The sequence below is a fragment of the Copadichromis virginalis genome, linkage group LG20 (assembly GCF_057382275.1).
Source record: "Copadichromis virginalis isolate Kocher_CV1m ecotype Utaka linkage group LG20, C_Virginalis_male_GT1.1, whole genome shotgun sequence".
NCBI classification, from domain to species: Eukaryota; Metazoa; Chordata; class Actinopteri; order Cichliformes; family Cichlidae; genus Copadichromis; species Copadichromis virginalis.
Window position 1 is genome coordinate 27,329,761 of NC_140637.1, and position 561,465 is coordinate 27,891,225.

Genomic DNA, 561,465 nt, shown 5'->3' on the forward strand with positions numbered 1-561,465 from the left:
ATGGAAAAGGAATGGGACATCTTATCTTAATGACCCTGTAGTACCATATCACCCCATTAGAGCACTTCGCTCTCGCTCTGCAGGCCTACTTGTTGTTCCTAGAGTATTTAAAAGTAGAATGGGAGGCAGAGCCTTCAGTTTTCAGGCCCCTCTTCTGTGGAACCAGATTCCAGATTGGATTCGGGAGACAGACACTATCTCTACTTTTAACATTAGGCTTAAAACTTTCCTCTTTACTAAAGCATATAGTTAGGGCTGGATCAGGGGACCCTGAATCCTCCCTTAGTTATGCTGCAATAGGTGTAGGGTACTGGGGAATTCCCATAATGCATTGAGTGTTTCTTCTTTGGTCACGTTACTCACTATCTGTTAATAGACCTCTCTACATTAAATCATTACTTGTTATTAATCTCTGGCTCTCTTTCACAGCATGTCTTTTGTCCTGTCTTCCTTCTCTCACCCCAACCGATCGCAGCAGGTGGCCCCGCCCCTCCCTGGGCCTGGTTCTGCCAGAGGTTTCTTCCTGTTAAAAGGGAGTTTTCCCTTCCCCATTTCACCAAACTGCTTGCTTATAGGGGGGCATCTGATCGATGGGTTTTTCTATGTATCTATTATTGTAGGGTCTACCTTACAATATAAAGCACCTTGAGGCAACTGTTGTTGTGATTTGGCGCTGCATAAATAAAATTTAATTGACAGGTAAAAAGAATCAGGAAACGTGGAAGTAAAAATAGTGGTGGATATGAAAGACACCTAAAACATGAAGTGAAAGGAAAATACTATTCACAAAGACAAGATCCACACTAAACATCAAATCAGAGACCAGGAAACATTAGAGAATAAATCTGTGAAGGTTCTCAGTCATCCAGGTCATCGTAGTCAAAGGAGCTTCCAAGGAAAAGCGTCTGGACTTCTTTAGGTTGCTTGAAGACGTTTCACCTCTCATCCGAGAAGCTTCTTCAGTTCTAAGGTCAAATAGGGGAGTCCCAGATTTAAACCTAGTGGGAGTATCCCCCCAAAGAGGGACAAAGGACCCCCTGATGATCCTCTAATCGCCTGAGCCAAGGTGTGAACGCGGGTGTGGGTCCCAATCAGCCAGAGTTTCGGGTGTGTTCATTGTGAAACCTGGCCCCACCTTATCATGCGAATTCCTGATGTCAGATGGCCCAGGATGTGAGTGGGCGTTAAGGCGTCTGGGAAGGGATCTCAAAACTGGATTATAGATGGCAGACAGTTGGTGTCGTAAACCACCGCCTCTGTTCAAAGATGGTCGCTCACAGTGGACATAGATGGCTTCTTTCACTCCTCTTTCAAACCATCTGTCCTCTCTGTCCAAAATGTGAACATTGGCATCCTCGAAAGAGTGACCTTTGTCCTTTAGATGCAGATGGACTGCTGAGTCTTGTCCTGTGGAGGTGGCTCTTCTGTGTTGTGTCATACGCTTGTGAAGTGGCTGTTTGGTTTCTCCAATGTAGAGGTCTGGGCATTCCTCGCTGCACTGTACAGCGTACACCACATTGTTAAGTCTGTGTTTTGGAGTTTTGTCTTTCGGGTGAACCAGTTTCTGTCTGAGCATGTTGCTGGGTCTGAAATGCACCGGGATGTCGTGCTTGGAGAAAACGCTCCTGAGTTTCCTCCATGTAAAGGTTGGCTACAATAGGTGACACGGGGGAGCCCATGGCACAGCCATGTTTTTGTCTGTAGAAGCCTTTATTGTATTTGAAGTATGTTGTGGTAAGGCAGAAGTCTAACAGTGTGCAGATCTGATCGGGTGTGAAGTTGGTTCTGTCTTCCAAGGAGCTGTCTTCTTGTAGTCGTCCACTGCCTCCGTGGTGGGTATGCAAGTGAAGAGGGAGACTACATCAAAGGACACCATGGTTTCATCTGTATCCAGGGTAAGTTTCTGGACCTTGTCAGTGAAGTCGGTGGAGTTCTTGATGTGGTGTGGGGTGTTCCCCACGAGAGGTGCAAGGATGGTAGCAAGGTGTTTTGCAATGTTGTAAGTGCCATTTCACCTTAGAACTGAAGAAGCTTCTCGGATGAGAGGTGAAACGTCTTCAAGCAACTTAAAGAAGTCCAGACGCTTTTCTTTGCAAGCTCCTTTGATTAGAGAATAAACACAGAAAGACGAACAGGAAAAAAGACAGACAGGAAAACACTCAAGGGAGTAAATATGAGAAATAACAAAGTCAGAATGGGAACTAGATTTAAATGAAAAATAGGAGTTCAAAACTAATCACCCTGAAATGCATCCAAAAATCAACAAATACTAATCAGAAAACAGGCTCAGTGTTATGAGAATGATGAAGCATGAAAATCTGAATCCAAAACTGAATGCATAAAAGATGACACCCTGCTTTGTAGACTCAAAATAATGCACCACTCTGAAGTAAAACAAAAAGAAAAAGAAAAAAAGACGAATGGCTGAACAGAGAGAGAGCACAGCGTCACTACTTAAACTGTCAAAAAGTATTTGGATTTACTAATTTATAAAAAAAACCCAGTCCATATAATATGTATTTATCTCAAAACTGCATGCCCTGGACTTATCTACCAAACCTGTGTTTTAATCTTGTCATTGCCTATAACTGCTCGAGACTTAAAATCATGAACGTGATTCTAAAATGTGGATATTAAATACAATTTGATTCTTTTTAACGGCTCTTTAGTACGAACACAGGGAACTGAGTTGTATTTGAAACTTCGACCTTACTGCTTTGCAAATTTCACTGCAGTGCTTACCACAAAGCGCACAGTCACTTGTTAGTGTGGTTTAAATGATGTGCATCTAATGTGCAGGTTAAGAATCAAAACAACAGTTCACCATTGTTGTTTATTGGGGAATGAAATAAACTGCACTGTCCTGAACTGCTTGTGAAAAGTCACTGGGTAAATTCTAACTCTTCAGTCAGTGTTAAATAGGTCATTTGGCGACTTCCTGTTTCACACTGTATATAAACGATGGACGTAGCTGATATGATGCCGGCTCTTCATTAGTGACAACCTGCTGTGAAACCTTGAGCTGACAGTGCACCCTCATTGCCAAAACCCAGACTTTCCGTCCACCGTGACTCTAATAATGAGAACAATTTACCAAAAGAACATCATGTTTCATTCAGTTTGACCTGAAACTAGCAAAAGAGCCCATGAGGTCATCAGGAAAGTTTTTACTGAGGCTTCAAAACGAAGGAGCTGAAAACTCATTAGACTTCTAAACAACCAGAAGTCTTTTAGCCATCACACGAGTCACCCTCTGATGGATATTGAAAAGAATACAGTTTCAAGGCAGTTAAACTGCACTTATCATGACCCTGGGTCAGTTTACCCGGTGTTTGTTTGAGTTTTTTAGACATTCAAGTTTTGTTTATTTAACTACTCTATGTAATTCTTGGTTTTCTCAGTGTTTATATTGTTTACCTATTTGCCCGCATTACTGTAGTTAGTCCTGTTCTTGGTCCATTTTGGAATTTTCAGTAGTCAATCGTCTTGAGTCGAGCCAAGTATAAAGCTCACTCATGTGTCTGCTTTCCTAGTTTAGTTATCACACTTCCTGCTTTATTTTGTTTTGCTTCTGTGATTTAGTTCAGCTGTCTCTCATTTGCAACAGTCATTAAATGGCTTGCTTGAAATTGAACTCAGTCTACCTCCACATTTCTGCATCCTCCTCTAACACCCGACACGGCCTAAAGTATCTTTCGAAGCTGACATATGGCTTCACTGTCAGACCTGGAAATGACTCCCATCTTTTATATACAGCCTATGAGTAAAACATAGTAAATCTTCAAAGCATTAAAGACTATGCTGTATAAAACTATATGTGCTTCTATCGATATAATTTGAATACACAGTAATGGCATAAAATTAATACTTTCATATATAATGTTGAGTTACACTTCCCAGTGAATCTTTGCAGAAAGGGCCCTTGAATGGGCCCCAGCAGCTTATTTGTTGTTAAACACTCTGCATATTCTGTCCTGATCTCAGGGATGAAGGCTCCACTTGAAAATTAAAAAACAATTTCCACAACAGGTTTTTCTGAACAAAACAAAACACGAGAAGCTTAAATCAAGTGTGTACTTAATGGCTATAAACACTTAGGCCTGAAAGGGAACAATAAAGTGTGACAAATCAAATCTGATCTCATAAAGGGAAAAACACTAAAGTCTCATTTTTTTGGGCACTGCTACGCAAACATTATGAACTTTCGCATTTTTCTAATCATGAACAAGTAAGACTTCTTTGAATCATTACCTGCATGCAAGCATGGTACTGTGTAGTTCTTGGATTTAAGGCTTTGTGCTTATATCCATTTTCTGAGAATCCCCTCTGCAGTCACACTAACCAGCTGCCAGCAGCGAAACAGAAATTACACATTAGAGCACATTAGAGTCATGCTGCCTTTAAGCCATTAGTAGGCACATAAAGGATAATTTTCTTCTGCTTCTCCGCTCAGGGACCAGATACATGCCTGTTTCCAAGGTAACAGCATAGAATATCTCATATCTCTTTATAAATGCATAATATGAATTGAAGGTCTTGGAGAAAATGAAGACGCAAACATGATCCTTTGCAGAAATCACATGTGTGTCCTATTTCTATATTTGAATCAAAAGTCAACTCAATTCTCTGGTTTTAAATGAGATAAAATGATAAATTTTTGTTGAAGTTGTTGGAAACTGTTAATTATTTTCATGTGTTTTTATAACAGATACCTTGCTTGGTCTTAAGCACCTTGCAAAGCACTTCATTTGTGAATTTTCGTAATGCAAACAGGATTATGTCAGGTTTTTAGCTTTTTTAAAAACACATTTGTGTTGCATATTCTAGCTCAGAGTTTGAAAGATATGGATCTTTCATCTCTGCTGTTTAGTGCAAAATGGGATCCAGCAGTCTGGGATCCCATCAGGACATTTCAAGAGACTGTTCTGCACAGATTTGGTCCAACAGGTCCAGAGGCTTTGTAGAAGTACAATATCAATCGGCTGCAGTGTCCCTTTAAAGACAAGCTAAAGCAAGGCAGCTGTTTCTGTGAGATCTCTTAGTGACCTCCACACAAAGTAACCTCACAGAATTTTGAGGTTTTGCTGCCCCCTAGAGGTTACACATCTAAATATGAAAAAAGGAAACTATAAAGATTACTGTATAGTGGTATAAAGGCAACGTTTTGCATTTATTTAAGTGAGTTACATATCTTTACATAGCAGTCCCAAAGTCAAATGATATAAATACAATTTCTTGTTGGGCCCCTATGGCCCCCATTATACACAGATCCGTCACAACAGTAACAAATGCCTGCCTAATACTTATTGGTTCCATCTTATGCTCTCAAAACATCTCCAGTCCCTCAGGGCTTGGACACAGGACCTCTGAGGATGGGATGCTGGAGGTAAAACCGTTAGGTTCTGTTGGCTGTGCGGCTGGAGAATCAGTGTATCAGATCTGTTTTATCAGAGCATTCTACAGATGCTCAGTCAGATTGGGATCCACATAGTTTGGCGAAAAGAGCACATATTTATGCTGAAAAATGCCAGTGTTAGTAAGGTATCACAAAACCATTTGAACCAATGACATCAGTAGGTTCAAATGGGACAGGCTACTGAAAGAAATTCTCTAATGATAATCAGAAACAATCCATGGAGTCTGCCCATTTCTAAATTTCCACAGAAATTAAGAGCTGAAAATTGTATTACGCTTGGATAAACCCCCTTGAAATGTCCAAACAACATTTATAAAACAAGTGATAAATTACACTAACTTCTTTCAGCCACAATACATAATGATTCGTTCTCAAACCTGTCAAAATGTGGGCCAGTTCTCCGAAGATATCAACACAAGAACTGATTCTGCATCAGCACTGGCACCACAATGGTGGAATAAATAGAATTTCAGCTGGTTTTGAGGAATCTGCTTTATGCAGCAGAACCTGGAGAAGAAGAAAAATCATGACAGAAAAAAATCTGTATGTTATTCTGTGTGTTTTTATGGCAATCACCCACAACTCTGTCTACTACAATTTGCACATTTACACCCTTATCAACCAATTAAAAGCCATCATATATTTACTGTGCTTGTTTTATTTTTTATGTCTGTTAACTGTAATTACAAAGTCATTTTTATTTTACTCTATTTTTTATTAAATAGCTAAAGACATTAAAAATAGCAACACTACTTTATTGCATTAAAACAGCTGTATTATATTATAATACTAATCTTTATTGTGCCATATTCATATTCACACACACACACACACACACACACACACACACACACACACACACACACACACACACACACACACACACAATATTTTTTGTTATTTGTCATAATTATTATTATTACATCTTCAACTTATTCTTTTGTTCTCCACCTATACATTTTTCTCAATTTTCCTTAATTTTTTTTAAGGAAACACTGCACACCTAGCTGAAATATGCCAAGTTTTTGGATAATTGCTCTTTAGCACAGAAGAGGATTAGAGCCACTAGGAGAGAAAAAGTGGGGATGTCTTATTTTTTTTCAGATTTCTGAAAATGACTGAAAAACTGGAGAACTGTTGCTCAAAACCACTTGAAAAAACTTTATTCTAAAGTTTGGCTGCCTAGAAGCAAAATATAAAGAAATGAAGGCTGTTTCAAGACTTTTGCACATTACTATATATCAGTATTAAGATAATATTTACTCTCATTTTCAGATCTATGACAGAGATGAATTAACATTTGATATGATCCAGTTTTTAAGAAACCGTATCCAACTGACGGAGAAATTAATCGTACACTGACCACGTGGTCTATAATAACACAGGTGGGCTCGAGGGGGCGGTGGTGGACTGTCTGTCAGTGATTACATGGACCTGTGAAGTCACGCTTGGGTGAAGTTAGTAATGATTCATCTCCTCGGTTTAAACGTTAAGCGGTGCTCTGGGGAAACAGCGTCAGTCTGACACCAGCTGAGCGGGTCTGGTGACCTTTAGTTGTTGCGAGCCTGGACAGAACAGCGCGAGGAAGGTTAGCCGCTTTAGCTTGAGAGCTCCGGGTGACGGCAGCCGTCAGGAAGAGGCGTCACCGCCCGCACCAGCGCCAGTCGGAGCAGGGCACAAGGGGGAGACGGTCTGCGGCTATGGCTGCCCTCGGTAACACGGGGGCTACCTCCAGTCCTATGGTGATCCTGGCGCCCAAAACGAAGACGAAGAAGAAGCACTTCGTGCAGCAGAAGGTGAAGGTGTTCCGGGCTAGCGACCCCGTGCTGAGCGTCTTCATGTGGGGCGTTAATCACTCGGTGAGTCGGTGTTAGCTAACGTATCACTAAATGCTAATGTTGGTGCTAACTCAGTGTTAGCATGAAAGCTAGCCAGAGTACAGGTAACATCCCCGAACAGGTGAGGGTGTTAGATCGAAATCCGTCTGGTTGAGTGACAGTACACGTTCACCTGGAGAAGAACACGGATGTTTACAGAGCTGCACAAACGGTGGGAACTTGTTTTGCGGCACACGGGGCTGAAAGGTCTTTATAGTCGTACAGTTTATTTACAAAGCAGGTAAATGTGATTCTGTCCTGCTGAAGTTTCTCACGAGTGAAAATCATTCACATAAAATCCTGGCTAAAGAATTCCCGGTGTAGTTTAATATTCATGAACTTTCAGATGTATATATTATTTGAAGGGGTCACAACACCTGTCACAATTTCTACATAACAGATGAATGAATGGCATAAACAAACATAAAAGACAAGTATACATTAATGCAAGAACATTCAAACTTGGCACATACGGGGCTATAAGACCACAGAAACCATCTGTGTTTTGACAGCCTAAAATTAAAATGTTCATATTTCAAGATCTGTTTGAATTCCCCCTTTAAATGTGTCAAGCAGGGGAAATCAGGGTGGTTTTAGTCTGTTGTGTTTGGGTGGGGCGCTAGAAATAAAGGATAGGGAACTGATGAGATGAAAACTGGAAGTTTGAGCAGCTGACTACTAAAATAAAGTAATCTCTCTCTGAGATCACTGTCTCTCCTTCCACGCTATCCCAGCATCGCTGTATGATGACTTGTATAGGGTGAAGATCCTCACTTAAAGTCTGCATGTGGCTCAGTCTGTAAATCTTTTGTGCATATCTCAAAATGCTTACAAATACAAAAGGTGCATCTTTGTGGGTGGGGTGCACATGACCTCACAGGTTTCCTTCAGTATTGCCACACTGATCGGTCAGTTCCTGTAAAGAAACAAAAAAAAAATAGAACTGTGTAAATGAACAGATTCCTGGTAGAAAGCATTGTTACGTTCTAAAAAACTCCACTTGAAGGTTAAACGTGCTGAATCATGCAGAAACTCTGACACAGCTGTCAAATAATGACCACATCTTAACAATAACAGCCTTTAAATTTCAACTAAAATATTGGAAACACGTTACAGCTCAAATGTCTTATTCTTCTTTTTATTCTTGTCCTACTGTTCAATGAACGTGATGGGCTGCTGAGCATTTTCTTCTTGGAGCTATTGGTGGATGCGTTAATTTATAAACCGCACTCCATGTTTTATTCAGTAGGACCTGAAACTAGTGAATGAGCCCATAAAGTCATGAAGAAGGTGTTTGCTGAGGTCACAGAGCAAATTAGCTGAGATCCATGCAGACTTTGTGCCCCAAAGTTTGCCTGTGGTTTTGAGTAACAAGAGGATTGCTCCACTCTATACTTCATTTATAAAAGTAGCTCATTCTTAACTACAAATAATATTTTTAAAAAAGTGTCAGATTGAAAGAAATTTTTGAAAAGTAATGAAGTAATTCTAAACTAAACATTTGATGCTGCTTTAATCCAAGATATCAGCAATCTGGTGCTTTTTCTCTTCTTACATGAAAGACATTTGATGGCCTCATTTTGGATTCTCTTAAAATGATTAATGAGCCGCTTTAGTTGTGCAACATCAGAAAACTGACAAGTCCCCACAGTGCTGTCTTACAGCTTGAGAGTTACAAATGTTTGTTTTCTAAATCTCTTCTAAAAATCTCTTCTTATTGCCTGACTTGTTTTCTCTTCATTTGGCTTGTTTCTTGTCATTTTCAAGTATTTTTAATCATTTTCTTTTGAATGGTTAATGCATTTTTAATCTTTCTGTGAAGCCCATTGTAACATTAAGATCAGTTGTCTTTCATTGCTTGTAAAAACAAAATGATATTTGTCAGTTGTGGGTTTATTTCAGACACTGAATTCTGTTTAATGATTGCCTCTTTTTTTTCTGCAGATTAATGATCTCAACCAGGTGCCTGTTCCCGTCATGCTGCTGCCCGATGACTTCAAAGCCAACACTAAGATCAAAGTCAACAACCACCTCTTCAACAAGTAAGACTCAGAAATGAGCACATTTTCACATGGAACAGATTGAAATTTATAACTAGTCAAGTGAAAATGTAACTTGCTGACCCCTTGAAGCGTTTGAGAAACTACAAAAAAACCCATCGGGGTATAAATCAGTGATAAGACTGGATGTTTGTGTTGGGCTGTAGAGCTGGACAAATGTTTTGGAGCTGAAATTTAGTGAGAAATAAGTCATGTTTGTCTTGGAATGAGTTAAGTTTCCTAACTGCTTCCTCTCACAGGGAAAACCTCCCAGGACATTTCAAGTTCAAAGAATACTGCCCTCAGGTCTTTCGAAATCTAAGGGAACGGTTTGGTATTGAGGATCTGGACTATCAGGTGTGTAAAGTTGAGTCGTTGGCTGGTGATCACTGATGATACTGTTGAATGGCGCATTCAAAACAAATATGAAGTTTTTGCCTGGCTCGAGTACAAACAGTCTGCGCAGCGAAGAGAATTGACCTGAATTTGCTTTGGGCTACACAAAGACAGCAAGTATTAGTTGTAAATCTCCTGGCACCACCGACAATCAGAAATGGAGGATGGCTGTACTGAAGCCATTTGAGAGGCGGAGCTTTCATTGGTGGTACTGCATGTTTGGGGCGAATGCACCATAAGGGATGATCGTAGCTTGTTTTCATAAAAAATGACTGAAATTACTTCTTGTCTTTAGTACTTTACTAAAGATGAGTGCCTGTGCTAACCCGTGTGACGTTTCCAGGTGTCACTGACTCGCAGCCCACCTTTCAGCGTTGATGATCAGGGAGAAGGCCTGCTCCTTAACTCTTATGACCGGACGCTGGTGGTTAAGCAGATCTCCAGCGAGGATGTGGCAGACATGCACAACATCCTGTCAGAGTATCACCAGGTATGGTTATAGCATTGTGTGTGTGTGTGTGTGTGTGTGTGTGTGTGTGTGTGTGTGTGTGTGTGTGTGTGTGTCTCAGGTCAGCCAAACTAGTGATGTCTGCAGGCCATTTAGACGTGTAGAAAGCTTTTCTGGCCTGCCCAAACCTTTAATTACAACTCTGATCAGCACACGTCATTTTTAAATCCCATGGCTTTATTTTCTTAGTTCTTTCTCTTCCAAGTGTAATTATTTATAGTATTTTATGACATTTAAAACTTTTTTTTTTAAAGATTATTTACCTTGTTTTCCTGGCTTGAGATTAAATTTCATGGAAGCACTGGTCTGCATATAGTTGAGGCTTAAGAGTCTGTGTTGGCTCACCTTACAGAAGGCTTTGGCTTTTCCTGTTATTAACAAAACTGTATTTAAATCCTCCCAGCTAGTTTCCCAGACTTGGATTAAACCTAAGACTAACACTAAAAGAAAGGTTTGAACATTGCAGTTGCTTTTATTCTAGGGCTAGGCTTATGGCATGTCTGGTAAACTAAGCCTTGGGTGACAAAAATTGTATATGCAGGATAAAAAGTTTATTTATTGTTAATAAGTTTACACGCCACATTTGTTTGTGGCATGTGGCTTGTTTGTTTGTTGTTTGATGGTTACTTTTAAAGGGTCTCTGCCTTGTTGTGTGGAACCAGTAAATGGTATTTGTATAGCGCTTTACTAGTCCCCAAGGACCCCAAAGCGCTTTACACATTCAGTCATCCACCCATTCACACACACATTCACAGTGTCTCGCCCAAGGACACAATGACCTTCTGATTACAAGGCGAACTCCCAACTCCTGAGCCACGATCGCCCCAGTGTCATTAACTGAAGTAGCTAAAGCCTGTCTGAAATGTAACTACACGTTACATTGCGCGAGTTCTAGTCAAGTCTGACGCACTTAGCCATTTCCGGTCCAAATGCCTCTTCAGATCATATTTAGATAAATACTTGCACAACACTGGCAGTTAAATGGGTGTAAATTCCTTCAACTATGATCGAGTGATTAGTTACAGGTGTTAACATACCATCTAGGTAACAATGAGAAACAGATTTACTAGCAGTTAGTTTCTAAGTTTAACAATAAACGAAATTCCAAAAACCAAAACCCAAGTGGTTTAAGGGACTATTTTTGTCTTTCTTAAGACACACACGCGTACAAACAGACAAAAGCCTGTGTGGTTCTGTGAGATTAGATCCTCCTGTACCAACACATGCAGAGCCAAAGATGGCTGCAGGTGTCTGTCAGAAAGCCTGTGTAGAGTTCCTTCAAAACAAAAATGAAAATGAGGTCCAGCCAGGTAAAGTTAACACAACACAGGTCTGTGACAACTCTGCGCAGCTATTTCAGGTATTTGAGATGAGATGCGATCTTTGAAGAGTTGGTGAAGAGTTCAGTGGAAATCAAAGTGGTTTTGCCTGAAGTCCTACATTCCTATTGACTACAGCTAATATCAACAAGACAACAATGGCAATGTCTGTTGCAAGTTTTATGGTTTTGGTTAAATGGTTTCAATAAAAATACACTCTGAAGGTCAGTGACGTACAGCCCTATAAATGCTGATGAGCAGATTAGTCAATGTATACCTGTGGTGTATCAGAGATAACACTATCCACACACTCAAGTCAGTGACTAATATGATGTTGCATGGTTAGAGTAATTTGTTGCAGAAAAGTAGCATTACTAGGGAGAGTCACTGATCAATAAGTGACTCTAGTTGTATGGTTTGATCTGCCATGACAGGAGACGGCCGATTAGCCTCTAAATCATATTCTCATTAGACTGAGCTACGGCCGACATGTGCCTCTCGGAAACAAGCGTGGTTGTTAGAAAGTGTAAATACCTGAATTCAATTCAATTCAATTCAATTTTATTTATATAGCGTCAAATCACAACAGTCGCCTCAAGGCGTTTAATATTGTACAGTAGATCGTACAATAATAGATACAGAGAAAAACCCAACAATCATATGACCCCCTATGAGCAAGCACTTTGGCGACAGTGGGAAGGAAAAACTCCCTTTTAACAGGAAGAAACCTCCGACAGAACCAGGCTCAGGGAGGGGATAAAAGGGATACAAAAAACATGCTGTGGAAGAGAGCCAGAGGTTAATAGCAGATATGATTCAATGCAGAGAGGTCTATTAACACATAGTGAGTGAGAAAGGTGACTGAAAAGGAAAAACTCAATGCATTATGGGAATCCCCTGGCAGCCTAACTAAGGGGGGATTCAGGGTCACCTGGTCCAGCCCTAACTATATGCTTTAGCAAAAAGGAAAGTTTGAAGCCTAATCTTAAAAGTAGAGATAGTGTCTGTCTCCCGAATCCAACCTGGAAGCTGGTTCCACAGAAGAGGGGCCCGAAAACTGAATGCTCTCGCTCCCATTCTACTTTTAAATACTCTAGTAAGTATTTAAAAGTATATAAACCTTTGATTTGACTCTGAAAAAAATGAGGATATGAATTCAGTTGTTCTTGTTTGCGTCTTCCTCATCGTGCAGCAGCCAGTACTATCCCCACGCAGCCATTTGCCTGTTAATTTTGCATCTCCTTTACTTCAGAGAAGTCCAGACTCTCCTATGACGGCTGGTTTTTGTGATCAAGCTAGTTTTGAAAACACAGCGCTGTTAAATAAGCCTTGTTCTCATTAAAAAATAAGAACATTAAAATGGTGAGTTAAACAAGATTATGACATGATAGTGAGAGAGCCGAATGATATCTCTGTGTGAAAGCTGAGAGTTTTTAAGCTGACAGTGTTTGTGCTTTTTTTCATTCAGGTGGAGAATATAGTTATTTTATGCAACTAATGCTTAAGATTTGTTTTTGTTTTTTTTGTTTTTTAAATCTTTTTCAAACCCATCCTGTTTGTGGATCACAAAATTGAATTCATAAACATTCTTTTCTGAGGAACAGAGTTTATTTGATATTGTAAATGTCAGTTAATATTTAACTGGTGACACACATTCTTAGCAAAAACAAACAAACAAAAAATTATATATATATATATATGTTATTAAAACCCGATTCTTTGATCCCCATGATAGAACAGAGAAAACCCGACTCATAGTGGTCAAAACATTTATAATTCTTTATTCAATCATCTTCCGGAAGAGAGAGCCCTGCACAGCCCAACGCCAGTTGCAGGATCTCTAACATTAGAATCATAAAATGTGTCTCATATAGGTGTTATTTTGGTACTTTACATGTCACACAGTTTCAACAACTCCTTATATGGTACAAGTTCCTCTTTTCTGTCTGGCTTCCCGTATTTATTAATATGCTTGTATAGCTCTACACTAACTTCCTGTTTTCAGTCTGGCTGAGCACTTAGTTTGTGAGTCAAACAGACAATGTAGATGTCAGGGCCTTTTATTGTGAAAGGAAGAAACAGGAAGAAGCCCTTTCTGAACGTTGATAGAACAGGTATTGGATTTTAATAATAAGAAGACAGCTGAGCGAACACTAATTTTAGTTAAGTTTATGCAAATTCATGTCAAAACAAAGTTAGACCAATTCGAAGGCTGACTTGCTTCATATTATCTTTTTTCCCATCCATCCATTTTCTTTCAATTATCCAGTTTAGGGTCAGACTTCAACCTTTTTCTAGTGTCATAGGGTGAGGGGCACATCAAGAGACTTTTAACCTCACATCTTTACTGAAAGATCACGTTTCCTTCAACAGTAATCTGCTGAGAAGCTGCAGGAAGAGTGACATTAATAAAAGGGTGACATGCAAGTTGGAGACTGTCCCAGTTGTTTCTTTTTCATCCTGCAGTGCAACTATAAATAAACCTCCCCATGAGCATCTTGAGTCCTTTCTGCCTGCTGCTCATTCAGTCAGCCCGGAGTCTGTCTGTCCATCTCACCTCCTGTCTGCTTTCCTGAGCTGTGTGTCTGCTGCTGCGCGTGTCCTACTTCACGTATTTTCTGTCTCCTTCATTTGGACCTTTGCAGCTGAAAAAAACAAAAGCATTTGTCCTGGAGGTCTGGAAGTAAGCATTTCGTGCAGATTATGAAAACAACTATTTATAGATTTGGCAGCAGGCTGGTGCTGTGAGTTAGAAAATAATTTCTTATTGTCTTGAATCATCCTTGATGGAGATCCTGGATTTGATTTAAGGTGTTTCTCAGACACTCAGCCAGGCCGTTAACCTTCCTGTGGGCGGAAAGCCCAACTGGAAGACGATATCCTTCTGCAGACCAAAGCATTTCTCATCATCAAGGTTAGCCAAGGTTGTTTTTTTTTGTTTGTTTGTTTTTCTGTTACAGTCACAGGACACCTTTGCGCACAGGGCTGAACAAACACGCTATATTGTTGGTTTATTAAAGATATTCAAATGTTCATATCGCCACATCTGTGTTCATGTAAATATCAGAGTACATTTGAAGGGGAGATCAGAGCGGTGACATGCTTTCTTTCCTGTTTTGTTTGTTTACGTCAGGTTTTATTTGCCATTTGCCGTTCGGCCTGGTGGAGCTGAGTCATGTAGATGATTCAAAACTAGATCTCACTTCAGGCTAAACAGTCCACTGAGCAAACCTTTGGCTGCTTTGGGCTCTCGGTGGAATGTGTAGCCTGTGGTTGTGCAGCCTACATAAAAGTGCGAGGGAGATGAGGAAAATGGCAGCTCTGTTTCAGGACGTTTACTTCATTCAGCACTGAATGAACTCATTGTTTGTGCGTTCTGCATTTTAGTTTGTTTTGTAGATCAGTTTGTTTATTGTGAGTTTTCTGGAGGATATTTAACTTCTGTGCTACATTTTTAGCCTGCAGAACATTTGTTCGCTTGGACCGGGCATGAGAGCTTTGACTTTACTTTAGCATTACTCAAATTAATTTTGACAGTATTTTGGGTGAGGTTTTTTGGCAGGTGTAGGGATTTTGTCTTGAGGATCTGGTCTGTTGATGCTGTGATAGACTGGTGAGCTGTCTAGAGTGTACCTCGCCTCTCGCTCTACGACAAATGCGATGGGCTTCATTGGCTAAACGGTCAAAAATAGAAGGATTTTTATAGCAACATTTTTAAATGCATTGCAATAAAATTACATTATATTTGCTCGCACACATAGTAGTGTAGTCCTGTGTCTTCGTCAGCCAGTAGTAACAAAAGAGTGCAAAACAAACTGTCAAAAAGAGCATCAGCACAACAGTGATGTGCATCCAGAGAATGGGCAACTTTCTTGCTTCCAAATGTTTCCTGGCGCCTGTTTATAGTCAATCTGTTGACCAGATAGTCTTGGAAATGCAGATTAACATTTTATTTGAAGTAATCTGGAAACTCATGATATTTGTTTGTTGGGTAGGTATTTGCATTTTGGTTTGGGATAGTTTAAGCGTGCGCATCTGATCATCACGTCATTTCACCAGCTTTGTTGCTAGATAATGTTGTGATAATGAACAGTTGGCTGAACATGTGTCACTGGCTTCGGTTGGTGATGGAGAAAGCAAAGGTGATGCCTGTGATCACTTTGCATGTAAATCTTAACAGCACAGCTTCTGTGTGTGTAGTAATTTTAACAACACCTTCAAAACTTTAACCTCCCACACTGTAGACTCAATGAGCACTTTATTAGGAACGCATGTACACCCGCCTGTTCATGCAGTTATCTAAGAATGTTCTCTAGATACACTCCAGGGTGGGGCTGGTTGGGTGAGGCACCACCACATTGAGATGTTTTATATCCCACTGCTTATGGTGCATGTTTTCTTGGTGTGCCTCCAAACTGTTTTCATTTGTACACATTACAAGTTTTTCTTAACACAGATGGGAGCGGTTTACTGACTTAGCCATAATTTTGAAATGCTTGTGTGCCACAGTGAATCAAGTGAGTGTAAAATATGAAGGCTTCATGTAGTCAAGGCTTCAATTTGAACTTGAATTTGACACAACATTTATCGAGTTATGTATAAAAGTCATGCAGATAGCTGAGCTGAACAGAAAAGCATCCACATGTATGCAAGCTGCAGATCCTCTGACAGCCTCGTGGTCAGAAAATGGTGTTAGGACACAAAGAGAGATGTCTTTTTAACACTGTGAGCATCTATTGGTCTGATGGGACACTGAATGAGGCCAGTCTCAGGGAAGCATCTATTTTAACTGACTGCTATAGCGAGTGCTGAGCACAGCTAAAAGTCTGACCCTGATACACTCAGTAATTGGCCTCCATCACTTGTGAAGTTAACATTTGGGTTTGTTGATAATCTTTTGAGTTATCGATGCTAGATTTTTGGCCCATTCTCAAGTCAAAGCAATTGTTAATTCAGTAAAAATGATGGGCACTGTCATCTTACTACAGTGGGCGTGTCCTCTACCTACTGATGTGTGAATGAAACTCGATGCCTAAGTAAACACTTTGTAAACCACATTTGGTATATTGTTCTTAGGAAAGCTGCCGTTATGCACAGCTGCTGAAATAAGTTGTTCAACCGGTCTTAGTGCAAAGGTCTGTCTAACTTTAGTTTGTTGGTGATGGAGTACCAGATGAAAACAAGAAGTACTTCGAGTTTCAGCGTTTCCCATGCATGCTTGCGAGCCAGCCAGGCTTATTAATGACTGCCCAAGTATATTTTTGCTTGTTTTTTTATGTGTTTCCATCTCATGTTTTAAAAATTCAGTTGCTACTTACCAGCGGGGGGGGGGGAGGTCAGAGAGTAAGTTTACTTTATCCTGAGACATTTTGGCAGCCAAACCAAGACGATATTCCGGAAAATAGTTGGAAGTTTACCAGAGAAGCAAATAATGTTTGCATGCAAATCAGCGTAGGTACAACAAAGGATGGATCAGTAAGAAACAGGAGCAGACCAAGCATGACCCAAGTGTACAACACATAATGATGTGTCAGGGCTTTAAAGTTTATGATGAATCTCATTTCTCCACGAGAGACGATATGAAGCATTGCAAAGACCCTCAATTTAAATTTTCAGTTGAATTGAAATTGAGACATTGATCTCAATTTCTCCAGCACAGACATGAAACTAGAGTTATTAATCGCTCTTGCTTCAAAAGAGAGTTTGAATGTTTGAAGCTTTAACTTCAGTTTTTGTTCGTTGTGTTTGTGAAGTTGTTTCTGCCGTTGACATTAATCCTCCTTTTCCACCTGTCATGCAAATTCACAGTCATTTCCTCTTTGCAGCACATAGTGAAGTGTCACGGGAACACGCTGCTGCCACAGTTCCTGGGTATGTACCGCGTCACCGTGGACAGCGAGGAGACCTACCTGATGGTCATGAGGAACATGTTCAGCCACAGACTGGTGGTGCACAGGAAGTACGACCTCAAGGTGAAGAGGAACTGCATGGCAGTCTGACCTTTTTTTTTTTTTTTTAATCACTGCTTCTCATCAGTGATTCACAAATTAATGAGGAAGTCGTGCTAGTTTCCACAAGTTGAGATTTTGGAAATGGTCCAAATTTATTCATGATTTTATTAGAAAAACAAAATGATTATCCGTTTAATTTAGTGTTTTGCTCTTTAAGATGGTCTCTCACTCTTTCTGTTTGATGTGTCAGTGGTAATATTAAAAGCAGTTTCTCTTTGTAGGGCTCTCTGGTGGATCGGGAAGCAAGCGACAAAGAAAGGGTAAAAGAAACCTCTTCCTTTGTCCTCTTTTCATATCATTATGTTGTTTTCTGTCTTATCTCAAAGCCAAGAGTCCTCCTGAGATGTATAATTTATTAATTTACCCCGAAGGTCAAAGAGCTCCCTACCTTCAAAGACATGGACTTCAGGAACAACATGCAGAAGGTTTATGTGACTGAGGAGGAGAAGGAAAAGTTCATGGAGAAGCTAAACAGAGATGTCGAGGTGGGTGAGCGGTTTTGTTGTTGTTGTTGTTGTTTCTCTCCTCTGCCACACAGTGGCAGTATCAGCCTGCTGAGGTTGCTCCTCTGTTGCTGCTTAGGAAATATTAAATGTATTTACTTAAATTACTAGTGAAGGAGGAGAAGTTTCAGTTTTATGAGGAAATTGCAGATCTATCGTGTTTTAAGAGTTTGAAAATCGAAGTAGGTATTCTTTTTAAGCTTGGTTATAAAAGCCTTTTAGAAAACACTGTCCTCTCCTCGCTCAGTTTCTAGTGAGGCTGAAGATCATGGACTACAGCCTGCTGCTCGGCATCCACGACATCGGCCGAGCTGAACGGGAGGAGGAGGAGTGTGAGGAAGAGGTCAAAGAGGAAGATCCGGAGGCAGAAAACGGCCTTGCACCGGGTCCTACGGTGGGCTCTTATGGCAACTCTCCGGAGGGAATCGCTGGTTACATGTCCTCCGTCAAGCCTCTGGGGCCCGGGGAGTTCGACCCCTACGTGGACGTGTATGCAGTTAGGAGCTGCCCAGGTGAATACTGGTGGGGAGGGGATGCTTAAACCTGAAAGTTAGCTGACTGCATTGATCAAACCAGTACCAGTGACTGTTTTCTGTCTTCATTTTATTTTTTAAACCAACACCAACCGTTTGTTTCTACATGTTTTGAGTCATTGTGTGATGAATCAATCAGTGCCTCACAATCAGCCGATTGTCTCTGCCATGCAAAATTATGTTGTCGTGCTATAAATAGTTTATGAGCTCCAGGCTCCAAAGTACATGGGGGTGGGTTTAGCACTCAAGCTGGTTTATTTCTCCCAGCATTTTTGAGCCAGAGCAGGAGACGGTCGTGTAATATTTAGGGATTAAAATAAACATCTGTTTAAAACTTGCACCTTAACTTGTTTTTGTATTCTGCGATTTGTTGTGTGGCGAACTTTGAGCGTGAGTATTATGGGATGTGTCATAGTTCAAATACTACTGCACCAGTTTAAAGGCTATGACACAGAGGACGGTGACTTTTTTTACCTGTCTTATTCCTGTCTGGAGAAAACTACCAAAGGTCATATCAAGATGTCAGAAGGTGGCATATGAAATGTCTCCTTTTTACCCGTTTTCTCCAACCAGGCAGGTTGTCTGTTGTTTGAGAATAATTTTTGAAGAAAGTCATATTCTAATCCTTGTAATTGTTGTTTATTGCTGTGAAAAGGAGAAACATGTTCTGTGTAACAGCCTGGAGATATCACCCTGACAACTTTAGATCCTGAAGAAATCTTTTTGGAAGTTGAGCCTGGTGTTTCAGATTTGGTTGATTTTCTTTTATTCAGTGTAAAAAAAGAAGAAAAGCCTTTTACAAATGACTGTAATGTAATAATATAGCTGTAGTGGTTCTAATTTTAATATCTGAACAGGGAGCTTTTGGTTTGATGCTTTTTAAATGAGACCTGTGACTACTGCTGTCACCACAAGCCTGGTAAAATAACCCAGATTGTTCTCTGCCTTTTAATCTCAGGAGCCCCTCAGAGGGAGGTCTACTTCATGGGCCTGATTGACGTGCTCACGCAGTATGACACCAAGAAGAAAGCCGCTCATGCAGCAAAAACTGTCAAACACGGGGTGAGTAGCACAAGAGAGGTGGAGGGCTGCTGTCAGCCGCTCGAAACACTCTGCTGTACCCGTACGGAGGTCGAGAAATTTACAGATGAAGCTGGTCGCTTAGATTATTGTAATTCCTTGTTTACTTGCTTATAATGCCTCCCTGAAACGACTGCAGGGTGTTCAGAATGCTGCTGCTAGGCTTTTGACAAAGTATCCCAAATACTCGCATGCCACTCCCCTGCTGATCCAACTGCAGTGTCTCCCTGTTAAGTTCAGGGTCCATTTTCTGCTTCGGTGAAGCATTTTGTGATTTTTATCTTGAAAGGTGCTATATAAATAAAATGTTACTTTACTTACTTACTGACAATGTTATGTATTTATTTGTTCCCCCCTCTCTCTCTGTGTTCCAGGCTGGTGCTGAAATCTCCACAGTCCACCCCGAGCAATACGCCAAAAGGTTTCGTGATTTCATCTCAAACATATTTGCGTAACACTGCCACAGGTCGATCCAATTGAGAGCTAAAAGTCTTCTACTATAGACTAAAAGTAGTATGCACACACACAGGTCATTCTTTAGAGTTGATGATCTGAGGCAAGACTTAAGTTGTAGCAATATAATATACTACTTCTGATGCATATATTTATTTTTAAGATGTATTTCTGTAGATGTTAACACTTAATGAATTAACTCTGGAGCAATAGGGTACCTGCTGTTGATCAGTGTTGAAAGTGTTAAACTGCATCTGTGTAAGTTCAGATATTATGTCTCTTTCCTCTGCTTTACTTTGGTTTTCCAGCTGTGAACTTAACTTAGATTGATTAAACTTTTGCTTTTGCAGAGGATTAGATGAGAACACTAATTTCATGTGTTAAATAAATAGGAGATGTTGGCTTAAATAGAATAAAGGAAGTAGAGGGGAATGGGTTTCATAGCTCTTTCCAAAAGTAACAAAAATCTGCTTATATGCACCTCTAAAGCACCACAGAGGTAACCTTGTGGTTAACATCTCTGGGTTGGACGATAACTGCTGATTGACGATACATTTGGAGATGAGAGGTTTCTGTGTGAACGATCCATCAGTATCTGAGTGTAACGACTCAGATTGAGGCAGACTTGAGGCACCACATCAAGTCTGCTTTACAGATACCCCCCCCAAAAAATGTCAATGAGGTTTATTTCAAGCAAAAATGCTATTCAAAATTGTCCCAAATCTCGGTTTATTGAACTGGGCTCAAATCTGGTGACTGTGAAGGCCGTAGCATAAGATTTGCATCATTCTCACGAGAGAATTCAGCGAACCCTTGTGCTCTGTGGAAGGAGGCGCTGCTATCAGGAGAAATACTTCATCACATGAAAAGACAGAAATCAGTCAGAAGAGTTTAGTTTTGACTTGCAGTGATGCTTTCATGTCAGTCAACTCACAGACTGCATACACCCCATCTGATCTTAAATGGCTCAGTAAAATAATAACCTAGTTAAAAAAAATCTACAAAAGATGTATATCTCTTTTTTTTAAATAGATTTTTAAATACATGATAAAACCACAACTTCATTTTCTTAGATGGTTTTTGTCATTGATGAGGTTTAGAGGTGCCAGTAGGCAGATGTTCTCTCGGCAACAAAACATATTCCCTACACCCTGTGAGCTTAATGAAGATTGGTATTAAATGCAGTAGTACACTAGGTTCTGCACTTGAAGAATATTATTATTTATGGATATATGGACGCCATTTGATTTCCAGTGCCAAATGTGTGGGATCAAAGCTTTATAAAAGCAGGATTTGCACTTTGAATGAGTGTTTTGCTGCTGAGCAGGTAAATGAAACGCAGTTTGAGCAGATCAAATGCTGATTTCCACCAAAGCCTCCATTATTCTCATCATTAAAATGTGTAGAGCAACGTTGTCACAGTTAAACGACCAGAAAGAAGAAAATAGAAAGCATATGGGACGATTTGGCCTGCACACATCTCTTAGCCTGTTAGGATATTCGGTAGTTTGAAGGTGATTTATGAAGGTGCAAATATTTAAGGATCATTTCTGCCTTTTAAAAAAAATCATGTGTTTTTGATGTTGTTGTTGTTGTTGTAAAATAAATATGAAAACAGCTTCTGAGAATGAGCCCATCCGTCATGATTCTGACTCCTGGTGTAGTATTTTGTGTGTTAAAATGACCGATATGAGTCACAGTAGCATTAGGATTATGAAGTATCATGTGTGTAATGTAATGGTATTTGAGATTTAGTGATGACCAGAGTACCGTGTGAAACATTCTGGATATAAACACTACATTTCAGTCGCTCAGCCTTACAGCAGTGGGATATTAAACAGCATTCCTGAACAGTGACAGGGCAGTGATACTCTCTGTATGATGCCTCATCTACTCCATGATTGCACATGTATTTTTACAAATCAGCTTTTGGACCAAAATATATTTTACCAAGAATTTCTGGAAAGTGTTCGACTCATCATTCTTGTGTAATTGTGTAACTCTGTGTGCGTGCGTGTTGGTGTGTGTGTGGGTGAGGGGAGAGCTGTATGCTCACTATCTCAACTTCTAAATGTAAAAAAAATTTGATAAAATGAGGGAGGGGGGGGGGAAGATTTGAGGTTCTACGGTTTCAGCTGCTCCTTTTAGGAGTTGCCACAGCAGATCATCTGCCCCCCTCTCTAGAATCCTCTTCAGTCACACCAACACTCTGCATACCCTCCTTCACTACATCCATGAATCTTCTCTGTGGGCTTCGTCTTTTCCTCCTGCCTGGCAGCTCCATCGTCAACATCCTTTGACCAGTGTATCCACTATCCCTCCTACATATGTCCAAATTATCTTCAGCTTGGCTCCTAACTTTGTCTCCAAGCCGCTCAACCTGAGCTGGCCTTCTAATCTTGCCCGCCCTCTTTACTCCCAGTAAAAATCTTAACATCAGTGCTTGAGATGGAGTGAGTACAGCTGGTTTTATTCTCCTGCCTTTTATCTCTAATTCTTTAAGTGGCTGGCCAGTATAGTAATGGTTTGCATTTATATAGCGCTTTTCGAGACCTTTAATGCCACTATTCATTCACTCTCACATTCACACACTGGTGGAGGCAAGCTACAGTTGTAGCCACAGCTGCCTTGGGGCAGACTGACAGAGGCGGGGCTGCCATATCGCACCGTTGGCCCCTTTGGTCATCACCAGTAGGCGGTAGGTGAAGGACACAACGACCAAGACAGACAGAGCTGGGGATTGAACCGGCAACCTTCCGGGTACAAGATGAGCTGTGATACCTTGCTTGGCAGTTTCCAAGGCCTTAGGTATGGGCAGCTTGCTGTATTTCTTAGCACCCCTTTCTTCATTGCATCTTTCTGCAGCTCTGATAATTGGCTGACTTCCCTCCGTGCTACCGTGATCCTGGCTCCTTCTCCATGGAGGGAACTGCTGGCTGTTCATCTTGTAGCCAAGCATCTCCGTGACCACTGCTACCATGGTGTAGATCAGCTGGTTAGTTCCCATGATGGTCTCTGTAGAGATTGTCCGTAACGCTGCATTCACATCATCTAGTAGACCTTCAGAGGGTAGTCTTGGTACCTGGCTACGGAGGGTCCAGGTACCAAGTGTGACCTGATCTTTCAGGTCAGACTCAACGCTCCTTCTGTCAAACTTTGACGTCTTGGCTCACTTTTGCTGTAGCATGTGTGTTGTATATATCATCAATCTTCAGTTGTGATAGCAGTTTTTTTTTTTTCAGAATGTTGGAACGCTGGGCCACTAATTGTTTGGATGTTGGATATTGAAGATTCTATGACCAAGTGGTCAGCGGGGTTATAAAAGAAATAATAAAATGACAACGCCACCTGGGGGGAATTCTAGCCCCCAGGAAATATGAACTTTAGAAATGAAATGTAATTTAAAAAACAAAAAAAACAACGTTTGCACAGGTTCAGGGATGCACACTGAGGGCGGCTCAATGTATTAACACCATTTTATTTATTAGAAAAATAAAAAAACATGGGACATAAAAAGGCTCTCTATATACTAAAAAAAGAAATTAAAAGAAAAACTGAGACCTGCAATAAAACACACCCACATACACACCACAGAGCACAGATTGGAAACACTCGTGCTCTGCGAGCCAGCCCACAGCTGGTGCTGGTTCCGATTGTCCGTAGCCCTACTCAGTCTCGCGCAGCTCTCTACAACTGGGAGAGGGAATGGGAGAGGCGGTACCAGTTTTTGTAACACCAGCCCAATATGCAGCTGAAGATCGCCCCGACCAGCCGCGAAAGCTGGAGTAAAACGATAGTCCAAAAAGGGGCTTAGCGTGAGACCCAAAGCCCCCAGGGGTGAGGCGAGGCCAGCAGCAGGAACAAAACTGGACGGCCAACAGATCGGAACACAAGATAAAACAGGGCAAGACAAGACAGCAGCTAGGCAGGCGTCTCGACTCTTTGCTTAAAATCAGGCAGTTGGTCCCTGAGATGGTGCGGCAGCAATCAAACCCTACAAACAAAAAAAGGCAAAGATAACCTTAATCGTCTCTAATTTACAAATACTAGCAGCTATAATATAAGCGGCTTACCCCAAGACTGGAGGCGCTGTACTGTACAGTGGACGCAACTCACGCGTCTCTCCACCACAGCTGGAGTAAAGAAAAGAGAAACAGCCACGCTGTAGCGGGCCGCAGAATTATGACTACTAGTTACCGACTTTTGAGAGAAATCAGAGGTCGAAAGGAGGCCTACTTGTAGCAGTCACACAATCCGATCGTATCGGTAAATTAACCAATAGGCCAGCATTTACTGCTGTATCGCACCAGAAGCTCGAATGATCCAACAAAAAACCGGCTTCAGGTAAACACCACCCTGTAATCAATATGCAGGTGGGTTCCTAATTAACCCAATCACATGATACAAGGAGCGAGTGCAGCGGAAAGAGAGCGAGGGTGGTAGAGCGAGCGACAAAGAGAGAAAAAGAAGGGCGAGTAGCCCATCCGGCTACAATTCCATAGGTCCCACATCCTCTTCAAGATGTTCCAAAGGTGTATAATGTTACCACGATGTTATCCAGAGCGAGAGAGATATACATAAAGCCCATTTTTCAGGCTCATTGTTGGTGTTTTGGTAACTACCATGTAGGCAGTTGAAACCAGAAGTGTATAAAATTCTAGTATTTCGCTCGCTAAAGCTGAAGCACAGTTATTTGGAGCTCAAAATAATGGTGAAAAACACTGAAAAAGCCCCATCAGCTGAGGTGATCGTCTGTGTTTGGACACCTGTTAATCTTACAATACTCAGTCAGTAACCATCCTAAGAAAAATGAGGTTGCATATGGGCTATACAGTCAAACGTTTGCAGATATAAAGTGATAAATCTGCAAGTGAAAATGTCTTGGATTAGAGTTGCAAGCAGTGCGAGTAAATGGTTACCCTGGAAGTAGTTTGTTAGTATTTTGCAGGTCAGAATAATCAGATAAAGCATAGGTGTTGACATTAGAGCTGTTCTTAGATAATGTGATGAAGGTCAGGGGCTGCTTTTTGTCTCACTGTTTCCAAAAGATGTGTTTCTGCTGACTGGTTCCTTCCTGTTTCATCAGCAGAGATCAAATCTGCTGACTGGTTCCTCCTTGTTTCACCAGAAAACCGAAGGGGGGCCCAGTCAACAGGATGGGCACAGAAAGACAGAAAGAGGGAGCAGTTGAAGGGTCAGTAAGCAACAAAGTGCTGACCACCCCCAGAGACAGTAGGAACGTTGAGTCCAGAGAACAGATCCCATTAATCAGTGTGAATCGTGGCCAAAACAAACCTTCCTGCATTCTCCCCATATATTGCTGACCTTGGTTTAGCCCCAACTGTGAGGCCATGGCTTATCCGGGCTCACTCATCACGTGCACTGTCCTCCACCATCCCTCAAGACCAATCTTAACTTTCTTTTGTCCCAGTACTTCAGTCATTAAATCACCTGATGCATAACCACAGAGATGAAGCCAAGCTCGCTTTTAAGAGTGTTAAAATGTTGTGATGATGAGGATGTGTGCTTCTCTAGATTAAAGAGCCTCCTTCCTCAGTGAGGCTGGGGTGGCCCAGGGCTCCCACCTTGCTCTACACTCGGCAAATCGCAGCACAGAGTACGGCTTCCTGGCATTGTTCTCTGCTATGTGGGCCCTCTTTATACTATTTCTCTTTATACTATTTCTTCTTACTGGCATCATACTTACAGGATCATGTGAGATAACTAACAAATGCATCCTCCCCCTCCATCACTCAGTCACTGCAAACCTTTTAACCACTTAAGCCAAGGCTGTTGAACAAGATTCTGCCTGCTCGACTTTGTTGTATTTTTTGATTATTGCTGGAAGGCCAGTTCAGCAGTCTTCTACTACAAAAGTATGCTCTACATGTAGTCTAGCATTGTCTTGCTGAAATACACAAGGCATTCAGTCAATCTGTGTGTCCCTGCCTCCACTCTTCACCACAGCCATTTCCATGATTTTCACGAAACCATTTATATCCTTAACATCAGACCGAACCAACACCGCCGCCGTTCCCTTCATGTACATGTACATTGAAGTGTGCTGTCTTACCTCTGGACACTCACTTCATCCAACTTCCTCCAGAGTTTGTCTTTCACTTCTGACATCCAACCTGTGGGGCATAGGGACTGACAACATTTAACGTAACACTTCAGTTTCTAGCTTTAAACTCATTCTTGTCTGACACCCTCTTCATCTCCACAACACTATTCTCATGCCATTCCTTCAAGGTTAGGGTTATTCCATTTCTCTGTCTACACCACTGGTGTTAAACTCCAATCCTCAAGGGCCGGTGTCCTGAAACTTTTCCATGTGTCCTGAAACTTTTCCATGTGTCCCTGCTGCAACACACATGAATAAAATTAGCAGGTCATTAGCAAAACTCTAGAATTTGACTGAATGCTGAGGTGGCATTTTGCCCATTTGATTCATGTCACAGCAGCTCATGATTTATTGAACATGGTGCAATAAAACTACTTTTAGAAGGGTTTTCTAAATCCTTACATTTACTTCAGTAGGGTTAGGGGTTCCCATCTAAGGATACAGTCAGGTTCTACTATGAACTACTAATTTATGCAGGTGTGTTGCAGCAGGGACACATGGAAAAGTTTCAGGACACCGGCCCTCGAGGACTGGAGTTTAACACTCCTGGTCTACACCATTGCAGAGCAGCTTGAATCCACCTTGAGTCCTCCGTCCTTGCTTCCCTTCCAGCTGGTAAAAAACGAATCGTGACCATTCTAAATAACAGGCATCCAATACTAACTTTTGTCCTTGTTTCTTGTGCATAGCGATTTCTTTTGGTTATATTATATATTCTATATAATGACATATTCTTCACAATTTTATGTTGAAGGACATTATTCCAAATGCATAAAACGATGCAGGACTTGCAGACAGACAGGTAAATAAAAATCTGAGCTCTTTGTTAGGAGTCTAAAGTTTGTAAGAAGTCTAAAAGAAACAAAATCCAAACTTGGAAACTGGAGCATGATGCATACAAAGGAACAAACACAGGCAAGATAAATAAATGCTTAGACGAAGGATAAAAGGAAATTGAGACCATGTATACATATACACACAAATAGACTAATCAGGGGCAGTGGAAACGCATGGGGAGCAAAACACACCTGAACTTAATCAAGGTAAGAAGACAAGAAGCCGGAGTACATGAGACACATGACTGACAAAATGAAACCGAACAGAAAGGATTCAAACAGGGAAACAAACGTCTAATACAAACACAGGGACTTGACAACAAGAAAGCACAGAGACTAGACACAAAAACAATTCAAACAAAACAAAAATGATTCCAGAAACAAGTCAACAAAAACTCAACATACAATAATAATCCAAACTTGAAGAGTTAACAAAGAAAACCAGACTTAAAAACTCAAAAATAAACGGAAAACTTGAAATGAGCCCAAAGAATCTCAGACCATGAAAATAAAGGAGATGTTGAAATGTTAGAAACATTATCAGCTGCGACATTGCACCATCATTGGTCTACTGTAGCAAAATAACCAGACTTTACTGCAACATTGTAGTACTGTTATGTGTAATACAACATATATATGATGATTTATTATTATCTTATGACAGCTTATCAAATTCGAGGTAACCCAGATGCTACCTGCAAGCTGATGTCTGACCTTTGACCTATGGTCCTGAAGCATTACATACTAAAATGGTGTATTTTATTATCTTTACCCATGTGTTTGGGGCAGAATTGGCCGAAATCTTTGGCTTCTATGAGCTGTAAAAACTTTATGGCATCATTTCATTTTCATTGTGTCTCATTGAAAAAATAAAAAAGCGTGTTGTGCAGCTCTCTACGTGCATCTTCATATGGTTCTTTTTGACATTTTTTTTCCACTGTCAACTTTGACCTTGGGTACTAACAATAAAGGTCGAGGTTAAATACTTAGCCAACCTGGATACTCATATCCCCGGAGGCCTAGTATATTGTTGTGAAGTAAAGTAAGTTTTTCATAAAAATTTGTGGGTAATAAAATGTTTTAATTGATTTTTTTCACATTTGGTGCGACTTTAATCCAATCTACTATCACACAACATAAAAACATATCTAAAAAGAAACTATGGATGCTGGACAGACAGACAAGCAACCAGAACCGATTACGTTCTCCCTTCAGGGGGAGAATTACAGTTATTCTCTCTTACAGAACAGCCTTTAAACTACCAGTGGTAAGCCCATAATATTTGAACAATGATGCATTATGTTTTGCAATTTCGCCCCTGTACACCACCACAGTGGATCTCAAATCAGACAGACACGATGTGATTCAGGTGCAGACATCCAACTTTAATTAAAAGGGGTTTAATAGAACCCACTTTTATTCTACTAGTAGAACCTTTGCATTATTCACAGCTTAATCTGTTTTTTTTAATGTAATTTAATAACAATCAGCTTTCAACAGCAAATTTGAATTTTTTTAGATTAAAACTGTACATTGAATTCTCATTTTTATATACTTATATGGGTTTACTTGAATGGAAGACAGCTGTGATTTGTCGAGGGCGTGAACTTTACAAAGGGAACTTGGGTCACTGAGAAACTTGAGTTTCATTATTGCACATTTCTAGCAATAATTACTTTTGGAAATCCTCCTTATATAACTTCTCTATTCATGCGCAATACATTATTTCTTTATTTAAATTATTGTATCACTAGCTTTGTGGCTGTCTCTGTACTTCAGTTGTCCTACTCAGTGCTCACTGAGGATGCCATAGCTGTATGTGTGTGTGTGTTTGTTTATGGGAAATGGGAGGGTAGAAACTCCTGTTCGATTGCCCACATAGTCCTGAGCAGCAGAGCTGAAAAGGCACATCTCCCATCTGCAGACTTCACACAGAAGATTCTCCACTAGACGATAAGGTCTCAGGAGCGACCTTCCCCATTCAGCTCCTGTGTACGCTGCCACCGCCACTGAGGTACGAGAAAACTCAGTCATTTTCAAGGTTGTTAAACCCCACTTTACCTTTAGTCTAGATCTTAAAGGGAAACACTTTATACATCTATCTGTTGTCAGGTGTGGAAAATCATGTTATTGTTTTTACATAGAAATATATTTTTACACAGAAATATAGATAGAGATCGTCAGTTGTTAGGTTGCATTTAGGTGTAGGTGATTTTGAAGAGATTGGAGGCTTCAAAATCTGACACTTGCAAGTCTGAAGAGGTCAGAGATCCAGCAACACTCTGTTGTGTAATGCTTTACCAGCGTGTTTCAGATTGTGTTGATTTATTTATGCAAGTTTCTGGAGTTTTGACCTCTTTGGATTTTTTTTAGATAGAAGAATGTGTGAAATGAAAAGCACTTTTTTTTCTTTTTCACTGTTATAGACGTGCAAAGTTGAATCTGTTGAAATCATCTCCAGGAAAAATAAGCTATTAATTGGGCATTTTCTGTTGGTGTAAAGGCAAGCTTGTCAGTAGTTTCAGGTTGCAATTTGGGGAAATGTGGGAGGCTGATTTGGATGAGAATAGTAAAGTAAAGGCACTGTGGACAAATTCACCTTCCTCCAAGATGCATGGAGGTGAGGATAAAATCTAAAGGTGTCAAAACTTGTGCAACACTTTTTGCAGAAAGATCTATTTCATGGTTTTTATTGTACATAGCATGAGTGTTTCTGAGTTTTTGACTTCGTTTCAGCTTAGTGAGAAAGAAGAATGCTTGGAATGGAAACCGTCTGTGTTTTAGATGTGCAGAGTTATATATGTGGAGCGTTGTGAATGAAAAACATGCTATAAATCTGAATTCTAAACATATCCATGCTTGCATTCACCTCAACGCGAGGCACTCCTGCTCTGAACTGAACACTGTAGGTTGTGAAATAGTTTTCTAATAACCTGCTGGGCTTTTTGTATTCACCTCTCAAAAACATTTTGAGTAAACCACCTCCTCCTCCTCCTGTGCCCCTCTTATGCAACGTCTTAAAACATAATCAGATTAACCTCAAAATAAATTTAAACCCTGTCAGGATATGAAACGCTTTCCTTTGCTTTTTCACTCCAGAACATGACCATTTTCAACCACTCGCTTGACTACTTGAACGGCACGCCATGGTTCGTCTTCGACTGCACCCTCCAGCTCAACACGAACTCCCGGCGCATCGCCCTCTTCCTGATGTACCTTTTCATCTTCATGGTGGGCCTGATGGAGAACACGCTGGTCGTCTGGGTCAACTGGCGCCGAAGGCATTCCTCCAATGCGGTCCTCTTCTGCATCATCAACGTGAGCCTGTCGGACCTGATGGTGATTGTGATCCTTCCTTTCTTCATGATGGAGGTGACCATGGACCAGGTCTGGCTGTGGGGTCGCTTCCTCTGCAAGGTCACCCACCTCATCTACGTGATCAACTTCTACAGCAGCTCCTTCTTCCTGGCCTTCATGACCCTCGAACGCTATTTCTCACTGTCAAGACCGTCATCGTCAAGCTTCTTCCCTGCGGGAGGCCGGAAGCGGTGGGTGGTCTGTGGGGGCCTCTGGGGGCTCTCCTTGTTTCTGGCTCTGTTAGAGAACGTCCATGTGAATCTTCTGGAGTGGGAAGAGCCAGGTTGTTACATGCTGCCTGAATACAACTACACCGAATGGTTCGTCACTGTGTCTTTCTTGTGCCTGGTTTTCCAGTTCCTGGTCCCCGCTGCTGTCATCATTACCTGCAATGTGCTGATTGCTCGTACAGCCAACAGGGCGACGGATGTGCAGAACCGACGGGATGTTTGGCTGGTGCACGTATACTCCCTTGTGTTTGTAATATGCTGGCTCCCCTACCACTTGGTCATGTTCTTGATGATAATAGACGACCTTGAGCCCTATGTATTCAGCTGCAACACGGTGGAAGTGCTCTACTTTTCTTTCAGCGTGGTGCAGACCATTTCGCTTTTGCACTGTGTTGCCAACCCCTTCCTCTACAACTTCCTCAGCAAGAGCTTTCGGAACAACCTGATCAACACCATGTTGAACTACATTCCCAGAGAGGGGACTGCAGAACAGGTGGGACCCAGAGCCAACGCCAAAACTGCAAATGAGGGCGGTACAGACCTGGGAAAGCGGAGTAACGCCAGCACCAGCCATTCTGATGTTGGATCATAAGATGAAGCTGAGCTAAGGATCAAGTAAGCTCCAGTCGCGGTATATTTGACCGAACTAAATTCAGCCCTGTTGCTTCCAAGTATCACAGGCATCGATCGGGCTCATACCTTCCTCTCATAGTCCACTTCCTGTTTTGTTAAGCATGTACCTGATCAGTTTCACACACAGGAGGGCAGGAAATGTTTGATGTCTTCCTGCAAAGCTGCTCAACTCACACTGGAACTCATGGCACAGTGAATGTTCCAGGAATTCGTGTCAACAAAATGTGCTGCAGTGCCCCACAGGAGAAATCCTCATATCAGTATACACAAATGCAAATGTGAAAATGTAACTGTTTAATTGCATAAAATCAAAGCTTAATGTTACTAAATGCTTATTTATCTGGATGCTGATGTAGTCATACCTGTAAAAAAACAAAACAAAACAAAAAAACAATAAAACTCCCTTAAACGCTGGTGGTTTCGATCCAAGCTGGAAAAGCTGAGTTGGCTTTTGTAAGATGATTTGATGATGACAAAGCACAGCCACTCATTTGGAAACTTGTTTATTTTAACAAGGAAATTTGCCTTTCTTGCAGATGGCTTGTCCTTTCTGCTCATCTTTATTACATTTACTTCCGTTTCTGGAATGTTTCATGTTCAACAGGTTAAACAATAAGAAGGCAGGGGGGGAAAAAAGAAGCGGGGTCTGTGTGTCCACAAACGGCACAATAACAGGAAGAGACCAGGCTTTGCAAGGGCAAAGGTCTGAGCTGCTGGAAACAGGGGAAGCAGATTTCTGCAGATTCATCACTGAATTTCTGATGATGGAGCAGCTCATCCAACAGATAAAAAAATAACAATAATTCAGAGGTGATAACAGTCTTCCTAGAGGCATTTATTGCAAAAACAATATTAAAAAAAACATATAAACATATTTAGCTTTAGAAATAGACAACGAAAGGCATAAAAATAATAAATAGTTGCTGTCATAAATATGAGGTAAGACACAAAAATCGCACAGAAATGTGTAAATGGGCACTTCAATGTCACATTTCTACAGCACAACATACGTCACACGCTCTAAACAAGTCAGTATAGCTTGTGTTTAAAATGGAATTAGTCTGTGTAAGTTCAAACGCACACCATTATGTTTCAAAGACAAAAATATTCTCTACTGTGGATTTGTTTTATCTGAGTGAAACATGCACCATAAGAACAGACTAAATAAAATTGTAGGGTTTTAAAACCGTGACTGCAAATAGAATTAGTATGCTACAAACGGCATGCTACTTCAATATGCAATCAGTGTAATTACTCTGTAATTACAATCACTGACATCAAAAACCTATCCTGATATTACAGTAGATAAAATCTGCTGCATAATACAGCTGCCTTCTTTCACCTGCTAACATCAGGATACACTGCCACCAAGTGGCTTCTTCTTATCTTAGTTCAAACACACCAAACCTGCAGTTTGAACGGCATCTAACAGAAAAAAATATGGCGACCGCATTATAAAAATCCAGGTAAACGCTCAGTCGATCAACAGATACAGAAATAATCAGATGTAAGTGAAAAATAATCTATTTCTTTACTTCTATTCTATAAAAATACTAATTTTGTGTTTTAAAACAGTGATTCCCAGCTTTAAAAATTTATTTTCTGGCCTATATCAAAAAAAGAAAAGAGAAAAAAAAGAGGTTGATGCTAGAGTTCTCGGAGGCCTTTTTAAGGGGGGGGGGGGGGGGGGGGATCTCCTCAAAAACCAGCTGTAAGCAGCAGGGTTGCATCCTCCTGCAGAAATGTGCCTGTCAGCATAGGAGCATCACTGCGATGACTCGCTTCAAGCAATGAACCTCCAGTTTGCACAGGGATGGTTTCAACCATACAGTTTTACATTACTAACCACATCTATGGCCAGAACCTCTGGCTAATGACTGAAATAGGCTGCTTCTAACAGGTGTCTGGGTGAGGAGCTTGGTCATTAGGGAGGGACGACTCCTCCACGTCAGTGTCTCCCAGGATGAGCTGGAGGAGACGGCTGAGAACAGGGAAATCTGAGTATATCTGCTTAGAGTGCTGCACCTGCAACCTGGACCTGGATAAGCCACTGAGGGATGGAATTTCTGCCCTTTACGGCTCAAAAAGGGTATATCTTCTCATACTTATATTGTGAATGATTAAAAGTGTCCCCACTTTTTTTTTTTTTTACATATTTACTAAAACTCAAAAAAAATTCTTCACATGTATTGGATTTTAGGGAATCAGTCGCCATTTACAACACACATCACGAACACAACCAATAGATACTGCAGCTGACTTTATCCTTGTTGCCTTGACTCCTCTCTCCTCTGCTTGGATCTCTGGTGGAAGGGACCAGACGGAAGGAGAGGATGCAAGGATGTAGAAACTAAGAAATGAGAAAGGGGGGATGGAGTTGGCCAGTGGGGGTGAGGTAGCTGGGAAGACTTTGTTAATTAAAAGTCTCGGGAGATGATTCTTCCAGCTGTTTTACTCCCAAAGTAGCATCCTTCTCTGTTAAAGTTGTTGGGGAGACTCATTTATGTGCTGACTGGACTCCTGTACTGGGTGCTAACTTACACACACACCCATAATACTCCAAAAACTGTTCATTTTGTTTTAGTCAAGTTTAAATAGTGTTAAAAATTCATTTTATACAGTTATCAGTCAGTTAGTGTGCACTTCCAGCAAGAGTTGACAGTTTTTGAGGCCAGTTTTGCGCTTTTTACATTTACCCGTAGCATTTTTATTAAAACTATTGTCATCATTTTAGCTCAAATAATCGTAGTCGTATATACTGATAATTTATTAATGTAATACAACCATATTTTAGCCTTTTCATGCACTATGTTCAGCTATTTTAACTAAGATTTTAAAAGGCTTTACCTTACAATAAAAGGCACTTACTGCTACATAAATACATCTTAAGTGAACTGTTTTGAATTAACTAGTTGTTGTTGTGTTAGTGCAGACAGCTTTTCTATTATCGATTTGTAATTTCTAATTTTTTTTCTAAATTCATTTAAGTAAAATTTGGACTTACACAAAGAAGACACCGCTCAAATCGCGATGTCATTATTACGTGAAACCCCAGAGCCCCTCAAAAACCTGCTACGTGCCCCTCAGTGTGACTCGTACCGCTCTCTGTTTGGGAATCAATGCTTTAAAACACTGTGGAAAGAAAATAATACATTTATGAAAATATTTCGTGTTTGTCTACTTTTCTACATTGAGGTAATTGCAGTGTAATTACACTGTAATTACAATCACATATTAAAACAATCATTTTGATGATGCTACTTTTTTTTTTTTTTTTTTTTTTAAACAGACTCAGTCAAGAATCTGACCAGTGCAAATGGTCTTTAGTAGGAGAATCGTCCATCTTTAATCCATAGTAATGGCTATTTTTAGAGTTTTTAGGTTTTGTTCTTATGTAGTTCTGGTTCCATTTGTGTGTTTGAGAAAGTTAGCTGGACAAAATAAGCAATACTGAGATCTTTTACAATAATTTAGAGACTACGTGATTAACTAAAAACATTAGAAAAATCACTGCACTGGGCTAATAACAGTGTTTATAATAATATTTCAGCCAAAGCATCTTGTGCCAGGAAATGAAAAAAATCCTCCAAATAAAAACAAGAATGGAAACTTCTAGCGCTTCTGACTTTTTTTTAAACAGTTAGCCGGCATTAAATTGATGTAACAAGACAGATGTGCATGAGTCATCAGTAAATGTCCTATCTGTTGATAGGTGCTAACTGATGTTGGTGCATCAGTTAGCTAAAGCTCTAGTCTACTATCAGCAGCTTGTGGTCCACGACAACCAGACACAGAGGAGGCATCAGGGAGGAAACGAGGAGCTGATCAGGTGTCCACAGTGGGCAGCGGTTCTTTAGAGTGATCATTGTACATGAAGGTCTGCTCGATGTTGAAGTCCGGCGGTAAGTGGTCCTTGTGGAGCTCCATGTGTGACGACACCAGCTTCAGCGTGGAGAAGTAAAGGCCGCAGACGGTGCAGCGGTACATCAGGGCGCCGGCGTGCGTCTTCAGGTGGCAGATCATGGTGGAGCGCCCCCTGAAGAAGCGCAGACACACTTTACACTGGTAGGGTTTCTCCCCGGTGTGGATACGGAGGTGGTAGGTGAACTCCCCCGAGTGAGCGAAACGTTTACCACAGTAGCGACACCGGTACCACTTCCCACGCACCCCTGCAGGTCCGACACCACTGTCCTGACTGGAGCTTCCGTTCGTCAGGACTCCAGAGGACACGCCGTGCATCGGCCCTTGAAAAAACTTGTCTGACACGCTGATACCCATTCCCAAACCCAAACCGAAGTTGCTCATTTTAACGAGCCCGCTGACGTCCCGTGACGAGGAGGAGGAGCAGGAAGACGGCGGGCACTCCAGAGACTGATCCGCTTTACGTTTCCCTAACCACCCCTGGCCGCCAGCGGTTCCTCCGCTCCCCGTGGAGTCGCTGGTGTGCAGACTGAGGTGGTACTGAAACGCAGAGGACGAGCGAAACGTCTGCGGGCACAGGAAGCAATGCAGCTCCTCCGCTCCTCCTCCACTGCCACCTCCATCTGCTTTGACTCCGTAAGCCCTCAGCGCCGACTGCTCTCTCTCCTTAGCTGCCGCCTCCTCAGCGTGCACAGCCATGTGTCTGTCCAGCAGGGCGCGCTCTACAAAGCAGCGGGCGCAGTGCGGGCAGGTGAAGACGGGCAGGGAGAGGTGGGCGAGGGCGTGCCACAGTAGGGAGCACAGGGACAGCTGGGGGAGGTGACACACGCCACAGCTCAGGCTCTGGGGGCATACGTGGCTCAGCAGGTGGTCTTTGAGAGTCTGAGGAGGAGAGAAACACAAAACTAAAAGTTGAGGAGCCTCACTGAGGAAGCAGGTGTGTAGCAGGGGGACTCCTCATTCTTATTTCCTGCTCATGTTTGCCACCAAACCGGTTGTCAGGCATTGTTCATACAAACATCAGACTTCCTGTGGGTTTCACTGTGAACTCAAGTCTCACTTTTGTGCTTCTTAGACACACCTGGTCCTTGCGTTATTTACAAAGTAAACGCTTCAGTTAACCTTAAAGTGAACCACAGTGAGCTCATTCATGACACAGTTTAATGAACGAGAGCTCGACAGCATGTTGTGGCTCACAGAAAGAGCCTACAAAGGCCAACGCAACATTTGGGGCTTTTTATCTTAATAATTTGTGAATAAAACAAAAGAACCGCTTTTTAATGAACTGCCCGACTTCATTTCAGTTCATGGAGATAGAAATGGCTGTAATTTCTTAACGATTAATGTAAAAATCAAGTCCGCATTTATCATAACTAAATAGTGTCTGTTTACATATGGAGCCATTTATGTATCAAGCAATCGTTTAAAGTGTCTGACTTATGTCAAAAACACTCCATAAATATCCACTAACCTGGAAGTCCTTGCTGAGGGATTTGGTGCATACAGCACACTGCAGCTCTTGGCTGTGGCTGCTGTTGGTCAGCGCCCCCTGTGGGATGGTGTAACTGGATGCTGTCTGGCGGTGGTGCCGCAGCAGTTTCTTTTGACTGCAGAACTGCAAGTGGCACATGTCACAGGTGAAGAGCTGCACTCCCACATGGGTGAAGGAGTGGGCGATGCCCGCAGCACGGTCTGGAAAAGAGGCTCCGCACACCCTGCAGAGCCCCAGCTCCGTCAGGTGCGTCTCACCGTGTCTTCTGATGGCAGCTGGATCTGCTGGGAGTGCCACTGTGCAAGCTTTACATGTCACCGTGCTTCCTGTCACCTGGAGGAGCAAAGACCATTATTTCCTATGTGGAAAAAAAATACGACCCATCCCTGTGTCCTCTGAAGGTCTGTAGCTCAGAAAACGTTCAGAGCATGATGTCAAATCTTGGTCGCTTCATTAGAAATACAAACATTACAGAACTTCAGCTGATTTGATTTTATACAGAATGACTTTTTACATGAACTACTCTACTGCTCACAAAGAGAAACATTACCTGGCTACTCGCATTCCCTCCATCTCCATTCTCCACACACACAAGGTCATCTTCATCCTCGTCCTCCTCCTCTCCCTCCTCCATGAAGTTCTCATCATCGCTCAGCTCGATGATCTCTCCTGCCAACTGTCTCCACTGCTCTTCCTCTGTTCCCTCCACTGCTCCATTACCTTGCAGAGCCTCCCTCTCCTCCTCAGTGTCTCCTTCCTCCACTTCCCCAAACATCAGCCTGCTGTCCTGCTGCACGTCGACGACGCCACCTTCCACCGCTGCCACCTGAAGGCTGCCTGGAGACTCTCCTGAGGATGATGTCGGGGCGCAGGCTTCAGCGCCAAGCTGAGCTGAAGAGTCAGGGAGGGAGCAAGACTCAGACGTAACAGGGTTGCTGCTCCGGGACAAAGAGTCGCCCGCGCTCTCAGAAACCATTTGACCATCTGTGTCACCGTCCTCACAGCAGCCTCCCGCCTCCCCATCGTTCAGCCCGTGTTCGGTCTTCAGCTGGAGCACAGGTCCCACAGGCTGCAAGCCGTCAGCCTGAAGGGAAAGGCTGCTGCTGCTGGTGGTTAAAGGCGGTCCTCCTGGTAACTGATGATCTGCTCCCATCTGCCCGTAGCCGATATGTGACTGGACATCTTCTGCCTTTAGGTCCAGAGACAGAGGCCCGGCTTGAACTTCGCGGCCTGACCTGCCCATCCTGATTTGGAAAAGAGGGGAGGGAGCAGCAGCAGGAGTCGGGGCAGCAGACGGGCCAGCCGATGAAGACAGAGAGGAGCAGGAGGCGGCGGAGGAGCACACAGACGGCACAGAAGCTGCACTAACTGCAACCACTGTGGGTGGAGTGGCCACCATGCTGGAGTCCAGGGTGACATCACCGGGACTGCTGACATTGCAGTTTGCAGACACAGAAGCCTGCAGGTCAGGGAAGGTAGCGTGACAAGCCTTCACCAGTTCACTGACCCCGAGCCGCTCGGCCAGCTCGTACAGGACCCCGACATCTATGAGATCAGTCACTATCTCCCCGGTGTAGACAAATGTCAGCACTTTCTCAAAGTTAGCTGGGGAGATAAACTCCAAAGAGAAGGCGGCGCTGGACGCGGTGGGAGTTCTGGTGAACAAGTTGCGAAAGTACGTCCCGGCGCAGGCCAGCACTGCACGGTGGGCTGCGAATGTCCGGTTGCCAACTTGCAGGAACACATCACAGTACTGACGTGATTGGCGGCAACGGTTAAGCTCAGAGAGAAGGCTGGCAGCGTGGCCGGGACACTGCAGCCGGATCCTCATCCCTGCCGCAGCTCCTAATGCACTACAATCCAACTGCAGGGAAGGAAATGCAGAATCATCAGAGCAGTACAGGGGACAAATATTCGGTGATTAGTCATCCATCTTTTGGTGGTAGATGGATCACTAATGAAAATGTATTCATACGCTGATGCAGTGAAAAGACACAAACAAACAACAAAAACAGCGTGATAATCCAGTTGTTAAATATAGCGGTGTCTGAAAAGGGCTGGGAAAATCATCAAAGACCCCAGTCACCCATCACATGGACTCTTCACCCTCCTGCCCTCTGGGAGGCGCCACAGGAGCCTCCGGACTAAGACCACCAGGTACCGGAACAGCTTCTTCCCCACAGCTGTCAGACTCCTGAACTCTGCCTCCTGACATCTGACCCACGTTAAACTCATGGACTGAACATACACACACCCACAATGGACAACTGTACCCTCAAACACAATAATAACATGGACTGAACCACCACTCACAACCACTAGCACTTTATATAGCCTCTGTAGAAACTATCTACACCCTCACTTATCTTAACTGCACTACTGTATAGCTCTGTGTAAATAATCATTCTGTACATTCGATAATCTTTAATCCTACAACTGTTTACAACTTGCATAGTTCCCATTTCTGTATAGCTGTATATCTCAGATTTCTGTAAAGTTATTTATTTCATATTCTGTATAGTTTTTCATATTTATATCCTGTTCATAACCTGTACATAGCTTGTACTCACTACAGCCTGTACATACTTATAGTTATAGAATATTCACAACATACTTCATACCGTGTACATTATAACATACCATAATAGACCCATTTCTGTAATATACTCACATATCTATATTATTGCTAATATATATTGTAATATATCTATATCACTAAAGCACTTCTGGATGGATGCAAACTGCATTTCGTTGCCCTGTACCTGTGCATGTGCAATGACAATAAAGTTGAATTCTATTCTATTCTATTCTATATAGATAAAATGTGTTACTGCATGATAAAATATGTAAAGTGGCTGTCAAAAAGCAGTCCAGTATGTGGCAACCAGTTTTTCACTCCAGTTTTTATAAAACAGGTTTAACAACAGTTTAAATCTAAATTCTGAGTTTTCAGATTTAGAATCGGTTCAGTCTTCTCCGATCCACTCTGAGGTAAGCTGTATGAGGAAGTAATGAAAGAAATCCATTAATTGCACTCTGATACCATGATTCGCCATGGGAACAGGTAAATAAAGCCCCCCATTGTGATCGAACAAACCGGGGGTTATGAATGCAAGGTCTGAGGGATCTTTCAGCAATGGTTTCTGGAGAACTGGTTTGTCAACAGGCTGTGATTTTATTACTGTTGATCTCTTATCTTAAACACAACCTGCTCCAGAGCAGCACAAGTTACCATGGTGACATAAGACGTGAACCACCATCATATCAAGTTAAACCTGAAGTTAGTTGGATGATTCATAGTACATTTCAACATGATAGTCAACATGTATGCATCTCCCATTCTGACTTTTATCTTGGACTCTCTGTCGGAAAGAAGGAATTTTAGCTCCTCCCTCGTTACAGAAACCTTATTCTGATTGGCCCCTCACTACAAACAGAAGGTTTGAACTGAAAGGGGGGGGGGGGGGGGGGCTATTAAGGATACCCTTTCCCTGACATTACAGAGAGTCAAAAATAGAAAAAAAAAAGTTATTTTAAACGAACTGTTTATAGCAGTCTGAGCTCTTAGCTGGTACGGATTACTCTCATTGCTTGAAACTTTGGCCGTGTTTAACAGGAGCATTTATGCATGTTCTTTATTTATGCATGGCAGAAAATAAAGAAAAGCAGTATAGGTTCACTTTTATAAATAACAGAGGTATTATAAAAATGACAGTTTACTCCTTTATATTCTATTTTTTAAGCATTTATGTTTTTGTATAAAGAAGCAGGATCTAACTGTTCTGCAGTAACAGATGTTGTAAATTAAATTTTCTTTTTTTCTTTTTTAAACGGTGTTAACGCGTTGTTTTTGCTGCTCTTTGTGTTTAAAGCACAATTACTCTTAATTTTCCGCAGTTTAAAAAGAAGCTAGAGGATCCCAGACAGTTTTTTCTCTATCGCAGACAATCCAGACACATTATGGTAACTCTACTCACCCAAACCAGAGGTTTTATTAAAAAATAATCCTCCTACTGTGAGCGCAGGCCCGCTCGTTGCTGTTACCATCACTCACCCATTGAGACGTGTCCGCCGGCGCTCAGAAATCCCCTTTTCCTTTTTGTTTTCATTCGGTCTGCACCGCTCAGGCACTCATTCTACATTTTAGAAGCCTTTGCTCTTATGGTCCATCCATCCGTCGCAGTTTGGTGACGCATGTCAACAAAGCTGAGCGGCGTTGCCCCCTGCAGGCCGGAGGCGTCACTGCAGGGAGGAGAATTCATCAAGTTTCAAGACCACTTGAAAAATGGCAAAAACTAAATAAATAAATCATATTTTGCATGGTTGGATGTTAACAAGGTTCCAAGTTGAGCTTCAACATGCAACAAGAAGAAATGGGAGTGAGACAAAACATTTTTTGATCATGCAATTTATTGAAAACAACACTTAAACTGAAACAGGCTGTTTTGACAGCTGATCAAAAGTTTAAGACCATATGCCTTTAAAAGGCCAATCTGTGCAAAAATATGGATTCATTGTCATTTTCTGTCAGGTAGTCACACTGCCATGGCAGTCTGATGGCAAAAGCAAAAAAAACCTTTCCCTTTTTGAACATGGTCAGGTTGTTAAACTGCATAAGTGCGCCATTGCTGCTGAGGTGGGACGCAGCAAGGCAGTCATTTGGAATTTCCTAAATGATCCTGAGGTTTATGGAACAAAAAGTTAAGTGGAAGACCCAAGACAATTTCACCAGCACGGAGCCGGAGGATCCAATTGGCTGTCCATCTGGGCGATCCCCGACCCAAATTAAGACCCTTACTGGTGCTGACTGCAGCCCCACAACAATCAGATATAATCTGAGACAGAAGGGCTTCAAAAAAAACCCCAAAAACCTCATCTCCTTGAACGCCACAGAACTGACTGTTTGGACTTTGCAAGAGAACACCAAACATAGGACATTGATCGAAGAAAGTTTTATTCTCTGATGAGAAAAAATTGAACCTTGATGGTCCTGATGGTTTCCAAAGTTACTGCCACGACAAGCAGATCCCACCTGAGATGTAACCATAATGGTCTGGGGTGCTTTTTCCTTCAGTGGAACAACGGAGATTCAGGAGGTGTCCTGCAGGTTTTAGATATGTCCTTGATCCAACAGCTCATTTAAATGGCTAAATCACCTCCTCAACATGTCTTGCAGTTCTCCGGAGCCCTGGTAATGAACTAATCATTTGATTCAGGTGTGCTGGCCCAGGGTGATATCTAAAATCTGCAGGACACCGGCTCTTGAGGTCTGGAGTTCCCCAGACCTGCTCTAAATGACCGAGGACTTTCCTTAAGCCAGATTTGTCGACCAAGGCTTAGACTACCAGGGCCTATGCCCCCGACCACTGTCTAGTCCACAAAACATAGAACTCCTGCTGTTGACTGCAGGAGGGGAGTGTGGATAATTTCCCAGTCTTTCTAAAAGAGTATTTGTGAGGTCAGACACTGATATTGAACTAGAGAGCCTAAATTGCAATTTCTATTCTAGCTTATCCCAAAGGTTCTTGATGTGGGTGGTCCAATCGAGTTCTTCCACACCATACTCATCCAACCATATCTTTATGGACCATGCTTTGTGCACGTGGCCTTGGTCATAGTGGAACAGCCAAACTGTTCCCACGAAGTTGGAAGCATCAAAATGTCCAAAATACCTTATAATTCACTTCTTTAGCAGGCATCTATTCAGTGTATAGCACTGGAACAATTAATAGATGCGTTTTACTAGCCAAGCTTGATAGCTTTATATCTCTTTCTAGTATGGTCACTTGTTGGTGAGGCTCCCAAAATTATTTCTTCCATTTGCACCTTTGATCCAGGAGGAAGAAATTTCGTCCCAATGTATACTTGATTGTATATTGTTGGGTTGACAATAAAACTCTGCTTGACTTTATATACAGTCTATATGGTGAACATACCACTCTGACCCAAACGTTGCTAAAAACAGTCAAATAAATCTGTGCAGCAGATAGGCCCACACACAAAGACAATAAAAACAACATTTTTTTTAATGCTTATTTAAAAAAAAGTTTATTACTTTATTCTGGTAACCATTTGTTTTAGCTCATGAGGGACTCACATGACTCACCTTCGGCCGCTTCACTGTAAACTCATGGGATCGACCTACACAACAGTAAGATGAATGTGAATTATGTCGCAGTCTTCACGTATTCGCTCTCGATATCCCAAATAAAACTTTATCCACATGTTTACATACTTGTAAAACCATCCGCTTACTGCTTTATGTGAGAGAATAAGAAATTATAAAAGACAATGGAAAACAAAACAAAACAAGCTTTTAGAACTACCAGTAAGAAATCACTACAAAATGCAGTCTGGTTTTTTCAGTTGTGTCTTCGTTACAGAGTTTAACATTAAGCATGTAGTCTAGATACATTTATAGTAGAATAAAACGTCATATCTCGGACCTGTGGTCCTAACACTGACATAGGTCATACTCCAAACCATTCATTTTTCTAGTCTAAGTAGAATAATCTCAGCTGATTCGTTGCTGGAAAACAGTTTATACAATCGAACTGACAGGCTCACATAACTAACACCATGACATATTGTTGGTTTAAGCCAAGGAAGAAAAAAAAGTAGCAGTTTTGGTCCAGTCACAGCAGGTCTGAATAAAAGCATCACCCTCTGGATGCACTGAGTTGAGTCATCTGCGCTAAAATTTGTTGCTTTTCATCATCGTAGCTGAATTATTGCACTTCTTGCAGAGGAAGTGAAACAGAAGCAGTCCGCTACAGGTCTACTTGAGTCATTTTGAAATGAGGTCAACGGCACAATAACTCAGCAATATGCCTGCAATCAACAAATTGAATGAATATTGCTTTTTAAGTGGTTTGATATGTTGTTCAGTCTTCAGAAACAATGTTTTTCATCCGTTATACTAATGATATCCAGTGCTGTCATTTCTTTATACTACACCCCTCTCCACGATCAGCTCTGCCCGTTTCCACACATTAAAAATGTTTTCTGTGGCAGCGTTTTCAGTCCACGCTACCGTTTCCTGGAGCTGGTCCGACCCAGGCTGGCGGTGCTGGAGCGGCGACTGAGGATGGGCGTGGCAGCGGTGGGCGACGTCTCGTTGGGGCAGCCGTGCTGGAGCAAAATATCGATGCAGCTTTTGCTCCCTTTTTTCGTGGCCAGCATCATGGCCGTCTGGCCTTGGTTATCTTTCGCTTTCACATCGATTCCATACTGCAGGGAAGAGGCAAAGGACAGAACATGATATTTAAGCCTGTTTATTGATTAGATATTGATTAGATGATTGAACAGTTTGAAGTGAAGTGGAGCATACAGCTGAAAAATTATGTGCTGCTCCTCTTCTATTACTGTTGGACAGATTTTCTTTGATTTGCATAGACAGTATATAGAGTTAAGGTAATAAATAAGTCTAACCAGCATAATCATAATTTGATTTATTACTGATTTTTCAGAACTTGCTTCCCTGACGTTCAGTGTTGTCTATGATGACAGGTCATCAGATCTCAGGACCAACATTTAGTTTTTCTTAAACTAATTTGTTATTCAAACTGCTTTACTCGTTTTAACGTGCGCTGAGTGTCTGTTAACACAGACTCAGTCTAGTAAGGGAAAATTATTCCATTACAGAAGAACTCCAGGGGTAGAGCACATTTATTAAATACCACCTGAACACTGTGGAGATCCCAGCACAGAGTCCAGGTGCACTAAAAACAGCCTGTCATCATTTCTTTTGAAGGTTACTGAAGTCAGCACATTCAGTGAAGAGGCCAGCTGGCAATACTGCGATTAGCAATGAGACAGTGTTCTTCAGCTTCAGTTCTTTTACATTAAATTGGATAGAATTGCAGTTTTAACATCACTAATGCTTGGCTGAAATTACACGCACATAGTTTTTTCTTTTTGATTGAAGTTTTTGGGTCAGCTGTTCACACAGGATGTGATTTCATTACCAAACACTATTGTAAAGTGATGAATATCTCCTGCATTTGATTGTAATCTTATCTATGCCACATGTCTGGTCAGATATTTGATGACAGATATCTATTGGCCTAGTTACAGCTCCTACACCCTTCACTATAGACGTCGACTCTGGGGTTTTGTGGAGAGTCTGGTACACTGAGTGCTTATTATAAAGCCCTCAAACACGGAGTCTGCAGGAGTGCAGGCTTCTAACCACACTGTGCAAAGTACAGCAGCTTTTTAATGTCGTTATAAAAGCTAATAATGACAAACAAGAACAAACAATTTAATATTAAGAGGGCAGCATGTTTTTGAAATGTTGTAAGCACCTGAGAAAAACTCCAAAGGCACATCTGATAAGGGTATAAACTGGTGCAGATGCTGACTGAAAGTTCCTGTTTCCCTCAGAGAAAAAAGAGGCAGCTGCCAATATGACTCCACAGAGAGTAACACTCATCACAGAATGGCAAGGGTACGTGTCTGCAGAGGCATTCACAGTTTCGAAAGCACAGAAGAGTCCATCACTAAGCATTTACACGATCATGGTGTGCATGCATGCACACTTCTACTGGTCAGTTTTTGAAGTAGTTTATTCCACCCTTATTTCTTTTACTGTGATTTACAGGACTAATGAACTAGTCGTGTTGTTCTACACTCGTCATTGGGCCTGAGGAAATATGAAACCGATATGAATGAGTGTGAACACAAAGAAGATACGCACCCAGATGAGCAGCTGTGTCATGACCACATCTCCCAGCTGGCAGGCAGCGTGCAGAGCCGTGCGCGGCAGCGAAGGCGAGCCGGCCGGCGGAGCGTTGATTTGTTCTTTAGTGCTGTGGGCCAGAAGGAGCAGCAGCCTGGGCAGATCTCTGTCGGTCACTGCAGATAGCAGCCACACCGGCACACCATCCTCTGGAAGCTGCGCCCCTGAGGCCGGCACAAGAGGCGCCACAAAGGCTCGCTGTTCATACTTGGCACGGATCCATGACTCTCGCTCCTCTCTAGAAAAACAGAAACAATACAAAGGAGACACACACATGTAAGATTAGACACTCTTAGAAGCACTGCAGTGTAAGCGAATCAGAACTTTGCTTACATTTAAAACTTGACATATCTGCAGGTTTTTAGAAATTCCACCATGGGTGTTATTTGTTCACGTTTGTACACATTGGATATTGAGCGATCAGATTTTTACCTGCTTTCTGTTAGTTTATTTCTTGGGTCTGGGATTTGATTTTTCCCACAAGCACACGAAACCACCGACAACTTCTCTGCATCACTTTTGACTCCATATTTAACTATTTAAATAAATGTACATTAGATATGAGCAGATGCAGTTTAAGCATTTCATATATGTTTAATCACGAGTGCAAAAAAGTTCTGCAACTCCGGCCATAAAAACAAACAAAAAATAAAATGCAAAAAAAAAGGATTAAAATTTGTCTGATCTCCCCTTCAAAGCTGTCTCCTGGTGCACTTCCAGTACTCCTGTTAGAAGTCCTGCTCTAACTACTCGTGTCCATTTGTAGACTTTTTGTGGCCCGTAAATTTGCGCTTGCAAGTTTTAAGGGAGAGGCTGGCTTTTAGCTTTCAGTGAAAGGGCCTGAAGAAGATCGTTGGATCGTTGTCCAAATGAAATCTTTTTGATCACACTGTGATGGAAACCTGACAACATTATAATATAACATACAACAATATAATTAAATGGCTGTAACTAGGGTAAATTAAATAATATTACTCATTAATGTATTTACTTTTAGCCCTTCTGTGACAATGAATCAATTTTGATTTTGACTGATGAACCTTTTTTTTAAACCTACTAATAAACCTAATAATGGACATCAATGAGTTTTATTCATAATTTAAATCTCATTTAGTAGCTCTAAACACAAATGTAATCATTTGTGTACAAATCTGCTTAAATAACATATTTAATATTATTTTAGACTTCGTTATTATTCTAATTTATTAAAATGATTCTGTACATTTTTAATGTGCGACCGTGGCTCAGGGGGTTGGGAAGCGTATCTGTAACCAGAAGGTCGCCGGTTTGATCCCCGGGCTCTCTGTCCTGGTCGTTGTGTCCTTGGGCAAGACACTTTACCCTACTGCCTACTGGTGTTGGCCAGAGGGGCCGATGGCGCGATATGGCAGCCTCGCTTCTGTCAGTCTGCCCCAGGGCAGCTGTGGCTACAACCGTAGCTTGTGATAATCTGAGAGTGAATGAATAGTGGCATTGTAAAGCGCTTTGGGTGCCTTGAAAAGCGCTATATAAATCCAATCCGTTATTATTTTATCTGCTTAAAACTTGTATAGGGTGTACAGGAGTTTACAGCAGTTTTTGACGTGTGCTGTGATCTGGCTCCACCCACCGTGTCGCACTCGGTGTGGGTTTGGTCCGTCCTTGGGTGCAGCTCTCCCAGATGCTGTTGGCCATGTGGTTTCCGATGGCAGCCAGCACCTGTGTGAGCTCTCCCGGCCAGTCGTCCAGGTCCAGCGAGCGCACACGGGACAGGTGAGTCCCCAGGTTTCGGTGGATCCCTGAGCACTCGATGCAGATCAGCGCACCCAGATTGAGACTGGCCCAAGTGGGATCTGCAGGATGGGAGAAGAGAGACTGCTTAGCAAGAAAAAACCATGAGCCAATGGCTGCACCACCACAGTCTGTGCATGGTGTGAATTATGCTCCAGAGTAAATGTGCAGCTGGCGGGAAACGTGCCAACGTTTAGGAACTCACTCGGTGCTTCGCAGTCCACACACTGACTGTTGCCTTTGGCATTTCGGATGGCCTGGAGCGCTACGGCCTCGCTCTGACTGCTCCTCCGCGCCTGCACAAACACCCATTTGCATCATTTATTCATATCCACACAAGTGTTTCTGTTTCATAAACAAGTGGTGCTTAAAATCCAACCGCTACCTCAGTAAACACAATGAATAGTAACACGCATTGATTAGAGCAGATGATGACACCACGTGGCATTAAAACTGCAAAACAAAGACATTTTAAATTGAACTATTTTTTAAAGTTAATAACATTTACTTTCTGACATTTTATTTGAGAGCCTTAATTTGGAGTGAGTAAATGTTTTCACTTAGAAATTCTGCTTTGGCACAAACAACTCATAGCTAACCGTCCAATCATGCAAGGCTTTGTAAAGATGCCAAAATAACTGCAGCACAACATGAGGATGTTTTAAAGATAGAGATAGCCACATGGACCAAACAGATGTTCTTGTAGTTTACAGAATAATCAGTCATGTCACTTAGACGCCAACATTAAATATACTCTGCTAATTTCCCCTAATGAAGACCATAATTTACCACAACTTGAAGCTATCAGCTGAGCCCATGAAGTCATCAGGAAAGTTTTACTGAGGTCAAAGATCAAACTATACAGCTTCTTCTTCTTTTTTTGCAACTGCAGGATTTTACAACTAATTGTAAAGTGAATCTTTATTGATATATACTTAGGTGTCATATATGTAGTAATTAAGGGCACAGAGGAGGCTGTCAGAGTTTGTCTTTATGAGGGTAAGAGTTAAGGACATCTGTTTAAATCAGTGCTATTTTCCCCCTCCTGTTTAGTGCATCATTCTCCTGGGTTTATATAGTTCCCTGCTTCTCTTCCCTACTTGCAGTATTAAAATGTTATGATTATATTTTAAACAAAACAGGAGAGCAGTTGTACGAGACGTATTCTGTGGTGTCACAGAAAGAGTGGATGATTTTAGAAACATTGTAATATGTAATTTATTTAAAAAACAAAAACAAATAAATCTTTTAGACATACTTTTCCCATTAAGGTTTCACTCCAACAATTAAATTAAGATTGTGATGCATATAGACTACTGTAGGTTTGCATGTTCTTCACTTAAGAGCGCTTCCATTTGAAGTAATTTACCTGCAAAAATTCATCCACGAACCTTATCTTTCAAAACCTTTAAGTAATCTGCGCGGTAAATGCTCGTTTCCCACCCACCTGCCTTTTAAGAACCAACCTAAATTTTAACAGATTTGAGAACCAAAAGATTCATAAGGCTATAGTTCAGGGAAGTTTGGTTAATTTCCAGGGAAATCACCGTGCACATAACTCGTGGGCTGGATTTCTGGTGAATTTCTTTTAGGTTGCAAATATATAGCGCCTCTAAAAAACGTGTCTTCTTTATTGGAAAAGAGGTGTGAGACTGTGCGGGTGTGATTTGATCGGATATGACTGGGATCGGTGACAGCAGAGACTCAAGCACCATCAGATTTTGACTCAAGTGTTTTTAAAATTTGACCTGTATTCTTCCTGGCATAGCTTTCTTTTCCTGCTCTGCTCTCTGCCCCCACACTGCACTTTCATTCTGTCTTGCTGTGATCAGTCAATCAAACCTTCACGCAGATATCCAAAGGAAAAGTTCAAGAGCAGGGAACAGCTTGTGGATTCTATTTTTGCCGCAATATTCTTCTCTTTAAGCCTCCAAGAAATGATGTTTTTAGACAGCAAAATCATTTTAGTTTAGGTGGAAAAATGGTGAGAATAAGTACAGAATCCATTTCTGAAATGTGTTTTCTGTACATGTTTACCTTGTTTCTGCCACTCTCACAGGAACCAAGACTTGCCAGGATTTGGCTCTCTATAGCTGTGACCCACGAGTCCCTCTCGTCCATGCTCGGAGCCTCAAAGTGCCACGTCTGCCCAGTAAACGACACTATGATGAAGTCGGCATTCTCTTCCTCTGCGAAGAGAGGGTGAAGCCGGAGAAACATGACATGAGATTTGCTGCATTCGACAAACCGAGAGAATGAATCCATTGAACTTTCAGTCGGTGGAGGAAAAATGAATGAAAAGCAAAACAAAACAAAAAAGTGGTTTAGATTGAGACATGAGGACAGAAAAATCTTTGGGTTATTCACGCTGAGGGTAATTCAAACAAACAATGGGGTGTAGATTATGGATGTCAGGCACACAGGGAAGGAAAACAGTCAGAGAGCACAAGCTGTGTCAGCACCATCACCCTCACTTGTTACCTGTCTTATTAATGTTTCTCAAGCTACCAAAGCTCTTTAATTTCCACATTTTGCGTTTGGCTGCAGAGCGAGAGATAAGCAAGAGAAGAGAAAGAGGAGTGCAAGTGTTAGGAAAAAAAGGCAGATACGAAATATTCAGAGAAAGACAAGCACGTTTATTAATCTTTATCCACACAGAAGAGAAAGAACGGGAAAACAAGAAAAGTCAGAATATAAGCAAGTGTGTCTTAGTAGAAAGTAAAGAATATAAAAATCTCTCAGAACTAAAGAATAAAGATTTTATTTAGTTATTATTTTGAGTAAAATTGTTTCTGTATATATAAAGCAAATAGAAAACCCAATTTCTTATTTAACTTAAACTGTTAGCATCAGTAGTTGCGCCTTGTGGAATGATGATGTTACCTTCGGCTTGCCCGACGGCTGCATCCCCTTTCTGATTCATGCTCTTCTTCCTCCTGTTCTTCTTCCTGTCACTCATGGGAGATGATTGGCTGGGATCTTTTCCACCAAACGAACCGGCTGTCGCTTCCAGGGCATCTGACATTTGGCGCAAACATAACAAAACATACATGACAGAATTGTTTTCAGTCGGAGCTGAGGCTGCACCCAGAGTGTCTGAGCCGGCGATGGTGGCTGAAAGGTTTCATTCCCTGCGGTACGTACCGACACTTTGTGCTTTGGTGGACAATGAGGAGGGGCAGCGCTGAAGTCCTCGCTCACCTCCTTGAGGGGACAAACCGCCAGACCGGTCATCGGCAACGACAGAGAGGGTAGCTGGACACAACTGAGGAACTGATGAAGAGAGAGAAAGTGAAGTGTTTATGTACAATAGGCCATGTTTTTATGATCTTTCAGGCTAAGAAATGTAAATTTATTGTTATCTAAAGCTTTATTTTCAAGTATAAAATTCCAGGAACAAACATATGGAAGGAAGATAAAACTAGAACCTGCAATCTTTTTAATAGCCAGCAGAGGGCGACTCCTCTAGGTGCAAAAAGCAGATTGTATCAAAGGCCATGACAAAACTAGCATTTTATAATATTATGGTAACAGTTAAGAGTTAAAACGCATGATAAAGGAGGGTGTGTTTCAGGAGAAAGTAAACACAACAATCCTCGATTTCTTGGTCAGATCTACTCTAAATAAGTGGATTTATCAAAAAGATAAGAAGACATGTCCATCTTTTATATACAGTCTTCAAAGTATGGTCTATTTATCCTCCTAAAGAAGACGTACCTGTACTGGTGCTATCAGCGGCTGGCAGCTCTTTACTCAGCCCGTTGACTCCAGGTACAGCTCCAGGGGGGGCGGGCGAGGGGCCTGTCGGTGCGACTGCTCTTGGAGGACGTTTCCCAGGAACTTTAACAGTCACACGCAGCAGATCGATTTCCTTTCCATGGGTATTCTGCGTGTAGTCCTGAAGAGGACAAGATGTTGCATGTTTTTAATCATCTTAGTGATCTGTAATGTTTTCCAAAACAGTCTTTAAGTCAGTCATGGGGGGGGGGGGTTTTTCTCAAAAGGCCCTGATTTAAACAACTGAATTAAAATATGATGCAAATAGCATCACATCTCATGAATTCTGCTAGAATACCTAAATTTCTGTAGATGTAACAAATAAGAATGGGTCTTTCTTTCAAAAACCAATAACAAAAACAATCTAAAAGCATAACCGGTCCCTTTAAATGTGAAAAACTGCAGATCTTTTCTCCCCCCTGCTCGTTTACTGTCGCATTGATCGGTGTTGTGGTGTTTTCTTACACTGGAGCTGGAGTGATAAGACAGCGTGCCATTGTTGGACAGGGTGACATATTTCTTCTTCCACTCCTTATTCAGAGAGCTCCCACTCCTCTTCCACAGGATGCCCTGTCAAAAGCATCAACCGGGGGTCGCATCAGTCACAGCAAACCACAGTCTGAATCTGCCTAAATTTAGAGCCGCCCCTTCAAAGTGTACCAGAAAGAGTTCGACAGCAATAGCTGAGAGCTCTTGTATTAATAGAACACCCTTGAGAAAGGTTGAAAAGGATGAAACAACAGACTTCTGTGCTGCTTATGTAAGACAAAATAAATAGACAAATGTATTTCTGTTCCCATCTTATTTCCGACAAGGGAATTGGCTCGTGTTATTGTTATAACTGCAGCGTGTAAATACCCCCATCACTGGGTATTCGGCTTATTTTTGCTTGTAACGGAAACCAAACCTGTTTGATCGGAACGCCCCGCAGGCTGCTCAGGTCGCCTTTAGCGTCGCCACCTTTTTTGTCTGTGTCCCGGTTCTGCAACGAATCCAACAGAATTTAAAGTGTTAAAAAAGAAGAGGAGACGATTTAAGCGAGGAGAGTCAGAGGGGGGCGAATGGAGTGAAATGAGAATGAGATGAAGGAGACTAAAAGGTGTGAGACACGAGCAGTTGGAGGTGACTGACCTTGAAGAGCGAGGGGCGTCTGGGGATGCTCTTCAGCGAGCGAGCGTTGACGCTGCCTCCCCCGTCTCCCTGTGCAACTCGCAGCTCTCTGTGGCTCACCACAGGGGTGGAGGGGAGGGAGTAGGCGTAGCCGATACTGGGGCCATTACTGGCCTGAGAGGAGGAGGAATTGGAGGAGGAGGTGGAGGAGGTCAGGAGGTCAGGATGCAGGATGGGAATGGGAATGAGAAGAGATGGAGAGAGTGAGGATGGGGTGAAAGATGAAACAGAGTCACAAAAAGGTGATGATGAGTGACAACGTGAAGTCTTCAGTCGATCGGTGTGATTGATGGAAACTGATGGATGAAGAACAGGGCGGGCTGTGTTTTCATTGACTAAGCTAAAGTAATCAAACACGACACAAGCGTTGGTGTACACAACCTTAGATGATCCTTTGAATGTCATTTACATTTTAAATATCACGATTAAATCATATGTTCTAAATAAAAACAGGAAAATAGTAACAGTTGGAAGTCGTGTCCGATGTACTGTACTCTACAGGGTGGGCTCATTTTTAACATCAGTGCCTTGATGCCAGTAATAGATGAAGATTATATTTCTGAGATAAATATAAATGCATAATATTTGGAGTTTAGGTTTTATTTTTATAGTCACTGGGATATTTCCAGGGATAATGCTTTGGTCCACCAGCAACAATTTGTTAAATGTTAGCATTCATGTCTGTTTTATGATTATTTTCTATTTTACTTTGAAGTTCACATGTACTTCCTGTCTCTGTCTCCCCCTGATTCATGATTGTTTTCAAAGTAATCCAATATTTCCCTCTGAATATCACAAAAAACAAAACAAATATCTAACATTTAGACTTATGTACCTGAGTAAATGTATCGCTTCACACCACTGCTTAAAGCTACATAAGTTTTCAAAATGTATTTTTTAAATATACAATATATTTAATCCTCTTTTGATTATATTTGCGCTACAAATATACGAAGCCTTGAGGTTAATGCTCACTTCCACCTGCTCACACGATCAGTGAAAGTTCACTTACATGTCACATAACCTGAAACTGCTCAAGTGTCACTACTGCTGCAGGTCATCATGAAACAACATATTCAAAAATGAGAAAAAGGAGTTATGATTCCAAAAAACAGCAACATGATTTATTACTGTATGTTGCTCGCCAGAGGTGACTATTTTCCCGCAAACCTGCTCTAAGAGGAAAAATGACCCCAGTGTACAAAAACTGCAGTTCCCCTAATGGCCACTAGAAGGTGACTCTGGATGAGAGTCAACCTCCATTGACTCTCATGTTAAAGTGTCCATATTTGTATCATTGTGTAACGTACTTACAGTCTGACAAAGGACAGTTTGGGGTCTGGTCTTGGATTCTGGAGTTAGGGGCGTGGCTGCTTTGACTAACCTCTCCACCTGTAATACCGGTGCCTTTTGGAGCATGTATGCTTTATTTGCCTTTTAGCTCTAATTGGTGTCTTTTCTGTGCATTGCACCTGTACATTTTATCTATGCAACATGCGTACGTCACCCTTTTATCTAAATATGGTCACTTCTGGCTACAGAAAACAAAATGGCACCAGTCCAACAGCAGTATAAGCAACATTTTGTTATTACTCATGAAAAATAAATTTTGGATTTGTCTTTGAGCAAAATGTGATGTATTCAATGGACGTCCTTTAACATAAAGAATATTTGCTGATTAAGTAATCACTAAAGTTATTTTGATCCAGTCTGACGGTAAGTAAGTAAATAAATATGTGTGCCAAATTTCCTTGCAATGCATTTGGTGTGCTGCTGACTTACATCCCCAGAGTCTTTCTGCTAGCACAGCTTAAAACATGATCAGCTGGCATTAGAAGAACGGTGAAAGAGTGCTTTAATTTTGAAGACAGCATCAGCATAGCAACAGCAGAACACTTTCATCAGTGTCCTATATTTATCATGTCTTATGTAATATGAGTGAATGGGTTAAATGCAGAGAGCAATTTCCCCACGGGGCTCAATAAAGTACAATAATAATAATGTAATATCTGTCTAGACCGAAAGAAGATTGTGTTTACTCAAACAGTCGACTAATAACTACCGAGAAGGCGTCACACCTGACAGTCATAGTCGCTGCTCTCTTTCTACAGTTCTTTAAATGTGCTCAACATGCTGAGCTTTTTGTTTTGTGAATTTAAAGAAGATGTAATCAGCAACGAGGGCCAAGAAATACTTGAATCAATAATTGAATCCGGACAAATAATTATCTGAAGTAGAAAATACATGATAGAATATCCACTCAAAAACATGTTTTGTCCCTGATAAACATGAAGCAAAATAATGTGATTAAATTTCAACTAAATATAAAAAAATCAAAGGTTTATTCATTCAAATAATTAATCATTGTAGAAAATAAGCTTAGATGATATGAATGTAAAACAATCACGTAAATTTCATTTGACCAGATTCTGTTAAATTTGATATTTTACTTTGAACATTTTATATGTAATCAAATTATTTAAAATCCACAATTTGGGATAAATATTTTTTGAGTGTGTGGTGGCAAGCAATCACTACCGTTATTTCAGGTATTGCAATTTAATTTACGTCTGCTTTTCAGAGGGATATATTGCACTATTAACTCACTGGGTTTACTTAATATCCACATTTTCATCTGAAACATCTGTAGTTGGTGAAAAAACTCATGCAGAAGAAGAATGTAGAATATATAAATGTATATCTCACAGCAAACTGTGTTGTGCTTTTTTCCAACAATGAAAAAAAAAATCATACTTCTGAGAAACTAACTAGAAATTTTTATGCAATAACAGCAAATTCTGACAGAAAATATTTTTTTAAATGGCAAAGTCAAGCCTCCACAGTACACAGAATATTTTGTACGGTATATGTTTACATATTGTTCTTAACTTGAGTTTAGGTTTTATGTGTATTTGTTTGAATACTTTCATTTTCACTTATTTCTTACCGGGAAATGGTTACAGCACGTTACAGCGCTCTGTTTTATCCACATAAATTTAAGGATCTCACAGTTTAGCCAGCCTGGTTTTAAACACTGTGCTGTGAGACATACCTGTTACAGTGCACACAATAATTTACACATTATGGCATTAATATCAATATTATTAATGATCAAATAATAATATCTAATAGATGTAAGTTTTCAGTTAAATATATATTTATACACTTTTACATTATAGTTTCTTCCGCGTCTATGTGAAGTCAAAAGCACAAGATGCCTCAGTTATGAAGCGAGCTTTTTCATATTTTAGAGTAAAAACATAAATTAGATTATTGTCAGTCCAAAGACATTTGACATCATGCTCTAAACCTTAAAGTATAATAAAGTAGGAATATAGTACTAGGTCCTTTTAATGTGTAATAATAAAGGTCATCATTATAGAAACTGGTATTGTTAAGACATGGTGCCTGACCAACAGGATATCTGAAGGTGGGGGGGAAAAGGTGCCACTTCATTAGTTGGTTGGTTTGTGGCTGTTTCACAAACCAACAAAATTAGGAAGTGTGTTTAGTTAGTTTTGGTCCCACAACAGAAAGCTTTTATTATACACGACTCCTGGCTGGTGCATTAATGCCAATCTTATTATAAATAAATAGATAAATAAACCTTCGTTTGTGCAAAACGTAATTTTGCAGAAGATGCATGATATACCTTCAGGCCTAGCCACAGTGATTGACATGTTGCTACCCTGTGATGGTGATGGTGAACATTAAATTCTCCAAACCGGGTAGACCATCGTTGGATATTAAGGAGAAACTAGCGCTCAGTCTAAAACGACCCCATTAAAGAATGGTTTCTTTAGTCAGGAAGAAAAATCATCACATAACTGAGCGATATAAACAAGTGAACAAGTAAAAATTTATTTCAAAAGGAAGTTACCCCCAACACCTGCTGAGCATTTTTGTGAAAAGCTCTATGTGGTGAGATAAGATCTTCTACCACTAAGTTTTGAAAACGGATCTGTTCTGCTTACCAAACAAAAAACTGTTTCATTTTATTTACCACTTTTCTGCCACAGTTTCTTCAAAATGTGTAACACAAAGTCTACCGATCACATGCAAAAAGTTAGGTAGTTACTTAGAAAAAGGCTTGAAAATGTCAGGATTATCAAGATAAGGCTATCAGTGTGGTTTGTGTTTCATTAACCATTAAATTTGCAAATGCAATATGGGGTATCTCCTATGGGAGTGACCCAGCAGTAAAACCGAAAAAGGACGTGTTACCTGTCCAGGGAACGATGCTGATCCAGGTGTGGAGCCTCCCGAGTGACTGGGTGAGTTAGGCAGAGACTTGCAGGCCTGCAGTGCCGCCTGCTTCTTCTGAGCTACAATCTTCTGAGCAGCTGAAAAACAAACACTCAAACAGTTGAGTCTGTTTCAAATGTCAGTGTGTAAATAGTAATGGGTGGATATTTTTTAAATTTTATTTTCCTTGTGAATCACATCCTTAAGCCTGTTCTTTTGTTGATGCTGATATCACTTATAAAATGTGAGTCAGCTCACCCTCTGAAAACACTCGGTCAACGTTGAACCCGTAGGTGGCGCAGGTCTCGTAAAAGAGGGAGTGACGCACGTCAATACACAGCTGTCTGGCTCTCTGATCTTCAATCACGCGAGGGTTGGTGCTGCTGATTTTATCTAAAGAAAGAAACAATATCAACATTGTAACACCTGCTTGTCCCATAAGCATCTTCTTTTGTTGTGGATGTTAGGAACCCATTCCTATGAATGCAACTCGCTGGACACGTTGCACATCTTGGCAGTAATCCTTAATTCTTCATGGCATAGATTCAACTAGGTGCTAGATTCTTACTGTGCCATCTTAATGCTGAAGCAGAATTTCAGTCTCATTAGAGCATGTGACGACTGTCTGTTGTCCAGTTTTGGTGAGCTCGTGTACATTATAGCATCAATTTCCTGTTCCTAACTAACAGGACTGGCAACCAATGGGGTCTCTGCTGCTTCAAGGTTTGACGGATTGTGCATTTATCGAGCTTCTTTTGGACATTTTGATTGTATCGGGTGGTTATTTGAATTATTGCAGCATTCCTATCAGCTTGCAGCAGTGACAATTTTCCTCTGAACTCTGGCAAAACATGGCATTTACACCCAGAGAGCTGCTAAGGGAGGAGACCCTGAATCCTCCCTTAGTTAGGCTGCAATAGGTGTAGGCTGCTGGGGGATTCCCATGATGCATCCCTTCAGTTACTCATTCACTATGTGTTAATAGACCTCTCTGCATTGAATAGTACTTGTTATTAATCTCTGGCTCTCTTCCACAGCATGTCTTCTATCCTGTCTTCCCTCTCTCACCCTAACCAGTTGCAGCAGATGGCCCCGCCCCTGCCTGAGCCTGGTTCTGCCGGAGGTTTCTTCCTGTTAAAAGGGAGTTTTTCCTTCCCACTGTTGCTTACTCATAGGGGGTCATGTTTGTTGGGTTTTTCTCTTTATTACTGTGGGGTCTACCTTAGAATATAAAGTCCCATGAGGCGACTGTTGTTGTGATTTGGCGCTGCATAAATAAAATTGAATTAAATTGAATTGAACTGCTGCTCACTGAATATTACAGTCTCTCATTAGTTAAGCTTAAATGCACTGAGTTCCTGTCATGTGACCGACTGATTAACTTAACTTAAGTTAATAAAGGTTTGGGCTCTGAATATTTGAGGGTACATGACTGATTTGTGCGTTTACCTTGTGTGCCGACCACTATGACTGGGATGTCTGAGCGGAAGGCGCTGAGCTGGCTGTAGAGCTGGTAGAGCTCCTGGAAACTGGCCTCATTCTCCAAGCTGAAGACCAGAATGACTGCATCAGCCCAGCTGCTGAACTGCAGGAGGAAAAGGATAGATGGACAGATGTTATCTTACTGTGCACTGATGGATGATGAAATGTGCAGTGTTACAGGTCTGTCACACTCACACACACAAACACACACATACACATCATCACAAAGAAGCACCTGTGCATCAGGTGGTCCAGCCTCCTCTCTGATCAATAATAAATGACTCTGACCATCCACCAGCACTTCCTTTTTGTACCGTCCACCTGTCAGGAACAGTGACAGTGACAGACAGGTTATTCAGCAGAGTGACACCCCGAGGATGAAGCCATATCACGCACCAGGTTTCTGAGGTTAGGGATACAAAACTCACGCACACAAGAAGCCACTTTTTAGATAGGATGTGCTTGTGTCTTACCATCAGGTTTCTCGACTGCGGAGTAACTGCCTGTGATGTATTTGTTTACCAGCGCCGATTTGCCACTTTTCAGACTTCCCAAAACACCCTGAGAGAAGGAGGAAGGAAATGCAGCACACACAAGTTAATTCAGGTTCAGCCTGCATGCACATTTACAGCACCATGCAGCAAATATAACTCTCAGACTAAATTAAAACGCATCAGACACAGACTTTCAGTTCCTCCATCGGATAAGCTTTGGTTCCTTTTAGGCAGTTTACACTGTCTGTTATTTAATCTGTATTTTCCACCTGTAGACTGCTTTGTCATCCACATATAGAAATGTGCAGCAGTGAGTAGGTGAAGATAATTCTGAAAGTGCTATAAAAGTGCTTCATTGTAATACAATCTGGTAAAAGTCCCGTGTTCAAAAATATACGGGGAAAGTATGATGCCCATTTTTAGCTCCATATTTTTATTTTTGGATTTCACTAGAGAGGCTTTGTACGATTCACTGCTCAGTACGAGGGCTTGGTGCAGCACCTCAGTTCATCTGGTGTCTGAAACAACCTGTATTGGCACTCAAAGAGCTTGGGAACCGCTCTGTACATGGTTCTAAAGCTCTTTGTGGCACATAACATTTCATGTGCTCCATTTTTTTAGCCAGACACACACAAGAGAACAATCAATAACAATAACAATAAAAATAAAAATAAAAATGGCTATAACTGAACATTAGTTAATTTGAGATCAGCATTTATTCATTTAACCGTGTTTCACTTTATATTTTTCCCTTTTTTTAAATCCTTAACTGCTTCAAGCCAACTTCCTTCTGATTGGCTGCCTCTCATAAACCGAAGGTCTGGATGGCAGGTGGGCGGAACTTCTGGGCTCACTGGCAAAGTCTCAAGTCAAGTTGTTTTTTAGTCAGAAAATAGAGCTACTTTTTTAACATGGCGAACAAAAAAACCAACAATGCAAAAAGTGTTGAGTGTTTTATTTTGCCGGAGGTTTCTTCCTGAGTTTTTCCTTCCCACTGTCACAGAGTACTTGCTCATTTTTTAGGAAAACTAAAGCAACTTGAGGCAACTGGTACTGTGATTTGGCACTATTTAAATACAATTTAATTTAATCTTTTTCTAAACTAAACCCAGTAGTTTTTATGATTAAACGTGACCAGATAATTTTGGCTAAAGTGTGAAAAATATGTAGCATACGACTCAAACTTGTGAGTCTGGTGTCGGCAGGGAAATGAATCGCTATCACAGCCCCTTTGGCCTTCAACTGGGAATTTTTTTTAAATTGGAAAACAGGAATTTTGTTTACATGGACCTGAGTCAGTTTATATGAGAGCGGACAGACAAAATGTTTAGGGATATGAAAATAAAGGTGGGAATTTTTAGGTGCAGGACTATGAATCAGTGGTCATAATTATATAATAAAATATCGTTAAAACCACTTTGTGTTGTACTGCCTAGAGTGAAGACAGGTGTGCGGTGGCAACCTTAGTATCTCTCTGAGAATGTAGGTAAATGTACTCATTGTTTTCTTGGGTAAATCTAGTTTTGGGACAAATTTTCAGAGCTTTTTGGACTGTCTTTTTCTGTTGTGATTTGTGATCCTGTACAGGGTTTATGGCCTTAGTGACCAATGAAATAAAGGTTTTGGATTTTTACCCATTCATTTATTTGGGAGGTTCAAAATCACGGCCCTGAGCTGTTGCCCAGATGGTTGCTGAGTTGCAAGACATGCTTCTGTCAGTATGCGGATTTCACCGCTCAGGTTACACACTTCATGTCATGTCATTTCTACTAACACTCAAAGGGGGTGAACAAAATTAAGATTTTCCATTAAAGCCAAAGTACTACCAATATATACATGAGCAAGTATTTTCCACCAGAAAAATCAATTAGCAGCTATTCTGATACTTATTTTCTTGCTAAAATGCCCGTTGTTAAAGATTCCGGCTTTTCTGCTGTGAGGACTTGTTCTCTTCCCTTTTCATTACTTTAATAGTTTCCGTTGTTTAAACAAAAAAGGGCATTGTTCACTTTGGACTGTGGGAAACTGTGAGAAGATTTTCACACCATTGTCTGAAAATTTGCGACTCAAATGAGAAGCTAATGAGCATCAGCATCCATTATGAAAACCATGATTAGTTACAGTTAAAAATACCGACCAAAACAGTAAAATGCCATTTAAATGAACTCATCAGCAAAAACGGTTACAAAATAAATTAACATGATGTTAGTCAGAGGGCTTGTTTGGCTATTTGAGTGTTTCTACTTTTAATATTTGCCATGCTCACAGAACATTTTAATCCAGGCTTTTTAATTGTTATTTAGCATCACTGCAGTGCAATATGAGTACCTCTACTTAATTCACAGGTACATTTAGACCCTTTTTAGAGGTCCTCAAGTGCTAATTTCAGTGATGCAGATTTAAAACAGACTTTAACTAAAATATAGCAAAGTACAAATTGTTCTGATAATGTGGGGACATTACTGTGTCTGCTTATTTTTATTAGTTCTCTAAAGAGTGTCAAACACGTTCACTAATATAGCTTAAATTACCAGAGATTATTAGCTCATTTTAACCTTCTGATCCACTAATCAGGCTGGTATATTGCGAGTTGCCAGCCAAGGAGCTGATGTGTATTATTATTTTAGTTTGTTAAAAGTTTCTATTCCTATTCTGATCAAATTGGGCTTCAGTGTTTGTTTACAGTACAGCTGATATGGTTTATGTTTAAGGTTACAGTTTCTCTCATTTTTTCACTGCAACATTTAAATTCACCAAGAATTATAACGCTGCAGCTTCTGTTTTACACACATTCATCGATGATGATTTCACATAACTAAACAGTCTGCTGTACTGTTGTCGATTGCGCATCTCCCTCTTGCTCTTATATTTTTGTCATTTTCTAGTGTCTAGTTGAGTGAGGAGGATGGAGAGAGGGGGGGACAGAGAGGTTGAAGAACGAGAGACCAAAAAGTGAAGTTAGCTGGAAAAACAAAAGTAGTTTTTCATGCAAGTCGTGGAGGCTTTGTGTGTTTTCCAGTAGCACACAAGTCTGCATACTAAAAGGAGGGCTTGTACAGTTTGAATTAAAACACTTTAATATAAAACAACTCTATTACCAGTTTGCTTTGTGTACAGGTCTGCAGACTGGCAGGGTGATTCCCCAGTGTCTGTACTGAATAATGATATTTTAAGTGCTTGATGATTGGGTGGACTGCCTCTATGTGATTAACAGACTGAAATAATGTTTCTTATCTTATCTGCTTTTTCACAAATGGTTCTTTAACTTCCTAAATGACTGTATCTTTGCCTAAAGGCTCCACCCTTAAACGGGTCGATTAGATTGAACTCTCTGACTTTTCACTCTAAAAAGTAGTACTAGTTTCACTCTTAGACACTACAAAAGGTCATCCACTTAACTAGGCTGCTTCTGAAGGTAACATTGTAATGTTTATCCAATTGAACTGAGGTTTGCAAATGTGGAAACAACATGTTCCATTAATATTAATTACAGTGCACTGCATGCATGACATTATGATTGGAAACTGAGGTTTGACCCTACGCTCGCCCCTGACTTAGTTTAAGAATTTGAATACTTCCTCTACTCTGCACAAACGTCCTGCCTAGTTTGGAAATTCATTCCTGCAGACAGAACTCGGGACTTAAAAAAAAATCATCTTTACCTTTTTAAGCTCGTAATATCCAACAGATCTCTGCTGACCTGCTTTTCACGGTCCTTGACTCTTGTACAGTATTTTTGGTTCCTGTTTTGGTTTCTTTGATATCTATTCTCCTTTCTTATGTTTCTGAACTTCCTGTTATCTGTTACCCTTACCTCCCCCTGACTTGTCTATTTGTTCAGAGACAAGCGAAGCGTTTTCCACTTCCTGTTTTATTTTGGTAACTGCTTTTTGTTCTGTGCCGCCTCTGCTTTTCTTTTCATTCTAACAGTGTCAAAGAAACATTTTTTTATTACCTGTACATTGAGTACACTGAGTACGGATTCATTTGGTGATGCTGGCATGGTACGGCTCAATAAGTCACATATATAAATGAGATTCCTGCAGCAGAGAAACGATTTCACACTTTTTTCATCTGATTTTAACCAAAAACTCTGAACCTGTTGCACATCAGTTACCGTGGTGATCTAACAGGTAAAGAGAGAGCCACTTTTATGACACTGAAAAATCGGACTTTAAGCTCTTTTAGCTGGCTAACCCATCCCTCCAGTTTACCTGGTGCTTGTTTTGGATTCCTGCTTTGTTTCCTTTGGTCTTTGCTAATTTTTGGATTTTAATTTGCAGCTTTTTTGTTATTTTGTTTCCCTCTTTGTCCTGGATCCCGAGGATCCTCTCTCATCTCAAATTAAAATCTCAGATTTAGGTTAGAGGTATGTTGTACCAAAAACTGTGTAATTTTAGTATCTGTTTAACACACCAGAAGAAGAATCTTACAGCAGAACATAAGATGTGACATATTTTGTTTCTAAAAGTCTTCTCTTCAAAGTGGTTCACTGATGATTGTTTCATTTTTCATTAAATATATATACATATACACATATATCTTTTTGCATTAGCCTCATCTCCAATACAGATAATTAACTATAAATTACTGTAATAGATTCCTCTTTTTCTAATGCTCTGGCAGTGAAGGGGGTTTTCTCACCAGTCTCAGCTCAGGGATGGATCTGCTCAGCGTCCACTCCTGGCTGTTGGCAATATTTACTAGAGAGAGAGACAGACAGGGACAAACAGTCAGCGAGGCGGTGACACATCATTTAGATTACATACAGTAAAAAGGGCAGCCATCTTAACAGCCTGCAGGAGGGCAATAAATCACACAGCTGCTGCGTGACTGGCCTCACGTGCGGCCTGGCAGGTCGCCTTAATGAATATAACCTTTCAGTCACGATGGGGGATCCAACAAGGTGGAGCCACACCGCTCTTTATCCACTTTGCTCTCCCCGTGCTGGAAATGACGGGCAGCTGTGCGCTGAGCGATGGAAACCTTTAGTGTTCAACTTGCTGCTGCTCAAAGATGTCAGGCACCTTTTTAGGTTTGAACTAAAAGAAATTACAGCTAAATATATTTATATTTGACTCGTGATGAAATTATAACCTGGACACATGTGGAGGTGAAACAGCTATAAATGGCGTATGAGAGAAAGTAAAGTATGATCACCAAAATAGAATAACTTCAGTGACTCAACTGCTTTTCTGCCTGACAGCTGGCACAGTTTCTACCAAGCAGCAGCATCCAGAGGTAAACAACAAACAAACAAGAGTGCCAAAAAACAGTGATTCCTCTAATGAACTGCCTGCAAAACCAATTAGTTCCCACAGAGCCCCCACCAGTATTAACTGTACGGTCATGAAGAAAATCATGTTTACAGCCAGATATGAAAATAAACAAATAAATAAAACATTTTGGTCTGTTTAGCTGATTTCTGTTTCAGTTTTTAGAGGTCTTTGTCTTGTTTTCCCCCGTCTTCCTTGTTTAGTGTCAGCCCTTGTGTTTCAGTGCTCTCCTATGCCGTTTTGGTTTTACTACCTGCTTTTTGTTCCTTTCATCTGCTTTGTGATTGTTTGTTTGTGCCTTATTCCCTCATGCCTCTCGTTTTACAATCAGCCTTCTGTCTATACATAATCTCCGCTCTCCCTCTGTCACTGTTGGATTGTCTGCTTGTCTTTTGTGGATTTCTGTGTTCCTTATCTTCAACCCCTTGTGCCTTAAAGGGCTTGTTTGGGGTTTTTTTTTAACCTAATGTTATTATCTGGACTTATTATAGGCAATAAAACTGCCTTTTTGTTTTAACATGATATACCTAAATTCTAGTATATCACCAGTTTGGATTAAACTTAGGGGTCTGGCTATCTTAAATGACCGGTGTGCAGTTGCTACCTGTCTGCTAAGTGAAGCCACTGAACTGGAAATCTACACCAAACTTCTGCCTTATGGAGCATTTTTAATGGTATTAACTGAGAGATAATGTGACCTGCTGCGCAAAGTTTGTGTATATTTTATAAGTCTGTCCATCTTCGAGGCTTTGAGTCCAAGTTCAGTGGGACACGATACAGTGACTACATTCATATATTAAATAGTTTGTTTTAAAGTTCTCAAATTTAAAGGAAGGTTATCATTAAAACTAAAACTCATAATCTATGCATGTATCTGTCTAAGTCATAGAGAGTCAAGAGACCAAGATCATATAAATGTCTGGTTTGTTTGGTCAACAGCCCAAAATTCCAAAAATCCAGTTTTCACTTTATATAAATAAAATAAAATGGCAGGAATTACTGGATAAATAAAATAAATATGAAAAGTTATTTGGGGTTCCTTTCCTCTTCAGCGACTTACCTAATCGACTAATTCTAAAATCATCAGGGGCCAATTTTAGCTGCAAACTTGGCTTGAAATTGTGTCTGTGATTGTGGCACACAGTCGTCTGCAGTGGTTCGGTCGCAGACAGCTGTGCCAGCGTTCCTATTGGGCAAAAGAGGTGGCATACACCCGATATGATGCGATGCCAACACCCAGAAACCCAGCTGCAGCTCCAGAGCCATTGGAGGGAAAGACAGACAGAAAAATTGATTCATAGACATAAAAAGCATCAGTGGCCAGTTTAGGTGCTCTGTCTGGGAACCCATCAGTGCTTGCCTAATGACCTATCCTCTGGGGGCAGCGGCTGATGTTTCACAGCTTCCGGTGTAACCAGCAGATGTTTCGAAATCTGATAGTTTGCCCTAAAGTTCCCGTTTCACAGACTGCGTGTGATTTCACAATTTTACTATGAATGCAGACATCAAAGGGAACCTACTAGGCTTTCCTGTATTTTTTTTTTTTTTGTCATACTGTTACGATGGTGGATTTGTATTAAACATGGCCAAGTTTCAGATAATTACATCAGTGTGGCCCTTTTATGGTCATCTCACTTTTAGCCTATCAGAGATCACAGAGGTTATAGGGAAGGGAAGAGAGCTAAGGGTTTGTTTCAGGCTGCAGACAGGTCAAATGCTGGTTTCAGCATTGTACTTGGCTCAAAATGCTCTTTTTTCTCTCCACTCTCCTCATGGATTGTTTACCTACATGCAGCCAAACCCAGTCAAACATGTTTGGTTTATACGGCTCAGACAACAAACAGTAACCAAAAAAGACCAAACATTGCTCACAGATATCTGCAAACTCACATGCAGATACAGAGTGTGTTTACAAAGATTAGAGGAGTGAAACACGACAGTCCTGCAGTAACACCTCATAAAAAAGGATTTACTGAACGACTGTCGTGTTAGACTGGATTCATATTTTTGTTAGGTGTACAATAGAGTCTGCTGACATGGTAGCAGCTCAGATTGAGTGCACTGTAATGCTAAAGCCAGGATAAACATGCTCACGGTAGCAGCATTAATTCTGATGTTTAGCAGGTGTCAAGCAGGCTTAGTTGACAGGTAGCACTCTGGACTGAACCCGTGATGCCATTAATCCTGCACACGCTTTGTAGAAGTTTAACATCTCCATCTCATCAAGGTGGTTATGACTCTTTCTTTGTTAGCAGGAGAAAAGTTATGGAGTCCTTTGGACGACAGTTTTAGAGGCGGGGTCTTGCCCAACTTGGAAATTATTAACTTTTGGACTTTATGGACACATATATGCAACAAATTGAAAAACAACTGGGAAATATTGTCTTGATGCACAGTGTGGAGGACATTTTCAGCCTTGGTGGAGGTACATAGTCTTAGGCTATTCTTGTATAGATATGAGCTTTGTCTTGTTAGCCTCAAATAGTCCGATAAGATTGAAGATGAAGATCTGGAGGCTGAAACAGTGATGACTGTGGTGGCTGATCAGTACACACAGCTGCAAAGCTGTCTGCACAGGGCTCCATCTCCATGGTTAAAAAAAGTTTTACACTTCTTCTTGCTGTGGGTTGATTGTAGAATATCTTGGTTCGCAACCAAGATTGCTGCAGAGTGGCTTTCCTCTCAAACAACATTGAATCTTCAGCTTCAAGGACCACTAATGCCTCTACAAGGTTTTTCAGGTTTTATAACGGTAGGCATTAGTCTTGATTCAGGAGCCATGCTGCCTGTGTTCTCCTTTTTTGTTTTTTGTTTTTCTGATAAAGAAAAAGCATTTATCAGAAAATACAAAGCAGGAAAGGAACTAGAGGAAGACAACGGGAGAACGGGAGGTTTTGGCAGACTACCCTGATAGATACACTGCCCATTATCCTCAGTGTGAATGTGTGATGTGTCCTTCAAAAACAGATGATGATTAAACTCAGGCCTGGTTCTAAGTCTAACACCACACACAGCGATGATGTGTTTCACACGATTAAAAAAGGCACTTACACACGAGCTGTTGCTGCAGCCAGCTCCCTCAGAAAAAGGCCAACTCCTACCACACACACACACACACACAGACTTTGCATGTCTTTGTCTGTCTTTCTGACTCAAAGCTCTCTTTATGGCCTGCTGCTGGTGCCAAAAACGATCAGACAATGTGATCCTTCTGCTGCTTCGACACACACATGCCTACGTAAAGCCAATTATCCTCAGTACCCTCTCCAAACCAATCACGAGTGATCCCTCACATCCCTTGTGTGCAGCCTGTAGCTGACATCCAAAACTTAATTCTGTTTTTAGGAAATTTTGTCTCTCAAGCATGTGTCACTGCACACAGACACATACATGCACACACACGCACACACACACACACCTCCTCCACCCTATGTTTCATCAGGCTCTATAGCAGCAGCAGCAGAAGCAGCAGTCCTGCCGGTTGCCATGGCAACACTTCCTCCTGCCTTGAGTATGTGTGTGAATGTGTGTGTGTGTGTGTGTGTGTGCACGGTCGGCGAGGCTGGTCTGACTGTTTGAGTGAATCCACAGTGTGCATGTGTAACAGTGTGAATACACAATGAGTGAATGAATGCATAAACACACACACACACACACACACTCCCTCGCTCGCTGGCTCCCACAGGCCGACACTCGCTTCGTCTTTGAGCAAACATGTTGGTGAAAGAGATGCACTGTTGTACGCTGCAGCCACTCAACTCACAACCCAACAATCCTGAAGCTTAGAAAAGGCACACGCGAGGTTCACACATGAATTTAAATTCAACCTGACGGAGACAAAGAGGGTGAGAAAGAAGGTGCAAAAATAAAAAAAATCAAGCTCCTTATAGTGGCAGATCATGCAGTGGGTGGACTATCAAAGACAGGATTAGAGATGTTCTTGATTCGCTGTGAATCCTCACTTCCCTTTTTTGACGTGGGTGAACGAATATCATCTTATGTCTTTCCTCTTTTCTAATCATTCCAGCTTTATGGAGCGACGCAATCCGACCACCAGCTCCTCTCCCTTTTGGCTTCATTAGGAGACTTAAAGCCATGCTGGGAACACTGCTTAACTGTGTGTGTGTTGGGGGTGTTAGTGTCAGTGTTTGTGCGTGCAGATTACCCCTCTAGCGATGTGAAATTGGCCCCGCGCTCTGAGGGGAATTAGGTTAAAACTGTCCAAGATGATTCTATTGTCAATCCTCAGATCAAAGAACTTCATCTATCATCAATTTGCAGACGCACATGGCTTTGGGAAACGTGACAGTGTTAAAGCCTGCAGATAGATTCTGTGCAGGCTTCTTTAAAAAGATCAACCCCACCCCACCCAAATCATTTCTAATGGATGCCCGTGCACGGATGAAGGGGCTAGGCTGATAAATGTTTGGCTGCATACAGGAGTCCCTGTCTGAAGGATGGATTTGAAGTTGAAGAGGTGACAGTGATGATGTGTTTGTGACCTCCTACCTTCCTCCTCACTGGAGTCTCTCTGTATATAGACGGGAGGCGCTGTGGAGGATGACCCCGCTGCCCCCGAGCTGCTCTTTGTGAAAATGCCACTGATGAACTTGAGCATCTTTCTGTCTTTAGCAGAGCCTCTTTGGCCCTGCTGTCCTTGCTGAGCTTCTCTTGCCAGGCCCAGGTCTTCAGAGAGGCTGTTCAGGTCACTGTTATCCAGCGTGCGGCTTTTGCCTTTGCGAGCCGGTTTGGGGGCCTGGGTAGGAGGTGCAGGTAGGGAGGTTGAGCCGCTCTTTAGCCTGTCCTTTCTGGGGATGTCTCTCATCACTGCAGCCATGCCACCTCCAATCTCCAGCTGTATTCCAGTTTGAGCCTCATCCTGCAGGTCCCGCCATCCTTCGGTCCTGCTCGCCTCGGCCCAGGAGGCCCTGCAGGGGCCTGGCGAGCGCGTCGTCACGCGGCAGTCCTTGCGATCGAGGCTCTGGGCTGAGGTAGGGCTGCGTTCTCTACCCTCCCGGGAGTCACGGCCGCGGGTGGCCACGCTGCTGTGAGACTTGAGCAGGCTCACGGGCCGCTGTCCTGCAGGGCGGATAGGGAGGCTGGTCCTGGTTGGGGTGCGGCTGGGCTCGGCCACCTCCATAGGGGGTGTTGTGGTTAGAGATGGAGACCTGCATTGCTTTGCCTCTGGGCTGGAAAACGGCTTCTCGACTACGTCTGCTGACTTTGTCTTCTGAATCGTGACTCTCTCAGCAGGTAAGGGGATAGAGAGGTTGCATGGTGGCTTTTCAGCCACTTTACTGGGGACATTTGAGGGTAGTTTATCTGTCAGAGGGCTGAGGGATCTCCTCTCTCCTTCCTTGAGTTCATCAGTGCCCCCTTTCACAATGACAGCATCTTCAGCTCTTTGTGGTTCCCCTAAAACCACTCCAGCTCCATTTTCAGTCCGTGTGGAAGCTCCACCTTCAGCTTCCACTCTCTCATCTCCTGGTCTGGCCTCCACCTCCTTCCCCTGGTTGCTGTTCTTGGCCTCATCTCCATTCTCTTCCACAGCCTCTACCTTGACCAGGGTGAGGGAAATGAGGTAGGTGGTGCGTTGCTGCAGGGCGCCGCCTCCGCTCATGTGGTCAGGCTTCAGTAGACACACAGTAGATGAATGAAACCAGACAGAGCAACATGAGCAACTGACGCTTTTCCAGCGTGTTCGGATGTGAAACAATCTGACGACACGACAAGGACGAAAAACTTACACGGAGGAAGATTAAGTTTCTCCTCGGAAGACACAACAGCAGAGAGACTCTTGGGCTCATCCATCCCCCAAATCCCTCTTTCTTTGTTTCGGATTTTAATTTCCGTCACGGATTTCTTCTCTCACTCTAATTGTCATTTCTCTGTGATTCAAAAACAAAACCCACCCTTCCTGACAACCTTCAGGACCACTGTCAGTACAGTGGAAGCAGCTCTTTTGTTCCTAGAAAACACCCAATTAAAATGTATCCACAACACATGCATGCAGCCACTGAGACAAAAATATCTTCATTATGGTGTCTGATGCCTCATTCTTTATGGTAATCATTTACATGACCTTATTTTATGTGCAGCACTCCCTCAGCTTACATGTTGCTCTGTCCAACCGCTTCAAAAATCTTGATTCATTCGGAATAACAGCTGCCCTGCATCATACGTCATCAAGGATGTGCTGGAGAGCAGCTGTAAAGTGAAAAGGTGAAGTCTTTAAAGATTCATTAGCGTCACCCTAAAGCAGCATGGCACAGTAACCTCCAGAGCTGAATGCAGTCCAGTCCAAATCATGGGCTCTCATTGCACACCTCACATGCGTGTTGACAGCAGCATCCATTCAGAGAGCGCGGCGGCAAAAAAGCAAGCAGCCTCACGGAGACGCACAGGAAGGACACCGATGAGGGCTGGAGGGGATCGGGAGCAGAAGCCAGGAGAAGATGGATGGAATTCTGGGGAAATGCATGACCGAGCGAGGGCGCGTCCGGCCATCACGCCCCTCTCTCTGTCTCCTGGGCAGCCAGTGTCCTGTGAGCGCATCAGGCGCCAAGCACAAGTGGAGACGCTGAGGCGAGTCACAGCTCCTCGACTGCCTGTGAAGCCTTCTGACAGAGACACCGTCGCACAGGTTCAGCGAGTCCAAATCGCATCACGTACACACACACACACACATGCAACGCACCCTCACACATGCACAGCTCTTCTCTCTCGCACTCTGCGTTTCTCTCTCCTTTCCGCTCACTGATAGGAATCTCTGATGTCCCTCCCTCTACATGCCCCTCCTTGTTCCAATAGGCGATCCATACAATGCAGAGCGATCCTGCTTCTCCTTCCTTGCTTTTCCCTCCTCTATTTTCTCTCCCTCTGCTTTTCCTGCTGCTCCTCTCAGACAGTGCAGGGTCCCTGCTTTTTTACGGCTCATCCCCATCCCCTCCCTTCCATCTTTCTCCCTGTATGCCAGAGAGGATGAGGAGGGGGTGAGAGGCAGGGACTGGTGGTAAATCATCAATGCACACACACACAAACTGGACCTGCTAAATGAGGGGAGGCTGCAGGAGAAGAGATCAGTGGTAAGGAGAGGCAAGTGTGCAGGGTTCAGCCAAGAATGACAAAGAGTGGCAAAAGGATGTGTGTTTGTGGGCTGGGTGTGTTTTCCAAGTGCCAGAAAATCTTCATCAAGATCATTCAGCTGTCTATTTGTGTGTGTGTGTGTGTGTGTGTGTGTGTGTGTGTGTGTGTGTGTGTGTGTGTGTGTGTGTGTGTGTGTGTGTGTGGGGCTTCGTGTAGCTCCTCCTCAGTAGGAGGCTTGGCTTGTTTGTTGCTAAGGTGTTACAATCTTCCTGGCTCTGGTGGCACAATCATCTCCTCCATGTCCTTCCTCCTCCTCCTCCTCCTTCTTTCCCTCTGTACATCCTTTATCACAATTGCTCCCTGGATATAAAAAACAGTCTTTGTGAACATGTGTGTGTGTGTGGGTGAAAGAGATTTCCTGTGAGTGTATTGATCTGCAGTGTATTGCCTTTTACGGCGTGTGTTCATTAGCAGAAGTGGGTGGGCTCACAGCATGAGAGGATAAGAGGGTATTGGACATCAATTTTTGAACCGCAGAGTGGAAAATATGACCAGAATAATTAATCACACATGTTTTATTCGCATTTTTTTCATGTGATGAAAAGATTTTCTTTGTGTTTTAAGATACAGGAAATCGCCTGTGAGTGAAACTTGTGCACAAACAGCACGTGGAAAAAAGACTTGTCTGCTGTTTTCATAATTACACCTTCACTGTTCGGAAACTAGTGCAAAAATGCAAGAACATCTGAATGAAATGCCATATATAATAAAATAATTGGTTTTTAAAACTTTCAAACATTCACTCTAATGACAGAAAATTCACACATTTGAGGAGATTGAAAGATAGATTTTTGTCATTGTTCTCCTTCAAAACTGGAATTTAATATTAAAATAGTGGCTGATTGATCTTAATCTCGCCGGCTAAGACAAAAGCGCAAGAGGAACTGCTGCAATTATGCTGTGTGCAACACCAGAAGCACTGCAGCAAACATGATTACACATCCATCTCGTGAGTTATTACCGGGTGTAATTTTGTGTTAATTACTCTCTGACTTAAAAAAAAAAAAAAAGTGAAATCAGAGGATGTCTCCCGGCACGGTTGCACCACTCTCAACCTCCCACCATCATCCCATAATACAGGATGTGACTGTCCACCTGCTCAGCCCGCTCCCCCTCCCTTCCACAGTCAGCGAGAGGGCAATAACTACTCGCGCTGAATACAAAGGACCTCTGACAACCAGCCTTTGGCTCAAGGGGAAAACACACGACCTGAGAGGAGCAGCGGCCGATGAATCAAACGCCGAAGAGGAGTCGTGATAAAAAACCTCAGACAGGAAGATCAAGCTGAGCTGCTTTTTAAATGACACACACACACACACACACACACACACACACACACACACACACACACACACACCGAGTTGTGACATTATGTGAGTGTAAAATCCATTTTTAACAAGTGCGAGCAGGGACACGACACGAAAGTGCAGGCTGGGGTGCTGCAGTTGGTGAATCTCATTATTGGGAAAAAGACACCCACATGTAAAACCAAATTAGGCAGACACACATAAATACTGTCACTGGCATGCATGCAGACAAAGCTACCCCCAGACAAACACATACACACTGACACTCATGCAGCGGGTGCTGTCAGATGGACAGTGGCCAAGGGCAGTGGTCATGCTGGGTGATTTTTTATTTCTCCTTCACTATGAGCTGCCCTCACTCTCTTCCCCCCACCTCAGCCTCTCGCTCTGCTGCCGTGCTGCAGTGAACACCAGTCAGATTCACATTTAAATGTCTTCATTTAGCTCCCAGGAGCACCTTTTTCTTACGCCTCGCCTCTGCCTTTTTTCAGCCTTTTCCTTGGCACACAGTCAGTCGACCACGTCCCACTCGCTCATTAAGTCCAAACGAGCGGTGGCTCTCTTTTTAGCAGCAGTGAACTCTCACACTCACAGATCCAGGCCCCCGCCGAGGATACGCTCACTACAGCGCCAACACTCCAGCAGCCTAATTACACAGAAAATTCAGCTGAATGTTTTTAGAGGTAGGGGATGCCTCTGAGAGTGTGTCAAAATCTGCCAGGCCCTAAAAAGACCTCAAAGCTCAAAAGAATCCATCAGGGAGCCTACTGACCTTCAGTTCACAGACGAGCAGAGCAACAGGCTAGCATGTAACCCCGTTAGCTCATCATCAGTGACCCAAATGACAATGGAAACCACCTAAAAACTGTGGGATTGCTGTTTTTTGCACATCTTGTTGAGCTGTTACGTGACAAACAAATATAAAATAAAAATATAAAATAAAAAACAAATATATATATATATATATATATATATATATATATATATATATATATATATATATATATATATACTTATTTATTTATTTAAAATTTTGAAAACCAGCCCAGCCCAGCAGTTGAGAGGATTTTAAACTCGGGAACTAGATGCCTCAAATCCACACCCCTGGTCTCTATGCAAGCATAGTCTCAGCCATTCCCATTATAATGGTGATCTGTTGTTCGTCTTTAAGTACAAGCTATGGATGGAACTGTTAACAGCTTGGCCTTATAAAAAGAGGTCAGTGAACTAAACTATGTACGTTGTTTAATATCAAAATATCCTTTAAAACATTGCCTCTCACAGTCAGTCTGTGGGCCTGTGGGAAGCAAAGAGAGACTGATACTACTCGCATACTACTGCACATTTCATTCATCCACAGCTGCACAGGATGACACCATGTGAGCGTTTCCTTTCATCTTGAAACTCCTCTAGCTGTCACAGCAGACTAAACAGTTCACCACACTGCTAGTTAACGGTAAATTTCTCATTAGTTCATTTTTCCACTTTTGTTTTCGACTCAGTCCGTTTCCGAGGAGTGTTGAGTTCCTCCTGTTTAGTCCACGGATGTTTAGTTTGATTTTAAGTTTTTTCAGTGTGAGTTTGCGGTTCATCAGAGGAAGATCTAAAAAGAATTGGTATCAAAATCAAAACTATGCTCAGTGAAAATATGAGACCCAAACTATATATCAAGCCTCTTCATGTTTGTTATACTTCTAAAATTATATTAACTGGCCAAAACTAGAACTAAAGATGTTTCCTCTTTTTCTTTTAAAACCTGTTTTACTCAATTGGCAACATAAACCACCGTCATCTGAACAGAGGACTAACTGAAAGTGTTTGATGTGTGTGTTTTTCTCAGTCACACAGAAGCAATGACTCAGTGATCAAAGCTTTGAGAGTCCATCACGTCCTTCACAGGTAGTGAGAAGCAGGGTACACAGTGGACCGGTCATCGGCCAATTACACTGATTTAAAAATAACCTTTAACCTAAATGCTGGTCTTATGTGTAGTAGGCACCGAGGTGGGGCAGAAAGTAACATCAAAGTGTGGGAATCACAGAAAAGTAATTTGTTTTCAGGAAATTGCATTACTACTCCTGTTGTTTGTGACGCCACTAGTGTTAAACAGAAACGGAAATCAGTGGAAAGCATCTCAGCAAGTTCTCTGAATCTTAACTAATAACAAAGTGTGAAGGTATTGTGCCTTTAAAGAGTCACATATAGTAAGAGCAGGCTGACTTAACTTCCACATTAAGTCAGACTTTTTGCTTAAGATGTCTGAGGCTCCTAATCATCAGTTTTATAAATGTGTGGTTAGTTAAATTTGACCTTTTCTTTAGGATTTACTTCATTACATGAAAGGAAATGGAAACACATGAACGTGTTTGGTTTCTGATTGCTGTTTCTTAAATATGCAGTGGTTATGCTAGCTGAGATTAAGATGAGCTGTGTGTTTGCCATGCACTAAATTGACCTTGCCCTACTTTGCACCACTTATATAGTGAGTACAATTAATTGGCATACTTAAATGTGCTTTAAGTATTTATTGAGCACTTTGAGCCAACTGTTGTTGTGAATTGGCACTATACACATAAAAACTGAAGTGAACTGAACTGACAATGCAACATCAAATTGTGAAGCCGGGTCCTTTCCACGCAGCAGTGACAAAAGCTTTTTTGTGCTCTTGTTCCTTTAACTTAAACATACAATTTTAGTACTTCCCCTACTTTTACATCTCACTTACTGTGCACTACCTTTCCACAGAAATCTAAAAACAAAATCACAGGTAGATCAACAGTAACTCGTGTCACATTAACAAGAAAAGGTGGGAAGTAGGATGAGGAAATGATGTAAAACTGATCAGCGTTACATGTAAGGCCCTGTTTATTTGAAAGGAAGTGGCTTTGAGGGCAGTTGCAGATTGGCAGAAAGGAAGTAGGCCGCACAGCAGGTTTTATGCTGCTGCCATGGCGATGGCTGCTGAGGTGGTGTCGCCATTGGTTGCCCATGTCCAGAGCCTGGTTGATAAATAAATGCCAGTACACACCTGCAGCAACGTGGTAAATGTTTTCCTTCACAGTAAAACGATAATGGAAATGAGCCTCTCTTCCACTGAAGAGTCACACCGACTGACACAGGAAGTGAAGGGGAAGATATAAATCACCTAAACTGTCTTGTTCTCACCCACCATAGCATTAAAACTTATCATTTGTAAGCTGTTTTCCCATGTTAACACGCCAAGAATAACACTAAAATGAATATCCTGTTATTGTGACAACAGCTTTTGCTGTTTACAGGTAAAGGTCAATCACAAAGAGCAGCCAAGCTTAAGAAAGAGGAGCTTACCTTGAATACTGTGGAGGTAAACTTTAAGGCCTGAGCGCAGCTGTTGATCCCCCACCCTTTCAAACTGCTTGGCCAGTCTGTTGATTGCAGTCTGAAGGGAATCATGCCTCTTGATCTCTGCTTTTATTGCAGCGGAGTTCACCGTTTTGCTGTTGCTGGTCATCCTGACACATGGATCGGTGGTAAAGTGAAGCAAACAGCTGCTTCAGCCCATTTGAACTCCTGGCTGTTTGTTCCACAAGAAGAGCTCCAGACGCACAGATGGAGCAGAAACAAGAAGCAAAGGCGGCTCGGGGTGTCTCTCTTTCACTCGCTCTCTCTCGCTCTGTCTTTCTAGACCACAAAGTCGGATCACGACAATGCACGTCTCAGTTTCCTCTGCAGGTTTGAACTGAACTGAATTCACTTCCTTATTTCAAATCTTCACTGTGAGGCGGCTCTAAGTGCTGTCATTTCACACGACAGAAAAGGCGTCTGAAGCGTCCATGTAACTCACATAACACCTTAACTGTTACTACCAAGGAAAGAATATTATAAAGCATGATAATCTGAGACACAGTTTGTTATCACAGTTTGTGTTAGTCACATATTGAACCTACATTAGAGGACTCTGTGTTTTAATAGTTAAATATGTCACTGTTTTGCAGACTGGCTGGCATCTGAGCAAATATCCACTGCTGTCAGACATGCTGGTCACGTGCACAGGATCTCACCATAACCAGATTTTTGCCCAATCTTTGCAGCAGCTTTGTAGCACTGATGTTGTTGTTTGGTGCATACAGTATTTGTACTGTTCTCTAATTAGAGAGCAATACAGAAAAGCTGTACCATGCATTTGTTACTTACAGGCTTTATTAACAGGACACCCTAAAAGCTCCCTGAAAAGCCTTCAGCGGATCCAAAATGCTGTAGAGAGAGAGCTAACAGGGACCAGAAAGAAGGATCATATTTCTCTCTTATTAGCTTCTCTTCACTGGCTCCTTGTTAAGGTTGGAATTGAATTTAAAATCCTTCTTCTCACGTACAAAGTCCTGAATCATCGTGTCTCATGTCTCATAACATTATATTATCACAAAAGAGCACTTTGCTCTCAGGGTGCAGGCTTACTTTCATTTTGTGAAGCTTTGAAAAGCAGAATGGGAGGCAGCGTCTTCACCTGTGAGACCCCTCTCCTGTACAACCAGCTCCCACTTTAGGCCTACTCTCTCTACTTTTTGGCTTAAAACTTTTTATTTATCAATTTTCTTGAATTTATCAAATTCAGGGTTGCGAGGAGGCTGGAGCCTATTCCAGCTGTCATAGTGTGAAAGGCAGGGTACAAGCTGGGAGGATGCTGAGACAGTAAACAGGCTGGAAACATCCACACCTAGAGAAATGCCAGTTAACCTAACCCATACATATCTTTGGACTGTGGAAGGAAGCCAGTGGACCTAATGACAACACTTGCAAGCATGTGGAGAACATGCAAACTCTGCACAGAAAGTCCCCGGCCAGCCAGTGGAGTCAAACCCAGGAAATTCTTACTTTGATTTGACAGAACTAACAACTGCCAAGATCACCACAAAATAAGAACGAATGATCTGTGATGCTCTGTAGTGGCTCCTCAGGGCCAAGAGATTCTGCTATGAGGGAGGATTACAAATAGGAAAAGAGGGAGGGAGAAATGGGTGGGGCAAGTACACATTTTGAGGCCTATGAGAGGTAGGTGTGTGTTTGAACTTAAGATCAGTTATTTCCAGTGTACAGCCAACAGGTGATTCTTAACCATCCCTATCGGCTCAGACTACTTGACCATGTAATGCAATGATTTACCTTTAGGGGTTGTGCTAAAGTCGGGGCATCCTGGAACGTTTCCTCTCTTCAAAATCGTGGTTTCATGGGTCAGAAATTAGCTTTAGCAGGGCAATAAAGGGAACAGTGTTGCTCTCCTTGCACATCACTGTCAATATCAATTCATATTACTCACAGCTTATATCCAGATTATATGCATTCCTATATATATTAGTAGACACAGAAAGCTTTTGTGCTATCTATTGGTGCAAAATATATTTTTAAAGACAGACTCGTCCTCACAGGCCTCACAGTGTTTTTTACCCTTAAAACATTATTACAGTCAGGACCAAACTGTTAGCTTCTTCACAGTCTTTGAATCTTGTGTTTCACTACGTTGGTCATATCATCATGGGGCAGTTGTACCTCTTAATTGCCCGTTTATGCAAGCAGGAAGGTCTGTCAACTGCTTGTCTACCGTCTCCTGTGGTTTAGGTTTAGTCCTGTTTGTCGTACGTCTGTTTTTATGCTCTTCTTTTTTGTCTTCTCTTTCTCTTAATCCCCCAGCCTGTCACGGATGGCTTCCCCTCCCAGAGCCTGGTCCTTCTGGAGATGTCTTCCAGCTAAAAGAAAAGCTTTTTTTTAACCCCACTGTCACCAAGTGTTTGGTCATTTGGCATGAATGGATTTTTGAGTTTCTAGCTATAATGTTCAGCATCTTCACCTTATAATATAAAGTGCCTGCATGAATAAAATTAAACTGATATTAAATATGAAAATATCTTTGAGCCTATCATTATTACAGAGTTTGCTCACATTATGTAAGTGTACTGGATCCTTACAGGTGATCTTTTTAGCAACAATGGTCTCATTTATGGAAAATCTCTGGCCACAACCAGAGGACAGAATAGGTTTTCTGTACTTTTTTACCTTCAGTATAGGGACACTGTTACTCAATCGATTTCAGATTAAGATTCGGTTTTATTGTCACATCACAGATTAACAAAAGTAAAAAAGTGGGTGAAAAAACTCTGGAATAGCAGATCACAATAAAAAGAAACACACCAAGACACCGTTAGATACAAAAATATTGGAGCATGTCTGGCAATAGACAACTAATTTAAATAAATAAATAAAAAGGTCATAATGTGTTCAGAAGCCTGATAGTGGTTGGAACATTGCTCTTTTGCATCCTCCCCATGTGACTGAAGATGTTCACTCATGATCCGGTGGCAGGTTTACAAAATTCTCAAGCTTTTTATATAAAAAGTGAATCTTGCTTCCTTAGAAAGGAAGCCAGTGCCAAAATGCTTAGTCCTGTAGTTTTTCTAATGGTCAACAGGGGGCAACACTTGCTCCAAAAAGAAGTCCATCGAAAAGTGGCTCTTGGCTCACTTGACTTGTAACCTGAGTAAACGCCGTATTGATTGATCGATTGGTTCAGTTGCTGGTTTGAAGTCTTACTGAATAAAGTGTAGTATAAGTATTAACTGGAAATCATCTCCTCTTTATTGTTTTTGCTTGTCGTTTACAATGGATTATCTTTATACCGCCCCTATTTTCCTTTGTCACACCAACCCTCTGCACATCCTCATTCACTTCATCCATGAATCTTCTCTGAGGCTTTCCTGTTTTTCTCCTGCCTGGCATTTACTTCTTCAAATTTTGTCTCCAAACTGATCAAACTGAAAGTTTGTCTGATGTACTCATTTCTAATCCTGTCTCTCTTGGTAACTCCCAATGAAAATCTTCACATGCTTAAGATTACCCCTGTTTCATTTCACTTCCTATCTACACAATGTTAATACAGTTTGGATCCACTGGCGATGCTTCTGGCCTTATTTCCCTTCCACCTGATCTCCTGTGCAGGCAACACATACATATGTTCCCTTTTCTGTTGCAGTACGGACATTTAAAACCCTACTCTCAGACCCACATGCCTACCTTTCCTTCTCTCTTTGCTTCTGAATACACCTTCCCTCTCTCCTCCTCACCCTCCTCTGGCTTCAGTAGCATAGTTTCTACCTGTGTCTTGCTAGAATAGAATAGAATAGAATAGAATAGAATAGAATAGAATTCAACTTTATTGTCATGTCACAGGTACAAGGGAACGAAATGCAGTTTGCATCCATCCAGAAGTGCTTTAGCCATGATATAGATATATTACAATATATATTAGCAATAATATAGACAGAAATGGGTCTGTTGTAGGTATGAGGGTACAAAATATGGGTCTATTATGGGTATGTTATAATGTACACGGTATGAAGGTACCATGTACATTATATGCTATAACTATAAGTATGTGCAGGCTGTAGTGGTGTACAAGCTATGTAGAGGCCATGAACAGGATATAAATATGAAAAACTATACAGAAATGTGAACTATGCAAGTTATAAACAGTTGTAGAATTAAAATTATCGTATTGTACAGAATGATTATTTATACAGAATTATACAGTAGTGCAGGTAAGATAAGTGAAATATGTGGATAATTTCTAAAGAGGCTATATAAAGTGCTAGTGGTTGTGAGTGGTGGTTCAGTCCATGTTATTATTGTGTGTATGAGGGTACAGTTGTCCATTATTTGTTTTTGTCCATTGTGGGTGTGTGTATGTCCTGTCCATGTGTTTAATGTGGGTCAGATGTCAGGAGGCAGAGTTCAGGAGTCTGACAGCTGTGGGGAAGAAGCTGTTCCGGTACCTGGTGGTCTTAGTCTGGAGGCTCCTGTAGCGCCTCCCAGAGGGCAGGAGGGTGAAGAGTCCATGTGATGGGTGACTGGGGTCTTTGATGATTTTCCCAGCCCTTTTCAGACACCGCTTCCTGTAGATGTCCTTTATGGCAGGAAGTGGTGCTTCGGCGATGCGCTGGGCAGTTTTCACAACTCCCTGCAACGCCTTCCGGTCCGAGGCAGAGCAGTTCCCGTACCAAACTGTTATACAGTTGGTCAGGATGCTCTCGATGGTGCAGCAATAGAAGTTCACCAGGATGTCTGAGGACAGGTGGTTCTTCCTCAGAGTCCTCAAGAGGAAGAGGCGCTGGTGAGCCTTCTTGACCCGCTTGGAGCAGTTGGTCGTGCAGATGAGATCCTCGGAGATGTGGACTCCCAGGAACTTGAAGCTGCTCACACGCTCCACAGCCGTCCCTTTAATGTAGATGGGTGGATGTGGGTCAGCATTCCTCCTGTAGTCCACGATGAGCTCCTTGGTCTTCTCAGTGTTAATCAGCAGGTTGTTTGTGTCGCACCACTCAGCCAGACGATCTACCTCCTCCCTGTAGGCGGCCTCATCGTTGTCACTGATGAGGCCAATCACCGTGGTGTCATCTGCAAACTTAATGATGGTGTTGGAACCATTGGCAGGTCTGCAGTCGTGGGTAAAGAGGGAGTAAAGGAAAGGGCTCATCACACAGCCTTGTGGTACACTGGTGTTCATTGTGATTGTAGATGAGCAGCGGTTATCCAGCCGGACATGTTTTGGGGCAGTTGGTCAGGAAGTCCAGTAACCATTTGCACATGAGGGAACTGATGCCCAGGTCTGTCAGTTTCCTGATGAGTTGTGAGAGGTGGATTGCATTGAACGCTAAACTGAAGTCTATAAACAGCACTCTGGTGAGGGGTTGTTGTTGTCCAGGTGTGAGAGGACAGAGTGCAGTGCGATGGAGACTGCATCCTCTGCGCTCCTGTCCTGACAGTATGCGAATTGGTGGGGGTCCAGGGTGGGGGGGAGACAGGATTTGAAGTGTGCTCTAAGAACTTTGTGATGATGGGAGTGAGGGCCAGAGATGGGCAGTAATCTATAATCCGATTACTTTTTTCAATTAACGAGTAAAGGGATTACTATTGCAAAAACGGTAATTAGATTACTGTTACTTTCCCGTGAGCACGCTGCGTTACTGCGTTACTAAAACCGTGATTTTTTTGCGAGAGTGTCTCATGACAATGACGTAAGCGAGTGCGACGTTCGTGGCAACAGCTGTGTGCAGATCAACAATGGATAATATATCGAGTGCGGGAGAGAGTATGAGCGTGCAGCGTTTAAAGCGTGACAGTACTGACCTTACTTTGAGTTTGATTCCGTAAAAAGTGACAAAAACATTACTGTCCGCTGTTCACTGCGTGGGAAGAAAACTTCTTTTTACAGCGAAAAAAACCCCCCTTAACTTCCGAGCAAGCACCGAGTACAATAACCACGGAATGGGAAATTCACAGACAAACTCGCGGATTCTTCCACTGACCGCTGCGGCACACCTGCACCAGGGCAAACATCCGCCTGCTATACAGGTGAAAACAGAGCAACAGGACCGCTGAGTCTTTGATTTTGTTTATTTTCTGCTGTGTTTCACTTACATTTATTTGAAAGAAACTATTTTATTTTATGTGCTGGAATGTGCAGAAAATAGGTTTAAATGTTAAACAAATTTCTTCCAGTCAGAGAATGTTGCATATAATTAAATTTTTGCTTGATACATAAAGTAAAAGATTAAAACTAATAAAACAAGTTTTAAAAAGAGACTTTTCCATTTGATTACATTTTGTATGATAGATTATGCAGAAAAAGTAAAATTGGGCTGAAAGATGTACTGCTTTATCACCTATTCAGGTTGTAAATCGTGTTTTTAAAAAGTAACTAAGTAATTAAGTAATTAATTACTTTTGAAAATAAATAATCAGTAAAGTAACAGGATTACTTTTTGGGGAAGTAATCAGTAATTAGTTACTGATGGGTATTGGGACGATGGAGGTGGATTTGAAGCAGGCCGCTCCAGTTGCTCCAGTCAACACCAGCAGTGGTGGTTGCTGTTAACCCAGGCTTGACCCATCTGATGTGAACTCTTTTCACATATTTGAAAATTAGAAAATATTTTACACCAAATGCCCCTCCTCCCAACTTAACCTAGCTTGAGAGATGCACTAGGAGTACACTGGCTTGTGACACCAATAGCTGTGTTATCCATTCATCTATATATGCCTACATGTACCTGTATAATGTTGTCAAGGAGAAAAAAGAATTGCTATAGCTTAGTTTACAAGCTCAAAATCAGTGTCATGATGTTAATTGATGATTCCTATTAGTCTGATCGTACTTACATCAGCTAATGTCAGCTGTTGGAGGTGTATTAATAATAAAAATAATTAATGACTTTTCTCACACTGTTTTTGATCTGCTGAATGCATCAACCTCCTGAGGCGCCTAAAAATGAAGCTGTCTCTGAGGGAAAAGTTACCCATCTACATTAAGGTCAGTGACGTGAGGTCACAACAGCACTGTTTCTCCATTCAAAAGCATCACACGCACCAAAGGGTTGTGACCTACTGCTTTAAACTGTGGCTTTTAAACACTGTGGGGGATTTTATTTTTATTTTTTTAGTCAGGCAGGCTTATCCAGCGGAACTGAACATATCTGTGTTTCCCTTTGTCATATGGTATCACACACATACATCCCTGATGTATTAACAAGCCTGTTTTGTAATCTCTCTGTTACAACAAGTGTCCCGCCATCACTACAGAGATCACACACTGGGGGCTGATAAAACCTTTTCTATACATTTTCTTTTTGTATTTGCTTTGTTTCCTTTTAAAAATAACTATACACACACACACACATATATATACATATATATATATATATATATATATACACACACTATATATATATATATATATATATATATATATATATATATATATATATATATATATATATATATATATATATATGATCCACACTACCAGGCTATACAGCAATGACATTGGAATGTCGTTCGGACTGGAGAAGTGTAGTCGGATGGTAACAAAGAGAGGGAAGGTAGTCAGAACTGAGGGGATTGAACTACCAGAAGGCAACATTGCAGACATAGAGGACAGTTACAAGTACTTGGGGATCCCACAGGCGAATGGGAACCATGAAGAGGCCGCTAGAAAAGCTGCAACCACCAAGTACCTGCAGAGGGTCAGGCAAGTCCTGAGGAGTCAGCTGAATGGTAAGAACAAGATCCGGGCCATCAACACGTACGCCCTGCCCGTGATCAGGTACCCTGCTGGGGTAATAGGCTGTCCAAAGGAGGAGATAGAAGCCACTGACATAAAGACAAGAAAGCTCCTTACCATGCATGGAGGGTTTCACCCCAAATCCAGCACCCTGAGGCTGTACGCTAAGCGGAAGGAAGGGGGCCGGGGACTGGTGAGTGTCAGCACCACAGTCCAGGATGAGACAACGAACATCCAAGAATACATTAGGAAGATGGCCCCAACTGACCGAGTGCTCAGTGAATACCTCAGGCAGCAGAAACCCAAGAAAGAGGAGGGAGACGAGGAACCATCATGGAAGGACAGGCCCCTGCACGGTATGTACCACCGGCAGATAGAGGAGGTGGCTGATATCCAGAAATCCTACCAGTGGCTGGACAAAGCTGGACTGAAAGACAGCACAGAGGCACTAATCATGGCAGCACAAGAACAAGCTCTGAGCACAAGATCCATAGAGGCTGGGGTCTATCACACCAGGCAAGACCCCAGGTGCAGGCTGTGTAAAGATGCCCCAGAGACAATCCAGCACATAACAGCAGGGTGCAAGATGCTAGCAGGCAAGGCATACATGGAACGCCATAACCAAGTGGCCGGCATAGTGTACAGGAACATCTGTGCCGAGTATAACCTGGAAGTCCCGAGGTCAAAATGGGAGATGCCCCCAAGGGTGGTGGAGAATGACCGAGCTAAGATCCTGTGGGACTTCCAGATACAGACGGACAAAATGGTGGTGGCTAACCAACCGGACATAGTGGTGGTAGACAAACAGAAGAAGACGGCCGTAGTGATCGATGTAGCGGTTCCGAATGACAGCAATATCAGGAAGAAGGAACACGAGAAGCTGGAGAAATACCAAGGGCTCAGAGAAGAGCTCGAGAGGATGTGGAGGGTGAAGGTAACGGTGGTCCCCGTGGTAATCGGAGCACTAGGTGCGGTGACTCCCAAGCTAGGCGAGTGGCTCCAGCAGATCCCGGGAACAACATCGGAGATCTCTGTCCAGAAGAGCGCAGTCCTGGGAACAGCTAAGATACTGCGCAGGACCCTCAAGCTCCCAGGCCTCTGGTAGAGGACCCGAGCTTGAAGGATAAACCGCCCGCAGGGGCGTGCTGGGTATGGGTATATATATATATATACATACACACAGTGGGGCAAAAAAGTATTTAGTCAGCCACCGATTGTGCAAGTTCCCCCACCTAAAATGATGACAGAGGTCAGTAATTTGCACCAGAGGTACACTTCAACTGTGAGACACAGAATGTGAAAAAAAAAAAATCCATGAATCCACATGGTAGGATTTGTAAAGAATTTATTCGTAAATCAGGGTGGAAAATAAGTATTTGGTCAATAACAAAAATACAACTCAATACTTTGTAACATAACCTTTGTTGGCAATAACAGAGGTTAAACGTTTACTATTAGGTCTTTACCAGGTTTGCACACACAGTAGCTGGTATTTTGGCCCATTCCTCCATGCAGATCTTCTCGAGAGCAGTGATGTTTTGGGGCTGTCGCCGAGCAACACGGACTTTCAACTCCCGCCACAGATTTTCTATGGGGTTGAGGTCTGGAGACTGGCTAGGCCACTCCAGGACTTTCAAATGCTTCTTACGGAGCCACTCCTTTGTTGCCCGGGCGGTGTGTTTTGGATCATTGTCATGTTGGAAGACCCAGCCTCGTTTCATCTTCAAAGTTCTCACTGATGGAAGGAGGTTTTGGCTCAAAATCTCACGATACATGGCCCCATTCATTCTGTCCTTAACACGGATCAGTCGTCCTGTCCCCTTGGCAGAAAAACAGCCCCATAGCATGATGTTTCCACCCCCATGCTTCACAGTAGGTATGGTGTTCTTGGGATGCAACTCAGTATTCTTCGTCCTCCAAACACGACGAGTTGAGTTTATACCAAAAAGTTCTACTTTGGTTTCATCTGACCACATGACATTCTCCCAATCCTCTGCTGTATCATCCATGTGCTCTCTGGCAAACTTCAGACGGGCCTGGACATGCACTGGCTTCAGCAGCGGAACACGTCTGGCACTGCGGGATTTGATTCCCTGCCGTTGTAGTGTGTTACTGATGGTGACCTTTGTTACTTTGGTCCCAGCTCTCTGCAGGTCATTCACCAGGTCCCCCCGTGTGGTTCTGGGATCTTTGCTCACCGTTCTCATGATCATTTTGACCCCACGGGATGAGATCTTGCGTGGAGCCCCAGATCGAGGGAGATTATCAGTGGTCTTGTATGTCTTCCATTTTCTGATGATTGCTCCCACAGTTGATTTTTTTCACACCAAGCTGCTTGCCTATTGTAGATTCACTCTTCCCAGTCTGGTGCAGGTCTACAATACTTTTCCTGGTGTCCTTCGAAAGCTCTTTGGTCTTGGCCATGGCGGCGTTTGGAGTCTGACTGTTTGAGGCTGTGGACAGGTGTCTTTTATACAGATGATGAGTTCAAACAGGTGCCATTCATACAGGTAACGAGTGGGGGACAGAAAAGCTTCTTACAGAAGACGTTACAGGTCTGTGAGAGCCAGAGATTTTCCTTGTTTGAGGTGACCAAATACTTATTTTCCACCCTAATTTACGAATAAATTCTTTACAAATCCTACCATGTGAATTCATGGATTTTTTTTCACATTCTGTCTCTCACAGTTGAAGTGTACCTCTGGTGCAAATTACTGACCTCTGTCATCATTTTAAGTGGGGGAACTTGCACAATCGGTGGCTGACTAAATACTTTTTTGCCCCACTGTATGTATGTGTGTATATATATATATATATATATATATATATATACACATGCAGTAAAAAAATGTTTTTCCTGACACTCCTGATAAAGTATTTTTCAGAGATATTGATCTCTGAAAAACACTGAGTTACTGTAACTGCATTCTAGGGAAAAAAATGAATCACCAGCAACATTTTGCAGGTGATGTATATTTACATTTCTATCAGTATGGTACATAAAAGTTGACATTTTCTTTCTTTTTCTTTTTTTTTGTATTTTCTTGTCAGAGCTTCAGTATACTGTGAAATGTTTTCATTTATTTACCTTTAACAGAAGCATACTATTATAAAAAAAAATTCCCTGACAGGATTACAAATAAAGTCCAATCTGCTTATTCAGTTCGTGGGGTGGGGGGAATCACCGGGTCAGTGGTCACCCTGGTCAGGAAACCATTCACACTCACGCTTGTGGTCAGTTTAGAGTCAGCAGTTAACCCCATGCATGTATTTGGCGTTTAGGAGGAAGCAAAAAAAATGGTTATTCAACTTTACACGATGACGTGAGTCGTTGCCCTGACGTCATGCACCATCGTCATCCGCCCTCGGTGCTGTTTGCTTCCAGTAATCAGCGCAGCTGTTTCTCAGAGCGAGCTAGCAGGGATATTAGTTCAGGTTGTTTGTATTTTTTCGCTTAGCTGGAGGAAGTGTTTCGAAGATGGTGTGCGGCGGGTTCACCTGTTCCAAAAACGCCCTGTGCTCCCTGAATGTGGTTTACATGGTGAGTATGTAACACGGATGCTAAGTCTCTGCTGGTTACATTAGCTTGTAGCTAACTAGCTTGTGAATGAAGAAGCGAAACACTGGCGAAGAAATGTACTGACCTGTTTTAACTTTTTATTTGGCATGCCTCTTTGTTCATTCTACAGATGGTTATTGGTATGTAAAATATTCTGATATTACCATAGCACAGTGGTAATGTAATGTAGCGTAGGTTAGCTGAGTAGAAGTAGCGGCTAGCTTGTTAGCTATCGCCATTATGCGTATGAAAGATCCCGTTACCTGCGAGGCCAGCTGACCTAAAATGTGAAACTAATACGTTTCGGCTTGATATGGTTTCATGAGCTCTGCTGTCGGTCACCTGGGTGTGTGCTAAGAGAATATAATCAGCTCGCGCGTCTGCCTTTGTCCTTTGTGTCAGTCAGGTGAGTGGTGATGGTCAACATGTTGTCTTCAGTTCAGCTAGCATAAACTCTTATCAGAAAATCTGCAAACGCATACTTCCTTCATTGACAAAGTCCAGATCACCACTTCTGAGAAAATGCTACATTTCTTACATTCAAAGACTATAAATGTGAAGAAAGATAAGATTTGACTGGTCGTTGTCAGGCTGAAATTTGCTTTGTTTGCATAATACGCTATGTTAATTCCCTTTCTGATTACTATACAGTGGTGTCTGTTTAGCCACTTAACACAAACCTATGATTTATTAAAGCATAAACCTGAAAGGAAGAGTCTATGTCGTCTACACATAACAGACAAAAAAAAGTGCCTCTTTAAGCACTCATTCTGCTAGTAAATGCCAAATGTTCCATGGTGTTAGAGGCACAAAGCATTTTAGTATTTTTACAAAAATAACGTGATTCCCAGAGAGCCTAAAACTTGGCATGTCTCAGTATGGTGTGCAGTGTCTCCTTAAGGAAATTCTTGAGGAAAGTGGGCAAGTGGAGGACACTGCAGCATATAATAAGTATTTAAAAATCAATTTTCTTTAGAAACAAAAAAAATCTACTGTTTGCTGAATATCATCAAGGGGTACAACTTTCGAGCTCCTACACCATGCGGAAAACACGATGGAGGGTCTGTCATGGTTAAGAGCTGCATGTCAGTCAGTGGTGTGGTGTAGGAGATCTCATCAACACTCTTAAAAGTACAAAGTTTGATCCACGATGCAGTACTGTCTGGAAAGAGTCTGGCAAAAACTTCTTCATCATAACAATGGTCCCAGACATGCTGCCAATGATTGGTCTCGCCAGAGCCAAGACCTAAACATTACTGAAGCAGTGTGGGATCATCTTGGCACAGAACATGACGAAAGCCAGCCAACATCCAAACAAAAGTTTTCAGTGCCCTTTAAGAATCCTGGAGAACCTTTCCTGAAGATTACTTAAACAAATTACATTAAGCTTGCTTAAGATCTGTGCTGAAGAATAAAGGTGGTCATAGCAAATATGGACAGAGCACAGACTGTTAGTTTTATTGCTTCATTTTAAATGTATGTTTGCACATGCTTCAATGAATCTCTGAACCTAAATCCCATTTTACTAGCAAAATTGGTTCAAGACTTTTGCACAGTACTGTAACAGTACAAAAACTCGGTAGGTTTAAGCAGGATGTTGTTTCTTTTTTTTTTTTTCTTTTTTTTTTGCCTGTCCCGTTTGGCTCTTTTGCCATTAGAATTGCCAGCAGGATGTTGTTTCTGTTGTTCCAGTCACACTCTGTGTAATCAATAGGGATGTACCAATCCAGCAGTTTCAGTTTGATGTCTCGGCTTTGGGTGTCTGCTAATATGGAGTACTGAACTGATTCCAGTGTTAAATTTAATAATCTGTCTTCCTCACTGTGAGGAGGCGAATTTAAATCATCCTTTATGTACAAGAAAACATCAAGCTCAGCCTAAATGGATTTCCTACTTTGTAATTCATGTGACAAAATATGCATCAACAAATATAAATTTACTGAATTGTTATTTATTGGTAAAGTGAAATAATGAAAATGGATCAAATATTTTAAGAAAATTAAGTTGATCAGCAAATGTATTTGCAGTAGACTAATTTTGCCTCATAAGGAGAGACCTGCTGCAGGGTCTCTCCCTATGAGTAAAAATAAAATGCAAATTTTTGCTTCGATGCTTTGTTTAATGCACGATTTCTTAGAATTCACCATCTGAGCGTGGGCAGGTTCAGGAGAACACATGATAATATTGTATTACAACATTAAGCCCAAGCAGCCCTCAGTTTTCTTAACAAAAAGGGCTGATAACACAACAGCAGCAATTAAGCCGATGAAGTCATAGTTTAACGTGATGCTAGAGTCTGTCTACACACAGCAAAGAGGTGGAGCCATTACCAAGACAGAGAACTCGGCTTCTTCCTTTAACCACCATTAAAACTACTGCTGAGAAAAGGTGGCCATGAGTTCTTCATCTGGCCACCTGTTTGATGTGAAACAGTGAAAATCTACAGTAAAGCCAAAATATTTGTTATCCCATTACTTGGAGGAGTAGTTGATAGAATAGTTTATTACTAAAATAATCTATACCTGTAGCCCTGCTCTGCTTCGTAATGCTGTCCTTCTTTGAAGTAGCTTCTGCCTTTTATTAAGTCTCTCTGACCAAATATGATGAGTGAAAGTAACCCAAAGTATTTTTAGGTAGTTTCAGTGGTTGAAATGGTTGCTGCAGAGTAAGAAGGTCCTAGTTTGAATCGAGCGGGTACCTGTCGTTTTGGAGTTTCTTCTCGCTGTGTCGGTTTGCGCCTGGTAATCTGGCTCCTCCCATCGTCCAAAGGCATGTTTTTAAGGTTAGGATACGTAGTAAGTGTGAATGTGTTTGTCTGCCTGTGGTGTACCCTCCCCCTTGCCCAATGACAGCAAGCAGAGGTTACTTTAAAAATGGAAAAAAAAAAAAAAGAGGTTACCAGGTGTAAAAAATAAATGAAGCTAACAATAAACTAGTCAAGAAAGCAAGCAAAAGAAAAAAAGGCTAAATAAACTTTTGAACTCTCGAACGTCTGTGCTGTGTGCCATTGGTGAAAACAGGAGTAAAGCTGGTGTTTGCATAGCTGTTACTGACACACCAGGACAGAGACCTCGCTGTCCCTGTCGACTCAGTGCCCAGTGAAATACTTGTGACACGACCTGCCCAGTCAGAAAGGAACGTGATGCCGCCAGTCCTGTTGATGGCTGAGTCACCGCATCTGTCACGAGTTTGAGATTTTTTTTGTTTTTAAATCAGGATCGAATCGGAACAGGCGTCAGCGAGCTGAATACACGAACACTTTGATACCTGCGATGCTTATTTAAACGTCTGCACTGAATCTTTGTAGAACCTATATCATAACCTATGTAAGTGGCCATTGGTATCATTTATGACGTTTTTATATGTGATGGCAGCCACAGTAGAAACAAAATGATACGGTTGTCCGTTTTTCTTCATTCTTGGTACATTTCCATGTTGCGATGTATTCTGCAGTCTCCATCCAGGAATTTGCTAACATCCTTGTATCGAGGCGATGATTATTCAATACCTGTGGGGGGAAAAGCCAGAAATGCATAGATGATGGACTCGATGGAACTGAACAGATCAATCAAAATAGTCCCAAGCTGCGTCGATCGACTTGAACTTGGGTTTCTATTGAGGTGCATGTCAGGTTATGGTGTAGAATTTCAAAAGGATCTGTGATTATGATTTACTTCTGAAATGGATGTAAGTAGAGAGAGGAAGTAAACATTAACACATTAATTGGGGGGGGGGAGTACAAAAAAGTTTAATTTATAGATTTAAACAGTGACTCATTGCTTTAACTAGATTATTATTATAATAATAATAATATAGATTTGTATAGCGCCTTTCAAGAAACCCAAGAAGGAGAGGGGAAAAAATATGCAGCTTGATCATGGTTATACTCGGTCACCTGACAACGACCCATTCCCAACTGGGGAAATGTCGAGATGAAGAATAAATGATGCCTTCAACAACTTTAAGCAACTGATTATTTATAGAATACAGTAGAAAAAAGTGTATTCAGGCATTATCTGCATTTATTTACAGTCTCCTCACTCACACACACGTACACGCTTCATGTCTAGAGCTGAATAGAGGCAGCAGTGAAATATTGAGTTGACAACAATGTTTTGTTACTGTAAGTGCAATAAAAGCTTTCCAGCAAGTGTTGCTAACTTGCATTAAACCAGAAAGACATTATGTAACGAGCAAAAGTAAACGTGAGAGGGGAAGGCCAAAGCATCGACCTTTGACCACAGTTTTCAGTTATATAAAGTTTTGCAACATGTGAAGAATATCAGTTTGTGTCACAATGTGAAATGCCTGCAGACTGCAGTTATCTTCCTTCATGTTATATTAGCTCTACTTGTATTTCCCACTGTTGTGTGGCTAAATGGATCAACACGGACGTTCAGTCCAGCTTTTTGAGTTCGCGTTGGACGTGCCTCCCATCCAAATATCAGATCTGAGCATCCCTATTTTTTTATATTTAATTTGTAGTTTATTCTTTGCCAAAATATCACTCATGCAACATTTTAGTGGTGAGTTTTTGCTAGTTTCGTAAAGCTCATATGATTGTAAGTCAATATTTTTGTATTTTGAACTGAAAGAGCAGGTTGAAGTGTTGACTTCAGTTTTTGATGTTTTAATTTCCCTGTTTGTTCCACAAATACAGAAGTCAGATTTTTGTCATGTAGTGATTTCGTGTCTTTCAACTCTTTGACATGCAGTTCATGCGCCGTCACAAAATTGATGTGACCAAGCAGAGATCAGTCAATAGGGTCAGAGTCGGCAAACATATCAGCTCAACCTTGAAGACATTTGTTTACCAGACCAGCTTGTGCTCAATTTAAATAGATGGTTTTGTTTTTCATTTCAGCAATTTTGAAGTGAAAGAATAATAAAAAATGCTCTAAAATATAACTGTGTTTGGAATTGGTTACAGATGATTTAAAAATACATTTTTAAATACATAAAACACTGTCCTGGACCAGCAGCTTCATGTCCTCAAGCTGTGTGAGGTATTTAACACTAAACTTGTTTTTTAGTCGGCCTCTTTCTCACACTTGAACTCCAAAGCTGAACTCTTCTCTACAGACTGAGCTGTGTTTGTAGTAATCAAACCACAGTGCTGTTACCTCGTGATAAGCTGTGATCCATCTGATGCACTCTGCCTCAGCTGACCGTGGTTAACCTCTTTCCCTTTGCTCCCTTCAGCTGGTTGGGCTGCTGCTGATCGGAGTCGCGGCATGGGGGAAGGGCTACGGCTTGGTGTCCAGCATCCACATTATCGGAGGGGTCATTGCAGTGGGCGTCTTCCTGCTGCTCATCGCTGTTGTAGGACTGATCGGAGCCATGCACCACCACCAAGTCATGCTTTTCTTTGTATCCTTTATAGCTTTGTTGATGCACAAGTTCGCAGTAGATCTGGGTTATTTGGGAAAAATTACTTATCTTTTGGTTTAAATGTTTGTCCTTCCTAAGTCCCATCCAGTCTTCTTCCATACTTTTGAACTGTCTCAAGGTTTGTGGTGCCCGTCAGACCTAACACAGGATGTAGTTTATGTAGGTGCTGGGTTGTATCACCAAAAATGTTTGTTAGTTTAAGTTTCTGGCAGCATCACAGTGTACAACAGAATTATTATTCCTGCATAAGTGGGCCTTTATGTAGGTTTACTGTGACTCATTCTTCTGCCTGAAGTTGAGAGAATAAAAGAAATTGTTGGTATTGGCATTAATAAAGCAGAAGCAGCAGAATTTTAAAAAACAAAACTACACACGGAAAGTGGCAAATGATCGTCTCTTAGACTCTGTTAAACAAAACTAAATATTTGCTACTGGGTTATAAAGGCAGTCTTTTTAAGCCTGGAGTGGCACATTAATGCCACTATTCGTTGTGTCAGATCTGGAGTGATTGTGCATAAAGAAACATCATTTTGAATTACAGCCCCCAAATTATTGGTCCAAATTCTTCTGCCTTCAGGTAAAACAACCTGTTAGTAACGGTTTATCTTTACCTCACCTGTGTGTCGAGGAGCTTCCTTTCAAACTTCCCAACAGTGGACAAGCTCATATCTGGGCAGCAAGATAGTTTGGAGAACTAAGCCTGGAATGTAAAGCCAGTGCTGAAGTGCCTTAATGGGCAGCATGGTTTTATAAAACTCGATGGGAAAACGGCCCTACACTTCCCTGATCTTTTTAATCTGATCAGCTTTTTTTCGGGCTCGGCTTTGAGCTTCAGTTCCAAGTCTTGTTTGATTCAACATGAAGTACAATTTCTGAAGTTGGAACAGAGCTACAGTGTAATTAACAAATCACTGCCATAAGAGCATGCAGTGTACCCATGTTTCTCAGTCATGTCCATCCTATGCTCTGATCCGGTTTCGCATAGCTAGGATGCAGATGGGAAAAATACTCCGCTTCAAAAACAGGATCTTAAAAACCGCTGGATGACGTCACAGTGGCTACATCCATCTTTTACATACAGTTTAAGAAATCAGGGCCGAAATCCCTCCCAGTTCACAGATGATTATTCTTTGTTGTTTGAAATGTGGAGTTGCTGCCGTTGTTTCTTTGACCCCTGCTTCTCAGTACATGGTCATTCTCTTCATTGTCTTCCTCTTCCAATTTGGAATTTCATGTTCCTGCTTGGCAATGAACCGTGGGCAGCAGGTGAGCCAACATAATGTCTATTTCAAAATCTGCATTTCTGAATTCATATGAAATGTATATTATTTAATGCCTTTGGCTTTTATTTGTCATGTTTACATTTTCCAGGAGACACTTCTGAACTCTACGTGGGGAATCATGGAAAATAAGACCAAGGAAGACTTGGAGACCCAACTCAACTGCTGTGGGCTCTTCAACACCACTGGCAAACTGCAGCAGTTTAACCAGGACTTGGGGAGCTGTCGTGCTGTAAGCCTCAAATATCACATTTTTTTCATTAACTAAAGAAAAACACAGTCATGGAAAAACCCACTAGAAAGGTTTAGGTGCATACTTCAGTTGTTGCCTAAATAAACCCCATTTTATTTCTGTTTTTTACCCACTCTATCAATGATTTTTTTTCTGTATTTCCAGTTACACAATGAGCCTCAAGCAAAAATCACATAAGCATTTCCTTTAGGAAAAAGTAGGGCACTTACTGTTATTCTCAGAATAGATTTTGGTAGCTAATACTGGCTTAGCTGACAACCCGTTGAGTCATAGTGCAAAAAGACAGAACGCCTTTCTCTTTCACTCTAGCCATGCACAACGGAAGGTAGATGTGTGCCCTGTGGAACGAAGATGCTGGATCATGCCACAGAGGCTCTGAAGATCCTCGGAGGCGTCGGGCTCTTTTTCAGCTTCACTGAGGTTTGTATCTGATCCTTTAAATGGACTTCATCAGGTTGGCTTGACAACACCTATGTGTCTAAATGTATTGACTTACTGTCATGTGATTGGCTGATTAGATGATTGGGTTAATGAACAGGTGTATCTAAAAGTAGTGGGTGAATGTGCTGCTTTTTCTGTGTAATTCATTTTTCACTAATGAACAGTCTAAGCACATATTCCATGTGCTGTTTCATGATGACACACACATATAATATAACACATATATATTTTCATATTGTAAAATTCTGATATTCTGCTCTAAAGACCTACTTTCAGAACTGTTATTTTCTCATTTCGTTGGTGTTCTAAGGAAAACGGAACATTTTTGGGCTCTGTTGGAATAAAGATGATTTATACAGTGTTGGAGTTGTTACCAATGTCCTGACCAAATCTAAATATGCAGTCTTTGAAATTCATTTTATGCAGTCTCCACTCTATTGGACTGTGCTGAAGGTTTACCAGATGGCTCTCATGCCAAACCATGAATTAGTCGTGTTTCATGACTGTTTTTAAGTAATGTGTGGTAATAAGTGTAATTAGAGTGAGCAGCATGAATGTTCATGAGACTCTTCAGGGAGACGTGTCATTGTGGCAAACCAATAAATACAGCCTTGGACAAAGTAGCAACCACTGTGTTTGAAAGTTAACTGAGTAGTTTTATTGTGTAACCTTAAGTCATTTTAATGCCTAAACCATAATGAGTCAGACTTCAACTTTTTTCTGCCTTCGTCTCGCCTTATTCCTCACATCTTCTTCATCGATCTTGTGCGTGTCCTCCTTCACTACATCCATGAATCTTCTCTAACCTGTCTTTCTCCTGCTGTGGCTGCTCCATACTTGGCATCCTTACTGGCTATCTGTGATCAGAGGCACACATTAATAAAAACCCACAAAGTATCAGTAACACTAAAGGGAAGAATTTGCCGGTGCTAAGCACACATTCATACACCCTGCATGCCTAAGTACTCTGTAAATGAATGAGGGGAAATTCAGGTGTCAGTGTCCTGCCCAAGGATGGACTTGGGGGGGTGGGGATCGAACCGCTGACCTCCTGATTATTTGCTCTACCACCTGAGCCACAGCTGCCCTACTAACAGATTAAAAGCTGTGACTGTTTCACAGACAGCTTCACTTTTTTTTTTTTTTCTTTTAAATAAAAATGACTCGTGATTGCTACACATTTGCTCCCTCCTGCACAGACTGGTTGCAAATGACGCTATCAGTTTGTTCAAGTTTGTCCAGTATTTTCACTTCACTGTTGTCCTTCCTTTTTGTGTTACATGATGAGCACATTTGTGGTGAGTTGTGGTCTAGCTTTGGTGAGAAAAATAACTTCTAAGGGCCTTTTTAATGCTGTTCTCTTACATGTAAATCCTCTGTTAACAGATCCTGGGAGTGTGGCTTGCTGTGCGCTACAGAAACCAGAAGGATCCACGAGCAAACCCAAGTGCTTTCCTATAGTCTGTCTCACATCACGGCGCAGTAGGTGCAGTTTCAGATACACTGGTACACACAGAATAACGCACATCTAGAGGCAGACACTCGGGCATATAAATACAGAGCCACAACCATCACAACACCAAATGGACAAGCGCACGCAGCACCTGAAAAAAACACTGAGAAAATCAAAACGCACACACATACACCAGAGACTGAGAAACTCCAACAAACTCCAGAAATGCAAGCTGGAAGACCTGGATACTTATGTGTGAAAGGATGAGAAGTGGTACTTGTCGGTATCACAACCCAGCCTTGATTTGAGTATCAGATTTCTCGATTGCACCAAGATTTCTCTGCATGCATCCTCTCAGGCGTGCACAGACCAACAGCCTCTTTGTTGATCTTGTTCCACAATCCAACCCAACGACTGTGCGGTGTCCAACAGATAAACTTGTATGCACCTTGACTTTTCCTCTAATGTAGTGCCACCTCTTAACGACAAATATACTCCTGGTAATGTGATGTGTATCCAAACATGTCCCAGCATGATGAGAAAGTCAGCAAGGTGGGTGAGAAGGTACACACTGGACATGTGGTGTAAAGTAGTTTTTGAAAGGGTTAAAAATGTATGTAATTTTTTTTTCTTTCCACAAAAAAACAGGAATTTGGATTAGGTAGTTTATTTTAGGAAATGTAGTTGCTAGTCTTTGAAGTTCAAATATTTATGAACTGTAACTGAGCCAACTAACTTTTAAATGCCGACGGGCTGCAGCCTCGATGTTGTACATAGTCTTTGCATACTGTAGTTCACAGAAAGTGTACTTGATGGGTTTGCTGTGTAGTTTCCCACCTCTTGCTATGAGGTTTGCCTGCAGTTTCAGAGTCTCTGAAAGCCTGAATTATCCTCACCTCTTCCTATATTTAACATTTTCTTCAGTGTCGCACAGTGACGTCGCTTAGCGTAGATTCTGGTTGTAGACAAGTGGATTAAGGTACATCTTGTTACCTTCTGTATAACTGGAAGAAATCTCAAAAACACACAACTTGAATACGTGCTTTTTTTAATTTGAAGTAATCGAGTGAATTTGGCCAAATCTGTTTATTGAAAATCCAGTTTGGTTTTTATAGTGTTAATTGTGAGAATGTGCTTTTTGTTGCCATCCTTTTCTTTTTCTTAAATATTTTAAAACTTGTGATTCTTTGGTGCAGTTTTTTTTTCTTTTTTGTTTGCCATCAGCTTCTTTTTTTCATCAGTGTTAAAATGCTTTGTAAAATGTGCTTGTTAAATATTTTCCGTATCTATTTAAGTTTAACGATGCACAGCCGGTTTGTTGTAGTTTTGATATCGCTTTGCTCGATATGGAACGTTTCCTGTTGATAAATAATTGCTCAGCCTCTCTTTAAACTTTTTTTTATTTTCCCCTCTTTTGAATTGCTTTTAACTTAAAGGACTAACGAGCTGTAATTACATGTCTTACTTGAACCTGTCGACTTTAATGATTACGGATTCCTCGCTGCTGCTTTGGAGTTCTCGTCGTAAGCAAAACATTATGACAGATGTTAAGCATTATTATGCCATATATTACACCTCAGTATGAATTTGCGTGCAGTTGTTATTCAAATGTAAGTTGAATTTTTGAGACTTAATTTTTCCAAATAATAAAAATCTCAAATTGGAAGCTGTTTTTCTTTGAGTCATTGTTTGAAGGACTGGGTCCACACTGGCCATGTTAGCTCTGATAAAGCCAGCCAACGTGATGCTTGCAATTCCACCAGACGCCCCACGGACTGTAACATGTAGCAAATGAGGGCAGCAGGAAGTCAAAGATAGAAATGGAGTGGTCAATTTTCAAAATAGGAACCCTATCTAAATTCATTCCTAAAATGGTACTAGTGTGATCGGAATCACTAATGTAATGTCACGCACCCAAAGCCAATATATTTCTGCAGTTATTAAAACAAGACAGTCAAAATAAATAAAAACAAAAGATGGTTTCATCTTGCCAATAATCAACACACCTGTTTTACAGTGGTGTTGTAAAAAAACACCTAAGACACTCACTGCTTTGTAAAGGTATATTTAACATTCAATTTTTTTTATTTATTTTTTTAATTGCGTATTTGTGGTTCCGTTTGTTATAGCATTTTAAAATAAGTAAGATCAAATGACCATTTTAAAAGGCCAATTAACTGTTAAAATCAAAGATTGTTAGGAAAGATTTCCTGTTCTTGTGACAACGAAGCACTCGGTCCACTGGTTCATACTGGAGGGGGAAACTAAAGGTATTTATGAGACGTAAAAGGTTTCCGTAGATAATTCTGTAGGAGGATTATTAATGGTTGCCTTCATCTGCCTGTCTGTAGATATCAGAGTCTCAGGTGATCCACTTTGGGTGGGATGTGACCAAAGTGTTAGTTGATAAGGACTGTACCTTGTGAAATGAACTTTTCAGTCAAAAACAGCGGCTATTCTGAGCCAACCTATCGGACAACTTCATACAACTAAAAAATCTTATTTAAAATATTTTTCTCCAGTTATTTTGTAAGTTCAAAGGAATCCCCTGTCAAAATGCGCATTTTTAAAGTTTAATAAATGCATGATGTTTAAACTAAGTTCTTGGCAGCCCTTCTACAATTAGGGTTAAATTTTGTTTTGAATGTAGCAACCAAATGGAAAAGCATTAAACAGAAAAACTAACGCTAAAGAAAAAACTTGTTTTGAATGTTTATCTCATAGTTTCTGAACATTGCAAAATAAAACTCAACCGTTATCGTGGGTTGCCAGTGACCTGGTGGGTGATAAGGGAGTCGGCTGATGAATAATCATTAATAGAATTACGGACAACAGGCATTTGTTAGGGTCCACGTGTAAATTGAAGAAATGTTTCGGATCCTGTTTCAAGGCCGTCAATCAAGCTGAAGCAGGTTAGCAACACTGAGCTTGTTAACTACGTGCAAAAGGTCAGATTTCCGTGAGTTGTACCTTCCCGTTGTAGCGGTGCTCAGCTGATAGTCGGGTGGATTTCACTGACTCATCAGAGCTTTGTTCAAGTAAATCAATCTGCAGCCATTGTTCACTTGTGATTAACATCCCGAGGTATATTTTCCCCGGAACATTGCTGACCAGGCGATATTGTTACAGTGAGAAACATCTCATCAGACCCTATGTGAAAGCACTTTAAGTAGGATCAGCGTGAATCACATGCAACCCAGACTTCAAGATAATATTCAATACACCAGGGGCGGATCTACACGGGGGGGCAAGGGGCAACTGCTGTAGAGCCTCTCTTCCCCCCCAGCTGCACCCCAACTTTTATGTCCTTAAAATGCTTTAAAATACCAGTTGTCTAAACCTAAAAAATTGTCTGTTTTCTTTGAAGAAAAGATACAATAAACAGTTTTGTGGATATTTTGTTGACTTAATTTGCATATAGGGGATTTTCACATACTTCACTGAAGGGGTATGCGCTACCCTACCTAGACCTCTTGCCCCTCCTTTGCCCACCCATGTAAAATTTTCTAGCTCTGCCACAGGACGGCACAGTGGTTTAAGACCACTGCCTCACAGTAAGAAGGTTTTGGGTTCAAACTCAGAGGGATTGTCTTTCTGTGTTAGCCCTGCCTATCAAGGGTGTCCTGAATTATATAAGTGGAAGAAAGTGGAGGATGGATGTTAGTAGTAAAAAAAAGGCAGTGGATTAAATTCTGTGCTCCACATTAGGCACGGCCCTGCAGGTATCACTCCTACAAATACCAGGGTGACTTGCTGACAGCTGCATCTATCCATTTTCTGTCAGTTATCCTGGTCTTGGCAGCAGTTTGAGCAAAGATGCCCAGACCTCCCTCACCCCAGCCACCTCCTCAGCTCTTCTGGGGAGACACTGAGGAGTTCCTTAGCCAGCCAAGAGATGTAATCTCTCTGTTCTGATGCTGCTCAGGAGCCAACCTGGTCAGATGGCTGAATGACCTCAAATGGCTCTTTTATGAAAGGAGGCTCCACTCTATAGTTGAGGAAAGCCCAGACCCTCGCAGCCTTCATCAGCTGATAGATTTAAAGATTGTGACAAAGTAAACATTTTTACTGGGTACAGAACGCGTTCATTTTAGCTTCTTCTTAGTTTATTTATGCTGTCACTGTGTAAAGCAACCCGGTGGTGGAAACAACACGTTTGCACCTTCGTAATGGTAATGTGAATTTTTCCTTTAAAGCTGATTTAAACTGTGGAGCCAGCTTGCAGTTGAGACTTTCAATGTGCCACCTTGCGCCACATGATGGCAGTATAGAGTCTGTGCAGCTGCCATTTCTTTTTCCGCCACTCACTGCTATTTCATCCCTGCTCTGACATGTGTAAATACCTCGAGACAAGCAAAGAATCTCTACACAGAGGTGCCTTTTCCCTGTGACTGGCATCATACAGATTGATTTCCTCCCAGCTGAAGGTGGACTGCATCGATGTGGCAGCTGTGAAATGAATTCATAGGTTTTGTTATATCCTGTGATATTCCTTCAAAAGGCCATTAATCCCTTTAGCTGGGATCGGTCCAGAAATGTGGTGGTGGGTGGGTGGTTGGGTGGGTTGGGGGGAGGGGGGTAGTGTGGCGAGAGCAGAAGGAGAGCTCAAGAACACTCTGATAGGAGAATAGAGATAACACACAAGGAAATTATCCTGATACCTTTCAACCAAGGTTATCCTAAATGAGGATAAACTGCTCTTCTGCCCTCATCTTAATGGCCCATGCCAGACTGTCACCAGCACCACTGCCCCCTGCTTCATGAAAGCCGTGACCTAATCTCTGGTGCTGGATGAAGCCCGCCAGCGAGCACCTGCGGGTTCGTTTCCCTGAGACGCAGGAACATTTATGTAAGTGAAATATGCCTGCTAAGGGCTTTGGGTCTTGAGTGTGGCTGGGAACCAGCATTTTAGAAACTGTCCCCTGTCCTGTCAGCGTGCTGTCCCATGGGCCCGGTGCCAGTCCCCCACCCTGTGCTGCATGTCCATATGCCGGGTGTATTAGTTTGGAGAAGCTGTGGAGAATCACACCAACAGGGATGGCCATCTGTCCTCTTACAGATATAGCATGGGCTCTGCAAGCGCATCAAGACAGGATCTTAAAACATTTGGTCCATTATATCACAGCGCTCTGGTGAATGGATTTTACAAGGGCTTGTCCGTTAGGCAGAACTAATTATGTACAGCTTGTCAGCATGGGGCATGGTATTCAGATCAGTAGGGACCAACAAACTGCTTCCTGTTATATAGTATTTCCAGCAGAGGATACTCTACTATTACAACTAAAAGCCCTGCATTCAGAATCCACTGGAGTTCACAGTGCAAGGCTCAAAGATATATTAAAATATGTTTTTTTCAAATTCAATATAAACAAACCAGCCCCTAAGGTAAAAACAAACTGGCAAACCAAAGTTAAAAATAAACCTCAACTACCGCGAGTTGCACTCAAACGGTTACTTTTTTAATGAAAGGTTCACGAATGCTGTTCTTTTCTGCTCTGGGATGAAATAGTTGTGTCCATCCCAAGACTAAATTTGAGCACTAACGATGCAAATTTGATTTAGGCCACAAAATAAAAATCTTTTAATGAAGAGATCCAAAAAAAATATGTCGGGTTGCACAAATAAAACATACTCTTTGGTATTAAGAGTTGTTCAATTAGGTACTGATTCTGAAACTGGGGTTTAAGCCCATTCAAAGGGACATTTATAAAAAATAGAGGGTCACAATATGATAAATGCTGAAATGTAAAAAGGTAAAGATAAATGTTCATTTTGGAAACTTTATCATTCATAATTTCCCAGTTCATGTACATACTAAAACTGATACCAGATGACTTATGATAAAATATAAACTGACCTCACTGACCCTGTATTATGACGTCTCAGACTCACAGAGCCACCAAAGGACCCCAACAAGCTGTTAGTTTAATGGAATTCAGTGCTTAAGAAATTTATGTGACCGCCTGTCATAAAACAAACTAACAAACTAAAGCAAAACACAAATATTTTAAAGATATCACGTTTTTATATCCAAATTTGAGCTGACGCTGGACTTCTCTGAGAAGTCAAAAATTAATCAAGTGTATTCAACTGTTAAAACTATTTTTTTCTGTTCAGGGAGCCAAATAAATAACTGTAATTTGGCATCTTAATCAAAAGGTAATAATGTGCCTTTTTCAGCTTTTTAGTAAACAAGTAAATTTTAAAATTCATGGACAAAAACAATTATATTCTATCATTAAAAACTTTATTTTGATAAAAGAGTTTGTTCCTACTGGTGAATTAATCATTACAGCAACACTAAACATTATTTTGGCAATTACCAATACTGTTAATTTAGGACAGCTGTGGTATAAACCTTTCAGTGGTAGTCTAATAAATTTGTCTTTATGTGTTTTTGTATACATACCTGCTGCATCAATGGTGAAAGTTTGTCCTTGATGCTGGGAGTTACTGAGAATAAACCTGTATGCTTTTATTGGGTCTGTATCTAGATTCTTCTCACAGCTCAGCGAGGACAAACAGGAAGGTAAATCATTCTCATCAGTTAAGAGAGACAAACAGGTCAATATTGCCTATCAATAATGAAACAGAGCAGGGATGCATGTTGTTAGATCTTAGCTGGAACGGCAGTGCAGGTGATATAAGAAGTTATTCTGAGCATTCAGGTCTTGAATTGGTATTTCACTTTCATAAGATATTCCATTTTCATGCCTTCACCTCCACGTGAAGAAACAATCCCCAAATTATTTAGTTATGGGAGATTTTCTGATTCATTTTGCCTCGCTAATAGCAAAGAAATTATTGACATCATTTACTAACCACTGGGAGAATTATCTATTCCTTAAACTGTTATTAATCTTTAGCTATCTTTTTAGAAACATTTACAACTAGTTTTCGCTAAGGTAAAAGTAATTCAAGCATTCAAGTTAGCTAAGAGTGAAGAATAAACCAAATTGTAACCAAAAGCTATCACAAAATTTTAAGATATAGTTTAAAATATTTAGAAATGTGTAGACACTTTTAAATGTGTGAAGTTAATAAATCAACCATTTTTCAGCAGTTAGCAAAACATATTAAATATTGAATGAATAAATATGTTAATATTTACTAAAAGTAAAAATTTCAGTAAGTTTGCTAAAAAAAAAAAGAATTTAGTATGTTAGCTAAAAGTAACAAATAAACCATTTTAGTGAAATAGCTACAACTAACAAAATTAGCTCAAAGTTTCAAGAGTTAGTAAGCTCTCTAAAAGTAACGCATTTAGTGAGTTAGCGTTAAATAACAAATAAATCAATTTAGTAATATTAGCTATAAGTAAGAGTAAGTTAGCTAAAAGTAACAGATTTAGTAAGTTAGATAAACTGTTGAAATAGCTAAGAATAATATATGCGTATTACTGTGTATTAAACTGAGTGATTATAATAAAAATAATTGCTAAAAACGTTAAATATTTAAATGTAACAGCTAAACAGCTCAAACAATTAGCTAAGATTACAAGAATAAAAATTCAAATAGTTTGCCAAATATAAGGGATAAATGTTTTTGTCGGAGGGACAGATCGACAAGAATAAAGGAAACACAGGACACACACACTTGACAACCAAGCGGAAGCATAGATTGGAAATATATTCAAATCCATGAATTTCAGCATACATGTTACTTCAAAATAAGTCTGGATCACTGCTCCAGAAAACACAAATTTATGGTTAAAACTTTTTTTGTCAGTCTGCTATTGGATGGCCCTGTTTTTGCACACAGCCTGCTGAAGCTACAACTTTTATTTTAGTGAAAGACGTAAGTAATAGATGAACGTCTCAGATTATTAAAATTAATGGATAAGCCATACAAATGCTTTCATAAGAATAATGAAAACTGTTCAAGTAGTGACTTGGGTAAAAGTAATGTCTTGTGATATTTTTATATCTGAGGCTACCAGACAGATGGTTGAAATGTCTGGTTTTTCCCACTCCAAGGTAGTTATGCAAACATCTAATGAGAGCAACCAAGCAATGATTAATAAATGGCGTGGTGAATATGGTGGGACAATATCAGTCTAACTGACATATTTGGAAAATAGTGGGTGGTGTTGGTGAGGAGGTAGTTTAGGTAGTCTGTTGATACATCAGAAGAACAAAAAACATTTGGGAGAAAGCGCTGCAGTTGATGGGCAATATAAAGAAAATAGTTTTAAAAATGAGTTACAGGAGGCAGAGAAAGAATGGGGAAGGCAAAGGTAGAAGATGAGTTGAGGAAATCAAGTTTACACACCATTAAACATAAATGTTAGTAGCCTACTTTACCCCCCACAGCATCATCATAACAAGCCCTCCCACACAATGTAATAGTTTATTTGCAAAAGCATTTATTTCTGTGCTGTCTAATGCTAATTTATGTTAGAAAAATCACGAGTGTTAAACCTTTTTCCAGCGCTCTGTATGAAAACAATGTGAGCATATTGAATTTGACCAATTTTGCGACGGTCAAAAATCTATAAACAAGCACCTGGGCCGCTCTCTTGCATCTGGCTTAATCATTACCTCGCTGCAACAGTGCACATACAAATATAGCTGTAGATACAAGGAAACGGTGGCGTGATAGCTGAAGTCTGGCACCGTATCTCAAAACAAATGTTACGCTTAAAATAAATCCATAACTGTAACAAGCAGAGTGTGAAAAATCAATCAAGATCAATGTGACAGGGGATTTTGTGGGAAGTGCTGCGGCGGTGGAGAATAAATCAAATCAAATCAAATCAAATCACTTTTATTGTCACATCACATGTGCAGGCACACTGGCACAGCACATGCGAGTGAAATTCTTGTGTGCGAGCCCCACAAGCAACAGAGATGTGCAAACACAACAACACAAACGAGCAAAATACAAGAATGGCCAACCTGAAACTAATAAATATATGTACAATATATAATAGTGTATGCATTTCTGGATGTGTATACTAAATATTTTCCTACGTGTGTGTGTGTGTGTGTGTGTGTGTGTGTGTGTGTGTGTGTGTGTGTGTATACACATTTTTACAAATTAAATAGTAAAAAAAAATAATAATAATAATAATAATAATAATAAAATATATAAAATATACAGAGTTGAATATGTGCAAAACAAGTGGCATTTATATACAGTGTGGAGTGCATAATGTTGAAGTTCCAGTAGTGAAGCTGAGGTGTCTATGACGTGTTCAGCAGTCTGATGGCCTGATGGAAAAAGCTGTCTCTCAGTCTGCTGGTACGGGACCGGATGCTGCAGAACCTCCTTCCTGATGGAAGCAGTCTGAACAGTTTATGGCTGGGGTGACTGGAGTCCTTGATGATCCTCCCCGCTTTCCTCAGGCAGCGCTTCCTGTAGATGTCTTGGAGGGAGGGAAGCTCACCTCCAATTATCCGTTCAGAGCACCGCACTACTCGCTGGAGAGCTTTGCAGTTGTAGGCGGTGCTGTTGCCATACCAGGTGGTGATGCATCCAGTGAGGATGCTCTCAATGGCACAGTGATAGAAGGTCCTGAGGATGCGGGGGCTCATGCCGAATCTTTTCAGTCTCCTGAGAAAGAAGAGGCGCTGCTGCGCCTTCTTCACTGTTTTGTTTGTGTGTACTGACCACGTAAGATCCTCAGCCAGATGTACACCAAGGAACCGGAAGCTGCTCACTCTCTCCACAGCAGCGCCGTTGATGGTGATGGGGGTGTGTACTTCTCTGCACCTCCGGAAGTCCACTATCAACTCCTTTGTCTTTGCGACGTTGAGGGTGAGATGGTTGTCTTGACACCAGTGGGTCAAGGCGCTGACCTCCTCCCTGTAAGCCGTCTCATCACCGTTGGTGATAAGACCCACCACTGTAGTGTCGTCCGCAAACTTCACAATGATGTTGGAGCTGTTAGTGGCTGTGCAGTCGTAGGTGTAGAGTGAGTACAGGAGAGGGCTCAGTACACACCCCTGTGGAGCACCAGTGTTCAGTGTGATGGGGGATGAGGTGATGCTGCCCAGTCTGACCACCTGGCGTCTGTCAGACAGGAAGCTAAGGATCCAGCTGCAGAGGGAGCTGCTCAGTCCTAGATCCTGCAGTTTCCTGTCCAGCTTCGAGGGAACGATGGTATTGAATGCTGAGCTGTAATCTACAAACAGCATCCTCACATACGTGTCTCTCTTCTCCAGGTGTGACAGGGCAGTGTGTAGTGTCTGGGCTATGGCATCATCAGTGGACCTGTTGTGGCGGTATGCAAACTGTAGAGGGTCCAGTGAGTCGGGTAGTGCAGAGCAGATGAAGTCCCTGACCAGCTTCTTGAAGCATTTGCTTACGATGGGGGTCAGGGCTACAGGTCGCCAGTCGTTCAATGAGGAGATGGTGGAGGATTTGGGTACAGGGACGATGGTGGCCATTTTGAAGCAGGCTGGGACTACAGACAGAGAGAGGGAAAGGTTGAAGATGTGCGTGAACACTCCAGCCAGCTGAGCCGCGCATGACCTGAGGACGCGGCCGGGAATCCCGTCCGGACCAGTAGCTTTGCGTGCGTTCACCTTCCTGAAGCACTTCCGCACATCCTCCTCAGACACAGTGTGCGCACTGACGTCATCCGCGGTGCGCACACTGTCCGGTCTCATGGTGTTCGCTGTGTCGAATCTAGCGTTTAGATCCTCACACAGAGAGGCCGTGGTCTGCGGTGTGCTGGTTTTCCCTCTAAAGTCTGTGATCGTGTTTAGTCCCTGCCACATACTCCGAGGGTTGTCAAACTGTTGCTCCACCCTGTCCCTGTACTCACGTTTGGCTGCTTTGATCGTCTTCCGGAGTTGGTAATGTGCGTGTTTGTAGTCCGATGTGTTCGCGGAGGCAAAGGCGGTGTTCCGTGCCGCCAGTGCCGCGCGAACATCTCCGTTAATCCAGGGTTTTTGATTTGGGAAGGATTTGACTGTTCTGGATGGATGAATACAAAGTGTGCGAGAGCAGGAGAGGGAGACGCAATGAGGCATCTTCTTCTCTGAAAGCTGCAGATTAAAGTGACCTCTTGACCCGAGTCTCTGATGTTTCCCTAATTACCTTGTCGCACCATCCTGATAAAAAGCAGCGCGGCGGCTTCCTCCTCTCCTCTTTACAGCATCATTTACAGCCTCACAACCTGACACAAGGACAACGCCTGTGGAGCGACTGGCCAACTCTGAGAGTTTTGTGCAGATATTAATAGAGATTTTAGGCATGCTGAGGTCCACTTTATAGAGGATAAGTCTGTATTACAGAGTAGTGGGTGGTGTGTTTTGGCTCAAATGTAATGAATTCTAATCTCATCTCAGGGTCCGTTAGTATCAAGTATCAATAAAGGAGCAGCCTCGGTTTATTCATGTAAATTAAAAATATAACATACTATGCAAGTCTTATTTAAGAAGTGAATTACAGGAATATTTATCAGAACTTTATATTTTATATTGTTGGAGTTTGAAAACTGATGCACTTGTAGCCCAGATGAAAAATATCATACTTATTCTCTTTATATTAACTGTCCACATCAACAAGCGTCGTATTTCCTATGACCATTGAATGCACCTCTCAGTTCACCCCACGTGAGGGCACCTAGCTCAGCAACCAATCAGAGCCTACCCAGGCCGCATTGACCCTGTCAGCCAGGAAGTGAGGTGGAGGTGCATGGTGTCCCGGGTTTTTCTTATCTCAGCAAGAGGAGTGGAGGCATCTGCTACTCAAACCGAGAAATCCACGGACAAAAGAGAGGAAAACTCAGGATTGAGAGGAAGGAAAACCAGCCTACTTACCTGCTGGAAGTCCGGAGTCGAGTGGCTGGATGAAGGAGAGAGGCAACGTCGGCTAACCACTCACCTTTCATCCGGAGAGCTGCTGCAATTCCAACGCCAGTGTGTGTTGGGCTTTTGTGAAACAGAGCAACGGTCAGGTTTTTTGGAGAGGACGGAAAAGTCCAAGGACCAGGACGATATTCTGGTTGTGATAGATGGCGAGCCAACCACTTTGAGGACGATCTACCCCAAAGAAGATACACACCACACACTCATACATTCCAGTTACATTCACAAGGACCTTTGAAGTTGGCTATCGCCAGCTTAACTCTAAATTCTTAAAGGGCCCCAACGAGTACTTTTATTTTGTTGAGTGTGCACACTATTTATTTTATTTTATACTTTATCTGTACAAATTGGACAAATACCTGTTATACTTTGTAACAATACAAGAGTGGCTACTCAAAAGTTAACATTGTGTCCAGGTCATTATTGCTGCTCAATACTTTGGCTCCATACGAATTTGGTGTCTTCTGATTCTGGCCAGGGTCTTATTACGAGCCCAAGTAATTATTGCGCTGTAATTCACCTTTATACCTTAAAGTTGGTTACAGAAGTGGCGAGCCAGCCAGGAGCCAATTGATTTGAGCATCAATATTGAGGCAATGACCAGCATGGATTTCATACAAAAGTCTGGTGTCAAAATACCTAATGCGGTTGTTGTCGCTGGGATAACACAGGTATCTGAGAAAGATGAACAGGTCATTGACTTTCTGAAACAGTATGGTAAAATCACAAGAGTCCTTTTTGTTGATGATTCACTGTCCAACTTCTACCAAAACCTGATCGTAGAATACTCTAGCAGTTCAGCCTTAGAAGGTTTAGAACCTCGTTTACCATACACATACACAGCACAAGCTGATCCCAGCGTTGTCTATGAAATTAAAACACTCAGTAGCATGTACACTACCACGGTTGGGAGTAATGTTACAAAAACCTACTTGGCGGAACTCAAGGAACTAGCCAAGCTGAGTGGCAAAGACTACGGTGAGGTGCTGAAGGAGATGATGTGTCAGATTGGGGAGGATGTTGAAGCCATGCGACCTACCACTGAAGAACCTTCTCCCACGTATGTCGAGACCACTGTTGTATCTCCGCCCGCTTCTAAAGAGCGACAGTGTCACACCTCACATTCAGATGTTACACCAAGTGATACTGGTGCCACTGATGATGTTCCCCTCACTAATGGAAGGAGAGCAGCGTCCCTCTCAGTAAGTGACTTGAACCCACCTGACATTCAGAAGGTTGTGGTAGAGCATATCGTACGAAGGCAAGATGTTGTCCCACACATCCAGTCCCAGGTGAGACTCCGTTCCTTCTCCGGTAAGGTTCCCAGACCTAACAATGAAACTGATTATGACACATGGCGCACACAAATTGAACTGCTCCAAAATGATCCCAGCATGTCCCCCCTGCAAATATCCAGAAAGATCCATGAGAGCCTGCTCCCACCAGCAGCTGATATAGTTAAGAGTTTGCGGCCTGAGTCACCACCTGTGACTTATTTGCAGCTTCTAGATTCAGCCTTTGGCACTGTAGAAGATGGTGAGGAACTTTTCGCTCAATTCCTGAACACCCTTCAAGATCCAGGTGAGAAGTCATCCACTTACCTTCACCGGCTACAGCTAGCATTAAACAGAGCCACGAAGAGGGGGGGAGTCGCATGTGAAGAAGTGGACAAACATCTACTTAAACAGTTCTGCAGGGGATGTTGGGACAACGACCTACTCAGCGCCCTGCAACTTGAGCAAAAGAAGAGCAGCCCACCCCAATTCTCAGACCTGTTGTTAATGATTCGCTCTGAGGAAGATCGACAGCAAGCAAAAACTAACCGTATGAGAAAACACATTGGCACCACAAAGCAGAGAACTCAGTTACAGTTCCAGGGTGCACATGTTTGTGAACCAGAGGAGAAACATGGGAGTAGCATTGCTGCTATTGAGGATCTGCGAAAGCAGGTGGCGAGTCTGCAAAGTCAACTAACTACATTCATGTCACAGAAAAAAACAAAGTTTGCAAACAGCAAGGACCCTGCAGGGAAGCCGCAGAGTAAGATGTCAAAGCCACATGGTGTAGATGGACGTATGCAAAGACAGACTTCAAAGAGGCAAAGGGGCAGACCCAAGCCCTGGTATTGTTTCAACTGCAGTGAAGATGGACATATCGCTCCATGCTGTGTTGACCCCGCTAACCCCAACCTAGTAGCAGAAAAAAAGAAGCAGTTGGAGGAGAAACAACGCCAGTGGGAAGCGCGAGATTGTACAGATTCACCTTTAAACATCTAACAGTTCCTGTTGTGGGACAAACAGGAGCTGAGGAGAGTCAACAACGTCCCTCAGACGTAAACAATGGTGACAAAATCACAGCTGAGGTTAACAAAGTAAGTACCCCAGCAAAGACTGTCAAAGCACAAACATGTTCTGGCTTAAACCATTCAGAGCAGAACCAATCTTTCCAACTCCCTAAACAGTTGATTGGTACCAGAAGTACAGCTCAAGTGACTGTGAGAGGTGAAGAAGTCAACTGTCTTCTTGACTCAGGCTCCCAAGTTACCACTGTTCCTGAGTCATTTTACCAGCAGCACCTTTCAGAGCAAAAGATCAAGCCACTACATGACCTCTTAGAAGTGGAAGGTGCTAATGGCCAGCTAGTGCCTTACTTTGGCTATATAGAAATGACCATAACTTTTCCAAAGGACTTTATAGGTGTTCCAGTAGATGTAAACACACTTGCTTTAATCGTCCCTGACACTTCACAATCCCTCATGCTCATAGGCACAAACACCCTAGATGTACTGTTCGACATCTACTCAGAGACTGACTTAGCCAATCGTCAACCCCTCCCACGTGGCTACAAAGTAGTCTTCAAAATCATTGAGTTGAGACGGAAGCAGACAAGTGACACCCATCAGGGGGTAGTGAAGCTACTTGGCAAGATGCCTCAAGTCATTCCAGCTGGTTCAACTGTAGTGGTGGAGGGAGTCGCCCTTGGCGAGGGCCTTCAGGATGAAAAATCAGTTGTAATTGAGTACCCATCATCGTCCCCCTTGCCCGGTGGCCTGCTACTTAAAGCCGGTCTGGTGGACTTTCCCCAGCGGCGGCCCCACAAGTTGCCAGTTGTTATAAGCAACGAGTCTGACCACGACATTGTCATCCCTGCCAAGTGTACTATTGCAGAGGTTAGTGCTTATCAGACCATCCTATTAAAGGAACACAACAAGACCAAACAGTCAGAACTATCCCAGAGAACTCCAGACACTCCGTCTTTCCAAGAGCCCACCATAACCTTCAATTTTGGTGACTCCCCAGTTCCATTGGAATGGAAACAGCGCATCACTCAGCAGCTCAGCGGCATGCCTGAGGTGTTTGCACAGCACGACCTGGATTTTGGCCGGACGGACCAGGTGCGACATCATATAAAACTTTCGGATGGCACGCCTTTCAAACTACGTGCCCGGCCAATCCACCCACGGGACATTGAGGCTGTCCGGAAGCACATTCAGGAACTCCTTGATGCAGGAGTTATTAGAGAGTCAGAGTCCCCATTTGCGTCACCCATAGTGGTAGTCCGGAAAAAGAACGGCCAAGTCCGGTTGTGCATCGATTATAGGCGTCTAAACCTTCAGACTATAAAAGATGCGTACAGCCTTCCGAAGCTAGAGGACACATTCTCAGCCCTCAATGGTTCACAGTGGTTCTCTGTTCTTGATCTAAAATCAGGGTACTACCAGATCGAGGTCGAAGAAGCAGACAAACCGAAGACAGCCTTTGTGTGCCCTCTCGGCTTCTGGGAGTTCAACAGAATGCCTCAGGGTGTAACGAACGCCCCCAGCACGTTCCAGCGGTTAATGGAGCGGTGCATGGGGGATATGCATTTGAAGGATGCATTGGTCTTTCTTGATGACGTGATAGTATTCTCCCGAACCCTTGAGGAACACGAAGAAAGACTCATGAAAGTGCTCACTCGTCTAAAAGAGTTTGGGTTAAAGCTGTCACCAGAGAAATGTGTCTTCTTCCAGACTTCAGTCCGTTATCTGGGACATGTGGTCTCCAGAAATGGAGTTCGGACTGACCCTGAGAAGATTTCGGCCCTTAAAACATGGCCTGTCCCACAGACCCTGCGAGAGTTAAAGTCGTTCCTTGGTTTTGCTGGGTATTATAGAAGGTTCGTTAAGGGGTATTCCAGCATTGTGAAACCTCTCCACAACTTAACTTCGGGGTACCCACCTAGCCACAAGAAATCAAAAGTAAACGCAAGACAAAGTACACATCAGTACCATGACCCAAAAGACCCTTTCGGAGGTCGCTGGACGCCAGCTTGCCAGGAAGCCTTCGAGTCAGTCATCCAAAGTCTCACCACTGCCCCTGTACTTGCCTTCGCTGACCCCCAGAAACCCTATATACTGCACACCGACGCCAGTACCACCGGGCTTGGTGCTGTATTGTATCAGGAGCAAGAGGGACAACTTAGAGTCATAGGCTATGCAAGTAGAGGGCTGTCACGGAGCGAAAATCGCTATCCAGCGCACAAGTTGGAGTTTCTGGCGCTCAAGTGGTCAGTTACAGAAAAGTTCAGCGACTATCTCTACGGCAACCACTTCACTGTTGTAACGGATAGTAATCCGCTGACTTACATTCTGACTTCAGCAAAACTTGACGCAACTAGCTATAGGTGGCTAGCAGCACTGTCCACATTCTCTTTCAAACTCCTCTATCGTCCAGGGAAGCAGAATGGAGATGCGGATGGATTATCACGCAGACCACACGGAGGGCTAGCGGACGACCTGAAATCACAAAAAGAGATTGAACGCATACAACAGTTCACTCAAGATCACCTTTGTGATCCAGACAACATCAATGCTGTAAATCAGTCTGTGGTGAAAGCAATCTGTGAGAGGCAGTTCACCTACAGCGTCAGTCCTGACAATGAAAGAGAGGCAGATGCAGATTGTGTTGCCTTGGTGGAGGTGCTTGCTGTGTCTCCTAGTGCTGTACCTGATAGCTATGGGCAAGAGGAACAGTTTGGAGGTCTGCCAACCATTCCCCATCTAACTGAGGCAGAGCTGGCAGACGAGCAAAGAGCCGATCAGTGTATAAAGCATGTTATTTCTCAGATCGAATATGGGGACACACCACCTCCAACCGTGCACACACAGCTCCCTGAGCTTCCACTGCTCCTCCGAGAGCTTAACCGTCTTGAGCTCCGCAACAATGTCTTGTACCGGCGACGCCAAGAGGGGTCCCAGAAAACCTACCAGCTTGTACTTCCAGCTGAGCTTCGCAACACAGTTCTCACCAGCCTGCATGACCATATGGGTCACATGGGAGTCGACCGTACACTGGACCTTGTAAGGTCAAGATTTTATTGGCCAAGGATGGCTTTGGACGTGGAAAGGAAAGTGAAGACGTGTGGCAGGTGCGTGCGGAGGAAGGCACGGCCTGAAAGAGCGGCCCCCTTGGTCAACATTAATACGACACGACCTCTTGAACTCTTGTGCATGGACTTCTTGTCCCTGGAAGCTGACAGGAGTGGAACCAAAGATATATTGGTGATCACGGACCACTTCACTAAATTTGCAGTTGCTATCCCAACACCTAATCAAAAGGCCCGCACAGTGGCAAGGTGTCTGTGGGAGAACTTTATGGTACACTATGGCATCCCAGAAAAATTGCATAGTGACCAGGGTCCAGATTTCGAGTCCCGCACAATCAAGGAGCTCTGTCAGGTGGCTGGTATCCACAAGGTGAGGACAACCCCATACCATCCTAGGGGCAATCCTGTGGAACGATTTAATCGTACCTTGCTTGATATGTTGGGAACTCTCCGTGATCAAGATAAGTCCTGTTGGCGTGACCATGTAAGACCCCTGGTCCACGCTTATAACTGCACCAGGAATGAAGTGACTGGTTTCTCCCCGTACGAACTGATGTTCGGACGCCAACCTCGGTTGCCAGTTGACCTTGCATTCAACCTGCCAGTGCAAGAGGAACAACACTCATCTCACTCTGAATATGTGCAAAAACTCAAGTCACGTCTCAAAGAAAGCTACAAGTTAGCTATGGACAAGGCTGCAAAGATGGCTCACAAGAACAAAATGAGGTTTGACAGACATGTAACTGCATCAGACTTGGAAGCTGGAGATCGGGTATTGGTCAGGAATGTCCGTATCCGGGGCAAACATAAGATTTCAGACAAGTGGGAACACACTGTGCATGTAGTGGTGAGAAGGGCAGGCAACCTCCCAGTATATACAGTTAAGCCTGAAAACAAAGATGGTCCCCTAAGAACACTACACCGGGATCTGTTGCTACCATGTGGCTACCTACCTGTGGAGGAAAGCAGTGAGCATGTACAGAAGCCAGTGTCACGCAGGCCAAGAACCCGTGCAAATCCAGCGCTAGAGGAAGAGAACTCCTCAGACGAAGAAGATGATTTGCTCATTCCTGTTTGGTTGAGTTCCCCTGTCCACACAGTGAGTGAGAGTCCTGTAAATGTTCCTGATATTGACAACCCACCTGTTTTTGACAGCCAATCTGATTTTGGCAACATACCTGATATGCCTAACAGTACTACAGATGATACTGAGTACTTATCTACCAATGGAGTCACACCGACCGAACAAGTGGATGAAATAACCTTAACTGAAACTGACTCACCTGTTGATGACCCAGACGTCCAAGAAAGGCAACTTCCATTTCAGGAGGCTGGCACCAGAGGTGCGAATTCTGAGGAGAGAGTGGAGGAGATAGTCCCAGTGGATACAAGGGAAAACATGGATACAAATGATTCTGTAAGGAGATCTGAGAGAAACCGTCGTCCGCCACGACGGCTTGACTATACGGAGCTAGGCAATCCTCTGATCACTGCAGCAAAATCATTCTTGCAAGGACTGTCTTCAGCTTGGGCCGATGTCATCAGTGATGGTGAAGAGCCTGCTTCGCCCTCTTCCTTGACCCGTCAAATAATCATCATTTAACTGTCTACCATGCACAGGGACGTGCATGAGTTCAGGAGGGGAGGGTGTAGCCCAGATGAAAAATATCATACTTATTCTCTTTATATTAACTGTCCACATCAACAAGCGTCGTATTTCCTATGACCATTGAATGCACCTCTCAGTTCACCCCACGTGAGGGCACCTAGCTCAGCAACCAATCAGAGCCTACCCAGGCCGCATTGACCCTGTCAGCCAGGAAGTGAGGTGGAGGTGCATGGTGTCCCGGGTTTTTCTTATCTCAGCAAGAGGAGTGGAGGCATCTGCTACTCAAACCGAGAAATCCACGGACAAAAGAGAGGAAAACTCAGGATTGAGAGGAAGGAAAACCAGCCTACTTACCTGCTGGAAGTCCGGAGTCGAGTGGCTGGATGAAGGAGAGAGGCAACGTCGGCTAACCACTCACCTTTCATCCGGAGAGCTGCTGCAATTCCAACGCCAGTGTGTGTTGGGCTTTTGTGAAACAGAGCAACGGTCAGGTTTTTTGGAGAGGACGGAAAAGTCCAAGGACCAGGACGATATTCTGGTTGTGATAGATGGCGAGCCAACCACTTTGAGGACGATCTACCCCAAAGAAGATACACACCACACACTCATACATTCCAGTTACATTCACAAGGACCTTTGAAGTTGGCTATCGCCAGCTTAACTCTAAATTCTTAAAGGGCCCCAACGAGTACTTTTATTTTGTTGAGTGTGCACACTATTTATTTTATTTTATACTTTATCTGTACAAATTGGACAAATACCTGTTATACTTTGTAACAATACAAGAGTGGCTACTCAAAAGTTAACATTGTGTCCAGGTCATTATTGCTGCTCAATACTTTGGCTCCATACGAATTTGGTGTCTTCTGATTCTGGCCAGGGTCTTATTACGAGCCCAAGTAATTATTGCGCTGTAATTCACCTTTATACCTTAAAGTTGGTTACACACTGCTCACTAAATATATATATTTTTCTGTTGTGTTTGGTTAAACTGTAGCTGTTATTATGCACAATCGTTTATTTATATATCTCCAATTCACAGCATCAGGCATCTTAAAGCTCTTAATATTGTAAAGTAAGGAAGAGAGAGAATGCCAACAATCTGACGATTCTCTATGATCAAGCACTTGGGAATGGTGGGGAGGAAGAACTGCTTTTTAACAGGAAGAGACCGGCTGAAAGAACCAGCAGTAATCTGCCATGACTGGTTGGAATGTGAGGGGAATGAGAAAAGAGACAGAAGCAAAGAGAGATCACAGATACTGGCAAAAAGGCCAAAACAAACATGAACCCAATCATATAGAATTAATTTTGAAGTAAAGTAAAACATTTGAGTATCGCTCAGTTTCATTGAAAGAACAGCGTTTTTGTCCAAGACAGGCAATTTGACGATAAAAGCTTGTTTAATATTTTGGTTTTTTACATTCTCACACATCAGTTCCTTAGCAAAATTAATTGAACAAACAAATAATAATAATATTATTTTGTAGAGTTACAGTCAGGACTCCAGCCTTTAGAACATATAAGTTTACTTACAGCAACTTGCACATTCTTCTGCTTGTTGTTGGAGTTTGCAGGATTCATACATTCAGACAGGAAGTTATTCTTATTAAGACAAGCACTTACAAACTGGTCATTTTAAACTCAAAATATGACAAAAGTATATTTTTGTCATGGAACAGGGCTCGGAGGATTTACACACTGAATACTTTGTAAAAAAGTGACATGAAATTCAGAATTTTATATCGTTATATACCAGCTAGCCAAACTTCAGCAACCCTACAAAAGTCACTGCTGTTTAGTTTTCTGTCTTCATTTATGTTGTAAGTGATAGCAGAGCTGTACGTTTTCAATTTTTCAGAAATCTCTCAGTCAGAACATGCTACATGATATCATGTTTAGGTGGAAACTAGCAAGCTAACTTCCTGCTAACTACGTTAAATTTAATAAATTCTGTTTTCATGGATGCCTGGATGTTAAACTTAATTGTTACTCCTATGTCTTCCAAAGTTGTACTAAAACATTTTTTGACAGATTTTTCGAGCGCCATGTACCACATAAAATCGGTTCGAGGTCAGGAAGCACAATCACAATTCATACATAAGGCGCACTGTCGATTTTTGAGAAAATTAAAGGATTTTAAGTGCGCCTTATAGTCTGAAAAATACGGTACAGCCCAGCTCTGTTTCTACTGCAGTCGCTATCTCTTCAACAAAATAGAGAGACATAGAGTCAAAGTGATTATGTCTTTACATTGTGTTCAAAGCATTTGGTGATTGGGGATGTTTTAATCCATTTTTACACACAAGACTTTAAAGTAAGCACCTTTAAAAGTGCTTCAGTAGTATTAGTGGTGCATTAAGAAAAAGGGATGCAGTTAAAGTCTATTTCTGTCCCTTCATGTACAGTCTAAATCAACATGCCCCATTGGTTTAATAGTTTGACCTCAAGGTAAATACGTGAAGAGCAGAGTTTAGCTTTTACTGTTTATTTGTGTTGAATAGAAAACATTTAATCCACTTCAACATGTTTCAGTTTGTACATGTTTTGTGTATTTGGAGAATTGTGGTTCAGAGGTTAACACCATTGCCTCAAGGCAAAAGATGCAATAAGCTGCTTTATTTCCTGAGACTCAATTATTCGTTCTAGTATTGGTGGTAGTTATTTGAAGCCAACTTTTGCTGTGGCCCTCTAAAAATAACCTGCAGCAAAAACACTGAATAAGAAACTGTATTTTTAGTGGTTCTGACAAATCTGGCCCATACCTGGTCTTATTTTTGCTGAGAACCTGTGCTCATCCACCTACCATGTTGGGCTGCCCTTGAGCAAGACCCAGAGCGTCAAGCCTTTGAATATACTTTGGGAAAAGGGCAGAAAATGTTCCCAAAAAAAGAGTTAGATGAGAAGGCTGATATCACTGTTTATACAGTAGATATGAAGCCACAGCCAGCAGCAGCAGCAGCTATGTTCAGGACTGTTTCTTGGCGAGGGCTTGGCTGGGACTCCCGCCAAGAAATAGTCCTGCTCAAACATAACCCCACATAAAACCGCAAATTCTCTTTTTCACACGTTTTGGTTTTTGTTGAAGTATCTAGTTGGTATATTTAATGGCTCATCAGACACACAGTGACTCTGAGTATCGATCTTCATGGGACATTTTGTTTTATGACATCTTTGTGGTAATCTTTTCACATTTGTGGCCGTTTATTTCTCTCTGTTGACATATTGTGCATTTGTGGACATTTTCCATGTCTTAATTTTCATTTTTGTCTGTTTCTGTGGTGTTATTCATCCCCGATTGATTGCCACCTTGTTTTGTGTTTGTGTATCTATGTGGTCTTTTTGTAGTTTTGTTGTCATTTTCTCTTTTTATAAGTGTTTCTATAGGGTCATTTATTTAATGTGGCTGCTATAAGCACCTCTTTCATCGTTTGTTATTTAATTATAGTTGCCTTGGTCTCCTGATGATTTTCAACGTTATCTCATTTATCAGTAGCTTTTTTTTGCAGATCTGTGTGGTCATTTGAAGTCTTTTCATGTTGCGGCTCTTTGCGGTCCTTCGATGTTCTTTTGTTGTTGTTTTTGGTGGCCTTTGTGATGGTTTTCCTCTTTTTTAATGTCATTGTGTGTCTCTTTGTAGTTGAAATGTGTGGCAACCGACCGACTTTGACTCCGAGCTCTTTACAACTCTGTAAAGTTAACAGTCTTCGTGTTTGTCCATTTTCGTTTTCTAACACTTTAAAGCCATTTTGAGTCTCTTTGTGAGCCTTTCATGTCTTTTCATGGTTGACTTGTTCTCTTTTGTGCTGAACGGCCTCATTTTTCCATCTCGTTGTAGTCTTCTCATAGCTCGGTTGACAATTTGTGTCTTTTTTTGGTTTTTTGTTTCTATGTGTGTAACATTTCAAGTCTTTCAGTGGTCCTTTTATGTATTTCCACAGTAGTCTTTATCTTTTTGTGTGGCAGTTGGCCTCCTTGTTGTCATATTGTTTCTTCCTGTAGATCTTGAACTCTCTACTGCTTTTTGTGTGTCTCTGTGGTCATTTTGTGTCTTTTTTTGGCCATCACATGTCTCTTCACCATTGCAGTGCTCTCTTTATGTGACCACTGATCATCAGAGTTGTGTTGGTCCCTTTCTGTGATGCCTGGCCACTTTTTTTTGTCATTGTTTGTCTTTTTGTTTGCGTTTCAGTCTCTGTAGCAATGTTGCATCTCTGTGTGGTCATTCTGTGACTCTGGGGATATTTTGAGCCTCTTGTTGGCTCCTTTATCTTTCTTCACTGTTTTTGTAATGTATAACACTTTGCATGTGGTCCCAGTGACTCTTTGACTCTCTGAGCCCTGTGGGCTAATTCGGTAATCCAACCATGACCCTCAAAAAGGCCTTTACAACTCTGTGAGTTAACATAGTGGTCTTCTTTTGTGTTTCTTGTCATTTTGTGACTCTATGAGTCTCTTTTTGGTCCCTTTATGTCTTTTCATGGTTGACTTATTTTCTTGTTGCGATGACCGACCTCATTTTTTCATCTCTTTGTGATCTGCTTGTAACTCTGTTTGCTTTTTGCATCTTTTTTGGTCATTTCGTTTGTGTGACTTGTGACATTTCAGAATCTCGTTGTTGTCCTTTCATATCTCTTCATTGTTGTCTTCGTATTTTGTCTTCGTGTTGCCCTGGTTTGTTGTCATTTTGTGTCATTTTTCAGATGTTTTACTGTCTCCAGCTGTTTTGAGTCTCTGCCTGACCATCTTCATCCTCTTTAATGTCTTTTTAAATCTCTGTGTTCCTTCCATGTCTCTTTGTGGTTGTCTTTGTCTGTTTAAGTGACAGATTACCTCTTTTTGTCCTTTTGTTTCTCCTCAGAAACGACTCTGTGGCTGTTTCGCATCTCTAGGTGGTCATTTTGAGTCTTTTGTGGTTACGTGGCTGTCCATCATTGTTGTGATCTACTAAATGTGATCATTAATTTGCTTTTGTTGTCATTTTTTCTATTTTGTTGGTCTTTCTTTGTGATTAGTGCTTGTTGCAATTTCTGTGGTCCTTTTGCATTTCATCATTGTTATTGTTCTGTCAGTGTAATTGTTTTGTGTTGTCATTTTGTGTGTCTTTACAAATGTTTCTGTTGTTGCAGCAGTTTTGAGTCCATGTGGTTATTTTGTGTTTCTTTATAGTTTTCATTATCTCTTTTTCATTGTCACCATGTCTCTATCTAGATGCTTTAGGCTCACCAGCTGTTTTGCATCCCTACAATGTCAATTTTTGAGACTTTAATGTCATTTTAAGTTTTCATTTATTGTTGTCTTTTCCTCCTTTTTGTGAAGAATAATATATTTTTGTTCTCACGTTATGTTTTTTGTAGATGTTTTAGTCTCTGCAGCTGTTTTTTGTCACTGTGTGGTCATTTTAAGTTTCCTTTTGTGTATCTACAGAGTTTTCTTGCTCTCTTCCTGTGATGATTGGCCTCTTTCTACTGTCATTTTATGTATCTTTGTCGGACACTTTGCAGACACACCCACTGAATCTTTAGGCTCGTTCAGTAATCCATGCATTACTGTCAGACAGGATTTTATAACTCTGGAAACCCTGTGGTACCTGTTTACACTGTGAGGTAGAAGTGCAGCATGTATTTGACAGACCAACACAACATCTTGCCAGATGATCCTGCAGCAACAGTTTGGTTCAACTTTTTTTTTCCAACCCCGCATTGTTGTTGTGCTGAATCTCACTGCAGGGCTATACTGGGTGTGAACATGGCCTAAATGTCAAACTAGTTCTTTTAAGGTTCAATACCCACTCCTGGATGTGAGAAGGAGCCTTATAAACTGCATTAAGAGTTTAATTTTGGGAGTGAATAACGAAAATGTGGTCTCAGTATTGCAGAAATGACCCTCAGGCGGAGTGGTGCTGTCAGGGTTGGAAAAGGTAATGAGAAAAGCTGGAAAGGACCCCAGATATGAGGCCAGAGGCAAGAAAAATGACTGCACTTGAGTACAATTTAGATTACTTGTACTTGATTCAGCAGTTTTGCTACTAGTTTGATTTAAGCTCTGTTGTATTCAACCAGGTGATTTCAGAATTTTTAAATTACAGCGTTTTACCAAAATGCTGTGTCTATTTAACTCATAACTCACGAAGAGTTATTATCACTTTCCACCCAAGAGACGTTTAACATTTCAGATGACTTAACTATCAAATTACACAATATTTCACCACACTAAATACTAGAGTTTTTTTAAAGAACTGTCACAACTTTTTCCTCTTTGCTCTACTGATTATCTGCACTCTTCAAGTTATACTGATGTATGCTGTCCTCGCAGTGCATTTCAGGCAGAGCCAGACAGCCAGTTAACACGTAGATGTTCCAATAAACCGACAAGTCCTTGAATTCTTTGCAAGGTTTACTGAACAAATATCAGCGGAATAAAACTGAAAGATCACAGAAATATACAAGCATATTACTCCATGCAAATGGCAGCAGATTCAGCAAAATAAATCAAACTACTTCGCAGCTTACCGAGAAGGCAGAACACACCAGTAATGAGCTAGCTTACTCAAGATGGCACCTTCCAGTTAGCTTCTTCAAATTAATAAGATTTAAAACGTCAGAGGAAATAAGAAACACTATGACAGATCAATCACTATCCAGCTATCAAAAGTAGTAAAGGAGCTGATTACAGGCAAATAAACTCAAAGGCACAGCATGTGTGCAGCTGCATTCTCCGTGGCCAGCTAACACTCCAACGAGAAGCTAAAAAACTGGCCCAGTCATTACAAAGAAGGGCCACTAGGAGTCAGCATAAACAAATCGGGTACATAATCAATCGTTTAAGTCAAAACATTTCTGTTAAGGACAGCACATTGTTGTACGTGGTCAACAGTTTCTGCTTGTTGAATGGTGATGTATTGACCCTGTATTAGATGAGGCTGCAGTGATTTTTCCTCTTGGTTTTAACAAGACCCGAGTGGCCAAAGCTATTCAGAAGAACACGATTTAGTTCTAAATCGTGTTTCATTAGCTAGTTTGAGCTAAATGCCTTGCCATTTCAATGCCTCATGACAGAATTACTAGAGCTTAGATTGTGATTCTTTCATGAGGCATTAAAGTGTTTGGTCTCGTCATGCAGATGTAGTTTGGTCTGTCTTCTGTGTCTTCTTCGTCCCATAGGGTGGTGTTTGTGTCCACGCACTTTAACCCCCATCCTGCTTTTTCTTAATGTGTTTATAACCATGTAGCTCTGTAGCTCTAACCATTGTTACCACACCTCTGCAGTTGTGCCTGTGTAGTGTTTGAGACTGTTTTCATTTGTGCAGCTAACTCATGCTTTAGTTATTAATTTACTACAAAACTTCATCTGAAAAAGGATAGGATTTGTCTAATATTTACTGTCTTTGAAATAAAACATTCTTAGACATGAATACAGGACAGATGTTTATGCACCATGTTTATCGGGACTCATTAACACAGTCTTTGGTTGTGTTGTTTGCCTTGGGGCACCGGTGGTTCAGGTGGTAGAGTTGGTTGTGTCCCAATCGGAAGGTCAGTGGAGTGATCCCTGACTCCTCCAGTCCATGTGTCGAAGTATCCTTGGGCAAGATACTAAACTCCAAGTTTGCATCCATCTGAATGTGTGACTGGCCAGAGTAAGTGCTGCAGATACAAAAATAGCCTCTGTCTCTGTTCAGATTCCGGGGTTTCAAACTTCTACTCGCTTCCAAGAAAAAAACCGCACAATGTCTATGAAGATGTATGGCTTACTTTTTTGTGACTTTGTATTATGTGTAATATGTACTTGTGACAAATGACCACTGAGCAGCAAAGCTAGAGTCACCGCAGGCAGAGACAGGATTTAACACATCCCACATTTTCTTATTTTTATTTATCCAAGTTTAAATTTAAAAGCTTAAGGTGGCAGCTCTCCACCAACTTCCTCCTTGGTGTTTCCAAGCACTCTCAAGTGTGTCCCAAGGGGTCCGAACACCCTGGAGAAGACAAAGGAGAAAACAGGTTGCACTAAAAATCAGCACCCACACTAAAACACAGTTACAAGTGTGGCTAATATTGTGTATTTATCTTACAGCATCTGTCCACCTGTAGCTGCTCAAGTGCCTGACAGAAGGAATTACACAGATCAATACATAATCAATAAATATTTGAAAACATGCTTCTTAATGTGTAAATGTTTTCTTAAAAATGCAGAGTGCAAATATGTCCGGAAAAGTGTCCACTGGGGTTAGGGTTACCTAAAACAAAGATACAAATTACTCTAAACAAGTAACGAAACACCTTCGTTACATCCTGCACCTCCTTTAAACTGAGTTTTTCTTCCAATCTGCTTATTTAAAAAGCTTCCTCGGAACTTGTAGGGTTAACCTTTGCTAGAGTTTTAGTCCGGTGTCCCCAGCAGAGGGGTCCTGGTGCGGGTTTGTACTTCGCGGGCTCCCGGCGCATGTGGCCGCAGCGCACACGTCAGCAGAGGGAGATCAGCACCCTGGACAGCGGCGCCTGGTCAATAATAAAGCAGCCAGAGCTCCTTCCCTGCCCAGCCGCTGGGAGCACGGGGATAGGCGTTTCAACCATCGGGAAACGGACGGATGGCTGGAGGAAAAGCAGCGACGTGTTTACGGGATGACAGTCTTTTATTTTTTTCCGCCTCTCTCCCTGTTCCGGAAGTAGCTGCTGCGTTGGTTCAATCTCCAAGCCGACCATTTCGAGGAGGAAAATCAGCGCCAGCAGTATCATCACCACCATCTATCTGATCCAATAATCAATGCCATTACTGCCGTGTAATTGCTGTCGGAAACGAAGACATCTTTACGCGTCTTCCCCGTCTCTCTCTAATTAGAAAAATCGCAGGGTGCCTTTATTATTCTGCCTCTCTCTGGCATTTCTGCGTTGCCTCCCGTGTTCTCGGCTTGCAATGAAATGCTGATGGACATCGAGCGAAGATGGGAAGCACGGGGCTTTCGGGTGTTTTTGTGCTGCCGTGTTTCCAGCTAGGCTGCTGAGAGAGAGAGGGGAAAGAGAGACGGAAAGAAGAAATGCAAATGCACAGGATTGTGTTTTTGATGTCGACGTGGATTGTCGGGGTGAATGGCACGGATTCTTCGTGGATCAAGCCGGGGTTTTACAAAAAGGAGATGAAATAGAGAGAAAAGGGAGAAAAAAGGGGGGACCATGATCTGACGCTTGGGATGCTACAGTGAGAGGGACAAAAAAAAGACATTATAATCACATCCAGATCAAACTTCCATTTCATCTTCCGCACCCTAATTTTTCTTCTTTTCTATTTTTATTGGATTATGATTCTTGACAAGAGTCTCAGATGTGGCTGTGTGGATGGCATGTCGTTGTATTTTACATCCCATCTTCTATTTCCTGGCTCTGTGTTGCTCTCTCCTCCACTCGTCCACTCTCTCGCGGTCTTCTGCTTCGGGTAGCAAAAAACATGTAGGCTGTTTTTTTCTTTCTTTCTTTCTTTCGTTCTTTCTTTCTTTGCCGCGAGCCTCGGTGCGTGTGGAAAACAAAACCAAACAAAGCGAAACAACAACAACAATAACAAACGGTGTATTTGAGAGCGCAGGAAAATGGACCGTGGAAATCAAAACCCGTGCAAGTTGTAATGTTTTCTGGGGTGCGGTGGAAGACGCAGATAGACGGCGTTTGCTGAGTTGTTTGAGTAATGAATATTGAAAGAGTGTGTCGGCCAGCTGAAAGGGAAAATCTTTCATCCGCATTGGCTTAGACACACATGCCATCAGTGGGGCGAGAGCCTTTATCTCCTCTCTGGATTTTCCAATTAGCAGTTGTGGCATCGTAGAGCATACTACAGTAGCCATGAACATATCGGATGTATGAATAATAATAGTAATAATAATAACAATAACAGAGGGAGAGGAGGGGAGATAAAAACACTTAATTTATTTATTTCGGATTCTTTATGTGGCCAAACATGTTCAAGTATCGAATCCGCATGTTTTTTAATGAACTGAAAGTCCTGGTGTTTATGCGATCCGATTCAAGACAGTCCAGCTCAGACACAGATAGACGGTCCAACACCAACACCAACACCAACACCACTATGCGAGGTCTGGGGATGGGCGGCTGCGGCTGGCCGCCTTTCGTCGACTGCCATTCCCGGGACGACGAGGAGGAGTACTACGGCAGCGACCCGCGGCCCCGGAGCCTGGCGTTTGAGGAGAAGGAGCCCAAGCTGCAAGTGGGCCTGGACGCCGTGTCCCTGGCCAGCACCGCCAGCAGCCTGCGGACCCCCCAGTGCCGGATCTGCTTCCAAGGCCCAGAGCAGGTAGCAAAAAAAAACAAAAAAAAAAAAACAGAGTGAGGTTCCTGATGCTGATGCCACGTCCTACGTGGACGGCGGGCGGGCAGGCAGCGTGTTTGTTTCACATTTCACACTGCTGTGAATGAGCCTTTGTGGGGCTGTGGAGAGCTATTTCACCATGCATGAATTGTTCCAGATCAGGAGGGGATTTAGGAAGTTGCTCCTTTTTTATCAAGTGTAATCTGCCATTTTGGTATTTGTGTGTATATATATATATATATATATATATATATATATATATTACCATCCTGTCCTACATTTGTATCTCTCCCACCCACCTTCCCCTCCGATACATCCTTTGGAAAAAGATAATCTAAGATGAGGCCAAATCTTTTTTTTTTTTAAGTTTTATTTTTATAGCCTAAAAATCCCAAATTCGCCTCAAGACATTTTTACAGTCTGTGCATCCAAGCACGCTGTCAGTCCTCCCAGCTTCAAATTAGAGGCGACTATTGTCCTTCTTCTCACCTGTGGGCATGCAATCATCTTCCCCCCCCCCCCCCCCCCCCTTGTTTTGGGGGGGGGGGGGGAAGATGATTGCTCAGTGATCTGGTTATCTAAATAACACTGTTTTCATAAGTAAGCTAATCAGAAAGGCAGCAGTTCCCACACATCTGAAATCCGGCCAGCATAGCAACAAAGAAAGTTAGCCAATTAGGCCTGCAGGATGACAAACAGAGTGAGAGGCACTGAATATGCATGAGTCACAATCATTTTGTAAATGTAAATCAACTGTCCCCCGTCCGCATGTGTCACAGAACACGATGATCAACTATTGATCGTGTGATGATCACAGTTCCTGGTCAGACAATGATGTCGGCTGTGATGAATTTGTCACACGTTTTCTATTATTGCTTCTATTTTTCTCCTCCTACTTTCCTGTTCTTGAGCCCAAACAAAACAATAAGTAGTGCGTAGCTTTGGTCTGTGGCCAAATGTTGGTCTCACCAGATGTGTGGAAACCTGTGCCGGCTGGATCAGCAGGTAGTCCCGAAGCCTGAGATAATTAGAAACCCTGTAAATCCTTTAGGAGCACAGATGGATATTACCATTTAGTCACTTCCCTAAGATAGGCGTATAGTGTTATTACAGCCCATGTGCTAATTTATGACATCTGCCTGAGAGTTTGTATTGTGAGAGCCACAGGACTGAGTATAAATCACTTCAGCCTTGTTTTGGATACAAGGCAATTTGATGTTACAGACAGGGATCGACCCCAGGTTGTTGTCTTGCCCACTCAAACATCTTCCTTTAATAAAAGGTTCATGTTTTGGGCTCTGGGCTCTCCGGCAAGGTGACTCATCGTGCAGCATGGCTCTGAGCTGCCTCTTTTAGCTCCAGACAAAGAGCAAGCAAACAAAGCACTGAGGGAAAACCCTGAACTACACTACTACATCAGCTCCTCATGCTCATATTTGCTTTTATTTTGCCTCCACAGCACTCAGCTTTCTACTCAAAGGGAAAGTGCCTCATACCTCCATGGGTCCAAGGCGTGTGTGGGGGGGAAGCTCACGTTTGCCATTTCATTGTTATTTCATTATTCAAGCAGGTCACAACAGGGGCCGGGGATCATGTCGCTGTCAGCGGGCCAATTACCTACAGACATAATCACCTTCCTCTGTGGGTTGCATTGAGCACGAATCCTTATTAACTGTCTGTCAAAGGCGTCAGCGGGCGCCGCGGTACAGTCGCTCAGCCACTGATTCCACTTAACGCAGTCTGGATTCACAAAAGTCGTCGCAAAAGGGCTTGCAGGGAATTACTGGCTTGTTGGTGTAAGAGGAGGTGGTGGAGATGGGTGTTGGTAATCACCCCGGCCTGCCCTTTACTCTGGTAGTGCTCGGCGGCGTGTTTCCACAGGCACACTCAGTCAGGAGCTCGTGGTGGGGGTGAGGGGGTACTTCCACACCTAAATTTTTTTGTCTAAAGGTTGCAGCTGAGGAGGAAGACCATTTTCTTAGTCATGAAGTGACACACCAAATTAACACCTTCGTGCTCTGTGAAGTGGCCTCGAGGTACAAATGCATGACAGCTCATCCGAGCAGGAGGAGTGTGTGTTTGTGTGGGTGTATTTGTGTGTGTAGCAGGCTGCCTTTATGTTTGTTGGCCCTCTTGTTGTTATGAGGGTAAATCTAGCTAAGTATTAGTGTTAACAAATCCCATGAAAACAAAAACAATCAGCTCATCTGAATTAAAATCATTGTCTGTTTTTCTTAAATGTTTTGCACTCTAGAGCGCCGCTGTTGCTCATTAAACTCATAAATGTTCAAAGTTAATGACAAATGAAGTCCAAAAATGCTCTCCAGACACACGTCTCATCTGACTCCTACTTTGGCAGGAGGTAATCTGTCCACTGTTGTGGTTCGGTTACGTTTAGGCACAAAGATGACCTGGTTTTTGGAAGAGAAAGGCTGTGGTCGAGGTTAATATTATAAATAAACTATCACACATTTCCTCATTTTCCATCAGGCGTATGCGGCTGCTTATACTCAATTCACACAGTTTGTTTCTACTTTTCACTCTCTGTGATGTGAGCAATATTGCTAATATGAACCTGAACTTGGGCAGTCAATCAGAAGAAGGCTGGCTTAAAGGAAGAGGACCTTAAAGACATCACGTCCCAGGAAACATGCTTGTGTGGGGCCCACAGTGGGTGAACTGGGTGGTTGTGCAGGCAGAGTTAAACCCACACTTACCCCACACAGACCCAGAGTGGGTGTACCCACACAGGGCCCACAGCATGGGTCTTCTGTGGCCTGCCCACTGTGGGCTACGAGGGAAGAGGCTGTACTGAGGTCCAGTATGAGATAAATAAGGATTATTCTGAACTGTGAATCATGCAAAGCTACCCTAAACGTAATGCTTATGGAGCTATAATTGAGCATTATCCACCTTAAAGTCAATGACAGATTAATGTCTTAGTTCTGGGTGAATGGATGGATGGATGGATGGATGGATGGATGGATGGATGGATGGATGTTCTGGGTGGATGGATGGATGGATGGATGGATGGATGGATGGCTGGATTGCCACATTAATCTAAATCTAGGTTGCACTTTAAAAGAACAGTTCATGCCCCAAATTAAATGTACACATGTCCCCTCTGGCCTTCAGTGATGTTTATCCATCTCATTTATTTTGGTGTAGGTTGCCCAGTTTTGGAGATATCAGCTGTAGAGATATCTGCCTTAGTCTTTATTATAAATGTACTAAATGGCACTGGCCTTGTGATGCTCAAGGGCTAAAAACATGTATTTGAAAATCTGTGCTTCTGTGCCTCTTTTAAAAAAACATCCTAGTTAAGTGTAGTTTAGAATATGCTGTGTAAAAACAGGGAGGTGTAATATGCTAAAGCTTAAGCTTACCCCTCTTTTTGGCAATAATTTGTAGTCTTGCCATTTAATTCAGTTCTTTGCTGTCATTTATTTACATTTATGGGCATTTTATTTGCTGTCACTGCTCGTCTGAACTATTTTCTACATACCAGAGGAAGTGGACAGCTGGCTAAGGTGAGGGGGGCCGCCATTAATATTTATATCCTGTCCCGCACATGCACGACCCTCTCGTCGCAGGTAGATGGAAGATTCAGTCTGCTTGGTGGGTGTAGATCTGTAGAAACATACATAAAACCGAACAGAACGAGGTTTGTGGATTTTTGTTTTTTAATACCGGGGACCTTAGAGACATTACAGCTGAGTTTTTCATTTTTATTTTGTAATTTTTTCATTTTCCATGCTTTGAGCAGCACAATGCGAGTGCCATTTAGTTCCATTATATTGAAAAAAGACAGGTATCTAGTTCAGCAGACGGAAAATAGTAGGTTTGTGGACTGTTTTGAGTAACGGGGTTGTGCTTTCTGGAAAAAGACATTAGTGCTGCGTTTTCCCGTTTTTATTATTATTAGTTGTAGTAGCATTATTAGTAATAGTAGCAGCACTTTGAGCACCACAAGCCAAGAGCCAGTAGCTTCATTACAATAAAAAAGAATAGACATCTACACCAGCATCTGCAAAACTGAGCAAGTCCCACCAAAATAAAAGAGATGCACAAACAGCACTAACAGAGGGGAAACATTTAAATGTAAAATTTTGGTGGTAAATGACCTTTTTACCCCTTAAAATGAATTTTTCTTAAACTATTTATTTGTTGGAGGCTGTTGCGCAGCACGATACGATTCAGCGTGTCTTTTTCTTTTACAGATGACAGAAAACGCAATAAAGTGCCGTTTTATTGGGTGCACATTCTCGCAACAAAATAAGAAGCGATAGCTGCTCTGGTGTCGTCATCTTAAAGCGGTTTAAGCTGTGTGAATCGTGAGATATGGCGCTTTTCATATCAGGTGTGGACAGGTTGTCACGTTTGATCCTTTAAAAACATAAATCTGGCAAATTTTCAGTGAAGGAGTTCATGAGCCACACTGTTATAGTGGGTGACATGTTCCCTTATTACCATGAACACACAGTTTATTCTGAATCAGTGCCACACACACCTCCTGTCCTAAATACTCGCTAGAGCACCTAATTTGTATTAATCCACTACTGAAATAGTCCCTAAGAAACTGATTATTTCTTACTGTTGACGTAAGTTTTACGTAAAACTGCAGCGCCTACGTGTTTGAAATAATACCGAGCTTTGTATTTTTAAAAAGAAACAACATATTTTGGGATCCATTTCTAATTATTTATGTCACGGATTCAGTGCCACAGACAGGTGTTAGTGCCTTGGTTCTTTTGACTATGACAGCACATGGCAGTGCTTTAGAGTCGGCGTCTTTGTGTGCTCAAGCATAGTCTATCACTACATGTTCTGTTTATTTATTTTGGTGCGAGTTCATCCTGCTGGTCCAGATGTGACCTTTTATGTCTCGTTCGGTGTTTTTTACACTGTGTGCTGCCTTCAGGTGCAGGGGGCTGACTCACAAAAGCAAAAATATCCTTCAAATAGAAAGCAGGCTTTTCCAAATAAAACAGGGTGTTCAGTACAAAACTATTAATGTAAAAACATATCTCATTAAACAACCTTAACAGCTTATTATTAGTGACATTATCTGTGATGACCCTGGAACCAATTATAGTGATTTTATTTGGATGTTTTTGTTTTTACATGCAGTTGTTTATTCCCCTTAAAATCAGTTATGTGTTCATTCATTATTAGACTCACTTTGGTTTCTCCAAACTAAATTCACTCATCTATGTCCTCTGAGCCTTGGCAATATTTGCGAACATCAAGCGAGTTTGAGTGTTGAACCTGATTTTGGGCTGAATTCAGGTGACACTTCAGGTGAATGCAAACAACACCAGCCTTTGATTAAAAAGTATGGTTTCTGATTCTTCAGTGTTTGAGGGGCCTCATAAAATGAGTCACTTTCTCCTTTAGGCAAAAGTTGCGATCATTACCTGTATCGCAGTTTCTGCTAAAACATCCCTGAGGGAAAGGTCTGAAATGATAATCAGAGCTTTTAAAGGTCTTTGTTTTTAGTTTGCTCTAGTTGATCATGACATTAACTTTCTCCGTCCGGCCTCGTAGCGCAGACACACAGAGACTCAACGACGGCTTTGACATTTTACAAATGTTTGCTTTCATATTATTTTTCTTTTATTTAGCTCCTTGTATATTTCTGACCTTCTCTGTGTTATCTTTATAATGTCAGCAGCCAAGTTATTTTAAAGTTTATGAGTGGCATGTGGCTCATCTGCCGAACTCAATCTTTATGCAGCGGGACACTTTTATTATAAGTGGGAAGGTCAAACGAGCCAGATGGGGAAACGACAGAGTGCAGACGAACAGAAATAAAAAAAAATGAAGTGTTATTTGTATAAGCGCAGCTCTCTGGTGCATAAAACCTGTAGTGATGAAACAGGTAGTACTCTGCCAAGTCTGTGAACAGATTCATGTTTCTGAGTCACCGTTTGGAAATGAAAGATTTTTATTAAGTTTACACACAAAAATGAACCTTCTTTATGGGCAGCACAAAAAAGAAAGAAAAAATGACTAAATACTACTTTATTAGGTTAGTGAGTGAAATTATTTTAGAAAAAATCATTTTTTCCAGAGAAAAAAAACACAAATTCTGTCATCTAGGTGCCAGAAATTCAAATTCCTCATCAATACCCGACTGTTTTTTGTTTTTTGTGCTTCCTACCAGTTCCCGTGAACAGTCGTTAACATGAAAGAGCTGAAAATGCAGAAGTATGTTGCAAGACATCAAATGTTACCACTGTGGTGTCTCATAGGGTGTTACAGCTTTGCCTCCAGTTTTAAATCCAAGGATTTTATATCAACATGATCTAACTTCTTTTTTTCAGTTTGTAGGGTTTAAAGTTTGAGTTTGATTTTTAGGGGGAAAAAAATCAATCCAGGTAAATTTCACTGTCTAAACTTTCAGGCACTGATGCCAAAGGATACCTGGGATGAGAATACATTGAAAAGACATTTCTACTGGGCCTTACTGACCAGTACTCACTGGGCCAAACCTGTTGTAGTTTGTCTGTAAGTGTAAAGCCTGAAGCCAAGAAAGATGGATTCTCACTTAGTTGTGATCTCATAATTCAAAATGTTATGAGGCTCTGTTTTGCAGTGTAGCGTCTCACTCGTAGTGTTTGTACATGTGGCTGAAATATCATCTATCTTGTTTGTGTTCTCTTGGGTCTCAGGTCATGTTTTCGACCTGTGTTAAGTGTTTGAACCTTCAGCCAAGGGCACATTTCAGCTCAAAACGTCTAATTGTAATTCAATTTTTTAAATGAAAATATTAATTGATTTCAGTTTTAACTTGATACAGATACACAATCCTGTCCAAACAACTCATCAAATAAAAAATTAGGAGATAGTTGCACTCAGTAAAATCAGTGATAGCCTACCATGAATGATTAGCTTGCTTTAGCTTAGCTTAGTGACGCACTAAGCTTTGAAGTAAGAGAAAGACAAAATTTACATATAAGTCAAAACTGTACTAGTTAACACATTAAATTCCATTTGATATCTCTCACTTTGGTTTTAATAGGAGTTATTGATGTTCCTTAACAAAATGTGGAGCCCCACCCACCCTCTGAATGTAGTCGTATTTAATCAGGAGATAAAACTGTTAGCTTGAAGGATGCTTATTATATTAATTTCCAGCTCCGTATTAGGCTAAAGTAGCTTGTGCATGATTCACAGTTGAAAATAATCCTTGTTTATCTTATGTTGGGTCTTGGTGACTCAGTTAATCCTCTGTCTTATACAATCAGTTTTAGCTCCTCCCTCTTTAGGCCAGCTTTCTTTTGATTGGTTCGTTAACAGAAGATTTGAACAGCTTCTGTATAAATAGCCAGAATTTTGACTGCAATAAAGGCTATTTTTGCAAAAACCCTCTTTAGGATTCAATGCAAACTTTCTCCACAAGGTGGCAGCAATTTACCAGCAAGTTTCAGTATCATTGTTTTACACCAGACAGCTTTTGTCTTGTCTGAAATTCTGGTGGTTGATGGCTTCTTAGAGTAGTGGTTTATATATTTCCTTGGCAATTTAAAGATTGTTGGTTCAGTTCCTGTTAAAAGGCCATATTATACCTCGCAAACAGCACCGTATGACACTACTGACAGCAAATTGAAGCCACATCCACTGTTGCAAGCTGCCATTTGTGTTGGTCTTGCATGTCTTGATTTGTGTGACCTCAAGTGTTGTACTGCTGTTGCCACAGCTGGGTTGAAGGCATAAGTGCGTGATTGTGCTGGTTTTTACTACCGTACAGAAAACTTTGTTGAAAAAAACATCTTGTTTTGACTTCTTCGGAAGTGAGCCAACACTTTTCCACTTCCCAATATCACTTCCCACTCTGGCCAGTCTTTCTGAGAGGGCCTAAAAGTAGCTACTCTGATCTTCGGGCTGTGATAATGAGCCATCTGAATGCGATGGTAATGTTGGGGTGTGTCATGTTGGACTTGCAACAGATTGGACACTCCACCATCTAGTGGTACAAGGTGGTATTAAGTTAGAGTACAGCCCAGCATTACCTCAGCTTCAGTTGATATCGCTCCATTCTTGGCCAAAGCGCCACAGTTGATGTTTCTTCACATGCCATCGAGAGTTTCAGTTAATTTTGAAAGGTTTTAGCGCTTTTTTAGCTTAGGTGTTTTTTGTTGTTTACCTTTAGAACTATCTGCGCTCTGATATTCTGTCATACAGAGCCAAGAGTAGATGAGCCCATGTCTTATATTTCGGTCCATCGATCTGACTGTTGGTGTGTTTGGTGTTTTCCGGCTTTGTTTGTGTTCACTCTGAGGTGTGGTTTGTTGTGAGGTTAAACTCAGAGATTTTGTGAATCGGCATCAGGCTTCAGTGGCTCCTCTCTCCTTCACCTGGCTGCCCTTGAAGCCTCACCGCTCCCCGCTGCTGTTGCAGAGTGCTAACATGGCCCTTCACCAACTGGGCCCCGGATCAAGCTGTGCCCATTCATTGATTTACTAATGATTCACAGTGATACTCCCCCCTCACCATCTCCATCTCTGCTGCCTTTCCTTCAGTCGAGGCACACGGGCTACATGAAAACGTGCCATTGAATGCTGAGTTGCCTGACAAAATGGATGTTTGATGATGAACGGTGGTGACAGCCTGAACGCGCTCATCCTTAATGTGGTGAGCATGCCAACAGGCTTCAGGTGCTGCTGCGGTGCTGAAGAGACAGTTGGTCCACAAGCCACTCAAGCCTGCATCTTATGGACTCTATGAATATCATTAGGAGGTGAAGGGATGGGCAGAAAAGTGTCAGTTTTATTTTTGCTGACAGGAGAAGAGTGTGACTTTTGGGGGGAATTATTATTATTATTATTTTATTTTATTTAAGCCTTCCAATGGTTTGAAATAAACTGTGGCTTTGGAGGAAGTCTGCTTTCACTCACCAGGAGGCTTTATTTCAAATCCCCCTGCTGAAACACAACATTTAATTTGCATGAAAGGGAAGGAGAGTTTATTAAGGTCCCCTTTTAATTTAGAGGAAAAAGAGAAAAAGCTGAGCGCTCAGTGAATTTCTTGCTTCATAAGTAAGTTGTTTCATTACACGCTGAAATCTTGCTTTTGTGGTGGGCATAAATGAAAATGTGCACAGCAGAGAGAAAAGAAATGGTATGGTGTAACTAAGTCCATTTTTAAATCACATATTTTTTTATTTTACACAATGGCTACAAAACCAAAAATAAAAACACTGGGATGAAAAGAAAAGCAACATACTGCTCCTTATGTTCAACAAACAGCGATATGCATTCTCAAAAAGGGAAAAAAGGACAAACAGAGACAAACTCAATTCAATAAATGCAACAACAAATAACGCACAGCTGAAAAGAAATAACTGTAAGGACTGACTTCTGGTTAGACAAACATCCCCTACAAAAAAGTCGCCAAACCTTTTTGATCACCTTGTTTTCCAGGAAGATGGTGCTAACATATTTTAAGGAAATGTGTTTGGAAAAAAATCTAACAGATTCCAGATTTGAAAAAATCAAAAAAAAAAACAAAAAACGTGAGTTCTCTTTCAACAATTTTTTAAAAATATGTTGAGGTTTGGACTGCTGGTTGCGCAAAACACCCATCTAAAATTCAGGTTAGGGTGGAGCCTATCGTAGCCGTCAGTGAGTAAGAGGCGGGGACTGGTCGTCTGTGTATTTTCTTGGTTAGTTGGTTGGTTAGTTGGTTGCTCCTCCCACAAAACCAGGATTTGGGCATCCAGCTTATGTCCCTAAAACTTCTCCTGATCTTGATTTTGACACCATGAGGTTGCCTGGCAACCACCTATCCACAGGCTAAAATGATCTGTTTTGAGCATTTATTTAGCACTTTATAAAAGAATAGTTTCGTTCCATTACAGTAACGTATATTTTATTTTCAAAAACCTTCAGTTACAGCATACATGATAAATTATGATGCAATCAGCCAGCCAGCTGCCTAGCTGCAGGCTAGAATGACCTGTTTTTTGCCTTTATGAACCTACACCCCCTCATGCAACCATGTTAAGATCTTAATTTCACAACCAACTGCACAAACAGGCGTAACAAACTGTAGCTTGGGCATGTACTAGTTAACCTGACAAATGCCTTTCGACAGTTCATGTGCAGGGTTAAAGCTGTGTAGAGGAACATTTATATCTAAATAACACAATTTTCCATAAATCTAACAAGTACATTTTAGTGCCTAAACCTGAGGCATTGGTGCCGAAGAACGCCTGTAATGAAAACGTGTTGAAATAACAATTTTAACTGAGACCTTGTGGAGAAGTAGTTCCCCATATGTGGCCTTAAGTGCAAAGCTTAAAGGCTAGAAAGATGTATCCTCTCAAGATCTCATCAATGTGTCAGAACTATTTAGAAACTGTGGTAATGTCTCACTAGGGGTGTTTGATATCAATCTAGGACATCCTTAAACTTTTCTCTCCCAAAAAGAACCTCACACCCCAGAATTTTCAACATTTTCAGCAGATATTTTAAATATCAGCATAATCACTCCAGAAAATTTCTGTTCGCTTAACAAGATCACATTTTTTCATTTTAGTTTCACTTAACGTTTCTACTGGTTGTTTCACATCCTGCCTACACCTGAGACCAACACACAGTTTGAGTTTTTTCAACGAAAACAGTTTCAGAAAATAACAACTTAATCTTAAGAATGACTATTAACACTCCTGAACTACAGAAGCCAAGGAACTGCTTGCTCTTATTTATAAAAGAGAAACTATTTTGCACATTTCCAAATTCATATTTTCATTCTTGATCTCCAGTAAGGGAGCTTTGCATGATTCACCTTTTTCATTTATTTTATATTTACTATATTTAAAAAGAAGAAAATAAATGACTGTACTTTGCTCCTCTTAATAATGAAATTTGTTTATCTAAACAGATAACGTTTATTTTTTGCATCACTGTTGACCAAACTGGCAGTTAAATGTTGGGTCATGCTGTTAAAACATGAGAAATGGTTCTGGTGGAATAATAGCAGTGAGTACATGTTTAGACCTTGAACTGGCGTCACTGTCGCTTGTGGTGGCTGGTCAGACTTCAGGCAAAGTCATCGTCAAAAAAAAATAAAAAAATAAATTATGTAACCTCAGCTTAAGAGGAGTGAGTTATCCTGACCTGTTTGAAAAGACAATTTATGTGAATTTAATATGTTGCACCAATGTCAAAGAGTGCTGTTTACATTCTCTGGTTGCATCACTTTTCAGATCTTCTGTACTGTTTATGTTCTTTGGACTTTGCATTGCTAATGAGTTCCTTACATAGAAAAATCATTCATTCATCCATTTTCTGCTGCTTATACGGTTCTGAGTTGCAGGGCAGCTGTCTGAGCAGAGATGCCCCGACCTCCCCCCCTGCAACCACCACCTCCAGCTCTTCCAAGAGGACAGTCAGGCATTCCCAAACCAGCCGAGAGATATAATCTCTCCATCATGTCCTGGGTCTGCCCCGAGGCACAAAACACCTCGCCTGGGAGGTGCCCAAGAGGCATCCTAATCAGATGCCCAAACCATCTCAGCTGGCTCCTTTTGATGTGAAGGAGTAGCAGCTCAACAATGAGTCCCTCCCAAATGGCCGAGATCCTCACTCTGTCTCTAAGGCTTAGCCCAGACACCCTTCAGAGGAAACTCATTTCCACCACTTGCATCCACAGTCTTGTTCTTGTTGGCTTGTTTGAAGGTGGCAGACCCTCCACCGCACAGATGGTTCAGACTGGACACAGTCACTCCAAATCCTTATAAAAACATCACACAACCATGTAACCTCATCCGACTTGTGTATCGATTGGGACAAACGGTTAATTTGTGTTGAATAGATTAGTTCAGTGAAGTGTTTGTGTGTGGAGGGGGGGTTTCTAGCATGTGGCCTACGTAGCTCTGGGCTTCTTTGTTTCCTGACTGTTATTCCTAAAAGCCCACCCTGATATAGAAAGCTAAAACCGTCCTCGGCTTTCATGTGTGACATGAGTCATAAAGACACGTTTTCATTTTATACGGAGATGATTCATGTCACTCTATCAAGATTTTAATTTTCCCTTCAAACAAACTAAAAATTAGCTGATGGGATGAATAATAATCACAAACTGATGGTTTGGTGTTTTTAACTTACACATGAACAGTTCATCCAACTACACACACATAAAACCTTGTTGGCACTTTAAATGTTATATATGTGTATATATATATATATATATATATTCATTGAAATGTATTAATTCATTCATAAACACAAAGCTAAAACAGGTAATGTACAACTTTAGGAGTGACGATCAACAATTCAGAGAGAATGGTACATTTTTTCCTTAATTATACTGTGGACCTGTTCAAATACAGTCTCTTTATGTAATTTAAATGTTTATCTATTTATAACTATATAAAAACTTCAACTTGAGTTGAAATGTCACTCAGCTTTTCTGAAATCACAGCAAAGCAAGTTTGAAAAAAGTGTTTCTTTGTTGCCATTTTCTTTGTTTGAACTTTTATATTTAATATTGTTGACGACATACCAATCATCTCTTCTGCACCACAATATATGAGTCAATGTGCGAAATCCTCCTCCGTCCAAACAATAACCACAAACATTAGAATTATTATTTTTTTAAAGTCCAGACTGTTTTGTGTGGGCTCCAGCAATCTGTAGCGCTCGCTGTGTGACCGGAATATTTGAATATTTGATTGAAAGGATGAGTAATTGTTTGCTATTCGTTTTTCAGTTTCACTTCTAACGTGCACGTTTCTAAAATAAACGATAAGAAATACTTTATACAGTGTTTGTGGCATACATGTATTCTAGAGAGCACTGTTAATATTAATGTGCTTAAATGTTTTAAGTGTAGAAAATTTACATTTATTTATAGTTTATCTGTTGTAGATAAAAATAAAAATATTCAAAGCATATTATCCAAACAACTCACTGTGAAGGTTTCCAACTTTGAAGTCATGAATTTATGAATTCATAAAAACTGGGCAACCCTGAGATTAAAGTAAGGAAGTTAAGAGACAATTTTATTTATTTATTTATTTATTTATTTGAGTGTAACTTGTGCATTTATAAGGAAAACAATTCCAAGTGGAACTCTAATGGTTGTCCTTTTTCTGTATTATAAGCATATATAGTTTTGATGGTGGATCCTCATATTAAACAGATCAGACTTTAGACTGTTTTTTCTACTCTTGGCTCTCTATGATGTCAAAGAGAGTCATCACAGACATGGAAGCCCCGCCCACTTTGTGTTTAAAGCTTTTGTTTAGCAGGATCAGCCAGTCAGAAGAAAGCTGGCTTAAAGGAGGAGCTAACACAGCTTGTTTTAAACAGATGGTAAATGGTAAATGGCCTGTATTTGTATAGCGCTTTACTTAGTCCCTGGCAAGCTACATTGTAGCCACAGCTGCCCTGGGGCGCACTGACAGAGGCGAGGTGAACTGAGGGCCTGCGCTGAAGCCCAGTGTAAGACAAATAAGGATTACTTTGAACAGTGAATCATGCAAAGCTACACTAGTCCAGAATTTAAGTATGGAGCCAGAAAGGAGCAGAATGTTGCAAATTAATGAGGAAAGTTACGGTTATTGGCAAAGGAAGTCTCTTCACTTTGCAGTTTTGGATAATCTTCATTGCACCAAAGCTGCACTGCAGTTTGTTTGGCTTTAAATGTATTTTTTTCTTGTTTTTAACTCCTCCCCCAAGCTTCACCTCCACGTCTTTGCTCTATATAATCTCAAATAGCTTTAATAGGTACACAGCTGTGCTGAATAAGATGAGAAAACATTTTGATGTATTTATTTCTTCGTGTCCTGCAGGGCGAGCTGTTGAGCCCCTGCCGCTGTGACGGCTCTGTGCGCTGCACCCATCAACCCTGCCTCATCCGCTGGATCAGCGAGAGAGGCTCCTGGAGCTGCGAGCTCTGCTACTTCAAGTACCAGGTCCTTGCCATCAGCACCAAGAACCCACTGCAGGTAAACACGAGGGGAGTCTGCAGCACAAACACGGTGAAGTCTGGGGAAAAAAACAAAGCCTCACACCTCTTGCTGTGATTATTACTGTTGCACAATTTGATCTAAAACACTGATAGTGAGTCTGTCCAGATGACTCACAGTGACTGCACAAACAAACCAGCACGGCGTGGCTCTGTCCAACGTGCTTTTTGACTAAGATTCAAAGTATTGGATAAACAGCCACATAAACAAGACGATGATGGCGTGTGAATATGGAAATGATGACAAAATGCTCTCTCCTCTCTGAGGTGCTAGCTCCTAAAACACATGGGCAATGGAGGCAGGAAGATTTAATGACGTGGAAAGAGGAGCTGCTGCTGTCAGCTAACCTTTCATAATAAAATATACAAACGCTGCTGCAGCAGACCCAACACTCTTTTGCCTGAACAAATCTCTCAGCCGTCGCTGTGGTGTGAGGACTGTTTGCCATATTGTGCTGACACATTTTCCCTCTGCGTCACTGTCCGTCTGCCCTCCTTTTCAGAGGCAGCCAATCGCTCTAAAACCTATTGAAAAGATGCCATGTGTGTGTTGGTGTGTGTGTTAACTTGTCAAATGTGAGGATTTTTCTCTCTCTGGTGAGATGTAATGTAGAAGATTGGTGCAGTGTGACTAAGTATGCACAACTTGCAGGTACTCTTGCATGTCCACGCTGTGCTGCTTTACTCTGACACTCCGATGTTAGGAATGTCGCACTTTCAGCTTCACAAGACTTAATAGACTTAAACTGCTTTGTAAACAGATTACAGGGGAAATCGTGTGATAACGCTAAGGCTCTGTGTTTTTTTGTTTTGGTCCCTCTGCTCGTTCTTTTCATGTTCGTGCTTTCTTGGTTTCCCCAGTGTTTCCTTGTTTTTGTCTTCCTCTGATCTTCTTCCCTTGTCTTTATTGTTTCCGCTTCCTGTTTTGTTATGCTTTGGTAATTGCTTTTCCTCGGGTGTCTCCTGTGCATTTACTTCCTGTGTCTGTGGCTTTTCTCCTTTGTGATGGTCTGCCCTGTCTTTATTGTTTCCACTTGTGTTTTGTCGTGTGTGTGTGTGTGTGTGTGTGTGTGTGTGTGGTCCTGGTTTCCCCTCTCTTCCTGTTGAGTTGTCCTTTCTTTGTTTCTTTGCATCTCAGTTGAGTTTAGTCTTCTGGGTTCTTTCTTCTTCTTCTTCTTCCTCTTTTATTATTTTATTTCCTTTTTGTGACCTAATACTTGGTGTCCTCCATTTAGGTCTTATATCCAGCAACCCATTTAACAGATAAGCTTTAAAGCTATAATTTCTTCGCTTTTGAGCCCTTATAACAGCAGTAAGTACTTCTGCAGGAGCCATGGGACATATAATTTCAAAAAGGAGGCAAACTATTATTTTATTAAAAGTGTATAGCCACAGAAGGAATATAAACACACCAGTCAAGACTCTAAATTAGTGTGAGGGTGATCTTTATTAAATTTATTAACCTCTACTATCTATTGAATCTGTTAATCTTATAACCCGTGAATTTAAAGTGCACACGAAGAAAAGGACCTAAACGCAGGACACAGGAGGCAAAATTAAAATAGTTAAACTCTTTAATAACTTAGCAGCGGTCGCAAAAAAGGGCAAATAAGACTTGGAAAGGAAAAGCAAAGGTCGATAAAATGAGTAAAAAAGCCATAGGGGAAGACAAACACGATGAACCACAGAAAGAGAAAAAGGAGAATTCTGGATTGTAGAAAAAGCCGAACTTGTGAAAAAATGACAGCAAACACGTGAAGTAAAACTTAGAGGGAGTGAAGACAAAAATAAATGCTTATAAATTCATAGATGACGAACTTAAACGAGTCCTTATAGTTTTTATTCATTTATTTATTTAGTTTTACATCTAATTAAAACCTGTTGACTTAGTTTTTCCTTATTCCTGTATAAATATATATATACTGTTACTATGGTGAATATTAGTTTTTCAGATAATGGGGTCTGTTGGCATATTTCCACAGTTCTGCTGCGAGCACACACATGACACCCATCTAATGTTCAAACCTTTTGTTTGTGAGGGGCAGCCAATCACAGGCAGGTTTGCTTAACGGGAAAGGAAGGGAATAAATCATATTCTGTTTCGGACAGAATATGATTTGGGGGGATTAACAGGGATTATTTTGATCTTTGAATCATGTAAATCTATTCTATTAGAGTCAGAGATATAAATTCAGTTCAATTCACTTTTATTTATATAGCACCAAATCAAAACAAGGAACTTTATATCGTCATGTAAAGACTCTACAATAATACAAAGAAAACCCCAACAGACCTGCTTTAGCGACAGTGGGAAGGAAAAACTCTGTTTTAACAGGAAGAAACCTCCTGCAGAACCAGGCTCAGGGAGGAGCGGCCATCTAACTTCAGTTAGTCTCTGTATTGGGTTTAGCTTTGGCTAGTTTTAGTTTACTTTCTGTGTGGGTTTTAATCGGGGGTTTTTTATGTTTTCACATCATTTTTGTTCACACCTAGGTTTGACATTTAGTTAATCATATAGTTATAAAAGCCATAGCCTTTATTCTGAGTGCAGGAGTATGTTTACACTGTTCCTCTGGTACTTTTGTTCCTGTAAATGACCTGATTTTTTTCCCCCACCACTGATTTAAAGTGTTTTCTCCCTCAGTGGCAGGCCATCTCTCTGACCGTCATTGAGAAGGTGCAGATAGCAGCCATTATTCTGGGTTCCCTGTTCCTCATCGCCAGTATTTCCTGGCTCATCTGGTCCTCCCTCAGCCCCTCAGCCAAGTGGCAACGTCAGGACCTGCTCTTCCAAATCTGCTACGGCATGTACGGTTTCATGGATATCGTCTGCATAGGTAAAAAGACAAAGAGACACAAGACTGACACACAAACATAAGATGCTTTCATAAGTGAACGTTTGGGACGTGATATAGTTGTTCTGTCATGTAGCACACAGCAGGAAATAGTCAGCTTCAGATGTGTTTGCACTACTGGAAATTATTTAGGTGAAGAAGCTGCAGGAGGCTGCACACATGACACCAAAGAAATCGGGTCATTACTCAAAAAAGTCATGCATTACACATATTCTTTACTTTTTTTAAATGCAATGCATTATTTTACTCGTTATATCAATTTTCGTTACTTCACAGCAGCTGTGTGATTGCCAGAAAAGAATAAAACACCAACATTTTAATCTGCACACATAACTGCTTGAATCCCTCTTAAAAAGGACATTGTCAAGATTAGAGCATGGGAGGACCCAAATGATGACTTAGGAAGCAAAAAGTAAAAATAAAACAAAACAAAAAAACGACAACACAAACTAAGAAGGTCGATGCATGAGATAGGAAGCACAGGTGCAGGGAAAGATGGACCTGAGAGGTAAACAGATGGTCTCACAAAGAAGAAAGACTACATATACTTACACAAAGAGCTGATAGTAGAACAAAACACAGACTGGAACAATTAAGGGGCAGAGAAACAAGGAAGAGGAAAGAAAGAAAACCTACAACAGGAAGTAACCAGAATAAAATGACTAACACTGATCGGTGAACCCAGAGTGCAGGATGACATGGAAAAATGCAAAAGTAACATAAGAAAAACAACAAATATTACAACGACTATGACAAACATATAGGAGGTCTTTCTGAGGTTTTCAAACACTCGTTCATGGCTAGCTTTGTGCCAGCATCATAGACTGTGTATAAAAGATGGCAGCATCTTGCTTATGCAAGTGCTTGTAGAGGTTTGATTTGTTCTCAGCAGATTCGGGACATCTTGGCCGTCTGATCACAGCTGATCTCAGGATCGACAGATGAGCCAGGAGATGAGGACTCTGTGTGACCACAAGGGTCACAGCGAGTGGGTGTGCACTGTTAAGTTTAGTTAGGTGAGAAAAAGGGGAATTAGAGCCATAAAGAAAATTGCTACAGGCTAAATGGGCAGCGAAGCAACAAACTGAAAAGAGGGTGTCCACTGACCCCGAGACCCTCTGCGATCCAGGCCCGTCAGGGATTTAGAAAAACTCCTTCTGGACATAAAGCTGTGTGATCTGTCTAAACTATTATATAGAACATGTGAACATTAGTGTCATTTCAGTGTTCAGTGAATGTGGTTAAATTTAAGAAAAAAAAAACTTTCGACATGCTCTAATTTTGCCAGCCACCTATCCCACATGTCATGTCTTCATCACAGAGATTAAATTTATTGAAATTATGGTATATTCATGATACCGATGCTCAAATAATGCTAAACAAAATTAATATTTAAGGTAGTCTTAGATTTAGATCGTGACACTTGGAGTGGATGTAACATTTATTTCGTTGTACACTGTAAAAAAAAAAGTAATATAAAAGTATTTTACTGTGTATTTTACAGTTTTGTACTGTTTTTCTAGAGTATCATTAAATTTACATAAATAAACTGATTTTACATTTAAAATGTAAATTAATGTAAAATCACTGTAAATGTAATAAACATAATTTTCTCATTTTTAAAATATATTTGTCTGTACATATGCATATTTAGATTGTTAAAATACATTCACAAATGTATCATAATTTCACAAATATTTGTCCGTTATTATTTGAAAGATTGAACTGTTAAATTCAAATGTAATGTTATGGAGAAATATATAAAATTATTCTTATAAACTTTTTTTACATCACATAATTATTATTATTATTATTATTATTATTATTATTATTATTGTTGTTGTTGTTATGTAGGTCAGCGGTCTCCAACCTTTTTTGCGCCACGGACCGGTTTATGCCCGACAATATTTTCACGGACCGGCCTTTAAGGTGTCGCGGATAAAAACAACAAAATAAAACTAGTACCGGTACCGAAAAAAAGAAGACTTATTCATAACACACGTGAAAAGACCCAGGAAAACCGAGTTAACGATAAAAACGATAACAAAATAACGCTGAAAACCGATAAAAACCCTGAAAACTATACATTTCACACCTGAGCCTCAACTCTCGCGGCCTGGTACCGAATGACTCACGGACCGGTACCGGGCCGAGGCCGGGGGGTTGGGGACCGCTGATGTAGGGCGATCGTGGCTCAAGAGTTGGCAGTTCGCCTTGTAATCAGAAGGTTGCCGGTTCGAGCCCCGGCTCGGACACTTCACCACCACCTACTGGTGATGGCCAGAGGGGAATTATAAAGTGGAATTGTAAAGCGCTTTGAGGGTCCCAAAAAGCGCTATATGAATGCAACCCATTATTATTTAAACCAACTGTTAACCTTATATTTCTGTACATTTAAGTATTATTATTCATATTGCCACATTCATTGACCTTGTTTATAGGTAATTTCATTGTTTAATCACGTTACAATGTTCCTAGTTTAATGTTCAAAAGCACTTGAAAAAGGCAAAATCCCATGTAAAATTAGGGCAACAAACTGTATTGTCATTACTGAAAATAACCGTATTTTCATGTGAAAGTTATTTTCTGGTATTTTCTGGTATTATTTTGGCGCCCCAGCTGCCCGAATATTACTGTTTTTTTAGGATTTGTTTTTTTTTACGGTGTAGTTTTTAATCCTGTTTTTTTTCCTGTTCAAAGCAGCATTTAATTTCCTCTTTTAAGTTTGTCAGAAGGTTCAATAAACACTCCAGTTTCAAAAGAATTAGAATTTTATGCCAATTATTAAATGGTTCAGGCAGTTAAGAGAGTTTACATGTGTTTTTTAGCACTACAAATATTGTGTGGATTAACGGCGACAGCTCAAAAACACTGTTAAATTGAATTAATTTAAGAAGTGTCAAATTTCAACCCATCCCTATATACTTCAAGGGGTTGTAACTCTGAAAATATTCATAGTATGAAGGTGAAATTTTCCATGGCTTGATTAAACATTTCATATTGTTGGTTGATTAAGATGAGGTTGAATGATCCTTATTAAGAGGGAGCATATTCAGTTTGTCCAACTAAGATAAATATATAATATTAAGAGTGTAAGGTCAGATTTAGTGGCTTTCTGATGCACTCTGTCATTATAGTCCATTATTGGTAAGTTGATAAAGGTTACAAACTGGCTAATGTCCAATTCTCATACCCTACCTCCATCTGGTAAGTCCTAGAAAAGCTCAAGGTTGGGAATTGACTCCGTTTTTGGAGCCAGCCTCAGTGCAGGTGTGAAAATGTCACACAGGAGTCGTTGACTGCAGGAGCTGAAAACATGAAAAGATGTAGATCGAAGGCTTAGGCTGCATTATGCAACATCAAGACGAGCAAAGAAAAACAGGATGCACTGTGCAATGACAAAAATATTAATAAACATAAGTTGGATTATGCAAGGACAAACTAGCGCGGGGATGAAAGCTTGTATTCAGCTCACATTTTTCTGGCTTTTAAGTTCATGCACAATTACAACACTAAGCAGGCAGATGGTGCATAGGTAGGAGATAACAACTACACTAAAAGCCAAACAAATTTTTGATGATGTTGCAGACTACAAGAGACTGTTTTTGGGGGGAGGTTTGGAGCGACTGGCTTGATTGTTCTTGTGTAACTGCGAGCTGCCCGCCTAAGACAACAGTGAGAACAGATGGCATCAGATATCTGTACTGTGATTACTGCCAACTGTCTATTCTCAACCACAGATGAGATGGAAAGTTTCTACCTGTGGTGCCGATGCAGCTCTCGGCTACCTTTCATGAAATATCTCCTGCCTCCATGCACTGTCCTTCACCTTCTGCTTTCTTCCCCACCCAGGCCTAATCATCCATGAGGGATCGTCGGTGTATCGAATCTTCAAGCGATGGCAGGCTGTCAATCAGCAGTGGAAAGTACTGAACTATGAGAAATCGAAGGACTTGGGCGACCCGGTGAGTTCGAGCAGTAAGACAGGCGCTCGAGGCTCTCGCGGTAACCCTCACGGTCTGGCCAGCAGCAGCAGCGGGCGACCGAGCAGGAGGCTAAGAACTATTCTGAACCACCACTGTGGATACACCATCTTGCACATCCTGAGCCAGCTGAGGCCCAACGACCCGCGGATCAGCGCTGCCGCCAACCGGGAGGTGGTGATGAGGGTCACCACCGTATGAGCGGCACGACAGGATGAGACCCCGTCTTTTGTGTCCCGATGTAAATGACAGGAGGGACTTGATGTTGAATACTAAAGACTAAGTAACAGGAGCCCCGTGAGGAGCTGAGTGATGCCCGGAGCATCAACAGACAGCACACACGAGGGTTTCTCCTCTTGTTTCATACAACAAAAGAAAGCCAGATGCTCCTTTTCAATAATTAAAGAACTGATGAAAATACAGGATTAAAAAGCATTAAAAGACATCAAACGTGAAACATGTGAACAGGCTTTACAAACCTGATCCAAGATGATGAGACGTTTTTTCCAGTTCAATATCAGGATGCACAGAAGCATTTTTTTCTTTGTTTTTAATCCTCTTGGTTTGATTTGTATCTCTTCTTCTTCTTCTTGTGTTTTTTTTTTTTTTTACTCACTTTGATTTTGTACGGATGTATGATTTTAGAGGAAATCATGTAACTCCATACATGCCAAGCATTTCCAGACAGCTATGTATCATGATCTTAAAAAAATTTCTACAAGCTAAACCGATGCTGGTAAACAGACCGAAAACTGAAACTAAACAAACATGTGGGCTCCACAGAGGTGACAACAGGACAATAAGTCATAATGAGTAAAAAAAAAAAAAATGAAAAATGAAAAAAAAGAAACAAAAAATAAATAAAGAAATAAAGAAATCAGTAAGATTTCAGTTACACTTTTAACCTTTCTGCAATAAAGATACGTATGTACATTTCACAGGGAATTTTGCATGGGTATATAATTTTATTCTTGATCACATTACATAAGCACATGACAAAATTTGCTCTATTTCGAATGGTGCTTGCCAAAATAAACACTTAAACATCCAATTTCATCGCACCAACTTTTTGTCAGCAGGACAAATGGCAGTGTGTTACAGCTCTTTCAGCTAAAATACAGTTTGTTGCTGCTGTGTGCTGATTCAAATTTGATAATAAGTTAAATCATTGGATTAAAAAAACGGGGATCGGATGATCTCTTACTTCTCAGTCTCACTCAGTCTCTTATTTACCCAACCTGTAGCGTAACGCATGGTTTGGTTGAGTGTGTCATTGTTTTTCTGGTGTGGAAATGTAGTGATGTGCTGGAAATAAAGCGGGACATCCTTCATTTAGAATTTTTTTTTAAAACTTGATTAACCCTATTTACAGGGGATCAAGTCTGTTTTATTTCTCTCTTTTTCTGTCATATATCTATATACTGTTACTATGGTGAATATTCATATTAAACATGACCAAAGTTTCAAATAATGAGGTCAGCTCATGTGCAAATAATTTCTGTGATTTAAAAGCTCAGGCTTCACACTGATCTAAATACTCATTCTCAGGATGTTTTTTCCAACTCTTGGCTCTGTATGATGTCAGAGAAAGAGAGCGTCCCTAACATGGTCATCTCAGGCCATTTAACAGGTGACCAATCAGAAGAAAGTTGGCTTAATGCAATCATTTTCAGCTTCTTCTCCTAACTTGTCCTTGCCATCAGTGAAGTAAAGGTGTGAAGGAGAATTTATCAAGGGTTAGGAAAAACCCTCTTTATCACACATTCACACTTAGAATCGACTCCTTGTTTCATGAAGGAACCAACAGTGAAAGTATCAGTTACAAAAGCTGGACATTTTAAAGGAAAAGCATCATATAATGTAATACATCTTATTTTATTTATCTTGTTTTACCTTCTTTTAGAGATGACGCAGTTTAACTCCTTCACCCCTCCTTGGTTCAGTTTAATGCGAAGCTATAAATCTAATTTTGTCTCATGCGTCACTTACCCCAGCTTCCCCAAAGTAAACACTAATTCACGAAAGGCTGCAATGCAGCAACAGATAACTAATGCAAAGTGAACCTTAAATGCATTTTGATCAATGAATGTAGATCATCATGTGGATTTGGAGAATTTATATAAATCATGGTGTCGTGGTCTCCTAACAAGTGATAAATAGACTTATGCAGCACCTTTAGCTGAGCACTCACAGCTAAATCCACCGATCTTCTGATTGGTAGCCCCACAACGAGCGAATGATCCCCAGTTTGATTCTGGGAGGAGACACAAATCCCCTGGTGGTTGTGTCGTGAAGGGCATCTGGTGTAAAAATCTGCCAAATCAAACATGCGGAGCGACCCGCTGCGGTGACCCCTGGTGAATAAGGGAGCAGCCCAAAGTAGCTCGGCTATTTAAATCTGTGAGCTTCGTGCGAGGCGGCTCGTCGATAAGCAGCAGATTTTGTTCCAGCAGTGTGATTTTCAGAGTTCAGCTGCGAGTTTAACAGGCTGCTGTTGACAACATTTCAGCAGATTATGGCATGAAATGAAAAACACACTTATAATAACATTTACATGATATTCGCCTCTTTGCCAGTATTCCTGATCATCTTCATGAACGGTCAGATGGTCGGTCGCTGTGAATAACAGGATGGCATTTCCTCCTCTCTTCTCATAAAGGATGATTAAATCTATCGTCTTTTGAGGGAGGGGAGACAGGAAGCACTGAAGCTCCTTTCTTCAGTATTTGGAGACTTCAAAAGGCTCATATTGTGGCCCCCATGCAGATACTTCAATGCCATTTCACTTAGAAACCTTAGTATTCAAACACACCCCCAATATAGGATGAATAAGCACTATGATTCATGCAAAGCTACCCTAAAAGACTAAAAGGATAAAAATAACATGTTGCAAATGTTGGAGTGTAGTGTACTATTGTAGTTTAAGACTGGATTGTAAAGCAGACTATTCAGCAAAAGGTGAGAAACAAACTGCATGACTAAGCAACTCCACCAGGAACATAACAGGCCATGCAACAAGGCAAAGAGGAGGCCAGGACTATCGGTGCATATAACAAGTCAATATCAACACAGACAGGAAGTGAAACCCAGAGAAAACAGGAAACAACCCTACAGAACACCAATAGAGGAAACAGGGGAGGCAAAAATAAAAAACTCAAGACAGGAAGCAAAATGAAATGATGAGTCAGTGCAAAGAATTTCACAGCAACAACCAAGATATTTTAAAATAAGAAAAAGAAATGTAAGTCCAACAGTACGTCTCAGATTTTAAGAAATTCTGCTGTAGAAAAGGAAAGTAGTCTGTCAGACTCTTTGGGTATAAATTGTAAAAGATAAATGTGTAAAATGACAAAAAAAAGTTCTGTTAGGCGATCGTGCAGACTGTCCTGTTAATTCACAGAATATATCCTTATTTTATTTTTTAGCACTATTGTAAAAACCAAATTTCCATAGCAGTTGAAAATGTAGTGAAAAAAACAGGAGCTTTCTGTCATTTAACTGTTTATCTGCTACTTATGATTTATGCTGGTGCATTATGGCTGCAAAAATACAGTTAAAAATCTAAACTCTACGTCCTCCTTCACATTTTCCAAAGCCACCCAGTGGGCCAGACTGGAGCCCCCAGGCTTTATTTTTGACACCCTTGGGCTGGAAGCTATGCATACCGTCTGAGAGGGTCTGTAAAAAGGAATGGCACTGGCATGAATAATGGGACTGGCTGACTGAAAGCGGCGAGTCGTAGTTTGTATTCCTTACTTGTGATGAGTTAGAGCATTGAGAAGAAGAGCCAGAGGGCAGGCTCGGTTCCAGGAGAGATGAAGAGACGGCAACCAGAGAATATGGATTTCAGCGGAGGGTGCAGGGCTGCAAGCATGGATCTCCACGAGGCAAGGCAGGTAAGTCTTACAGGTAGGTAAACAGTTTCCTTAAACACGACACAGAACAAGAGACTGGAGTTACATGGTGAGAACAGAAGTCATCAATGAGAGCCAAATTACTGCGATAGTGACATAGAAAAACATTAAACACGAGTCCAAACATAACCAGCCTCAGCGGCCATGGCAGCATAAATGTTCCCCTTTACATTTCAGGTAAAGACCTAAGAACTAAGACCTCATCCAATGCATAGAATACCAACCCATTTCACAAGCTTCAATATCATAGCTTTTCCTACCTTTGGTCATTTAATAAGAATTAATTGAGCCTGGTGTTAAAGAAAAGTAGTTGATCTTTAATCTTGCCCTTGCCCGAGGATGACAACCCAACAGCTGTGCAGGAAGTTTGGTGAAGAACCAGCAGAACAAAAGTTTATCTGAACCCTTCTGCCATGCAGCTGGTGGTGCATAAAATTAAGCCTCTGTTCTCTGTCTTTGAGTCCATAATTTGTGTTAATATTTACATTCAAACATCAAAGTGATGAAGCTAATTACTTTATTTTACAACAGAAATAGTCTTGTGGCCAATCAACACACAGTCTTTACACTCGGTAAGGATAAAGGCTGCTCAGTCTTCGACCGCCAGTGAAACTGACTTCCTTCAGCTTCAGATTTCCTTTTTGTAGCCATTCTGTGTCAGCTAGTCCACAGTTACAGGTGCTGTAGAGCTGCACCTGTGTGTTTAGTTCTAGCTATAAATGGATGAGACAGAATTTTACACTGACACGAGAGCCAGTTTAAAAACTGCAAAGGACCAGATCTGGCACAGTGTGAGATGAATAAGGATCTTTATTGAACTTTGAGTCATGCAAAGCTGAATTCTGTCTGGTATGATCATTTTTTTCTGATACATCACTTTTTGCTGAACTGAAACTGAGATTTTGTTTAATAACTCAGGGTTTTAAGGCTTTTATTTAGCCTCTAATTCCTTTTTGATTAGATGGATGTAAAAAAAAAAAAAAAAAAAAAAAGTCAATTTTGCAGTTTTTCAAATCTCGCTCACAGATTTGTTGTATTAATAACTGTGTCTGATTCACAGAGCCCAAGGTTGTTCAGCTTGGCCTCACAGCTGTTACTGACTAAATCTGACTCTATCTATATGCTTTTTCATTTTAAAAAAATATCCTTACACTTAAAGGATGACTAAAAGTCTTTCTGTAAGAGCCAAGAAGATCACAGTTAAAGTCATAGTTGGTTAAAAAGCTTATTCCTCGAAGAGCAGGGTTCCAAGGTCCTTGAAGCTACAACTAGCTTCCTTCTGCTTTAAATTCAACAATAATCATCATCATCATCATCATCATCATCATATTGGTCACAATTTTCTAAGTAAGCCATTAATCTTAAATCATAACCTTGGAAAAGCTGGGCATCTTATTACTTTCTATAAGACTATAAAAGAAACATTACCGTATTGTGGCAACTGTGCTGGGAGCTCTCTGCCTGAGGTTAAAGTATTAGCCAAACACAGACAAAAACAGCAAAAAGTATATTTTCTTGAGTATTTATGCAGCATTATCTGCACAGACGTGTCCGGTGAAGTAATGAGGGCTTCAACAGACGTTCTTTTGTGCCCTGAAGTATGATGCAATACTGGGTTTTACTTAAGAGTTTGCATAACCTTAAACTAAAACATCAGACCAGAGCACAACAGTCCCAGCAGATGTCATCCTGAATCAGCTGACAGCCCAGCTGATTCTAAGCATCTATTTAATGAATCGCATACATACGCTGCTACTGCAGTCTGCTGCTGCACACATGCAAGCCGCTTTGCAAACCACTTCCATGAGCTCACAACACATATTTCAACACAAACACGTGACCCTTTTTTCCCAGCTCTAGTCGCTCAGTTTGCCTGTTGTTAAAAAGAACGATGAATCCGGAGTTTCAGAATATAAAACCAGCAGATGAAGCTGGTGTGTGATGTTCAAACGTGGAGAGCACCGTGTAACTGAGGCGTCAGTAAAATAAAAGCTCAGCACAGTGACACATCAGTGCAGTGAGCTCTCAGCAGAGTGGCGCTTCCGGAGTGTAAATCAGTCAGCATTTGTCGCCACCTAGTGGCTGCTCTCATTGTTGTAACTCACTCCAGAGAATGGCTCAAGTCTCTCTTGGACATAAAAACAAATCACAGCTCTTGCTGCTGCTAGAGGGCGTACAGACACCTGCAGCAGGAGGTGACTGCACTCTTTAAATGTATCCTTGCAACAACATATCTGATAAGGACAATAATTATGGCTTTGGATTAAATATGTTCATTTTACAAAGCAAACATCTCGATTTTTAATTTTTGCATGAAAGCAACCCTGTTAAATTCACATTACATGTAAATACTGCAACAGCAGTATACCACAATTAAAGGGTTGAGAGCATGGCATCTTTTGTATTTTTTGTTAATAATTTCAGCATTTTAAAAATTAAAATACAAAACAAACACACATTTTGTCTCCAGCTTCCAGTATGTTTGGACTCTTAGTGTTTTAGAAACCTTATTCAGACCTTTTCACCTGTCTGCCTGTCTGAGTAGTTTTATTTCTCAGCTTCGCTCATATTCTTTTCTTTACATGTTCTCTTTTTAGTTTATGTGTTTAGGATATTATAGCACGGATTTATAGTGTCACATAAACTTTTAGTGTTTAATGGGATTTGTTGTTTCCTGTTGTATAAAGCTACATAATCACAGGAACTTGTTGTCATGTGCAAGGAAAGATAATTTTAGCCCCTGAGTGTCCTCATTAAACTGCACTGTTGATGCAAGCTGCAATTAAATCGTTGTTTGGTCAACAAGACACCAATCTGCAACAGGATTAACAAGGATTTAGAAACATTCTTCTCTTCCACATCCATTTCTTTGTCTTGTCTAATTTTAAATCGAATAATTTTGCACCACAGTTGGTTTAATTAACTGTAAAGCAAACAAAAGACGTGTTTTATTGTACTGTGCGATTTTAAAAATGAAACAAACTATTTAATGAGTATTCTTGTGGTTAATTTGCACTATTTAAAGTTATAACAAGAGCAAAACACACACAAGTTTGGTATCTTAACACTGGCTCACAGTGTTTTTAGATTCATTGTCTCACTTTTAACAAGCCAGTACATTTAGCACATTGTTGCTCCTAATAATAACTTCATTATTGATTGATTTGCTAGTTAAACAGCAGTGATAAGTGGCTTGTTTTGCCCACTCTGGTTTCTGGACGGTTTCCGGGTTATAAATTAAGTTTAAAATAAATAATTAATAAGCTAGTGCCGCCCAATTTAGGGACCTGACTCACACCAGGTGTCTTGAAAGATGATTACAGGTTAGTATTAAATGACTAAAAGCTAAATTCTTTAGAGAAATGTATCTAAAGCTACAATTTTACCTGATTAAAAGTAAAAGTAAGTTTCTCATGGACACAGACGTGCGTCAACCTCGTTATGGAGGTTGTGGGAACGGCTGCATTAGGTTCCTTTAATTTATGTTTTGATGGTCTTCTGTCAGTGTCTGTATTGCTAATCCCGGCAGTATGGAAAGGTGTTGATGTGTTGTGTATTTGTATAGCTGTCACTATTAATTAACCATACTCACTTATTTTACAAAGCCAATGTCGAGACTCTGAATAAAACCAATAATGTGACATCTTTGTGTACTATAAGTTTTACATTTTGGAACATTTAACCAAATGGGGAATCAAGGAACTCATTAAAATCCCAATAATATCCATGCTCATGATAAGTGGATGTAAACCTCTGATTACAACTGTAGCATTGCTCTTATTTTTTTATTCAGGTTTTATTCAGGTTTTTAAATGTTAACGTTATACTTAAGTTGTCAGAGATTAATAAAAAGCTGTCAGATAATACAAATATACAGCGTCCCTAAAAGAACATGAGGTGTGGCGTGAAAGTGAAATTCCTTTTTTATTCAGACATTGAGACGCAAGTAAAACTTTAAATTCAATTTTGCATAATAAGCAGTTAAAGTCTGTCTATTCTAATGAAAGCTAAAATGTGCACAGAAAATTACCATATACGTACAGAGATGTGATTATTCTTTTACAAAACCAGCTATGTAAGTCAGGCTATAAAGATACATATATTTTTGAATACAAAAAAATAGGTTTTCGTGTAAATTTCGCAGATAAAAGATTAATAATTGCGTTTAACGTCCAAAGTTTGAAGCGGTAAAGTGAATAATTTCACTTCCCTGTAATTTGAGAGCACTCTAGTCTGTTTATGTACCTGTCACTACCTCATGTGGACTTTACTTTGAAAATTGCAGCTCGGAACGTTTGATGTGACTTTAATTTTGAATTGAAGCCAGCACAAAAAAGAAAAAAAGAAAGAAAAAAAAGCTGACGCGTGGATTTCAGCTTCACTCCCACCCGGACGAGTGTGAAAATTAATGTTTCATTAAAATATTAACCAGGTCGTTCGCTTTATTTTGAAATCTCCTGCACAAGATCTCATTTCCTGCTGTTCAGCTCAGGTTGTTCGGGCAAACCTGGTCACGTGGTAGAAAGTGGCAAGAGGACGGGATCATTTATCAAAGTTTAAGGTTATATGTGTGACTTTGTCCTCAGGGAGATTCCCCTTCCTCCTCCTCCTCCTCCTCCTCTTTACCTGCACGATAAGTCAACACCTTCAGTCGTGGAGAGGATGTCCAACCTGCCGGATGTTCCTGCTCCGCGTAAATTCCACTGGATCCAAGAAGGAAGCGAGGACACGTTTAGTGGCTTGGAGTTCAGAAGTTTAGTTCTGGTTTCGTCCGATGAGAAGATTTCAAAGTGTTAAAGACACAAAGAAGAAACATGTTTTCCTTCCTGCGCTCAGGTGAGTTTTCCCTTTGGATTGTTTCCTCGTGCAGCACAGGTGATGATGCCTGGAGATCTACACAGACACAAATTATAGGATATTATAGTGACAGATTTATCGTGTCACAGAGTTCATATTAACCTAGTCGTGTTTATTGGGTTTATCGTTTCCTGTTGTATAAAGTTACACTATCACAGGAACTTGTTAGGTAATTATACCCCCTTAACTGCCCTCATTAAATTTACAGTATTGATGCGAGCTGCAGTTAAATCAGTAAAGTAACCCGTGTGTTATATTATAAAATTCTAAATGACTCTATAATAAAAGTAATTGTCCATCTGTGGAAGTTTAATTGTACCAATATTATTTAGAAATGTGTGATGAGCGCTGTAAACAGAAAATATGTGCGTAAAATACTGATACTTATAAATGTGTGATTACAGGCTTCTTTTCTGATGTGATTTCAAATAAAATGCTTAATCATTTAAAAAGCATGCTGTTATGAATAAAAACTGTAACTATTGAGCTGAATGAGCAACAAAAGCAATGTAACATTATTTTTGGGGGGCTCAGGCTTTTATTAGAGGTACACGGTGGGTGTCTGCATCTGTTAGCCTGTAAGACTGGAAAGTGTCTGATTGAGAGAAGCTTCATTTTTCAGCATGACAGTGATCCCAAACACACTGTCAGTGCAGTAAAGTCATACCTGCACAGAAAAGTATACAGTGGAAGTCTATCAGTCATGGATTGGCCTCCCCAGAGCCTGGACCCCGACATTATAGAAGCATTATAGGGACATCTGGACAGAGGACAGAAGAAAAAATGAGCCAACATCCAAAGTAGAGCTTCGAAAGTCCTTCCAGAGGCCTGGAGAACTAACCCCGAAGACTGGTCACACCAAATATCGATTTTCAAGCTCGTTATAATTGTACAAACTCTGTTTTTTATCTTATATTGCACATGTTTCAATAAATCTTTGCACCTTTTTCACATTTTGCAAGAAAAATTTAAAAACTGAGGTGTGACTCAAGACGTTTGCACAGCACCGCACATGTCTTTTGAAGTATTAGAATACATAATACATACACATATGAGAGAACTGAGTGGAGCCCCGACTACACATTTGTACATAGTTTCTCATAGTTTTCTGTGTGTGAAGGATTTGATTCTGTGTATGTACTCTGATTACATAAATCACTTTAATCCCAGTATAATTACCTGTTTGCTTCCAGGCAGAAACCCCGCTCCTGAGCAGATCCACATTACCTCGCTACCTCCCAGTATTCCCACAGACCAGGAGCCAGAGCAAGCTGAAGGACAAGGTGAGGATGTTTATCCTGTACACAGCGTTTTTTTTAAGGACTCATCACATTTTTATGAAATACATGAAACCTTTCAGCCAGACTCACTCAGCGACATGGAGCGCTACAGGAAGCCGTTACAGCGTCGTGACAACAAAACACAAATCTGCTCCGTGTCGGGGGAAGTGAAGCATCAGCTCCTCTTTTCCCCTAAAAGCAGAACAAACTGTTGACTTTTATCGTATTATTAATTCATCTCTGTTCAACCAAGACTCGAACTTTGCTTTCCCTTTCCAGGCGTTAACAACTTGCCTCCAAATAGATTTCTCAACAAATTTGTGTACAAGAGAATTAATTTGAGTCCTCTGATTTTTTTTATTTTGCATCTTTTTTCAATTAAAATATGGAGACCATTAAATTACTAGCTTGCAGTATTTCTGTCTCCTTTTGGAGTCTCATTTCACAGCTGACCAGGGTTATGGTGGTGCATCTTCCACAGACATGCATCTTAGGTTACCTGATTCTAAATTGGACGTAGGTGTAAATGATGGTTGTCTCTGTGCTGTGGAAACCTCTCCTAGATATACAGTGGGGCAAAAAAGTATTTAGTCAGCCACCGATTGTGCAAGTTCCCCCACTTAAAATGATGACAGAGGTCAGTAATTTGCACCAGAGGTACACTTCAACTGTGAGAGACAGAATGTGAAAAAAAAAATCCATGAATTCACATGGTAGGATTTGTAAAGAATTTATTCGTAAATTAGGGTGGAAAATAAGTATTTGGTCACCTCAAACAAGGAAAATCTCTGGCTCTCACAGACCTGTAACGTCTTCTGTAAGAAGCTTTTCTGTCCCCCACTCGTTACCTGTATGAATGGCACCTGTTTGAACTCATCATCTGTATAAAAGACACCTGTCCACAGCCTCAAACAGTCAGACTCCAAACTCTGCCATGGCCAAGACCAAAGAGCTTTCGAAGGACACCAGGAAAAGTATTGTAGACCTGCACCAGACTGGGAAGAGTGAATCTACAATAGGCAAGCAGCTTGGTGTGAAAAAATCAACTGTGGGAGCAATCATCAGAAAATGGAAGACATACAAGACCACTGATAATCTCCCTCCATCTGGGGCTCCACGCAAGATCTCATCCCGTGGGGTCAAAATGATCATGAGAACGGTGAGCAAAGATCCCAGAACCACACGGGGGGACCTGGTGAATGACCTGCAGAGAGCTGGGACCAAAGTAACAAAGGTCACCATCAGTAACACACTACAACGGCAGGGAATCACATCCCGCAGTGCCAGACGTGTTCCGCTGCTGAAGCCAGTGCATGTCCAGGCCCGTCTGAAGTTTGCCAGAGAGCACATGGATGATACAGCAGAGGATTGGGAGAATGTCATGTGGTCAGATGAAACCAAAGTAGAACTTTTTGGTATAAACTCAACTCGTCGTGTTTGGAGGACGAAGAATACTGAGTTGCATCCCAAGAACACCATACCTACTGTGAAGCATGGGGGTGGAAACATCATGCTATGGGGCTGTTTTTCTGCCAAGGGGACAGGACGACTGATCCGTGTTAAGGACAGAATGAATGGGGCCATGTATCGTGAGATTTTGAGCCAAAACCTCCTTCCATCAGTGAGAACTTTGAAGATGAAACGAGGCTGGGTCTTCCAACATGACAATGATCCAAAACACACCGCCCGGGCAACAAAGGAGTGGCTCCGTAAGAAGCATTTGAAAGTCCTGGAGTGGCCTAGCCAGTCTCCAGACCTCAACCCCATAGAAAATCTGTGGCGGGAGTTGAAAGTCCGTGTTGCTCGGCGACAGCCCCAAAACATCACTGCTCTCGAGAAGATCTGCATGGAGGAATGGGCCAAAATACCAGCTACTGTGTGTGCAAACCTGGTAAAGACCTATAGTAAACGTTTGACCTCTGTTATTGCCAACAAAGGTTATGTTACAAAGTATTGAGTTGTATTTTTGTTATTGACCAAATACTTATTTTCCACCCTGATTTACGAAAAAATTCTTTACAAATCCTACCATGTGGATTCATGGATTTTTTTTTTTTCACATTCTGTCTCTCACAGTTGAAGTGTACCTCTGGTGCAAATTACTGACCTTTGTCATCATTTTAGGTGGGGGAACTTGCACAATCGGTGGCTGACTAAATACTTTTTTGCCCCACTGTACCTTCCCTCTTCCGTATGAGATCTGGGATAGGCTCAAACACTCCTGAATAAGCTTAGGAAAAAGGGATGGATGCCTGTATTAGACCAGTGATTCCCATAGACTGTATATAAAGATGGACATAGCCACTGTGACAGTGGTTAGTGACATCTTGTTATGAAGCACGGAGCTTAACATGTCTGCCGTCTGTCATATTTTGAAAAAAGGCGTAACAAGCAAGGGCGGGGTGGATCTGACAGCCTGACAGGTTTATCCTCCTTCCTGACTTGAAGAGTGGCCACATATTTTCTAAATACCTTTTAAACAAACAACTGAACACATAAAGTCACCAGTAAAGTATTTACTGAGGCCTGTTTTCCCCACAGGCATCTATACAACTTAAAGGCTTTTTGCACCCTGCTGGACAAAAGAATACATGTTTAAGGCGCCTTCAGATTAGCTTTTTACCCTTTTTTTTACTTTATCTTCGATACTTTGCACACACTCAGTCCCCAGTCCTTTGTGCTGCTCCCAGATGGTGGGAATTATAAGACTGTACCAAATCAACAACCCCAACTGACAGCAGGAAGGAAATATGATCACTTTTTTCCTGTGGCACAGACCGCAACTAAACACCGGTGCAGACGACCGTCCACCTAAAGAAGAGAGGGAGTTGGTACAGACCAAAGTGACAGCTCCCTGTCTTCTGGCTCCAGCTGGACTGAGGATGTCAACAGCCTTCAGCTCAAGTGTGTCACCCGCCTGGAAAAGCTGGTTAAAGTTAGCACGATCCCAGGCTAAAGAGACAAACTGCAAACCAAATGTGTGCTCTGAGAGACACCTGGTCTGCTCAGTGTCTCGTGAGGCCATGAAGGCAGGACGTACACCGGTTGAGTGGGGACACTTGTTAGATGTCAGGCTAGATCTGTCAGCGCAGAGGTGTGCGCACTTTAAAGACGTGAATTAAAACAGTGCTGAATTATGCTAAATATATGCTAGACATAGTAGAGAATAACCGGTCCTTGTTTTAAAAACAAGATTTTTTTTTTAAGGAAAAAGTTGAAAACTTCTGTTTTCTTTACAATTGGAGAAAATTTGTTACAGTTTATAACTAAAAGTTTGTTTGCAAACTCAAGTGGAGCGTCCACAGTTGAAGTAGACTTAAATCATATATGATGGTCTATGGACCAGTTCTGGCCCTGGGGCAGTTTTTCGCCCATGATCTCCATGTTAAAAGAAGAAGAAGGCCGTGAACCGAGGATATATCAGCAGACGTACGTTTTTTATTTGTTTTTGTAAAGGTGTGCCTTGAAATTTTGGCTTGCCCTTTGGTGTGCCCTGGGCAAGAACATTTTGAGAAAACTGCTGGATTGAAAGTCTTTAAAAAGTACAAAACAATAAAGAAGACGTTGCGATGTGATCAAGAGCTCCTGAGCGGTGATTGTTGGTCACCTGCTGATTGAAGGTAAAGAGAGAAAAACCTGAATCTGAGTGTTTCTTCTGCTTGACTCAGAGAAGTTCCTCAGGCCGTGAAACGCTGCACTGCATTTGTAGTTAATGCACTTCTCAAAGGGCATTTCCACTCATAAACATATATTGGCTGTTGCTTATTTTGGGCTGGACAGTATTGCTTAAAATGCCATCAGGATAGATGTCTAAATATCATTCAATATAAATATTTACAATGATAAATGTCAGCATGTTGTTGATTTTTTTCCTGGCAGTTTCCTGCCGAGGATTAGGCTGATGCTGGTCGACTCATGGGGATCGGTAATGTTCCACTCGCTGCTGTTATAGGATGTGAAATAGTCTCAGTTTATGCTGTTCTGATGTTTGTCACATTGGAAAAAGCCCCGAAAAACCTCTCCTGAAGTAATGACAAGTTCTTATGAATTATAAGCTTAAAATTGATCAGCTCTTTGCTGAATATTTGAGTTTTTGTTCTTATTTTATTTATTTTAAATTATGATAATGATTTTATAACTTTTCTCTTGGATGTTTGAGCTTCACTGTGTATAAGGATTCAGGCAGAAAACTCAGGATCTTCTGCCGAAAGCTTTTCTGAGCTCAAACAAAATTTTACTTTAAGCTGCAAAGCTGTGAGCAGGATTTATGTCATGGCTGGTCTTGGAAGTCACTCCTGGTCCAACGGGCAACTTAAACTGGGTTAATGTGTTTTAGAAGCATTAAGACACTTTAACTTTACACAATGTTCTTGATATGAAGAAGAACAAGTTCTGAATGTATTCGTGCTCAGCCATAATTGCAGCTCGTCTGCTCAGATAAGACTGATGCAGCTCATGTTCCTGATAGCAGAGACATTGCTGGCTCAGATTAAGAGACTAAAACAGGAGAAACCTGCTGTAAACAAAAGCCTTCACATGACCTGGACCCCTGAAGGCTTCAAAAAACAGGAGGAACAGGGAGGAGGCATAACCCATCACGTGTTCTGGCTGAAAAGTGAAAAGGCGGAAAGTCATTTTGCTAGAAAGTTGAAAATAGTTCTACAAAAAAAAGGGCAGCAGACTAAGAAGTAAATGTCAGAACGGATTATTTTATCAGGGGTTTTATCATTTTTATTGCTTAATTGATGAAAGGATGTTATTAAACAACTAGAAAGCCCAGGATGGATATCCAGCAGACGGTGACGTGTCCAACATCAGTTAAAGTTGGATTTTCAACCAAGACCAGACATTTAGAAAAGACAGTCAGTTAGCCATATTTTTTTAATATTAAAAACTTCTTTACACCACTGCGTTCTCTCTACATGTGAAGCATTGTCTCATGGAGTGTTGCATGATGAGCTTATTTGTTTAAGCCTCTAAACCTACCGTTTCCACCTGCTAAGTCAACACAGTGATGCACTGTAACTCTGACGCCTCTGAGCAAGAGATGCCCGTCCTTAAAGTTTGGAGAAGTGTGGCACTTTCCAAGCAGATTTAGACACACGTAATTTATTCTTTGTCTTTTCGTTGACCTTAAAACCTTTTAACCATAACTTGATGTTGTCTAATAAAATATTCTTCAACAAGTTTTCGCTGTTTGGGATGAGCTGTGTGGAGATCTGCACGCGGACAGTGGAAACGTAGACCTGAGCCTAAACTAAAGACTCTAATGTTGACTTTCCAGCTCATAAAGTCATGTTTTTAAAGGATTTTAAATAAGTGTTTGCTGGGTGTGAGATTACTGTTTAAAGCAGAGTATTTTTTATTGTATCTTCAGTTATGTGTTTGGGGCCCTGTAATCTCAGCAGACACATGGTTATAGTTAATAGATGTTTGGATGGACGATAGACTTTATCTGTTTAAAGGATAGGATTTACAGAAAACGCAGAGGAAACAGAATAAAAGAAAGGAGACAAAACACACATCTGACTGAACGTGGCAGCATTATTACCTGCACCTCTGACAGCAGTTAAACTTTGGTTTATATGAAAGTTTAAAACAAAACTGCATTCTCAACAAGCTAAAAGATAAACATGGAACTAGGGCTGTTCGATATAACGATGTATATCGATGACGATATAAAAACATCTATCGTTTCATCTTACGCTATCGTTTGTTTCATGGTGTCGCAAAATAAACTGTTTGCGGCAATATTTTTTTCATCGTTCTGATGGTCACTGTAGTGGCTATATTAATTTCTTAAAGTTCTCTCTTTGTCTTATATTTAATATAACCACACTACTGACGGACAAGCGCCTTTTTTATGCGTTGTCGTTAGCAACAGCGACGGTAACACCTTCGCGTGTCCGCTTGTTTATGTTCCACATAAACCTTTCACAATAAAGCTCAAGATCCTGTTGAGACCTTTCAAAATAAACTGAATCACGTGAAAGAGCAGATTATTTATGGATGAGAATTTTAAAAAAAAAGAGCCGCCAGGTGCTAAAAAATAAACTTTAGACTCAAACGTTAGAACAGGCTTTTCCGCAAGTCGAGCTGCCCGAGATTCACAGAATTTACAGAAAATTTAAAAATTTTGTGATTTATATCGTTATCGGGACGATAGAATTCTTATATCGGGATATGAGATTTTGGTCATATCGCACAGCCCTACCTGGAACACATTATGTTATTATACTATAAGCTTCGCATTTTTATGTATATATCAGTTGTTTTCCTACCCGTCTGCCTGCCTAACATGCTGTTTGTGTGTTGTTGACCTGTGTAAAGTTCACTTTTCTACTTTCTTACGATGCTTTTGTCATTATGTTGGTGTTAAATTTCAGCGGATGACGTGGTTGAAGAGAAAGGGGTGATCCAGACCACATACACTCACAGAGTACACTCCACACCCTCGGTCTTCCTCCAGAATCACAATGATGAGCCTGTTTCCAGCACTTACCTTGATGAGAAAGTCCCTGTCCCTGAGGAGGACGGCGAGGTAAATCAACCCTGGATTACATATGCAAACCTGAGTTAAATCAAGATTTGATGTTATTAGTGGTGCAACTTTTGTTTCCCCCTGCCACAGAGGTGGATAAGTCTCCGCAAGCTCTGGGCCTTCACCGGCCCGGGGTTTCTGATGAGCATAGCCTACCTGGATCCAGGTAACATCGAGTCTGACCTGCAGTCAGGTGCCAAAGCTGGCTTCAAGGTAACTGAGATCATGCTTGGTTTGTGTTTTGGTTGATTAAGAGTTAGCTTATGTCAGAGAAAGTTAAACTGAAGTCATTTTTATTTGCAATTATGATAATTATTTGGTAATTAACTATTTTTCCACTATACTTCCCAAATTATTTTGTACAAGCAGCAGTTTTGTCCCCAAATATCTAAGTTATAACAACACAGGACCAAGAAAGGCAACAAATTCAAAAAACGTTGATTACTTGGTTACTAAAATTAAAAAGAAATGCAGCCTTAGTTAAAAAACAAAGTTAAACATATCTAATATTTACAGTGGGAACCTTTTGTTTTAAAATATCTGCTCATTTTAATTTTTTTGCCGGCAGCAAACTTCAATAAAGTTGAGACAGGGGCTGCTTCACCTCTTCTTCACACTCTGTTAGTGTTATTGAAAGCATGAGTTTCTATCATTTTGAAATAAAAAATATCTTCCTGTTCTTGCTTGAGGTAAAATTTGATTTGCTCAACAGTTTCTGGCCTTGTTTATTGTTTAGTCTTTTACTGTCTTCCAAATGTTTTCAGTGGGTAACAGGTCTGAGTGAGTGTACTGCAAATACAGACTGATGGGTCGCACGTCTTGCTTTTTTAAACTTGGCTATGTCACCATGGTAACCTATGCTGAACACATCAACTGGTCCAGAGCAGGTTACGTTCGGATTTCGGTTTAAATTTGTCTGAAAGTGCCACATTCACTAATTCTTTTCTCTAAATTTCTTTTTAACATTTAATCTGTTGAGAAGTACCTCACAAAGTTATACCAGCACCAACTGTGCGTCACATGTATGGATGAGGAATGTGCATAAATATGATTTTCAGCTTGGTCCTAATCAGATGCCCAGTGTTGGAGTTGTAGCAAACACAACATGCATTAGATTAAAAAAGAATCACTGTGTTTGTAGGCTGTTTATCACCAAGCTGATTTAGTCAATGAAATTCACTCCACACTCATCCGACAACTAAACCAAAGTGGTTTTCTCCATCATCGCGCTTTGGGCCAAGTCAGATTTTAAGTTTCTAACTTTGCAGCTGTCGTGTTAGAAATAAACAGCAGCACTGCAGTGAAAGCTTGAGTATTCACAATATTAGTTGCAGATTTATTTGCAGCACCAGTGGCATGTTTAACCTCTCATATTATTTATAAATTTCTATCTCCTGGTGTAGGCAGCAATGAAATAGGTAGCTCTCAATGACAACATTTTGTGCAGAAGAAGACTTTAATGACGTGCCGTGTTTCCACTTTTCTGTGAGCGTGCACAGTCTTTGTCTTTCCAAGCTAACACAAAGAATGTCTGGCTATATTGAACTTCCTTTCAAGAGCGTTAGCAAGCCCGTTTAGCGCTCAGACTCAGATTATGGAGCATTGCTGCTGGTAAATGTGCAGAACAGACAAAGCCTTTACCTAAATCATCATGTGTTGCTCTGCAACCTGTAGATACCTTTCAGCATTAATGGTTGCTCCGGTTATGTCATTTGTTCTTTTGCATTTCAGCAATATTTCTTGAAAGACAAGTCCGACTTTGAAATTCACCAGTCCCACAGCACTGCAGGTCAAAGTTTAACAAAAGTGTCCTTTGCCCTTAAACAGGTGGAAACATTCCTGAACTTCGGAGTCGCATCATTTAAACTGAGTGAATGTTTACTGAGACTGGTGTAAGAGTGACCGGGCCCTAAGCCTTAATCCTGACCGTCAGTCTTGAGGTATGCAGGGCTTTTAAAGGTTGTGAGCCTCAGCCAATCACAGCGACAAGGCTGCAGCACAGTCACAGAAAAGCAGTGCTCAAGAGTCTCGTAGCGGCTCAGTAATGTGAGGATTAATTATTGTTAATTAAGACAAAGTTAATCTGTTTAACATTTTTCAACAACAATAAAATTCACATTGCTTCTCATAAAATAACATAAAAAGCTTTGAATAAAACTAAATGCAACATAAGACTGTGTAAAAGCACATTAGAAAGAAATTGGTTCAAGAATTAATTGGTTTTAATAAAAGGCAGTGGCAAACAAAAAGTCTTCAGTCTTAGTTTACCAGAACACAGAGTTACTCCTGCTTTATGTGAGTTTGTTCCAGACATGTGGAGCAAAAAGCCTGAAAGCTGCTGCTTCTATGTTTAGTTTTATCTCTGAGGACAGAAAGCAGACCTGTACTGGGAGACCTGAGGGGTCAATACGCAGCAGACCAGACATGTAAAACATGCTGGCTTATAAACCGTTCTGTGCTTTATAAACCAGCAGCAGCAGTCTTTTCAAACAAACATTGAACACATGTGCTGAGAAGAAGTGTTAATTGATTTAATTCAGATAAGGCGATCAAAATATGTTTGTTTGACAGGAAAAAAAGAAAGAAAGACATAAACAGATTATATTCAGAGTTCTAAAATGAAATAAGAATATAGATGAAGAGTAAAGCATCATCTCCGTCATGGGGGAGGCAGAGGGAGTGCAAGACATAAGAATAAAACTGCATTTCCTTTATCGTTTTTAGGTTTTCCACCAAAGAAAGAAGTATGTCGCAACAGGGGAAGTAGAAGCAGATGGTAAAAAAGGGGTACGGGACTCGTGAAAGTTCACGTCAGGTTAATGTGGCCGCAAAACAACAGTCTCTTTTCACAGAAAACGCGCTCACACTGACTGAAAAGCAGAGGCGCTTCATAAAATGCAAAGGTTCCAGTTTTCTATATACGCAAATCTGTTTCTGTCAGAGGGCCACAACTTAAGATAAAGAAGTCAAGCTGGGCTTAGACGTACTTTATTTATCCCAAAGGTTGATAACTTGCTTTGTTACAGAAGATAAAACATTGACACAACCAGTAACAACATATAAAAATAGCTCAATAACAGACAGTAGTGCCAAAAAATAGAATTACTTTCAAGTAAAATACAGTTGACTATAATCTAAAAGAAATTTATATAAGCTGCATCGCTCCAAAAAGTAAGTGGGCCCTTGATCATCGGTGTAACACAAAGTCCGTTACACTTCAGGGCTATATTAGTGTGCAGTCAGGAACATAAACCACTGAATCAGTTTATGCTTCCTAACTGAAGTTTAACCGTTTTTTTTTTTTTTTTTTTTTTGAGCAGTGTAAAATGGCTCAATAAAATATAATAAAAGTGTAAAATGGCTCAATAACACAGTCTTGGGAATAAATTAATGTCAGTGCTGTCACAAAGCCAAAGCAAACGTGGTTTTATGTGTGTCTGTGTGCATAACAGAGCAGAACTTTCAGAGCATGTTCACACCTATAGTTCGTTTACTCTGGTCTGAATCAGTCGATGAGTTTGTAAACTTGTTGCTTTTCCTTGTGGTTTAGTTTGTTTTCACACAGAGAAAAATCCAAATGAACTCCAAGCGAACCGAAATGAGTCACGAACAAACCACATAAGAATATTCGGTCTGCTTATCGGCCAGATGTGTCTGGGGCGGGAACAACAAAAGTAAATACAGGAAGCAGGTGCCGTGTTCTGGACTATCAGGGAACACGGAGAATTTAGGTTTGTTTCACAGCTAGCTGCCAGCCCGTACAGATCCTTGCACGTCTACCTTGCTGCATCTCTGGATACAAGACAAGCTTGCAATGTACCCATGGTAGTTGGTTCAGATCACGTTCACAGGATAAACAAACCGTTCTGAAGTTCGTGTGGAACCGTACCAAGACCCGAGGCGATCTCAGTACGGTTGTTTTGGTGTGCGATTGTTGTGTTCACATCTGCACAAACGAACCGCACCAAGAGGGAAAACAAACCAGTTTGATTTAAACTGATGAAACACGGCAGCTGTGAAAACAGCCTTAGACAAAAGATAAGAACCACTGATTCAAACAACCTCAAACTACACGTACTCGAGCAACAACTCGCTGGGTTTCAAGCTGATCGAAGGGCAAATAACAGACAGAACGACATACAGAGATTTCATAATTTACTGGTGGTGTTTTAAACCACTTCCTGGCTTCAGTTTCTTTTCAGATCTTAGGGCAGCTTCACAATCATGTTACCTATCAGCTCACAGGCTCTGATTAACTGTTCGGCTCTCTGCCCTCGTCCTTTCAGCTGCTCTGGGTGCTGCTGGGTGCCACCATCGTCGGCCTGCTGCTGCAGAGGCTGGCGGCTCGGCTAGGCGTGGTCACCGGGATGCACCTGGCTGAAGTCTGCAACCGCCAGTACCACACTGTGAGATACGTTGGCCGTTATTGTCCTATTTTCCGTTGTTGTTGTTGTTGTTGTTGTTGTTGTTGTTGCTGCTGCTTCTGCGCTCTCTCTTCTCATCACCGTTCTAAAACACGAGCAGGATGAAGTCTGACTGAGAGGCTGTGAGCAGAAGCAGTCTTAGTTTACTGAAACTGCCTCCTTGCATTACAAGCACTGCTGTTACAGTAGCTGTAATCCTTGGATTATGCGTCTCAAAACATTAAATCAAACCAGCGTGAGCCGGTGACACTTACAAAACAGTGACAGCATGAATTATTCATGTGGATATATTTTTAAATCCAGCTTATAAGAAATATTTGCATCTGTAAAACATGAAGAGAGAAAATAACTGTTACAAATGTGCCTCTGTTTGCTCTCTTTCTGTCCTCTCAGGCTACACTGCCCACTGTTGGAAACATTTTTTTAAGCTTCAGTAGGGAAACGTATGCAGAGCTGCATGAATGAATTGACTTCTTATCTTTGAATCTGTTAACTTTTCTGAGTTTACAGGACTAGTGACACAGTTGAAAATGCAAATGCTTTGACTGCCGGCTTGGTTTATTAATTGATTTATCGAATGATGAAAAGCTGAAAAGAAGTCCCGGAAAATTAATTTGTGCCTATAAGTCAAAGGTAAATTAAGGCTGTGTCCTCAAGCAGGAATGCATGAACACCTTCTGCCATTGTAAATTCACTTTATATGTTCTTGAAAAGGTTTAAGGCGCAACCTGTCCCAGATGGGATGGGAGAAGAGCGGGCAGAGAAGGCTTCTGTCCTACATCAAAGTCCTTGAATTGTGGTGTGACTGTGTATGATTGTTGCACCTCCACGTCGACATGCCTTAAACCAATAATTCTCATTGTGCAGCTTCAGCTTTTCTGTCCTCTGTTCCTCACACCTCGCTCACATTTTTGCAGAGAAGAGCTTAGACATAAAACTAGGCCTTCATTTATCCACGTGAGCAGCGTGACGGCAATGACCAACTGAAGCAGCAGAGGGCGAAAGGTCCTGACTTTTATTGTCAGGAGATTGCTGGATACTAATTCAATAAAAGTCCAGTAAATACGGCACCAATCATGCTGTTTAGTGCTTTACAGGTGATGGACAAGCTGATAAGACAGCTGAATTCCCAAACACTGTAAGAAGCAGTAGTTGTGCCACAGAGTAAAAATCTCCAACAATAAAAGGTTTCCTCACATGCCGGATGTGTTGCAAACTGAATTCTATGTCAGCTCAGACCTTTGTAAACACTGCCTGACTCTGATAGGTGCCTCGTATCATCCTGTGGGTGATGGTGGAGCTGGCGCTCATCGGCTCAGACATGCAGGAGGTCATCGGCTGCGCCATCGCTTTCAACCTCCTCTCCTCTGGCAGGTGGTGTAAACAGACTAAGCATCAGTTTAACGGCCACTGGGACTCAGTCGCAGTTTGATGATTGCCATAAAATGAGTCGATTACTTCCTTGGCGATGATCTTTTCCGTTGTTTGTGTTTATCCACAGGATCCCCTTATGGGGGGGTGTCCTCATCACCATCACTGACACGTTTGTCTTCCTCTTCTTGGACAAGTACGGTAGGTTGGATTAATCACTTCCAAACTGTACGTCGGCATGTCAGCAATAAATGAAGCACGCCGCTTATTTTTTGTCTCTGCAGGTCTGAGAAAGCTGGAAGCCTTTTTTGGTTTCCTCATTACAATCATGGGGATCACATTTGGATATGAGGTATAAACACTTACACACGATTATCTGGAAATTAGTTGGGGGGGTCTCTCAATCAGCGGGTCACAACATGTCAGTGGGGGAAAAGTAAGCAAAATATTTTTAATACTACCTGGAAGTCCCTGGATCCAAAATGATGTCCAAATCTCAACCGGATATTTTTTTTAAGAATATCAAGACAATAGACCTCATTCAATAATATGTGTTCAGAAATGTTCTTACCCCTGTGCAATCACACTCATTCTCAACTTGTGCCCACTGTGTGAAATCTGCTTATTGCCACTCCTCCATTTCTCTGTATAAATAAACACACTAACTTGAGATGAAACTGAGAAAGTTAAAGTTGAAGTTGAGTGACCTTAAATCTACCCTCACTTCTGATTACAAGCTCTGGGTAGTGACTGAGAGAATGAGATGGTACAAGTGGTGGAAATGAGCTTTCTCCAAAGGGTGGTGGAGAGAGGGAAATCAGTCAGACTGAGAGTAGAGCCACTGCTGCCAACATCGAAAGGAACCAGCTGAGGTGTTCCACACGTCCTTCCAGTAGGAGGTAGGAGGAAAGGCTCAGGACATGCGAGAGCGATTATGTCTCTCAGCTGGCTGGGAATGCCTCACTGTTCCCCTGGATGAGCTGGAGGACGTCCAGGCTTCTCTAGAAGAGGAATTGATGGATGGACTTTCGGCTTCCATCGATTATTAAAACAAGAAAATAGAGATATTTATCAAAATGATCATGATTATGATTTTTTGGCATAATCAGTAAGTCATAGTGGGAAATATTGTTTTGGTCAAATGTCACAACATCCCTGACACCTCGACAAGATCACAGACTCCAGGAAATACAGAGAAAGGCAGTAATCCCGTAGACAAGACAGAGGAATGGAAAGACAGGGAAACACTGGGAATACTAGGAACAGAAGAATGTGGGAAACTCAACAAAAGAGGAACCAAAGTTATATAAATACAAAAAAAAAAACCACAACACATGAGCTTCAGGTTGTTAAGACTTCACTGAAAACCACAAATGTCGCATTGAAATCTTTTGATCACCGTGTTAAGATTTTTCCTCTAAACATCACATGAATGTTTGTACCAAGCTTGAAATGTGCCACCCAACACTCACTCTGAACTCTGGTGGTGCAAAATCACCAAGTGTCTCTGGTCTCTTCAGGTTCGTCCTAATTTACATCTTCTAAATGTTTTGCTTTTGAAATCACTCTTTGCTTCCTTTTCAGTATGTAACAGTGGGTCCAGACCAAGGCCAGCTGCTGAAGGGGATGTTTGTGCCGTACTGCGAGGGCTGCGGACCCGTCCAGCTGACTCAGGCCGTCGGCATCGTGGGCGCCGTCATCATGCCTCACAACATTTACCTCCACTCTGCTCTCGTCAAGGTCAGACAGTAATGAAATCCCTGCTTAATCAGCTGTGTGAAACCTGCATTGGCATCGTCAGTGAGTTTCTAAATCTTCTCTCTCAGTCTCGAGAAGTAGATCGGTCAAACAAAAAAGAGGTAAAAGAGGCCAACAAATACTTCTTCATCGAGTCGACCGTCGCACTGTTTGTCTCTTTCCTCATCAATGTGTTTGTGGTGGCCGTCTTTGCTGAGGCTTTCTATCAGCGCACAAATGAAGAGGTGGTAAGTATCTCTGCAGCTGCTTTATGATCTAATAAAAGTTCAGAGTCGAGATGGAAATTCAGCAGTCTGTTTTGCTTTCCTCCCTCCCCCCGTTTTCTTTTTTCAGTTCAATGTCTGTAATCAAACAGGCAGTCCGCATTTAGACCTGTTCCCTCTGAATAATGAAACTCTCAAGGTGGACATCTACAAAGGGGTAAGCTTTTATGTATGGGCTCAAAATGTGGTCATAAATATTTTGTACTTGTAAATCACTTTTGTATGTGTAAAAAGAATTTGTGTGTGTAAAAAAGATTTGTGTGTGGACCCCTGCAAGTTACAAGTACGAATTTTTTCTTCCTTTCATCTGATTGGTCAATGTCATGTCAATCACAAATGTAACAATCCAATCAGAGAACAGATGGGTTTGGCTGTTGGAGGGGCGCTTTTTTTTGAAACATGATAAGAAAAGTCTGTGACCATTTAAATGTATAACAAAACAAATATGTTTACAAATAAACAGGTAAAGATACTGTTGAATGCACGCCTCTCAGCATATTTGCTCATACCACATGTTTAAATTGAGTGCGATTATAAAGTAATAAGACTCAAACTACAGTGGTCCCTCGTTTATAGTGGTAGTTACGTTCTAAAAATAATCTGTGTGAAATCCGCGAAGTGGCTAACCTGATTTTTTTTTTACAGTTATTATAGCTGTTTTAAGGCTGTAAAGCCACTCACTACACACTTTATACACTTTTCTCCGACAGGCTCGAACATTTCCACACTTTTCTCTGGTTTAAACACTCTAAAAGTTCAAACCTTCGTAGAAAAATAAGTCCAGTATTATAGAACGAAACGAAAGTCACCCGCGGTTGCCTTTGATGGTGCAAAACATTTCATCGAAATTTTTGTTTGTTGGAGAAAACTTACAAACATACAGTACCTCACTTCAGAGTCACATTGGTAGTGATCGAAGATTTAGGTAAATTTGACAAGGTGAACCAATGACTGTATAAAACATGGACGACGCGACAGCTCCCCAAGAATGAAGCCAAAACGTCTCTATCGCCCCCTGGTGTCTGGCTGCAGTATAGGTCATAAACCCCGCCTCCTCCATGTTAGCGGATAGGACCATTGACAGTCATTGAGGTGAATCAGAAATACTTTATTAATCCAGAAGGAAATGGTCTACAGCCAATCAGAATACAGAACACAATGTGCTGTTTAAAAAAAAACAAAAAAAAAAAAACATGCAAAATTGCATAAAAAAGATCTACAAAACAGCGAGACCACGAAAGGTGAACCGCGTTATAGCGAAGGACCACTGTATACCAAAACTTGACCTAATTTAAAGATTTTTAAGGTCATCTCCTTGTGCATGTCTGAAATGCTATTTTTTTTTATGCTTCTTGCAATTCCCGTTGAGATCAGTGATGAACAACAGCTAAAATCGAAGTCTGTGCAAAGATGTGAATTGATGCAAATTCAGACCAGGTGACACATTTAGAGGCAAACACGTGTCTGCAAGCTTTGATCCACACAAAATGCGAACTTTGTTTTTTCCTTCAGAGCTGGCATCAATTAAAAAAGCTGCTGGAACGCAATTTAAGATTTTGGCCCATATTCACATGATAGTGTTACACAGTTGATGCAAATCGTCCGTTTAACCTCATCTATTCAATTGACATCTACCATCCGAATGTTGCAGCAAAAATAAAGAACACTTTTCTCCTATTGCCCAGTTTTGCTGAGCCTCTGTGTATTGGAGCCTGTTGCCTGCTCTTAGCAGACAGGAGTGGCACTGGTGTGGTCTTTTGCATTCAGAGATGCTCTTCTGCATGCTTTGGTTGGATTTTTTCCCCCGAGAACAGCTGCTCCCTAGATATTTTTCTCTTTTTCGGGCCACTTTCTGTAAACACTAGAGATGGTTGTTAATTATTTAAATCACAACGTGTTTAGCAGCAAGTTCTCTTTACCGTTCCTGAATGTATTGATCTGCTAACATTTAATTAACTCATTAGAGCTTTGCCTTAATAAGCAGTTGAACTGTATCTAATGAAGTGACCGTATGTAGTGGAATTACAAGAAAAGGAGTGAACGAACTTAAGGGAAAATATTTGTGGCTTTTTTCAGAAACTGTGTGGACACATTTGGTCTGAGCATACTTATACTTGCATATGCATGTGTGATTTCACCACAGAGCTTTAAATTGCACAAAGAGCTATCATCAGCTTCTGCGTCAAATTGACTCAGAGCGCTTGCTGGGGATCATCACTGATCTCCAGCTACGGCCCAGAAAACAAATAGAAAAGCTCGGGGTCATTTCTTATTTTTAAATTTAAAGGCTTATTCATGCATGTGTTGCTACATCAGATTATCTATCCAACCAATCACTCGTTTTATTTGCTGATTATCCAGCTAAGGTCTGTCCATCACATTCTATTGCCGTATATTATGTCGTTTTCCACACTGTTATGAAATATTCCTGTAATAAATCAAAGACACCCATCAGTACAGCTCATTGGGCTACACTGTAGGGAATAAAGGATTCCTACGCTGTAATTAAAAGCAGAAGTTATCCGTGAATTCACAGAAATTGTTGGTTTTTTTTCACTATTTTAAAAAAAGTGGTGTGTTTGACGCCCCTGCTTGCGAACAGAACTCGGGGTGTTTGTAGCCTCCGTGTAGTTTATTCAGTAAAACTTAAAAGCACATAAACAGGTCAAATTTGCAGCACATAATGACAGGATTGTGTTTTATATAATATTTCTGAGATCATCTGGATTCAAGCCCTGCAGGAAATGGTGACAATGACATTAACATGCATTTATTCTTAACTCCCTCTCTGGTTTTAGTGGCAGCAAAGTGGGCCTGCGCTGGTTTTGCAGAGCATGTTTTCTGTTTTTTATCCACTGTCATCTGTGTTTGCGTGTCTGTAACAGGGAGTGGTGCTCGGCTGTTTCTTTGGCCCAGCTGCTCTCTACATATGGGCCGTGGGGATCCTTGCAGCTGGTCAGAGCTCCACCATGACTGGAACATACTCCGGCCAGTTTGTCATGGAGGTCAGTGAGAAAGGAAGAACCAGATGTGAACAAAAACCACATGTAAAGCTCAAACAGTGGAAATGTCAGCACTAACTCTTTCCCTTTAACGCAGATATGTTCTCCCATTCTTTCTTTACTTGAGCCCTTTATTTGGCCTGTTCAAAAGCTCCTGCGTGTAATTTACTTATTTACTTATAATCACGTACAGCTGCAGTCGGTTTGCTTCACTAAATCTTTTGTAAACAAGCCCCGTTTTCTTGTAAATGTCACCGACTCATTTGTTCTTCTTCCCTCAGGGCTTCTTAAACTTGCGCTGGTCACGTTTCGCTCGGGTGTTGCTGACCCGCACGCTTGCCATCATGCCCACCCTGCTCGTGGCCATCTTCCAGGACGTGCAGCACCTGACAGGCATGAATGACTTCCTGAACGTGCTGCAGAGCATGCAGGTCAGACAGAGGTTAAAACCAGTTCAGCTTCATTCAACCATCCGCCAACAGCACCACTATTCTTTTAGGCTTATTTATCTTTGTAGTGCTGTTCTTATTAAGTGCATTAAGGTCATTAACATAACTTAAATGCACAAGCAAGCAGGACTGGTTTTCAGGTTTTGGATCAAGTTCTAGGTTGGTAAAATCAAAACAGGCTGTACTCTTATCGTTAAATGATAAGATAAGACTGTCTAAGTGGCAATAAGAATGCCTCGTTGGAAAAAAGAAACAGGGTTGACCCAGTTGCTTCAGATGTAATCCTGCAGTATGAAAGAATTTATTGTCTGTAGTGAATAAAATGTTGCCAGACTGGGTCCAGTTGCTTCAGAAATATTGAATACACAGCACGAATGAGTTGCAAAGCATCTTTGTTACTTAATTTGTGTGTAATTAATGTTCCTGCATACTTAATATACACTGATTCACAGTCCCCAAGGAAAGCAGGCAAACCTTAGGTCCAGGCATTCATGTGGATATTACTTTGATACATAATAACTACTTTATTTTCTTTAAAGGAACCCATTCTGTTCTATTTCAGCTCTGTATAATTATCCCCAGAGGCTACTACAGTAGCTTTAAGCAGCTTAAGCATCTCTCCCTTTAAGCTGACTTCTTCTGATTGGCTGCACCACACAAACAAAAGGTTTGAGCGGTAGATGGACGAGTTTCTGTATTCCTGAGATGACCATGTTTGTGATATTCGCTCCCAGATATTTCATACTGATCCAAGACAAAAAACCTGTCTGAAACAGTTTATGCCTAATTCTGTGGAGAATCTTTGTAGAGCCTAGGATGTAACTTATGTAAGGGCCCAGTGTCATTGCCCACATGTATGCTTCTCTAGTGTGGTGCATACGTGTTAATCACAGTGCCTGTCCCGAAAGTCCTAATATATTATATTGATGCTATGATTATTATTCCTTATACTGAGGCGGTTATTGTTATTCTCTCGCTGATAAATTCAAAAACAGCAGTGAAAATGTTGCAGGTGTTAATCACCATTATAAGTCAGGTTTACTCATCGTGGTTTGTGCTGCTCAGTGTGTGAAAACAGTTAAATATGATCATTAATCTTTATTGCTTAAAAACAGCAATATATCATCTGGACGTTTTCAGTGGGAGAAACATTTTATCACTCCCACTGAAATTGCTCCATCCAGATGGATCGGCTTTCTGGGATTTCCTTACCTGGATGAGTGAGCGTGCATTAGGACAGATGCATGCTCAGATAAGCTAAGCAAGACAAAAATTACAGGGGAAAAATTCAGCTGTACCACTGTCTGCATAGTGGGATTGGTCATGTGTAGAACTACATCTTAAAACTGATAAATGAACATAAAAGAGCTTAAAGGCATTAAGCCTCCTCAATTGAAATCACTGTGCATCACTGCAGATTAATTTATACATGAGGTTTCTTGAAGGTGTTGACTGCAGCAGCTACAAACACTGCAGCTATGCATCATTGTAGTCTATCATTATAACAGCAGGTGTCCTGCAAACAGGTGTAAAGAAGCATTTTCACTCTTTCCATAACTAGGAAGGGAAAATGTTTGCTTGTGCGTACATCGTACGACATTGTGTATAACTACCTTCATCATGTCTCATTTGATCTGTAATAACATGTCTACTAATATGTTTTTGGGGGAAGTTTTCATAACATGAGGAACAAAAACCTGAAGACTTCCTCAGGGTTTTTTCTCAGGGCGAGGTGTTAGCTAAAAACCAGAGTTACAGAGTGGTGTTGTGGATTATAAAGGCAGTGGGCATGGAGGTTTTAATGGAAAAACACGAGCTGCATCTGGGAAATGTGGGATCAATCCTTTTTGGGGGACTTTAATTTACTCCTCAGTTTCCCTCAACTTTACAAGCACCTAGAATCAAACAAACACCACATCCCTTTGAAAAGATAAGTTTGGACACTTATTCCTTAGAGACATCAACACTGAACACATCAAAACCATGCCATAGTTATTGATATGGAAATATTTGTTGGCTGTCAAACAAACTCAGCTGGGTTTTGGTCAGATTGCTGCAGAGGTCAGGTCACTCCATCACTCTATTTCTTGGTCAAGCAGCTCTTACGGTGCTGCTGGAAAAACAAATTATGGCCCCACTGAGCATGAACCACATGGGATGGCGTTTCGCTGTGGGATGTTGTGGTAGCCATGCTGTTCAAGTGTTGCCTTGAATTCTCAATAAATCACCAACCGTGTCTCATGCTTCACAGTGGGAACCACACATGCAGATAACATCCGTTCACCTTGACTGTTCCTCACAAAGACACAGAGCTCACATCTGGATTCATCCAGATGTCTAATATTTGTTCCTCCAAGTTTTCTTCTTCTTCTTGGTCTTCTGAAGTCTTGGTTTCTTTGCAGCATTTCTATCATAAAGGAATCATCAGTGGTCTGATGTGAGCTGTAGTCTGAATTATTGATTTCCAGTGCTCAAACTTCCAAACTTAACAAGAGAATTTCTAGATTTTTTTAAGCATTGCTTAAAAAACTGTTGTTGTTTTTTAACCAAAAACATTTACAACCTCATAAAGCTGAATGTAATGATACTGTGTAAAGTTAAATAAATCCAGTCGAGCCATTTAAGACCACTAAAATCAACAGTTTTGCTCTGCATTGCACAAAATAATGAAAAACCTTTTAAATAAGTAGGGTTTCTAAAAATGTTAACAGTAATACTTAGTGTATGTAGTATTTGAATGTAGTAATACTACATTCAGTATGATTATTACAGCTTTAGTTAGTTATTTGCTGTTAACTAACAAATAGTTGATAACTAGTAATATCTCCAGAATTTATGTAAACCTTTCACCACCAGGGGGCAGCAGTTTAGCGGGAAATGTTTTTTAGATGCCTCACTCCTCTTTGAAGTCACTCATATAAAGCCAGGGACACCTTGTTGTTCCTCCTGTGCATGCGAAGCGTTGTAGGAGAGTCACCCCCGTGTAAACCACACCTGCTTAAAACCAGAAGTTCCTTTCCTAAAGCTAACATAACTGTCTCCTTGGAAGCTGCCTCACTGTGTCGAGTTTACTTGCTTTCTCCAGGTATTACAGCGTCCTCACACAGTCCAAAGACATGCATGGGGTTGAGTTCATTGATATAATTCTAAATTTAGTTGTATATCTCTGTGTCAGCCCCTGCAGCAGAAATAAATAAATAAGAAGATCTTTGTAAAATCTCAAAATACACAATTATTTAAAAAGTACATCAAGATTACATTCATTTGCAGCACCATCTTGTGATACAGACTGGTAATACATCAAAGACCAGCTCTAATTCATCTTCAGTAGATATCACTTCAACACAATACATTTGAGATGTGTTTGTTTTTTCACATGCTCCAGTGTTTGGTGTATGGTAATGTGTAGTGTGAAGCCTAAAATAACCAGGCCAAAGCCAATCAAGTAAATAACACGGTGCTATGTGAATGGACTGAGTGCAAAGACTGAGACTTAAATGCTGCCAGTTTCATTGATTAGCTCTGCCAACAAGGAGCCTGCCAGACAACACAGAGGGACAAACAAAGGAAAACATCTGCCAGTGAACTCCAACACTTCAAGTGCCCATAAAAACAGGAAAGCAGCTAAATAAGTATCAGAATAGTAAAATGTACCCTTTTTTCACTGATTTGAACTTCCTCATTTCATTACCTGAGTATTCTACCTAAACTTTACTACAAGTACAAGCAGACATAGAGGTAGCTAAAAAGAAAAAAAAATTACAAAATCACTCCACATGTGCCAAAAGACTTCCCTCTGCACCTCCCAGTGGACGAAGAGGTTAACAGTTGGTGTGATCATTTAGTGTAACACATCATCTTCTTCTTCTTCTCTCCCAGCTGCCATTCGCCCTCATTCCCATCCTCACGTTTACCAGTTTGCCATCTCTCATGAACGAGTTTGCCAATGGACTGTAAGTAAATCAAATCAAACCTGCTTGTTTTTATTATAACCCTGTTCTTTAAACAAAGCAAAATACAAATCATATTATAAATGCGTATATATATTTAAATATATATTTAAATGCAAAGTGATGACACTGAAAAATTGTGGGGTTTTTGTTTGTTTGTTTTTTTTAAATAAAAGCTTCTTTTGAATTTGATACCAGCAACACCCTTAAATGGGAGCAACAAAAGACTGGAAAAAATGAGTAAAAAAACGTGATGCATCATCTGAGAGCAAATGCAGTTAATTAGTAACATAAGTATAAAATTACACAGAGAGTACCCCAGAGAGGAGGACTTTAGAAGCAAAAATGAGAAGGGGTTCAACACTGTGAGAGATTACAAGGGCAATTTGTTTAATAATTTGGAAATAATTTTCTTCAACATCAAATTGAAAAGAAATAGAGGAATTCATCATCTCAGAGAAATCTCTGTATACAAGGCAAAAGTTTAAAAGAGCTGCGATGCTGCAGTTAAAATCTCTGCATGGGCTCAGGAACACTTGGGAAACCCTCAGTGGTGCATCCACAAATATAAAGTTAAATATCCACCATGCAGACAGATCTAAACGCCACCAAGAAACGCCTGTTCAGGGCTCATTTAAGAGGCACTGTGGCCAAGTGGAGAGCCTGACCATCCTATGTCAAAGTTGGTATCTGTGCATGGATAATTTGCATATCTTTAAAGGCACCATCAGTGCTTAATGATGTGCGTGGGTTTTGGAGCAACATAAGCTGCCCTGCAGACTTTAGCAAGTCTTTGCCAAACCATGTTCTGCACGGTTCCAGACATGCCAAGCACGAGGACATAACAAATATAACAAAGGCAACGGACCGGTAACCCATGGCAACGGACAGTTAACCCATAACAACGCATGTAAACGCATGGCAACGGACAGTTAACCCATAACAACGCATGTAAACGCATGGCAACGGACAGTTAACCCATAACAACGCATGTAAACGCATGGCAACGGACAGTTAACGCATGGCAACGGACAGTTAACCCATGGCAACGGTCAGGTAACCCATGGCAACGGACCGGTTACCATGGCAACGGACCGGTAACCCATGGCAACGGACCGGTTACCATGGCAACGGACCGGTAACCCATGGCAACGGACAGTTAACCCATAACAACGCATGTAAACGCATGGCAACGGACAGTTAACCCATAACAACGCATGTAAACGCATGGCAACGGACAGATAACCCATGGCAACGGACAGTTAACCCATAACAACGCATGTAAACGCATGGCAACGGATAGTTAACCCATAACAACACATGTAAACGCATGGCAACGGACAGTTAACGCATGGCAACGGTCAGGTAACCCATGGCAACGGTCAGGTAACCCATGGCAACGGACCGGTTACCATGGCAACGGACCGGTTACCATGGCAACGGACCGGTAACCCATGGCAACGGACCGGTTACCATGGCAACGGACCGGTAACCCATGGCAACGGACCGGTTACCATGGCAACGGACCGGTAACCCATGGCAACGGACAGTTAACCCATAACAACGCATGTAAACGCATGGCAACGGACAGTTAACCCATAACAACGCATGTAAACGCATGGCAACGGACAGTTAACCCATAACAACGCATGTAAACGCATGGCAACGGACAGATAACCCATGGCAACGGACAGTTAACCCATAACAACGCATGTAAACGCATGGCAACGGACAGTTAACCAATAACAACACATGTAAACGCATGGCAACGGACAGTTAACCCATGGCAACGGTCAGGTAACCCATGGCAACGGACCGGTTACCATGGCAACGGACCGGTTACCATGGCAACGGACCGGTAACCCATGGCAACGGACCGGTTACCATGGCAACGGACCGGTAACCCATGGCAACGGACAGTTAACCCATAACAACGCATGTAAACGCATGGCAACGGACAGTTAACCCATAACAACGCATGTAAACGCATGGCAACGGACAGTTAACCAATAACAACACATGTAAACGCATGGCAACGGACAGTTAACGCATGGCAACGGACAGTTAACCCATGGCAACGGTCAGGTAACCCATGGCAACGGACCGGTTACCATGGCAACGGACCGGTTACCATGGCAACGGACCGGTAACCCATGGCAACGGACAGTTAACCCATAACAACGCATGTAAACGCATGGCAACGGACAGTTAACCCATAACAACGCATGTAAACGCATGGCAACGGACAGTTAACCCATAACAACGCATGTAAACGCATGGCAACGGACAGTTAACCCATAACAACGCATGTAAACGCATGGCAACGGACAGTTAACCCATGGCAACGGTCAGGTAACCCATGGCAACGGACCGGTTACCATGGCAACGGACCGGTAACCCATGGCAACGGACCGGTTACCATGGCAACGGACCCGTAACCCATGGCAACGGACAGTTAACCCATAACAACGCATGTAAACGCATGGCAACGGACAGTTAACCCATAACAACGCATGTAAACGCATGGCAACGGACAGATAACCCATGGCAACGGACAGTTAACCCATAACAACGCATGTAAACGCATGGCAACGGACAGTTAACCAATAACAACACATGTAAACGCATGGCAACGGACAGTTAACGCATGGCAACGGACAGTTAACCCATGGCAACGGACAGTTAACCCATGGCAACGGTCAGGTAACCCATGGCAACGGACCGGTTACCATGGCAACGGACCGGTAACCCATGGCAACGGACTGGTTACCATGGCAACGGACCGGTAACCCATGGCAACGGACAGTTAACCCATAACAACGCATGTAAACGCATGGCAACGGACAGTTAACCCATAACAACGCATGTAAACGCATGTAAACGCATGGCAACGGACAGTTAACCCATAACAACGCATGTAAACGCATGGCAACGGACAGTTAACGCATGGCAACGGACAGTTAACCCATGGCAACGGTCAGGTAACCCATGGCAACGGACCGGTTACCATGGCAACGGACCGGTAACCCATGGCAACGGACCGGTTACCATGGCAACGGACCGGTAACCCATGGCAACGGACAGTTAACCCATAACAACGCATGTAAACGCATGGCAACGGACAGTTAACCCATAATAACGCATGTAAACGCATGGCAACGGACAGTTAACCCATAACAACGCATGTAAACGCATGGCAACGGACAGTTAACGCATGGCAACGGACAGTTAACGCATGGCAACGGACAGTTAACCCATGGCAACGGTCAGGTAACCCATGGCAACGGACCGGTAACCCATGGCAACGGACCGGTTACCATGGCAACGGACCGGTAACCCATGGCAACGGACCGGTAACCCATGGCAACGGACAGTTAACCCATAACAACGCATGTAAACGCATGGCAACGGACAGTTAACCCATAACAACGCATGTAAACGCATGGCAACGGACAGTTAACCCATAACAACGCATGTAAACGCATGGCAACGGACAGTTAACCCATAACAACGCATGTAAACGCATGGCAACGGACAGTTTTGATTGATTGATTGATTGATTGGTAATTTATTTCAACATGTGAACAATATACAAGTACATTTAGAAAAGAAATGAGAGAAAAAATATATATACTATACAAATTACATACAAAAAAACATTCTGATTAATTTACATGTTGAAAGGGAGTGGGAAGAAGTATACACTTATTTAATCCCACCCCTGTCCCATAAATTATCAGTGAATATTTAGTCAGCTTCCTTACTGATATAATTTGTAATAAAAATAGTGAACAGATTTCTGATATACTATATACTATAATATCACATCATGAATTTTTTGTTTGTTTGTTTTTAAATAGAGACATTCACTTAATTTAAATATTTTCCTTTTCTTTATAGATCGAGAAGATCATATTTTTATAACTCTTTTTGAACAGTTTTATGTTTGGACATTGCTTTAATTCCATATTCAGTTTCTTCCATAGTTTCACTCCTTGAACAGAAACACAAAAGCCTTTTCTTGTAGTACAAAGGAAGTGCTGAGCAGCTGAAATTTTATACCAGGCACGAATCTGAAAATATTTTGCTTTCAAATATAAAGCAGAAAGTCTCCTTAGTTTCCAAACTGAGATGAAACAAGAGTAAAACCTTACCATTGTCCCGACCTTCCCCCCCCCCCCCCCCCCCCAACTGGGGCATCGGTTTTTCAAAAATCCATAACATCTATTATTTTCATCAGCTGATGTGTTGTTTATGTGCCTTTTTAGCGCTAACACATCATCTGAACTTTTATTGGAGCGTGCCTCCCTTTAAACTTCACCCGTTCTTATCTTTCTGCAGAGTATTTAAGATAGGAGGCGGAGTGGTGATCTTGATCGTGTGTGCCATCAACATGTACTTCGTCGTAGTCTACGTGAGCATGCTGGGCAGCGTGTGGCTGTACGTGCTGTCGGCTTTCCTGTCCATAGCATACCTGGTGTTTGTTGGATACTTGGTAGGTAACAGCAGGTTGTATGGGAGCTGTCCTTGGGAGGGTTTAACTTTGTTTTACTGAGTGAACATTAACTTCTTGGGCATTTAATAGTCAAAGCGTGTTTTCACAAATCTTCAGAGAATTATCTCTGAGCTCCCAACTTAGCCTAAAATTATTAAAAAGGAATTCCAGCTTCAGAGTGACTTTGGAGCAACTCTGAACAAAAAAGGGACCAAAACTTTTACGTCAGTGAGGAGGTGTGGTTGTGGGTTTAATGGACCTTTTACTTTTTACATGCCAGAGCCCATCGATGACACGCATATAAAGGCACAATGCAATTTCTGCAGTTAAGCATTGTTATTACAGTGGCATGTTTAAATTGAGTTCAATTGGTTAACTAACCAGCCAATCAAAATGTTGATCATCAGCGAGATACATGAGAATTGCTCTTTGGGTCCATCTTTCACTTTTTTCCATCAGCAACTGTACAAAATATAGGAAAAGAAACACTCAAAGGCAGCTACGATAACCTTTAATTAGTAATGTCCTCTTGTATAAATGAACACTATGAATCAATCACCACATCTTAACCCTGTAACACTGTGTCGTATTTTTAATTTTTGTGTCAATAAATTGCACAAAAATGCCAGATATTGTCCTCTTGCATACACGGTGGGGATAGCAGCACAGAACAGAGCAAGATCAATGACAACAGATTTGAGGTTGTTTAAGTCAGGAAAGTCAAATCAAAGAATTGGAGTGGAGCTGTGTTGTAAAGTGATGTGCCGATACAGGCCAGAGCTACAGCATGACCAGGTGGATGCAAGGATTTCAGCTGACGAGATTTGGAGTTTGGGGCAGAAATACCACAAATTTACTGCTTCTAGCCTCGTGGCCGTCAGTGTTTGCTGTTTTTTTTAACACAAAAAATTATTTTAAGATGTTAGTTATCATACTAAGCTTTTTAGACCATTAAAAAGTGATTGTCTGACTAAGTTGTCGGTGTGTATCGCTCTTGTATGTTTGGGTAATTTTGCTCCTTTTGCATTGCATTCTCTAATTTAAAGTTATGCAGCCACTTTGAGAAGTATTCAGGTCCCTTCACTTTATTAACACTTCTTTTGTTTCGAGTTTTAAAGCCTATAATAAACAAAATAAAAATATTTTATTTTTTTAAATGTTAGAAAGTCTCCGCTCCACTGAGCAGTACATAAACAGAACTGTTTAGCCAGGACTTTGCAGAAGCAGCTGCAGCTTTAAATCTCTTTGCGAGAGTGTCTGCAGGATTTGGACACCTGGATTTGGGCAGTTTTCTTTCCAGCAGATCCTCTTGAACTTTTCTTTTTTTTTTTTTTGAAAATATTTTTATTGAAAAAAGAAAACAGTACTTGCAGTTACCGAAATACAATCAACCTTTCTTAATTTTCCTAAGTAAATTAACATATATATATATATATATATATATATATATATATATATATATATATATATGAAAAAAAAAAAACAGCAAAAAAAACAAAAAAACAAAACACAACGCCCCCCCCCCAGTCCCACACAGATCAACACAACCATCAAACATATTAGAGGAATATAACAGTAACAAAAGTAGATTTAAACAGGCAATACCTCTAGACTAGCAAAATAAGAGATAAAGGGTTGCCACTTGTGAAAAAATTTGGCTGTGCAACCTCTCAACGTATATTTAATTTTTTCAAGTTTTAAAAAAAACATGACATCTTTAAGCCACCGGGAAATAGTAGGATACTTAGCAGACTTCCAATGCAACAATATTAGACGTCTCGCTAATAGGGATGTGAAGGCTATAATATCCCTTTGTGTGGAATCAAGTGTAAGTGAGCGAGCAGGAATCCCAAACACAGCAATCAGAGGACAAGGATGAAGAGTTACCCCAAGAACAGTTGACATAATAGCAAAATACCTTGTCCAGAAACCTTGTAGCTCAGGGCACAGAAAAAACATGTGGCTAAGGTGACAAGGAGAACCATGGCATTTATCACATTTATTTTCCACTTCTGGATACAATTCAGAAAGTCTAGACTTAGAGAAATGCACCCTGTGTATGACCTTAAATTGAATAAGTCCAAGACGAGCACAGGAGGTGGAAGATCGTATCCTCGTTATAGCCCGTTCCCAAGACTCCTCATGTATTCGAAATCCCAGTTCTTCTTCCCATGTACGCTTAAGCTTAACATTAGAGTGGTTACTAAAAGACAGAATAGCATCATAGAGTTTCGAAATGGTTCCTCTGTGATGAGGAACAAATGATAACGTAGTTTCCCACTGCTGTTCTGGAGGTAAAGAGGGGAAATTTGGGCTCTTGAACTTTTCAAGGCTGGATGGGAAAGCATCTCTGGACTGCCGTCTTCATCTCCGCAGATGTTCTGTGAGGTTTAAATCTGGTCTTTGGCTAGTCCACTCAAGGACAGTCTTAGACATGTCCTGAAGGCTCTCCGGCGGGTCTGAATGCTTTCTCAAGTGATGCATAACTTGAACAAATTCATTCTGTAAACCTTTTTTTTTTTTTTTTTTTTTTTTTGGCCTGTGTGTGTGTGCTTTTTTTCTTTTTTTTTTATTCTGTCTTTTTTTGTGCTGCAGGTGTGGTTATGTCTGATCGCTCTGGGGGTGTCCTGGCTCGATCCGAGCACCAGGAGAGGGAACGACACGACCATCCTGATCCAGCGGCAGCCTGAGTTTGACTCATGACATTCGGGTCAAAGGTGCATCTGTGGACAACCTGACTGACTGTGTTTAGCTCCAGATGAAGTCTTATTTAGTCCCAAGTTATTTATACGAAATGTTTGTTGACTTTCAGATGAACTTTGACGTTTGGTTGGTGCTGTACAGATTTTTTTTTTTAGTAATGAAGAAACAAATTTATTTGTCACTGTAACTTTATTAAAAGGTAACATGCTGATTGTGAAAAGCTTAGGTGAATTTTAAAGATTGACAGGTTTACAGACGTCTGATGTTTATAATCTTTTTTTGAAGGACTTAATATGACAGAAAACATGTCAGGACTTTTTTAAGAAACCAAACAGACTGAATCCCTGTGAAGAAGATTTACAAATGATACCCAGGCTTTTAAAATCAGTGGTTTCATGTTCAGGAGGGAGTTTTAAAGTTTTAAAGACAAATTCATGTCTTCAAAAATGCCTTTCAACAACAAGGCAGTGACGTGCTGGATTTCAGCAGACATATTTTATTTTTACAGCTCACTATCACACATTTGCTCAAGAAGCTTCAGAATCTCAGCAGCATACGGAATCTTCTGACATGCAGCAGAGATAAGGAGAAACTTCCCCAAATGCAGGAAGTCGCTAAAGAAAAAAAGAGGTCAGGAAGAGCCGCTGAGGAAGGATCCAGGATGTTATGCTCAGAAAAGCAACAGTGCAGACTTCCAATGTGAACAACTGAGATGACAAAATTAGACCTTAAACGTCTGAAGAAACTGAATTTATCGGAGAGGTGTTAAGACGTGATGAAAAAAAGAAATATAAAAATAAATGAAGTAACAAAATCAGCTAAAATTGCACTAATATAATTAAACAGGAGAATAACGTGTAAGTTATTAATAAACAGACTCAATTTTTGTTCTTAAACGGCGCTAGAAGTGTGCAAAAACAAAGTTTTCTGGAAGTTCACTTACAAACGCTAAAGACCGCTTCAATCCAAGAAATACAGTAAACAAACATTTTTTGGTTTGGTTACATTTTTTGTATTTTGAGCTAATTGAATTCAAACTGCAGTTTCTCTTTCAGCCACAGGGAGGTGTTGCAGGCTTCAGGAGAGACTTCTCATTTACAGTAAACATTTCACTACCACAGCTTACAGCATAACACATTAAAGGACATGCAGGCTTACATCATGCCCATGTGCAGTCACCAAAAGCAGCGTTACTGTGTGAGACTAAATGACTGCTGAGCGCTGAGACTCGCTGCTGCTGCTGCTGCACATGCCTGTGGTGGTATGTCAGAAGAGTTGCAACTTATTGTGCAACTGAGAGCCAAACACTGCTTGTTTCACTGTTTGAATTCCAGTGCTGAAGTGCTTCGGCTTTGCGAGCTGAGCTGAGGCGGATGAACAGGTTTTTCTTTGCATTGTGGCGGGGAACTTTTTTTTTTTTCCTTCTCTCTCTCTCTCTCTCTCTCTCCCTGTCATGGAGGCAGACTTATGTAAGAGGGGAGAGTCTTCCCACCGCCCCTCTCTGTTTTTGTTTTTCTCAATGAGCCAATGTCTCCCTGCCTAGGCCTCACAGCCTGTCCAGTAGGCCCCTTTCCTGGAAACATAGCCTAGCAGAGGCCACTCAGGGGCAGGCCTGTGAGGTGGGAGGGTGGGGTGGGGGGGCTCTTCCAGCAAATCACATGATTTGACCCTACAGTCATAGCTCTACATGAGGCTCAGATGCTGCAAGAACATTTCAGCAGCCAGTTTGTCATCAGCATGATTGGATGCGGCTTTAATGCATGGCAGAGTGCATGAGGCTGTAAGTAGACTCCGTGCATCCCCAGGTGTGACATTTTTGAAGTAGAAACACAACATCTAAAGGACAGTGTGTGTGTGTGTGTGTGTGTGTGTGTGTGTGTGTGTGTGTGTGTGTGTGTGTGTGTGTTCTTTAAAGTCAGTTATGTCATTTATTTTTATGTTGTTGGGCTTAATGCCAAAATAAACTTGATGAACAGTTTTGCAGAGATTAAAAAAATATATTTTAGTATTTGATTATGCTCACCATGATATTTAAAAATGTAATATTGATAGAGTGTCAATAATGCACATGTGATAATAATTGTTTTTTTGTGTGCCATTTCCACAGCGATGGTTACAGACTCTCCTTTTGTAGTCTTTGCACTTATTTTAAGTTGAAGTTATTTGCCATAGATTAACATTGTAGCTATTTTTCTCTCTGTATATATTGCAATAATATTGATTCAGTCTGACAATAATTGTTAATTGAAAATCCATTATTGTGACAGCCCTACTTGATGGAAATTCAGTGATGTGTTTCATCCAATCTAAAGCTGATGCATCGAGCTTCTTTATTGTGTGTTTGTCTTTTATATTTCCAGTTACGTTGCTGTTAGAGCAGTGGTTCTCATTCTCAAAGTGGGGTCTGGGTTCGTAGCCATGAAGCAGTCTTTGCCTTCCCAGTAGATACATCTCTGGTGTTAACCCCAAATCATTCAGTTTTAATGCTGAAAACCTGCATTTAAAAATGATCAAACTTACACAAAACTTCACAGTTTCATCAATTTATCTCGACTGTTTTGGCCAATATTAGAACACAGTTGATGTTACTAAAATAATCATTTGCTTTGAATTAGTTAATTGACCTTCATTATATAATAAAGAACACAAAGATGTGAACATTTACACCATCCAAATAAATATCTTGTGCCCTTTACTCCCACTCATTTCAAATATGAGCCAGCAGAAGCTCTGATATGTTGTGACACATTATGCCACGTGTCTGACGTAGAAAGGCTAAAAATAATTCCCACGTAGTAATTTAAATACTAGCAGGATTAAAAGGTGGTTCTGGGAAATGTTTCCAAGAACCCCCTGGTCCCCGGCCCCCAAAAGGTTGAGAACCAGTGTGTTAGAGGTTAAAAAGTCAATGATTGATTTTTTTGTTTTTGGACAAATCTTTTGATTACCCTCGTTATGGTAGAAAGCACCGTAGTGTTTTTATCACTGTGGCTCACCAGAACTCACTGTTTTAATGAGTTTCAATTATTAAAATCATTAACTGTGTTATTGAATTGTAAACAAAAAGCTCCACACTGGGGGGGTAGAAAATGCAATAAACACTAACATGGCTTCACATGTTGACTTTAAAAAATGCACGGGTGCACTTATTGCTCTTAAGTGGTTGCGCTTTGGTCCCGTTAGAGCACTGGAAGATTGGTGGAGGGTTACGCCTGCAGCACCCCCTCAACCCTTAGCCCTTTTAGCAGCTGCTGACCCCGCTGCTCTTTTGCTGTCTTGGAGAGGAATACCAGAAGATGAGGGCAGCAGAACGCAGGCACTGATAATGAATTTCAAGTTGATTTAGTAAACAGTGGCATCAGCTTTAAACCACATGACATTTTCCAGCTGTGCGGCCCGTACTTGTTTTGTATATATTTTTACACCGAGCTGTCAGTGCTGCCTTAAAATGTCCCACACCAGGAATGCAAACAGCGGGGCCATTCTTGTTTATGTCTTGCATTGTGGCCGCTGTGGGCACTGGCTGAGCTCGCGGTATAATGGGCCCACATGTGTTTGGAATGGACCGTCTCAGCTGTGTAGTTATTCCTTTTATTAACAAGCTGCTTCTCCGTTTCTTCCTACAGGTTTACGGTCTGTGCCGCTTTCAGTGTGCTTTACATGTGTGTTTCGTGTGGTTAAATATAGCAGATATGTGCTGTTGCTTAATTTCACACCATATTTGCTTACTGTATGCTGCAGGGGAGAGGATCACTTTGATTTACTCAGAGGTCTTTGAGCTTTCAGAGGATGAGGAGGAGGCACTCTGCAGAACCTCCACGCTGTAAATATAAATATCTGGGGACCCGATGGTTGACCACATTGCCTAACATCATGTCAAACCCACTTCTGTTTATTTGAGCAAGGTCAAACAAATGTGTTTTAGTTCCAGCTGCTCAGAAAATCGCTATACTCGGTGTAGTGAAAATGATTATATAACACACAGGATTTGTCTGCAGTTCAATGCAACTTATTCAAATGAAAAACAACTACAACCACAACTGTTTGTGATTTTTCCCCCTCCCTCCCGGATGAATAAGTGGATGTAAAGACAGATAGCTTTATTAAATGCCACGCTGCACGACTCTATTTCTATATGATGCAACCATCCTGCAATGTTTACGAGCAGCAGCCTCATGCTAAAGTACAGTAACTGCAGCACAGTCTGAGTGCGTTATTGCGCAAATGTTCAGTGATTGCCATAACACAGTGGCTCCCAGGGCTGGAGCCGCACCCCCCGCACCCCCCCCCCCCCTCCACCCAAGCAGTTTTAGGCAAAAAAACAAGTTTCATTTTAGTAGGAAGTGAAATGAAAGGAGCTTGGGTCATTGGTTTCACTCTGCCCTCTCTTACCTCCGTACATGAAGCTCTCCCATGTACTCCCGCATGGGGTTATATCTCTACCAGCAAAGCCTTTCACGTCTCCATGAAGGAAAAGGTGAAAAGCTCTTCCTGTCACATGGATTAAAGGTGATTATTTCAACTTTTAAATGAATCTTGTACAATTGTAAAATACTTTGTTTTTGAAAAGAGACACTTGAATCTTCTTACAGCCAGGGTTCTTTAAAAACTCTTATGTGCTCACGTTTTACTACTGCTACAAACACAGATTCCCTGTGTATTTGTTTAGTGTTTATCACTTTTATGTCCTTCAGTGAGCCCGGTGCTGAGCTCTTCCTACTCTTTTTCTTCTAATCAGAGGTTATGACATTGGAAAAACCAGGAATTTAGGGAGGTAAAGTAAAAGTTAAGCCAGAGGAAAATGCAAATTAGAGGCAGAAATCCAAGTATTAAAAACACTAAAAATAATGATAAAGCAGTATTTGCGGAGGTGCTGGTGGGTGTGTTTATTATTCTGGGCTATAATTTAAAAAAATGGTAGCTGGTCATCTGGTTTAGAGGAATCATTATCTTTTAAAATTCATGGTAAGAGACTGATGAGAAGCCTGGAAGTTAAGTTAGCTCATGCTCGTTTCTCAGGCGGCAACCTATCTTTTGGCAGCAGATTGAAGGTTGTGCACCAGTCCCTGACTCTGCAGATGCCAGCACTCTTAAACCCTTTGATGTCACCCATCATTGTACCTTCTACAAGAACCATTCAAATAGAAAAATACTTTTTTTTCTCCCCCATTTACAAAGCCATTCTTGTATATATTATGACTTTTAAGGTTTTAAAGTTTAGGTTAGAGTGCACAGCAATGCATTACCTTAGATATCTCTCTTGTGACTGTTATTATTAAGCGGTCTTGGGTGAGACAAGTATGTCATTGTATGTTTAAGCTCATGTTCTGTGATGTTTTATAAAAATGAATGCTCCTGCTTTTCCTTTTGTGTCACCTTGTTCTTGATTTTTTTTTATTATAATTATTTTAAATCTTACATATATGTGTGTTTGAATGTAGAAATACATTTCTGCATATATTCACAGCCTTATCTTGACAGACTGCTAGTATCAGAACTGTGCAAAGCCACTTTTAAACACTGATCTGTTTTTTTATTATATATATATACATAACTTTCATTCGGCATTTCTGTAATGTACATTTTATCTCTGTGTCCTTTTCTTGGTTGTATTTCTATCCCTGAGAGATGCCAAACAACATTTCAGAGTACCTGAGCATAGTTACACTATAGATGATTTATATTTTATGTAATTTACATTGATTTGCCCCTGACTAAATAAAGGTTTCTATAATTACTTGGACATGATCACAATTTCAGCCACCTCTGATTTAGTTTTAATTAGAATAATGCACGTGAACAAACAACAAAATAAATAAATAGCGTCCCTAGTGTTTAGTTTAATAATGAGTGTATTTTTTTATTCCTCGTACACTCGCATGTTTCTTGATTAAGTTGTGTTCATCAGCATTCGTTTATTTATTTGTTAATAATTCACAAACAACGTGATCTCATTTGTTGTACGAGCAGCGCTGGAATGTGTTCGTTGCGGCGCGTGCTGGCCGGGGAGGAATGCCTTGACCACGCCTCCCCTCCTCCCTGGTGTCCAATCAGGGCGCGGGTACCGTTTCAAGGCGCCCGCGGAGTCCCAACCGTAGAAAAACAAAACCTGGGATAACAACAAAACTCTCGTTTTACACCCAACTACGAACCAGAATTCGTTTTTCCGCGCTAGATCTTCCGTACGCGATCGATCCTCGCTGTTTTCCGTCGCTCCTAGTGGCCTCTCGGGCGATGTTGTTTATCTGTAGTAACGGGGGGCTTGAAACCGCCCTCCCTTGCCCCATTTCCTCGGTTGTTTTCCTTCTCTCGCCTGGATTCTCCATGTTGTTGCTGCAAAAGTGAGGACTCTCAAAAGAGAGGGGGGCTTCTCTGCGATATTACCAGCAATACAATCGGCACATCCGAGAAGACGGGCCGCACGGAGTCTCAAATAGCGTCCGAAGAACATATCCAAGTGCCTTGCCCCCTCCCCAGGCGGACCCTCCGAGGGAAGAAGAAGAAGAAGAGGCGGCGGACGGGAGAATAATAAAGAAAGCCAGGAACAAGATAAATCCTACTCCCATCGAGGATCGTAACTGAGGCGGATGACAAGTTAACTCGGCGAATAATAACGTCAGCTTGTCAATAAAACCCAATGAGGGATGCCCATCAGTACTCGGGGACAGGATTTGAGGATTTTGAGGGCTCCGTGATTGTCAGATGGAAAGTTCTGTTATCACCCAAGTGCAAAAAGAAGACGTCCAAGTGTCACCGAAAACAGGTGAGATTGGGTGTTGTTTACATCCCAAATATTCCCAGTACTCTCTTTTATGTGTACTGTTTTCTTATAAGTGATTAGTGCGGTAAGAAATCGCGTAGTGCGCCCTTTTATTTGACAGTTGCGCGCTGCGGACGCGCGGTAAGAGAGGCGTATTACCCTTTTTTGACATCCACCACCGAGCAGAGTGTAATCTTTACATCTTATCGCTGGAAAACACAAAGAGACCGTGCCGAAAGCTATCTTAATGTGTTTATTCTGTTTTGCCACAAACCTGTTGTTTTCCTCCACCAATCGACTGCTGTTGAATTTGGAAATAAAACCGTGAATATGAATAAATCCCTGTGTTTGTTTTTGTATCGGGGGCCAGATCACCGTGTAGTTCAATCTCCGTCACTATAGCTGAATTAATGCATCGGACGTAGGCTCAGGTACAAGTTCACAGTCTCCATTACGCACCGAGCTTAGTAGCTATTGTTGATCCAGTTTTTGCCTCTCTTTTTCTTTGGCAGTGTGTGTGCTCTTGTTGTGCAAACCCATCTTTCTGGTGTATTTTTTTTACCCCCCCCCCCAAGTTGTTCTCGGTGTCGTTGCCATGCCCAGCTTTTCCAAAATAAAAAATGAGCTGCTGTATTTATATCTATCGGGTTCCAGCTCGTTTGGCAACATCCCATATCCTTCTACTACTACCACCAACACCAGGTCGAGAGAACACGGGGAGCCCTGCCTGACTGTCACCACAGGCAGCACTTACAGCTCGGTGTTTTTCAGTCTTCACAAACTACTCTTCGTGTTTTTGTTAATTGACCATGGTGGTCACATATCCGTGCGCCGTCGCTGGCTTCACGAAATAATGCTGCGCTGCTCTTTTTTTATTTATTTATTTTTATTTTTATCGTTTCATTTGACAAAACAGCCCGAGTGGGATTTGTATTACACCATGCTGTATATTACAGGCCAAGAGAGCTTTAAGGGCTGCTGATTATACAGCAGGATTGTATAGAAATACCCGGTGCCGCGGTATTGACAGCGGAATGCACAAACACACCCCTCTGCACACGCCCGTTGTAGCGCCGTTTCAAAGATTTCGTTGTTTGCACACTTTGCTTGCGCTTGAAAGAGGCTTTGCTCGTTGATTCAGCCTCTTGGTTGTAGTTATTACAGGTCTGTGGTGCTCCAGGTCATGTGTTGGTTTTACAAAATAATTCTTCAGCATTATTCTTATTATTAATGTCATTTTGCATTGCGTGTTTTGTGAGATTAAGGGATGTTTTGGATTTTGGATCCGTGTGTGTGTGTGTGCGCCATTCATAAAGCTCTAAAAGATTAATCTCCTTCTTCTCATCTCTCCATCCTTTTACATGCAGAGGAGATCTAATGTATGCTGTTATGTCACACATGGCCAATAATGTCTTCCTGTGGAAATCAATAGGCTGATTTGCATGGCAAAATGCACATTCGTGGGCTATAAATAATGGAGGTTGTAGTTTTTCCCAGTGAAAATGCTGTGTGCAGAATTACCAAATCAAGATCCAGTGTCCTTTGTCTCCTAAACATGGAGTTGTGTAACATGCTTGTTGTTGTCTGCATTATGTCTTCAGAGTGTAGAAGTAATAAATGTATAAATCTCTGAGTATGCAGTTGTTTGTCACTCTTTTCCACACTTCCTCTTTCTAGCAGGGACTAGAGAGTGTTTATGAACTATTTTGATGGGTAAAAATTCTGCAAGTCCTCACATGAAATGCACTAGAGGGGAATCACAGGGATGTTTTTCCTCCCTTTTCTTACACTGGCAGTGGCACAAGTCTTTTTTGAGGCTGGGACGCTGGTGGTCACAGTGGCTGATCAAAGACCTGCACAGAGCACTGAGGTGTGACTGCCTGTCCGACTCGCTGGCTGCCTGACTGCCCGACCAGCTGCCTGTCTGGCTGTTCTGGCTCGCTTCAGGCAGCTCCGAAAGGTCCCCGAGTTTAAAATGGTTGGAATGTTTTCTGTCTGTCGAAAGGTACTGCTGAAAAGTGTGGGTTTTCCCGCCCTCTGTGATTATATAACATGTACCAGCCATTTCCAGCAGCAGCAGCAACAGCAGCAGCAGCAGAGGCATTAAAAACAGATTTCATGTGGAGGCTGTGCCATCCCTGTGGACAGATGGATGGTACCTTCAGGAATTAGAGAAACTCAATCTGTGTGTCACAAGCAGCTCCTGCCTAATTATCTTTTATGGATGAAGAGGAAAAAACAAACAAGAAAACATTTCAATGTGTTTGCATCAAGATTTCATTTTGGTATAAGAAAAAAGATTAGATAACATGTATCTGACCCAAGTTGTGGGCTGTAATTCAGGCCTCCACTCACCATGTTTCCCATGTTGACGACACACAGTTTCAGTGTCCGACATTACTTTTTTTTACCAGTAGAGATGAAAATTTTACTAGCCCAACCCCAAAAACGCAAAATTAGTTATTGCTAGTTTTTAATCTAAATTTGCAAAATAATTAATAAATAAAACTTTAAAATAAATGTTTTGTTAGCAAAGGGCACTCCTCTCTTTAAACACACTCACAGGGAGGCTTTTTGTCATCTTTTAAGTTTACAAGAAATCTTTGCAAACGAACAGGCAGCCTTCATTTTATCTTCCTCTGGATGTAGTTGTGCCATCGCTGCGTAAAACACATCAAGTTAAAACTATCTTTGTGGACATTTTAATGTAAAAACACCAACTGGAAGAAAAAAGTCCTCCTCGTGAGGGTTCATTTTAGCCAATTTGTTTCACAGGTGAACTCAATTTGTGGAAATGCAGTAGCTGGCCAATCAGCTTGCTCCACATACCTTTTTATTGGTCCACAAACATTGGGAGCACTGGTTCTGTTGAGTGCTGCTGTTTCCTCATGAAGCGTGTTTGTGTCTCTGCTCCCGGCAGGCCAGGTGAGCCGGTCTGCCCTGAAACAGCCGCGGAGTTGCAACATCTTCAAAGCGCTTTTCTGTTGCCTCCAAGCTCAGGATGGCCCCAAATCACCAGCACTGCCGCCGCCGCCACCGCCGCCATCACCCTCCCAGCAGGGATTGCTGGAGTCACAGGAAAATGGGATGGTTGTCAAGGTAACAGTATTCGCATTTCAGAGATATTTCCGCACAGCTGAAATCAATTTGAAGACCTCAGCTTCAGCCCCTGCCTTTACTTTTGTTTATTTAAGATCTTACTTCCTTGTTGCACACACCCACACACAGACACACACACACACTGCTTGCCATAAAAGAGGTGTGTGAATAGTTTAGCCATCTGTACGGATAAACTTAACACGCTGTTGTAAAACTGCACTTATTGTTGTCGTCTTTTTACAACTAAAACCACCGCTGCACCTGCTCTAAACGTCTTGAAAGCTAACCGCAACTGTCTGTGGATATGGAATCACTTTGATGTTCTCGCTTTATCCCCCCCCACCCCCCGAAGGAAGATAAGAAATGAGAGAGTGACTATCAGTCCTTTAGGCAGGCAGAGAATCGGTGTATTGTGTTCCTCATAATTGCTGAGGTGGAGGGGGAAAAAAATAAAATAAAGCTCAGAGCGCTTGCTGGCCACGCTGGTGAGCGCTGTCAGCTTGATTAGGGCTTCACCACCATGTTAGGGGTATTTTAATGAGATGCCATGTTTGTTCATGTTGAGGAGTGTCCTCCAGCATCAGGAGCAAACAGCAAGCAGCATCTGTAGGACCCTGGTTATTGTCTGCCAGGCTCCTACTGATATGAAACCAAATTAAACATTTGGCACCGCTAGCTTTGTTTCATTTGGTTTCTTGTGTTTAGTTGAACAAAATTGTTCTAGCAGTCTCCCAGCACCCCCTCCCCAGCATAGTCTTTCCTCGATCTTAATTTGCCATCCGTAATAGATAAGCCATTTCTGTTATGTAATAAAATTAATAATTAATTTCACTTTGCCTCTTCTCATAAAGAGGCTGGAATGAAACAAAACTAAGTGTGTGTGGGGGGGGGGGGGGGCTGGCTATCTGAAAATGAGTTTGAATCAAGGTTATCGTTTTCCCCTGCAGGTGAATTCCTGTTGAGTTTGACAAGATGCATTGGAGAAATACTGCAAAAAAGACACATGCTAATCATAAAGCTATACCACACAGAGGCTGTTACAGTAAATCCTTAAACTTCCACACATGCATGCTTAACGAAAACCAGTATAATCGAATTTCCCCAGAGGTAAAAATCCAGACCAAGCTTTCAGGTTTTCCATATAACTCAATGCCCTGTTGGCTACTTTGTGTTTCTCAAGTGTAATGATGAATATGACAGTCTACATGCATTTCTTTAGCTATCTGAACCAAACCTGCTGCCTGAGGTGACGGCCCAGGACCAAGGGAAGCTATGTGTGGTCATAGACCTGGATGAGACCCTGGTGCACAGCTCATTCAAGGTACCGCTAACACCGGCCCAACATTATTTCAGCATGTTTACCCATGTCAGTTGGTGATTTGATGTTTCAGCTTTTCCTTCCTGCAGAAATGACAGTTGTATTTGGGTAACATTGATTAAACGACCACCTGTCTATTGGGCGTGTTTCTGCTGCGATTCTTTGTTTCTCTTAGAAAAGTCGTCGCATGTGTTTGAGGAACATCAAAGCAAGTCATATTCTATTTGTGTAGCCTATGTGCTGTGATTTATGGCAGCGATGAAGAGCCTGGTTCTTGCTGTTCAGCTGTTATGTAATGCCATGTGAATGTACACAGCGTGGCTTATGTGAATGAGCATGCCAACCATCTCCCTCTGTGTTCTCCCTCCAGCCTATTAGTAATGCAGACTTCATCGTGCCTGTGGAGATAGAGGGGACCACACACCAGGTAAACTACTCTGTATGAGTGCCTTTCCTGTAAGGGGGTGGGGGGGTGTATGTATGTTGTGTTTGCAGTGGTTGCTGAGCTGAAAAGGGATGGGTCAGTTAAGTTTTTTTTTTTTTTTTTTTTTTTTAAGATGGTTAAACAGAGCCCTCTAGTGGCCAGAATTTGAACAAGACTGCACAAGTCAAAGTGGATGCATCAGCAGGAAAATGAGTCATTTCAGCTAAAATGTCATTAATAATTGATACAGTGCCTCTGCAAGGAAGATTTTGAAATAAATACACAAGTATAGCATTGTGTTGATCTTAAAGTTGGACGTGTGGAAATATTAATATTAACTAAGAAATGTGATTCGAGCGACCCCTGTGTGATGGTAAGGAATCCTGTGGGCCTCTGCCTGGTTCAAGTAATCCAGGATAGGCTGGTTAACACTGCACGGCCTATTCTTGATTACTTGTTTCAGGAACTGGCCATTAGCAGCTGACTGATGGAAATGAATCGTGCAGATGAACAAAAACATGGAAATCCCTATTAAACCTTCACGCTTTACAGACTAGTTGATCTTGCAACTGCATTGATAATGGACATGGCACAAAATCTTTCAGAAGTGAGAGATGCACTTTTTTGTTTAATTTAAGTTGTATGTTGTGTACTTTTATTTCCACTTGAACACTTACAAGATCCCAAAGCAAGCTGCCAGTTTAAGAAGTTATTGCTGCACTGATCTTACCAATTATCTGTAGTGTCTGGAAGACTAATAACTACCTTCTCTTTAAAGTGTTCTCCATGTATTGGATATCTTTAGGATTGGCATATTTCTCTTTATCTTGTGCTAAGTCTGCATTTGTTTCAGCTTCCTGTCTTGATAGTGTATTTTTTTTTTTTTTTTTTTTAAAGGTGACAGCTTCCTTATCCTGTTTCCCAGTTAGTTTTAAAAACTTGTGTGAAATCAAGCTGAGGCATAATTATTTTTACAAGACTTAACATATTCTAAGCTCTACTTTACAAAAAAAGCCTTGTCCTAGACCTCTTGAGCACTAAAATTATTATTATTTTTTTTAAAATATACTTTAAGCTTCATTGGCAGTATTTGGTTAAATGACAATCATGTTTGTTGAGCTGTTCACCAACCTCTTGCTTCCCTTTCAGGTGTATGTGCTGAAGAGGCCGTATGTGGACGAGTTCCTGCAGAGAATGGGCGAATTGTTTGAATGTGTGCTGTTTACAGCCAGTCTCGCTAAGGTACTTCACATCAGATATTGACAGTGATCCTGAAATTAGATGCTGGAATAAAACATGAAGATCTTTGTTTAGCTGATGTCTGATCTATCAGATCTGCTTTCTCTCACCTTTTTAGTTCCCTCTCTTACTCTAACGTGCTGGTAGACACCTTAGTGAACACCCACACCCTCCATGCTTAAAGGAATAGATGGGTGTCAGTTTATACACAACTCATCTTAAAGTCTTAGTGCCAGCTGTGTCCCAGCTTAATATTCTGTAGCAGCTTGGGACAGCTTAGCCCAGCCTTGTACATCCCTGCTCTTCCCTCACCTGCTACCCAATCCTCCCACCAGTACGCAGACCCGGTGACGGACCTGCTGGACCAGGGAGGAGTATTCCGGACCCGGTTGTTTCGGGAATCTTGTGTATTCCACCAGGGCTGCTATGTCAAGGATTTAAGCCGCCTAGGCAGAGACCTCCACAAAACCCTCATCCTGGACAACTCTCCTGCCTCTTACATATTCCACCCAAATAATGCTGTGAGTTTGGACCAGTCTCTGCAAATCTGGTGCACACTGCCTTTCATAAAGGACTTGGTTGGTTGTATGTGTCAAATTTAGCTGTCTGAGAACTTGAACCACAGAAGTGAATTTGCTGTATTTGATCAATCAAGCCAGGAACATAACCAAATTATGAATCTGTCTGTACTAGGAAAAGGTTTTCCTGACCAATATGATGTAAAACCACCAAACTAAACACTTGTCTTTAGATCTCTTTTTCCTGAAACAAAAGGTAAAAATGACTTTAGTTATCATAGGTTGCTGTTAAGGGTTGAATTGGCTTTGTGTTTACTTGGTGCACGCTTAGCTAGGGTAGATGCACCTTATATAATCGAGTGTTTCTTTGCCCCAGATTCCGGTGGTGTCGTGGTTTGACGACGTGGATGATGCTGAGCTGCTAAACCTTCTTCCTGTGTTTGAAGATCTTAGCCAAGCTGATAACGTTTACACCCGGCTGGACCAGCTTCGTGGACAATAGCTTTCAACAGACCTGCTCGACTCCAACGGGAGCAGCAGCGCTAAAGTTGACTAAAATAGCCACATGTATTCAGAACATAGACATACGTTTCCAGACTGTTCTCTTTGCCTGCGCACAAAATCCTTCTGTTTAGAAAACTGCATTGGTATGAGGTCAAGGAAATTCTAAGCCTGGGGAAAGATTGTTGGCTCAATTGAAAGTGTATGTCACAAAGTGAGGCCTCTCCTGATCCACAGTGCTGACAATAATCACAAATCACTACTTTTAAGCACCACGACAGAGCTGCAAACGACAGAAAAAACACCAACCAAAGCACTCCCATCACAATCACTCCAGTTGGTATGAATTTTAAAGGGGTTCTTTTGCCAAAGCAGAAGCCTGCCTGTCCTGACTTGACTTTTGGACATTGTTTTTTGTTAATTGTGCCTTGTATGGAACAACAAAAACACCTTTTCTAATAAACGATTTTATACCTTTCATTTTAATAGGCTGTTTTATAAGGAAATCTATTTTTAAACGGTCAGCGCGGTTCCTCTATGCAACCCAGTTCTGTGATCACATGGACAGTACCTCTTGCGTCGCCAGTCAAGCAGACATTACTGTAGCCTTATTTAACTATAAATGGGTGTCAAAACAAGTGTATTTAGTCATTTGTATCATGAAAGTGGTTTCTACATAACATGCAATATAAATCCTAAGTGGTCAAATTGACATTTGATACTATTGGTTATAAAGTTGGATAAATGGGGTGAAATCTCGTTTTTGGTCCTTTCAAAAACAGACACTGGAATTTTTTTTTTTTTTTTAATTGTTTTTCATAGGACACATTTATTTCTAAATGCCACAGTTTTAAGTCATAGCTTAATATTTCATTTGTTACTATATTCTTCTATTGCTCAATGGCAAACAACTTGCACTTTTATATTGACAGTGCTGTAAGTAAAAGCTGTGCCTTTTGAAATTAGGACAGAATGGTGTTTTGCCTGAACAGAGATTTGTAGGCATACACACTGATGTGTCATGCTGAGCGTGAGAAAACACTGTCAGGAGCAAGTTTAATGCCAGGGGCTGCGGTACTTGCAGTGCAACACTTGAAAATATCAAATTTGATATATTTGGGTTTCTTTTTTTTTTTTCTTTTTTTAAACGTGTCTTTTTCTATATTTATTGGCCAAAAACTTGTGTCCAGTACTTCATAATGCTCAACCCTGTGTATTGTAATCCGTTTGCCTGTTTTGAGGCTGGCCTTGTGTTTAACTGTTTTATCTGTGCCTAAATCATGCACGTTTTGCTGTCAGAATTAACTATACAAAACCTTACAGTTAAATCAGCGATCGGATGTAAAGAGGAGATTCAATCATTCAAGCAAACATACATTTGAAATCCAGTACCACAGAGATTTTGAGAGGTTACGTTTTTTTGGGGGGGTTGAATGGTTTTTTTTTTTTTCTATGATGTTTTATGTCTGCATGTCAACTAGTGAAACATGACAATGAGAATATTGAAACCAGTTGTGATGACCAAAAGTATTTGTTTAAAGTCACAATTTGTCTTTGTATGAGAATAAATCCAGAACTTAATTTTTCTCTACCTGGTCTGACCAAAACTCTAAAAGACCTGCTACCAATTTTTATTTTCAAATAGGTTTTATTTTCAAATAAAAATTGGTTCTATTTTACTACCTTTGCGTATGTGTGTTTTATGCCATGTTACAAAGAAAATCACTGTAGTGTATTAAATATCTTTAAATATTTGATTAAGTTTTTACATCTAATGAAAGAAAAATTACATGTTTGTACAGTATATAGTACTTTCATGACCAACTTTACTAAGGTGCTGTTTTTAGGGAAACATTTGGGAACCAAATTACTTTTTGTCTTTTTTTTAACTTCATTTCAGAGCAGAGAATAATTTGTTTACTCGTTTAGAGTTCTAAAAAACTACCATCGTACAATTCGTACTTAAAAAGAAATAACATAATAAAGATGATACAGGCTTTTGTGGACTATTTAATTTAGGATTTTTCTTAAATGGATAAAGCGAAAGAAAGAATTTAAAGCTTAATTGGGAACTAATTTACACGTCGAAACATTTCATTGACCAAAATTAATGTTTAGTGGAAGCTACTTCAAGTATTAAATTTAATAAATATTTAAGATGTAACCATAAAGAAACACATTTTTTGCACATTTTTCTTTTCTTTTGCAGAGCTTAACAACTAAGTAACTTATACAATACAAAGTGCTATATTTTTGTCATTATAAACTATTATTGCATAGGCTACTTTTGGTATAATGACTAAAACATAAGTGAAAATATTTCACATGTTGCATGCAGTTGCACCATTCGTCATGACTGATATCTCGGTCATATCATCGAACTTATATTTACACTCTTATATCCTCCTTATTTCGGTTTGATTAGAAACCGTTGAGACGGTTAAGTGGTTTCTTTACAGCGTTTATTTTGTGATCAAACAAACGTTGTTTTTACAGCACTAAAGACGCTTTGCTGATGATATCAGTTACATTTTGTGTCGGCCATTTTAGGTGCACCGGTGACATTCTTCGATGACAAACCAGGCAGTGCAGCATAATATAAATGTTATTCGAAAGTGAAGAGAAAATAACTTGTAACGTTTAATGTTTTTGAAAAAAAGAATTCATAATTACAAACAGCTAGTTGGCTCATTAAATCGCATTAGATAGCCGGTGATATGTCGTACTTTCGACCTCGCTGCGCGTGACTGGACTACAATCTTCTGGGCGTTTCCATGGTGACATCAGCAGGCTGACACGTACGGTTTTGTTTTAGAAAAAAACTTAACTGTAAAGCAGAGAAAAGGAAACAGCTCGTAACAGAGAGGTAAGTAATATGCAGGTACAAATGCAACCGTTTTGTGCTTATCGTTTTGTCGTGTTAACTGGGGCTGAAAATAACCGAAGAAAGAAGGGAGACGTCGAACTGTGTCGTTAGCTCGCCAGGCTTCTTGTTATTTGATGGGTACTGGCTAGCAGCGTTAGCTATTAATACATTCCCAGGCGTCTGCTTTTTGGCTGTCTGGTGCTCAGCTATCGTGTCGAATGGCTTATTCTCGTATTTCTGTAAGAATAAGTAGTTCAAGCAGTCACCATGCTTCCCGAATCGGAGGCATGGCGACTACTAAACAGGTTGTTAGCATGTTTGTGTGCTAGTTATGGCATAAAGCTTGACATTTAAAGCTAACCTGTTGTGTAACTTCATCAAAGTAGACTACGCACTTCTAATCTTCTGTGTGAATTTCCTAATGAAAGTAAGAATCACATTATTTTCATAGCTTAGACTCCCAGTTGCTAAATTAAAGGTTTAGATTTGCTGGAAAATAAAGAGTATGGGGTTCGTAGAAAGGCCCTTGTCATTGTTCTAATGTTACTATTCATGTTAGGGCGATTTCGTTATCACTATATGTATGAAATTTTAGTGTGAGACGCTTGTATAGCTGTTGAAATTGCTGCAATGTAAAGGTACATACCTCACTCTGAGTTGCTCAGTCACTTTCATTAAAACTTTGAGTTGTTTCTCTACAACTTTAGACACCGACAACAGCTTCACGATACACAGCTCTTTTCAAAAAGCAAATTACTTTTGTGAAACTGAAATAATTATGCTTTTGCACCAGTGCATTACATGCAAGCAACCAGATATTAAGTTTTAAACTCAATAAGTTGGCAATATTTAAAAATGCTAATTTGTTGGTTCAAAAAGTTAGGGTAAGCTTAATTTAAGAATGTTGTGCTGTGCTATCTTATACTGATTGTGCATTGCTAAAGAGAGAGAAAACACACGAACTTAAGGGTATGAGAATGTAAACATAAAGCAATATTCTGAGGTGCTTTTTAATTTTAAAGGATCTTCACAAAACCTTAGTTTAGCAAATTAAACTTATAACTACTAAAACTACTAGAAGAAAATATAAATATGGATATCTGAAGTATTTTTTTTTTTAAGAAAAGTAAGAGAAATTGTACACAACACATATCTCTCACTTTGTTTTGAGACTGATCAGGTTTTTGTCATGTGTCCTATACACTGCACAGTTTGACAGATTTAACATTTTTAAATGTAATTTTACTTGATAGGTGTGATGCACTTTAACACAGTTCCTACACAGAGCATGAAACTGATGTGCTGCAGTTTAGCTATCTCAGCTTTTTTAGCATATCTGTGCCCCATACACCACAGTTACAGTTAGACTGATTGCACCATTCATGTAGGTTACTGCAAAATAACATTTACAGTAGCCTGTAAATGCAGTAAGAGTACATCAAGTGAAACTTGGGAAATGCATGACATAAGGAAAGGATGGATAAAATGCATTAAAATCTGAGACCAAAATGTACTTTATCCAATAAACTGATCATAATTATGAATAAAAAATGTAACACAGTATCACAACTGAAATAATAATGGATAAATACCCATGTGAGTCACATTATTTAGAAATATTAAAATTATGTAGTCATTTAAACAAGAGTGCACAATTGTTGGCATTCTTGTGCTTTTACGGTGTAGTAGTAGTTTTGTGTATGAAGGCCCAAGAAGATTACATTCAAGTTTTTAATTAAAAGAAGAACAAAGTGTGGTATTCTGCGCATAAAAATACCTTTAAAACTGATCTTAGTACATGCATTCTTAATCTCCTCAAAAACAAAAGTGCACCTACACAATTGAGCTAAATCTCCCAATCCTTACAGGTTTCGGAATAACACATTGCATGCTGTGTTGCCTTGTTGTAGGCAGCGAGAAAAGTACTGGGGTGCTGTGTCTGAGTGTGAAGAAGTAAGTTGTGTTATAAAATTAGAAACTGAGTGTAAAGAGGAGAAGGGTTTGGCACACTTGGTGAATATTTTGGCTGCAAGTGTTAGTGGCATCAGTAATCACCGTTACTATTTAAACATTCAGAGAAAACTGCAAAGATATACCCAGTTTCTTTCCACTAATCATTAACAAATGGTTGCACTTGTACTACCTGCTCCAGGCTTACAGTCATCATGATAGAGGAGTTTTTACTCTTACTGTTTTAAGTGGAGCAGAAGTTTAATTTACGTTCATATCTGTTAAGAGAAGACAGCGTTTCATCAGAAGTCTCATCAGATCTCAGTCCCTGATTTCACCATGAACGTGTTTGACCGCAGCATCAACATTGATGCCCTCTTCAAGTTCTCCCAAATGTACGTAAACAATTTATGTGGTAATGAAACGGTCGTCATGGTCTGCTTTTTAACTTGCCCTTTCATCACTCATGCCTCGTTCATGTATTATCCCTCTTCCTGCAGATCTCATTCCACCCAGGTGCACTTGAAGAATGTGTACTCAAGCTTGGCAGTTTGTATGTTTGTGGCCGCTGCCGGCTCCTATGTCCATGTCGTCACACGCCTCTTTCAGGTAAGCATAACGAGATGCCGCTTGGCCTAGCTGTACATGTACCTGTAGATGGTCTCCTACAGGAAAGTTTGTTTTATCCTCCTATGCTAATATAATTAACATAAATTGTACCTATCTAGGATCTGAAACTATCAATCTCAGATATTCAGTATATCACTATGCAATATCTTTTACATGTCAGATTAATAAAAAATATATTTGGTTACAGCTAAATAGAAGGGTACTCTGTCTTTATGTAAAACAAAGGAAAAAAAGTAGTCCTAGTACTGACAGCACTTTTGATTGATTGATTGATTGGTAATTTATTTCAACATGTGAACAATATACAAGTACATTTAGAAAAGAAATGAGAGAAAAAAAAATATACTATACAAATTACATACAAAAAAACATTCTGATTAATTTACATGTTGAAAGGGAGTGGGAAGAAGTATACACTTTTATTTTCTAAATATTTTATTTTATAAATGTTGCCTTATAAAGGTCTGCAGCACTTCATTATATGGATGCTGATCTCCACAGTGACCCTAAATCAAACACAGTCACACAGCTAAGGTGGGAAGTTAGTCCAACAAAGACCAGCTAAACTTTCATTACTGATATTTATTTATTTCATGTGATTATTATTATTATTATTATTATTATTATTGATGACAAGCTCAAAATTTGTTGCACAAATTTCTCTGGGGATGTTCTGCTGTTCTTCGGGCACATTTTAAGCTCTTTTTTTTGTCCTCTGTTTCTCTTTAAAACACCCCAAAGGTGTTTGCTACTGGATTTGAGTGAGGTAACATGTGTCCATTCTGCTACAGTCTACTTCCTCTGTTAGTTGTCTGCAGCCAGGCAGGCAAGTTGTCACCCAGTATTTTTGGTATTCCTAACAGGCATACCTGTAACCATCCATAAATCCAGACTTTTCCAATACTCCTCAGGCTTCTTTTTATATTCATTGCATTTTTTAAATTCTTGGATGTCATCTAAAGCAGCGGTCACCAACCTTTTTTTGCGCCATGGACCGGTTTATGTCCGACAACATTTTCACGGACCGGCCTTTAAGGTGTTGTGGATAAATACAGCAAAATAAAACCAGTATCGGTACAAAAAGATGGGTTGGGGACCGCTGATCTGAAGAGAATAACATTATGCAGTCACTTTCATGCTCTGTCATAGAAAGTGTTTTTCTCCCTCTGATAATCCTCCTGCCAAGCCTGAAGCACAAGGGTCAGATTGTGCAAGCACTCGGTCAGTGACATTGTGGTAGTAGGAAAGACATCCGAGCTCGACTAGTGGCCTATTCTGTACTTTGTGATTACTGCTTCAGCTATGTTCTGACTGATTTCTAGTTGTTAACAGAACTTCATGTGTCCCCTTTTCCTCTTTTATGTAGAGCTTGCAATCAAGTTTCAATTCCTCAAAGTTCTTTCACATGTGGAGCTGTGATGCAGACAGCCCATGTGTCCAAACCTAGAAAGCTCTGGAACAACCTATTTCATAATCATATTTATTCATTAAGGCTGATTGAGCCCATGATTTTCAGTGAGTTGTGTTTCAATAATCAACATTTTCTAACTTGTGTGAAGTAATCATAGGTGTAGCCTATTTTGAAGCCTGTATTTCCAGTGTAGTGTGTCTCTCCCTTCACCCTGGATCATCGAGTGGTGTTGGATGACTTTGCGTGATGAGTCTTTCCTTCATCAAAAACAAGCGGCTCATGATAGGTACTGATGTTGGCGTAACAGAAAGTTACAAATATTTATGTTCTGGCATCAAACTGGTTTAAATACAGTGAAGATGTTTCAATAGTCCATCAGAGAGGAAATTCAGTTCCCTCAACTGAGTAAGTAATTCTTTTTATAGAACTATAAAAGAAGTATTTGGAAGTATATAAATCTGTATTTTAGTTTTTGCATTACTGCTTGGTTCACAAACCTAAATCTGTCAAAACAATCATCAGTCAGTAAAAAAGAAAAATAGGCGTGGCAGTCTCATGAAAATGAGTAAGATCTCAGGTACGACTCAGGCCATGTTTGTCATTTATAACAGGCACGTCTTCACGTCTTGTACCCACGCTCACACAGGAAGCGGCTTCAAGCAGCCACAGGCAAAATAACCACTGACAATACAAAGTAGCCGGGTCCCAGGTGAGGTGAGGAATTGAAGCCACTGCTATTAAGAGCACATGATTGCAGTGATTTCCCCCCCATTTCCATTCCCTTATTTTGTGAATTCGTGTTGCAAAACAAATTTCCACAAGGAAAGTAAATGTGACCAAAAGGCCTGCGTTTGCATTGTTTTTGGCAGACCTGAGGGAAAGTTATGGAAATCCAGCCTGCTCAGATACTATGGAGCCCAAAAAGCCAGCTGATTGGGTGGTTTGAGCAGGAAAGAGGAGGCACAGTTCAACACAAAGAGGATGTTGGGGGGGGGGGGACATCAGACATAAAGTAAATAAGTGGGCCAATTTAAAAAGACAAACAGTGGCTGCAGTGGACAGTTTTCATTGTTTAAACACTTGGTTTCACTTCGCGAAAAAGTTCTTTCGCTATTATGTCTTCTGTCCACAGCATGACCAAGAATAGCCCACATTACTGGTTGTTCCACATATTTTTATGCTCTCCAAGTCACAGTACACAACTACAATATGTACAACTAACATACCAGACATGTTGAGCATGACATCTTTGTTTTTGATTATTCATTTAACTTTACAAGTAACTTCCCAAGTTTTGATGCAGTTTCAACCAGTCTGTCATTTAACTGATTATTGCACAGAGATGTACTCACTTGTGTTGTGTAGTGTTTTTACTGGACAGAATAACACCAAATACTGACAGCTTTTCTTCAGCAAGTCTGCTGCTGAGGTGGCTTGTTTGAGATGTAGTTTTCTACTAATACGATTTTGTTCTGCTCTTTCTTTGTTTTGATTTGGTTTGTTTTTTGTTTTTTTTTCCATTACATTTGAAATTCAGGTAGTTTCCAGAGTAAGTTTGACAGTTTCGGTTTTGTTTTTAATGTTCGAAAAGTTTTACTTTCGATTGTGTTTGTCAAGGGGAAGATTTTATAGCTTCAGAATGAATAAAACAGGACAAACAGATCACATTTTAAAAGTCTCAATAGGTAGACAAGGCTTCTCAAAGTGACAAATACTAAGACTAAAGAAATTTCCTTTATATTTGTTTTATTAAGTCAGTAAGAACATAATAGTCTTTGTTTGTTTTTTATCAGGTTTTTATTCCAGTTCAGTTACCTAAAATACTTCTTAAAGCTTGATTTAACTATAATAACCTTGATCCTGACCTTATTCTCACGGTAGCAGATTATGGTTGTTTACACCATCATGTGCTGCTGTAGATGATGGTGTAAACAACAGGTGGTATTTACTGTCTAACAGATTTTTTTTCTCCCCTTAAGGTTTAAATACTGTGAGAAACCTTGGTTGTATTTGTTTTTTGTTGTTGTGGGGTTTTTTGGTTTTTTTTCCTCTTTGTGAAGTATAGAAGGTCATCGATGGTCATTTACAGTGAGCATTATCACCACTAAGCCACTCAGCACATACTTTGAAGCTTAGTCACCTCTATCCCATGTTTGATGTGATAACAACAACAGCTTTTAGAAGAAAATGGGGGGGGGGAGTCTCACCATTCATCAGCCATCTTAGATTAAGTCTGAGCAGGGCTTTTAAGCCACTATTTAAGTTAATTGGGACAGCCAATTTTAAAAGTTATTACTGGGAGTCAAAAGTCAAATCTAAATTAAAAGAGGTAAGTGTCTCTGTAGTTATTTGGTAGCAAGACTTGGACGTAAAGACTGAAAGACGTAGGTGACAAATTGGAAGGAGCACAGACATTTAAAACCACTGGCAATAAAGAAGTCCAGACGCTTTTCTTTGCAAGCTCCTTTGACTACGATGACCTGGATGACTGAGAACCTTCACAGACACTGGCAATAACCATGAAAGAAAATCATGCACACATGAAGAGACACCATAGAGCAAATGGCCATAACAGAAGCATTTATTGCGCATCACAACTCTGCAGGTGCATTTCAGATAATGCTCGTACAATGGGTCAAAATACATGTCTGTAATTTGAATCTGAATTTTTATATAAGTAGTTTATTAACACCTTGTAGCTTTTTTTAAAATAATGTATCGTCTTGGCCACAGTACTGGTACCTGTGTTTACCCTGTACCCCTGTTTTTTAGGGTGGTGTGCTGTCTGTGCTTGGATCCCTGGGGTTGATGTTCTGGCTTGCCATGACCCCCCACAACCCTGAGACAGAGAAGAAGAGACTGGCTATCCTCGCAGGATTTGCCTTCCTCACAGGTAAGTTCACAATGTGTTACTGTTTGTGTGCTCAGAGGTGAATGGTCTGTAATTATGCAAAAGCCTAACACAGTGTTTACTCACCAGGTGTTGGCCTTGGACCCACACTGGACTTTGTCATCTCTGTCAATCCGAGGTAAGTGACAGATTAAACTTTGTCTGCTAACAGCTCAGTGAGTGAAAGTTAGTCACATAAATCTGAACCTCTTTATGCAGCTCTAAGCAAACCAAAGAGTCAATAAAGAACATATTATTTATTTGTCCTGGTATTCTTCTCCTCAGTATCATTGTGACTGCCTTCATGGGAACCTCTGTGATTTTCATCTGCTTCACTCTCAGCGCCCTCTACGCCAAACGCAGGACCTACCTGTTCCTTGGAGGTAATTGTGCTATCTGCCACCCATAACTAAGACAGTTTACATCAGTTTTTGTCCATAAGACAGATTATAATTATTGTAAACTCAGGGTTCACGCTGTAGTTTGTGGATCCAAAAACAGATTAAAAAAAAGACCCCTCTGTATGTTTCATTTAGTCACAAATTAATTCACAAGTTTAAGTATTCGAGTTAAAAACAGCCCAGTGAAAGATTTTTGTTTTTTAATATTCACAAATATACTTGAGAAATAATAAAAAAAAGCAAAACCAAAGCACAAAAAATACAACTATCATTTTAGGTGGTTTTATTTAATTTTTTTTATATTTAGTCATCTGATATTAGAAAGTTTAAACAAATACTAGATGATATAAAATCCACAAACTCTATACCTGGTAGCTACTGAATGAGTTCAGGCAGAAACGGTGCTTATATATTCCTGGCATACCTTCTTCTCATTACTGCTAAATACCCTCTAAAAATTGTATTTATTTATCTATTTATTTATTTTTAAATCAGCCAATTAAATACAAATGAAACCCCTCAAATGATATTCGCTGCCCTGATCTGGAAAAACCTTTGTACAAGATCTCCAGTTTACTCTCCCCCCCCCCATCCTCCACCCCCCTAAGAACACCATTTGCATTATTTTAAAATACACCAAATTGTTAAAGTGACAAAACTGACGGACTGAGCAGTCAGGGAAATAAAAGCAATCAACCCAGCCTAAATCTATTACAGTTTTAGGCTATGTCTACACTAGCCCAGATAAATTTGAAAACGTTGTATACGTCTGAAAACGCTCCGCGTCCACACTATTGTTTTAATTTGTTTTCACAGAGTTGTTCATCCACATTGAAACGGCCAAAAATGCTTACGTTAGAGTACTGCGCAAGTACTGCCCTATTTCTGTCTGCCGTTTATTTACTTTCCGGCTCTTTGAAACATCGTGGCAAAATGTTAAGGAAAAGCACCGAGTTTTTAAAATGGACTAACAATGAGGTGTTGTTGCTGCGAGTAACACAAAGGTGCAAAGTTGCAAAAGCGAGTGAGAATTAAAGAATTTGAAGAAAAGCTATGTGGAGCATGTGCAAACTGATATTAATCTTTAATGCGGCTGTCACAATTGAGAGCAAACAAAACAACTGCTGTGTAATGCCCTCCGCTATCTTAGTTTAATTGGTCACATGACTGCATCACATGACTAAAATGTGTCATCGTTTTCGAAAAGGCTCCGGGTTTGCTGTCAACACTGTGACGTGAAAACGGCGTTTTCAAAACGCTCCGTTTTCCTTGACCCAAAACACCGTCTCAGTGTGGACGGGAGGCCAAAACGGAGAGAAAAAGATGTGTTTTCAAGCTAAAACGTATTAGTGTGGACATGGCTTTAATCTCAGTTCAGTTTTGGCAGCAGTGAACTTTCCCTAAGAGCACAAATTCACTCACTCGTCAGTGCAGCTGAAACCAAAGTGAGTAAAAGTGCAATAAGAAAGTCTGTCTGGAGCTGATAAAACTTACAGGTTCACTTACAGCATAGGTGTCAAACTCTGGCCCGCGGGCCAAATTTGGCCCGCAGCCTAATTACATTTGGCCCGCGAAGCCATACCAAATTACTATTAGAGCTGGCCTACTGGTATTATACAGTTAATATATATTGTTTAGTATTAAGCTTTGCTTGTTCCATATTCAGTTTTTCAGCAAAACTTGTTTGAGTCCATAAGAAAAGATTCATTCTTATATCTAGAGGAAGATTTTTTTTTTCAATAAATATTAGCGTTAGCCCGCGACTTTGTTCCAGTTTTGAATTTTGGCCCACTGTGTATTTGAGTTTGACACCCCTGACTTACAGAAATCTTGTAGGTGTGTTTGTCTCTAGATTTCTCACCTGGGCCAGTTTCAGCTTTCCATTCTTTTCAAACTGTTGGAGCGTTTACCTCTATAATCCAGAAATCTCTGAGCTCCAGTACATCTGTATTGTTAGCAGTAAAAACTAACATGATTGTACAACAGTGACAACAGTGAGCATAAGCTAGGTTTTAGACAGGCTTTACACCCAAAACACCCTAATCTGGGCTTAAAACTCTACCAGATGAGGCAGTCGCCCCCTCGCCTGATTTTTGTTTTTGTTCAATTTGCTTTTTCTTTTAAATTATATCTGAAGCTCAACAGAATCGTAAAAGGGTCCGTATAAGTTTAGGAACTGTGTGATGTTTAAGTTACTTAATCATATTAAATAACCAAATAAATAAATTAATAATAAATACAATTTTTCAAAATTTTCTTATATATTCATAAACCCCTGACATTAGCGGTAGCATTATCCAGGAAAAGTGATGCCCAGCTAACCACTTTGTCTCCTCAGGCACACTCATGTCCGGCCTTTCCCTCCTGTTCCTGATGTCTCTGATGAACATGTTCTTTGGATCTATGGTGCTGTTTAAGGTAAGTGAACCAAACAGGGCCATCCACCCTCTGCTAGAAGTTTGATCAGCTGTAAGTGAAAATGTGCCGTTTAACATCGTCATCTTCTCTGACAGGCACACATGTACCTGGGGCTGCTCATCATGTGCGGCTTTGTCCTGTTTGACACTCAGCTCATCATCGAGAAAGCAGAAAACGGGGACAAGGACTACGTCTGGTGAGGAAATGTGCTCACTGCTAGCAAAGTTCCCATGAGCCCTTTATCTGCTGGCCTACATTTCCCTATAACCAAATGCTGTGCAAATGCATCATCCCACAGTGAGCCATACAACTGAGCATCAGTTCTCAAAAAAAGTAATTTGATGCACCACATTGTATTATCAGACGAGCTGGCAGCTCGTTCTACTTGATGATGTTCTTCAGTCGGTCTGACTGTATCTCAACTGACTGATTTCTGTAGCAGAGAGGGAGATTCTCAGTTAGTAGACAACAGTATATTTGACGATGACCCCGAGGCCACGACCAGTTCTGATAAAAGACAGCATAACTCTTATTTGGGTAACTGGTGTGTTGAACAGTCTGTTATATTTAGTGACAAGAGTTGTGCCTGTGGCGGCTGATTAACTGTGACCACAGCCCTCTCTGAGAGGGTGGAGTTTGTTTTTTGGCTGTGCTGACGGAGCTGTTTTGAAGAAACGTCATTTGAGGTACTCCATCTTCAGGACTTTAAGCTGGGCTGTTGGATTGTTGATGGATCAGATGTGTAATGTGAAGAGCTGAGCCGGAAGGCAAAGCTTTGGCTTTATTGATCCATCTTGGTAAATCACCTGGCTCACATTTAGACCAGTTCGACTCATTGCAAAGACTTTGGGTGTAATCACGCTGCTGAAAATGCTGCTTTGTGTTCGCTTTGCATTCACTTTCCAAAAGATTGATGGAGTTTCCTCAGCTTGATAATGGCGATAATGTCCCCCCCAACTGTTTTCCTGCAGTTCATCAGAGCGATTTCTTTTCCAACCAAGAAACCGCCATATCATGTTATGAGGCCACAATCGATCTACTCAGTGCTGAAGATTGATTGATCGGTCTGGGCCTAGAAAAGCTGCATACTGTATGAAAACGCCCAATATGTTTTTACAGTTCGAAAACCACCTCTGAATATCTGTTTTTATTTTTCAGGCACTGTGTGGACTTGTTTCTTGATTTCATCACCATCTTCAGGAAACTGATGGTCATCCTTGCCATGAACGATAAGGTACTGATATTATATGACTGCAAAATACTGTCTTTGAACATTTCCAGGAATGTCTAGTGATGGCTTGTTGTAATAACAAAAGTTGTTTGTGTACATTTTAACAGTTAAAAATACGTAAGGGAGTTTCCCTGACGGTCTAGTCTATTACTCTAAAGCTATAAAGAACTACAAAAGCACTTTAGTTGTTTTGGCTCAGTCCCAAATATACCATCTTGCTGCTGTACAAAGTCATTAGAGCAACAAATGTGTAGTCTTCACTGATGTAAATGGTCTCCATCTTGACTAAAATCATCACTGCTCAGCTGGTTTCACAAACTTATTTGTAAGACCATTTTTGTGAGCTGTTACTACAGAACTTAAACATAAACTGACTTCAAGCTGAAATCCAGTGAAGTATAAAAAGGCTTATTGTTTTTTGGCCTTTTCATGCTTAACAGTAACAGAAATATAAAATATGTTTCATATTTATTTTAAAAAAAATGCTGATGTTCTAAAAGCCAGTTCACTAAAGTCACACAAAGAGCACATTTTCTTATTTGGCCCTCATGAATTTGAGCTATGCAAATATTTGTGGTTTCATTTGCTGAGGTTTTGAGATATCTGAGAAAGCACCACAGTACAATGACAGGAAACTTTATTAGTGGTCCACAAAAACAGTGAAAACTGAAACTTAGCATTGTGGATTTTCACAAACAGGGTCACAGAGATCTAAACATTCGTAGTGTTAACGTCTTAATTTCAGGAAAAGTTTGTTTTAAAGCTTTTTTTTTTTTTTTAGTATTCTTAATTTTAACTTCAGACAGAAGGTACTTGGTACTTTTAATTTTAGTTAACTACACCTTGGACAGTTTTCATTTCACTTTATACTCCAGACACCTGTCTAATAAACTCGCATGCACTCATGAAGAAAATCATGTAATGAAGAAATAAATGCCATACTTGTAGCTGTAACTGTAATTTAAAACTGGGACGTCTGATTGTATCTGAGTGATGACGATACTCGGAGACGGGTAACTAAAAATATTCGGGATCTTCCGTGTGATCAGCGCGGCTCAATATCCTGAGGCTGAAGTGAGACACTCTGTTTCATAATACATAACTACAGCACTCACAACAGCAGCTCGACCAAACTAACTGTCCGTGTTTGTGTTTTTGTTTTCAGGACAAGAAGAAGGAGAAGAAGTAAAGAGTCTTTGAGTAGCAGGAAAAAAAAACAATCAGAAAAGGCACAATTTGCAACGCACTTGGTGCTTTTCACTTTGTCTTCATTTTGAAATTTAACTCCTATGTGGTCTTACATTGTTGAAAATTCTTTGATTTATCATATACTTTTTTTCTAAACTTACAAGGGTTGAATGTAAGTTTATGGTATGGTATGCTCGTCCCATCCTGGCTGTGAATGAATACTTTAACGCTGCAGTGATAACGCTTGGCCTGTAGAGGGGAGCGTTGCCCTATGATTGCTCCCAGAAGCTGAGCGGCACCTAATGAGGATTTTTTCATATTTACTTGTTCTTTAGTGCCATAAATTAACATGATAGGCTCCTTTTTATAGTGGGTCACGTGAGCTTCTGAAACTGATAATTGTAATATTTTATGTAATTTCATTATTTATAGTTTTCCTTGGATCTCTTAAGTGAAATGTTGCCACATATGGTCCCATGGTTTTTGACAGCAGCTCCTCCTTTTCAGAAATTTTCCTCTGATTTGTTTTGCTCCCACGTTTTTTGGTTTTGGGTAAGAGTGAAGAGTGCTAACACTGATTAAAACCCCAGAAGCCTGTCAGACTTGTTATGATCTACACTGAACTCATTCAGAGGGACTCTCAGCCACTTGCTGGTTTGGATTTTGGATTTTGGCCTCATTGAGGAGGAAGAATTGCTGCCATCTGTCCTTTTCTCTTTCATTTTGTTCCTTCAACTTGGATTGACGGGCGAATGATTCAGACCGCTCCCCTTGTAAATCTGTTGTCTAGACAATAGTTTGCCAGATGATGATGTTAACCTGAAAATTTGGCATCTGTATAATTCCTTTTTTTCCTCTTTTTGCCTTTTTTTTTTTTTCTTTTCAAAGTGTATACTGTGAAAATTTTATTTTGTTGATGTAAAACTGAAACTAATAATTTGATACATTTGCTCAAATAAATGTGTTGAACGTACTGAGACAAAGTGATTGTGTCTTTATTACAGGCCTCTGTGGTTGTACTCTAATCTATGTAATCTGTACCTGATGTGTTATAGATGTGGGGGCATCTGTGGCTCAGGAGGTAGAGCAGGCCGTCTACTCAGATCCCTGTGTCAAAATATTCTTGGGCAAAATACTGAACCTCGAGTTAGCCCTGATGCATCCACCAGAGTGTGTGTGTTTATGGGAATGCTGGGGAAGCACTGAAGCATAGAAAACAGCAGTTTAGCTTTTAGAAAATGTAAGATTTGGCTTTGAAAATTGTTATTCCAAAGCTTTGAATCCCCCCCTCCCAAAAGGACTTTTCTACTCAGAAAAAACACTTTATACAGCCTACCTCTTTCTATCTACCATCCACACTCTGGTGGGCACACCAGAGGGGAACTTGGGGTTAGTTTTTTGTTCAAGGGTGTTTGGCACACAGACAGGAATCAAACCACCAACCTTCCAATCAGTAGGTGACCTGCTCTACCATCTGCACTACAGCCAATCTGTGAAGCAGAAAGGTTTTGGTGCCCTGAATCTCTCAGTAATAGCACAAGAAACAGCTTTTCGTCACTCATAATAAAACTGTAGCTTTTGTATCTTGCATGATGTGGTACTGATTATTAATTTTTTTATCGTGTTATGCATTTGCAAATGTGCATATGAGAATAATGATAATGGAGGGCTCGCTTACAGCAGAACAAATGTACTGACAGGTGCACATAAACTGAACCTCAGTTTCCTGCACAGTCTGGATATTTTAAAATTGATTTAACGTGGTTTATGAATTTTAGAGGTTGTTTTTTTGTTTGTTTTTAAAGGCCTCTTCTTGATGTAGCTCAAATTCTTCAGCTAAATAAAAAGTGTCAACTCCCCAGAGGTTTTATTACAATAACAATTCTCTCTTTTTAAACGCTCAGTAGTTTTGAAGCTCAAATGTTTTTATAATTAATGCTTCAAATATTCAAATATATGTAATTTTTCAAATAAAAAAAGCTAATTCTAATTTTTTATTTGCATAAAATATTCAGAAATAAATTATTACCTTGATGGGAACTATAACATTTGTCCTCAAGCCTGTAAGATGTTAGAGAGATGTTAGGCCCTTTATTCTCAGTAAGATTATCGCTCACCCTAAGGGGACAGTTTAATTTAAAGAATGTAATTTACATATTTTTCCTCTGCCTTGTAGTGCTGTTTAGCTTTTTATCCATCTAGATTGCTTTGGTGTGACTTACCCAGTTTTTGAGATGTCTGCCTTTTCTTGAGTATAATTTAAATCAATAGTGTTTTCTTTTTGGGGTTCACAGTGTTAAAAAATACATTTGAAAGTCAGCAAAAATGTCCAAAATTATTACCCACTTACTGAAAGAAATCTACAAACATTGTTGTGAGTCATGTCATGGAAGAATTTTAGTGTTAGCTGTATGGCTCACTAACATGGGAGGATGTACACAATAGAAAAGATTCATGGAAGAAACCCGTCGCTTTATCCGTGAGACATAAACATAGTCAAAACATGCTTGTGACAGTCACATGGCTGCAAGCAAGATGTACTGTTTTTGTATCATTGTTGAGTTCTTGGTCAGTGTTGCAGTTACTTCATGAATGTAATCCCTGTGAGCAAAAGGGTCAGGCTTCAGGTTGCTGCAAACACTCTGCTGAGACAGTTTTTTGTACTTTTGGCTCTGTATGATGTCAGTGAGAGTGGGAATTCCTAGTAAGACCATCTGAGGCCCAGAAAGCCCACCGACCTGCTGTCAAATACGTCTTCATTGGTCTGATTTTGAAGCCTTAAAACGATGTTCTCGCCGTTACAGTCTTTGTGTTTGGAAACTGGATGCGCTGAATAAGAGGTTGATGTGACTAACTCAAAGGTGAACAATTTGTCAATCACAAGTCGTTGATTCAGTTCTTTGTCCTGTTGTATGACTGCATTTGGGCCACGGTTTATTTGTCAGACAGAGAAGAGCACGGCTGACTCGATGACCGCGAGGTGCTGTCCTGTGTCTGCAAAACAGGCCAAAATCATCACCCTCCTACCACCGTGCAACAGTTAGTATGAGCCGCTTGTGCTACTGTGCTGTGTATGACTCGGTGCATCTCCACCAAACATCTCCACTCCAAAGTATTGCGGTTTACTCAAATGCAGCTTTTCAAAGCTAAAGCGTGCTGCCATGCTCTTTTTAGGCATGGCAGCAAACAAGCCGCACTTGTTCAGTCTTTTTCTAATTGTCTTGTCATAAACTTTAAAATGAACACGTTAATTGTGGCCTGTAGAGTCTGAGAAGCAGCTCTTCAGTTTTTTGCAGTTTTGTCTAAATATGGCACTTGGAGAGCGTTTGCTGTGACGTCCACTTCTGGCACGATTGTGGCAACATGTCAACACAAACCTGAATGCTACAGATGAGAAAAACTGCTTGAACTTCTGCTTTCATAGAAGTGCTCACACTCACTGATGATCAGTGAATTTGATTAGCAGAACCTGGCTGGTTACCCTCTATAGAAACAGTAAGGGGGTAATTCGTTTTTCACAGGACTCCACCGAGTTCTATAAAACCTCTTTTTCACAACTGTGCAAATAACACTGCAGATCCAAGTCTGTAAGCTACTACAACCTCATATAGTTACTAAAAAAAAAAAAGACTCAGACAAAACTAAATCAAAACATTTTAATTAGAAAGTTGAAAAACGGCAGTAGGTACATAGGACCTCTATTTTTGCTAGGGAACAAACGGCAATAGAGATGATGCAACACAAAATATGAAGATAACCTACTAAGCGAGGAAACTGCAGTTTTCACAGAAAGATTACAAAAAAAAGATGACTGCAAATGATGAACATTTAAAATAAATAAATAATAGAAATACATATTCATTGAATAGTGTAGCCATTTCTCTTATCTATGTTATTATTGCTGGTATATATTACCTTTAAATGTATTATGATTTCAAAACAAACATACTCTGACAACCTTCCTTGGCCGCAAAACAATATCAACATGATCAATAAAATCGTTTATACATTTAAAATCGTGATGCATGAGTTTCGCAATTAAGAGTCACAGACATGAACATTCATTTTTTTTAAAAGGCGCTCCATGTTTTTTGTGGGGTTTTTTCTATTTTTTTAATACATTATGCGGTGAAATGATGCCAAGAATAGAATGGATGTATTGATACAGTACAGTACGCCATCTGTTGAACCCCTCGCCAATTTTTTCTGACGTACGGGACGAAGCTCCATCTACGATGAGAGAAACGAAAGAGAGGTCACCGAACGACAACTGGGAGTGACAACTTTTTGTGCTGCTCATTAGCTTGGCCATGCGTTTTGTTGTCCTGTACACATGATTTAAAGAGAAGTGTCCACAGTCGAGTCTGATCGTGAAAAAGTGAACAACCTATACGATTTGGGTGGCTTTTGGCTTCACGTTTATTGGAAATCCTGAGGAGATCAATCCATCTTTCCAGTTACAACAGCTGATGAGACGTCACCAGTTTTTTCTTCGCGGATGTCGACGGGGAGCAGTCTTCTTTTCCTCAGCAGCATCTCAGCGCAGCCATCGACCAGGAGACGCGTCCTCCCCGTCGTCGTCGTCCTCCTCCCTCTCCTCCTCCCGTCCTTGGCTGCTTCATCCTTGGCTGCCGCAGGATGACAGACTGTCGTACAGAGAATCGCTCAGAGACTCTGGAGTCTCCAGGACCTGAGGGCGACTTGGGGATAGGGCTTCCTCTGGCCGCTCCCTGAGCAGCTCCAGCCCGGCCTCCCGGCTCATCTCGGGGACGCTGGGTGTGCGCGTCTTTCCCCGGCGGCTCATGCCCGATTGGGCGGGGACGGGCAGGCTGCCTGGATCAACCACCCGGCTGGAGGAGGGGCCGCTGGCCTTCGTGCTCTGAAAGGAAGCAGAAGGATGGGAAACATTTAAGGTCATGTGCTGTCGTCTTATGTAACGCCTTCAGGTGACACTAAAAAAGTGGGTTACAGGATTCATCCAACTGTAAATTTTTAATATTCAGCTGATGAATAATTTGTACAGGGAGAATGTGGCTCTGTGTTTTTTTACATTATGTAAGATGTAAGTGCAGATTTAAAAATGTATCCCTTCTTTTACTGCCTGTAAAGGATTTCAGCCTGTAAGTGACCCAGATAAGTCCTTTTCTCATGCTCTTGCTAAGCACTTTTCATTAAGTACAGAATAATATTCTCATTAAACACTCGTTAACGAAAGCATAATAACCTTCAAAGCTTCTCTGGTTGTTCTTCCTAAGGACTAGTCTCTAGTCTCTGCATTCTTATTCTTCAGTTTCTTAGTCAAAGCTGGGATTGGTAGTTTGAGTTTCACTGCAGATGAAAAATTGATCTTCTTTGAGTTGTCTTGATCAGCGGAGGATAAGAGCTTGTGTCCACAGGAAGTGTTTTTTGCACAATTTTCTATAAAAAGCTCAGCGTCAGTGACACATGGAGTCCTCAGCTTTTATCTTTCCCCAGTTTACGCCGTCAGTGAAATAGTTTCGGAACGGTGCTACACTTGTTAACGTCACTTCTCTTTCACCTGCTGATCGAAATCAAGGCAGGCTGGGACTTGAAACACCGTCAACTAAGGCTGTCACTATATTCAGGTTGTCATGTTACAAGTATGCACTTGACAATACAGTAAACATTCCAATGGCAGGACAATTACAGTTAACAGCAACAGCATTTCTATAAAATGCAAACAGAAATCAGTTTCCCACAACGCCCTCCCCCAAAAAACAACCCTCAGTATATTAGACTGTTAGTCATACAGGCGCAGTTAAACAGTCATTACTTTGCTGAGTTGTTGTCTCCTCTTGTTGCTCCTCACCTTTTGTGTGCGTTCCAAACATTTGGGTAAACAGTAGATCCTCTGTGGAACTGTGCTACTGTGCCCTGCACCTTGACTCACAGGAGCCTATTCAGGTTTGTGGATGGTCTGATTGAGTCACTGCAGTTTAGTGCAGTCATGTAGGCTTAGAGACCAGTTATTAGGGGGGGGATGTGTGTGGTGAGTAGTTGTGGAGAATAGCAACTATGGTAGCAGAATCAACTCATAGTATCAATAATAATGCTTAATAATATCAATATAAAAATATCAGTATATCAATGTAACCTTGTCAGGTCAGTTACCTCTGAGAAACTTCTGGTCTCTAGGAAAAAAATACTATTCCCCCACTGGTTGACAAGGGGTTACTGGCTGTCATGTATTGTGTCAAAAACCTCATTATGATTGCTTTTGTTGCTAGCAGATTCCCACAGTCATTGTAGTGTGTATAGAAGATGCCAACTTGTCTGCAAACACTTGTAATTTCTCACTAAGTGGTTGTGAGACTGTGTGACACAAACCAGAAACTCAGTCAAAGCAAAAGCGGCGTCTTTGGTTTAATCGGTAAGGTACAGCTTTTAATTTGAAGGCGAACAGTCTCCCTTTCTTGTTTGCGTTGCAGTAATTAGTTAGATACGATTTGCAGACAAGTCGATGTCTTTCATGAGGATGGGTAACTGCAGCAATCTGCTAGCAACCAAAGCAATCACAAGGTTTTTGTGCAACACTTCTTTGTGACGTTTTTCCCTAGAAAGGGCCTGTAACTGGGGCCTTGTCCGGGATGATAGTAAAGTAATAAAGTTATATGGATAAAATAAAGCTCATAATGATGTTTACTGACAGGAAATAAAATAACAAAAAACTGCTAATGATATATCACATTATTACTGATAATGTGAAATTTTTTTTGCTACAATAATTATAAATTGAAATTAGTGAAATAAATTAATTTCCAAAGCACTTCCAGGCCCAATAGTCAGTCGTGGTAGAGGATCGTGGTCGTTACTGACCAGCCAGTTATTTATGATCTACGAACAAAAGCATTTTCTTCATGTGTTGCTTGAATTGAATGTTGCTTCTAACCCTGCAGAGGTGTTCCAAACACCGGAACTGATAAAACTGACAAAAGATTGAAATTTCTTCACCACAGTAAAAACAGGAAACGATTTCAAACTCCTGACACGTGCACAGCTGCTCTCAAGCACTGCAGGTAGAAGCGAGAAAAAAAAGCGTTGATTAATTTGATGGCAGAAGAGATTTCTGCGTCGCAAACCAACCAACAGTATAACCTCTTGATTGATCAGCCAAACAGCAGAAGTGCCGTGCCTAACCTTTCCCGTAAAGTGAAACGTCGTTGTGTTTTCTCCTTTGTTGTTGTCGTCTATGCCCCTCAGGGCCACCGTAGTTCTGTAACCTAGCAACAACAAGTGCTCTGAAAATGAGGTCATGGATGCTTCCACTGCAAAAAATAAATAAAAAAATGTTGCTGTGGACTCAGAACCAGAGTCTTGTGCAGATGTTATGTGCGCACCAAAACAGAAAAATTAGCTCATCGGTCAGGAGTTTTTCTGACTCAGGAAGGGCTTTTTGTTGGTTTCTGTGGATGCTGTTAAACATACAGTAAAGGCGGTGATTCCACATGACCTTAGCTATCAGAAATCTTTGCATTCTTCAGTTATTTCTCACCATTAGTTAATGAAATACGTCCATTATGCCTGAGTACATCAGCAGCTCTTTCTGTGCTACAAAACAGTCCTCACAACTTCGTTTGAAGACGATAAAAGGTGCATTTGAATAACAGTAAAACCACAGTATGCCTACCCCTCTGAATGGTGATCCAAAGGATACCGCCTCCTCCTCTTCCTCCTCCACTGCCAGGTACACCTCCGCAGGTCCTGCTGGAGTCTTCAGGTTGGGGAAAGTCCAAGTCTTGGAGCGAGGCGAAAACATGTTCCCTCCATGTGCCTCTTTGTCTGCAGATGGAACAAATAAAGATGAGTTTGTGTTTCTTGTGCCGAGGATTTTCTCCCGTGGGTTATTACTGAAGTGAATTTAAGAGCACAAGTACTTGTCGAAATTCCCAACATGAGGAAGGTTAAAACTGTTTAAGTGTTAGGCTAAAATGGTTACTACAAAAGGGAATAAATGTGTTTTGTAACCATGCTACTGGAGCTTCATGGCTTTGCAGAGAAAAGGTTTGACCCAAAATGAACCAGCTAAACATTTAAGAGGGATATTGGTGGTTTCTGGAGGATAAAAGTTCTTTAATACTGTTTCCTTTATAATTCTATATTTCTTAGTGTCCTCTTTATGCTTTTATTTACACTCATACCATCCTAAAACACATGAACGTAGGGCTGGGAATCGGCGTAACAGATCCCATTTAAGTAACACTGTCCAACAACCTGACCTCTTCCATCTGTTATTGTTATGTCTAAGTGGGGCGGAGTGTTGACACCTTCGCGGATGACGCCGGCTGAGCCTCTTCCCTCCAACACGGACCCGTACTGAATGGTGGGAATCAGCTGCTTGTGTGGAGCGTAGCAGTCCTCCTGTGATGTCAGCTCTCTGTCCAGGGTGCGAGCTCGCCGTCCGGCTCTCCCTGGGGAGCCACCGCCGGAGTGGTGCTCGGCTCCGCCCTTCGTCTTAGACAGGCCCCGTGCAGCTACACCGCTACTGCAGTCGGGCAGAGGGAACGTACCGATGCCGCTGTCCAGGGTGTAGGTGGAAGCACCGGAGCCTGCGGAGGAAAAACACGGGGGAGGGAGATTCAGCAAATGTGAATTAATGAACTGCTTGCATAATTTAAGAATTTAGAAGAAAAAAAAAAAAAAGAAAAAACTTCACAAAGCAAATGTGTAAATTGGTGGCGTCCTCATTTATTTGATCTTTTACTGCAGCCTCAGAATGAGTTCCCCTCGGGGGTGTGCCCTGTTTGTTCACCTTTGATATGCTAACAAAGGTGTGAGGCAGCTTATTTCCCCTCAGTGTTTCAGTCACGCCCTCATGGAGCATCGCTGATTCTCAGTGCCTGAATGTGTGATCATTTACACAAATAATACCGCAAAAATACTGAAAGTCCTTAAGGAAAAGTGTGTAATTATTATCTACAAAAAACATGCTTAAATTATAAAAAATAAAAGTACTCAGTGAAAAGTACAGATATTAAATGATTGGGGATTAATACATTATCTACTGTGGTTTAGAGAGAGATACCTATTTCACAGAGGTATTGAAGTTGATCGTAAAATGATATGTCTAATCGCCATATTTCTTTTTTTTAATACTCAAGTTTTCAATGCAATCATCAGCTGCCCTATCCTGTCCTCAGAGAAGGAGAAAGCAACAAACACAATCCATTTACTGTGAATGTGAAGCCCGGATGACACGAAAAGATAAACAAAATTAATTGACCGTTGAAAGGTACTAGTTCAAATTCTTTTATTTTGAAAGTCTTTGGACTACTGTGTAAGTCTTCAATATCCTTCAGCTGGTGTAGAGGATCCCCATTCACCTCTGATGGGACAATATTTATAATATTTAAAATGTATAATATCTAATATTATATAAGCTCTAATACTATTGCATAACATCGAAATGTGTTCAGCAAAGTTTGGTAAAATGTTCCAATCTGAGGAAGGGCTCGTAGGATCACAGTAGCAGTGTTTATTTCCATATTCCTTATCATAAAAGCAACATTTTAATATTGCATCCTGTTGGTGTGAAGCTAAGCTAGGCCACTGCGCACAAGCAAAGTAAATAGCAACTTTATATTAAAAGTGCAATATTTTCTCTCTAAAATGTATCAGGGTAGATATATGAAAGATTAAGTAGCAGAAATACTCAAAATAGTTTCATTTTTCATCTGAACGTACACATAGTTTATATTGTTATCACTTTTCTTTCTTTTTTGCATTTAATTTACCTACTTCCCTTCCTCTCTGTGAATTTCTTATTAACCTTACTTCCCTGTGACTTCCACCTAAGTCTATTTTGATCCTCCACAAAGGCTGCAAACCTTTTTAGACTCCCGGCAGACTTATCTTACCTGCAAAGTGTTGAGAGTGAACTGAATCTGCGAGGTTTTCATCTGATGTGATCTTGCCGATTCTTTCTGATCCCTGCATGAAAGAACAACAGAGATGCAGAAAGAGCCGTGACTGTGCGGAAATCTTCAAATCTCAATGCAGGAGACAAGTCTAACAAATTAGATGCCAGGTTTAGACTTGAAAGTCGGTTCAGTGTAAACAGATTCGACTTGATGAAAGAGAGCTCCGTTTTTAATGTCCTCCCTCAGGTTTCTTTTAAACTCTGTTAGTCTCTGAACTGCAGATTAATAAGTAAAGAAATACCTTCTCCATGTCGTCGTGACTGGTGGTGTGACTGATGATGTCGCTCTGCTGGGTGAACACCGGCTTCGACGTCTTACAGTCGAACGACAGCCGTCGCTGGGGCACGCTGATCATCTCCTTTCCGTCCACTCTACATAGAGTCAGAAACGGCTTTATTGGCCAAGTCTTTGCACACATACAAGGAAGTGGGCTCTAGCTGTACACGGTTTACACAGCTTGGATTTGTTTTGTTTTTAAACCACACACAGGCTGATTAAAAAATAAATAATGACGACGTCTTTGATTCCTTTATTTAGACATTGAAGACGTTTTACATAAAAAGCAGCATTCATGTGATAGTTGGTGTAGGAGAGGAAGAGCTGTCACTGCTGGAAAACGCTGGGAAAGATTCATGATATATCTCAGTGGAAAGTTTCCTGTTTTCTTCCTGCATTAATTATGGATTTTAAAACGTATTTAATTAATGACCGTCATCAGCATGCAGGAGGACACTTGCACTGTCTGCACCGTGAATTTCATCATTTACTAGGCAGAAGACTGGGCTACCTTTCATTCATTATTCAAGGTATGTGGTATTAATGAAAGTTAATAAATAAAAAGGACAAGGGGAGCTGGTCAGATTATTACTGATTAACTTTTTTTTGAAAGACTAACATTAAATAAAATCTCCCAGCACTCAGTGCAAGTTGTCGTATTTCAGCAGTTTCTTGTTTTAAAGGATGTTTACAGTGATCTTAATCCCTGGATATATATATACATATGCAAAAAGCTGCTCCAGACTGGTGCTTGCGATTAGTATTCAAATGCTACTTGGCTTCTACAGAAAATAATTCTTGAGTTGAGACGAACATCTATAATTGATTTTGCATGTACTAAAAGCGGCTTACATCTCTGCCAGGAAGAAAGAAGAAGTGTACTTTCTTAAAATATTACATCTCTGATGTCCTTTCTTGAGTCCTCACCTGTTTAGCAGCTGTTGCATGAAGTTGTCAGAGCGCGCTCCCCTGTACATGACCGCCAGCTGTCCCTGAGCTTGATCCATCACCACCTCACACGAGTGACCCCTGCCTGATCTCTCCACATAGGCCCGCTCCTCCTCCAGGGCTCTCCTCAGCCCCTCAGCCTTCTCCATCAGAGTCGAGATGTTCAGACCTTCCACGCCTTCTTTACACCTGGAGGCCATTTTCACAGAGTCCCTGCCGACCGAGGGAATGTTTATCTTCCACTCCTTCTTCTCCTCCTTTGCTTTAGTGCCGTCGGTCTTGCGGCTCAGCGCGGGGAGTTTGCTCTTCTTCAGGCCGAACCAGCTCGCGATGCCGTTGGAGGCCTTCTGCTTGACCTCTCCGCCCTGCCCTCCTCTGTCCTGCTCCTGAAGTTTCAGCACGTTCTCCTCGATGCCCTTCATCACCTTCTGCTCGATGGCGGATTGCAGGGTGGAGACCGGCAGCGACGGCTTCTCCACCTCAGATGCCGGAGGTCTCGGAGGAGGAGGCGGGAGGCTGTCTCCGTACATTGGATTCTTTTTCCCTTTCCCGCTGATCTTGGTCCTCTCCTCTGACTTGGACGAGTAACGCGGGGCCTCTGCGGACTTGCCCCCTCTGTGGACGGACGGGCCTTGGCAAGGTTTGGACGGTGACTTTGGAGGGATTTTGTTGGGGCTGTTGCTACTGTGAGGAGCGATGCTGGCTTTAACGTTGTAGGCCAGATTCAGGGAGCCAGGACACTTGATGTTGTTCCGTAGTACCTGGGGAGCATCTGTGTTGGGTGACGGCAGGCCCATTTTACTCTTCGGTCCCTCTGGCTTGGTCACACAGAGTTCTTGTTTAACCAGTGCGGGACCAGAAGATTTTACTGGCTGCTCATAGAGCTGAGATGACCCCGGATACTTCAAACCACCACTGCTACCTTTAGGCTTACCGTCCGAAGAGTCTGTGAACTTTGAATGTCTCTGTTCCTCCTTGTGGATCTCTGCAGTCTTGCCTCTTTCTTCTCCGTAGGTGCCTTCATTCACCGCATCAGTGGGCCTGAGGCCGCCTTGTAAATCCTCCGAGCTCCTCAGCTTGCCGAGCGCAGCCAGTCTGTCTTTGAAAGCGTGGTGACTCGAGTCGGCCTGAGATCTCGCCGCCCCAACCGTAGGCCTCTTGGGAATGGACGAGGAGTCACTCCTCCTGGTTGGAGGTGCAGGCGGACCCTGAGTGACCTCAGAGCTCGCTATGTTCACCTCCCGTGTGTGCCCATCCTGCTTCTCTCTGGTTTGTGAGTAGTTAGTTTTGCTCTGAGCTTTGCTGAGGGCAGAGGAGTTGGGTAGGCTGTGATGATTAACCCACACAGGGCTGTCTGAATCCTCTTCATCATCTGATGTAGACTCTGATGTCGATGAGGACGACTGCTTTCGCTGAGGTGCGGGATTCAGGACGCTTTCTGGTAGCGATTTAACAAGCTTCCTCTCACCAGCGTTTGCCTTAGTTTGAGATGGAAGAGTGGTTCTTTTCTCCTGACCTTGGGTTGGTTCCTCCTCTTTAGAGCCGATGGACATGTCACAGACATTTTCATAATGAGGGACCCTCTGAGACACTTTGGGTGAGGAGGAGGGAGCGCCGATCTTTGAGCCCACAGTGGGTTTAGGTGCAGACAGGCTGCTATAGCTTATTTCCTTAGCGGGTGGGGAGCAGGTGTCTTCGGGCTGTGGAGGGGAAGTTGGTGCCGAGTGTGTGGCGGGGTACGACTCGGACCGGGCGGGTGGAGGAGGGGGCTGCCTGCACCTCTCAGTGGTGGTCGCTCTGCGTGTGGGAACAGGCGAGTGGTAAACCTCGTAGTTATTGGTGCGGCAGGGGATCCTGGAGTTGCGAGTGAGCTGAGGGCTCAGGCGGACAGAAGAGCTGGGAGCCTGCGACTTCTCCCCCATCGAGGGAATCTTTAAGAACTTGAGCAGTTTGGATGGGGAGTTGATAGCAGCGGCTTTAACGTCGCTGAGACAGGAGGGACTGGGGCTGACGGATGCGCTGGCTCTTACACAGGAAGCCTCCGGATCTGTGCCGTCTTTCTCAGGGACGGCTGAGGGTTCATCACCAAATGAGAGCGCCAAACCATTGGGAACGCCATCGCTTGTATCCAAGTCACAGTGGGCCTCCTGTGCAGAACTAGGCAGGTGGGAGGTGGCACAGAAACCAGTGAGCTCTTCAGAGGCACTAGCGTTTAGCTCAGAGTTATCCTCCTCTCCTTCCAGATTCTGACTGGCTGCTTCTGCGATGGATGAGTGGGCGGCGGCGCCCGCTGGTTGCTGGTTGGCTTCATTCTTGGTGCTCTGTTTAGACTCTCCCGCTCTGGTCTTACTGTGACATTCACTCATAGCAGCTGCAGGAACTATATGGCTCTGGGTGGCTTTTGAAGGACTACAGACATGGTTGCATGGCTTTGGAGGGCTCTCTGGGCTCCTCTTGCAGTGTAAACAGCAGGTGTTCCCCCCCTCACACTTCACTGCTCCGTCACCATTCACATGCTGGTGTGTGTCTGTGTCCGAGCAGGAGCAGTGGCAGTGTGTGTGGTGGGATTTGCACTGCAGCGGGAGGGGGTCCGCAGAAGCCAAAACAGCCTCTGTGGACATGAGCACCTGGCTGTAGTCGCAGAAAGACAAGCTCGTCGTGGATGGGTGGAACTTGAGGGGGTCTGTCTCCTCCATCTTGCGCAGGACCTCCAGGATGTGTGCTTTCTTCTTGAAGAAGGGAGACAGGGCCTCCATGTTGGCGGCGGGGCCACGAGGGCCCGGCGAGGCATGTTGTGTGCGGTAGCCATTTCCCTGTGGACAGACACAGATTACCATCAGTATACAGTTCACGGAGAGAGCCAAACAGCTTAATTCATCGGGACCTTTGAGTGCATGCGTACAGGAAAGAGGGCGAGGGAGATTAGAAGTGGAGTCTTTTTTTAAAGCACAATAGTTGAAAGCAAAGCAAATGTCAGAGCGGTTCAAACATCACACGCAGATGGGGATTTTTGTCTGATTCAGAGGCTCTTATGGTTTGTAACAGTCACCTTGGCTTGTGCTTCAGTCTGTGCCGGCTCCACCTGTTTGGCCGAGTCATTGTGCAGCTGTGCATTGTAGTCTGGGAGCGGTCCCGCCTGAACCTGTAACAGGAGATTCATGAGGCAATTATGATGAGACTGTATATGCTACAGGCTATTATATACACAGACGACTGAGACATTATTGGATACCTTGCATTAAAAAACCCCAATAAAATAAAATCAATTATTAAATTCCGTTATTAAGCAGTTAAAGTAGTTCAAATGAGCGCCGCTGTGACAGTTTGCAGACAAACTGCAAACTGACTGAGTGTGCAGTCCTGCCTGTTAAGGCTGGTAGAGAAAAGAAATCAAAGTAAAGATATAATTTAAGAACCACGCTGAGGAAAGAAGGAAGTGCAGGCAAAGACAAGACATGTTAGAATGACGAGTGAAAAATTCTAACTTTATTTATTATGGATTTGCAATGTGAGAAGCACTGAGAGGGTGGCAAGTGGGGGATAAATATGGAACAAAGGCAAAGACGTGTGCCGTTTCTTGACGATAATGGAGCTAAAAAGCACTCAGCGAGTGGTGTTCAGACCACTAAAAATATACTCCGCAGCAGTGTCTTTCCAGAAATAATGACCCGGGCTTATAAAAAACTGAACTAAACTAAACAATACAAAACTCATTGTGACTAGTTTTCTAAAGCAACTATTTTCCTTCTATCAAAATAACATCTGCCAACTTTATCGCTGAAGGAAGCGCATTGCTGCTCATCCACCAGCAACAGTGCAACAGGATGTAGGTATCGAGTGCATTTCCCTCAGCTGAGCTGTAATATTAGCTACATGGGTGCTTGTTTTGGTTGGCAAATGGAAACTATAGAAAGAAAAAAGTGTTTACAACAAGGTCTTTTTGATAAATCAGATCATCATAACAAAAAGCATGCATGCTTTTTAACCTCCTAGGACCTGGCGTCCACATATGTGGACATCACATTTTGGGTTATTTAGACCAGAATACTCAATTTTGCTCTACAAGGGCCCGATATCCACTTATGAGGACATTATACTGCTACTGTTCCATCAAAATTTTAAACGAATATCCTCATATGTGGCTCTCATCTTTCTTAGAAATAAAAATTAGGTTAAAAAAATCTGGTAAGTCTTTATTTTTACATTCATCCCGTCCCAATCAGCCCAAATATCAAAGAGAAATTAACAATGCATGCTGGTGGAAGAGTTCGGGACTTAGGATAAATAAATATCAGCAAAGTGCCATTTAGTTCCATTATATTCAAAAGAAAGCAGACATTAAATCTCCACAACTGGCAAACTCATAAAAACATACTGGATAAAATCCAGTCCAGCTGATAGCCACTTGGGTCCTAGATTCAGGTGTTTGCTTTGTGATTTTACTTCACACACTGTCAATAGTGACACGAACACAGAACCATAACCATAAGGGACATTTGCTTCACAGCAATCTTCTTTTAAGGTGGACCTTTAATGTTTTCCAGGTCTATATTATTATTATTGGACTCTTACACTTCAAGATAATCTTCATTTATCTCATACCGAGCCTTTGGTGCACCTGCTCTCTGAAACGAGCCATTATATCTCCTCTCCCTTTAAGCCAACATTCTCAAACACAAGTTTGAACAATAGGTGGACGTTTAGCCAGAGCCCTGTGCCCGAGATGACCATATCAGGGACCGACATCATACAGAAAAGAGGAGAAAAAAAATGTCTGAAACAGGGAATTACTTGTTGGAATTACTTGTAGATACAATGACCTCATAATTTTCATGTATAAACAGTATATATGAAATGTATACATGACAGAAAATTAGGAACAGTGACGCATTTTAATACTGTGTGTCGTAACAAATACGTAACACAGGAATTATAGAAACACAATGGAGGGTTTCTGTTACAGTCTTTGGTAAAAATGTCTTTTGTTTTCCAACTGATGCAACAATCTTTGCCGCTTAGAAATCCTGCGGCTGTAAAGGCGACTTTAGAGATGGTCCGGCACAAAGACTCAGTCCTCTATTTTATGTTTACCAGCAGCTCCAAACACAGCAGGTTATGAGTATAGGAGTGGCTGAAGAAAAAAATATTTTCCTTAGTGTTCTGCAAGTTCTGCACTGGGAATCTGATGCTTTCATACTGGTGGACTGCAGAGATGGCTCTGCACACAGACTCATGCCTCTAGCTCATTTAATTTGCAATATGCACACCAGCAGAAACAGAACCATCAGTGCACTCACAGCCTGCCGGCTAAGCTTTGTGCAGCCTGCAGCAGAAATAAAGTGCAGCTACAGAGATCTCATAAACTCGGTTATTTCTAGTTACGTATTCAGTATTTTTTTGTCTAAATAGAGAAGAAACGGAGTTTGTTACCTGGTAGTGAGCGGTGGGGTGGTTGGGTAGTTTCTGCTGAAAAAGCTCACACAGCGCTCGGTTCTGTCTCTCCAGGTCAAACACCAACATCTTCAGCTTGATGCACTCCTCCCTCAGATCCTGTTCACAGACACAGAGCAGTGAGACACGATGGATGGCGCTGAGTCTATAATCCAAGATAAATCAAACCTAAATATAGATATTTAACTTTAAGTTACCTTTTGATTCAGCAGAGCTTGGACCACATGGTTGGCAACCTGATAGCGTGAGAAAGCATTTACATGAGTTTACGTTTCGTGAGTGACTTTGCAGATTTTATAACTTTCATCGTGGACTCACCTCATCCAAGCATCTCTCGTAAGCTTCTCTCTGACTCTCATTGGCCAGCACGAGAGCTGAATTCTCTGCCTGCGAAGCAAATGATGAATAAATCATGTAAACATGAAAAAAAAACATTCAAAGGTCCCAGTATATGCTTAGTACCCAGCAGACACCAAAACTACCACTGCAGTCCAGTGCAGTAATTTCCCACATATAACATTACAATGCAAAAAAACAGATGTTGTAACATAAAACACAATTTAGATGTTTTCATTATCATCCAACCAGAAAAACCTGTTAGAAGCAAAGCCTTTAGGAGCCATTTGACATTTGGTGTAATGAGCTTATTACCAAGACTCAAACAGAAGAGGCCTGAGGAAGTTACTGATTCCAGTCAAGAAACAGTATGCAAGATTAGGCACAGTAAAATGTCAATTGGCTGTTTTCACACTGTTTTTTGTGGCTTAAAGTCCCAATGAAAAGCAAATATATATCTTCAAGTTTTAAACGTGTGTCTCTGCGTCCATTCTGCTAATAATGCTCCAGAAAGCAAAATATTAGAATTAAATCATTTTGGTCAAACATAGTTAGATTATTTTATTTGAGAGAAGACAGGAAGTCTGGGTAAAGCTACTGGTTTGTCTGCACTAACACAGGTGCTTTTGCCACATATTACCTTCCCACCCTCAACAATTTATTTTAAAATCCACCCACGTGGACACATGTAAATATGTCACATCGATAAACGTATCAAGGCAAGCTTCCTTCAAGCAGCCTGCTAATCCCCAACAAAAAGATTTTGTTAGCTTTAAGGAGAGCTAGGTGGTGAGTAGCTTCCGCAATTCCAGTCAAAGCTAACCAGCTGCTACCTGTAGAGTTATACTGGAGTGTGCAATGTGCTCATCTATCAGCAAGAAAGTGAATAACTGTAACTTTGTCCTTTAGAACATTAGCAAAGAAGTGTAAACTTAAATCAATATCAATAAATCATTGCAGTCTTTGTGAGCAGTTTCTTTCCTTTGATATCACCACCTTTAGATTTATTTTTACATTTTAAATTTCAATTTGAAGCCTTCACAAAGTCAACATTCAACATCTGGGTTTATGTAGCCAGAGCTGTGCACCCAAAACGACCGCTTGAATTGTCTCTTATGGCCCAGATTGTGTGGTCTAAAATAATACCAACATCAATGACAATTTATTGCCTGCAGTTGCTTTTGTATGTAAGAAATCTCCACAGAACTAACGGGAAACAGCAGACAAACGTGTGTCGCTGCCACTGGTGGAGGTGGTTTGAGTTGTCAATGATCCCAAAGAGGACGGCGAGTCTTTCGCTCCCTCACCTCCAGCTCTCTCAGTCGGTCCATGAGCTCGCTGCTGTTGTCCTCCAGGTAAGACTCCACGTCTCCCTCCTCGCCTTCCTCGTCCGAACCAAAATCCTCGTCGCACATTCTCTGTTCTGTCTCATCAGACATTGTTTTCATCTGCAAGAAATGAAGGTTGTTACCACATTACGATTAATCTGAAAGCATGAGACCAAAAACGTCAGTCGCTCGGTGGGGCGTCTACATACAGTTCATCTTATTTGTGGAGAAATCACAAAATAAGTCATAATGAGGCACCAGCAAGATTGAGCCCATCCTTCTGTGCTTTCAGCTCTGAGCTGTCAAAAAATACAGAGAAAAATAAATAAAATGACAAACTGACAGTTGTGATGTTAACTGGCAATCTCTCAGGTGATGATGTGGAGTAATTTGAAAGCAATGAAACAGAGAGTGTTCGATTTACATATATTTTTTTAAACTAAAGAGTCGTGAAGTAACTGAAGCACTTCTTTCGACTCACAATCCAAACACAGACCAACTCAACAACTTCTGCCCAGCAATAAATACTAAAAATAACCCTTATCGTCCGATTTGTTGTATGCATGGTGAATAAAAAGGAAACCATGAAATTGTCACGTCTGACACACTGCTGTTAATCAATCAGTCATTTCATGTTGTCTCAGTTCCTGCTGCCTGCGTCTTATTTGTGCTGTTGCTGTAAACTCCACCCGTCTGGCTCTCCAAGCAAACCAAAACAAACACCGGGGATACCAGTAAACTGCACCGAGGCCTGTTTTACATCAAACCCTGTTTTCATCTCCAGGAGTGACGTTAACGTTATTACCACCATTAAACTCTGTCTGTACTCTGACAGCAGCAGCGTCTCGTTTCAACACCACTTCAGAGTGAAGTCCTCTACACTCCACGCGTGAGCAGCCTGTTACTGCCTCCGCATCGCAGTACCTACTACATATCGAGGATCGCTCCACAAATGCATTAATCCATGGATCCTGCGTTGTTTCAGACACTCTGGACAGAGATAAGCCTTTGTGTCCATATTGCACTGCTTCAGTAAATCCACAGATCGACGTGCAGCTCCACGCTGAGCAAACCGGCTGCCCGAGTCTGCGAGCATGGCACACTGCGGGGCATATGGCTGAGCACCAGTCCATCAGGCACGGCTCCAGGTGTGTCTCAGAGTACAGAGAGAGAGAGAGACAGGAAGTAGGTGTGACAAAGTGGACCCAGATCCAAAAGCCACATCTTAAAGAGTCATTAGAGCGGATGAAACAAGGCTGATTCTGTGGCTGGAGGCCAATCAGGACCTGGCACACTTTCCTGTCTTCCTGACACGGACAGGTGACACACAAACAAACCGCCGTGTGCACTTAACGCATGCAGAGAGGCTCTAATATTCAGGGCACAGTGTCCAACCTCAGTTCTGTTTCCTGAAACATATTTTGAGCCTGAAAACCTGAAGTTGGCATGTAAGGTCGTATTATTTGAAATCTTTCTTTATTATTCAACCAAAACAGTTCAGGTAATATTCACTGCGCTATCCACACCACTTCACCCTTACTGTTATACAGGGTGACGCCTTTGCTCTCTACCGTCAGCCCTATATACACCCTCCTGCTGCTATAAATACTCACCGGAGAAACAAATCTGGATTAATCCAAGGCTGAAAATAGTCCCAAAGAAACACACGATTTACTCCCGATGACTATGGTTAGGTAAAAGCTATGTCCTTCCACTCCTTTATTAGTGTTTTTTACACAAAGTTACACCTGATTCTTCCTTTTTAATCAGTTTTCAACATACATACACATATATATATATATATATATATATATATACACTAACTTATTGGAAGTTACATTTCTACTTTTTATAATACACAATCTGTTCTTTTCCAATTATTCTAAATATTCTTGACTATTTAAACACTTATCTGTACTTTAATTTTAATAACTGCACAGTACTCTGTTTTGGTAACTATTGTCCATGATGTAAATATGTAAAAAAAATGTGTGTGTTTCTGTTCTATGTCCTGTGTCCTGTTCTGTTTGTATATGTGTTTTTTTGCTGCTGTTACAACCAAATTTCCCCCTTTTGGGACAATTAAAGGATTATTCTATTCTATTCTATTCTATTCTATTCTTGTTTTGGTTGCTAAATGCAGCAGAGTATCACCAACTAGCTGATAAAGTGACAACTGCCATTTTTTGAAAAAACAAAACAAAACACCAGTTAAATCTAAACTGCAACGTCGAGGGCTGAGAAATGAAGCCAGTGTAAGAGTGCAAATGCAGTTCCTCTCATGGCCACTTGACTGGACCTCAGACTTGAGTCCCAGTCCTCAGACTTCCACCGTAGCCTCCATCCTCTATCCAGACCTCTGCAAACTAACACGGCAGTGGCCACAATCTGAAGTTTGAGACTAGGATTCACCATCTATGGCCTGCTGAGGTAATACAACGATAATGATTAGCCTAAGCTAATGATGAAAGTATTGCAAAGCTTATAAATTTTAAGGATTAACAACTAGCGTTGGCGGCGACATTCCCAGAAAAGCCATCATTGAAGCAAACAGAACATTTTCTTCTGCTGCTATCGAAACCCGAGTTGATGCTCATTATAAAGTAGCCACAGGAAATGCGAGGTGCTCGTCAGCAGTGAGCTTACAGCCATCAGTGAATCAGTCTGAGATTTCTGCATTAGTAACAGTCAGAGAAGGAGCCACGGTGAGCTGTTAGAAGAAGAGCTCCAGGCGACTGCTGCACGCCTCCAGCTTCGCAGCACTGCGCCCTCCTGTTGACAGACTCATGCCGAGTGCAGCAAAAAGTGACGGAAAGAGAAAAATTATTACCAAACTTCTTTATTAAAGTGAAAATAATTTAACTTTAGACACCTGCAGCATGAAACTGGGTTTGCTGTTCCCACCAGTGACTGAGATGAAGTATTTCCTTGTTTGTGACGAGTAAAAAAAAGGACGTGGATGGGGTGTAACTTTTTAGTTTTTAAACTTAAAGAGAGGGTATCCCTTTCAATATTCTATAAAATGTGTGTTTGTCACTACAATATTAACAGAGAAAAATGGGGGACTTTTATTTTGGAAGAAAATGCTATAAAGCTCCAGTTGGTTGCTGTAAAGCTGGATTGGTTATGAGTGACAAACAGTTTGCAGCAGAGAAACTCATGCAACATGAAGGAAACAGCAAAGGTCAGCAGTTTAGAGAAATTTAAGCTGATATATCAACAACTTCTATTTGTATAAAAGTTTTTCACTTAACCACAAACTGAGGTCGAGTGAGTGGCTGAAAAGATACAAGAACGACCGTTTGTCTCTCTCTCACTTCTTCTTTCATTATATTTGGTTTGACACTTGTCGGGAAGCTTTTACTTTACACTAACACGTCGTTATGTTGTCAACTCAGTTATTTTTATTATTTCACTTCACCCGTCTCTTGTCAGCTACACGTCACACACACAGTGTGTGTGAGGAGCAGCAAAAGGAGGTGCACTCAGACGGAGCCGGTAAACAGCAGCAGCATGCAATAATGACCTACACTGAGCTTAAAGGAGACTAGTCTGAAGAATTTAAAGTGATTAACATGAACCTATAAATACCATCCATCCAGCCCATAAGCAGAGAAGCCCAGTAACTTCCTCCAGTTCCTGTATCCTCCGCCCTCCGCCCAGTAGGACACGCCTGCAACACCTCACCCAGGAGGTGCCCAGGAGATGCTTGAACCACCTCAGATTGCTGGTTTCTATATGAAGGAGTAGTGGCCCTACTCTGAGTCCCTAACAAATGACTCCTCACCTCATCTCTAAGGATGAAGCCCACCGACCTTCAGGGAAATCTAAAATTCATCGTTTGTATCAGCGATTTTTTTGGTCATCGCTCGGAGTTCGAGGCCATAGGTGAGGTTAGAGAGGTAGACTGACCTTTAAATCAACAGCTTTACTTTCACACACACCTCTCTGGACAAGCAGACTGGTATAGCCATCTTCTCTTCCTCCCTAACTCATGTAAAAGATACTTAAACTCCTCCATGTGGTGCAGCAAAGCATCCCTGACCCGGAGTAGCCACTCCACCCTTTTCTAGCTGAGAACAATGGCCTCAGACTTGAAGGTGGTCATGGGAAAAAGCTGTATCGCTGCATTATAAAATAAACGATGAGAAGCCGAAGTCATTTAAAAACAAACAAACACACTGAGAATCTGTGAGCTGTTTCACAAACGTGTCATCATGTTACTGATGGATTAGAACCGTATATTAAGACATTGCAGAGATGTTTGTGGACACCAACTCCAATGTCAAGTGCCAAAAAATGCATCATTTTAATGTCACGTTATTGGCCCAAGTATTGAAGTACAACAAGCCTTAAATATGAACTCAACAAATGCACAGAGAATTAAAAGCACTGATTGGAAAACTCAGCAGAGACCCACCAGGCCTCGTGTAACAGGAGCTGTTTGCAAAGCGTTTACGGGAAGATTATCGAACATCGCTGGGCTGTGAACGCCGACTGACAAACCTGAGCAGCACCATCCAAAGTGTAGGCTGCTTATTGAGCCACGATCGACTCCACGCGGCCGAATCTACACGTATAATGGAGGGATGATCAATGAACCCCATCTAAGAACGGAAGCAGATATTAGTATCGTTCCTGCATCCAAGGTCAAACGGATGGCTGAGTGGTTATAAATACCAGATCTTCTCTTCACTAATGCACATCAAAGCTCCGGGCAGCAGGATGGAGCAGCATGCACACATCCCTCTGTGTGTGTGTTTGCGAACATTCACATGGAAATTACAGTGTGCACCAAAAGACAACAAAAGTGATTCTAAATATAACACGAAAATGTGGTTTTGCCTTGGCTGCTGTGGTTTTTCTTTTGAAGTGCACAGATAATGTCACAAGCCTCTCTGGAAAAAAAACGAAAAAAAAGCCACCAGCAAAGAAGCATCTGTTAGAACGAGTTACGCTCATTTTTATTTTTATTTTACAATTTACGGTATTCAGCTTCTTGGGACATAAAGCAGCAAATCTTCACATCGACAAGCAGCCAGGCTGAGGTTCGATGACCGAATAATTGATCAACAATCAATTTTTTTTCCTCAGCAAATATATTGTGTGCCTATTGACTAATCGGCTATAGACTGTACAGAGAGATTATTTACCATAAAGCTAAACACAGAAGCAGCTTTTCCCCTAAATGCTGTGCAAAAGTCTCGACCCACCTTCCATTTCATCACATTTTCCTAAGATAATGGGAAACAGGTGCAGCGACTTATTGAAATATGTGCAAACATACATGGAACTATAGTGTTTAAGGTTTGTACAGTTCTAACAAGCCTAAAAGTCAATATTCAACACAGTCTGACCTCTTTTAGGCAGTTTTCTTGTACTTTAAATAGTCTTCAGAAATAGTTTCCAGGCTTTTTTAAAAGACATTCAAAGCTTTTCTTTGTTTTTTTTTTTATCTGCTTTTGTTCAGTGCTCTGTCAGGATGATCCCTGCTTCAGTAATGTTGAGGTCCAGGCTCTGGGGAGGCCAATCCATGACTGACAGTCATCCACTGTGTGCTCTTCTATCCAGGTTATTGCCAATAAGACACTTTTTCAAATGTTATTGTATGATGTAACAAAGTCTGAGGGAGCTTTTACTAGAAAAAAGTAGAAGAACGGTGTTGGGGATTTAGACAGAATCTCTAACACCTCTAGCTGGCATGCATCCCCACAGCTGTAGACGCTGCTGTAGCTCTGTAACTGTAACCTGGATCCACTGTTACAATGGTAGATTCTCATATTAGACATGAAGAAACTTGAATTCTGCTCTAACGCTAATGCCGGTTCAAAATACACGATATCAGCCCATCTAATCTGGACCACATAGGGCGTCTGAGACTGGAACAAAAAGTTTATCATCTCATCTTGCACACTGTGTCACAATGGACAAAAAAAAATGATGCTGCAACTGATACGCCTCATAAAGTGTGACAAAACAAAAATGCCACAAAGTCTTTCCACAACAGCTCACTCACTGTCGTGACGCTGACCGCTTTTTCTGTGTACGACTGCAAACATCACAAAAGCAGAAGGCGGCTGGTGTAGATGTAGTTTGATGCAGCTATGAAACTAAATTGACCACTGATGTCAGACATGCTGCGTCAGCTGCCATTATCTGTTTACATTCTTTGTTTTAAAAAAAGAAGCAAACTTTAACTCTTTTTCCCCCATAAAGACGAAATTTGACGACCTTTATATTCAATACACATGCGGTCTGATGACCTTCAGAATAAGTTCTGGGATTTTCCAGTTTAGCCCCAGTAAACTGTACAGGCAGAGATAACCCTCTCTAATAATCGCAGTCATTTTGTTCTGGAAGCAGGCCTGAAATCTGACAAACTATTCAGCTCAGAAAAGAGAAACAACTTTTTACCCCAGGCAGGCATCCAAGGTGGAAAACAGTTAAACTATCAGCCATCATTTAATGACAAATTGGCTTCTATTTTTTAATTTCTGCACTTTTAATCAATGACTAGCAGATAAACAAAATCCCAGCATTTTGGCTAATGTGTTCACATCATTTAAAAAAAAAAGTATTCTTACTAACAGGCCTCTTTTAATGCAGTTTTTGAACACACTCAGAAATATCTGGACTACAAAGCGGGATCGTATTTCTCCCACATTAGCTTCCCTTCCTTGGCTCCCTGTTAAGAATTGAATTTAAAATCCTTCTTCTCACATACAAAGTCCTGAAGGATCAAACCTCCATCATATCTTAAAAACCTTTTAGTATCATGTTATCCCAGCAGAGTGCTTCGCTCACAGACTGCAGGCTTACTTGCGGTTCTTGGAGTTTCTAAAAGTAGAATGGGAGGCAGAGCCTCCAGCTTTCAGGCTCCTCTCCTGTGGAACCAGTTTGGGAGACAGAAACACTCTCTGCTTTAAAGATCTGATTTAAAACTTCCCTTTTTGATAAAACTTATAGTTAGACCAGGATCAGAAGCATTTCTTAGTTATGCTGCTATAGGATAAAGCTGCTGGGGGGTTTCCCATGATGCCCATTTTCTCTCCACTCCCCTTTCTTTTCACTATTAATGTCTTTAAACACCATCACTCCATGATGCTAACTTTTGGCTTCTTGTTTGTGTTTTCTCCCTTTCTCTCTATGGTCTACATTTTTCTTCCTTCTTGCCAAGCACAAGTTTTCTTTCTCATATTGTGGGCATTTACTGTGCAATTTTAAGGGGGTTTCAGCACGACTACACAAAATCTAGTAAAGCCAAAAGGTGGGCAAAGGAAGAATTCGTTACATTTTGAACCAGATCTGCAGCGCTGACCTTGGCAGATGATGCACTCGCCGACTGCTTTTCTGCTTCATTCATCTGCAGATAAATTGTTTCATCTACAAAGTGTCTCAAAACTGTGAAATATTTCAGCTGTAGCTGCCTCGTTTTGTCCAGCTAACAATCCATAACCCAAAGAAATGCAGTTAGCAGATCATCAATGAAAAGGAAAAGCATCAAAAGCTTTGCTGCTATTCATTTTCGGTCTCAGTGTTGATTTATATCGAAAGTAAGCCACATATTCATTGCCCTTTTGTTGGTACTACAGAGATAAACTTGCTGTAACATCTTTGGGAAACACGGAGAGGGGGAGGTGAACTAACAGACAGGGAGTGAGGGAAGGAGGGAGTGAGGGAGGGAGGCTACTTCTGGCTGCTTTCTGAACTGCGGTATTGTCACGATGGGGGTGGTATAAGAGGCTGTGACTGGCCTGAAAGTGCACACAGAGGCTCATTGACAGGGCAGAGGAGAGGAGGCTCGGTGGGTCCCGGCGGGGCTGCAGCAGTGCCAGCAAGCTCCTTCCACAGACTCACAGCCGCTGGTGCTGTCAGAGAGAAACCACGAGGGGAATGCAAACGGAGTCGATGCTGCTGCTCTGCTCAGCTCTTTTTTTTTTTAATCCACCTACTACTGAACGAGGCAATATTCTGAGCACATTTTTATTCATCACTGAGAGCAATTGACGATAAAAAAAAAATGTCCTTGCGACGGCATATTCTGATAGGATAGTGATGCGACAAGGTCGATGTGGGATGTTCATTTATTCACATCTGAACAGCCTGATCGCTGAATTTATTCTCAGGTGCAAGAAAAAGACTTAAAGGGATATTCCACTGATTTAAACATGTATTTAACCACCACAGTGGGGAAACTACACAGACTGAGAAATTTAAAAATAATAGAGTTATATCAGCTTTGGGTTGAGAGTTTAATTTAGCCATTAGCCCTGTAAGGTAGGGACCATACTCTGCTGCGGACAGCGTGGATGAGAAGTCAAGCCTGCTGTAGTCGACTGCAGTGCAGCATTTCTGTGGACGACTCTGTGGAGTCACACATGTCAGCACAGAGCCTCAGTCCTACCCTTCACCAAGATCCGAGCATACTTGTGCACGCAGAAAGTCTAAAACACTTTTATGGTCTAATTATTCTTGCATCCCTTCACAGGCTTCCAGTAAAATTCACAATCAACTTTTAAATTCTGTTACCAACATATAAAGCTCTACATGGAAAGGCCTTTACCAGAACAGCCGGCCTCGCCAGTCCTCTGATGTGTGCATGTCGGGATGAATGCCTGACTGTATGGTAATCAGGCGATAAACTTAAATTAATAATTAAACTACCTGATGCTAAACAGTTTGCAAAAAAGAAATCTTTCGCCAAAACACAGAATTACAGTTATGATTGGTTCTCAGCATCCTTCAGCTGGAGGTGTGCCATTTGACAAGAGGGGGCATCCACACTTTCACTCAGTGTGTGTATCTTAATGGAGGATCCACCACATTAAAGGCTTTTAAATGAAGTAGACTTATGTGGAAAAGAGTTAAAAGTCCCCCCAACACCAAGTCTGCACCAGTGTGAACTCATAACGCATCCCACCCACTATCCAAACCTTCTGTTTACCAGGGCCAGCCAATCAAAAGGACGGGCTCTAAGAGATAATGAACCGAGAGGCTACACCAGTATAACATAAATAAGGAACTGCACTGGGAATCCCAACAAGCTTATCAGGCATCAGAAACAGATACTGTTTGAAATAATCGGTCAAAGTATCAGCAGGTTAACCGATAACAAAAATAACTGTTAGGAGAAGGATGTGATGAGTTGCAGTGAATGTAATATTCACTCGTTCCTTTATGCATGAGCAGTAACAAACATCACAGTCACTGTGCACAATATTTGCATTGAGTGGGCAATAAAATCCATTCCTGTGGAACCAGTTTGGACTCATGGGACAGAAACTCTCTCTTCGACTCTCACGTTCAGCTTCAAACTTTCGTTTTGGTAAAGCTCACGAACGGGACTGGATCAGGTGACCCAGAACAAATCCTTAGTTACCCTGCGACGTGCTCAGGCTGCTGCAGGACTTCCACGATGCAGAGAAGCTTTCTATGCATCTGTTATTTCCGATTTTATAATCTTTGCATCTTCATGCTCCCTGCACCTTTCAACTCTGGAGCTGTATGTTTCTGATCTACTCCAACCGATAAGACTAGTGCAATTCATCATGGCCTCCAACCATGCATGTCACTGTATCCTACATGATAACTGGACAAATATGTCCAATACTAATAATATCACAATAACCCTATAAAGTCTGTTAAAATCATCCATAAATTTATTTTTGTTTATTTTTAAAACAGTACTGGCAACTTTAACTTGTATGAAGACATATTCCTGCAGAACTCAGATCAGACAGCTCCAAATCACAGGGCACCGTAACACCATCTCAGAGGAACCGACGTTAGCCCGAACGCTGGGTAAGCAGAGGAGCAGCAGGAAGACAACAAAATCGTAATTAAATTAAGAATTAAATTAAGAATAAAATCTTCAACAGTCTCCAGAGCATCACTCAACAACATAACAGCAGCCTGACTGCACCTGCATGAGTGACTCGGTCTAACTGGGCTGAAGTGTTGTGGGAAAGTGAGTCTCTCCAACTGCAAGATGGGATCCAGCCAAAAGAGAAGAGAGCCAATATAAACCACAAAATGTGGCCCAAACTGTGCTGCTGCTGCTGCTGCTGCTGCACGAATTCAAACCACAATTATCGATACCTTTATATACTTCTGTACTTCCGTACTTCCAACCAGATTATCAAGATAATCAAGTTAAAACAATCATCTGTCATTTTGCTCTTTTTCTTCTTTTTATCTGAAGTCAGGTCACAGTGGCAGCAGCTAAACTGGGTATTCCACACATGCTTTCTCCTAGCTACACTTTCCAGTTTCTCCTGTGGGATCCCAAGTTTCTCCCAGGCCAGATGAAGCACATAATCTCTTCAGTGGGTTCTGGATCTACTCTGAAGTCTCCTCCTAGTATGGCATGCCTGAAAAACCTTCAGGTAGACATCCAGGAATCCTTTGGACAGGAAGGAACCGCGACTCTACTCAGAGCTGCCCCTTGGTGTCTGAGCCCAGGCACCCTGCAGGGAAACCCATTTGACCTCGTTCTTTTGGTCAGCGCACAGCTCACAGGGCTGGCTGAGGCAGATTTGCCTTAGCGTGAACCAAGACGACTGAAAGAGACTTTGGTCATCAAGAAAATTAAACCCTGCTGGGAAACGTTTTAGCTTCGAGGAGTCTGGAGAGGAAGTTCAACAAATGCACGAAGTTGCAAAAGCTGAGGTAGTCTTGGTTGTTTTTTATGTCTATAGAAATAAGGAAGCAAACAAGAGGACACGAGCAAGGATGCACGCATAAAGAAGGGATGAAAAAAAAAAAGAGCAAACAGATAAGATGAAGGTCAAAGTGAGCACAAAGTGTTTTGTTTTTGTAAATGCACCCTTCTGGAAAACACAGCCACTCAATCAGACATCGCTAAGTGTAAACACAGGGCAGCGAGGCGCCGCGTTCGCAGCTAAAAGCTCCAATCAGTGAAGAAAACAGGCAGGATCATGTGTTAGCCTCTGAGCCAAGCGGGCATGTGGTGCTTTTGTTCCTCCTAAAATGACTCAAGCGGATACCTGCGTATGAAAAATGTGAGCTGCGGGGACACTGCTGCACATTCATCAGCAAACAAATAAAGTGCAACTTGACACCAGAGGAATACTAACATGTCTTCTGCTGGAAACAAATAGCTGTGGTGTCCTTTAAACAAATCAGCCAGCAGCGACTGCTGCAAAGGACGGATTAACTTTTCATGGGTGTAAAGCATTGACACAGAAACTACCAACAAGCCTGATGACTAACAAGCAGGGAGACGGAGGAAATGAAACAGAGAAGTGGCACCGAAACCGAGTCAGAGATACATTTTTTTAAAGCTCAGACAATAAAAGAACTGAAGCAAAGGACAGAAAGGAAAGTTAATCTGCAGATACATTCATGATCGCCTGTTTTTTAATTGAAGATGCAGAACTTTCTTTGTGTTTGCTCCTTCTTAAATGTGAGCATGTGCTATAAAATCTATTACGGTTATATAATTAATATTTACATATAGAGTATACACATATAGGTTTGAGACTTGGTGATTAGTAACATTTTCATATCAATAGTGTGTGAAATTTTGGTTAAACACTGCAAAAAACCTCATTTCCTCACTTATCTGGTTAATGAGGCACACGGATGGTTACAGCTCCTTAAACGTGAGGATGTGGTGCTATTCTCCTTATATTAGATTTACAGTTACTGTATGTGGAACAGTTTGTGGTTTGGTTTTGAGATTTTGTGCACGAAACACCAAAACAATAAATCATTAACTCAACAGGTAGCAAATTAATACCGAGCAGAAGATTTTCAGCTCATTTAAAAACAAATATGAACATAACAGTTTAGATTAGCTTTCATTGCATGACATTTAAATAAACAAAATTGATGCCAGCTGAGTTTTCATTTAAATTTGTTATATGACTATTTTGCATCTTTATTCCGATACTTCCTGCCACGTTGCTAGCCGATTTGAATACGCGCTCCGACGCCATCGTAGGATTGGACACGTGCCAAGGAGTTTGAGGGAAACATTAACAGTGAGTCACGTTTTCCCTTTCCCCCCCTTTTTTCTTTCACAGTAACATCTTCACAATAATGTGCTGTGTGTGTGAGAAAATTGCTAAACTAGCACAGTCTAATCTGAGTAGTCTAACACAGGGTTAACCCAGCTGTGTACTCTGGGATTTTGAGTGAGTATGAGATTTAAATTTAATGGTAGACACATCAAAGGGTCTGATTAATAGTGAGGAAGTAAAACAGATGCTTTCTTGTGTGAAGGAAACTGTAATCAACTAAACTGTGGGTGTCACGCTGCAAGTGTGCTTTCAAAAGTGCCTTTGTTTGACATTGTATAACTAAAAGAATAACTGGCGACATTTAAGACGACATCCGGGCTATTTTCTGCAAATATGAAGGCGCGTGTGCCTTTTATATGTGACATTTTATAAGCTCAACAATGAATCAATTTGTACACAAATACAATTATAATAATAATTATTAGCCTTCAGGAAATCATAACATTATGAATCATGTACTCACCTGCGGGGTCAGCTCTTGTAATGATCCTTGAAGAGGAGTCAGTCTCCCGTCAGGCACCTCTGTCTCCCAACAACAAAACCACGGAGCTGGGGGCGAGAAAACCGGGACATGTTTTAAAACACAACAGCTCCGAGGCTGAAAATCTCCTCGGCACAATGCATGAGCGGACTCCCGGGAGGACACGGAGAAGGATATCTGAATCTTGGATTAGATTGCGGTATTTTATGGAGAACATCAAGTCTCTGTATTTCTCTCATTTCATAATTTGACACACATTTGTGAAGATATGAAAAGAAAGGTGCAGTTTTAACCCCCCATCAAACAATGGGGAAGAATCCTGGATTCAGATCGAGCCTTTTTTGGAATAATCCTGCTAACAAAGACGAACCAACCAATCACAGAGGCTCCTCGGTGGAGGTAATAAACCCCCGGCCTCATCTTTCCCCCTCCCATCCTCCTCCTCCTCCTCTCTGCATCTTAAATCATAAGAAGAAACCGCAAAATCTGCCCGTGTGTAACCAGATCTCAAAAAGTTTGATGCCGGAGTTTAAGATGGGGTTTGAGGTCAATGTCACCTCTGCGATGGGACGCGGGGAAAGGCCGCAGCCTTCCTCGGCTCCACAAGCGAACAGGAAACCGAGAGGAGAGGAAGATGCTCCCTTTGCCCTCGGGAGACACCGGCACTCGGCAGACGCCAGCCATGCAACGACCACAAGCCCCCGCTCCTCTATCTCGCCCTCTTTCCTCAATCTCGTCTTTCCTTTCATCTCTGAGTCATTGTAAAGTGTAATGAAAGAAAGATGGATGAATAATTCAGTAGACAGGATTTAAGAACTCCCCTTTTATGTCTTTCTGAGAATGCAGGACAGTGCCACACAAAGATTTCCTTTAAAGTTTCAGCCTAATGTGGGATTCCCCCATTAATCGAACTCCCCGTTAATTATGCTCGCTTTCTACAAAGGTTTACAGCATAAGTGGGGCGCCGCGTCTGCAGTAGGGTCTCCTCAGCCAGCGTTTTTTTTGTCTCGTCAACACAGAAATGTTTGGGCGCCGAACTGCAGTATTAACTCTTCATTTCCAAACGTGCTCTATAAGGTAACGGGGCCTGATCCTGTTAGATCTTGTCAAACTGAAATGGGATTAGAGGTGTTGAGCATCTGCCCACTCAATCTGGGGTTTTAATAGAGCAAGAGCAGATCCGCCGTTCTGGCCTTGGTTTGCCAGGTGCTGAGAAACGGAGACCACAAAGTGGCCGGCAGATCGAGAAAAAGCCCTAAACAAGACTCTTACTTTCAAATCCTTTTTTTTTTTTGAAGGTGGGATGATAAAAAATTTGAAATATTCAAGGAGGCAAATTTAGGTTTTCAAAGTGGTTTGGTGGGATGCTGGGGATGAGGATGAGGAGATTCATGGAATGAGGGCAGGGATAGGGGGAGAAAATTCAAAGGCGACTCAGCCAAAGCAGAGCGAAGAAATGCACAAAAGCTTCTTAAATCATGTCAGTCTCACTCTTGGGGATAGGCAAGGCCATCCGAGTATATGTCAAACACCACCCTTTCCATCTGCCAATCTGTAAAGGCAAAGACTGAAGTTCTCGCTGTGTACGCAAAGTGTGTAGGCGGGATATGTAAACAATGTGACAAAAACCTCAATCCTCACACGCTGGAATTAAGCAAGACTCGGGAATGGCTGAATCTCTCCCAAAAAATGTAGGCCAAAGTCATTTTTTTCCCTCGTTTTCTGCAGACGCACAGTGGTCGGTATCATTAATACAGATGCAGATAAATATCAAAGTGGAATAGAGATGTGTGTGAGACAGAATCAGGCTGGCGGGTTCCCTCGGCACTGCTTCCTGTCTGATGTTTGGCTACATGAACCGAGACGAATCGCACACAAGCAATATTTGGGATGAGGAGCGAGAGGAGGTGGGGGAAGGGATGGATGAGGAGAAGGAGGAGGAGGAGAAGGAGGAGGAGGAGGGGAGCTCCCTTCCCAAAAGAGGTCTGAGAGATTGGAAGTGAGCCATGCAGGTCTGAGAGCAATCACACAAAACGCAGGGATCCTTCTTAAATCTGTGCCAGCCAACCTCCACACCCATGGAGGAAGCACATCAAGGGTCCCTTCATCCTCCTGATATCACACATTCAGGCAGCATTCAGGCAGCACACCATCCACCACCTCCACCCACCCTCGTGCACGTTTGGCAGATTTATGGCACTTTGTTAGCGGGAACCAAAACAGGATTTGGAGCTGGTTCAGCCAAACATTTAAATAAAAAGGACACAGAGTGTTAACAGTGCTCAGCCTGCTGCTGTCATAAAATGTAAGCTAACCCACGGATATTAATGCTAACCTAAACAACTCACACACACATATGCACACAGGGAAATCAGCCCTCCTTTAGCAGTCATCTCGTGCCTATTCACGTCAAGTCAACACCACAAAACACGAGTCCCCTCGCTGTCATTTCAGGGAGAAAAATCTGCTTCACTTGGACACAGAAACAACATCCCAACAGGCAGACAGAGCGCCGGGCGCTGAAGACCATGTCAGCTGTAAAAACTGCATCACCAATACAAATTAACCCCCTCCTCCCAAAGTACACATTTTGGGTCATCTCACCTTTCTCCTTCTGCCTTTTCTGTCATCCAGTCATCTGAGAGCTCCTCACACCAGAATGAAACGTAAGGCACGAGAAGCAAAGAGGATAAAAAAGACATGAAAGGAGGCCACAACCTTACATTTCTGCTTTCCGGCCGCCGAGGAGATTACGTCCCCCCCCTCCCGCACCACCTCCTGTTAAAAGTGCCGTCACTTTGCGAGCGTGGCGAGGAAGCCGGTTTCCTCTATGCTACAGCTAGAAAAGGCCTGTCCTTGGGCATGAGCATTGTGTATGTGTCTGTGCTGTCTGCAGAGGCTGCCATGCCTCCCATTGTTCCAGGGCGAGTGAGGCAGGCTTCCTACCCCAACAGACCCTGCCTACTACAACAGCTGTGGACCAGCCCCCACCTCCCAGTTGCTCTCCTTCTCCCCTCCTCCTCCACCTCCTACAACTCCTGCTTGTGCTGCTGCTGCTGCTGCTAAACATTAACCCCACAGCTGCCGGCTTGGGTCATAAAGAGGAGGAGAAGGGGGAGTTGTTTTCACAGGAGACCCTACCTTGTACGGACAAAGGGACGTAACAGGGAGAGGATATCCGACATCCCGGCCGAACTGACAGCAGCTCTGCACAGAGCCATTAAGTGCCCTAGAAAGAAAACAGGCTCTGCACTAAGAGGATTGTCCTTCTCTTTCACATTGGCAGTACGTATTGGACAGAGTCCTGTGCGACGGCACAGAGGGAAAGACTGGAAATCAGGAGGAATCAGGAGGCTCCAGGTTATGATTACTTTCATTAGAAATTATAGTCTCAATTATTCTCTGCTGTGGCTTAGAGAAAATGGAGCAAACACAGCAGCTAGAGTTAACAGAGCCCAAATTATGTGCCGAGATGAGGTGACGGGAGGAGAGGTCCAATTCAGGGACTTCGGTTCATGGAGGTGAGACCTAGCAGGCAGCGGGTTCAGTTCAATTTGATTTATTTAGCACCAAATCAACAAACCATGTGGCACAAAGCTGTCACCCTGGGTTTGATTCTGTCCTCGGTCATTTGCTGCACGTCTTCCTCCTCTTTTTTGGATTGTAATGATATTGATATGATAGTGGTTAAAAGAGTCATTGAGGCTATTATAAAACCATTTACATACATCTGTAATTTATCATTTCAAACTGGTCAATTTCCAGACAGAATGAAAATAGCAAAAGTTATACCTCTATACAAATCTGGAAACAAACACCATTTCACAAACTACAGGCCTGTCTCTTTACTACCTCAATTCTCAAAAGTTCTTGAAAAACTGTTTAAAAACAGACAAATTTATAGATAAACATAAACTACTCACTGAGAGTCAGTACGGATTCAGATCAAGCAGATCAACATCATCGGCACTATTAGATTCAATAGAATACATCACAAATTCCATAGACAAAAAGCAATATGTGGCTGGGTTATTCATAGACTTGACAAAGGCATTTGACACTATAGATCATGATATATTAATAAGAAAACTGGAACGTTATGGTGTCAGAGGGGTAGCTTTAGATTGGGTCCGGAGTTATTTAAGTGACAGAAAGCAGTTTGTGAAAATAAATGGTGGTTGCTCCTTATGTATGGACATTGCTTGTGGTGTACCCCAAGGGTCAGTTTTGGGTCCAAAATTCTTCAACTTGTACATTAACGACATCTGTAAAGTGTCCAAAGTATTAAAAATGGTTCTCTTTGCTGACGATACAAACATTTTTTGCTCTGGTGATGATCTGCAGAATTTATTGGAGGATATGACTAATGAAATAAGTAAAGTGAAGTTCTGGCTTGATAAAAACAAATTATCATTAAATTTGAATAAATCTAAACTGATGTTATTTTTGAAATAGTAGTTTAAATACAAATGCAAAGATTCAAATAAATGGTGTTGATATTGAAAGAGTCAGTGAAAAAAAAATTTCTGGGGGTAATAATAGATGAAAAACTTAACTGGAGAGCTCACGTAAGATATATTCATTCCAAAGTATCACGAAGCATTGCAGTACTAAACAAGGCAAAACAGGTATTCGACAGAACATCACTTCATATTCTCTACTGTTCACTGGTTTCACCATACTTAAGCTATTGTGCAGAGGTCTGGGGCAATAACTATAAAACCACATTACATTCACTTTTTACTCTTCAAAAAAAAGCAATTCGAATCATCCACAATGCAGGTTATAGGGAACATACAAACTCACTATTTTTGCAGTCTGAAATATTGAAAATTGACGATATAGTGAAATTCCAAACAGCACAAATTCTATTCAAAGCAAAAAATAAAGAACTGCCAGGTAATATTCAGAGTATGTTTTTTTTGAAAGAAGGAAGTCATAATTTAAGGGGTTTTTGTAACTTCAAAACAATGAAGGTACGTACTACAAGAAAAGGCTTTTGTGTTTCTGTTCATGGAGTGAAACTATGGAACAAACTGAATATGGAATTAAAGCAATGTCCAAACATAAAACTGTTCAAAAAGAGTTATAAAAATATGATCTTCTCGATCTATAAAGAAAAGGAAAATATTTAAATTAAGTGAATGTCTCTATTTAAAAACAAACAAACAAACAAAAAGTTCATGATGTGATATTATAGTATATAGTATATCAGAAATCTGTTCACTATTTTTATTACAAATTATATCAGTAAGGAAGCTGACTAAATATTCACTGATAATTTATGGCAAAGGGGTGGGATTAAATAAGTGTATACTTCTTCCCACTCCCTTTCAACATGTAAATTAATCAGAATGGTTTTTTGTATGTAATTTGTATAGTATTTTTTTCTCTCTTATTTCTTTTCTAAATGTACTTGTATATTGTTCACATGTTGAAATAAATTACCAATCAATCAATCTTCTCTCGCCCACCTTTCCTGTCTACTCTCAAACTGTCCTTTCATAATAAAGTCTAAAAAGCACAAAAAACATATCTGTGAAAAAATAATAATGATAAAAGAGGGGATCCACAAATGGCAAAACTGCTTTTTAAAACTGTGAATTTGGATATCTTAACATGGTGAGTCTATAGGGATCGACCGGCCATTAGAGCCAACCAAGTGCCCGTTAGAGGAACTGCAGCTCCTCTAACAGACAGTGTTGCCTTGACATTTCAGTCTCTGAGCCATTTTTTTCATTACACACACAATATTTGAAGTATGGGAGGAAACCTGAGCATCAGCAGGAAGAAAATGCACTACATTCAGGTGTTAGAACACACTCCGTGTCATCAATATTTCCTCATTTGACAGCTGTAATCTGCCCCACTCAGCAGACTCTCTCTATCTGTGTATCTGTTTCCATGCTTGCTTGTTTGTTGTTCATCAGTCCTGGAAGTTGCCACTTGTGACCCACCAAAAGAAGAAAGGTTGCACCGATGTTGGTGTAGCCACAAATAAAATGGAATCTATCGACTTTAGTAGCCGATGTTTATGTGTTGTGCAACATCCGTTTTGCGTTGGCTCGGAGACACTGGGGTGAACCCATGATTTAATAACGGCATCCAGAATTTCACAATCTGTGGATCCCCAAAAAGGAGAGAAAAATGGGGCCCGCTAGCATTACAGCTCAGCTGATGTGGATGGCATGACTGTTTGCATCCGGTCACACTGTCACAAGCCTCTCGTATGGGTGGATGAACACATCCTTTTTCTTTTTTGAGTAACTGGGATTTTTGGGGCGAGACACTTTGCTGAGTACTTCAAATAAATTTGTGTTAGCACCTCAAAGTAAGAAAGTACAGTTACGTTATGTTACGTGAAGATATTTGTTACACTTGGACCCGAGGGGACCCTAGCAGACGCATGGATGCGGATATATAATCCCGGGTTTAATGACTAGCCTGGATGATTTACTGCTCCCAAGTTCAGCCTGACCCTAGCTCAAAACCAGTCATAGTGGTTGTTTCTTTATCTTCTGTTGATAGCTTTAGTTAACTTCTAGAGGTTCTAACCTTTCTTTCCTTTTTTTTTTTTTTTTAAACACAGAAAGAATTAAAGTTCCCTGAAAAAGTCTCTTTTCTCCAACCCACCATGTAAGAGTCAAATTAAAAATTAAACAAGTAAACTAAACTGTGAGTCTTTTTTTGAAAGCCTCTGATAATTACTTTTTAATAAAATATGCTGCTTTATTTTCTCAGTACAACAGTCCCAAACCCAAATGGGTCACACATTTCAGAAGTATGGGTGAGAAAATGTTTGGGGTTTTTTTGGTTTTAAATAACTGAAACAGTTATTAGTTCCAGATTAATCGCTTCAATCGATTAATGAGTTAACAGTGTGGCTGTTGTGCAGCAATCTTTGTGAATGGGGGGTCACGGCTTCCACAATCAGCGTCTTGTGTGAACCGGTCAGCGCCCTGGCAGGTTTCTCGGCACAGCGTCTCGGTGTGGTTTCTCTCCCCAGGTTTTCACCCGGTGTGACTCAGCTGCTGTCCTTATTAACAAGGCCACATCATCCTCACATACCAGACACAATAAACCAAGTCTGATGACAAAATGACTGGGAGCCACGGCAACAGCGAGAGGAAGAAAACACGGGTTTCATGAGCAGAATGTGGGAGGATAATATAATAAAGCAATAATGGATGGCAACACATCCCTGCAGCATCCCTGCCTCCGTAAACAACTCTTTAAATCGCAGATATGTAGGTCCTGATTTAAAGTAATAATATGACCCTAATTAACCAGACAAAAAAAAGACACCTAACCCAAATCGACCTTGCCCCACACCAGACATCCTATAGTGGAAATCAAATGCCCCGGGGCACTTACACTTGTATTCAAATCTCAACAAAACACCCGAGCCCGTTTGGCAAGTATAGAGCTGCCCCAGATTCAGTTCCTGGGAAATGAGACGGTTTGTTTTTCCAAGATTAATGCTGACACTCATGAATCCCATATGGAAAAATCACGGGAACCCCCAAAGACAAAAATGCTGCTTTATCAACTCAAATGAGCTGTTTGTCTGCGGAAAATTTCACAGGTCATCATCGAGAATCAACCACAACAAAGAAAAAAAAAAAAACAAAACAAAAAAAAAAAAAAAAACCACACGACAGATGCCGAGCCTCACATCAAAAATCACCCAGATCAAAAGAGCTTGTGTCCACTGAGGATTTATCCTCTTATTGCTGACACATATGGCCGTCCTGCCCAGTCTGTACTCACCACCAAGCCTCTAATCTGTGTCCGCCTAGTGGCTGAAAACTTTAAAGAAGCCGTCCTAATCATCCCACCACCACGTGAGCAATTAAACCGTTTCTGCTAAACTCCCAGGGTTCTTGAAGGGCATTACATTCATTCACAATTCACATTACACTGCGGTACAGACAAAAATAGCGTTTCTGTTTACTTTCAGCTCCTCTGGAGAGACTAAACTCTTAGCACTAAAAAAATGCACTTAGGGTACAGAAACGCTACCTCACTAATGGTTAAAAAGCTGTAAACCAGCACCAAAATGACAGTCACAAACCAAAAGCCACCACTCTCTTAACCAATAAAAACTGTTTGATGTGTGTATTCTTCATGTGTGGCCTTCAATCCGGCACTCAGTCATCAAAACCTTAAAAACCCATGCTATAATCATTGAAGAGCTGCAATAAAAACATGTAATCTGTATTTATTTTGACCAATTCTTAACTTTTTAACTGTAGTTTTGAAAGCAACAACCAGAATATCTTTATATTGTTGTTTGGAGAAAGCAAGACGTTTGAAGAAGACCTTGTATGTTTTTGTACCATTTAAAAATTACATTAATCTACTAAATAATCAGAAGAGCAAAGAAGTAAACGGCTTGTGGTGTCACTTTGTGATTGCCTAATGTCTTTCAAAAGGATGAGATAAGAGCCATCTGAGTCCATCTAATCAAGCTGGGTTGTTCCTCTTTGTGTTAAAGGGACAGTTCACCCCAAAATCTCTTTTTGCTTTGCCAAACTACACCCGGAAGTGTTCATCCTGTGATGAGACTGCGAGTCACAGCATGACAGGATGTAAGCTCGCTGCACGCTTCTTTTTGTTGGCGGATGTAGACAGAAAAAAATAGTCCCTACATGTTACTGCTCATGAGGTTTGTGGATTTTGTGAGTAAGTGCATCATAATTTTAATAAAGAGAAATTGATGCTGAGCAGTATTTAGTTGCATTATGTTAAAACGACTAAAATAGGCGATGCACGCAATACAGATCAATAAACAGCAGTACAGCTGGCAGGAAAAAAAAACATCTGAATTTTATTTTCGGGTGAGCTGTCTCTTTAAAACTTTTACTGATGCTCGGTGAGGAATCTGCTATTTTAAAATCTTCCATTATTTTCAAATTTACATTTAAAGAGCTTAGAGGAAGTGCTACAAGTAGGAAAAAGTAAAAGTATGGAAAAACATTTTTAAACTTGGCTGTGGTGGAAAACTTGGTGAAGTAAAGCAAATAGTGACAATGTGCAATAGAAAGAAACCTGTTAAATGAATCGTGACAAACCAAAGGAGAGAAGTGCAGCTCTGTGCGGGACATCACGATACTCAAACCTTCATCAAATTCAGATGATTTTTCTCATTTTGTCATCATAAAAGGTGATTAATTGCACCATATCTTTTCTTCTCCTTTCAAACTGCATCCAGTGGGAGAATTGGCAAAACAATTCCTCCAATATGCCTCTAACAGTAGGGAATCCGCTTTTTTCATCTGCTTTGGCCCATTTTTATAAGACTTGTGAGCAGAGATGGGCAGTAACACGTTACTGTAATCCGATTACTTTTTTTCAAATAACGAGTAAAGTAAGGGATTACTATTGCAAAAACGGTAATTAGATTACCGTTACTTTCCCGTAGGAACGCTGCGTTACTGCGTTACTAAAACCGTGATTTTTTTGCGAGGATGTCTCATGACAGTGACGTAAGCGAGTGCGACGTTCATGGCAACAGCTGTGTGCAGATCAACAATGGATCATATATCGAGTGCGGGAGAGAGTATGAGCGTGCAGCGTTTAAAGCGTGGAAGTACTGACCTTACTTTGAGTTTGATTCCCTAAAAAGTGATAAAAACATTAGCGTCCGTTGTGCGTGGGAAGAAAACTTCTTTTTACACCGAAAACCCCCCCTAAACAAGCACCGAGTGCGCAACGACGTAATGGGAAATTCGCAGAGAAACTCGTGGATTCTTCCACTGACCGCTGCGACACACCTGCACCAGGGCAAACCTCCGCCTATGCCACTCCTGCTTTACAGGTGAAAATAGAGCAACAGGACCGCTGAGTCTTTGACTTTATTTATTTTCTGCTGTGTTTTACTTGCATCTATTTGAAAGACTGAGTGTAAACACAAAAAAAATTTTTATTTTATGTGCAGAAAATAGGTTTAAATGTTAAACTAATTTATTCAAGTCAGAGAATGTTGCATATAATTAAATTTTTGCTTGATGCATAAAGTTAAAAGATTAAAACTAATGAAACAAGTTTTAAAAAGAGACTTTTCCATTTGATTACATTTTGTATGATGGATTATGTAGAAAAAGTAGAATTGGGCTGAAAAATCTATCACTTTATCACCTCTTCAGGTTTTAAATCGTGTTTTTAAAAAGTAACTAAGTACCGTAATTAATTACTTTTGAAAATAAGTAATCAGTAAAGTAACAGGATTACTTTTTTGGGGAAGTAATTTTTTCAAGTAACTTGACCAACACTGCTTGTGAGACAACCAGATAAAAATTGGAAAAGAAAATCATGGACACACAAAGGGAGACTTAACTTTAAAAGGCTCTAACCCAATGCTCTGCTTTGTTGCCTCAGCAGGTGGAGAACTTGCGTGGTGTTGCGGTTAGCCAGAAGTGTGGACCTAAAGCTTGAAGATCATCTAAAGAGCAGAACAGTCCTGTCACCAGAGGAGTTTGAGTATGTCCAGCCACAGGAAGAGAAACAGCAGCCCGATCAGTGAATAAGCTGGTATACTTGACAGGAAGGACTGCATCTAGATGGCTAGAAACGACTGGACTTTCAAAATAAAAGCAAGGCATAAACTGATAAATGTGCAGGTAAATTTGGCACATGCCCACCACCCTGGTGCCACTTAAGCCTTAAGATATTTTTAATGTGTAGAGATACTTTTCGTCAGCAGCTGTGAGAGTGCTGCAGTCACGCTACCTGTGGAGTTCTGACAGAGCAGTGTTAGCACTACCATATCGAGCTCAGAGGGAAGTCAGGTGCCCTCTTTGATATCTCCGGTGGAGGAAAAGGTGGGTGATAGGAAATCACAGTCAAATTTTTCCAAACATGCACTTACGACTACTTGATGCTTCATGTTGCCGACTGAACGACCGTTTTTGCAAATGTTTGAGAAGGCAACTTTAAATGAAGGCAACACAGAGACACCTGAACAGGCACTCAAATATAACCGAACATAAGATATACAGATGTTTTATTAAACATACTAATGTTAGTAATCCCTGCACATTCGTTCAGATTATAGCAAGAAGATTCTTGAACGATTCAGATGCTTCCCCTTTCACACTATGGGTTTCAGGGTTTCTGTATCAGCAATGTTTTATTAATATACTTGATAAAAATAACACAGGTCTATGGTTAACTGCCACATGCAGCTCACACAGTACATAACGCATCTTTGTGGCACCTGTGCACAAAAAAACCTAAGCTTGTCAACCCGCAGCGCTGCGCATCAGCAGTTAACATGTCACTTGAAAAAGCTGAATGAAGGGCTGTCAGGGGTTTGTCATAACGCTGCTGTGTCAGGCATTAATACACACAGACATCTGTATGGGATGAATGGGACATTGAGGGAGTAGCTTCCCTTCTAAGAGGGTCAAAGACTGAGAGCGCCGACATGACCTGAATGAGGGCTGGTCACATGTTACCCCGAAGCTAACACAAGGGAATGAGGATAACTCACAACATAAAAGGCCTATTGTAACCCCCCTCCGCCATCCACTCTACCCCTCGAGTGAGGATCTTCAGCAGCGGCTCAGAGAAACTCAATGGTACCAAAAACCATGAGCCAAAGGGTGATAGAAATGCATCTTAATGGAAGGAAACTCGAGGGGAAGAACATCTCCTGGAGGCATCCTGGCAACGGTCATGTGGCCGACTTCAAATTCAATGCAAACAACACATGAGACGTGACCTGTGACAGTGTCACGGCGCCGTCTGACAGCTCTGTCTCAAACACGCCGTTCGCACACTTGCAGCTCTTCATGTGCTGATTACATAAGATGACATAGAAACCCCCCCAACCCCCAAAACAAAGAACAGCAGCAAACAAACCATCCAGACAGGAAGTGAAACAAACGGTCGACTAATCAATGATCCACAGAAACATTTAGGGCATCAGCTAATGATTATTACTTTAATTACTTAATCTGACAGTTGCTCTCTACACGTTCATAGTTTGAGCTTAAAACTGTTGAAATGTCATCAAATGTTTTGTTTTCTCCAGGAAAGACAGAGAATTCATTGCAAGAACAAAGAAGAAGCAGCTGATGAGGTCATTTCTATTTGCTCACAAATTACAATTTTGTGCCACTAACACAGTTAATCATTATATTTGAATATTAACCACACTATTTTCCAGCATAAAGACTCTTTTGAGCGATAACTGAACAAAAGTTGTCTGTTAAAAGGAAACTTTTTTTTTTCCAAAGCAGAAACATGAAACACTTCCTCATTTTAAGTTGTCACTTGAGAGGATTTGCTGCATGTTTCTAAAACGCAAATATTTTTGGACTGTTGTTGGGGAAAAACAAGTGATTTAAACCTTCTTTTCCATAACACCAGAATGTGTCTTTAAAGTTTAATCAGAAGAAATTATTTTTTCATGCTTTTATACCCTCGGTTTCAGCCCAGTTACAGCCTGAGCTTTTATGTCGGTGCTGATGACGCCCCTCTCAGAACAGTGCAGTCCCTTTCCTTTTGGTCCCCAGGCCACAAATGACACTAACAACCTCTGGTGACTTATCATAACTCTTTGAGTTTGGCGGAGTTCTCTAATAACTGTCAGTTGCTAATAAAAAACTTACACACTGAAACCAGAATCTGAGCCAGAAGACAGAGATACTTATGCAGAAGTATCTACAGTGAGATCTGGTGACCGACGAGGCCATTTTGAGTATAATGAACTCATTCTGCCTTCAAATCAGTTTGTGATGATCCTGCTGGAAGCAGCCATCAGGAGATGGGCACGCTGTGGTGAGAACGGGAATATTCAGGTAGGCTGTGGCACGTAAATAAAGCTCAGTTTGTACTAAGGACGGGACGGATCCATGTTTTCATGCTGTTTCTTACGGTGGCCCTGAGAGGCCAAACGGACTGCAACTTAAGAAAACACCAGCGATAAGAAAAATGCTGCAAAAGCACACAAATAATAATGGATTGCATTTATATAGCGCTTTTCGAGACCCTCAAAGCGCTTTACAATGCCACTATTCATTCACTCTCACATTCACACACTGGTGGAGGCAGCCACAGTTGTAGCCACAGCTGCCCTGGGGCAGACTGACAGAAGCGAGGCTGCCATATCACGCCATCGGCCCCTCTGGCCAACACCAGTAGGCGATAGGTGAAGTGTCTTGCCCAAGGACACAACGACCAAGACTGTCCGAGCCGGGGCTCAAACCAGCAACCTTCCGATTACAAGACGAACTGCCAACTCTTGAGCCACGATCGCCCCAAAACACAACAGAAATAGGAAAAAACACAACAGAAATAGGAAAAATAACCCAATAACCCAACGGACCAGTTGCAGGAACCCAAAACATGGTAGGCATGTTTTATCATGATTCATATAATACTGATGACGGATTTTTAGGCTAATAGTTATGCTAACACACTTACTTCTCATCTTTTCTTTCCTCACAGAACCGATAGATCCTTCACTTCTTTTAAGTGTCTCCCAGCGCAATTCTTAGCATATTTTGGTTCCTGGAACTGGTCTCAACTGGCACAAGGGAAGGGAACCCGTCAGGTTATTGTATCCCCAGAAACACTTCCCTTGTGCTTTTGGAAATCTGTTTTTCCTTATTTCCATTGTCGTTTTTCCTATTTCCTTTGTGTTTTGTGTGCTTTTGCACCGTTTTTCTTATTGCCCGTGTTTTCTTAAGTTGCAGTCCGTTTGGCCTCTCAGGGCCACCGTAGTTTCTGCCAAATTCTGACCCAAAGATCAAAATGTTGCAGCAGGAACAAGAGACTCATTAGATCAGGAAACATCTTCTAATGGTGTGTGTTGTAAACCGTGGCCTCAGTTTCCTGTTCTTAGCTGATAGGAGTGGCCTCGTGTGAGATCCTCTGCTGCTGTAGTCCATCTGCTTCAAGGTTCGACATATTGTTCCTTCATAGATGCTCTTCTGCGTACTGTGGTTGTAACAAGTGGTTTTATGGATTAACTGTTGCCTTCCTATCAGCTCCAAGCAGTCTGACCGTTATCCTCTAACCTCTGACATCAACGTGGCATTTTTTTCAAGGACAATCAGCTGGTTCTGAAATATTCAGACCGACAACTATGACACACTCAAAGTCACTGAAATCCCTTTGATGCCCAGTTTGAACTTCAGCGGGTCGTCTCGACCACATCAACATGCCTAAATGCACTAAATGCTGCCATGTGATTTAAAGACTGTGTTAACAAGCAGTTGAACGAGTCTGTCTGAGCCACAACAAGCTCATTTAATGAGTGGATAATACTTATTTAATCAAGAGCCTCATTAAATTGTACAGACCACAATTTACTTGTGTACTCTTTGAAAACACAACCAAAAATGCTTGTTTATTTTGATAATAATTACAAACTTAGCCCTTTTTCAAGCACAGTTACAGTGTTTCACAGTTTGGATATTTAAACATTTAAACTGTGCGGCTTTCCAAATGTACGGCTATAGCTCAAAAGTAGGGGGTGGGAATTCTTCACATGCAAGCAGGTCTTCCTACCAGTAACGGAAGGTTTGGTGTACTTTATCGTAGTCGAGATCTTTGAGAGTAAGCAGTGCCTACTGTTGTGACATCACAATGTTATTGAATTCCTGACTGCTGAAATATGAGGCGTGCATTTGTTCCATTGAATGAGTGTTTAAAAAGTTTCACTGTGCTTATAAAGCCACCAGATCTTTTTGATAATAAAAAAAATCCACAGAAATCGCCCTTCCTATAAAATCAAACCTTTAAATATTTTACCTGTGAAGTTTAAAGAAAAAGTGGTTGAGAGTGTTCTCCTTTTTGCCATTTACTAGTCCAAAAACAGCTAGATAAAAACATCTTTGCTAAAAAAGCAAAGATGGCATAATTTGTTTGTTTCTAACTTTTTTGTTAAGATGACATTTGGTTGTGTAAGTGATACCACGGTTCCTGCGGAGAGACTTTTTTTTCCTTTACTCAGATTTCTCAGATTTTAAACCAACTGTTTGTTTTTGGACTGCTGGTTAAAAGAAGCAGTTTCAAGACATCGCCGTGGGCTCTGCTAAATCGTGATTTTCCTTCATGTTCTATTAGATTCATTGAGAAAACATCTGGCACATTTTTTTAGCAGATGGTCCATCGCTGCCATTTGTGGTTGGGCAAAAAGAAGCAACTGTCTGAATAAGAGCTGTAAATCAGAGCCGTGGGGTACAAACGCCCATTGAGAGGCAGACAGTTTAATGTAATGTGCGCAGCCCCAAGTGAGGATGGAGTGCTAATCCACCGACATGAAATGTGACACCGGGATGTGCGGGGTCTACAGCTGGGGCTATAAAAAAAACCTTAGTGTTAATTTGCATGAAGCTTCGGCTTAGTCGGACCTCATTAGGAAGTCAGGAGTTGTAACCGGCGAGCCATCATCACCGGCTGGCTGTGGTCTGCCTGGCTGATGGTGTTTGCTGTGCAGCAGAAATGGCTTACAGAGAGCACAGAGTCAGCGGCATCAATCAGTCAGCAACTCTCTATGGAAACAGCTTCAGTAATTTTAAGATCAAACAAAGTAAAATATTCTCTATTTAAGCTTCTCGTACGCAAAAATGTGATGCTTTTCTTGGTTAACTAAAAATCGTGCTTTTGAGACGAAATCTAGAAAGCAAGCTGTAAAAGACGCATTTTCTACATGTAATAAAAGAGAGAAATAATTATGCGTATTTAAGGGGTGCATTACACCAAGCTGCTGCCAATCAGTGAAACGGGGCGACAGGCCCTAGACCAGACTATCTTTGCATAATTCAAACTTTAAAATAATCCCTGTTCATCTTAAACTGGGCCTTGTTAGAGCTACTCACTTCATCTTCTGCCTGAAACAAGGCGTTTCAGCTCCTCTCGCTTTAGGACAACTTTTTTCTGATTGGCCCCTTATTGGAAACTTTCACCATGTTTAATATCTTCATCCAACACTGAAACAATATAGGAGGTGAGACCGCTCCTACACAATGTAAAAACTGGAAAAAAATCTGGCTGCTCCGTTGACATTAGGAAGGAGTGTCGGGGAAATCCTTTTTTCTCAGTGCATGAAGCTCCATTAGCACTGGGCACAGGACCACCCACAGTGTGTCAAATGGTAAGCCTTAACATTTGCGAAGTGGATGAAGGTGCAGGTAGCCAAATATGATGTGATGGTGGTCCCGGTATAACTTTCAGGTCTACAGTGAAATCGTAGAGCTTACAGCGTAGCGCTGGGTTTATACTCAGCTGCAGACACCACAAGGGAGTTCTTCGTTCCAGTTATAGATATTTGAAATCCGACTAAGGGTGCTTTAAGCGTGCATTGTAGTTTTGTGTGTCTGCAGAATTGTCTGAGTGGTTATAAAACATTAAAAAAAAATCTGATCCGTCTGATGATGAAATGCACATCAACCAGACCCAGGCAGGTTCGTGGACACGGAAACGATAGCACACATTTAAGCGTTCAGAAGTTCCAGGGAGCAAACTAAAAATAGCATCAAGTCAGGAAGCTGCCTTAACATGTCTAACAACAGGACTGTAAACATGAGATCATCCAAATTTTAATCAGAGAAGGTTTGTCGCATTTATTTTTTGATCACTCCTCATATACAAGACAGAAAATAAAGAAAAGGACACAAGAATCTCCTAAATATTCCTTAAATATGCCTCCACCAAGGCAATGTGCAGGTTTATTTGCCCTGTTGAAAATCATTTTAATATACATAATCTTTAAGAAACATAATTGTGGCTACAATTATTTTTACTTATGCAAATTCATTCTCTTTCTCTTGATGAAAACCCTTCTTTTTAAAGTAGTGCTGTCAGCGTTAATCTAATTAAAATGACGTTAACGTCACAACCGCATTAACGCGGCAAATCTCCGTTAACAAGTTAACGCGGATCGCCCCGTGCGTGGGGCTGCAACACGTGAGTGCGCTTAGCTTGTTAACGCGTTAGCGCCGTGCAGCCCGATGCATGGGGTGACCTGCGTTAATCTAGATTAACGCTGACAGCACTACTTTAAAAATCTGAAACATTGTAACATCTGCCTTTGCAAGAACAGCTCTTTGTAGCATTGTTATCACTTTGACCTTCAGATCAATCTATTGACAAACCAAAGCAGACAAAAGCCTTTTTTTAATCAGTATTAAAAGCCAGTCAGTAGTAATGTGTTTCGGCTTCTCCAATGCCTCCTCACTTTTAATGACATCAATGATTACCTTTGCATTTTTAAGTTGTTCTTTAAGCAACTGTAATTGTAACAATTTGCTTTTTTTAAGCTTTTAAAGACCAAATCATGATTATATAACCATGAGAATAATCAATTAAAAGAAAATGTTCAGGTGCAGCCTCGTTTCCCTGTGTAAACTTTAAAGCAGCTTAGTCTGATTCCAGACGGTGACCTTAATAAATCGCTCACATGTGAAAAGATTCAAAGTATGCTCCGCAGTCCATTTCTGCGATCATAAAAACCCGGTAATGAAAACCATTTGTTGTGGCCCCTGTAAAGGCAGGTTTCGTACCGCTGTAAATACTCCGCAGAGAGGTGCCGTCCTCTGCCAACCAGACGACGAGCTCGGCAGCCAGAGGAACGGCTGCACTTCGTCCACCGCTGCACCACATTTCCATGTGTGTCAGCAAAAGCCTTTACTACAGGTCTTCGGTGACTCATTTTCACATCAAACTGTTGAACCCTGACATGCCTGGAAAAAATGTGAAGCTAGAACAAGACATGCTGCTGACGCCAGACGAGCCGATCCAGGACAAAGGCTGCTACAGCGTCCAGTTTAGAGAGCTGCAACGAGGCCAGTCTGAAACAGGTGAAACCAGCTCTGGCACAAAGATTAGCGACTTATCCAGCTAAATTTGGGATTAAGTCAGGATTTAGCAAGTCACCTATGTGCGCCATTCCACCACAGGAGCTTTTACGTAAAAGCTTAGCGAAATATCCACGTCTACACTCAGCCAGCTTTTTGTATTGGCACCCATATTACAAGGCTAAAAACAGGTAACTCCTCTTACTGAGTCAAAGACCAAATTTACACCAAGGTAGTTACATTAGTAAAAGTTGTTTCTCCTCAGTTTTTAACCTCCGTTTTCTTTTACTTTCCTAAAAAGCAGCCAAACCTTCTTTTGGATTTTCCAGCAAACAAACCACAGATCAAAATGTTTTACCCCCAAAATCTTTGGGAACTTTTAGCACTCTGGTGTTTTCCACTTTATAAGATTTTCAGCTTGTAGTTTTGGCCAACAAGGAGAATATTCAGAGGTAACTTGGATAATCTTTATACTGATTTTGCGATCTTTTACCTCTTTCTATTGACAAATACAACACTTTGGTCAGAGCCACTGAATTTGTCTTAAGGCAGGCTCCTGACTGTGTTAAAAATGCACATAAAAACTCTATAAAATGCAGTAATCATGTTTTATCAGCTATTTGCAACATATTAGTCTGTTCCAGTTGTTTGGGTTCATCTTATATATTTCACGTCGCTCTAAGTAAGGCCTTCCTGCTGCAGTATCTATATATCCTCATGGGGATCATCATTTCCTCCCCTACCATATTAAATTCTCTATCTGATGCTGCAGTTGGGGATTAGCTTGTAATTAACTACTCTGCCTCATTTCAAACAGAGATAGCAGTCATCCGGACGTTTAGCTCGGTGAAGGCTGATAACCCAAAGAAGATCCAGAGTGCGAAAAAACAAACAAACAGCAACACCAGAGAAAAGATGGAGCGCAACATGGACATTTTCTGCAAATTTGGCCACATCTGCTTGCCAGCCGCAGCAGCTCAAACTCAACCAGGATTCAGCCTTAGTAATCATCATCATCATCCACATCCTTTTCCCAAGTTCTGGCCAAGAAGAAGACCTATTTATGGTACAGACTATATGGAGGGTTACATATGGAGGGAGAGCTTTGTTTGAGCTCCAAAGGGGGGGAAAAGTGCTCTATATCTCTCTGACAAACAGTCTCGATGGGAAGATGTTTTTAAAGCTGTACGACTGGAGCTGATGGGCGAGGTTTTTGAAACAGGAAGCTCATGAGATTCTGAAAACACTGAAGCTGCAGAAGCGGCTCGCCAAGCACCTTGTGGGAGGCGAGCGGAGGGAAGGGGGGAGAGGGATTGAAGGAGTAAGGTGGGGGTGCATAAATCTCCTCAATAGCAACTTATTTTAAGACAAATGAAAATGAACCGCAGCAGTGCACAAAGACACACTGTTCAAGGCAGGCTGAATTAAAAAGAAAATCTCCCTCTGTCGCTATTCTTTAACCGCAGAGTCATCACGGGTCACGACTCCAAGTGTAAATCTGAGAGAGGAATCTTACAAGATTGTTCCTCCGTCCAAAACTAAACAAAATGTGGCCATTTAATCCTCTTGTTTTTTTGGCAAGGCAGGACGTGGTGGGGACCCGGTTAGCTCGCGAATTGATTAAAACTTCATTCCAAGCCATATTTTCTCTGGCCGGACGGATGAATCGAATGTTTGTTACAGCTGCGGCGGCTAAAGTGGTGTTTTGCCAGCTTCGATGTTTGCACGACCGCAGATTCCTCTGTAGGGTGGCCTCTGCATTTGGTGGGAGCTCTATTAGCATTCCTCGAGCACGTTCAATCATGCATATTTTAGAGGCCACATTTGACACAGCAGGCTCCGGTGCAGTTTGCGCGAAGATGGAGAACACGAGGTCAGGGCCTCAGGCTGGCCGCTTGTGACTCATTTGGCTGATATTCTCTGTGATGTGCACACAAATAAGCAGAATAAGCTTCGTGTTGAGGTGGCGGGGGTTCTGGGGGGAGTAAACAAAGGGCTTTGGGGGAAACAATGCAGGGGGAGATAACTCCTTTGATGTGAGTGTTTGTGCTGTGAGCGTGGAAACAGTTGGGATGAGGATGATGATGCCTTGCAGAGCTCCCCGTCAGTCCCGCCTCCTGCTGTGAGCTCCGTCTTACTGCGCCGACTCTGTAGGCAGCTGATGGATATTTGCTATGCTAATGCAGGAGTGCCTTTGGTGTATAACCATGGTAACTACACTACCTGCATGCATCAGACAGTGGGGTGATAAATGGCTGAACTGATAGCTGATAGGGAGCAAGGCCCAGCCCCAGCCCAGCCTATCTTCAAAGCACGAAGAGGAGGTGGGGGGGATACGGAGGAGATAGGACGACTGCGGGAGGCTCTGACCTGTCTGCAAACCCCTACCAGACTTCAAATCGATTAAATTATTGTCCCGTTGCTCTTTCCTCCCACTTAAAGATGCGAACAACCACCTAATAAACTGATATTTCACAGCCTGACTGACCTTGAATGTCTGAAAGGTCCGTTGAACCACATGTTATCTACCAAAGTCATGTCAGCTCTGAGGCCGAAAGGATTAGTTCGTTAACGCTCAAGCAACCGAGATATTTTAGTGACTTTTAGAAAAAAATAAATCACAGTATGGTCACTTATGACGATTTAATGGCTGCACTGTTGTTCATCATGTTATTCCATTTCCACTACCCGTGGCAGATATTCAGAATTATAGTTATTAATGGTTTTAAATCTTTTTTTAATGCAAAATCTTCATCATTTGAGTTGTTTTCATTATCGGTTTGGTCATTAAGTATCTGCCTCGAGGCTTCTGAGGCAGTAAATCTCGCTGCTCTAGTTCTGTTAGCTGTAAAACATGATAGTGCAGTGATCCACACATGTTTGTGTCACACCTTCTTGCATCTGTTTCTCAGATTTATAAGACACATATGATTTATTAATGCAATTTGCTCCAATCTCTTCCACAACCTAAGTCTAACTTTTCGGTCTTCTTTAACATAACCTCATTTTTATTTACGTTGTTTTACAATCAGTGTTTCATATGTAACAGTTTTGCGCTCTCTCGCAGTATAAGACCGTCACTATGCACCCGGGATGCTTTTACTTTAACCGTGTTGTTTATTTATTGCGGGCTGTTTTATTTTCACGCTTCATCCCACTGCTGTAACGCAACATTGATCTCACAAGCGAGAATAAAGAGTCTATCTATTAGAAAAGTAGAATAAAATGCACACCTCAATCTGTAAGGATGCAGAATCTCATATACACAAAGTGACTTTTTGCACAATACTCAGTCTTTCGCACATTTCTATTGCACTGTTGTGTCTTTGTCTTGGTTTTTTTGCAATTTCTGCACATTGCACTTTATGTAGTCCTGTGTTGATTGTCTGTTATATGTCATACGTAGCATAGATCTTGGAGGAACGTTGTCTCGTTTCACTGTGTTCTGTACCACTGCACATGGTTGGAATGACAATAAAGCCACTTGACTTGATTGGCAGAAACTGCATTTTTCTGCCCCCTTGATCAACAAAAATATTTTATAGACTTAAGTAAATGGGATCCCAACTAGAAATAGTATTTTAAAGAACGACTTCATTAGGATTCTGGTGATTTTTCAGCAGTTGGATCTAAATATAATCACACTAGCATGTATAAAAACACAGCTGGGGTCACTCAGTCACTTGACGGTTTGTACTGCAGATTAGCCAATCAGGAACTGTGTTGCTGTATCCTGTATCAGACCCAGGAAATCTTTTATACCTCGTGCAATAATTTTGTACAACACGACACATCTGTCGAGCAGAGGATCCGCTGTAAACTCAGCCCGGCTGTGTTTAGCACACGTTGTGTCTTACATTGTGCTCCAGTTGTTTTTTTTTTAAACATTTACATGAATCCATTTTTAGTTCCATTTTCTCTCGTTTCAATTGTTTGACTTTATAGATTAGCAGCGATCGCCAAATTCGGAAAGTCCTGACAAACGACGATCAAAACATTTTCTGCGACCCAACAAACTTTAATACCATCTCGTATCATCGCACAAGCCGAAGATTTCCGATGACTCATTCACAGACTTAGCTGATATTTCTTCTCCATTAACAGCTTTACTTCCTCTACCCGATGGCCACTCACTACATTTGTAAGACAACCTCTGGATCACAAATAAGTCAGAAAATGAAGAATTATGTCGAACTGCTCTCTGTCTTTCAAAAAGAGCTTATTTTTATTTGTTTATTGTAAACTACTCCTAAAGCTGACCTGCACTTCCTCCTCGCCTCACCAGGCGAGATCCTATTATAGTTTTTCGTGTTATTAGTTATGTTTACAGTATAATATAGTATTTTTAACAAAATGTAAACAAAAACAAACAGTCTGGTTCGAGTGTCCCACATTTCTTTGTTTTTGGTTAACTCGCGTTTGGTGGTGTCACTTTTAACCTTGAAAATTGGAAGGAACATTTTTCCTCAACTTTTTTCTCCAACATTTTAAACACCAGAAAAAAAACCTTTACCTTCTCAGGATCCAGTACTGTCATTTTGTCAGTAGCTGAGGCGACCAGGAGGAATGTTCAACCAGGAGGAGACATCAGAGGCAGACCCAGGACACCCCGGGGACTTAATTTCTCCATCTCAGCTAGTTTGGGAATGTCTCTGTATCCTCTGGGGGGCTACAGGGGGTGGCTGGGGAAAGTGAGGTCTTCTTTTGTGCCTTATCTGCGACCCAGATAAGGCACAAAAGAAAATAAATGGATGGGGGCCTTTTGGAGTGAGTCCCTTGATACCAAGATATATCGGTCCTCTTTTAAACAGCATCAAAGTTTGCATTCTGTGGTCAAAGGCTGGATGGGTGGTGGTGGTGGAGTCAGTTTGTTAGCCTGCAGATGACAGTTTTTATCCCAGCAGGGACTTTGTTGTGGTTTGTTTTCACTCACTTCCTGCTTTTACTGCTTTCACTCGCTGCTTTGTCAAGACAAACACAGATTGTGTTTTGGGTTCAAATACACACTTTCACAACGTTAATGTTACATATAGGAATGAGTCATGTCCAGTGATTTTAAATGTAATGCAAGCTGTCCTTTACAAGCTATGTGCTGAGTAGGAAGTGATATCTGATGCTTGTTTGAGCAGGGTTAGCGTGAAGGCAGTCTGTGGGCAGTCAGGGACTGCCCGTCTACCTGCAGACAGCGGCGTTACATTGGGACAGAGTCACAAATATGCGGTACCACCGGTCTGTGGGCTACTCCTGCTTGTAGCCCACAGACCGGTTGTGTCACATGTTGGTCTGTCAGGCAGCCGTGGAGAAGAGCAAAGTTATCTGATACAAAGATCTGAAGTGAAACAATGTGTCAAAAACAATTTAGTGTCGGCAGACGCTGTCTGTTCTTTTCATGCTTAATGTTTTTGTCACACTTGTCCCATTCCTGGTGAACGCGGCTGTCACACCCTTCCCTGTTTTGGTCCACTCGTCAACCGGTCGGCATTCGAGGGCCGTATACTTAATCCATGTCCAGCGACATGCCATTGGGATTTTGGAGGACTGCATGGAAACTCATTTGCGGTGGGTGAAAATCTCTCTCAGTTTGCTGTCCAAACGGAAACGCGTACGCAGACGGATACATTTGCGGGGCGATAAATTACGCTGAAGCCGTGCTATAACCCCGAACACCAAAGGACACCGTGTGTGTGCATCTGCAAGACTCCATTAGTTTTGACAAAACAGCAGCATTTACAAAGGTCATATAATTAATCATTCTTGGTGGCTTTACTGCTTGTGCTGAACTTTGAAATCATGAGTAATATTTCTCTTTATAAATGATCCTTTAATCTCTTGACTACTTTTTGAATTATGAATTGGTAACAGTTTCCCTGGTCTGCTGTGTTTTTATAGGGATTTTTAACCATAGCTCAGTTGCCATAAGGCACTGGCCTGCCATCAGAAACACACTGGCTTGCAGCGACCGGCCCAAAGAACACTTTAGAGGACAACCTGCTGCCACCAAAGCCACAAACTCCTTCAAGAGGACGTCTTCAAATATTTGTCTGACAAATACTTAATTTAGCCTTAATTGAAAATACAAAAAAGCACAAACTCTTCACACCACTGAAACCACTTAAAGCTATTAATAAACAAGAAGAAATCCAGACACAGTTACCATTTGTCAAACCAGAAAGTTCAGTTCCCTCCAAAAATCACAGTGCCCAGCCTCAAATGATAAACTTTGTTCTTCAAACTAAATCTGTAGTTTTCTGGTTTCTGTTCCTAGTTTTTTTTTTTACAGTATGAAATGTTTTGATGAATCGTATCTGAGCAGGTTTTAGCTGCGAGACAGTAAAAAGTCCATGTGGAGAGCAAAGGAGGTTCTGAATGTGACAAAAGTGCAGTTTTGAAACCATCTAATGTCTAGCAGGCTTCTTTAATTTATCTGCTTCAGTAAACAACGACTAGAGGATGGAAAGTCTAAAAAAATAAGTCAGTTACAGTTAGATCAACCTTAACTGCAGCTTCAGCTAAAAACGTTGGCACTCTTTTGGATTCAGAAAAGCATCAGGCAGTGGCCCAAATCAGAGACAAATGGGTGCCAACATGGTGGTTGCCTCCATCTTTTATACGCTCTTACCCCCAGAGGCTAAGCTGATGGGTTGCCAGATTATCAAAGTAGCTGCTGATGAATTTTCTGCAATAATTAACATTTTATTAGTCGCTTACAGTTTGCAGTAAAATAAATAAATAAATCCACATCTGACTCCCTTTCTTGTTGCTTTACTCATTTATCAAAATTGTTGCCGATTAATTTTCTGTCCATAAACGAACAGTTTGGGTCGCCTAATCGTTTCATCTCAGCTCAATCCCAGCGGATTGCAACCGCTAATAAAGTTTTTAATAACTGAAACCAGTTACTAGAACCAGCAGCCAAATTAAACACTTACTCCATGCCACGTTTCCCCCTCTGCAATAAAGCCTGAACAACGTATGTGGCGTCTGCGCGAAGCCGGCTGCAACAAGCTGTGGCACACAAAGGCGTGCAGAACATCTGTGGACAATTAGAGGCGAACAGAGCGGGCGAGCACTTATACTGCCCATTACACTTGAATATGTCACTGGCTTGACTTCTCATGATGTAATGCGGCTATCTCAAAGTTGCATCGGGATGGAGCGCTCGCAAAACTTCAATCGAGCTCAAACACAGGCACACAAACCGTAAATGTGATCTTGCGAGCGCAGAGTGGAACCACATTTCTCCGCACAGCAGCCCCATAATACTCTCATGCTCTGAGGTCATTTTATCAGGAAGAACTGCTCGGTGCGCTGCATGTCCCTCACCAAATATTGTTCCAAATGTGACACATTCAGGCCTTCTTGTTCTGAAATCCTCCCAGCCTCGTGTTTAAATTCTTCCAGTTACGTGACTCAAACAAACACATGCCAGTAATTCCACCCAGTTAGCAAAGGTAGACTTTCACATTTACAGCTCTGCACGCCTCGCTGCTGTGGTGTGATATAAATCCATCTTCCACACAAACAGAGAGGTGGTTTGCTCACTGTTGTGCAGATGTTTTCCCAAACATCTGCTAAAGTTTCTCTGAGCTCACTTTAAATCTGTACTTAAGATCCTGTGATCCTGCAAGTAGGTCTTTTTGGCATCGGCAGGCAATTATGGTGCAATCTTCAGATTAAAGCAGCAAGAATAGACTTTGCTTGAAAGCAGGAGGCATGATGTATCCTGCAGTTACATTTTTATGATAAATATGTGTATATTTATTGATTTTTTAAAGATTTACTTACTATAATGAGACTTATGTTTAGCACCTAAGCTGAAAAAAGGGAAAATCCATACTGGGAGTTCTCTAATGGTGCTTCAGATGACACCATGATGACCTGAAACTACAGAAATCTAATACTGTGTTGTAGGGATGGTTGTGGTTTTTCAAATATTTGACTATTTATTAAATAATAATAATAACAAAAAAAGCAAACAAGTGGTTACTGACTGTTGCTTTCTGTTGTAATTAGCAGCATCTATAAGTAGTTAATGGGCTTGTACAGTCAGTGGGGGCAGTAATGGACCTCGATGTCAAACCATTAAACATTTGAAGGTGCAGAGAGATTAGATGCTACTCTACAAATCTGTAAAGTCAAAGACGACCGCTGGCAGAAAGTTCTGAAAAACAAACATAAATGTGATCCAGTGTAAACTTCACCAGGTAAAACCTGCAAACAAACATTATTCCCGTAGTCAAAACCACAAAAAACGCTCCTTAGACATCCAGATGTTCATGCTGTTCTCACATACAGTAGAGGTCCAATCAGAACGCCAACTTCAACCATGAAATGTTGATCTGATTATTCCAGTGAATGAATAAAACGCATGCAACTGACAACTAATAGTGTTAATAAATGTTGGTGAACTCTTTTCCACATACAGCATTACCAAAGCTTTTATTTTGGAAATATTTTTCAAACAAGACTAGGTGTCAATCACAACTATGTGCTTTCATATGAGAGGGACTCTACTGAAATGTACCAAATATGAAAAAAAGGCCTTTTCTTGTAATGCCCTCGGTCCATTGAGGGACTGGGGACCTCTGGGAGTCTTCTCTGGTGCCTGGCATGGCGACGCTGGCAGATGACTCTCATGGTTTGAGCTTGTCTCATCCTGCAGATACTTGATTCGATTGTTATCTAGAGAATTTGGAGGCTTCGGGATCTTTGTTGTGTTCCTCGAGGCGTTTCTGTCTTTTCTGTTGGTCTTGGCAAGCTTCTGCAGGTGTGGTTGGTTTGCCAAAGCTTACAGTACATGGCTAGTAGACGTTGATAGATTGTACATGAAAGATGGATGTTTTAAATCTGTATTCCTCGTGATGACCTGCAGGGGGCCACTGTTCTGCTTGCAAAAATATGTCTATGAGAAAATGAGCCCTTCTGATGCCTTCTATGGCCTCAGTAAACACTTTCCTGATGGATTTCATGAAGTCTGTTCCCCATTAGAGTCAGAAAGGACTCGAATGTGATGTTATATGTTATGACATGATAATACCTATAAGCACGCGGAGTCCCACTCCACCCTTTGCTTGTCACTTTCGATTTCAAAAATATCGATATGGTGACAGTCAAAATGCTCAAGTCAAGCTTTCAAGATGGAGCTTCACTAAGCAATGGTTGACGTCACCATGGCAACATACAGTTTATGTACAAGTCAAAGTAACCTTTCAATTAATGAAAGATTTCCCAGCACCGCACTGCAGATGTTCTGAAGTTCACAAAGAGCTCTTAGAAATACATCTTTAAAGTATCAAAAGGTTTAACTGAGTGACCTCAAATCCTTGTCTCAAACAATTTTGCTGGGAACTAATCAGTCACTGTGTTTAAAATATGATGTAACCGTTTCTAGGTCCTTTGTGCCATGCGGTCAGAGCGGATTTCTTACATGATATATGGTGTTTGTCTGCAACTGCCAAAAACAACAAACTACATCATTACAAAAGCAGACAATCTGGACGAGGAACCGAACGTACGTCATTTCTTCTCAAAGCAAAAATCAGGTAAAAGCAGCCTGCAAACACTAAAAGATTCATCGAGCGTTTCATTGCAGATCTTCAGTGAAACTTTAATATTTTACAGCCTGAATTCCAGCCATCTCTGCAAGCCTATAATTCAGCATGGTTCAAACAATGCTTGCGTCCTCGTTTCTTCTGACCTAAAGCTTGGTCCTTCTTCAGAAAACGATGAGACAAAGGAAACAGCATGAGCGTATATCTGGCCTTGAACCAACAGGCACAGATCATTAAAACTGATGTTTTTCCTCCAACAATGAGGACTCTTTAATAGCTGCACAGCAATTTCTAAGATGTTTTAACTCTCGTGTAATCGCAGAACGGCCCTACAACTTGTTAAGATTGCTGGCACATGTTTTATAGCCTATAAAATTCCCCACAAGGTGAAAACAAACAAGAAACAATTCACCCCATTCAGAAAATGTGGAAGGTATCACAGTTAGTAAAATGCAGCTTTGTTAACACGAACCAGCAGATGGTGATAAGCTGTTGTTGTGCTGGGTGACATGGATGCATGCAATCTGTTGCTTTCACTGACGAGTTGAACTATCAGAACTTAAACAGGAGAAAAACAATATGAAAACATATTTTAATAGCCAGCAGAGAAAAGGTCCAAAATTCTCCAGTTTGTACTTTACTTTGTCTTTTGTGATTGAAAAAATTCAATGACATCACATCAGGCTTTAGGAAATCTTAATAAGAATCCCAAAAATAAATCAAGAAATCACTGCATGTCTGTTTGGTTTCCACGAATCTCAATAGTAAAGACTTTTCTGGTCTTAGTCGCTAGATTCTAGTCTTAAAGAACAACATGATGTTCATATTATAAATTATGGTTCCCATTATAGCCAAAAAGAGCACTAAAAGTAGCCCCAAGGTATGTATCACGTCTAGTTCCATAAAGCTAAAACAGTGACAGCCAAAACTCGAAGCTTCACCGATACATCCGATAAAGTCCAGGTGTCCCACTGGGGCATCATCCACTGATTTCATATTAGCTGCATTCACATATCTGCCAACTACTGATAAAATACCAGAATTTCACTCACCTAAATCGAATCACAAACTTATAGGATGTTTTGCATCACAGTGAGCTCCAGTGTATGTGAGCACAAACCTAGCAGACACCAGTCATCTCCAAGGAGCCACGCCCCAGACTCCAGTATCCATACAGGTAAGTTATAAAACAGTTCAGCCCATGGTGTTGCTACGAAGTGCGAAAAACTGTCCACAGAGACCAACTTTATTTCTTCTATAAGGTTTTAACATGAGAGCATTTTTGAGAGGCAGCTTAAAATTGTGATTTCAGGAACTGCAGTCATTGGCACTCCACAAGTTGCCGTTAGAGTGTGGCAACAACCTTGTGAAGAGGGAGGAAGTTGTACTGACCAGCTGGTTGCACAGAGGCCACCTGGAAGCTTTGTAGACAACATTTCGACAGATGGAGACACTTGTGATTTTTGCTGCTTTGTCACAGTCAGTTGCTGTACTATCACTAAAAGACTGCATGCAACTGAAACTTGTCCCCATTCTATTCAAAAAATGAGCTTTATTTAAGATGGCGGGTGAATGTGAGGGGCCGCTGACCTGGTCCCCATCTTTGGAGCAACCATTTCAAAGGCAGCAAGATTGTGCCGTGGTCCCTAACCACTGTTATCCCTACTGTAACTGTAGTATAGATTACACGGAAGCTATGTCCTGCTTTAACATATGGTCTGAGTTTATAAATGAGCCTTGAGTGACAGTGACAGCTACTGTTGCCAGCTTTACGTCATTTTCTAATATTTTCTAAATAAAACTGTTGTAATGAAAATAAACCCTGCACTGGTTTAATGCCATGTTGATGAAAATCAGTTTGTTGACAGTTGGATTATGAAAGCCAACAAGGGCAATGATATTTTCCAGATGACTAGATTAGGTTTCTTTTTAAAAGTTGTAAACAAACAAAGAAACAAAGACAAAAAGCATCACCGTTCTTGTTATCTATAGCCTAACAAGGCCTGACCAGCCGTCCTACAAAATGATCAAAACAAAGTTTTCACCAAATCTGCAAAATCAAATGCAGATTCATGAAGGTTCGACTTCTGCTTTGTGAATGTCATGTTTAATTCAGAAAGCAGCAGGCAAACATCAAACGTCAGAAGATCTGATGAAAATATGGCATTTCTGTTTGTTTCATGTGTTAATTAGAGAAAGGTTATCCACCCCTGTGTGACTTTTCATATCTGCAGTTTATGACCTGCTTGGTTGCATTTTCATTTTATCAGCACAACTACCAACTATTGCAATGTTTAACCTGTTTTAAATGCACTTATTCCGAAAATGATCACTTTTAATTCCTCAAAACATTTTCAGACTTCTCCTAGACAAGCAGATCTGCCAGGATTAGTTGGCTGATTACGATCACTGAAATGTGGGGATTGTCTTTTTTACCCCTGGTGTAAAAGAAATGATTTAATTATTTTTTAATTAGACACAGCGAGTCCTGAACTTTGGGTAAGTGTTTAAAAATGATAAAATGACCTGTGGAACACAAAATATCTCCATATTAAAGACTGACTGCTTGGCATTGCGCATCCTGTTGTTAAGCGGGACTCTGGTGGTTTTCCAAACTCATCATATTCATACATGCACACATATCAATTCAGACTGGAGGTCAGCGCAGACCAGCTGAAGTTAAAATTCCTCTAGTCTGCACGGTGAAAGACACATTTTAAGAGGAACTGGAGCTCAATTCGACTGGTAAAATAATCAAACCAACAGCTCTCCTCCTTAAAAATGATCTGAACTTCACATAAAAAAGGGTGGCTCATCCCTCCTCGCATCCATGCTGCAGACACATTAATTCATTCACGAACATCATTGTGAGGCTGATTTATTCTTGATTTAAAAATTCTGGTTTGTGCAGCGTCAGCCTCCACTCACAGCCTGAATCTCTGACAAAGCCCACACTAATGAAGCGCAGTTTATTTCCATTATAAACTGCCTTTTCTCTGCATCGCTGCGAGATGACAAATGAAAAACGAGCCGCACTTACAGGACTCGGATGACAGTTCCTTTTCCATGTTCCCTTTTCAGGTTTTCGAGGCTCAAACGGCGACAGGATGTATTTCAGCTCCCGCGTAACGCAGCTGAACCAAACCAGAGCTGAGCTTGGGAAAGCCTCCAGGTTTTTCCTTCTTTTTTGGCCCCTTTTCTTGGGGACAGGCCCTTCAAACCCAAACCCTGCGCCGAAATGGGTCCCCTCCGCCACGGGTAAGCGCGCTGTTACGCCCTTGCGTTTCTCCCACAAACGAAGAAAACGCAGGAAAAACGCCGCAGCGTTTAAGGCTGAAGCAGCCCGCAGCAGCAAATCAACATTTTCAGCTGTGAATCGGCGCAACCTTTACATGCCCGGTGATGTTAAAACAATGAAGCGCATGCAAACGGATCAGTGTCGGTATTCCTGCGAACCCATCGGCCAGCCGAGCATTTCAGCACATGAAACGGCGTTTTTCCGTTTTTGAAAAACTCACCTCATTTGGATGGAAACTGCCGCTGTGTTGCCATGTCCGGTAAAGATAAAACTATACTATTTTTTCTTCTTTTCTTTAAAATCTCTACCTTGGGCTCATTTTTGCGGCGGTGTCCTGCTCCCCCAGCAGCGGCCGCTCTCCTCCTCTGCCTCGCCGTTTAAGTGTTTGGGTTGGAGGAAAAGTGATGTCATTGTATGAAATTTCATTACCCGCCCCACTTTTTTTCCCTTCTTTCGGAGGCTGTCCCACGTTGCCAAACATAACTTCGCTATATACTTAAAAAAAATCTGCCCCGTATGTGTGGTTTGCCGTGCCTTAAAATACTCCTGCAGGCACCACCGATATGGACACGACCAAGAAATCCATCAAAAAATAATTTGTGGTTGAAAGAGTGACATTTTTAAAGTTAACACACAAACAGCTGAAAACCTGATACAGCACCCAGGCTTCAAGGCAATTTAACCCAAACTAGAAATAATACAACCGCATGACAAAAAGAAGGAGGGTGAGTGTATGGAGCTAAAACTGGACTAGAGGCCTTAAACAGCTATTTTTCTGAAGGTGACCTCAGGCTTAAGTGCAAATCTGGACTCGTCTATGTGGAACTGAAACATGCTCGAACACTTTACAATACAGCCTGCGTTTACTGGTGTTTGAATGGAGATGCAGAGGAAAAGAACAGCTGGAGAATAAACAAATCTGGGTGCGAAATGACTTCAGCTCCAAATTTTCCTCATGTACACTTGACAAACATGCACTAAACTGCACCAAATCTTTAGTACTCACAGAGGGAGTAAATTACAGAATCCTTCCAATGGTTCCTGTTATCTAAAGCCAGATGAAGGTTTCTTAACAATGTGTGAAAGCACAAACTACATCTGTTAAAGGTTTGTTGTTGATCATAAGCATAAAACAAGTTTAATAACCATATATTGTCTTTATTCATTTAAGGTTCCCTTTTCTCGCGCAGTAACAGCTGAAGCTATAAACTGCTTTTCTGCAGGAATCAACTATAAATTTAAGCAGTGAAGCATTTGCAGATCAGCACACGTCCTGTACTTTTTATTTATTTGTAACTACAACCAATGAAAATGTGGGAGATAAATGTGGGTGATGAAAAGGTTTGCTGTCCTGCATAAAATGAAACGACTGGTCGCTCAAACTGAAACACAAAACCACCTTAGCAGACAATAAAAATTACATCAAGTATTTTCGTAAATACTGGCTACAAGGGCATATGCAACAACAGAATGTGTTAAAGTGTAATAATGGGAGAAAGTTTCCAGTTGCTTTAAAGTTTTATGGAAATGTGTTTTCTGCTGCAAACATGCCGATCAGAAACAAAGTTACCTAAAACCCCATTTATTTCCTCATCTTTATTTCAAACCAGGCAGTAGGAGCAGAAACAGTGAGGCACATTACAATGATGTTTATAACTGAAACTGCACAGTGTAACATTTTACCTAAAACTTCAGTTTTCTCCCTGCATTCCTCTAACATGTCCAGCTGACATTTCTGATCCAAACGCTTCCCTCTCAGCTGACCTTTCCCTGCACCTTCACACGACTCACCTGAAACGGCCTCACACTGGGTGACGTCTCATCTCAGGCTGGATTTTCTTTAGTATGAAACCAGGAGTCTAGTTCCCCACATGAAGTACAATATGCTGAAAGGTTATTATGGAATTTCTGCCCATTGATTCCAAAAACATGTCGCCTACTCCAGCTTTCAGTCTCAGTAGGAGCCGCTGAGTACTTTAGTACCTAATGTGGGCTGTATTATAAACGAGTAGCAGTGACAGTTCTTTGAAATGCTGGTTCATCTGGGAGCGTCGGCTGCAGCAGAGTCGATGTCTTGGAGCGAATTGTCAGTCGTGTCTTCCTCACCTCCGACTGCCTCTGACACCACCTGAGTGGAAGAACAAAGATAAAGCACATTTACTGCTAGTTCAGATCATCTGTTTGTGTAAAGGGCCGACAGCACGGTACAAAAGCTTCTTTTCAAAGGGTTCAGTGATTCTCTTAACCCCACTGAACATCTCACTTCATATTTTCTTTACACCACAGCTTTCAAAGTTTTGATGACAGATTGCAAAATCTAGAGTGACAGACTGAGGGGCAGAGAAGAAATACAACATCAAATAAAATAAGCAAAAACGAATAATTAAAACTCAAACTTCCCTGGCAGCACAGGACAACCTGCAGAGAGGCTGTTACATTCCTAACCTGATGCATATGGAAATATTATAAATGCTGCTCTTATTTTCAAACATGTCTATGACAGACTGAGTAGTCAGTCTGACACGAGGTAAGGTCTGAAATTTTGTGTTTTAAAATTTAAGTGTCAGAAAAAAAGGTTTTAGTTAAGAGGATTTAATTTAGTCCAGCTAAAAGTGCATTTGTGTTGATGGAAAATGCACAAATCTCATTGCCTCCACCGTATGCAGATAAATTGAGCTTAGGCATGTAGTGACTGCACAAAGGCCTTTTTTGTAGCAGGAGAAACCCAGCTGCAGGTAAAGCCTGTAATGAGTCTGTTCCAAGGACTGTAATTGTTTTGCCTCTATATAGTTTATTCTTTAGTGAGATGGCAGCTATAATTCGTGAATACATTTGCTCTCAGGAAATGTTAAAGGGTACTACTGAAACTGGAAAACTTGCTATTGGTGTTGTCCTGGACTGCTGCATCTTAGTATGTAAAGTAAATGTTATGGTCTGTGGGCCACTTTGTGAACCACAGCTTCACAGACTGAATGTGACCAGCAGAGGTCTAAAGGTCTTTGCAGACCAACATGTACATGTTGTAGCAGTCTATAGCCACTTGGGGGCAGTCACAAATACGCCTGTTTATTGCATGTTTGTTAATACGAAGTTTATTTTTTATTTTCTGGGAACTAATCAGTCACTGTGTTTAAAATATGATGTAACCGTTTCTAGGTCCTTTGTGCATGGCACAAAAACATGCCAGGTTCACTTTCTTCACTGTCAGTCACCCAAGCCCCCCTTTTTCTTAACTGAGGCAAGATTTTATGGATATATTTTAATTTTTTTAAGACTTGTGAATTTCTCTCTCTCTCTCTTTTGAAGAAAATACAGCTATGACACAACACATGCCAAAGAATACACCTGTAATTTGTTATTTGTATCCTTTGTATTTGTTCAAAGGTGTTCATAAATTAAGTCAAATCATGTCAATTAATGTCAAAAAATGATTTATTTTTCTTCAACACTGTTCACTCATATGAAGACAATGGACATAAAACAGATTAATTTCATAAAGGAGACTGCATCCTCAATAAAAGCTCCTAAAGGTACGTCTGAGATAGAGAACAAATAAATAAAAAAAATAAATTCATTAATAAACTAAAATCAACCCTAACCTTTTTTGAGTTTTCTTTTTTCCTGTGATCAACCTGAAAATGTTTTCAACACAGTACAGTTTGAATTGAGTGCATCAATGTTACCTGCCACAATAAGATATTCACGACGACAAAACCCCTGATTGAGAGTTAACCTGGTTGTTCATGATGGCGTCCACATCTCTCTCTGAGAGTTCCTGCCCTGAGGTGTCAAGGTCCTGGTCTGGGTCCTCGCCAGTCAGGATGTCCATTGGGGCCTCAGCTATGGCTCTGATGGTTTGGTCCTCCAGGGCCAGGGCTGTGTCAAACTGCAGAGGGGACGGAGGACCCTGCATACCGTCCCCTTCCACATCCAGGTCCTGCAAAACAGAGATGCTCAAAATTGCTATTGGAGGCATTTTTGATGGTATATTTATAGAAATCCCCCCGTGTGTATTTGTTTTTTAAGCTTGCTTTCATAGCCATTTGTTTCATTTGACTCAACCTGAGATCAATATTAATGGATCTGTTAACAGAAGGATAACATAGAAGCTTATATGTCCCTTTATATGCAGACAAACAGCTATGTTGGTAATAACCCACAAACGGCCCATTCAAAGTGAGGAAAAACCTGATTGGGCAAACCGTACCAGCATTTAAGATGCTGCTTTACTGAATCATTGTAACCTGCTACACATGCAACAGTCTGTCCACTTGCAACCTCTGCCCCACTTGAGCCAGACTCCCTCTCCTTTAAAGGGTTAAAATCCAGAATATATAATTAAATATAATTAATATTTGAAATGCATATTTCAGACTGAAGTAGTTTTATAATAGTCATTAAAGTGGAATAAATATTCCTATGTAATAATTTTACAGTATTTTTTGGAGGGGTGAAGTTTTTTTGTCATTAGGGTAAAATGTGTTAGGATTTTTAAGGCTCTTCCAAGGGTTAAAACTCCTAAAATGTTTCCTACCATAAAGCAACTTACTTACTCAGATATTGTCCCATTGATAATTTGTGGGCTCGCACAGTGACACAGTGGTTAGCACTCTGTCTTGAGTTAAATTCCAATATCAGACCAGGGAGGTGTCTGTGTGGAGTTTGCATGTTCCCCGTGTTTTTGTGTGTTCCCTTTGGATTCCTCCCACAGCCCAAAGACATGCAGTTAGTGGGGTGATTCTTAATTGCCCATAGATACAGACAACCATTTGGTTTTGTGGTAGCCCTGCGACAGACTGGTGACCTGTCCAGGATGTACCCTGCCTCTTGCCAAAATTTAAATTTTTTAGAGTGATCACACTTGTCAATTTGCAGGTCATCAGTGACACTGTCGCACAATTACATCAGTTTACGCTTGCCATTATGGTGTTACCAAACCCTGCAACATTCCCCTGAAAGATCAGTCAGCACTCAGAGAAGAGTACAGGTGTCATCACACAGAGATGATAAAGAAAACGTAACTGGGTAACTTCAGTTGTAAAAAATAACTTGCTCAAGTAAAAGCCTTTCGTCTGCTGCAATTTGTAACTTTCTGTAGCTTTTCTTGTTTGTACTTTTCTGCTCAGTAATGCATTTAAAATAAGTGTGGAGACCAGCAACCTCATTAAACCGAAAAATACTCTACTCCAGAACAAAAAAACCAAAAACATACTACAGCAGCATGACTTGGTACACTATCCCCTGCTGTGGTGGAAACTTTACAACAGCTTGTTGAAAAACGCATTCAGACTGATACTCATCTTTCACAAGAGGAATTATGTGGAACGTGATATGTGTATTAGAGAGAAGAGGTTGGTAGGTGACTATCATTTCTACGTACATCGCTGAACTCGAGAGGGAGGTTTTCTGTGGGCTGAAGCTCTGCCGCACTCAGGTACATGTCTTTGCTCATAGGGGTGAACTCCTCCTGTGGCGGAGCCTCCTGCTCGGGCTGGTACATGGGCGGAGGCAGGGTGAGGTGCAGCGGGCAGCGGGGGTCGTCTGACTGACCCATGTGCACAGTACGATCACATGGAACATCTTTTAACCCTGGACACATTTTAAAAAGGATCTGGTTGCTGTCCTGGTAGATATCTGAACATGTGGCTGTCAAGGAAAATTTGATTATCAAAAAGAAAAAAAAAAAAAGATAAGAAAAGAGAGAGAATACCAAAAAACTAATTAAAGGGTAAGAGTTGCAGAGAATTAATGGCAAGCTGCACTGATGCTTCTCTGGAGGCCCTCTGTTGTCCAACGCTTGCACCGATTTCTAATTGGCTTTCAAATGTCACCCATCAGCATCCAGCACCTACAGTCGGTCCATTTTCATTCTCTAACACCATTTCATTGTAAGTATATGACAGTGAGACAACTGCCTTCAAAAATCATGGTTTGTATTCATCTGGATTTCTCAAATCTTGTGCCTGATTAAAAAACAAACAAACAAGAAATATCTTAGAAATATTTAGAAAGCCTGATAAACGTCCTTGTTGCATTAAAGTGATGCCTTTATGGTTTTGTAGAGCATGTTAATGATAAAATTCTCATGTCTGGGTTCAATCAAACTAAACTGGCTATTGAAAGAACAAAATTCTTAATATTCAATAAAGGAAAAATTGTTATTCTCACACTGTGAGAACTAAAATGCAAGACTGAAAAACATGAAACGTTACGCTAGTCAAAGTAGGTTAAGAAAGATTTTGTTCCTTCCAACTGAATTGATTAGCTCCTTTGTTTTCTGGGAAACAAATCAACAGACCACAGGAAGCTGTTTATCTAGGCTCCCGTTGAAACGAACAGCTACTACAAGCTGCTGGTCTTGATTGGGGCCAAGGGGAGGAGGGCGGAAATGAGAAACGTAACTGAAGAGTGTAGAAATCAGCAGAGAGCAGATCAGTCTACATCTGGCTCATTCATTCAACAGAACAGAGCTTTAAAACACACTCCATTCAAACTTAGTCAAAGCTAACACCTGTTAGCTAACAGCTTACCTTTGTCTCATCAAACCTTTCCTGGTGCATTATGAGGAGCTGAATGAGATCAGCCTAGTGTTAATGTCCAGCACAGAAGCAATACGAGCGGAAATTAAGCAAAGAGAGTCTCATTTCATGACACGTCTTCAAACACAGCTCCTCTTTTCACTGTGGAGCATCTCTGCACTCAACTCTTTATCTCTGGTAACCATTCTTGAATGAAGCCACAAAGCCGCTCCCAGCTGTTAAGAGAATATTACACTAGCTAGCATCACCCAATATGCCCTTTGGCATTAAATTTTGTATCTGAGTAGTTACTAGTATAACAACAATAGCAATAGCTTATTTCACAAATCATATAAAATTGTGTGTTACAATGTTTGCCCTGTTAAATTTGGCTGTGCATCATTTAACATGATCTTATATTAATGTACATTGGTCATTTGATTCATTGTGAGTGGAAAATGTGTACAGTTGGTACAGTCCCCCTCTCAATACAGTATATATTTTACATTTAAACCCACCAATTGGCAATAGAGGACAGTCTGTTCACCGCTGTTAAGCTGGTTTTGAAAAATTCATATCATACGTGATACTATGATGAGTATTCCACCCATCATCTTTCATTCAGTGATTATTTAGTCACACTATTAAAGCCATCAGAGGATACGTGAGACACAGTGTCGGGCCATAGGCAGGCAGGGATTGGTACATCGGGTTCCCTCCATGAAGGAGATGCATTTTTCACTCACTGTTCTTGTGTGTGGCTACAACCGAAATAACAAACAAACATTAGATAATGAAGTGAAACGTAATCATAAACAGTTGACGTTTTTTTAATTATCCCTCTATGACACGACTGCCAGAGAATATAAGTAAAGAAAATGTACAGATTTCTTTAAACTCAGTATCAATTCAAGTTAGCACCTGAGGGCCTCCTTCTGTCACAGCCTGCCTCCTTTCCCTCAGCTGCCGGTGCAGCAGGGCCTCCACCCCGTACCGGCGGCGGTATCGACGCAGAGCTTTAAGCTTCTTCAGGTTCTCCCTCTCCTTCATGGAAAGACCTTCAGGCCCTGTCAGGAGGCTGGTACCTGTAATCAACATTAAAAGGTTTGTGTCACTCAGAATTAAGAGGAGTGAGCAGTAAAAGCATAAATTTGTCCTATGATTACCTATAGCTTCATGCTCCATTTTGCGGTTGTGCAGGTATCTGCGCTTCTTCTCTTTCAGCAGGTGCTGCAGGCGTTTGAACTGATCAATATAGAGGGACTGGAGTCTGATAAGTTTTTCTCGAGTGATTAGCGCCACTTCTTCTGCAGTGTACACTCCTGCATGTCTGCCAACACATAGCATTGAAAATCTAACGTCCATTGAGTTTCAAAACAATAAACTACTCAGTATCTAACAATTTAAGACTAAGATAAGTAATTCTTAAATCAACATACAACATTATGTTGTGCCACTGGATGATGAGCTCAGGTATTAAGTCAGAGGTATTAAGTTATTAAGTCAGAGTCATCACTAACAGCTTGTCAATAAACACGATTCGAGCCTTTGTAGGTTTGCATATTAACTACTTACTTTTTTAAAATTTTCTGTCAACGTTTTTAGCAAAAAGAATGTAAAAAAAATCTAAGACTTATGTGCGCCTTATAGTCGTGAAAATACGGTAAGACGATTGAACTGCTTCACTTCCGTCTGCCATTTATTTATTTTCCGGCTCTTTGAAAGGTCGCAGCAAAATGTTGAGGAAAGGTGTCGAGTTTTATCTGGAGCATAGGGCTGTGAAAATTGAGAGCTAACAAAACAACTGCTGCACAATGTCGTCCGCCATCTTAGTTGAACTGGTCACGTGACTGCATCATATGACTAAAATGCATCCTTGTTTTCGAAATCTTCCTTTTTCGCTGTCCACACAGCGAGGCACATGCAGCATTTTCAAACTTATCCACTTTGGAGAGTGTTTTCAAACCAAAAATGCCGTCTCAGTGTGGACGGAAGGCCAAAAGGGGGGGAAAAAAGATGCATTTTCAAGTCTGGACATGGCCTAAGCCTTCTATCTTGAACTACAGATTCTTATTCAAACTACATAACTACACAATGTGGGTTGAGAAGAAAATCTTAAGAGCTTACTTCAGAGGATCCTCGTGATCACTATCGATGCTGTCAGCCTCGCTGTCCGGATCTCCTCTCCACGTCTGGTCCAATACCAACGGCCCCTGCTCTTCCTCACTCAGACTGTCCTCATCTAGGAAGAGGGAGGAATTAGTGGTATTTTTATCTGACTTTTGGTAGAGCATGCTAGCGGGCCGTCGTTATTACCGTGTTTTTTGGAAAATACGGCACACTTAAAATCAATCCTTTGACTTTTCTGAAAATCAACAGTGCCCTTACAATCCCGTGTGCCTTATGTATGAATTCGGGTTGACCTCGAAACGATTTTATGTACACGGCGCTTGGAAATCTGTCAAATGTTTTAGTATGACTTTGCTAGGCTAGGAAGCCGCACCACTTGATGGATTGTCGGAGCATTACGGCTATCGAAAGCAGGAGCCTCGCGGAGTGATACGTACGGTGCTTCAACATAATATTACCGTATTGTGTGTGTATAACCTCTTTTTAACTTTTGTGGATATTGGTTATGCTGAGGATATGTTGCTCAGTTTCCACTGGAAATACCTTTTGGTTAAACTGTCAGCAAGGAATTTGCATTTGCACTGTTAAATTTTTATATAACTTTAATGCAGATAAAAAACAGCTGCTTGTTTAAGTGAAAATACATTGATGTTATGTGGTTTTTTTGCACTAATAAAGTTGTGGCGTTGTAAAGTATTTTGTCTAGTGTCAATTATATCGTCAGTTATATCGTTATCGCAAATTTTCAAATGTATATCGTGATAAATATTTTTGGTCATATTGCCCTGCTCTACAACTAATGAATGAAAGCTATAAACTTTTTAATCTTTTCACAAGTGTACCAAATAACCCAACAAATAAAACTAATAAAACAACAAACAGTCTGTACAACTACATCAGCTTAACCCACATGCACCCAAATTACTATTTCCAAGTCAAAAAGTGGCCATTACCTAGAATGCGGCTGGCTTCAGAGCGTCCTCCATCAAGGCTGTGTGACTCTGCTCGGCTGTACCCACTAAGTTGAGACAGCAGGGCCTCCGGTGACGGACCAGAAGACGCCTTTCTCATTTGAGCTCGAAGAGCCATGGCATTCCTGCGAGCGTGCTCCGCACAGAAGGTCACTCTACAGAACAGACATTCAAATTGAAATTAGGAGGCTGCATGGTACTGATGAGTTTATTTACATTCCCCCTTCTCTTGGGATTAAGTTCCCATTAATGAGATTCACAGCAGATAATGATGAGATTTAATTTGTTTTTATCGATTGTTAATGGCTGATTTAGACCTTCCACCCACCCGTCTTTCCTCTCTGCCTTTGGTGCGGCATTGGGACACCGCTTCCCGTTCTTGGCAGAGACGTAGCTGCACTGTTTGTAAGGCGCATTCTTGTCCTCCAAGATGTGTTTGATGCAGAATTCCAAGCCTTCAAGTCGTGGCTGAGAGCAGGGCCGCTGGGTGAAGGAGCAGGCCTGTGGCTCCTGAGGTCGGGGTGTCTGGGTCACCCGGTTCCGACTTGAGGGCAAAACATGAATCCGTATCCTGTTCATTTCAAGCCTGCATTAAATGTAATAACAAAAAATAATAATAATAATAATAATAATACATTTTTCCTGTTCACACCAAATGTTTGTATGGCTGCATGCATGAATAACAGCAAGAATTCCTATAAAAACATTTGTTTGAATGTTGGAATAATGTTGGCTTCTTTAATGTATTTTTATTCAAACTACTAACTTTGGTGACCAACAGGCTGGTATTTCAGAAACTGCTGATCTAGAGATCAAAGATGGGTCACACAGATCCAACTCTAGGGTTTATAGAGAACAGTATGAAAAAGAGAAAACGTCTAGTGAGCAGCAACATGTCAATAGAAAGAAATTAGAAGAGGCTAGACTGCACTGAGCCGATAGGAAGGCAACAGAAACTCAGATAACCGCTTGTTTAATCAAGGTATGCAGAAGACCACAGCACGTCAAATCTTAAACCAGATGGGCTATAGTAGCAGAAGACTGGAGATGATACTCCTGTAAGCTAAAGCGAGCAGGAAGGGATTGGAAAAGCAATGTCTGGTCAATTTAATATATACTGAAAGGCCAGGATCTGATGTAAACAACATGAAGCTCCATCCTATGTTGTATGACCAGTTCAGGCTGGTGGTGTCGGTGTAATGGTCGTTCTACCCACACTTTGTTAAAATCCCACAGCATACCCGATTCTGACAATGTTCAACCCTTTATGACCAGAACACTCATCTTCTGATGGCGGCTTCCAGCAGGATAACATACCGTGTCAGAAAGGTTTAAAATGGTTTTCTGAACAATTACACTGTACTTAAATGGGCAGGATAGATACTCGTGGTTTTTCGCCTTTTGATCCCAAATATAACCAAAATAGAAAAAAAAAAGCATATTGAAAATATGCACATAAGGTGTCATTGACCAAATCACTATGAGTACTTAAATCTAAATAAAGCTGTATAAAACTAAAACAATGTTTTCATGTTATTGGTTTACTGACGGGCGATGTCAGATGGTCGTTATTAACATCAGTAAAAGCTTATAAATGTTACGCATACAACCTAAAGGCAATTGTAATAAGTAACAAAGAGTAATAAAGGCCGCATTAATGTAAGAGAATGGCATTTTTTTTTTAAATTCAAATATAAATCGAGGAGACAAACTCCTCTCTGCGTTAATGGATAAACTCTAACCGGGCGCCACACCGAGCTTCAGCCCGCCTCTCCTTACTGCGTCACTTTAACAGTTAAGACGGCAGTCGCCATCTTTGATCAATCGCTGCTAACGGCAGCTAAATGCTAATTTTCTCATTTTGCAGCGAAGATAGCAAGTCGGTGCCACAAAATTGCCGTATCCCTCCATAACGCCAACGTGATTGTATGCCAGAATATGAACATATCGCTAATTTCTATTTGCGGCCCCCTACCTTTGTCTCGGACATCCGAGCTAGCGTGAGCTCCCGAAGAACACTGTTACGTCGATTTTCCTGCATTCCCTGTTAACTGCCACAGCCGCCGCTTACAATAAGTAACCCCGCCCACCTAGAGATCCGATTAGCCAGAGCGCCGGAGTGAGGTAGCCCATTGGCCAATCCAGTTGCCATTCAAAGTGGCATCCACCCAATGTATTTACACTTTTATCATAGACCAGGGCCTCGAACTCTTTAGAACACAACTTGACCTCAAGAGGGCTACACTTACAATACCACTGGATAATACCCCCTATCTTTTAAAAATAGAAGAAAAAAACAGTATATTTTGAAAACATTCAAATGTAAAACTTTGACACACCATGCATTTACAAATGATGATATATCAAGTAGAGTAAGTGCAATTCCATCAGTTGCTCTACAATGCTTGTATTACCCCTCAAACATATTTTTTTTGCAAAATATAATGGGTAAAACTGGATCTTCTTTCAGGGCAGATCAAGCTCCTAGACCGCATTTGACACCCCTGGCATAGATTGATTCACCTATAAAATGCAATGTTATTGATGAGCCAAAAGCAGCACTTTCTTAAAATATTTTTTATTGACTTTGAGAATAAAGCAACCACATTATATCAAAAAAAAGAACAGTGTTCACATATTTTAAACGGGAAAAAAAAATCGCAAAACTTTCTTTTTCAGACCTGAGTGTCACTGAAAACACCAAGACATGAAAACACATGAAATTTATTGTAGCTATATGATTTTTGCATTGTTAGGTTGCATGAGTGTCGTCCGTTTTTTCTTACATATGGGTTTTAATATGAAATGTGTCCTTTTTGTGGCTTGTTCACAACAAAATGGTAATACTTAAAATGGAAGCTTTGCCCAGATTAAACAAAATGTTTCAAAAACAGTGGCAATTTCACACCAGAAAATCTATTAGTCTAACCATTATACACGTAACACTTTGTCAATTGCATTGTAGGCAAACCTACTGAGATAAATATTCAGTGCATTTACTGTTTCCCTGTTACAACCAAGAATAATAAAACCTCTGCTGCATGAGCAAGAAGCTTCTCTTTTCAAGCACATTTTCAAATATATGAAGGGGGTAAAATATACAGCTGGACGGCTGATTTGCTGTGCTACATTACTGTAAAATAAGAGCACTAATCCTAAACAATTAAGTTTTATGAATAGGCAATAACCTGCTTATCTAGCCAACAAAATCTGGGTATTGGCCTTCATGCTCAAGAAGTGGAGGTATATAAATAACCTGCTGGTCACATATGATTCTGTACAACCACAGAAAACATGCAAACATGTTTTTATGATGAATGATGGCATGTGGGCAGATAATAAAACAAACCAAAGTTAAATATCCACCAATTTAGTTTAGAGGAATGCACTCGAAAGACAAGTTTAACATGATTAAATCAGACCAGAGTGAAGTGACAGCTACACTAGGGTTTACACTTTTAAAACATCCCCACAATTAGATAAAAACAGATGAGCTATTAACTTTTATACTGTGTTAAAACTCTGTATACTGTGCTTATTAGGGTCTAGCAAATCTGGGAAAAAGTTTTTCCTGACATAATTTCTTGTCTTCTGAAAATTATACATTTCCATATATGATGCTTATTTCTTTGTCTTTGCATTTACCCGTGATCACCCCAAAAAAATGAACTCCTGAGGAAAAACAATAAGGAAAGAGAAATAGTCTAGATAGATGCTCTTTTTGTTGAATTTCCTTCATTGTGACCAAAGCGCACAGATGTTTCAACCGTTTGTGAACAGATGAATGTTCTTGCTATGAACTTAGTGTATCCATTCAAGAACCAAATATGAATATTTTACAACCATTTAAAACAATGACTGCAAGACTTAAAAACTTAAAGTGAAAAGTACAAGCTTTTCCTAATTTACATCCTTTTTTTTTTTGCAAATTTGCAAATATAAAGGTTCCAATGTTTGTTTTAAACATTTTTTTTTACATTTTTTCCTCAAATCACCAAATAGCACAGCAAATATAACATATACATGAGGGATGAAGCCATTTTTATGGCTCACAGAAAAAATAAAAATGGGAAAAATAAAATAAAGTAAAAAATATATCGAAAAGATGGCTTTGGAGACATGCACTCTAACTAGGCTGTACAGTCTTAAAGAAATGACCATCTGTTCCAAAAGAACAGAGGTTTAACCCTAAAAAAAGGTAGAAAAAGGGGACCTTTTTTCTTTTTTAAAATCATTTGATCAATAAATAACACCCTATAAAAACATTATAAAAAGAATCAGTAAGAAGACCAACCAGGTATGTCATGGAAATTTTTCCAAACAAATTGACATCCTCTAATTCCCGTCTTCTTGTCACATATCATTTGAATTTTTCAAAAAGAAAAAACAAAACACTATCTACACTTTCCCATGATTCTTCTTGTCTCACATTTTGCAAGTCCCATTATTGCCCCACGAGTACGCCATAAAATCCTTTGTTACCCCCAGTACATTTCTCTGCTGTCACACTGAAGACTATAAAATGTTGGGTGGCTGGAAAATATCATACAACACTTTATGTAACAAGATGATCAAGATGTCAAGTAAAATGTACATAATGTGGTTTCCTGATTAGAAACTTATTTGGGCAAAGGCGGCAGTGGGGGAGGCGGCTCCGTGGGCAGGGGAGGGGGCCTAGGGTTGTTTCCTCTGGAGCTGCTCGAGTACCGATAATCACCATACTGAGATCTGTAGTCAAACATAGACTGCTGGGACGGCTGCACACCCTGTGCACTCAGCAGTGAGTTTAGCATCTCAAAAGTGTCCTGGTACTCGTTGGACTGGGCTCCGCCAGCTGAACTGTGACCATTAGTGTCAGTTTTGTCGCTTTTGGAATGCGAATAGCTTCCTTGGTGGTGGGGGAGTCCCAGAGATGGAAGAATGTCAGAACCGTGCCCCAAAATTTGTCCAGAGGAGGAAGACAGGGGAGGTAACTGGTAGGGATTCCTAGACTTGCTCACTTTGGAGGGTGGGTGAGATCCTGCTGAAGGATCCTGGGAGTGTGTCCTCTTGCGTGAGGCAGACGAGGATGAGGACGAGGATGAGGAGCTTGTTCTAGAGGAGTCACTTGGTACTTTTTTGCTGCTTCCCAGCGTGCCGCTGGAACTAGATGAATGTTTGTGTGAAGAAGAAAGTGAGGCACTACTGGAAGAGGAATGGTGGTGGTGAGAGTGATGATAATGGTGGTGGTGGTTAGAACGCTCCCTGTGCTTGTCCCTGCTTTTGCCATCCTCTCCTGAAGTCCCCCTCTGCTTGTCAGGCACTCGGATTTTGACTTTGATGTCTGGATCCTGGCCTCGACCACTGCTGCTGTGTCCACTGCTTCCTCCTGATCCTCCAGCAACTGGGAAGCGCATTTTTAGAGAGTCATGCCTCTCCTTCTCCAAGGGGATTTTAAGAATAATGGGTGATGGGTTGGACATGTCAGAGGAAGCGCTGGGTGGATGATGGTGATGCTGCTGCTTCTCCTTCCTCTGTTGCTGGCCAATGAGGGCCTGAGCTGCATTGGCATAATCTCTCTTTACGCTGGCCTCCATGTTCTCCAACTTTCTCTTTTGGGCAGCCAGGACGTCAGCATTCTTGGCACGGTACTCACTCAGCGACACCTTAGCTGGGGCGTGGACCTCATGGTTAGGCTGCTGCTGTGGTTGCTGTGACTGCTGCTCAGATCCACCTTGACCTTTACCACTCCAAGTCTGAGCACTGCCAGAAGCATTTGTGTCCTTGTCGCCCACTGATGAGGAAGAGGAGGCAGAAGGTGGAGCAGAGAGGCTCATCAGGCCTGCCACAGTACTCTCTGATGAAGCCATGGAAATCATGCTGATCATGGTGTCCCTCTGGTCACCCTCCTCCTGGACTTTTGGCTTGGCTTTTGGTGTCTGTCCGCCAGCCTGGAAGAAGAAAAAATTAAGTCAATGTCCACATTGAATCGGGAATTTTTAATAGCAAAAAGGAGAAGTTAAATTTGCGTTGTACCTTCCAGTTGCGAATTCGCTTCAGTCGGCTGGGTGTTTTCTCCAGGATTTGCAGGAACTCGTGTGTAAGTTCTGGAAGAGGAGGAAAAAAAAACAAACAAGTCAAATCAGCCCTTTTATTATCTAAACATTTTTTTCTTAAAGAGCATTTATTGCACATACCGTCCAGCAGCTCGAGGGTAACTGTAGGGTCAACATACTCCCACCAGTGTTTGCCATCTGTAGACACGGGGATCTCCCAGTTGGACCATTTGCAGGCGAGGTGGATGCACACACAGGCTACAACAGGCGGACTATACTGCAGGCAGAACGTTGTCAAGTGCAGGCTATATGGCATGATACGTCCAAGAAAAAAAGCAAACAGAGAAAGAGAAAACAGAAAATCAGTGTATTGAGCTTTAACAAACCACACACAAACTTTGGTGAATACCTAGCATTCACATAAGAAAGACACAACCCTGTGTGTGTGTGTGTGTGTGTGTGTGTGTGTGTGTGTGTGTGTGTGTGTGTGTGTGTGCGCATGTTTGAGAGAGAGAGAGAACTATGGGTGAACTCTGAGCATACCTGTTGGTGGCCATAAAGTATGATGTTTGGGCCAAATCCTTGCTTGCTGGAACAACAGCAGAACAAAGAGAAAAAAAATTTATAGACACAGCAAAAACTTGAAGATAAAATTGAGCAAAACCATAAAAATGATGCTCACCCCTGACAAGCTGAGTGCATTTGACAACATGTGTATGAGGATGATCGATGGTGATTTCAAAAGCTGTAATAGAAAGAGAAGAAAATGTAGGTAGACATTAATAAAAGAAATGCAAAATCAATGTATACTTATAATCCATATGGAATACAAATCCACTTCCCACTGGCAAAGATAACATTAACAAAGCCGCTGAAAACCAGAAAATTTGCATTGTGTTAAAAATCAAGTGGTGGGGAGTCAGAGTTGAGTGGAGTGTCACTTTTCATGGGAAAACATCCTGGACAACATGAAAATGTCAACACCTGAATATGAAAAAAAAATTAATGGCATGTAAGAAGGGGAAAAAAGTTGTTTTGAGGCTCCCTCTTTAAATGTCTTAAAAACACATAGGTGAAAAAGGTAAAATGTCAAAAGTTAGGGCTGATAAAAATGAAAAAGCTGAAACAGGAAATGTAAAAGTGGGTGATTCAGTTTTGAAGCATAAATATCACTTCCAGTGCTGCTTACTGCAAACTGTGAATTGAAATAAAACATGTTAACTATTCTTGTTCTCTGGGGGGGGAATTCAAGGGACCCAGTTCTTCCTTCCAAACTTACCCAAGGTCTGGAGAATTATGCTCTCAAGAATGACCAGGTCTTGGGCTTGTTGCAGGTAGGCCTGAGGTTGAGAGGACAGGCACGTTACTCACTGGGAGGCCGCCAATTGTTGAAAAACAAGAGCAACTGTACACGTTATGTGGCCGAGAATTTCTGACCATTTGTCTGAAAGGCTTTCTGGCATACATGTTTGTTGAAGAAGCCTCAGATATAAGTGATGAAAAGTGAAAGCTACATAGCAAGTACAGATGCTCGAGTTTTACAACTGCTAGACATCACATTGCCTGCATGACTCAAAACCTACACAGGCTAAGATGTATTTTGCCTTTTACTCTCTCAACCCATGTAATCAAGCAGCCTTAACAGCTCAGAACAAATACGTGACAGAGTAAATGTTCTCAGATTACATGCAAGAAGATTGCCATTTGCCTTATTGTAAGAATTTTTTTTCTGCTTCAAAAAAAACCTCCCTCGGACAATTGCAGTACAATACTTACATCACTGCGAATATCTGGTGAAGGGTCCTGGGGATTGAGGCAGGCATGGGCCACCTTGATGACATGCTCCAGCTTTCGAGGCTGCTCCTCTACCTTTGCTGCCAGGAACAGAGCAGCGGGTGCGATGACCTGGAAAGGGTCAGTGGAGATTTAAAAAGATGATTCACATTAAGTACAATCATTTCCATGATTCAAGCAAGAAAAACATTACTTACATTTCTGTGAAATCTGGTGAAGGACTGGATCATGTAGAAGCGATGCATGTACACAATGGCTGTATTAATTGTAAGTTGAGAGCTGATACATGGCAGTTAAGGAAAAAAGGTAAACAGTGGGAGCAAATTACATAACATCTGTAATGACTGCATACTTTGAAAATGGGCTGGAATCGTCGGTATACGTGTGAAATAAAATAATTATAAAATAGTTATAAGGATAACTATAGGTTTAATATTGCTAATTAAGTATAAAAGTTAATGTTGATAAGCCTGTTATCGTAGCAGCCACAGAATAACAAAGTTAAACAACACTTTAGCCACCGGCTAGCTGGGATAAGACTCTTGATAACACACAAAGCGATGTTTTCTAAAACTAACACATCTAAAACACTTTTTCTGAAACATTCTACATTACTATATGTCTAAACGTGGCCCATTGTCCTTCTAATTTGCGTTTATTCGTTGATATTTACCAGTGGTGAAGCTAACGCTAACATGCTAACGTCCTGGAGGCCGCCGACTACACAGGCCTCTGCGGCCCAAGGGTTAGGCCACTACGCCGCTATCGCGTAACGCTTGTAAGCTCACGTACACCTTGTAAAACCAAATTCCACAGCGTTAAACAGAAGTGGAAGACAAAAACAAACGTGAAACCGTCGAACAAAAGACAACAACAAACTAACAAACACCAGCCACACTCCTTCTCCGAGCCGGCTCGGGAGAGAAGCTAAAGTTAGAGCGCTAACAAGAGCTCACGACAAAAGGATACACATTGAGCCGCTGTCCCATGTCCTGGAGGAGGTTCGCCGCCTGTTGTCTGTATGAGAGCTCCTTGTCGGGATCAAGTCCAGCTCGCCGAGATGGGCTGTTGTCGATCTGCTGCCGGGTGAAGTACCATTTGTTGTTACTGCTTGCGGGGAGAGAGCGAAACGAAGCCGCCATCACTGAGAAGGACGAGAGTTTAAAATTTCTGCGCGTCACAGGAACACACGTCACGCCGGGCGGCGACGTCAGCGCGCCTCGAGCGACGGTACAGCAGAGGTCTCCAAAGCGCAGAGGGGTCTCAAAACGTAACTTAAAGTCTCATACGATCTCTCTTGTTATTACGCTGTAACAGCCAAAAGCGAAATCTCCGGTAAGCTAGCTACAGCCTCTGTCCTCCATACACCGCACAGCTCAAGAGGTGAATCTCCTTGTCCTGCATCAGTATACGCCCACTTTTCTTCCTAGGTACTGACTAAAAGTGCACATACCTTTACTCATGGTGCTACCTTACCACAAGCCCCTTCCCAAACCCCGCCCCCTAGCTGTAAACGTCAAGTATGAATGGAATCTAATAACAATGTGAAACACAGTCTAAATCAAAAATTTAAAAGTGCTGCATTAATAAACTTGCTATTATCACTGATTTCGCAAAACCAGTGCATTTAGGCACTTAGGCCCGCCCCCATGGGTGAGAAGTTTAACTCCACCATCTGGCACATAAGAGGAGAAGATAAGTTGCAAAAAATAGCTGAAGTAGGAAGTCTAATATTAAAGTTCTCAGTAAGAATCTTCAACTGAAACTTGTCATAAACAAGTCTCTAGGCTTGTGTGTCTGGGGTTTTACTTGCTTTTGAAAGCATGCTAACGCTGGGCAATAAATGGTGGCCAGTTATATGATTAGCCACGGTCACTGAGAGAGCTACGTTCCCTTCCATTTTCCCTCATATGCCTGTTTGGTCAGCCTCTAACATCACAGTCTTAGCCTATCTGTCCATAACCAAATAGTGCTATGTTAGAAAGTTCTATGCTAACGCTAAACTCGTCCCGACAGCCATGCTGTCCCAGATTTTTTTTCCCCGGGATTTTCCCTTCAGCACTAAAGACTTCTGCAGTACAAAAATCTGTGTATATGAGATGATGCTGTAGGAGGAATAACAATCTAGTTAATCACCTGACTTAATTGACACTTGACATGATCAAGCCAAATGACCAAAGAGGTTGATCATCTTCCTTGATTAATATGATTAACTACCCTTTAGTGGATGATGAGTGAAACTTCTCCTGAATAGGTGCTCAAAAGCTAAACGATATCATATCAGTCCTCCTCAATTTAATCAAAGTTTGCCCAACACAGCACACACACACATAAAACATATTAATGATTGTACATTAACATAAAACTGTTGTCGGAACCATACTGAATTTCACCAGAGAAGATTCAGTATGCTACATCAGTGTCTACTTTTTAAAATCATAGCCAAGTGACACTTCACTATCCCTACTAATTGATGTTATCTTGTTGTATCTCTGTTGTGGTCAGTGCTATCTTCTATGCTGTTGCATGCTGGGGCAGCGGGTCGAGGGTCACAGATGCCAACAGACTAAATAAACGGATCCACAAGGCCAGTAATGTTGTGAGGATGGAGCTGGACTCCGTTAGGGTGGTGTCTGAGAGGCAGATGTTGTCCAAGATAAAGACAATGTTGGATGATACCTCCCACCCACTCCATGACATGACATGCTGGCTAGTCACAGAAGTACTTTCAGTGAGAGACTGAGATTACCAAAAAGCACCACTGACCGACACAGGAAATCATTCCTGCCTGTGGCCATCTCTCTGTACAACTCCTCCATCTAACACACTGTGAACCCTGCAATAGTTACACCCTTTTTACACGCGCTCTTTTCTACTCTGGAATATTCTTGTCAATTTTCTTGATATTTATTTATAATCACCTTTGTTAATCCTTGATATTTAGAACTGAGTGATCTGTATATATTAGTGCTATTTCTTAAATGTGTAAAATCTGTAAGATAATGTATTGTTTGGAGTTTAGTCTGTTACTGTTACTATTTTTTTTTTTTTACCATTTCTTCTTGGAGCAACTGTAACACACATAATTTCCTTAGGGATTAATAAAGTATTCTGATTCTGATTGTTTCAGGATGACCTGCCATTATCCAATGACACATCTGCTTTCCTGTATCTTTTGCTCGTTTCTCCTCCTCTTCTTTTCTCTAAACTGAGCACCTGATGGCTTTGAACTTTTCTTGCCCATCTTCCATTGGTTTTAATTTTGCACTCCAGTATGAACACCCATCCCCCAAACCAAGGTTCACCACAACATAACCTAATAGACCTACATCTTAGTTCACAGATGGGCGGTGTATTTCTGTTAACCTAACTCTACCTGGGTTAGTTTATATATATATATATATGTGTGTGTGTGTGTGTGTGTGTGTGTGTGTGTGTGTGTGTGTGTGTGTGTGTGAGTACATGTGTTTTAAGGGGTCACATAACAATTTTATTGCACACCACTATTTTGGAGCACATTGATACAAAAAAAGGTTTTATAAAAAAAAATCCCAAATTGAATCATTAAATGATGTAGATCAGGTTCCATTACAGCGTTTTCAGTCAGTGGTGAAAGATAAAATTGCTCCGTTTTTTATTTAAAATTAAATCTGGTAATTTGGCCAATATTCTTAAGGTTTTCCCCTTAATATAAAAGGTGAAAAGGTCAATTTTAACACATCAAAAACAAACCCCATATTTCCTGTTGAGAGGTCATCTGCAGCGTACCACTTTATTTTCTCTTTTATTATTTATTTATTTTTTTAATTTTTGTACCCACTTCTCTGCTAATATCCAGGCAGGGAATGCTGGGACCTCTTAATCCTTAATCCTCTTAATAAAAAACAGATGTGCTTGGTGACAGACTGAAAAGCCATGCAGGTGTCAAATAATTGACACGTTGTATTGTCACAGAGTACTAATGGTGAAAGCCCACTTCTGATTGTATTGTATTTGGGTGGTTGAGGCTGTCTCTGTCCCACAGCAGTTTTTGCTCCATATCAATACAGAGTTGTTCAGACTAATCACCCTCATTGTGTCATGAAACTTCAAGCGGGAGCGGCCTCTTTCTGTAGGTGTGAGGGGGGGTTTCAGTTGGTTAGGGCACATTAGCAGGAGTGATGAGGTGATCACCAGGAAGTTTAAAATACAGATAATTCTGAGTGGACATGATTTTTAACAGTGAGCACTAATTTACACAACAAAACTTATCAGTGAACCGCAGATATTGAACTGTTATTTTAAAAGTACATGCTACGAAAGTGTTAACGTTGACCTTGTTCATACTTTTTCTTCTCCTTTTGGTTTGTCGTCTTTAAACAGTTTGAAATGCAGCAGTAAAGCTTCTTGCTGGTTTTAGGGTCGAATCATTCCAATCACAGTTCTCTGCAGTGGCTTTCTGTATGTTTCATAATTGATTTTCAGATTTTTCCGATCACTTTTAAAACTTTTGATTTGTTTGCAAATTACAGCAGAAATGTTGCCCAAATGAGCCTTTATGTTGTTAAGAATTGTTGATTTTCTTCAAATGTCTGTAAAAATATCTTTTTAAAATCTTCCTTTTTGTTTTTTTATTGTGACTTATTGGGTTTCACTCATCTGGGTATTGATTTTTCATCATTCCTGTTACAACCGCTTTACTGCTTTTGTTTTTCAGACAGTGTTTATATTGTTATTTGAGGTTTTACAGTACAGCTAAAAACTCTAGAATGTGTTACTGCAGCAACATTTTATCAAAATGGGACAGAAATATTATTTTGTCATACTGCATCAATTGTAAGCTAGATGTTTTAAACCATTTTCCCTATCATAACATTGTTTGATATTATGGGAAGAAAGAAAATAAAGGGTAAAAATGACCCAAACTTCACTGAAACCAAACTTTTAATGAGTAAAGAATTGATCCTTTGATAATTGAACCTCTCCGGAGCTGTTTTAGATTAAAACCAGCTCAGAATGACTGTTTCATTTGTAAGATAGTCTGTTTTTAGACTGTAATATGACTAGTCACGTAATGTTAGGTGAAAAAAATATTCCCAGTAAAGCAGCAGCAGAATGTGCTTGATATAGGAAAGCATACAAAATGTTAAAACAGGAAAAACTGAAGAGACAAACTCAAACTGTACCTGTAATTCTTACTTGAAAGGTTATGGTAACTTATTATTACTTGCATTTTATAGTGCACCGAAAACTCACAAATGTTTTACTTTAGCAAAATTGAAATTAAATACTTTACATCGCCCGTGCGTTTAGCACTCAGACAAGGACTGTCGGCTGCTTTCTACGATGTGTGTCAGGCACCCCCTTTGGTGAAGCTATCTGACTCTAATCCCCGTGCTTCATCAGTGCCCACCAGGGGGTAATTACACTCGCAAAGCTCTTTGTCATTTGAATCAATACTCCAGATACACATTTGCCTTGTTCTGTTATCTCTGTGAAATATGAAGATAAACCTTACAATCATACAACTTCTAACTGGGGGTCTCTAACTGGCCTGACTCAAAAATAACATTTCTTAATGTTCACACACTTGGAGAGAAATATGAACACACAACTCCAGCCATATTTAAAGATAATAAACAACTGAGGAAAATACAAACTACACTTCGTCAGAATGTGTTCTTTAGTACTAAAATGGTCCACACTGATGATCAAACTCCAGTAACAACAGTGATGAGACAAGGACGCAGGTATCAAAAAATTGAAAACAATTTATTTTAAATCACAAAATGTTATAAAATGGACAGATAACTGAAGCAGTGTATCAGTGATGCCCCAGCCCCCCTCCAAAAAACCCCCAATCAGACTATCTGATCAATCAAAAGTACAGTTAAACACACAGTGAGAACAAATTACAGTCAGTAATCTTCCTTTTCCTATTTCTACTGTAAACTACTAGATGTTTCAATCGGTTATCACTTCCATAACAGGTTTCATCATAACTGGAACACTCTTTCACTAATGGAAAACTTTACGCAACGGCTTCAGAACAAAACATTTCAACCTCGTCAATGGTTTCATTTGTAAAATGATTTTATTGATTTCACTGAGCAGTTTATCTTAAGATTATATGATGAGTAATTAACCATCTTTTACTGTAAAGTAGCTGCTTGTTGCTGTATTTGCTTGATATACATTAGAAAAATGGACTGTAATGCAGTTGAAACGATGAGCAAAAATCTTAAAACTGAGAAACTTCTGCGTTGTTTACAAGCTCCTGTTTGCACCCCTTCAATTCTGTCGTTACAAAAAAATCCAAATATGTGCTTTTCAACTACCTTAAATGATACAGCTGCATTTAATTGTACTTTTGATTTTAGCCTATTCCGGTTCTCATCCTCAGGAATCTCTGATGTACAGTCACAAAAAACCCTTAAAAAAAACAACAACAAAAAACCCTACTTCACACTTTATTTACACTTTTCCAAATCTTTCCGCACGTTTCATCTTCTTGGCCTGCAGAGACAAAAAGAAAGAAAAGATTAATCAGCCTCTTTATTTCATTCACTGTGGTTAAATCACATGGCATTGTGATGAAATATGAATCACACAAAACCAAAATCATACCTCGACGTCGTCTCCACCAACTGAGCCCGCGCTTGTTAGGGCTCCAAACCGCTCCTTCCTCTTCTTAAGCTTCTCATCCTCCTCAATCTGAAAAAGTCAGTATAATATTAATGATTTAGCTATAAATTATTTTGTAAAATATAGTATTACTTAACATTAGCACAGATTCTCAAGGAAAAGTAAACAAAAACTAAATAAAAGGGCAAACAATAAAGACAAGAAAAAAAGAATCAGAACAACATTTAACCTCATAAGAGGACATTTGTTTTAAATCTTGATAGAACAGTGGCAGCATGATGTTCTCGTAAGTGGATATCAGGCCCTTGTAGAGCAAAATTTCGTAATTTGGTCTAGACAACCCAAAATGTGATGTCCACATATGTGGACGTCAGGTCCTAGGAGGTTAAAGAGGGTTAATAAATAAAGAAAAAACAAGTACTATTAGGGCTGTTTGATATAATGACATATATTTTATGACAATATGAAAACGTCTATCATTTCATATCACGCTATTGTTTGTTTTGTGGTGTCACAAATATAATGATGACAATTTTTCTTCCAATTTTAAACAGATCATCTGCAAAATAAATACATAGAGTAAACTTTACAGGAATTTTTTATTTTGATTTATTGATTAATTTTAATTTCAGGCTTTTTAATGTCCAGCATGAACCCTGATTCATTAGTTTATACACCACACAAAAAAAACACTAGAGCTCACCTTTTGAGAAATAGATGAGACGTTCATGCCAAATCTTTCTGCCCTCTTCTTCAGCTGATCGACGTTCACCTTTAACAGAGACAAACATGATGATTCAGTGTCCTTTTTGAGTCAGATGGAGCAATAAAGAAATAAATGATCAGAATTTTTTTTTTTACTTTGACACTTACCGCAGCTTTACTGTTTACAACGACACCTGTTTGAAAGACAGAAAGTAGAAAACTGTGAGAAAAACCATAATAAACACTGAAATACTTGTAATAACACTACTACTAATACTAATGATACTAATATTGTTGTTAAGGGGTTGGATGTGGCTGATTACAACTGATTAAATCTATGTTTAGCAATTTTAGTTTAGCACTATCAACTTTTATTGGCTGAGCATGAAGTCTCACTTTAAATGAAAACTACTGCAGTAACAATTTCCCAGAAAAAAAAAGTATTTTCCATTTATTTTTAAATTAGTTACATACAGAAATACATTTAAAAAGGTAGTATTGTTCACCATATCTGCACTCATCGCTCTCCACAGGCTACATATGAGTATGAAATGATCAAAAAGTTCTAGGTAACATCTCATGGGGGAAAAAAAAAAATTCCCAAAAAACACATTACCTGATTGGCTGATCTCCAGTTGAACATCATCTTCTCAAACACGTCCACATGGCTTTCAGCATAACTGTTATTTTTAGATTGCACTATGGAAGTTCCTTTCTGACCAATTTAACTGCTCTGTGATTTAATCTGTCTTGCTCTGCATATTACTTGATATTTTTCACTTTTCATGCTGCTTCTGCACTGTGAGTTCTTCAACCACTCCAGTGCGTAGAGCAGAGGCACAAATCAAGCGGTCAGAATGAGACCTCCATAGAACGATTTCAAAATAAGCTACTGAAAGCTATTTGGAGATGTGAGAGAAGCTGACATGAAGGAGATGATCTGCTCATTTAAATCAAGCAGATACACAAAAAACCCGCAATCTTACAGAAAATATTTTTCATATATGTTAATGTATTTTACATGAGCTATCACTAATGCCTTGTATTTAATTAAAGGTGAAACAGACTCATTGCCCCATCTTGTGGTTTAAACTGGTACAACTGTTTTAAATTTAGTTGATAGTTTTGATGAATTCTGGGAAATTTTAAATTCTTCTTAACGGAATTCATTTATAACAAATAACATTAATTATAAAATTCTTCTTTTATAAAAAATAGATTTTTCTAGCAGTAGTATAAGTTAGTGCTATCATAGTATTACTATTATTATTGCACTACAATAATACAGGCATGTATAAAGGTTTACAAAGGCTTATGTTTCTTCTCTATAGTACAATTAGAAAATAAAACATTTTGTAACGTCATCATATAAAAGAAATAAATTCTGAATAAAATACAAAGATTCAATTAAAAAACACAAACATATTTTGACACAAGCCTACGAAGTCAGTCCTTAGCTTCGATACATTTCTTATAAAAAAAAACAACCATTTGTTTAGTAAAGAGTGACAACAGACCTGGAGAGGGACTTGAAGTAGCAGGTAAGCCAAACCTAGAATATAGGAGAACACATGTTTCAGTTTTAACACAGATTTACTGAAACATAAATCTGCTTCATGAGCTACATGGGTGCTACTCGAGAAGTCATGACCATTATTTCTGTCATGTATGATGATGTTTGATTCATCTAAGTGATTGCTAACTCAGGGAGGAGTCGCATAAACTATGCTATTTTTAAGTTATCACATTTTATTGATACAAAAAAATGTCAATAAAATAAATATCATATAAAATGATGAACAAATTGAAAAACAACTACAATTTAAAAGAGCCTATGAGGAAAAATAAGATCACTTAAAAAAATGCTCCAGATTTCATTGAAGTACTGAAATAAAATAAAGTAACATTGGAAAGATACAATAAAGAGATAAAGATTTGATTCATCGTGTTCTCGGACAAAAAGCCAAATGCAGCGAGCACAGTTATTCTACCGGTACTGTTATTTTGAAAGAAGAAATAATTGAGGTAAGGCCTCACCTTGCTGCACGTATAGCCTTCTTGCTTTCAGATGACGCCGGCAGGTTGAAACGTTCGGCTCTCTTCTGAAGTCTCTGCTCAACAAATTAGATAAAAAACTGACATTACTGCTGTACATGAAGTAAAGTCTAAACTCTAAACTTTGTATACTTCCTATTAAAATCTCTCTTACATTTACACCTATACATTTGATGTATTACCTTTGCTCATGAATCTATATGTTTTGTTCATATACACTCCTAAAAATAGACCACTGAACTTTACTATGAGCTAAAATTCCCCTCTGACTCACATTTAACCTGACACATTTAAGTCATTAGTGGATGCAAACAGGTTGTACACACCTCGCTGGCAGATAATGGAGGAGTTATTTTCACCACCTTCTTCTCGGCAGGCCTGAAAGTAAAAAAGTAAAATTTCAAACGTCAAAAAGATGACGCGAATCATAAATTTTAGTTTCTGCTGGCTGCCTAGGAGTGGTAAGGACAAACATCGCTGGTGCATATGCTTCATAAATCTGAGAGTAACGTATACTTATTATTTGCTTAGTAAGAACATTTCTACACAGATATTACTGAATGAGACCCAAATGTCACATTGTCCACAGCCAATAAGTGATGAAGGAACAAAAAAAGGTAAATTTAATGAAGATAAACTTACGGCTCAGGCTCGATCGTTTCAGAATCCTTGTCGTCTTTTACGTCGTTGGAACTCTCAACTTTAGTGAAGTCCTGAGATAAATAAATACATTTAAAAAAATTACTTCTCCACAATACAGTCTGAGAGGCGGATTTAAAGAGAGCATATTGTGGGAAACATTGTAAAAATTTACCACTGCATCCTCTGCAAGTACATCATCTACGTCCACATCTTCCTCTGTTGTTCAGAAAACAGGAGAAAAAAAGAAAGAAAAAAAGAACGAACAAATATAAATTTCAGAATATTTAAAAACAAAACAAAACACTTAAAATGCATCCGCATCATCTGTAGAAACAATTTATGTCACACCCATCACATGCACGTGTAACCACCTACAGGGGTTGTCGATCTGTGGGACCAGCACCCGAATACAAGAAGTGTGAATCGGCTCTTTCTTTAACTACCCCTAAACTGAACATATGAATATTACTCAGCAGGCAATGCAGAGTTCAAATGGAGCTGATGGATGAACTATACTCAGATTTTTACTGTTTCACAAAGTGCTAAAAAGGGAATTTAGATGTTAATTGGAGGATATTTTTAAAAGCAATATAGCAGGAGCAAAGCAAAATCTAATAATAAGAATCACAAAATAACAATCAATCACCTCAATTATACTTATCTAATTAACACACTCTGAGCTAATGTTGATTTTGTTCTAATCTTTGACAGGGGAGAGACTGGAGAGGAGATCGGGAACATGCAGGCCTGAAGATGCACTTCTCCCTCCTGTAAAGGTAGAATGTAAGGAAACATGTCCAGTAGAAAACAATCGAAGTCCAAATCTTCTTGAATTTATAATGTAATACGGCAAAAATGAGCAGAAAAAAAAACATGAAACCAATTTGTAGGTTCAAAGTGTTCGTGTGGTGGTGGCTCCTATGGCATTACTTGCTGCACTTTCTAACTGTGGACCCTCAGCACCAAATTTTAAGATGATGTGTTCTGCTCATTGCAAGAACTAGAGGAAAAACCACGCTGAATGTTCCTAGGTGCCTTCTTTTATACTCTCTTGGCTGTTTGCCTCCCCCCCCCTCCTCTTATCTGGACACCGAATCGCTGTCATTTATATATAATCACCTGATATCCAGACATACCCTATCGTCTTCTCCATCTTCGACCTTTCAACCATTTTTAACTAAGAAAAAGTTACCTCACTTAAATCACTTCATTACATTTGATTCTTTTCCATGTTATACTTAAAATAATTTGTCAATAATTACACCATATATGAGCCTTCAGTCAAGAATGAATACAAGTCACTTTATTTTTCATTTATTCATGTAATTCCACTTCAATAAGATTTGTCTTTAGCACTTTCTCACATGAGCATTCATTTTAACATAATCCCTTTTTGATTCAAACACAGAAAAATGTTTTTTTTACGCAATACAACTTTTTTTTTTTTTTACTAAATCATACATTTGAAAAGCCAGACATTCTTTTGTGGTGAGCGTCGCTCACCATATACTCTGTTTATTATTAAGCAATTAATGAATGAACTATCAGCAAAATCAGGTATGATAAATATGATTCTGTGTTTAACTATTACAACACTTTACACCATTTCTTTTATTTAAAATCATTATACATGCATTATTCATGTATAATGTTGGGTTGGCAACAAGAATAAAGATGATCTAGCAAATATGGACAAGCTCTGTTTTAGCTAGCTAATTTCAGATATAAATGACTCGTCTCACATTGGTGGATTTTAAGCCCTTTATTTAGGCAGGTAAATGAAATGTTTTGTGCAAGCGTGCGAGTTAAATGAGTGACGGTATGAAAGGTATTGTTCCTCACCGTGTTCCTCCAGATAAGCCTGAAGTCGGGCGATGAGCTCCCCTTTGTTTCCCTTGGTCTCCAAACCTCGGGCATCGCATTCCTGCCTCAGTTCAGCAAGCTACAAATAAAAAACCAGAGTTCATTTACTTAAACCTGACATTTTCGGTCATTAATCCATCTAACACAGACCATTTACTATTTATGTACACTATTACTTCTGTTATGTTGATGTGACAAATTTGAAGGTCAAAGAATATGTGAGGGTCAGCAAAAGATACATTTCATCATCAGTTGGTGAGCATAAGTCTCAGTGCAGATGTTTGTGTACCTGTCATTTTTTTGTGAGAAACTAGCCTACAGTGCAGCTACTACGAATGTGCCCTTCAGGCAGACTTTAAAGAAGTATAAAGAGGAATGAGTAATTTTCATTCTCTGTGTCAGTGATGTAGAATAACCCTTTTTATGTGGCACAATCTTGCTTTCATTAGGGGGATGGGGCTCAAGACCAGTTCTGTTGTAGAAAACAAGTCTTGGCTGGGGTGCATCACAGGTATATGACTGCCTGCACAAACATTGCTGTGACAACTTTCTTCTTCTTAAAAAAAAAAATCCCAGAAAAACTACAGAATAAAAATGCCCCTAACTATTAGTTAGGATAGTCAAAAATAGATGTCTCCAGCCCGCACACAAATATGAAAACACAACAACCACACATGAAATTCATTGGATTAAATCACATAAGAAGCCCATTTAGGTAACAAAATTGGTTGCTTTTAAAAGAAATTTCAGTACCAAATTATCCATTGATATTTTTCCCTCTAGCACCTTTTCAGTACTTTTAATGTAATGTAATGCACTCTGGTATGTTTTCTTTCTTTCTTTTTTCCTGGAGGCTACTCTGCATTAGTTGTCAGATAATCGTTTTCCATCACTGCCCTTGGAGTTTGAATCAAATACACTATTTGGATTCCTCCATCAGCTGACGCATAGAGCATCCAAATGTGTGGACACAGATAACAAACAGACCCAGACCACACTCAAGACAGAAAATCTTTACCTTCGTTCATTTATTATATTTTTACTAACTGGCCTCTTTAGTTTCATTTCCCCTCTTCCTGTCGCTCCCCTTGTGTGATGTGAGCTATTTTATTTATCTAATAATTTACTTTATTTCTTTGTTGTAAGTCGTGTTCAATGTTTCGGCTTCTGTGACTCGGGAATCTCCCAACACTTTGGGGACACATAAAATCCACAAACACACAGAGTTTACACATACTGCTCATTTTTATGTTGTGTGGCCTGAGATGGAGTCAAATACATTTTTAAAATATAACCCTAAACTGCCTGCGAAGCATTTGATATAAGTTTGCACAGGGCAAATAGCCTGGCGGCAGCATTTTAGGACACTTGTGGATGTAAAGTCAGAGACCAAGTAAACTGAGCTGCACTTTTAAAAGCTAATGTTGGGCTAGCCTCGGCCAAATTAACTTGCTGTTAACGTTCTTACAGAAGGACAGAGACAGTAGGTGACTTTGTGCATATATATATGACAGTATTTGTTATTTAACATTAATTTCATATTTAATGTTTTTTCTCCCTCCTTAGCCGATGTATTCTAACGTTAGCCCGCCGTTAGCTCTTTGAACACATGCCGGGTGTTCGCCTTCTCAGCCGGACGTCATTTTGTCCTTCAAAACGGTTAATTAACGTAACCCCGACCTCCGGTCCTGCATCTAACTCCGGTTAAAAGCTATCTTTATCTTTAAAAACCGACCAAATGCGGGTTATTAAGTGCATATTTTAGGGAAATACCAACCTTAAGCTTCTGCAGCTCTATCACTTCGGCCATCTTTCTTTGTTGATGTGTTTACTTCCTCCAATCAAACCGGAGTTGCTCTCCTTCTCAGCTCCTCCACTCTCACTCAGTTTGTTACAGCGCCTCCCACCGCTGCGGCTGACACCCTGCAGGCGTGTGCACGTACAGAGCCCGCGGTGTGATGGTTGTGCTATTGCAGTGTCTTACCTTACGGTATAAATCGCCTTGAGGCAGCTATTGCTGTGATTTAGCACTATATACATACAACTGAATTAAACTTAATTGAAAACTAACTAAATACAACTCATTAGTGATACCTTTTTAGTAGCAGGTTAGACCCACTTTTGCCCTCAAATCCGCCCCCAATCTTCAAACCACCTATTTTAATGCAAAGCTAACTGAACCTTGTGCTATATTAATGTAGTATTAAAATAATTTTAGTAGATAGGAACACTAACATCCAAAGCAGGAGATTTCAGTCTAAATTTTAATCCTAATGAAGGTAACTCAGCTTGAACTGGTTAAGTAGAACATCAGCAGAGAAGAAATATGAAAATAAAAACAGCTCTATTTTCTGTTGCCTACATTGAAGAGGATGACTTTGCCTCTAAAGAGGAAAAAGTGTAGGCAAGGAGTTAAAGCGGATTCAGCAACCCTAAAAGTCAGTTGACTCATTGTGGGCTAACCCTAACCCACTACTGAGAGTTCCACTAGATTTTCATATTGTACAGGCTGTGATCAGCTGACCTCCTGCTCTTTGTGGATTTACACAACTGAATTCAACAAGATGTCAGCAGATGTCTCAAAAGTTCTCCTGGCTGACTTCCATCCCCTACACTGACAGTACACTGTTTATGCTGTCTTTATATTATATTATATTATTAGATTTTCATGTCACAGTAAATAACACAGTTAGTTTACCTCAGTTTGTTTAGCAGCATGTTTCTTAATATAAAAAACACAATGTCACACGTACAGACCCAATAGTTGATTTAAAAACACGAGGACTTGCATGTCAGCTTTAAATGAGGAATCCTTACCTTTAAATCTAACGTCTCTTCTTCCTCTCCTGTCCTGTCTTTCTTATCTTTGTCCATCTCTTTTGTTTCTTCCCTGTGAAATACAGCAGCTGGACCTTTAGCTAGCAACACACTGTGAGACAAACTGCACACAAACAGTTTGTGTGTTTGGTGATGTTTGTTAAGGTGATAGAAATTAAATTTGAGTTTACTATTAGTCAGAATAAATAAATAAAAACCCCTCCCTATGGCACAAAAATGAAAGCATAAAACAGTCCAGTGTCGCAGTTGCAAAATGGATAAAACACACAATCCAAGGCCAGAGTCAACAATGCCCCAAGTCAGTTGTAATTTACATGTCAACGACTTTAACAGGGATCAGCAGTTGTCCACAGACCCACCACCCAGTAAGTAGAAGGCCAGTAATCACTCCAGCCTCAGCAACCCAACTCTGCCTTCAGGCTGCGGCTTATAGTCCTGGCCTGCACAGAGTCGTCTTAGATCTGGCCATATGACACACCTGCACAGAGAGACAAAATATCAAAGCAGCATTTGTAGTGTGGGCTATTCGTCGACTAGAGTATCACTGCAGTCAAATACACCTGCCTTCAATTAATCCAATCCAATCCCATCACAGCCACGGGCTCACAGCAAATGTGACACACAAAGCTACTCCCAAACCAGTGCAGCTTCCCATAGCAAATATGGAGATGAATAAAAGGCAACATTAGTCCACCGTAGTGCACCTTCTTTCTCTGCCGACTTGAGACAGGCTTAAACTGACTCTGTGACAGAAGATCTTCATGTTGGAGTGGCAAAGCCTCCTAACCAGGTCACATCAAGGAGAAAAAGTCCATTTTAGAGTTTACACTGAATTTTGACACCAGGAAGTAAAATAAAAGCTTCAAAGCTAAAGCAACAAGTGGAGGTTCATTTTCTTGCAGTTAAATAAGAGGATTGGTCCAGTCTTATATTCATCTGTGATTTTTGCAGATAGCAACAACATCCCACCATCAATCCCATTTTATGTAACTTGTAGAAACACAATTAAGGGTCCAGTCAAAGTTTTGTTTTGCAGGAGGTTATTTGTTGGTCTTCATCCTCATTTCCAGTGTTCAGGAGGGGGTTTACATCTTGAATGAAATGTGTGTATAACAGTCTTGAAATCTGGTGTACATTAAGTAATATCAAAAAATCTCTAAAGACAGAACTCTGAAGCAAAATTATAATATTTTTTTTCTCCACATCACTTGGTTTGGATTAGTGTGTTATACTGGGTTTGGAATCACAGCTTTAATTTTTTTAAAATTTTAATTAATGTTGTTATTACAACTTAGTAACATTTTAGCAGCTGATCAATGAAATCTTTCTAATCTACGACTAATCTACTGCTATTTCTTTAAATTTTTGCATTATTTTATCATTATTTTCATGCTAAGGGGCGGTACATGTTGGAGATGAGGCCTGAGGGGTGTTACAGGGTTCACGTTCAGCAGATGAAAAAGGTCTGATCAGGATTTGCTGTGAATGTGGACATTGTTTGAAAAGAGGTTTAAAACGTGTGGCCGTTTGGCATATGATACGGAGACAATAAAACTTTGAGCAGAGTGACTTTAAAGTTGGTGGAAGGACAAAGCCGGATGAATTTAAGGAGTCACAAGCCCTTCAGTAATCCTCATTAAGGTTGCATTCCTCCCATTTCTTTCTGCAGGCCTCGCTTAGCATTGTGTGTGACCTATTGTTAGAATAAAATGTAAAAAAAAACAAAAAACCCCTCTCCATTGTGCATTTTACATAACATTTCAGATATTATGGTGTATCTCAATGCCACAGTGAAGCATATAACTGCTATAACTTCTACAGATTGAGAGCATTTTTAAAAATGCATTTATTTATGTTCAGTTTGTTATGATTTTGATTTGACAGCATTTCAGTGTAAATCAATACATAATAGAGATGGATCAGGTGACTTTTGGAGAGATTTAGGAGCTTTCATACTTACTTTTAAGACCAACAGAATGCAGTATCGTCTGTTCCTGGTGTATTGAACTCTGTTGAATCATTAAGCTGTCTTTCATTATGCTGGCAGATGATTTACATTAGATCTAAATACAATCAAAAAACAAACAAGTACAAAAAACAAATACAAAAAGCAGAAAACGTATAAAGGTTTGGATAATTACACAAGTAAACAGTTATAAACGTAATGATAATATTTGTGATATTTGAAAAAGTATATAACAAGTAATGACATTCATATGATAACACTTTAAGCTTTATCATATGAATTACTGTCAACAGTCCAGGATCAGTAACATGCAGCAGTTATTTTTGTACACTTTTGTGCTGTTATGGTTACAGAGTCTCTCTCTCTCTTCTTTCATACATTTTCATACAAAAAGGTAAAAGATTAAAAAAACAAACAAACCAATAAACAAACTAACCTCACATCATGCACACTAGTCCGTTTAGCTTCACCCTCATGATTTAAAGGGGATCCTGGTGTATCGTAACAAAGATTTTTATATATTTGTTCACGTTAATAATGCTTCAGAATAACTACAATACGTTTGAAGTGATGCAAATATGCAGGTACTGACAGTAAGCATTACATCTGAATACTTAGTAATAATTTTATATCACAATGTTGTCTATAGTGCTGGAATCTCGGTGTGCAACTGATGTTTTTGAACTCTTTTTAACAGTTATGATCAAAGACTCTCTTTATCTCTGCGTCGGTATAAAAACAAACAATAAATAAATCAAATTAAAGATGGATTGGACAGAATATGTGTTTCTCTCAATCTGATGAATATGAACAGATTGAAAGTTTCAGACATGTTTGTTTAAATGTAAACTTTATTTTTAAATTAAAATCTGAAGTTACATGTTAATGCAGAATTATTTTAATTATATAGTTATTACAGTTGCATAAACTAAATACTGAATCCAGGCTGAAAAATATTTTATTAGATGAAATTTAAAAAATTGACCATAAATTACTACAAATTATATTATAAGGTTATAAAATTAATTAAAGTAAAATAAATACTGATATGGGAGTCAGTTACCTTCATAAAATGAAACATTTGTAAAATAACATCAATTGTAATGTTGATGTCGAACTGAAAACGAAAGATTTTCAAATGATAGAAACTGAACTGAAAGGACGAAGTCGACTGAAAATTAACTGTAACTGAGCTGAACTGAAAAAAACAAACAAAGCCACATTAGCATGATAATAAATATCACTAATGTTTATTACTTGGTAATAAAAAAATTTAAGAAAAAAGTAAAATCAATGCAAAAATGCATTAAGTCCTTAGATGACATGTAGCTTAATGATACTTTAATGCCACTGTATCATTTTAGTATCTAGGTTGGCTAAACTGGAGCCTGAACCGAGTCTGAGTAATTAAGTACATAAATTATATGTTTTATATAGGTTTTATAATCAAAATAAATACTAATGTCAGCTGTAAAAATGTACTGTAAAAAGTGAAATGTTTTCCTCTTAAATGTAGCGTAGAATGTGATGTTAGTAGAGTAATGCTAAGTAGGCCAATGCAGAATTTGAGTGAAAGTACTTACTAGACTTTTACTTGTGAACTTGTGAACCTATGTTAAATGTGGAATTACCGTAAACATTCCTTAAGTGATCGTGTGGCTCTTTCCCAGCTGGAGGTGTGACTGTAATCCCTGAGACGAGCTTTGACTCGATGCACACCAGGCCTGTTGCTTCAGGCGCCCCGAACTCTGAGTGGAGGAAGAAGGCGTTTCTGCTGCTAGTGCATCACGTGAGGTCAAACATCAGACCGTTTATAAAGCCAGTTTTCTGTTGCCTGCTGCTCACTAACGGGATATTTCACAGAGATGATGTGGACGTCTGCTGTACTTTTGGTGCTGGTGGCAGCAGCTTCACAAACTGTGGCAAGTGAGTAAAGAAAATGCTTTTTCATTTAAAAATGCTTTAAGCAGTAAGAGGAAGACGCAGAGTCACGTATGATTTAGATTAGAAATCTTCAGATTTAAAGAGAGAATTTTCAGTATTAGGATGAGATTTTGATTCAGCATCACAAACGTAAAAATGAACAAACAACCTGGAGAAAGCTTTAAAAATCAACTGTGTAAAAGTAGCTGAAGTATGAAGAAATATTAATAATTATAAATATGCCCAAGTTTCATACACTCCATTAATATTTAACTGGCATTTTACTGCCATACTGGAAGACTATTTTTATAATGTTGTGAGTTTTGGGTGTGTTAAAATGTTATTGTGTACTGTTATATGAATCTCTGCAAATAACTGAACCATTCATTTAAAGTAGTAGAAGTAAAGTAGTAGCATTCTGTTACTGAGATTGTAGATGTGAGTGATTAAAACATTACTACGTGTATTTTACACAGATTTAGTTACATTTTTATGGAATTCATTTGTCCACACAACAGTTTTAAATGTCCAAGTACCTTCAGAACCCCGAAGAATACAAATTTGATTTGATTTCTTTCATGTTATCCGTCATATTTGTTTTTTTAAACTAGAAAATTGCTCACTGTACAAAGAAAAAAATAATACAATCTATTTATTTCTTGTTTCTAAGCCACAACTCTTTAGATTATTTTATGAATATGGGGTAAAAATAGAAACATTTAGATGTGGTATTACCATGAAACTTGTGTAGATGATTATTTACACTGAGAATCTTATTTTTATATTACAAGTTTTCTGAAATGCAAATGAAGAATTATCTCTCTAAAATGGCTCTACTTTGCATACTTCCACAGAAATCTGTGAATATTTGATAAAAGCTTCTTCAGCATGTCTGTTTAATTTTGATCACAGGTTTCCTCAGAGAGGGAATTTAAACTTAATGTTTTGTCACTTCACAAATAAGAAATACAACCTGTGTAGTAACATAAAGAGCGACATGTATATGCAGAGTCATGTGTAATAAAACGGTACAATGTTGTGGTCAATAAGATGTGACCTCTGACCTCTTTACTCAACCATGCATGAAAGACATGACACATGAATAACACAGAATTCAGTCTTTGCAGAACAAGAAGCCAAACACTCACTTTAAAAACTTACAGTAAATAAAAAAGAGCTGGGAGTTACCGATTGCTGTAATAATTCCTCTTATCCAGCCTTTGAAGAGCTTTCTACCTAAATGATGGGCAACAAAACCCAAAACTTGAATAAATAATAAAGTTGAGCGGCTGTCACTAAATTCTGCCTCAGCTCCGGAGTAAACTTTTTACACATCTAATGTTCACTCGAGGTTTTCCATGAATTGACTGAAAGAGGAAAGTGATTGCTGTAAAATAACTGAGGCTAAATTCATAATTGGAGAGTCTTTATCTGCCAATAGGTTTAATCCAAACTCAACCCAGCATGTGACGCTGTTAATCACACACACTCAGCTGAGCATCACATGAGAGGGATTGAGATCAGAGCTCCATACTGCAAAACCCCTCATTCATCTATTTATCCATCTTCAGCTACATTTTATAAATCAAATCATAGCTCCAGTAATAAATAAATAACAACAGTGACTTTTGGGCTGCTGTAAGAAACAACAAAGAGGTTTGTGAGAACTATAAAAGTTAGTTTTAATCACTGGGACAACTCCCTTTAATGGCACCCGTTCTGTTTAATTACTACCAGATAACAGAGAATTACAAGAAAGCTTTAAACCCACAGTAACAAATTAAATCTTTAGTATGGAGGAGAGTTTGTATTCTGTTTTAAATATTTATTTCCGATATTTCAGAGCCCAAAAACCGCTTCACTCGTTACCCGTCATGGAACACCAAGATGTACCCGATCTGGAAAGATGGAGACCCACGATACAAAGACTCTTGGAAAGGTACATCAGTTGTAAACTATCTCTTCTAAATCTAAATCTAAATCTAAATCTAAATCTAAATCTAAATGTCTGTCTGTCTGTCTGTCTGTCTGTCTATCTTTAAAGATGTTTATTTTATTCATTTATTTGCTTTTTTATTGTCCTGAATGAAGTATTATACTGACAGATACTTTCATTTCTGTCTTTGGGACAGGAGGAAAAGTGACGTTTAATGTTGGAAATGATTCCCCAACTTTGACTGGAGCCAGAGTTACCTTCACTATTGACCTGCAGTTTCCACACAAACAAAAGGTGCTGCCTGATGGAGACGTGGTTTGGGCTGAAGACTGCGTAATCAATGGTAACGCATGCACGTTTGACCCTCAGTGACTTAATGCATTTATTTAATCAGTGCAATTAAAAGTGTTTTGCAGCGGCCAGTCCCCACAGGAAGAATAGTAATGAATTATAATAACTTTCCACATTGCACCATCACTTATTTAACAACAGCATGTCAGGGGCTTATCTGTGAAATCATAAATTATTAGAATCTCTCTTCCTGTTACAGGAACAAAGCATCTTGAGTCTGAGCCAGTATACCCAACACAGAACACAGACTGGGAGGCTGTGTTCCCTGATGGAACGCTAGTGAAAAAAGACAAGAACCCCGCCTACGTGTTTGTGTGGAAGACCTGGGGTGAGAGGAGCTCACTTCTATTAATAAATGAGTAGATGAATAACAAAATGAAATGCTTCTATGAGGAAAACACGACAGTGGTGAGGTGTGCAGTGGGAGTGGCAGACGGACTGAAGGTGGGGCTGTGATTACATTGTGATCTGTAGTGAGAACAGAGAACAAGTGGAGGAGAGCCTGGAGTGGTGGAGATGCTCTGGAGTGAAGAGGAATATATGTGTGTGAATTAGAGGGAAACAGGTGGAAAGGTAAACAAGGAGTAGAGGTAGTGAAGGCAGGTGAGTTTAAATACCTGGGTTTAAACATCCAAAGTAACAGACGATGCTAAAGAGAGGTGAAGAAACTTGAAGCTGAAACTTTTGTTTTCTTGTACTGAGATTTATTATGACTGTATATCTATATACAAGTCAGAAAGCATTGAAAAGCACTTCAGTTTCTCTTTAAACGATCTGTTCAGTGTTATCTCACTGGGCTTCTGCTGCTCATTTGGCAGGTCAGTACTGGCAGGTGGCAGACGGGCCCTCCTCCTCCCTGACTATCGGCACAGATGACATCCCTCTGGGCTCCTACACCATGGACATCGTTATCTACCACTACCGCAGCAAAGAGAAGTTCATTCCTTTGGGATATGCCTCCACACAGTTCTCCATCACTGGTTAGTAACAGACAGAAAACAGAAACATAGCGTTCAGGTCAGGCAAAGGAACAAAATAGTGGAATTATAATTTAGTAGAGATATGCATGAAATAAAATAAGAGTGCACTGCATAATAAGATGCTAACTGAAACATTCATCAAAAGCATAATAAATCTGTTTGTTGCTTAATAAAGCCTAAAATAAAGGAGTGAGGGGAAATATTTGCTCTCACGTTCTCTCATGATAGTCATGAAATGCAAATCTGTTGCTCATTTATTTGTTAACATCATGCTTTGGCGTCCTCCTCAGATCAAATCCCCTTCGCTGTCTCTTTGGATCAAGTCAATGACATCGAGGTGGCCGACATGCGCTTCATCCAGAACAGGGCGATCGCCTTCACCATCACTCTCCACGACCCCAGCGAGTACCTCAGCAACGCAGACATCACCTTCAACTGGGACTTTGGGGATGCAAGCGGGGCTCTGATTTCCAGAGAGCTGACTGTCACTCACACCTACATCAGCTCAGGCTCATTCAAACCTAAAGTGGTGATCCAGGCGGTCATCCCGGACAAGGCCTGTGACCCACCAGTGGATACCCCAACCAAGACCCCTGGTCCATCTAACAATCCGGGCACCACAGGTAGCACACAGTTATTAAAGGATCATAAAAATACTTAGTGAGTCTGAGTCATTTACTAACATGAAAAATATTATTCTCATTATTCTCTAGATTTAGGTTTGTTTTTTTCCATTTTTTTCTTTTCAAATGTCAAGTCAACACTGTGTCAGTATTATTATGCACATAGATGATTACATTAACTCTCACTTGCTGATGAATTCAACATTTGGAGTGAAAATATGAATTAAGACATAATAAAGTAGCCAAAATAAAGTGAATTTTGCCAGATCCCACAGCGAGTCACTCCACATGTTTGCTTTGGCAAAGTTTTATGCTGGAGGCTCTTCCTGATACAACCTTGCCCAAAGGGATTTGTGTCTCTAGCTGGAATTGAACCAGCGACCTTTGGGTTGCCAAAGTGAAAGTGTAGTTAAAATGCAAAGCACTACACTACATTTTATTTGTTTAATTCTCTTTATTTTACTTGGAAGTCCCATTGAAATAAAAATCTGTTTTACAAGAGAGATGCGGTCATGGTAGAAGTCATTCAGACTCACAGCATGTTAAAAATGTGACAAATACAACAGTGGAATTTACAAATACCCATAATAAAAACAATTAATGTTGCTTCCTTAAAATTCAGCAATAGATATAATAACATGTTTAAACTGAAATCTTTATGCAAAGTATATAATGTCTAAAAACTATGTAATGTCTAAAAACTATCAACAAAACATGAAAGAACAACCAAAATGATTTTATATATAAAATAATAATGTGAGATATCAAATGAAGTTAAACTATGGTCAGGCTGTACGTTTATGTAATACCTATTTGAACCACAAGATGGTGCAGTTAGTTAATCATATCTTTCTTCAGGAGTTGAATGGGAAAAATCTCTTAAGCAAATGGGGCTGGAGCTAAAAAGAAAAAAGACCCACCCCCCTCCCCCCAAACAAAACAAAACAAACAAACAAACAGAAAAAATGTGCATCTGAAAGCAGTTTAACACAGCAACTTGTAAAACGCTGCCCCCTGGTGACAGGAGCAGCAATAATCAGAAGTTAAGTTCAAGATGAGCACAAGTTTAAAACATTAAAGTTTACTGTGAGCAAATACAGGAAGTGTTTTATAATATAAGGTAAAGAACTCCAGTGATCCACTATGAGTAAGAAAGTGGTGATGAAAGGGAGGAAGAACGATCTTTTTAGGGGAAGAAACCAACAAGGGAATGAGTCTGAGTGAAGGGCTGCCATCTGCTTTGATTGGTTCAGGAGTGAGGGAGAAGAGGAGAGAGAAATGCAGAGCAGACAGATAGATATGTGTGTAATACTGATCCTGCCTTCATGAACGTAAATGAATATGTTTGCAGTGAAAGCTCCTGTACTGGCGTCTGCTGGGCCTGTTCTGGTTTCCACCAAGTCAGTTGGTGTAAATGTCAACACTGGTCCTTCGGACACGGAAGAGGACAACACCGAGTACGAGGCCTCCACTGCCCCCAACACTCAGTTGGCCCAGGAAACGCCAACTGTGGAAAAGACTCCGTCTCCCATCAACCAGCTGCTAGCTCACAGAGAGGCGGGGAACAGGCTGACAGCAGGTGAGCAACATTTGCATGAAAATAGTCAAAAGTTTCCTGGAAGATAAATGTTTCAAGCTTAGCCACACATGAGGAAACATGTGCAGGATTCGTACACATAAAACTCACACAGACTTCTCATTAAAGCATTATGTACAGTTGTTTCATACACCTGGTCTCTCCATCATCCTCTTGTCCCTCAACCTCAAATCCAAACCTCAAACGGCAGTCTCTTCCTCTTGAGACGGAGTTCTTTGTTCCCACTGTGGCCAAGTGCTGTTCACAAGTGATCTGATTGGTCTGTTCGCTGGATTCTTTTGCTATATTATAGCTAAAATTTTAGGGTCTTTTGTTGTGAACTGGTGATTCATTGCATTACATACATTAAATATAAAATCTGAAATTGAACGGCCTGCTATTACTGAAACTTTAAAAACTATGGCAGAGATATTAACGCTTATAAAAATGTATTTTAGCATACATTAAGAGTCTAAATGACATTGTTAGATGTAAAAACTTGTAACCTGCACTGGACTTCTGCATTTCACACCAGCAGTTATAGATTCAAAAAGATTATATAAGGATAAAGATTTTAGATTCTAAATGTATAATGTTCAACCGTCTGTCACTTTTCCTTTTTGTCAAGCCGCTGAATGACTTGAGAGTGACTCAGCAGTCACGCCTTACAGTCATACATCAGTTGAGATTCTTGTTTTGCACAAAGAGACAATTCATGGATTACTTCATGCACACCATGGACTGGCAGCTGCCACGTGCATGCCGCACATGTCCATCTACAGACGTGGCTAGAGTGGATTAGAAAAATATCTGGGAATCTATTAAATATCTATTACTTTCAGATACTTTCCCTGTCAAATACTGGAGCTTATTAAAATGTGCAGAAACAACAAAGCATCCTGTTAAAGGGCAAACATATCAGCAAGCGAACTGTCAGATGATCAGGATAAGATCATTGAGTGATTTCCTCAAATGTAAATGTTTTTTGAAACACCACCATTGTACAAAGCAAGCTGAGCAAATTCAAACAGCTGTGTTGGACTTTATCATCTTTACATGCGATTTGCATGCTGGCTGGGAGATCTCAGTCCATTTTACCTTATTCCATGTGATTTGATTATGAAGCTACAAAACGCACCAAAATAAGAGTCGACATGTTAAAGGAGCAGTGAAGTAAGTAAGGAAATCCAGGAATAAACATGCATATAAACTAATCTTACTCCATAAATTTCATCTTACTAACCTAACAGCTGTCTGTCTTGCATTTTCTTGCTTTTGCATCAGTTTGCGCTCCTGATGCAGTTGTAAAATTAAAGATGTTGCAAATCTTGTTTCACAGCAGCCAAAACAATTTGCAAAAGTTGCTGATGTGTCTTTGGTGCAACTTACAAATGCCAGTATGAATTGTTTGTGCAATAATTCTCTGGCTGTTCTCACCAGACACTAAGCGCACAGTCACACTCACGGGACAAGCTCCAGTTGTTGTGCTGGTTAAGAGGGATGCCGACAAAAAATCCTCTGATGACGATTGTGTGATATATCGTTATGGATCCTTCTGCACCAGCATAGAAATATTTGGTGAGTTTTATTTGTACCCTTTTCCTTAAATGTAAAAAACACAGCCAGAGACAAATTAAAAGGTGATTATCAGTGAGATTCTTTCTCTGCGTCTTTGTTTTCAGAGGGAATTGAAAAAGTAGAGATTGTACACATGGACAATACAGTGATGGCAACACCCAGGATGAACAAAAATGTTTTGGATGTCACCGTGACCTGCCTGGGAAGGTGAGTGGTCCTGCACCATGTTTTAAGCTGCCACAGAATAAATGAAAGCCTCTAAAGGAAATCTAGTCATCTTATTACATTCACAGAGGTGGAACATTTCCAATAGTAAGAACGGTTTATACACAGGCTCCTTTGTAAACAGGCTCCAGATGGCTCCAAGCACTCAGCCTTCCTGATAACATTGACTGTCAAAGTGTTTCGTGTGTGAGTCTGAGGCCAAGGGGAGAGTAGCTGAACGTTTGTCTGCTTCCTCAGGAAGTTTTTGAGGGGATGATAACATAATCGTACAGATGATCTGCTAAGATATGAGCTCTGTCATACTGTAACCAAGTCCAACTAATTGAATCAGGAGAAATGGATCCTTTTTTAACATTAAAATCTGTTTTCAGTGTCTATTTTTTATTATAGTCGATTGTAAATGGCTATGAAATAGAGAAATAATAACCATGTTAATTAGAAAGCAGCAGATTTTGATCTTATTCGCATAACAGCATGAATTATTTGCACTGCATTATTATGTGGTGCAAATAACTATATCTAAGACACTATGGATTCACGACTGTCCCTGCTTATATGATTCCAAACAAGAAAGAAAATCCAGACATGCAGAAACAATTTGACCATGTAAAGTCCAGTCTACTTTGTCCTGCTTACAGGTCTCCTGTTCTACCACAATATGAATGTGCTGAATAATTAATGTCTTCCATATGAGGCCTCAGCTTCCTATATGACTAATATGTGATTTTGGCCTTTATGTATGTCTTTAGTGATAAGAAATTAGGGGAAAGGATAACCATTATAACACTCATCAGTATATACACTATTTTTTTTGTTTCAAATGTTCTTTTCCCCCCTTTTACTTCTGTTCTTGGTTGTTATTATTATTATCAAACCTATTTAAGCCTTCTCTTTGTGAAAAGAAATTTGGCTTCGGAAGAAAAGAACCAGAAGAAAGTTGGCTTAAAGGGAATCAAAAGAAAGTTAAAACATTTAAGACGTTTAAGACAGTTGAACCAGTATCTGATTAAGAACTGGTTATTTTGAACTCTGGGTAGTGCAAAGCTATTTAGTAGAGTCCAAGAATCAAAGCAAGAACCTCTAAATGAGTAAAAATAGGCACACTTTAAAGTGTACAGTTAGATTTTACTCACTTTCTTTCTCCTGCAGCCTTCCCAAAGAGGTCTGCAGTGTGCTTTTGGATTCTGAGTGCTTGAGGCCAATTCACTCAGTGTGCAACATGGTGGAGCCATCAGAAGAGTGCCAGCTGGTACTCCACCACTTCCTCAATGACTCTGGTGTCTACTGCATCAATGTTTCCTTGACCAATGATGTCAGTTTAGCTGTAACAAGTGCCAAAGTCCACGTTGACATGGGTATGCAACATAACCCCCCATACAACAGTAACATGAATTGATTTGGTTTGACAGCATTTGATGTGTCTGCTTCGACCTGACAGTGTGATCCTTGTTTCAGGCTCTGGTTTGTCCTCGTCTGAAATTATCGCCATGCTGCTGGGTGTCCTGGTATTTGTTCTGGCAGTCGGAATAGTGGCATATTCTTACAAGTAAGAACTCCAACTTATTTCTAGATGGCTGTTTTCTTATTACCTCCACCAAGGAGGTTGTTTTTGGTAGTGATTGCATGTGTGTGTGAGTAAAAAAGTTTTCAAGGTCAACTTGATTGAACTTAATGATTTATTGGTGGAAAAATGGACAAAAAGCCTTATAACTTTTAGAAAGTGCTATATAGAGATTTAAAATATCATGCCACTCATGACCTCTTTCCTCTGCGTCAAGGTCAAGAGATTGATGTGAAAGTCAGAGTGATAACAACGTTATATAGATCTGTTTAAAACTCTGTTTCTTACTGCTATTGTTTGTATTGATAACAAAAAGATATATAGGGAATGATATATGGGGATTCAACATTTAGTAAAGGACAATGGTTATGATTTGTTATTTATGTTACAGTAACATGTTATAACAATTTAAATACATGTCAACTTGAACACGTGCAAAGTTTCTGAATAAATATTATTTTTTGCAAAACAAAACTTCAAAAATATTTTCACATTTTCAACTAATTTCACTTTATTTTATTATATATTATATTAAAATATAATATATGCAACATATAATACTATTCCCTTAAAAGTAAATATTGCCCAGAGAGTGAGCTGCCTTTGCGAAGGGTTGTGCTCTCGAAGTGCTTCTTGTTTCATATATTTTAAGAGGAATACAGAGGAATAGGGTAAAAATAATATGCAGCCAACAGCTAACTTAGATATCATCATTAAGCTCGTTATGAAAGGTCGAAACAAAAAATGAGAAATCAAAGTGTTTATTTGTAGCAGGCTGTTAACATGTCCAGTATTTTAACTGACTCGGTTGAGGAACCAGCCTAAAGCAGCCATAAGAGGAACTGTGGTTTTTCACATGAAGGTGACCACTTGTGCTACGTCACTGTGGTTACATCCATCTTTGATATACAGTCTTTGATGCACAAACATGACAGGTTGGTAAAAAGACATACAAATTTGTAGGCCTTTACTTTGGGGCTGAACATGTAGCATAAAGAGGTTTTTTTATTGAGTTTTTCTTTGACAAACAGAAGCCTGCTGCAGCAAAAAAAGACACCAAAAGTGTAATGAGAGTGAAAAACACAACATTACTGTCAGTGAACTTAAAATCGTTAAAAGGTTATGTAGAGTGGAAGTGATGTGCATATAAGAATCTATTGGTTTACTAATGAAGGCAACCCTGTTAACATTATTATTTCATACTTTAACATGAATAAATCATAAATGCTTAAAAATAGCCTGTGATTGTTTTGCTCGACAGGCGCTTTAAGTCCTACCGTCCTCTGAAGGAAGACGTCACTGTGTCTGGAGGCTCACAGCTCCGCGGGGCTCAAAGCACCTCTGGACCCTCATCTTTCTGGAACATCCTGAACTGGCGAGGAGTCGTGGACAACTGTCCTCTGCTGCAGGACAAGCCGGTGTGAATCGTCACAGCCTCACACAGCTAAATACAAGTGGTTATGCGTGTCACAAGCACCGGGGATGTTTTTTTTAAATACTTTCTTTAAGCATCTGTTGAATTACAGACACTGATGTGTTATATTTAGGATGAAATCAAACAATTTCCCAGAATTATACCTTAGACATGCGCTGATCTTTTTTTTTGTACCTACTTAAAGCAAGTGTGGTAGATATAAATGCATAAATCTGGACAAAGTTTGAATGTTTTTTCAATAAACATTACTTAAAAGAGTTGTCTTTCATTTATGTTTTTGCCAATAAAGTGACTACACTGATGCTCTGCAGAGCTTATTGGGGGATTAAAGAAGTACTTCCCAATACCTTTCTGTATTCATGTAAAATCTGACCCTGCATTCCTTCTCATTCTAACTCTTCATTAGTAAAAAGTAGAAAAAAGAGAATTACTATGTGGCAACCAGAGGACTGCACAATTAATTAATTTTATTTCTCATCACTGATAAATAACAGCTTTGAGATACTGATATATTCTTTCTAAATTGTTGATGATTATTCACGCATGAATTAATGACACCAGGTAGAAAAAAGTACTGGGTTTCTGTTGAAGTAATTGAAATTGAAACCAATTAGTTGTCCAGCTTCTGATTATAATAGACATTGTTAATGTTTAAGAAAACACAATATATCCACGTATATATTCTGACAAGCTTTGAGCTTTAAATACAGAATCTTCAAAATTATAGCTCAAAATTTGGAGTTGCATCATTTTGTTGTTGTAAATATGTATTTGGGTTGAATAAACACAGGGCAAAGGACTTCACATCACAGAGGTTTTATTTAGAAGACAGCCAAACTTGACATGTTCAGGAGTTTTTAGTCTTAACAGCCAAACTGACAAACATTTCTGTTTGGAATGCATTCAAGAACACATTGCAATCAATTATTATCTGTTAATGCTTGTTTTAATACTCCTCTCCTTCCTCCTCTCCCTCACCCTCAATGGAGTCGACTCCCACCTCCTCATAATCCTTCTCCAGAGCTGCCATGTCCTCTCTGGCCTCGGAGAACTCTCCCTCCTCCATACCCTCACCCACGTACCAGTGAACAAAGGCACGCTTAGCGTACATCAGATCGAACTTGTGGTCGAGCCGAGCCCAGGCCTCTGCAATAGCAGTGGTGTTGCTCAGCATGCACACAGCCCTCTGGACCTTGGCCAGATCTCCACCAGGAACCACAGTGGGGGGCTGGTAGTTGATGCCAACCTTGAACCCAGTGGGGCACCAGTCCACAAACTGGATGGTGCGTTTGGTTTTGATGGTGGCAATGGCAGCGTTGACATCTTTGGGCACCACATCACCACGGAACAGGAGGCAGCAGGCCATGTACTTGCCGTGACGAGGGTCACATTTCACCATCTGATTGGCTGGCTCAAAGCAGGCGTTTGTGATCTCAGCCACTGAGAGCTGCTCGTGGTAAGCCTTCTCTGCAGAGATGACTGGAGCATAGGTGGCCAGGGGGAAGTGGATACGGGGGTATGGCACCAAGTTGGTCTGGAACTCTGTCAGATCAACATTGAGGGCACCATCAAAGCGGAGGGAAGCAGTGATGGAGGACACAATCTGACTGATCAGCCTGTTCAGGTTGGTGTAAGTAGGACGCTCGATATCGAGGTTCCTACGGCAGATATCGTAGATGGCCTCGTTATCTACCATGAAGGCACAGTCAGAGTGCTCTAGGGTGGTGTGGGTGGTCAGGATGGAGTTGTAGGGCTCCACCACAGCGGTGGACACCTGGGGAGCTGGGTAGATGGAGAACTCCAGCTTGGACTTCTTGCCGTAGTCGACAGACAGACGCTCCATCAGCAGGGAGGTGAAACCAGAGCCGGTGCCACCGCCGAAGCTGTGGAACACCAGGAAGCCCTGAAGACCAGTGCACTGATCAGCCTGAGGACAGAGAGGAAGACATGACAACCAGGCATGAGTTACTTCATTCAATAATTTAATTCTTATATACATTTTATACTAGCTGCTTTGAATTCACCCACCAGTTTGCGGATCCTGTCCAGAACCAGGTCAATGATCTCTTTGCCGATGGTATAATGTCCACGGGCGTAGTTATTGGCAGCATCCTCCTTGCCTGTGATCAGCTGCTCAGGGTGGAACAGCTGGCGGTAGGTACCAGTGCGTACCTCATCTATGCAAACAGCATTACATTAGTTTTTCTTTAAAGATTTTTTAATTTTCCTACATTATTGTTCAGCGAGCGGTGATGACACTTACCGATGACAGTGGGCTCCAGGTCCACAAAAACAGCTCTGGGGACGTGCTTTCCAGCTCCAGTCTCACTGAAGAAGGTGTTGAAGGAATCGTCTCCTCCTCCGAGAGTCTTGTCACTGGGCATCTGTCCATCCGGCTGGATCCCATGTTCCAGGCAGTAAAGCTCCCAGCAGGCATTGCCGATCTGGACACCAGCCTGACCAACGTGGATGGAGATACACTCACGCTGTGGAGAGAAAAGAAAAAGAAGAAGGTCATCTATCTATATTTAATTTGGATTTTATTCCACATTTTGTCACTGCTTTTACATGTAACCTCTCTCAAGACATGCATCTTAAAATTGGACACATTTTGTTGCTCCCTCTATCTGAGATGAGCAGTGCAGCAGGAGGTACCTCCCTGCACCACAAACAGCAGGGAAAAGAAATGCCTGACAGCAGCAGCCCCCCAGAGGCAGGACGCTCTCCTCTTCCCTCCAGTGTTTTTTGTCCTCTTGTCCTTTTATCCCTCTTACCTCTCCCCCTCTTTTGCAAGCAAAAGCACACATGCAAATTGATTTCCCTGTTCAAATGCACACAGCCTGGAATATTCCACTTGCTTCCATGTCTTGAGGATGCAAAATCACAGTGAAGAAAACATAACATCAATCTAGCTAATTAGATCTATGTCTTTTTGTAATGCACAAAACCTTAATTTGGTCCTAATAAATCATCATACAGAACACAAATCGTCTTCGAGAGTGTAGGTTTATTTAATATTTCAGGACAAATATAAAAATAGAGGCATTTTGTTGTGTCAATTTATTTTCTTTAACCTTTAAATTAAATTAAATTAAAAACACATTTGCTGCTGCATCCTATGAATTAAAAATGATAGCTGCAATTTAGTTTCTCCATCCATCCCCACCCAATCTGCCCCTCCCTGCCTTTAAACAGGGTCGTGCGTTTGTAAGGTGCCAGATTTATGATTTTTACGTGTTAAAATGACAAAAAAAATGTGATTATTGACATAAATAATGCTATTCATTTATATGAAAAGCAGCTCTACTGTCTTTATTGTCAGTCTAAACAACGCCACTCTGTGCATTGTTCTCATCTCTACACAATGCCAATCACATCGTGCCACTGCCGCAGACCAAATCTGTGCATCATCTGTGTAATACGATTTGTTTTCACGCTAAAATATATCTATATCGAGTGTTTCGGTAACACTTGCTATTCTATGCGTTTATGTGTCTACTGAGTTTTAAAAATGGTTTTCTAGCGATGGGAAACCCGTTCAACAACCGAGACACCGGCGCCTGACTAACCTGAAATTCCACCTTACAAAAACGGTTTCAGAGACGAACGAAGGGAAATATCTTACCATGATTCCGTCTGAGGCTCAAAGAGGAAGAGGAGAAGGAGAAAATGTGAAGAAAGAGGCTTTTTTTTTTAAATTTTTTTTTAAAAAAGGGTCTGTTTGGGTTGCGTGTTGTACCCAACGGGGTCGATGCAACAACTGCTGAATGGGAGGGCGGCGCTACCAGATTTATACAGGCAGGGCAGGGGATTTGCTCCTGTGCACGGAGGAAAAAAACGCGTTTACTACCACCATTTGGTGGCTGATGCAGTTCTGACATAGCTCCTAAATGTTTTTGCAATTAAATAAGAGAAGTACAATATATTAATATTTTAGAAGCCAGCAATGAAATAAGAAAAATATAAATATCGTGATTCTTACTAGTGGATATGTGGGTATGTTACGTTTTTTTGTTTTGTGAAAAATATTCTCATACATTACATGACAAGAAAGACTGTCCACGAGCTCCTTGCAATGTAAATTTTAATAGCAGCGGCAGAAGAAGAAGTCTGAATTTCATTTCATTTTCACTGAATAAAGGGCTAATTCAAACAAAGCTCATTTATTATGCATAGAGGCTTGAGCATCTATTATTTAGGTGTGGCAAGCTGCAAACCAATACAAAGCTGTCCTCTTTGGTGAGATTTCGACTGTAAATATTTGTGGATTTTATTGTTTATTTTTCCAGAAATGTAGTGCATTAATATTGATGCTTTTGCTGCATCCACCCCACAGGTGCTGGTATCATCCGGGCACCCAATGTTGCAGGAGTCTGCCATGGTATCTGCCTGCCATGCCAGCTCCTCGGCTCTCCTCCCTCTTTGTCCTAGTTTCTCTGCAATGATGTCATTCAGTGGGCCGATCACGTGGCTGCATGTCCGCCTGTGTGTCTGTTGTTCGGCAGCACCCAGTGTGGGTTGAGCTTCTTCTGGTTCTGTCCAGTTTGAGGAACTGAAATTGGCTGAACTGCAGTTTATGTGACATAATGGCTGTGTTAGAGAACCTAAACGCCACTAAGACTTAACAGTCTGCAGTTACAACATTAAAACCCGTCCCTTTAAGCTATCTGAAAATCCAGTTAAGAATGGGAGTCACCTGAAAAGGCATGTAGCTTAATGCTTTTAAGTAAGGCTGAAAGAAAAGGGGGAAATCCTTGATGCAGTATAAACTAGTAGCCACCTAAATGTGGGTTCTCTCATTAATTATTCAGCAAGGCAGTGAGGATGTATGATTTACAGCCAGCCTTTAGTGGTTGCTACACTCAAAATGAACTGCAGGAGATGAAAGAGAAGGACAGGAAGCAGCAATGGCTGACAGCCAGGACTTCTTGAGAGAACATTCTCCACTCCCCTTCCTCCTCCTCCTCCTCAGCAGCTGTGAAACAGGGAGGGTCTAAGCAGCTGCTCACCAAGAGGAGAGAGGGAGGATGGGAATGCTGTAGAGATGGGAGTGGTCCTTCATGGCGTTGAAACTTACCGCAATGCATCCTGCAAACTGGGAATCTGATACCCGACAAAGTGACCGAGCATGTTTTCCACCTGTCACAGCAGAGCTCGCATGCTGATGGCTTTAACGCAGGTGCAGGCAGATCGACGACATGGATGTGTATTCATCCTCTAGGACAGAAACAGAGAAGCATTTCGAGCTTTTGTCTGTGTGAGGCTGTTAGGGCGGGGCATCGCCTCACAGGAAAACTGGACTGGAAGAAAATTAATAAATAAATATAAAATAAGAAAATCAGAAAAATAAAAGCGATGATAATTTAGCTGAGAATGTAGGCCAGATTTCTGATGTAGGTCAGTATATTGAGTGCACATAAATCACAGCATCTCACATAAAGAAACACAGCTAACACACAATCCAAAATCACTGCGTAACTGCTGTCATTTAGTTTTTAGATCTAGATTGCATCATTGAAATCTGCATTATAAAATATGCACAAAATATAAAATATAAATAATGTGTACGTAAATGGAAATAGCAAGTTTGTGTGGGTACATTAGGGATGGAAAAGAATGAAGGCAACAATAGTTTGCTCAACCTCAGATCTGTGGCATCGTATATTGCAAAAATAAATAATATAATGCACTGGTTTCCAAATGTTACATTGTGAGACAACTATATTTGATTAATTAATTATTAATTTAGTGCAGGAGCACTCTGCATGCATTCTTTTTCTCACGCTGCTCACCAGTTCAAGCATTTCACCAACAGCTTCAGCTGGCCCGGGGATGTCAATGGCGCTCAGCTGGAGCAGATCATCAATCAAGAAAAGTCGGTGATAAATACATGGATGACACACTTGAAGTCAAAGAATTTAATCAGAGAACAACACCACAGATTGCTAAACTGTAATAAAGTGTTTGATAAGCATTGAGGTCTCTGCACAGTTACAGGAAGAATGATTTTATTACCATTTAAACAACAACCTTGAATCAAACACTGCTTGAGCTTCAGTCACGGTGGATTGTTAATAGCTAACCCTTTACACCATTCTTGGTCATATAAATCCTGGAAACCACAAATCCACAAGTACCAAAGTCTAAGCACAACATCACAGCATAACGGAAATACTGATCACGGAACGACTACATTAAGTATTTGAAGGTAAACCTTAACAGTCCCATGAGGGTTTGTACTTCCCTGTACAGGAATGTTCTTTACTTAGAAAAACGAAATAGAAAAACTGAGTAGGGGAGACCGGGGATAGTTGTAACATTTTTGACATTTCTGTCTGTAAATTGAAGCTCTTTTAAGGTAGTGGATTCAAAATGTAATGCAAAGTATTTACATGTCTCTGCTATTAAATAGTGCAGCTATTTTCTCTGCAGCACAATTACCCATTGCATGGTATGGCCTCAAACACGAAGAGTGAAATGTTACAATTAACCCCATAGTCTGGGTTAGTTGTAACATATCCTGGGGTAAAATGTAACACAATGAAATAAGGGTACTGACAAAACATTAACATGTAATCTTTGTTTATTCAACACATGAATGCACTTAGAGCCATTTATGTAGCTATGTGTGTGTGTGACAGAATGCAGAAATCTAGCTTTTGAACATATTCCAACCCCCCAAAAAAGACAAATTATGGAATTTTCTGCAACTGAATATTTCATTAATTTTGGTTGGTCTTCCTTGAGTTTGGCCTCATTGGCTCAGTGAAATAAAGTAGAAAAACTTACTTTTTGGCATACAAATTACTTTTTTTCATGTTAAATTGTCTGTGTTTGACGAAATGTGCTGATTTTTCACATGTGATAGCAGAACTGAGTTGGGCATGCACAGGATGAGTCACATCATTTGAAACTTAGCCCTGATTGGAGAAATTGGAAGTGTTACAACTGACCCACGTTACAGCTATCCCCGGTCTCCCCTACTATTATGCTCCTGTGTATCTGGGCAAAATGTATGGACATCAGTATTATAAAAATGGTAAAGGTGTGTAAAGTTTTTACAGATGTTAAGTCTGAGGGTTTTCCCCATCGGCGTCTATGCGGAGTCCCCCGATGTAACCATTAAAAAGAACGCATGATTCACTTTTCAGACTTGGAAGCTATGTCCGTCTTTTATACAATCTGTGTTTTACATACACTGTGTGGCAATACGCTTGCTCAAAAATTCCAGGTGGCATGCTTGGTCCAGATGTTAACCCACAAGAATCGCTGGTGCCCATCTCCAGCTCGGACAAACCGTGAGGGTTGCGTCACGAAGGGTCTCTGGCATCAAAAGGGTGGATGACATATAATATTGCTATATGATCAGCTATGTTGTTGTTGGAGATGATGGCACTGATGGAAGGACACGAGGCACAGCTGATGGTAGCAGAGCTATGAGAGGCAAGGTTGAGATGGTTTGGACATGTGCAGAGGAGCAGTAGTAAATATAATGGGAAAAGTTATGTTGAAGAGAGCTGTCTGGCAAGAGGAAATGGGGAAGACCAAAGAGAAGATTCAGGAATGTAGAGGGGTCAGTGTGAGAGGAGAGGATGCAAGGGGATAGGGTGTTTGCACATGCAGTTTATATGGAGCTATAAACAATATTAACTAAGCTATAAAATATAATATACAAAATCTAAGTAACGGGTAATATAATCATAATCATATATACTCAAAAGTGTTTAAACAACCTTCAATTCAATAACCTGTGCCATGTAAGCAGAGGATAAATCAGGATGATAAGAGGTAAAAAAACAAACAAAAACGTGGATTTTTTAATGCTGACACAACTGTTTCTTGGGATCCTTTTTTAGATGATGAGAAAAGACAATAAAATCTAGTCTCGTTTTCCATCTGCTGTTACTGTAAACACACATCTCTCGGGTCTGAGTCTCAACATAAAGCAGCCCCTCGTTCAATGGGATACCACTTGGGACTCTGGGACAACTGTTGTCATAGAGTTTCATTTGTTGTTAGAAACCAAAGTGCTTAACTCCCTGCCAGTTGGCCCATGAAAACCAATTTATGGTCCGTTTCACTGAAATCTGAAGGTTTAAGAAACCAGAAGAGCCGCATTCACAGTCTTAAGAAAGAGTGATGCTTTGGATGAAGTGCACCATGCATGGAATCAGTCAGCCCCACCCTGACATCCTCACGACATTTTTAAATTTTCACTGGCTCGATAAGACAAGGATGCATGCACATGTAGGGAAGAAAAAGCCTGTTTCTTTACAGACCGAGGAGTGATGATAGATTTTAGGAAAAACGTGGCTTATATCCCACCACAGAGGCAGCTGCAGTGCAGGCCCTTAATGCTACTATTTAAGCTGGACCACGTGACCACCAGATAAAGGCGGTCTATGTGGATACTGGTGTGTATCCAGGCAACTCCTTTATTCATTTCCTAGCAACCGTTAAATCTTGGGAGGGGGGCTGGGGGTTGGGCGTCGTTGGCCTACATGTCCCTCATATATGACTGGGCAGTTTGACCTCTTTTATCTGAAGAAGACAGGAAAACAAAGCCAAATGGCTGTTAATCTGCTCAATAAAACACCACATCTACCGTATCATGTAGAAGGCAGTAAATTTTGAACAGTATGTAAAAATCTGTATGCATGAAAACATACAAAGGTCATATCAAAAATACATTTAACAGTGATGGTTTGATAATAACTAAAGTTTTGTTGTTGCCAGCCAACGTGGATGGGTGTTTAAACTCCTCTTTAGGTTAACTGCAAATGCACATTTTATAATATAGCCTTAAGGAAAAGTAAGACACTGGAAGATCCATATATATCCGGTGAAAGGCTTGAAATTCAGTCTGATGGTAACAAATTGGAGGGGCGATTTGAAGAAAGATTAGCTGATTGATTTTGTATTGGAAAATGTGAAATAAAATAAGATGTATTATGGATAAAACCTGATAAAATCAATTATAAATAAAAGTGAATACAGTTTTCACTTTTTAAGTGTTTCTTGAATTTTATTATAAGCCTTCCTATTAGTTATTCTGTTTTTGTTTATTAGTTTTAGCATGAGGAGCGACATATGGAGAGTTTGTGTAGAGCAGCCGGGTCTGTCTGGCACAAACATGCTGAAAATTACGCAGCATTTTTCCCATAATCAGAGGCGCCATGCTTGCAGCACAATACGGCAGGATAGTAGGGTGGGGTCTGCTGGGCGGTCCTTGCAGTGAGGAGAACCGCTTATCCAATCGAAAGCCGCGGAATGATTCGAAACGTCAGACTGACGGGAGATTGGCCAATAGGGCGCAGCAGCCACCGGCGCCGGGTCTTCCCTTGCATATATACCTCTGTCCATCCTCATGTGCGCCATTATCTCTTACATCGACCCCATAACAGTCGAATTGTAAGACTGCTTATCGAGGAGCTTCTGCCAACCTCCACCGCGACTATAACATAACAAAATGGTAAGAACTTTTAAAAAAGCTTTGTTAACAGGCCATACTTGAGGCACACTTAAAAAAAAAGAAGAAGGTGGGTGTGATTTGTAAGTTGAGCTCTTATAACGGAGGGTTGCTTTACCTTTAAATGAAAAGTGGGATTTAAAACTGTGTGGCTGATTTTGCTATATAGATATTCAATTTCTTGCAGTGTAGTGTGGGGGGTTTTAGTCCCAGCTTGAGATGGGGAGATGCTCTGACGCCTTTCAATTGGGGGACGTGGCGGGCAGACCGAACAAAAGAGGTTTTCAGGGGTGGACAGAGGGAATAATGGAGGCTTCAGTCCAGCCGGTGACTCTGCGGTATTTTATTCTCTCACTGGCATGACAAAAGCCCCGGTCATCACTAGTCGTGACCACGACGGGCTGTAAGGGCACGGCACTGGCAGGGAGAATGGCATTAAGCTGTATCAGCTTAAAAAGAATGCCCCACACCCACAGTAACCCAATCCTTAGGGAAAACTGGATGAAAATGCCCCTGTCAGCGCGGCAAGCCATTAAAAATGCATGCGAGTAGTTACCGCACTGATGCACAGCCAGCCACCTAGCAGATGTACAGCCGGCAACCTAGTAGTATTTTCTGTTATAACGGTTTAGTTTCAGTGATGAGTCGAAATCAGTGGCATTAACATATAGACAGACCTAACACTGAATTAAAATGATCAATTCTCTGATGGCAAAGATGGCGTAACTTGGGGGGGCGCAAAACCGCATTTTGGGGCTAAACTGGCAAACTTTTGAGCCATTTTTCCACATTTGAATGGTGGTTCAACGCATGCAGTTATTATGCTGTGAAATCAATACCCGTGGGCAGGCCCGGCCCTAACCAATCTGGCGCCCTAGGCAAGATTTTAGGTGGCGCCCCCCTACATCGGCAGTGTAGTGTATGTACTCACAAGAAACTGAATAGCTTTGTCTTTGACCTTTTTTTTTACTTAAAGAAAGCAAATTCACAATCAGAATAATTAACAAGATAAAAAAATATATGAATAAATAAATGAATACAAAAAGTAAAAAATGAATATATGAAATACAATAAATTTTACATACATAAACACAATAAAACGTGTCAACAAGTTGGATAAAATAAATTAAAAATACAATATAAATAAGGCAACAGGAAGACCGCTTGATGCTGCTGCATCATGGCTGGGTTGTGCTGCTGATGCTGCATCACTGGTGGGTTGTGCTGCTGAAGTGGAGGCAGCAGCGGTAGATGTGGTAGATGGCCCAGGGGTGGGATTTAGAAACTTCAACAGTGCATCTGAAGAGAGGAGTATGTGACACCACTGAGTATTAAAGTCTAATAATAAAAACATATGATTCCAGGAATAAAATGAAATGATATAATATAAATGAAAAACCAAAGAGATATATATATGATGTTAACTGATATGCAGATTAGATTAGATTCAATTTATTGTCATCATTACAGTGAAATGCTGAATAGCAGAATGCAAAGTAACAGTATAATATCATATGAGAATGTTATGTTATGATTATCTTTGACCGAATCACAGCAGTGCTCATATTAAAAAACAGCATTCCCTCTCATGTGATATTGCTTAATTAACACTAATGATGTGCACTTTAACAACTAGGCTTTCAACTATAATATATACAGGGGTGGAAAAGTGACCTGCAGGGTAAACGTTAGCTAACCAGAAGGCAATAACAATGTAAACAAAAAACACCTGCTTAAAAGATGAATACAAATGAGGAATGGTGGGAAAGGTGGGAGTACTGTAATTACCTAACGTTACATTATTATTTTCCATAACAATTTAGCCCCCTCCACAATATTAACTGACGTTAAAACAGTTAACTAGCTATTTATTGATTAGCAATTAGCGAATCATGTAACATTAGCTTAATGCTAAAAATTTAGGTTACTATCACATTCAGACAAATAATTTCATGTAGGCTAACGTTACCTACCTCTGTCTTTTTCTCGTTTCTCCTCCTCTTCTTTTCTCTTTTTTCTTCCCTGGGCACCTGACAGCTTTGGTCGTTTTGACATCTTGTGTTGATTTTTTGATGTGGTGACGTCCAAAAGGAACCATGATACGGGAAGGGAGGGGGCGCACCGTTTGGGGATTATTTGTTGTAACAAATAATATTTCTATTAAATAAGCTTTACTTTGCATTTTAATTAACGTGGGATTATTTTTTGTATGTAGAAATAATAGTACCAACTTTTTTTTTTTTTTCCAACATTTGTGGCACTGGCGTGGCGCCCCCTGATGGACCGCGCCTTTAGCATTTGCCTATACGGCCTACCACTATGGCTGCCTTGCTTCCTTGACTAAACTTTTCTCCTTTAACGGCTCAACCTTTTCTAATATTCACGCTTCCCAACGAATTTCAACAGCCCCGACGTCATCGGTTGCCAGAGTGAAGGGTTTGTCGCATAGCAACGAGGTTCCAGACACAATCCAGTGCACCTGTTGGGCGGGAAAAAAATAAGACTAGTTGTTGCTAATAAAAGAACATGTTTGGATCAGTAAAAGTGACTCTCACCCAAAACAACTGAATGAAGAAAAACACTTTGAACAGTTTTGTCCTTTGTTTTGTTTGCATAAATAAATTATTTTATTTTTGCATAAATAAATAAATAAATAAATGAATACATTTACAGCTAAATTAACCCCCCCCCCCCTTATCGCTTTGTTTTCTTCTCTCCACAGCGTGAGTGTATCTCCATCCACGTTGGTCAGGCTGGTGTCCAGATCGGCAATGCCTGCTGGGAGCTTTACTGCCTGGAACATGGGATCCAGCCGGACGGACAGATGCCCAGTGACAAGACCATTGGAGGAGGAGATGATTCCTTCAACACCTTCTTCAGCGAGACTGGAGCTGGAAAGCACGTCCCCAGAGCTGTTTTTGTGGACCTGGAGCCCACTGTCATCGGTAAGTGTCATCACCGCTCGCTGAACACTAATGTAGGAAAATTAAAACATCTTTAAAGCAAAACTAACGTAATGTTGTTTTCATAGATGAGGTGCGCAGTGGTACCTACCGCCAGCTGTTCCACCCTGAGCAGCTGATCACAGGCAAGGAGGATGCTGCCAATAACTACGCCCGTGGACATTACACCATCGGCAAAGAGATCATTGACCTGGTTCTGGACAGGATCCGCAAACTGGTGGGCTAAATTTACAGCAGCTTGTTTCAACTTTATCTTCAGAAAGACAAATTAAATAAAATAATCACTGGTTGTCATCTCCTCTCTCTCCTCAGGCTGATCAGTGCACTGGTCTTCAGGGCTTTTTGGTGTTCCACAGCTTTGGCGGTGGCACCGGCTCTGGTTTCACCTCCCTGCTGATGGAGCGTCTGTCTGTCGACTACGGCAAGAAGTCCAAGCTGGAGTTCTCCATCTACCCAGCTCCCCAGGTGTCCACCGCTGTGGTGGAGCCCTACAACTCCATCCTGACCACCCACACCACCCTAGAGCACTCTGACTGTGCCTTCATGGTAGATAACGAGGCCATCTACGATATCTGCCGTAGGAACCTTGATATCGAGCGTCCTACTTACACCAACCTGAACAGGCTGATTGGTCAGATTGTGTCCTCCATCACTGCTTCCCTCCGCTTTGATGGTGCCCTCAATGTTGATCTGACAGAGTTCCAGACCAACTTGGTGCCATACCCCCGTATCCACTTCCCCCTGGCCACCTATGCTCCAGTCATCTCTGCCGAGAAGGCTTACCACGAGCAGCTCTCAGTGGCTGAGATCACAAACGCCTGCTTTGAGCCAGCCAATCAGATGGTGAAATGTGACCCTCGTCACGGCAAGTACATGGCCTGCTGCCTTTTGTACCGTGGTGATGTGGTGCCCAAAGATGTCAACGCTGCCATTGCCACCATCAAAACCAAGCGCACCATCCAGTTTGTGGACTGGTGCCCCACTGGTTTCAAGGTTGGCATCAACTACCAGCCCCCCACTGTGGTTCCTGGTGGAGATCTGGCCAAGGTCCAGAGGGCTGTGTGCATGCTGAGCAACACCACTGCTATTGCAGAGGCCTGGGCTCGGCTCGACCACAAGTTCGATCTGATGTACGCTAAGCGTGCCTTTGTTCACTGGTACGTGGGTGAGGGTATGGAGGAGGGAGAGTTCTCCGAGGCCAGAGAGGACATGGCAGCTCTGGAGAAGGATTATGAGGAGGTGGGAGTTGACTCCATTGAGGGTGAGGGAGAGGAGGAAGGAGAGGAGTACTGAAAGGGACCTGAAGGCATTAGTTAAAAAGGAAATATTTGACTAAAATGTTTCCTTTAAAGCATTCCAAATACAAATGTTTTGTCATTTTGGCTGTTCAGTTCTAAACCCTTGGAAATGTCAAGTTTGGCTATGCTCTAAATAAAACCTCTGTGATGAAAAACTGTTTAACTGTTTGTCTTTTAAATATTCAGTGATATTCAAAATGATATTTTCAGAATGATTTTTAAATATTCAGAAACTTTACGACATATTAGTCATGAGTAAGTAGCACAAAAAGGTTTGAATCATGTAATTTAAGATGTTTCAAATTCATATGTTTTTAAACATGCATGTAAAAAGCTGATTAGTTTTCTCAATAGCGTTCCAATCTTTTTTCTTGTAATCGATACATAAATCCTACAGCCGTGTTTATAACTACTGTTCATAAATACAGATTTTAAATATTAGTGTGAACCATTGCTTGAAGTTTCAATAGTTAAAGTCAAGCTAAGAAAATCAGTTTTCAGCAGGTGTTTAAAATTCACCTGCTGAATATCTGAGTGATTCAGCCGACCTGAATGACAAAGGAAGACTCTTTCAAAGCTTAGGTACGACAACTGTAATAGCACCAGCCCGTGTGACCCACCTGCCACAAACTTTAATACAAAAGCAGTAAATTTAGGTCAAGTAATGAATAATATCATAAACTAACCACCTTTGATTAAGTTTTTATATAAATAAATATGTTTATGTAAATATATAACTTGGCTGTTGCCTGCTTGCAGTACCTTTATGGTCCACCAGGGGGCCCCAGCCCACAGTTTAGGAATCCTTGCACTGTGACAAATCTTTAGACCGTAATGAGGATCCCGAGGTTTACAATGCGGTCTTCAAAATTTAATAATTAAATAGTATGAACTGTTAAACTGAAACCTTCAACTCACAATAGATCCATGGTGTGAGACTGGAAGGACACACAAACCCAGCCACCGGTGTAAAGTTTGGGCTAAAGCAAATATGTGGATCCATCTGCTGTGACAACCTCATGGAAAATAAGGCTGCAGCCAAAAGTATTCCACTACAACTAAAATAAAAATACTGAATTGACAGCTGTAGTGAATTACTCTTCAGGTCTGGTAAGTCCACGCAGGAACTATAAGATTAAACTATAAGAGGAACCTCAGATGGGCAGCATTCTCACCTGACCTCCTACTTTACTATTGTATCTAATGAAGCCAAGCAACAGCTTATCCTGACCTTATAAAAACATCTGGAGTTACAAAAGGTACAAAGTACATAAATAAGGTTAGGTGAACATTTTTTTTCCAGGATTTTTAGCCCCACAACCTCTGAAGTACAGGAGATATCCACATGAAATGTTCAGGGCTGAAAAGCACATTTACTGTAGATTTGCTGCTGTGTTTGGGAACTTAGCCAAGCTGTCAGACAGACGGCCTTACATCTGACTCGAGAATACTTTGATATACTGAGGAGCTCATGGGCGACTCAATGACTGCAAGGCACCCAGGTCCTGTGGCTGCAAAAAAAGCCCAAAATCATCACTCCTCCACCGCCATGCTGACAGTTAATGTTTGTGCTGATTTACTCTTTTTACCAAATACGATTGTGTGCATCGTAGCCAAACATCTCCACTTTGGTCTTGTTTGTCCAAAGGGCTGTTACAGTTCAGATACTAACATAAATTGTGATGTCGTGTTCTTTTTTAGAGATCATGGCAGCCCCTTCCAAACAATCTGTAGTTTTTCCATTTTTTGTTAAATGAATGATGTGTCGTTCATCTGAGGTTGCATTTACCTGCTTTTAAGACCTCGTCTTATCACCCGATATGTAAAGCCTCAAGCGTGATTTATGGTCCCAGTAATGTGTCTGTCTGTGTACAGTGGATGAAAAGGGGTTTTTACACACCACTAATGTGTTTCCAACTGCACATCACTGAATTGAGTGCTGAATGACTTACAAATGGGCCGGAATGGAGGAGGGAGCAACAGCGGACTGGGAAAGGATGAAGCATAAAACGAATGTTAAAGATAAAAAATTAAAGCATGAAAAGTACAAACAGTGGCTGCGGTGGACAGTTTTCAATACTTATTTCCTCTTCAGATCCTTGCACGTTATCACTTTGTTGTTCTCAGCAGATGGCTGATGGACCAACAAACAAGAGTAGCCCACAGACCGGCTGTAACACATATTTTTCACACTGCCTCCATCAACAGCAAACACTCTCAGCATTCCATAACTACCTGCCTACCTGCCTTCCCACTATCACAGCTCAAGCATAAAACAAGCATTAGAACTTTCAAGAGTCTATTTTCTTTTTTGGCATGATTGCATTACAGACAAATTGTACATAAAGTAATTATTCTGATGAAAAAGGATGCCTGTTAGTGTTATAGGGATTAATACTGATGTTAAGATGTCGAGCTCATTTTAAACCGTTTGCATTCTGTTTTATCTACAGTGATTTATCATATTCTATAAAATAACATGTTTGTAGTGGCTGTCCTGTGAGGAATACATACCTCCAAAACAGCTTTTATTGAGCTCAGAAAAGCAGCTCAACTACTTGATTAAAGGATTAAAAAGCATAATAAAATATATCGATACATAAAAATTACAGCTGAATTAAAAGGCTTGAGCACTGTGTGACATGGTTAACTGCCAGTATTCACAGGAGGATTACAAATATTAATGAAAAAGTAAGTTTGAGATACTAATACTAATCTGAAAGAGTTTGTGGAGCCTTTGTCTGCTCAGTTTATTAAACAGCAAGAAGCGACTGTGCCACAAGATGGCAGTATAATACAGGGTAGACGCAGAGACTTTGCTTTCACTTTGGGACATTTTAATTTCTGCCTGCCTATTTTTTTTATTTTATTTAACTGAACTGAACTAACTGAACAAAGCACTGCTTACTTTGCTTTGCTTTGCTTGCTCTGACACAACGCCACAGCTGTAGCTGTGACTTCTTCTGGGTCAAAATAAAATTCTAGCCCTTTTTCACTTGCCTTTAAAATTTGAGATTTGTGGAATAGGGGTTGTAAATGTAATTGTAATTTTAAACAGAACTTAGATGTGATTTTCAGGCTTGACATTTTCACGTTTTCTCCCTTTAAAAGTAATGAAGACTCACTGAAAAGGCAAAAATGCAACTTAGAAGACATCATCTTAAAATACCTAAATTTAGGCTTGGGACCTAAATATCCATATAGTATAAAAATATTTTGCATGCATTTCATTAAATATGCTAATAGTAAAAATATCAGCTCATTCCTAAAGTGGTCAGATGGGATTTTTTTCAGTAGAGTTGTATATTGATTTTCAGTCTTTTAGGCTTGCTACCCTTGACAAAGAAGCAGTGTCTTGGAGCCATTTCAGATAGTAGTTTTCTCTAAGCTCAGACATTTTTATTCAGTTTGCCAGTTTTTAAGCATGCTTTTTCTTCTTTTGTCTACCACTTGTCCAATTCCTATAATTTTTTTAAAAACACATTTGCTAAATATTCAGCTAACTCTATGGGAATCACCTGTTGGTGATAAATACCATATTATATCTGTCTAAGTGAATGTTTGGCATTTTATTCCCCCACTGAAACTGGAACAAATAATAAGTGAGTTACTTCGATATGCTTGAATCCTCACAGGTCAGTTTTAAGTGGGTTAATAAACAAACAGAAATTCCTCTGAAATTGATCAGGTATTTGTATTTGTTGTAACTGTTGCTCCCCTATTGGCCAACTGGACAAATAAAGGAAAATAAGGTACATGGACTGGACTGAATGTGAGTGAAAAAAACAGCCAGTGCCCAAAGAAAAACTTTGAAAGACCTTCAGGAAAGTCTGGAGAATTATTGCTCAAGCTCTAGGAGAACTATTGTTACTTAAAAAAAATCTACAAGAAGCCCAGCTCAGGGGAAACAAAGCAAAGAAAAAAGAACGGCTCAAGACTTAATATAGACTTAATGTAATATTACCCTCCATGTTTACTTTTTGTGTAAGTCAGTATGTTTGTGTTTTTACTTTTTCAGGCTTCTGGTTTTGTGGAAAGAAGAATAAGCTGCTGTTTTGAAAAGTGTTCTATAAATAAATCTTGCTTGTGACTCTTTGGACCCCGAGCACCAGGTTGGGAGACATAAATCGACATTGTTTAGAGGTACACAGATATTTAAAAACAAGCCCGCAGCACCAAAATGATTCAGGTCTGGTTAAGTAATAATGTCATATGTGATGACAAGTTTCTTTTCTTACAAAAGGTTTTTTTTTGTTTGTTTTTTTTTAATTTTGCTGACAATAATGCTGCCCTTATTTTTGAGGGAGTCTATTGGAGTGGATTTCTAAGTGTCATTTTCTTTATTTGAATACTTCTCCCAACACTCTATATTGTGCTTATAATACTCACTGAATGTCATTTAACTAAATAAAGCAGGACTGGGGAACTCAAGGTATATCCCACCCTCCAAGATGCAAGTCTCACCATTCTGTAGCCGGGATGAATCTCCTCCAGGCACTTGTACATAAAACCGGCACGTATAGAATCACCAGTTATATTAAAAAACCGCCTAAAATCTTAATTTGCTTCCAAATAGGGGTTTAAAAAGTTTTTTTCCTCGTGAAAACATATCTTTTTCTCTGTTTACTTTAATTGCCATGTCTTTCTCTTACAATGTATCCGATCATATTTGGTAGATGCTGTAAAGTATGAGTGAAAACAGACAATAAAAACTTAAATGTGAAATCACTGGGGGAAAAAAAGCACAGTTCCTGCCTGAAACACACTGCTGGCAGCTGGGATTGCCTCACCTTCCTGAAAAGTTTGTGCCGTGTCAGGCTGAACGTGACGCTTACAATCTAACCAATAGGAATAGGGCTCGTGTGACGTGACCCAATCAGATTCAGCGGAGCGTTTCCGGCGGGTGAGCGAGTATAAAACGCCCCGCCCAGAGGCAACGCGTCAGTTGCCTCTTACACGGGACTCATAAAGGCCTGTTTGTGGGAGCTAACGTTTTTCTCGCTTCCTATTCCTCATTTTAATCCTGAAACTTATCAACGCAAGGAAACATGGTGAGTGTCAAGTTTTTTTTGTCTTTTCCTACAATTAAGTTCAAACTGAAGTTATATCACGTGGTAGCCGGTAATTCAAATCAGCTGAAAGGGTCGTTAAGTTCAGTCGTTACTTTAATAGCTATAAGAAGTTATCATTTCAGGCTGCTAACCAACCCCAGTGTTCAACAGACATTTAGTGTATTTTTGGTGTAGCGTGACGAGGCACAGCCCAAATTCAAGTTCTGCCCCGTCTGTCTGTTTCCGGCTTCTCATGCGCACATTGACCTAGTTGGCAAAGGTCAGCCTGCAGCATTCCTCTGATTAGCGCCTCTCTGAAGAGGCCCGGCCTTTGTGAAGTTGAAGCCACAGACTCAGCAAACAGAAGCAGCTCACTTAAAGTTTTATGGGGTTTTTTGTCTTTTGTTTGGTTTGATGTGAAAATGTTTGTTCTCGACACAAAAGATTTGCTTGTTGCTTTGCTTGATGTACATGTGATATTTCTAAAGGGCTCAGATGTTATCAGCCTCGGGAGTCATGACTGTGGCATCCCACTGCTAACAAAGAGCCTTATTTATTTTCTTCTTCCTCATTTCTCACATTAGTTCCAGTGACGGCCTCAACATGTGATGAGTAGCTTTCAGCTACTATTGGGATTAAAAAAATAGAATGGATGACAAATGAATGACTACTTTTTTTTTTTCCCCCCTCTCCACAGCGTGAGTGTATCTCCATCCACGTTGGTCAGGCTGGTGTCCAGATCGGCAATGCCTGCTGGGAGCTTTACTGCCTGGAACATGGGATCCAGCCGGACGGACAGATGCCCAGTGACAAGACCATTGGAGGAGGAGACGATTCCTTCAACACCTTCTTCAGCGAGACTGGAGCTGGAAAGCACGTCCCCAGAGCTGTTTTTGTGGACCTGGAGCCCACTGTCATCGGTAAGTGTCATCACCGCTCGCTGAACAATAATGTAGGAAAATTTAAAAAAATCTTTGAAGCAAAACTAAAGTAATGTTTGCATAGATGAGGTGCGCAGTGGTACCTACCGCCAGCTGTTCCACCCCGAGCAGCTGATCACAGGCAAGGAGGATGCTGCCAATAACTACGCCCGTGGACATTACACCATCGGCAAAGAGATCATTGACCTGGTTCTGGACAGGATCCGCAAACTGGTGGGTGAATTCAAAGCAGCTAGTATAAAATGTATATACGAATTAAATTATTGAATGAAGTAACTCATGCCTGGTTGTCATGTCTTCCCCTCTGTCCTCAGGCTGATCAGTGCACTGGTCTTCAGGGCTTCCTGGTGTTTCACAGCTTCGGCGGTGGCACCGGCTCTGGTTTCACCTCCCTGCTGATGGAGCGTTTGTCTGTCGACTACGGCAAGAAGTCCAAGCTGGAGTTCTCCATCTACCCAGCTCCCCAGGTGTCCACTGCTGTGGTGGAGCCCTACAACTCCATCCTGACCACCCACACCACCCTAGAGCACTCTGACTGTGCCTTCATGGTAGATAATGAGGCCATCTACGATATCTGCCGTAGGAACCTCGATATCGAGCGTCCTACTTACACCAACCTGAACAGGCTGATCAGTCAGATTGTGTCCTCCATCACTGCTTCCCTGCGCTTTGATGGTGCCCTCAATGTTGATCTGACAGAGTTCCAGACCAACTTGGTGCCATACCCCCGTATCCACTTCCCCCTGGCCACCTATGCTCCAGTCATCTCTGCAGAGAAGGCTTACCACGAGCAGCTAACTGTATCTGAGATCACAAACGCCTGCTTTGAGCCAGCCAATCAGTTGGTGAAATGTGACCCTCGTCACGGCAAGTACATGGCCTGCTGCCTTTTGTACCGTGGTGATGTGGTGCCCAAAGATGTCAACGTTGCCATTGCCGCCATCAAAACCAAACGCACCATCCAGTTTGTGGACTGGTGCCCCACTGGTTTCAAGGTTGGCATCAACTACCAGCCCCCCACTGTGGTTCCTGGTGGAGATCTGGCCAAGGTCCAGAGGGCTGTGTGCATGCTGAGCAACACCACTGCTATTGCAGAGGCCTGGGCTCGGCTCGACCACAAGTTCGATCTGATGTACGCTAAGCGTGCCTTTGTTCACTGGTACGTGGGTGAGGGTATGGAGGAGGGAGAGTTCTCTGAGGCCAGAGAGGACATGGCAGCTCTGGAGAAGGATTATGAGGAGGTGGGAACTGATAGCTTGGGAGAGGATGATGAGGGAGAAGAGTATTAAATGACTTAATGGTCCTGTGCCATTTATTTCTGTCATAAATAAAGTTTGTTCAATGACTGCAATTTGTCTTTTCTTTTTAAAATACTATAAAGGGCACTGGATATCAAATTTAGAATTTCAGTTATTAGAGCTTAATCTAACTTGTGTGGAATTAAAGTGCTCACATGATGCTGTAATACTTTCTGGTACGCACCACTTTAGAAGCCAAAAATCTGCAAAGCCCATCCATCACACAAAGGGTTGATCCTTTCTTTTAGGTCAGAACAATCATAATGTTAACCTTTCAAAATTCCCCACTTAATAAAGATCTCATAACTTGATTTCACATTTTTAATCTCATCAGCATCCATCTGTAGAGGCTCTACATCCCAAACCCTGCAAGACCCACTGTGGTTTAATATAATCTAACAGGTTTCTTGTGTGGTTACTAACAGTGTTTGAAAGTAAAACTGATTAGTCTAGTCACTTGGGGGCAGTGATGCTCCACAGATGTTCTGAATCAACATGTTGAAGCTGATCCACACTCACGTTGTTAGTGCTCCACTTGTTTTATCCATTTCAGTTCATGATTTGGAGGTGTTCATTTCCCTGTGAGGTACAGTGCTTCTCATTACTGAAGTGGCAGTCCAGGCTTATGCCCACAAGTCACTGTGCACCTCAGCTGAATCCTACCGATACACCTCAACTATAAGTTATGCCAGTTCATACAGTTTTGTAATGAAACTTAAACAATCATGTAACTGATAAGTTGTTGCAGTGTGAGCTCAGTTTAATTACAGTTTACGGTGAATCGTGTTAACCACCATGACTGATGAGGACAATGAGCAGATGGGTCAGACTTTGAAGTACCCCTCACATCTATAAAACAATAAAGGTGCCATTCATCAGGTCATACAGCTATTTTTAAAGCAGGACTGTTTGAAAATTGCAAAACAAAATGTAAATGTGTCGAGGATACTGTGAGCACAGTCAAATGTTTTAGTGAGTGGTGTACTCTGGAAAAACATTCTCTCCCATTTGTCTCCAGCTTTGTCTCCGTATGTAATCTGAGACAGATATGTTTGCCCTCTCATAACTTTGCCTATATTTTTCTGTGTATAAGGTTTAAAACATGAATCTTTTTTATGATGATTATTTATTTTTAATGGAATAACAAAGTGACTTCAGCAAAATGCCCCCGTTCATATTGTCTGCTGCCACCTCTGCTCATACCTCCAGTAGTTCTATAGGATGGATGAGAAATAAAAAATAGAAAAGCAGAAAATAGCCCAGATTTCAGAGACTCCAAGTAATAGAAAGGATTTAAAAGATGAATTCCAATGGCAATTTTAGCTTTTTGGACTTTAATATTTTTCTAATAAAATGGTGCATTATTTCCTTTTATACTGTCATGTATATCCCCGACACTGCAATATAAGTTTGTCAGAAACTGTAAGAGATGAAATATTGTTAAGTATAGAAAACTGAATGTCAGCAGCCTCATACAACTTATTTCTTATTAAACCTGTGAAGTGGACGTGTAACGTCACCAAAAAGAGGCCTAAAGGCAGAATGTGGGGTAACCAAAATGTAGGTTATACAGTAATTGATTCATCATCATGCAGGAAATTTCATGCTGTCAATAATGGCAACAGCACCCTGCCACCTGGCATTCCTTCCCCTCGGTGCACCCCTGCTTGACAAGAGGCCAAAATCTGATTCCACACGTATGTCCTGATAAGTTAGATCGTCCACCAGCCAAGGACATCTGCGTTGAGAGAAGCCCTTCATGCAGGGGCAGTGCCAGAGCATAAGCACTGGGCGGGAACCCAGCTTTCACAGGGGTGGATTTGGCTCACATCAATTTACTGTTTCAAGTCCATTATGTGCAGGAGGTTATTATAGGTACTAAAAGTGAAGTAAAAACTGAAACTAGGTGTTAGAAAAAGAATGAACTGAAACAAAAATACAAACTAAAAAGAAGGTTAACTAAAATGATAATGCACTTACAAGATTAACTAAAATAAAAATAAACACTAAATCTTATTTTTGGTCTTTGATGAGGTCAAATTTGTAAATCAGTTTATTGAGACAAGGATGTCTACATAACCTGAAAATGTTTATATACGCATTAAAATATAAAGCTAACAGTGAAACTGAATATTTTCAATTAATAAAAATGAAACAGAATGACTCAATACGCTGTGGAAAGTAAACTTAATTGAAATAAAAATTAATACAAATAAAATAAACATGTAACTCTGATGTTCAAAGCTATACTTGTAGTCACGTAACAGATCCATAAAAGAGAGGTTATAAACAAAGATGCAAAGCAGAAAAACCCGTTGGATTTACATTACATTTAAAACAGCAGGTCTACTGCAGGAGGCTTTAATAAACTTCTAATTTGGCCACATTTACAGGCTACACAACAAATGTAACTTTAAACTATCTGACGAACATATATCCTTAACTACAAGCATTCAAGTGGCTAAATTAATTCACCACATACTAGAAAAGTTGGAGTCACACTGCAGAATTTCTCACCCCATTTTTATTTATTTTTCGATTGTCTTGCCAGATCATGCATTAAAGCTACATGAGCTGACGGATGACTGTTTTTACTATAGCTCCAAAGACAAAGTGTAGGATCAGTGTCTTCAGTCATACTAGTGATCTTTATGACTGTATTAGCACTAAGCCTGAGCTTTGATATCTTTTTACTCGAGTAACTTAGTGCAGATGTTTATTTTAAGTTCCTTCAACCATAAAACCTATTTAAATAGTTTGGAAAGTGTATCGGTAACATTCAGATGATGGGTAACAAAGACCTTTTTAAACATACCTGAATCAGCAAATGAGGAGATTTCCATAACCTGTTTTCTCACATCCTTGTTGCTGTTTTTCAACCTCATCTAGCTTCTTTTCCAGGCAATAACCCAATTCCCCAATCTGCATCATTAGTACCTTTCCACTGAATTTCCAACCTTTTCACATAATCCTGAACAACAGCCACAATGGCAGTATTATTGCCCATCTTTAGTTTCACACCTGCGTGCTGTGGGTATCTCTGTTAGAAGAGGAGTGAGAAGGTGGCTGAAGTCAGCCTGGAACAAAAAAAAAAAAAAAATCAGCAAAATTCCAGGATTGGTGGCTACTCAACTTCCAACATACTTTTCTCTGGCTCAAGGCTATTATTTAAAACCGCTCTGGATCAGAGCTTTTAGTTGAGGTTTGAGGTAGAGGTGCACACAAACCTGAGAATAGAAGTTCCAGATCCCACTATCAGGACTCCTTTCTTCTGTTCCTGCATCGCTTGGACAACTTAATGCAAAACCTTCTGGTTGGACGAATCAGTGTTCTTTGCAAATAGGTGGCAAGTGACCAGATCCATTAAGCCCAGATGTTAGATCTTCATAATGTTTCTTTATAATTCTGAAGTCTATAAAAGCCAAATGTTCATATGGAAGTGTAACATATCCATTCTTCATATAATGAAATAGCCCTAATAAGTTGTTAAAACCATGTTGTACTCCACAAATATTTAAGAAATCGTAAGAAAGCACCTGCAGAGATCTCCATCCTACCGTCTGGTCCATTTTAACCAATAGGCGCAGGTCTCATGCGACATCAAACCAATCAGATCCAGCAGACTGTTTCCGGAGGATCTAGGGTTATAAAAACCACCGTGTAGCAGGAGCTGGTCATTTATCTCTTACACAGGATTCATAAAAGCCTGTTTGTAGGAATTAACTAATTTCTCCTCTTTTTCCTCATTTCGGCTCTGAAACTTCTTGACTTCAGGAAACATGGTGAGTAAATTTTTTTTCTCTTATTAAGTGTCGATTTAATCAAAAATCATTACTGAAATAGTCAATAATCAGGTGGCAGACCGTTAACTGAGATTAGCCGGAAGTATCAGCAGGATTTAGCAACACCAATTTCATTTTTAAAAGGATAAAATTCACACTGTTAACCAGACTACGCTGTCCTGACTGTATTTTTGGTGCGATATGACAGGACACATCCAAAATTCAAGTTATTTGCTTGTGTCCGTTTCCGGCTTCTTGTGCGCGCACTGAGCCAGTTGTCAACAGGTCATCCTGCTTTCAGGCTGAAGCATTCCCATGACTAACAACTCTTTGAAGGATCCTGGCCTTTATGAACCTGCGACCGCAGACTACAAACAAACCAACTCACTTGAAGCTCAATTGTTCTTCTTCTTCTTCTTCTTCTTCTCATGTCTTTAATGTTTTTGGGCGTGTATGGGCTACTTTTTTGTAAAGAAGTCTTTCATTGTCTACAGCTGTGTTTGCTTTGCTGAACTCTGATGTGCACTTGTTTGTTCTCGATTGTCTTGTCCTGGCTCACATGCGACATATTTCTAAAGGGTTGTTAGTTCAGAGCGTAAAAGGCCTAAGGTGACCACATGAGTAGTGGACAGGCTATGTAAATTGGAGTAGCGATTTCGGACTATAGAAAGCGGCAAATAGCGGGCGGAATTTTTAAGATCCCACACATTCTGAACGTCCTGAATCTGTCGCCATCTCCTGTAGATTGCTCTCGCCACAGCGACCATAGCGCGCGGGTGCGCTCCCCAAATACGCAAAAAGTTGCGCACACGCTGCCATCTATCCGTCTCTCTCCCGTGATCGATGTGATCTCTTTCCAGTGTCTACCTGCTAATTTATGACGAAAATGTTTCTGATGTAAGAGGGTCTAAAGAAAGTTAAAGCTGAGACAAAACCAAAAACTGATGTCACTACTGAAGAGTGAGAGACCGGAGGATGTACTACAGACCATGTTCTCCAACCTTAGGCTTTAGGTTTTGTAGAACCAACTAAGTCAGAGTCGGAGATTATTATCAGACAGTGGTTATGATCCTTCTGCAGGGTCTGTGAGTGCTTACACAACAGGCAAGTTTGGTGCATCATTTGACTCTTCTGCACCAAAATGGATTAGTTGAGCAGCGACTTCTCAAATCAGATGCAAATGATAGAAAAAATAAAGCTGACATTCCTGAATACAGGCAAATTTCTGTGACTGGTCCTTTGTTGGTAGGATGTAGTTTAACAGGTTGCGTATAAAAGGTGTTACTTCAGAAGAAAAATTACATCAGTGATGAATTCAACTTCCCTTAAACCAAAACTCTAAACATAACCTGGCCTGACTTCCGCATAAGTTACCTTTGCGATGTAATTAGGTTAAGAGAGCTATGCAAGTGACAGTGAAAACTGACTTCAAGTTCAACTTGGCTCGCTAAAGCATTAACAGTGTTAAGAATTCTCTCAAGTGGGATTCATTTGTTGCAAGGGACAAATTACATAGCTGACTGATGGAACGATTAAATATTTTTAATGTTCTATACTAAAATTCCAGTATTGCTGAAATCACAGTCCTAAATCATGAAGCCATATTCCCCCAGGTAACTTTACGTTAGTTGAAGAACAGGTCTAACAATGTAATTTTTGGATAATAAGTCAAAAATGAGGTCACCAAATAAATGGCTTTTCCATCTCATTTCCACAGCGTGAGTGTATCTCAGTGCACGTTGGTCAGGCTGGTGTCCAGATCGGCAATGCCTGCTGGGAGCTTTACTGCCTGGAACATGGGATCCAGCCGGACGGACAGATGCCCAGTGACAAGACCATTGGAGGAGGAGACGATTCGTTCAACACCTTCTTCAGTGAGACTTGTTCTGGAAAGCACGTCCCCAGAGCTGTTTTTGTGGACCTGGAGCCCACTGTCATCGGTAAGTGTCATCACCGCTCGCTGAACACTAATGTAGGAAAATTAAAACATCTTTAAAGCAAAACTAACGTAATGTTGTTTGCATAGATGAGGTGCGCAGTGGTACCTACCGCCAGCTGTTCCACCCCGAGCAACTGATCACAGGCAAGGAGGATGCTGCCAATAACTACGCCCGTGGACATTACACCATCGGCAAAGAGATCATTGACCTGGTTCTGGACAGGATCCGCAAACTGGTGGGTGAATTCAAAGCAGCTAGTATAAAATGTATATAAGAATTAAATTATTGAATGAAGTAACTCATGCCTGGTTGTCATGTCTTCCTCTCTCTCCTCAGGCTGATCAGTGCACTGGTCTTCAGGGCTTCCTGGTGTTCCACAGCTTTGGCGGTGGCACCGGCTCTGGTTTCACCTCCCTGCTGATGGAGCGTCTGTCTGTCGACTACGGCAAGAAGTCCAAGCTGGAGTTCTCCATCTACCCAGCTCCCCAGGTGTCCACTGCTGTGGTGGAGCCCTACAACTCCATCCTGACCACCCACACCACCCTAGAGCACTCTGACTGTGCCTTCATGGTAGATAACGAGGCCATCTACGATATCTGCCGTAGGAACCTCGATATCGAGCGTCCTACTTACACCAACCTGAACAGGCTGATTGGTCAGATTGTGTCCTCCATCACTGCTTCCCTCCGCTTTGATGGTGCCCTCAATGTTGATCTGACAGAGTTCCAGACCAACTTGGTGCCATACCCCCGTATCCACTTCCCCCTGGCCACCTATGCTCCAGTCATCTCTGCAGAGAAGGCTTACCACGAGCAGCTCTCAGTGGCTGAGATCACAAATACTTGCTTTGAGCCAGCCAATCAGATGGTGAAATGTGACCCTCGCCATGGCAAGTACATGGCCTGCTGCCTGCTGTTCCGTGGTGACGTGGTGCCCAAAGATGTCAATGCTGCCATTGCCGCCATCAAAACCAAGCGCGCCATCCAGTTTGTGGACTGGTGCCCCACTGGTTTCAAGGTTGGCATCAACTACCAGCCCCCCACTGTGGTTCCTGGTGGAGATCTGGCCAAGGTCCAGAGGGCTGTGTGCATGCTGAGCAACACCACTGCTATTGCAGAGGCCTGGGCTCGCCTCGACCACAAGTTCGATCTGATGTACGCTAAGCGTGCCTTTGTTCACTGGTACGTGGGTGAGGGCATGGAGGAGGGAGAGTTCTCTGAGGCCAGAGAGGACATGGCAGCTCTGGAGAAGGATTATGAGGAGGTGGGCGCTGACAGCGTGGTAGACGACGATGAGGGAGAAGAGTATTAAGTGCTAGCATATTCCTTCTCTTAATCTCTACCATCTAGTTTCATAAAGTTTAATTGAACGCACCATTTGTGCTAATGAATTACAGGATAGTAGAATTTCTTTATAATTTTCAGATTATTCAGTTTTAGCAAAAAACAAAATTATGTCTTGGCTGGAATCAAATACTTTTATCCACTGTGTACTTTTAACATGACCTAATCTATCTTTACGGATGTTGCCAGCATGGGGACTCATACTCCTTTCTAGTCACTTGAGGGCAGTGATGCTCCACACATGCTGACTCAACACCATGTTGAAGTGCTTGACATTTCAAACTATTGCAGGTACTTTACCTGACCTGAGGCATTAGAATGGTGATATCACAATTAATAGTGTGACAATTCTCCTTTGATCATGGCTCAATTCACACCTCAGTTTTGGCTCAGATCTTGAGCTGGATTATTCAATCTACATTCTGTTCATGGTCTGGCATTAAATTATTTTTTCAATTTACCAAAACAGGTGTATTTATAGTTTTATAACAGAACATTGGGAAGAATACAGAAGTCTTTGGTACGAAAGGTGAGGACATCAGCAACCAGACAAAGAGAACCCACCAGAGAGGAGGAGAGGCTGTGTGTATGTGAGGGCACTTGCATTACATATAGCGTTATCTTAGTGGAAACCTATTCTGTTTGATTCATTTTCCATTTAATATCACAGAATAAAAGACTTGGTTTGAGTTTATTTTTCACTTTCCAGTCCAGTGCTCTGTAATAAGGAACTATATGTGAAAGGAATAACAAAAAACAAAAGTCTTTATTGCTGGCAGAACCCCCTCTATTCTGATGTTTGTCCATTTTCTCCATACCTGAACAATTTCCAAATAGACAGTACAATGATCTATTGTCACTGTTTGATTTTTGGTGTAGATTTCAGGATTGTTACACCCATATTTACCATTCGGATGAGGTTTGACATGCCTGACTGAGAACCACCAAGGCCAAACGTTGCCTTGGTTTAAAATTGGGTGTGATATTCACTGTGGCGCAAGGCAGGGACAGAGGGCGTCTCATGCTGGCAGACAGGTGGTGTTTAAAAATACTTTCTTCTTCTGTTACTAGACTGGATTTCTTCAGGGTAATGAATGATGACGAGTACGTTCAAAATCTCAACGCTAACAGTGGGAGCTGTTACAGATCATCAAAAATAAAAGATTCACAAGTGTAAAAGTTTTTAATTTGACTTCAGCTGTATTTCTGCTCTAAAACAGAAAAAATAAAGTGGCTTCCACATTTGCATTGACACTGGTATGAATCATTGGTAGATTACAGGTAAACCACAATGGGGAATTTCTTAAACTGGTTTTTACTACTTTCAAAACAGTTTTATATGCTTGTAGACTTTTTCACTAGTGGTCTGTGTGTACATTTGCAAACTCAAAGGCAAAAAAAACAACAACAAAAAACTGCAGCTAAAACTCTGTTCCTTTTAAATCCTAACTGGGTTAAGAAAATAAAAGCTTTCTTCTCAATATAAGACATGGAGTTAAGAATCTTTCTATTTTCCTCCATCTCACAAACATGAGGTAATCTGACTCATTTGGGAAACAAATTTTAGGATTACAACTTCTGATTGTACTAATGAGCCCTCCCCCCAAAATCCTACAACAGAATATTTTGAATGCTGTAAAGATGTGCACTTCAAAAAAGGTACAAAAACACAGATGCATACAAAGTGTTCTCATGTGTACAAAAGCTGATCTTACAACAGGCCCTGAAAATAAAGCAGTGGACAGTTTTCTACACTGACACATAAAATAATGAACCCAACCCACTCCCTGCTGCAAGATAATTATGTAGATCCAGCAACCTTACAACAACATACAGGGACAGTTTCAAATTAGATAAACTCCAGCCATCATTTTCCTCTTGCAAAACTTGCACAACTCTGTATTAAAGCTGCCTGGGTGCTAAACAGCATTGCACGACACCACAGGAACCTACGCAGCAGCAGCGGCACTCATAAGCTTCTTATTTTCCCTTCTCTATTTGGTTTATCAGCTTCCCCAAAGCAAAGCAGCAGAATGACAGGAAATGCACATAAATCCCAGTGAAAACTGAAAACTTCACAGTGTAGTACACCACAGTCTCAAAGATTTTGCAGAAACTCACAACGCTTTGAAAATGTTGCCAGTAAATAAACCCCCTTTTTTTTTTTTTTTACAGTACCACTCGGAGAGCTTCTTGATGAGACTCAACACACGCGAGATCCCTACTCCTGACAGTAACAGTTATCACGCCCAAACCCTTCACACATCTGCTGTAGTTTTTGTGTCTAAACAATCAAGTTCAAGGCATTATAGAGAGAATATTCAGTCTGGCGATTAAAAACGTATCTAGGTGGGTTTGTCTTATGTGCCTGATTCACTCTTGTGAGATCCAGATAGTCTGAATGCCAATTAAGTGTTTATTTAAAAGCCATATTGCAAAAATGTTGACACGCTCATGACACACTGTGAAAAAGTTGAATTCTTGAGTGCCACCCTTCTTTCCTCAGCATCATCACCGGGACATAACCTACCATTCACCCACCAATTTTTTTTTTCCTCTAAACAAATCATTTTTAGATGCACTGAACAGTGCCAGCCCTTCAATGTCCTTCAGTTTCTCTAACCTCTTGAAAGAGAGGAGCTTCGCAGAGCCTCACGAAGTCATATCAACAAAAACCATCCTAGGAGCTGCAGCGGTCTGCGTGAGGCTTCTGTTCCTCCTCAGTGTTGTCTTTGATCTCTGGTCTTTACTGAGGCGGAGGAGGAAGCCCATCTCTCTCTGACACTGCTGTTAACCTGTAGCAAACTGATATTAGTGGATTCATGTTTATTTTTACTGTATCGCCTCTTCTGAGTACATTTTGATGGTGTGTTTATTACCTGAGGAGGTGGAAAATGTCTCATGACAAAATGTGAACGAAGAGAATGGCCAGGCCGATGTTGAGCAGGATTACCATGCAGATCATGATGGTGTTTGGGCCCTTAAAAAAGGAAAAGAACTCAATGCAGAATAAGGACAGCGGATCCAGTCAAAACTGGAGATGAGTGAAAAATTAAAGGAAAAACCTAAACCTTAGCTCCAACAGTAAAGGGACCCAGTGGTCCTGTTATGTAGAAGGGTACATTACGGTGTCCTGATGGGAGGAACGGTTTCCAGGAGTAAAATGCCTCCATGGATGTGCAAGTTAACTTAAAATTAATCCAAATTACTTTTCTTTTTGCCATAAGTCAAAAGCTAAGGAAATATGAGACAAAAATAAAACAACAAATTCAGAAAATTCATAAATTCATATCAATTAAAACCTTAGAACTAAGCCTAAGTTAATCACACAATTAAATACAAGGTCCAAAAGAGTGGTTTCGTGGATCAGCTTACCACATGAAAGGGGGACAATGAGTCATCAGAGAAATTAGTTTCTAAGTAGAGCTAAAAAAATAAAATACTCAAAGAAATATTGATAATTGAACCCTTGATAATGCTGATAATAATGATTTGATTATTAAATAAGTCTTACAACTATTTTCTCTAAAGTTGCAAGTGATTCTGCAAAGATTCAAGAAACAAATGGAAACTTACTCAGTTTTGAGGTGTTAAACACCAACATGTAACATAAATGCTACTTAAAATGCAAAATTCTTAGAAATTTTTGAGAAAATGTATCCTGATGTCTACGTTGGGGGGAAAAAGAAAGTAGAGCCCCTGCCTCTTCTTCTACTGTTATCACTTGGAAAAATCTTAAGCGACATATACAACATCAAATATAATGTCAGTTATTCATTATGATGATGCTACATGAACTTAAACTGTACAACACTGAGTGTACTGACTACAAATCAAAACTTAGATATGCAAATTTACATTTGATTTCCTTAAAAAAAAGTTGTCAGAAGATTCAAAAAACACTATAAAAATAGAATTTTATGGGAATTATTTCATGGTTCAGGCTTTACAGGATTAAGACTACATATTTATCCTGGAATAATATTGTGCGAGCTCAACCCGATGCCGTGGTGAAAATTGCATACTCTACCAAATCAGAGCTCCACTTTCAGTAATGCAGTCACCCCTTTTTGTACAATGGGACTCCATGAACATATGTGATGACATTTAAACCTGAGATAATTAGCTTCTGACACAAAATTGATAATGATACTTGGGATACTCATGAAGATTTTGACAGACTTTAGTTTCTTTCCCACAAAAAAGGAAAATGCTAACTAAATTCAGGGTCAAATGACAAACAGTGTTTGAGATCGCCCAGATAAAGGTCGTGGGTCAGCTTGTCTACTGGCTCTCCCCTACAGACATTAAATCTGAACCTAATGAAGCCCTGTGGGAGATTTTGAATTTACGTCATACATAGCACTCCCCACCACCATCAACACACCAAATGAGGCAAAATCCTCTGGATGAATGGTGTTTATAGTGTTCCAGCAGGCTGGAGAATCACAAAGACTCAGAGTGCTCTGAAACCTTTCTAATTGCATGTGATGGCCATAAACCTTATTAAGACACTTTGTTTGTTTTTCTTTAACCTTCCTAATCTGTGGCTGTTCATGTTGGGTTTTATCTTTTCAATGCAAAGAATTAATAAAGGATTATCAAAATTATTATTTATAGGAGATGGTTGTACCCAAAACATATCTTGTGAGCAAGTTCAAAATAAGACTGCAGGAGGAGCAAGACAAAAAAAAAAAAAAAAAGAGACAAAAAAAGGGGTTTAACATCTAGAACAGCCTAGTTAAAGGGTAAGAAAATTGTCCTACCAGCACCTTTAAAGATCAGAAATTAACACCCCTTATCCCTTTTGTGAGATTTACGGGTGCAGATGGGAGCAATCTGCTAGCTTTGGTTAGCTCTAGGCTAGCCATTTCTTCCTGTTTCCTGTCTTTATGCTAAGCTATAATCAGCCTCCCACATTCCAGCTTCATATTGGCAGGTACATTGTGTACACTGTCTTCTACTTCCCGAATACAAACCAATTTAAGCATATTTCAATAAAAGTTGCTTCAATCCTAGCTTATAACAAATATTTACAATGTAAAAGTGAGCATTTCTTTGTCATGCATGCTATTTCTAAGTGTATTTTTATTTATTTATTTATTCCCATCTAGCCAGCAGGGAAACTAAAAGAAAATTGTTTGGACATAACAGATAATTATCGTCCACTGAGATTAGTAAATGTCATCTTATTTGGTGGAGGTTAGTACTGGCTGATACAGATGTTTGGCTGATATATTTATAGCCATAATTATAACTTAATGCTGATGCTTAGGGTACATGCTTAGCTAAAACTTTAAAACCAATGTAACATTAATACCTGAAATTGGCAGGCAATATAAAGCAAATGCACATTTAAAATAGAGAAAAAGGAGACATAGCATTCATTTACAACTATTTCCCCCTCCAACAAACCAGAACAGTAGTCTGGCTTTGCCCTTATACGGTAAATAACGTGACTGGATATGGTGTACACTTTTATTTGACTATGATGGTGTCAAGCTGTGCTCTTTAGTTAGAAACTAGGACTTATGGTCATTAATGTCAGCAGTAATGCTAGTGTATATTTTTAAGGCTGTACTGAGCTAAATGCTTATACGAGCATCAGTAAGAATTACTCTCTGGGGACACTGAATGTGTGTGGAAAATTTAACAGTAATCCATCTGATAGCTGTTGACCAAAGTCTTGGACTGACAGACTGACACCACCATACATGTTGTGACAATATTGATGTAGCAAAAAATAATGAAGAGTGAGTCACTGTGTATATTTACTGTCTTACCTCCATGTCCAAAGACTCTGGGGTCACCTCGTTGCTGAGGCTCGACAGGATGGGCTTGGGTCTGACTTCGGCTTTGGGTTCCACCTTTGCTGCCGGTCTGGCAACTACAGATTTTGCTTCCACTGGCTTTGGTGCCATTTTAGGTTCAAGACTCGGAGCAGGTTTTGGAGCTGGAGCTGGGCTGGGTTGCCGTTTTGGTAGCGGTTTTGTTTCTGCTTTACTGGGAGGCCTGCTCGGTTCCCTGGACTCCACTTTGTTCTCAAATACAGGCGTCACTCTTTCTTTTGTTGGTGGTGCTCTTTCGCTTTTTACCTCGGAGGCTTTAGACTCAGGAGTTACAGATTTGTAAGACGCTTTGGAAGGCGTTTTGGAGGGAGCTTTGGAGATGGGACGTGGTGCTTCTTCTTCTTCTTCTTCTTCTTCTGGTGAGATGAGGCTATTCCTTACAGGGGCAGCAGGGGCTGTAGTGGCATCTGATGCTTTTGCCTCAGAGTCAAACTTCTGCAGTGGCTTGATCTCCATGTCAGAACCCTGCTCGTTCTTGTTGCTCTGGCGGCTCGGGGTACGAGATGGGCCACGACTGCTGGTGGCCCCTCCTCCTCCTTCAGATACAGTTGAAGCAGGAGCAGGGGGAGTAGTGGGACGACTGCCTTGCTTGCCGTTGAGTTTACTACTTCCACCACTTTTACTGGTTTTGTCTTCATTCCAGCTACCTGGACTGAGGAGTTTGGGCTCTTCCTTGCTCATGATGCCTGGGCTTGGAGAAGGCGTGCGACCTGGGGATGAGCTAGGCATGAGGCTGTCCAGTTCATTCATAACCGGGCTTTCAGGTGGTGTAGGCAGTGGCTCCTCCTCAGCTAGCAGGGGTTCATGCATGATGGTCTCTGTGTTCTCACTGCCTTCCACGGCCAACTGTAACGCTCTCTTCTTCAGATACTCAGGACCTGAAAGCCAGTTCAAATACTTTTTAATCACTGGTTTCTACCATCAGTCATTATAAGTCAGAGGAATGATTATTTTTTCCATAATTTAAAATGTATAATAGATACAGAATGTGGGCTTTCAAACTCCTCCTACACAATCACAAACTGACTAATGAAACTTGGCACACAGGTACGTCTTAGACCTGTGTAGGTTCTTATCTAAAAAACATATGACGCCATCATGTTGCCTACAACCATCTACCAACATTTATGCACCTACAATGCCTCATTAAAATAATATTATTTGAATGACAATAACATGTAATTTATAGCCACAAACTTGAATTATGAATTATATATGATGTCATGTTGCCAAGGAACCACCTAACAATGGACCGAAATTAGAGATACTGTAGCATGGGTATGTACTAATCACGATAATTAGAATTAATGTTCCATAAAAAGGCCATGGTATTTTTAACACTAAGTAATAATGCCTCAATCCATTAGGGATTTACAAACATCATAAATGATTTATCATGTGAGTGTCATGACTTAAAGTTCAAAATAATCCTCTTTTGTTTTTAGTGGTTTCAGTCATTCACCATGTGAAAGTAGCTGTTTTAGTGCCTCTCACTTTACCCAGCTTTATTCTGATTGGCTGCCATTCACAAACAGAATAATTGAGCAGCAGATGGGTGTGGCTACTGTGCTCACAGAGAGGTCACACTTCATGGCGCATAGCGCAGTATTGGGTTAAGTACAAAAGGAGTCTATAACCGAGTGCTCACATCAGTGAGGCCTGAACCTTTAGCTTACAGTGAGAATTATTATTATTATTATTATTATTATTTATTGAGTTATTTTTGCAGGTAAATATATTTTTTAGAAATATTCATTTATATTAATATCTTTCTGCTGTTTCATAATTATCATGGAGCACAGCTCACTGTTAGATAAATTCCTGTTGGCTCGAAAATAGCTAAAGGAGCTCAATTTAAAAACGGACATTTTTCCATTAAAAAAAGATTCCCTTGATAAAAATGTTAGCTCAAGTATTGCAGGGCTGAGAGGTCACAGATTGTCTTTATAAGTATCATCCCCTTAAACCTCCTGAGAGCACAGGAAGCAGCTACAGAGGATATTAGAGATGCATTCAGCTGCTGCATGCCCTTCCTAATAAGCTTTCGCTGGAGTACACATTTTTCCATTAAACACAAATAAATTCTCTGTTTGCTCACATTTCAGAAAAAAATCCAAAGGAGAAAATTTGTCCCAAAATGAAATATACTAAAAACAATTAATATTTTTGATATTGTCAGACAATCCATACCTACAATGCACTGATATGCTTTCTCTTCATATTTGGTTTGAATTGAACAGCTGAACACTGTAGTTTTGAGCAAATGTTACTAAAACAGAAAAAATTACCATTTGTTGGGAAACATTTTTTGTTGTGGATGAATACACATGCTGATGATGATTACCAGCTGTAGGACACGTACAGCTGTAGGACAGCTGTACATATGATACTTTTCTTATGCTAAAAATAAGAAAAGTATAGAATATCAAAAGTCTGATCCTTAAATTTATGAAGTGTTTTGAAGCAGATGTTTCTCAGCCAGCGCCAGTCTCAACCAGACTTTTAGTGAAAGACTAGTCATTTAGAAAGTGAGAGACAATTCATTTAGAAAGCTGGACGACTTTCTGTTTGCATCTGACTTCTTTAAGCTCTCTGCTGAGTGAGAGCGCAGGAGTGAAATGCAGGAGGCTCCCAAATAGCCCCTTTGCTTTTGTGTCAATGTGTGTGTCGACAGACTCGCAATGAAACTGATACGATCCCTTCGACCCAATAAGATGGTCCTTTTTTTAGACAGTCAAATGCGACTATCCCTGTGATGGGCCTCAGCAGAAGGATATACTATCACAGGCTGTGAGGACAGAGACAAAGTAGAGAAGTAGCTCTGCTGTTGGGATTTTACATTTGCTGTTTCCTTCATACAGTATCATACATAAGTAGGTAAAAATTTTTTTCTGAATTAGCTTTTTTAGTGTGCATTCCCGTGATATCTAGTGAAACTCAGAGCTTGCATACAGCTGCAAAGTCCGTGAGTGACATTATGATGCCTTAAAAGGTGGCCCTTTTAGATGCTTTTTAAATTAATTTTGCTGATTTTTTTCTAAAATGTGGTGTGGAGATGTCGACTAACCTGGCTGGTAGAAGGAAGGGGAGAGCTCTTTGGCCACCAGTCTGGCAATGCTGGACTCTCTGTTGGAGGCCTGGGCAGCCTGCTCAGCTGCATCTGCCTTGGCCTTGGCATGGGCTGTCCTGCAGTGGAAAGATGCAACACAAGTCACTCAGCCTTCTTTCATCTTCTCATTTCATTAATGGTCTGAATCCTAATCTTCCCCCCCCCATATGCCGGCAATGAACATGCTGTTTTCAGAAAGCATCTGTTGTTCACTTCAGTGTGTTTTATAAATGACACAATCAGTACCACACTTGGCTTAGCTGTCGGGAGGAAGAGTGGGATAGGAGTGTGTTTTCACCATCAAGAAAGCAAAGTCAGAGTGTCTCCCAAATAGAATAATGCTATTAATTTAAATGTGAAACTACAAAACCTGGTTTTGTCCCCACAGGAGGCAACAAAGTCCACCTGTTAGCAGCTGTGAATTGGTGAATTGGAATATATAAATCAGAATGTATAAAACCATTCCTTTAATAGCAGGGCAGTTTCACAAATGTCGGTTTATACTGGTCTATAACTTTAAACCAGGCTTAATTTTACTAATAAAAAATAATTAAAGCCAAAGAAGGGGAAAAAAAAAAGAAAAAAAAAAAAAAAAGATTCCCTCAGGTAAGCCTAGCACTGATATTACCATTTCATCAGCGACACCTCCATTGACAAATAACAGGGAAAGACAAAAACCAAAATAAACAAACCGGTTATATTTGAGGAAAAATACCAAAATCAATTTATTTTGAAGGCTACGCTATAACTTGCTGATCTCGTCTCATCAATCAGTTCATTTTGGAGTCACTGTTAGACAGAAACCACCTTTAGAAAGCCAAAAATTATATTTTAATTGTCCATCGTTTACGCTCCAAAACAAAAAGGGAAATCCCTTCTATTTATCCTCTGTGTCACCTTTTTAAGTAGCTTTAAGCTTTTCTTGTGTGAGGAAACACAGCTGAGGGGTTGGATACGCTCACTCAATTGAGCATTTACTTGTCACTTTCTTGTTTAACCTCTTTACAGCCACCAGTGATCAGCACATGCATCAACCAGGATGCAGCCTGTTTCAGTTCTACATACTTTTTCTGCTTTCTATTCATTTACGTCATACTATAATGGTTTAATGGTTCATGAGACATTGACCTCGACCTTCCTACACAAACACTCTCAGAGATAAGGGCCTTAAACAGAGTGACCAAAAATATCGCAGTACAAGGCTTGTTTATAGTATTCAATCATGGTCAAATGGATGCTGGGGTGGGCAGTCGCTGGTCATATGGCTCATTAGTATTATTAGCTTTGGAGGAAAGGGGTTGTCCTGTTCTACCGTTTGCCTGGGACAGAAATAAATTACACTTTTGCCACCATGAGTGAGACAATGAGTTATTGCTGGCAAGCTACTGAGGCCTCCATCATCACACAAATGTCTGTGTGGGTGACAGGCAGAAAGCACTGCAGCCTGACAGGCGTACATTTGTATATTTATAGTTGTTTTGCTGCACACTGGAAAAATGTACTTATCATGCAACACTTTGCATTGCAGAGTTCATGAACTTTCACTCTGGATTTCCCCTTAAAAAAAAAAAAAGAATCACTGAAGAACAGGTAGCAACCAAGAAAACAAGGCTAATTCCAGCTGCTAAACCTGAAATGCAGTCTAGTTATACCACGAAAATAGGGCAGCACAATTTATTATTTTAATACCATTATGCTTCTCTACTCGGGTAAAGACTGTAGCCATACTGAAGTTTTGTAGAATAAAAGCTGTTTAACTGGTTCAGTGGTTACCATCTCAGTTTAGCTTGTTAGCATGCTAATGGTAGCTCTTTAGCAGTGTCAGCAGTGCGCGATTGCTCACGCGCACAGCTTAGAGGGAACATAGCGGTGTGTCAGGCATTTTGACTTTGCACATGTTTTATGATAACTACATTTAACCTAATTTCTACTGTACGATTCAGCTCAGTGTGACTTTACTCTCTGTGTGTTGGGTTTCTATTGTGGAAAGAAACTGGATTGTTTTTTTGTAGCCTTAAGTGCCTAAACCAATTATTTGGAATATTTGGTCAGGGAAAATTATCAGTAGGAAGCCACTTGGGGAATGTTACATGGAAAATGAGCCCCAACACATTGCAACAGCAACCAAACAGTTCCAAAAATCATATCATCTCAGTGAAAAAGTACACATATAATTAATTTAATCTGATACACCTCCTGCCTCTGTAAACATACAGTCAAATTTCAGCTAAGCGGATCAGGGAACTTTTAATTAAACAATTAAAAACACCTGCTGATATACTTCCTCAAAACCATAAAGTAAAACATCTGGCAATCACAAAAGGATCAGTTAATAGTTAAGAAAAAAAATCTAATCATGTTTTCATCATTAGTGATGAAAGAGGATGATATTAAATCAAATCAAATCAAATCACTTTTATTGTCACATCACATGTGCAGGCACACTGGCACAGCACATGCGAGTGAAATTCTTGTGTGCGAGCCCCACAAGCAACAGAGATGTGCAAACACAACAACACAAACGAGCAAAATACAAGAATGGCCAACCTGAAACTAATAAATATATGTACAATATATAATAGTGTATGCATTTCTGGATGTGTATACTAAATATTTTCCTACGTGTGTGTGTGTGTGTGTATACACATTTTTACAAATTAAATAGTAAAAAAAAAAAAAAAAAAAAAAAAAAAAAAAAATAATAATAATAATAATAATAATAATAATAATAATAATAATAATAATAATAATAATAAAATATATAAAATATACAGAGTTGAATATGTGCAAAACAAGTGGCATTTATATACAGTGTGGAGTGCATAATGTTGAAGTTCCAGTAGTGAAGCTGAGGTGTCTATGACGTGTTCAGCAGTCTGATGGCCTGATGGAAAAAGCTGTCTCTCAGTCTGCTGGTACGGGACCGGATGCTGCAGAACCTCCTTCCTGATGGAAGCAGTCTGAACAGTTTATGGCTGGGGTGACTGGAGTCCTTGATGATCCTCCCCGCTTTCCTCAGGCAGCGCTTCCTGTAGATGTCTTGGAGGGAGGGAAGCTCACCTCCAATTATCCGTTCAGAGCACCGCACTACTCGCTGGAGAGCTTTGCAGTTGTAGGCGGTGCTGTTGCCATACCAGGTGGTGATGCATCCAGTGAGGATGCTCTCAATGGCACAGTGATAGAAGGTCCTGAGGATGCGGGGGCTCATGCCAAATCTTTTCAGTCTCCTGAGAAAGAAGAGGCGCTGCTGCGCCTTCTTCACTGTTTTGTTCACTGACCACGTAAGATCCTCAGCCAGATGTACACCAAGGAACCGGAAGCTGCTCACTCTCTCCACAGCAGCGCCGTTGATGGTGATGGGGGTGTGTACTTCTCTGCACCTCCGGAAGTCCACTATCAACTCCTTTGTCTTTGCGACGTTGAGGGTGAGATGGTTGTCTTGACACCAGTGGGTCAGGGCGCTGACCTCCTCCCTGTAAGCAGTCTCATCACCGTTGGTGATAAGACCCACCACTGTAGTGTCGTCCGCAAACTTCACAATGATGTTGGAGTTGTTAGTGGCTGTGCAGTCGTAGGTGTAGAGTGAGTACAGGAGAGGGCTCAGTACACACCCCTGTGGAGCACCAGTGTTCAGTGTGATGGGGGATGAGGTGATGCTGCCCAGTCTGACCACCTGGCGTCTGTCAGACAGGAAGCTAAGGATCCAGCTGCAGAGGGAGCTGCTCAGTCCTAGATCCTGCAGTTTCCTGTCCAGCTTCGAGGGAACGATGGTATTGAATGCTGAGCTGTAATCTACAAACAGCATCCTCACATACGTGTCTCTCTTCTCCAGGTGTGACAGGGCAGTGTGTGGTGTCAGGGCTATGGCATCATCAGTGGACCTGTTGTGGCGGTATGCAAACTGTAGAGGGTCCAGTGAGTCGGGTAGTGCAGAGCAGATGAAGTCCCTGACCAGCTTCTCGAAGCATTTGCTTACGATGGGGGTCAGGGCTACAGGTCGCCAGTCGTTCAATGAGGAGATGGTGGAGGATTTGGGTACAGGGACGATGGTGGCCATTTTGAAGCAGGCTGGGACTACAGACAGAGAGAGGGAAAGGTTGAAGATGTGCGTGAACACTCCAGCCAGCTGAGCCGCGCATGACCTGAGGACGCGGCCGGGAATCCCGTCCGGACCAGTAGCTTTGCGTGCGTTCACCTTCCTGAAGCACTTCCGCACATCCTCCTCAGACACAGTGTGCGCACTGACGTCATCCGCGGTGCGCACACTGTCCGGTCTCAATTCATTAGATGATGAATTGCTGCTATATCCAAAAACTCGAGAGGTAAATGAGTTAAAAGCTGCTGCTGTTTGTCCCCAGTAACTGCAGGTACTGAGTGTGATTACTCTATAAATACTCAACATGTTGTAACTTTACACCAAGATGAAAATAGCTCCTCTTAGGTGGGGAAGATGCTTCCACCAGGAACAATTAGAGGCTCCTGAGGTCCCCTGATTGATATAAATGAGCTCCACCTGTCCACACAGACTCAGCACCTACTCAGGAAGCTGTTTTTCCTCAAAGTTATTCTAACAGCTGATCTTTAACAACATGTTTCCATAGCAATCTCAACAATATCTAAACTTAGCACAAAAAGTAAGGAAACTTTGTTTTGGTCGATTACTTCTTTGTTGTAATAATGCTTCTTGGCAATAAATCTTGTACCACTGGAAAGCCTGTTTATTTCCCCTTAGATGATGCCACATTTGCGAGGAAAATGCTTTTGTGTGTTGAAAAGCAGAGTAAAGTATGTGGGTTGTGCCCATGAAAATCTTGGAAAAAAATCCCCTCTGCCAATGACAAACAGCTTATTCTGCTATCAGCTCTTGTTTGGTATCATTTATTTGACCAGATGATCAAAGTCTATGCGATCGTTGTTATGTTGGAGGATAGAATTTGGTCCAAGACTGTGGAGCGATTACCCCTGGCTGCAGAGACTCATCTTGATATCTCTCTGCATTGAGATGCCTCTAATGATGACAAGCCAGATTGTCAGCACCAGGGTACCAGAGGCTCAAAACAAGAGTCAATAGCAGAATAAGCTCTTTGGCTTATTCTGAGAAGATTTATAAAGTTTTTTTTAAAGGCACAACCCACATACTTAACTCTGCTGCTCAACCCATGAATGGATTTCCACTGGTATCAATTTTATTGCCAAGAAGCAATTTTGCAGCAAAGAAATAACTGACCAACCAAAAATGTCCTTACTACTTAGTTGTTGTGCTAAGTTTATTTAAAGTGCTAATGAACACAATATGCATACATGTTTATTATAAAAATATACTCTGAAAAGCCTCAACCATCTTCTCCCTTACCTAACAATATACTATTACAATTTAGTTCCTGACTGCCTGCAGACAGAGTGGTGCGTGAGGTAGCAGACAAGATGGCAGCCTTTCAGTGTGGACGGGTAAACTGCCAGTTGGAAGAGAAAGATGTCGACAGATGGCTTCTTCCTGGAAACTGACTCTACCTTCCACCTCACAGTGGCTCAGTGTCTTCAGGAGTAGGAATAGAGTTTCAACTGTTTGTTAACTGCGGAGGCTGCAGAGGGGGGCTTCATTCAGATAACACTGAATGTTTGGTCTGAATGTGGACCACATCTGCAGTTTTCCATTGGCCATAGTTGACTTTGACTGATGGATTAACTCAGGGGGAGTCCGGCTGCTTGATTTCACCTCTGATACACCTAAATGGTCCAGATGTCTGATGTCTTGGACATCTGGCTCAAACAACAATGACTGTAACCCACATCAGGTCCAGCTCATATTATTACTATGATAGCTTGATGTGAGCTTGGGTAGATTAGTGGCTAACAGCTATTTTCTTTAGTATGCCTGGAAGCACCAGGGTAATTCTAAGCTGAAGCAATCAGCAGATTTGACACACCGGGCTCAGTTCAGCTTCCTGCCTCTCTCTTGTTCTCCTTCCTGTTGGGAACTCCACAGTTTTCCCATTTAGTTTAGCTTATTGCCAACAAAACATGGCATCGCACAATAGTCACAGAACCACGTTTACACCACTGATATTACATTTGTACTACTTTTAACATAATAAATGGTTGAATTCAGCATGAAATACTGTGTTCTTTCCATTTCAGTTGTAGCATAGGAGACGGACATTACAGCCAGGAAGCTAATTATGAAAGAAAAGGGTAATCTGAAAGTGACTGCATGTATCCTTTATATACAGTCTATGCTTAAATACAGTGGTTAAGTATGAAAACTCACTGTGCACTTTATTAGAAAACACCTATGAGACCTGCATTTTTTTATAAAGTGCTATGCATGTAGCAGAGCTACTGGTAAGTACTAAAATGGCTAAAGGCAGCAGACGGATATAAACTGACCCCTGTAGCAGCCTCACATCCATTCACAGCTCACTGAGCGTGTCCATCACTGACCACACAACTCTCAGTACCATAAATATGGTGAAATCTTTAGCACAAGCACAAGGTGAAAAGTAGGGACTTAGGCCTGCATGGTTAAATCAAATTCAATCCTGTAAATTACGAGTCATATAATCAAAATGAATAGATTTGTGCAAATCACTGACTAAAATAATAATAACAAAAAATAAATAAATAAATAAATAAACCAGAACCTGGCATGAAGGATTAAAGCAGCCAAGCACTGAGCAGTGTTTTCCTGCTGGAACACTATATTTGTTTGGGGCTTTTGGTGTAATTATATATCTTCCAGTCTGGTTACAGTTGCTAAAAAATGTATATCATAGCTCCTCATAATGTCAGTCAATGGATGTTCTGATTGATAAATCCCACCTGTGACCTCAGCAAACACTTAAATGAATAGTTTAAGGCTAACCAATGTGTTATGCCATGACATTAGTCAGTGAGAATACTTTAGCCTTCTTTCTGGCTCAAATTGAGCCCAAATTTTCAAAATTAACCTTGTTTTCACCAAGCACAAAAACGATCAAGTCAGCCCATAACGCTAAGATTAGTGAGGTCACAGATCAAAAGTTTTCTTGGGCTGTTATTCTATAGGTTTATATACAAGTCTTTTTGAAACCAGAGGAGCTGCACTCTACTGTTTGTTAGAAAACAAACCCCCACAAGTGTAAGAGAATTCTGCACTGAGTTCACTTCTCAGACACAGACAGCTTTTATATACAGTCAGCGAAGGAAGCATTCAGAGGCTTCAGCTGCAGAAACAAAAGTACAGTAAAGGTCACTTTACACAAATGCACTGCAAAAATAACTGTGTGTACTTTGAATAAAAAAAAAAAAAGCATGTGCTAGTGTTAGTACATTAATATACTTTATTTTCTGTGCGTCATAACTCCCCACAGCTATGAGATCACAGATTAATGTAAAACTTAAATTTGGCCTAATATATAAGTATAGATACAGTTCTTTAAATAAGTCCTGGTACTCTGCTGTTTTGTAATGTCTGTTTTTTTGTCCCGCCACCATCGTCTTGGAGTCTATTGATGGCGAGAGAGATGTGCCACTGGATCTTTGTGGAGGGTCCTTTCCAACTCTGCAGCAACTATGTGTGCATACACGAGGGAGTATGCAAGAGTGATTAGCTGTTAATAAAAAAGATGACAACATTTTTAAATATAATTGAATCTGTTGGCCAAAATATTCGCACATTAAGTGCTAATGGAAACCTCGTTACTGCAACATTACTCAGAGGTCACGTCGCAAGAAATAGTAGAGAGCTCATCTATTTTTCTAATTACTGACCAGTTTCTTTTTCTATCAAATTAAATAAGTCACTTGATAAAAAAAATAGTCCTCAAAGAGTCCTGAGCCGTAGTCTGAACTTTGTTTACAACTTTTATGACCAGTTGATCGCTCACCAGCACAAAATGCTAGTATCAGCAGTACAGTATGTAATCCAAGCCCCACAACTAAAGCTAGGTGTGGTACATATATACACTAACCCTTTATACCCAAGCACTTGCTTATGAGGTGTGCCATATTTATATCCATGGAGGCATTTGACACCACTGCTGACGCAAGATGGATCGAGATCTGTGATCTCGAACTGTTGGCGGCTCTTAGCGGAGCTAAGGCTTGCAGGAGGTGACAGAAAGAGAGAAAAACAGCAAGCAGATTACTGTTTTTGAGCACAGCTGTGTGGTGTATGGGTAAGTATTTGATTTCTGTCTGCAGGGAAAAAGAAGAAGAATCGCTGTTTGGGTGTTTGTGACCAGATAGGAAAGACGGGGTCTGACAGCAGCAAGGGGGGAGGGGGACAATCAGCTGTTGCATTCCCCCGCGATTGTGATACAGCAAGAGTATGCCTGTCCATATTTAGTCAGGGCTCCTCCGTGACTACAAGGCCCCTATGAGTGCGTCATTTACACCCTGTCCTGCCACACAGGTCCTCCTCCAGACGCCCAGCAGCCAGTCCACAAAGCAGAACAATGTCCACAGACTGTCTGAGTGTCAGCAAACACTTTGACTAACTGGGCTTGAAGAGGCCTGGTCTGGGATCGCATGCAGTGTCCTGGTTGTATGTGTATTTTTAAATCCAAGACATCACTGCCAAAGGATCATAGTGTGAGGAAACCACTGCCAGGAACAGATGTGTCATGTCTCCTCTGCTTATATAATATTGGATTTCAGTTTAATATCCAGGACTACAGGAAGGCTGTTTTGTTAGGACCAATGCAACAATATAAAAATACTCCAGTGCAAGAAAAACAGATTTTAGAGGGTGCAAAGGACATTAAATTGTCAAAAAGAGAATAAGAAAGATGTAATATTATTCCAGTAGCTGTCTACGTAGGATAAAAAGATAAATTCGAGGTGCTGTGACATAGTTAAACTCCTAAAAATAAAGAGCATTCCATGCACTTTTGCAAGGAACTCCTCAGTCACTTACACCTGCTCCCTATCAGCCACGGCTCCAGCAGATAATGTGCACTGATACCAATCAGAATTTTAGACTACTGCAAAAACAATGAATCCACTTTTTCAGTTCAATTCAAATTCAATTCAGTTTTATTCATGTAGCACCAAATCACAACAACAGATGCCTCAAGGCACTTTATATTGTAAGGTAAAGCCTCTAAAATAATACATAGAAATCCCCAACAATCATACGACCCCCTATGAGCGAGTGCTTTGGCGACAGTGAGAAGGAAAAACTCTGGCAGAACCAGGCTCAGGGAGGGGTGGCTATCTGCTGCAACGAGTTAGGGGTGAAGAGGAGGAGGGTAGGACAAAGACATGCTGTGGAAGAGAGATTAATAATAACTGATGATTAAATGCAGAGGAGGTGTATAAACACACACTGAGTTAGACAAAAAAGTGGAAGTCTGGAAGTCCCCAGCAGCCTAGCGTTATTGCAGCATAAATAAGGGATGATTCCGGGTCACCTGATCCCACCCCAACTATATGCTTTAGCAAAAAGGTTTTAAGCCTAATCTTAAAAGTAGAGATGGTGTCCGTCTCCTGAATCCAAACTGGAAGCCGGTTCCACAGAAGAAGGGCATTTGTTAACAATACTTTACATCTCCTCTGCCATCTGATTTAAATGTTTGGACACTGAGTGTATAAAGCACTGATATGTCAGTGGCATGTACACTGTTTTCTGCTACATCTTGCAATGCATTTTGTCTCACTTTGCAGGTACCAGACTGGCTGTTGATAATGATGTGATGATGAATCCTCACGCAGTGGGTATTCACCATAAAGACACTGAATAGATGCCTGTTTTGCATCACTGAAAAAGGATTGCCATTTATACTGTGCTTATTTGGTCTTACCAGACACTCAAAGTGGTTCAGACTGCACTCGTCAAGGAATTTGAAGTGCTGTGATATGGTTAAAGGAAAATCTCATGCTTGAGCTAGTTGCTGGTAACAAGCTCATTCAACAGAAACTTTTAAATATAAATGATTTATCAGCCCAAGCACATTAGCAAAAAGACTCCACGGTCACTTAGACCTGCTCAGAGTCAGCACTGGCCTCTGCTTTTAATGTGTGCCAGTAAAGAGGATTACAGCCAGAGCTATCTACTGCCCAACCCGTACCCATTTCATTTATTTATCTATCTTTTGGATTGTGCTTCCTACGCATGCAGCAAAAGAATTCCATCTGAAACTTGAATTGACAGAAGGGAAACATATTTTTGTCGGTTGGAGTCTACTGCTTAGTTTGACCCAGTCTCACCTGGCCTGGACATGAAAAGGACTGACAGTTCTCAGTTCTGCGGATGGTGTTCGATGGAAAATAATGCTGCCCTTATTCTCTGTGGGTCCCACTAACTCTGCAGAAAACTCGCTATACAAGAACTTGCACCAAACAGGGCTATTCAAAGTACATTTTAAAAAGCGTAATTTCTCTTGAGACCTTTTAAGTGTTTGTTTTTACCACCTGGAATGGCCATGGCTTATGCTTGCTACAAAAAAGCTCTCCATCAGTGACATCTACGACCTAATTACAGTGCAATTCCACTTTATTAGATAATCTAATGTTTGGTGGAAATGGGAAGTAATCCTAAAGAAGACACTGTGTGCACAAGGGACTGCATGAAAGAGTGATTAGATGACAGCATCTTTAAATATAATTGAATCTGTTGGCTAAAATACACACACATTAAGTGCTAATGGAAACTTCATTATTGCAACATTGCTCGGAGGTCACATAACAAGAAATAGTACAGAGAGCTCATCTGTTTTTCTAATTACTGACCCGTTATTTTATTCCCCTCAAATTAAACAAGACAGCCCTCAAAGAGTCCCGAGCTCCAGTCCGAACTTTGTTTACAACCAGTTTACAAAACTGTTTTTATGGACGGTTAAAGAGCCAAAAATACTCAGAATCCTAAAGAGTTAATATGTAAATAGTAGAAGTCAATTTTAAACGTAAACAGTAACTCAAACTGCCAAGTAAATGTAATGAAAACCAAAGTTTGCCTGTAAAATGCGGTGCAGCTGAAATTTCAGCACTGACCTTCCAGCACTTTTTTAGGCTCTTCCTGATGACAGTCGTGTTAAATGTGAAATCTGCTTTTCTCTGTTCAGACTTGCCTCAGGTGATCCTAAAGCACTGACACAATGAGTAACTCTCATATACTGCTTATCTTTGCAGTACAATATTTAGATTTCAATCTGCAGGGACGGGGGTCTGCAGTCCATCAGTGCAAGTCTCACTGCTGTAAACACTCAGCCTATTTCAGGTCTTGAAGACGGCAAAAACACCACCGCCTTGTATGGTCAGACAATCTGAAGGTCGACATGTTTGTGCACACATGAATCACATAATAAAAAAGGATTTCCTGCATTAATTTTAAATCAGATTGTGCTGCAATGTGTGAGAGAAAGGTTTAAATAAATCTGTGAGACAAATCGGGGTAGCGATTAATCACAATAATGACTTAAACATAATCACACTCATGCATTCTGTGCTCATCCAAAAGGTTTTTCACCTAGTTAAAGGAATAGTTTGACACTATGGGAAATGCTACTCTTAGGGCGATTGTGGCTCAAGAGTTGAGAGTTCGTCTTGTAATCGGAAGGTTGCCAGTTCGAGCGTTGTGTCCTTGGGCAAGACACTTCACCCGTTGCCTACTGGTGGTGGTCAGAGGGCCCGGTGGCGCCAGTGTCCGGCAGCCTCGCCTCTGTCAGTGCGCCCCAGGGTGGCTGTGGCTACAATGTAGCTGCCATCACCAGTGTGTGAATGTGTGTGTGAATGGGTGGATGACTGGATGTGTAAAGCACTTTAGGGTCCTTAGGGACTAGTAAAGCGCTATATAAATACAGGCCATTTACCATTTATACTCTCTACTGAATTTTGTGACTTTTGGAGTGTTTTTAATTAATTTATCTGACAGATAATATGGCTCGCTGTGGGGATGTTAGCAAAAACAGACCTTCCAAAAAAATTTGTGGCAGGCATCTTTGTCTGTGCATTGCAGCTGCACTGTTTACGGATGCAGCTTGGTAACCAAGCTCGGTACTGTTGGCTTAACTTAGTACTCCCACCTTCTCATCTAAATACAATCAGCAGCCAAAAAACTAAGGTTCAGGCTTCAAAAGGTAAAGTGTAGAAACCACTGAGTGCCAGTGTCCATCTTTTATATGCAGTCATACAATTAAGTACATTTTCCCTTCTAATAGGATTCAGCAAAGGCCATTTCTGGCATCACAGGGGGTTATAATAGGGTCAGACTATGTTTGTGTGGGGCAGGTTACAAATGCTCAGAGGAATTTAGCATGTGAAGCACATTTCCTGTGTGAATATATTCCTTGCTAAATAAATACATTGTACATAAAAGGAAGTTGTTTCTTACTCTCATGTGGCCTCTTTTTTTATTTCACTAAACTGTTCTTAACTGTTATTTCAGTTTCTTTTTTGATCTAGAAATCCTTTGGGTTTTAGCAGGGATGCATCTATCAACTGAAACATCTCTGAGCTGCAGGTTTCTTGTGAGACTAAAAAACAAAGAAAAACAAACTTTCTGATCTTTGACATAGCTGAATTTGCTTTTTACTTGTTCTACTTTTTCACCGAAGCCTTCCCAAATTGGCATAGTTTGTTACTTGTAGTTTTCCACCTTGGAAAAGACATCATGTTTTCCTACAGGACTCCCAGGATGACAGTCCCTGGTGGTTTCCCCACAGTCTCTCCATTAAAAATATTCAAATTTAGAAGACTAGATGCAAAATGTGGAACATGATCATTGTAGAACAGGCGAACAAAGGATAAAAATGCCGTGTAGTCTTGCATAAAATGATACTTCTGGCTACAAATACTCCAGAAGATCACCTGTTTTACTTCCAGGCTTTGGGTGTAATAAGCTCAGGAATTTGAACCACTGATCAAATGATTATTGGAAACCTCAAACTATTAAAATCAAAAATTCTGAATGACCCGACCTCTTACAATGACACACAAATATAAGATTACAGCATGTACGTCCACACATGCTTTAGTGTTTTCACACCAGGAGGAGCATGGCTGTAAGGACCCTGGGATCCCAGTGGGGAGTCATTTCTGAGAAGTCGTGTTCAAGGCCAACAGTGGTGAGCTGGAAACTGATACTGTGGAGCTGCTTGCTACATTCCAACTATTGTAAGATACATCAACATTTTGACAACTGCAGGGAGTAAAAGTGTCAGATTGTGAATCATCTAAGATTTTCGCTAAAAGGCCAGCATCGCCATTACTCAAATACCCTGCACGACTCCATGATAAGTACTCTTCTGTTCACAACTCAAATATCATGTTAATTATTCAGCTTTAGAGATTTTGGATTTTGTTTCTCTTTCATGGGGATGATGAGACTTATGGGTTCCCCTGTTTCTAGGCTCTGTGTTAAACTATAAGCAAACTCATTTAGAAAAATCCAGAGATCTTCTGCTCCTCAGGTATTCAACTAAATCCTCTGTCGACTACGATCTGGGCTTGCAGCAGGAAGCACATATAGAGATTTCAGATATGTATTCTCCTCCTAACGTTGAAATCTATCAGAAAGCTATCAGATATTCAGCCACTCCTGTAACTGAGTGCAGTGGAGCTCTAAAGGTCACTCCAGTCTCACTGTTTGAATATGTTGTACACAGTGCCAATTCAGGCAGATAAACTGAGAAACACACACTGAGAGGGAGAAAAGTTATGCCTGTGAACTTTCCAGTTTCACCACAAAAAACTAAACAGGTAACCAGAAGAACCCACATGAATTTTTAACAATGGGTTGTCCAGTTTGTGCTATAATACATTGATTAAAGGTATTTCTGTTATAGGTTTATTTGGACTTGCAGCCAAAGCCATGGATGATTACAATGACAGATAAAGGCTCTAAATAAATGTTAGTAGTATGTGAACTTCATTTGCCTTCACACAAACTGACCTTTAGCAAATCCTAGCACGACTTTAAGCCTTTTAACCATTTAATTTACATATAAGTCACAGGGCTAAGCACCTGTTATAAAAGCAGTGCTGCTGAAAGGTTCTGAAGGCATTTCCTGGATCATAAAAGACTCTTTTAGCCATCTGAATAAATAAATATCTCATCGGCTCTACTGCAAAGGTTGCCAAACAATTCAAAACTATCCTTATTCACATTACGGAAAATCATAGTAGCTAAGACAATTACAGCACATAGTGTGTTTGTGTTTATGTGGATTGCAGTTTGGGGGGTGCCTACATACTTGTCTTTACTCCCTTTTGTAGGATTTTTAAAATAATTGATTTTATTTTTGTTTTATTTATAGATATTTCTGTCTGAACCAGTGCAGTGAAAAGAAGATTGACATTTCCATCTGCTGTGATTTATATTTGGTGATGTCGGCTCTTTAGAGGTGGGAATCACCATACATCCCACGATACGATATTATCACAATACTTAACGCACGATACGATATTATTGCGATTTTAAAAAAAAATTTTTTTTTGCAATATTCAGATTCTGTACATAAAGGTAAACTTTGATATTAGATAAAATGAATATTGATAAAGTCTCGCACTCAGTCTTTCTCTCATTTCAGTTAGTTTTATTGTTGACAAACTGAACGGTTTGTATTACAGTCTAGTCCAACTTAACTGAATGCAACCATCTGGTACAATTATAGCTATTCTGAACTATGCAATATGAAAACTATGCAGCCCATTCAGCAACTGAAGAATTTGAAAGTAAATTAAAACAAAATATAAATTTACATTAAATAAAAAAGTTTTAAACTTAATTAAAATAAAACATGTCTTAAATTAAAATGAGTAAACTGTCATGTTTATTGCTGCCAAAAAAAAGTTAAACACATTTGGACAGTGAAGGAATGTCAGGATTCTTGCTCAGAAAAAGGATCAACATGCTCTGAGCACAAAAACCTTTTTAGTAACAAAATATAGATTTCTGCTGTCCCTGTATCGATACATTATTAGCAAACAAAATATCACGATACTACACAGTATCGATTTTTTCCCCCACCCCTACGGCTCTCATCGCTCTTCCATGTGTATATCGGTAATGGACAAGCTAGTGAGAGCAGCAGAAGGACCCAAGGACAGAACAGAGTGGGCTTCAATCAAAAACAGATCAGATATTAAGTCAAAAACAACATTAAAAGAAGAGAAGGAGTGCAGGTGTAGTGCAAAGCAACATGCTTATGTGCAGCTACTGTAAGGAGACTGAAGCACCCACATGGGATTTTCCAATTGGAAGGCACCGATATCTGCTGATCTGCTGGGTTTGTGCCGAGTTTGACAAAAAATACACTTGTGCAAATACTTCAAAAGTAGCCAAATTCTACAAAAACAACAGAGCCAGCGACCCTCAGTGGTATTTAATACCACTGTTAAAGATCGCTGGAGATTTATCCAGCCATCCATTTTCTTGACAGCTTAGCCTCACTGCAGGGGGCTGAAGCTGATCTTAGCTGCAACTGGACAACAGGCTGGATATACCATAGAAAAATTACAAGTCCTTTGTAAGGGAGACATCCACTAACACTCACATTCACACTTGAGGCTAATTTAGAATCACCAGTTAACCTAAGAAGCATGTCGAAATCATAGTTTTGCTCTGAGGATAGAAAAAAATACCCATAATAGACCAAATATGATTTTAAAAAAAGGCATGAGAAGAATGATCTCTCTGGTTTCTTACCTGGAAGCAGCAATCTCTGCCTTCTGCTTGCCGATGGCTGCAGCCCTCTGAGCACCCTCCACTGCCCGCTCCACCTTCTGCTTGATCTTGGTTCCCTTCAGCTGGATCACCCTCTTCTTCATGGCTTTCACCAGCATGTTGTTCATGTACTTGCCTTCTTCCTTCCCTCCCTCAGCGAACGTGGTGCATCCGTAGCCGTGTCTTTGGTTATTGAGCCACTCACCCTCATACTTCAGCCCGCTGGACCTCTCGCTTATTCCATATCCTGAGCGCTTGTCATTCTTCCACTCGCCCATGTAGACCTCTGTGGTGGTGGCGTCAATGTCAGCCTCCACTGGGGGGAAATCCTCAGCTCCAGCCAGACTTTCATCCCCAATGCTGACTGTGGAGTTGGTGTCGCTGGCGTTGGAGCTGAGAGCTGAATCCGGCCTCAGGAAGCTGATCTTGCTCTTCTGGCTGGACAGCGATGTGCTTGAGTCGGACTTCTTCAGCTTACCCAGTAGAGAGCTCCTGCGAAATAGGCCCTTCTTCTTGTTTTTAACAGCCCCAGGGTCCACCTGGAGTGTGAGGGCAAAGCCTCCTCGAGACGGTCCCAGCTGGGTAGGAGTGGCGACGGGTGTCTCCTCACCTGAGGCATTGGTGGTGGTGATGATTGGGACGTCTTGCTGCAGGACGGTGCCATTGCTGTGCTCGCTGCGAAGGGAGGTCAAGGAGGTACGAAGAGGGGAGCGGACAACTGCTGCCATGCCGTAGGGGACGCTCTGTCGAACACCATAGCCGTGCCGCATCCCACCAGTGAACTGACCCTGAAATGTACCTGGAAACCATTAAAAAAATAAGTTGTAAATATTTTGTTACTACACCGCAGATCCTGAGCACAAGGTATTTAACCCTAGAAACGTGTTTCCACCTTGATCAGGATGAAATCAACACCAAATCATCTACATTGGGAAAGACTGCACTGCACTTTTTATGGACATAGAAGACAGACCCCACTAACACTGGAAATCATAATGACATTTACAATCAGGTCAAAGACTCCCTGATCTTTTGTTCAAGAATGCTTTTTGATCTTAGAAAGAAGTTTTCATAGAACTTTAAGATTTTGAGATGCAGATTTTATTGACTTCCCCATCCTCGTACACTTTTATTTCTGATCAAGCAATTGCAAAACCACTGGAACTGCAAGAAGGTGGTTTGAACAGCTTACTATCATTAAGAACTTTGTCATAGACTCTGGGCAGAAAGCACAGGATTCTTTTGCTTTTATTTTGAAATGATTGCTGTTAAACATTCCAGTCACACGTGACGGTGAGACAATCCAGTTAATCAAGACACAGTCGAGAAATTACCAAGAGGGAGAAGCCCTGTGACAGCCTGCCTGATGGACAGACAGGAAGCGCAGCAGCATGTGCCGCCTGTTCTTTCTTTTTGTTTATTCTCTCCTGTAGTTTGTGATTCATCCTGTTTACTGTTTGTTGTCTCTCCTTTTCTGTCTTCTCTGTCCACTCACTCACCAGTCAGTTACAGTAGCTCCCTAATGCTGAGTGTGTATGAGGTCTCTTCCTGTTAAAATGGAGCACTTCCTCCCAGTGCTTGCACACAGCGTGATCATGTTGATCTTTCATTATAAAGCACCTCGAGATAGCTTGTGTGCTATGTAAATAGCACCTGCGAAAAAAGTATGATTTTTATTTGTTGTGCCGTCTGTATTTTGTGCTAATGAAGGAGGAATGCACTGTGTTAAACCTACATTGTATCTTATACCCTATCCTGATGCTCACTATCTGAGAAATGTTACCTAACATCACAGCTATACAGACTTCAACACCTTTGATAAGTCTGTCTGTTAAGAATATGTGGTATAAACACATTATATTGATTAGCAGAAGGATAATGGCTCAGAAATAATTTAAGAGGCTGCAACTATCTCTAATTTGCTCATTACATTAATGCAAAAGCATGTGATGCTTTCATAGCTCCTGCAATTAATGTATTGACTCAAAGTCAGCTCTTAAGTTTTTGCTCCTTTCTGTGTCTTAGCAGAAGTTACTGTTCAGCAGTGGAAACACACCAGCTCACAGTATGCAAATGGCATCACCCACTACAGCAGGGATTCAGTGCATTACCATAAATTAAATTGAAGATTGTGAAAATAGTAAATCTTAGCACTTTAGCTTCATTAGCATGTTAATAATGCCATTCTTAACATATTAGCCTGTTAGCCTATTTGAGTCCAGGCTCACAGAGCTGCTATCGCTCCTGGAGACTGTTGTTTAAACGTTCATTTCTGCCAAAATGTCATGGATATCTTTAGAGTGACACATCTCATTCAGTACTACCCTCGCTGACAAGTCATCTTAGTGTCTGTTCTCATGCTAAAATTGATGTGTGTGGATTACAGTGACAGCGAGGCCTCAGCCTGCAAGGCCAAGAGGGCACCAAATATGTGGGCTATTATTAAATCCTGACATCTGGTGCTCTCACACCCACCCGCCTCCAACCACATCTTCCAACGCACCGCACCTCAAAGCTGATGAGTCAGAGGTTAAGGAGGGAAACCACTGCTGTTGTACAAACACAATTAATTTTATTCGTCTAACTCATTTTATTAAGTAAGTGAGCTGACGGGCTAAGTAGAACCAAGAGAAGCGCCCAGAGAAAGTGTACAAAAAAATGCACACACAAAGTTCGATAATAATGTTTCCTTCCTGATACACTGTTAACACAGTGGCCGCATTCATAAATGATATACAAATGACATAATATACAACGTATAACAGTTGAGAGGACTAGTACTGCTGCACAACTGCTCACTTTACTACACGTTTTGTATGCTTAGTACTTTTACTTGTGTAAGACGTAGACTTGAGGGCATTTCTTTTTGTGTTTTTATTAATTTTGAGTACTTATTTTGCCACTGTGACGTGTAGTGTAACAAACTGGAAACATCCATGTAGGGGTTTTTAGCTCCAACAAACTCTGAGCACCTCTTGACTGACAGCAGCAGGGTGGTGTTTTCTTCTTGTTACAGAGGCATCATTAAAGACCACCGAGTTCATCAGACCGGTCTGTTTTGCACTCACGGATTTGTCTCCAACAATCTTGGCGGGAGTTTCCTTTTGATGTTGCAAGATTTACAAGCAGAACAATAGTAATAAAGTACTGCACTTCAGGACTTCACATTTATTTTATAGCTATAGATAGCAGTTAAAACCATGAAGGTCATGATGTGTTCAATTCAGCTTTTAAAAGCACATCAAGAAGTTGAATCACCTAAACCTTTTCAGTTGTCAAGTGCATCAGTAATCTCAGCAATATTGACTGAAAATCCTCAAACTAGCAACGTTTCCTCATTGAGAGGAATGTTGTGAAGAGGTTCAGCCACACGATGACCTCTGACCCTACTGTGGTCTGCTGCTGCAGTTTTAATATATACAGTATATTTCTTAGCTGCCCTTAGCCATCTTGATTAATATTAAAATAATCTGAATACTCATAACTCTGCAGAGACCTACAGCAGCAGCATTATTTTTTATTTAGTAGTAACTATGTACATTTAAATCGGTATTTTACTGAGTACAGTAACAAAAATACTCAAGTCCTTCATTTATCTATTATTAGTTTTACTTAAAGATTCAGAAACCCGATTATCCTGCTGAGACATGAATCTGCAGTTTGACCACAAGCATCTGTTCATCTCAGTGCCATGTACTCAAGTGATGTACTCAAACATAGATAAGTGGATGTGCTTGAGCATGTGTACTTACTTGCTGTAGTACAGTAAATGGTAATTTATTTGATTATTTCTATATTTAAGGAGTAATACGTTTATCAGCACTAGCTTTAGAGGCACATTAGCATTTTCAATGACTATAAGTAACTCTTTTCTGTGGTAACTAAGTACATATACTCAAGTATTTCACAATGGTTTTCAGGTACTCTTTCTATATGTAAAGCGTTCTCCATTTAAAATATCTGAATCGGCAGTTTTAATGTGCACGTCTTTCTTTAAATAGTAACAAAGTGCATATATGTGAATATTTCACTTTTTCACAGTTATAAGGTGCCCCCCCCCTTTTTTTTTTGCTGTATATTTGTTATCCTTCTGTATAGATTTTTGTAGAGGTAATAATTTCGCTTTCCATTGCACTGTTTATGTGGCAACTTTAGTATTTTCTTACATTTATTTGCGAATTAAAGTATCGAGTCTATCATACAAGTCTTGCAAAGAAGTAGCCTTTACAGACTAATGATAATTATTAGATACACATGGCATACAAAATATGTGATATTCAATTAAAACAACGAATACTTCACATATCAAACTTCTAACAGCACATTATCGAAAAATATAAAAACATCAAAGTTTTTTTTCCCCCCCACTTGTTGGTCGTTGTGGGCATATTTAATGCGACTCTCACCTCCATCCGCATACGTCTCTGTGCCATATCCATCCTGGAGCCCGTTATTCCATGTCCCCTCATACTTTGCTCCGCTGCCAACACTGATCCGGACGCCATATCTCCCTTTGAATCCATGAGTCCATTCCCCTTTGTAAATCCAGTGTCCTTTGGTTTCTACTCCCAGACCGTGACGCTTCCCCTGCGACCAGTATCCCTCGTAGGTGTTCCCGCTGGGCCAGGTGTAGACTCCCACCACCTCGAAGCCGTAGTTCCAGGAGCCCGAGAACTCGCCCTGTCCTTTGGGTCCGGTGCAGATGCCATGGCCGTGGGCTTTGCCCCCCTCCCAGCCTCCGCAGTAAGCTCCACCGTCATCAAACTCAAAGCGACCTCCACTCATTCCTCACCGCAGAAAAACGCACAGAAAGTAAAGCTGATTTTTTTTTTTCTGTTACCTGTCTAAAGATAAGAGCTCCGTTAGTCTGACTTCACCTTCACCTGACATTAAAACTGGCAGGAGATACCCTCAGTGCTGAACTTGGTTTCTTCTTTGGGTTTGGGGGTTTCTGAGCGTGTCCATGAAGCTCCGGGGCGCACTTCACACTTTATTCTGTTTTTCCTCCCTTCTTTTCTCCGGATTACTCCACTGTCTTATTGGATTCGTCGATTAAGCTAATTAACTACCCACTCCACAGATTCCCTCCAGGATAAATTATACCTCGTTGCAAATTTGGATCCTATTACCGGTTACTGAATCGGAATTGTTTCTGTATTTCTGTCTTGAAAAGCCAGGGATCTTACATGGCTTTACCAGGTGGCCACAGAGAAAAGCCCCTTTCTCCCTGTCCCTGCCACCCAGCTATCTCCCGACAGTCGCTGCTGTTGGAAATATTTTAGCAGACCTAACAAGGCGACCAATCCACACACACACCCTTCCAAAAATACAACCCAATCCTTACTCTGCTGCCTGCAAGGAGCCATGCCAGAGAGTCTTGCCACTTCGGGACAGGACTCTGCTCTCTATAGGTTTTACTGCTGCACACACGGTGCGCCCAGTTAATGCAGTTGGAGCGCAATTATTCTCTAATAGGCTGTTAAGCTTCAGCAGAGAGATATGTGAGCGCACATGCACCACTGTTGCATCCAATTCATCTTCCTGTATGACGGAAAAGCGCCTGTGGTTCTCGTGACATTAAGTCAAGTGCAATATTTCCAGTGCAAATTAGGCTTCAGCATGTGTCTCTGTGGTTTATTTCTCCATAAATGTAGCCATGCATATAGATCCCTTTTGGTACCATGTGTGCTGCTAGTATGTTATATATTCCTGTTTTACTAGGAAAAAAATGTTTCTCTGTCTAGTTTCTTCTGCTTTCTAGTTCCCCTGTCTCCGTCTTGTCTGTCATTTTTTTTTAGTTTTTTTTTTTTCCAGTTTTACTTTGAAAGTTAGTTTTGCTGTATTTTACTTCCTTTTTCCTCCTTTGTGGTTGTATCCCTCATCCTCATCAGTTTCACCTGTTGCCCACCTGACTGTCATCACTAATCACACTTATCTGCTACACTTACTGGCCCCTTTATTAGGTACAGCTTACTAGTATAGGTTTGAGATGATTGGAGCATTGTGATATGGTGCATTACCCTGCAGAAAGCAGCCACCAGAAGATGGGAATACTGTTTCCATTATGTCACTACCAACAACTTGACCTGTAAATACAAGGCAGGATGGAGTCATGCTTTTATGTTGTTTATGGCAAATTCTGACCTTACCATTCAGGTGAGGTAACACAAATGTCATCAGGTCTGGTTTTTCCAAATTACTCTTGTATAATTTTGGTGAACCTGTATGAATTATAGCCTATCTCCTTCAAGGTTTGACATGTTGTACATCAGAGATTCTCTTCTGTATATAATGAGTTGTTATTTGAGTTACTGGTACCTTCCTATTAGCTCAAAGGAGTCCGATCTCTGGCATCAATAAGGCATTTTCACACAGAGAATTGGTGCTCACTGGATATTTTATCTTTTTCAAACTGTTTTCTGCAAACCCTAGAGAGCACTGTTTGGTAAAATCCCAGCAGGTCCTTAAATAATTAAACACTTAAATACTTAAACCAGCACCAGCAGCTACGCCATATCCAAAGTCACTGAAACCACCTTACCCATCCGGATGTTGAATTTGGACTTCAGCAGGTTGTCTTGGCCATGTCTATATTTGTATATGCATTGAGTGTAAATGCAGTCTTGTGGTTGGCTGATTATTTATTTGGAGTAAAAAGCAGTTAAACAGGTGTGCCTAACAAAGTGGCCAGTGCGCATATATTCCTCTTTCCTTCTGTTTCCTTCTGTTTATGTTATATATTCCTGATTCCTGATTGTCTGCTTGTGCTCTGTGTGTTTACCTTGGATTTAATGTACCCCTTTTATGGATTCTTGCTTTAACTCCCGGACTTGATGTATGACTTTGTGTACTTTGTGAACAACCATGAATTCTTTTTCTTAATTTTTTTGTGTGTCCAAAATCTGAGCCAATGTAACAACAGGAGAAAAACAAATCCAACATAAACACTCCAGATCTGCATCAGTTATGTATCACTCTTCAGCCCTCTGCTGGAGCGTTTTGGTAACAACATATTTTGCTTGAAACGGTGTTTGTGCATTCATGTTAAATATCCTATTACAAGGAAAGGGTTTGCACTTATACTCCTTTGCTTAAGATAAAAAAGGTAGAAAAATGCCTGTCTAACATACAATGTTAAGCTTTTGATAGCTTGACCTTGATATTAATCAATTGCCATTTTAAACTAGTGTTTTGGGGTTGTTGTTTTTTGTCTAATGAATCCAAAATTGGGCAGTGGGGTCTGTTTTTGTTGCTTCCAAAGGTCAGAACATGAATCTGTGATTTTTAGGAAATTATTGTTACCCAATTTGACTGCTTAAAACTGCTTTCAAGTCTTGGTAAGAACATCTACTCTTTTTGTATCTGAAAAATGTTAACTTCTATTATTTGAGGTAGCAAGTCAGAAAGAATCTGAGCAGACTTCTTTAGCAGCTCATTGTCTCAGCTGCAGGCTCAATCATTTACCAGTTGTTTCCCTCAGTCTTGAATAATTACTGAAATAAACTCACGTGAAAGGCCTAGAGGAGGAATCATATGTGGAATATTTTTTCTAAGGAGTCAAACCAAAGACCCAAGCCTCCCAGTTTATTCTTTAAAAACACGTTTAGTTACACATGTTTAAACTGTAGAGTCTCAAGCTAATAAAATAGGTTTAGGGACAGGATTGCTTAGACTTTGTCAGATAAAAATTAAACTATATTGAAATGTGCATAACTCTTCAGTCCTCACAGGGTGCATTTAGAAAGGCATCTGAGCTACAACAAACAACAAATCCTGTGAACAGATGGTAAGACCCCTGCAGAGCCCTGATTCTGGCTTCCTGGAGTCTGTCTGGGATTATGCAGGAAACCAGCAGAGACTGAGACAGACTAAATCTCTGGTAAATTCTGGACTGGGCTGGCATTTCTATAGCAAGCCATGTCCCCAGGATATGGAACAACCAGCCCAAACTATGTGCTAGGCTGCCAATGAGAGCTGCTGTTTTGGAGATTACACTCAATCATTCACCTTATTTTACATGGTTACTCCAGTTTGTTTGCACCTAATTAATAAAAACATTTTCAAAAGTTCTCAATTTTTATTAGAATTTTTGCAGAGAACTGGCCTTTATAGTAAGCTGTTGCATTTATTGCATATGCAGTCAGTTTGGTAGAGCACATATTCAGTTCAGAGTAGCATAAATAAGTCTGAAAAATGATGCTCTTTAAAAGAACAAAAACACTATAACATCATACAGGAAAGTGTTTGTTGCTTTGCAAATTATTCTATTTGTTGTGTCTAACACTGAAACAAAACACTGAATAGCATTTTTAAAAATCAGCACCCTGACTTAAGGTAGACTTCTGCACATAAACAGAAGTCAACTGTTATTGGATATTACTAAAAAGATGAATATAGTTTACTGTGCTGCAGGATGTCTAACATATTTTTTTTTTTTGTAAAACCAATAATATATTTCTAATCTCAATGCTAATTAAGTCAAAAAGCAAAGAAATTATGTATTTATTTCCAGGGTTGGGATTAGTTTCAATTAGTTGTGGTCAAACGTTTACATCCACTCATGGACGTCATGGTTAGTTTGGGCTTTTAATTTGAACTCTTCTTTTTCCAGACTGGAATCATCGTACAGCATACTTCTTTTATGACTTTAAAATTAGGTGGAAAAGTGTGAATTTGAAACTTTCTATAATTCACACAGGATCAAAAGTATACATGCACACCCACTGATAATTAAATGTCCTTTAGAACAAGGGTCAAACACAAGGCCTGGGGGCCAGAATTGGCCCAGCAAAGACTCCAGTCCAGCTGACTGGATAACTTTAGAGGAAAAACTCTTAGTTGCTATGTTTTAGTTTTACTACTGTTTTCTACCATTTATACTACACTACAGTAATAAAGTAACATAAACATTCTCCTTTATTTTTTAAATAAAGTCCTGCTGACAGTTCTTTCATTTACTACAGCAGCATTTCTTTATCATTCCTTTATTTATTCTTATTAAACGTCTTTACACTGACAGAAAGTGGAGTTTCACCGCTCTGTATGTGGGGGGTAAAAAAACTGATATATGCGTGAGCTGTATGTGGCCCTTGATGTAAAATGAGTTTGACATCCCTGCCTTAAGAAACTGCACCTCAGCTACATGCTTTGGTAGCCACCAACAAGCGTCTGGAATAATTCTGACTGGATATTTCACCACTCTTCGTGGCACAATTGATAGAGCTCATTTAAATTGGTTGGTTTCCTGGCACAGGCCTGGCTTTTAAGCATAGTTCACAAATAATAATAATAATGGATTTCATTTATATAGCGCTTTTCGGGGCCCTCAAAGCACTGTACAATTCCACTATTCATTCCACTATTACCCAAATAGAACCCACACAGGAACAGGGAAAACATGCAAAATGCACACAGAAAGGCCCCAGGGAACCAGTGGGTTCAAACCCAGGATCTTCCTATTATGAAGTGACAGTGCTAACCACTATGCTGCCTAATTACTTCATTCTGTTTCCATAAAATGCATTTCTATTCTTGGTGTGTCGAGGCCAGGTTTATTCCACAGGAGACAAAATGGATGGAAACTGAAGTGTTTCTAGATCTATAGGCACATTGTTTCATAAAGAAATAACACTGGTATGTTTAATTACAAAACCATCTGCGTGTGAAGTTTTTTGTGCTTTTTCACTTTGATCTGACTCACAAATGTGGGAAAAAACAATTTGGAAATATTCTTGGAGCATGACTTATTTTATGTAAAAGATGAATCACCCATTAAGTGAGAAAAATATTAACAAGAAGTAATAACTTCTGTTGTTGTAAGTTTTATCTTCTTATTGGACAGATGGTTTTAGATTTAAAAAAATAAAATAAAATTAGGATCTGGTCAAAGTATTTACTGTGAACTTCTACATTACGTTTTCTAAATGCTCGCTGTGTGTTGAAATATTTTGGGATGTATGTTGTTTTTATCTGGCCATTTATTTTTAGCTTTACCTCAGTTTACTTAGCAACTGTAAATAAAGTATTTTTAATGTCTTGACTGATTGGGGGGGATTGATTGTCCCAGTGCGTCATCTTGTGGTGTAAATTGGTATTACATGAAAGTGCAGCACGGTTCTACTTCTACTTCAGTTGATAATGTTTTTTTTTGTTTTGTTTTTTTCCAAATTAAAACAAATGTTACTCTATTGTGTTGCGTCCCTTGTTTCTTCACATTTTGTCGATATCTCCGTTAATTTCGGAAGACTTTAAATGATTTTACGGTCACGGGGAATTAGGCCCTACGTGCCTTTTTAAGAGAGTAAATCAGGAGTTCGGAATATTAAAAGTTATTATGTAATCGGTTTACTGGTGTGGCTCGAGATTGAGCTGCACGTCACCCACGAACTAAAGTGAGTTTGACACCATGGCCTAGTCCAAATAGTTTCCCGGTAACGGAAAGAAAAGCACTTGAAGTCCTCTGATTATTTAATGAGCTGCTCCTATAGGCAGACTACGCTCCACACAATGAAAATTTGCGTGCGTACCGTGGCCCACAGCCTCCATTGTCCTTACAGGAGCCGATTGACCTTCCACTGAAGCGCTCCCTGCGAGGGGTTTCCACGGCGCATGTTTGTGCGTAACGCATCATGTGATGTAATACGGTTACCCATCGATTTAATTGCAAGTACAGCGGCATGCTCGAGTAAGTCGGTATTTGCATATGGATTAGGGTGTGCGTGTTTTTTCCCTGGGAAGCGCGGAGCTGTCCCAAACTGATGGATGCTGTCGCTGCTGCCGCGTGAACCGGTGATGCTGCTGCGCTCGAGCCGCTGAGCTTTCTCTCTCTCTCTCTTGTTCGCTTGCTCGCTCTCTTTCCCTTTCACACACACTCTCTCTCCATCCTCTCCCTCCTCGCTCCTCTCCTCCACACGCACAAAACGCTCTGTCATGGCGTCTTCCAACCATGTTACCCCTACCAACTGTAGCTGGTGGCCCATCTCAGCCATGGATGAAGACGGTAAAATCACAGACGGGGAGGAGTGCGAAGAACCGGCGGCAGAGCCCAAACCCTTCAACAAAGACAGGCTCGTTTTGTACCACTGGACGCAATCTTTCACCTCCCAGAAGGTAAAAAAAAAAAAAGAGCAGAGCTTGAAAATGGAGGTGGCTCCACGTCTCTTTGCATGACACGATGCTACAGCTTGGAGCTGCCTCTGTTTGTTTGCTGTGACCAAAGCGTGTTTGCATCAGTGCATGTTTGTCCTGCACATATACCTCCGGAATATGAATATCATCCTGCAGCTGGGCAGAGCTCCCGTTTGAGACGTCAACGCTGCAGCACGGGGGTCTCATTTCTTCGACAGAGAGTAGTGTGTTTGATCAATGTTCTATCATTAGTCACCGCATAGATCACCTTTCACATCTTATCTGCTTCCATCCTCGATTGACACGTTGGGGCTATTATCTGCCCATAATGCTGGTGAACGTGGTTAGGCTACTATGGGCTTTGACACATGACATCCTAAATAATTGATCAAAATGCTGTGCAAAACAAACTCCAAAGGCCATCTCCCACCTTCTGCAGCTGAATCACACCATATGTTCTTATTTTCATGCCTTCCTTCAGTCTACCTGTGATTTATTAACATGCATGCTCCCACGAAATGAGCATGTGTTTATAAAAATTTTGCATTGCCACACAAATAACTCTGAAAACATAAATGATTATCATATAGAGAATTCAGTACCATGAAGCTCCAACAATTAAACATGAAACCCGTTTGCATTTAAAAAGCATAGACTGTATGTAAAAGATGAACTCAGTCGTCATGGTATGTTTTGTCCTCATTTTGAAAGCCACGCTTCACTGTTGCTTAGGCTGGTCGTGCACCTCTCGATTTTTGTAACTCTGTGCAGGTAGCGCAGCTGATGTGGCTCGGTTGAAGACGTGAGTGTATCATTATGTCAGGTTTTACCATATTTCAATGACATATCAGTGCAAAAAGCTCAGATATTCCCAGATTATACAAAAATCCTGCACCATTTTTAAAAAGATAAAACTTTCTTGAGAAAACTTCATTTTGACTTCCACTCCTTTGCTAGCACTGAGAACACTGCAGTGAGTATGAAGCACAGCAGCAGTATAACTGTGAAACAGTTGTAGAGATGTCACCGATGACTTGTGACACAACCAATCAACTTCACAGGTCCAATGCAAAGAAACTGTTATCATTTAATTAGTGCTAAACAACAGGCTAATAATATACTGGAATTTCACACACCAGAATTGAACCATAGACTTTCTGAACAGCAGGTAAGATGCAGTATTTGTCAAACAGTGCAGCTGTGATGCACCAATAGCATAAACATGGTGGAGAGGTTCAGTTCTGTGACTCCAGTTAGCAGACAATGATTGGCGACAGCTCCTTTTGTCGTGCACACCGCCAACTCTCGTATCATGAAGCTTAGACCAAAACAGTTTCATTATCCAGGCTGAAAACATGTTTATTTGTGTATTATAGTTAGGCATTTTAACACGGGAGTCTATGGGGACTGACTCAATTTTAAAACCAGCCTCATATGGACATTAGAAGAACTGTGCTAATTAGACAATAATAGTGGTTTGGCCCACTAAGGAGGAGAATGGTACCAGTGCTACAGCTGTAAAACCATAATATTCACCTTTAGGTTCAAACTCTCTATGTGCTGGAAGAGGTTCAACCAATTCAATTCAATTCAATTCAATTCAATTCAATTCAATTCAATTCAATTCAATCTTTATTGGCAGACTTCATGTCCATAAAAACAAGACAAAAAAACCCCAAAAAAACAACACACACACACACACAACACTCCCCCCCCCCCCCCCAACACAAGGTATAAACCATTAAATATATATATATGTATATAAATAAGTATCTAAAACATTTGTAAAAATATAAAACCATAATATACATAAAACACAATTACTTAAAATAAATCAATAAATACACAAACACTTTAACCAGTGCTTTCTGAGACTGGATGAGTAACGGGAACCACTCAGTGTCGGATCTGTGAGTGCTAAAATTATACTGTTACTCGAACCATCCAGTCGTTCTCTAAAATTGAACATTAGCTTCCTTAAAAGTGCTTTAAAAGTCCAAACACCCACAGCTACAAACATCTGGCTGGCACTACCACTTCTAGGTATCCTGCAAAGGATTCTCATCGCATCATTATATGCAACATGCAGCTTCTGCATGCTACATTGTTTGTAGGATGACCACAAGGGGGCAGTATATAGCGGTGTGCAATACGCTTTAAACAAAGCCACTTTAACTGGAAGTGAACAAAAGCTGAATTTGCGTGCAATAGTATTTGCCTGCACATAGAGCTTACACCGTTGTCTGTATATGTCATCATCATCATTCATTTGCTCAGTAATAATGTCAATGTCAACTGGATATGCTCTGAAGTACAGTCATTGCACTCAAAGGTGAATGCACAGCAGGGTGCACTGCCTATATAACCAAAACACAGAAGCTATTTGCAAAGCGTTGTTTATTTTATGGAAAGGGTGCTTAAAGAGTTACTTTTCTCACTAGATAAAGCCGTAGTATAACAGATTGTGGTAATTAGACATTTTTAAAAGACTTTGAGATGTTGAGTGACAGGTGGTGCCTAACTGCCACTCAAAGCAGCCATGTAATGCTTAACTGCTACAATTTACAGCAATTAATCTGATGTCACGAAGGGCAATTAGCTGTAGTCGTAAACTGCAATCTGTACCAGGCTGCAAATATGTTTATTTAAAGTGTATTTTAACATGGAAGTGGAGCTGACCTCAGGAGGCCACCAAAGCAAGACGCCGTGAGAGTTATTCAAGCTTGGACTTGGACACCAGATGATTTTGAATGATGTGGAAACTTTTGTGTTTCATTACTCATTATTGCACATCTGTCACACAAATGTGCAAGAAAACCCCTTAAGAACTTCCAGAGCTTTAGAGTTTTTATGATACTTGAAGTTTAATTTTGGATAACAAACAACTTCTTTCACATGTAAACAAACCGGAGGTGACAGCATGCAAACGCTGTAGACAAGGTGAAGGTCATGACATAATCACTTGTAATTGCATTTCTGTGTTAACACGATGAGGATATTGTTCAGTGTGAGATTTAATATGAGGACGCAGAGAAGGAAAATGCTAAAAGAACAAGCGGAGCTTTCCCTTTCCACTATCATGCTGCTTTATAGGCCACATTTATTAGATCCAGTAGTTTGAGATTTGACCCACATAAGTCATTAAACATTTGGACTTTGCTGCTCACCTTGTCACACCTGTAAATTGATGTACATGAAAAGGTAAATTGCTAAACTGCCCCTTTAAAAGTGGATTCAGCTATGCAATGGCAACTGGCATTTCATCCTTTGTCCTCATCAGCCACCATCTGTGCCTAATGTGTGCACATGGATTACATGACTATGAGTAGTATCTTTGTACAGTCAGTGAGTTTTATAGATGAGTTGATGCGCATAAAAGTAAAACTGCAACTATTTTCTTTTAAATTTTTAAATTATTCATTGGGAAAAATGAGCATTCTGATGACAACCCCTTACTGTCTGATAAACAGTGATGGCCATTTTCACTACAAGATTAATTTATTGTGAGAAATGCTTCAGTCTCTTAGGATTCTTTAAAAATTCAAGTCTCAAGATGCGATTCAACACATAGATCTACCTTTCTGTCATCATTGCATATTACTGAGGACGAAGTCAGAAATGTTGTTTAGAAACACTGTAGCACATCAGCTTTGAGTTCATGCTCAGTCTCAGGTTTGTACGTTAGTTATAAAGCTCAGGATCTCTGGCTCATGGCCACTCGAGTCTGAGCTGCTGATTGAGCTGATTGTCACTCAGCAGAGGGTAAACACCAAGCTCACTGTCATGATTATCGCCTCAGTCCTGGAGCTGGAGGAGCTGGAGTGACTCCTCGATCATGTGTGATTGTGCTGTCAGTGAACTCGCTGCCTCTTTCACAAGTAACACATGGGTTTCAGCTAAGATGCTGAAAGAAATTCGAGCAACAAACTTGCTAATGTTTACATGTACGATGTTGTATTATTGTTATGTGAGCTGAAGCATGGGATGATGGGAAGGGCCTTTATGAGATTAAGAGGCCGTGCACCTGGTTATCTGCTCCACTAGAAATTTACTGAAAATGTTACACATTAATATAACACAATTGGTCAAAATCAGTTTGTTGCACCTTTGAAAGATGTGTTATATTTAGTCAATCTTTTGTGACTTGCCAAATATGTTTTTCCACTGTATGAAAAGACAGAAATGAATCCTTTCGTAAACACACTGGCAGTGCGAGACAGGCAGCTTTTGATAAAGGAGTCACATTTTCAGCTGATCAACATTTCTCTGTGCCGACTCCATTGTCGTCAATGTGCAGGGGATTATTTACAAGCTTGTGTATACCTCAGCAAGTTTATGAGGAAGGAGACAATGTACCGTCGAACTTCTCTTGCACCACACTTTAACTTTATTGTCTTGCTTTAATATAGCTTCATATCTAGCATCACTGTAACTTTGATCCTGTGGCCCTGCACTATAATTATTTACCTCACACCAGGGATGAATTTTGAGCACAACAAATATGGTAATGATAGATACAGAAAAGGCGCAGTGACACAGAGGCCAGATGCACAGATCGATACAGCTCTGGCAACCTCAGAGTCTGCAGGGTAGAAATTTACACCTTTAGTGATGAGGCTTTAACAAACTGCTGTTTTCTTTCAGTGTGGGGGGCAGTATATCATGACAGCAGTGAGTATCTGGACACTTTCTTTGAAACCTTTAACAGACACAATGCCATATTTTGCTGTGCTCTCTATTCAAGTGTAACTGTTGCAATGAGGACGTGAACACTGTCAAAGCTTATTTGATTGTCTGTTTACTACCATCAAACAGATAATCAGACAAAGGGAAACTGAAGCTATATGTACACATGATGTAAAGGAGGATAATACAGGTGGGCAACAAGAAACAGCTAAATCTGATCAAGACAAATGACACAAAGGAAGTCAAACTAAATACAAGACATAAGAGACTAACAACTAAACAGGGAATCACTAACAGAGATGACAACTTAAGAATCAAGTCAACACTCTTCTATTCTATTCAACTCAGCTTTATTCATACAGCGCCAAATCACAACAAAAGTTGTCTCGAGGTGCTTTATATTGTGAAGTAAAAACCCTACATAATACAGAGAAAGCAACAACAATTAGACAACGGCCTATGAGCTAGCACTTGGTGACATTGGGAAGGAAGAGCTTCTTTTTAAAAGCAAGAAACCTGCAGTACGACCAGGCTCAGGAACTGGGTGAGTGCTGAGGGAGAGGACAAAAGAGTTTAATAATGACTAATAACTAAATGCAAAGTGGTGAATAAACACACAGACTGAAAAGAGGTGAGTGAAGAAAACACAGAGTGCATCATGGGAAGCCCCCAGCATCCCAGGCCTATTGCAGTGTAACTAAGGGAAGGTTCAGGGTCACCTGATCCAGCCTCGGCTCTAAGATTTGTTAAAAAGGAAAGTCTAATTATATTTGGACTGTACTGATTTATTAGAAACTCTTTTATTTATTTATTTTTAGATAGATTAAAAGTTTAAGATAGTTTGCTTTCTTTGCATTTTAACCCTTTAATGCATGAATTATGACAACCTCAATCAGGATTTTTTTCTTAAGTATTTTTATTCATCTTCACGCATGAAAAACGATTTTTCTTTTTTTTCAAACATGTACTTTTCAAAGACTTTTCAAAACGTATGTTGTCCAACAACACTATGCGTGAAAGTGATATAGGGAATCATATAATTTAGTTGTGCTTTTGACATAATGATAAAAAGCAGATTCTAATTTTGATTCTGATATAAACACCAAACATAAACTCGTGTTAAGGCTGTAATCAGACGTAAGGCTCAGTGAAACTTGCATGGAAGTTTAAGTCCAGACCAGTCGTTGTATACTTACATTACTCAGAGGTTTGTCTTGTGTTGGAGAGTACCTACCCCTGAAGTAGGAGCTAAAAGAAACACCAAACCACATACAGTACGATACAAGGAATGTAAATAGTTCCTGCAAAAATAACACTAAAGATTTAAAAACAAACACAACAAAGCAAGTGCCACCTGGTTATAATGTGTTAAACGAAAGAAGCTTTTCTTAAAACTTTTTAACTCACCCACACACACACACACACACACACACACACACACACACACACACACACACACACACACACAGAGCTGGTCGAATTGGAGCTATTTAGTTTCTAAAATCTCATCCTCAAGGGTTGCGATAGGATTAACGCAATGAGACAAAATATAAAAATATATAAAGGGAAATAAATTATTTTCTGGGACCTTTCTTTACCTGTTCCCAGTAAAATCCTCTGTTCTGGGACCAGGCCATATCATTTATTAAAATTCGAACTGCTGCCATTTTGAGAACGTCAAACTTGGCTTACTTGGCCCTACTATGATTAAAATGGGTGCAGCTTTGCTTTATACATTTGATCAAGTTTGGTGCATTTCAGAATGATCAAGAGCAGGTTTAGTAAAATAAATGTCAGAGTATCATTTCTGTAAGGCTGATTCCCCGCCCCCAATTTCAAGTTTGATTAGATGGATTATATCTCTTTATTACTCAGTCTGTCCTGATGGGGACAGACGTCTCTCAACAGAGCCATAGAACCTCATGTTTGTTCAGTTTGGCTCGTTAGTTGTGGAGGTTTTACTGACAGAAGAAAAATAGGACTTAAGAACTTGAGGGAGGGATTGACTGAAACAATAATAAGACCCGGTATTTTATTAAATGTAGTCCACTATGTTCAGCCAGACAGCTGCTGTTGTGTCTCCTGAATTAATGGGTACCAGACTGCTTAATTTGTCTACTTTGTTTGTATAAGAGGAGTTTTTCACACTACAAAATACAGAAACCTAAAAATCTGTGACTTACCAACCAGTGACTTATCTATTTAAATACTGAGATTTTAAGGAAGATATGCTATGGCTAAATGGACCTGCAAAGGCTCACCAAGAAATCATATGCAGTCATAGTGTAAAGGTGCACATAAAATAATTAGCCTGTCTCTGGCAGTTTTTACATGGTTATCGCTACATTCAAGAACCCAAAAAACTTCAGACACACACATTTAGTGAAACTGAACAAAAGCTAAAACTGTGTAAAAATGCTATTTCTATGTTTTAGCTAATGTTTTTCACTCACCTGGTTCCTGACTCTGACTTTTCTGAGGTTGGCATTAATCTCAGTTGGGAATGGGCACTCGGACAGCTGTGGACACTGTGGAAAAGTAGTCCCTGTTACTTTATTCACGTTTTATGGAATTTAGGTGGTGCAATTTTAAACCTCAGTGTTAGCTGCTGTGATGTCAGCTGTAAGAGAGGGTGAAGTGCTACGCTGTCAACTAAAGCTAGCAAGCTTTGTTAGCAGGTTTCATCAATAAACTGTACAGGTGTGGTGCACAGACACAAAGGTAATAGTAACTGACAGGCTAATAAAATACCAGAAAGTGAGTTTGAAGACTGAAAGTGAGCTTGCAGTGCCTCTCAAGCAACATTAAGCAGCGTTGAAGGCATAAACATTGTTTTAGAGGGTGTAAAATAGTGTCAAATTTTAACATAGGATTCTATGGGCCCCAGGTGCCATCAGAAGAGCAGTTTCGCATTAATCACTGCGTCATTTCATGCTGCATTCCTCTAGCAAAATATTATATCTGGCGCTAAGATGATACATGAAATTATAAGAGAAGGTGGTGGAAACGCTAATAACTAAGATCTGATTAGTGCCACAACTAGACTTTTTAAATAGTACATCGTATGTTTAAAGAAAAGTGTACTTAGATGTATTACGTAGCATCATGTCTTTGCAGTACTAACTGCTTTTCATCCCTAATAACAGCAAGCTGCAGCTGAAGTTCACTTATTGTATAGTGTAAGAGGAGTGAATTTTATGCTTCCCAAGCAGCTGAACTACTTGGCATCATTGCTAAGAAGTGACTAATAATATTATGTAACTCTCGATGCAACGGTGACTGTGTTATTGTGGGTATCATCCAGGGACAGCTCAGCAGTATAACACAGGGACCTGAAATATTTGGCGGTTTTATATAGAAGTCCCTGATTTAGTGTTTCTTTTCCACGCTGATGGAGATATAAAAGGCTTAGTTTTTTTCTTTTTTTTGACATTTCAGTTGCATGCATCGATTTGTTCCTGGTGTCCAAAACCACTGGTCCTGCTGTAATTACTATGCTTATTTTACTACATTCTTTAGGTTTATTTCATTACACCATGTCTGGCCGTGTTCAGCAAAATTCCCATTTTGTCGTTCCGCCAAATGTAGCACTTTATGCCTCAAGTGTCATCTTCTTTCATTAATCTTATTCCCAGTAATAGCTCTCCATGGACCTTGGCTTATCCTTCATGCTGTTAGTAATGTATCCTGATTGTCCTGGATTTTTTTCTCAAACTCTAGCACCCTGTGTATCTCATTAGCTTGGCAGACCACACAAACAACCAGCTCTCTCTACAGTACAGCAATTTGCAATGTAATGAACTGAGCGGAAGCTTTTAGTGAGTTTAATTTTACATTTGTTTTTTTTGTTGTGCAGTTTTTTTGTTGTGCAGTTTTTTTTTCTTAAACCAAAAATGGATGAAATGTCCTCTTATTTTGTCTTCATAGTCTAGTAACAAATTGCAAATGTTCACCCACTGAATATATTTCCAGACATACATGTTGTGATTAAATAAAAAAACAGGGGATGTGTTTGGACTAATCACGTCCTTTGTAATTTCAGGTACGGCTCGTCATTAATGAGAAGGGTCTTGTCTGTGAGGAGAGGGATGTGAGCTTGCCACTGCAGGAGCACAAGGAGCCCTGGTTCATGAGGCTGAACCTGGGCGAGGAGGTGCCCGTCTTCCTCCATGGAGACACCATCATTAGTGACTACAACCAGATTATAGATTACATGGAGAAAACCTTTGTGGGAGGTAGGACAATGCTGTCTTTCTTTTCTCTTGTTTAAAGATGGCAGAGTCATTTCCATTTGCATATTTTCATTATTTTCATTCATGCTCCATTAGAGAAGCGTTGCATAATTCATAGTTCAAAATAATCCCTATTTATCATGTATTATTAATCTGGTGCTTGCTGTGGCCGTTCAGTTCTCCTGCTTACTGTCTGAAAAACACTGTTTTAGCTCCTTTTGCTCTCACTTTAAAACTTTCTTTTTATTGGCTTCCCTTCATAAACAAAAACAAAAGATTTTGGCAGTAGGTTGATTGGGCTTCTGTAGTCACTGCTAAAGCTTGAAGAAACATCCCCTCTCTCTGACGTCACACAGAGCTATGGGTAGAAAAAATGCTTTTTCTCTCAGTGATAATCACTTACAAAGACCTTGTTATTTAAAACTGGCCATATGAGCATCCACCATGATAACAGTAACTATATAATAGAGGAATAAGGAAGCTGCATAGGTCCCACTTAACTTACAAGCATCCTTTCTATAGCAGGAAAAATCATCTTTACGCTGCACTGCAAAAAAAACCCCAAGTTCTTTTCATTTCCATATCTTCCTCATGGATCATTAATGGGTCTAGATGCTATTTGTCTGGACGTAGCTTTAGCCTCTCTATTTTATCTTGACATATTTATGTAGCCATCAAGTGCATGTTTGAGGCCCTTTTATAGAGATCTACTTTTTAAAGAGTCCACCAGAGAGAGAGTTGTTAACCAGTAAAATTCGTTATGTTTACTAGCTAATTGTACCAAGTTAGACTATAAAAATTGGTACTGTAGTATTCAAAGCCGGCTCATTGCATGTGTGCTGCACTCCTCGTTTTTGCATTAGTCCACCTATACCAGACTAATTCATCTCAACCGCCGCCTCGTGCTCTGCCAAAGGTTTGTGATCTGTAATCACCAATAAAGATGAGGATGAGTATTTGTAATTCTGATGTAAGCCACCTCTGTGAGTTACCAGCTGTACAGGTTAAGTGGGTGTAAAAACTGAAGGCAGCAAAAATTCCAGCAGAAGTTTAACCTAGCAGACGGAGATTGATTACACATGTGGCATCTCAATCAGTGCTGCCACACCACTAACTGCAGTACTAAGATGAATCTGGTATAAAAATTTGACCCAGTTTAGAGCTTTTACGAAACTATTCATAGAGGCCAAAACTGCTTTTTGTATCAAGCTATAAACATATTTTAAAATGCTGTAAAGTCAGGCCTTTTAACATGAGAGTCTATTACGAAGAATTTGCATTTGGGGTCAACTTAAGGTGGACATTTTAGAAACTTTAACTTTTGGCACTTGTATGTTGGCTTCATTTTTCACTCCTAGAGGCTGTTTGTTTGTTATAAACACAACCCAACCGGTCGCGGCAGATGGTTGATACTCCCTGAAGTCTTCAGCTGGAGGTTTGTTCCTGCTAAAAGGGAGTTTTTCCTCCCTACTGTCACCGCCTGCTTGCTCATAGGGGGGTTGTCTGATTGTTGTTGTTTTTTTTCTGAATTATTGTAGGGTCTTTAACGTACAATAGAAAGCACCTTGGGGCAATTGATGTTGTGATTTAAGAAAATGTAATAAAATTCACTTGAAATTAAAGTATATCGGCCCTATAAGGGGGCGGGATATGCAACACAGGGGATTCTTCTTCTTCATCTCTCTCTTATATCTCTGACTAGAGCTATAGAAAATTTGAGGCCTCATTCGCCCAGTTTGTGAAGCTGGAGTGACAAAGACTGTTGGAAGCCATTGGAGGCCATCTGTTTTCTTTGTGCAGACTGTGTCAGTGCATACTATAATGTGAAACTGTAACTCATTGCATCAACGTCTTTGCACCAATGTCACTGAGACGATCCTTGCTGATTAGATTAGACAAAATTGGAGTGACCCCTTGGGGAACATTTGTGGCACTCACAAACGAGACACAGATATAAACACAAGAGACATAATTTAATGATTGAAACAAAAAGTCCATCAAAGCTATATTTAGAGAAGCGGCATCTGTAGCTGTGAAGTTGTGATGGGTATGGAGGAACGTACGCTGTGAGGTAATGACTGAGATTCAGACTCTTGAGCTTGAAAAGGAGGCAACTGGATTTCTTTACATGTTTGAAGACATTTTGAAGACATCTAAAAAGTTTCTTCAGTTCTAAAACAAGTGGCAGAGAGTCCCAGGTAATAAACCCTTAAAAGGTGTCCTGACCCTCTTGGATAAGAGGTTAAATGTGTCCAAAAACCTAGAGAAGGACAGTTGCCTTCTTTTTAGGCTCTCAAGACTGCCATGGCCTGGATGACTGAGAGCCTACACAGACATTCGGGCTTGGCAAACATGCAGCTCAAAGAATAAGCAAATGTTAAGAAGCATACACTGAATCCTGTTATCTGTGTTGTGCTGTAGTATCTGTAGGTGGTACGTTCTATAGGATTATCAGCTGAGAGATTATGTAACAAACTGGGAGCCTCAGATCAGAAAATGCCTGGGGACATAGGTCTGTAACTGAAAAACTTCATGGCTTTCCTGCTTAGTTAGTGCTCACATGTCTAGAGCAGCGCCTAGAGCTTTGAATTCAACAGCAGAAGATCTGGTTCACTGCTTGCTCAGTAATAAAAGGCTAGAGTGCATAAGCTGACCCCAGGGTCTGATGATCTCATTCAGCTAACTTCATTTTAGTCTTTTGATAGTGTGCTAATAACTTGTTTTGGAGCAAGTTAGTCATAGAGATATAAAATCATTCATCAGTCTCCAGTTATACTCTAATAATTTAGTTAAGCTGTTATTGTTGCATTTTTTGGTTTTGTTTATTTTGTCTACTGAATGTCAAACAAGTCTGATGCATGTTTTATCCAGAAGCTTTCATCCAGGAGTCAATTTGAGGGGATGAGTTACAGGCATGCTTTTTCTCTGCCTTTAAATCCCTAATGAAACCTGGCAACGTGGGCTGCAGCTGGTCTGCAAAGTGCAGATTTCTCAGAAACGGGAGGCATATGCAGTGTGGAGCAGTGGCAACAGTTTTACAGTGTTGTTGAGGCACAGCAGGGCAAAAGCTGTTTGCAAAAAGATGTCAATCATCGCCCGAGTTGTTCTTATATATTTGTCATGCTCATTGTGAACATGTATGAACTCAGTCGGGAAGTTGCTTGACAGTTTGCTGCTAATTTAATCTTTCCATCACCAGTGCTGCAGCAGACTTCCTGCAGAGAACCACTGCAGGACATGCCCAGGTCAGCATGCAGGTCCAGAGACTGATTACTCAGCTCTCTGGAGCTCAGCCACGTGCAGCTCAACCCTCCTTCAGCTTCTCCTCATCGTCAAGCACCCATCTGATTATCTCTGTCTTGTCAGCGATGCCTTCCCTGCATGTGGCTGGCTGTGACCCTGCAGAAAGATAAAAGCTCCCTCTGTTCTGCACTTTCAGTACCGAATCTCAGCAGCAGGTCATTATGCTGAACACCATCGCTCCCAGCCAGGCGCTGCGCTGTCAGACACGAGAATTAGGGCAGCAAAATGTAAAAGCGGGATCTCTCTGAGGTAGTAAAAGTTGTTGGAAGTGTTTTTATGTGTGTTAAGGTGCAAACAGACTGTAGAGTTCATCTTATTATTTTTTCAAACCCACGTTGTGCAGCATAGTTAGAATAAACTGGACTTACAGCCTGAAAATGTGATGAAAGTATTTTGTTTTAATAAAGCTTATGTTTGCAGGCCATTTTAGATGTTTACAGTAGCTATAAGGATAGACAATATAAAACATTTTAATATGATAGCAGGCAGAAAAAATCCACTCTTAAATTCTGGTAACAAAATATTTGACACATGTTGATAATCAGTCTTTAACAGGAAACAAAATCAACATGCCTCACGTGCTTCCCTGTCGCTGTGTGAGGAGGACCTGCCTGAGCTAAAGTCACTAAAAGAGAAAACTCTCCAAACAACTCGACTCCTCTTTGGGTCACAAGTTATTTTGGAGTCTCTGGGCTCTTTTTTTAATCCTCCAGGTTGGTGTTTTTTTTGCCATCATTAACTTAGTGTTTTAAAAACAGGTGTAAAAGAGAAAAACTACATACTCACGGGATATAATCATGAGTCTATTCCAGATTACCTTCATTTATGTTTATTCTGTGAACATAATTTATAAAACGGAGTTAATGTTTTATTCATTTTGACCTGACAGTAGCGACCGAGAGAATATAGTTACCAGGAACTGGAACCAAGGTCTTTTTGCAAGCAGAGTCCTGTATGCCTTTAAAAAGTATGTAGGCTTAAAGCATCTCCAAGTTGTCTTGGATGGAGAAGGTACCTCCATCTTTTATATTTTCTTAGCAACAAAGCCTTAATAAGCTGTTGGATGAAAACTTGATGAGAGTGAAATCCATCTTTTCTGCAACTGTCTGCAAGAAAGTCTATAATAATTCACGATCATAATAATAATAATAATAATAATAATAATAATGCAGCTTTTTTCTTGTAACGGCAGGTAAGCAGAACAGATTGAGTCAGTAGGCGGATGATGTAACAAAGTTATGGAGTCTAATTACAGTGTTAATGTTTAATTTGTGTTTTTGTTGATCTGGAACGGGAATTTAATCTCATGTGGTTATACCAGGGGTGGGCAACTCCAGGGTTCGAGGGCCGGTGTCCTGCAGGTTTTAGATGTCACCCCGGGTCTACACACCTGAATCAAATGATTAGTCCATTACCAGGCGCCTGGAGAACTTCAAGACATTTGAGGAGGTAATTTAGCCATTTAAATCAGCGGTGTTTGACCAAGGACACATCTAAAACCTGCAGGACACCGTCACTTGAGGCCCGGGGTTGCCTACCTTTGGGTTATACCATAGTCTAGTGTTTTCACTCAACATAAATTGTTGTTGATCTTGTTGTTCCCGTCACCTGAAGGATGAACTGGTTAGATTTTGGTAATCAAGGTCACTGTGACCTCACCTCCAGCCCTAACATCTGTATCATTTCTGAAAGCTCAGTATGTCAGGAACACTTTCAGGGATTTTCTTTACATTTGGCACAAACATGTACTTGGGGGTGACGGGTCCTCCACCTGTTACCAGGTTACCATGTTGTGTGTCTGACAGCTGAATCTGGCACAACTGTGTTATTCTGGGTTTGTGTGGTTGCTTAGAGACCTTGGGGGTTTTGGACAGATTAAGAAAAAGTCCACAGAATAATGCTCTGCAGCATGTAATTATGATTCACTACATTTTGCCCAGTTTGTATTCCTGTAAAAATGTTTTCTCTTTTTCATGCTCTTGTCTTACTCACACAGACACAGTGGCTCAGCTGATCCCTGACGCAGACTCGCCTCTCTACGATCGTGTGCAGCAGTACCGTCAGCTACTGGATGGTCTGCCCATGGATGCGTACACACATGGCTGCATCCTTCATCCAGAGCTCACGACTGACTCTATGATCCCAAAGTACGCCACAGCAGAAATACGTAGTAAGTGAAGCCAGCTCACTGCACTGCGGAGGCACGAATGCTCGTATTTTAGCATCTTTGGGAATTACAAAACAGCTTGTGTTACTTAGAGAATGGTTTTTGGGTTGTTTATTTTGCAAACATAGTGTAAGGTCAATAGAAGAAATAAAGGATCCCTTTTAATCAAATGCATTTTTATTGTATTTTGAGATGTCTATAAACATTCCTATAGCTCTTGACAGTTAGATTGCCTCCCTGCTTTGTGAGTGCAGATTTGATTTTCTTGTGAATAACAAATTTATTCAGTGTTAGAAAAGTTCAGGTTCCTCCAATATTTAAGATGTAAGAAATAAGAAGCATTGTTTCAAATTTTCAAGTAAGTTTTTTATTTTTTGTTTTCACATCAGTTTTGATTCAGTTAATTTTAACAGATTAAGTAAATACCTTTACAACAGCAGTCCCCAACCCCCAGGCCTCGGACCGGTACTGAGTCATTTGGTACTGGGCCGCGAGAGTTGAGGCTCAGGTGTGAAATGTGTGGTTTTCAGGGTTTTTATTGGTTTTCAGCGTTATTTTGTTATCGTTTTGATCGTTAACTCGGTTTTCCTGAGTTTTTTCATGTGTGTTATGAATAAATCTTTTTTTTTTTCGGTACCGGTACTAGTTTTATTTTGTTGTATTTATCTGCAACACCTTAAAGGCCGGTCCGTGAAAATATTGTCGGGCATAAACCGGTCCGTGGCGCAAAAACGGTTGGGGACCGCTGCTTTACAAGACAGTTGATAGCTAGATCAGCTGTTTTCATCTGTGTTACGTCAGCTGACCTTCTGCTGCTTCTGTAGCCGCTTATTTAAAGGACAAACATACATCACAAAGACTGACCTGCGTTTAATTCAGAACTATAGAAGAGGTAAATCTCAAGCTACATCCTGAAAGTTCACAAAGAGATTTAAAATAAACGAACAAAAACAAACAGGAAAGAAGTGCAGATTTAATGAAATGTGCAAAAATTAATGGAAATACAGGATGTTGTTTGAGGTAAAAAACAACTCTATAACCGGAAAGTCAAAACCATCTTTATCTTCATTATGCTCTGACCTCTCTGAGGCAAGCTTTTGTGTAATGTCTTGAAGTAATCGTCAGAAACAGTTCTTCAGGCTTCCCGAAGGAGATTCAAGTTCTTCTTAGGAGCTTCCTTTTCTTCCAATATCTGTCAAGATGATCCCATTACTTCAGTAACTTTAATCTGAAAAGAAAACATTTATCAAATTTGACTAAAGGACAGACGCAGCTCTCTGTCCATTCAGGTCAGTTATGTGAAAAAGCCAAAATAGCTTTAACCGACCAAACCTTTGTTCCCCAAAAAAGGTACAATATGAAGACTGTCTGATCTCCTCACGAAAAACTGAGCAAGACTTCAGGGTCTTTCCAGAAACAGGATGATTTGCAAATTTTAGCAACTGAGTCCACTCGGGTGTGTGTAGCACAAAGGCACGCAGTGTCCATAGAATCACAGTGTTCACTGACTCAGTTTAATTTAATGTGACAGAGGGCTCTGCTCCATTTCACAATGCATGTTCACACACGTTTAATATCTGAATAGATACATGTGGGTCTGCAGGTGTGTGTGTCTGTGTGTGTGGTGAGTTAATGATATATTTTTGTCCCTTTTGTTATTTCTAAGATATTACATTTATCAATTAATACAGAGTGAAAAGGTCAAATTATAAAAAAAGGCTCCACAATAAAAGCAAAAATGCTTCCTTCTAGAGTTTGAATGAAAACAACAGAATTTCAATGAAAACAACAGAATTTGAGAACAAACAATGGAATTTGAATGAAAACAACAGAATTTGAATTAAAAGAACAGAATTTGATCAAAAACCAAAGAATTTGCATGAAAACAACGGAATTTGGGAACAAACAATGGAATTTGAATGAAAACAATGGAATTTGAATGAAAAGAACAGAATTTGAATGAAAACAACAGAATTAAAATGAAAATGTCGGAATTTGAATGAAAACAACAGAATTAAAATGAAAATGTCGGAATTTGAATGAAAACAACGGAATTTGAAAACAAACAACGGAATTTGAATGAAAACAACAGAATTTGAATTAAAAGAACAGAATTTGATCAAAAGCCAAAGAATTTGCATGAAAACAACGGAATTTGAGAACAAACAATGGAATTTGAATGAAAACAACAGAATTTGAATTAAAAGAACAGAATTTGATCAAAAGCCAAAGAATTTGCATGAAAACAACGGAATTTTGGAACAAACAATGGAATTTGAATGAAAACAATGGAATTTGAATGAAAAGAACAGAATTTGAATGAAAACAACGGAATTTGAATGAAAACAATGGACGTTTAAAACAAACAACAGAATTAGAATGAAAACAACAGAATTAAAATGAAAATGTCGGAATTTGAACGAAAACAACAGAATTTGAGAACAAACAATGGAATTTGAACGAAAACAATGGAATTTGAATGAAAACAACAGATTTTGATCAAAAACAAAAGAATTTGCATGAAAACAACACAATTTGAACAAAAACAACGGAATTAGAATGAAAACAACGGAATTTGAAAACAAACAATGGAATTTGAATGAAAACAATGGAATTTGAATGAAAAGAACAGAATTTGAATGAAAACAACGGAATTTGAATGAAAACAACAGAATTAAAATGAAAATGTCGGAATTTGAACGAAAACAACAGAATTTGAGAACAAACAATGGAATTTGAATGAAAACAACAGAATTTGAATTAAAAGAACAGAATTTGATCAAAAACCAAAGAATTTGCATGAAAACAACGGAATTTTGGAACAAACAATGGAATTTGAATGAAAACAATGGAATTTGAATGAAAACAACGGAATTTGAAAACAAACAACGGAATTTGAATGAAAACAACAGAATTTGAATTAAAAGAACAGAATTTGATCAAAAACCAAAGAATTTGCATGAAAACAACGGAATTTTGGAACAAACAATGGAATTTGAATGAAAACAATGGAATTTGAATGAAAAGAACAGAATTTGAATGAAAACAACGGAATTTGAATGAAAACAATGGAAGTTTAAAACAAACAACAGAATTAGAATGAAAACAACAGAATTAAAATGAAAATGTCGGAATTTGAACGAAAACAACAGAATTTGAGAACAAACAATGGAATTTGAACGAAAACAATGGAATTTGAATGAAAACAACAGATTTTGATCAAAAACAAAAGAATTTGCATGAAAACAACACAATTTGAACAAAAACAACGGAATTAGAATGAAAACAACGGAATTTGAAAACAAACAATGGAATTTGAATGAAAACAACGGAGTTAGAATGTACAGAACAGAGTTTGAATGAAAGCAACAGAATTTTACAACGAACAATAGAATTTGAATAAAAAGAGTAGAATTAGAATTAAAACAACAGCATTTAAATGAAAACAACGGAATTTCAATGAAATGAACGAAATTAGAATGAAAACGACGGAATTTGAGAACAAACAAAAGAATTTGCATGAAAACAACAGAATTAGAATGGAAACAACGGAATTTGAATGAAAACAAAATTTGAATGAAAAGAACAGAATTTGATCAAAAACCAAAGAATTTGCATGAAAACAACAGAATTTGAACGAAAACAACGGAATTTGAAAACAAACAACAGAATTTGAATGAAAACAACGGAATTAGAATGTATAAAACAGAGTTTGAATGAAAGCAACAGAATTCTAAAACAAACAATAGAATTTGAATAAAAAGAGTAGAATTAGAATGAAAACAACGGAATTTCAATGAAAAGAATGGAATTAGAATGAAATGAATAGAATTTGAATGAAAACAACGAAATTAGAATGAACAGACCAGAATTTGAATCAAAACAATGGAATTAGAATGAAAAGAACATAATTTGAATGAAAACAACGGAATTTGAATGAGCACAACAGAATTTGAATGAAAACAATGGAAGTTTAAAACAAACAACAGAATTAGGGATAGCCTTAAGTGGTAAGCATTCAACAAGGTGCTAGAAACATTCTCTCATCCCAACTGGTCGCAGCAGATGGCCGCCCCTCCCTGAGCCTGGTTCTGTCAAAGGTTTGTTCCTGTAAGAGGGGAGTTTTTCCTTCCCACTGTCGCCAAAGTGCTTGCTCATAGGGGATCATATGATTGTTCCTAAAATAAATGCAAATTCATGATGTGAGTCCCCTGCTCCGTCACATCTCAAAGGTGCTCCATTGGACTGAGATCTGCTCACTCTGGAATACAGTTACACTTATTATCAGTGTTGTTCAAGTTACTTGAAAAAAGTAATCAGTAACTAATTACTGATTACTTCCCCAAAAAAGTAAACCTGTTACTTTACTGATTACTTATTTTCAAAAGTAATAAATTACTTAGTTAATTAGTTACTTTTTAAAAACACAATTTACAACCTGAATAGGTGATAAAGCGATAGATCTTTCAGCCCAATTCTACTTTTTCTGCATAATCCATCATACAAAAATTTATCAAATGGAAAAGTCTCTTTTTTTAAACTTGTTTTATCAGTTTTAATTTTTTAACTTTATGCATCAAGCAAAAAATGAAATTATATGCACCATTCTCTGACTTGAAGAAATTAGTTTAACATTTAAACCTATTTTCTGCACATTCCATGTGTTACATGTAACGCGTTACTGTCCATCTCTGCTTATTATGAACTCATGAACTTAACTTAATATGCATGAAGCCACTGCACTCTGTGTATACTCTGGTTATGAATGGATGGATATGGTCAGCAACAATACTCAGAAAGGCTTGGTATTTAAATTTGGTACTAAAGAGCCCACAGTATACCAAGAAAATAACACCCACATCATTGCACCACCAGCAACCTGAACTGTTAATACAAGGCAAGATGGATCAGTGTTTTCACGTTTACACCAAATTTTTACCCTATTGTCCAAATCTTGCAGCAGAAATCAAAACACATAAGTCCAGGAAACATTTTGCCAGTCCAATTCTGGTGAAGCCATGTGAATTGTATCCTCAAATTCTTGTTCTTGGCTCACATGAGCAGGGCCAGGTGTGGTCTTCTTCTGCTGCTGCCCATCTGCTTCAAAGTTTGATACATTCTGTGTTCAGAGGTGGTCTTATGCATACCGTGGTGTTAACAAGTGGTTATTTGAGTTTCTTTTGCCTTCCTATCAGCTCAAAGTCGTCTTCGTAAACACCGGAGATGGTTGCGTGGGAATATTTAGGTAGATCATTGGCACAACCATGCAATGTTCAAAGTCACTTAAAACACCTTTTGTCCCCATTCTGATGCTCAGTTTGAACTTCAGCGGTGATTTTGATGAGGAGTTAAACAGGGGTACCCACTGAAGTGTATACTGGGCCCTCATTGGTGAAAAAAGTGTCCCATGTTTGTCCCTAGTGCTCATCCCTGAGGTAAAGAAAGTTTTCTTGTGGATTGACAGGATGAAAGGTAGATGCTATTTTGGTTTTGTCATCTTTTCTCGACTACTTTCTTCTTTTAAAGATATAAAAACTTTTCAGTGCTTTTAACTCGCTATATTGAACACTGTCACACACTCAGCGTGACTCAGCTTCAGCTCTGGTACCAAAGAGACTCCTACGACGAAAACCACATGCATTTTGAATGCAAAGCAATTCATCTTCCTTGCAGCATTTTCCACATCATTGGTAAAACAAATCCCAGGTTTTTATGTGCACAGCGTGACTAGCATACTGTATAATTTGATGCTACTCAATACCAAAAACCCTTAACACAGCACTTTGTAGTGATGCCAGGTTTTTAACGGCAGATATTAGACCTCCCAGCCTGAACTGTGGTGCTCTTCACATCAGGTAATGGCCTTGTCATGTAAATCAGAGCAACAGGCTGGATGAGATATAAAAGAAAGTCTGCAGGAGAATTAATCATCCAGTGAAATCCTGACCAGTCTGTGATGGACCTGCAAAATCAACTTTATGGAGTATTTCATTGAACGCATCGGTGTTCTCTGTGCGGTAAACTTTGGTTTGGATGATTATGATTCAGACTGAAGGGACAGTTCAGACACAAACATTTTTATCTTTCTGGGTTCATCTTGTCATCATCATTCCAGCAGACTCATGGAAAATATGCAAAAAATAGGCCGCGTCACAGGTTTGCAGCTAAAGTAAAGACTGACAAAATATTAGAAGACTAAAAGATTCTGCATCCTGGCCAAGTTCTTCATCTTTATTATTAACAATTCCCCAAAAAACAACAAACTCAGTAATGTGTCAGTCTATCGTATGAATTTTTCCATCTTCCTGCTTAACTCTGAAGAAGTAAAACTTCAAAGGTTTGACTTTTATTTTGTAAAAACAGAATCTCAGAGCACAGTTGTACACTGTTTTTGGCAAATGTTACACTAAATGTCATTACTAACTACACTTGTTAGTATTGTATGTGGATTTGGCTAAAAATATAAACTTCAGTGTCCAAGTACATAATACAATCACCGTGTTATTGCAGGGACTTTACCTTGCAATATCAAGTACATTGAAGCAACTGTTGTGATTTGTGCTACATAAATAAAATTGAATTGAATTAATGGTGCCTGCGCTGAACTACACCTGCCTCTGCGCGGTTTGTTCTGTTAGTTTACCAAACTGCCTTAATTAGGTCACAAAATGCATAAAAATGCTTTTGTAATTAAAGGTTTATATCTGGTATGCCTTAAAAACTTGTTTTAGCTGCATGTTTTTTTATTATTCAAGTGATCTTTGAGTTGGAAATCATAAAACTACATGAGTAGAGCTAAATCAAGTAGGTTAAACACTAAGACAAAACATCAATCTTTTACTTTGACTCATCATTAGTTACCCAGATGGCAAAAAGAAGGGTAACAAAAAAACAACACAGATGAGTGGATTCATGCCATTCAGACCAGAGAAACAAAATGAAAACAGCTTCTATTAAAAGTGTAGTACAGTAAAAGCCATACCGGACTGTGCTAGGTAACAAAAACAAATTTAATCCTGGACTCGCCTGTCTTCCTGTCCACAGCAGTAGTTAAAGAACAAAACAAAACAATCAGAACTGAAGAAGCTTCTCGGATGAGAGGTGAAACGCCTTCAAGCAACTTAAAGAAGTCCAGACGCTTTTTTTTTTTTGCAAGCTCCTTTGAAAACAAAACAAAAAAAATAGTATCTCTAACAAAAGAAGTTATGTGAATGTGAGCAGATATTATCTGCCTGACTGACTGTTAATGTTGTAATATCATACCTGGATAGAAAAACACACAGTGGAAAACTATCAGTCATGTTCTGGCCTCCTCAGAGTCCAGACCTCAACATTATTTAAGCAGTTTGGGCTCATCTCGACAGAGAATAGACTAAAAGGCACCCAAAATCCATAGAAGTCTTTTGTGAACATGATTCTACCAAATATTGAGGTTTGGTTCAATTGTGCAAACTATTTTTTAGCCTTATATACTGTGTTATATTTACCCAATGAAAGAAATGAGAGGTGGCTCAAGTGTTTTGCACAGTGCTGTACGTTAGCAATATAAAAAATTATAGTGCACCACGGACACATCTTATGTCCTTGATGACGTAAATAAAAACAATATGTGTAACAGCTGATGACACAAGCTTCTTCTTCTGCCCTCGGGAGACTGAATGGAGCTCAGATGGGAATAACCTTTGTATTGTCATACATCCCCTTGGAGATTAAACACACTGGACTCTGGCGTATTTGCTTTTAGTAAAATATGCCAGGCAGACAGCACAGTGTCTAAATATTATTCAAAGTGTTTTTTTCCCCTTCCTGAACAACAGAGGACACAGTTAATGTGAATGCATGCACTGTGTTTGTGTGTAACTTCAGGACATCTGGCCAACGCTGCGACAGAGCTGATGAAGCTGGACCATGAGGAGCCTCAGCTGACAGAACCGTACCTCTCCAAACAGAAGAAGCTAATGGTGAACCCGTGTTTTCATTAACGTTAACATTTAACTTTTAAGTGTCCTTCACAACTACAGATTTCATTAATATACACTTCAGAAGTGAAGACTTAAGATGACTTTCAGGGTGTGATTCATATACTGCAATTCATAGGAGTTCATTTGCATAAGTTTCAGGGCCTTTAATCCATTAAATGATGCATTAAAATTAAATAAATTTCTCACTTATTGTAAGAATTAATAGCTTAGTGTATTGTACATTTTTAAATTGTTGTTATCCCTTCAAGAAATTATAGAGCACATAGAAAATCCATTAAATCCTCTAAATGTGTAATACATTTATACTTATTTAGGGCAGCTGCCTGAATTAGCATCTTAAACTGATGTATTAATATCCTTCATGGGTACAAAGTGAAGGTTATCACACAGGAAACACCCTGTAAGATTAGCTTCATCGAGTGAAACCCTTAAAATTTTAAATCCTGAATAAAAATATACTTATTTTGAATTACATATATTTGAGACCCCTGAACGGGAATGTAACGAGTATGATTTTTATGTATTTAATGCTTTTTTGGGGGGACAAACAGTTTAAGTCTCTATTAAACTGACAGGTATTGCGTCATTTATGATCAGAGAAGAAATCCTGACTTTTCCTTCAGTGCCGTTAGTTTTCCTATTTGTGGCTTTGAGTGAAATATCTTTAGAGCTACTGGATGTGACATATAGTTAAAGTGCTTTAAATGTTTTTTAAGACTAATTCTATGTAAATACAAGTACACTGCAATTACTTTACATTATTATGACAGTTTTAAACAGATTCCATGCCCCCCATAGAATAATTCATATTAAGGTTATTTGTATTTTTTGTAAGCAATAAAAAGCAGTTTAGGCGTTTGGCTTTAGCATTTAACTAGATACATATTTTTGGCTGAAATAATGTTCTGAGATGTTTTTTATTTTTCTATAAGTTTTTTCTTTTCTTCCAAAAATTTTTTTTAAAGGTTGAATAAATCTCTGCAAAGTATTCCAAAAATGTTTAGTGAAAATGTTGCTTTTGATGTTGTTTTTGGAGTGAGTGGAGCTTTCCCTGTTTAACTTTGGTTGAGGCAGATAGTCAGACTGGTTAACAGAGTAGGACAACCACACACTGTCACATCCACACCTATGGCCATTTTAAAGCCACCAGTTAACGTGATTTGCACTGAACTGTGGGAGGAAGCCACAGTACTCGAATGGAACCTGTGCAGGTACAGCAAGAACATTCAAACTGCACACAGAACGGCTCCAGCTGATCAGCATATATAAGAACCAGGAAAGTTCTTGCTTTGCTGTCGCAGTGCTAGCACTAGCTGTTTCTCACTGCATGTCAAAATATCAAATTTAAAATGTATGTTTTCAGCATTTTAGGCTAAATGTTAAAATGACACATTTTATTTCCTGAAAATATGTGAAACACTTTTAGTGTAGTCTCCAAATTTGATATTTTTCCTCATGGCATTAGAAATCATTTCACTGCAATGTGTCAATCTATCATAAAACCTGATTTAAATGATATAGTTTATGTTATCCAGTAACATCTGTGACACAGTCTCATAATTTTGCATTCAGAATACCTTTTGTTCAGAAATTGCATTCGAGGAGCATTTTAAAAACCCCGTCATCTCAGACACCAGTGATGTCCTCAAATCAGAATAATGCAGAATACTGTTTTTGTTTTTTATTGTCATAAATATGTATAAGGACATTTTATAACTTGCAACTTAACACCATTCTTTGAACGTTGTTAGGATTTGAAATAGTGCTTCAAATGAATGTTTTCTTAAAGACAGAATTACAAAGTTTATGTAAGGTTTGTTATTTTTATGGGAATGTTCCCTGCTAGCTAAAATTTCAGTGTTATCAAAACTACAAAAAAGTAATCACTGCTGCTTTAACAATTACACCATCTGCAGTTAAAACAGTTTAAATTGAGTCCTGCTAAATAAGAAGCCACGCTTGCCTAAAAGGGGGCTGGGAAAGGCTTGATTTATGTCAACTTATAACAATTTATCACTTGAATTTAACATTAAAACATCAGTTTAATGCGTGCTACTTTTTTACTTGTTTAATTGACAGGCAAAAATCTTGGACCATGATAATGTGAACTACCTGAAGAAAATTCTGGGGGAGTTAGCCATGGTTTTAGATCAAGTGGAAGCTGAACTGGAGAAAAGAAAACTAGAGTATCAAGGTATGTCCAAATGATGAATATCAAAGCACAACCCAGACGTTTTCTATAGTGATGTTATCGCATTCTTTGCTTCGCAGGCCAAAAGTGTGAGTTGTGGCTTTGTGGACCTGAATTTACACTAGCTGACATCTGCCTCGGAGCCTTGTTGCACAGGCTCAAGTTCTTGGGACTTTCTAAGAAATACTGGGAGGACGGCAGCCGGCCCAACCTGCAGTCCTTTTTTGTGCGTGTGCAAAAACGCTACGCTTTTCGAAAGGTCTTGGGTGACATCCACACGACCCTCCTGTCGGCAGTCCTACCCAACGCCTTCCGGATGGTAAAAAAGAAGCCGCCGTCCTTCTTCGGGGCCTCTTTTCTCATGGGTTCACTGGGCGGGATGGGCTACTTTGCCTACTGGTATTTAAAAAAGAAATACATGTAGTGAATGCCCACTTGTTGTGTTATATGTCTGTGTATTTGTGTGATGTTTAAACTTTTCTGTAATGTTTTATGACTGCAGGAAAACATAATGAATCTATATAGAGAACACTATTACTTACCTGGGTGAACAAAGAAATATTAAAACATTCCATAATAAGAAATTCTTAACAGCACATTTTCTGGTAATCAAGGCCTTCGTTAAAGTTTAATTACTGGAAACTTGCAGCTCTTGTGCATGCAAGTCCTCATTTAACTTTTGTTGAAGGCATGCATCAGGTCCACCTACACTGAAATCTTAAAGTGAAAAAAAACCCCAGATAAAACTTTAAACACAACAACAACAACAGGGGTTAACTGACCTTCGCATGCCACTATTATAGTCACTACTCATACCTGCTCCTCACTCCTCCATCTACCTGAGGTATAACCAGTAAAACCACAGGGACATGTACATGACGATTACTTTCTGAAAAGTGCTGTGCTGCCAGAAACTGCCACATGTAATGATGAAAGGATGGAGGCAAACTTTAAAGGTATGCTTTGACATTTTGGGAAATGTGCTTATTGGCTTTATTGATGAGGCGTGGATGAGAAGATCGATACTACTCTTTGTGTAGGTGTTAAATATGAAGCTACAGGCCAAGAGGGTGATTAGCTTAGTTTAAACACTGAAAACAAGCAAAACAGCCGCTCTGTCACAGAAATGTGAATACCAGCATCAGCTAGGTATAGAACGTGATTTTCACTTAAACAGCATGAAACAGAAGCCAACACCAGTAAATGCCTTTGTCTCATTTAAATATGAAAAACATAATTATGCTTCACTATTAACATACTAGGTCTAATCAAATTATCACACTTAGCTTGTGATAATTCAGTGAAATTGTCACACTCCACGTGTAATTTGATTAAACACAAACACATTAGCTATATTTTGCAATATGCCGGCGTGGGGACAGTAGAATCTGATATATTAAAACTAAGAAGATAATTAGGATAATGATGGAAGGCGCGCTTCAGTCAATATTGTGCTTAAGTGGTGCAAATCACTTAACACATTTCTAATGAATTAAACTGCCACTCCACTTTGGGTGGCATGACATTGCGGTGTGGTGGTTTGCACTGTTGACTGGGAGCACTCACTATGTGCTGGGTTTTTCTTTCAGCAGCTCCATAGATGTTCACGTTGGGTTAATTTTTGCTTCTAAATTGGCCATAGGTGTGGATGTGAGTAAGACAAAGTGAAAATGTGAATGTTTGGTTTGTAGTGGAAATGCTTTGAATGGTCCAGTCAGACTGTGTCGGTTCCACTTTACCTGGTTGTTAGCCCTATTTTTTAATCTCAAGTAGAGTATCAAACATACATAAAGTGTGTCACATTACAAGATATGAATATCTTCCAGTGTCACAACGAATCACAAAGGGGAAAGGTTAAAAAAGAAAGTTTAAAAACAAGAGCAGAAGAAGAAATCTGCTTTTGTCTATTTGTGTTTCTTTTGGGGGACTAAACCTTGCTCCTGATAGAAGCATGTTAGGGAAACTAAAGGTGCAAAACAGTGTGTGGGTCTTTGAAAAGACCGTCATTTCATGCAAATGTTTCCAGTCTTAATGCTGAGCTAAGCAGCTGTAGCAGCTTCATGATCATGCACACAATAAAAGCAGTACCCATCTTCTCATCTAACCCTCAGAAATAAAGTGGAAAAATCTCCCAAACTATAAAAGTGCTCCTTTAACTTATTGTACACCCAATATGTAATAACACACAGAGACATGCACACGTGTGTCCAGAGTCAGTTTATTTAGAGCACCACAGATCACACAGCACACAGTGGTCCACTGTCACTATCTTGTCGCTGAGCAGAGGAAAATCTGGGTGTTTGAAAAGTTACACTTGGCTCTACTGATAGCAAAATAATAAATTCTGCATCTATGGCACAATAGTGATGACTTAGGGTTAGGATGTATGTTTCATTGCATGGGTTACTTTCATATCGTGTACACTGAGGGGTTTTTTTGTGGCCCAGAGGCAGAATTTATGACATGACTAAGCCACAGATTTCTAAATATTCAGTTGGTAACTGTAACCTTTGAATCACCTGCACTGCACCGCGTCTGAGACGGTCCCTCAGCAATACTGAGCAAGAAAAAACGCACTGGAATTCACTGCTGTTTGTTTGTCTCTGCTGACTTCCTCCTGACAGATGCAAGATTGTTTTTAACAGATAGATATTTTTAATTACACACGGTCGCATTTATTTTACCATGCTTAATTTTTAATGAGCTTAAAGGTTAAACAACGGGAACGAGGGAAGGAAAAAGCTGACTCATCTGAAGGCTTAAGGAGCATGATGGTGAGAAACAGAGAGCCTTCCCAGCCGTCTCGTTGTTTCTTAATGCAGTTTATTTTTCTTACTCCACATTAAGTTAACCCTTGACGGGAACCACTTTGTGTTTCTTTACCAGATGTCTGTGCTTTTTTAAAAAAAACCATGTTATCATGTGCGCTCTTTGGGTTTAACTCATTGTTGTGAGGTGCTGGCTGGAGTTGTAAGCTGCTTTTGCTTTTTCTTGGCTGGTTATTACCGACATTCTTGCAGTAAGAACTCACAGTGCAGCGACTCTTTCTCTCATTATAACTGCTGCTCAAGATATTAATAAATAACAGAGATCATGGAGAGTTTTCTACTGTCACACAAACTCACCTGTGCAGGTGGTGATTAGCATCTAACTGCAACAGAAAAGGCTGAACCAAAGACAATGATCAGTACTCCTTTAATATAAGTTTGTTGCTGTTTCATGTCTTGTAGCAGAATCTGTTTTTTTATTAAGAAAACCAAAGTGTACCCAGTTTAATTTTTGATATGGAGCGTGCAGGGCGGCCAGTGAGATCAATAAATCATTTTTGTCTGAAAAGAAGACATTTGAGATACACATTAAAGTAGACATTAAAGTACTTGATTTCAAGATGTTCAGAAGGGAGGTAAATGAGATTTCCAAAGTTTGAAAGCAAGCAAAAGAGGAGATATGTGTCCAGTTACAAATAAATCAAATAATTATCTTAACTGTGTTCTCATTTATGTTGAGATTTTCATGCTAAAACGGTTCAATAATTGACACTGTGGGCGAAAATGCCAAGAAACGTCATAACCAGCCAATCACTGTAAACGCTTGGTACATTTTGATTATTGCAAGCACAGCTGTTACGATTCCGCTGCTTCCTCTGACTGAATCGCACTACCCGAGGGGTCGGATCTGTACTTCTTGGATCCAACAAAGATTTCAAGTCGAAAGAATCCCAGTTGTGATTTGTGGCCATTATATTTCACTATAGTATTTTTTTATTTTTTACTTTTCATTTTTTATATTTCTATATATGCATTTATTTATGGTGCTTTTTATGATGTTTGTTCATAAGCCTTAATTTATTCAGTTGCCATCAATGACCAATAAATAATGAAAATAATTAATGGAACTTTTTTTTGTTGGTTTATTTGGACAAAAACTCAGAGCTTCCTGCACGGAGGAGAAAGTCGATTTTTTTATATTTGATACATAAATCCCAACAGTAGAAAACTGAAACATTCTTCTGTGATTTACATATTTGTAAGCTTAACAGAACTTTAACAAAATATGACTGGTGTCATTCTATACTTTTCCTCATAGCTCAAAAAAGTCACTCTTTTTACACAAATCTTCTGGCTCCTACTTCCTGTATAAATCAAAAATATAAAAGTTCAGCTTTTAAAGTGAAATTTATGCTGTGGTTTTTACCAGAGATGTACTGGTGAGTGTTTAAGGAAGCAAGATTGTGTAAGTGGGAATTCTGATTTATTCATATAAGGCCAAATCACACAGATCAAGGTGCTTCATAGTGTGAGCTAAGGACCATCAGATGATCCCCTACAAGCACTTAGTGACAACGAGGAGGAAGAACTCCCTTTTAAAAAGGAAGAGAGGGCTGACCTAGGCCAGTTAGGGTTTGAGGGTTAAGTAGGGCAAGACAGGGAGAATACAGAGAGATCACGACCAGCAAGCAGGTCCAAACACAAACTACAGAAGTTAATGACATGCAGCAGTGACCAATAAATACGTGTAAAGTGGAGAGTACTCAGTGGATCATGGGAAGTCGTCTAGCAGCATAACTAAGGGATGATTCAGGGTCACCCAACTCTAACTATAAACTTTATGGAAAAGGAAAATCTGAAGCTGAATCCTAAAAAGCAATCCAGCACCAGTAAACTACACTGTTCAGCATTTTTAATAGCTTCTGTTCAGAAACTTATGGCACAGAGGAATATTAATCTTGTCTGATTTGTCTTTTAAAGACCAGTTAAAATAAAAATTGATAGTGTTTCAAAAGCTGATGGCAACATAAGCATAAAGCTGCTTTTCTCCATGTTTTTAAATTATATCTTTGCTGTAGGGAAAAATAGTTTCCTTTAAACAGTTTAGGCATTTTTTTTCATGAAATAATTAACAGGAAAAAACCCCTCTTTATATCAATTAATGATGAAAATAAATGTTAGTTAAAGCTCAATACTGAATATTTCCAACCTTAATAATATTTCTTAATTAAATATATTAAAATTCTTATTCCTAACCACATTCTACATCCCTGAACAAACTTAAACTACACATAATGTTGACACACAGTTACTTTGACCCCAAATCATTCACAATAAAAAAAAACAGATTTCAAATATTATACGTAGGATGAAATGCAGCTTCACTGGATTACAATGACTTGTTCAAAGCTTTCTAAATAAATAACAATGAACATTTACTGTACATTGGTTTGCAAAAAACACACATCATCAGTGCTATACAACTGGAGCTGTAAACATTCTCAACTGTTCCCATACATATCTAAAAACTGCAAATACTCAGTTTGGAATAACGCACTATAAGTCAGGCAAATAATAGCGAACCTTGAGGCTGAAGGTGAGAGGACTGAAGCTGGGCAGCAGAGCAGCTCTGTGCTTTTATCTCAGATTACAAGTCATTTTGGGATCAGCAGCTGCCAAACAGATGAAGAATTGCAAGTAAGTCATTGTGTACAAGGTGGCCAGCCTATGAAGAGGGGAATTACTTAAAATAGCTTCAAGTAGAGTTGCTGGCTTGGACCTGGATGCAGATAGCGTCAAATGTAGTGTGTTATTTTGAGGATGATTTTACTTGAGTGTTTAGCTTAGGCATGCGGCTTCTGTTCTTTTGGGTGGCGCTGAGGGGGAAGTCCTGGTGACATTGGCTTTACATACCAAACCCGATATGTTAAATACCACCCCAGCAGGGCGCATATGGTTCCTAACAACTTGTGAGATGGGTCATGGAAATAAACAGAGGTGCACGTGAACATCCACACCCAAATGATCATGATAAGATTCAAGGCTATATACAGCAGGCTCAAGACCTTCCTGGGAAGTCCAGACAAGCTGGTGGTATTGAGAGAGCTCATCGGGGCAATTTCCTCCATGATGAAGAGGGTGGAGTACGCCAAAATGAAGGAGTGTCCTGAGATGTCATAGCCAACCCAGCGGAATCCAGCCCGCCTGCAGACAGCTTTCGATGTGAACTCCTTGTAATCAACCTTTACCAAGCTGTTTTCATAACAAGAACCGGTCACATCCTCGATGTAGAAGAAGGTCTCTGTGCAGACGTACCAGACAGCTGTTGCCACCACCAGAGAAAGCAGCCGCCGGGCGAGAAAGGAGACACTCCTGTTGAAGGAGGCATTGGAGAGGAGGAGGAAGGGGGTTAGCAGCAGCAGCGTCCAGCCCCAGGACACTTTAACAAAATACCTGCAAGACAAACAGAGCAGTCTGATGAAACAATTTACCACTTCAAGATAAAGTTAATCTCATATGTACACAGAATGTATATTTCATACTCCTGGGCCAATACAGAATGTTTATGCATAAACATTCTGTATACTCCAGGTTTTTACTTCTGTTTCTAACCATCTGTAACACCAGCACATATACTGGTACATATGTACAGATTTCTTTTTAGAATAGAATATAATAGCTTTTTATTGTCATTGTACATGTACAACGAAACTGTGGATGCTCCACACTAGCTGTGCATGGAACAAAAATATAAATAGCAGGACATAAATAATAACAATTGCCAGTTTCTGCTCCTACAAAATCCAGGTAAGCCAAGCAGTTTTTGTTTGTTTTGAGTTGTGTTCAACAAATAGGACTTCATTAGCCCGACAGTTGAACAGTTCACCCTTGACCTACATCTCTCCAGTCTTGCCAAATTCATTAAAACATTAAAAAAAAAGAAAATTATAAAGGTGCTTTTAAGTCACCTTAAAGTGAACGCCAGGTGTGCCCACGAGCTTGAATGAATCGGTTGTGTTAGCTAATCAATCGCGTCGTCATACTTACACGTTCAGGGCGTTTTTGCTGCTGCTGAAATACGTCTGCGGAACGAACTCCAGCTCTTTCAGGACGGACCCCACGACCGAGATGAGCAAAAAACTCCAGGGGAACTTCTGTCGGACGGCCGGTATCCTCCACAGTACCACCAACTTATCCACAATGACATCCAACGACGCCATGTTGACGCTATGACCGTTGCTCTACACCGGCGGGGAGGGGTACGTTGCTTTGACGTCACTGCAGGTCAACCAATGAGATTTTATTGTTCTTCTTTGTGTTTTTAACGGCAGACTACAAACGGTAAATTCAAATGGATAGCGCCCCCACCGTACAGGGTGATGTGCTACTTTCTTCTTAACTTTCCTTTCACTTTCTTTGTATCTGACATATGTTTTCGTAGATATACATATTAATCCAAAATAACATAATAAATGGAGGAAAACAATTAAACCACAGTCCTAAAACCAAGACCAGCCAGGCAAGGCCATGATGATCCACTTGGTAAAGTAAACCTGCCAGGCATCTTTTTTGGCTTTAAAACAACAATTCTGATGGCTAAAGATCCAAACGGGACAGGGAAAAAAAAAGAAAACAAAAAAGGAACACCTCTATACACATCTGCACATCAGGCAACCTGCTCTACTCCTGAGCAACAGCTACCCTAGGGGGTGCTTCAGAGATTTTGGTTCCTTCTGAGATGAGCATCACACAGTTCCTGCCGGTATGTCGGCTGCAGCTCCATATTGTGAATCTCCACGTCTACCTGTTGGATTTGGGACTGTTGAGGCCATTTCAGTACAATGAATTCACTGAACTCACTTAGATGATCCAAGAAAAAACAAAGAAAGAACGGAAGAAAGATCTTCTGTATATTTCTCAAAAAATGTGATCCTGTCTCCCTGAACCTTAAAAGAGACCTCTTTGACAGCATCTGGTCAAATTCCCCTTATTTCCACATGTGGTATGTCTTCCTCATTAAACTGACATCATTGTGATGCAATCTACATTATTTATCTACTGGAAAAGTTGCTAAAAGAGTTCTGTTTCTGGGTCAAATTTAATTTATTTCTCCCAGTTTTTCTGTTATTACATGCAACACAATATATTCATACTTTGTAATTAACAGTTTAAAAAATGTATTTAATAATACTAACTAAAAAAAATAGATATAAATGCAAATCATATACATATATTTTCACTGTCTACACATACAATTTAAGGTAATTAATGGAAGTGTTGATGAGAGCTGGTGCTGATGTTTGTAAAACTGAATCCTGCTCCTGCTGATTGATTGTGATTATACTGGAATAAAATAAATCTCCCCTTGAAGGACAAAGTTTGTCCCCAGTGCACTCTGACTTGGCAAACAAGCCTCTCTAAAAAGCTATTTTCCAAGCATGCCTCCGGTTTGGCTGATTGTTCTTCAAGGATTGCTGCCAAACTACAAACTCTGTCAGGAGGCAAAAAAAAAAAAAAAACCCATCCAGATTAAATGGTTTCAGATTACATTTCAGACAGCTCAAGACCTGATTGAATCACACCTCAGATTTCTATAGTTAGATTGAAAAAAGGAATCTTTTTGCAAAACAAAACATTTGATGAAACTAAACTTTTGAGGGCCTTACTCAAGTGATAAAGACGTAAGCAAATGTAAAGAACAAGATGGAAAACTAAAAAAAAATCTCCTGCAGTAATCATCACTGCACAGGTGTGTTTTCTGCTTCTCTTGAGGTAAATATAGAGGTCACTGAGTTCTTCTCATCTCCTTTCAGATTGATCTGCAATGTCACAGGGAAGTTTGCATGTAACTGTCCTGCAGTGCATCGAACCAGATGATGTCATGCTGCAGGCAGTAAGAGAGGGACTCCAAAAACCAAAATAAAACTGGTCTAGTCCAGCCAGATAATTATCCTCTCCAAGGTTTGACCTATTTCTGACCCCCCTGGTGAAGTTTCACCATTCAAATTTCCAGACTCTTGAGAACTAATACCCCATGGTGCACCATGTTTAAATTCCTTTCTGCAGTTCATTTGTGCATTTAGGAAAAAATAAACTTCTGATATATTTGTATTCATTGTTATTAAATGACAGCCAATAAGTTCCATTAAAAAGTATATAAATATCTATAAATATATGTTTAAAAAAATTGAAAAGAGCTAAAAATGTTTAAATTAAATACTAATCAACTGAAAAGATGCAAACTAAAGTTTTAGCAAATCACACCCACCTTGTTTTAATAGAGATTTTTCTAAAATTGTAAAAGCAAAACAATTTTTCACCACTTATCATTTTCTCATAGTTACCTTGATCCCTGCTTTTATAAACACACTATTCTAATGTCAAACAGCCTCTGCATGTATTTTAAGTGTTATGGTTTTATATTTGTATATATCTGGTTTATGCTGCAGCCCCCATGTTTCCTACAATGTTAGTGAATAGTAGCTCAGCTTTAAAGATTTTATCACAATACCTTTCTTTCCTTTGAGGCTGGCAAATACTCTGCAGTACAGCCACACTTTCACCTTTCTCCTCTGTCAGCGGGAAGCACCAGATGACTGAATAAATATACTTTGAGCCTGTGCTGCTTGACCTTTTTCTTTCCTTCTTTTTTGATATTTAACAGCCAGGTTTGATGGATATATTCTCCCTTCTTTGATGTGTGACGACTTATATATCAACTATGTGCAAAAACTGTCATGCATGTGGCTGATGCTAATTTTAAAAGTTGGGTCTTTGCATTCAGTACGTTAAGTTCAAGCTAATCTGTTCATTCAGCTCCACTGACAGAATGCTAAAGAGATTTGAACAAAAAATCAAGAACAATACTAATATGATAAAGTGCAAGTAGATAGAAAGTAGATATAAAAAATAAACAGTTGCCAGTTATAGACAAGCAAGTGGAAAAAGTGCTTGAGTTTAAAGGATCGACAACACGATGTGACATTGACCTTGTGTGCGTTCAAGGTTTTTTTTTGCCTTTCTGTGCATTTCACACACAAATCACAACGTCTGGGAGCCTATATGGACGTATGCTGCAGCATGACTTTGAAGGCTACACTATGTTACCTGACCAGCCAGGTGACATAGTGGAATCTTCAGACAAAATGTGGCCATTGATGTTGAGTCTTTCTCTTCTGCTGTACTAACAAGGCAAATAGGAAATGCAGGGGTAGATGATCTAGGCAAGAATAATGCTAAGTAATGCACCTATGACTACTGACTGTGACAGCAAGTAAAGATGTACACAGTATTCCAATGCACAAAGCAGAGCCATGTGCATAAAGTATAATAAAAATGTGCAGTAAACAGGATTTCTGTGAAACCCGCTCAAATATATCTCAGTAAGATGGTGCAGAACAGAATAAAATCACTTGAAGGCTCACAGATGAAGCAAAATACTGGCACAGAAAAAGGGAGAAACAAAGAGTGGGCAGGACATTAAGACATGGGTGACCCAAACAGGGCAGGTAATCACACTGGAGGAAAAACCTAAAATGAAAAATTCTAACAAAGATAAATTATGACCTTGAAGACCAGATGAAACTTCAAGATGAAATAAAGTATTTTATTATGTTAGCTGCTATAATAATCACTTGATCTCCATAGAAAAATATAATTTGGAACATGAATTGCTTTCTCAGGGTAAGACTGTCACCACTGCAGAGAACATCCTATTCATGCCTAAGTGGTCGAGAGTTGAACATTCAGCAGAAATGATATAAAGTATGGAATGTGCTAGAAAAATATTGTAGTGCATGCATTTAAAACCAGCAGATTCCGCTGCCCTACTTGCTAGATGTGCATCCTTGCAGCTTCATCCCTAAACTAGTAGGATCTCTGTTTTTTGACACAATGGAGAAGATCCAGCATGCAGAGCAGAAGCATAAATACAAGGGGACATTCACTGAGAGCTCTAAAAAATATCAGCTGCACTGCATGCAGTCTGGACATGATCAATGATATGGTCATGACTTCACTGGCAAAATTGATATCAGATTTCATAATTTTGTAGTCCAGTTTTGTGCTTTCCCCTGTGTCATCTCTCTGACACCATTACCTGTAGATCCAGGTGATGCAGTGCATCTTCAAAATCTCTTGAACCAACAACAGCTGCAGATAAACCCTGAGTCTGCAGCCACTTTCTCCCTCCTTTTTCTTAAATGCACATTCTTTGCCCATCTCCTACAAGCTTCCTATTATCCTGCTTATTCAGCTTTTTATTGTATTTTTTATTGAAGAAATCCAGCGAGGTAAGGAAACTAAAACATCTCTCGTAAACCAGCCTCAAGCTCTGAAATTCTGAATTCCTTTTTTATTTAATATAAAGATGTCTGTTATTGATTCCAGTAATAATTATTTCGGAACAGTATTTATCATTAGGTGTTAAAACCACAACTCTAACTCCTCTTGTCCACACTTAGAAATTACTGAAAAGTCAGATGTGCAACAACATAATATAACCAAGCTTGCATTATTAATTAAGAATAATGTACAATAATATACAGTAAAAACATATAAAATGCATGATTCATTGTGAAAATGTTTACTTGCTGCTGCTGATAAAGTAAAGTCCACCAAAGTCCTTTCATAAATTAGATCAGATGTGGTTCTGACCCTGTCAAAAAGGATGGCGGTCGGTAAAATATTTTATGATTGAGATTCATGTTCTCAGACGCAATTTCCTGTGTTTGTGAAGTAAGGAGAATGAAAGAGACAGACAATAAATTTTCAGGAAAGAAGAAGAAGAAGTCAGCATACAGGAGGGTTTGTGCTTCAGTTAAAACTGCCTGCCACACATGACAAACGGGCTTGTTTGCAAACGCGCACTCTGAAGTGAGGAGCTCCTCTGCAGCTTGTCTGACTGTGAAAGGATCCACTGATGCAGGTACGAGGCTCAGCTTATTCCACGCACTGTGTACAAGGCATGATTGAAGACTGCAAAGAAAATGAACATGTGATAATGAAGTGTTTAAATTAATTGAACGTTTAATCTTTCAGCAATCATGGTTTCTGACCTGTTCTAATAGTTTTTATCAATACCTTGCTGTGTGTTTTTTTGAAGACCACCAAAACTAAGAACAAAACAAAAACAAGTAGTGGATGGGTAAAATGATATTTTCTGACTGGGAAAATGCATTAAATTGAGGTATACTGAAATGTATTGACATTCTTGTTATTTAACAAATTTTTCTTCTTACACCAACTTTATACTTCGTTTGTCCTTCAAGTAGTTGTTAAGGTTAATTGTGTGATTGCTAACCTGATATGGACTTGTTATAAAATCCATATGATTTATGATATTTCTCAAATTTTGTTATTAAATAATAATAATAATAAGTATAATAATAATAGGTAATAGAAATAAAACACATTGCAAAGTGACCTCAAAACCTTTTGGGGCTTTTTTCACTTTTGTCAGAGAGCACACAGTGAAACATGAGACAGTAAAGTGTGGAGAAAGTGGGGGAAGACACACAGCAAAGGCCCTGAGGTCAGACTCAAACCCAGGCTGATGTATTTATCTCTGCAGCAGAAGGTCGCGTGCTCAACCCAGAGAGTTAAACTGGCTCCTTTTCCTTTTATGAATAGTTGCAAAAAAAGGGTCACCTTTACAAATATGTTGATGAGACACTCTTTTGCCTCTTATCTGGTTTAATTAACCAAATTCAGCACACAACTTATTAAATTACCATATGCCTGGGATTTGACTGTGTTTTTTACTTGTAAATTTGACTATCATGTAATCTGCTCTGCTCCTCAGAGCTGCTGCCTCCTCCTCCACAGGCCTCAGATGACTGCTTGTGTTCAGCTTATGCTGGCTGCCACCCTGTGGATGATGCCTGGAGGCGTCAATACTTATCGCAGCAGACGTAAACCAGCAATTTCACCCAGAGAGATGAATGCCCTGCTGGATTACCATAACCGAGTCCGCTCTCAGGTCTTTCCTCCTGCTGCTAATATGGAGTACATGGTGAGGCACTTGTATATATATGGACACACATAGACAGTTTGTTTGTATGAAATGCACTAAAAAGGTTAAATAGTGAGGTGTTACCTCCAGCAGTTCATTATACAAACTAGCAGGCAGCTTATAGTGAAGACCCCAGCTCTGCTACATGTGCTGCAGACAGTGCTGAACGAATTGAAAATGGGGAGTCAGAGACCTCTGCTGGACAAACTATGAAATTACAGAATTCCCAAATCCATCCATGTAAGCTGAATCCAATAAACTGGTGATAAGCCAATATCGGCTATAATATCAACCAACTGATTAATCAGTCAGAGTCTAGAATACATAAAATATGACAAGAAAACAAATAACTTAAAAAAATACTCTACAGTGCTCAAGACAAAACAATATCTTCTTGATAACTTTGCATTAAATACAATTCTGTGGTATTTTTGTAGTTTTGTTTATGTTCTTTTGAAGTTCTTCATTGTATTTCAGAGGGCTATGCTACTTTTTACTTCATGTGCTACCTAACAATATAAAATAGCAGAATTAGTCATTACAGGCACTAGTCACTGCAATCAGTTACAGTGATAAATTACTGTTTTATTGTTGGCCCTTCAATAAAAGTAACCATGGAGAAAAACAATAATAATGTGATCATGACTTGGGAGCATTGCCTGCATAGTTTGGGTGTTTGACTTTGTGTGGCTTTGGTGTTTTATACAGAATAGGAAAAAATGTCATGTCATGTTAGAGATTGGTTGTTAGTGACAGCTCCTCTGTTGTTCTCCTTTTCTGCTATTTATGCAGCTGTGGGATGAGGGACTTGCTAAGTCAGCTGATTCATGGGCTTCACGATGTGTTTGGGATCACGGTCCGACACAGGCCATGAAATACGTGGGTCAAAACCTGTCAGTCACTTCAGGAAGGTAGTACATAGCTAACAAACTGCGGAAACACTGAATGCTCATTATAATCATAAATTGTTTTTTTTATTAATAAAATAAAACAAACACTATATGTATGATATGTTGATTCATAATTTAAAAGGTACCAGTCCATCACAGATCTGGTCAGGTCCTGGAACGATGAGAGGCATCACTTCTCCTACCCAAACAGATGCAGTGGGTCAGTGTGCTCTCACTACACTCAGGTATGATATACTCAGTGATTCCATTTTAGTACATTTGAGTGAGATAAAATTAAACATGTGTTTTTCTTCCCTATGCTGTATAATAACCATTAGATATTTATGTTTGTACATACTGTGAAACTAAGTGTTAAGATATTAAAAAATACATTTATCATCAATTTCATTAATTTCAAAATGCAGAAAACAGTGAAAACCTGAATTAAATAAATATTTTTTCAGCTCACCTATAGAAACAATAACACACAGCTTTTCTAAGCACTTATCTGGTGGGTTTTTCTCGGCACTTTGAAGAGCTTTTCACAGTTTTTCTGTGTTTTCTGTCTCTTCATCTATTCTCAGTCTGACTCTATGATGGTGATGCTCAGGACTCTTTGTTTAGGGTTGTTGATTTTACACAGAATCAATGCACGTCCATCAGATGTCTTGTGTTCTGTTGTATATCATAATAATGTAATAATGTAAAGTGTGTGCAGCTCTTTAGGCACATTTGAAACAGTAAATATAGCACCATCAGTGTATGTGTTCCATAAAAAATGTGGCTTCAGTTATTGAAAAACTCATCATTTAGATTATAATCAAGTATTTATAATCTATTCTTTCTGGAAAAGGTCGGATCCTTTTCTCTTTTATTTTATTAAACACTACTTTCTTGCTTTGGAGGGTTAAAATGCATATTTCTGGGTTTAAAGCAGCCTAACAGTTGTGTTTTCAAATTAGCGCTAACCTCTGTAAATGTGTGTGCTTTGACTTGTGTGCATATGAAGAGAAAACATGTGTCTATGGTTTGTGTCAGATGGTGTGGGCGAGCACCAACAGAGTGGGATGTGCTGTCAGGAAGTGCTCCAACATGGACGTGTTCGGCAGCACCTGGAGGGAAGCAACGCTGCTGGTCTGCAACTACTTGATAAAGTAAAGTTTGGGAAATATGCTCATTCACTTTTTCACCAAAAGTTTGAAGATGCAGCTCAAAACTGTGGCTTCCTCCGAGACACATAGGATGCCTATTTTTTAAAGTAGAAAATAAGTATCCTCTATGCAAATGCTAATAAGCTAATCATTGTTGGTTGTAGTTTCAGTTTTAGTCTACTATTAGATCTTGAAAATGCTTTAAATCCAAATGATCTGTTTTATTTCACACATATGGGATCAGTTTAATGTTTTTAGTTCAAACCAGGTTCAAATAGGACACAAGAGGCAGATTTCAAGAACAAAAAGTGAGCTTTACTTGTATATACAAATGTCTTAATGAAGTTGGCAAAAAAAAAGAACAAACAAACAAACAAAAACAAAAACTGAAAATAGACGGTTGCTGTTTTCGTCCATGTTCTAAGTAAAAAAGAAAGAACCAATACAGACCCAAACCCTGCTCTCACAGGTGCAAATACTCATTTAACTATTACACTCAGAATCTCACCTTTTAATTAGCTAAATATATTTCTTTGTATTTCAGAGGAAACTGGGTAGGAGAAGCTCCGTATAAGACTGGAAAGCCATGTTCTCTCTGTCCATCCAGCTACAGAGGCTCCTGCTGGAGAAACCAGTGCACACTGAACAAAAAACCCAGGAGACTTTAACACAAGAAAGAAGCTATTAACACAACACAGTGTTTTAATTTGTAAACTGAAAAAAAGAATCCGCAACAGTTCCAAATGTGACTCACAAAAGCTGTACAACAAGACAATCTGGATAAATGACGCATGTGTCCAGTTACCACTGTTACCATTTGTACTGTAAATACTTTATTTACTGCAACACTTGAATTTCTATTCCAGTTACAAAATAATGTTAAAACTGTTATTTCCTTTGACTTTCAGGAGCTTTGCACTGTTAGAACCTGTTTAATAATAATAAAAAAAAGCAGTTTTATGCTACAAGTTGCTCATTTTAGCCCTGATATACATCTTTGATTGTCTTTCTAGACTGTGAACCTGTTCCCACAGTAAATGACAATGCATTTATGGTTGCCTGTTTGCCTGACCGAACATTAATTAAGTTATAAATAACTGATGAGGCTGTATATTCAGCACAAGTAATTCGCTGTTCACCACTTGTGTTTATTCACTGCAGCTGCAGGAAATTTTCTGTCCTGCATTTCACCTCATTACAGCTCAGCATTTACCCATCAGAGACTTTTTCTGTCATAAACCCGAGCCTAATGCAGCTTTTATGGCCTAAAATACGAGGGAATCAGCTGTGCCTCCCAGCTCAACTGATTTGTGGACACACACACACACACACACACACACACACACACACACACACACACACACACACACACACACCCAAACGTAAAACATTTGATACAGAAACCAGTCTCTCCCAAGCAAACAAAGTCCCTCACAAACAAGTATAAAGAGCAGCTGAGATCAGCACTTTGTTGACTGTAATGATTGTTTATTTAGCAGCTCTATTCAGAAATGGAGAGTGGGTGTAATTTTCTTCCTTTGTGCAAGGTGTTTCTCCTTACTCTACATTTTTGTGCAGGTGTGGTTTTACAGGTAATTGCATACACTGTTTTCAGAATTTCAATCAATCTGTTTCCACTGATACAAACAGTTAGATGTTTGGAAAACACCGTTATCCTCGCTGGATGAAATTTTCATGAGAATATCCACACCGCCTCATCCCTGCAGACGATTAGCAAGAGAAACTGAACTCGGAAGAAACCAACATCAAAATCCTTTTCCTTGTAAAGCTAATCCTATTAAATTAACACATTATATTTAATCTGGTTTTTCTTTAGATGCTGTTACACTTACTGTTTTTTACATTTTAGGCGATTTTAACTTAACAAGCAGTATCAGTGTGTTAGTTAATGAGCTTTAGAGGTGCCAGAGAGTGGATTTTGCAATCTTCAGCCAGTCTTAAACTAAGCAACTAGAAAGAATTAATACATATTTTTGAAGGTGCCCAAAGAAAATATGACAAATTTCCCTATGGAAGCAAAAATGTCTGTTTGCATGCAGCTGAAATGTGCCAGCACGATATAGAATTATCGTAAAGGACGGCTTGTTTCCAAATCAAATGTACAGATTTTGTCTCTTTTTATCCATTTAGATTGTTTGGTGTGTGTCCCAGTTAGCTCAAGGATGAAAACATAACATTTTGTGAGCAATTTCATTTGGGAATTAATCTCTGTCTACCAAGCCGTACCTGCCAACCAACTGAAGCGTGAAGCTTGCAAACTTTAAAGCTCCGGTGAGGAGATGGCATCCATGTTTACACGCCAACCGTCTCACTTAGCAGAAGAAAGCCAGAGGAGGGCTTGTGACACTGTAACAGGATGTAAACATTGTAAATTGATAGCTGTATTATGATTTTCAACTCTTGCTAGCCATTAAAAGTGATTTTACACTTTTACACTATAATCCCCTCAGACAGACACACATATTCTTTACCTTTAAGCATTGGGGTGAAAAATAATGTTGAACTTCCCAAATGTAGAGCGAAGGAGCCACACACTGACCTTATGATTGCCACATTTATCATGCTGAGCACCTTCTTTTGGTTGGTGAATGTAGTTTTAGAATACCTGTGTCATAACTGAGTATTTTTCTGCACAGGACAAAGAGCCAACTAGCTTCATTACATTCAAAGAAGGCAGACATCTCAACAGCTTATAGGCCAAAGAAATTAAATCAAACGATATATTTGATTTAAACTCATTCTCCAATGAAATGAAGGTGGGCTTCCATCTCTGCTGGGAGGATGTTTTGGCATCCGCAGAGAGTTCAGGCCCCAGGTATATAACGGCTAAGCAGTAATGTTTTCTCCTCAGTCAAAACAAAACTGATGATGTCACTCGTCATACAGTATGCTTGCTGCCACCCTCAGTACATTCTCCACTCCTCTGTCTTTTATGTCCCTCCCCACCCTCTTTCTTTCATTCTATTTTACATAAACTCTTATTCTTACACAATTTTCATCTTCAACTGAGAAATGGCTGTTGGGTGATGAGAAAGAGGGAAAAGAGCACAATAACTTTATGTCTATTTGAGTTTCTATCATCATGTTGCCATAGCTACAGCTGCTATATAGATTGGTGTCCATACGAGCCTGGTTACTGTTTAACCTCCCCACCCACATTTGCCCAGATTAGGAAAATCAATAAGATAACAGCAGCAACACCGGCCTTACCTTGCACCAACAACACCCTTCTCGCACTACAGCACCCTGCGCCAGACTTCCACATTTTACACCTTATGGTGAGGGGAGAAAATAGTGGATTTAAAACATATGCTCGGGAGGAAGGAGAGGACGACATGGTCAATGTAAACTCACAAGTCAGTTCAAGTATGGAACTTCCATTTGGTGAGTACACACTTTTGCTTTTATCCGTGTGGCTGACTAGTTTAAAAAGAGGCTAAGCATGGCAGCTGCTTGCCTCTTTTTGCTTCTTATTCAGTGTTTTTGTGCAACAGCTGCTTGGCTCCAGAGCTCTGCTGGATCACAAGGGATTCAGGGTGCAAATATCACCACCATACATGTCTGTCTTTTTCACACGGCTGTAATCCAGGAGGTGTGTCAGAGATATGGAGGTCGTTAAAAAAAGGCCATGGGAGCTGGGCCTGATGGAGATGATGGTTCAGAGATATTGAGATGTAAGAGCTGTAAGAGTACAGTGAGTGTGACAGGGCTCACAGGCTGATTTGAAATGATTTAAGCTTGCTCTGTTTGACAAGCTGTGCTCATGGACTGGATATTTTTTACGGAGTTCTGAAAACATTCTTTCTGTAGAGTTACACTATCCATAAAAAGACTGACATTTTAACCTCACTATGACACTGTGACAAGCCTCTGCATTATTTTATGGCTACAATATAAGGTGCTGTGCAAACACAAAACAGCAGAAGGACACATCGCTGCTACAGGCACACAAACCGCCCCTTTGTCATAACTGTTTTGAACCATCTCAAGAGAGGCCTTACTCGGCATCATACCAGCTGTCTGATGCAGCAGTTGGTGGGAGTTTAGTTTTTGCTTCTGTGGTCATTCATTAAATAATTTGCATGTCACACCAGGGATGCAAATCCATTTAAACAAAGCTCTGGCCAAATGAGAAATGAAAATATCCGTCCAATGTTTTAAGTCTGCCTTTGCTCGTTTATTCCTTCCCTCCTTGCATTTCTTCTCGTGCCACTATGCCAATTCGCTATATGTAGGCTATTTTTTCAGCAAAAGGAACAGCTACACAGAAAAGGTGAATTGTACAAAGGAAGGAGGTGATATTTTCATACATTTCAGTCCTAGTGACCACTGAAGTGAAAGTCAGTTCAGATAGTGAAAATAACTTCTCATATATGTGTCCAGCAGTATTTCAAGGTTGTCGCTGCCAGGCTTGCTTCTAGGACTTTGTAGCTGGCAAGCAAACCCCCTATGGGCTAGCTAACTGGGAATATACTAACACTAATCTCTCTAATGAACACCCCATGCTTCTCTAAATTTTCTCTGCATTGGCCGGTTTACATCCAGCTCCATTTACTTTTCCATTTCAGTTAAGAGTGAAGCGACAGGGATAAGATTTCCAGGCTGCTATTTTAGTTGCTGACAGGACAATATTTTTATTTAATTATATTTACAATTCATGTTTTGTGAGGGGTTTTTGTTACGGCATAAATCTCTAGATGATTTCATTTCATTATGACACAGTACATGCAGCATAAAGAGAAACTGTATAGAACAATGAGCATCATGATTTTGTTCAGTTATACAGTTTTGTTTGATGTGTTATTTTGTCAGTTAGAATTACAGTCACAGGTGATCATCATGCGTGACACACAGAAAGAAAGCTGTGCATTTTGTTTTCAGTGGTTGTATCGCACAAAGCCATGAGAATTTAAATCTACTGAGAAGTTAAGCAGGCTCACAGTCGTGTCCACAGCAAATGAATCCTGTTTCAGTAAAATCTGACCTTGATCTTGAGCACAGTTGAAGACACATTAGGAGACCATAATATGGAAGTTCCACTGACATCCTGAAGGCTTTACACATCAGATGTGTAAAATTTGTTAGAATATTTTGTGCTTTAAAAATAGTTTTTGGATTCACCCATTCTTAATGTGCAAATTCACACCGACCGCGTAATTTCACTGGATGAATTTGCAGCATTTATTTTTCTTTAGCTTTCTGAAATGATTCATCCGCCTCCTCAGATGTGGTCCCAACTCTGCCAACAAGAGTTCAAACTGCCCCCCTGACATCCTGACATATGTATGAAAGCAGTTGTGATACAGCTTTAACTCCTGGTTCAAAGTATGAAATTCTCCCTGCTGCTGCTTTTTTCGGAGACTTGAATGAACCTAGCATCTTTGTTTCCTCCTTCTCCGGGTTTAGAAACAACAGGACCGCTTAATATCAACTTCTTTGTCCTCACATTTTCCTCAACAACACAGTGCATTCGGTGTATGTGTGTGTTAGATGACAAGTTCAGAATCCGAAAATTCAGATTTTCATGCTGTTTTTTGAATCGTGCCCAGTAATAACCTAATAACATAATACTGCAGTTAACTGTGTTATCCTGTTAAATTTATACTGTTTATTAATGTTACAGACAGACAAGACCACATTAACATTACCATTTTATTATAGCCACCAGTTGCTACCTGCAGGTAGCTGCTAATACTTAAATTGTTCATGTTTATGCGGACAGTGGCAAGGTCAACACTTCAGATAACTGTTTAATACTTGTTGTTAAAACAGGAGACTTACTGACCTCCCAACAGTCGTAATAACGACCAAGGCATCAGTCTTTAAGATGCTTCATCGTGTTTGTAGTGCTACTGTTCATGTGTCCAGCTTCTAGTAAGGGGGGAAAGGTTGTGCACCTTTACTTAGTAAAGGTGTGTGTCATCTGGAGCAGGTGAAGACGGCAGTGCTGGTATCAATGCTGTTGCAAATGCAAACTGAATGTGAATTTGCTGCCTAAATACTCACCAAATGTACATTAAACCCCAAGTTTTATTCAAAAAAAGTAAAATAAGAAGAAAAATACAGCACAGAGATCTTATATTTTACTTAGTTAAAATTTATGAATGTGCTTATTCTAAAGTTTCCACCAAGTCTCTAGTGACTAAGCAGCACAGACAGGCTGGGGAGGGGCTGAATTACTAAGAAATACAGTTTTAGTTTTCATATGATTTGTTGACAAAAGCAAAACTATGAAAAGTGATTCTTTAAGCTACACCCTATCGAGTCAATGCAGACTATAATCTTGGTTGCTAATTTACAGAACTAGCAAACATTAAAAGCAGAAAACCTTTTCTTTTCTTTTCTTTTCTTTTCTTTTCTTTTTTTTCTTTTCTTTTTGTTTGGAGTACTGACTTCTAATGAATACAATAGTAAGCTTTTCTTGGAGGACTTGTTTACAGTATATGCTTGACAAATCTTCCAAAACCAGGACATTTATGTTGTAAATACATTCTTTGGCAGTTGCGTAGTTTAAGCTTCTTTTTGGCCTAGCTCAGGTTAAACTATGCTTCTTTGTCCAAGCAAGCTACAAACCTCTGCTCATGTTACTTCTATTGCAAAACCGTATAATTCCACATCCTGAAAATAGTCTGCTTCCTACTGAGATTTTATCAAGATGATAAAATATATTATGATAAATTATGTATTTTTTTAGCAGGTTTCTCACTCCTTCACACTCAGCTGTGGGCACAAGCTGACAAACCTTCTTAGCAAGGTGACTTATAGCTCATAGAACACACATAGTTTGTGTCAGACACATGGGATTAATTGCTTAACGGTCGCAGCCTGGACAAACTCCCAAGCCCTGCAGAGGGGCAGAGACACTTGGTGAATGCAAACATGACAACAGCCGTTGAACAGACCCTCAGCAGATATCTGTTTGCCTAAAAAGCTGAAAGACTTGACAGCAGGGCACATTCTACATTAGACACATCAAGCTATGCACACAAAATATTTTTCAAGGCACTCTTTTTTTTTGTCATCGTACTGGCATGTAGATGAGGATTTCTCATGATAATGGCATCTTTAAAAAAAAAAAAATAGTACTTCTAAACACTGACACATTGCAATGCAAAGGTTTAACCTTCTCATAACTTCTGCATGAACCATAAACAAAGTAATGCTTACAAAGTTCAAATTTATACAATTATCAATTATTATTATTACAAATTAAATAATGAAACTTTCTGTTACAGGCAGAGGTTGTTACTGATAGGTCGCTAAAGAAGTAATTTTGTCAAAAAATGTGTCACATTTTTCAAATGTTGGTGGCAGAACAGCCACTTTCGTTGCTTCAGTCATGCATTTAATGTTTCAGGTGAAGCAATGTCATAAAGTCTAGGTTATAAACAAGTCAAGTTCATTTACAGCTTTGTTGCAGCTCTGGATTGGATTATAAATATCATTGTAGATGGAGTTAGTATGGACAGGGAAATGACATTTTTTTTGTTGCTTTTGGTGTTTATTGATGTGGCCGTTGCTTTGGCAACTTCAAGATAATGTTTCTAGGTCAAAAATGAACTTTTCTATGAAAAGTTTTAATACTGCAATGTGCAGCAGAGTTTGTAATTGTTCAATCTCTTGCAGTAAAATTAAAAAAATTTGTACACTGAGGAGATGTCCTCCTAACAAAACAGGCTACTGGTAATTAACACTGCTGCCTCCTGGTTCAGCAACTGGCTGTGGCCTGTTTGAAGTTCAATTATTCTCTCTGTACCTGCATGGATTTCACCTGGGTCCTCTGGCTGCGTTAGCCTACTTCTAAAAGTGAAAGCAATCAGTGAGCTGGTGGAAAAGCAGCTACTGAAGAGTTAAATCTATATAATCCTATATAATTTAACTATGTCTAGAGCTAAAGAGCAAAGCTAAAATGAAGGAAACACTTAAAAAAAGAGCAAATACAGAAACAGATGCATTTACTGGTCAGTATTTATTTCAAAGTGAAAGTATTGTTTGAAGCAATCATTTTAACAGTTTATACATGTACAGCTAATGTACACTCTCAAAACACTAGAAGATTAGTATTGTCTTGTACTGTAGCTACATTCATATTAACAGTTACATCAAGTTACATCATATTGTTACAAACTGTTTTTCAAGTCAAACTGTGTTACAATTTCTCTAGCTGATGGTCTCGCACATATTAACAAGAACCAGCCACTATTTAGATTATTGTCACATAAAAAAAAATATGAATACCCAAAAACAAGAAATAGTTTATAGTATGTCCAGAAATATGGTCAAAATAAGTGACCAAACCTGAACATTTGGCCCACGGTGACTTGCCTAGGGGAAAAAAATCATTAACTTGTTTGCCTGGCCACCCCTATAAAAACTCTCTGGCTCCACCTCTGTCCATTTTTATTTACATCTAGGCCTTCTCACTTGCAAATGTAGGGCTTTTACAGATACTCACACACTCTTAAAAATCAAAAATCATGCCCACTTTGCCCATGTGGTAAGACTGTCTGGAGGAATCAAACTAAATTACATAAATTGAAGTGCTCTTGGTCAAATCAAGACATGTGTCACTTTGACTTTAATGTTCCTCACAGCTTCAGTCAGACATAACCAAGAAATAAGCTGCAGCATTTGCATATTATGTAATAAGTGCAAGATTTAACAGCACAGGAAGACTTATGAGGTCTGAGTCAGATTATGACTCAAATGACAGATAAAATCACTCAGCTATTATTGAGTTATTGTGGGCTTTCTCCATAAGGAGCCATAGTGTGATGAAATGAAAAGTCCTTTTTAGCAAGGCTTATCTAATGTCCACTTTTGCCACCATGAAATATTTGTTTTCTTTTCCATTCCTTTTATCACTTTGATAAATCAGTTACCTCATTTTATAACTTTGTGTTGATCTTTCCCTTTAGCTAGCTTGTAAGGGTTTTTCCTTATGCTGGGACATGACCCTTTGTATGGTGAAATAATATAAATAGCAGAAGCTTGCATTATGTTAAAGTTACATTAGTGGGTGAAGGAACCACTCAGCTAATGAAATGAAACTTAATCTGTGCTGACATCAAATGTGACATTTAACAAATCTCAGTGTGCCTCTTGGGTATTTAACAGAGGCAGAAAGCCCAATTAGCAACCTGTTTGGAGAGCAGGTATTACACACTGTTCTCTTGACACTAATAATCCGAGTGTTCAAGTCTCCAATCAAATCTCATTGTGACAGGCATTAGGGGATTATCCCCATGTGCCTTGGGCCCTTACAGTCGGCCTGGTGGCCCCAGCAAACAACACTATCCAGTAGCTGCTTTTCCTCCCAGCCTGCCTCAGCCTGGCCGGGCCTGGGAGAGGCGACGAGGCTCATGGGCCTTCACACAGCTGGTCGGCGCACTGTCAGAGCTCAGCTTTCCCAGGGATGTATGGCCAGGATGGAATCCTCCACTTTACCAACCCGGGTAAAGGTAAAAGACACATAAACTTAGTTGTAGTTTTTTTTTTTCTTGCTGTGTGTGTGTTAAAATCTTTGAGGTAAAGCCCCTGGAAGATTGAAGACAGTACTGTGAAAATGAACACAATATTCTGTTGTATATTCTGTTGTTGCTCGAGGCTTTCAAAAGAAACATGTTGCAAAGCTGCTTTGACAAAAAAAGGGTATTTTAATTCCTACCAGAGCTGCTTCTTTGAACATGTGTTACAATAAGTTGACTCTATCATGAATATTTTGGACGTTTCAGAGCTTCAACAGTTTGTGCATTAAACAACTACTGTAGTAAGAACCTGGTTAACAGAGAAGTGGATTGAGTGTTGATTTGCTGAATGTCCACAAGATGGCAGTGATAAGCAATGATTTCATATTACCTGACACTGATGAAAGCAACAGCACTGACACAAACACTGGACTATAAGTAGAGGGCCTAGTGATGGAAAGAAGCAAACCATGCTTAACCACCAACTGGACTTCCTTCCAGTTTAACCTCAATTGAGAATTTTTCATTTAATTCTACATATGACTTCTTCTCTTCTCAATTTCAGATGGGAATACTGTACTTTCCACTTGACTGCATTTCACATAGTTTAGCAGATTCATTTAGCAAAATACCCGATGAGGTTACATTGTTTCCATATTTTATGCTGCTTTCCCTCTACCCCACTACACTTTCTACGACACTACATTTATTTGCTAGTTGCAGTTATAGTTTACTTAGTCAGATTATCAAAAAGAAAACATGTAATGTATTATTATAGAATAAACTATGCTGATACTTATTCCTGTGCACTTCATACAGTACTTTCACTTATAACAAGGTGAGTGCACTGTGCTATATTGTGACGCCTTGTTAAAAAGTAATTCTCCAGTGTACCATTCTAACAAACTGTTACCAAGTAATCCTCTACTGCACCATAGTAGCAATTTGTTACAAAGTATTTCTCCACCGTAGAGTGGCTACTTTTACTGAAATTAAAAAGCGGAGAATTTTCTCAAACATAACGAGAGTGGAGTATTGTTTCACTTGGTGAGGGTACTGTTACTCCAAACTTTCAGTACTTTGCTCACCACCCCTGACAGACCTGTTAAGGTGCTGCATAAAATGAGAACATCATGTCACCTCAGTGACAGGCAGAAGGACTAAAATGAGAACATGAGTGAGAAAAATGAGCTCACTGAGTTAATTCACTTAACAATAAAAAAAATATTTGATGTTACAGATGCTGTGATGATAACGTCTTGCTAAATAAAGACAACACTCTGTGTGTATTGTGTTCATTACAATTCAAGTTAAGATGCTGGACAAAAAGCACTCTTGACTTAACGTTGACAGGGCAGCGTTGAATACTTCACGTCTTGTTATTCGAGCTGTCTAGGTTAAATGTCTATTGATTTGCTGCTCACTGAAGGACCTATAGAGAATTAGAGAGATAAAGGTGCTCCGAGCAGAGCTGCTGACAGAGTGGATTGGAAAAGCAGTCAAAATGAATCTTCAGCAAAACAGGGTTAATTATTACAGACCCTTATCACATGCTGTGATTGATTTACGTAGTGCATAGGTCTTCATGTTTATTGATGTAATTGTTTACTTATTTAGTGCACAGGGGCTACTTGAGGTTTTCAGTCTGACTGAAGTATAAACATGTTTTTGTGAATTTGTTTTTCTGTAAAGTGTGTCGCTTTCAGTTTTATATTTATGAAAGACGTACCGAAAGGTTGAATGGCCTAATAAATCTTTGAGATAAAGAAATACTGGTGGCCCAAGTTAATATCTGTAAAGAAATACACCTTAGTAAAGTGCCTTTAAACAGAAATACAGTGTGGTCTGCTAAGTGGGTAGAAGTCACAAAGAGAAACTGGAAAAGGGTGTTGTAATATAATTTTCCATCAGCCTATCTAATTTATTAGCTAAATCTTTAACCTCTTATAATATCATGACACAACTAATAGACGCTCTTGGTTTATCATTACATGAGAGCAAACAGTAATCATGAGGGCGATTTGACAACTTGCCTGCTCTTTCACTGAAAAGATTTTATTTCAGCCGCGGTGAAAATCATCTTCAGAAAGCTAATTTAAAAGTAAACTGAGAGTGGTTGTAAACATTAAATGATAAAACTTTGAAATCGTTTTAATTAACATGAAGACGGCTCTTTGAGGATTTCTTTGGCAATCCGATTTGTCATTTTAGCACAAAACTTTAAAAACTGTGTAAATAAAGGTGACAAACTGGCTTTTAATGAGTAAGGCTTCGTGGGCCTCTGAGATTGCATTATCTTCTCTGTGTAAGTAGAATGCTAATATTTGACAGGAAAAATAAGATATTTATATGAGCTTTGTCAAAGTAATTTCCACTACAGAGGCGGGAGTAACGCATAACACAATTTTACTGAATAAACATGCTCACATAAAACCATCAGAAAATGATGCAAGACAGTAATTCAATCTTCTTAAATGATAAATCTGCATTATTATAGGAACAGAATATTCCACTAGCCCAGAAAATATGATATTCCCCCACTCAACCACACGGGCTTGCATAAGCTGTGTTATTTGCAGATAGCTATCTGTTGACAAGGTCTTTGCCATGACACTCTACTCACCTATCTCCTCCATCTACTGCAGCAGGCTTTTTCTGCCGGCCTTAAATCTGCTGCAGCCAGCACATTGTTTCCTTCTGTTTTCCTCTTATCAACATCAACACATTCCTGGTTATGCCTTGCTTTTCCACTAAGGTGAAGCTCTCTTTGAAAGAAGCAAAATAAGTCCCCGGAGAGTTTATATTCCACATCTTATTAACTCTTCCAGGCCACCACGTTCGTCTTTTTTCCTCCCAGCTGCTGGTTTCTGCATTTTGATTTTATTATGCTGCTTCCCTGCCGCCTGCCTTTGAGATCGGACTTGGGGAAATGAAATGTAGTCATTGAGGAGAAGGTACAAATAGGCAGTGGTTACAAATGGAGTTTGGTCAGTGGTCGGAGATTCCTATTCAGAAGATAGACAGGACTTTGTTCACAAACTGGAGTTTGAAATTTCAAAGGGGAGAATCACACATGTATTACATCAGGTCTCAGCGATCCTTTGACTTTTAGCCTCGGGGCAAGAGTTTGGGTGACTGATTATAAGACAGCTCAGTCTAGCCCATCACATTTTAACATGGCAGCCTCCCACTTCATTTAAAAGTCAAATGGCCATTGCCAGCTGAGCTGCAGCTTTTATCAAAATTCAGTTTTGGCTTAAGACTCTATTTATATTCTGTTCACTACATTAAAAAAAGAAAAAATTCCTTACTTATTTCACTTTATTTCATTATATTTTGTTATAAATAGCACTCAAACAATCCCTGCATTTGACTACTTTAAAAAACAAAGCAAGACAATCATCCTTTAACGGCATTTAATACAACCAGAGAAAAAGCTGCTACAAGACAAATAAATTAAAAAAAATCATTAATTGTATGCATATTCTGCCCCCATGGAGCTGAATCACACACTATTGACTTGCTGATAAGCTTAAGCTGTCACATGTAAATGTGATTACTGTTGATGAATGACTGTTTTGAGTGGTTTTGTTAACTGCTGCATCACAATTGCCAAGTAAATCTGGTCCCCGCACATCAACACAACTCCAGTACTAAAGTACCAATAGAAACAAATGACAACAGTGGTGTGTTATTGTAACGGTCATTGTAGCCATGTCTGGTCAGGATTTAATACACATGACAGCTACATACTGAACCCAACTAGTAATGTTTAACTTTTTTATGGTTTTAAAATTTCCTATATTTAAAGAGGCAATAACATGGTAATAAAAACCTAATCAAAATCACATGTATAATCCGAGTTATAGGCTTGTTGTCTTGGGAACCTGGTTGTGTAACAGCCTTAAGAATGAGATTTGTTGCCACGATTAAAAAAAAGAGTCTTCAAATATGTTAGCATCTCTACATAGAAAGGTACAATGTTAGCATGCTAACTCAATCACTGACTGCTTCATGAGGTGTTTGGCAGTTCTATTGCTTGCCATTTCATGTGAACATTATTGGAAAATGGAGTTCAGCAATTTGGAAAATAACTAGTAAAGTTATCATGTTATCACTGACTACACATCTTGCATTCTTGATTATATTTTAAATAGAAGTCACTGATTGTATTTTTGGGGGGTTCGAATTGTCATAAAGATTTTTTTTGAGTATTACAGCACCACAAGCATTATGACCTGACCCTGGGCTTTAAAGTTCTGGCACTTACCTGATAGTAGTTGTTATGTATGCAGTACACATGCACACAAGTTTCCATTGCGGCTTATCTATGCTCTAACATTGAGAAAAGAAAAAGAAAGTGAAAATTAAGCATACAATAAGTATTCAATGGCTTGCACAACCACCTTTAGCAGCAATAACTTAAAGTAATAATTTTCTGTATAACTATAATATTTATAACTGCAGAAGTGTAGAAGAATTGTGGCTCACCCTTTTTATAATGTTGCTTCATTGCTCTGTGCAGGAACTGGTTCACACTGCTCTCCTAAAGTCCTACCATAACATTTCAGTTAGGGTAAAGTCAGGATGGCAATACCTTGATTTCTTCTGTTTACAACAGGTGTACCTGCAATTACTGTCTCTATGCACAGGAGACCTCTAATTTGAATACTTTGGTATGCACAAGAATTCGTAGTAGGCTCAGTGTCTGCAAGGTGCCCAAATTCTGTGGCTCCAAATCAAATCATTACTACTACACCACTGTGTTTGACAGTTGTATGAAATGTTTGTGATGATATGATGTGTTTTCACCAAATGTGTGTTCAGATGCAGCGTTGCATTTTTCCTGCACAAGTACGGCTTAGAAACAAGCCACACTTGTTCAACATTTCCCTAACTGTACTGTCATGAACTGAGGCCTGCAGAGTCTGCGATGCTCTTGGTTTTTTGTAATTTCTCAGAACACTACACAATCTGACCTTGGTGGTTTTGCTCCTATTTATAAAGGATCATATGAGTGCTCTGGAGAGGAAATGTAGCCAGTTTTAGTACAACAGTTGCTGTCCGAGTTAAGTGACCTAGATTATTTGCAATAATCCTACAGGTCAGGTCAGTGCAATATTTTACTGTAAACAGCCAACAGTATGTATTTTGAATGCTCAGTGTAATAAAACAGCAATAAAACACACAATAACACATCTTCTTTTAACACGTGTGTTTTTATCACTTAAAAACATACAACAAAGTCAGAAGAATGTTCCCAAACTACGGAAACATGACCATCTGAGAAGCATGTGAATGCACAGTTTCTTTACTGCATCACCATGCTAACTATAACAAAATATACAAACCAAAAAAAGAAAAAGAAAAAACACTGAAAAATAATACAAGTGAAAAACGTCAAATAGTTACCTAAAAGATGTGTATTTATTCAAGTTCATGGAAACAATGAATTGTCATGCTGTATGACTTCATACTTCACTACATTAGCCTATAAATTGAGCCCCTTTTCCCACGTACACATATATCTTGGTAAATATAGGTTTTCTATGTATATTGCCATTTTGAACCAGAAATGTAAGCTTTTGAAAAACTTTGTCCAGGTTTAAGATTTTCAGAAACTCATCATTGCATCTTCATTTCCTTGTTTACAGTCAGGCTGTTTACCATCGAATCATTTATTTTTGCAAACATTTCTATACAGTTAGGGTTATACCGCCACCTGTTGCTGTGTTTGACATTGTTTTTGTGTTTTCATTTAGATGGACAAAGAAAAAAAGAAAGTGAAATTTATTATTATTTTCTAAATTAATAAAAAAAATAACTAAACATTATTTTCAGGGACACGAAAACAAGAACAGGAAATTTGTGTCCAGGAACACTGACACACTGAGCTGTTTTATCACAGCTATATAACATTTTCTTACCACCAGTATTAATGAATAATGAATGATTTACTTCTTAGCATTAGACTGAATGACTGTATGAGCAATATGAAATAAAATTAGTAACACATTAGCATAGCTACTGGAGCTGTTTTAACTACACGCGTTAGCTGCTTCTCCTTATATTGCCGTCTTTATGCTACACTAAACAAGCTAAACTGACATTTACAGTCATATTAAACTATACCTTTAGAAAAATGTTGCCTAAGATGAGTTGTAGTCTTTAATTAATTAATTTAAATATAGTGGCTACATTAGAATTTGGCATCAGCAAGAACGTGAGCTGCCCAGAGAGCCTGCACGTGTCAGTCCAGTTTGAGGAAATGTACAGTATGTTAACCCCCCCCCCCCACACACACACACACACACACACACACACAAATCACAGATAAGTCACGGAAGAATTTCAGCCTGCCCTTTCTAACATATCAAAACAGTTTGTGGGTTTATGATTAAGAAAGCTATAACCATGCAGATTATATTTTATAGTCCCATATATGACTGTTCCTTGAGGAGTTCACAGAAATTTAAGATAGCAGCAATGATACAAGTACTTTAATGATAGGGGGAGATAAGATTTGCTGCAGTGACTCATTCAAAGCTCCACACTGATTCTCCAATCATCAGTTCTTCCCTCTCCCCCCGCTCGCTGACTGCTTTGAAATAATCAGCACACTTCTTGAGCAAATATGGGCATTGCAGAAGAGCAGCATGGATCGAACATGAAGCAATGTTGTAATGGATGACCTCTGCACACACAAGTGAAACAACATGCTCCAGTCTGATACAGAACAATCACCTGTGCACACTGTAGGAGTGTGCACAAAGCTGCTAATCATTTTTTGATAATTGGTCTACGTTAATTGCATTGTTTATAGTGTCTAATTACCATGAAAGCTTAACTGTAAATGAATCTGTGACCTTTCCTGACATTCAGAAAAACAGTAGTTTAATCAGAACTTGATTGCTTCCATTTTCCTTTCTGATTGGCTCTTAGTAAGAGGGGTTTTTATCAATCATTAAGCAAATCATCTCTCAGTCACACACAGAAGCCTACAGGCATGGATGTTTGCCTGCATGAAGAAAAATAATTTTATGAGCCCACCGTATAATTTGAGTACATGACAAACAACTTCACCTACATGGGGTTTAGTGCTTTTGAGGTCCGTCTGAACCTGAGATCGTTGACCTATTGCTATGTACTAGGTACTTTTTCTGCAAATACAAGGCTCTTGTTTGCTGTGTGACATGCAGGATGAGCCTGCTTTCTGCTTTGCGCAAACACAAAAGTTATTTATGTAAACAATCAGATTCTGGGCATGAAAATCATTCACTGAGTGCACGTGTGCCTAATGACCAATGCTGCATTATTTTCAGTTTAAAAGTGGCACATTTACCTTCACATGTAATTTAAAGTGTAGCTACATTCAATGAAAACTGTTAAATTATACAGTAAATATTTTTGTATATGAGGCTTAAATAAAATACTCATGAACAGTTTTTAAATTACCATCAACTTCTACTCATCTGGTCTTTACACTGTACAGGGAAACCATGAGATTTACTACACTTAGTGTTTAATGTATTTGCCCCCTTCTTGATTTCTTAGGTTTTGTATATATGTCACGCTCAAATGTTTCAGATCGTTAAACTAATGTTAATCTTAGATCAAAAATAGCCTGACTAAATAAAAAAATGCAGTTTTAAGATGATGATTTCCTTTATTAAGATCCATGCAATGGAATTGTGTTTGGTTAACTTTTTGTTTGTTTTTGTTTGAAATGCTCTGGTGTTTCTTCGTGAAGCACTTTGTTTGTCTCGGAAGGTGCTATATAAATAAAGTAGGATATAAAGTGAAGCTGCCAGAGTAATGACAGTGCACAGCTGCAGAGGAGAGTTAAATAAATGTTACTTACTTACTACTTACAGTGGGGCAAAAAAGTATTTAGTCAGCCACCGATTGTGCAAGTTCCCCCACCTAAAATGATGACAGAGGTCAGTAATTTGCACCAGAGGTACACTTCAACTGTGAGAGACAGAATGTGAAAAAAAAATCCATGAATTCACATGGTAGGATTTGTAAAGAATTTATTCGTAAATTAGGGTGGAAAATAAGTATTTGGTCACCTCAAACAAGGAAAATCTCTGGCTCTCACAGACCTGTAACGTCTTCTGTAAGAAGCTTTTCTGTCCCCCACTCGTTACCTGTATGAATGGCACCTGTTTGAACTCATCATCTGTATAAAAGACACCTGTCCACAGCCTCAAACAGTCAGACTCCAAACTCCGCCATGGCCAAGACCAAAGAGCTTTCGAAGGACACCAGGAAAAGTATTGTAGACCTGCACCAGACTGGGAAGAGTGAATCTACAATAGGCAAGCAGCTTGGTGTGAAAAAATCAACTGTGGGAGCAATCATCAGAAAATGGAAGACATACAAGACCACTGATAATCTCCCTCGATCTGGGGCTCCACACAAGATCTCATCCCGTGGGGTCAAAATGATCATGAGAACGGTGAGCAAAGATCCCAGAACCACACGGGGGGACCTGGTGAATGACCTGCAGAGAGCTGGGACCAAAGTAACAAAGGTCACCATCAGTAACACACTACAACGGCAGGGAATCACATCCCGCAGTGCCAGACGTGTTCCGCTGCTGAAGCCAGTGCATGTCCAGGCCCGTCTGAAGTTTGCCAAAGAGCACATGGATGATACAGCAGAGGATTGGGAGAATGTCATGTGGTCAGATGAAACCAAAGTAGAACTTTTTGGTATAAACTCGTCGTGTTTGGAGGAAGAAGAATACTGAGTTGCATCCCAAGAACACCATACCTACTGTGAAGCATGGGGGTGGAAACATCATGCTATGGGGCTGTTTTTCTGCCAAGGGGACAGGACGACTGATCCGTGTTAAGGACAGAATGAATGGGGCCATGTATCGTGAGATTTTGAGCCAAAACCTCCTTCCATCAGTGAGAACTTTGAAGATGAAACGAGGCTGGGTCTTCCAACATGACAATGATCCAAAACACACCGCCCGGGCAACAAAGGAGTGGCTCCGTAAGAAGCATTTGAAAGTCCTGGAGTGGCCTAGCCAGTCTCCAGACCTCAACCCCATAGAAAATCTGTGGCGGGAGTTGAAAGTCCGTGTTGCTCGGCGACAGCCCCAAAACATCACTGCTCTCGAGAAGATCTGCATGGAGGAATGGGCCAAAATACCAGCTACTGTGTGTGCAAACCTGGTATAGACCTATAGTAAACGTTTAACCTCTGTTATTGCCAACAAAGGTTATGTTACAAAGTATTGAGTTGTATTTTTGTTATTGACCAAATACTTATTTTCCACCCTGATTTACGAATAAATTCTTTACAAATCCTACCATGTGGATTCATGGATTTTATTTTATTTTATTTTTTTCACATTCTGTCTCTCACAGTTGAAGTGTACCTCTGGTGCAAATTACTGACCTCTGTCATCATTTTAGGTGGGGGAACTTGCACAATCGGTGGCTGACTAAATACTTTTTTGCCCCACTGTATATCCACACATTCCTCCACATCACTGTGGAGGAATTTTGGACCATTCTTTTTTTGCAGAATTGTTGTAATTTGCCACATTGGAGGGTGAACGGTAGAGTGTTTCAGATCATTGTCCTGCTGCATAACTCAAGCATGCATGACCTTTCAGGTTTTCTGGTAGAAAGCAGAAAGTATGGTTCCGTCAGTTACAACAAGTCGTCCAGGTTCTTAAGCAGCCCCGACCATCACATCGTTGGTATGATGTTCTTTTATGAAAGTGTTAGTTTTACGCCTGATGTAACAGGATTCAAACTTTCCAGATCAGTCCAGATTCTCCCAAAAGTCTTGTGGTTCATCAAGATGTTTTTTGCCAAATGTGAGACGAGCCTTTGTGTTCCTTTTGGTCAGCAGCAGTTTTCTGCTTGAAGCTCTCCCATTGATGCCATTTCTGCCTGGTCTCTTATTGTTGTCTTATTGTTGAATCATGAATCCCGACCCTAACATGGATAAGTGAATCCTGCAGGTTTTTGGGTTCTTTTGTGACCTCCTGGATGAGTCGTTGATGCTTTTCTTGGTAGGCCGGCCACTCCCGGGAAGGTTCATCACTGTTCCAAGTTTTTTCCCTTTGTGGATAAAGGTTCTCACTATGGTTCACTGGAGTCCCAGAGCCTTAGAAATGGCTTCGTAATACTTCTTCTATATTTATGGACCAAAAAAGAGAAATTATCTAGTAAACAGCAGTTCTGATTTAGGATACTTTGTAAAATGTAAAAAAAAGAAAAATTCAATGATTTTCAAATGATTTAACTTATAACTTAAAAAACTGAACAAAATGAATATATCAAATGTTGAAACCTGACAAAAAAACAAAGCTTGCACTAGGCATAATTAATGCTACTTATCATCACCTCTTTTAATAACTGTAAATAGAAAACAACTGAGGAGATTAAATGCTTTACTTTTTTAAATGAACTCCTTAACAGGTTCCTCTGTGTTAGTTTTTGCTTCATAATACATATGTGGACTGCTGACTGGATAGTTTAGCATGGACTCTTTTACTGGGGAGACATGCTGCTGTAATGTGTGCAGACTGTGCTTTGGCATTGTATTGCTGTCATGAATAAGGCCTTTTCCTGTAAGAGACAACTGGATAGGAGCAAAAGTTGGTGGCTTGGATGAAAGATTTTAATCTAGGCATCAAGCTGGCCTCTCTACTCTGTAACTCAGGTTTTGATTGAACTATTTTCCATCCTCGGGGGCAGAGGGGGCCAGATGTTTGATTAACTCTGGTCACTGTTTACCTTTAAAAATCTCAGTTTCAGAATTGCGTATGTTTGTGCATTTCTAAAAGATTCACTCTGTCTGCTCATGCTTTTTTTTTATACCCACTTATGTTACCCACAACTAATAAATCTGTAACCTTGTAAACTGTAAAACAAGCCGGTGTCACTTCACTGCATTTTATTGCATATTTTGTGGCATTAAATGTAAAATTTCTGTAAAGAATGATTAATTGACCCACCATTACTCTTTTTATTTTTCTAAAAGGCTTCTTTAGGCTCCTCTGAGTCATCTAAGCTGTCTCTCAGAGGAGCAGCCGCCTTTACAACAAGCTTGGAGCTTTTGAAAAAGCCTCACGTGAACCTTGCACAAACAATGACGGCTTTTACATAAAGGCATCATTTGTGCTTTTCCCCGCTAATTATGGCAGAATTAACTCAGATTTCCGAGCAATGTAATACACATGGAAGTATGTTTTTAATATAGTGGTTAATTTTATTTGATTGTGGTTATCTTGTGGTGGTAAAAGTATTTTTCCTCTACTTTTTATCTCATTAAAGTACAGTGCAATTATTCAAGGTCAAGGTAATCAAGCTGGCTCTAAAGTTAAACTGCTTTATAAGCAGTTAGGCGATATAATGATTTATCCTCTGTTTAAAATAATAATTAATAACTTCCGTAATATATTGATGTGCAAACTATGTCTGTTGTCATGGAGTGATTCCTGAATAAGCCTCAGTTAATATTAAATATCAAAAACAAAACCAGAGGAATGTTTCGATATTTTTTATTCTATCTGTGCAGAGGAGCATCTGTGAGGATCGGTTGGAAGCTTTGGACCTGGAGTCATACAAGCTTTCTGAATATTTAAGCAACAAAAGGCAGCCTCTGAGTGTTTTAGCTGACCTGCAGAGGGGAGACAAGGGGGGCTGCTGAGCTAAAAGGCAAGAAAAAAGTTGTAATGTTTTTCCACAGTGGAGCAGAAATGTAAAGTAGCATCAAACAGAAGTGCTTTCAAAATTTGTAAAATTTCATAAAAATTGGAATTAGTTACTTTCCGCCTAATTCCAGGTCTTTTTGCAGGCACTTTCGTTTGTACCAATATCCAAGCTTTAATTGGTATGCATGTGATATGGGCATGCAAGGAAAGTGTCAGCTATAAAATGAAAAGTTCAAAATGGTGTCAAATGATGTAGTAGGAGTGAACTGACATAGCTCAGGTTGAGGAAATGTTTATCCATTACTGACATGCAGCGATGGCAGATATCAAAGCTGTGCTATCTCTTAAAAAAAAACAACCCTGTGATTCACCAGTGAACACTCTGGTTAACCATCAACCGGACTGACACTCCACCTCTTCTCTGGTTAGTGGTATGAGGGAAGGAAGAGAAGGACACCAGCTCTGCTGTCAGTCACTGTTCACCTCTCTAACACCAGTAGGTCCATATACCACTCAACTGGGCCAAGGAGCTGTCCTGTCACTGGGCGGAGCTAGACCCAGAAAGAAGGAGGGGGGTTTGCTGAGGTGTGTGGGGGTGTGAGAAAGGAAGGTGGAGAAGGAGGGGGGCACTCTACTTTCTTGGACAAGTCTTTCTGTCCCACAGTCAAGTAGTTGAGAATTTGTTGGCCTAAAGAACTAGCAGACATGGACATGGCAGACTACAGCGAAGCTCTGGACCCAGCCTATACCACGCTAGAGTTCGAAAACATGCAAGTGCTCCCCTTGGGTGCAGGTGAGTGTCATATAAGCAGCGCTGCCTTTGAACTTTGAAACTTTTACTGATTTAAAACTTTGGTCGGGAGAGGAGAGCGCGAGTTCTGGCGTGAAGTGATAAAAGGGGTCATTTGTCCATCTGCTCCTGCTCGTAGAGAGATGATCCTGTTCAGTGGTCTTCTTTTATCACCTTGGGTGTGATAAAACATTAAGAGATTTTGTTTTACGAGACTGATGTATTCTCAGTGCACTTGGGTCATTTGGCCCAACCAATTTTAACCTGTTCCAGCTTGTACAGGGATGTGGTGTCAGACTGATTACAGGGGATTGATCTTCATTCAGTGATGAAGCAGTAGCTTTAGTATCATGATCACCCTTCTCTTGTTACAAACGGTTTGTTCCCACAGAGTCTAAACTGAGGAGAATGGATGTCGTTTTTGGATATGCGCTTACAGTGACACCAACCTATTTGTATATGCAGTCTCCCATGACATCTGGCTCTGATCCTGATTCTAAAATTTCCAAAGAAGCAAAAAAAAGAAAGCCTAATGGGGACCTATCCAAGCACAAAACTTTTTTTTAAAATAATTTACACAATTATATTCTGTCATTGAACAAATATGTAAAAGTGACTCTCCAAGAACCAGCCTACCACTTTTATATATTGTACATTTCTTTAGCATGTGTCATGGCAAACTCTATGATAATCAGCTTTGTTCTGGTGACTGTGAGAGTGGCTTACACAAAAACTGTCTCCATCGATTGCCTTTCATAGGTAATCAAACCTACATCAATTGAGCTCTGTTGACGCTATCTGAGCTACTCAGGCTGCTAACAGATCCCTGCAGTTCTCTGGAGGGCTGCTTTTGATCAGCTGTCAGTGGAGCTGATGAGTGTCTTCACTTCGGTCTTTCACACCTAGAATTAAACCAACCTGGCAGTTCAAGTTTGCTGTCTGGCATATGATTAGAAATAAAGTCATATTAAAAAAAAATAAAAAGACGCTTCTTCGAGTTTCAGGTCATCTTGTTCCGGTGATTTAAAGCTAATCACCTAAAAGCCTGTTGGCCTGATGAGCCTTTTTTTCCCTTTCTCTCTCTCTCATGTCAGACTCCTCACCAGCTGAAAGCACTAACATGAACGCCGCGAGCCACCTGGCTGCAGGCAGTTTGTGTGCCATATGTGGAGACAGAGCTACAGGTAAACACTATGGTGCCTCCAGCTGTGATGGCTGCAAGGGCTTCTTCAGACGCAGCGTCCGGAAAAACCACATGTATTCATGCAGGTGAGTGAAGCTCTTCAACTAAAAAATACTGCTACTGTTTGTGTGACAATGAAAAAGCAATGGACATCTAGCCAATGCAATTAATTCTCAGTTATGTGCCACTGTGTAGACAAGCAAAGATTGCAATCTTCTGATTACAGTCTTGTGATTAAATGTTGATGGATGCAATCATTACATATATATGTATATATTCTTCATGCTTAAGCTACTTGAAAAAGAAAGCATCTGGAATTTTTACTTCATCTATTTCAATTTGTATCCAATTGCTTCACTTTGTATTGATTCCTTCATTAAGTTTCCTTTTTAAATCCGTGATAGCACAAACAAACTTAATCCACTCACTTTTACAGGTTTAACAGACAATGCATTGTGGACAAAGACAAGAGAAATCAATGCAGGTATTGCCGACTGAAGAAGTGCTTCAGAGCTGGCATGAAGAAAGAAGGTAGATGACTTTTATCTCTTCACTAAACCAGTCAAAAAAGTCAATCTATGTGAATTTTTTAGTGTTAAAACAATAGAATCTATTGCCTCTCAAAACAATAGAATCTATTGCCTCTCAAAACAAAAGAGAATTTAATCAGCAAATCACTACCAGAGCTTGAGCTGTCTCCACTAAATTGATATGACTTGTCTAAATGTGTTGCAACACCCAGGAGGGGACTACTTTGTTAATGTTCACTCCACGGAGTGCTTAAGTCTCTGACCAGCTTATGCTGAGCAAACATTTCCAAGCAATAACAGCCATATACTGATAAACATGACAACCTTGGAAGACATATTTTTCTTTCAAATCACTCTGTGTTCCGTGTTTGTGCAACAAAGGAAATGAGAAAATTCAACACTTTTCTTGCATTTACAAAAATATAACTGCATGAAAGTTCCACTTTTATCTTTTGCTTTGCAAATGCAACCTACATCTTGCTGCCACATTATAAATCTGTGAATGTTCTTTTTTTTTAGCTGTACAGAACGAACGAGACAGAATCAGCACCAGGAGATCCAGCTATGAAGACAGCAGTTTACCATCCATCAACGCACTCATCCAGGCAGACGTACTGTCAAGACAGGTAAGGTGGCCGTACATCATGTTTGGGGCTCATATCTACTGTAACTGTAACAAGACCTCAAATGACTTCATAAATGCATTTTCCTGTGTAGATCACATCCCCTGCTCCTATACTCAATGGTGACATACGGACTAAAAAGATCGCCACCATCACAGATGTGTGTGAGTCTATGAAACAGCAGCTGTTGGTCTTAGTGGAGTGGGCCAAGTACATCCCAGCCTTCTGTGACCTGCCCTTGGATGACCAGGTGAGACCCATACACAGACAGAGTGCACACAGTGATATAGACACTCTAGTCATTCATCAACCAGTATACTCAAAACCATAACGAGGGTTGAGGGACACGTGGCTGTGGGACTGTCACTGACTATGTTCTTCCTTAATCAAATAACACTGCAGTAAGAAAAAAGAAAAGAGGAGAAAATAGTTTTCCAGTCTCTAAGGATGACGGGGTTTTTCATCACTCTCTCTTAAAATTTTCAACCAGAATGGTTAATGTGTTTTAATCCTCAGTTGGAACATGATGAGCTGGTTTTAATGTCACACTGCTTCTTGAAAAAAAAACAAAACTGCAGAATCATTAACAGTGTGATCACCGAGCCTTAGTAACTGATTTGCTGATGCAGTGAGATGGCCTTCTTTGCCAATTTTAGTTCAACCAGTGAGATTCATGCAAGGGGAGTTTAAAAAACCCCAGACAGAACTTTATAATATAAACACGTATAACATAAAGGAGTTATTATTTCATAGCAAACTGTCTTTTAATTCACTTTCATTGCAGGTGGCATTGCTTCGAGCTCATGCAGGAGAACATCTCCTTCTCGGTGCTGCAAAGAGGTCCATGCTTTACAAAGACATCCTCTTATTAGGTAAAACTGACACACAAGGCAGTGTGATACTGCACTCATATTGCATATAATCATGCTCTTTCCCTATTCCAATGGTGCGTTTTCAATGTGTTTCTCCTGCAGGAAATGACCACATCATTCCCAGAAACTGCCCAGAGTTGGAGGTGGGCAGAGTAGCAGTGAGAATCCTGGATGAGCTGGTGCTTCCTTTCCAAGAGCTTCAGATAGATGACAATGAATATGCCTGCTTAAAAGCCATAGTTTTCTTTGACCCAGGTATTAGTGCTGACAAACATTTCAGATTCTTGAGCTTCTTTCCAAGCCATTAACTTGAGTGAAAACTTGAAAAACTCAGCTAGACCACATTATATACAGATGTTGGTCATCAAAACATTTCTCTTTGCTAACATTTGCCCATAGATGCTAAAGGTCTGAGTGACCCTGGAAAGATCAAGCGGATGCGATACCAGGTCCAGGTGAGCCTGGAGGACTACATCAACGACAGGCAATATGACTCTCGAGGCCGTTTTGGAGAGCTTCTCCTGCTCCTGCCGACACTACAGAGCATCACTTGGCAAATGATTGAACAGATCCAGTTTGTGAAACTCTTCGGCATGGCCAAGATTGACAATCTGCTTCAAGAAATGCTTCTTGGAGGTGAGAAATGGTTGTCAGTACAGATAGGTTTAGCAAAATTTACTATAGCATGAATTCTGAAACAGTAGGCATTGCATTAAGTGGACAGAACTGCATCAAACCACTATTCAGTAATAAATTATGATTAACTGACAATTGTTGGGGTTTTTCTTCCAGGTTCTGCTAATGAAGCACCACATGCACCTCACTCTCTGCATCCTCACCTGGTTCAGGAGCACCTCAGCACCAATGTTATAGTGACCAGCAATATGCCAACGCCAATCCATAATGGTCAAATCTGTAAGCACAAAATACATTAATGCATTGCTACATTTAAGATTTGGTGTCTGTAATTAGCTTAAAACTGTCAGGGTTTTTTATTGCTACATATGGTAAAAACTTCAAGTCTAATGAAGGTGATCACAATCATTAATCAGTTGTATTTTAATGAAGAGAGCCCATCAAATTTTCCTCACGCAGCTCCATGTGCAGCCAAGTCAGGTAGCTGGAAGACCAAATAAGCTTGGTAAAATAATCCCCTAAGTTGTTCACAGAAACTAATCTGGCTTATTTTGTAAAAGAAAACTTCTGTTATTCTTTCTGAGCATATTTAATGCTCTGACAAATTTCACAAAAGTACTTATTCCTTATTGGAATCTTGTGTTACCCCTGCGTCACACTGTAAGATAATAAATATTCACCTGCTTGTGCTGTAGTTTCTCCACATTAGTAACTGCTCTCTCTGTTCTACTTTTCAGCCACTCCTGAAACCCCAATTCCATCTCCACCCGCTGCCTCCAGCTCAGAACATTATAAAATGGTTCAGGGGGTCATAGCCACTGTTCCCAAGCAGCCAACCTCCATCCCTCAACCAACTATTACAAAACAGGAGGCCATTTAACAACCCCTTAAATCTTTATTCCTTCAGTTTTTTTTTCTAATTAAACCAGGGTCTTTACATGTATGTTTATACACAATCAGCATTGAAGCTGTTAACTTGACTGGAACCCTAAAGTAGCTGAATACTGTATATATATCTATAATAAAAATCTGCAGGTGTGGTCTTTACAGATTGATAGCCTGAGTTTTCAGGCATCACTTTGTACATGTATGCAGCTGCAGCTGAGCTTCATGGTTCAGTGAAGGCCAGATAAAACCATAAGCATTGTGATCTTCTAGGCTTACTGCCTTTCTGTAAGACTGACACTTAGAAGTACACTGCTGTATATATTATAGCTCATTATTGGGTAACTTCAATTCCATTGTGTCCTATGCATGTCCTCAGTGTGTGCAGTAAGGCTTATGTTAGAAATGGCAAAGTAATCATGTCAGTATTTCATGAATGTTACAACAGGCCTTACACTGTCATATATTTAGTGTTTAACTTTTTATTTTTTTATTTTATGTTTCTTAACAATAAAATGAACTCAGAAAAAAAGCTAAATATAATTCCTCTAAAGAGTTCAGCTTTTCCTTCGAGTTGCTCTCAAATATTTTGTGGCAAAACTAAAATATATGGGGTTTGTTTTATACACTGGGATATGCATATTTACAGGAGTGAAATTTCAAGTTTTAAAATTTACTCCAGTATAACCAAGTTTGGCAGGCTGTATACACAGAGACTTTTAAAAAGTCACAGGCAGACATGCTAAAGAAGTTTCCCAATAATATGTTGTGCTCGGTTTTAAAAGTATATTGTATGTTGTTTGTTTGTTTTTTTTGTTTGTTTTGTTTTGTTTAGTACTTTGTCATGGTTTAACTGATGGAATAAATTGTGCCTTTTAACCTGTACTGCCTTACAAAACCAGGTAATGTTTTGCCTTACAATGTGAAGTTGAGTTAATAAATCTTACGGTTTATTTTTACATTGCTTTTTCTGCTACGTATTTATACTACGGTCACAAGAGAAGTGGCCACCAATGAATTCACTGCATTTGCATTACACATTCTTTCAAAGGTAAATGGTGGAAAAAAAAAATTAGGTCCAACGTGGCAGTGCTTTTTGGTCCCTGATAGACTACTGCAACTTCAGGCTGATAAGCTGCCATAAAATCATTACAGATAGCGCTGACTCCAGATAGAGAGATGCAGATATATTTGTGCACTGCATCTAGAAAACAATGAATTCTGTGTGTGCTATTGTTAAGCTCATTTTACTTTTTGCAATGGAAACAAAGCATTACATTCAAAACAAGTACAAAAATAGAAGTATCTAGAGGAGGATTACTTTTAATATTACTGCCCATAATGAGAGCATCAACAGGACCATTGGTGAGACATAACTATTGAGATTTCTAGGAAACAAAATTGTACTTTCTGGAGATTGTTGGCTCTTGCTGGGTGAAATCTGTTGCAAACAAGATCCTGCAACAAAAACATATTGATTGCTTTGGTTGCAAGCAGATTCCCACAATTTTTGCTAACTATGCAAAAAATTGTAGTACAACTTGTGAAAAGGGTGTGATGCAAACTAGAAATTGAGACTTTTGCCTTCCAATTAAAAGTTGTTCATCAGCGATGTAGTCAACATGTTTTAAAAGGTGCAGCTTTTAACTCTGAAGGTGAATGGTCCTGGTTTCCAGTTTATACTGCACTTGCCACAGTTTCACCACAGCTCTAAGAGCAACTGGGCAATATTTGTAGACAACTCTGTCACTCCCATGAAAACTATGGGGGACCACAGCAATATGCTAGCAAGCAAAGCAATCAGAAAGAGGTTTTTCCAACCAGCTAGGGAATACACATTTTTCCCTAGCAACAGGTGTGATGCTGGGGAAATATGAGAGTCACTGATTGGTCTCTAGGCCTTTAGGGGCTTTAGCAAATATTTTCCCAGCAACTGCTGGTGACCTCTTGCAACTGGTTGGGGAACACTGATTTTCCTCTCATGAACAGTGATTGCCAGATGGTCACCGGCTGGTCTCTAAGCTTGTCTGACTGGGGTATCATTCAATTGACTGTACACTGTCACCATTCCAAAGTGTCCAAAATGAAAGAAAAGCTAATGTCACATAGTTAGCAGTCACATATCTGCAACATCTTAAGTGCAGCTTTAAGGTGCTTGCGCTTTACTGAAGTCTAATGTTTGCTGTTTTATGTTTAATGTTTTGATGCTTTCCACATCCACTCTATCACAATGCATATATTGTACTTTGTTCTCAAGACCCTTTAATTTTAAGTTTTAGTTACACTTAAACTGCAGGCGTTTGTCTGGTTAGGAAGGCTGAACTGTTGTTAACTGTTGCCTAACTATTGTGTAAACTATTTTACTTGGATTTGTGCAAATGAAAGTGATGACAAGTGCACTGGACAGGCAACAAAAAGCCAACATTCACAAATGAAATGGTTTTACATGTGGTGTCCACAAACCATTTCTCTTGCCTTGTCACCATGAAAATCATCTTTTATACACCACTTTCCTACAACATATTTATTTTTAATCAGTTATTCTCGGCCTACATGGACCCCCCCGTCTTGTTTTTGGTTCTCTCTTTAGCACAATACCTAACATATCCTGGATGTACATCACAATACATCATCGTTAAATTGGTTTGACACAAGTACTGGACATTAGCCTAAAGCTCATATCCATATTTTCTTTCTTTTTCGTCCCCTTTAATTAGACATTTAGTCAATTGCTTGCATTTTTTAAAGAACAAAACACCAACCCCTTGTTGTACGACCAATCCTGTAGTGAAACGAATCCCAAATATAAAATTTGTATTAAAAAAAATTGTCTACCTACATAGCCTCCGAGACGACATGAAGCCTACAGTGCCAAGGAAGCAGCCGCGGAAACATGAAGGTAAATTCTGCCATCTACTGCTTTGAAATGCAATACAAGGATGGTATAACCTGCGTACAAGTATGAGATCATTACGTTAGCCTACAGCTATAAAACCCCAGAGCTATAAAATTACCTGCCTGGTGCTTGAATCAAACAACAGTGTTTGAAAAGTGTGCGTTTCTGTTACTGTTGGATTTAGAGATGTGAGGTTCAGGTACCCAGGTGCGTGTTTATGTTAGTAAATCTTGAAACGGATTAGTTTGTAATTTGTTAAAAGAAAAAGAGCTGGATATTTCAAGATCGCATTTGAATTTGAAACACAACAGACTCACATAACAGTCACGCTATTAATTTTTTTGACATATAGGTTTGCCTAATTTCCGATTAAAATTGAACGCAGCATCGGCATCAAAACAAAAGACGCACGATTCATCGGCGCAGTGCATCACGTGTTACAAAAGCACCAATGAGCTAACGCCGGCTCTGTACCCGGAAGAGGAATTTTCCTGACAGGTCCGTTGTGATTTTTTTGACAGTGGTTTTTGTAGCTTTGATCTTTGCGGATGTTTTCTGAATTTATATATCACTTACCAGCAGCCTTTTAGCACTCTATGTCTGCCATTGAAGGCTACCGTTAGACCCATTTTCTGGTCAGTATTCAGTCATTATCCGGACATATGCTCTGTTTAGGCTCAGGCTGTATTAGCTGAGAATCTCTGGCGCTGTGACTCATTACTGAGTGAATGCATGCAGTGTTTGCAGTCTTGGGTAGTTACTGGAGAGCATCCCGCTCTTGTGTATCTGGGAACATCGTGTTCCCACATCTATTGCTAAACTTAGCTGAAATTGAGCTACTTACTAAAACTGCGCAGTTTGTGAGTGTACCTGACACTTACTGTAATGTTCAGGCACTTAACAGTTTTTATTTTGTGCTGCTGTACATTTACTGTGCAGAGGCAGCTTACTGGTACAAAATATGATAATGACTTTTAATTATTGATAATGAAGGTGTCAGGCCGTGGGGTATCGCTGTTCTTATTTGAAGTAAAGCTATGGTATTTAAAAGTTAATTCTCCTCACCCGTGCTTATTTCCCAACAGCTTCACCCAGTCATTCCATGGCCGATCAGCATGAGTCCATCGATCTCGGTGGTCCTACAGTGGACTCGTCAGCAGCTGCAGTGCACAGCTGGTTCCCCAGTCCTCCACCACCCATCTATTCCTGTACCCTGACCCCTGAACTGGTGGCCAAGGCACGTGAGGAGCTCCAAGAGAAGCCAGAATGGCGTCTACGGGATGTCCAAGCACTGAGGGACATGATACTTAAGGTAGGGCAGAACAATGATGCCTTACCAAGCGGCAAAAAAAAGAGGGCAAAAATTGGAAAGCTTTTGAGTAACATTCAACTGGACCTTTGGGAAGAATTTGAGAAGTGTGAGTAAGGAAATACAGGAAGGAATTTTCAGTATGAAATGTAAGTGTATTCATATATGCCAAAAATAGCCTACATGCGATCGGAAAAATAATCAGTTCTTTTATTAGGCACTTTTCAGGGCATGTTTGCAGCACTGGGGCCTAAATTTCACCTACAATCTATAGGTGTTAATTTTTTCTACACAGGAAAGTGATCCGTTTTATCTCCTCACTTTGAAATAGATCCTTTAGCACTAAAATAGTGAATTTAAATCTCATTCATTACTTTTGGTACATCTGCAGTGTGTGGTTTATGCAAAATCTCAAGGCATCCCAGTGTGCCTCAGCTCACCATTTGAGAACCACTGTGATAAAACTTAATATGGTACTCAAAAAAAGAAATGCAAGTTTTATATTGTGAAGTAGTTTTTAGTTCCAGTTGTTTGGTTTTAGTCAGTGGCAAGATTGGTGATTTGTTAATTTGTTTAACACAAATGAACTCACTTGTACAACCGAGAACTGGTTCAGTTTGCTGTATTCTCTTGCCAGTGGAATCAGGGCACAATAAAACAGTGTATGCACAGCATTGTTATCAGTGGCACCATGCCATGACTGACTGACGTTGACTGGGGCCAGGCTTTTGGCATTCTGGATCCTGTTGCTGCAGCTTTGCGTGTCCATGAGAGCATCTGATCGTATTGTTCTTGGTGAAATTCTGACCAGACTGAGGTACCGAGTTGAGGTGCTCTAACCTGAACTTGTATTACTCCTGCAGCAGCGCCCTGCGGCTTTTTCAGCAGGACAGTGTCTGCTTGACATATGGCCTGACACTGTCAGAGTAGAACAAGCCTTTCTGGAACAGAAGAAAACCCAGACACTTTATTTGCCAGCTTGCCTCCTATTGAACTTGCTTGCTTGGGTCATTATGTTCATCAGAGCCAGTAACCAGTTCACAGCTCCAGGCCACATTCATGCAGGAATAGAGAGCAATTCCTCAGCAACAATTTCCTGACTCTTATCCGGTCCATTTGGAGATGGATAGCTGCCTGTGTTGCATCCAAAGGAGGTTATATGTCCCATAAAATAGCCTGTATATACATATATTATGGTCTTGGTCTATAAACTCTCCTTAAAACACAAACTTCCATTTGTTTTTAGGATAGTATATTAACTTTTAATACCCTAAAAATATAAAGCTGATGTAATATTGTATTATTTGTGTTTTTGAACTTGGGAACACCTGCCATAGCCATTACAATGGTACTTTGAGAACTTTGGCAGGTGTTTCTGTTTTTCTCTGAGGACAGATTTTGTCAGTGCTGTCCCAAATATATCACAAAGCTTTAGATGTTCAGAATTCAGATTTAAGGTTGTTCTTGAAGGTGGATGTGGGGATCTGATTCCACGTTGTCCCGTTTCACATCCTTTATTTTAATTTTTTTATGTATTTGTAACTCTCCTACATGACGTTTAGGAAAAAATACAGTGTGTGATTGCACTGTCCAATATTCCAATGACACTATGACCTGTGACAAATGTCCAATATTCCAATGACACTATGACCTGTGACAAATGAGTATGGATTTTAACTGCACAGGTCCTGTGTTTTTCTGCTGTAGTGTTTTGATAGCATTAAAAAGCAGTGAATAAAGGTATTATTGAACAAGGCCAAATTTCAATTGTTTGTCAATTAAAATATTTTTTCTTATTTGTTGCATTTCAGCAGCACTGAATTCCATGTGAATTATCTTTGTTTGTCTTGCAGACATTTTTTGACAGTGGTTGGAGTCTCATAGAAATAGAGTCTCATAGAAATATGATCTGTAGTTTTGTTATTTCCAGCAATGAGGTGGTCCACCTCTGAATTCTTTCTTTCCTCTTCAGCCTATAGCACTGAAGGCTCAAAGTAAATTTATTATAAAATGTGTGATGGACGTAAATCATTTTAAAAATAAGGTTTTGTTTTTTTCCCCTAAAACGGTGGTACATGTTCTTTATTAGTGAAGGAAAAGTCTCAAAGGTTTGGTCCTTTGAACAAAGAAGGTTCACTAAAAATAAACTGAAGTGCCCATGTTATCAGAATAAAGGATCCTTTTACTGGTGGCTAAATGGTGAATTTCTAATAGTTTAGAGTTTAGTAATAGCATTGACACCTCGCAATAGAACAGATTTGTTTTGGGTTTTTTTAAGGTGTTATTTTCAAGCAGTTACATTGATACAATTATTCTGAAAACTTTTTAAAAGATTATTTTAACCAGATTCTTTTGTAATGATTTATTAGTTCCACTTATGCCAGCTGGGGATTGGTCCGATAGGTACAGTATGGGGTGAGGCCTCCCTTAGAGACAGGCTGAAAAGGAGCTAGTTGAGGTGGTTTGGACATCTGACCAGGCTGCCTCCCAGGTGCCTCTAAGTGGGGTTTTCCAGTCATATCCTTCTGGGAGAACACCCCAGGGTAGACCCAGGAGATGCTGGATTATCTCTCGGCTGGCTTTGGAAACACCTCAGTGCTCCCCTTGAAAAGTTAGAGGAAGTGGACAGGGAGGAGTAGTACTGGGCATCTCTGCTTAGACTGCTGCCAGTGAAACCCAGGCCTGGAGAAGTAGTAAAGAATGGACAGATGGATGCTAACCAAGCTTAATTTAGCCATTTTTCTCAGTGTTTTATTTTGTTTAGTCAGAAGCCGTATTTTGTTTATTCTAGTTGTTGCCATTCATGACCTTCCCTCTTTTCTTTTTTTTTTCAGTTAACTTTTTTTCCCCTCTTGGCTCTGCAGGAACAGCCCAATCTCAGGACACGACTTGATGATGCCTTCCTGCTGCGCTTCCTGCGGGCTAGGAAGTTCGACTATGACCGTGCCCTGCAGCTGCTCCTCAATTACCATGCAGGACGTAAGGCTTGGCCAGAGGTGTTCCAGGACCTGAAGCCATCCACAGTGAAACACGTCCTCGACCTGGGCTTTCTCACAGTGCTGCCACGGCCGGACCCCAATGGAAGATACATCCTCTGTCTGCGCCCAGGTTGGTGTCGGCTTCATCGTCACTGGAAAATTCACGCAATACTCGATTTATCTGACGCATTATTCGTTCGCTCACGATGCACGATTACTCACTTCTAACTGTTTTACAGGAAAATGGAAACCAAATGATTACCCATTTGTTGACAATGTTAGAGCGATTTATTTGACTCTGGAGAAGCTGATTCAGCCGGAGGAAACGCAGGTGAACGGCATTGTTATTTTAGCAGACTACACCGGAGTGGGCATGTCACAAGCATCCAATCCAGGCCCGTTCCTCGCCAAAAAAGTTGTGAGCATCCTCCAGGTATGACATCAAAAATCGAATGTTAGCAATAATGAGTATTATTTGATAAAGCCACTATCTGATGATGATATTCTTATGTCAGAGGGGATTAACTCTGCTAGTTTCACCTTGAGATGGTTACTTAATGAATCACTATCTCAAAATGATTCTTATTTTTGATGATATAGCAGTAAAAAATGGAATTAGTGCAACACTTGAGAAAAAAACTTGTCAGTCACAGCAGCTCCTGAACGCTGCCTGTGGTGTTTTGTCGTGACTGCAGAGTGTCTGATATTTACATAAGTACACAAAGCATGTGTGAATCATTTGACAAGGCCCAGCTGTGACTGTTTTCTCTTCTAATTCACAGGATGGGTTTCCGATCAGAATCAAGGCCGTTAACATAATTAATGAGCCGCGGATTTTCAAAGGGATCTTTGCTATAATTAAGCCGTTTCTCAAGGAGAAGATGGCAGAGAGGGTAACTATTCTTGTACTGTCTCTGACTCTTTTGTTTGGAACAAAGGCCCGCTTTGAATCGTGCCCCTCATTTTATTCTGTAGCCTGTGTTTCAAACCGATAGTCTTTTTCATCTGTGAAACTGAAAAGCTAAGCATGTTTCCTTTTCAGAGAAATAAACCAAAATGGTCAAACAGAACAACAATTTTTCAAAATGGTATGGTAAGCCTTGTGTTGTGTTCATTAAAACGCATAGTAACACATCTGTAATTAACACTGGGGTCAACAAAAACAAGCTGTAAATGCAACAGTGGCATATTATCTGTTTTTATGTTAATATATAAGCAAAAACAACAAAAAATCAGCAGGTACAGTCAAAATAAATAGATACTAGTTTGGATATAGTAAATGCACCTCTGTGTTCAAATTTGATTCTGTGCATGGCATTTAGTGGTCAGATTATTTCATTTTTCACATTTTTGCTCACAAGAGTGGCTTCTTGGCATACAAAGGGTGGTCAGCAACACTTATCACATTTACACATGGCCAGCCCCCATTCCAAGTCTTCTTCTTGGGCATGTGCAGGCAGCTTGCAGTGTGAGTGCCATTTTTAGTTTGCTCAGTGGACGCCCTTTTTTGACCACTTTCACTGTCACTGGTGAGTCTGAAAGTCTCCTTCTAGGACCATGCTGTTCTCAGACAAAATATCCTCAGTTTCTAAGCTCAAAAGCAGAATGTCAAGTGAGAAATGAGACCGGGAGCGTTCTCGTGATTTTTATTTCAACAGTGACTGGGTTGTGTGATGTCCTGAGGCGTGTGAGGGCGAACATCCAATAGAATTGACCTATACTGTTGTGCGTGCCAGCACGTTATCCGGTGCCAACATAGAGCACATTAAAAACACAGGAGTTATTTTGGCCTGAACCAACACAATCTTTTCTCACCACCTGTCCTGCTTGCCAGATTTGGCTCACTGAAGCTTCATACACTTCCATAAAATCAGAGTCAAGTTAACACTGCAGGAGGCTCAGCGTGCATTGCAGATGCAGAAGTACAAAGGGACAGAAGTAGACTTCCTCTGAGGGATGTAAAAAAAATAAAAAAGCTGGGCTGAAAACAAACGAACAGAGGTGCACGAGAAGGTGTTCTTGAATGTGAGGTTGATTTTAATTCCTGAACCTTTTTCATAAAACATCTCAAGTATGAAAATGGCAAAGGTGAAGCTTTGTAGGAAGGTGAAAGTTGAAGGCAGTTACCTGATAAATCTAAAATTACATTCATCACATTAAATATTAAAGCTGCAGGTCGCTGACAAGTCTTTGTTGTCTTCTTACACAGTACATCCTCCACGGTTCAGACCTGCGCTCCCTGCACCGGAACATCCCACGATCGGTCCTGCCAGAGGAATACGGCGGCACCGCGGGCCAGCTGGACATGAGTGCGTGGTCAAGACTGCTGCTGGACTGCGAGGAGGAATTTGTAGTGGAGTTCTGCCAGCCGGATCCACTAGAGGGCGTGGTGCTTCCAGAGTCCATGCTCTTTGAAGGAGAGCAGGCCAGCGGGCATGATGACGACACCTTCAGGGGGCTGCGCTCTCAGCTTTACTACTGTTACTGATGTTCGCTGTAGTCGCAGAGCTCCCATCACTGAGAGGACATTTTCTGTTTCATTTAAGAAACACGTGTGTAGACTTTTACAGGGCAAGTTGCCAATATTATACATGATTTATTTTACTAAGTAAGCAGCACTTAGGTGGTATAGTCTACTGTTGTTCACATGTGGCCCAGCATTCAATCATTCATCTAAGGCAGCTCCAGGTACTGGTTAAGATGCTTTTTTTTTTCATACATTGATGCATGTTCAGCCAATATTGATGACCTCTAAGAACTGATTATCGGTGGGGTTTATAATATTGGTTCACAACAGATTTTTCTTGCCATCCATCCATCTTTTTCTGCTTATCCGGGGCCGGGTCGCGGGGGCAGCAGCTTAAGCAGAGAAGCCCAGACCTTCCTCTCCCCATCCACCTCCTCCAGCTTGTCCATGGGAACACCAAGGCATTTCCAGGCCAGCCAAGAGATATCTCTCCAGCGTGTCCTGGGTCTGCCCCGGGGCCTCCTCCCAGTAGGACATGCCCAGAACACCTCACCCAGGAGGCATCCTTGTCAGATGCCCGAACCACCTCAACTGTCTCCTTTCGATGTGGAGGAGCAGCGGCTCTACTCTGAGCCCCTCCCGGATGGCTGAACTTCTCACCCTATCTCTAAGGGAGACGCCAGCCACCCTTCGGAGGAAGCTCATTTCTGCCACTTGTATCTGCGATCTTGTTCTTTCGGTCACTACCCACAGCTCGTGACCATATGTGAGGGTAGGGACGTAGATCAACCGGTAAATTGGGAGCTTTGCTTTTACACTCAGCTCTCTCTTCAGCACAACAGACCGGTACAGCATCTGCATCACTGCAGCCGCAGCACCAATCCGTCTGTCGATCTCTCGCTCCCTTCTCCCATCACTTGTGAACAAACCCCCAAGACACATAATCTCCTCCACTTGGGGTACGAACTCGTCCCTGACCTGGAGTTCGGCACTCCATTCTTTTCTGGCTGAGGACCATTGCCTCAGATTTGGAGCTGCTGATTCTCATTCCCGCCGCTTCACACTCGGCTGCGAATCGTTCCAGTGCAAGCTGGAGGCCATCACCCGATGAAGCCAACAGAACTGCATCATCTGCAAAAAGCAGAGATGATGATACCACCCAGGTGAAAACCCTCCGCCACTTGGCTATGCCTAGAAATTCTGTCCATAAAAATTATGAATAGAATCGGTGACAAAGGGCAGCCCTGGCGAAGCCCATCACCCACTGGGAATGACTTATTGCCGGCTAGGCGAACCAAGCTCTTGCAACGGTTGTATAAGGATCAGTGTTGCTTGCCATTTCTCTAAAATCCTATTTTAAGATCGGGGACCAAATCCACAGTCCTCCTTTTGTGTTTAGCTAGGGTGGTGCAGTGGTCAGCACTGTTTCACATTGGCAAAAGACTCTCCAGGTTCAAACCTTGTTTAATATTAAGGGGTTTAATATTCTCCCTGTGCATGTATTGCCAAAGTCAGTTGGAGCAATCTCCAACCCTCTCTGCAACCCTGCAACTCCTGTGAATTTGAAATGCAGTAAAGAAAGTGGTTGGATTGATACATTTAGTTGACAATTATAGGTTGTCTTCCAATGTTCCTCTCTTTAATTCACATTCCACATGGAGATATCCTCACATATGAACTTAAAAGCTTCAGGAGTCTTAGGCTGGGATGCTTTCTACAGTATTGAAATGGTCTGCTTCAGGTTTGTTCGCAGTACTAGAAATACTATTTGATTTCAGCGAGCGTGCTGCCAGGTTAGAGCGTGCAGGCGGCAGCACACATGATGCCCACTCACAATTTTATCTGCATTATTCACACATTGCTGCAATCTGACATCACTTTTTGTACCAGGGAACTGGCAGTTTAAAGACCAGCCAGTTTGCTATTAGCGTGCATCACACACAGTCTTAAGTCCCAGAAAAGCCCCACGCTGCAATGCATGTTTGAAAATGGCTTTTTTGATATTGGACCTTCACTGTTGAGTAGCACAGAAACGCTGCCTGGGGAGAAAAACGCTGTAACTCTTGAAGTCATCCTCTTATTTGGATGATTGAGCAATGAAGGCTCGTAGCCTTTCTGCATCATATGAACACTGTGGATTTTGTCCTCAATCTTTGATAGCAGGCTCCCTACAGCATGGGAAAAACTGCTTTCAGTGTACACGTTTTTACCAGTTTAACAGCATTTAGGTTTCTGCGTGCGCTACCATCTAGTACATTGCCTTAAATGATGTTGGATTTGGTTGACAATTTTGTGTGCACCAAAACTCATATTTGTTCTCATCAGGACTCGTCTTACATAAGAGTGGCTATACTTCATCGCTATAAAGGACAAGAGAAAGGACAATGTCATAGATTTACCTAAAAAAGATTTAGCCAAATATGTAACTCAGAGTATTTCAGAGCCTTTGTTTAGCTGATGGTTACGTTTCCTGGCTTGACTCTTCTAAGAGGATTGTCTTTTAAGTTCAGATAATCTGCCTTATGTTTTATTTTTTTGAAACCCGTTTGCCTGTGTTTCATCACACAGTCTTAACACAGGGCCGTTCCCGATCGCAGGGGTCACACGGGGAAATATAGAACATTGAGGCCTGACTTTACAGACCTCCAGTTTGCCAAATTGTACACCAGGCCATGTACAGAAATGTGCAATAATGTTGCATCTGTTTTCTTGCGGTAAAGCTAACTTGCTTTTGTTCAGTCTTTTGTATTTTTATTTTAAGCATGTCTGACTATAAGCTGTGTTGTGTTGCAGGATATTTGTTGTTGTGAAGACAGTAAAGGAAAAGCCAAACAGAGAACATGCTATTTGTGTCTTGTTTGTTATGTGGATGCTGTTGTTGGCATGCTGCAGGCTCTAGGGAAGTTGCGGGTATTTTCACAACATAATTGCATCTGTCTTGAGCTGAGTTTCCCATATTGGATTCATGGGTCTCCAAAGACGCCACAAAAGCAGCGCTGGGAGAAGCATTCTGATCTTTTGCTTCGGTGCACTAACTTTAGGACAGTGAAGTACTCCATTGCTTGTAATCAGAAAAGAACATACAAAGTACTCATTTTTCTTCTCAGATTGCCATTACATTTATATTTTTGGAAAACTCTTAACATTTGAGAAGCATTTTGAAGTTTCCATTCGTCTAAGTACATTTTTATCAAGTTGTCACATGATTTGTGCCAGACTGCTGGTCTTTCAGTCTAATCTGTCATTCAGGTGAGTGCTAGAGTACCTGTATCTGTCCAGTGTTTCGACCTCCACGACCATGATGTTGATGGGCATAGTCCCAGTTTTTTTCCTTCGGAAGTCAGCCAACATCTCTGACATTCAGATGGAGGAGGTGATTTCATCCGGACCATTCAACAAAGTTCCTTACCAGATTCCTGTGCTCTGATTTCCGCCCACCCTCAATACACCCAACCAATGCAGTGTTGTCAGAGTTATCTACCTGTTTCAGCATGCTGCACTTCCACAAGGCTGGTAAGCAAACTGAAGAGGATCGACGCTGCATTGGCTCAGCTCAAAGTTGAAAATATTCAAATTTGGGTAAAGTTTACTATTAATTTTCTCTGAAACCTTACAGTTCATTGGGCTGTGAGCTGGAGGGGAAAGAGTGAGGGTAACCCAGAGTAAGAATCCAGTGAAATATTTGCGTCACCTCTTAAAGTTTGTTATAACATTAATAATATAGACAATATCAAAAATAGTAGTCAGAAAATATTTTTTAAAGTTATTATTATATACTTAAGTGTCGTGTAAGAACATCAATTCATTCATATATATATTTCTAATATTTCAAAATTCGAAGTGGATTGATTAGTAAAATAGTGACAAATGCCAGGATACAGAAGACTCGTGTTTCTAAGCCAGTCGGCACCCGTACCGTAATATGCGTAAGAACGGTGCAACAACATTGTAGGTGCGGCTGGGGGTGCGGCTAGCTTGACTATGACTTCGCATGTGAGGGCTCATTGAATTACTGCGAGAGATAGCTGAAGGATATTGACGACAGGCGGAGCAAAATGTTGTAGTCCAGCAGGGTTTATGTACACAGCACTGTTGCAAGAGTAACACTTCTAGAAACATACCACATCAATGAGTGGAAACTTGCATCAAAGCACACTTGCACATTGTTTTTCAAACCAAAAAGGTTGAGATGTCAACCATATCGGCAGCAGCTGGGTCTAGATGGTCAGCAGTGAGTGAACTTTCAAAATAAAATACATATTACACATTTAAAATGGTACCTCAGAAGTAAACGCTACTTGTTCCTTACAGCAGCAAATGTAGTGCTATGAGTACATTTTTTGGACATCCTGTTTAGCGACAGTAGAGCAACACTGAGGATGAAGATGGCATTTAAATATGCTACTGTACCATAACTGGTTCTTAATTTTTTATTAGGTTAGTCTGGGATTTATAGATTTAGTTTATAGAATATATATGTATTTTAGACAATAATGAAGTATATCTTTCAGTAAAAATCAAAATAACTTGTGGCTTGTGAGCCTGCTCGTTTGCTGCTGTACCTCTGCCATCTGGAACGAGAACACAGAACACGAGAACACATTAATTTCTTTTCTCTTCTCTCTTTCATAATTTTATCATTTTTTTCATCATTTTAACTTTATTTTAACTCTGCACAACCCACACTGTTATTGTTGCTCTGCTGTTTCCATGACGCTGGTTAACTGAGTGAGACAGTTAAAGGGGCACTGCACTGATTTTGCATATCATGCTCAGTTTAGTCGTTGAGAGATGTGAAAGCAGTCGGAGCTTTCAAAGGTTACAAAAAATATTTGAAGGTATTGTTTTTTATTGATTGTTGCGGATGGAGCTTGAGTCACTTTCTGTTTTTAGGTTATTAAACTGCAGAGAAGTGTTGACTAAAAACAAAACTGAGAATCTGGCAATAGTTTGACAACACTTTAGTGCTGAAGATATATCCACACCCCACTGGTTAGAAAAAATATTTTAGTTTTGCACACCTTAAATTTATTTTTAGTTCATTCTAAAAGCTAAAATACTATTTTCTATAGCTTATCACTTGTGCTTTTATTTAATCCATTACACCGGACCCATGACTAGGTTGTAATGCACCATAGTAATATATTTTTCTGTTATAGTTTTGCATTAAAATAAGTATACTTAAACAATGTCATACATTATTTCTGACTACCTGGACAGGACAACAAGCAATACTTGAGAAATGAGTGGAGATTCAGTTTTGATGGCCGAGCAAGAGCTATTTTTAAATATCCAAATGATTAGGAGCGACTGTAAGAATACTAATTTTTCTTAAATGCCATTTTAGGTTATTAATTTTAAACAAATGATAAAGAATTAATGAGGAAATTGCACAAATTTTGCTCAGTTGGTCGAAAAACCAAAAAGAGTAGTAAGGGCTGGGACCACACCTGCATCCTATTTTTCATTTATTTGCTTGGGTATGTGGCTCAGATGCAAAGGTCATATTAATACGCTGCAGCTGCATCATGGGGGAAGATGAAATTCAGTAATTTAACCGTCTGAGCCATTATGAAAGTGCAGTACTAAACTGGCCTGCAGAGTCATTTTAATTTTCTCGAACACCCAAAGTAGTGCCAGTTTATTAGGTGCTTAAAGGAAAACACATGTAATGCAGTGCACCGCTACCGCAGACTACATCACCCAAAACGATCAGATAAAAAAAACAAAAATCAGCTGTCTCAACACCAAAAGCTGAAGCCGGGAATGTTTGTATGTCTACATGCACAATAACCTCTAGACAGTTTGCATCACTAATAATCCTTCCACGCAGTATTTACTTTAAGAAATAGCATGAAAAACATCTGGGGCTTTCCTAAATCTCATCCCATGAGGTGTCTGCTGGTTTGATGTGCAGCTAAATAAAGGTTCGGTGACATGAAAGCTAGAAGAACCCCCCCCCCCCCCCCTTCCTTTTATAAAAAAAAAAAAAGAGAGAGAGACGTCTAATCTGTGGGTGTTTTATCTTCGGAGCGCAGTGTGGTTTTGGCTCCAGCCCACAGGAGGAGTGGGAGCCTCCACAGGCTCGCTGTGATTGGCTCAGACACGACTAACTCCATTTTGGAAAACAGCTGTTTGAAGACACAACCTTTTCCCCGTTGTTTGCCGACAGTACCCTGAGAAGAAAAAAAATCACGCAGGTTTTTGCCACGCACTCTCTCTTCACCAGGGGTTGTGTTTTTTATACACACCATCCTGCTTCACTTTCGGCCGACTTCGGCGCGCTGCGTTTTTTGTCCGACTGCCAGGAAACTTAACTGGAGATCCATGGTGTTAGATTTCCATTGTAACAAGTGGATAGCAGGAGGAGACCCGACCAAGGTTAGTGGCGCTCTTTGTATTGGCGATGTTGCTCTTATGGCTGCTGCTTTAAAAATGTATTATTTATTGTTGGTTTGCGTGCGTAAAAAACAAAAAACAAAACAAAGAACGCTCATGTTTGGAGTGACCAGCCGCAGGGAGCTGTGGAGTCACGAAGCGAGCCTTCTACATCATGTTAGGAAGGCATTTTCCAGCCAGCGCAGCGACCAGCGTTAGACAATACATCTTGATTTGCAGAGCTGTGCGTGTCCACTGTACACACACTGCATCCAAACGGTATACACACGAACGCCTACTTCTACAAGGGCTTATTTTGTGTTGAGTTATCTTGCGGTTGTTAAAGATTTTCACATTTTTGTCTCGACAGAATGAGGCATTCAAGTGTGTCTATTATTCTGGCCGCCTGCGTGCTTTACATGCATATGTGTGTGTGTGTGTGTGTGTGTGTGTACAGTTTAAAGGGCTGGCATCCACGTCCCTCCCACACATTAGCTGCTGCATTCAGTGTAGCTAATGACAGACAGGATTGCTGTTGAAAGCCTTCACCTCCTCGCTCATCAACTGGGCTATTTCTACTCTGTCAATGCACCCAGATCACCCACCTCCCAGATCAACTTCGTCATCTATTTCCTTACTCAATCGAATAACGTGGGAGCGTTGACAGGAGGTTGCTTGCAAATAACCTGGCTGCTGAGTGAATTAGAAAAATCCCAGTCCAGTTTTTCTCCTTTTTAAAAAAAATAGGAAAGAGAAAGCAGAGCTGCTTGGAGATGGTGCTCTCAAGCATCATCATCAGCATCCTGTTGGGGATCAGCTTGGGACCCCCCACTTTACAGTGTTGCTGGGCAAGTGCCAGTGTTACTGGGCATGGGCACTGGTGAAAATAAACACTGGCTTCTCGCCTGCCTGGGGTGGTTTGCTTCACTGTCTACTGCGTGACTTTAAGTAAAAGTGCTCCCCGAGCCCAGTGCACAGTAATCCAGGCATAATAATAAACCAGGGGTTGTGATTAAGTCAAAATAATACAGCACAACCAGTTGTTTTATTGTCAGAGCCCGAGTGGGTAAGCAGAGGAATGAGCTTAAACTGCAAAAGCAGTGTTTGGCCTGCACTGATTTGTCCCTTTTTTCCTCAAGGGAACTGTTGCATATCACTACTGCATTTTCCAATTTTTGGAGAGATCGAATAGTAAAGTTGTGCATTATTCCTGTTTTAATGGATTAATAGTCATAAGTAAAGGCAATCATACTACAAGATAATGCGAAGAGAACCAAAAAATCTTAACATTTCAGTTTGCAGCCAGAGAATGTTTTACAGATGATTTCAAACTATTTTATGTTGGGTAACGCTAGACACATACAAATAGTAATTATGAGATTTTTGGATTTAAGATGTTAATGTTCCTTAAAAATATCACGTCCCAAAGAACTGGGTCACCTCAAGAGTTTAAGATTAAATCCTGCACAGTCTGTAGAGACTGATGTCGCATGTGGTTTTCTTTGGATCAGCTCTCTGCTGCTTCTTCTCCTCCCTTTGTACCAGCTAACCATACATGGTCTGTTATCTATCAAAAACGCCAAGGGGGCTGGAGAACAGCCAGAACAGAGAGTGCAGTGATGCTAGGAAACCCTGCGCTACTGGAGAGACACACATGCCCTGCTGACCTTGGACAGAGCCCTGCAGAGCTCATGCATTTCAATCAAATTTACACACAAAAAAGGCATGTAGAAGAAAAGGCAGACCACTTACCATTAGGATTACACGTCCTTGTAATTTGACTGTTAGAAAGACTTGTCCTGGGAGGCCTTTTAGTGGGTTACACATCTTCCAATTTGTGACACGGGCTTTTCGGAAAGCAGTTAAATCATGAGTAATCAGGTCAGGCCGGTGCAGTTATGATTGTCTGCAGTGCTGTATGGCCAGAGCTTTCAGAACCATTCTGCTCCTTTAAAATATGCCAGTAGATAGAAATCATATCTGCCTCTGCTGAGGGCTGCCAACTATAACATGATTAGCCTAAGAACATTTAGACTCCTATATCCCTGTGCTCAGCGCCTGATTAAGCACACATGGCATGGGGTGGGATGTGTGGCTGTTTCTATCACTCTTTCCTTTTCTGTCTGGACAGCTTTGTCGTATTCCACTTGTCCGAAGGTTAAACCTGTTTTCCTGAAGATTTTTTTTATTGTTAAGACATTATGTCTTTGTGGTGCTTTAAATGGAACTCTAAAGAAGTTACATTCAAGGCTTTCCTTTGCAGTAAGGACAGGACTTTGCTCCATTTAGCTAAAGCACGTAATCTATTCTGTGATTTGGTTCAAAACGTCTGCCAGATGTCAGCCCACTGCCCAGAACCCTTCCTAACACGTTTAAGATAACAGGGACCACAAAAGCAACAGCCTGTATCTGAGTCCATAGCAGTGACTCAGTGTTTTAATACTAAGTGAACACAGTGCTCTTGGTCTATTTTTGTATGCTTCCCCCTGTATGATCACGTGTTTTAATGTGTACATATTTTGTGGGGATTTGTCAGTTCAGCTGCGCTGACCTCGAACCACATTCTTTGCCCTGTGCACGGAGGCCATAAGTGACTCTGTTTATAGCTTCCTGGCTTCCCCATGAGGAGAAAATGAGTGCATCACTCTTTTGTGTCTTGTGTGACAAACAGGAAGATGCTTCTGCCGAAGATGTCTTTCTATTATTTTGTCCTTCCACATAATCAAAGCCAAATTTCTCCTTTTTTAAAAATTGAAATTGAATTAATCACAGACTGTACCTCATTTCTTGGGCCATGGGTTAATGATGTTTATGGACACAAATCCAGCATGTGCCATTTCCCACACACAAACTAGGATTTGTAGGAGAAGAGCGCTTCAGATCAACACCCACATGGTTCATTCAATGTCATTTTCCTTTCCCGTCACTGCTCTTTTCACATTGTCGTCTGTTGCCGAGCACTTCTGAAAGTCTTATCTTGCTGGCAGTGCTAAATGAAATCATTAATTATCTTGGTAATGTTTAATAATGATGGTGGAGACAGTGCCGATGATGATTTACAGGTACATTTGATGACTCAAGCATAGATATGTTTTGTGCAATAATCTTTTCTGGCATCGTTGTATTTTTACTCAGTTGTATATAGCATTCGTATTCTATTTTTATCTTATTGTATATTTTTATTCTATTTTATTCTACTGTATATAGTATATTTTATTCTATTCTGTACAGCTGTGTACTGTATTTATTCTTATTGTATTCTAATTTTTGCGTCATAACTTTTGCACTGTCCACTTCCTGCTGTGACAAAACAAATTTCCCACGTGTGGGACTAATAAAGGTTATCTTATCTTATCTTAAATAGCCACAGGGTGCATAATGGTCACATGTCATAAAAGCTGTTATGGTGATGTTGGAAAACCTTGCCAATGAAGCATGGGCATAACAAAGCTGTTCACTGATGGGTCTAATGATGCCTTTTCAGTCTCAGAGATGCAAGAACTGGGGGGTGGTGGATGGGGCATTAAGACCAACAGAAACAAATACCTTGTTTACACTTAACAAAAAAAAGCCAATTGGAACACAAGTGGAAAATCACAGGACTTTGCTTTTTAGCTTTGCTTCCAGTCATGCCTGTCATGTGTGTTCAGCTCACCACTGCGCTGAGATTTTCTTACTTCAGGGCCATTTCATCTAGAAGGTTTAAGGGCCAGTTATTATTGGTCTTTGTGCCAGTCATGTGACACATTTGTTTAGCAAGAGCTAGCAGACAAATGATTAAAGAACTAATATTTATGCCATGGCTGTTCCAATGGAGCACAAAGTCAACAGCGACTTGCAAAAGAGCAAAGGGCAAGATTAAAAAAAGGACGCCCACATCCTGCATTCATGACATATTTTTCCCTTTGCTTCCTTGTAGGGACACATTAGAGTTTCACTACAAAATAAATGCAGCCAAATGCACCTCTGGAAGGAGGAAGGAGCTTCAGATTACAACTTGTGTCTTTGGTTGTTTTCTTCTGTTTGGCACGGTCTTCTTTTGATCAAATCCCCAAACATGCATTTCAAAAGCAAAGATTTACATTATCGCCTTAAGTCTGCGGTGTCGAACATAGGCTTTCAAAAAGACTTGTGCTTTTGATGCATAATTCTTTCTCAAAACTCTGAAACAAATACAGGAATTTGCCTGGCGCTAAAAGCCTTAATTGGCATTATTAAAATTTGTTTTGCTTTCAATGTACAGGCAGACTTTCAGTTTGTACAAAGGAACTGTTTGAAACCTAGCTGTCAAAAAGTTCCTTATTTATCTGTCTGATACTTTAAGAGCTTCATAATTATTCATTAGGTGCCTCCTGCTTGTACAGTAATTTAAATATTAACATTTTTGCTCATTGAATTTGGTTTCAGTCAACTCCTGAGGGAAATCTCTGGTACTTCAGCGAAATGCTTTACAAATGTTCAGCAGCTGGCCCCTTAACACATCTGTCAGCTCTTTGGTGATGAGCAGTTGGTCTACTGTAGGTTTTTAGAGATTTTATTTTTTAACTGAAAATAGCTGTAGTTGCCCAGAAAGAGAATCGTGGGCGGGAACCAGAAATCGCTGTCAGTGACGTTCCCCCTTCATAGTCATTGTTTTTACATTGCCATTTGATTTTTATTTTTTTTTTAATCTAAATTACAGCCACTTTGGGGCAATTAAAATATAATTTAAAAAGCAGTGCTCTATTCCAAAATCAGTTTTATCCTTTTCTATAAAACATTACTTCCTCATAGAGTCACAAGGCATGTTGCGCCTTAAAAAATGTAGTCAGACCATTTCTGACTAACAGAAGAACAGGAAGTGGATGCTTAAGAAATCACAACCACAAATGTACAAATCTTCTCACAGCATTGCCACCGTTTGATGATGTCTCTGGACTGCGATGGAGGCTGTGTCCTTAAACAGCTTCACCAGCTTTACATGGCCTCGTTTTGCTGTTGGGCAAAAATGTCAATGATGAGTACTCGATGAGCCAACTGGCAGCTATTTTGCAGCATTTTTTTTTTTTTTTTAAAGAGGGTCAATGGATCTGTTTTGTTAAACCGTGTCACTGCTGAAATGTACAGTAACAGCTCTGAAAACAAACTGTCCACAGTGCAATCAAACCGCATCCAGTCAGAGTGTGTCACACTCAAGAAGCTATTGGTGAAGCAATGCTTACGTGTCTTGTGGTTTTTCATCCCAACTGAAAATTGACTCCAACAACTGAGTCCAAAGCCTTGTAAAGACTGGAAACCAGTGTGCTGGGATAGGCTACACCTGTGCGCCTCTGTCTATCTGATACATGGCTAGAGGAAATGGTTTGATACTGCATATCTGTTGCTATTAAAAGCCCCAAAGCTATTCCCTAATGTCTCTCAACTTCCAGACTAATGACATAGTTTGGCAGGGTCGCCTTTAAAACAACACATCTGTTTTTCAGCATTAAGCCTGTTGATTTAATGTAGCAAAGCTGAGTTACACCCTCTTACTTCAGCTATGTGGGCCTACAGCACAGCATCATCACAGATAGGTCTGAGGTGTTAAATAAACACAGTTTTAATCTGGTTGGAAGGGGACTTTTTAATCAAACCTTATTATGTAAATGGATTCCCATCCACGTGAACTGATGTGGAAGTAAAATTGATGCGTCCCTTTTTTTTGGCCCAGCAGGTCGGTGGAGCGATGATTTGATGAGAAACCCCCTTCATAGAAAAATGAAAATGTACTTTAATCATTTTAGATGGAGTGGCCTGTTTCAAATTCCATGTGATCGGAATAAAGTGCTGAAATCGTTGAACTGTTAAAATGGCGAGAAGGCAAAAATCCCCTAAAGTAAAAAGAACACCATGATCTTTGGATTTTGACAGGGAGTCAGAAGCTTGCTATCTGATTTATGCTTTTATTTGATCCACGTCAGTATTTCTAAGGCTTTGTTTGCTTTAAAATATTTTATTGTTTCTGAAAAGCTTTTCATCTGAGTCCCAGAGGAGAGGAAACAATGAGTAATGTTGATAAGAGGCTACTTGGAAAAACGTGGAAGGGAATAAAAATGGTGATCCATTAATTAATGAACCCCATTGCCAATTGTTTGTTAGAATAAAACCAAATAAGATTAATTGCTTAATACGTAGATTAATGGCCTGTCAAAAAGCGGTATATGAGGCCTGACTAGTGTCAAACTTTTACCGACAACTGTGCAAGACATTTTGTGCGACAGGTGGTCAGTACAAAAAAATAAGTAAAGTTACATTTGGCACACCTTTTAGTTCCTCTCATACTTACTGATCTCCTCCTGGGCTGCCTGCTGTAGTTCCCTTCTTGCTGTTTCTTTAATCTGTGCTTTAGAGGCATTGTGCTACATTTGGCAAATGCAAACTCAGTTGTTAATTAAGGGTTAATATATATTAAAATAAGGCAAAGAAAATTATATTAATAATAAAGGGACTGACAGTTATCGCGGACGCTGTGCTGGACTTGCACTTGTGCTGTCTCTATAAATGCTGGGAATATATCAGTCAGGTGGTGTGCTAATTATCCAAACAAGTCCAGACATCATGCACAAACTGACTCCGTCATCTCTGGCTCCCCCTCCCTTTGCGGCTTGTCAGACACACACACACGCACACGCTGATGTGTTCTTTCACCTTGTTTGTACCTCTGAATAGTCCACACAGAGAAAGCTTTTCCTGCTGGAGTGCCCACAGCATCAAACACCTAGTTCACTTGGGCGCACACTGTGACTTAATGTATGTACTATGGTTTTGTCTGACACATTGTATTCTTGTGAGTTTGTGATTCAAAATTTTCTGACTACAGCCATAAACAGTGAAAATTATGAAAAATGCGTAAGAGTTACGGGAGTTATGGACATTCTGTATGAGTTGGCTCCAGAGGGATAGGTCGAGGACAAATGTTTCTGACATGTGAATATTTGCGTGGACTTATGATCACGTAATTCTCTCTGTTGTCAGACAAGCAACCTAACACGACATACAGTATTCGTATTTTAAATCGGACTAGCTTGCCTTTTTATAATTTAACAGAGGGCTTATGTTTGGCTGACTGTATTGGAATGTAATAGTATGTTTAATTTCATACAACCACTGTAATTGCCTGACTTTCACCAATAAAAGCAGGAAGGAGGCAGAATGTTTTTTTGTAACAGAGAAAATATTCTAAAATCTGTGCAAGTTTTTGCTGCAGAACATTATTACTGTGAGACCACCAACTGGTACAAGGGCCCTCTTGAAACAGTTGCTAGTTATTCTGTTACTGTTACTTTTTTTTCATGAAAGAAGCACATTTTGAGAGATTAAATTTGCTCATACAAGTTTCAGAATTGGTTAAAAAATTTGAAAAAAAGTCACTTTTTCACATTTAAAAAAAAAAAAAAAGCTTCATCATAAAGCCACTACTATACTTTATTACTGTGATATTTACTCTACAGTTTAAAAACCCTTTTCTTTGTTTTGCTGTTTACAGTCATTGTAATACAAGAAATTCCATCCATACACTTTTATAGATGTGCATCATACTTACATTGGTCAGTCTAATCTAAAGACCTACATGAAGCTCCTTTGTGAAGCTTTTAAGTTTATATTTTGATGTATGGTAATGGTGCCATGGCAAGTTTTGAGGTTTAAAGCTGATGTTGTTCCACTGCTGCATATTTTGCGCCACATCATATCATCTGTAGTAATACTGGTATATATTTTTACATGATGTAAAGTGTCATGGGTTTACTGTCCCATTGCGCACATGACACGATCCCCGGCATCTCTGAGAGCGATGGCCTCCATTGCATCAGCCTCTGATGATGACCAAGTACCTAAAAAGAGGGCTTCTACAACAACGTCAAACAATGCAAGAAAGCTGTTCCTGCTAACGGTGGAAACAACAAACTTGTTTCGGCACCCAGGCAAAAAAAAGATGATCAGACCACGAAGGCAGCTGAGAAATACAAGCAGCTAGTCATGTGTGGCCCAAAAATAAACAAATGGCTCCGCCAAGGATTGCTGGAGCACTCTCTAGTTACACTCCATATACCAGGAAGAGCAAACAGTGGGTTGAAATTACATGGTGGAAAAGGAGAACTTTAAGGAACTGGTTTAAACCCCCCCAAAAACAACTCAACCCAAGATGCAATATCCTAAGAAGACAAAATTTTGAACCTTTAAATTTTATTATGTGACAGTATAGTGGAGGCTTATGAGTGTAGTGGCATACCTAACAAGAAAAAGATCCCCGGTTCAGTGCCTGTTCAATTGCTTTGGGGGTTATGTCAGAAAAAGCATCCATTGTAAAAATCTGCTAAATCAGACAAGTGGAGCTACCCATGACGGCGAGCCCTTGTGAATAACAGAGCAGCCGAATGTAGCTTTCATTGTGGAGGCTCCTGAATAGTTGGAAGGTTGTTACTTTAGTTATTGCAAGCACTTAAATTTATGTATAAAGACTGGCAATTGTAACTAAATTGCCTGAAAAAGACTTGGCCTAAGCCTCATAACAATCTCTCACACTGCTTGAATCCGCTACTGTGAATAATGCTGTAAGAGGGGGGAAAAGGAGCTCCTTGGTGTTTTGTTCTTATTTGATGTGTGATGTGTCACTGTATATAATGCTAAGTCACTACTTAAACGGTGTAATGCTGCTCCTGCTACTGCTGACACATTGTGCCTATAGATTCACATTAAATGAAGTCTGTCATCAGTGACAGTCGCCCATTAGAAAAGGATGGAAAAAGCACATAATTTTGTTTGCTGTAATTGATGCTGCTGCCCGCAAGCTGCCATCACCAATAAAATCTTCTTTCGTATTATTTTTTTCTGTATTGTCGTAAATATAATTATCACAAATTTCCTTGAAATATTTCAATATTGAAATATTGTATTTCCTTAAAGTATTGTATATCACTTGCCCATATGTAACTCTATATAATGCAGATAAAACTGTTATTATGAATTCATACCCTGTGATTTCTGGACTCTGCTTTTTGGATGCCATGTGGGGTGGAGTGCTAAATTATAAGCTAGCACTAGCAAATTACATTCATAAACTTTACAGACAAATAAAGTACTGGAATTTCATTTACCAGAACTGAAGCACAACAAAAGGCACCAACACCACAAACACTGCTGAGAAGTTCAGTTTAGCGAACACAGGTGCAGCATCGATTCGCTGCATCTCCGTCTGTTAGGACATCTGTCAATAACTTCAGATTCCAGATGGATGGAAAAGAATTCACCCACCGTGTAGTGTTGTGAAGGGGAAAACTATACACCTGGACTATCTGTATTATCCATAAAGGCCAAAATGTTTTTGTACCAGGCTTTAAACATTCTTTTTAATGTTGTAAAGTTTGGAATTTTAACAAACTTTGCTCAATTTTGAAGCCACCCTCAAGTGGCCATTAGAAAAACTGCAATTTTTGGCACTCGAGTGTGTGTGTGTATGTGTGTGTGGTTACTGTTCTGCACACTGTAAAAACCAAAGCTTTTCTGTATACCATCATGAATGATATGGAGTAAGGTGCAATGACTGCCTCTGCTCTTTCCTTTTTTTGTATCGGCGTGTTTGCTCACGAGGAGGGTGACATATGTGCCTTTGTATCTCCGTCAACTCAGCAAATCGAATCACATGATGCCCACATCCTCCTAGACTTGTGGGAGAAAAGTGTGATGATGTAGCTGAGTGGAATTACTTGGCAAACCTCAGACGCAGCAGGGCTGTCGGGGCAGGTGAGAGGAGCGAGTCGTTTTCTTCAAATTATTTCCAGTGCAGCATAAAGAGCAGCTGTGTTTGGTATAATCACATTTCTGGCTTTGGGACTGAGACGTGCCTGACTGTAAGTCATTTTCTGGTCTTTGTTATTTTATAAGAGAGAGGATTAATGGGTTGAGGGAGTTGTGGGTAAAATCCCTCTAACAGGTGGTGCATTAGGAAGTAGCCAATATATTGGTATAGTAGCCATTTATTCTGCTACAAACTGGTCAAATGTGTGCAGCTCACGAGCAGGATGTATTGTGTGTCTCAAGTTCTCAAAAAAAAAGTAATGAAAACATTGGAGCCTGTGAGGGATTCTGTCTTTATTTTTAAAAGCACAATAAACATGGATGCATTCCTTTTCTGCTTCTCTCATCCTCCCTTTTTTTCCCCTTTCAATAACCTCATGGATTTTCTGTCCTCATCTGCTTTCCATTCTCACCTCATCCTCATCATTTTCCTCTCACCCACCTTCATCACCACCTACTCTCCAGTCCCCTCACTTACCACTTGTCCTTGCATCGTCCTCCACCGCACCGCCGCCGCCGCCACCTCCTCCTCCTCCTCCTCGTTAGCTCAAGGGTCTTATTCAGCCTCCAGTGTGTGTGCAGAGAGTCTGGGAAAAGAGAGGGCATAAACAACACAGGCAAACAAACCACCTGCTTCCTGTTGAGGTCTCGTGTTGTTAAATGTGCGGACAGAAATAGAAATGGGCAACCTTGCAGCAGAATTAGAAAAGATGGAACGGACAGTGGGAGGAAAATCACAGACCTGCACAGCAGTTAAACACCACGGTTCCCTGCATACCCTCTGGATTCCAGAGAAAGAAGGCTCAATCACACCTGAGGACGTATGGTAATGGGGTGACAGGAACTAATTGGAGCTGAAGAAAGTAATTGATTAATTGACTGAGTTACAAAATTAATCTCCAGCTGAAGTGGCCCAAATTCAGTCTTCTTTGTGATTATACGTGAATCTTCCTCATACCGTACAACAAGAGCTGTCTTTGCTTCCACCCACACTAAATCTAATTTGTTTTGACCAAAAATATTTATTCATAAGTTATGTCAAATACAAACAAAGAAGAAAATCTTGGCATCTTAGAAGAAAGACACGAAGATTTTTGCCTTGATTTAACAGCTGTAATCATCATTAAAGCTGCTGCTCATTCATTTTCTGAAATTTGTTGATTTCCTAAGTGTTTCAGATTTCCAAACATTACATTAGCAAGCATTACATTTGGTTAAATATTTCTTTTTCACGCAGATTTACAGCTTTTCCGTCTATTATTGTAAAAATGAATATTTCCAAAATTTCAAGGAACCCAAGCACATTGAGAGAAAAATGTCAGATCCTCACATTTAGGGAGATGAGAACGTCTGCTTGGATAAACAATTGTAACCGTGTAGTCCAAATATGTTATATTTATTTATTTAATTTTTTTCAGAAAAAGGTATTAAAATCAACGGTGCAGTTCATTATTTTATCACTTGTTGTCATATTATTATCCTCTTGCTTAATAGATTAAAAAGTGATTAAAAAGAGAGGGACTTGACATTATCAAATTTTAAAAAACAAACAACCAAACTGACTTAATGTTAAAAGGGAACTGTTCTACTAATAATAGTACTATTAATCCTTATTTTTTTACTACACCAGGCCTTTGTGCAGCTCCTTAAATCAGCCACTGCACAAAAGCTGTTTTAGTTCCCTTCCCCCCTTCGTTCAAGCCAACCTTCTTCTGATTGGCTGCCTGTCATACATGCAGGCACGTAGGTGGGGCTTCTGTGCTTACAGCCAAAACTGTGTGCTCCAGATGACCATATTAGGAATATTCCTTTCTATGACATCATGCAGATCTAAGGGTGTAAAAAAAACTGTCTGAAACTGAACATTTAGAGCAGTCTGAAGCCTGAGCTTTTGGCTCACAATGTTTACTTGTAAATATGCTTATTATAAATGTTTAATGTGAGCATCCACCCCTGTAACGGAATATAAACAGCATGTATTTCATTGGTTGGTTGACTGAACTGCAAAAACCCAATAATGTAACATTTCAGTGAACAGAAATATATACAAGGTGTGGGAACATGATATATTTAACACCAATTTTTAACACTAATTTTTTATTTTATTTTATTTATTATTTTTTTTATTTTTTTACAATATTTTCACTAAATATTCTTTTCAGCTATTTTTTAGATGGTATAGCCGCACTAAGTCCTTAACAAATCAAATCCCCCTCGGAGCTGCTTTATATAGTCATGAATTATTTTGTCTTGTTAAGTAAACAAGACGGTAACTGTTCAGATGAGATAAATTTCAGGGAGCAGTCGTCTCTTTTATTTGCTTTGATTGTATTAGATGAGTTTGCGTCTGTGTTTGCTTCTGATAGTCATTCATTATAAAATCGGTTTCTCCTGACAAATTCGTTTTTGTGACAACACTGCCCGTGAACAGTCTCATGAAAGATGAGAATCTAAGCGAACAGTTGCTGCAGCACTCTGAAACTGAGATGAGAGAATTTTTTTTTCCCCCTTGCTTAGAAAGGGGGCCATAATCATGGCCTCATTTTACAGTCCGGTTGAAGCACCTGCTCCTGACTCAGCTATGAATCATGGTTGGCTGATGGGAATCAGTCACACCCATCCTATTGACACACACCCACACACAAATACAAACCAGGGGAATCCCTATAGCCTGAGGCAGAAAATGCTGCTACAGCAGACTGTCTCATATATCTTGACACTTCTCTCTACTGCCTGTGAAATACTCATTGATTACAGGTTATTTGGAGTACTGTGTTGTACATTTAATATCTCTGGTAACGTAACCTTTACTTACCTCCAGAGAGGCAAATGTGATCCCATTGTTTTCTTGTGGATGGGTATCGTTTGACACAGCAATATCATGATGCACCGGCTCCCCCTCCTCTAAAACGAGTATCGATTGCCCCAGCTGTTGCTAAGTGAGCTGTGCTAACAGAAGAGGACACAGTCTATAGTAGAAGTATTGTCTGTCTCTTTAGTCTTGTTTATTATGTGGCCCTGCCATCTGCTCAGCAGATGAAATAACTGAGTAGATTTAAAAAAAAAAAAATCAATTTAAGTTGGTGTGAGCACACTGACATTTTAATGCCGAGTTAGAGGAGATCTGTCTCCTTTAATTAGACACATTCAGCAAAAGCACGTTATATAAAGGGTTTCCCTTTTCAGCAGTTGTTACTTTTTGAGCAGCAGTAATTAGTGTGGCTTATGTTTGATAAAATAAGTGGAAATCATGCAAGGCTTTGGTGTGATTACCTCAGAATGACGTTATAAATAAATGTGTAAAAGAATAGCTCAGCATTTTAGGAAACTGATTTAGATTCCTTTTCTGAGATGAAAAGTGTGCTCACTGTGAAGGACTAGTAAGGATTTGGTGCACAATCTGAAATGAAGTATGATGTAATGGTGGTCAGAAAACACTGAAAATGGCTAGTTGAAAGGGAATTCCACTTTACACATGTACTTGAGGACTGTGTATGAAAAGAGGATAAATAAAGTCCCTGCTCTAGTGGGAGCTCTGATAAATGTCCTCAGGTTGTGTCCCTTGAATCAACTTTGCTTCTGGTTGCAAATGGGCTTGTCTCTGTTCAGTACTAGAAACCTGAGGCTGTGTTAGTCACTAATGGCAGAAGGCATCAAAGGTTGCAGTGAAACAGCCAAAAACATTGCCATCCAGATCTTTTCCTAACCACTTGTCCTTTACGTCAATAGACAAGGGCATGAGGTCAGGACAAAAGGTGGAGGAAAATTCATAAACAAAGACAAAACTAATGCAAACCAAGTTGCATTAGAACCATCGCTTCACTTCAGTATAGCTCGGTATTTTTATTTGTAGTGAACTTTTCTAATGTCATCAGGAGATTTGCACAAGGCAACGACTTCATAACAAGCAGAATAAAATGAAGCAATGCTGCATTGTTGTTCACATATACTGTAGGTTTACACAAATACGTTAAAGTTCAAAATGTATTTACATGTTAGCAAGTTGCACAACAAGATGCAAAACTCACCAGTAATTTACATGATTTGCGTCAATCGTCACTGGTTTATTTCCATAAATGGTCAAATGGTGCGTCACATTGAATTGTGGCTTATCTTACAAGTGGCGCTCAAGTGTATCCTGTAGCAAAGGAAACATGGAAGCACCTTTCCCTAATGTTTAGAGAATTCAACTATTTAATCTTTAAGGTCCCCAATTCCTCTGTTTAGTCAACTAGTCTATATAAAATGAAGTATTGTTTACACACACAGTGATCGATCATGTTACTGTGACTATGAGGCACTGGCTTCTAAGAAAACCAAAGGGTTTAATCATACAAGTTTCAGAATGGGACCCAGAGCTGCTGCAAGGGAGACTCGAACAGTGACTTCTGTCTCTGAAGTCTATTTCTTATCTCACCAAGTGAACTGACCAACACTGATTAGATATGTGTCCAGAGAGGCAATTCAATTCAGTTTTATTTACATAGCACCAAATCACAACAGTCAACTCACGGTGCTTTATATTGTAGGGTAAAGATCCTGTGGCAGAATATAGTGTTTTAGATTAAAACAACAAAAATAACCCTATAAAATCTTGTAATACTACTCTGTGTAAGAGAGGTGGATGTTGTGTGGCTGTTCACAACCTTTCAGTTAGTAAATTTCTTGTTAATCAAATGTATTTAAAAAACACGTTTCCTTTATTGCAATACTGTGAGAAATATTTCTTGCTGGATGTGTTTGTGGATACAACATCAATATCGGGCCAATCAATATGATGTCAACCATGTTTGTTGGAAAGTCAGCTGAGTCAGCGGTCCCCAACCCCCGGGCCACAGACCGGTACCAGTCAATGAGTCGTTTGGTACCGAGCCACGAGAGTTGAGGCTTGGGTGTGATTTTCAGGGTTTTTATCGTCATTTTTTTTAATCGTTTTTGCCGTTAACTCTGTTTCCCTGGGCCTTTTCCCATGTGCTATAAATAAGTCTTCTTTCTTTTGTACTAGTACTGGTTTTATTTTGTTGTTTTTATCCCTGACACCTTAAAGGCCGGTCCGTGAAAATATTATCGGACGTAAACCGGTCTGTGGCGCAAAAAAGGTTGGGGATCGCTGAGCTAACTGATCTGTTGTGGCGACATGCTGGCGTCTTGTGACCTCAACAACTAAGAAGGAAGAATGTTGAGTCATTACGTACCATCAGCCCACCTGAAACACTGATCCTGGCATCCTGGAGAACAAAATGAAGAAGACCTCATACTTAACCACACAGGATGCCTGTAACGTTTCGGATTGATTTTTTTCTGACCACCAAGACTTGTGTTGGTTTAGTAACTCGCTGAAACTCTGACCTTCTAATTCCCTGAAAGCCAGTGCAGCTTGAAGTTTCTCAGGCAGGGGAAGAGATGGTCGATCTGACTCCTGCTAAAAACAAATAGGGTCAGGGTTTTTTTTCTTTTCTTTCTTTTTCTATATTTTTTTAAGACATAACAAACGGACAACTCTTATTCACATACGTTTTGACTGAGCTTTGATCTTGGGATAATACAACTTCAGTGTTTTGTTTTTTCAGAATTACTTTAAAGATTCTACATGTCACCTGTCCAAGATAAAAAACAAAGAGAAATGCTCCTTAAATGATAATCCTGAAAAATACAGTTGTTATAGTCTAAGTATGGTGGACGAGTTCCGTAATTTCACATTCAAACAAAGAAACATCCAGACAGGCAACAGACTGTGGCTGGGGTGGATATCATCTATTAGTATCCTTTGGGCTTTTGGACAGGCCCCAATATTACTGATGCTTAAGTGAAGCTCGGTGATGACCAAGCCTTTCAGTCCTGGTCTGTGCAAATCTCATTCAAGTTTTGAATCTTTCCTGTATGACTGCCTCTCTAATGTGCAGACTGTATTTTTAGAGTCTAAAAAGATCTCTTAAAGCTGACTTGAGTTAAATAAACATGCTTGGGGAATTTTATTTAAATTCTAATCTAATTGATTTTAAATCAAATACAATACCACAAATCAATATGTTAGGGTAATAGGTGAATTGGTGATTCTAAGGTAGGTGTGAATACGAGCACAAATGGTCATCTGTCTCTGTTAGCCCTGCTATACACTGCTGATCTGTCCACGGTGCACCTCTTGTCCAATTGCAAGTGTAATATCCTGCAGGCCCAACGTAACCCTAAATCGGATAATTGGAAGAAAATGGAATCTGCAGACAAGTTGACTAATCAAGAAAATAATCTGCAGTTGCAGCCTTACTTGCAATGTGCTGTGAAGCGTTTTTCGAAAACGCCTTTTCCTTTTTTCATGTCTTTGTACAGGCAAAATGCTTCATAGTAAAATCTTTAATTTGTAGCTCTTCTTAGAGGAATATGATGGTAGTCAGTGTGGGAGTTGGAGTCATTTTTAATGGTGGAGAACTCATTTTGGAGCAAAGCCATTCATATGTGTGTTTTTCTCCAGCACTGATCTCTCTTGAGAAACAAATGCTGGGAATTGATCTTTGAAGTGCTCAGGCTTACAAAGTGGGGAACCACAACTTAGCTGCTCTTCTGCTTGCCTGCTGAGATAATCTGTCCGAGTGAGATTGATTTTTGATTTGGCTGAAGCTTTCTGAAGATGCAGCTCCTTTTTGTTTTATTCATAAGTTCACTCATGACTCTTCCACAGTAGCTGATGCTAATAGCCTTGGTCAGCCTTCTTATCTCCGGTTCCTCAGCTGATTCATAATGCCTTAAGGCGTGGGAGCTCAGTACGCTCATTTAGGATGGCAATTATATGAGAGTGGCAGTGATCGTTCTCGGTATCTCCGCTCAGTGGAGAGGAGATGGGAAATTGCATTGAGTATCCAGTGTTATCAGTGATAATTCTGCATGTCTGACAGAGAAGATGGAGGCTTCTACTGTGACTTAATCGTAATCCTCTGATTTTAGTGCCGGTGTGAGAGAGAGGTGCTGAAAACCTCTTTACAGCAGCGTCTTATTGTCTCCTCAGCAGGGAAAGTTTTTCCCAGTGCACAAGTAAAAGGCTACTGAAGAGCAAAAGCTAATGGGTTGCCAAGTTGCAATAGTCACTTCACCAGGGGAAATTAGGTCTTCCCACCCAGCCTGGGTCCTATAAGAAGAGGAAGGATATGGGGCACACATACACACAAAGTTGAATGGACAGAGCTTTTATTTATTTATTTATGAGAGGAAGACCAGGGAGGAACAACAATGCTAATCCTGATGAGGAAATACAGCTCCTTTGTGTTTGGAGTGGGCTTGTTGTCAAGCAAGCAGCTGCTGACATCATGTGAATAGACAGTGCCCAGACCACATTTCAAGGGGGCTGAGAGGCGGCGAGCAGGAGGGCAAAGAGCTGAGCACACTAGTGTTATGGTGCTCTCAGAGTGCAACGCTCTGCACTGGAGGGTGAACCGATTCAGGAGCGTTTGTCTTAAATACTTTGTGTCTGTGTGCAGGGACCTGAGAGGAGATGAAGCAACTCTGATTACTTTGGTAAGAGAGACAGCTTGACGTTAATTCTCTGTCACCTGTTTTAATGCACTGTTTGTACGTAAATAAAACAAAGTTTTAGTATGTGGAACTGCAAGCTAGTAAAGATTCAAATCAAGAAGATGTTTGTGGTTCTTTATAAATGTGGAAAAGTGACAAACTGGCAGAAATTGAAATGCTATATATTTCAAGCAGTTTGAACAGACTCAGCTTCTACATTAGAAGGATTGGCTTCTTTAATTTGCTTATAATCACAGTAAACTGAAAATTGTTGTGTTTTGGATAAAATGAAGTCTTCTCGCAGGCATCTGGGAAGCTCAGACTGGCATTGTGTTGTTAATATAGTAATTATTGTGTTCTCTGTTGTAGCTTTCGTTTGGGTAATTATTTTCAAGATTAATCTTCGTTTGTTGGAGGGTTAAACAAATACACACAGAAGGATCATTTTGATGTCTTTGTACACCCCGACGTGTCCAGCGAGCAGTCGAAACCCCAAAACATTAATTTTACTGTTTTACAGTAAAATAAAAGCATCAAATTCTCACAAAAACAGTTGAACGTATTCCTCTGTTAAACCTTGCTAGATTGCAAATACATTTTCTGTCAGTCAACCAGCTGTTTAGTCAAACAATTCTTGTTAACATGATTCATTTGTTTGGATTTTATTAACTCTAAACCACCAGAAATAGGCCAGTGGAAATTTTAAGATGAGGCAGATGACTGTGATATGGAGAGTTTTTGCCTACTCAAGGACTTCTCAAAAACTAGTTGACTGAGTTGAAGTTGGACAGGTAGATGGCCCTAATGGATGTCAGAATCAGCAAAGAAGTTGGTCTTTGTGTGGGTTATGGCAGATAATACAAGCTTATTACACACAAATCAGGCTTAAAAGGCTCCGCTGGGACTGAAGTGATCTTGCCTCTCTAATGGGCCCAGCATAAGTAACTGTGCTGACTCATATTCCCATAGTGAACTCAAAGGCTTTTGTTTCTAATATCTACATGCCCCAACCTCTCCGGTTACATGTCACCTCACCCAGTGTGGTCACAGTTCATGTTTAAACCTGTCAGAACCCTCTCTGTATACAGTTGATGTTGCTGTTGTACATGTTTTCTTCAGCCTTTGCTTTCATTCACAATAGGCTAAAGTGTATTGTGTGTGTGGGATAATACTGCAGGAATATGAATTTGAATTGGCATGTTTCCCTGAAAGTGATTGCCTACATCAGAAACTGTTGAAAAAAGGAAAAAGAAGGGGAAAGAGAGGAGTTCAGCTTGTGAGCTGGGATGTGGCAATTTCCCTTGGAGTGTTGAGTTGTTATATTGTCTCAAGTGTATATACACACACACACCTGTGACATTTGTCTGGTGGCAGTGTTTCCAGCTGCAGCAGTGTAGAGTTTCCCTCTGTGTACTTGCCCTGGGTTTTCGCATAAAGGCGCCTTTTTAATCAAACTAGGACATGCACTTTAAGAGCACCATAAGTCATAATTCCTGGAATTTAGTACTGTTGACATTTCCACATGAAAGCGGGGGATGAATCAAATCTGTGTGGAAGGTGGATTTGTTAAGCGTACTGTACAGTGTATCTTTAAAAGGCCATCTAGATATAAGGGGCAGGTCTGCTTATCTTCTGGACTTTTCGTCTATCAGGCAAAAATGCCAAACAGTTGCTAGTTTCAACTTTGTAAACATGAAGGTTTGCTGCTGATTGTCATTTATTATAAGTTTAGGATGAACATGCTTTAGTTTTGGGGTCATGATTGAGCACTTTGAAGGCATCACCTTTAAAGTAGGTTGGTTGCATGCAACCAATCAAACAAGACCTGTAGTTAACTACTTTTAGAAGAAAGGTTCTTGAAGTTCTTTTTTTAAAATGTATTTATTTTTTATACAATACCTTGCACCTTAGTAACTTTCCATATCCATTTGCATTATACAAATCGCGTCATGTGAACAACAGCCGCAAGCTCCACTGCTTCAGTCAGTCGAGCCAGCGCCACAAAAACAAGTTCATCATCGCAGTTGGTTGTGTGGATATCGGTATCGAGTGAGATGCACCACCATTAAACCGCTTCCATCACAGCTGAGACCAGACAGTCAGGCACAGAAGAGTGTAAACACCAGCTGAAGAGCAGAAGGCATCATCACCATCATCATCGTCATCCCTCCATGGAAACCTGTTAATAATCTCATGGTAGGATTTGATCCACATGTGCAAGGAAGCCAACTAATTAAACAAACAAATGGCAATTAAATGAGACTTCCATAAGCCATATAACAACTGGGCTGGTGGAGAAGAAAAAGGCATAACAAACCACACAAGTTCAGTCATTGCTGCACTGAACACACAGTCAGTGTTCGCTGTTTGTTCGATAGATCTCCCATTAAAATCTTTCATTCTGTGTAGAAATTGCACTCATTAGGAGCATGCCTGAGTGATTGTTTTATAATGTGATGTGAAATCGTTGTCTTCATAGAGCATCAACTACAATTTAAAGAAACTGATATGCTGGTTTGTCTATTAGCTTTTCTTTTCTTTTCTTTTTTTTTGCAGAGGATTAGATGAGAGGCTAGATTGTCTCATGTTTGCTTTGGTGCATCTGCTCACTAGTCCAGAATATCACTCCTGACGTATTATAACATGTTGGTTTAATCACGTTTGACTTAAAAACATAAAAACAACAATTTGCATTTTTATGGGGAGGTTATGAGACAGCTGACAGCTGGAATAGGCTCCCGTGAATCTGAACTGGATAAACGGTTAAGAAAGTGGATGGGTGGTTATGAGACAGAGTGCTTCTTGGCTCGGAGTATTTTGTTACCTTATGTCAGATCCACGCAAGCCGTTTTGCCCTGAGTTTACAACAAAACAAGCTAGCACGCAAATATTTTTCACACATCGTCTTTGAATATTCATTGGAATAACAAACATTCTCTTAAGTGGCTGTAACAATAAAGAGTTTACAGTAAATTAGCGTCCCTTGATTTTATTAGGTACTAACAGCTCTTGGTGATAGTTTTTGGAGCTGTAGCCTGTGTTTTCATTTTGCATTGTCATTATGCCTCTATTGTGTATGGTGTTTGCTCCATTGAAGGAAGTGGGAATTTTCCTTCAAAATTCCTCTCCCTGTAATTTGTCTTCCTTTTTTCCCCAGTCAGCATTCAAAACCAAGAAGATATTCAGTTCATACTCTTTAAAACTGGAAACACTGCTACTTTGTTAAGCAATTTAATTTCAACAATTAAACTTATTGTTTCATTTTTAAACAGTGTTAACTACACAGTATAACATGTGCCCAGTTGTGCACCTTTACCCAATAAACTACAATCTCAGGATAGGTTTGAATATTATGGCACTTACATAAATTTACCACAGGATTAAAACCACCTTCCTAAACACGCATATAGAAAAAGGTCAGGCTATTTTATAGGCTAGCCGTAACATGATAAAGCAAGGTGAAAGACCCCGCCCATATGTTGTTCAGACCTTCTGTTTGTGAGGGGTATTCAATCAGAAGAAAGTAGCCTGAAAGTGAAGGGGGATGGGCCTCAACAGCTTCAAACATTGGATAAGGTGTTGCATCAAGGTGATTGTGAGATACAATGTTTCTTTAGTAAAGTCCAAGAAAAGAAAGTAGCATAATAGTCCACTTTAAAGGGAATTCCTGGACCTGAAGTTTCCCATCAGAACATTACATTGCTACTAGATTATGTTTCCCACTTTGCCCGTCAGTGTTTTGTTTTTTGTTTTCTTTGTGTGTGATTGATTAGCACTAGTATAATATCTCTTTGTGTCTTTGTTCAGTGTAATCCAGAAATAAAGGTATAGGATTGAACTTGCTGAAAAGAAAAATCAGAAATTTCACAGATGTTTTCCTGCTAATATCAAGATTAATTGGTGGTTAATGAAAGCCTCGATTGTTTGGGCTCCAGGAAAAGGTGGTACTTTAGGTGTACTAATGAACCTGTGAGACACTGGTCTCCCACGGAGATTTTTAGTCACCAATGACTGTATAGCTCTGCTATCTAGATGACAATCTATCAGAGGATCACACCACCATCTGCTGTCGTGAATACAGAGTGGCTCTTGTGTTTGGTAGAAGCACTCAGGGAAATGCCAGTAGTCCAGAACTCAGTGACATTTTCAGAGGTACTGCTCTTACCTACGGGGGCTTACAGCCTGCCCTTCACTGCAGATTTCCCAGTCAGCATTGCCTACATCTGCAGCTGCTACTGACCTCTCAGTGAACGACCCTGGGTGCTTCCTTTTTGGCATGGTGCACACGCACTGTGAAAGAAAAGAAAACAATTGCGGGACCCTTTGAACGATACAAAAGGAATGTGAGTGAAAGAGTTTGGGAACAGACTGGCCCCAGGTCAGCGTGTCGTTTCTGCATCTGCCAGCTCATTTTTATTCCCCTCTCATTCCTCAACTCGCCCTCAAGTCTGTTAAAGATTCATGGCTTTGCTGTTTAGCTGTTCAGTTGTGACTTAACAATGTTTCAACAGAGAGTTAAAGTCTGTAGATGTAGTCATGTATGCTGCACATACAGAGCAGAGAGGTCTTTGCTCTCTGTGCTAGCCTGTGGGGGGACCTTCAGGGAATAAAGCTGTAGGAGAGCAGCAGCTGTGATGGCATTTGCTGGCAGTCTCTGGGTTTCCGTGACCCCATGTTTGCATCAGAGGACTACTTTCTTATCTTTTCTATCACTTTCTTTTCTGGAGCAGTATTATTATTGTTCTTGTCTCTGAGGAATACTGACTCTGTAGTGTCTTAGTGGTTGGCGGTGTCCATGACCTAGTTAAGTATGGAGTGAGAACAGGAAGCAGAAGAGGAATAAAAAGCTAATGGGAGCTTGATTTGGTTTTGTTTGTTTTGTTTTGCTGGGACTCTTTCTGGCCACATCCCTGCTGGGGGTTTTTTCTTAATGAGTTTAGGTTTTTACCCTTGTTTTCCACATTGACTGGCACTCTCTCAAGCTTTCACCCTTTTCTTTCTTTTTTCTTTTGTAAGTACGTTTAAGACAGACAAATTAACTCTAGTCGACAGGCCCCACTGTTAGTGAGACCCCCTTTCCCCAGTGTAATTAGGATGACTAATTAGCACAGATGTTAAGAGTGTCATTAATTGTATACCAAAATAGAAATTGCAATTACGAACACCTTCATTAATCTGTTTATTAATTTCCTCTTGGTGATCCCTCCACTGTAGAATTGTTTCTAAGTAGCTGCTTTTTTTCTCCGTTTTGGTTATTCTTAGTGATTTTTCACTTACTTACCAGTATTTTACATGTCTTGTTGGCTATACCGAAGTAGAAATGCACAGGATAAAGTGGAAAAAGTACACCCACGGCTTTGAAAGGAGACAACACAGTGATTTATTTGCTTCTTGCAACACTTCCATAGCCATCTGACACCCCCTCCTCCCTCTGGCAGGTGTAATGAGAGCGCTGGTCATGGGCAGATGATGGATGTGGAGACGTCGTATTCAGACTTCATCAACTGTGATCGCACAGGCCGCAGGAACGCAGTGCCCGACATCTCAGGAGAGGGGTCAGTAGCGACCAGCACCAGTGAACTTACCAAAGACATGGCAGAGATGGACCTGAAGGCTGCAGGTCAGTAATGCCACATCAGAATGAATGTGTGTTATACAGTGTGAAAGCAAATCAGAGAAAATAAGCATATAGTTTTTCATATTACAAACAAAGAATTTGCTTGGCAAATACTGGCCGACAGTATAAAATCCAAAGACTGTATGTAAAAGATGGACATGACTTTGGGATTGCTCATTTGTTTGTGGAGCCTTAGCCAGTTGTTAACGCTACATAGATATCAGTTGTTTAGCAAGATTAATCTATTTATTTATTTGTTTTACAACATTAAATGTAGGTTTCTTAATTTGGAACATAATGACAAAAAAAAACCCCAAATAATAATATTTAAAAAAACAACAATAGGTCCTTAGAAGGTATTAAATCATTATAATACAACTTCATATGAACGGTAACATATGACACATTGCACCATGTCATTATTTTTTTTTAACAAAAACTGAGCCGAAATGCAGAATTGTGCATGAAGAACTACCGTAAGTGTCCCTCATGATTCGATAGCCTGTAGAACCACTTTCAGAAGCAAGTGCAGGCATGCATGATCAAGTTTCAACTTGATTGCCAACGATGGCTGAACCTTTCTTCTTTTGTCTCGTCTGTCCAAACCAGAAGTCTTGCGGTTTGTTCAGAAGCAATCTTGCAAACCTAAGATGCCATGTTCTTTTTATAGACAAGAGACTTTCTCCTGGCAACCCTTCCAAACAAACCGTACTTGTTCAGTCTATTTCTAATTGTACTGTCATGAACTTTAAGGCTCGTTGAGACCTGTCTGAAATGACTGAAATGGAATTCTTGGGGTTTATTGTAATTTTTCCGAGCATTGCACAATCTGACCTTGGGGTTATTTCACTGGGACATTCACTCCTGGGCAACATATTGGATTTTTTTCTGCTGAATAATCTTTGTAGAATGATAGACTTATTCAAAGTGTTTGGATATGGCCGTACTGATGCACAGAAATAACTGCTTCTTTAAGATCATCATGTTGGCTTCTGTATTTTCATTTTTGTTATTTAATATTAATAAATCACAGCATGCTGTTTTTTTATGTTGCTCATCTGAGGTTGTATTTTAATTATTAACTAATTTTAAAGGAATTTTTAAAATGATGTTCAGAGGTGTAAAACGAGTACGCATGAGGCACAAGGTTAGAGTCTGTGGTTAGACCAGTTTGGGTATTTGGTTGACTGTAAGAAAGATTAATTGATGCTGATGAGACGCCACCTAAATCATTTAAATGAATTAAAGTCTAAAAGTAAAGAAAAGTCACATTTTCTCCATCCCTCTGTGATTACAGTCAGGCAAATAAAATAAAGACATGGCTTTAAATCTGAGAAGGAAAACTATTTTTGAGTCTGTTGGAGAACAGCAGTGAGAATGTTATAGAGGCCTGAGCTACATGAAGATTTCACACTACTAGAAGTCCTTTGTTTTGTTGTTGTTTCTCACAGATATCTGTAAAATTCTTCCAGAATCGCACCATTAATCTGCCAAATCTTCTTTCTGCCAGACCGGAGCTGAAAGAACTGTTGTGATTTCTACTCTGAAAAAAAAAAAAAAACAGTTTAACCACAATTCATCATCCTGAAGCTAGTTGAGAAGAATTCCTGCTTATCTGTGCAAGGCTATTACTTTGATCTAAGCCACATTAAAGTCTTATCTCTTTGACAAAACACCGCCTGTACTAGATGCACCAAAATATATCACAGAAACACAATTTCACTCAGTTTGTGGTCTCGGTGAGATTTGATTGTTGTCTCAGTGTTAAATTAATTGTAACTGCAGCACAGTGACACATCGTTGTGGCATCCTTCGGTCTTAGTCAAAGGTCTACTTTTTAAGAGGAAGGTGTCTTAATGTCAGTTGTACCAGACTGCATTGTTGTGTGTTACACGGTTGTTTTTGCTGGTTTTGTTTTCAGTCAAAGACAATTTTCCCATAAGTTGACAATTAAATGACCGAGATAAATCAAACCACAGGATGCTGATATTGTGAGAAGAGTCAAAGCATACTAACACTGGGCTGCTGAAGGAAGTTGTATTTCCTTCCTCAGGATTCTCTTACTACTTGGATTGCCGTATCTCTTTTAGAGTGAAATTAAAAGTATCTTTTTTTTTTTTTTCTCCCTGACCTGGCAGGAGGAGACCCAGGGTCCTCCCCAGCCCCAGAGGCGGAGGGCTCCAATAGCCAAGCTGCCCAGGGAAGCGGAGGCCCATCCTAAGCTCAGCCAGAGACCGAAGGGAGGCAGAGAAATGTAGAGAGGAAGCAGGTGAAAGTAGAGAGACATGGAGTAAGGAAATGGAGAGTGTTGGTATTGGTTCTCTTGACTGGACATGAGGACACTTTCGCTCACTGCCGGCCTCTTTGGAGCTTCGGGGGCTCCAAATGTTCGCCTTTTTATTGAATCCGATTGTACCACGGGGAACAGAACAGAGTAGAACTGACAGCTGAGATGCTGCGCTTTTGCTTTATACTCTGTTAGTTATTTATATTCCTGACGAGAGAAGAAAGCACAGAAACTTTGGATTAAGGTCTGCGGAGATGGACTGAGCTAAACAGAATTCGTTCATAACAACACTCGAAATGTTGCTCCAGCCTAATGTGGGACTGTCATGGAGGGGTATTCATTATCATCTGTTTGTCATTTTCTTTCTATGTATGTGTGTGTGTTTGTGATCCTGGTGTTCAGTTTCACCGTCGAGTCTTTTCTTTATATATTTACCAACATAGTCCCCATTTTACTGTCGTGTATGGAAATTCATATTTATTGCTAAATGTTCAGTGATAACTTTGTGATAGCAATTTTCTTTGTGTAATAAAATACTTATGAATTACTGCAACGTTTGTATTTTATGTTTTTGTTGATAATTAACTATATTTTGCAGGCTGCCGTACTTAAAATCTGAACCAGAGCAGGCATAGAAGTTGTGAAGGTGGTGACTCTCAGCCAAACCGGGATTAATGATTTCGGGGTTAAGCTGCACCAGAACCATAAATAAAACTGAACGCTGCTTTTGTGTGTTTTAGTGGCCACAGGAAGCTAATGTTTACATTTCCACATAGCTTGGCCCCTTACTCCCATTTATCTCTTCATACAATAAAGAAATCTTTAGTTACAATATTTGGGGGTTACGAGGCTTTTGATAAATGATTAGATCACAGAGTTTACTTCATATTAATGATCGGGCTTCCTTTGAAAGATATTTAAAGTTACTGTTGATTTAAACTGTCACAGAAAATAAATGATGGCAAGCAGGAACATTTTATAGTAGCTTTTATTTTGTTTTCTTATAAATTCCATAAATGTGGTTATAAATGGATGTGCTTTTTTAAAAATTTTTAATAAATACATACATCAAACAAGAGTAAAGAGAGTAGTTATCAAATGCAAAACCATAGTCAGATGTTGTCTATCTAGGTAACAGTAGTGTGCCACCTAGTGTACACATGTAAGGCTAAACTTTTGGTATTGAGCTGTGTTCGCCTGACACGCCCTGAAGTTTTGCACATACAAGGGAAAAAGCACATGTCTCTAACACTGGATTACGATACTTCACCTGCAACTGAACAGTGGATATTGAAAGTGAACTATATTTTGCAGTTCTTAGCCTCCACTGCTTTCAGTTATCCTTCATGTCATTGTTTTCTTCAAACATGAACGTTTAAGGTGTGAACTACAAATAACCTCCCCTATTTTTCCTTTTCCAGTCTGGTTATGTGTTAAACCTGTTACTTAGAAGTGTAATTGTGCATTCAATGCTTCCCTGATTCTCCTTACAACAAAAGGATGTAAACACAAGATGATAAATACAGGATGTATTAAAAAAATCATCCGATTTCAAAAGGCTATTTTCGTTTAAACAATGGACATAGACGCTTGCAGTAAAGTTTAAAATATATGGCTGAATATAAAATTTTACATACAAAACGTTCACAAGTGATCAATGTGTCGTACTCGGGCCACGCGGCGTATGTCCGTACGAGAGTCAAACTCCTCCCACACTTTTGCGAACGTGTCTGGAGTAAACGGCTGCAGAATTAAAGCACATTGAAATCGGATGATTCTTTTTGATTCACCCTGTATATCCAAAGTTCTGATATAACACAATATGTTTCATTCTATATTTTTGGACACAGCAGGGGACCCTGACTATGTCCAAAACAAGCACCCATAACTAACACATTAAAGCTATGCAAATACTAAGTATGATTAAAAAGAAATCTGGGATCCGGCCCATAAAAATCCAAAAAACCCAAGTGTACATTTGGGTATTCTTCCTTTCAAGGTTATCTTCTTCTGCATCTCTTTACCACTTCCAGCACAGCTGCTGTTTTTAGATTCCTTCATAGACATCTTATTCTGTCCCCTTGTCTTCCTACCACTGCAGTATATGCTCCTCCTACAGCTTCCAGTGTTTTCCTAAGCCAACTGAGAGACAATCTGGTGTTTCCTGAATCTGCCTGAACCACCTCAGTGAGATCTGTTCAATGCAAAAGAGTAGCTCCACCATGAATGAGCTCCTCTCCCTGTCATTTTAGAGTTAGCCCAGACACCTTCAATTAGATTTTCATTTTACGAGGCAGATGAAGCCACAGGGAGCCAATTCTGGTAACCAGGGCTGGTTTTGAGTGAAGATTTTGTGTTTTTTGTGTTAAAAAAAATAAATCTTCTGTGCCTTTAATGCCACGTGTGCCATCACAGCTGATGTTTTCTCTCTGTTGGAGGTCTGTGGTGAAAGTCACAAGCGTACACAATGGGCCTTCTATGGAACAATATAAAAATAGCAGTGGTGCTGGAAGCGATCTAGAGATGTGCAAGAAGGGGAAAAAAAAAAAAAAAAAAAAAAAAGCACAGCCAAATTTAAATTATGTATAGTTTCTGATTTTTGTATATCTGATGTAATATTCTGTGTATGTTGTTTGTTGGGTTACAAATGACTAAAAACATGTTCCACTGCATCACATGGAAGATTAAGGTCTCAGAGTGATTTGTCCCTGCTTTAGGTTTCTCCTCAGAATTACTGGTCAGGGTTAAAAGGCAGTGCTCTGGATCATCTCATAGGCCTCATTGAGTGTTTTAAGCAGCTCTTCCTTTTCCTTGGCAGGTAGAAAGCTTGACTGTGCAGAGCAAATGTTCTGTAAGACACAAGACAGATTTCACATTGAGCTGGGGAATTAACTTTTAGGGAATGGTTCAGGAATCTGGGAACTTAGTCACACTCTCATCAACAGTAAGCAGTCAGCTAGAAGTTTCATACTCATGTATGTGCAGTGAATATAGAGGTACAGGAGAAAAACAGTGTCTTGTGCATCTTCAAATTCATATACAGATGTTATATGATAAATGCACAGAAATATATGGAGCTACTGAAGCATTAATCTTTAAAACACAATTTGCATTTGCTAGTTTTGCAATAAATGTCCTGAATCAGCAAAGATTGATGAGATGAGATTGATGAAGGCAGAAACGATGCAGAATGCTGCAGCTTACTGCTTAATGGCACTGTTGTGCTTTTGAATACTTATGCTTGCTTATCATATATAAAATAAAAAACTAAATGTAACTCCACAATTGGTGACTTTGGACCAGAGTTTCTGTGAATCCTGGTGCAATATGGCATGAAAAGACACCTGTCATACTCCCAGTGATGACAGGCATTCTCTTGTCACTGTTCCCGGTCAGGAAATAGTCTGGCAATTAATCCTCCAGTAAAATCAAAATGTGCCCTTTTTACATTATGTTAGTCTTTATTTAACCACAATGTTGCAATTACTGAGCTTTATAGCTCATATTCGTTACCTCTATAGAGCTATGCTAGCTGTTTCCTGGATGTAGCTTCACAATCTGCTATAAAGATTAAATGAGCATTGATCTAAGTTCGCTCTTGGAAAAAAGCCAATTAAAATGTCAGTGTCACCATCCTTTTAATAAGCTCTTGGAAAATTATTCCAAACCTGGTGGAACTTGGATGTGAAGCTCAATTGGTGCGTCTGAGGCTCTTCGGTGAACAGTGGATTATTTCTCCATGGAAGGTTTGGTCCCTGCTTCAATTAACGATGCAATATACCTTGCAATTACACCCCCTGCCTTCTTTTCAAACCATATTCAAATGAATTCTTCCTGTGAACTACTGCTATGATTATTCATGCATTTGATCTCACCAGTCGTTTGAATTCCTCCTCGGTGAATCCCATGTGTTGGTGTGCTGTCTGGTAGTCGTGATGCAGGTTGGAGTTAAAGATCAGAGGGTCATCTGTGTTCAGAGAGTAGTTAGCTTTGTCTTTCATGAACCTGCACGAAAGAAATAGTACGAAAATGAATAGATGCCCAAAGTTAGTTAATATTTAAATAAAATAATTGAAATTTTTTTATAAAAAAAACAGAAACTGACGTGATGACGGGGTGTGTGGTGAAGTCTGCGTTGCAGGCACCTGTTAGCTTACTCGAAATAGGACACGTCTGCAATCAGAACAGCAAAGGCAAAACTGAGAGGCCAAAATATTCCGGTCTTTTTTTTTCTAATTCAATTCAATTTTATTTATATAGCGCCAAATCACGACAAAGGTCGCCTCAATGCTTCCCTGATTCTCCTTACAACAAAAGGATGTAAACACAAGATGAGGTGTTTCTAAAACACCTTTTTCACAGTAGACATTTTGACTTGTGGCAGGAAAAGCACACTTGGAATTAATGATGCCATAGATCCCTTAAGTGCCGCACTAAGGCATCAGAGACTACTCCAAGGTCTTTTCTTTTTATTCTGTACCTCCTTAACTCCTCAAAACTTCTCAAAGGATGTCTTCATTCCTAAACTACATCTGAAGGACGGAGGAGAGAGGAACTTCTTGCAAGAGCTAAAATTGAGGATCCGCAGCTATATACTTTGCAGAAATCTTCTTACCCATGACGTATAAAAGAGCCATGACATAGAGCTGGTATATATGTAGCTGAAGCACTCTAAAGATAAGGTTTCTTTGTGTTCATATGTTGTTTCATTTATTTAAGATGATCAACTGCATGAAAAGGACACAAATATTGTGTCCTTGTCACATTCTGCCATGTTGTGAATTTATCTAAAGGCAGTATGCCTAAATATATAAACCATCATCAACAGCTGACATCTGAGACCAGAAAATACAGCTGGAGGCTACAGCAAAACAATAAACAGAGCTCTATGAGAATGTCTGATTTTATAAAGTGTCTCTTCCACTTGCAGGAAAGGATACAAGGAATTGACAAAGAGGCAAACATCAAATTCTCCACTAGGGGTCAGTGTATCACTGTCGCTAAGTAGATACTTAGTAGCCCTCCAGTCCACTTATCAATGTAATTATCTAGTAGAACAATCTCATTTCCTGTCTGTAATGAGCAATATGATCAAAGAGCAAAGTACATTTAATAGATTAGATAACTTTGCGTATGATTCATATTTATAATGAAAATGCTGAGAATTTCACACAGTTCTTTACCTCAAAGTGCATGTTTTGAGCCAGCAGTTTTTTGTACAGGTCGTCGTCCTCCAGAGTGCGGTAACCGTGTCCAACACGTTCAGCTTTCAGCACTTCCACAGCCTAAATTTGAAACAGAAATTCATAACATAGAGGTGAAAGGTTATAAAGTGTAGAAAATTGCACATGTCAGCAGTGCCTTCAAGCTATTTCTGGAGGCACATTCAGATGTTATGCCATAGCTGAACTGTCAGTTTAAAGGATGGGTTCTTTAGAGAGCAGCCGTTTTATTTTAGTCAGACATAAAGTGGTTATGCACTACAGAAGTTTGGATGGACATTAAAAAATAAGCACAGTATGTAGACCTATATTGGGTTCTTAAGTATACCCTTGTAGGCCCCACAGGAGTTTGAATGAACCATGCCGCTGCCAGTCAGCAACAGCTGCGAAGGATGCAGTCCGTGTTACCAGGTAGATGTTTAGACAACATCAAACGAAACTGAGAACACTTCTGTAGCTTCAGTGTAGGGTGAGCGGCAGATGTGTGACCCAAAGTGAGCATTTGAGGAAAGTTTGCTCTATTTAAATATCTTGTCTACGCAGTAAGAATGTGCACAGATCTAAATAGAGGGGCAGGGTTTTGTACAATAACTTATAACGAGTAATAACGAGTTACTGCATGATTAGTGACAGCAGCTGTGACACTTTATTTCGACTGGTACTTCTACTCATTTTGAGCACTTTCTGCTACATCTCTCATTCGCACAAATTCATGCAGTGCTTTTATCTATACCTCAATGCTTTTATCTATCATTCACACACACTCACACGATGGATGTGTCAGGGACAACATAAGGCTCAGTATCACAGTGATCCAAGAAAACTGATCCCCTGACTTTCTGATTGACAGACAACCTATTCTACCACATGAGCCGCAGTCGCCCAACAGTCTACAGTTAGTGTTGCATAATTTATTTCAGTTATACTCCAATGATAATGAACCAGCTATCGAAGAAGTTGTGCTAAAATTTGTCTGCTCTCTGCTGGAGGAAAGGGGCCCTCTCAGGGTTGGCCGTGGGTGTGCCTCACATGTTTGTTATGTTGTTGGACCTTCACATGTCCGTTGTTGTGTCGTCCTTTACCCATATATAGTATTTACTCAGTGTTAAATGTATTCTTTTACCAGGCTTCAAATGGGCAACACTAAATATAAAACACTTATTTTATTGACATGCCCGCCCTTTTTGTTGTCACTGTGTGGCTTGATCGTTTAGTTTACAGGTATTTTAGGATATATAAACACTAACATGACTCCACCACCTCACTCAGAAATGTCTCATAGTTGAGCTGCTTACTTCCTTAAAATGCACACAGTACGTATGGAGCAATTTAAAGGCACTCCCAATTTGTTTTCACACCAACCTTCAGCTGGGCTACAGCGGACATAGAGCTATGCTCTTCTTGTTTTCTTTGGACCTCTGCCCTTAATTCTGTTGTTAACATGTGGCTTGACTGTTTTGTTTAAACGTGCTTTTACGGACGGTTAAACAATCAGTAGGCTGCACCAGCCTGTTCACAAATGTCTCAAGTTACTGTTGAACAGCTCACCTCCTTCACCACAGAGGCCGGCCCCACCTCGCCAGCATGAACTGTCCTGTGGATCCCACAGCGTACTGCTTCCTGGGAACAAAATCAATCATGAAACGCAGCAGCAATCAAAGAGCTCAGCCAAACATTTGGTTTCCACATCTGTAATGTGTACCACTGACTTGAGTGCCGTTTATAATGTAGACAGGTTCTTGTACACACTTATTCTGGCAGAAGTGAAAACTTTAATAAACGTTCCCCCAGTGGGTACACATTGAAATAAAAATGAATGTTTAATTTGTCATCGAAGTAAACTAAATATAGAGATGGCATTACTCTGGTTTGAACATCTGGTTTCATTTTAGCATCTACAACCTCTGGCACACCGAGTGTGTCCTGCTTAATCAGCTCATACTGCATGCATCTAATGATCACATATGAAGATAACCTTCAATATTAGGGAGGACTTTGTTCTGTCAGCTCTGGTACTCGTTAATAATTAACGTACAGTGTGGGGGCTTGTATATACACATTTCACAGCAGATAGTGATAAATACTGCTCGTCATAAAGAGATGTTAGAAAAACAATGTCTCTCTAAAGGAAAAACAAAGAATGACAAAAATGTAACAAATAAAATGTATGCAATGAATACAATGTAAACTGTAGATTTACTTAATGCACATACAGTTGCACTGAAAGGTTTTCTGTGAATTATTCTAGTGCTTAACGATTGTACACCACATATCTTCACTCAGAGTTTGAGACACAAAGTTTTAGTTATTTGGGGTTGTCTGAAATAAAAATTCTGTATACAGGGTTGGAAAATACAAACAAAACCCCTTAGATTATTATGCCAGAAGTTTGTTGGAAGCGTTTGGTCAACATGAGCATTCTTAGGTACTTTTAACAAAATTTGGGTATTATTAGTTGTACTAGATGCATTTGTATGTGTTTGTCAGTCCAATGAGTGTGGTAAAACAAGCCCAGCTGTATTTGATCACGAGCATTAACAGAAATTTGAGAGGCCTTGGCCTCAAGAAGTTAGTCAGGTTTTTTTTTTCTGGATGTTGTGCAATGACTCCAAAGAAAAAGAACAGCTCACAGAAATCACTGCAAGCCCAAACATTCATATCCAAGACGAGTGCATGCAACTTTCAGCTGCAACTGTGTTATTTACCTATCTATACGCACATATACGCATGCAGGCTGTTTACCTTACACTGAATAACATTACAGAAATGCTTCAGTCATTCAGATGGTATTGTACTTTCTGTTGATGCTTAATGCATAATGAGCCAGCCAACAAAATCCATGCAACATCTGCAGATGCTGCACTGGAATTGCACAACATGGTTTACAACTAGCTTATGAATTACTTTCATTGACGCACAAGCCGAGGCAGTGACTGAAAGGAATTTTTTTCATGCTCACAGATGAAAGTTCATGTAGTGTTTTCTTATACTATTACTACATCAACACGTTGTGTTTGGGGGGGTATTAATATTAAAACAGCAGCTTAGTAAATGATTCAAGTATCCAGTGAGGACAAGTTTTAGGCTAAACTCATTATTTACTGTAATGTTTAACTGCACATGACTCAAAAAGACTTCAAGGGTTTGAAATTGTGATTCTTTTTGAGGTACCCATTAGTTATTAATAATTTCTAGTGTTATTTCCCCCCAGACTTTTGTGTTTTCATGCCTTAGTCTTTGCTAGTCATTTGTGTTTTTAGATTCTTACTTTGAAGTTTTTATGATTTTCTTCTTTTTTTCTGCCTCTGCAATCGAATGCCCTCATTTGTTTCACGTGTGTTTAATTGTTCCTACCTACTTCTCATTTAAAGGTTGTTTAAAGGTTGCTGCTGTGAAGTTCCCACTCTCTGGAGGAACTTCTCAGAAAAGCTCAAAATATTTGACGTAACTCATCATAATGTGTTTGAACTGCTGTCATCAGATGACACAGGATATGAAGGCACTGCTGTGCACATTTTCTGAATGTCTGTCTTTTTGTTTAGCCTTCCCTATTTATATTTTGTTTTATTTATTTTGTATATAACGTTTATACCTTAAAGGGTACTGCACTTCATTTCTTAGTGTGCAATGCCAATAAAGAGATTCTGATTCTGATTTCTAATCACCACCAAGTTTGTTTTTCCTGCCTTTCCAATTTTTGTATTCTATTTGCCAGATTTTTGCTACAGTTTCTCTCCTGTGCATCACTGACAGTAACAACAGAATACCAAAACAAACGACCACAGTCAGATCTCTTTAGGAGTATTTAGCTCTATTATTATTATTGCTACTCTTTTGTTTTCATACTAAAAAAGTATGAAATACAAATTATGATATGATACCTACCCATGCTGGTAATCATAACCCCTCCTGTCTTTCAGAATGTAATTAATGTAAAATTGATGTAATTAACTGATGTAAAATATCCAGCACTTCAGTGCATTAAGTGATTAATCTACTTCCTTCATTAAGGTCTGACAGGGAAAACTGATTACTTACTGTGGTGTTCCCAGAATTAATCAATACTGGCTGGCAGAAAAAGAAATTGGATTTTTCTGACAAGCTTCACTGCATAAGAGGAAATTGGTTTGGGGAAATTAGATTTTTCTCCCATATTTGCTGGATAGAGATATGCATCAGTACATAAATTCTCTATATAGTGGTCTATGCCAGTAAATAAATACAACTTTCTCACTGAGAACATTTACTCTGCGGCTGTACTTAGCTGCAGCGTCAAAAGAAAACTAGGATTATGATAAAATACACAATCTAAATTACATTTTACTGTGTGCTCCTCTAAATATGCAACTAAAATTGGTGATAGTTAAAAGGGCAGAGAAAATCATAGTGATCAATTCTAAGGAGAGCGTCTTTATCATATATTGCAACCAGGGCCAATAGTTTGAGACATTTTACCTATAACCAGAAGAAGAAGGCAAACTCAGGGCATTACCAAAGAAAAACAGATTATATGTCAATCTGTCCTACAGCTGTCAGGATATTTCAGCAGACCAGCAAATAGACTAACGATGTCATAAAGCCCCCATTCCATAGAAGTTATACACCAATTAAATCCACAATGATTACACGCCCACAGTGATATTGCTAAAACATTAATGCAAAGTGTAAACATAACCACGATCACCCGCTTAGTTAAGTGTCTGTGCATGCTCGAGCTTGCTAACTAGGAACTACGATCAAGGCTGTCAGGCATCTTATTAGGTAAATTGTTGTAAAACAAAAATATTGTACCAGCTGAAGTTTTTACCATATATTTCTGTGAGATGATAAAGTCTTTATTCCAGTCTGACTTAGAAATACATTTGCACCAAACCAATTTCTTAAAAAGTACTAAAAACATTTAAAATGTGCAAAAATGTTTACATCCGGTGGTGCTAGAGGAAAAGTCGGGGCATGACCAAAATAGCATCTGAGAAGCATTTTCTCCTAAATCTGTATGTAAGACATCTTACCATGTAAGGAATGAACATCATTCACTGACAGTGTTGCATTAAAATGCAGGTCAATAGAATTTATCCTTTAGGGACCATTTATTTTAAGGTTCCCAAAAGGATTTCATGGTAATGCATCCAACGGTTATGAATTTTGACTGTGGAAAATTACGATCCCACAAACGTCTCTCTCCATGCAGCTGTAAAATAAAGCTTCCAATACTCTAAGGATGCCTGAAAGTTAATGATGCAAAAAAAAGCAGCTATATTTATCTGGCCGTAGCCACTCGGAGTATGACAGACTCTACGACTGTAAAGGTGTTTTTTTTAAAGGTATTGTAGTTAGGCATTTCTTTTTAGATTTTACAACTGTAAAGGTATTTTTATGACCTCAAAAATGACATAATACTTTATTGTTACAGCTGAAGGGGGTGAGGCTGGATTATATGGCATTGTTGTGAAACAAAGACAATTTAAAGTTCCTTCTGATGGATGATGTTCATCATACTGGTGTTTCAACAAGCTCACCTCATAGGCCTCCTTGTGTTCAGGATTGGCTTCACAGTTGAGAGACTCATCACCTGCCAAATCAATGGCAACCACTCCCTCATCCTTATATTTCTTACACAGCTCCACAACATCCTTTGACCAGCCTGGAGAATTTAAAACATACATGTGTTACCAAACAGCTTGGTCCTGCTAACTGATAGCACACATGCTAAATGATACATAAATGTGACGACATGATTAATCTTCTTTTATGACAAGTTCAAGACAACTTTAATGAACATTCATAACTGTATTCACCTGGCTGATAATAACAGAGGTTTTGTTCTTAATGAAACAGTCTGTAAAGTCAATGTGAAACCAGTGCCAGCAACATGTGACCTTTGTAACCTTTGAACATACAAACGTGGTTGCTCCATGCTGATCTCCTGGTTTTATTATTATTGCAAAAACACTGTTTCTTATCTAATGTTCAGCACGAAAGCAATAAAGTGTTTCCTCAACTTGGCGCGTCACATCCTGTCTGTTATTACTTCACTCATATCTATTCTACTTTTACATAAATCCAAAGTTACGTAAGTACGCACTGTAACGTGTTTAAGCATAAACTACTCTACCTGCATGCAACAGCTGGTAATGCATCTGTATTTGCTGTCTAAACCATAACAAATTCAGATGTCCCGTTCAAAAAGTCACAAATGAAAATAAAATGTAAACAGCTTCAGCCTGTTTTTGTGAGACTTGTACTAGAAAATGCACGATGGCAGATATGAGTTTCACTTGGCGGTTATACCGGAAACAGCTGCAGGAACGGAGTAGAGCAAAGGACACATCTCTACGATCAGTGCTGCTGCTGCTAACGGTAACTGCTCATGTTACCTCAGTTAGAATTACTGATACAGCAGTTTGAAGTGTGTACTTGTGCAGATACTAGCAGCACTCGTTAGCCCTCTCCTGTGAAAGCTGTGGATCTTTAATGCTTTTTTTTTTTTTTTTTAATATAATCTTTGATGTTTTCTTGCCTCTAAATACAAGTAATATTGTTATTTTCTTTGATGGCCAAAAACCTCAACAAATGTTCAGTGATCAAATCCTTCTGAGGATTAATCCTAATTACTTTGGAGCTATTTAATCAATAACCACTGAGAGAAAATACCAAAACCTGAGGCTTTCTCATTACCCTCAGATATCCTTTTAAGTGCTAATTAGGGAACGTTTATCTATGATCATCAGTTCCTCCATTTTCTTAACGGTTTATCAAATTCAGTAATAGTAGGTGACTGGAGCCTATCTCAGCTGTCAAGGAGTGACAGAACACCCTGCACATGTTACTGGTTTATCACAGCTTGTGACTGATGTAGAAAAATGAATAGTTTACAAACTGTGGGTCTCCAGTTATACCTAAATACTACACCACAAAAACTGTGATGTTTTGAGTACCCCTGGTCTTTTTCAGACAGTAATGCCCATAACATCACCACACTAAATCACACGCTGTTTGTAACATGATTCTGGGACGTATAAATGGGTCACAGGATAGAGAGTATGTCTGCTGACACTGGGCCAAGGGTGAGGTAGATGATGCTGACACAGAGGGATGGACTACCATCTACACATACAGCTAATTTAGAATGACCAAATAACCTGACTGTGGGAAAAGTTAAGCACCTGAATCACCCAGTGAGGCCACTATATCAGCTGATATTAGCTACTTGTTGATGTATTAGTATTACTATTAATGACAGCCAATAAATAAAATAATAAAGCAAAGCAGACATGGGAACCACCCTTAGTTTGTCTGCCAGAAGGGAATTCTGTAGCTTCCTTGTGTGTAGCACATTTATATTGCACATTTAGTACACCACAAACTTATCAGCTAACCAGGCAGAGCCAAGCAGAATAAATAAGTAATCCAGGTCTTTTAAAAATATATTTACACTGCACTGTCATTTTTCTAAGATCTTTGTAAAACCTCGTAAACGTCTACACAAATTTTAGGGAAATCTGTCAATATATTGTGTATCTGAGAGGAGAAAATATTGGCTCATATATTCGATTTTTAAATAACCAAATAGTGGCAAATCCACTATCATTCAGGCTCTGAACGATAGTGGATTTGCCACATGCAAACTCCTCACAGAAAGGCTCCATCCACCTAGATGGTTTGTCCTCAGAAACCTCTGGATGTGAGTGCAGTGCTAACCATCAGCTGAACTAACACAGTCACGTTAGCAATTTCATTTTATGAGCTCAAAATGCTTTTAAAACAGTCCATCAGACATTCATACAGTGCTCATTGGAGACCAACAATTTGTAGCATATTCATTTGAAAGAAATACGAAAGGTTTGCATATCTATATCTATCTATATCTATATAGTATAAATTAAGTTAGCATGTTGTGTTTTTCTGTGGCGCTTGTGTTCATTTTATTTTTATTTTCTAAAAACAATAACTGAGGCAGTGGCTAAGGCAGAACACAGTACAGCAAGAAACCTTATCTCACAAGGTTGTGTGAGCAGACAGGAGCATGAACAGTTCATTACTTGGCATGTGGCGCATGCAGCATAGAATGGACCTGGCTTTGATTTTGAACTCTCTCTCCCCCTCGCTGAGGCCCTCGTTAACCAGTCTCACCACCTCATCTGGGCTCAGGTCGCCCCTGAGCAAAGACAACAAGAAACGTTCCAGTAAATGAATCAGAAGTTTATTTGATCCTTTATTTGAGCTGTGCAAACCAAATACCTACTCTTCCTGGTTCCATGGAATTGGCTTCACTCCACTGTTAGCTAGAAGATGTGGGCTGTATCTAACTTCAACATAAATCACTCCTTCTTTGGCTTTGTCTTCAACAAACTCACGGGCTATCCTTTTAATGGCCTCTCGGTCTCCACTGAGAATTGAAACAGAAAAACACAGAATAAATTAAAATGCCCATTAGCTCTGATAAGCTTATCTCAATGATAAAAAAAAAAGCAAAAGCACTGGCCACTCCTAACCAGCTATCTATACATTACTGTCTTTCACAATGCGCAGTATAAGCATTTCTAGGAGTTAGCTCAAGTGTTATTGATATGATCTATGATACGGGACGTATTTTTTTGCTGATTGACTTATAATCTGTATTAGATTAAATTCGCTGACACTGACAACTATTCCATGTTGTGCATAATGATCCTCTCGGCTTTCTTCTACAATTTAAAACCAGGTGAAATAAGCAAAACGTTTTTATCATTTACACTGACATGTTAAATTATGTACAAATTCTTCCAAGTGATCTCACCTTATTGAAATTATGTTTAATACTTGGTGTTGACACACTGTAGGAGATCCAGTGCACATTGGAGAAGCATAAGTACAAGGACTTTAAGGACCCCAAAATGTTGAATGCCCTTTCTGACACAATGTCAAAGGAATTTGTTTCTCCTCCTGGGATCAATCCAGGGAGTCTCGTTTGTTAGGGGAATTTGTAAAACACTTTCTTTTCAGATGAAATAGTTTCATAATTTTCTGCATGACAATACAATACTTTCATTCTGGGCGAATACTGAGAGAATTAGAGCTTTCCCTCTTTTCCAGCAGCACGTTTTCACTTGCACATCATGTGACTGCAAACAACGCTGCTTCCAGCATTTACAATGAAAGCGAAAGCTCATTGACCAGCCTTGAATGCATGTTCTGCAGTGTCCTCACAGTAACCCCCTCAGAACACACACACAGCCTCATCACTGCCAAGCTCATACAACAATTCGGCCTAAGCTCAACTCAGCCTAGCAGGTTCCCTGTGTTGTTGAAGCTGTCCTGGCTTTAAGCGCCTTGATTCAGAAGAGTCCATTCAGCACAACTGCATGAAGCATTCCAGACATTATACAGACCGTCATTGTTGAATTCTTTTATGGCCATTGAACATTTGAAGGCCTGTACTCGGTCTTTTTAAATGTTTGAGGCCAGTTACTGCGGGAACTAAATATAAGACAGAGTGACACTGGAAAGGAACCGAGAACAACTTCACTCTAGTTTTAATTTGGCTGCTGAAGTGGAACTTGAGCTCTGTAATGTGTTCCTCTTCTGTATGTCTGACATTTAAAATCAACCCCCTGTCATGGTGCACAATTATATTGCATAATCCTGCCAGGTCAGTATCATCAGTCACAGCTATACCACACATCCTGATTTCAAAGACTTTGGATGCACTATGACTGTAGTAGCTACATAATAGGGAAATCTGTCATGTCAGTGTGATAACAAACTGCTTAACTAGGCTATTAGTAACTCGTTCTTTGCACCCAGGGTCAGCTGATCAAGAGGGAAACACCTTAGCTAAGTATGCAACTGAAATGTGGCACTTACGCAATTACGTGCATATACTCGTTGAACTTTTCCAAGAAACTAGTGAGGGTGCCAGGCTTTTCCACAATGATCCTCTTCTTCATCTCCTCCACAGTATTCACAGGCAGAGTTTTACCACGCATCCTAACATAGGGCAAAAAAAGGAAATAGAAAAATGTAAAAACTGCATTGAAATGTAAGCATTTAATTTTACCCTTTATAAATGTTTTTTAACTGAGTTGTGTACTTTGTTTAAAAGAAATTTGGAACAGCAGTAATTTGTGTGACATAAACCACTAAAAATCGGAATAAAAACATTTGACTGTTTTGGTGACTGATATTCATCACCCAAGCCTTCTGAGATGGAGTATATTGCTATTTTGCCAAATCAAATGAGATGAGAACTACCTGACTAGGAACAAATGGTAGACAAATGTCATAAAAAATATAGCTTGTACATAAAGGAAGCTTGTAGCCTCCTGAAATAAAATGTAAAGCCACTGCATAAGTGACTTAAACCTCCACTCTTTCAAACTGCCAGCAGTTGGCTCTTCTGGTTGGAATTTAAAATTTTCAAAGTAGTTAAGATTCAGGGCACGGCTACCTTGTGTGTTTGATGTCAGTGAGTATGAGCCTCTAACAATAAAGCTAAGAAATTACCAATTTTGCTCTGCACTTATTCTCTTGGAAAATAACACAACTGCTGCCGTAGCATTTTTTTCATAAATGAATCTACACTAGGCATGTCACCAGAACTAATCTTTTGATATTACAATTTTTAAGGAACAACGCAGACAGTGTCAGCAGCGTATGTACCGAGGCTCACATTGTTCAGAATTGACATGGACAGCATACACCTGCCAATGTTTTTGTAATACCCTTACATGCTGAAGAAGAAAAATGCCCACAAGCCACTGCAAAAACTACACTAGAAAGATGGCGACTAGAGAGCAGCTCTGACAATAACTCCACCCTGACTCACTGATAAGAAAGGAAGTTACAGACAGGCATATGTTTTCCTCAAATACAAGTTACCTCTTTTTTGAGACAGCAGGCAGTGACATGATGAAATCAACTATGCTCCATGTTTGCAACGGCTAATGCTCACGCTAATATAATGCAATTAACATTATACCAGAGGTGGGCAACTCCAGGCCTCAAGGGCTGGTGTCCTGCAGGTTTTAGATGTGTCTTTGATCCAACACAGCTGATTCAAATGGCTAAATGACCTCCTCAACATGTCTTGAAGTTCTCCAGAGGCTTAGTAATGAACTAATCATGTGATTCAGGTGTGTTGAGCCAGGGTGAGATCTAAAACCTGCAGGACACCGGCCCTTGAGGTCTAGAGTTGCTCACCCCTGCATTACACCGTGCAGTAATGTTAGAAGGCGACTCGACAGCCATCCTAATTTCAGTCTGTGGCCTGTCAACAAAATATAATGTTAAGATTTTTACTCAATGGTCTACCTTGACCATATCAGTGATTTAAAACTACTTTCTAATAAAGGAGTTTATTTTCACCAATAAAAACGATATCAAGAGTCAGTGATTTTGGTACTATGTAAAAAACATTCTGGCATCCTAGTTCACGCTCCATATTACAATTTCCCAGAGCATAATTCCTAATGGGCCAAATGCCTTTTGAAAATAAAGCCGGAGAATTTCTTTTGGCCTGTATCATCCAAAATACCTGCCATGACAGTTAATATCTAAACGTCCATAATAAAAAACTAATACAATTTAAATATATTAACTCACTGGGCAACATCCATAATGGTCTGCACCCTGATGGCTCCATCCAGGTGCACATGCAGCTCAACCTGTGAATGAGAAAGTTTGTTACCAAATAAACTGATTATCAAAAATACTTCCACGCAGAAACCTGGTGGAGTTTATAGAAGACAAATATGATGTCAGTGGAGCAGCAAGCAAGAGCAGGGGTGTGTTGCAATTCTGTGATTTGGCTGCAGCCCATCGTGAATGCAGTATGCATGACAGAGCAACAAGTGGTGAAAAGGCCAGCAGTGCCAACGAAGGGTCACAATAAGTATTCTGGCTCTCCTTCCATCGCTGTGAGTGCTGATTTTTCCAACCAGATGACAAATGATAAATCTCTGCCCCTCCCTTAACAGCTGAGACCTTGGTTGTCACAGCGAGGTTCAAATGAAAATTTTCCTACCACAGACATTTAATTCTAACCTCTGGTTAGAAGTGATGATGAGCAAAGAACTAGGCAAGGTTATTGAAACTTGTTTCAATAGAAGTTTAATCTTTTTATTGCATTAATCAACTGGTTAATATGCTTTAATCCGCTTCTGATTGAGCAGTGGGAACCGACACAGGACACTGTTTTTGCCAAAGCTTAAAATTAGAGAAACTTGGGACAGTTTAGGACATTATCTGAAGATGAGGTAGGGTGAAGGCAGAACACATGGTAACCACATGCACACTGTGATTATTAGCACTAATCTCACATTGGCTGTATTCTCATGTGCGCCTCCATCAGTGTTTACAAAGGTTTATGCTGCAGTGCACATGTAAAAAAAAAAAAAGCTCATGTTTTTATTGCTCTGAAGCAAGCAGGGCTCAGTGGGAAAAGCTGATGTACTCACTTTCATGCTCCAAAATCATCAAATTCTGACAGCTGGAATGTTTATTCACCATTTTTTGCTTCTTTAGAAATTGATATTTCACATTAAATAAATATTATAGAGAAAAGTGTCAGGCTCTGAAAAGACTTATTAAACCCTGGACAGCTGAATTTAAGAGCGCCGGGATTTCTGATGTCCTACTGTTTCCCTGGAAAATGCCAGATGTTGTGGGTTTGCATCTTTTACACCTGGAAAAGCTTGGCTTCATCCCATATGGTTGAAACCATGTTTCCAACATAAAAGGGAATTCAAAGGCTTGATGTCACTGGCACCTGTTAAAGGATGGGTTTGGAAATATGGCAAATCTCTGTGCGGTTTTCTAAATAATTTTTCATATCAGAACTTTCAATAATAACAATGAATAGAAATGATTTAATTGGAGCTGTTAAAATACAGATCTGCAATATCCTATCTGTAGCTCTGCGCTTGACAGAAAGAGGCTTTATGCATTATTAAATGAAGTTATGTCGGTTAAGTGGAGCCACACAACCTTCTTATCATACTTCTGTCTAAGAACAAGCCTAAGCTGTGAGTAATGTTAAAAACAACATCAGCACAGTATTTCCATTGCATCAAATGTTCTGAATTTGAGTGTGCTGCCATGCTGGCCTGTGAAACTTGTGACAGAACCATGAAATCCCAATTTTATGGAAAGATTACAAAGTCTGTCTTTGTCTATTGATCACTTTAGAAAAATGAGTAACACTACTCAGTTTTCAGTAACTCTGGTACTTTGAAGGCTCCAGATTAAAGTTCATAAATTAACTCAGACAGAAAATTAGCAACTATTAATACTTACAAGTTGCTTAAAGTGTTTCACATTATTAGCTTCCAGCTCTACATGTACAGCTTTATGTTTTTTTCCTGTTTTATATTGTCATGCCAAAACATAATAAATAACAATATAACCACCAAATGCCATCATGTATTATATATACATGAACGGGGCAGGGATGGCTCGGTAGGTAGAGTGGTTGCCCCATGATCGGAAGGTCGGGGGTTCGAATCCACTGAATGGCTACTCTGAGGTATCCCTGAGCAAGGTACCGTCCCTACACACTGCTGCCTGAGCACCTGCTTAGTGGCTGCCCACTGAGTGAATGGGTCAAATGCAGAGGAAAAACAAGTAATTTCCCCATGGGGATCAATAAAGTATGCATTATTATTATTAATACATATTTTCCTCTTTTTTGTATAGTACGCATGACTTTGAAAGTTAGCATGAAGCTGAAAGTTTTTACATAAGAGTTTTGTTAGATAGATATGCAGGTATTTCTGCTGCAATCATGGTGTCAGACTCCTCAGAGCAGGTGTGTCACCCATCAAAGAAGAAACTGAAAATTTAAAAAGTTTCAACCACTTAACTGTATAACTGCATAGAAATTCCCAAATATGAGATGAATTAAGTATTTCTCACTATGATCTGTTTCCGCCTGCAAAAGATCTTCAATGACACAACCTTGCACTTTTTGAAAAGACTGAAAGGACTTTTTTCAGAGTCCAGTAATATCCTATTGAAACACAACAACTTAGTAGAAAATTGCTAGTTGGAGCAAGATTTGCTTCTATTACATGAACTGTCTACACAGCTCCGTAGCTGCATCCTTTTTGGTGTGACAATGGTAACCAAAGAGCAGATGTTTCTATCCAAATGTTCACCACAGAAATGCGTGTGCATCTTTGAGGTTGTTGATGTCCCTTGCCTACAACACCACACAAAAGCCGAGCGTGTCAGCAATATTGCATCCACATGGCTGATGCAGACAGGAGACAGCTGGGTAATCAAGTTCAAGTTCAGGGATTTCTTTCTTTCAGGAAAATAGCAGTTCCTCTAGCACATTGTGTGCCTTATACAAACCAGTGTCACAAACAAGCTGTTTGTGAAGCTGCTTTTTAAGAAAATGACCACTTATCTACTCTGTAATTATTAGGCAATCCTAAAATAGGAAGTTAAAAAGAGGTTTGGACAGGATTCCAGTTGGGTCTATTTTGAAGCAACATTTGACTTCTGTCATCGCACAAAACTTTATGTTTCTATTTGCCTTAGCACGTTTAATGTGATGCAGCTGTGCAGCATTAAAACATAACAGAAGCTCAATGAGAGCACAGTATTCAGTCTTACTGAAACGCTTTCACAGATTTCTGCTATTTTATAGATGAAGCAAATATTGTGTGATCAACAAAAATAATCAATCAGTGGTGATCATTTGCTACTTTGCATTACAGGATTGTACATTGAATATGTTTGGTTTAGAACAGGTGGTCTGATAAAATAAGACATGCAAAGATACATCATGACACTAAACATTTTGCATGTGTTATGAGCCATTTCTTTAAGAAATGAATTATTACATTAGCAGACACCAGACCTAAGACAGCAAAGAAACCCGCTGAAACTAGTCTGACCAAACTTCCTGAAATTTTAAGCACCAGTCTGCAGAAAAAGTAATGTGAAAATTTGTCATAACAGTACTGTTCAACACTCATAGCTTATTCTTTGTTGACATTGGCTGTATTTCAGCTTTATGTGATTGGAGTTAATTATTGGAAATACATATGTCAGGTTGCCAAATATGACACTATGCATAGATTAAATTCTTGGACCCAGGAACATGAAGACAACATTTCTCCCATTTATTTTTTTCACTCTCATTTAGATGTGATGTGCAACTACTGAAACTTTAATCCAGATCCAGAACTTCCAGGTTGGGCCAAACATCGAATTAAACTCTTTTTGAGTAATCCAACTAAGCAACAAAACAAGTCATGTAGCCTCATAGGTGGAGTTAATTCGCTTAACACAACCATAGTTTAGCAAACACAACCCAATGATCACATACCGCACTAATCCTGAACTACAGCACTGTGATGCATTCAGCATATACAGTAAAACCTGTTTGGTGAACCGGTGACAGTTGTTGCTGCACACAATGAGCTCTTCAACTGCATATTAGTGTGTAATGAGATTATCTCTTCCAGCAGCCACCGCACCCTGAGGTTAGGTTATCTCCATTTACAAATTTTTCACAAGCCAACATCACGTGCAGAGGTGGGACCAAGTCATTGTTTTGCAAGTCTCAAGTAAGTCTCAAGTCTTTATCCTCAAGTCTCAAGTCAAGTCTCAAGTAATGTCAGGCAAGTCAGAGTCGAGTCTCAAGTCACTGGTGTAAAAGTCCGAGTCAAGTCACAAGTCTGAAACTTTGAATTTCAAGTCCTTTCGAGTCTTTAAAAAAAAAAAAAAAAACGAAAAAAAGAATGTTGCAGTTATATGCTAAATGTAAATATTAGACCATGTAATTTTAAAATCTGTGTTTTTCTCAACACATGACAAAATAGTGAACTTAGAAAATATACACAAATTGTGAAATTGCACCTCTTTAAAATGCAGCTGAATTAAACCTAGCTCCAAGAATAATTTTCACAGTTCACAGTTCTGAGATAAGCTGCATGTTATTCTTGGATGCGGTTGTAGGACCGGCTTTAAAATCGCATGACAAAAATATCATACACATTAAAAAAAACTGCATCACCAACGTAGCCTGGACAACATTTGCTAGTTAGATGAAGTCAGCTATCTCATCGTAGCATATTTATATGCATATTTATAATCATACAGTTCTTGGAGTGAGTGCATACACTCATGAAGTTTAGTAACTTCAGGTCACTGCAACAAGCCCAGGTACAGTTTACCGACGGATGGGTGCAGGACCTTGAAATGCACCGTGTAGAACGAAAGACCATCGTACGAACAAAGGTAAGTTTACCAGTCTCACAAATCGTCTTCATAAATACACATTCGTTAACCGTTTATTAATAGGACCTTTGAGCTCAACGGTAATTAATTAGTAGTGGAAATAATTTCTGGTACCCGTCACAGAAATGTAGCAGTGACAATAATACTGTATGCTGTAATCGTACTGTGCAATTAGTGATACAAAACAACTGTTTTATCCTGTGAATAAAAGTATATGTTTTTGTTAATGTACCATAATAACAGAAGCGAAACGCAATATTGTGTCAGGACAATTTACTATTTATGCACAATAAATAAAGGAGCATAGCGCGACAATTTCTGTTCAGTGCCAGACTTGCTTGTAACCTATATCACCAATTATGTTATGAAAATGACGTATTAACTACTAAAAAACACTGACCTTCGTGTAAATGCTTGGAGCAGACTAACCTGTGAGCTGGAGTGTTCTGGGACGTTATATTTGGTCTTTGAATGGCTGCAATCCAGGCCATCCGTCGCGTCTTTGTTACTTCGGAAACATGGCTCGAACAATTTCTCTTCAACGACGTAATCCGATAACAACCGATCTCTTTACCTGTCGGCTTCTCGTGGCTGTCATGCGACCGGCTATTGCAGTTAATAATACAACAGCTTCTTGACATTTTTGTGTTTCTTTTTATCGCTGTGTGACTGATTTTAATTGAAAGCCTGCGTGCGCTAGTACCTCTTGCCACGAGTTCCCAGAATCCTTTGCAGTTCTACCCGTGAATGACGTCACATTTTCAATCTCTATATAATATGCATGTTAAATTTTATATTTGGGGTAAAATATCAAGTCTTTTCAAGTAAACCGGTTCAAGTCCAATTCAAGTCCCAAGTCATTGGTGTAAAAGTCCAAGTCAAGTCACAAGTCTTAGAACATTTTTTCAAGTCAAGTCTAAAGTCATAAAATTAATGACTCGAGTCTGACTCGAGTCCAAGTCATGTGACTCGAGTCCACACCTCTGATCACGTGACCTCAACACTACATGGCAACAGAACCCACATCTTTTTCTCTGCTTCTAAGAAGGTAACAGGTTTCAGGCTCCAAAGGGCACCAATATACACTTCTTGCCTGTGTGCCTGATTTGCATGTCAAACTGTCTGACTAATAAACGTTTATTTGACTGTTAAACTTTGTTATGGTCATCGGTTGTCAGTATCATCCCTTTAAAAGTATTATTGATAAGCTATATCAGGAAAATAATGTAAAAGTTGTGTTTCGTTTGTTTATTATTCAGCGAGGATAGAATCCGGCGCATTAAGCCTTTTATGCCACGAGCGGACATTAATTCATAAATTTTTAACTGCCACGATCAAGTTTTGAGACCTTCCCCAATTTCTTTGCTTTGCGGCAAAAAAGCATTGAAATGAAAGGTGCTGCACACGGCTCCTTTCATTCATACAACAGGTTTTGTCCGTTTAAAGGAGGGTAGCCAAATTTCAAACTCCAAGCAAGAAAAATAAAGTTTTTCCGTGTTTGAGTGCGGGTATTACGACAGCAGGAAGGAAGTTGGGTTTTTTTTTTTAAAAGTTAAACTTTATTTTATGTTTAATTTTTAAACCTTTCTTTTGAGTCCTTTTTTGTCGAGGGGGTTCTCACAATAGGGTTCCCAAACAGTGTCAAAGCAGGCGTACCGGGCGTAAAACCATGGAAAATTGAAAAAGAAACCGCTTGAATTATTAAAGCTCACACTACAGTGAGCCGGCTGAGCTGTGAACGTACCTTCGGCTTGCTGAATACTACTTGTTCAGATGAGCGATCGGCCATCGTAGAGAAAGCGTTGTGGCTGAGCCTGCTGGTGTACAGAGAGCTGACGAGTGGAGAACCGAAGCTTATCGCCGCTCGCCTTGCTATTATATGCATGACTCAGGGACACGCCTTCTTTCCCCTCCCAAATGCAAAAAGCAGCGCCAAGAGGCTGTTTTTTGCTGGACTACAAAGTGAGAAGTGATGGTGTGCAGATCAGCAACAGGCTGTGCGCTTTAGTGTGCATTAAACATGCGTAGCCTTAACAACAGCGAGCAGAAGGATTAATGGCTCTGTTGTCTGTGGCAGCAGCTTTGCACCCATGTGATGGGAGCTTTGTAGCCATCTAATTGGCCTAATAATATGAAACCAGCGATTTCGTTTGCATTTATTCAAATCTCTGATCACCGACCCCAGAAAAGAACAATAATCACAAACAAAAATATTAATTTTGTTGCAATAAACTTCACTTTGGAGCTTTTAAAAGAATCCGTTTACCTCAAAGACCATTGGCCTACTTCAAATGCTTCAAATAGCTGGCCGTGGAAAGTGCACAACCTCCTAATCCCAACAACAGGTTAGACTCTTTTTCTGTCAGCATTAAAAGTGTTGAACTCAGACCTGAATTAAGGGCTGAAACCGGTGTAGTTTATCTTTAGGTTTTAGTTGGGAAACAATAATAATGGCACCATATGGCAGTGGGAAGCATTATTTTTGTATTTTCAGATTTCATATCACAGAGATAAAATGGTTAGACTTTTAACCAGCTGGTCCCAGTTTCTCATACCACTTACAAAAAATGTAAAAAGCACATTCGCAGCTTTGGTTTCCATCATCTGCAGCTATAAAGACATCATGTTTCTCTTGAAATGTTTATCACTAATCTGCATCTCTGAGGCTGCTGTTTTCGCATTTAAAAACAACTTCACATAGATGCAGAATTACTGCAATGTCATTTCTGTCTGCAGAAAGCAGGCAACTGGTTAACCAATCTATAAGTTATGCAATGCAGTGACGCAAAGAAGCTGTTTGAATAACTGTTTAACACATAACTGTAACTGATGCACTATTAAATAAAGTTAAATAAAATTTGAATAAAAGGTATGTGAATAAAAACCTCTGGATCAGATCACAGTTCTAGTCCATTTTGATCAACATTTGACTGCATGGAAGCCCCCGGGTCAGTAACACTGCAGCATCAAGCCTCTCTTTAATCTGTTGTTGGATGTTACACACAACATTACAACTGCTTGATGCCTCTGCTGTATCATGTATCATATAATTTGCTTCCTTTTGCATTTTTTTTTATATATAACTGAAAGAAATATATATTACTGCATGCATTATTGCTGCATTATTCTACAATAAACATGCAATATTATTTGCATTTGGAAGGAAAACGTTAAAGCTTTATTAAACACATTGTTTTCCACCAATTTTAATGTAATATAATAATTAGTTGAGTGAGATTTATAGAAACCTGCCTAAAGGAAAAACATCTCTGTGTGTATGGCGGAGGTGTGACATGTGAGCATTATAACAGGATGCGATGGTGAATTCTAATGAAGAGGATCAACCTTATGTGAATTCAATGAAGCAGAAAATGAATTGTTATGTAAGAGTACAAAAACCTGTTTTAGGTGATGCTCAAATTGCAATAATATTTCTGCCTAATCAAAACTTTTTGTCATCTGCTTTGACAACACTTTATAAAAACCGTACTTTCTTTTTTACACAAAGAACATTTTGGTCCATGGGAATCTAAACACAGTGAGCACATCCTCTTTTAACTTGAGTCCAAACAGCTGTGAACAGAATGTCAAACTTGCGTGCTATATTTTCAATCTGCTTTGGCAGCAGATTTTGCATTTTAACCAATGCTGACCTCCCCTGAAATCAGCCCAATCATCATTGCCAGTCACATGTGACCACTCTCCACTTAGTTTCTACTTTCAATCCACAGAAGCCTTCTGTTTGCTGCCAAAAAAACACTAAAATGATTCATAATAGTGACATTTCTGTATGAGCCCCTTGTTCTTTTTCTATTATAAATTATCAGCATTTTTGTTATGAGATAGTAATTCAGTTTTCTTTGCTGAGGTTTTGAATATCCTGCTTCCAATTAAACGGGCCAGAAGAATTTTATTTGTGAGGCCTAAAGCTGGAAAATTAGATTTGAGCAGCTCCAGAGTCCTTCTTTGTCCAGATAATCTGTCCGTCTTGCTGTGAGCAGTTTTCTCAAGAACCTTTTTATCACTGAAAACCAGTGGTGGAGGAAGTGGCTATCCCCGTCCTTTATGTAATACTTCAAGTAAAAATACTAATGCAACAAGTACTCAAAGCCATACACTAACAATGTTACTTCATTAAAAACAACTGTAGAATGATCAGAAATTGTACTTATCATTTTCATTAAAAAAAAAGGTTATACAGATATGTATTTAAGCAATACTGGAGTTACTTTGTTATATCCACCCGTGCTGAAGACACAGTTTCTGTTTAAAGCCTCTTCAAGACCGAGCGTACACAGAGGTTCCTCTCTTCACTTCCTAGCATCAACAAGTGGTTGTAGCTCAGAGCAATCCTACAATTTTTCATCAACAAAGAATCCATTTTCAATTTAAAAAACATTCCACTGAGCCAGTGTGAAAAAATATCTGAGTGCCTCCCTTCACTCTTTTCCTCTTCCATAAATAAGTCTCCATTACATGCTTATTAGCATGTAAACAGTGCAGCATTTAATAAAGACAAGGAAGATTGTGCAAGAACTGGACTGACTCTTGGTTAACACAAGTCTGACATGTTAACTGTTAACAGCTGTTAGCTCATCTGCCCCATTAATGTAGAGACAATGGCATCATGTTTTAAAAAAGCTGCACTACAGATGTGAAACTATAAATCTGATGTCTTTAACAGAGAGTTTTTTCTAAGGCCTTACACATGAAGCTTTTTTTAGCGAGGTCGATTAGAAAATGTTTTGAAAAGCCTTTTGTGCAGGCACAGGAGAAATGAGAGAAAAACATGCATGGTCGACAGTTCCCATTTCCTTTTTTATCTTCTTATTATCATCATAAGAAACAGAGAAGTCTTTGTCTTAAAGAATAAACAAATATTCATATCGAAAGAAAGAGGCTACACATATCTTAAATATTTGCTTTTTGTTGCTCCTTGTAGGATATCAAAAAGGACAAGTTTGCTTTGATGTTTGACAAATACAGTAATGTTGGAAATGGTACATGTCATTTTAATCAATGAGATTCAGACATGCCGTTAAGTGGATGCTACAAACTACACAGATTTGATTTCATTCAGCCACAAAAGTTTTTGTGATGTTTTACCATAGTCCAAAGGTGATATTGGCCAGGACCTCACTCAAAGCAGGAGGAAGGAGGTCTCTCCTTTCTTTCTTTCTTTCTTTCTTTCTTTCTTTCTTTCTTTCTTTCTTTCTTTCTTTCTTTCTTTCTTTCTTTCTTTCTTTCTTTCTTTCTTTCTTTCTTTCTTTCTTTCTTTCTTTTTACAGCTTACACAACCTTTTATTTATGGACAGCACCACGGACATGTTGTCAACAGGATACATGTTTTCCCCCAAACTGTTCCCACAAAACGCTAGAGTCTGCAGTTGTCATAAATATCACTTTATGACTTTGCTTTAATCTTGCAATACTTCACATATTCTCTGAATAACATGATAATTACTAACAGATGTGCTTGTGGCTTGCTGTTTCTAGTCATTTTGGAGAACATTTATTTGCTTCTTTAGTTCAGTACAAACTGTTTCTGTTTAAATTGATTTTAACAGAAACAAGTGGGTAAATCTTATCCAGTGTTTAGAACAGAAAATGGAAGAGAAACTGACAGATCAGCAGTGAACATTCACAGCTGGGCGTCACTTGGAAACAGACAGGATTTATACACTCATTAGTGCACTGCCAAAATCATTGTGACTGGACATGATGGCAAAGTCTGTGCAGCAGAGACTGGACAGGTGTTATAGCTGCCAATAGAAAGCCCAGCAAATTTCCAGCAGGTGGCAGAGAAACATAACCTAAAATGTCTACTCAAACCGAAGGTAGATTTACTTTCTACCATGTGGTGTTATATGCTTTTGTATAGACTGGCCATAAACTATGCAAACTACTTGGTACATTTTCAAAAGGCCTTGTTCAGTTGTGAAGTTTTAGTCCTGCCATCAGGAAGGTGCTGCTTCTCATTTTGGTGATCTTGAGTTTTCAAAACTACACCAGGCAGCACCAATGGTGAGGGAGAAGGAGGGTGGGTGTTGTCTTTGGCACACATTTGATTTGCTGTTTGGGTTTCTCCTCCCACAAATATTCTCACATTCACAAATCTCACATGATGTTATGCAAAGGAAAGCTGCAAACATGACCACATTCCTCAATGTGACAGGATATATTGATGAAAACATTTACATTTCATCTCCATGAATTCATCTCCACATGTTGCAGATGTTCAAAAGTATTACAAAAAATACAACCCTGATTGCAAAGAAATTGGAATAGTGCTTAAATAAAAAAAACTTTGATAACTTGCAAAGATCATAAACCCATATTTTTTTTTTTTACAATGAAGCGAAACAAAATGTTTACATTGAAATAATGAGAAAAATTTTAAAGAAGGAAACAAGGTCTTTTTAAGTTTGATGTCAGCAACACGGCAGGCCCATGTTCTGTGCAGCATTCTCTTTTATTTTAACAAAAGTCTGTAAATGTCTGGGAACTGAGGAGACCAGTTGCTGGATTTTGGCAGAGGAATGTTGTTGTCTGATAGTCTTGCTGCTTTTCTTTGCATCTTTCATTTCGTGATTTGTCAAAAGTTTTAAGATAAGATAACCTTTATTAGTCCCATGCGTGGGAAATTTGTTTTCAGTTGTTGTAATGTCAACGTTATCACTTGGACCCTTCTACTGCAAAGCCATGCAGTTGTATTGAATGCATTACACAAGACATGCCTGAAAAAAATGTGAGCATATGTTGCTCACACCAAGAAAGCAAAATTATTTTCAATTTCAGATAACGCGACCACAAATGTTGTCACATTCACATGTGGCTTCTTCTTTTCATGATAGAGCTTTAACCTGCATTTTTGGATGGCACTGTGAACCTTGTTCATAGACACTGATGTCTGGAAGTGTCCCTGATGCCATGCAGAGATTTCCATGACAGAATCGTGTCTGTTTTTAATGCAGTGCAACTGGAGGACCCAGTGATCGGCATGTGATACAGATTTTTGACCTTTTCCCTTGCAAACAGTGATTTCACCAGAAATCAATATTGTGGATATTACGTACTGTAGATTATTTGATATTTAAAGTCTGCGGTTCAAAACCCCACAAGACTGGCCGCTTTGATTGAAAATGTGGGAAGAGAGTTAAGCGCTCAGACTGTTCCTACTGAATGTATTATGGGAAAGATCTTGGAGGAGCTTACAGCTCTTAAACGGGAGATAAACCTGGACACCAGTGATGGATGCTAGAACAACTGTAAAATTGATGCAGCGTGTTCGCTCCAAAACAACATATCCATCATCTTTCATTCGGCTACCCCCCCACCCTGACTGCGCCAGCTGGATGCTCTTGAAGGTTGGAACAAACGAGAACAACAGCAATTCTTCCAAGAGATATGATAACGAAAACGAACTGTCTCTCTCGCCCGATCCCTCAAGGCCAGCTGCGTAGGCTGCGGACTGTGGAGCTTCGCCTAATGGGTGAAAGGACACTTTCTCAGGCTGAACACAGGACACACCTACTGACACGCACACACACATGTGCACTGATACTGACACGCCACACCATCACCAAGATGTGATGACATTTGTGTTTTTTATGTGCTGGAGTATTTTGTATTCTCCTCATGCTGACTTCTTTTAGGGATCAGTATGAGCAGAAATTCTTTTTTTCTCCTGGTCTGACCTTTTGTTTTACAAATTTCTGTGTTTTTCCTTGCTACCTAGCCTGACCTGTCTCCCCAATGTGATGTTTTGTATTGTATGTACGGTTGGCAAGGTCTGTCATCTCGGTGTGGGCAACTCCAACTGACAAATAAAGGCTCTCTCTCTCTCTTTGCAAGTTTACATTTAGGAACATTATTCTGAAACAGTTTGCATCTTCAGATCTTAGATGCATGAACCTCTGCCTATTGTTACGTCTGAGAACCTCAGCCTCTCTAAGATGCTCTTTTTATACCCAGTAATGATTCAGTAAAGGACTAGCTGTTACAATCCAGGACTATGCATTGCTTTTAATGGAGAAAATCTTGAGGGATGGCTGTTGTGAGGAAAGCAGCCCAGAGTACCAGCAGCACACATCATTGTGTGCCTCAACCTTTGTTCTTTTACCCAAGCTAGCCTGCCATTTCCCTGGTTAGGTTTAGGGATTAGAGATCTGATCTAAATTGTTAAAATTTGGGACACATCGTCAGAGTGGACTTTAGATTCATCAGGTGTTTATCACTAGACACCCTCATCCAAGGAGGCCCTGCCAGGGTTGATCAGGCCCCGGAGTGTGTCAATGGTTTATGTTAAAATAGTTTTTCTTCTTCTTTCTCCTGTTTAATTTTCTACAGTTTATTCTATCTATTCACTGCAGCTGAGAAATACTTACCTCTTTAGCATTTATGGAGCCTCATTTCTTCAAAGGGACAGAAAAGGTGACAGAGAGGAGTGAGACAAGTAAGATAAGATAAGATAGGAGAGAATAGAGAGGAGAGCCAGAAGGGGGCGCCCGATCTGGCTTCCCACACCTCCCCGCCGGATCGGGCTGTACGCTCTACCTCCCCACTGCCTCCCAGAAAAGGGAAGAAGAGCAGAGAGGAGAAGAGCGGAGCATTTTTCATTCTTCTTTTTAGTTTTACTACCACGAGGCTAACTGCACAGGATGCCCTGAGACAGCTGTAGCAGTCAACCAGCAAAACTTCTAATGTTAATGACTTGTTGTCAGCTAACCAAATTAGTTGCAAAGTTTTGCTCCAGCAGTTTCTTTGCAGCAGCCCTTATATTTCTAGCCTTTTCTTGCCTCATCCCAGCTTTTTGAAACATGATGCTGCCATCCAATTCAAAATAAGCTGTTTTTAATACGATGTTACAGTTTAAACACTTCATAAGTTTTCTATGTTCCATTGTAAAAAAAATATGGGTTTATCAGATTTGTAAATCATTGCCTTCTGTTTTCCCAGGAAGGAAAGCAGACCAAGTAATTCTCAAAAACTGCAAAAGACCAAACCAAACCAAACAAAACGGACCTACATAGTCAAGTTCATGACAGTGAAACTACAAAAAGACAGAACAAGTATGACTTGTTTTGGAAGCATCACTGCTTAATGGGCACCTTAGTATCAAAGCAGAGACTTCATCTTGTTCTTACCATTGGGTGAGATGGGCACACTTGTGGCTTTAGTCACTTCTGGCCATGCCTCAGCTCTGCCTGTGGATAAGGGAAATACCAGAACCCTGAAAGTGAAATCTGTAAATTGAACTTAGATCTATAAATTGAACCATGTATTTAATTCAGTTAAGCTAACTTAACAAAAGTTGTCTCAATGTGTTTTTTTAATTGTAAGATAAAGACCATTCAACCTTAAGAAAGAACCTCACTGATAAGACAGTGAGCCAACATTTGTTAAATGTAAGAAGGAAAAGCTCAGTGGTCCGATTATTTTTCTGCCATAAAGCAAAGATGTTACATTGTCACTAGTTGGTGTTTTTGCAAATGATTAAATTATAACAAAATGCAGAGCTGGCATTACATAATGTTTTTCTTAAGAAGAGACTTTGGGCTGAACCAGGCTCAGGGAGGGGCAGCCATCTGCAGTGCAGGGTGAGGGGAAAGTGCAGAGACAAAAGATAAGTACAGAGAAACCACAAACAACACATAGACCAAACCCAGTACAGTGACTAGACAAATGTGAATGACTTGATCCAAACAGAGGAATGACTCGGGTCATCAGCTTTGTCAGAAAAAAAAGTTTTACGCCTGAGCTTCAAAGTTAGACAATTTAACGCTGATGAGTTTGTGTTTTTGTGCATTTATCTCTGCCTGTCCGGATATGAGAAAGCTGATTTTTATCAGTCAAAAGATAAAGGGCAAACTGCTCACTCTGGCCACTAGAGGTCTCTCTCGCCTTATAGTGGTTCAAGAGCATCTGCGATAGTTAGAACGCTTCACAATAGGCACAAAAAAGAAGAAAGAAATCATCTTATTTTATAACGTATATTAAAGAAATGAAAGCTGGAATTTTTATAATAATTTTCAGGGTCCAATTTTCAGATGCATTTTCTGGAAATAACTGACAGAAACTTTGATTACTCCTTTGACCGCTGGTACAGCATAAACTAAGTGCAGGTAAGATATAATGATATAATAAGATATAACTTATAACAAACAGAGAAGTGAAAAAAGTATTCCAAAGAACTGTCAACACTTTAGAGCATTCAAAACCAGTCTTTCAGGTTTAGAAGCCAGATTATTCTGCATTGCCCTCTCTGTAAATCAAAATATTTTTTTTAATCGCCTTGTGATAAGGAACTGTGACACCGGCTTCTGAACTACCACAATGAAAACAGCTCAGTCTGAGTACTCCCACGCACCGAGACAGGTTCCTGCGTGCCATCAGTGAAAGATCTAGCTGTCGATGCAGATCTAGAGAAGACTAGACTGTTTATCTTACAACTGAAGTCGAACGGAAAAGTAAATTAAACATTTCATTGGAAATGTGTCCTGAACTCCTGCTAAATGTTCATCCAACTGTTCCTCAGTATTGTTTGCTTTAATTATCATTATATTGCGTAACATGAGATAAGTCCACAGCTCTAAATTATGCTTTACATACATGCATACAGTCTTTCTGTGTTTTAAACTTCTGCAGCTGCAGCAGATTGTATCTAACTGAAGTTAGCAACAATTTCAACTAAAAATACGGAGTCTGAGTGCCATGCTAGGATGTGGTTGCCATCATGAATTGAGACCTTGTTCCATATTTATTTGTTCTTATTTATTTTTAGTAAATGAAACCAGAAATGGATATGCTGTTGGTTTAGGTGAGTAAACAAATGCAGCAGAATATTTTTATTTCATGTTGCTACAATCAGCTCTCCAAAAACACCCTTCTGAACCCAGGGTCAGATGAAAAAAGTAAGCAGACACGAGGATGATGAGATAGCAGTATATGTAAGTAATTTTGGTGGAAAAGGGGGAAAATCTAACACCTAAAAATAGGACATAAGGAAGCAAGACAAGGTTAAAACCATCCTAGCAACTCTGTGGTGCTTTGAGTTAAATCTGTATGTTGGCAATAGAGTGCTAGTGTACTGATGCTGGGTAGACAGGTACCTAGTCGCTAGTTTATGTGGTAATTGAATTGGTCATTTAATTCATAGCCACTGCTATAAATCCTGCCTTACTGAAACTAACCCAGCCACAGAGGGGCCACAAGCCAGTGTACTCCTGCTGTCATTCCCAAGAACATAGGGAGGTATGTGTCATAAAGGGCATCGAGCATAAAATCTTTGCTAAATCAAACATGCAAACATCAAATATTTGATTTCAACAATGAAATGGTGCATGGCCATCAGGGTTTTACTGTTGGCTTAAGACTAAGAAATATGAGCGGCGGAAGGCATGTTAGAGACATCAAGAGATAAAGAAAGGCAAGCATCTGGAGATTATGTATATATATATATATGTATATATATATATATATATATATATATATATATATATATGTATATGTATATGTATATGTATATATATGTATATGTATATGTATATATGTATATGTGTGTGTGTGTGTGTGGATTCAGAATATTTAGTTGGCATAGGCAAGAAGAGAACTTGAGTAGGGGGATCTTGAAAGAAGAGCAAGTGAAAAGTGTTGTGGATGAAAAGTCAAACAGGATGAGGAGATTTTGAAGCTGGGGTGACGTTGAATATCTGCCAAAAAGCTGGATTTCAGGGCAGTTAAAAGGAGCACATTAACTGGACATGTGTGTGAAAGGTGTAGAGGTGCTGAGGAGGTGGTGAGTAGGTATGGTTTCAAGAAAAGAAATGTGGATGGGCAGAGAGAAGTAGATTTTGCAAATAGGATGAAATTGGCTGCGGTGACGAGTTCATGAAGAGTGAGGTACATAAGGTGACGTATAAGAGTGAAGGAATGTACACAAAGGTGGAATATATTCTATATGAGAGGTGCAATATCAAAGAGGCAGAAGATTGCAAGGTGGTGTCAGGGGAAGATAAATGTTTATGCTAGGAAACTAACAGTTAGGCGGGCACAAGTTCTTATGTTTTTAGAAGTTCTTTGGCAACACTAATCACAGAGTACAGAGCTGTGGTTGATGGGAAGCTGGTGCGTCATCTTGAAAGCAACATGAAAGAAGGTACAAATAATTTTAGGGAACTCAAGCATTAATCTCTCTAACTGATCAAGGCGTGTGTCTGTGTCCACCTGTTCTTTGCTTTTCTCAATTTATTTAACAGACTTCAACCCTTACACGCATAGTTTCTCCCATGCTTTCTCTGCCTAGTTTCATACTTTTATTCTTATGGGTTGCTTGCTCAACCAGGTGAGCTGTAAGGGCATACTGCTTGTTTAATTTAGGGTCAGTCTTATGGTCTTATTACAGAAAAATTCAGGATCCTGAAAAATGTACCTGGCAAATGTTTGGATATATGAGTAAAACTGCATGGGTGAATTCAATAAAATCTTGAACATGTGCAGAAACGTAACAGAAATCCATCCAATAGTAGAAATATTTCCCTCTGGAAAAAATGGTGATCTGGCCACCATTTTTTCCAGAGTAGGGATAGCCCTGAGTCTACACGTGATTCCTGCCATTATATTACTTAACATGGACCATTATAATTTCACGAGGAACTGACACATGGAGCTGTGCAGAGCTGTGATTTGTCATTGCACAGACAGTTGTTTCCACCTCTACCCACGCAGTGAAGCAGTCATGGTGAGTGGGTGTGGATGTGTGTCTAGACGAGCGGTGCTTTTCTTTTTCCGCAGTGGACACGGCAGTGACCTCGGCCCCGTGTACGTCAGGAAGTGACCTTAGGACCTGACGATGTCCTTATCGCCTGCTACGAGCGTTCCTGTGGCAACTCTGTTCGACTTTCACACATTGTGCTGGAATGCCTGGAATTCAGGTATAATTTTAAGCAAAACCAGCAGAGCAATTCATGTTGGAAGAGTACTGACTATAAGTGTGCGTCTGTGTCCTACGGTGCCTCCTGACATCTGGACTGAATTTATCATATTATCATGTTAAATCATACATCAAAATTCTTTCTCACTGGTATGGTTTTCATTTTGTGGTTTTCAGTTCTGTCTTAGGACATTTTTAGATACTGGTGTGTGGAACTTTGGTAATTACTCTATTTAGTGTCTGGCTAAGTGTCTTGGCAGAATTAAATCATGTCTCAGTTGTTTATTTTGGATAGATGTAGACCTCTTTATTCAATCTAAGTTGTACATTACATCATGTAATAGCTGTGCACTGCACCTGTGGCACTTCCTCTGCAGAAGGTATTTCAGAGGAAACACATGGACTTGAGGGCTGAAAGCACTTTTATTGTGCTTCACTTCAATAAATATTTGGGAACGTTTTACATCTGCTTAAATGTTCACCCCTTCATCTTGTCTGTTTTCTTCGTATTGAAAAGTTTATGAAAGTATTTTTTTAAGCTGCACTTTTTGGCTGCTTCTGAGATTTGTACCAGTTAGGCAGTCGTGGCTGGTGGGAACAACTTATGTGGTCGTACAACTAGGAAAGAAATCAGGACTGTGTATTTCATTCATCCATAGTTTATGTGATAGAAAGAGAGCAAGACAGGTAATAGCCACCTAAAAAACTATTAATGAACCATACACCAGAAAAAAAGGCATTTGCTGAAATCATCCAGCATCTTCTGAACAAACATATTAGAAAGATGTTTTTGACAACTGTATTTTTCATGAGCCCCTGCTCTGCATCCTTGAGTTTTCATTCAGTAAATTAGAAATGTGTTCAGAAGTTTTTCAGCATCACTGAAAGACGGTGTTATTGACAATCTAAGGGGAGGTGCACCAGAGCCGAAGGAATCAGACATAACAGAAAAGGCAGTTTGAGGTTTTATTTTGTTTTGGATGGAGGACTGCTCAGTCTGTGACCTCTGCAGGGTGTGGTGGCGATCCTGGAATAATGACTCAGTATAGCTTAGTAAAGTCAACTATGACTAGACAGCAAGTCGGATGTTTTTGCTATTTGTGGAAGTTCCAGCACTCAAGGCTGATTTGCCCACCTTGTTCAAAGAGTACCTGCAGATGTGGCAGAGACAAACCTGCCAGTGCAAACTTTCAGTGACTCTAAGAGCCAAAACCTTAGACACCAATTGAAGTGCTCTGCATTTCATTGAATACGTGACAAATGTTGTTCTGGGAGAAGATTTTAGTATTATTCAGGGCTTTTACAGCACAAACCATGTTTATTCTGAGACACTTAAATCAGCCACAGGCAGCTAGTTGGCACCACCCAAACCCACAAACTGGCAGAGCTAAATATTGTCTCGGTCAACTGTTGATGCTACAAAAACTTATTTTTGGAAGAAGAACAAATTCAGTGTGCAGTTTATTTACATACACATTAAAATGTGATATTAACATATACACATGTTATTATATTTCCTGATGCTGAATGCTGTGTTTTAAAGTTGTTCATTTTCATAAATAAGAAACAAAACAAAGCATACATTTGTTCAGAGAGCAAACAAACCGTTTCCACCACACGTTTTCTGAGCTGTTAATTTAGTTATTTAATGGGAATAAACACGTGTAACAGGTTCTGTGATGTGTCGTCTACATGGAAAAACAATATTCAGCTGCCAATCAGATATTTAAATTGATTAATTTTCAAGTAAGAATAAAAAAAAAATAATGTGGAAGGCAAAGGAGCTTGCAAAGAAAAGCGTCTGGACATCTTTAAGTTACTTGAAGAAGTTTCACCTCTCATCCGAGAAGCTTCTTCTTCTTTGCAAGCTCCTTTGACTACGATGACCTGGATGACTGAGAACCTTCACAGACAATAATGTGGAAGCGCTTTTTAACCTTAATGAGTGCAGGGTACTGTCTGATTTCAGACAAATCACGCCCATTTGATTTTCACATGTGTAAATATGATTAAAGAACTTTACAATGTCAGAGTATCAGCACAGAGTATCTGCACCACAGACTAAACCTGCCTTGTATTTTGTATTACTTGCACGCTGAGGAATTTTGGGGTTGTTGGACAACTCTCCCTGAACATGTGTTAGACATTTCTGGTTCACAGTGACAGATTTGGTAGAGTGACCGGGCTTTCTTTCAGCACACAGATCAATGAATTCTTTAGTAACATTTATAGGACAAATAATATTTTCATTACTTTGCCCTGTAGGTTTTGCATTCATAAATCAACAAGGAATCCAAAAGACTTTCCTGCATACCGTCACATACCAAAACAATATTCGCCCAAACTGAATGGGGGTTATTGTGCAGGATTTGGATTTGGGGGTTTCTTCAAAGGAGTTCACTGCGATTGAGAGTGATACTTCACTGTCTGGGACATTTCCAACATCTGTAGGCTTTGGAAAAATGTGTTGAGGCTTTTTTGCTAGTCTCAGTTTAAATTGGCAGATATGATTTCACTGTGTCTGATACTGGCTGACTACATCCCTTTCATACATGTTTGATCAAAGAACAAGAATAATGAAGCTTGACGGACAGTCTGTGAACTTGCTGCCCATATTCAGCTTAAACCTCATATTTTTCCTCTACTTTTTATACATATGTTTATGGCTTTAGTTGCTTAAACTTGCTGCATGTTACAGTGGGGCTAGCAGCTATTACAATGCAATCCTTCCAGGTTCGGTCATTTCTGGAGGGCATGGAAAGCACATGGTAGCGGCCAGGAAAGCATAGTTTCAGAGAAAGCTCAGTTTGAGCCCCAGCAGTATGTTCATACTGGCAGGCCACCTGGAGTCCACCTGTAAGCTACACACATTCTTTCCTCTTCTCTATCTTTATGTCTGTCTCCTTTTATTTATAAGTTATGACTGGATGTCTTTCTTGCCCACCCATATAATGTGAGAAAAAGCTGATGTTGAAACTTAGGAATCTATTCCTAGTGTTCCTCTGACTGAATTGTTTTCTAATGAAAGGCTTGCTTTCTATTTAAGTCAATGGCTTGAGTATTTTTGTTTAGGTCAAGGGACGCTGTGGCTTTGACTGTGTTGTTGTTATATTTTGTGTAACAGTGCTATAAAAACAAATTATATTTATTTCTAGAATCAAAACAAAACTTCTTGATTCAGACTTAACATTTCAACATCCAAATGAAATTAAGCACACATAGTGATTTCTTCCTGATGAATCACTGATTTTCATCTAGCATAACCGTCCAGGCATGTGAGAAATGGGTACTGTTGAATCTTAGTCATCTGTTCCTAGTTTACCTTAGACTGAATTCTTTTATAATGATGAATTACTTTCAATTGATGACTGTCTGCAATCTTTTTGCTATATTTTTTTTACAAATGTGGCCACAACACGAATAATTGTTATAATTTGTGTATATAATAGTGGTAAAAAATGTTTTTTTAATTTAATGTCACTTTTGTGAGATATGTTCTTAACGTTGCTGTAGAAACAGGTCAAAGCTCCTGCTTACCCAGGGAAATATCACCACACTGGCATGAAGGATTGGAGAAAAAAAACTGAAACCAACTTGGTTACTAAACAGTTTTTTAATTGCTTTGGTAATCTGCTGATTTTACTTTTGCTGCCATCATGATGTAACGATTGTGGTTATGAATCATGTCTAACCAGTAACTTGGTGGTTTTGCTTGCTCATGTCCTCTCAGAGTGAATTGTAACACGAGTTATAGCCCTAATTAATGGGGAAGTGTCTTAAAACTGGATTCTTTCTAATGGTTGACAGGGGCAAAACTTCCAGTTTCAAAATAAAATCTTGTTGTACAGATATCTGAAAGGTTCCTAATGAGTTCATGGTCTAAGTCTTATCAGAAATGTTGATGTTTATTTTGTGAAGGATAGTACCGTTTAGAGCAGGGGTGGGCAATTCCAGGCCTCGAGGGCCGGTGTCCTGCAGGTTTTAGATCTCACCTTGGGTCAACACACCTGAATCACATGATTAGTTCGTTACCAGGCCTCCGGAGAACTTCAGGGCATGTTGAGGAGGTCATTTAGCCATTTAAATCAGCTGTGTTGGTTCAAGGACACATCTAAAACCTCCAGGGACACCGGCCCTCAAGACCTGGAGTTGCCCACCCCTGGTTTAGAGTTAGCAAGGGTGATAAAGGGCTTACCCTGTGATACAGCTTCACTTTAGAGGTCACCATGATGGATCATCTGCCTCCAGCTCTATCTAACCCTCTGCATAGCCTCCTGAATTTTATAAACCTTCTTTGGGGTCTTCCTCTTTTCCTCCTGCTTAACAGCTCTGTAGTCAACATCCTTTGCCTGGTGCAGGGGTCACAAACTCCAGGCCTCGAGGGCCAGTGTCCTGAAGTCCTTGATCCAACACAGCTGATTTAAATAGCTAAGTGACCTCCTCAACATGTCTTGAAGTTCTCCAGAGGCCTGGTAATGAACAAATCATTTGATTCAGGTGTGTTGACCTAGGGTGAGATCTAAAACCTGCAGGACACCGGCCCTCAAGACCTGGAGTTCGAGACCCCTGGCCTAGTGCATCCAGTGTCCATCCTCTGCATATGTCCAAAGCAACTCTTCTTTATCTCTAAACCACTCGACCTGAGCTGTGCAGCTAAAATGCAAAGTGACTTTTTGTGTTAGGCTGTAAACATATTTATTTCTGCTGAGAGGCTGTGTTTTCTAAAATGGGTATTTCTGAATATTGGCTCACTGCAGTTTTGTTTTGGTTGTTTTTGCAATTCCATATTCATTCATTTGTTACAGTCTGTTATGACCATGTTGGTGTCATTCCTGGAACATAAGACTTAAAACTGCTCAAGTCTCACAGGTGAATTTGACCAAATGGTTGTTGTGATGTCACAGCTTTGTAAATGATGAAAAATACTTCATCTAAAACTAGTCTTAAAACTTTTTGAAACTGTGTTGGGTGTGAGTGAGCGTGAAGTTGACTTTCCAACACATTTGGGATTTGTTAAAATGTTTATTTTAGTTCAAACTTCTGGGCTTTGTTTGCTTGAACATAACGAAACTGCAACTGAAAATGAAAATAATATTGAAAAAGAGGAAGTCAACAAAAATCACCGCTGACCTTTTTGTCCAGTTTCCCAAATGAAATGGAATTGTTTATCCACCACATTCTGACTCTTACACTAACTTTTTGTTGCTCTTTATATCACCTCAATAGACATCAGAAAGGTTTTTGGATTTAAAGTGTTTCTGCCAAAACGTTTTGCAGCTGCTGTGTTTTTCCACAGGTCACAAAGGTATTACATCACATTAACATGCTTGCAGTGATGGTCCTGTCCTGACGTTAATTATGATGTTTAAGAACAACACCATCATAGTGATTTCAAATAAGCCTCACGTTTCAAATTCCTGGTTAGTACTTCATGTACTTCGTATTCAAGCTAAACTGAATTTGTCTCATCTGCCACTTTTCTTTCTGCTTTTTGCCTTCAGGTTCCCATTCATTTTCTCTCACAAGAGATCACAATGATTCAAATTCATGCAAACCTCAGACATGCCACCTTTACACCATGGAAACCACAGCTAAGAGAAGGATTAAGTCTCTTTTAAGTCTGACTACTCAACATATTTGGGCTTCACAAGCATTTGAGGGATCTGGGTATGAAAAACCGTGAAAATATCTGCTCTATATTCATTCTGTGAAAAGATGAACTATATCTGACTGACCAGCAGATTATGTAAACATAAGCTACATAAATTCTTCTCCACTTAAATCAGAATTGTTACCACAAAAGCCCTGGAAGTTGTTTGACTTGTTGACAACCTTGCTAATGTATTTTTCTCTCCTTAGCTTATGTGAAGCTGTGCAAACTTAGAACCCCGCAAGACTGGAAAGAGAGGGAGGAGAGGAAAAAGAGTGTGTGTATGGAAGTGGAAATGGGCAGCAGGGAGGAGGAATGTAAAACATCTGATACTAGTCCAGTTGCTGTTTACACAGTAGTCAGCCCGTGACATCAGCGTCCAGACTTTATAAATGTCAGGCGGTGCAAGAAGGAGCAGTTAGCAAACAGCTGCACTGGTCACACCACACCGTCACACAGTTCACTGAGACAGACCGAGCTCCATCAGCAACACAAGCCCCCATGGACCGACAACTGTGTGACTGTGTGATTGCTTTGGCTGTACTGCTGTGTGTGACTACACAGGTGAGGCCTCCTCCAGCTTATTTACAGTAATCGATTCTGAATGAGACTTTTATCAGAGAGTATTGTAGGTATGTAATGCTGAATTGTTTGTTTTCTTCCTTCATTGATCAACACATTTCCTTTTTAAAGTATTTGTTAATGTTTTCTGAAAGAAAGACGACATTTGCCTTGATTTTATTACAATGATTTGAAATAAAGATGAGATGATTAAAGTCATCCATCAAGAAAAGGTGATGTATTAGACAAGCAAGACTGTTGTTAATATTTTTATTTTTACCTAGTTGTTAATGTCTTTTTTTGGTTGATCAAATGCCAGAAATTGAAGTGAAATCACACTTTACTTGTCATCAACCTCCTCGTTTTGTGTAGCCGACTGTTAGAAACCAGTAGACATTCAGTGTTATGGTAACATCACAAATACAGACAGAAAACTCTTACAACATAAAAGGGGGGACTACATTTTTTCCCTTGAATATGATGTAAAATATGAATAAGAAGTCCCACCTGTGTTTTTTTGCAGTTATGTATTTGAAAAGTTGTTGACTGCATTTCTTTACAGTAACTTTGTTGTAAAACCTTGAAGGCTTCTCTTGTAAAGTGAAAGTGGACTTGGCCAGACCTCGCCTGTGTTTTGGCTCCTTCAGACACATGTAATTGGAAGCAGTGCTTTATTGCGTTGGATACCGATTCAGCTTCTGAGAATGCTTATAATATTTTCTTTGCTTCTTTTCTTAAGGAATGAGAGTAATAATTTTGGTACTGGAATGATCATAACATCAGAAGACTGATTTATGATGATTTTCTCTCATCTTTTCAGGTTTTGTCGTATTGTCATACCTTCTAACTTATTTTTCTTGCTCCTCCAGGTGCTGTGCCAGTTGTGTGACAGGCCATGCCTTTGCCCCAATCCTGTCCCTCAGTGCCCCACAGGAGTACCCCTGGTGCTGGATGGCTGCCGGTGTTGCCAGGTGTGTGCCCGGCAACTAGGCGAGTCCTGTACTGAGATGTTTCCCTGTGACAACCTGCGAGGGCTTCAGTGCGACTACAGCGCCAGCTTCCCTGGGTTACCTGGGGAGTGTGTCAGTGAGTGTCACTTCTAACAAGCAAACAACCAGGCCCATGTCTGTGTGGGTAGGCTATAAGGGTGGAGGACACATAGGGAGGGAGTAGATAGAGCCTCAGCCAGTTTGCATGACTGGGACACACAGACTGACACTTAATGTTAGAGTCTGCTTAGCTGAGTGGATTCAGGACTGCTCTTGACACATTTCCTGTAATAATTACCCATGAGCATGATAAATTGCAGAGACAACACTCCAAATGAAAAACAACTTAACAGTGTCTCACTGAAGAGACTTGCTTTTTCATAAAGTGATGCAAGCACTTGCAGGGACAGCAGCTCCTGTGTCCTCACCTCTCTCTTGTTTTCTTCTGCTTCTTCCACCTAACTTAATCTGTCCATTTCCTGATTAAGTTTCCACATCAATGGATAAGCAAAGACAACGTCTGTGTTTCTAACAGGTCAGAAGGATCTGGGCTGTGAGGTCAGTGGGATCTTTTACCAGGAGGGGCAGTCGTTCCAGCCCTCCTGTGACACTTACTGCCGCTGCAGGGGGGGCGGGGTGACCTGCGTGCCAGCTTGTCCACTGAATGCTCGTCTTCCCACTCCAGACTGTCCCAACCCACAATACATCCGACTACCTGGGAAATGCTGCAAGGAATGGGTGTGTGAAAACCTTGAAAACACGGTCATTCAGGATGCAATTACAGGTAATGGATGCATGACTCTCTGATACAGATGTATTTTGATGTTTTACAGGTGGGGAAAAGAGCTAGCCTGACATGTTTAATGATTCCTTTAAATTTTCCTGACATCAGAGCTGGATGTCTACAACATATTTTCCAGTGTCTGGATTCTAGTGCCAAACGTATGTTCATGTAGCGTATGAGTCTTAGTTGCTCCTCACTGATGATCAATCCATATGTAATATAATCCTTCATTCCTTTTTATGAGCTCTGTTACCGGCGGTCATGTCTGGAAGTTTTTACTGGAGTATTTGTGCATTAAACGGGGTGTGTCAAGCCAAAGGAAAACTCCCCAAATCCAAATATAAACCACATTTTTGTGGGTGAAAACATCCTTTTTCCCCTCAGTCACCATGCTTCTCAGTTTCATAACAACAACCAAAGCTGTGTGACAATTAAATATATGAAGCCATGTCAAGACCTCATTACTTCATTAAAGGGGGAGTGTGTGAGCACATGAGATGGGTGTTGGGGAAATGAAGCCAGTCTGAAAACATCTGGAATTCCAAACACTGTCTGACTCAAACTAAGTTATGAGAACAGCAAAGGAACATTTTGTGCTTCGATACAAAACCTACTGTGTCATCGTTGAAAGTTAGCCGGTTATTATGACTTCTATGTGTTAGTTCTGTGGCTTTTATTTGCACAAAAATGCACTAAATGTAGCTTTAAAATTTGATGTGAGCAAAAAAAAGAACCAGAGAGGTGAAAAAGTCCAAACAGGATCCATTTTACTTTACTTTAAAATAAAGGTTTTCAAACTCTGTTGGGAAGCTGGATTAAGAGGAAGCTATATAAGCAGGCTGATCACCATAAATATGTAAGTGCTGAGGTAATGAGAGGAGTCAGCTGCTTAGATTGTGAACAGTTCTGCACTGGTAGTTGTTTGTTTGGTAGTGTGATTATTCAGAAGTTATGAAAAGATCTCCATGAACGTTTTGGCAAACGTGGGGATTTGCCCAACTTAAAAGTAACTTTTAGAGTTGGAAGGATTATTGCAGTTGGCAAGATTTGACACAAATTTAAATAAAAACTTAGAGAGATGGTTTTCATTTTCCCTAAAATATGCCAAACTCATTTGCATCTAGATATCCTGGTTTCAGGACTAAATTCCTGTATGGTAGGTAGGGAATCGTCAGCATTGATGAAATGATGCAGTCTCAGATTGTTGTTGTTTTAGTTTTGGTGCATTTAGAATTTGATCTAAAGGTTTGATGCATTTCCAGTATTTGTGTAGCTCAGCAGCTCAGGTAGTTAGCAATAGGCCACCTCAAAGCAGGATCCCACAGTGATTAATCACTTCAGCAAGAGCAGGGATATTCAATTGAAATTTAAGGAGGTCCACTGAGAAAATTTCCTCAAACAAGGGTCCACAACATCATAAAGTCCCACACTCTAAGTAAATGCAATATATTTTGAAGTATGCAGTACACAGTTGTATCGATGCCAGTATATAGTCAGGAACTGTCACACAAAAGAAAATACAATTCAACAGTATTTCAACAATCTTTACTATTATCTTATTCTAATAATAATATAATACTAAAAAGTTCTTTGCTAATTCCAAGCATAATAAGGTTTGCATTCAATAATGAGAAAGAGCTTTTGATAAAGTTGTCTTCAAATAAACTGATTTAAAAATAATGAAAGGTGTAGTTTGAGTCCCCCCTTCTGTTTTTTCTTCTTAGCTTCTACATATAAATCATCTCAGCTTTACCCCTTCTACTCTCAGTTTCCTGTTCTGCATCACGTCTACTCAGTAAGCTGTTTTCCCCGTGCTAAATGATTTGATTGGCTGAGCAGTATCATGTGATAATTGACTACCGTAAAGGAAAAAGCTGCTCATTATAATACACTTACTATAAATGAAAAAAAAAAGTTGCCCAGATTAAAATAAAAACAGCCCATCAGGGCACATGAAGAACGGCATCTGTGTAGAAGAAGCTCCTCTTGAGTCTCTCTGTCCTTGCCTGGATGATGCGGAACCTTCTACCAGATTGCAGAAGTTGGAACAGTTTGTTGCCAGGATGGGACGGGTCCTTCAGTATCTGCGCTGCTCTAGTCCGGCATCTCCTGGTGTAGGTGTCCTGAAGCGGGGGGAGAGCAATCCTGCAGCAGCGTTCTGCTGTGCGGATCACTCTCTGGAGAGCTTTTTGGTCCTTCACACAGCTGTTCCCAAACCACGATGTCATGTCCTGTGTGAGGATGCTCTCCACAGCGCCTGTATAGAAAATCCTGAGGATCTTTGGAGAGACCCTGAACTTCCTCAGTTGTTGTAGGTGGTACAGGCGCTGCCTAGCCTTTTTGGTCTGGACCTGAATGTGGGCAGACCATGTCAGGTCTGAGGAGATGTGGACACCAAGATACTTGAAGGACTGCACCCTCTCCACTGGAGCTCCATTGATGATAATGGGCTTGTAGTCTCTGTGCTGACTCCTTCTGAAGTCCATCACCAGCTCCTTGGTCTTGCCAATGTTCAGCTGGAGGTGGTTGTCCTGGCACCATGATGCCAGATTCTTCACTTCGTCCGTGTAGGCCGCCTCATCGTTGTTGGAGATGGCACCCAACACCACTGTGTCGTCAGCAAACTTCACAATGGTGTTGGAGTAGTGGGTGTAACACACTATGCATAGATAATTGCAATACTTTATATAGTTTATATGCTAAGAAAACAGGTAATAAGCTTTATTAAAGTAAATGAATAGATAAATACATTTATTGATTAATTAAAACTTTCATTAAGAAGTTTAATAAGTGCTAAATTTTCACAAAGACTAGAATCACATTTGTCTACTTAACGCAACATGAACGTTGGACATGAATTTTCCTCTTATTGTACTCATTGGTTTGTTTGGTTTCCCTCCCCACCCAGCAATGAAACCGGATCAGTTATGGCCATCTTTGCAGAGGCATCACCTTCAAAACAACAAGTTTTCGCCTGCCTCCTCTTGTGTAGAGCAGAGCACCCAGTGGAGTGCCTGTTCCCAGAGCTGTGGGGCGGGGGTCTCCACACGGGTTTCTAACCAGAATCCTGCATGCAAACTGGAAATAGAAACTCGCCTGTGTAAGGTGCGACCTTGCCACACTTTCCAGCCGGCCCCAAGGAAGCCCATGGTGAGCGCTAACAAAACCCACATCCTGTAAATGTGTACATTTACACGTACTGTCAGGTTTTACCTTTGATTTCAGTTTCACGTATAGCTTCTTTCAAAACTGTAACGAGAAAGTTCACCGGGTCACACAAAGTATGCAGAGACATGTCATCATTTTTAACACAATATCACAAAAGGTAAAAAGACATTTTAAGGCAACTACGAAAACAATGATAAGAATCTGTCTAGTTAGACACCACAATGAAGCTGTGACAGAACAATTCTACTTTTTGTTTCGTTTCTCTCGTCTGCCTTTTGACACAGAATGATACTGAAACAGATTTCATCAATCAGATGGGGGAGGGGTTCCTCTAAACCCAGACTACATTAAAAAAAAATTAAACATTTCAGTGTTAAAAGTACTAAAAGGGACTTTATAAAGTAGTTCCCACTAGTCACTGAAAAACTGTGGGTCCCACTTTCGTGCAGCAGAGTGGAGTCGGCCTTCCTGTAAATCTGCAGTCAATGTTTATACTCGTTAACTAACTGAACTACAACCTTTCACTGACCTTTTTTTTTAACCACTGTTTTTACCATCAATTATTTTTAGAGGCTTTGAGGCTCTAGAGATTTTTTAGAGGTTTTGTAGGCCTATGTTACTGATGTGCAGATAAAATATATTAAAAAATGCATATTGTCATGAAGTCTACCTAAACATCTTGAATCTTTAGCCTTACTGAATCATTACACTGATTACCTGATTTTTCTTCTTCTCACTGTTGTTTCAGTGGGGACAGAAAGGAAATTGCAAGGCCAGCTACACGTCACCGGGACCCATTCGGCTAGTTCACCAGGGCTGCTACAGCACTCATGCCTACCGAGTCCGTTACTGTGGTCAGTGCACTGACTCGCGATGCTGCACACCTTACCAAACCAGCACTGCTGAGGTGACCTTCCGATGTCCCACTGGCAGACTGCTGCAACGAGCTGTAATGATGATCCAGTCATGCGCCTGTCATAATAACTGCCCCTATGCACCTTTTACAAATCCCGCTCTGTGGGGATACAGACCCTGATCAGTGTGTAAGAGCACGGACTCACTAAAACTATAGACTTCAGTGAATGTTTCAATGGCTTCACAATAAAAGTATCCCCAGGTGGATTGACGTAAACAACAAATGGACACTGAAAGAGAATATTATTATTTTAGAAAACTGTGATTTTGGATGAATATGTCTGCACTTATTTACAGCTCACAACTTCTGGAAAGCATCATTCTGCCAGTTTGTGACTTCATCTGAGAGTCAATAGAAAACAAGTAGACGTGTTTTACAAGAAAGGGAGAAAAGAAACATAAATGTAGGAGAGCTAGGGACTGTAATATACATGTATAACTCACAAAGTAAGTTCTAGAAATACTTTTACAAATAACTTTCAGATGTGCACTGATTTGGTTTCTTTTTTCCTCCCAGAATTGTTCAGTACAGTGATTCCCAATAATGTTTCGCCTTGGATATCAAAAGCAATATTTTAAAATCACTGAAAACATCTTGACTTTTCCCAAATCTTTAGGCTAAAGTTAAACACTACGTAGATATACTATAATTCAGTTTTGGGAAAATGGATCAAATTAAACTCATCCAATATTGTTGAAATCTGGCCTGTAAAAAGAGAAGCATGTCACCTAAAATCTATATTATAACTTAAAGACAGTTGACCATGATGTCAACTGGTCATGAACATACTTTTAAAGACTGATTTTTTTATTTCTAACTTGTAACTTGTGTCTATAAATTCAACTTTCAGTGATGTAGAAATATGTATTTGTTAAAGACATAACCCACAGAACGATTACAACTTTTGTAATGACAATTTCTAGATATTCTCTGACGTGAGCAATGCAGCTTTTAACTTTTGAACTTTGTGTGTGTGTGTGTGTGTGTGTGTGTGTGGGGCATAATGGGATTACATTGCACTTTCATTTATTATTCTGATGTAAATAACTGTAAAGAGGTGTCTCGTGTACAGTGATTTTTTTAAAGTATGCCCTGTATTTTTACTCCCACTGGATTTTGTGCTTTTTGTGGTTATTATGTTTGTATAAATAGTTACATTGTTCAAACTGTAGCTTTTAATTATGTCACTTCATCTGTCATGACTTTCTGCTGCTGATGAGCTGTTAAAACTTGCTTGTAGCACACCAATATACACACTAAAATCAACAAGAAAATCCTTTTGCAGCTTTGTGGATAAATTTAACTTTTAATAACTCTTATTATGATACTGGCTTAATGTGTTATATTTCTTTATTGTTCCTTTAAGGGTTTTTTTCAGTCTCACTTAAAAATACCTAGTATGCTTAGAAAGCTACAGTGGTGGATATAAGGATGTTGTGGGTTCATGAGCAGCTGAATATAAAGATACATTCTGAAATGAAAAAAGTGAACGTGATCTCTATTAAAAGTCCAATTATCTTGTAGCGTCCCTCCGACAGAAGACAGACACGATCGGTGTTCCGGTTACCGGTGTTTATTAAGAATAGTAACAAAGGCTACTGTGGGCTGTAGCCAACAACAAAACGACAGGGAAAAATGCAGTCTCCAGAATCAAAACAACCCCCCCTGACTCTCGCTCCTTTTTTCCGCACACACCCACAACAACATTCTCTAACACCCGCCCCCCAAACACTCTCAGCCAACCACACACATGCTCTCCTCCAGACTCTCTGTCACTGGTAGCTGATCTGATTGACTGGCCACCATCATTGTGTGTCACAATGGTGGTGGAGTCTGTAGGGGTGGAGTCCAGATCTGTCCGTGGCCCACCCTATTATCCCAGTGAAGTGGCCGCGCCCCAATAGGGGGCCAGTTTGTCCCGGTGCAGGGCGACCCTCCGTCCCCTTGGGGGCAGTTGTACCCTATACACCACTTCCCACAGGCGTTCCAGAACCTTACAGGGTCCAACCCAGTCACTGTCCAGCTTAGGGCATCTACCCTTTTTCCTATAGGGGTTGTACACCCAGACCAGTTCCCCGATGTCAAAATGTCGGCCTCTGGAATGGACGTCGTAGTTCCTCTTCTGCCGCACCCCCGCACTCATCAGTTTCCTCCTAGCAAAGTCATGAGCTGACTCCATGCGATCCTGGAGCTTCCTCGCATAGTCAGGACCTGATTGATCCCCATCAGCATCGGGGGGTCGGCCCATCATCATCTCCGCTGGAGTCCGGATCTCCCTGGCCAACATCAAGAGGCAGGGGAGCACGAAGTGGAGTCTTGAATGATATGCCATGAGGACCAGGGGAATATGAGTGTCCCAGTCACGTTGATGTTTAGCCGTCACTAGCGCCAGTTGCTCTGCCAGTGTATGGTTAAATCTCTCAACGAGACCATCACTCTGTGGGTGGAGGGGTGTTGTACAGGTCTTATGGGAGCCTAGTTTCTCGCACATGGCTGCAAACACACGGGACTCAAAGTTCTTGCCCTGGTCCGTGTGGATTACTTCAGGCACCCCAAATCTGCTGAACATCCCCTCCACCAGAGCATCCACAATCTTCTTGGCCTCTTGGTCAGGTAAACTGTGTGCCTCTGGCCACTTTGTGAAATAGTCTATAGCTGTGAGGATACAGCGGTTTCCCCTTTCTGTGCGGGGAAAAGGACCCTGAATGTCCATCCCCACCCTCTCCATAGGGTACCCTACCGAAAACTGTTGCAGTTGGGCATGGGATTTGGCTGTAGGCCACTTTTGTGCTGTACAGCTGTCGCAGCAGCGGCAAAACTCCTCTACATCCCGCCTATGTTGGGCCCAATAGAATTCCTGCCGGAGGCGGCGGAGTGTTTTGGTGACACCAAAGTGGCCAGACCCTGGGGCCCCATACACTGCGCGAAGCACCATCTCCTGCAGGGCCCGCGGGACCACCAACTGCCACCTCATCTTGCCAGTAGCTGGTTCCTTCCAGCCCTTTTGCAGCACTCCATTGTACCGCCACAAGGCATTAAACATGGACCAGAGTCCCTTTGTGGCCCGTGACAACATGGGGTTGTCGCTGTTCCTCAGTTCACCCAAGCACTGGTTTGATGTCAGCATCCTCCTCCTATTGATGTCTCTACTCTGTTGCATCCACAGCAACCAGCCTCTGACCAGATGGTAAATGGCCTGCATTTGTATAGCGCTTTTCTAGTCCCTAAGGACCCCAAAGTGCTTCACACTACATTCAGTCATTCACCCATTCACACACACATTCACACACTGGCGATGGCAAGCTACATTGTAGCCACAGCTGCCCTGGGGCGCACTGACAGAGGCGATGGCCGTTCCTCTACCCCTGTCACAGCACACTTTACATCGGGCACCAATTGGTCCTCCTCCTGAGCTTCCTTCCTCTCACAGTAGTGGCATCCGTCTTGGGCACAGGGTCTGCGGGAAAGCGCATCTGCATTTTTGTGCTGGGCCCCAGGTCTGTGTACAACCTCAAAATCATAAGCCTGCAGCTTCTCAATCCAGCGTGCTAGCTGCATGAGCCATTGCAAGGCAGCATGGTCAGTTCTGACCGTAAAGTGGAGGCCCCCGAGGTAGTACTTAAAGTGGTGTATGGCACATACCACTGCGAGCAGCTCCCGCCTTGTGACACAATAGCAGCATTCAGCTTTGTTGAAGACCCGACTATGGTATGCCACCACTTTCTCCCCGCCGGGTATCACCTGGGCTAGCACTGCACCAGATCTGCTGCCATCTGTGTCAAAGACAAAGGGCAGAATGGAAATGCATGCTATACTGTGGGTACACTGTGGACCTCTCTCTGTTTTGTAAGTCTGCCCACAGTGCTATGCACAGGTCCCAAAGGAGATGGGGGAGCAGTGTGCTACTGGGGGAACCTGCTACCATTGGGGTAAGGCTGGGACAGTATCAATATGGGCAGTATGTGTTAGAGTAACATCCACACAAATGATTTTCTGGTATGTTAATTTAAGTTTTGAAACTGCTTTTACAAGCTAATTGTGTGGTCATTTTCTGTTGCATAGCAGTCTCATTGTTGCTAAACAGGCAGGACAGAACCACGCTGTAGAACAGGCATAAGATAAATGTTGAAAACCCAGAGATTCAGACTGTGGAAGCATAGGCTAAAAACTAGAGCTGAACTTATTTCACTTTTCACTTCTCATATGGCTTTGTCAGGATGAGAGCAAACAACAGAGTGTATAAACGTGTGAAAACTGCCACTCCTGCATGGTTACATTTTCCTGTTTTCAGTGAAAGAGGTGAGTCAGTTATCTCATAGCCCACAGACGCAACTCAGGAAGTGTATAAATGTGTGTGTGCTTTGATCTGTGCAGTGAAGGCTCTCACTCATCGAGGAGGAGGAATTGTACCGACTGCTATCAAGGACACGATGAACAACTCTTGCATCAGCTTTGACTTTACAGGAAAATTCCTGCCACCTGTCTACATTTTAGTATTCATCACTGGCATGGTGGCTAACGGACTGGGATTGAGGTCAGTGCTGCAGAAATGGGAGAAACTGGGGAATGTCTCTGTTTTCGTTTTCAACCTTGGACTTGCAGACATTTTGTATTTGCTCACACTCCCTTTTCTGATGGTGTACTACTTCAAGGGTGATCAGTGGATCTTTGGAGAAGCCTTTTGCAAGACAACAAGATTCTTCTTCAACCTGAATTTATACGGCAGCATTGGATTCCTCACCTGTATCAGTGTGTACAGGTACTTGGCTATTGTCCATCCAATGAGGATGATGGGGAGAATAACTGTGACTCATTCTGTGGCTATCTCAGTCATGGTCTGGCTGTTGGTGAGTGTTCAAAGTCTTCCAGACATGTTCGTCCCCAAATCACCCATAAACAATACTAAGAAGTGTTTTGATACCACCTCTGAAAAGTACATTGAAGATTATCTGAAATACAGTTTGGGATGGACACTCACTGGATTTTGCATCCCCCTGTTCATCACCCTCAGCTGCTATGGACATATGATTGCTGTTCTCTGCCACAATGATAACATTGATGAAGTACTGAAACAAAGAAGCTTAAAGTTGTTATTCATCTTGATTCTTCTGTTCTCTGTTTGTTACATCCCCTATCATATATTAAAAAATCTCAACCTCTTGTCAAGATTAAGCGTAATCAAGGGGACATGTCATAAATGGTCTAATGGAGTCTATATTGGTCATCAGATAAGCCGTGGCCTTGTGTGTCTGAACAGTGCGCTCAATCCTCTAGTTTACCTGCATGTAAGTGAAGATATTTGTTCTCAGCTCAGACAGCTACTCCAACAAGCTCGCCAAGCTGTCACTAGTCTGTACACCTCTAACCAAACTTCAGTCACGGATACTTGAAATGTGCCGATGAACATGAGGAGTACGCCTCATCTGAGACTCATCTGAGACTTTTGTAAGAAACACAAAAATGTTGCTTTTTACTAAAAAGCAAAAATAATACTTAAAAAATACTTGAAAGACGAGTTATTGCATTTGTGATGTAGTTGCATGGTGTCATGCATGGGAGGTTTGCAGCTTGAATGTGTGAAAACAAACAGGATATGATGCTGCATGCTTCACTGCTGATAGAAGGTTAATGTTAACAGCATATCACATGTATGTACACACGCTGAAAGTCAATTTTGATTATGTTGTATATACTGTATATCTATACTTTGAGCATTTGAATTCAAGCCTCCTCATTGTTGTTCTGCTGTCTAACTATAATTAAATGATTTTTATTCAGATTTCCCTTATTTTTGATAGTAAGTGCATAGTGGATGCTTTCTGTCTTTTTATTTATTTTTCAGTAAAATAAACTGTTTTGTCTAGATCTCATTTTTGTTTTTTATGTACAACACATTTCCAGCAATTGAATTAAATGTTTCAAATATTTGAGGAAAATCAGCTTTGCAAATATTTTTAAAGGTGGTAAATCAATTCAAGAATACAATTTAAGATTGCAAGAATACACAGTTGTTTTTGTGAAAGAACCGTAATGTAGTCGATTATGATATCCTCTGACTGCATTTCGTTACCTCGTACTAGTGACATGTCCAATGACAATAAAGTTGAATTCTATTCTATTCTATTCTAAAATGCCACAGGATATCTCATGTAAAATTATGGTAACACCTATATTTATTTTCCTCTCTAAGAAGTGATCGCGCAGTTTTTCCGCTCTCACCATGGGTGTATACGTTACACAGACGTTCGTTTACCACAGATAGCAAAGTAAATGCACCCCTAAAGGTTTAAAGCCTCTGAGGTTGTTATCAGAAGCAATACTACTTTATACTTTGTCATTAAAGTCGAGATATTTTCAAATGTATTGTAATTAGCAGGTCATTTGCTTTAAATTAGCAGCATCATGTTTGGAATAAAGAAAATGCTCCATTCCAGCAAAGGAACCTCATCAGACATTTTGGATAAGTAAAAGTGGCAGGTTTATGTTTTTCCCAGTCAAAAAGACTCACTCTTGATAAAACTATGACTTTTAGACAAATTTATTATGGAGATTCTGCAATTTTGCACACAACAGTAGCTGCAATTAAAACCATTTATGACCTAAAACATAATTTAACATAAGTCCTAAATATGTCATTGCCTGTGAGTCTTGATGGGTTATTTTGTGATTTCAGGTTGTTATTGAAAGTTTTCAGTTTGCTTTTAATTATTATTCCACAGCTTTAGTTGTAATTATTATTGTAGGTTGAGTTTTACTATTCTTTCTATTAATGTTCTTCCATTCTGAGTTGTGTTAGAATTATTATTCTACTTTGAATTCATTCATGTTTTTGTTTTCATGTAGTTTCCATAGTTTTTCTTGTCACTTGGTTTAGCTTCACCTCTAATCCGAGAAGCTTATTCAGTTCTAGGGTCAAATGGTGGAGAGTCACGGAGCCCCAGTCCAGTATTTGACCCTAGAACTGAAGAAGTCTCTCGGATGAGAGGTGAAACGTCCTCAAGCAATTTAACGAAGTCCAGATGTTTTTTTTTCCATGCTCCTTAGACTACGATGACCTCGATGACGGAGAACCTTCACAGACAGCTTTGAGATGCATTTGTAGATAAAAGGTATGTCCCAATTCATAGGCCGCATCATTCGAAGGCCAATTACGTCACAGCCAGGCGACGAAGGCTGTCCCATTTTAAAGATTCCTCCAAATGCGGCTGACAAATGCGTCCTTCATTTCCCTGAATTTGACGGATGGGTCGAGTGTGTCCTTCGTGGCCCAACCTATCCCAGAATTCATAGCGCAGCCCAGCAAATTCCAGTCTCTAACAATGGCGGCAGCTACTTAGTTTCAATATTACTCCTATTACTGTTTCTGGGTCACAAAATACACGTTTAGCATATTTTCAGGTGAGAATGTAGCTGTGTAAACTTCAAATATCTGTTCGATTTATTAAGACATCACATATTTGCAAAAGTGCTTCAACGTTTTCTGAGACGTCTGTTACCGACTAGCTCGATAGCTGGTTATAGTTATAGTTTTCACACAGCTGAATAAACGTCAAACAGAAAACTATTAAACAGAAGTGTGAGATGGTCGAGTATTTACTCCAGTGTCCTGTTATATATCAATGAGCAAGGAGCAGATGGCTGAGTTTATTAAACTCCACCGAGACAGCTGGTGATGCAAATCTGAAGGCTCGACTGTCCCATTTCACAGCCTCGCACTTCCAGCCTTCTCGGTCTTTGAAGGACAGCCCGTGCAGACCGCAAAGGCCGGGTCCTTCGACCTATGAACTGGGACATACCTATTATTACGTGTTTTACCATCTTTAAGGTGCTAGCTTAACGTTATGGTGTAAACGTTACCTTATATTGTAATAAAGCAGTTACTGTTTAAACAATGTTAGGACAGAAATATTAGCTTCTGTCATGACTAATTAAGTTACTAGTTAATAAAGTTACCAGTAAAATGATTCATCGCTGCCACAAATTCACAGTAAAGTTTCAGTTATCACTGTGGGACTGCTGAGTCACCTGAAGAACTGATTTCATTCATGGGGGAACTCCAGTAAGTAAGAATTCTAAAAATAGGAACCCAGACAGACAAATGCAGAATTGTGACATAAATGTCAACGTGTTAGCTGACATAGGAGGACAGCTGCATATATATGGGGTGCCGTTTGTAAAGTGAAACATGCTGACATTAACGGCAACATTTTTCTACATTTAGCTCAAAACCTTACAAAAACATGTTTTTTTCAAGTCATGTTTTACAACATTTAGTAAAATATTTGTAACTTCTTACATTTAAAACACAATTTTAAATGTTAAATCTAAATTTTAAATCTAAATATTATATTTAAATCTAAATGTTAGATTGCCTAACAGCATGTCCAGTGATTTAGCTGGACATGTGCTGCGGCGATTGTGAAATGGAGACTAAATTTGCTAAATGTTAGCTAAATATTCAGTTTCCTGTAACATTTAGATTTAACATTTAGATTTAGAGCTAAATGTGGAAAAATGTTGCCGTTAATTTCAGCATGTTTCACTTTACTAACGGCGCTCCATACAGTGGGGCAAAAAAGTATTTAGTCAGCCACCGATTGTGCAAGTTCCCCCACTTAAAATGATGACAGAGGTCAGTAATTTGCACCAGAGGTACACTTCAGCTGTGAGAGACAGAATGTGAAAAAAAAAAATCCATGAATCCACATGGTAGGATTTGTAAAGAATTTATTCGTAAATTAGGGTGGAAAATAAGTATTTGGTCACCTCAAACAAGGAAAATCTCTGGCTCTCACAGACCTGTAACGTCTTCTGTAAGAAGCTTTTCTGTCCACCACTCGTTACCTGTATGAATGGCACCTGTTTGAACTCATCATCTGTATAAAAGACACCTGTCCACAGCCTCAAACAGTCAGACTCCAAACTCCGCCATGGCCAAGACCAAAGAGCTTTCGAAGGACACCAGGAAAAGTATTGTAGACCTGCACCAGACTGGGAAGAGTGAATCTACAATAGGCAAGCAGCTTGGTGTGAAAAAATCAACTGTGGGAGCAATCATCAGAAAATGGAAGACATACAAGACCACTGATAATCTCCCTGGATCTGGGGCTCCACGCAAGATCTCATCCCGTGGGGTCAAAATGATCATGAGAACGGTGAGCAAAGATCCCAGAACCACACGGGGGGACCTGGTGAATGACCTGCAGAGAGCTGGGACCAAAGTAACAAAGGTCACCATCAGTAACACACTACAATGGCAGGGAATCAAATCCCGCAGTGCCAGACGTGTTCCGCTGCTGAAGCCAGTGCATGTCCAGGCCCGTCTGAAGTTTGCCAGAGAGCACATGGATGATACTGCAGAGGATTGGGAGAATGTCATGTGGTCAGATGAAACCAAAGTAGAACTTTTTGGTATAAACTCAACTCGTCGTGTTTGGAGGAAGAAGAATACTGAGTTGCATCCCAAGAACACCATACCTACTGTGAAGCATGGGGGTGGAAACATCATGCTATGGGGCTGTTTTTCTGCCAAGGGGACAGGACGACTGATCCGTGTTAAGGACAGAATGAATGGGGCCATGTATCGTGAGATTTTGAGCCAAAACCTCCTTCCATCAGTGAGAACTTTGAAGATGAAATGAGGCTGGGTCTTCCAACATGACAATGATCCAAAACACACCGCCCGGGCAACAAAGGAGTGGCTCCGTAAGAAGCATTTGAAAGTCCTGGAGTGGCCTAGCCAGTCTCCAGACCTCAACCCCATAGAAAATCTGTGGCGGGAGTTGAAAGTCCGTGTTGCTCGGTGACAGCCCCAAAATATCACTGCTCTCGAGAAGATCTGCATGGAGGAATGGGCCAAAATACCAGCTACTGTGTGTCCAAACCTGGTAAAGACCTATAGTAAACATTTGACCTCTGTTATTGCCAACAAAGGTTATGTTACAAAGTATTGAGTTGTATTTTTGTTATTGACCAAATACTTATTTTCCACCTTGATTTACGAATAAATTCTTTACAAATCCTACCATGTGGATTCATGGATTTTTTTTTCACATTCTGTCTCTCACAGTTGAAGTGTACCTCTGGTGCAAATTACTGACCTCTGTCATCATTTTAAGTGGGGGAACTTGCACAATCGGTGGCTGACTAAATACTTTTTTTTGCCCCACTGTACATGTAGTCTGAAAAACAGTTTTGTCAGGTTTGCAGGTATATCAGCATGAGACATTTTTACATTGACGAGATTATTAAAATCTCTAATTCAGTGAAGCATTATTGGTCCAGTCTGTTTGGATAAATATAGTAAGCTGATGTATGTCCATTTATTCACACATTTTCTTAAGTGCTTATCCAGTTCAGGATCACAGTGGGGTTGGAGCTGGATATGTTAAATAAATACACCTTACAAAAGTTAACAATAAACCTCCATCCATGTATGTTGTTATCCACAGGATGAGAACATCAAAATGATCAAACTGGAAAACTGTGGAACAGAAGTCTTTCAGAGGAGGCTGGAGGCACTGAAAGGCTTCCCTTATAGTTCCTGGTGAATAAAAGCAGAACCGTAAAGTTTACTGGACTCCTTTACTGAGAAGCCATCCAGTAACGGAGGAACTGGTTAGAAGCTATTTTCTCGACATCCAACTCTAAATTCTGGACATATTTTTCATGCTCATCCAGCTATTTAGTAAATTCAATATCTATCAGCTATAAACTATAATACAAATATAATAAAATATAACTATCTCCTGGTATTTATAGTTTATTGATGTAAGACCAGACATCTGTTATCATATCCCATTCCTCACATATCAATGAGATGCTTTACAGGTTTGCTGTGCAGATGCATGGAAACTGTGAACCAAATGGCGTGACGAAACAGACATGAACATGACCTGCACGGAGCCTCATCGTGCGGCTGTATGAAAAACAACATAAACCAAATGGCAAACATGAACTGCACAGAATCCTGAAAAACACTTAACTTGACTAGAGGGGAGGGACACAGACGACGCAACAACGAACAAAGGAAGACTGAGGACTTAAATACACACATGAGGTGATCGGGGGAAGTGGAGACACATGAGGACACAGCTGACTCGAATGAAACACAATGACAATACAGGGGAGAGTAACACTAACTACAATGAACAAAGAACACCAGACTCTTAGAAAATAAAACAGGAAACACGGAGACATAGACATGGAGATAAAACATGACATGAACTTAACGTAACCACATAGACATGAAACGTAGACGCAGGAACCAGGGAGACTGAGTACAGGCGGAGATGACAGAAATAACTAAGAAATAAGGTCTGAACAGCAACCTAGAATTTAACTAGATTGAAAATGACTACAAAAAATACATAAAACTCAAACACTGGGTCACACGACCCAGTACCATGACACATACATTATGAAATTTATGTATCCCAGAAAATTGTTTTTATCTTGTCATGGGAGACCCACACCTTCCTCCAAAGATAACTGTTAGTGCATGCTAATGTTTGTTTTTGGAAATTTTTCAGTTCTGTTTTCTATTTCGATGACCACCTACACCCCACAATACTGTTTTAAAAGTGTTGTTTTCAGTTCCTTTCTTTTAACATCTATGAAGTGCCTGTTCATTTTTTATTTAAATTCGTTTGACATAAATGTTAGTTTCCTTTATGATCTTTTAATGCTTACACTAAACTGTACAGGTCTACATTAGAGACATTTCTGTTACCTATTTCTGAGACTGGGCTGCTTGACTACAATTTGGAAGTGGATGCAAAATCACATGGAGTGTGCTGTAGTTTCTTTTTTAATATGATGGAATGCAAACAGGAGGTATCCACTTTTGACTATGCAAAGATTATTCTGATCCCATTTCTACCCGTATCTACTGTTTCAAGATTTAACTGAATTTTGCTCAACTATAATTGTCAGGATATATATGTATTCCTGTTCACATAGGGCACAGGAATATAACAGACTTATCAAATGTTCTTTGATTGGGTACACAATATGAAGTTAATAATTTTCTTACAAATAAAACTACACTGACAAACATGAACAGCTGTGCTTATTTTTGAGACATGAATGTTTGTAAACAACTTTATCTTTCAAATGTGTTAATATTTAGACGGTGTACATTTGTAGGCTGTAATGGTGAACCTGAGGTGACGGCCAACAGAAAGTAAATAACAGAAAGAAAGGAAAAACAAAATTGAACGAGTAATGTCTTTACCTTGTGCGGTGTGTGAAGGCTGTGCACACAATCATCCCATTCACTGTTGTAAACAGTCACTGCTAGCTAACATGACTGACCCTGTCTCCGTGGTTACGTCATATCATATATATATTTAAGATAAGATCAGATAACTCTTTATTGTCATTGCACAGTCACACATAGTACAATAATACAATCAAATTGGAAAACTGTCCCACGTCGGCACTACATACAACACGACACGACACAGTAACTTAACTTAGTAATAAAATGAAGAATAAATGTATCTATATTGCACAGTGTTATTATTGCACATTAATTTTTATTGCACCTTCTTCTTTTTGTAAATATAAGTATTATTATTGTCATTGTTGTTACCCCCCCAAACAAGTCCAGGGAGGTGGCCAATCAGGTCCGCTGTTTGCATTGATTAGGGCTATTGCCCTGTTGTAAAGCTATCCTTGAGTCTGTTTGTCCAGGACCTCAGCAGCCTGAATCTCCTGCCAGACGGCAGCAGCTTAAACACCTGGTGTCCTGGGTGTGTGCAGTCCCGTAGGATACTGCGTGCCCTCTTGAGACAGAGAGTGCTGTACAGGTCCTTCAGGGACGGAAGAGGATGCCCAATGATTTTATGGGCCATATTAATGACCTTCTGAAGTGCCTTTTTGTGTGCCGTGGTGCAGGTGGAGAACCATACACAGATGCAGTATGTCAGTACACTTTCAAGGGAGCAGCAGTAGAAGATAATCAGCAGCTCCTTCTTCAGGTCCATTTTTCTGAGGATTCTCAGAAAGTGGAAATTCTGTTGGGCCTTCTTCAAAACCGCAGAGGTGTTTGAGCTCCATTAGAGGTCTGTGTCTATGTGCGCACCCAGAAACTTGAAACTGGAGACCCTTTCCACACACTCCCCGTTGATGCTGACAGGCTGCAGCCCAGACTTCCTCCTTCTAAAGTCAACTACCAGTTCTTTTGTCTTGGTGGCATTGAGGTCCAGGTTGTTGTATACACAGCAATGTGACAGCCTCTGAACTTCAGTTCTGTACGCCGTCCCGTCTCCCCCAGAGATAAGCCCCACCACGGTGGTATCATCTGCAAACTTAATGACTGCGTTGTCTGGGTTGGAACTAACACAGTCATGTGTGTACAGAGTGTACAGTTGGGGATTCAACTGTACACAACCTTGTGGGGAGCTAAGGCTGAGGGCTGAGGAAAGATGAGGCCCCACTCCAACTCTCTGGACACAGTCTGACAGTCTCTGATCCAGGCAGCAGGTGGTAGAAGGAAGTAGGATATCCAGCAGTTTAACTATTAGCCTGTCTGGGAGTGCTGTATTGAAAGCAGAGCTAAAGTTAACAAAGAGCAGCCTGGCTCTTAGCTATGGAAACAGCTTCCAAAGATACCACCATAGCTCTCTGCAGCTGTAACACATTCACTGTTTGCTAATCATTTCATATTTTTGATAGTTATGAGGAAAGACAATGTTTTTTAGGTCATGCTAGGTGGTTGCTGTAGACAAGGGTGGACGGTGAGTCCGATTCCTGTTATTTGCTGTCTGTGGGCTGTGTTGCAGTGGCGACAGCCTGCTGTAACTCAAATTCAAACCCAATTTGTCCTTTAAGAAAAGGCATTTTATAGCTGCTCATGACACACAGGGACATAAAGGACTTTGCCTCACCATGATAATGCAACTTTACTAAAACCTTTAAAGTATCTGATTTAAAATAGAAAAAATGAAGCAACCAGAGGTTTAATGATAATGACTCAGGGGTCTATAGTTCACATTTTATAGTCTCTTTGACTCTTTGTAGATTCATATTATTCACTGAAGTGGGTTTTAGAATGCAATTCGCATTTAGACTCTTACTGCCACAAACTGGAAACATGAGGGAAGTAGACTGAATTGCACAAACTATTTACATGGTAAATGCTGCTCCACATCGAAAGGAGCCAGCTGAGGTGGTTCGGGCATCTGACAAGGATGCCCCCTGGGCGCCTCCTGGGTGAGGTGTTCCAGGCATGTCCCACCGGGAGGAGGCCCCGGGGCAGACCCAGGACACGCTGGAGAGATTATATCTCTTGGCTTGCCTGGGAACGCCTTGGTATTCCCCCGGATAAGCTGGAGGAGGTGGCTGGGGAGAGGGAGGTCTGGGCCTCTTTGCTTAGGCTGCTGCCCCCGCGACCCGGCCCCGGACAAAGCGGATGAAAATGGATGGATGGATGGATGGATATTTACATGGTTTATATATATAGAGGAGTGATCACCTTAAACTAGCTTGGATATTAACAGAAACTATGAACAGGTGCCATGGGAAACCAGGGGATTGAGAAAGGTTCAGGCACATGGAACACAAGGAGAAATATGTGGGTGAGATGGATCAAGGCTCCAGGGGGTCCAGAGGGGACAGATAGCCACGATTGACATGAGAGGCAGGGCGAGGTGAATGGTGAGTCTGAAATCCTGAGTCTGCAGGTAGACCAGAGAACTGGGTGGAAATGAGACCAGCGCTGCTGATAAGCACAGCAGGAGATGGATCTGGAGAGAACCAGCGAGCTAACGGCGGCTACAATGCTAACGCTAACCTACCCCCGAACAGAGATATGCACAGGTGGAGAAGGAGGCGCTTGGATTAACATGGGAGTGTGAAAGATTCAAAGATTTCCTCATCGGGAGACACTTCTCCTTAGAGACTGACCACAAGCCACTCATCAGCCTGTTAGGCCAGCAAGCCCTAACCGAGCTTCCACCCAGGATCCAACGATTCCGCCTAAGGCTTATGAGGTACAGCTACACCATCTCACACGCTCCTGGTAAAGCACTCCTCACAGCAGATGCACTGTCACGTGCACCCGTTAACCAAGACCCTGATTCAAAAGCTACAGCCGAATTTCTGGAAGACACAAATATTTATGTGGATGAAATTGTCAAATGCATGCCTGCTACCTCGACATACATCACACAGGTAAAAGAACAGTTAAAAACCGACAGCATATGTTCAGAGGTCATGACTTTTTGTCAGAGCAGCTGGCCAGAATACAGCCATCTCATAGACCCAATTAAAGCATATTGGCCACACAGAGAGACCTTAACTGTACATGACAATCTGCTACTGAAAGGCACCAGACTAGTAATCCCCACTGCTATGCGCCACTCTGTCCTAAGTGCCCTACATGAGGGGCACCAGGGAATGTCTAGATGCAGAGAGAGAGCCAGAGAGGCAGTGTGGTGGCCTGGTCTGAGTGGGCAAATAAATGAACTTGTGAAAAACTGCACCATTTGCATCAAAGAGCGTACTAACCCAGTACAACCTTTAATGCCAAGCCAACTCCCGGAGAGGCCATGGCAAAAAGTTGGTGCAGACCTTTTTACACTCAATGACAGCAACTATGTGCTTTTGGTGGACTACTACTCGAAATTCGTGGAAATAGCCAAACTTACCCCCACCAGATCGGAAGATGTTATAGTACACCTAAAATCTGTCTTTTCCAGACATTGAATTCCAGAGCTTTTCTACACTGACAATGGACCTCAGTTTTCAGGACAACAGTTCAAAGACTTTGCAGCAACCTATGGGTTCAGACATGTAACAAGCAGTCCTAGATTTGCACAGAGCAATGGCGAGGCTGAGCGTCATGTCCAAACTGTGAAAAACCTGCTAAAGAAGGCAAAAGACCCATATCTTGCACTCCTAGCTTACAGAGCAACACCATTGGCTAACGGATATAGCCCGGCGCAACTACTGATGGGACGGAGACTGCGCACGCCAGTTCCCCAGCTTCCTTCCCTACTCAATCCCAGCCTGCCCAATAAGAATACAGTGTTGGCAAAAGCGAGAGAGAGAAGGGCGAGGGACAGTGATGCGTACAACAGGAGACATCGGGCGACTGAACTTCCTCCACTCGCACCGGGGCAACCAGTGTGGATTACAGACACTAGGCGTGAAGGGACTGTCATTTCCTCTCACTCCAAACCCCGCTCTTATATGGTTGAGACTCCTTCAGGAGCCATCAGGAGAAATAGACGTCACCTCCAGCCATTGCCAGAGTCCACACCAAAGTTACAGACCCCATCTACCCCCGTCAGTCCCAGAGAAAATACCCTGCCAGCTCCCAACCTATCGACTTCTACAACTCTGACTCCCAAGACAGAAGTCCCAGGTCTTGTCAGAACTAGAGCTGGCAGAGTTGTCATAAAACCACAAAGATTGAACTTGTGAGATTAAATAAAGCAAAGCTTCTCGAGTTAAAAATAGAGTAGCTATGTTTCTGCAATAGGTTCTAAGAAGTAACGAAAGTACAGTTTCCCTTACGCAGTAAATATTTCAATAAGTTGTTGTTTTCTGAGAAAGGAGGATGTGGTGTTATCTGTTTAAGTATATCCAGTTTTATGTTGAAAGTGTGTTGGGTACTGGAAGTGACAAATAAAGGTCGAAGTTGTTTGCTCTACAAGGTGTCGTCTCTTTCCCTACCAAAAACCACGACAACACGTGTTAACAGAAAAAAGGCGGACATTGAAGTGAATATATACCTGATGCTCAGTCTGTAGCTTTTCGTCACACCTGGGGGAACACGGTGTTATTTCAAGTAGCTATTTCTTGTGTTGTCGAGTTTCAAAAATGTCAGTTTTGATTTTCGACAATCAGTCGCTCTTATGACTCATCGAATGACTCTAGTGACCAGTCAATTGGTAGCATGCAGTCTGACGACTTACATCTTAGGATCTGTTTAGATTACTTGTAACCCAGATTCCAAGCAATTTAAACAGTTTCCCTGGTACCAGATTCTCTGGTACCTGGTACCAGGTACTATGACCTAATGGAAAACCCATTAGTCCCATTGGTCGATCCGAGTGGGTACTAATGAAAAACATTTGCTTTAGTATGAGATTTTTGTGGCCTATGTGTGTCTGCCCACGGTGCTACTGCACAGGTCCCAAAGGAGATGGGGGAGCAGTGTGCTGCTGGGGGAACCTGCTACCATTGGGGTAAGGCTGCAACAGTATTAATATGGGCAGTATGTGTGTTAGGTTTTGTATTGTTGATTGTCATTTATGCTTAGAAATATCTACTTATATATGCTTAGAGTTTTATAATTAGTTGTAGATTGGTAGAGGTTTGATCCTTGATAGTCTGTAAACTTTGTGTGCATTAGAGAGCACTCTGGGAGCATGGGAGAGGTCGTACCTTCTCTTATTGTTTTATGGTAGGATAAACGTAGCTATATCTGTTTTAGGCTAAGTGCCTTTTGTTTAGATGAACTGCTCGACTTCCAGACCAGCAGGTATAGGGAAGTCTTTATGGGGTCACACTCTGACCACACACACACACACACACACACACACACACACACACACACACACACACACACACACACACACACACACACACACAGTATGTGTGAGTATTGAGTATTCTTTGTTCACATGTATACCTATGTAAGATGTTATATGTTAATGACCCTATGCATATTCATGTAACCACAATAAAAGGAGTGCTATGGGGAACCTGGCTGAGAGTCTGACGGAGGTCAAGTGGTGGAACGACACTTGGCTCCAGGCAGGTCTCCCTCATGCATGAGTAACAAGAAGAACTTTGCCTACTTGGTGTTCAATGCTTTTGCTGTGTTTTTAAATTGTCTCGTTCCAGCGGTGGGCCTGTGCTAGACAGACCCAACAATGTGTTAGAGTAACATCCACGCAAATGATTTTCTGGTTTGTTAATTTAAGTTTTGAAACTGCTTTTACAAGCTAATTGTGTGGTCATTTTCTGTTGCATAGCAGTCTCATTGTTGCTAAACAGGCAGGACAGAACCACGCTGTAGAACAGGCATAAGATAAATGTTGAAAACCCAGAGATTCAGACTGTGGAAGCATAGGCTAAAAACTAGAGCTGAACTTATTTCACTTTTCACTTCTCATATGGCTTTGTCAGGATGAGAGCAAACAAAAGAGTGTATAAACGTGTGAAAACTGCCACTTCTGCATGGTTATATTTTCCTGTTTTCAGTGAAAGAGGTGAGTCAGTTATCTCATAGCCCACAGATGCAACTCAGGAAGTGTATAAATGTGTGTGTGCTTTGATCTGTGCAGTGAAGGCTCTCACTCATCGAGGAGGAGGAATTGTACCGACTGCTATCAAGGACGCAATGAACAAGTCTTCTTGCATCAGCTTTGACTTTACAGAAAAATTCCTGCCACCTGTCTACATTTTAGTATTCATCACTGGCATGGTGGCTAACGGACTGGGATTGAGGTCAGTGCTGCAGAAATGGGAGAAACTGGGGAATGTCTCTGTTTTCGTTTTCAACCTTGGACTTGCAGACATTTTGTATTTGCTCACACTCCCTTTTCTGATGGTGTACTACTTCAAGGGTGATCAGTGGATCTTTGGAGAAGCCTTTTGCAAGACAACAAGATTCTTCTTCAACCTGAATTTATACGGCAGCATTGGATTCCTCACCTGTATCAGTGTGTACAGGTACTTGGCTATTGTCCATCCAATGAGGATGATGGGGAGAATAACTGTGACTCATTTTGTGGCTATCTCAGTCATGGTCTGGCTGTTGGTGAGTGTTCAAAGTCTTCCAGACACGTTCTTCCCCAAATCACCCATAAACAATACTAAGAAGTGTTTTGATACCACCTCTAACGAGTATGTTAAAGATTATCTGAAATACAGTTTGGGACGGACACTCACTGGATTTTGCATCCCCCTGTTCATCACCCTCAGCTGCTATGGACATATGATTGCTGTTCTCTGCCACAATGATAACATTGATGAAGTACTGAAACAAAGAAGCTTAAAGTTGTTATTCATCTTGATTCTTCTGTTCTCTGTTTGTTACATCCCCTATCATATATTAAAAAATCTCAACCTCTTGTCAAGACTAAGCGTAATCAAGGGGACATGTCATAAATGGTCTAATGGAGTCTATATTGGTCATCAGATAAGCCGTGGCCTTGTGTGTCTGAACAGTGCGCTCAATCCTCTAGTTTACCTGCATGTAAGTGAAGATATTTGTTCTCAGCTCAGACAGCTACTCCAACAAGTTCGCCAAGCTGTCACTAGTCTGTACACCTCTAACCTCACGGATACTTGAAATGTGCCGATGAACATGAGGAGTACGCCTCATCTGAGACTCATCTGAGACTTTTGTAAGAAACACAAAAATGTTGCTTTTTACTAAAAAGCAAAAATAATACTTAAAAAACACTTGAAAGACGAGTTATTGCATTTGTGATGCTTGAATGTTTGAAGAACAAACAGGATATGATGCTGCATGCTTCACTGCTGATAGAAGGTTAATGTTAACAGCATATCACATGTATGTACACACGCTGAAAGTAAAGGTCAGTTTTGATTATGTTGTATATACTGTATGTCTATACTTTAAGCATTTGAATTCAAGCCTCCTCATTGTTGTTCTGCTGTCTAACTATAATTAAAGGCTTTTTATTCAGATTTCCCTTATTTTTGATAGTAAGTGCATAGTGGATGTTTTTTTAAAGTCTGTCGTTTAAAAGTAAAATAAACTGCTTTGTCCAGATCTCATTTATGTTTTAATGTACTTCCCTTAAAGCCCAACACATTTTCAGCAACTGAAGATAAATGTTCCAAATATTTGAGGAAAATCAGCTTTGCAAATATTTTTAAAGATGGTAAATCAATTCAAGAATACAATTCAAGATTGCAAGAATACACAAGAGTTTTTGTGAAACAGTTAACTGCACTGCAGACAATTATGATATCCTCTGTAAATGCCACAGGATATCTCATATAAAATCAGTCTAACACCGTTTTTCCGCTCTCACCATGCCAGTAAATGTTACACAGATGTTCATTTACCACAGACAGAGAAGTAAATACACTCCTAATAAAGGTTTAAAGCCTCTGAGGTTTTATCAGAAGCAATACTACTTTATAGTTTGTTATTAAAGTTAAGATATTCACAAATGTGTTATAATTAGCAGGTTATTTGCTTTAAATTAGCAGAATCATGTTTGGAATAAAGAAAATGCTACATTCCAGCAAAGGAACCTCATCAAACACCAGTGGTAAGTAAAAGTGGTGGGATTATGTTTTTCTCAGTCAAAAATATGGCTTTTAGTCAAAATTTTAGGAGATATCTGTTATCTGAGGTAAATAGGGGCACAGAAAGAATAATCAGTAAATAAATGAATCAGGGTTATTTTTATTTAGAAGTGTTTATTTATCATTCACACCTCGTTAATAATAACATGTAGGAGAGATTTAAATCTGGTTTTCACTCATGTCACAGTACAGAAACTTCTTTACTTAAAGTGACTAATGATCTTCTAATCGGAGCCGACTCTGGTCTTCTCAACATTCTCATCCTTTTGGATTTGAGCTCAGCCTTCAACACTATCTCTCACTCTGTTGTCTCTTGGCATCTCTGACACACCTTTAGCTTGGTTCCAGTCATATCTTCTTGACTGCTCCCATTTTATTCAACTTAAATCATTTCTTTCTAGTCTATTCCCAGTCACTTCTGGTGTACCCCAAGGTTCAGTGTTAGGCTCTCTTCTCTTCATAATATACATCCTCCCTCATGGTACCATTTTCTTCAGATTTGATCTTCACTTTCACTGTTTTGCTGATGACACCCAGTTATATCTCTCCTCCAGGCCTGATTCCTCCCTCCCACCTTCTTCCCTTATAGAATGCCTAACTGAATTAAAATCCTGGTTCAACTGTAATTTTCTAAAGCTTAATGAGGATAAAACTGAAATCCTTCCTATTGGTACTAAATCCAACCTTTTGAAGGCAAATCATTTCTCTCTCACTATCGATAACTCCACAGTTTTCCCTTCACCTCAGGGTAAGAGCCTTGGTGTCATTCTAGACAGTTCACTATCCTTTAAATCTTACATCAATAATCTCACCTGCTCTGCCTATTTCCATCTACGCAACATTAACAGATTACGTCCTTCTCTTTCCACCCATTCTATGTCCTATCCTATGTCCATTCTTGTCCATAGTCTCGTTACCTCCCGCCTTGACTACTGTAATTCTCTCTTCCGTGGTCTCCCCCAAAAATCCCTTCATAAGCTTCAACTGGTATAAAGCTCCGTTGCCCACATTATTACCAGAACCCCCTCCTACCAGCACATTACCACTGTTCTTAAGGAACTACACCGGCTCCATTCCAGATAATATTCAAACTTCTTCTGCTAACCTTCAAGGCCATTCAGAACCTTGCTCCTCCTTACCTTTCTGATCTGTTAAGCACTACGTCTTCTGCCCACTCACTTCAATCCTCTTCTTCTATCCAGCTTGCTGTGCCTTCTTTCCGCCTCTATTATGTATTGCATGATGAGGAGCTAAATGCAGATTTCTAGGTGAGTTCAACAAAAAGAAAAAAGTAGTTCATTAAAAAAAAACCCAACATAAGCAAAGAGTCCATAAGCAAAAAACACCACCACAACAACAACAAAATCCCCCCACAAGACATAAATGACTACAAAAATAACAGGAAATAACACAACAGGGGAATACAGGCAACAGTAGAAAAACACAGAGACAACAGCTAAACCAAGTGACAAGAAAAACTATGGAGACTCCATGAAAACAAAAACATGAATGAATTCAAAGAAGACGATCGAATATACAAATACAGGCCATTTACAATAGTAATTAAAACTAAAGCTGTGGAATAATAATTAAAAGCAAACTGAAAACTTTCAACAACAATCAGAAATCACAAATAACCCATCAATGACATACTTTGGTCCTGGGTCGTTGACCCAGCGTTTTGTGTTTATTCTGATTTTGTATTGGTTTAGGGTTGAACCTGAAGTTTGGTGTATATTCAGCCCTACCTGTGTCTGTCCTTGGTGCTCTGTTCATGTCCCCGTGTTGTGTTGCAAATCAGTCTGTGTGTTTCCTGCTTTACTTTGAAGGCTCGTGTTCTGGATTTCCTTCTCTATTCTGAAGGTCTGTGTCTGTTATCATTGTGTTCAGCTTGTGTCCTCCAGTCATCATGTGTATTCATGTATACCCGATTACCTTGTGTGTGTATATTTAGTGGGTGTCGGTCTGTGTTCCTTGTCGGCTCGTCTGCATTCATCCATGTATCACTGCGTTCATCTGTGTTTCTTGGTATCCTGTTCCTTAGTCTGCGTCTCTCTGCCCCGCACCCCTTTCGTATGGTCTCAGGTTTGTCAGTTAGTTTCTCCCAGTTTAGGTTTCCGTTAGTAATCTCTCACGATTCGTTGCCTGTTTCTGCCACTGCCACCTTGTAAATAAACGTCACTCGAATCATCAGTCACTGCCGCATTTTGGGTCCTCCTTTTCCTCCACACCACACGGCTCACTCCGCCAGCCGTGACATACTTACTTATGTAAAATGATGTTTTAGGTCATAAATGGTTTAAAATACAGCTACCATCGTGTGCAAAACAACCACAAACGGAGGTTATTAGATGCCCATCTGTTTAGATCACAAAGCTTTGCTGTCAAACAAAGTGTTTACTGATAAATAA

General features: G+C 40.3%; 29 protein-coding genes, 2 long non-coding RNA genes and 1 other non-coding gene across 45 annotated transcripts; 19 read left to right on the forward strand and 13 right to left on the reverse strand.

Moving 5' to 3' along the window:
- The first annotated feature begins 6,802 nt into the window (after positions 1-6,802).
- Positions 6,803-22,095, forward strand: pip4k2ca (phosphatidylinositol-5-phosphate 4-kinase, type II, gamma a). Its single transcript, XM_085443759.1, has 10 exons — positions 6,803-7,275; positions 9,238-9,335; positions 9,593-9,689; positions 10,072-10,218; positions 17,381-17,527; positions 17,788-17,826; positions 17,938-18,051; positions 18,317-18,581; positions 19,561-19,664; positions 20,057-22,095. Exons 1-10 carry the CDS (start codon positions 7,117-7,119, stop codon positions 20,135-20,137), a joined length of 1,251 nt encoding a protein of 416 aa, XP_085299885.1. The 5' UTR covers positions 6,803-7,116; the 3' UTR covers positions 20,138-22,095.
- A 6,910-nt stretch (positions 22,096-29,005) lies between these two features.
- On the forward strand, positions 29,006-31,887 carry ackr5 (atypical chemokine receptor 5). Its single transcript, XM_085443926.1, has 2 exons — positions 29,006-29,109; positions 30,195-31,887. The coding sequence occupies exon 2, from the start codon at positions 30,198-30,200 to the stop codon at positions 31,272-31,274; it is 1,077 nt and encodes a 358-aa protein (XP_085300052.1). The 5' UTR covers positions 29,006-29,109; positions 30,195-30,197; the 3' UTR covers positions 31,275-31,887.
- A 2,673-nt stretch (positions 31,888-34,560) lies between these two features.
- zbtb39 (zinc finger and BTB domain containing 39) lies at positions 34,561-40,904 on the reverse strand. The gene is made up of 4 exons (XM_085443925.1): positions 40,783-40,904; positions 37,279-38,592; positions 36,708-37,061; positions 34,561-36,118 (listed from the first exon to the last, which is right to left on the reverse strand). Exons 2-4 carry the CDS (start codon positions 38,557-38,559, stop codon positions 35,141-35,143), a joined length of 2,613 nt encoding a protein of 870 aa, XP_085300051.1. The 5' UTR covers positions 38,560-38,592; positions 40,783-40,904; the 3' UTR covers positions 34,561-35,140.
- A 1,827-nt stretch (positions 40,905-42,731) lies between these two features.
- Positions 42,732-70,629, reverse strand: agap2 (ArfGAP with GTPase domain, ankyrin repeat and PH domain 2). Of its 3 annotated transcripts, XM_085443237.1 has the most exons (20): positions 69,430-70,627; positions 68,192-69,311; positions 63,051-63,109; positions 58,386-58,473; positions 58,148-58,233; positions 57,880-58,015; positions 56,689-56,823; positions 56,410-56,528; positions 52,147-52,299; positions 51,923-51,997; positions 51,481-51,585; positions 50,956-51,136; positions 50,383-50,511; positions 50,122-50,256; positions 49,720-49,779; positions 49,276-49,427; positions 47,444-47,534; positions 47,078-47,300; positions 45,427-45,706; positions 42,732-43,958 (listed from the first exon to the last, which is right to left on the reverse strand). In XM_085443237.1, the coding sequence occupies exons 1-20, from the start codon at positions 69,487-69,489 to the stop codon at positions 43,758-43,760; spliced, it is 3,588 nt and encodes a 1,195-aa protein (XP_085299363.1). In that variant the 5' UTR covers positions 69,490-70,627; the 3' UTR covers positions 42,732-43,757. The 3 variants fall into 3 exon arrangements, with proteins under 3 accessions (XP_085299363.1, XP_085299364.1, XP_085299365.1); XM_085443238.1 differs by lacking the exon at positions 49,720-49,779 and having other exon boundaries at positions 69,430-70,629; XM_085443239.1 differs by lacking the exon at positions 52,147-52,299 and having other exon boundaries at positions 69,430-70,620.
- A 15,844-nt stretch (positions 70,630-86,473) lies between these two features.
- On the forward strand, positions 86,474-97,264 carry tspan31 (tetraspanin 31). Its single transcript, XM_085443502.1, has 6 exons — positions 86,474-86,762; positions 91,983-92,150; positions 93,357-93,437; positions 93,543-93,683; positions 94,014-94,124; positions 95,532-97,264. The coding sequence occupies exons 1-6, from the start codon at positions 86,700-86,702 to the stop codon at positions 95,604-95,606; spliced, it is 639 nt and encodes a 212-aa protein (XP_085299628.1). The 5' UTR covers positions 86,474-86,699; the 3' UTR covers positions 95,607-97,264.
- A 23,504-nt stretch (positions 97,265-120,768) lies between these two features.
- LOC146684990 (uncharacterized) lies at positions 120,769-122,760 on the reverse strand. Its single transcript, XR_014917068.1, has 2 exons — positions 122,465-122,760; positions 120,769-122,368 (listed from the first exon to the last, which is right to left on the reverse strand). It is a non-coding gene; the product is annotated as an uncharacterized LOC146684990 (long non-coding RNA).
- A 142-nt stretch (positions 122,761-122,902) lies between these two features.
- On the forward strand, positions 122,903-146,993 carry marchf9 (membrane-associated ring finger (C3HC4) 9). The gene is made up of 4 exons (XM_085443164.1): positions 122,903-124,692; positions 138,509-138,664; positions 141,329-141,521; positions 145,392-146,993. The coding sequence occupies exons 1-4, from the start codon at positions 124,327-124,329 to the stop codon at positions 145,721-145,723; spliced, it is 1,047 nt and encodes a 348-aa protein (XP_085299290.1). The 5' UTR covers positions 122,903-124,326; the 3' UTR covers positions 145,724-146,993.
- A 6,955-nt stretch (positions 146,994-153,948) lies between these two features.
- LOC146684992 (natural resistance-associated macrophage protein 2-like) lies at positions 153,949-184,738 on the forward strand. Its single transcript, XM_085443995.1, has 16 exons — positions 153,949-154,272; positions 155,487-155,576; positions 161,960-162,114; positions 162,205-162,327; positions 166,401-166,520; positions 167,806-167,912; positions 168,040-168,110; positions 168,194-168,261; positions 169,494-169,649; positions 169,736-169,894; positions 170,001-170,087; positions 172,816-172,935; positions 173,214-173,363; positions 177,261-177,334; positions 181,673-181,826; positions 184,422-184,738. Exons 1-16 carry the CDS (start codon positions 154,251-154,253, stop codon positions 184,527-184,529), a joined length of 1,764 nt encoding a protein of 587 aa, XP_085300121.1. The 5' UTR covers positions 153,949-154,250; the 3' UTR covers positions 184,530-184,738.
- Positions 184,739-190,387: 5,649 nt separating this feature from the next.
- On the forward strand, positions 190,388-200,070 carry ctdsp2 (CTD (carboxy-terminal domain, RNA polymerase II, polypeptide A) small phosphatase 2). The gene is made up of 7 exons (XM_085443996.1): positions 190,388-191,292; positions 194,210-194,388; positions 195,608-195,709; positions 196,077-196,133; positions 197,280-197,372; positions 197,705-197,890; positions 198,264-200,070. Exons 1-7 carry the CDS (start codon positions 191,232-191,234, stop codon positions 198,387-198,389), a joined length of 804 nt encoding a protein of 267 aa, XP_085300122.1. The 5' UTR covers positions 190,388-191,231; the 3' UTR covers positions 198,390-200,070.
- An 835-nt stretch (positions 200,071-200,905) lies between these two features.
- Positions 200,906-214,346, forward strand: tmbim6 (transmembrane BAX inhibitor motif containing 6). 3 transcript variants are annotated; one of them, XM_085443998.1, is made up of 11 exons: positions 200,907-201,254; positions 203,123-203,207; positions 203,491-203,599; positions 203,705-203,813; positions 208,018-208,138; positions 208,226-208,274; positions 208,421-208,518; positions 210,875-210,954; positions 211,050-211,150; positions 212,113-212,188; positions 213,351-214,346. In XM_085443998.1, the coding sequence occupies exons 3-11, from the start codon at positions 203,544-203,546 to the stop codon at positions 213,372-213,374; spliced, it is 714 nt and encodes a 237-aa protein (XP_085300124.1). In that variant the 5' UTR covers positions 200,907-201,254; positions 203,123-203,207; positions 203,491-203,543; the 3' UTR covers positions 213,375-214,346. The 3 variants fall into 3 exon arrangements, with proteins under 3 accessions (XP_085300125.1, XP_085300124.1, XP_085300123.1); XM_085443999.1 differs by lacking the exon at positions 203,123-203,207 and having other exon boundaries at positions 200,906-201,254; positions 203,496-203,599; XM_085443997.1 differs by lacking the exon at positions 203,123-203,207 and having other exon boundaries at positions 200,908-201,254.
- A 2,669-nt stretch (positions 214,347-217,015) lies between these two features.
- Positions 217,016-276,029, reverse strand: nckap5l (NCK-associated protein 5-like). 4 transcript variants are annotated; one of them, XM_085444942.1, is made up of 13 exons: positions 275,055-276,029; positions 244,158-244,243; positions 231,630-231,770; positions 230,305-230,373; positions 230,184-230,222; positions 229,966-230,085; positions 227,585-227,677; positions 224,515-227,348; positions 223,553-223,682; positions 223,249-223,321; positions 221,659-221,940; positions 221,022-221,173; positions 217,016-218,252 (listed from the first exon to the last, which is right to left on the reverse strand). In XM_085444942.1, the coding sequence occupies exons 3-13, from the start codon at positions 231,768-231,770 to the stop codon at positions 217,992-217,994; spliced, it is 4,194 nt and encodes a 1,397-aa protein (XP_085301068.1). In that variant the 5' UTR covers positions 244,158-244,243; positions 275,055-276,029; the 3' UTR covers positions 217,016-217,991. The 4 variants fall into 4 exon arrangements, with proteins under 4 accessions (XP_085301068.1, XP_085301067.1, XP_085301070.1 ...); XM_085444941.1 differs by lacking the exon at positions 275,055-276,029 and adding an exon at positions 274,577-275,045; XM_085444944.1 differs by lacking the exon at positions 275,055-276,029 and adding an exon at positions 246,780-246,984.
- A 75-nt stretch (positions 276,030-276,104) lies between these two features.
- On the reverse strand, positions 276,105-286,531 carry kansl2 (KAT8 regulatory NSL complex subunit 2). 2 transcript variants are annotated; one of them, XM_085444946.1, is made up of 10 exons: positions 286,429-286,530; positions 284,782-285,039; positions 284,436-284,608; positions 283,480-283,594; positions 282,519-282,682; positions 282,274-282,437; positions 282,017-282,113; positions 280,215-280,468; positions 278,568-278,771; positions 276,105-276,962 (listed from the first exon to the last, which is right to left on the reverse strand). In XM_085444946.1, exons 2-10 carry the CDS (start codon positions 285,030-285,032, stop codon positions 276,873-276,875), a joined length of 1,512 nt encoding a protein of 503 aa, XP_085301072.1. In that variant the 5' UTR covers positions 285,033-285,039; positions 286,429-286,530; the 3' UTR covers positions 276,105-276,872. The 2 variants fall into 2 exon arrangements, with proteins under 2 accessions (XP_085301072.1, XP_085301073.1); XM_085444947.1 differs by having other exon boundaries at positions 276,901-276,962; positions 278,518-278,771; positions 286,429-286,531.
- LOC146684997 (small nucleolar RNA SNORA2/SNORA34 family) lies at positions 281,072-281,206 on the reverse strand. The gene has a single exon (XR_014917357.1). It is a non-coding gene; the product is annotated as a small nucleolar RNA SNORA2/SNORA34 family (small nucleolar RNA).
- A 484-nt stretch (positions 286,532-287,015) lies between the features above and the next one.
- Positions 287,016-293,492, reverse strand: ccnt1 (cyclin T1). Its single transcript, XM_085444088.1, has 9 exons — positions 293,252-293,492; positions 292,480-292,561; positions 292,265-292,393; positions 291,768-291,828; positions 291,171-291,233; positions 291,032-291,077; positions 290,630-290,793; positions 290,469-290,539; positions 287,016-290,383 (listed from the first exon to the last, which is right to left on the reverse strand). The coding sequence occupies exons 1-9, from the start codon at positions 293,422-293,424 to the stop codon at positions 289,073-289,075; spliced, it is 2,100 nt and encodes a 699-aa protein (XP_085300214.1). The 5' UTR covers positions 293,425-293,492; the 3' UTR covers positions 287,016-289,072.
- Positions 293,493-298,272: 4,780 nt separating this feature from the next.
- sarnp (SAP domain containing ribonucleoprotein) lies at positions 298,273-306,076 on the reverse strand. Its single transcript, XM_085443764.1, has 11 exons — positions 305,949-306,076; positions 304,151-304,250; positions 302,481-302,524; positions 302,309-302,379; positions 301,993-302,044; positions 301,649-301,722; positions 301,129-301,163; positions 299,780-299,805; positions 299,610-299,678; positions 298,889-298,975; positions 298,273-298,777 (listed from the first exon to the last, which is right to left on the reverse strand). Exons 1-11 carry the CDS (start codon positions 305,979-305,981, stop codon positions 298,736-298,738), a joined length of 633 nt encoding a protein of 210 aa, XP_085299890.1. The 5' UTR covers positions 305,982-306,076; the 3' UTR covers positions 298,273-298,735.
- pmelb (premelanosome protein b) lies at positions 305,554-321,412 on the forward strand. Its single transcript, XM_085443763.1, has 14 exons — positions 305,554-305,654; positions 310,646-310,764; positions 310,839-310,901; positions 312,742-312,837; positions 313,031-313,177; positions 313,385-313,513; positions 314,004-314,165; positions 314,456-314,788; positions 316,140-316,367; positions 317,805-317,942; positions 318,047-318,149; positions 319,317-319,522; positions 319,623-319,713; positions 320,990-321,412. Exons 3-14 carry the CDS (start codon positions 310,841-310,843, stop codon positions 321,150-321,152), a joined length of 1,857 nt encoding a protein of 618 aa, XP_085299889.1. The 5' UTR covers positions 305,554-305,654; positions 310,646-310,764; positions 310,839-310,840; the 3' UTR covers positions 321,153-321,412.
- Positions 321,413-321,963: 551 nt separating this feature from the next.
- Positions 321,964-324,860, reverse strand: tuba1c (tubulin, alpha 1c). The gene is made up of 4 exons (XM_085444590.1): positions 324,789-324,860; positions 323,427-323,649; positions 323,192-323,340; positions 321,964-323,090 (listed from the first exon to the last, which is right to left on the reverse strand). The coding sequence occupies exons 1-4, from the start codon at positions 324,789-324,791 to the stop codon at positions 322,110-322,112; spliced, it is 1,356 nt and encodes a 451-aa protein (XP_085300716.1). The 5' UTR covers positions 324,792-324,860; the 3' UTR covers positions 321,964-322,109.
- A 5,665-nt stretch (positions 324,861-330,525) lies between these two features.
- Positions 330,526-335,051, forward strand: LOC146685002 (tubulin alpha-1A chain). The gene is made up of 4 exons (XM_085444589.1): positions 330,526-330,635; positions 333,355-333,577; positions 333,664-333,812; positions 333,908-335,051. Exons 1-4 carry the CDS (start codon positions 330,633-330,635, stop codon positions 334,886-334,888), a joined length of 1,356 nt encoding a protein of 451 aa, XP_085300715.1. The 5' UTR covers positions 330,526-330,632; the 3' UTR covers positions 334,889-335,051.
- A 4,764-nt stretch (positions 335,052-339,815) lies between these two features.
- LOC146685003 (tubulin alpha-1C chain-like) lies at positions 339,816-342,236 on the forward strand. The gene is made up of 4 exons (XM_085444591.1): positions 339,816-339,944; positions 340,642-340,864; positions 340,950-341,098; positions 341,200-342,236. Exons 1-4 carry the CDS (start codon positions 339,942-339,944, stop codon positions 342,172-342,174), a joined length of 1,350 nt encoding a protein of 449 aa, XP_085300717.1. The 5' UTR covers positions 339,816-339,941; the 3' UTR covers positions 342,175-342,236.
- A 5,457-nt stretch (positions 342,237-347,693) lies between these two features.
- Positions 347,694-350,890, forward strand: LOC146685004 (tubulin alpha-1C chain-like). Its single transcript, XM_085444592.1, has 3 exons — positions 347,694-347,905; positions 347,992-348,140; positions 348,242-350,890. Exons 1-3 carry the CDS (start codon positions 347,785-347,787, stop codon positions 349,214-349,216), a joined length of 1,245 nt encoding a protein of 414 aa, XP_085300718.1. The 5' UTR covers positions 347,694-347,784; the 3' UTR covers positions 349,217-350,890.
- On the reverse strand, positions 350,413-379,124 carry jph2 (junctophilin 2). 2 transcript variants are annotated; one of them, XM_085444588.1, is made up of 6 exons: positions 378,256-379,124; positions 373,832-374,648; positions 358,165-358,283; positions 355,032-355,975; positions 352,128-352,228; positions 350,413-352,043 (listed from the first exon to the last, which is right to left on the reverse strand). In XM_085444588.1, exons 1-5 carry the CDS (start codon positions 378,632-378,634, stop codon positions 352,148-352,150), a joined length of 2,340 nt encoding a protein of 779 aa, XP_085300714.1. In that variant the 5' UTR covers positions 378,635-379,124; the 3' UTR covers positions 350,413-352,043; positions 352,128-352,147. The 2 variants fall into 2 exon arrangements, with proteins under 2 accessions (XP_085300714.1, XP_085300713.1); XM_085444587.1 differs by having other exon boundaries at positions 350,413-352,053.
- Positions 379,125-384,400: 5,276 nt separating this feature from the next.
- Positions 384,401-413,447, forward strand: gdap1l1 (ganglioside induced differentiation associated protein 1-like 1). Its single transcript, XM_085443435.1, has 6 exons — positions 384,401-384,958; positions 393,705-393,897; positions 399,194-399,367; positions 407,231-407,325; positions 409,426-409,540; positions 409,618-413,447. The coding sequence occupies exons 1-6, from the start codon at positions 384,779-384,781 to the stop codon at positions 409,959-409,961; spliced, it is 1,101 nt and encodes a 366-aa protein (XP_085299561.1). The 5' UTR covers positions 384,401-384,778; the 3' UTR covers positions 409,962-413,447.
- fitm2 (fat storage inducing transmembrane protein 2) lies at positions 412,830-416,573 on the reverse strand. Its single transcript, XM_085443437.1, has 2 exons — positions 416,353-416,573; positions 412,830-415,758 (listed from the first exon to the last, which is right to left on the reverse strand). Exons 1-2 carry the CDS (start codon positions 416,523-416,525, stop codon positions 415,149-415,151), a joined length of 783 nt encoding a protein of 260 aa, XP_085299563.1. The 5' UTR covers positions 416,526-416,573; the 3' UTR covers positions 412,830-415,148.
- A 3,625-nt stretch (positions 416,574-420,198) lies between these two features.
- r3hdml (R3H domain containing-like) lies at positions 420,199-425,158 on the forward strand. The gene is made up of 6 exons (XM_085442985.1): positions 420,199-420,287; positions 422,017-422,317; positions 423,110-423,228; positions 423,350-423,452; positions 424,246-424,361; positions 424,903-425,158. Exons 1-6 carry the CDS (start codon positions 420,199-420,201, stop codon positions 425,024-425,026), a joined length of 852 nt encoding a protein of 283 aa, XP_085299111.1. The 3' UTR covers positions 425,027-425,158.
- A 2,449-nt stretch (positions 425,159-427,607) lies between these two features.
- hnf4a (hepatocyte nuclear factor 4, alpha) lies at positions 427,608-452,010 on the forward strand. 2 transcript variants are annotated; one of them, XM_085443553.1, is made up of 10 exons: positions 427,608-427,763; positions 447,417-447,591; positions 447,942-448,036; positions 448,555-448,661; positions 448,753-448,908; positions 449,443-449,530; positions 449,633-449,785; positions 449,930-450,166; positions 450,323-450,445; positions 450,904-452,010. In XM_085443553.1, exons 1-10 carry the CDS (start codon positions 427,655-427,657, stop codon positions 451,044-451,046), a joined length of 1,386 nt encoding a protein of 461 aa, XP_085299679.1. In that variant the 5' UTR covers positions 427,608-427,654; the 3' UTR covers positions 451,047-452,010. The 2 variants fall into 2 exon arrangements, with proteins under 2 accessions (XP_085299679.1, XP_085299680.1); XM_085443554.1 differs by lacking the exon at positions 427,608-427,763 and adding an exon at positions 445,968-446,325.
- Positions 452,011-454,381: 2,371 nt separating this feature from the next.
- Positions 454,382-463,540, forward strand: ttpal (tocopherol (alpha) transfer protein-like). Of its 2 annotated transcripts, none has more exons than XM_085444195.1 (6): positions 454,382-454,445; positions 455,033-455,259; positions 458,121-458,364; positions 458,474-458,667; positions 459,017-459,127; positions 460,444-463,540. In XM_085444195.1, the coding sequence occupies exons 2-6, from the start codon at positions 455,050-455,052 to the stop codon at positions 460,720-460,722; spliced, it is 1,038 nt and encodes a 345-aa protein (XP_085300321.1). In that variant the 5' UTR covers positions 454,382-454,445; positions 455,033-455,049; the 3' UTR covers positions 460,723-463,540. The 2 variants fall into 2 exon arrangements, with proteins under 2 accessions (XP_085300321.1, XP_085300320.1); XM_085444194.1 differs by having other exon boundaries at positions 454,423-454,582.
- A 3,201-nt stretch (positions 463,541-466,741) lies between these two features.
- Positions 466,742-492,848, forward strand: pkig (protein kinase (cAMP-dependent, catalytic) inhibitor gamma). Of its 3 annotated transcripts, none has more exons than XM_085444999.1 (3): positions 466,742-467,082; positions 489,834-490,015; positions 492,151-492,848. In XM_085444999.1, the coding sequence occupies exons 2-3, from the start codon at positions 489,862-489,864 to the stop codon at positions 492,231-492,233; spliced, it is 237 nt and encodes a 78-aa protein (XP_085301125.1). In that variant the 5' UTR covers positions 466,742-467,082; positions 489,834-489,861; the 3' UTR covers positions 492,234-492,848. The 3 variants fall into 3 exon arrangements, with proteins under 3 accessions (XP_085301125.1, XP_085301128.1, XP_085301127.1); XM_085445002.1 differs by lacking the exon at positions 466,742-467,082 and adding an exon at positions 476,790-476,945; XM_085445001.1 differs by lacking the exon at positions 466,742-467,082 and adding an exon at positions 484,247-484,398.
- Positions 471,186-473,662, reverse strand: LOC146685012 (uncharacterized). The gene is made up of 3 exons (XR_014917241.1): positions 473,384-473,662; positions 472,692-472,803; positions 471,186-472,053 (listed from the first exon to the last, which is right to left on the reverse strand). It is a non-coding gene; the product is annotated as an uncharacterized LOC146685012 (long non-coding RNA).
- A 1,004-nt stretch (positions 492,849-493,852) lies between the features above and the next one.
- Positions 493,853-515,636, reverse strand: ada (adenosine deaminase). The gene is made up of 11 exons (XM_085444998.1): positions 515,496-515,636; positions 509,105-509,166; positions 507,368-507,490; positions 505,767-505,910; positions 505,564-505,679; positions 503,041-503,165; positions 499,070-499,141; positions 497,483-497,584; positions 496,405-496,472; positions 496,175-496,304; positions 493,853-495,148 (listed from the first exon to the last, which is right to left on the reverse strand). The coding sequence occupies exons 1-11, from the start codon at positions 515,634-515,636 to the stop codon at positions 495,044-495,046; spliced, it is 1,188 nt and encodes a 395-aa protein (XP_085301124.1). The 3' UTR covers positions 493,853-495,043.
- Positions 515,637-532,563: 16,927 nt separating this feature from the next.
- Positions 532,564-540,220, forward strand: ccn5 (cellular communication network factor 5). The gene is made up of 5 exons (XM_085444411.1): positions 532,564-532,896; positions 533,763-533,979; positions 534,418-534,666; positions 537,575-537,816; positions 538,583-540,220. The coding sequence occupies exons 1-5, from the start codon at positions 532,834-532,836 to the stop codon at positions 538,868-538,870; spliced, it is 1,059 nt and encodes a 352-aa protein (XP_085300537.1). The 5' UTR covers positions 532,564-532,833; the 3' UTR covers positions 538,871-540,220.
- Positions 540,221-543,115: 2,895 nt separating this feature from the next.
- Positions 543,116-544,615, forward strand: LOC146685015 (P2Y purinoceptor 1-like). The gene has a single exon (XM_085443630.1). The coding sequence runs from the start codon at positions 543,181-543,183 to the stop codon at positions 544,138-544,140; it is 960 nt and encodes a 319-aa protein (XP_085299756.1). The 5' UTR covers positions 543,116-543,180; the 3' UTR covers positions 544,141-544,615.
- Positions 544,616-557,056: 12,441 nt separating this feature from the next.
- Positions 557,057-558,507, forward strand: LOC146685016 (P2Y purinoceptor 1-like). Its single transcript, XM_085443718.1, has one exon. The coding sequence runs from the start codon at positions 557,109-557,111 to the stop codon at positions 558,060-558,062; it is 954 nt and encodes a 317-aa protein (XP_085299844.1). The 5' UTR covers positions 557,057-557,108; the 3' UTR covers positions 558,063-558,507.
- The last annotated feature ends 2,958 nt before the right edge of the window (positions 558,508-561,465 follow it).

Bases quoted from the DNA above. Each gene is read 5' to 3' on its own strand.
- pip4k2ca (XM_085443759.1), top strand. From the start codon at position 7,117: ATGGCTGCCCTCGGTAACACGGGGGCTACCTCCAGTCCTATGGTGATC. The intron at 9,690-10,071 runs GTGTGTAAAGTT...TGACGTTTCCAG, and splicing joins TTGAGGATCTGGACTATCAG to GTGTCACTGACTCGCAGCCC. The intron at 10,219-17,380 runs GTATGGTTATAG...TCCTCTTTGCAG, and splicing joins TCCTGTCAGAGTATCACCAG to CACATAGTGAAGTGTCACGG.
- ackr5 (XM_085443926.1), top strand. From the start codon at position 30,198: ATGACCATTTTCAACCACTCGCTTGACTACTTGAACGGCACGCCATGG.
- zbtb39 (XM_085443925.1), bottom strand. From the start codon at position 38,559: ATGAGGATCCGGCTGCAGTGTCCCGGCCACGCTGCCAGCCTTCTCTCT. The intron at 37,062-37,278 runs GTAATGTTTCTC...TTGCTCCTCCAG, and splicing joins GAGGGAATGCGAGTAGCCAG to GTGACAGGAAGCACGGTGAC. The intron at 36,119-36,707 runs GTTAGTGGATAT...TCTCCTCCTCAG, and splicing joins CCCTCAGCAAGGACTTCCAG to ACTCTCAAAGACCACCTGCT.
- agap2 (XM_085443237.1), bottom strand. From the start codon at position 69,489: ATGAGCCCAAGAGTCTCTCTGCTGTTGTGTCTTCCGAGGAGAAACTTA. The intron at 51,586-51,922 runs GTTTGGTTTCCG...TGCTTTTGACAG, and splicing joins GGGGCGTTCCGATCAAACAG to GGCATCCTGTGGAAGAGGAG. The intron at 43,959-45,426 runs GTGCGTATCTTC...TCTTCCCTGCAG, and splicing joins TGACACAGCTGCTCATCTGG to TATGGAATCGATGTGAAAGC.
- tspan31 (XM_085443502.1), top strand. From the start codon at position 86,700: ATGGTGTGCGGCGGGTTCACCTGTTCCAAAAACGCCCTGTGCTCCCTG. The intron at 86,763-91,982 runs GTGAGTATGTAA...TGCTCCCTTCAG, and splicing joins CCCTGAATGTGGTTTACATG to CTGGTTGGGCTGCTGCTGAT. The intron at 93,438-93,542 runs GTGAGCCAACAT...TACATTTTCCAG, and splicing joins CAATGAACCGTGGGCAGCAG to GAGACACTTCTGAACTCTAC.
- marchf9 (XM_085443164.1), top strand. From the start codon at position 124,327: ATGTGGCCAAACATGTTCAAGTATCGAATCCGCATGTTTTTTAATGAA. The intron at 124,693-138,508 runs GTAGCAAAAAAA...CGTGTCCTGCAG, and splicing joins GCTTCCAAGGCCCAGAGCAG to GGCGAGCTGTTGAGCCCCTG. The intron at 141,522-145,391 runs GTAAAAAGACAA...TTCCCCACCCAG, and splicing joins CATGGATATCGTCTGCATAG to GCCTAATCATCCATGAGGGA.
- LOC146684992 (XM_085443995.1), top strand. From the start codon at position 154,251: ATGTTTTCCTTCCTGCGCTCAG. The intron at 170,088-172,815 runs GTAAGCTTTTAT...TGTCTGTAACAG, and splicing joins AGGTGGACATCTACAAAGGG to GGAGTGGTGCTCGGCTGTTT. The intron at 181,827-184,421 runs GTAGGTAACAGC...TTTGTGCTGCAG, and splicing joins TGGTGTTTGTTGGATACTTG to GTGTGGTTATGTCTGATCGC.
- ctdsp2 (XM_085443996.1), top strand. From the start codon at position 191,232: ATGGAAAGTTCTGTTATCACCCAAGTGCAAAAAGAAGACGTCCAAGTG. The intron at 191,293-194,209 runs GTGAGATTGGGT...TGCTCCCGGCAG, and splicing joins CCAAGTGTCACCGAAAACAG to GCCAGGTGAGCCGGTCTGCC. The intron at 196,134-197,279 runs GTAAACTACTCT...CTTCCCTTTCAG, and splicing joins TAGAGGGGACCACACACCAG to GTGTATGTGCTGAAGAGGCC.
- tmbim6 (XM_085443999.1), top strand. From the start codon at position 203,544: ATGAACGTGTTTGACCGCAGCATCAACATTGATGCCCTCTTCAAGTTC. The intron at 208,139-208,225 runs GTAAGTTCACAA...TTTACTCACCAG, and splicing joins AGGATTTGCCTTCCTCACAG to GTGTTGGCCTTGGACCCACA. The intron at 212,189-213,350 runs GTACTGATATTA...TTTTGTTTTCAG, and splicing joins TCCTTGCCATGAACGATAAG to GACAAGAAGAAGGAGAAGAA.
- nckap5l (XM_085444945.1), bottom strand. From the start codon at position 232,746: ATGCTCGCAGACTCGGGCAGCCGGTTTGCTCAGCGTGGAGCTGCACGT. The intron at 223,683-224,514 runs GTGAGGACTCAA...GACTCTATGTAG, and splicing joins ATGCAACAGCTGCTAAACAG to AGTGGACGGAAAGGAGATGA. The intron at 221,941-223,248 runs GTAAGATAAGTC...TTTCCTCCGCAG, and splicing joins TCACTCTCAACACTTTGCAG to GCTCCGGTGCTTCCACCTAC.
- kansl2 (XM_085444946.1), bottom strand. From the start codon at position 285,032: ATGAACAGGATACGGATTCATGTTTTGCCCTCAAGTCGGAACCGGGTG. The intron at 284,609-284,781 runs GTGGGTGGAAGG...TCTGTTCTGTAG, and splicing joins AAGGCAGAGAGGAAAGACGG to AGTGACCTTCTGTGCGGAGC. The intron at 280,469-282,016 runs GTATCCTCTGAT...CCACATGTTCAG, and splicing joins GGCCCGACACTGTGTCTCAC to ATATCTACCAGGACAGCAAC.
- ccnt1 (XM_085444088.1), bottom strand. From the start codon at position 293,424: ATGGCGGCTTCGTTTCGCTCTCTCCCCGCAAGCAGTAACAACAAATGG. The intron at 292,562-293,251 runs GTATCCTTTTGT...GCCATGTATCAG, and splicing joins ATGGGACAGCGGCTCAATGT to CTCTCAACTTACAATTAATA. The intron at 291,829-292,264 runs GTAAGTATTGTA...TCTCAACCTCAG, and splicing joins CACCAGATATTCGCAGTGAT to GCCTACCTGCAACAAGCCCA.
- sarnp (XM_085443764.1), bottom strand. From the start codon at position 305,981: ATGGCCGAAGTGATAGAGCTGCAGAAGCTTAAG. The intron at 301,723-301,992 runs GTGTGTACAACC...TTTGTTGAGCAG, and splicing joins CTCCATTATCTGCCAGCGAG to AGACTTCAGAAGAGAGCCGA. The intron at 299,679-299,779 runs GTAAGTGTCAAA...TCTCTGTTAAAG, and splicing joins TTGTAAACAGTAAAGCTGCG to GTGAACGTCGATCAGCTGAA.
- pmelb (XM_085443763.1), top strand. From the start codon at position 310,841: ATGATGTGGACGTCTGCTGTACTTTTGGTGCTGGTGGCAGCAGCTTCA. The intron at 314,789-316,139 runs GTAGCACACAGT...ATATGTTTGCAG, and splicing joins TAACAATCCGGGCACCACAG to TGAAAGCTCCTGTACTGGCG. The intron at 319,523-319,622 runs GTATGCAACATA...TCCTTGTTTCAG, and splicing joins CAAAGTCCACGTTGACATGG to GCTCTGGTTTGTCCTCGTCT.
- tuba1c (XM_085444590.1), bottom strand. The intron at 323,341-323,426 runs GTAAGTGTCATC...CTGTTTGCATAG, and splicing joins CCTGGAGCCCACTGTCATCG to ATGAGGTACGCACTGGTACC. The intron at 323,091-323,191 runs GTGGGTGAATTC...CTCTGTCCTCAG, and splicing joins TGGACAGGATCCGCAAACTG to GCTGATCAGTGCACTGGTCT.
- LOC146685002 (XM_085444589.1), top strand. The intron at 333,578-333,663 runs GTAAGTGTCATC...TTGTTTTCATAG, and splicing joins CCTGGAGCCCACTGTCATCG to ATGAGGTGCGCAGTGGTACC. The intron at 333,813-333,907 runs GTGGGCTAAATT...CTCTCTCCTCAG, and splicing joins TGGACAGGATCCGCAAACTG to GCTGATCAGTGCACTGGTCT.
- LOC146685003 (XM_085444591.1), top strand. The intron at 340,865-340,949 runs GTAAGTGTCATC...ATGTTTGCATAG, and splicing joins CCTGGAGCCCACTGTCATCG to ATGAGGTGCGCAGTGGTACC. The intron at 341,099-341,199 runs GTGGGTGAATTC...CTCTGTCCTCAG, and splicing joins TGGACAGGATCCGCAAACTG to GCTGATCAGTGCACTGGTCT.
- LOC146685004 (XM_085444592.1), top strand. From the start codon at position 347,785: ATGCCCAGTGACAAGACCATTGGAGGAGGAGACGATTCGTTCAACACC. The intron at 347,906-347,991 runs GTAAGTGTCATC...TTGTTTGCATAG, and splicing joins CCTGGAGCCCACTGTCATCG to ATGAGGTGCGCAGTGGTACC. The intron at 348,141-348,241 runs GTGGGTGAATTC...CTCTCTCCTCAG, and splicing joins TGGACAGGATCCGCAAACTG to GCTGATCAGTGCACTGGTCT.
- jph2 (XM_085444588.1), bottom strand. From the start codon at position 378,634: ATGAGTGGAGGTCGCTTTGAGTTTGATGACGGTGGAGCTTACTGCGGA. The intron at 358,284-373,831 runs GTAAGAAACCAG...TTTCCACTGCAG, and splicing joins GCAGAGATTGCTGCTTCCAG to GACAGCCCATGCCAAGGCCA. The intron at 352,229-355,031 runs GTAAGACAGTAA...TCCTTTTTTAAG, and splicing joins CAGAGTCTTTGGACATGGAG to GGCCCAAACACCATCATGAT.
- gdap1l1 (XM_085443435.1), top strand. From the start codon at position 384,779: ATGGCGTCTTCCAACCATGTTACCCCTACCAACTGTAGCTGGTGGCCC. The intron at 399,368-407,230 runs GTAAGTGAAGCC...GTGTAACTTCAG, and splicing joins CGCCACAGCAGAAATACGTA to GACATCTGGCCAACGCTGCG. The intron at 409,541-409,617 runs GTATGTCCAAAT...TTTGCTTCGCAG, and splicing joins AAGAAAACTAGAGTATCAAG to GCCAAAAGTGTGAGTTGTGG.
- fitm2 (XM_085443437.1), bottom strand. From the start codon at position 416,525: ATGGCGTCGTTGGATGTCATTGTGGATAAGTTGGTGGTACTGTGGAGG. The intron at 415,759-416,352 runs GTAAGTATGACG...TTTGTCTTGCAG, and splicing joins AGCAAAAACGCCCTGAACGT to GTATTTTGTTAAAGTGTCCT.
- r3hdml (XM_085442985.1), top strand. From the start codon at position 420,199: ATGGAGAAGATCCAGCATGCAGAGCAGAAGCATAAATACAAGGGGACA. The intron at 423,229-423,349 runs GTAGTACATAGC...ATAATTTAAAAG, and splicing joins CTGTCAGTCACTTCAGGAAG to GTACCAGTCCATCACAGATC. The intron at 424,362-424,902 runs GTAAAGTTTGGG...TTTGTATTTCAG, and splicing joins GTCTGCAACTACTTGATAAA to AGGAAACTGGGTAGGAGAAG.
- hnf4a (XM_085443553.1), top strand. From the start codon at position 427,655: ATGGTGAGGGGAGAAAATAGTGGATTTAAAACATATGCTCGGGAGGAA. The intron at 448,909-449,442 runs GTGAGACCCATA...CTTTCATTGCAG, and splicing joins ACCTGCCCTTGGATGACCAG to GTGGCATTGCTTCGAGCTCA. The intron at 450,446-450,903 runs GTAAGCACAAAA...TCTACTTTTCAG, and splicing joins AATCCATAATGGTCAAATCT to CCACTCCTGAAACCCCAATT.
- ttpal (XM_085444195.1), top strand. From the start codon at position 455,050: ATGGCCGATCAGCATGAGTCCATCGATCTCGGTGGTCCTACAGTGGAC. The intron at 458,668-459,016 runs GTATGACATCAA...TCTAATTCACAG, and splicing joins AAGTTGTGAGCATCCTCCAG to GATGGGTTTCCGATCAGAAT. The intron at 459,128-460,443 runs GTAACTATTCTT...CTTCTTACACAG, and splicing joins AGGAGAAGATGGCAGAGAGG to TACATCCTCCACGGTTCAGA.
- pkig (XM_085444999.1), top strand. From the start codon at position 489,862: ATGATGGATGTGGAGACGTCGTATTCAGACTTCATCAACTGTGATCGC. The intron at 490,016-492,150 runs GTCAGTAATGCC...CTGACCTGGCAG, and splicing joins GATGGACCTGAAGGCTGCAG to GAGGAGACCCAGGGTCCTCC.
- ada (XM_085444998.1), bottom strand. From the start codon at position 515,636: ATGCATATAATAGCAAGGCGAGCGGCGATAAGCTTCGGTTCTCCACTC. The intron at 509,167-515,495 runs GTACGTTCACAG...TCTCATTCACAG, and splicing joins TAGTATTCAGCAAGCCGAAG to GTTGAGCTGCATGTGCACCT. The intron at 495,149-496,174 runs GTGAGATCAAAT...TGTGTCTTACAG, and splicing joins AGGAGGAATTCAAACGACTG to AACATTTGCTCTGCACAGTC.
- ccn5 (XM_085444411.1), top strand. From the start codon at position 532,834: ATGGACCGACAACTGTGTGACTGTGTGATTGCTTTGGCTGTACTGCTG. The intron at 533,980-534,417 runs GTGAGTGTCACT...TGTTTCTAACAG, and splicing joins GTTACCTGGGGAGTGTGTCA to GTCAGAAGGATCTGGGCTGT. The intron at 534,667-537,574 runs GTAATGGATGCA...CTCCCCACCCAG, and splicing joins CATTCAGGATGCAATTACAG to CAATGAAACCGGATCAGTTA.
- LOC146685015 (XM_085443630.1), top strand. From the start codon at position 543,181: ATGAACAACTCTTGCATCAGCTTTGACTTTACAGGAAAATTCCTGCCA.
- LOC146685016 (XM_085443718.1), top strand. From the start codon at position 557,109: ATGAACAAGTCTTCTTGCATCAGCTTTGACTTTACAGAAAAATTCCTG.